Source organism: Taudactylus pleione, unplaced genomic scaffold, assembly GCF_031769625.1.
Source record: "Taudactylus pleione unplaced genomic scaffold, aTauple2 ptg000851l, whole genome shotgun sequence".
NCBI lineage: Eukaryota > Metazoa > Chordata > Amphibia > Anura > Myobatrachidae > Taudactylus > Taudactylus pleione.
Genome location: NW_028285253.1, coordinates 696,246 through 1,272,961, shown reverse-complemented (window position 1 = coordinate 1,272,961; position 576,716 = coordinate 696,246). Strand labels below are relative to the sequence as shown.

At 44.3% G+C, this 576,716-nt stretch overlaps 1 protein-coding gene and 2 long non-coding RNA genes across 7 annotated transcripts; 1 reads left to right on the top strand and 2 right to left on the bottom strand.

The window, feature by feature from the left end:
• Window positions 1–38,424: 38,424 nt before the first annotated feature.
• LOC148474305 (uncharacterized) lies at window positions 38,425–44,579 on the bottom strand. The gene is made up of 3 exons (XR_015872902.1): window positions 44,514–44,579; window positions 42,930–43,013; window positions 38,425–38,848 (listed from the first exon to the last, which is right to left on the bottom strand). It is a non-coding gene; the product is annotated as an uncharacterized LOC148474305 (long non-coding RNA).
• A 73,818-nt stretch (window positions 44,580–118,397) lies between these two features.
• Window positions 118,398–411,925, top strand: SEPTIN9 (septin 9). 5 transcript variants are annotated; one of them, XM_088458788.1, is made up of 12 exons: window positions 118,398–118,475; window positions 182,226–182,285; window positions 302,004–302,624; window positions 384,424–384,621; window positions 387,099–387,227; window positions 387,481–387,562; window positions 391,243–391,380; window positions 399,310–399,427; window positions 400,591–400,686; window positions 402,664–402,760; window positions 407,859–407,910; window positions 410,245–411,925. In XM_088458788.1, exons 1-12 carry the CDS (start codon window positions 118,454–118,456, stop codon window positions 410,375–410,377), a joined length of 1,746 nt encoding a protein of 581 aa, XP_088314914.1. In that variant the 5' UTR covers window positions 118,398–118,453; the 3' UTR covers window positions 410,378–411,925. The 5 variants fall into 5 exon arrangements, with proteins under 5 accessions (XP_088314914.1, XP_088314916.1, XP_088314915.1 ...); XM_088458790.1 differs by lacking the exons at window positions 118,398–118,475; window positions 182,226–182,285 and adding an exon at window positions 215,904–215,940; XM_088458789.1 differs by lacking the exons at window positions 118,398–118,475; window positions 182,226–182,285 and adding an exon at window positions 247,558–247,857.
• Window positions 329,319–358,300, bottom strand: LOC148474304 (uncharacterized). The gene is made up of 3 exons (XR_015872901.1): window positions 358,183–358,300; window positions 341,548–341,621; window positions 329,319–329,658 (listed from the first exon to the last, which is right to left on the bottom strand). It is a non-coding gene; the product is annotated as an uncharacterized LOC148474304 (long non-coding RNA).
• Window positions 411,926–576,716: the final 164,791 nt, after the last annotated feature.

The window sequence follows — 576,716 nt, the reverse complement described above, 5'->3', positions numbered from 1 at the left end:
CAGAAGCCGCAGTCTGCAACCGCCAGCCAGCTGGGAGAGGGCAGCCTGCCGAGAAGACAACAGCCAGGGGAGAGGGAGGAAGAGCAGCAGCGGCGGGGGTGATAGCAAAAGGGAGAAGAATAAGTCTGCATCCGCTGCTGCGCGATTATGAAGACCTCAGAGGAGCAGGAGATGGTGCGGGGGATCCAGCTTCCTTTCCAGCTTTTCCAGTGGTGTCCTTTCCAGCTTTTCCTGTGGTACAGACAGACCAGGTACAGTGACTTCTGCTTTCCCACCCTCTCTCCCACCTGCTCTCCCACCTTCACCCTGCTCTCCCACCCTCTCTCTCACCTTTACCCTGCTCTCCCACCCTCTCTCCCACCTTCACCCTCTCTCCCACCTGCTCTCCCACCCTCACGCTGCTCTCCCACCTTCACCCTGCTCTCCCACCTGCTCTCCCACCCTCACTCTGCTCTCCCACCCGCTCTCCTACATTCACCCCTCTCTTCCACCCTCTCTCCCACATTCACCCCTCTCTTCCACCCCTCTCTTCCACCCTGTTTTCCCACCCTCATCCCGTCCCACACCGTACTCTCACACCCTCACCCTGCTCTATCACCATCACTTCTACTGTATATTATAGATTGACATGTTAACACCCACAGCCTAAACTTTGATATATTTTTTTTAACTGGTTCACGCACATTACCACAGCAATGCCCCCCCTCCTCACCCATGGGGGGGCCCTGCTTATTTTGTGAGTCCCGGGCCCAACAATCTCTGATGGCAGCCCTGCTGCCAGCTGCTATGGAATTACAGAGCTGTCAGTCGCAGGACGTAGGTGGCCGCCGCCGGATGCCGCCCCGCCCGGGGGGGATAATATTTATTGTTTAAGCGGCTGATGACTCAGACTGACTGAGTACTGCTGTATGTCGGGGGAGCGCCGGGGTCTTGCGGGCGTTGTCGGCGGGGGGTGGGGCTGGGAATAAAATTTTTTGAATGATGGCCATTTTCTGCTGCTCTGTTTATGGAGGGGGGGGGGGCAACCAGAAGGGGATAATATGTATTAATTTAATTCCATTCGACTGCTCCATGTATTTGCGGTGGGGGGATGGAGGGGGGAGGATACTATTTATTAGATTATGCAGAGCTGTCTGCTGTATGTTATTCCAGGGGTGTGGGGGGATGGGAGGATACTATTTTTTAGATTATGCAGAGCTATCTGCTGTATGTTATTTCCAGGGGGGTGGAGGAATGGGAGGAATCCTCCCATCCCCCCACACCCCTGGAATAACATACAGCACACAGCTCTGCATAATCTAATAAATATTATCCTCCCATCCCACACCCACTGGGAATAGCAGACAGCTGGCATAATCTAATAAATAGTATCCTCCTATTAAAACTCTTGAAGTACACAATTAAGTGTATGTTGCAGGCTTATTCTTCTGGTTAGACGTTTTTGTCATTGGGTCTGTAACCAATTATTTGGAAACCCCCCTTTCAAAATCCTGCGTTTGCCACTGCCCTATTACATTTGGCCCCTGGTGTCTATCTAGACATTGTCAATCTTTTTCCTGGCTATCTTTTAAACCATAACCCATAAAAATAGGCCCACCAACATAACAACATGATTATCTGCTACATAGCTGGCCACACAGTGGTCCGTAAATCTTTAGTATTAAAATTGTAATTCTAGGTCACTTCCGGTTCTGGCATGGCGGAATGAGCAGCTCCTGCTAAGAGCTCTGTTACAGTCACCGGCTATATTCTTCTCACGGCTGCGTCTATCAGCCTCCAGCCCGACACTTGGTACCCCGTGGCAGCCTGGGTCTTCATGGACAGATATATTCTGTCCCAACCACACAAGAAGAAGCCACCTCAGCCCCAGAGACAGGAGAAGCGCTGGGCCCCTCCCAACATGGCGCCGGACACTGATCCAGCCTCGACCACTCCTGCAGCTAAAAAGGCTATCACTGAAGCCTCTGATGACACAGGCGCTAAGGTATGCAGGGCACATGATTCACCAGTCACTTATGGTGATATAGTGGACACAATTAAGTCTACTATGACCCCATTATTACACCAGGCAGTGTCAGATATCATTGCACAATTGCAGTCTCTAAATCACAGAGTCACAGCTGCTGAGGAAAATATAGGAACTATCTCATCTATACTACAAAGTAACAAATGGAGGGGCTATTGTATTACAGGACACTGTTAAGTATAAGAGAGAGATTTATAGACAGCTTGGTGATACAGATGTTTACACTAAGTTATCTGGTGATCCAACGGTGCTATATAAAAAAGAGATTCATTCGCTTTTGGAAGCAGCTCATGATAGTGCAATCATTGATGCCATCTCTAAAAAAGCACTGAGTGTTGAATATCCTAAGGTGCCATTGATGTACTCGTTGCCAAAAATCCATAAAAGTCTAATAGACCCGATTTTTGGAGTGGAAGTGTGATCCAAAGGCTCCAGGACATGTATCCACTTAAGCCCGTTTAACCCTGCACCATCCGGACTAAGTGACCCCTGAGGGCTTCCTACCACTGCCCAGTACCTGTGGGTCTCCGCGGGTGGCGACTACAGAGCCGGGGGAGGTCTTTTACCTCCTTGCAGGTTGTAGCCCTTCACCCCTTCAGAAGCCGGGATATCAAATACGCGGCGGTGCGTGGAGACACTGGAGACCGCTGCTGGTATTTAGCCTTCTGCCGGGTGCCCAGCGGAGCTTACCCTCCGGCCCTCTCCGAGTCCTGGTCATCTGGCTGCATCTGGAAGCTGTCCGGGTCCGCCGACAAGTGGCGCCCGCCATCTTGGATCTCCCTGGATGAGGTAGGGGAGCCGGAGAGCATCACAGTGCAGCGGTGAACGCTGTTCACTGCTACAAGTAGAGCAGCTGCCGCTTTTAAACCAGTGGCACTCAGTTTCCAACCCCGGCTGTCCTCCGATCACCCCCTCCATATGCAGGCAGTGTTATAAGCCTGTGCAAAACCCAGTCTGCAGGTCTGTTCTCACTACTTAAAAGGCAGTTAAGTAGACATCAGTTCCTATCGTGTTTTATTACACAGATTCTGAGAGAATAGAGGCATCTGAATTACATATTCACTCATAGAAGCTCCACTTTGGACATTCTCTATACCTAGATTGTTATACTTTAGCCCCTTATGTTTATGCATTGAATATATCCTCAATCACAATCCCAATACCTCTGGCTCCCTCTAGTGGCTGACTACTGTAGATTCATCATAGCACAGCTAATTTCTGTAGTGGACGCGGTTTAGAGCAGCTCCTACCCTTCCCACCCTATCGCCAACAGAGCTACATAGCCCACCACCTTAATCGCCCCTTTTGGGGGTCCCTGCACCCTTGCTACACTCTGGTGCCAGAGGCCGAATTGAGGGGCAGCTCTGCAGTGCGGGCGAGCATCTGACATCCGTGGACCTTCCAGCCACCCAATAGCCACGACCTCGAGCTCCATGCACAGCTGGGCTTACCGCAACCTTAAGCGCTTGCCCCTGGATCTCTGCCACCTGAGTTGTGGGTGACCTCTGGGGCTATTATACCATTTACACTACTTCGACAAATTGGAAATTGTAGACTGATAACCCGCCATTCATTCACGGGGGCATAGCTAACCGCTTTTTGGCAGATTCTACCTCCATGGCATCACCTCCCCCCAATAACTCTATGCTACTGAGATACATACTCATACAACCTGGATCAATGACCCCCTGAGAGTGCCGGAGTAGTGCCCTCCTGTGGTTCTTTCCTCTATAATGACAGCACTAATCAACTTAGCGCACACCTACAGACCTTCACTATATTGGGCTTCCTGCCACTGTTCTACTAGGTTCAAAAGCCCTCCTAATCATTTCACTATCACCCCCCGACCGACACCCCGTCGACATCATGAACCGGTCAAATGCTAATACTAGAGAGTGGGTGGTGATATTACCCAGCATTTCTCTAAAGGAGACAAGTCCTCAGCGAATAACAACCCTCCTTCCCCTGGTCTTTCCCAAACGGAAGGAGAAGATTCACCTCCCCCAGCCTTATCCACAAAAGAGGACATCATGGCACTGCAATCGCTTATCACAAACCTCAAAGAAACTCTAGAAATCAAATTGGATAAAGCCGTTTTGCCCATCAAATCAGATATCTCCTCACTATCCACCAGAGCTTCTAAACTTGAATCTTGTCAAGACACCTTTCAGAAATCCCAAATGGAGATCCATAGGGACATTGACCATATAGTTCAGGATCTTGCTGATCTCCGTACTAAAAATGAGGATCTGGAGAATCGAGAAAGGAGTAACAACCTCCGTATACGCAACATCCCAGAATCTGTGTCCCTGGATAATATTGAGACTTATCTTCACAAAGTGTTCTCAGCTGTTCTCCCTGATCAAGGCCCACATCAACTACCTCTGGAAAGAGCCCATCAGGCCCTTAGACCCAAACCCAGAGATGGGGAACCTCCAAGGGGCGTAGTTATATGCTTCCTAAGCTTTAAAGATAAAGAAAGAGTCTTGGCTCTGACACGTGTAAAACCTCACATTCTATTTGACAACATTAAATTGCAATTCTACCAAGACCTAGCCCCCATTACACTTCTGAAACACAGGGAACTTCAAGATTTGACGAGAGCACTGGGTGCCCGGGGGATTTGCTACCGATGGGGTTTCCCCTTCAAACTACTAGTTGACTTCAACGGTAAAACAATCATTATTAGAGACCCCAAAGAAGGCAAAGACTTTCTCTCCCACTTAGAAGATTCTGGCCTTCCTCTGACCGCATCAACAGATGTATAGGTCGACCAATGGGTCCTACTGCTCTCCTTCCCCACTCAAGCTTATCTACGATACTTGGACAATTCTCTGTGAAGCTTGCAACACTATGATAGGGACTGACTCTCCCTAACGTGGGACACATATCCTAGCCATAAGTCCCTGCATCATCGGCTATTCTATATCCTTTCTGGTTCTTTTCTCTCTTAAAAGTCATAATACTCTAAGCTATGTTATATGCAGCTGTTTTGACCGTTCTAATGTTTTTTTGCATTACAATCAAGTTATATTTTCATTTTATATTGTTGTTTCCCTAGCAGTTTATGATTCCTTGGGGGTTGCTGGAACGTTATGCCGATTAAAATGTTACATGTGGACCCCACTCGTGTACTACTAGTCCGCTCTAAAACATGTTCCTAGGAACCACCAACGAATCTTTCCAGGCTATGTGTGCAGATTGTGTGTTTAGTTATACCTGCACACACTATATACTGTATATATGATATGTACAATTTTACCAACATAGGTTTGTTTATCTTTAATTTTTCTTTCTCTAACCCCCTTCCTCTTTGGATAATCCACAGTGACACTTTCGTAACACTTATTAGGTTTTCTCATTTAACCCTCTTTTATAGCACAACCACAACTGGAGGGCCACGGCTCTCTAACACTCTCATCTTCTACTTCTATACCAAATTTATATCTACCTCTATATGTAATTACTTGCTTTCTAATCCACTTCAACTAGTCTCCCCAAGGTAGTTCAGTCCAGTACCCTTACTACCTTCCTGGACTATACAGTCCTGAAACTACGTGTGTGTTTTCCTCTGCTGGACACGAGGAACTCCCACCCGGTTATCTTTTCCACTTCCCTCTTATTCTTCTCCCTCCTTTGTTTTCCCCCTTCATTTTATTTTCTTTTTTCCTCTTTCCATCCTCTCTCACCCACTATCTCCGTCAACAAGTCGGGGTTTCCTATCTATATACTTTCACTTACGCCTTTTTTTTTCTTTTCTTTCTCTCTCTTTTCTCCTCTGCACTCTATCCAAATGTCGCTGACCTTCACTTCTCTCACCACTAAGCGTTTAAACACCCCCAAAAGCGCTCATCGCTCTTTCAAACCATCCGAGACCTCAAGGATGGGATCGTCCTAATTCAAGAAACTCACTTTAAAGCGCAATCACACCCCTCTCTACATTCTAAGCATTATCCTATTGCGTACTACTCCTCTAGCCAATCCAAACACAATGGAGTGGCGATACTGATCAGCAGCAAGATCCCTTTTACCTTACACACAGTACAAACAGACTCTGATGGGAGGTATATTATTCTAACAGGGAAACTGGGCAGCCTAGAATGCACAATCGCTAACATATATGCACCCAACTCGGGTCAGTCGTCATTTTTTAATTATGTTTTTTCCAAAATAAACAAATATAGGATGGGCAACCTCAGTGTCAGGGGAGACTTCAATACAGTTCTGAACTGCGAACTTGACAAAGGGCCTATCCCTTACAACACTCGACCCTGTCCAATAATTCGTTCTCTCAATAAACACCTCCTTGAATCGGGTCTTTTTGATACATGGCGAGCTCTTACCCTTCGTCCAGAGATTTTACCTTTTACTCGGTACCCCACCAATCTTATTCGAGGATTGATTTTATTTTATGTTGCACCCCAGCTTAAAAATACCTCGTTGACTCCTCCATCATTTCCAACTCTTGGCCGGACCACTCTATTGTCACCGCGTCCTTCAACTTTTTTGATATTCCGCCCTATCAACCCTCCTGGCGTTTGAATGAAACCTTACTTACCATCCCAAAATTTCAGGAAAAAATAAGAACTGCCCTTGCAGACTATTTCTCTTTAAACAATGACCCCACTTGTACTCCCTTGGTATGGGAGGCTCATAAAGCTGTTATTAGCAGTCACATTATTAATTACGCTTCCTTTAGAAATAGGGAACGTAGATCCCAAACTATATCTTTGACCAAAGAGGTTCAACGCCTTGAATTTGCTCATAAATGTAAGCCCTCCTGCTCTTTATATACCCAACTGACATCGGCCAGGACAGCCCTCAACGCCATTCACGCTGAAAAGACTGAGCAAGCCTTGCGTTGGCTCAACCAAAAATGTTATGAGAAAAGCAACAAAGCTGATTCCCTATTAGCCAATAGATTGAAAGCCCGGAAGGCTAGGACTGCTATCCCAGCGCTAACAGATGATCGTGATACCACCCATTATAATCCAATTACCATTAACTCACTATTTAAAAATTATTACGAACACCTTTACAACTTCCATCCATCCACAAACACTAATTCGAACATTTCATTTGTGGATTACCTGGCTTCCTGTGATCTCCCCCAAATCAATGCTGCCACCTCCACTGCTCTAAATGATCCTATCACTGCGGAAGAAATCACCAATGCCCACAAAACATAAAAATCCTCAAAGGCTCCCGGCCCTGATGGACTTCCAATGTCCTACTATAAAACCTTTCAAACTTCCCTGATACCCCACCTAACTGTGGTTTTCATTTCTATCATGGAAGGCTCCTCCTTCACCCAGACACAACTAAGGGGGTCATTCAGACCTGCTCGCGAGCGGCAGTACGCTCGCAAGCGGGTCGATGTTCCCCACTGCGCATGCGCACAACGGAGGGAGCTCCATTGTGCGCATGCGCGAGACCCGGAGAGCGACGGGCTCTCCATCGCTCCGGGTCTCGCCCCAAAGGGGGCGTGCTGTCAATGTTGATTGACAGCACGCCCCCTTTGGTGGGCGTGCCGGGGGCGTGGCGGCCAGACAGAGGCGTTCCCATGGGAACACCTACCGTCTGAAGCCGGCCCCACTGACATCACTAGTGATGTCAGTGGGAGTGATTTTGGCTCTGATAGAGCCAAAATCACTCCAGGGCTTGCGGCAGCGAGACCCTACCGCAGGGTCTCCGTCGCAAGCCCGATGGTCACGATGGTCTTGACCATCGCAACCAACATCATGGACGCTCGCTATAGCTATGGGAGGTAACCCACAGCTATGCGAGCGTCCATGAGGACGCTCCTAAAACAGGTAGGAGGGCCCTGATTCAGAGCGAGCACTCTGGTCAGAGCGTTCACCTCTGAATCAGGCCCTAAAGCCACTATTACTGTCATCCCTAAGCCAGATAAGGACCCCCTTCTGGTATCTAACTACCGCCCAATTTCGCTACTCAATAATGACCTAAAACTTTTTGCTAAGCACTTGACAATACTAGACGTACAATTGATCTAGTTCACTATATCAATGTCCATAAAATTCCTTCTCTGGTGCTTGCTCTGGACGCGGAGAAGGCCTTCGATAGGGTCTCCTGGCCTTTCCTATTCCAAACTATGCGCCAATTCGGGTTTCAGGGAAAGCTCCTACAGGCTATTCAAGCCCTTTACTTCAATCCATCCGCTGCTGTTTTAGCAGGAGGCTCACTCTCCAGCTCCTTTTCCATAGCCAATGGGACAAGACAGGGATGCCCTCTGTCGCCCTTCATATTCGCCCTTGTTATTGAGCCACTTGCTACCCGTATCCGGGCCAATACTAACATCAGCGGAGTTCAGATTAAACAATCCCAATACACCCTTTCCCTATTTGCGGACGACATACTTTTCACACTGAAGAACCCACTCACATCTCTGCCGAACCTATTTCAGAAACTCTCTATATACGGCACTTTATCTGGTTACAAAGTTAACCACACCAAGTCCGAAGCTCTTCCTCTTCATTTATCTAGTAGTATGAGGTCTCTGTTGACGTTAAACTTTATCTGGAAAAAAGATTCCCTTAAATACCTGGCGGTTTTCATCTCCAAATCCTATGAAACCCTTTATAAAACTAACTACCCCCCCTTATCAGTTCGATCCAAAAAGATATACAACAATGGCAAACATATTTTCTCTCATGGGTGGGTCGTATCAAGGCTGTGAAAATGAACATTCTCCCCAAATTGCTCTACCTCTTCCAAACACTCCCTGTTCCTGTTCCCTCCCACACTCTCAACATCCTTCAAACTACACTCTGTAAGTTTGTATGGAATTACCGAAAACCCTGGATTCGCAGAGATATACTTGACAAATCGTTCCTGGGAAGGGGGCTTTGGGCTGCCCATTTTGCTTCGATACTATAACGCTACCCAGTTGAGTCAGATGTCTGCATGGCATTCACCTCGCCACACCAAGAGGTGGGTAGATTTGGAAAGTGATCTGGTAGATCTACATTCAGTTTCGTATCTACCCTGGCTGCCCAGTAAACATAGCCCTAGATCTGTTTTTCAAAATCCCACTATAGCACTGACACTTAGCAATTGGGATTCACTGAATAAGAAACTAAGGCCCTCATTCAGAGCCGCTCGTTAGCGGCAGTACGCCCGTTCCGAGCGATGTTCGCACATCTGCGCATGCGTACGGTTTTTAGTACGCATGCGCAAACCAGTCAGTGCGGCCGAAAATCATTTACGCTATATAGCGAGTGCCTGCTATTTTGAGTGACAGAATGAGGCGTATGTGGGTGGTAACAGGGGAAGGTGCTTGAAAACGGGGGAGTGGAATTCGAATGCAGGCGTGCTTAAAGGTCAAAACGGGCGTTTTAAGGGTGTGCATAATTAATCCAGCAGCGTCAATGACCACGTCACTTGGTTTTTTTAAACTCAGAACTGCTCGCAAAATAGCGGTTGAAAAAACCAACCACAAGAATAGCGAGCAGTTCATACGCTGTACGATGTACTCGATTAATCTAATAAATAGCGGACATGACGTATGGTGCGAGCGGCCAGGGGGCGTTTTAATCAAATAAACGAGCATATGTTTTGCTCGCTCGTTCAAACTTAGAGGTGTGAACAGACTGCAATGTGCGAACGGATCATTTGAATAGCCACCCCTTGTTTTTGAACGAACGACCGCAAGTAGCGAACGGCTCTGAATGAGGGCCTAAATCTTTCTTCACCTCCTTCTCCACTAACACCCATTTGGAATAACCCTGCATTTCCCCAAGGTCTTTCTCATGCCATGGCTGATCCCTGGACCGCAGCAGGTGTCACAAGGTTCCACCATATACTTGATGCATTTTCTCCTAGGTCCTTCGCGGACCTCCAAGTTAAATACATGATCCCCAATAAGCTTCATTATCAATATCTACAAATCCACCATTGTCTCTTCAACCCCCCCCCCTGCCCGCCTTCCTCCCAACCCCACTCCTATGGAGAGATTATGCCTCCACAGACCTAATGAAAAGGGAGCTCTCTCACACTTGTATCATTCCATGTTGGCGTTGAAGTCCCCTCCACTTGAAACACATGAACAGGCTTGGGAACTAGATCTTGGCCTTTCTCTTGGGGAAGAAATGTGGGAAGCCATTCGTCTATCCATTTCAAAATGTTCCATTAGCGTAGCTATTTGCGAGAATGCCTTTAAGGTATATACTATATGGTACCTTGTACCAGAACGCCATCAGCAGGTCCTCTAACTCTTGCTGGAGAGGTTGCGGCCAATTGGGAACATTTTTCCATACATGGTGGACGTGCCCGCTGGTTGTCCCATTTTGGAACATGGTCCGTACTCTGGGCCTGATTCAGACCCGCTCGTGAGCACAGGATGCTCGCAAGCGGGTTGATGGTGCCCTACTGCGCATGCACACGATGGAGGGAGCTCCGTCGTGCACATGCGCGAGACCCGGCTAGCGACGGGGCAGCCGTCGCTCCGGGTCTCGCACCAAAGGGGGCGTGCTGTCAATGTTGATTGACAGCACGCCCCCTTTGGTGGGCGTGCCGGGGGTATTGCTGCCAGACGGAGGCGTTCCCATGGGAACGCCTACCGTCTGAAGCCAGCCCCACTGACATCAGTAGTGATGTCAGTGGGAGTGATTTTGGCTCTGATAGAGCCAAAATCACTCCAGGGCTTGCGGCAGCGAGACCCTACCGCAGGGTCTCCGTCGCAAGCCCGATGGTCGCGATGGTCTTGACCATCGCAACCATCATCATGGACGCTCGCTATAGCTGTGGGTGGTCACCCACAGCTATGCGAGCGTCCAAGAGGCCACTCCATTTTCATGCAGGAGGGCCCTGATTCAGAGCGAGTGCTCTGGTCAGAGCGTCCGGCTCTGAATCAGGCCCTCTAATAGCTCAAATTATCGCCATCCCGAACTCTCTCCCACTCTAGCTAACCTTCTACTGTGTGCTCCAATTGACTCCATTCCTAACACTTCCAATAAATTGGTTCTCCATATCTCCTGCGCAGCCAAATACCAAATTGCCCGCAATTGGAAAGTACCATGCACTCCCAGCCGCCAGGAGCTTCTGAATAGAATTTGGTTTATAGCTAAAATGGAATATACTGTATCACCAGTCTACGGAACAATAATGTTCGGAAGTTCCAAACTATATGGGACCCATGGTATACCTTTCAAAACTCCCCTATGCCAGGTCTTGGTTAGCTCCACTCTGACCCTCCCTTCTACAATCATATAAAATCATATTTTATATATTCTTTTCTTTTCTATCTATCCTTTTTTTTAAAATCATACCTTCTCCCCTGGCTCGCTCCCACCTATCCCCCCTTCTATCCTCTTCCCTCCCTGTCCTCCTCTAACATAGTTTTCTCCCTTCCCTCTCTCCTTTCTGAATTCCCTTAAATCCCAACTTATGTTGGTCCCTTTCCCTAACTCAACATTTCTACCTCTCGAATGAACATAGCTCTTCAAAAAATTTAATCCCTCTTTTTTTTCCCCCTTATTTTACTTATTTTACCTCTTCTTCTCTTTCGATTTATATTATATTCTCTAATTGATCTATTTTATTTTTATTAGATAATGGAATATGATTGTTTCCCTTTAATACATTATATACTTGCATTGTAATTATAACAATCTCTTAACTCATTGTATTACTAACCCAGTTCAATAAACGAATACAAAAAAAAAAGAGTCTTAATAGACCCACCTGGACAGCCGATCATTGCCGCATGTGACTTTGTTCTCAGTCATTCCTAAATATCTTGATTTTTATTTACAGCCTGTGATCCAAGCTGAATCTACATATTTGCGAGACACTACCGATTGGCTCTTGAAACTACAGAGTTTGGATAATTTGCCTACACATTTGTTACTTTGTGGTTACTATGGTTATGGTCTCCATGGTGATTGGGTACACGCTACTTTTTACGGTGGATGTGAGCCTCAGCATTGGTCATGTGGGCACATGTGCGGCGTCACTGTGTATGGCGCTGTCACACGGTTTATCTGTCAGTTTGTTGTGGGCAAACTGATGGGTGTATGCCCTATTGAAGCCTACTTTGACGACGCTCTACGTCATCACGCATGATGCGGTCACGTGGTGCATGTGTTTGCGCTGTGGGCCACCCAGCAAGTCTGGTCTGCTGGTTCATTAGTCACGGGGGGTTTCTTCTTTGTATATAAGGTAAGATTATTTTGCATTTGTTAAGCCTTGAATAAAGATTAATTAAAGCATCTGAAACGTTGCTACCACCTTTACCTCATGGCTATTGATTAAGTCTGTGGAGTGCTGCCTGCCTGTGTAATCTTTATCTATGCCTGTATGTGAGTTTGGGCCCCTGGATTTTTGCACCCCGGCTGCTGGATTGTCTTAAGGGAGTGCCAATCAACAAAATTGTATGTATATATATATATATATATATATATATATATACAAACCAACTTCAATCCAATCCGGCACTCCGTCAATACATATAATGCTCCGGTGCCCTTCCAAATAGGGAAAATGTAACATGCAGAACACGGACGGCACTCATGAAGACTCAATGAAAAAACCACAATGAAGCAACTTTGCTGAAGGTCAACGTTTCAGTGTAATGACACTTTTATCAAGACATACAGAGAACAAACACATACCTTAAATACTCCTCACCCAGTGTAACAACATTGTGCGGCACAATCCCAGCGGGAGACCCATGACGTCACAAGCGACACATCGGCACCAGCGTCAACATCATGCCCAAGGGGCGTGTCCGCATCTACGAGTGCACCCATCACCATGACTACCTAAGTAAACATCAACATAGTAACGCAGGGCATAAGCAGGCATAATGGGAACTAATCATGTAATGGAGGACACTGCAAGTCACAAATGATATTGAACTGAGCGATCTGACTCCCGCAGACAACCAAAGAATATCACAACTGCACACAATGAGCAGCAATATTAGACCACAGGCACACTAGCCCGTGAGAACTAGAAAATGCAAGAGTAGGAATTATTTTCATTAAGACCTAATGGCTTCAAAGTCTGTAGAACATGTATCCATCTGGACTCGTGCTGTAAAAGAGTACGACCCCTATCTCCACCTCTGTTGTGAGGTGGAATCCAGTCGATAATTTTACAGCGGAGTGTTGCCAGGCCATGTTTGAAATCCCTAAAGTGTTTAGCGACCGGTTGATCCATAGGTCTGCCTTCCAAAGCTGCTCTAATGCTCGAGCGATGAAGAGCCATACGCTCCTTAAGTTGGCGGGTAGTTTTACCTACATAAAGGAGTCCACATGGGCACCTTATGTAATACACAACATAGCGACTAGTGCAAGTGACTGTATGATGTAGAAAGAACTTTCTGCCAGAACGTGGATGCAAAAATACATTGCCCGTTTCCAAATGGCTACAGGTAATGCATCCTGTGCATCTATAATTACCAGGCTTTCTGGTGAGAAAATGTGCAGGCATCACATCAACGTGCTGTGATACATCATTATGTACCACATAATCCTTAATATTGCGTCCTCTTTTAAAGGCAGATACAATTCTGGCATTTTTCAGCATGTCTAATGAAGGGTCATCGGTGACCAAAGGCCACATCTGTCTAGCCTCATCCATGATGCGACCAGAGCTCGGTGAAAAATCTTGTACCCAGATCATTTTATTTTTATCAACTGTTCTTGCAGTGAAATGTAACGCTGCCATTCTAGAGACTCTAAGCGCTTTCAATTTGGCCTCTTTGAGGGCCCCTGGGTTATAGCATCTAGCCAGAAATTTCAAAGACATGTTGTCAATTTGTAGATTCACATCCTGGGGATCATTACAGATACGTATGATCCGTAGGAACTGCGAATACGGCAGGCCTTTCTTGAGAGCTGGTGGATGAAAGCTCTCAGCGCGTAAGAAGGTGTTTCTATCCGTGGCCTTGAAAAAAATGGAAGTATTGATCTGTAGATCATCACCTATAGTAATAGCCACATCCAAAAAATTAATGGACGTGTAGCTATGCTCAAACGTGAATTTAACAGCTGCATCACAAGTGTTAATTTCTGACATAGTATTAACAAAGGTCTCTGCTGGACTCGTCCAAAAAATAAAAACATCACCAATGTAGCGAAAATATGCTGCGATGAGATCCCCTGTGGCTGAACTAGAGAAGAATAAATCCCTCTCCACCTCACACATGAACAAATTGGTGAAGCTAGGAGCCACACAGGATCCCATCACACAACCAGATTTCTGTATAAAAAACTTATTGTCAAACAAAAAATAATTCCTAGACAACATAAGTTCTAGGAGTGTTAGAAAAAATGAGATGTCAGGGCCTGTGTAAGCTGGATTATTGGTAAGGATGCGCTTGATGGCCTCCAACCCTCGTTGATGAGGTATACAAGTGTAGAGGCTTACAACATCAATTACACACATCAATTGTTTAGAAGGCAAGGGGGATAGTCGTTGTAGGTGTAGGATAAAAGATGTAGTATCACGAAGTATGGTAGCTTGGGCCTGTACAACAGGTTGTAGTAAAAAGTCAAGGTACTGGGATACAATGTAATATAAGGAATCCCTCGCGGCGATGATGGGCCTTCCTGGAGGAGTGGTAGCATTCTTGTGCAGCTTAGGGATCGTGTAGAAGACAAGAGGCAGTAAGTAGAATCAACGTTTATTGTACACAGTATATGTACAATAGTAGGCCGGCACTCAAATCCAATAGATTCAACCTGCCCAGGTGCCCCTCCGGTGATCACACAAATACAGCACAACTGAATTGGATGGCACGCCGGGTCTCCACAATGCAAATAATATGGACATCAAGTCAAAAGTTTACAGCCAAAACTTTTGACTAGATGTCCATATTATTTGCATTGTGGAGACCCGGAGTGCCATCCAATTCAGTTGTGCTATAATATATATATATATATATATATATATATATATATATATATTACACACTAATGGTGATAGGTGTATTATATTTATAAGTTAATTAAATAGAAATTATAAATGTTTAGCTTTCAGCAGCAGGCAGCAGCACCACAGTGTAAAAGACTCACAGTTACAGCAATCATTGGTTAGCTCATCTCTTCCCTCAGTCATACAGTTCCACACTGTCACTGACTCCCTTATTCTTAGTAACCTGCCCACACCAGCGGTAACCCAGCCTGCCTTTCTGTAGTCCCTCCCAGTCCCTGCCCATCGCCTGACAGAGCCTTGCGAGATGATGTCATCATCTGAGTGCCGCAATGTATACTCAATTCAATATCAACACTACACATGCTGTGATACGATGCTGGTGCTCGGAATGCCGTCTCTCATGACAAAATAGAGGAGGGGAGTGGCGAGAGATTTATACACCTCGAGACATCGGATCGTAAAACCTGCCAAAAGTGATACGATGTGTGTCACATCGTGGTAAGATAGGTGGCCCTCGTACGGTTTTCCAGTACAAGAGGCAATCCAATTATACGACTATGGGGACGCGCATCGCCATCGTATGTACACCAAAACAACATACGATGTGTACGATCGCTCATTAGTATCAATCAAAAGCGTACACATCGTATAAAAAATCTTACCATGTACGGGCGGCAAAAGTGTCTCACGTGCCTCACATACATATGCACAGTGTTTGAATAACATTGTGAAGGAGACAAGTTAATATCCTCAGTATAATGGTGAATGAAGTGGTAAATGCAATGCTTAGAAATAAGCAGTAATTGGAATGCTATATGAATCTGTCTGACGAACTGGTAAAAGCCTCACTTATGGCAACTATGTTTCAGGTATGATAGAACATAATTGCAGAGGATTATAATTTGTAACAAAAAGGAATAACAGTTACATGAAGTGGATTCTTAACCCACAATAGGCTGATATACTGTATGTCTCTCAGAGGTTCTGTTTTTTTTTTACAATAAGTGATCACCAGTAAAGACTGAATAGTGGATGCAGATGTGCTATAAATTTAGGGTAATAAGAGGATTACAACCAGGATTGTTATTTATTTCTGATTAGACTGGTTTATTTGATGAAATGTAAATTAATTCCACAGCTACTGTATGTGAAATAGAGAAATAAATACAACATAATAATTTTTCTGTACTGTAACACCTGATCCTAGGAATACCAATAATAGGTTAATTGAAGGGACAGGTTATAATTTCGCCTGATTACTCATTAATATATTATTAATAATATTTTTTCATAACTATATTTAATTGTATTATAAATTATCGTCTTGTTTTTTTAAGTGTATGATAAACAAAACTTATAATTTAAATAAAATAAGTGTGCCCCAGAAAAGACATACAGTCTATATTTTTGCTTCTAAGTGAGAAATTGGTTTGATTTAGAGTTTCCTGAACTTATATGGAGCACCACCAACCCAGTGCATTAACTATTTTTCTTAGATTGCCAATATGTTGGTTAGAAAATATTGACAATACATAGATCTAGTGCAGATTCACACCACTTACCAAATCTGCAGAAAATTATAACAGATCATGGAGTCAGCCCCTTTTCCCTAAGAAAGTAAATGTGTATGGTATTGTTTCATATACCACAAGGGGTTCTGTATATTACTAAGACAGTCAAAATTTAGACATTCAAAATATAGACACCATGTCGACAGATACAATATGTAGATAACCAAAAAGTCAACATTGACTACATGTTAACAATCAACATTTAGACAGTCAAAATGTCGACAGGGACTTAGGACCTCATTCAGAGTCTGTCACGAGCGCCAATGCACTCGTAAGTGACTCGATGGTTTGGCCTGCGCACGCGCAGCGGCCGCACTGCGCGTGCACAAGCCCCGGAGCGACAGAGAAACTCTGTCGCTCCGGAGCTCATTACCAAAGGGGCGGCTGTCGATGTTGATCGACAGCTGCCCCCATTTGGTAGGCGGGCCGGCGGGGTGGTTTCCAAAATGGAGGCGTTCCTTAAGGAACGCTTGCCATTTTGTGGGTGGCCGCACTGACATCATCAGTGATGTCAGTGGGGAGCTTCCTGCTCCATCAGAGTTTGACTTATAACTGAACAGTAGCTATTGTATACTGCAGTGGCACCTTAGCGAATGCTAAGAAACTTTTTTGTAACAAGAACTGGGGGCCCATTTTTTCAAACCTTCAGTCCCACTAATCATATGGTAGGGATGGCCATCGATAGATCAACCATCAATGGTACCATTGGTGGTTAACCTCGATGGTATGAAATCATCGATGGGGAACCATCAATGGTTTTCACCCACATATGGTCCTCCTTGCTCTCCTACACAAGGGGCAATGGACCAATTACAGTTTGGATGGAACTTCACAAGTGCATTGGGAGGCGGAGCTATGCTCTGTTTTCCAGTAACAAAGAGAAGGGGAAAAAAACATCACTGAACTCTGTGCCTTCAATGGGAGAACAATTGGATCTCTACTAGAGATGGCAAAATGATCAGCCGTCATTGGTTAACCACTGATGGTCTATGGCCATCCCTAATATATGGATACAGCAATTTCCGCATTTATTATCATTAAATTAAGTACAATTAGTAAAATTAAGTAAAAAGGCTATTTCTTAAGTCTCTAGAGCTCACCACAATCCCCATAAAATGTATGGGGATGTTGCATTCGTGATATTTATTGCTCTGACTCTAATAGCTTATGTCATTTTCAGATGGCATTAGTTGACACTTTCCTATGGAAAGAGCTCCCAGCATATGAAGAGGCATCCATGCAGACCCCTTCGCCACCTCCGCTATCGCAGTGGTATGTGCATCCTTAGGTCATACATGTGCACTAACACTACTGGGGCAGTACCAGGCCATTTAAAAAATTGCCGCCATTATTAGTAACTTTTGTTGTTTGCTGGGACAGTTGTTTATAAAAAATTATATGTTTTGAGGCATCAATTATTATTATTATTATTATTATCCTTTATTTATATGGTGCCACAAGGGATTCGCAGCACATTACAAAGTACATAAACAGATGAGCACACAAGATAGACAGTTATTAACAGTACAAACAATGCAGGACAAATATATGATTTATAAATATTGTTGCATAACACTTAAATAAGCAGTAGGGTGTCAGCAACCAAGTGTTAGGTGCTGTTGTGAATTTAAGTATAAGTAAGGGAGGGAGAAGCACGTGAAGGAAGAGGGCCCTGTTCGTGAGAACTTACATTCTAAAGGGGAGGAACAGACAACAGGGGTGACACAGATGGGATGGATTGTGAGGAAGGAAATTGGAGTAGTGGGTTAGGATGAGCACTGGAAAGCTTTGAGGAAGAAAGGGGTCTTGAGAGTCCATTTGAAGATTAGGAGCCAGGAAGCAAAGAATGAAATGGAGAGTTTAGAAGGTAAGAGTTGGTGGGAGTGACCAGACGATAGAAGTACCTCAATACCAACACCATGGCAACCTCCAGGCCAGGGAGTGTGAAAGAACGTGTGTCATTTTTTTTTTATAAACAAGCCACTAAGGGTTCAATATATCATTGGTGAATCACACCATACTGTAGCAGTATAGTCTCCCGAGGAAGCCGCCGATACTGCTACAGGTGGAGAAACATGTAGAGACGTCTATTCTTGGAAGTACTGACCGGTTATTACTCATTACTGACATCTTTCCCTTTGGCTGTATACAAGCGGGAGCTGCGGATCTGGAACGGCAGCGGTGAGATATAGACATCCAACCACCCCGTCACTGCATATCAGCCTTATTCAAAAGGTGCAGCACTGTTTGTAAGATGGCCTGAAAGAGCTGGCAGACTGTTTAATATATTGCAACTCCGGAGTGGTGGCAGTGAGTTTTATACATCTAACCACCCTGTTCCTGCATATCAGCCTTGTTCAAAAGGTGCAGTATTGTGTGTGAGACGATTTGAAAGAGCAGGCAGACTGTTATCGTCTGTGTCATGACATAAATATTTCTGGATGCATTATTTTGTGAAGATAAGCACTTTGGCGCCTGACATACAAATACTTTACCTGAGCTATAGAAATAAGTGCCTGTCTTTTCCTGTACTGTATGTTGATGATTCTAATTAAGTGGAGACTGCCTTTTTTCTGCACCATTCATTACAGTAGCTCAGTACGTATTTTAGCACCTTATGTTTTTTTTTTGTAATGTGCCATATGTGAATAGACAACTATATAGCAAATATGTCTCAATTTAAAAAAAAAGAAACTCTGATCACACATTGTATACAAAACTGTTGCACTGGTGGATACAGATTAATGACTGTGTTAATATTCCTTTGGATACAATTATTTGGAATTACAGTGGAAACGCAGAGGATTTTCTATCGACTTTGACAGACATATGTCTTAAATTCCGATCCTGAGGTTTTTTCAGTGGGGATACGGTTTAGTGTTTTATTTTATTGTATTGTATGCATCACATTATATTGTATTTATTTTATTTTCAGTCTATCTTGTCAATTTTTAAATATTTTGTGATTAAATATAATAATCTGACAGCGCCACAAATTACTTTTTTCCCCTTTGTTATAGTTTTTTGTGGGTTGGTATATTTCCTAAAATTGTATTCCAGATGCCAGTCAGAATATTCCCCTATATTTCCACTTAGGGGGTGCAGCACCAGATTTTTTTGTTTTCTGGGTTATCCACTCTAGTTTATGGGCTACATACCACAAATTTATTTGGGAGAGGGAACTGTAGGATGTCAGCACATGAGCAGTACTGGCACAGGAGGCAGAAGGAGGAAGTAAAGTTCTCACATATGCAATCATTTGGCTTCTTACGTATTGCCAGGATGGGCTACTCAGGAAGAGTACATTCTGCGAATAAAGATTCCTTATTAAATATAAAATATGTCCCCTGTGCGCAAGAATATGAAATTCTGCAATCCACTGTAAGGTCAGTTCTGGTATAAATGTCAATATTCAATACATTTGAATTATGTCAACAGTCTTTGGTCCTCTTTGTCCTCCTCTTAGATCTTAATATATTTCCTCCAAGTATAAAAATAAAAAGGAACAAAGGAAGCATCAGTATCAATGGGTATTAACTCACCAATTGTGTGAAAAAATATGAGATATGGTAAGAACTTACCCTTGTTATCTCTATTTCTACGAAGTCCATAGGGTTCCACAGGATACCTTGGGGTATAGGTGTGACGTCAGTCGCAGGGCACCAAAGAGTTAAGCTTTCAGCCTCCCAGGATGCACTAGGTCCCCCTCCTATACCCCGCCCCCGGGCCAAGGCACCTCAGTTAGTTACCAAGCCATAGGCCGGAGGAGAAGGAAGAGAGAGAACAAAGATCTGGACACATACAAGAATCACATTCTCACCAGAGGGAGACGGAAAACCGGTGACCAGAGCAAAGCCCATCTGCAGCACAGGTGCGACAGGGCGGGAGTCCTGTGGAACCCTATGGACTTCGTAGAAATAGAGATAACAAGGGTAAGTTCTTACCATATCTCATATTTTCTACTTCAGGGTCCATAGGGTATCCACAGGATACCTTGGGGATGTCCCAAAGCAGTATCCTTTAAGGGTGGGGACGCTCCTGTGCAGAAAGGAGAATCCGCCGCCCGAAGGAAGCATCCTGAGAGGCGAAGGTGTCAAACCTGTAATACCTCACGAAGGTATGGACAGAAGACCACGTAGCAGCCTTGCAGATCTGAACTGCCGAGGCACCACGTCGAGCTGCCCACGAAGGACCCACAGACCTAGTGGAATGAGCCTTCAGAGAAGGAGGGACCGGTAGGCCTTCATGAAGATAAGCTTCAGAAATAGCCATACGGATCCAGGCTGCCAAAGTTTGCTTTGAAGCAGGCCAACCCTTTTTACGGAAGCCAAAGAGGACAAACAAAGCGTCCGACTTCCTAAACGAAGAAGTGCGGTCAACATAAGTCCTTAAGGCCCGCACAACATCCAAAGAGGCCTCACCCACGGAAAGACCCGGTGAGTTAAAGGCCGGAACAACTATTTCCTCGTTAATATGAAACTGGGAAACAACTTTGGGAAGAAACTCGGGCCGAGTGCGGAGCACTGCCCTGTTCCCATAAAAAACCAAGAAAGGGGGTCTACAAGAAAGAGCCCCTAACTCAGAAACACGTCTAGCCGAAGCAATGGCCAGAAGGAAAACAGTCTTAGCTGTTAGCCATTTAAGATCCACTGAGCCCAGTGGTTCAAACGGCGGTCCTTGGAGAGCCCTCAGGACCACAGCCAAATCCCAAGGCGCCACAGGTGGAACAAAGGGCGGCTGAATGCGGAGAACACCCTGCATAAAGGTGCGCACATCCGGGATTGTAGCAATCCTACGGTGAAACCAGACAGATAGGGCCGAAACCTGTACCTTCAAAGAAGCAAGGCGAAGCCCATGATCTAGTCCCGCTTGCAGGAAGGCGAGAATCCGAGACAGACGAAACTCCCGCGGTGCAGAACCTCTCGGTCGACACCACTGGAAGAACGTATGCCACACGCGATGGTATATCCTCGCGGAAGACGGTTTCCGAGCTCGCAACATGGTACGCACCACAGAGCTGGAAAACCCCCGGGACCTCAGCATGGCCGTCTCAACAGCCACGCCGTCAAAGACAGCCGAGTCAGGTCCGGGTGAAGGCAAGGACCCTGAGACAGAAGGTCCGGTCGTAGCGGCAACCGCAGAGGAATGTCCACGGACAGACCCTGAAGGTCTGAGAACCAGTGCCGTCTGGGCCACGCGGGAGCTATCAACAGGAGCGTCCCTCCTTCCTGTTTGAATTTCCGGATTACCCGTGGAAGAAGGGAGACCGGAGGGAACAGGTATGCGAACCGGAACGTCCACCGGACGGACAGAGCATCCACCAGAGACGCCCCTTCGTCTCTTGTGCGAGACCCGTACACCGGCAACTTGTTGTTGTGCCGGGACGCCATGAGGTCGATTTCTGGAAGACCCCACCTGTCCACCAGTAGTTGAAAAACGTCCGGGTGCAGGGACCATTCCCCCGGATGAACGTCCTGGCGACTTAGAAAGTCCGCCTCCCAATTGAGCACTCCCGGGATGAAGACCGCTGATATGGCCGGAAGATTGCGCTCCGCCCAAACCAGGATCCGAGAGACCTCTACGAGAGCCGCCCGACTGCGAGTTCCTCCTTGCCTGTTTATGTAGGCCACGGTGGTAGCGTTGTCCGACTGGACCTGCACCGGGCGACCCTGGAGAAACCGCTGTGCCTGCTGGAGAGCATTGAAGACCGCACGGAGTTCCAAGATATTTATTGGAAGCTCCGCTTCTGTCGGCGTCCACCTGCCCTGGAACAAGTGTGGACCCGAAACTGCTCCCCAGCCCCGAAGACTGGCGTCCGTTGTCAACAGGACCCAATTTGGAACCCAGAACGGACGTCCCTTGTTGAGGTGGGTCGTCTGTAACCACCACGTAAGGGACAGGCGAACCTCCTGGGTGAGCACAATCGTCTGGGACTTCAGAGACTGAGTCAGCCCGTTCCATTTGGACAGGATCAGGTGCTGCAGAGGTCTGGAGTGAAACTGGGCGTATTCCACCATGTCGAACACCGACACCATGGAGCCCAGTAACCTCATCGCCGAGTGTAAGGACACCCGGCGGCTGTGCAGACAACTGCGCACCCTTGACTGTAAAGCAGAGATCTTGTCCTCCGTCACGAAGATCCTTTGCTGTCCCGAGTCCAATAAGGCTCCAAGATGCAGAATCCTCCGAGACGGGATTAGAGTGGACTTCTGCCAGTTGATTAGCCAGCCGTGCCGTTGCAGCAGTGCAATGGTCAGGTCCAAGTGGCGTAACAGGAGCTCTGGAGATCCTGCCACCAATAACAGGTCGTCCAAATACGGCAACATGCGGACTCCCTGCAGCCGCAGAGAAGCCGCCATGACCGCCATCACCTTGGTGAAAACACGTGGTGCTGTTGCCAGGCCAAAAGGTAACGCCCGAAACTGGAAGTGGTCGCTGCTGATTGCGAACCTGAGGAACTGTTGATGGCGCCAAAGAATAGGGACATGCAGGTAAGCGTCCTGTATGTCCAATGACACCAAGTAGTCCCCAGGTTCCAGCACCAGAATGATGGACCGTAGGGTCTCCATCCGAAACTTCGGGACCCGCAAAGACTTGTTGAGTGCTTTGAGGTTGAGAATCGGACGATATGACCCATTGGGTTTCTGTACCAAAAATAGATTTGAATAGAAACCCTGGCCCCTCTGGGAGAATGGAACCGCCACTATAACTCCAGCCTGGAGCATAGTGTGCAATACCTTCCGCAGCTCCGTAGCCTTGTTCCGGTCTGATGGGAGACCCGTGGTGAAGAAGCGAGCCGGGGGTCTGTGCCGGAAGGAGAGGGCGTATCCGTGAGAAACCACCTCCAGAACCCAAGTGTCTGTCGTAGTGGTCGACCAACACTGGGCGAACTGTAGCAGGCGGCCTCCCACCCTGGGATCCCCCAAAGGGAGGCCCGGACCGTCAGGCCGCAGGCTTGTCATCTGGCTTGGGGGCCGGACGTCTGGTACTCCATGCCTGCTTCCGGGGCTTGACCGATTTCTTAGGGCCAGCCTGTCGAGGAAACGACTGTGGTTTGGGCCTGCCCTGGGCCCTAGATGACCGAAAGGACGATGGTCCCGAACCAGAAGGAGCAGCGGCCGACGGGAGACAGGCAGATTTGGCTGCCGCCAGCGTGGCCACAATCTTATCCAGATCCGGACCGAAGAGAACTTCTCCGGTAAACGGCAACGCTTCCAGACCTTTCTTGGAATCTGCGTCCGCCTTCCAGGATCGCAGCCACAAGGTGCGACGAGCAGCTACCGCTGCTGAAGAAATTCTAGACACCAGAGTACTAATGTCTAGAGCCGCCTCGTTGATGTAGGTGGCCGAATCACGGAGATTGCCAATCAACTCCGCCTGATCGGCCGGACAGTCGGATTCAAAAGAAGCCTCTAATGAATCCGCCCAGCGCTCCATCGCTCTGGCAACCCAGCAAATGGCCATAGCCGGCCGTGCTGCCCCCCCTGCAAGGGAATAAGCGGACTTCAGGCAGATTTCTACCTTGCGGTCCGTAGCATCCTTAAGGGAGGACATGGATGGCATCGGCAATGTGGCACTACGGACAAGACGGGTCACGTGAGAATCCACCTGTGGAGGGGATTCCCACTTCGCAAAATAATTATCCGCGAACGGATAAGCCACCGCCAGGCGTCTCTGCGGCTGGTATCTTTTGCCAGGTTGTTTCCACGCCTCCTCTAAATGGTCCACCAACTGACCCGAAAGAGGAAAGACTGTGGCATCGCCCTTCACATCTTTGAAAAAGGCATACTTAGATTTAGCCGCTGGGGGAACTTCGTCCTCAATCACCAAGGCTGTGCGGACCGCCCGAATAAGTCCAGGAATATATACTTTGGACTTAGCATCAGCGTCCTTAGTATGGAGAGGTTCCTGATCGTAAGGATCTAGAATCTCCCCATCATCAGACGTCCCTTCGTCATCCTCATAAGGAGCGGACAGAGACGCCACCGGCCTTTTATGAGACCGCATCACAGACTCCCCTTGCAACACATCCGACAAGTGCTGTACAGAACTCGTCAGGGAGTTAACCCACGCTGGCTCCTGAGAACCCGGGAGCGGGGAAATAGGGAGACTGTGGGGTACCACCAATTGTCGTGGGAACCCCTGCATGGGTGACGACACCACAGACTGCTGGGACAAACCCATCGGAGTAAACGCGGGCTGCGGAGCTAACTGGCCCACTAAAGCTGTTAACGCCTGAGCGAAACAAGCCCAGGGCGGCTCCTGTACCGGTGCTGTAACCGTAATAGGCCGCGCCATGGACAAACACTGCCGGCAAAGGCCCTCCGCGCTACCCTCCCCCTCCGCTAACGGTACTTTGCACGTGGTACACTGTAGCCGGAGGGGAAAATCACTTTCAGACATGATGGCACCACGTATGTGACCTCTCTCACCAATTAAGTATTAAATAGGCGAGAGACCACCCTGCAGCACCGCACCGCAAGGGCTTTAGCAGAAAGAACAGGGACAGTAATAAAGCTGACAGTTTAGATGAAGAAAAGATTACAGGCAGCAGCGCTAGCACAGTCACATACAATGCAGAGAAATAACAATTCCTGCACTAACAGCGCTGATCACTCAACTACACAGACACAGGGCCTGGTAGGACACAGCGCTGCATACACAGACCTGACCACAGCGGAGGAGAGGTATGCGGGGGGACCCAGACCACGATGCTTCCGTCCAGCGCTTCCAGCAGCGTTCACCATGCGTTCTGGAGAAGATGGCCGCCGAGGAGCAGAGAGGAGGCTGGCCTGGGGGAGGAGCGCTGCCACAGGACCAGTCGGCAGCATGCAGAGAGGGCTGTGTGCAGCGGGGGAGGCGCCGGCTGTGAGACAGGGAAGGCGCGCTCCCCTGGCATGCATTTAACCCCTGGGACGCCGCAGCGCTATCGCTCTGCTGCGGTCCGCTGTCCCAGGGGGTAGTGGAAGCGCAGGTTGGTCGCCTGGCTCCACGCTGCAGCCAGTCCCCAGGGAGCCCCCTGCCTGGGGACTTAGGACCATGTGATCAGCGGGGACCCACCGCGGGACCCCGCTGCTTACCTCTGTCCCCCTTGAATCCGGCCATGGTCCGGAGCATCTGGGGTCACCGCTAGCTGTGACCCCAGACGCCCACCAGCATCCCCGGATCAGTACCGGCGTTCTGGTACCGGCGGGGTGTAGGGAAGACAGCATGGACGTCAGGACTGACTGTCCATGCTGTACATCCAGTTGTGCAGCCACAGCTGCATGAAGAATAAGCTTCAGGGGCTCTTCTAGCCCCCACTCCAACAGGTGCACCCGACTCCGGCCGGGCACCAAACTAAACTGAGGTGCCTTGGCCCGGGGGCGGGGTATAGGAGGGGGACCTAGTGCATCCTGGGAGGCTGAAAGCTTAACTCTTTGGTGCCCTGCGACTGACGTCACACCTATACCCCAAGGTATCCTGTGGAACCCTATGGACTTCGTAGAAATAGAGATAACAAGGGTAAGTTCTTACCATATCTCATATTTTTTCACACAATTGGTGAGTTAATACCCATTGATACTGATGCTTCCTTTGTTCCTTTTTATTTTTATACTTGGAGGAAATATATTAAGATCTAAGAGGAGGACAAAGAGGACCAAAGACTGTTGACATAATTCAAATGTATTGAATATTGACATTTATACCAGAACTGACCTTACAGTGGATTGCAGAATTTCATATTCTTGCGCACAGGGGACATATTTTATATTTAATAAGGAATCTTTATTCGCAGAATGTACTCTTCCTGAGTAGCCCATCCTGGCAATACGTAAGAAGCCAAATGATTGCATATGTGAGAACTTTACTTCCTCCTTCTGCCTCCTGTGCCAGTACTGCTCATGTGCTGACATCCTACAGTTCCCTCTCCCAAATAAATTTGTGGTATGTAGCCCATAAACTAGAGTGGATAACTGACGTCACACCTATACCCCAAGGAATCCTGTGGATACCCTATGGACCCTGAAGTAGAAATATAAATATAGAAGTCCCACACAAATTCGCCTGAAGATAGTGAAATGAAACGGGGACTCAAATCGTGAAATCAAATTGTGCTTACACGTATGCTTACATGCATATAGTCAGGTTGCAGCCTAGGATTGGCCGTTACTCACCTCAGCGACCGGCTTCCCCTGACCTCTCGAGCAGTCAGACGCCAGGTGCGGCACTGAGTGACATGCTAAGGATTATGCCTGGCAGTGGCGGAACTCCCAGAGACAATGGAGTCATTTGCCGCCGGGCGTCAGCCCTGAAGGGGGAACCTGGCTCCATTGCCCCCGGGAGCTGCATGGAGAAAGAGCGCCGCTGATCGGCGCTCCACCTCCATTGGTGTAACTGCGGAGGGTGCAAGGGTGCGGTCGCACCCCTGCACCCTCCATTTGCCGGGCGCTCGGCTCCTAGCCTCCTGGCGGTAGCCGGAGCTCCCTCCGTCTTCCGGGTCCCGCAGTGTACTATGGGAGTGATGTCATAACGTCACTCCAATAGTGCAGAGGAGCGGACACCGGGGACGGAGCTCAGGAGTGAGCTCCGTCTTCCGAAACCCGCAGCGCACTATGGGAGTGACGTAATGAGAAGTGGACGCCGGGGATGGACGCAGCAGCACTGGAGCAGGGATAAAGGTAAGTGTTTGGTTTTCTTGTGTGTGTGCGCGTGCGCACGCGAGCGGTGGGGGCCATCACTACTGGGGGCAACTACAGGGGCCTACTACTGGGGGCAACTACAGGGGCTCACTACTGGGGGCAACTACAGGGGCCTACTACTGGGGGCAACTACAGGGGCTCACTACTGGGGCCTACTACTGGGGGCAACTACAGGGGATCACTACTGGGGGCAACTACAGGGGCCTACTAGTGGGGGCAACTACAGGGGCCTCACTACTGGGGGTAACTTCAGGGGCCTCACTACTGGGGGCAACTACAGGGGCCTACTACTGGGGGCAACTACAGGGGCCTCACTACTGGGGGTAACTACAGGGGCCTCACTACTGGGGGTAACTTCAGGGGCCTCACTACTGGGGGCAACTACAGGGGCCTACTACAGGGGCTCACTACTGGGGGCAACTACAGGGGCATCACTACTGGGGGTAACTACAGGGGCCTCACTATTGGGGGTAACTACAGGGGCCTCACTACTGGGGGCAACTACAGGGGCCTCACTACTGGGGGCAACTACAAGGGGCCTCACTACTGGGGGCAACTACAAGGGGCCTCACTACTGGGGGCAACTACAAGGGGCCTCACTACTGGATGTACTGCATAGGGGGACCATTACTGGGGAGCACTACATAGACGGACTACTACTGGGAGCATTATATAAAAGGAACTGCATAAGGGGGGCGGCGGCAGCTGGGGCTGGCATAGGTGCTGGGGGGTGGTACATTTTAGTTTGGGGGGGGCACCAACATTTATCTTGCCTTCGGGCACTTGGGATGAAGTTACGCCACTGATGCCTGGGGTCCGCTAGGTCATCCATGTGTTGCTCCATGACTTGGTTTCTGTGGTTACCATCATGGATGCAGCCATGACAGCTTGAGGAATCGGATGATGATGGCGACAACATCTTACCTCTGTAAAGCCAGTTTGTGCACAGAGAGATCATTGCCAGCAATGCCAGCTGCAGGTTGGTAGCTTGTTTTGTGGGGCCCCAAACAAACCAATCACTTTAACCACAATTGGCAGTCCCTGTCGCTGAAGATTGGTTTGTTAAACTGTGCATGTTTAATATATACAAGTTACAACAAAAGGGCGGGTGGAAGGACCCAAGGACATTTTCATCTTGCACCTCTTTTCTTTGCATTATGTGCTGTTTGCAGCATTGCTGTCTGACACTTTTCATTTTATAGTTTATTAAACTGCCATCCTGTCTGCCACTGCTGTGTGGCAATTTTGTTACAAAAAAAAAAAAAAGAGGTAAGCATCAGAGCAGCGGCACAAAATCACGGTAGTTTAAAAAAAATAAAGGATACCTATATTTTTTTTAAACTACTGTGCTTTTGTGCCGCTGCTCTGATGCTTAGCTTTTTTTTTGTTTCATAATGTATTTATTTCAACTAAAATCACATATAGGTATATAAAATTCTCTGCTATTTTTCAACCTTGATTTGTAGATACCAACCTGGTGGGCTTGGTTTTCCTAGATCATAACAGCCATGTTTGGTCAGATGCAACCCCACCAAATAGAGAGGCTATTTTGTGATGGTATCTGGTGATGTTCTCCCTACTCCCCTCTCAGACTTCCTATACATAGGGGCAGATTCAATTAGCCGCACGCTAATTGCCACGCCAGACCAATTCCATTGCCGGGGATTCCTCATGCAGGAGTCCCAGAGACCCCACGTGCGAGTCCCCGCTGTCAGACTTTACCTCGCAGCTCATGGAGGTGCAAGGTAAAATCCACATTAACACAACCAAATCGGTCTCGCGTGTGGGAAAAACCATTGCTTCCACAGTTTACTGCCCCATAATCACAGAAGCAAAATGATAACATGTTTAGTACCAAACTTATAAATCCCTCTGCCCCATTCCTGTTCAGAGCTTCCGTGTTCTGTGCTGCCACAGACAGCATCTCCTGCATGCCCCTTTCATTTAAAAAAAAAAAATGTGGAACCACCAAAGAGCTCAACTGGGACAAGGACTGATGTGAATGAGTCAATTTCCTTTGTAAATGACTCCCCTCCTCCCTGATAAATTTGCTTCAGAATCCAAAACTTAAAATTACTACGAATCAACCCTTCCTTTCCCTGCCGTTAACTACATACATACTCCATATCCCTCTGGCCTCTCTTGATTAATGAAAACATTTGTTTCCTAATGTGCCATGTTAGAAGTCGCACTGCCACAGCCACTGAAATCTTCTACATGCGGTTGACGCATCCCAAAAATGTCCAAAAACTGTTATGGCCACAAACAGCAAACTCCTGTATGCCCCTCTCATTTAAAAAAAAAAAAAATCCGAACCACCAAGTTGATGGAGAGGACAAAACATGGTAGATTTTAAAATGTACCCAGTTTTTTTTAATTGCCCTCCTCCCCCAACCCCAAGGATCCTGGTGAATTGATAGGCTGTTATAAATAATGGTTCAGCTCAATAAACGCCTGCATCCTCTGTATGTAGGTGAATCTAAGCAGAATAACTGGATAATGTAGATAGTGGGTGTCATGTGAAAGACCACAAATATGAGCAGCAGCACAGAGCATCTTCCTGCAAGGATGTGTGCAATAAAATGCAAATACGTTTAATATAAAAATTAGTTTATGGTCACATTACATACATATTTACATGTTACATACAGTGCGTAAAGCAGGCTGAGGTAACCTGAGGCACACCACCCATTGTTGACAAACAACTTCCAGTAGACCCAGCAAACGGCACAGATGCTGGGAGTTGTAGCTCAGCCACAGAGCTACAGGCTGCGTTCCTCTGATGTAAACAGCATATCCTGGTCCCATTATCCCTAACAACCTCCCTGAGCACAAAGTAAACGTCTGTTTACAGTATGTACTATTTAGCAGCACCTCCACAAACAAGGCCAGCGCATTTCTATTAGATGTATAAAAAACCTCCAGATCAATGATGTTTTTCAGGAACTGAAAAACTTGATCCTACATTGATCCTCAGTCATAAATTCTCTTAAGAATCAAAACATTAAAATAAATAAATTTAAAATAAATAAATTAAAACCTAATCAATCCTTCCATCCTTTCCCTGTCTTTAGTCCATAAACATATTCCAACTCACTCGGGCCTCTGACCTAGTTCTTGATTAATGAAAACATTCTTGGTTTTTAAACTTCCTATGGGGTCATATAGTTTAATAAACTGCATAGGTGAAACTAGACATTTGATAATGGGTGGTCCCAGTTCACCCCTCACCAGAACTTGTGTAATAATAATAATAATACCTTGAAAGTATGGCACTTTTGTTTCATGTCTATTAGTTAGTGGTGGAGGGGGGTAAAGTGTGCATGTTTAAGGGCAGGGCGTGGAGTAATGTGTCTGTGAAGTTGTGAAGTGATGGAGGGGGTACACTCAGTGTAAGTTTGCAGGGCGGTGGGTGGAGAGATGTGTCTGTGTAGTTGTGGAATGGGTGCAGTGTGCCTGTGTAGGGGCAGGGGGTGGAAAGATGTGTCTGTATAGTGCAGGAAGGGGTACAGTGTGCCTTAGGGGCAGAGGGGGGAGAGATGTAGGGGGCAGAAGGGGGAGAGATGTGTCTGTGTAGTTGTGGAATGGGTGCAGTGTGCCTGTGTAGGGGCAGGGGGTGGAAAGATGTGTCTGTATAGTGCTGGTAGGGGTACAGTGTGCCTTAGGGGCAGAGGGAGGAGAGATGTGTCTGTGTAGTGGTGGAGGGGATACAGTTTGCCTGTGTAAGAGCAGGAGGTGGAGAGATGTGTATCTGTAGTGGTGGTGGGGGGGCATTCAGTGTACCTGTCTGGGCAGGGAGATGGAAGGGATGTATCTGTGTAGTCTGTGTACATGTGTAGTGGTGGAGGGGGGTACAGTGTACCTCTCTAGGATGGGAGATGGCAGAGATGTGTCTGTATAGTGGTAGGGGGGATTTGAATGTGTAGTTGTGGAGGGGGGATATGTGTCTGTGTAGGGGTGGGGGCTGGCAAAATGTGTCTGTGTAGTGATGGAGGGGGTACAGTCTGCCTGTCTGGGGAGGGAGATGGGAGAGATGTGTCTGTAGTGATGGAAGGGGTACAGTGTGCCTGTGTGTGTGGGAAAGGGTTGTGTCTGTAAAGTGGTGGAAGGGGTACAGTGTGCCCAGTGTGTGTGGGGGGAAGGGATGTGTATGTGTAGTATTGGGGTGGGTATAATGTGTCTGGGGAGGAGGGTATGATGAGTGTATGTTGGGGCGTATAAATTGTGTATGGGGGATGTATAATCTGTGGGTGGAAAGGATGTGTATAATTTGTTTATGGGGCGTGTATAATCTTTGGGGGGAAAGGAGGTGTATAATGTGTGTATGGGTAGGGGTGTATAATGTGTGTATGGGTGGGGGGAGGGGTGTATAACGTAGGTATGGATGGATGAGTATAATATGTGTATGGGTGGGGGAAAGGAGGTGTATAATGTGTGTATGGGTGGGGGCGTGGGTGTATAACGTGTGTATTGGTGGGTGGAGGTGTTGAATAATGTGTGTATGGGTGTGAGAAAGGAGGTGTATAATATGTGTATGGGTGGGGGGAGGGGGTGTATAATGTGTGTATGGATGGAGGTGTATAATGTGTGTATGGGTGGGGGAAAGGAGGTATATAATGTGTGTATGGGTGGGGGAAAGGAGGTGTATAATGTGTGCATGGGTGAGGGAAGGGAGTGTATAATGTCTGTATGGGTGGGAGAAAGGAGGTGTATAGTGTGTGTAAGGGTGGAAGAAAGGAGGTGTGTGTATGGGTGGGGGGAGGGGTGTATAATGTGTGTATGGGTGGGAGGAGGGTGTATAGATGGAGGTGTATAGTGTGTGTATGGGTGGGAGGAGGGGGTGTACAATGTGTATTTGGGTGGGAGAAAGGAGGTCTATAATGTGTGTATGGGTGGGGGGAGGGAGTGTATAATGTGTTTATGGGTGGGGGAGGGAGTGTATAATGTGTGTATGGGTGAAGGTGTATAATGTGTGTATGGGTGGGAGAAGTGAAGTGTATAATGTGTATATGGGTGGGGGGAGGGGTGTATAATGTATGTATGGGTGGGGGGAGGGGGTGTATAACGTGTGTATTGGCAGGTGGAGGTATTGTATAATGTGTGCATGGGTGTGAGAAAGGAGGTGTATATGTGTATGGGTGGGGGTAGGGGGTGTATAATGTGTGTATGGATGGAGGTGTATAATGTGTGTATGGGTGAGTGAAGGGAGTGTATAATGTGTGTATGGGTGGGTGTGTATAATGTGTGTATGGGTGGGAGAAAGGAGGTGTATAGTGTGTGTATGAATGGGAGAAATTAAGTGTATAATGTGTGTATGGGTGGGGGGAGGGGGTGTATAATGTGTGTATGGATGGAGATGTATAATGTGTGTATGGATGAGGGGAGGGAGTGTATAATATGTTTATGGGTACGGGGAGGGAGTGTACAATGTGTGTATAGGTGGGAGAAATGAAGTGTGTATGGGTGGTGGGGAGGGGTGTATGGATGAGGGGAGGGAGTGTATTATATGTGTATGGGTACGGGGAGGGAGTGTACAATGTGTGTATGGGTGGGGAAAAGAAGGTGTATAATCTGTGTATGGGTGGAGGAGGGGTTATATAATGTGTGTATGGGTGGGGGAGGGGGAGGGGGTGTATAATGTGTGTATGGGTGGGGGGGGGTTGTATAATGTGTGTATGGGTCGGAGAAAGGAGGTTTATAATGTATGTATGGGTGGGAGGAGGGTTTGTATAATATGTGCTAGGGAGGTGTTGGGATCAGTGTACTGTCACCAGCTTCACGCTGCTCCTCCCGCCCGAGTACCGACTAGTGCAGGTCTCAGACTCTCTCACACACGGCCCCGCTTCCGCCATTCCCTCACCAGTCACTCATCACCTGTCTTTGTCATTGTGTTACCTCACCTGTGCCTCCATGCTCCCAGTACTGAGTCACGTGTGTGGAGGTGAGAGGGAGTCGGCTGCTGCTGCCCCCGGTAAGTCCCCTCCTCTGCAAGCTGCAGCGTTAATAAGGCTGCGGCATCCTCCTCCTCATGTGTAGGCAGCTGACAACACCTCGGCTCCTCACTAGCATAGCGCACGAGAGAACCAAAAGGATGAATCTGATTGGTGTCAACACAAGAGAGGCGGAGCTCCAATACTTAAAGGTCCTCTGGGTCAGGTGCGGGCTATGTAGAGTGGACTGAGCGGCATTAACGCCTTCTTGACCATGAGCCCATTAATTGCATAAAAACATAGAAGTGAATTGGCGGCAGTGGCTAATGGGTGGTCCGGTGCAGCACCGGACCACCCCTTCATTTTGCCTATGACTGCCATCCTGTCTAACAGTGCAGTTCCACTCTGTGCCATGTTGGAAGCTGTACTGCTACATGTTTGTGATGCTCACTGCTGTCACTTAGCTTAATCAGCCAGCTAGCTCGATGCAACCTCTTGGCCTAAACTGCATGAAATCAATATTGTGAGCTGTGAGGTAGTCAAAATTGACTTGAAACTACTGGAAATAAATGTTATTGAGGTGAATAATACTGTAGAAACAAAAACAGGCCCACATTATGTGATTTTAACCCGGTCCCTCGCTACCACTTTTACTACCCACGAGGACATAGAGGGGGAATATAAACCTGTGGCGAGTAAAGCGAGCCACCATGCCCGAAGTGTGGCGAGCGAGGCGAGCCCGCGAGGGTACACTTTTGGTCCCCTGTTCTGAACCTTGCTCCTCCCCCTCCTGTCACATGGTTGTGACATCAGAGGTCCTGTAGCCCACTTCATTTTAGACCTAATCCTCCAGGCAGCCACGGCTCCACTCTGCCCACAGTGATCCTGCAGTCTCTCTTCCCAGGATATATGTATGTATATATGTTTGTATGTATGTATGTATGTATGTGAGGTGTATATGTTTGTATGAGATATAGATATATATCTATATCTATATCAGAAAAGAACACAGTTCACTCACCAGGGCTTCTCTTCAAAGTGTAAAAACACCTACTTTAATAATCACAGCATCGGTGCAGTAAAAAGAGTCAACGGTTTGACCACAGGAACATGGTCTTTTTCAAGACACCTCCAGTGCAAACAGACAGGACTAACACAGTAAAGTATTTAGTGTTTTTAAACTATAAAAACTATTTTTATCAAAAATGTCTCCAAAATTTTAGGTTTTTTTCATTATCATATTAGGTAAATAATAGCCATTTAAACTTGGTTTAGCATTATTGTTAAAAAAAATTATGTTGAATCAGGTTAAAAAAGCTATCATTTACATAATTTGATTTTTTAAAAACCGTCAATTTTGGGGCCAGTTTTGGAAAAATATTAGCCATTTAAGTGGTTAATAGCCATCTCTCAAGGTTGAACCATGTTGCACAAGTAACTTTTTACGCTGCTAGTAAGGACACCTGCTTTGGGTAATTGAGAGCATGTGATGTTTGCATTTGATACAATAATGAGGTAGACTAAAGGTGCCTATCCACTAGACCAGGGGTGGGGAACCTTTTTTCTGCCGAGGGCCATTTTGATATATATAACATTATTTGATGTCACACAAGGGCAGGACCACAATCGCCCGTGATTACAGCAATGCCAGAGCATCCTGTAATCACGGATGCACCGGGGAGTTGTAATGGCAGCAGCATGACCATATTAAGCGTCCTAAGGACACTCCAGGTGGCCCTGCTACATAGATTTTGGCTGCAGGGTGCCATTCTAGGCACCCTGCTAGTCTAATGAGGCTAGCAGAAAAAAAGCTCAGAGGGCCAGACCAAATGATTCCAGGGGCCTTATACGGCCCCCGGGTCTGAGGTTCCCCATCCCTACACTAGACGATTAAAATGAGTGATTGAACGATAACTATATCGATATCGTTTGATAATCGCTCGATAATTGTTTGAACATCGTTTGAAAATTTGGTGTTTTAGACATCTTTTAGACATCTATCATCGTGCAAACATGCTGGTCAACTTGACGATATCGTCAGGTGCAGCATGTTTGCAGATGATTGATTGTGCCTGCACTGAATGATATATCGTTCAGTGTGGGCACCCTGCAGTGTAGTGAACGACTGAACGATAACGGGTAGTGGATACCTGCCTTAATGTTGACAAATGAAGTTTTCACTCAAAACATGAGAATCTTTATCCTATTCCTTATTGAATATTTCTACTATACTTCATTGTTATCTATAGGAATAAGAAAAATAAGTTTGTGAACCCACCAACTTTTGACAACTGGCACCTGGTGATTCAAACTCTCGGGATCAGAATAATAAATTGTGAAACAATATATAAATGCTACAATATGTAATTGTGTATGATGTGTCACTGTTCATGGTAATCATGTCTCTAAAATTATGCTCCTTTTCACACTTTTGTAATGTTATGAAGAGACCAGAATCTGAAGGTAACTGGTATTTCATTTCAAGTTCTAAAAGGATGTGGTAATTAGCCAACGTGTAGTAGTCAACATCACTGAACAAGCTCTTATTAGGTCAGCCACAACGTATTGTTTTAAGTTTAGTTATGTAATGGATGACCATGAAGTGTGCATTCTATATATTACTTATACTTTAAAATTTTCTCATTTATACAGTACTATGGGCCTGATTCATTACGGATCGCAACTGCGATTACGCACGCAGAAAGCTGATTGCGGTGTATGCAAATGCGCAGTACGGAACAATGTGCAAAGGCTTCACTGTGATTGTACTGCAATCGCAGAGACTCTACAGACCCATCGCAGAGTGACTGACAGGAAGTGAGCGTTGGGGGTGGTGATGGGGGGGGGGGGGGTCGGTAAAATGCAGGCACGCCAGTGCGTTTCAATGTCGTTATAGGGGCGTGCATAAATTAGCCACTGCAATGGCATACACAGCTTGAGTTCTCACTGCGTGCGATGAGGTTAGCGATTTCTGAGTAAGGTCAGACCTTGTGCAAGTGTGCGTGAGGCTTCAATGTTACTCGATGTTACCGATGGTTTTGCAGACTTGCTAAGTATTACGGATGCGAGTAAGGGGAAGTGGGTGTCCTTATGTTCGCAATGGCATCGCGATCGCAGACATTAGCATAATTTTGCAGTGGGACTGCCTGCGTAATTGCAGCTGTGATCCGTGGTGTATCAGCCCTATGTCTGGCAGTCAAGTGCTGCAATTCACAATTTTTACATATTATTTATTTTTTTCATTTGCAGTCATTTATAGACAGGTTTTGGAATGTTTATTGTGATCTGTATGGTACTCAATACTTTCTGATGACAAAATGTGAAACATTTTTAGGACTCTATTACTTTAAGGCACTATATAACAAATAGACTATACTGTATGTCCTTCTCTGGAAAAGCACACTGCCATACAACAAGAAATCAAATAGATATGTAAATTTGTTTTCATATAAATCAGTATCCCGCTCTGCAAAGGTGGATTCTAGGTACCTGCAATGGGTTGGGTATGGGATCCCGACGGTCAGAATCCCGACAGATTTCTCTAGGTATTATAACCCTTACCCACCCCTCCCGCAGCCTAACCCTAACCCTCCCATCCCGCAGCCTGTCTAACCCTCCCGTCTTGCAGCCTAACCTTAACCCGCCCACCCCGCAGCCTAACTCTAACCCTTCCTTCCCGCAGCAAACCCTATCATCCCATCCTGCAGCCTAATCCCCCAGTGCCTAACCCTCCCCCTAACCCTAAACTTCCCCCTAACCCTAATACGCCCCATTCTGTCCATATTCTGGCAGTGGGAATACCTCTGTCAGTATTGTGACCGTCAGCATCCTGACTGTCCGGATGCTGACTACAATCTTCTCCAACAACCCCTACCTCAGGTAAGGGGCATGATACAAAATTGCATAAATATGACCCAACAGTGTGAATGTTGTCTTGTAAAATTATAAGCCTTTTTTGTGTAAATTATGTATTTCATCAGGAAGTGTATAAATTTGTACATCCAGAGAGTGCAGTTTGCTTCTAATGGAAGGTTCTAAGTAAAAATGGGCATATCAGTTTATTCTAGGTATACTCATTTACTTCACATTGTATAAAATATTACAGTGAGATGCTTTTTGCACTTTGCTGGTGCTCTTTAATGAGATAGCCCAAAAATAGAATAGAATATACATTACAATGTAAAAATGTGACATAAAGATAGACCAGATGCCCCGTTACTCTTACAAAGGATTGCAGACATAACTAAAACTCATGTCCATGCACTGGTCACTCAGATGAAAGTAGAAGTGATGGCAGTACTAGCTGTCACCTCCAGTAAGGCTGCAAACCCATAAACACAGCCATCAGAAGAAAGAGGGAACGTGGGAAAGCAGAATACACAGCAGAGGTTATTGTGAACTGGTAGGATGGAGAAGGAAAGCAAAAGCAACTGTTGCTAGCTTCCTCCACGATTAAATTCCAACTGCTGCTTTTATTTAGAAGGAACAGGAAACAAAGCTACCAGCCTATTGGCGAGAAGAGCATTTTCAGCGGGGAAATAGCATTTTCACAACAAATACTTGCACCAGAAAAAGTTGAAATTTACATTCTTTGGACCAGATAAGGTTTAGGAAATTATATTTGCCAACAAATATACCTTCTTCCAGAGATCGCATTCACGGCATCTCCCTGTGGGCCACCTGGATACTGGACAGATCTGCATGGTGACTATTCCACAATACACGAGAGAAATACTCCCGCTATTAGCCGTAGAGACACTATCCATTGTACACCATTCGCACTGAGGTTTTTGCAGGAAAGTGCATATAGTTCCATTTATCCAGTGATCCCCAACAGCAGTTATTTACTCTTGCTGGTCTATGCCATTGGGACATAAACGCTTACAAAGAAGATAAATTGTTTCACTGTTGTATGTTATAGGATTATCCCATATAAGCTTTGTTTTTATATCAGAACAGACTCATCCATACCAGCAGTTTTCACTACAGCAGTGTCTTCCTAGGACAGTCTGAATTATTACACAGAGGAATACTTTATTGTCATGCCATTGGGACATATATTTTTATAAAGAAGGAATACTGTTTCACTGTTGCATATTTCAGGATTATCCTTATCAAACCTCTGTTTCTACATTGGAATAGATTCATTTATACCAGTAGTCCTATTATAGCAGTGTAAATTTTTGGAAAGTCTGAACATTGCACAGAGCAATGCTCCATTGTTATTGTTGTTGCTATTGACGTATGTTTATATATTATTGTCATTAAATTATTGGTATTTACATTTGAATTTGTTTGTTACAAACAAGTGCTCCTACACCTCTTTCTTTGTTCACCTCCCAATTTTTAGCAGGTAGCAGACCCTGCTTGTTAGGAGCTGCCAGTTTGGTAAAGCATTGTGTTTCTGGTTGATTAGCGCACCTTTTTCTTCCTTTTACACCTTATACCTACGGAGATTTCTGAAGACACTGATGGATGCCATTCATAACTGCAACATCAAATAGCACTGGGGGTATCCATTTTGCCTCTTTATTATTCATGATGGAAAGGTTGGCTTCCTCCGAGATTCTTCTGGTGTTGTTTTTTTCTGCTCTATTTTGGATATTGACACAGTCCCTCTGACCGAATGCCAATCTTTCCATGTCTGGCTCATGCCTCATCCTGCAACCCTTTATCAAGATACTCTGCAGACAGTGAAAACTTTAAAATTGTCCCAGAAGTGCTTTCTTCCAAATTCTCCTGAGGGAAACACAAGAAGGGCCAGGCTGTTGTCTTTACTCTTCATATATCCTAAGATGGTCCCTGTCTGCTTATGGAGCTACAGAGTATATCTCTCTCATGTCTTTAGTTTACTACAGTTTCTCATTACCTTATGTTGATGTTCATATATTGTTGTCTTCCCCTCCACCTCCCCCTCCCCTCTTTTCTATGGTATGTTTTAATATATCTCTTTGAAAAAAGTCTCTCATTTTTCAGAGTACCCGACTGTGTGCCCATAAGGCCTTTGTACAAGAAATGCACTTAAGCATTGTGTAGCAATCCATCCCTTCAAAATAAGTATTCCCCCAAGGCTTTTTTTCAAATAACAATGAAGGCAAAACACCAGTGGTAGTCATTTTGTATGTCATTTCCCTTTTGTTGATGTTACCAAATGCCATTTGGTGGAACGGAGGGCAATGTTAATTAAGTGTAAATTTATAATCAAACCTTCATGTTTGTCTATGTTTATCTTTCTAATCAGTGTCAGCCGGCCATTCTTGAGAAGGTGATGCAACTGGCTGAACCTCCGATTGAGGATTTGCTTGTACTGTATTTGGGAGAGATCTCACTCCTTTTTAGCAGATGTTACTGTGCTGTTTACTTGACTGAACAAGCTCCACAGTCTACCAACACAGTATTAGGTCACAGTAATAGGTTATATACAGTATATTGTGAAGTGCTATAGTTCCACAGGTCTCATTATTATTCCTTAGACTATGGATTTACTTTTTGCAGCTCATATCTCTCCCTTCAATATTGTGACAAGGCTGTCATACACAGTGACTCCCTCTCCTAATTTTGGAGCACTTTACAAGAAGGTTTCCAACCTGTTTCTGCTGCAATCATATAATTACATTTACTTAACTGCCTCCTACTCCGCAATCAGGGAACATACCCTGCCCCTACTTAATCCCTGTCTGTGTTACTCTAGCTCTTATTATCAGCATTACCCTTTCTAGATTAAGGTCACACAAGCAGGGCCCTCTCTACTCTCTTACTCACATCCAGTGGCGACTCCAGTGGTGGGGCTACAGTGCAGTCCAAAATTCAAATAGGGGAGCCACACCAACTGTCACTGAGTCTCAGCCATCTACGTTTGGCAGCGTTTCAAATGGCAGTTGGTGTGGCTCCCCTATTTGAATTTTGAGCTGCAGGTACAACATAGTGGGCGGAATTCAATTGATTCCTGCCCCCATCGCGCCCGATGGAGCTATTCAGTTCTTGCTCCTGTTGGGCACTATCAGCTGCCAGCGCTACATTTCAGCTCGCAGCCCCAGGGGGGTGAGAGCTGAAATGTGCGAAAAGTGACATGTTTGGGCACCCAAACATCACTTTTCGCGATCGCGCCCAGCACTTTGGTTGGGTTTAGTTGCTTTACGCGGCTAAACCCGACCACTTTGGGCGCGATCAGCACGAAAATATGGAACAATTGCATAGCGGCCCGCAAACTCCTGTCACTTTAGACGGGAGATGCGGGCCGCAAAAACAATTGAATTCCGCCCAGTATATCCTTATTCTGTTTCTATTTATGATTTCACTTTTGCTTGACTTCTTACAATGATTGTCCATTTAGACAGTGCTGTCTTCCTCCTGTCTGTACACCTACAAGTACTTTTACTTTGTTGAGGCATTTTGCAAGATCATAAAATAGGTATGTCCCTTGATATGTGCAAGAGTGATGATTATTTAAACTGCTAAAACCACTCTTATATAGCAAAATTATTTCTGTCTTGCGTACCCTAACCAAACAAATAAATAAAAAGGCAGAAAATTGCATATTCTATGCCCAAGTGATGAAGCAGCAATCAGTGTGAGAAAAGCATTCAGTAGCAGAACAATCACAAGCAGTATGCTAGTTACTGTGACCACCATCATCATCATCGGGTATTTGTACCTGTTATACCTCTTTTCCACCAAAAACCCAGGTCCGACCTGGGTTTTTGGACATGGTTCCAACCCTGGTCAGACCCAGGTCAGACCCATTTACACTGCACCTTTGATCTGGGTTACTCCCAGGTCAGCCCTGTTCACACTGAACTCAGGTCTGCCCTGCTAAACCTGTGAGGTCATAAAAAGTGGGAGGTGAATGCTCCACAACCACCAATCCGCTCATTTTAGGCATGATCCAGGTCAGATAACCCGGGTTGCACAGTTTACACTGCACCATTACCTGGGTCCATCCTGGGTCCAACCCTGGTAGCTACCTGGGTTGGATTCCAGGGTCACTTGACCCAGGTTATTTTTCAGGGACCCTTTTACACTGAGCTGCAACCCGGGTAGACCCAGCAAAAAGCCAGGTTTTTGCTCTGGTGTAAAAGGGGAATTATTGACCACGTGCAAATTATATCTATTTATCAAGCATATATCCATATCGTTATAGGTCTGTACATGTTTGCATTTGTGTGAACTTGCCCTTTACTGTACTTGACCTACATTAGAAGGCCCTTATCCAACCTGCACATTCAGATGTGGGGCACTCAGTACAGATGTAAGTTACTGAATAATACATATCGTCATGGGCACATATGCATTTGCATACTGTTCTGAACATGTGCAGTTACAAAATAAATGACACTACATACAGATTCATAACTTAACCTCAAAAAATTGCAAAAATAATATTGAGGGAGAAAAAGTCATGTGCCTAATCCCAAAAATAGTTCTATAATAATATAATTTAAAAAAATGTAACCTAAAAAGAAATGTATTTATTCAAACCATGGCGATTACGTATGATTAACTTGAAAATACTCAAAACTTTGTTAAAAGGAATTTGATTAGTCAGAAAATAATAGCACGGGGAGCTGCTCTACCTCTATGTATTTACCTGGGGCTCTGTCCAAAAATTTGAGTTATGTGACTCTGTGGACGGGAATAGTTTGAGTAAGAAGACCAATCAGAAGCCACAATTAAGTTAGTGTGGCTTCCTATTGTTCCTCCCGGCTCACAAGTGTCTGCAACTATTTTAAAGCAGCAAATGTAATTGATTTATTATTTCGATATTGCAGAACCAGAGGAGCCCTGGGAAAATTAGATGCATTGCCTAGCCCCAAGGGCTCCAGCTAGTGTACACAGGACATTACACAAATATAACATGTAGGTAGCAGTGTATCTTTAAAGTTGTTATGTGTATACAATGTGGACGCATTGGTTTACCGTTTTATTTTGATACTACTGAAATGTCTTTTCTTGGGATACCTTAAAATGTGTAAACACAAACTAATGGGCAGCTTTAAAGTGCTTTCCTCTGAGTTTCTACCAGCCCTGTATTCAGTTACACTTGCCATGTACCAGTACAATGCTCCACTCACACTAAATAACCAAAACTGCTTTGTTGAAGCAATGTCTTCTTCTAAATTAACTAAATTTGTTTAATTCTCACTAGCAACCTAATTGTGATATAGGAATACATATGCAGCCAGACTTAGCCAGCCATGTAGAGATACATTTACATCTTACTAATAATATCTATCCCATTGCATAGTGATGAAGATAAATCAAGGTACAGTATACTATGATTATTTTTCACATATGTATTGTTAAAATCTGCTTAATATTTCTGAAATATTGCTATTATGTAAAATTATTGTCGAGGTATGCTGATATAATTTGGAAATTGTAGGGAATGTGGTGAAATGCTCCATTTCTATTTTCTTTCATGCTTATGGCATAGAAGCATGTTAAAGTGTGCAAATATGTTAAAGTTATAAAACAAAAGTGTACAAGTAGTTACTGGAAAAAAACTCTTTTACTAAGGAGAAACGCATCAAGGTCTACAGGTTTTTCTATTGAACTGCCTACCTGTTCTGGATTAACATATTAATATCAGTTTACCTCCTACTGTGCTACTGGGGGCCTCCTGGATTGTGGAAGCACGGATCTTTCTGCCGCCGAGGCACAGCGTCTGGGCTGCCTGCCCCCTGCAATTACCTGCACCACATTGCTGTGGTGACACACAGGACCAGCAGCCATGGCATTCACTCCGGCTGACATCCACTCGACAGCCGATTCCCAGCTGTCTGCGAATATTGGCTAGGACAGACGGCTGAACTCTACCTACCTCTCAGGACTTTGATCTATACCCAGGACTGATTCTGTTTGAGTGGTGAGTGGCTGCAACAATATTGCGGTTTCACGGTCTTTCCTACAACAGGGAGAGAGACACTTCCGTTTTTCAATCTGAGCAAACAAGTATTCAATTTCCAATTTTTTCTGGGATTTATATGTTCAATCATCTACTTCTACAATATTATAGATAATTTATTCATTTTGTCCCCCAGTCCCCCAGGGAACAGCACAAAACCTTCAGCACTGGTGCTTATATGCAGAATGTTACACTGGTTCTGTTATGTGATTTTAGGAACTGCAGTTCTATTAGTAAGATTCACTGTTGCTATTGTGACAATAAATCTATTTCTAGCTACTATTTTTGGTTTGTTGTATATGTTTCAGTGATTTCAGGCGCAGACACATAGTTCTATTCTATTTTCTGTTTTTTGGGGGGTATTCAGGCAGGAATCCCCTTGTGTCAGCAGCCAGTGATTCACTGATGATCTCTGTCTGAGTACAGCGCTACACAAACTTCTTTTTCTATTTACTTTCTACCAGCCCTGTATTCAGTTACACTTGCCATGTATCAGCACAATGCTCCACTCACACTAAATAACCAAAACTGCTTTATTGTAGCAATGTCTTCTCTTAAACTAACCAAATTTGTTTAATTCTCAATAGCAACCTAATTGTGATATAGGAATATATATGCAGCCAGACTTAACCAGCCATGTAGAGATACATTTACATCTTACTAATAATATCTATCCCATTGCATAGTGATGAAGATAAATCAAGGTGCAGTATACTATGATTATTTTTCACATATGTATTGTTAAAATCTGCTTAATATTTCTGAAATATTGCTATTATGCAAAATGATTGTTGGGGTATGCTGATATAATTTGGAAATTGTAGGGAATGTGGTGAAATGCTCCATGTGGAACCTATTTTCTTTCATGCTTATGGCATAGAAGCATGTTAAAGTGTGCAAATATGTTCAAGTTATAAAATAAAAGTGTACAAGTAGTTACTGGAAATAGTAGTCTTAGTATCACAGGTAATCTAATGTTTAGGAACATATACAGAAAGTTAATATACATACAAATAAGGTTGGGTGGGGGGCACATAAATACTGTGCCTATGATAAAATGTTCCTTTTCATAATTACATTATTAATACTAAAACAGTAACTAGGGCTGTGACATTTAAATGCTATAGTCAGGAAGCATGCATGTATATTACTAGTAAACCACAATGCTCATTTACCACAGTATGACAAACAAAATATAACAATGTTTGTTACATAACACCTTATAACCACAAAGTTAGCAAATTAGCTATTGAGTAGACATTAGCTCAAATGTAGCAGCTTTTGGTCAGTGATGCAGTGCATAGGTGGAACATAAATGAACATTAATTATAAGTAGTTTTGCTGCAAAATAACAATGTCTTACATAAAACAACAAGCAACTAGACCCCTTTCAGGGTTAGACTCCCTCATGCCTTGGGCACTCTCTGGCCAGTAGCCAGTTAGGTCTTTTACCACTTATCTCTTTAGAGTCTGAATACATGAATCTTACAACAGTCTCACACTTAAGCCTCTAGAGCACAGGTTCTCAAACTTGGTCCTCAGGACCCCAAACAGTGAATGTTTTCCTGGTCTCCACACTGAATCAAGTGAAATAATTAGCTCCACCTGTGGACCATTTAAAATGTGTCAGTGAGTAATGATTACACCTATGCACCTGCTGGGTGACCTGCAAAACATGAACTGTGTGGGGTCCTGAGGACCGAGTTTGAGAACCACTGCTCTAGAGACTCAGCTTCTTGCTAAACCAGCTCTCTGCTGAGCCTCTGCCTGGCAAATTGCCCTGACATAGGCATCTTGTCTGTCTCTAGTCATCTCAGATTTACTGCCTCTTGCCGGGCACAATTCCAATCTGAGCACTACGCACAGCTGTTCAGTGAGCCTTCTGAGACCTTCTGTATATTGAGTTTCAAAAATGTGTGGTCACACAACCTTTTCCAGTGGGGAGGATCCCAAACTCAAGAATCAGAACAGGTGGAGAGCAAACGCAACTTTGCAATAATCACACTATGCATTAAGATTTGATCACGTTGATAATTAAGGCTCTGCACGTCTTACCTGTAGAGTACATGTAAATTGCACTGTACATTTTGCTTATATAATGGAACATGCTGTACATCCATTGTGGTTAAATTCTCATCATTGCTCCTCTTCTAGCAGTCAGAGTGGACAATCCGAAAATGCTTAATGATCATCTGAAAAATACATTGCGAGACGTTTTATATGTAGACCCCTAAAAATATGCATAGGGGAATATTTACGAAATATAAAACAGGGTTTAGAAACTCACGCATTATCACATTTTAAACAAAACTAGCAATCTGACATATCCCATATATTTTTTTATGGCATTAAACAAATAACTGGTGATATAAAATGTAAGCACATGGCATAAAAACAGAATTTAAGTTTTAATAATACTTCTGACTCCTCATGGTCTTAATGCATTTCAAGTTAAAATCTTTTTTTATAAAACTATTTATTAAGCACACATTTGTAATTGTCAGATTTTTAATGTAGTTCTAAAGAAAGTTCTTAAAACACTGTGGACCTCATTCAGAGCCGCTCTAAAATGCGAGCGCTCGCTCTGAATGATGGCAGCCGCTTCTCTGTAAAGAGCCGGTCTCCTGGCCGCTCGCTAAGCTGTGGGTGACCACCCACAGCTTTAGCGAGCGGCCAGGTTGATGGTCACGATGGTCAAGACCACCGCGACCATCGGGGCTTGCGACGAGACCCTTGTGGTAGGGTCTCATCTTCCGCAGGCCCCAGTGAGCTTTCGGCTCTAATAGAGCCAGAAGCTCATCACTGACATCACGAGTGATGTCAGTGGGGCCGCCCCCCACCCAGCCTACAAAACGACAGCCGCCCCTTTTGTAGTGAGCCCCGAAGCGAGAGAATTTCTCTCTCGCTCCAGGGCTTGCACACGCGCAGTGTGGCCGCTGCACATGTGTAGGGCCTCAACACCGACCCGCTTGCGAGCACTCGGCGCTTACGAGCGGATCTGAATGAGGCCCTGTGTCTGAGTACAATATTTCTATGGGGAGATATGTAATATTTTACCATTTTGCTCTTTTTCCAGCTTGTTATACTAATACTTTGTTTTATTTAAGTTTTATTAGGTTTATTTAAGGGTTGCTATGGATACCTGTAATAAAGGACATTTACTCCAGAGCACTGTGTGTTAATGTAACGTCACCTACAGTTCAGGTTCTGGAGACCGAGAGTATTTAATTTTCTCCATGCGTATTGTGGACCAAAGAGTAGATTAAAGATTAAGATAGGGATTAAAAGGAGTATGGATCCATCCAGCTTCCTATTTGCATGGAGACCAGAATTATGGGAAAAAGAATGATATCAGCATGGCTGGGACTTATTCTTCAAAAGTGGATTTAAAGTTAGAAGTCTGTTTACTTAGACATAGTTATGTGCAATGATTTTTGTGTAAATGAACTTTATATTATGTTTTATGTATTTTTAGACTCTGATTGGTCAATGGCAGTATATATATGGAGATTAAGACACTTCTCATGCCTTAACAAAGATACATTTTGTATCAAAACGCATTGGCGAAGAGGATCATCGTGGACTCTGGGCCTGATTCAAAGCCGGTCGCTCTGACAAAGCGCTCGCTCTGAATCAGGGCCGGTCTTTTTTTGTTTTAGAATGGCCTCCTGGCCGCTCGCATAGCTGTGGGTGACCACCCACAGCTATAGCGAGCTGCCAGGAAGATGGTCATGATGGTCAAGACCATCGCGTCCATTGGGCTTGCGACGAGACCCTTGTGGTAGGGTCTTGTTGGCGCAAGCCCCAGAGAGATTTCGGCTTTAACAGAGCCGAAATCTCTCCCACTGACATCACTCGTGATGTCAGTGGGGCTGGCCCCAAACGGAGGCATTCACATGGGAACGCCTCAGTTTGGGCAGCCACGCCCCCGGCCCGCCCACCAAAAGGGGCGTGCTGTCACTCAACATTGACAGCACGCCCCCTTTGGTACGAGACCCGGAGCTACGGATTGCCCATCGCTATCCGGGTCTCTCGCATGCGCACGACGGAGTCGGCTCCGTCGTGCGCATGCACTCTGGGCCACCATCCACCCGGTTGCGAGCGCTCAGCTGAATCAGGCCCTCTATCCAATACCATTTAGGAAAGGACTGTAGATCCTGTGGACTCCGGGTGTTTAGGACATTGTGTCCGTTTTGCTGATTCTTTATACCATCTGGTTTTTATTATTATTTATGCTGATTTATGTATTTTATGTGAATTCCACTTATTAAAAACCTTAATACATTATTGCGTGTTCTTCTCCCCTATTTTGGTTATTACACAATGGAGTGCTCACATGTGAAATGAACTCTAGGAAGACCTTTTATGATGGCCTTTCAATCAAGCTGTAAAGTGCAATACCGTAAGGGTGGCTCAGTTTAAATGAACCTTGCCCCAAATAGTATGTAGTCAGGAAGCCTGACAGTGAAATTCCAGCATGGGACTAATGATAGGCATCTAAATGGGATGCAGTCAGGAAGCCGACAGTCGAAATATAGAGCAGTGGGTGTACCTGGCCAAAAAGAGCATAGCAGTGTAGGGTGTGAGACACTTGCCCACGCGGGTAGCAATCGGGAAGCCGACGGACGTAATCCTGACCACCGGCTTTCCTCACAGGGGTCTAATGATAGGCATTGAAATCCCGACGCCTGTCATTTTACCTATGCTGGAAGCCCGACCGCTGTGGGGGGAGGGTTAGGGTCTCCCGGGGGGACTTAGGGTTAGGCAGCCCTTCAGGAGGTTAGGGTTAGGCTAGTATAAGGGGGGGGATAGGGTTTGGCACCCCCGGAGGGAGGTTAGAGTTAGGCAACCCCCCGGGAGACTTAGGTTTAGGCTGTGGGGAAGGGGGGGGGGTTAGGTTTAGGCACTTACAGGGGGGGTTAGGGTTAGGCACTTGGGGGGGAGGTTAGCGTTAGGCACACCTAAGGGAGGCTTAGGGTTTGGGAGAGGTGTTAGGTAAGTAATAGTTTAAATACTTACCTGTCGGGATCTTCACAGCTGGTCTTCCGGCATCGGGATTTGATGCATGTCCGGCGGTATTTCATACCGATCCAGTCTAAGTAACGACGCCTATCATTAGCCCAACACCGAAATCCTGATGCCCGGTATATCATAGGTAAGCCGGGCATCGAGAGTGGATATCCGCGGGGGGGGGGGGGGGGGGGGAGGGTTAGGTACCCCCCGGGAGGGTTAGGGCTAGGCTAGGGGAAGGAGGGGTTAGGCACCCCCGGGGGGAGGTTAGGGTTAGGCACTCCCCCCGGAAGGGTTATGTTTAGGGTGCGGGGAAGGGGGAGTTAGGTTTAGGCACCCCTGGGGGGAGGTTAGGGTTAGGCACTAGGGGGTGAGGTTAGGGTTAGGCACCCCTAAGGGAGGGCTGTCAGGGGGAGGGTTTAGGATAGCCTCTATACTTACCTTGTCGGGATCTCCATCTGCCGGCCTTCCGGCTGTCTGTATTTCATCCGCTGGGCTGACATCCAGCGGTATAACATACCGATTCCACCCCAAATATCTGAGGTGACAGACCATTATTTATCACACTTTATATCAACGTGTGCGCCAGGGTTTACATATTAGATTTTAAACATACTATACCTTTTTCATGAGGTGGACCAAATTACAATAGACTTCTAAGCAACATTTACTGAAACTGCAATTCCTAAGGAATGTATTGTATTTGGATTGTATTTATGGAATCAGTATGAAATACCGCCGGCCGATTCCCAGCTGCGCCTGGCCGACAACAGCAGAGTTCTCCGGCAGCGGAAGCCCGACAGCGCTGGAAATCCCGATCGTGGATAGGTAAGTACTAACTAACCTAACCCCCTAACCCTCCTTAGGGGTGCCTTACCCTAATCTCCCCCCTAAGTGCCTAACCGTAATCCCCCCTCTAAGCGCCTAACCCTAACCCCCCCCTTCCCCGCTGCCTAAACCTAGGTCCCCCGGGGGGGTGCCTAACCCTAAGTCCCCCCCGGGGGTGCCTAACCCTCCCTCCCCCTAGCCTAACCCTAACCCTCCCGGGGGGGTGCCTAACCCTAAGTCCCCCCCGGGGTGCTCTAAACCTAACCCTCCCCCGCCCCGCGGCTGTCCGCTCGCGGCACCAGGCATCCCTTCGATCGGGATGCCGGGCGCCAGTCTCCCGACGTCGGAGAAATGTCAGGTGTCTACATCTAGACACCCGGCATTTCACCCTCGCCGGGATATGAGGCAGCCGGCTTTCCGATTGTATACCGTATTTATCGCCTTTCTGACTAATTGAATATATTTGTTACATCAAACTGCAAAGCTCAGGGCAAGTAAAAAAATTATGAAAATAAAGTTCTCCGCTTCACTAACATAGAGACTTTAGCTGGGTACACACATCGTACAATATATCATTACAGCGCCAGTCGTAACGATTTATCGTACACATCATATAGTGTGTACACCCGATCTGTCATTCCCAGTCTGTGAACACCTCAGAGGTGACACAGAGGGGTGCGGAAAGCACATGGGTGTCACCATTCCAGGGGGTGACACGAAAATGCCGTCTCCTCCGCAGTGACAGGGAGTCGGGTGCTGCACTGTGATAGTATCGTGCAGCACCCAGCTGCTGCCACTGGGGAGGAGCCAGCATTGCAGACACAGTCTCCGGGGCAGCCCAGCATTGCCTGGAATGCTGGGCATGCCCCCGGGTTGAAGACGACTTGGTCTACCCACAAGGCCATGCCTCTTCCCACAAGGCCAAGCCTCTTTTTTGGGCGCATGGACCTCTGGCATGCACGGGGAGGCCATTTACCGCACCAAGTGTCAATGATCCCGATGCCATCATGGACTGGCAGTCTCTTAATCTCAGCACATTTCATCAAGTATACAGTACATCCTACATGTCTACACTGCAAATAATTGACATGAATGATTTATAGCAAAAACTGTAGACATGTAGCATCATGTGAACTAATTTCAATGAAGTCATACTTGTATACAGTATGCCTAGATTTTCATAGACAACAGTGACATCTGAAGGTTATAAAGATGTACTATAATACAACATCTTTAAAAATAATTCTAACACAATGTCTTGTATTTTTTTCTAACTAGCTTAGAGTTTAACAAACAAAATGTAGTTTAAGGATAATCTGTTTATTATCTATAGCATCTTCTACCACTCTGAAATGCTCATGTAGACAGAAATATACTGTATCTCCAGTATGTCAGCAGTGTATAAAACACAATGAGGCTGTTAAAGACTTCAATCAGCTGAATTTCCTTAACCTACTTTCAGTTACTCTTAAGCCGGCCACACACTAGACCAACTTACATCCAACCAGCCAACTTCTTGATTGGTTGTAATGAAAATCTGGTAAGGAATGCAATCAGCAATTTGCTCCCAAATGCTGGAAAATGGACCAAAACTGTTGTTTGAACAAATAGTTTAGCAAACATTTAACAAACTTGTCTGAACGACCATTTTCATCTGTTTTCTGGCATTTATGAGCAAATAGCTGATCATTTACTCCCATATCTTACCAGATTTTCATTCCAACCAATCAACAAGTTGGCTGGTTGGATGTAAGTTGGTCTAGTGTGTGGCCAGCCAGTGGCGTAACCAGTGGCGTAACTAGGGTATTTGGAGCCCAGGGCAAATTTGAAAACGGAGCCCCCCCCCCCTACTAACATACCGATATGTGCGCGCGCCTTCAGCGCGCGCGGGGGTAATAAAAATGGGCGTGGTCACTTAAAAATGGGGCATGTCAACATGACACACCCCTTTATTTTCAAGCTGAACATTCCTATCCATATGCACCTTAACCCCAGTAGTACCCCTTATACAGTACGCCCAGTATGCAGTTGTGGTCCCTCTTATGCAGGCCCATAGTAGTGTCCCTTATACAGTATCCCCAGTAGTGGTCCCACTTATACAGCCCCCAATTAGTTCCCCTTACTCAGTACCCCCAGTAGTGGCCCCCCAAATGCAGTGCCCCACGTAGTGTTCCCCCTTATGCAGTGCCCCCAGTAGCAGTCCCCACAATGCAGTGCGCCCAGTAGCAGTATCCCCTTATGCAGTGCCCTTTATATGGTGCCCCCAGTAGTAGTCCCCCCCCCTATGCAGTGCCCTTTATATAGTGACCCAGCAGTAGTCCCCCCCACCACTGCAGTTTTCCCAGTAGTGGTCCCCTTATGCAGGCACCCTGTAGTGATCCCCCCTATCCAGTGCCCCCTGTAGTGGCCCTTCCTATTACTTCCCCCAGTAGTGGTCCCCCGAGTGCAGTGCCTCTAGTAGGCCACGTTTATAATGCCCCCAGTGGTAGTTCCCCCCCTAAGTAGTAGTCCCCAGTAGAGTAGGTCCTCCCAATGGTGCCCCCAGTAGTAGCCACCCCTCCCCCAGTAGAGGTCCCCCCAGTAGTAGCCACCCCTCCCCCAGTAGAGGTCTCCCCAGTAGTAGCCACCCCCCTCCCCCGTTGTGCAGATAGGTTAAAAAAAATAAAATATATATATATATATATCTATAAAAATATACTTACCTGAATCTCTGGTCCTGCTCCTGCTCTCGACGCCGCTCCCGCCCGGGCGGGCGCGCTCAGCATTATGGGACAGACGTCATGACGTCAGTCCCATTACCCACTGCAGGAGCCGGATGGAAGTCCGGCTCTTGCAGTGGGTGCTGCAGCAGTCAATGAGAGTCTATCTGACTGGCGGCGATGCGTGTTATGCACAGCCTGAGCCCGCCTCCTGGCGCTATTGGGCAAGCGCTCAGGGGGAGGGAACGGGCTCAGGCGTGCAGCACAGGACCGGCGCTGGAAGCCTAGCGCCGGTCCTGTGTAAATGTGTAGCGCTGACCGCACTCACTGCGGTCAGCGCTACACTGGCTAACTAGGGCGGGCCGGTACCGTGGCCGGCGGTGCCCCCCGCGCTGCCGGTCCAACGGCGCCCAGGGCACAAACCCTGCCCGCCCTGCCCTAGTTACGCCACTGGGCATAACTATAAATTTTGCTCCCCCATGCCAAAAAAGTTTCAGGCGTCCCCCCCCACACCCAAAGATCAAACACACCCAAAGACTACGTTTAAGGTGTGTGGTTACATGATACAGCAACGTGCCTTACACATTATGACACACTAAGTAATGCCACTTATAACACAGTGTGCCACACCGGAATGCCCCTTACAACACATTATGCCACACCGGAGTGCCCCTTACAACACATTATGCCACACAGCAATGCCCCTTACACATCCCACACAATAATGCCACATATAACACATAATGACATACAGTAAAGCGTTTATAACAAATTTATGCCATGCTGTAATGCCCCTATTTCACATTATGCCACACTGTAATGCCACATACAACACATTATGCCACACAGTAATGCCCGGTACACATTATGCCACACAGTAATGCCCCTAATAGCACATTGTGCACACAGTAATGCCAAATACACATTATGCCAAACAATAAGGCCCATTACATTCCACCCTGACAGATCTACTTCACCAACCCTCCTTTCTGCTCCTGCCAGTCCGTCACCTCAGCTCAAGACAGGTTGCACAGTTTTTATGTCCGTGTAGAACCAGATTATTGGGAACATAGTTTATAACCTGTAAACTGTGTATCAAATTAGTGCCCCTTATACAGTGCCCCATGTAGTTGTGCCCCAAAATGCAATGCCCCCTATACTAGTGCCCCTTATGCAATGCCCCCTGTAGTAGTGCCCCTTATGCAATGCCCCCTGTAGTAGTGCCCCTTATGCAATGCCCCCTGTAGTAGTGCCCCTTTTGCAATGTCCCCTGTAGTAGTGCCCATTATGCAATGCCCCCTGTAGTAGTGCCCCTTATGCAATGTCCCCTGTAGTACTGCCCCTTATGCAATGCCCCCTGTAGTAGTGCCCCTTATTCAATGCCCCCTGTAGTAGTGCCCATTATGCAATGCCCCCTGTAGTAGTGCCCCTTATGCAGGGCCCCCTGTAGTAGTGCCCATTATGCAGGGCCCCCTGTAGTGCCCCTTCTAGTAGTTAGCCCCCTGTAGTGCCCCTTCTAGTAGTTAGCTCCCTGTAGTTATCCCCCTGTAGTTAGCCGCCTGTAGTTAGCCACCTGTAGTGCCCCTTCTAGTAGTTAGCCCCCTGTAGTTAGCCCCCTGTAGTGCCCCTTCTAGTAGTTAGCCCCCTGTAGTTAGCCCCCTGTAGTGCCCCTTCTAGTAGTTAGCCTCCTGTAGTTAGCCGCCTGTAGTTGCTCCCCCCCTCTGCGCGTACACAAACAAACACACACACACACAAAAGAAAAAAACACAAACACTTACCTTTATCCCCGCTCCAGTGCTGCTGCCGTCCATACCCCGGCGTCCGCTCCTCGGCACTATGGGAGTGACGTTATTACGTCACTCCCATAGTGCCCTGCGGGACCCGGAAGACGGAGGGAGCGGGGGTTTGAATAGGAGCCGGGCGCCCGCTGTTAACACACTCAGCGGGTGCCCGGCAGATGGAGGGTGCAAGGGGTGCGACTGCACCCTCCGTAGTTACTACTACTGCCCCCGTCACCCCCAAGCTACCCAGCGCCTCCAAGCCACCGCGGGGGCAGTAGTTACGCCACTGCGGCCAGCTTAATTCAGTGTTTGTTTCAGTGTCACTGAAGGGAATACTGTGTTTTCACAAGTCAAATTAATCCAATGAATTTTAGGCTGGGCATAAATACAATTTAAATTAATTCTGGAGCTGAGCTGACATCAGTTTGAGCAATAAAATAAAACTCTTCAAAGGTAAATAAATAAACTCCATAGAAGATGTGTGCAAACCTAGAGGATTAGACAGTAATCCTGATCAAATAACTTGTAGTTTACCACATGGGAGAGAGCTTGTTACAACATGATCGAACTGCTCACCCTATGAACCCTGCCTCCTGATCTAGATGTGGGGGGGGGTGAGGGGATACACAAACTGGGTAACCATTTCTCAGGTGGCCCACTGCACCTTCCATCTGACACTGACATGTTTTTGTTTTATTATACCCAAGCCCTGTTCTCCCTTCCCTATACAAAAATAATAAAATCTACCCAGTGCTAGTTACCATCAATTATCCAATAATCATATTTTCAAAGTTCAATCACCTGCAGCAGTTTTTAAAAAATGGAAAAATTTGTAAATGTAAGAACACGCTGGTAAATGAATGGTAGACCGCAAAATCCATGAATCACTGTTTAATTGTTAAAATATTAAGCACCAAAAATATAAAACACTTATTGTATATAAAAAATCCAAAAAATAAATGTAACACATATCCTAGAATGATGATATCTATTGATTGAACCTAGATTGTCAAGAGCCCTGTGGTGTTGCTAATTAGAACTCCCTTACTATGTAACTTGTTTGTTCTGCCCTACAATGTAATTCGCTGTTGTTTGTTCATTGTGGGCCTGATTCAGAGATGGACACTAATGCGATAGCAGCTGCGATTGCGCTCGGTACGCAGAAGCGAAAGTATGATAATAGCTCCAAAGTTTATAAGGGCATAGGGACGACCACTGCTGCCTTCTCATCCATTTACGACGTCACGTACCAGTGTAAATATCGGTAGCATCGACGCACATCAACCAGCAAGGCAGGGTGTGGCAGGTCTGGGCTGTCTTAAATACAGCGGCCCTCTTGACATGCAGAGAGCTCTCAAGCTGTGTATGGGATTGCAATGGCTGATTTATGCACGCCCACAGTAAGACAAGCATGCATTTTTCTGACCCCCCCCCCCCCCGTTACCACCCCCAAACACTGACTACCTGTCACTAATTTTGAGAATGCGTTCTCTGTGCGTGTGGAATCGCAAGACAATCTCTACGCGTGTGCGGTGCAGCTTATAGGCATGTGCAATGGCAAACAATAGCTCAGTCTGCGAAAATATATCTATTGGGTCCATCTCTGAATCAGGCCCTGTATCCTTTTAAGTTGCTTTCTCTACCCTCATTATACAGTGCTGGGGACCTTTTGTGGCACCTTTAACTTGCAATGCGCATGCATCCTGATTATTAGTGCGCAGAGTAGCAGTACTGCCCAGACGCTAAGTGTATGAAATGTATCATAAATGTATTGGGTGTTCCTGGGCGGTGACTGGGATGTAGCTAATCAGACGCACAGAGATGCTGCATCTCATAGGAGCGTTGCGGGCATGTTGCCGAAAGTGGTTGCGTACAAAGCTGCTTCATCTCTCACATTACAGGCCATACTCAGACACATAATCTGCACTTACAGATGTGTCTTTATACATTGAGCCTCAATACTTGAGTGAGCCGCAAGGTCCTGTGCAACTCTACTAAATGAATCTAAGTCGCAATACAACACGTCTAGGACGCACCAGCTGACTGTGCTGTTTAATTTGATATGTGACACTTGTTTATCCGTGTGCACCTGATAAGCACAACGGAACTTGGAATGAAAAAAGCTGCAGCCAATACATTGTTGCACTTTATATAGAAATTCAGGGACTCGGTCGTACACAGATGTACAAGTGTCACATGTCAAACAATCTGCTGGTGCGTCTAAGTCGCATCGTATTGCGATGTGAATGCATTTTCGGCAAAAATAAAAGACGCCCGGCGCCAGCAGAGTCTCCCGGGACCTTGCGTGCCGAGGAGGGACTTTTTGGCGTGACTGCAGCAAAGATGTTTAAGGAGACATCTGTAACATAAGCAGGATACAAGTTCCCATGGTGGCATCTAAAGACGCACCAAGTGGCAGAGATGCTCATAGCGAGTGTCTCAATTCTTGCACATTTGGACGCATGGCTTTGTAGCAGCAAAAAGACGCAGACACGGACAAGTTCAACTCAGAATCAGCTCCACAGTATCTGTGGTTCTTTTTGGAAGTGCACAATATGGACCAACTGGACTTGTTTTTTTTAATTGCAACATATAAAAGGTTATTCAGAGGAGGAGAATATACTCCCAGCAAGGCATAACATTAAACTCCCCTGCCTAAAATTGTGTAGGTCGCCTTTGTGTCACCAAAACATCTCTGAACTGTCGAGGCATGTACTCTGGGCAAGCAACAGTAATCTTGGGGCCTGTTACACAACTATCTCTGTGCCCCCTTCAACCCCTCCCCCACACAACCCTCCCAATACACACACACTATATATATATATATATATATATATATAGATCTTTATACATACATATACATTTTAGAGAGGGAGAGAGAGCTATATACTGTACATAATTATAGATAGATCTATATATATATATAAAAAGCCCATATCCATTAGCAGCAGCACTCATCATGTAATTACACCAGGTGTGTCTGTGTTTCTTTCTGGAAATCCGATGAGTGCCGCTGCTAATGGATATGGGCTATTGTTGAATTTTATTGCTGGCACCTCGGTCAAGCTGTGCATTAGAGGGAGTGCCTGCCTTATGGATTCATACTCTCATTCTCTCTCTCTCTCTCATTCTCTCTCTCTCTCTCTCTCATTCTCTCTCTCTCTCTCTCTCTCTCTCTCTATATATATATATATTTCCCAATTGAACTGCACACTGGACCAAACTTTGTATCATCATGGGGTGCTCCATTTAAAAGGCATATAAACTCACGATCGTAGTGTGTCAACGTTTCGGTCCACCAGGACCTTTATCGAGACCCAACAGAAGAAAACAGCACAGCTACAGTACCACCAAAGGACCAAATCCCCCATTCCCCCATTCCCACAGAGCCAGTTTAAGTACCCTCCTTAATTGTAAATGCCTCACACCTGGGACACCTGGCTGTAAAGAAAAACAGAAGTGGCTTAACAAAACAAATATATACCACAACCGCTAAAGCCAACTATATCAATAGACACATCTGCTGTGGCTCATGGTCCTACCTGCCAAACGTGGTAGAATCTAGAGCGCTCCAGCATCTAAAGCTAATAAAAAATCTCGATATACACAGCCAAACCGAAAGTACCATGCGTTCCACCCCTTGGAACGCACGGTACCCGGAAGTCACATGGGATCACAGGTGCTGCTAGTGTATCTGAAACAGAGCAGTGTGCTGTCAGCTGTTCAGATCCCAGCCGGCGTGTCAGCTGATGTCATACAAACCGCATCAAAGAGAACTGGACATCAATGCTCACATATTATCACACTGACAGATTGTGATTTTGAAGTGGGTATTCAAACTAGGGGTGTGCACCGGCCACTTTTCGTGTTTTGTGTTTTGGTTTTGGATCTGGATCTTTCTTCGTGTTTTGGATCTGGATTGGTTTTGCCAAAACCACCCTTCCGTGTTTTGGGTTCTGGGTTTTGTGTTTTGGATCTGTATTTTTTTTTAAAAAAGCATAAAAACAGCTAAAATCACAGAATTTGTAGGTTTTTCTGCTCCTATGCTATTATTAACCTCAATAACCTTAATTTCCACTCATTTCCAGTCTATTCTGAACACCTCACACCTCACAATAGTGTTTTTATGTCCAAAACGTTGCACCGAGGTAGCTGGATGACTATGCTAAGCGACACGAGTGGGCGGCACAAACACGTGACCCATCTAGGCGTGAAACTGCAGTGGCAGACAGGATGGCAGTTTGAAAAACTAGGCCCCAAACTGTACATAATGCAAAGAAAAAAAAGAGGTGCAAGATGGAATTGTCCTTGGGCCCTCCCACCCACCCTTATGTTGTATAAACAGGACATGCACACTTTAACAAACCAATCATTTCAGCGCCAGGGTCTGCCACACAACTGTGGCTGAAATGATTGGTTCGTTTGGGCCCCCACAAAACAAGCTGGCAATTAATGTGTCCCTGCACAAACTGGCTCTATGGAGGCAAGATGTCATCCTCATCCTCCTCATCCACCGATTCCTCACCCTCTTCAGTGTGTACATCCTCATCCTCACAAAGTATTAACTCGTCCCCACTTGAATCCACCACCACAGGTCCCTCTGTACCTTCTGGAGGCTGGTCTCCCTGGAAGAGCTGATAATTCATTTTGATGAACATCATCTTCTCCACATTCTGTGGAAGCAACCTCCTACGCCTTTCGCTGACAAGGTTCCCGGCTGCACTAAACACTCTTTCGGAGTACACACTGGAGGGGGGGCAACTCAGGTAAAATAGAGCCAGTTTGTACAGGGGCCTCCAAATTGCCTCTTTTTCCTGCCAGTACAGGTATGGACTGTCTGCCATGCCTACTTGGATGCTGTCACCGATGTAATCCTCCACCATTCTGTCAATGGTGACAGTATCATATGCAGTGACAGTAGACATGTCAGAAATTGTTGCCAGGTCCTTCAGTCCGGACCAGATGTCCAAACTTGGTCCTGCCTGCCCTGCATCACCGCCAGCGGGTTGCTTAGGATACCTAAGTTTTTTCCTGGCAGCCCCAGTTGCAGGAGAAAATGAAGAAGGAGCCGTTGACGTGTCACATTCCGCTTCAGCTGACAGTGTGTTCACCAGCAGGTCTTTGCACCTCTGCAGGCTTGTGTCGGCCGGAAAGAGAGACACCACATAGGCTTTAAACCTAGGATCGAGCACGGTGGCCAAAACGTAGTGGTCTGATTTCAACAGATTGACCACCCTGGAATCCTGGCAAAGCGAATGAAGGGCTTCATCCACAAGTCCCACATGCCGAGCGGAATCGCTCCGTCTTAGCTCCTCCTTCACTTTCTCCAGCTGCTTCTGCAAAAGCCTGATGAGGGGAATGACCTGACTCAAGCTGGCAGTGTCTGAACTGACTTCACGTGTGGCAAGTTCGAAGGGCTGGAGAACCTTGCACAACACGGAAATCATTCTCCACTGCGCTTGAGTCAGGTGCATACCCCCTCCTTTGCCTATGTCATAGGTGGATGTATAGGCTTGTATGGCCTTTTGCTGCTCCTCCATCCTCTGAAGCATATAGAGGGTTGAGTTCCACCGCGTCACAACCTCTTGCTTCAGGTGATGGCGGGGCAGGTTCAAGAGTGTTTGCTGGCGCTCCAGTCTTCGGCACGCAGTCGCTGAATGGCGAAAGTGGCCAGAAATTTTTCGGGCCACCCAAAGCGTCTCCTGCACGCCCCTGTCGCTTTTCAGAAACTTCTGCACCACCAAGTTTATTGTGTGAGCAAAACATGGGACGTGCTGGAATTTGCCCAGATGTAATGCCCGCACAATATTGGTGGCGTTGTCAGATATCACAAATCCCCAGGAGAGTCTAAGTGGGGTAAGCCACTGGGCGATGATTTCCCTCAGTTTCTCTAAGAGGTTGTCGGCGGTGTGCCTCTTACTGAAACCGGTGATACACAGCGTAGCCTGCCTTGTAACGAGCTGGCATTTCTGTGATGCTGCTACTGGTGACGCTGCTGCTGTTGCTGCGTAAGGTGATACATCTACCCAGTGGGCTGTCACAGTCATATAGTCCTTAGTCTGCCCTGTTCCACTTGTCCACATGTCCGTGGTTAAGTGGACATTGTGTACAACGGCATTTTTCAGGACACTGAGGACACTTTTTCTGACGTTTCTGTACAGTCTCGGTATCGCCTGCCTAGTGAAGTGGAATCTAGACGGGATTTGGAACCGGGGACACACTACCTCCATCAATTGTCTAAATCCCACTGCACTAATGGCGGATACCGGACGCACGTCTAACACCAACATAGCAGTCAAGGCCTCAGTTATACGTTTTGCTTCAGGATGACTGCTGTCGTACTTCATCCTCCTCGCTAAGGACTGTTGGAGGGTCAATTGTTTAGTAAAAGTAGTGGTGTTCCTACTTCCTCTCTGGGATGATGAACGACTCCCAGCAGCAGCAACAGCAGCAGCGGCAGCAGTAGGCGTAGCAATGCAGGATCCTCCAGAGGAATCCCGGATAGGAGAGTCAGTCATGCCAGTGACATGGCCTGCAGGACTACTTCCGATCCTGACTAAGGAGGAAATTGACGAGGAGGGAGTTGACGGTGTGGTTTGCAGGCGCTTGGATACAACAGGACAACGGGATTTAGGTGTCCCTGGACTGCTTACGGTCTTAGCCAAAGTTTCTGAACTTGACAGTAACTTTTTATGAACGCGCTGCAGGTGCCGTATAAGGGAGGATGTTCCTAGGTGGTTGACGTCCCTACCCCTACTTATTTCACCTTTACATATGGTACATATGGCAAGACAGTTGTTGTCCGGATTTGGATAGAAATATTGCCAGACCAAAGAGGTGGAATGTTTGGTCTTCTGCCCAGGCATGACCGTGATGGGCTTTTTCATCCCACAGACAACAACTGTCTCCCCCGGAGCCTGATTTAAACAAACCACATCACCATCAGAATCCTCCTCGCCAACTTCCTCCTCAGCGCCAGCTACACCAGTATCCTCATCCTGTTGTACTTCAACAGTGACATCTTCAATTTGCATATCAGCAAGTGGACTGTGGGTGCTCCTTTCAGCACTTGCAGGGGGCGTGCAAATGGTGGAAAGAGCCACCTCTTCCCGTCCAGTGCTGGGAAGGTCAGGCATCGCAACCACCACCACACTTGGACTCTCCTTGGGGATTTGTGATATCTTCTTAGAAAGCACAGTTCTTCGCTGTGCTTTTGCCAGCTTAACTCTTTTGATTTTTTTAGTGGGAGGAGGGCTTCCATCGTCATGTGAAGCTGAACCACTAGTCATGAACATACTAGGGATCGACCTTAGCCGTTCCTTGCCACTCCGTGTCGTAAATGGCATATTGGCAAGTTTACGTTTCTCTTCAGCTGATTTAAATGTCTTTTTCAAGGTCATTTTCCTGAACTTTGCCATTTGGGATTGTATGTGCCCTCTACTATGACATTGGGCATCGGCCTTGGCAGACGACGTTGATGGCATGTTATCGTCTATGTCATGACTAGTGGCAGCAGCTTCAGCACTAGGAGGAAGTGGTTCTTGATCTTTCTCTATTTTATTTTTATCGGAGAAAGTTTGGTCCTCCATTTATGTTATATCGATTTGATATATACGTGCGGCTAAACACAGAAAATATTTTTTTTTTGCTTTGGACTGGAGTGTACTTTGTGGGTTACAGCACCCTTTAACGGTCAAGCCAGCCGGCCCTTTACTTATGACACAGGCGCACGCTTGGCACTACTTTGTTGATGCACGTGCGGCTACTGCGCACACAATTCACAAACACAGAAAATAATTTTTTTTTTGGTTTGGACTGGAGTGTACTTTCGGGGGTTACAGCACCCTTAACGGTCAAGCCAGCCGGCCCTTTACTTATGACACAGGCGCACGCTTGGCACTACTTTGTTGATGCACGTGCGGCTACTGCGCACACAATTCACAAACACAGAAAATATTTTTTTTTTGCTTTGGACTGGAGTGTACTTTGTGGGTTACAGCACCCTTTAACGGTCAAGCCAGCCGGCCCTTTACTTATGACACAGGCGCACGCTTGGCACTACTTTGTTGATGCACATGCGGCTACTGCGCACACAATTCACAAACACAGAAAATAATTTTTTTTTTGGTTTGGACTGGAGTGTACTTTCGGGGGTTACAGCACCCTTAACGGTCAAGCCAGCCGGCCCTTTACTTATGACACAGGCGCACGCTTGGCACTACTTTGTTGATGCACGTGCGGCTACTGCGCACACAATTCACAAACACAGAAAATAATTTTTTTTTGGTTTGGACTGGAGTGTACTTTCGGGGGTTACAGCACCCTTTAACGGTCAAGCCAGCCGGCCCTTTACTTATGACACAGGCGCACGCTTGGCACTACTTTGTTGATGCACGTGCGGCTACTGCGCACACAATTCACAAACACAGAATATAATTTTTTTTTGGTTTGGACTGGAGTGTACTTTCGGGGGTTACAGCACCCTTTAACGGTCAAGCCAGCCGGCCCTTTACTTATGACACAGGTGCACGCTTGGCACTACTTTGTTGATGCACGTGCGGCTACTGCGCACACAATTCACAAACACAGAAAATAATTTTTTTTTGGTTTGGACTGGAGTGTACTTTCGGGGGTTACAGCACCCTTTAACGGTCAAGCCAGCCGGCCCTTTACTTATGACACAGGCGCACGCTTGGCACTACTTTGTTGATGCACGTGCGGCTACTGCGCACACAATTCACAAACACAGAAAATAATTTTTTTTTTGGTTTGGACTGGAGTGTACTTTGGGGGTTACAGCACCCTTTAACGGTCAAGCCAGCCGGCCCTTTACTTATGACACAGGCGCACGCTTGGCACTACTTTGTTGATGCACGTGCGGCTACTGCGCACACAATTCACAAACACAGAAAATATTTTTTTTTTTGGTTTGGACTGGAGTGTACTTTCGGGGGTTACAGCACCCTTAACGGTCAAGCCAGCCGGCCCTTTACTTATGACACAGGTGCACGCTTGGCACTACTTTGTTGATACACGTGCGGCTACTGCGCACACAATTCACAAACACAGAAAATAATTTTTTTTTTGGTTTGGACTGGAGTGTACTTTCGGGGGTTACAGCACCCTTAACGGTCAAGCCAGCCGGCCCTTTACTTATGACACAGGCACACGCTTGGCACTACTTTGTTGATGCACGTGCGGCTACTGCGCACACAATTCACAAACACAGAAAATAATTTTTTTTTGGTTTGGACTGGAGTGTACTTTCGGGGGTTACAGCACCCTTTAACGGTCAAGCCAGCCGGCCCTTTACTTATGACACAGGCGCACGCTTGGCACTACTTTGTTGATGCACGTGCGGCTACTGCGCACACAATTCACAAACACAGAAAATATATTATTTTTTTAGCACTTGGGGGGAGCACCCCTGATGGACAGAGCACCCCCTGGACAACACTACAGCACTCCTTTAGGACTGGGACACTGCACAGGACTTTGGAGTGGACACAGCCCCTATGGAGAACTGACTGCACAACACAGTCCAGCCAGCCCCTATGGACTTTGAAGTAGTGGACACAGCCCCTATTAACAACAGCAGCACAGCACAACACAGCCAGCCCCTATGGACTTTGAAGTAGTGGACAACAGCAGCACTACACTACACTACACTACACAGCCCTAACTCCCACCCTCCCTCTTCACTGTCCACAGCCGAGTGAGAAAATGGCGCCGACGCGGGTACCTTATATAGGATCCAAAACCCGCGAGACTCGGAAGGCGGGATGATGACGTTTTGCCTCGATTTCAGATCCGAGTCAGGCGGGAAAAGTCGAGCCTGACTCGGATCGGACTCGGATCGGGGGGGCTCGGGGGGGTTCGGATTTCAGAAATCCGAACCCGCTCACCCCTAATTCAAACACAGAACAAGTAATGGAGTATTGCTGCTCACAGGCAATATAACAATCTAGGAATGTTTAAGACCGGCTCTAATAGGACACCCATACAGTAACATAATACTTCAAACAATTTCACCCATAATCATACAATAAAATGAAAATAAACAAATGAAAAAACATATAATAGTAATAATAATAAATATAAATGATAAACCAAATCTTAATAATCAATATTACTTAATGTCCCAAAAATAAACACAAACACACACCAAAAGAATACTCAATACCCAATAAAACCAAAATATAAAATTAAATAAGACCATATGTCTCCATTATCAAGGTTACTCTGGTATGTTCGTCTGTAGAATCTGTCTACGCAGATACATACATATCTTTTGCAAACACTGTACTTGAATATCAGATATGAATTCTACACAAAAACAATGAACACCGCAGAAATATGTTGTACGGATGGTGTTCGTTTAGTCCACGGGGGGCAACAGTTTCCAGATAAAAAAAATCCAGCGCATTTTTTTAATATCAGTTCCCTATTGCCACCTCTTGGCGGTTTGGGATCAAAATCGATCAACATGTAACGTAATGTTGAGAGTGGATGACTCAGTTCAGCAAAATGTTTTGCTACAGGTTTGTCAGAGGTAAATGATTGTAATGCCATCCTCTCTTTGAAGCCTTTGGTCGTCATCCCGATGTAGTATAGTCCACACGGGCATATTAGAATATAGACCACGTGGTCCATTGTACACATTAACTTGTGTTAGAGTTGTATTTTTTTACCACTGTGTGGATGTGAAAAACTTGTGCCTGCTATCATTGACCTACACGTAGTGCATTTTGCACATTTAAAGCATCCTGGCTTCAAACCAGATAACCAGTGTGTCTGGTGTGTATCTGGTTGTCTCGTGGGTCGTAACAATAATTGTCTTAGGCTAGGACCCCTCCTATATGCCATCATCGGAGGTTTCTTAATGACTTCATTGAAGGCTTTATCAGTAGATATTATACACCAATGCCTTTGAATCGCCTTCTTAGTCCATTGTGATCACAAGTCATACATAGAGGTGCTGTATATGTCATACGGGTAGGGTCTACCGCTGTCTTCGTGGTAGCTTGTGCATGTCTAAGTCGGACCTTATCCAAACATCTACAGACAGTCTTAAGCTTATACCCTCTCTCATAGAACCGTTCACTCATCTCTTTGAGTTGTCTCTCCATATTTTCCGTTGTAGCATTGTGGAGTACTCGCATGAATTGCGAGATTGGGAGACTCTCCTTGAGTGTAGTAGGATGGTGGCTAGAGGAGTGTAACAACGTGTTACGGTCAGTACTTTTGCGATATAGTGTAGGGTGCAGTTGATCATTTTTGAAAAAAATTGTAACATCGAGGAAATGAATCGCATCCTTTTCGAGTAGGTCCATGAAACGTATTGGGCCATCTAGTGCATTGAGACTGCTAACCATAGCGTGAAATTCGGCTTCGGTACCACTCCAAATGAGGAAAAGATCATCGATATGTTTGTAATATCGGATCTTGTCACCAAAAAGCGCTTTTGGTAATAAGATCCGATATTACAAACGTTAATAATTACAGAATTAATAATTGTATTTATATATGGTATTTATTACACCTAGCACTTTTTGAGTTTTACACTAGACACCTTTCTTTATTTATGCTTGATGTGATAATCAATGCTCTATATATACATTATAAACACCAGTAGGTGCTAATATCCAAGTCCATCGCTCTACATATATCAGTATATACATATATAATGTGTAAGATGACTGGAGCTGCCTATATGTATAGTTAGGAACACTGTCAATCTTAATAAAATGTACCCTCTCCGTCATGTAGTCACTTTTACTTACTCTAACATCCGCAGTGGACAGTGGAGGACAGTGCAGAGCTGCAGGCACACAGTGGGCCTGCCTCTCATTGTGCTGGGCGGGTGGTGGTGGTCTGTTTCAGTTTGGTTTCTGGCTGGCCTTCCTGCTGAGCCTACTCCTCGGTGGATGGCTGTCACAGCAGGAGGCCAGGAATACAGGCAGGCTGGTGCAGCCGCGGAGAGTCATGGGCATGACGTCACGCCAGCGTCCGACCCGCGGTCACACTCCATACAATTGAGTAGTGTCGGGCCCGGCAGGGGGGGGGGGGGGTGCTTGGGTTACCCTTTTGGGGGGAGCAATGGGTAATAATCTTAGTTTACACAAGCCAGACGGGTGGCCAGCAGGGCACTGAAGTAGATATTTACTATTAGCCGCGGATCCGCTGCAGAGATGTGGTTTGTGCCACTGAGCCCTCGGGGGCCCTCAGAACCTCGGGGCCCAGCACAGGTGTGCCCCTAGTACCCCCCTGTTGCCGGGCCTGCATGTACTCCACAAGACCTCTGAAAGTGTCCTGTTGTTTCTGGCACTAAGACATTAGCAGCAGATCCTGTACGTCATGTAAATTGTGATCTGGGGAATTTGGAGGCACAACAATTTTTGCAGTGTGGCACTGTGCATTATCCTGCTATAAAAGGCCATTGCAATCAAGGGTGTACTTGGTCTGCCACAATAATTAGGTAGATGGTACATGCCAAAGTAACATACACATGAATTCCGGGACCCAAGGTTTCCCAGCAGAACATTGCTCAGAGCATCACACTGCCTCCGCCGGCTTGCCTTCTTTCTATAGTGTATCCTGGTGCATACTTGCCGATATCCTGGCTGCCGCCTCTGGGAGGGAGCAGCCAGGTTGGCTTAGCAGGGGGATGGGGCCAGGATAAAGGGGTGCAGCCAGGCACATTACACTGCATTCAGGGGCAAAGCCATGCGTTTGCGTCATTTTGGCCTGACCCCGCTACACAATGCCAATATTTCCAGCATTGTGAAGCAGGGGGTGGGGTCATGATGATGCGATTCAGCGCAAATTGCGTCATCTGCCCCCCCCCCCGCGCTGCGGGTGTTTGAGGCTGCTTTGCAGGGGAGACTGGAGGCTTGCCTACTTTTCCAGGGGGGCGGGAGAGGCACCTGATTTTCGGGAAGCTCCTGGCAAAATCGGGAGAGTAGGCATGTATGTCCTGGTGCCATCTCTTCCACAGGATCGAGCACGGTGGCCAAAATGTAGTGGTCTGATTTCAACAGACTGACCACCCTCGAATCCTGGCAAAGCGAATGAAGGGTTTCATCCACAATCGCTCCATCTTTGCTGCTCCTTCACTTTCTCCAGCTGCTTCTGCAAAAGCCTGATGAGGGGAATGACCTAACTCAAGCTGGCAGTGTCTGAACTGACTTCACGTGTGGCAAGTTTGAAGGGCTGGAGAACCATGCACAACATGGAAATCATTCTCCACTGCACTTGAGTCAGGTGCATACCCCCTCCTTTGCCTATGTCATAGGTCGATGTATAGGCTTAAATAGCCTTTTGCTGCTCCTCCATCCTCTGAAGCATATAGAGGGTTGAGTTCCACCACGTTACAACCTCTTGCTTCAGGTGATGGCAGGGCAGGTTCAAGAGTGTTTGCTGGTGCTCCAGAATTCGGCACGCAGTCGCTGAATGGCGAAAGTGGCCTGAAATATTTATGGCCACCAAAAGCATCTCCTGCACGTTTTTCCAAAAATTCTGCACCACCAAATTTAGTGTGTGAGCAAAACATGGGACGTGCTGGAATTTGCCCAGATGTAATGCCCGCAAAATATTGGTGGCATTGTCAGATATCACAAATCCCCAGGAGAGTCTAATTGGGGTAAGTATTGGGTGATGATTTCCCTCAGTTTCTCTAAGAGGTTGTCAGCGGTGTGCCTCTTACTGAAATCGTTGATACACAGCGTAGCCTGCCTTGGAACGAGCTAGCGTTTCTGAGATGCTGCTACTGGTGACGCTGCTGTTGTTGCTGCATGACGTGATACATCTACCCAGTGGGCTGTCACAGTCATATAGACCTTAGTCTGCCCTGTTCCACTTGTCCACATGTCCGTGGTTAAGTGGACATTGGGTACAGCCACATTTTTTAGGACACTGAGGACACTTTTTCTGACGTCTCTGTACATTCTTGGTATCGCCTGCCTAGTGAAATGGAATCTAGATGGGATTTGGTACCGGGGACACACTACCTCCATCAATTGTCTAATTCCCACTGCACTAATGGCGGATACCGGACGCATGTCTAACACCAACATAGCTGTCAAGGCCTCAGTTATCTGCTTTGCAACAGGATGATTGCTGTCGTACTTCATCCTTCTCGCAAAGGACTGTTGGACGGTCAATTGTTTAGTAAAAGAAGTAGTGGTGTTCCAACTTCCTCTCTGCGATGATGAATGACTCCCAGCAGCAACAGCAGAAGCGGCAGCAGTAGGTGTAGCAATGCAGGATCCTCCGGAGGAATTCCGGATAGGAGAGGAGTCAGTCATGCCAGTGACATGGCCTGCAGGACTACTTCTGAACCTGATTGAGGAAATTGACAAGGAGGGAGTTGCTGGTGTGGTTTGCAGGCGCTTGGATACAACAGGACAAAGGGATTTAGGTGTCCCTGAACTGCTTACGGTCTTAGCCACAGTTTCTGAACTTGACAGTGACTTTTTATGAACGCGCTGCAGGTGACATATAAGGGAGGATGCTCCTAGGTGGTTAACGTCCTTACCCCTACTTATTACACCTTTACATAAGCTGCATATGGCAAGACAATTGTTGACCAGATTTGGATAGAAATAGTTCAAGACCAAAGAGGTGGATTTTTTGGTCTTCTGCCCAGGTATGACGATGGGCTTTTTCATCCCACGGACAACAACTGTCTCCCCCGATGCCTGATGTAAACAAACCACATCACCATCAGAATCCTCCTCGTCAACTTCCTCCTCAGCACCAGCTACACCAATATCCTCATTCTGTTGTACTTCAACAGTGACATCTTCAATTTGAATATCAGCAACTGGATTGTGGTTGATCCTTCCAGCACTTGCAGAGGGTGTGCAAATGGTGGAAGGAGCCACCTCTTCCCGTCCAATGTTGGGAAGTTCAGGCATCGCAACTGCCGACACACTTGGACTCTCCTTGGGGATTTGTGATATCTTCTTAGAACGCACAGTTCTTTGCTGTGCTTTTGCCAGCTTAATGCTTTTAAGTTTAATTTTTCTAGCGGGAGGAGGAGGGCTTCCATCTTCATGTGTAGCTAAACCACTAGTCATGAACATAGGCCAGGGCATTAGCCGTTTCTTGATACTCTGTGTCGTAAATGGCATATTGGCAAGTTTACGTTTCCCCTCATACAATTTAAATGTATTTTTTTGGCTCATTTTACATGCCTTCTACTATGACATTGGGCATCGGCCTTGGCAGACGACATTGATGGCATTTCATCGTTTACTTAGGAAATTGATGAGAAACATTTAAAAAATTTTTAATGTACTGTAAATGCCATCAAACGGAATGGAGCATTAATAACCAGACCCGCTGAGAGCCACGGCGGCCCCGGGTAATAGGGGGCGTGGCCTAATCGCGGGAGGCTTGGCCACGCCCCCTTCCCGGGAAAAAATATTTGCAGCGCCGCAAAGCGGCGCTGCGCGCTGGGGAGGGGGGTGCTCTGGGCCCCCTCACCCCTGCTCAAAGCCAGGGGGGGCGCGATCAATGTGATCGCTCCCCCCCACAGGCATAGGAGACTGCTGTGGCTGCTGCTCAGCAGCCACGAGCAGTCTCCACTGCAGCTCAGCACACGCTGTGTGCTAGGCTGCTGTGAGGGAGGGGGAGCGGCGCCGGACCCCCGCCTGGCCCCTCAGGAAGCCTGGGCCCCGGTAATCTATACCCGCTCCCCCCCCCTCTCGGCGCCCCTGTTAATAACATCTATTTATCACAAACCAACAGACTGCAATACACTTCTGCAAGCATCCAGTCATCACTCCTAAAGAGGGGACTATTTTTTCACAGTTCCTCCATATACATAGAACCAGCAGTGAAGTAGAGGATGAGAAAAGACAAATGGAATATATGATGAATAAATTCCTGAAGAGAGGCTATCCAAAACAGCTACTCAAGGCAGCTATGGAAAAAGCTCTTTTAGTACTTAAACCTAGAGATTTGGAAACCTCAAAGATGATAAAGCAGAGAACTCGGCAGTATGGGTTAATAATTTCACAACAGCCAGTCAAACATTAATCAAGACAGCCAAAAAATACTACGAATCCAGATTTACCATTGCTAAAAGACACAGCAATACTCCCTTGTTATAGATGGGGAAGAAACATTAAAGATTGGGTGGTGCACGCAAATATTACAAATTGTGACCAAAAAGCTTACAGAATAAGGTGCTTTACCAGAGTCACCTCAAGTGGATCTATCAGTAATATATAGACAGGTTGAGAATCTGATGGACAACCTTCTATAGTTATTGCCGTATAACTAGGGTAGTCACCCCAGCAAACAATGTAGCACTAGAAAAAAAATGTATATAAAACAGTGCACAGGTTGTGTATAATACAGTGATCGCGGTGAGTGACAAAATATGTGGGTCCCAGGGACCCTCCACTTTAAAAAAAAATGGGGTCTTACCTGACCATTTCTGGGTCCCATCATAATTTATGCTTTAGAGCTGGCAAAATGCCTCTCAGACTTCCCCACATGCCCCTAAAATGCCCATCTGATACCCCCTACAGCATCAGATGTCCCCACATGCCCCTTAAATGCATGTTTTAATGCCTCCATGATCTTTCAGGTAATATGACTTGTCTGTTCACAAAACCCATAGTGAATAAGTAGGCTTACAATATCATCCCTTTAAACTGGGACACTCATGGATTACACAGGTTCTGTGGCTCATTAAAACCAGGTGAAATCCAGGCATGAAGTCAGCCAGTCACAGGACCTTTGTAATTAATTCATGAGTGTCCCGTTTTAAAGCGTTAGTATGGTTAGCCTATGAATAACGCTTTAGGTAATAATAGGCATATTTATCAAAGGATATATGTGGTATATCCTAGAAGGCAACCATTTTCTGAGGTGGTATATAAATATTAAAAACTACCAGGATATATGTACAGGAGACCACAGCAGATATTCCAGATATCTGCTGCAATGCCCTAGTCATCTTTTTAGGGCAGGCAGGGTGTGTCTTTCAGAAAGGGACACTCCGTGCGTCTTTGGTGTGCTCCCAAAAAAGTGGTATGGTCATTTAGAAAAGGGGAAGTGTCTTTGAGTTGCGTCCCCTTTTCATCACTATAGGGGGTGTCCCCAGCACTCAAGGAGATGCTGGGCTGCCCTCAGGGCAAGCTCTCCCTGCAGTGTGAAAAAATGCTATGCCATGCCGGTTACTGCGGCCCACTTGGCAATTTTAGTGAGAGAAAGGCAGTGTCCAGCAGGGTTGTTAATATCCTGCAGCTGGTGCAGTCCCTTAGCTGTAGTGAACTCCCGCAGATGAATAAATCCAAAGCGTCTGTGGTTGAAATATTCCGGTTCTCTAATATGGCAAGGTGAAGTCCAAATAGAGTTCAGTGAAATGTCCAGTATAAAAGATCCTTTGGTGGTAGGCCTGGTAGGGAGTTCACTACAGCTAAGGGACTGCACCAGCTGCAGGATATTAACAACCCTGCTGGACACTGCCTTTCTCTCTATAAAATTGCCAAGTGGTACCAGTAACTATGTGTTCTATAAGGAATTCCTATAAAAATATCTTCTAAGTCAGAGATCTTCAAACTCAGCCCTCAGGACTCTACACAGTTCACGTTTTGCAGGTCGCCTAGCTGGTGCACAGGTGTAGTCATTACTCATTGGCACATTTTAAAAGATCCACAGGGGGAGCTAATAGCTCACTTGTGATTCTGTGAGGAGACCTGGAAAACATGCACTGTTTGGGGTCCTAAGGTCCGAGTTTGAGAACTTGTGATCTAAGTGAATAAGCTTGGTGGAAGAGATTTATTTTATATGATATATGAATATTGCTAGAAATTGCTTGATTTTTAGTATTTTTTAGTGTGCATGGCTTTTGGACATTTTATGAATGTAGATTGTGTTTATTAAACCATATTTTATTTTTAAACTCACACGGCTCCTCTCCATCACATTTTTCTAAGAAACCGGGAAATTACAAATGCCTGGGTTGTACAACTTGCAGCTTTTTGGAAATATTTTGTCGTGTACCAGTAGATATGCTGTCTATTATATTAAATGTCCATGCAGCCTAAATTATATAGACCAGAGGTTCCCAAACGTGGTCCTCAAGGCACCCCTACAGTTAAGGTTTTAGAGAGCTCCATGCGGTCAAGCATGGATTTTCTTAAAACCTGTACTGTTAGGGTGCCTTGAGGACCACATTTGGGACAAAATTATAGACAAAATTACCAGGCAGTTCAAAGAATGAATGGCACTGCATTGCAGTGTGATTAAGCAAGCGCTGGATGGGAAACCCATTGATCAGCCTCTAGCCCAGCACTTTAAACAGGGGAGACACAACTTATCAATGCTGAGATACAAGAGGATTGATTTTGTCCCTGAGAATAAAAGGGGTGGAAATAGGGCAAAACCACTGTTACAAAAAGAAGCCAAACGGATACAAGACTTACAGGGGTATTCAATATGAAACATAAACTTTGCCGTCTATGCGGGTCGAAGTTTTCGCCGCACATCGGAGCTTTTGCCGGCGAAAAAATATATTTCGCGCGCCCCCGTTTATACCCGTATTCAATATGAAATCGTCGAAAACGGCACCTGGCAAATGTGAAATCAGCGAAAACGTAACTGATTTTTGGGGAAATAGCCCTAACACCCCCAAAAAGATGCTCCGACATGGGGGATCACTCTGGATACCCCCGATTAGCCCTGCTGAAGGTTTTTGGGGTCTTTAAACGGGCTCAATAGCTGCTATTTGGGGATTTGGGAAGGTGGTGAAGAATAGTATTTAGAAATTTTTTTTGCAGAAAATAAGTAGTCTGAGCATATTTAAAAGTTGCTAAAGTGAAGTTTTAAAAAATGTGAAAAAATCCACCTGCCGCAAGCACCTGCAATGATAAAAACACCTGGGGCATACTTGGGGACCCCCCTAGATTGTAATTCGCTAGTTTTTAACTTTGTACCCACCAATTTTTTTTTCGCCCCCAAAATGAAAGTGCTTTTTTTGGGGTCTTCTGAGGAATTTTTTTTTTTTAAAAAGGGCACAGTTTAACTTTTGGGGGACTGTCTGAAGGTTGCAGGGTGGTTTCCAAAATGTTGCACCCCAAAACCCAATTCTGCACTTTTTTTCGCCACCCACTCCTTGGTGATACTTTTTCGCAGGGTCGAATGCAAAATACTTTTCGCACCGGCGAAAAGATTTCAAATTGAAAAAGTAAAAGAGGCGAAAATGACGTCATCCGAGCGAAAACCTCGCAGAAACGGCGTTTTCACTCCATATTGAATACCCCTGTTAAACACCATACATCCGCTTTGTTTAAATGAAAATATATAACAAAAAACAAGTTAAGGATACATTTATTTTATATGTGACTGTAGAACAGTGTTTATAATTGATCCATAATGATAACGGAGGATGTTAATTTATCTATTATCTGTTACTAATTTGTCGCAGAATGTGGTTACCATGGTTAAGGTATACACAACCTATTGTAACCTAGCAACCAGTGCCGTTGTCTGGCGTCGCTCCGTAAGTGACGTGCATCGAGGCTGACGTCAGCGGAAGTCTGGTCAAAGAAGCACAGAGCATGATAGCACTTTGGGGTGTTTGTTATATAAAGTAAGATGTATTTGTTATTTGTTTGTTCCTGACAAAAGTTTTTATAAACCAAAACATTAAAACATCAGGTCGTGATGATCCTTTTGTTTGATTGTCAACCAGGAGTGCCGCCACCTCTATTTAGTATTATAGAGTCCTCTTAAAAATACTTTATTTTTCATTCCCTATAACCCAACTTGAGGGAGAGCAGAGATCTGATGATATCTGTTTTCTCTTACTATAACACCACAAAGTTTGGAGAAGAGAAGATCACCTCTTCTCCATAAATAGCATTACTGATTATCACCCTGTCAGACTAGTATTTGTTTGTGAACCCGGTGTCTGATATTCATCTGTGTTGGTGTCTGGAGGCGTGTACAGAAAGTTGGCAGGCCTAAGGAGATCTCCTGGCATGTAGTGAAGAACAGTTCCCTGACCGAGAATCAAACCCGGGTCTCGGCGGAGAGATGCCGGATCGTACCCACTAGACCACCAGGGACGTCGGTGTTGAAGACAAATTGTTATGTGCAATCAGACAAGAGTGTGGCAGGCGATTGACCAGGCTGATACTGGATTACTACTGTAGATATATAATAAAACACTCTTCTTACCGTAACCGGAATGCTGGAGTGGTAGATCTTGGAAACGTATTCACCAGGCTGAAACTGGGTTGTCGCTGTAGTCCAGGATGCAGGAGTATTCAGATGGTAGCAGGACCGGATGCAGACAAAACACTGGAATGGGTAGTAGGTGATGATACCAGGAACAGCATCAAATGGAGCAGAAACCAGGAACACTCACCATTTAGTGAGAATGGTATACACAGGTGAGTTTGTAGGTTCGCATAACTGGAACAGATAGGTATTCTCTGTGCAACTAGTGGGATAGCTGCTTCAGGCACAGACAGAACCGGATACTGACCGGACACCGGAATCGATAGTGGATGCGCATCCCAGGAGTGGCATTAATGGTGCAGAAACCAGGAACACTAACAATGCAATGAGAATGGTATACACAGGCGAGTTGCAGGTTAGGATAGCTGGAACAGGTTGAGATTTTCTGTACAGCCAGTGAAATAGCTGCCCCAGGTGTAGATCACTTGCAGGAATCCGCATATAGCAGAAGGAAGCAAAACTGCACAAACTGGATATAAGTAAGCAACAGGAGCTCAGTATAGCTCACTCAGTAGGAACTGAGGTTAGACATTGTACTGGCAATTAGGTAGAGTCACCAGCTGGAATATACACCCCTGGGTTACCTGGGATAGGTTGAGCAGAGACAGGTGGTACGGTGAGGCACAGGCTATCACTTGATTGGCTGTTGCAAACAGGTGACCGGGACTTGTCACTGCAGTAATCTGTAGCAGGATTAGATCTTGCTTGAGGTCTAGCAGGCCAAGAAACACTGAAGCCTGTGCATCTGGTATGTGATAGAGAACGCTGGCAGAATCGGTAAGTGACCCGGTGGCAGGGGAAACAAACCCGGGTTGTGACACCCCCATTGAAAACTATGGCGGCGGCAGCATCAGTAAGAGAAGAAAAAAGAAAACTCAGTGAAATCTGCGGTTTCACTGCAGTTGTTTTTTCTATAAATAGGGAGAAGAGCAATAAAAGTATATTCTCCAGATAAAATGCTTGAAATATAGACTTTTTTGGGTACTAAATAGAGCTCTTTCAGTAATTTTACTTCAAAATTTGTCAATGTGTAATGTAGTTAAACTACTGTATAGTCAATAATTAATCAGATTTATTAATATACAATTATACTTTTTACACTTTCAGTATTCGTTTTTAATTAGGATGCTTAATGGAATTTAGATTCATCATTAGATTTGTTGCTACACTAATGTACTCATGGAATACTAATTTATTCATGACTTGAGGCTTGTAGGTAGCTTTTATTTGCACAAGCAATTTGCATGTACAGTGCTTATGTATTTTCATCCACTGATTTTAATTTATTGGGATCTCATCACGTTTTTAGCAGTTTTGTTTGCACTTGTTTTTGTGGTTCAGTTGTGTGATAAGTTTAGCTATTGCATGTTGAAATTATATCAAAATTAAACATAGCAGGAGACAGGGCCGGTGCTAGGATGTTTGGCGCCCCCCCTGCAACCTATAGATTTGCACCCTCCTACAAATGCAACAGGCGGTGGATGATGATGGGGAGAGGCAGAGGGTGACAATGGGGAGAGGCAGTGGATGACAGTGAATAGGTGAATGGCAGTGGGTGACGCTGTGGAGAGGCAGTGGGTGACAGAGAGGGAGTTGGAGAAACTGGGGAGAGGCAGTGGTGACAGTCAATAGGTAATGCTGGGGAGAAGCAGTGGGTGACACTGGGGAGAGATTAGAGGGTGACAGAGAGGGAAACGGAGAATGAGTGGGTGATAAGAAGCAAAAGGTGAAGGGGAGAGGCAGTGGGTGACAGGCAGAGAATGACAGCTAGAAGCAGGAGGTTAAGGGGAAACACAATGGGTGACAGGAGAGAGAATGTGATGGAGAAATGCAGTGGGAAGAGAGACTGGTGCAAACAACGGATAGGCAGAAAGGTTGGTGCAGGCAGAGGATGGACAGAAAGGCTGGCACAGAGAATGGGAATAGAGGCTGGCACAGACAGAGGATGGGCAGAGAGGCTGGCACAGTGAAAGGGAAGAGTGGCTGGCACAGACAGAGGATGGACAGAGAGGCTGGTGCAAGGGAAAGGAAGAGAGGCTGGCACAGAGGATGGGCAGAAAGGTTGGCACAGAGAGAAAAAAGTCAGAATGCTGGCATAGGCAAGAAAAGGGCTGAGAGGTTAACATAGGCAAGAATAGATAGTGGAGAATGATACCACTTAGACAGGGCCACCATCAGGGGGGGACTGCTGGGCCTGTAGTCCCAGACCTGTAGAGAGAGGGGGCCTGGTGGTGAGTATTAATGGTGAAGACGCGGCGGAGGCACTGGCAGCATTCTAAATAAGTTACCAGCCGCGAGCCGATTAGAGCTCGCGGAACGGCTGCCAATCAGGAGCGGCCGTTCGTGATTGGCTGCTTGCAGAATGACAACCAATCAGGAGCGGCCGCTCCTGATTGGTTGTCCCGCGAGCAGGAAATCAGCAGCGGCCGCCCCTGATTGGCTGTCGGTCCGTGAGCAGCCAATCAGCAGTGACCGCTCCAGTGCCTTATTTGAAATGCCACCGACGCTTACTTGCTGGCTGCCAGTGCATAACTGCACTGCTGCGGCCATGCAACCTGGGCCCCAGCTCTCTCCGGACCAGCTGAAGTAAGTACATAGGTCCTCCTAATGCAGCCAGCCTTTCACTGTGCGTCCGCCCCCCCCCCCCCCAACTCCAGACAGCCTCCCCTGCCCTGTGCCTCTCCCCTACTCCTAACAGCCCTCCCTCCCATGTGCCTCCCCCTTTTGCAGCCTTTCCTAACCTGCCCCTCCTAAATAAGGTTCAGCCTTCCCTACCCTATGCTCTTCCCCAGGGGGGTTCTGAATATTTTATTAGTACCAGGCCCCACATTTTCTGGATGCAGCCCTGCACTTAGACCACCTTACATGTCTCCACATGCCACCTCATGTCCCTCCATTGCACATGCCAACACAAACCACTCAGACCACCACATGCAACTTTAACCTCCCCATCTCAGAACAAATACTACACTGATATTCCCCACCTCCCACAACAAATACCACACTGACCCTCCCCACACCCCACAACAAATACCACACTGACCCTCCCCACATCCCACAACAAATACCACACTGACCCACCCCACATCCCACAACAAATACCACACTGACCCTCCCCACATCCCACAACAAATACCACACTGACCCTCCCCACATCCCACAACAAATACCAAACTGACCCTCCCCACATCCCACAACAAATACCCGTTTTATTTTTCCCAATCAATGTTTTTCTAAAATAAGTTCAATTCTCCCAAGAGCACTCCGTGGATCTAGTGGGTGCAGGGGCAGGGCAGTAGCTGCTGTATCTGCTGTCAAGGGGACCTCCTCAGCTCCTACTGCTGCTGCGCTTGGACTCCTGCTCCACCCCCTCCTTCCCGATATGGGTCTGTGTGGCCGGGTTCTGTATACTAAACTAGCCTATACACAGAAGCCCATTATGTTCATAGTGGAAAGACTGATATAGGCAGGGCCGGCACGAGTTACAGTCCCCCTCATCACAGCCCCTCACAGCACAGCTCCCTTCATCACAGCCACTTACACCACACTCACCCTCATCAGAGTCCCTCACATCACAGTCCCTCACAGCCTTCATCATAGCCCCTCACATCACTGCCCCCCTGAGCACAACCCCTCACACCACAGCACTCATCACAGCCCCCCTCAGTACAGCCCCCTTCATCACAGTCCCCAACAGCATAGCCCTTCACACCACAGCCCCCTCAGGACAGCCCCTCACATCACAGTCCCACTCAGCACAACCCCTCATGGGATGCCGGCACTTAGGATCCCAGTGGTCAGAATCCTGATGCCGGCATCTCAACAGAGTAAGAATACCCTTGTCAGTCAGTATTGTAACCCTCCCCTTCTGCCTACCATAACCCTCCCTCCCCAGTGCCTGACCCTAACCTTCCCCCTAGTGCCTAAACCTAACCTCCCCCATTCCCACACCCTAAACCTTCCCCCTTAGTGCCTTACCCTAACCCCCCCAAACCCGCTACTTACCTTCAGGATTCCCGGCGTTCGGGATTCTGGTGGTCAAGTTGCCGGCGCCGGGATTCTGGATATTGACCGCATCCCCCCACATCACAGACCCTCACATCACAGCTCCCTCAGCACAGACCCTCACATCACAGCCTCCCCTCATCTCAGCCCCTCACACCACAGCCCCCTCACAGTACAGCCCCCCACATCACAGACCCTCACAGCAAAGCCCCCCTCAGTACAGCCCTCCTCAGCACAGCCCCTCTCCTCTCCCCACCAGTAGCAAACTCACCTGCCGGGTCCTGCACACAAGGGACTGGCGGTGACAGTGGGAGATTGGCGGTGGCAGCGCCACCGCGTATCTAGAGTAACGGACAGGGCAGCACTGGATGTGCTGTCTGCCCCTGAGGGGAGGGTCCCTGGCCAGGGGGCAATGAGGCAGCCGATGACAGCAACACTAAACTCAACTGCAGCAGGCAGGGAGAGCGCCTCTCTAACATGGAGCCTCCCTGCAATGCAGGCTTTGCCGAGTGTGTTACACCGACCCTGGCAGGAGATTTGAAATGAGGTCTTGTAAGACTTTTTAAACTAGAATTTTTTTTCTTAAGAAAAACAGAAGCAAAACTTATCAATTGTCAGTTTGCAAAAAAGATGGAAAATCAACCGAAAACCTACAGAACCAAAGACGTGGTTGTGACAGATGAGATGGCTCAAAAACTGTCAGTATGTGCTATTTTGCCTTCACAACCTGTGTTAAAAAATAAAACCTGTCAAACAACCCAACTTCCCATTGCCCCCACACTGTACTAAAAAAAATATATATATACTGTATAGTACTCTATATACGTAGTTATTCAATATTGTGTCCCCTATGTAATATTGTTGCACTTCCCCCATATAATATTACTAAATATTGGTGCCTCCTAATATAGTACTAATATTTATTAACCTTATATTTGTAGGCACCAATGTTTAGTCATTTTATTATTAGGAGACAATAATATTTTCAATTACTGTAGTAATATGTACCAATATTTACTATTATTATATTAGTATTATAATATAGAATGCACTACATTTATTACTATAATATAGAGTGTACTATATTAGGACAGCTTTTAAATATATAGGGTCAACATATTTTATTTTAATACATAATGGGGGGAAACATGAAGACTTTAGTAATGGCAGTTTACTCTAAATCCCATATGGTTTGGGCTAAACCACATTTGATTTATGGGCTATAAAACTGCTGCGCATCACTAGAGGTTTGAGAATCATCCTACATATGAATAGTAATTCCAGCAGTTTGTAGCTGAAAGCTACTGGACAAAATGATATATAGCAAATGTCTCTCATATATTTGTACTACATGTGATAATGAACTCTTTTTTTATATGTTTGATACTGACTAGAGGGAATATTTTCAGTTCATCTAATAAATGAAATATGTTTCAATCGTTGGTCTTTCAACTGGACGTTGTGATATATTCCTTTATCCACATGAAATAGATGAATGGTATGCCGTTCTGATGCAGATATACTGTACATATTGCCTAGCAGACATGCCATACAATTCTGGATACAACATACGGGACGTTATTTGTAGGCGTGCCTGCATGGCACGCCTCCAAATAACGTCAGGCTGGGGGGAGCCTCACTAGCTGGGCTTCCCCCAGCCCTCTCCCGTCACTGAATGGATGCCGCGCGCATGCACGCAGCATCCATTCAGACTCCGGGGTCCGGCACCGCCGCACAGCTGCGGCGATGGGGGTCCCCAACCTCCCGACTTGACCACCCGCGGGCCGCTTCGGCCCACGGGTTTAACAGCAGGACAGTGCTGTCCCGCTGAAATCGGGATGTTGGGGAGGGGTGCGCCCTCTATGGGTGGTGCCCCTGTGTGACTGCACTGGTCGAACACCCCTAGAGCCAGCCCTGCTAATATACAGATATGAATGTGAATTAATTGCCATGAAATTATGCAAGTTGTGTATTTTATACGTGGCAGGATTTATTTAACTAATCTGTCATATAAGTAACAAACTTATCAATGTGTTCAGCAGCACAGGGGGCATTTATTTTAAAAAATTCTATTTTTTATGTTGCACGCTGTGGAGACACCTGCCTCCAAGGCATGTGGCAGTACAACATTTCCTAACCTACCATGAATCTGATAGCAAGGACTGAAAAGTTGGGAAAGAACAACCACAGAGCAACAGTTGGGAGGTATAGAGTAATGATACATCATCGTATAAAATCAAGGCCACAATGAGATATTTCAGGCCTGGTATTTATGGGGCATACAAAAGTATATGGCCACACCCTGTTGTGAATATCAGAGTCTCCTATACATGCGAAGTTGCTATCTCTTGGGTCACGGCAGCGCCAACTTGACAGACCCAAGCCACCCAACAGGCTCCCTGGTTTGGGTAGCCCCTCTCCCTGTCAGTGCTCCTGATATCAATAATGTCCTTTATTTCATTTTTATAACTTGATACATGCTCTTCTGATGCATGCCAAAAAAAGTGTCACATTTTGAAAAGTGAATATGTGTAAAAGGTAATATATTGTTATACCATGGTCTCTTCTAAGTGATCTGAAAAGCAGGCCCTGATTTCACTTTCCGACTGCCTATACCACTTTTGTGAGGAATGACTGGGAGATATGCCAGGACTTGTGGGAGATATATCTGCCACACACAGAGAGAAGGCCGGGTGGAGGGGGAGTGGAGGCATGGCCACACCTCCTTCAGGGAAAAAAAAAAGAATCAGTGCAGTGCCACTGTGCGCTGGAAAGAGAGGCGTTGTGAGCCCCTCAGTCCAGCGCAAATCCAGGGGGGCACAATCAGTGTGATCAATCCCCCCTCAGGCAGAGGTGACTGCTGGTCAGCAGCGAGCAGTCTCCCACTGCAGCCCAGCACACAGCAGCGTGTGCTGGGCTGCTGAAAAGCAAGAGGGAGCGGGCGGGATGTCGGACCCGTACCCCCACCAGGCCCCTCCAACAAGCCTGGATAATTAGTACCCGCTCCGCCCCTCGTGCCAGTGGTGTCAGTCAATACAGATTTTTTGTGGGGGATAATATAAAGGTAGTTGCAGTGCAGTCATGCCCCTGTGTAGAAGACATCGCTACAGTTTAAGGTAGGGTGATGAACACAACATCCTGTTATAGATAGTAAAATGTTAGGAAGCATGCATCTCTAGCAATATAGAGCAGTGGGTGTACCTGGCCAAAGAGAGCATACCAGTGTAGGGTGTGAGACACTTGTCCACGCGGGTAGCAGTTGGGAAGCCGACGGACGTAATCCCGACCGCCGGCTTCCCGACTGTCTAATCCCAGCAGGGGTCTAATGACAGGCATCGAGATTCCGACGCCTGTCATTAGACCTACGCGGGGAGCCTGAAACCCGGCTTACCGATCAAAGGTAAGCCGGGCGCCGAGTGTGGACAGCCGCGCGGGGGGAAGGGGTAGATTTAGGGCTCCCGGGGGGACTTAGGGTTAGGCACCCCCCCCGAGAGGTTAGGGTTAGGCTAGGGGAAGGGGGGTTAGGGTTAGGCACCCCTGGGGGGAGGTTAGGGTTAGGCACCCCCGGGGGGAGAGGTTAGGGTTAGGCACCTCCGTGGGGGACTTAGGTTTTGGTAGCGAGGAAGGGGGGGTTAGGTTTAGGCACTTAGAGGGGGGATTAGGGTTAGGCACTTGAAGGGGAGGTTAGGGTTAGGCACCCCTAAGGGAAGGTTAGGGGGGGGAATTAGGTTAGTGAATACTTACCAACGACGATCTGGATTTTCATCCTTGTTGGGCTGATTCCGCCCACACAATACAGCTAAATTATTCTTAGGCTGATGTAATCTTTCTACAAATCCAGTCTTGCTTACAATGAAATATTAGTACTGATGATTTGCATATTTTATTTGGTACATTTATAAGTTGTAATCATATATATATTATCTGATAATAGTTGTGGATAGTACTGAGCTGCCAGTTTAATACATTTTTCCAGATAAATGCAATATCAAAACTGTTTGAATCGGAATGGAAAAATAACAGCAGCCATGGTATCATGTGTTTCGGAATTGTGTTGTCCTATAACAATTTTGTATCTTAAAAGTATTATTTTCAAAACAAAATACTATTTTGTGCACTATTTTAGCAACACAAGATCAATTTATTTGTAGTACAAAACATCAGGTAGATGTCATGTAAATTTTTGCAGTAATGTAATATGGTAGATCACAGATGCAGAACTCTGTATAAAAGATACATTGGAGGAGATCAGGAGACACTCGCAAGCCTTAAAGAAATATTCTGTAACTATTAGTAAGTTCTCTGAGTGACTTCTGACCTCTGCTTGTATATGTATATGTATATAATTCTGTCAGAAATGTTTTTGTGCCACAAAGTCAAAAAAATTTGTGTGCAGAGAAAAAATTTAGTACAAAAACTGTTTTTCAAATACATAATCTATTCTGTAACAAAAAATATGTATTAAATCAGAAGATTAAGATACGAAGAGCTATATTTATTAAGCAGTAGGCTTTCAAAGCCCCCGACTATCTGAAATTTTGCCAGTGGAATTTAAAACGACAATAATATTGAAGCAATGTTCAATATTGATTCAATTATTGTTGGTTAAAATCCTGAATGCAAAACCTCCAAAAATGTGCTGCTTTGAAAACCAGCCACAGTAAGCATAGTTTCAAACTTTACATGTAAAATGTTTGAATGTGCATACAGTATGTAAAATGACAGAAATTAAAAATAATAAAACTATGCCTAGCTGCTGTGTATCCTAATTTTTACTAACAATTTCCAAAATCAGCTTCTATCTGTAGAAGGTTTGCCATGTAAGCAGATTGGTTGCTATGGTGCAACACAGATGCCAGCCTTAGAATAGTATTAGCAAATATCCCTCAATAATATATGTCTTCATCTTTGCATTTACATATACAATATAACATTTAAAAGTTAATTAGAAAGAAAAAAAAATAACAAAACACACACAGACAGAAATACTTGCCATTTTTAGGCCTACATATGATGCATAACTCACAAAAGTCTTAGTTTTGGTGGGACAGTCCCATCCTGATACAAGTTTGGTTTAAGAGGAAAATTATATGGTTTCTGTTAAAATGTAGATTTGGTTGGGCTGATTTAGGCATGGCTTAAGCACATCAGAGGTATGATATGGGTGGATAGGCTTATTTTTATCCCTTTTTCTTTTTTAAATTGATGGTATGATGGAGGATTTAGATTTCTTGTCACCATTAATTTTAATGCAAATTAATGAATAGAAAGATTCCTTGGCTGTAAAATAAAAATTATATACCAAAACACACCCATATGGATCCCTAAAACATAATATATAATTTATTCAGGCAGATTATTAAATGAAGTACACAAGGCTTCTGCGTCCTGCTCGTGAACGCCCCACATCAACTATGCTCCTTTAAGGGGTTAATTTTCCTATTCTAGTCTTTATTCACAGTATTTCAAAACAAATTTAAAAATATAATCTCTTTTAGACGAAGTATAGCCATCAGTATCTATTAAGTCTGGAGTGCCAAGCTCCAATTTTAAAATATACATATAAGACACATTAATTCAGTTTCGTAAAGTATCTGAATGTTACATTGTTCACTATTTTCAATTTATTGTAAGGGTAGGAACTGCCAATCAGTCACACACCCATAGTACATGATGTAAACCAAATTGTAACACTTCCTAAAGCTAGGTACACAACTACACAATCGTAGGGGCGTTCTTTCTATTTCAACCCATTCATTCAATATTTTAACAGTGTATATGCACCTGCGATCATGTTTAATCGGATGAAAAGTGGTCGAATTGAAGGATCGAATCACATATGCAGTTTAATATTCATCTGAATCGATGGTGCTATATCTGACCAAAAGTGGTGTGCGCACCTTCGACCGCTCTTGTGATGCTCCTCCAGCACACTGATGGATTTGTGGGCGTGCATAATTAAATCAGTCAGGTGGCTTACTACTGTGTAAACTGTCCAACATCAAATTAAATACAGGCATGTTGTTTTGAAGAATTGCACTTTTATAATTGTTCACAAGTCTATTTGACCTAGAGATAATGACATTGGGGGAAATGTACTAATTTCTGGAAAATGATAAACTGGAGAGTGATAAACTACCAGCCACTCAGCTCCTAATTGTCATGTTACAGGCTGTGTTTGAAAAAGGACAGTTAGGAGCTGATTGGTTGGTGGTTTATTACTCTCCAATTTATTCCTTTCCAGAACTTAGTACATCTGCCTCATTGTGTGCTATAAGTTTTTTTGTTTTTTTTTCAACTCAATAAAATGTCAGTTATCACTGGTTGTCAAGCATGGAATGTGCTAATGTATTACAACTGGCTAAATGCATACACATTGTACACCATTATTCTGAAGTTGTGTGTATTATTTAAAGTGCAAAATCCAAGTATAAATCCATAGTGTCTGCTCATATGATTTAAACATATTTTATCTCAAAGAATCACAACAAGGTTTTTTGGGGGTTTTTTTTAGTTCATGTATTTACCTGGTTGAGCAACATATATTTTTTTTTTATTGGGCTGCATGATGATACACAATCACTCAAATAGCACACTACATTATCAATAATGGCTATACAGTTTTCCAAACATAGAGATGTATACTGTATATCACTCATATAGGCCCATGCCAACAATATATCCCATGTAAACATCCTGGCCTGTAAACATCCTGGCCTACTGCTGGCATGATCCTACAGTATATGCCCAACATATACCACTAAAAGCTTGGAATGAAAGAAATGTGACTTTCTTGCAGTCTGTAAATTTCACAATACCCCAAGAAAAACACAGTAACCTATACGGCTATACAGAAAAACAAATATGATTCACCAAACATACTGTACAGTGGTATATGTTACTCATATAGACTGATACCAAAAATACATCACATGTAAACATCCCGGCCTGTTTACAAGAAGTATCGCTGGCATGGTCCTATATGTATGTTTGGAGGAAAAGAAAATATGACTTTCTTGCAGTCTGTAAAGTTTACAACAACTCCAAAAGCAACATATACCACTATGGGGCATATTCAATTAGGTGTGAGAATAGCAAAAATCCTGCACCTATTCAATTATGTGCAGGGTTTTTCATTTTTGAGCGCCAGGAGGTTTTTGTTTAGCACCTCCAAGTATGTTTTGCGAGTGTGTGTAGTAATGTTTGAGTGCGTGTAAGTGTGTGCAAGTGATAGTGTGCATATGTGAGTGTCTGTGTGACCCCCATGTGTGTGTGAGCTTCCCCCAGAGGCAGCTGCAGGGAGAACTACACTTCCCAGTAGCCACCTCCACTCCAAGCAGCTCCCTGGCCTCCTATCAGCCCCCTGCCCAGTGCAAAGATGGTGGTTTGATGACCGGGAGCCGTGGAGGCCACCGGAAACCAACTCACCGGTAAGTAGGTTGTTTTTTTTTTCTCATGCATTTTTTTTTTATCCACTATTGGGCGCGAGGTCCACGTGATTTTTTGCATATAAAACATTGCTCCCAGTTGTATATGCCCCTAAATGTTTGTTCTGCAAGAAATAATATTTTTTGTAGACTGACAATTTAAAAGCACCAAAACCCCACTAAAAAAAAAAAGACACGAACATATTCTGCAGTACCAAAGTTTTGCTAAATATGTTATAATTAGATATTGTCTTGGCCACTGTACCCATGCAATATCTGTTCAAACAAATAATATGCTTGAGTAAAGTAATTTTCTTTTCTTTTTTAACAATTTAAAAAAAAAAAACGCTTTATTGTTTTCAAAATTCTTTTAGAGAGTGATGTAACTGTGTCATTTTCTACTCAACACTACTTTCATCACCTGGACTCTTGGGTAGTTTGATATCTGGTACCTTTTTGTCCCCTTTCAATTATATCTACCAGTCTATGATCACCTTTCACACTGCAGGATATAACTGATGTGCTGTTGTTGCCCACATCTACTCTCTTCAATGGTGTTGTGATGGTCAATGTAGTGGAATATATATTTTATATGTTAACTAATATTTATGGGTATGATATGTATGGTGTAGTAAGGCCAAATTGTTGTGCATTAATGTATTTATCTTTGTTTGCTTCCTGTTTTAATTGAGACACAGGCAATGGCTTCTGCACTGTTCTTTGTTCCAGAACTTGCTTTAATTTTTTCACAAATTTTCTGTTCTGCAAAAAAAAAAAATTTTTTGCTAAACATATGATGTCATCAATCAATAAAGAACATGACTACTTTTGACAACAATTTTGAGGTGCAGCAATGCTCACTTTTTTATTGTTTGCACAACTTCTCCTTAATTGGCAATTCTCAGACTCGGCGACAGGGGGGGATGCAATGGGGAAACCGGCTGTCTTAATCCCGACAGCCGGCTTCCTGACTGCTTTATCCCAGCGAGGGTGAAATGCTCGGCGTCTAGATGTAGACGCCGCTCATTTCCCCGACGCCGGGAGACCGGCGCCTGGCATCCCGATCGAAGGGATGTCAGGCACAGCGAGCGGACAGCCGCGGGGGGGAGGGTTAGGTTTAGGGCACCCGGCGGGGGACTTAGGGTTAGGCACCCCCGGGGGGGCCTTACGATTAGGCACCCCCCGGGGGACAGTTTTAGGCAGTGGGGAAGGGGGGGTTAGCGTTAGGCACTTAGAGGGGGGATTAGGTTTAGGCACTTGGGGGGGAGGTTAGGGTTAGGCACCCCGAAGGAGGGTTAGGGGGTTAGGTTAGTTTTTACTTACCTTAAGGACGATCGGGATTTCCAGCGCTGTCTAGCTTCCGCTGCCGGGATCTCTGCTTCTGTTGGCCTGCCGCTGCCGGGAATCGAACTGCCGGCCAGAGGGCCGGCGGTATTTCATACCTTTTCCACAGGGTGGACTAGGGGGACAGCCGTACCGGGCCCGAGATTCTAGGGGCCCTGGAGATTGAGGCCCACAGACAAACCTATTGTAACTGCTGCCTGCTCTGCTGCTGCAGGGTGCACTGCAGGCATGTACAGGACCTGTCACTGCATGGTCCATCACATCAGTGGTGGAACGTCCGGCAGTGCACCCTACAGCAGGCGCCCGCGGTAAGGAGGGTGCCCATAGCAGCATTGACAGCAGTACTGTAATAATTCATGCTGACTCATTACAGTACACTGCCACGGGCCGTAGCAAAGAATGAGGAGGTGATCCAACCCCTCTCCTTCCCTCTTTTCCCCTCCCCTCCTATTACCATCTCCTCTCTGACACTGTAGTTGCCGGGGGCCTGACGCCACACTCTAGTGACCGGCCCAGGCGCAAAAACTATTTGAGAAGTGGCCTGTGTACCCATTGGGCTCTGGCTTTGCCCTGGTGTGTCGGCCAGGGGAAGTTACCCGCTGTAGGCAGCGTCTCTGCACAAGGGCAGGGTGAATGGTGAGTTCCTTACGAACAATATTTTTATTCTCTCTCTCTCATTTTTTCTTTCCATCTCCCCCACTGATACTTTCTCTTCATGTCACAAATAACCCCCTTTACACCCTCCTACTGAAACTTCACTTACCCTCTGCCCTACCCTTCACCACCTGTCTCTCCCCGTCACCCTCACCCGTCACCCACTGCCACTCACCCTTTACCGTCACCCACTGCCTCTCCATCACCCACTCCCTTTCACACGCTCTCCGTCACCCACTGCTTCTCCCTGTCACCCTGTCTCTGCCTTTCACCTTTACCCCGTCACCCTCTTCCCATCACCTTCTTCCTCTCCCTGCCACCCTCTCCCTTTCACCTTTACCCTGTTACCTACTGCTTCTCCCTGTCACCATCTATTTCTCCCTATTACCCTTTCCCTGTCACCCTTTCCCTGTCATCCAATGCTTCTCCCTATCACCCTCTGTTTCTCACGATTACCCTCTTTTTGTCACCCTCTGCCTCTCCCTGTTACCCTTTCCGTCATCCAATGCTTCTCCCCATCATCCTCTGTCTCACCCTGTACCCTCTCTCTAGTCAAACCTCTGCTATATGACAGTCACATTGGTTATAATGCTTCGCAAACAGGCAACCTCCGAATCATGTAATCTCCCATGTGAAAACTGAATACCAACTGCTGTCCTAGGGAGGAACAACTTCTTCAAAGGTTCCCCATTGCAGAGAAAACACATATAGGTAAGGCAGACTCTGAAATGACTGGCCTGTACCTGCCAGGGTAAAACAAAGTTTTTGAGGTAATCCACAAGCGCTGTCCTTTATGGGACCCAGTAGACACCTTCCCTTTGCAGACTCTTCTGTCTGTGTCCTTCTTCTCTCAACTCTCACTCTGTAAAATACAGACTGGTTTGCACTCACCACGCAGCAAAAACTACTGTTCCCTCAAAGGTTTCTTTATACTTTATCGTTATACTTCAGAAGACTTTCCCAATTTTCTTCTATCGAGTAAGTGGACACGTACTCACGACATACTCCTCTTAGTTCATGCCCATAAAGGTTCTTTAATTTTGGATGAAACAAAGGCCCTCATTCAGAGCCACTCGCTAGCGGCAGTACGCTCGTTCCGAGCGATGTTCGCACATCTGCGCATGCGTACGGTTTTTAGTACGCATGCGCGAACCAGTCAGTGCGGCCGAAAATCGTTGGTACGCAATATAGCGAGGGCCTGCTATTTTGAGTGACAGAATTAGGCGTATGTGGGTGGTAACAGGGGAAGGTGCTTGAAAACGGGGAGTGGAGATCCGAACGCAGGCGTGCTTAAAGGTCAAAACGGGCGTTTTAAGGGAGTGCATAATTAATACAGCAGCGTCATTGCCCACGTCATTTGGTTTTTTTTAACTCAGAACTGCTCGCAAAATAGCGGTTGAAAACACCAACCACAAGAATAGCGAGCAGTTCATACGCTGTACGATGTACTCGATTAATCTAATAAATAGCGGACATGACGTATGGTGCGTGCGGCCAGGGGGCGTTTTTATCAAAAAAACGAGCGTATGTTTTGCTCGCTCGTTCAGACTTAGAGGTGGGAACAGACTGCAATTTGCGAACGGATCATTTGAATAGCCACCCCTTGTTTTTGAACGAACGACCACAAATAGCGAACAGCTCTGAATCAGGCCCAAAATCCTTACTCCTCAGTCTGGTCAGATTTTAGTAGAAAAAAAGTTTTTATTATACAATGTACTCTTTATTCAGTACATCTATACACATGAAGATGGAATATCCAGCGTCTCTGTTCACAGGATACAACCCAAATACCCGGGAATTAAGGTTTAAATCACTGGTCTAGTTGGTACACACAACAACAGATACCCACTGGTAATTCATATAAATGCTGGGTCCACCACCATCAAAGCGTTTCAGACTCCATGGTCCTTCCTCAGGATCCTGTTGGGCATGAACCAAGAGGAGGAGAGAAGCTTTTAAATTGTGGAAAAAGGATCCATTATTAGCAGGTGGCATAATACGAAATGTTTCCCATCTATGGCTCCTCCACAATTTGGGAAATTCCATTCTTCTTCAAAATCCATAGCAATAACTTGCCACTCTTCAACCATTGTCAGAAACGGAAATGAAAACTGTATTAAATGTAATATGAATAGTCATACCAATTATCTAATATTTTCATATCTATTTTTATTCCACAACCTTCACTGTTTCTGGAGAAGGTGGCTTCGGTTACAACAGAGGAAACAGCAGACACTCCCTCACTAGTCCTAAATTCTACCCCAACCCCCAGGAACCCTCCTAGCAACATGGAATACCAATGAGGAGAGGAAAGAAAAGGCCACATCAAGGAGGGAATCAGTCAGAGATTATGACTCGTCAGATCCTAGAGTCTGCCAATAGGCTCATGGAAAAAGATGAAGATTAGCTGAACCATGTGGGAAACAAAAAAATCAGGTGGATGGAGTCTGATCTTCAGGCAGAAGCAGAATGGCTCATTAATAATGTGCTGTACCACAGTACCAGGGAAACCAGCGACACAATGTTTCCAGTTCTCAGGAGAGTTTGTACAGCTGGTACAATTTTTTCTTCTGATATATTGGGCAGACAGGGATCGAAGGTCATAAGTATGAATATATAGTTGCCATTATAGTCTGCATTTTAAGGATATCCATGCTTGAGCACAGGTGACTTAATTAGTACCTCAGTCAGTTTGATTTAATCATCTGGATTTAGGCTTGGCTATTTTTAAAATCTGAACTATAATGGCAGAGTTTGGGAACCTCTGGCATGTGTCAATGACAAAGTCAGATCTAGACAGCAGGCTAAGCTCCTCTAAAAGGTGTCAAGTATAACAATGCAAATGCAATGTACTTGAATGCATTACACTGCTAAATATTGGCAACACTGACAAAATGACGCTGTAATATGTACACAAGGATAAACGCTTTTACAAACACACACTTACATGTCCACACAAGCCATAATAAACATTCAAACATACACACTAGACCATACTTTCCAACTCTCCGTGAATGTCAGGGAGACTCCCTGGAATAGTAGCAATCTCCCTGATTCCATCAAGAGTCTATTAATCTCCCTTGTAATATATATATAAAAACAAAGATATAAACATTCAAATGGGATCATTAATATCATTTCCCTGCATTGATTATAAGGCACAATGATCCCTATGGCTACATGCATTTTCTGAAAAGTATCAGTGTGTTTTATTCAACAAGTAGATCTTACAAATACCCCTTTGGGGCTCATTCACATTTAGATGTAAGTCAACTTTATGACACGCCTCTCAGATGTAGCAGTACACGTTCACGTTACCACCGCGCTCATAAGTGTTGCTTTCACAATCTCCCTGAAATGCTTTTACAAAAGTAGGCAAGTATGCACTAGACACATCTTTACAGAAACTCACACAAATGTCTGCATGCACCACACAATACATAGCAATCGCATGTAAAAAACCCAAAGAACAAATCCACTATTTTACATTACTATATTTATGCTTTCATTACCAGATTTAAACAAGGCCAAAATCAGAACATATAGTGGACACTCAATCTAATTATTCCTGGTTGTGTAAGAAAAGATAAATGCATATTTCCCACATGAAATGTCCTCGGACACCTAAATGGTTAATAATAACCAAAACCCACAAGCTTCTCCCAAATAGAAAGAGATCAAACTGTGTGTATTCCATCTAGATAAATATATATATAATAAGCACACACCACACTTGGCCTTTGACCCTGTCTGTAAACATAAAGTGTGCAGAGCATGAGATTGGCCTGGTAAATACCAGCCACATATACAGACACAGCATAGCACAGTACACAATGGAGTCCTCCTCCACAGATATTCTCATACTGGCATCTCACTTCATCCCACAAACTTGTGGTTATGATCTCACATCAGTTCTCTTGTCCATATGGTTAACTGAAGGATAATGTATAAATGCCAATGTGTTCTTTTATGTCAAGATATGGGAATGTGAGCACTTTTACATGGGTCAAAGTTCTGTGAAAATATTCATACTGTGGAGTATCCTACATGCTAATGATATTATAGTAGCACAGGTACTAAATTTATAAGCATCATTAACACTGAAACTGCATTTTTGCTGCAAAATCAATGCTAACCAAGTACAATACAGGTTGAGTCTCCCATATCCAAATATTTCGAAATACGGAATTTTTTTAGCATGACTGAGATTGTAAAACCTTTACTTTTTGATGGTTCAATTTACATAAACTTTGTTTAAGGCACAAAATTATTACAAATATTGTATAAATTACCTTCAGGCTGTCTGTATAAGGTGTATATGAAACCTAAATTAATTTCAAGTATGTACACAAACTTTGTTTGAGCCACAAAATTTTTGAAAATATTGTATAAAATTACCTGCAGGCTGTGTGTATAAGGTGTATATAGCACATAAATGCATTCTGTGTGTATATTGGGGTCCCATTCCTAAGATATGTCATTATGATATGCAAATATTCCAAAGTACAGAATATTCCGTTATCCAAAATACCCCTGGTCCCAAGCATTCTGGATATGGGAGACTCAAAATGTAGTGAAATTTCGAGAAAACCCAGACAATCTCAATGAGAAACAAATGCTGCATATAAATAATGCAAAGCTTAGAATGGCAGTGGTTTGAAATATATATTCATATAACAGAATGCATTATGGACATACTTACCTACACTCCCGGTAGTTGCAGGAGGCTCCGATTTTTCAGCCAGCCCCCTGCACCCCTGTAAAAGTGTTCGGAACTCCAGCATCTCGCCCATTTCCTAGTAAAGTGGGCAGAATGGGGGAAATAAAAATGGGAAGCACAGGTCCTTGGGGAGGGGGAATGGCTAAATGATCAGATAATGCGTAATTTAGCCCTGCCCCCTCTCCTCGGACCCACTTAGTGACATCAGATGCCAGCCCCGCCTCCGAAAGTAGTCAGCTGCATCCCCTTTCCGGCCTTCAAAAGTGGGCAAGTATGCATTATGAGCAACTTAATAAGTAAAGTGGAAATGAACTAATAAGCAGATCAGTTTAGGTCTATAAACACAGAGAGATGTAATTTATATGTAGACAGAGGTAAATCATATGCATTCTAGAGGATCTAAACTACGAAAAAAAAGGTTTATACAGAAAATCCCCCAAAATATTGTAAAAGTGGCCCTACTTTTGTATTAATATCTTTACTATTTATCATATGCATATAGATACTGTACAAAGGTGCACATGCTTAGACAAGCCTTCAAAGTGGACAAAGCAATTTCGAGAGTTCAATTTGTTTATGGTCAGTAAGAGATGTATGTCTCAGCAGTGAATAAAAACAAGTAATATTGGCTTATGGTTATTCAGATCTGTATTGACTTTGCTTTAATGTGCTGTACAGTCCAGGATAGACTGCACATTGGGCCTAATTCAGAGTTGTATGCTATGCCGATGTATTTGCAGATGAGCGATTATCGTCCGTTTGCAAACGCACTGCGCATGTGTCAAGGTACATTACCGTAGTCAGTAGCAGCGAGTTTGTATTCGCTGTTTGATTGACAGTCAGGAATTGTTAAGTGGTGGGAAAGGGGAGTGTTGGCTAAACGCAGGCATGTTGCAACCATTATGGGGGCGTTACATCCAGCATCTGTGATCCCATATGTAGTAAACATGGCTCCGGCATCTCATTTCCTGCGGACATTCTGCACGATCATAGCAGTTACTTAAGACTGCTAACATCAATTGATCTGCGACCAATGTAGTGCCTTTGTATGCAGACGCTTGGATGGGCGTCTCAATGCATCTCCTGGCGGCTGCGACATTTGCATACTTTCGCACAGCAGCTGAGTATGGGATTGCAGTTGCGGTGGCAATAGCGTACAACTCTGAATCAAACCCCTTCAGTACAGTTTTAGGAGCAAAATATTTATTTTGCTTATGGGCACAACTCATTAGTTTTTGTTCACATTTTTCCATGTATAATATATCTGCTGTAGTTGTTGATTTTCAAAATAAATAACCATTGACACATGATGCATTGGTAAATCATAAGCCTTTCATATGCTCCACATCATGTTTTTGTTTTGTTTTTAAGAAAAATAAAGAGTGATGATTTACTTATGTGTAAGTATAGTAGTAGATAACAAAATGGGCTGTGACTAAAATGAAAATGTGTAAAGTAGTGTACAGTATGTTGTTTTAATTCTTACTCTGGGTGGGTTCTCCTGTATACTAGCAACAACATTTTACATATGTTGACAAATTCATCATTTCACGAAAATAACTTTAATAAAAAATGGACCAGGGATCATGAAATGGTTTAAATTATATAATATCCCTGCAGCATTTTAAATATTGAAACGCTCCTGATTGGCAAAAGGCTGGGATACCAGCAAGAAAATCTAGATTTATGATAAGTGTAAAGTGTGTACAGTGGCGTCACAAGGGGGGGTGCGGGTTGCACCAGGGTGTCACCTGACGAGGGGTGACACCATGGTGCAGACTCCCCCTCTGTGACAGGAGCCGAGTGCTGCACTGTAGTATTAAGTGTAGCACTCGGCTCCTGACACTGTGAGGGAGCCGGCACACTGCACACAACGCAGTCCTCACCTCCTGCACCCCCCGTAAGAAACACGGGACCACAGGGGTTTTGGTCGCACGGCCACGCCCCATTATTACGTGACCATGCCCCCTTTCTGGTGGCGCACGGTTTCGCCACGCACACAATGTCCCTCTCCGCACCAGGTGACACCGCGGGGAGGGACGCCACTGAGTGTGTATTAGAGAGTCTGTTAGTGGGTGACACTAGTGCCAGCCTGAGACTAACAGTAACTAGAATAAGACACTGGTGTATAATTAATAAGCAAACACCCAGCATTCATAATGTCAATACGGATGAAAGAACTTCAATGATATTGTATACTGGGATATGTATATGGTTTGTGATGTAGGAGGAGGAAATTCTAAAAAAAAAAAAAAAAAAAAACACAATGGGTGTTAAGACATACAAAGAACTTCACCAATAGCAAAGTGTTTTTCCTGTTAAATACTATATGCTAAGATTTTCGGAAATATTTAAAGGCCAAATGGCAAGAATACTTGGATGACAACATAAAGCATTGGGATAATCCAGTGTTATTCTGGGAAGCATCCAAGGCAGTTATGAGAGGACATATCATTTCTTATTTAGCTAAACATAACAGGGAGCAGAAGGAAAGATTACACTCTTTGACCAGTAGACTGCATCAATCCCATCAACAATATTTATCCTGTGACACAGAGGCCAACAAGGCAACCTATCTTCAAAACAAACAAGTTTTGGAAACCTTACTCTTGCAGGAGGCTAAACTTTAAACGTATCATACTAAAAATATTTATTTTCGATGGGGAGGTAAAACGGGGAAACTTCTGGCATTTATGGCCAAACAACAAACAAAGAAGCGCTATATTACTAAACTTTGTGACCCTTCTACGGGTGTAACTTACACCTCCCAATCTGATATTTCTCAACTTCTGGAATCTTATTTCCAGGCACTATATACAGCGGATTCGCCTAATTCTGAAGCTACAAAGGCTTTTCTTAGGGAGGCTTTATTACCTAAACTTACTGGCGAGCAGAGGGAGTGTTTGGAAGGTGACATTACGGAGGAGGAGGTCGTCAGAGCAATTGATTCACTGAAATCAAATAAATCCCCCGGTGCTGATGGACTCAATGCCAATTATTATAAAATTTTAAAGGTGGACATATTTCCCACTCTGACTAACTTATTCCAAAAAATATACTCCTGGAATATATAACATATTTTTCTTTCAATGAAGCGATGATGATTCTTATACCCAAACCAAATAGAGATATTTAATTGCTATCCTCATATAGACCTATTACTTACTCAACTAGGACTATAAAATCCTGACAAAAATAATTTCTAATAGATTGCAGGAGTTGATGCCTTCTCTTCTTTATGTAATAGGGGTGAGATCTGCAATTGCGGTTTTGGCATCATCTCCTGCCAATGTAAAGTCTTCTACTGTTTTACTAAGTGTGGATGCAAAGAAGGCCTACGATAAAATTCTCTGGGAATATTATTCAAGAGTTTGGGCCTGCTTTTGTTAATATAATTAAATACATGTATCTGAATACTTTCACTAAACTGCTGGTAGTAAATGGCCTTCTGGGAAATTCTATAAAAATGTTCAGAGGTACTAGGCAGGGGTGCCCACTCTCCTCCCTGCTTTTTAATTTAGCGTTAGATCCTTTAAAATTGACACTACAGGATTGGCCACTGCTAAAAGGAGCCCTTATAGGCAATCAAGAAATAAAACTTCTGGCCTTTGCAGATGACCTTTTGATGTTTGTATCGAACCCGGAGGTCAGCCTAACCCCTTTTTTTGATAAACTAACAAATTTTGGGTTGATAACTGGATTCACAATACATTTTGCCAAATCCACTGCATTAGCAATGGGCAGTAGACCTTTTTGATCCTCGGCTAACCTAGGCAAGTTGCGATGGTTATTATTATTATTATTATTATTATCCTTTATTTATATGGCGCCACAAGTGTTCCGCAGCGCCTTACATAGTACATAGAACTAATAAGTGAACAAGAAACAAGTAACTTACAGTACATTACAGTGCAGGACAGGGACACAACTTATATACATTGCTGAAATAGTGATTAAAGCACTCACAATAAGCTGCCGGGAGTTGGCGGTCCCGTGTTAGGTGCCCTAATGGGGAGTAGAGAGTAGAAGAAAATGTAAAGAGAAGCACATGAGGGAAGAGGTCCCTGCTCATGAGAGCTTACATTCTAAGGGGAGGGGCAGACAGACAGGCGTGACACAGAAGGGGAAGATAGGAAGGAAAGAGCATGAGGTGGGTTAGGAGGAGTGCTGGAAGGCCTTGATGAAGTAGTGGGTCTTGAGAGCCCGTTTGAAGATTTGTAGAGAGGTGGAGAGTCTGATAGGGAGAGGGAGAGCATTCCAAAGGTAGGGAGCAGCACGGGCAAAATCTCGGATGCGGGAGTGGGAGGAAGTAATCAGTTGGCAAGAGAGGCGGCATGCATTAGTTGAGCGAAGTGGGCGGGTGGGAGTGTGAAGGGAGAGAAGGTCAGAAATGTATGCGGGAGAGGATTTGGTGAGGGCTTTGTAGGTGAATGTAAGAACCTTGAATTGGCATCTGAAGGGGAAGGGGAGCCAGTGTAGGGCTTGAAGGAGAGGGGAAGCAGATATAGAACGTCTGGAGAGGAAGATGAGCCGAGCAGCAGCATTGAGAACAGATTGTAGTGGAGAGAGGTGAGAGACTGGGAGGCCAGCTAGGAGAAGGTTACAGTAGTCCAATCTGGATATGACCAGTGAGTGGATGAGGGTTTTAGTGGCATCCTGGGTGAGGAAGGGTCTAATCCTGGAGATATTTTTTAGGTGAAAACGGCAGGACTGCGAGATGTGCTGAATGTGCGGTTTAAAGGAGAGGGAGGAGTCTAGGATAACTCCAAGACAGCGCACTTTGGGGCTAGAGGAGATAGTTGTGCCATCAATAGATAACGAAATTGTGGAAAGTGATGTAGTGGAAGAGGGTGGGAAGATGATCAGCTCAGTCTTAGACATGTTAAGTTTAAGAAAGCGCTGGGACATCCACGAAGAGACAGCAGAGAGACAGTTGGAGATACGGGTAAGGAGCTCAGGGGTGAGCTCAGGGGTGGAAAGGTAAATTTGAGTATCATCTGCATAGAGATGATATTGGAGGTCAAAGGAGTTAATGAGTTCACCTAAAGAGGATGTATATAGGGAGAAAAGGAGAGGTCCAAGAACAGAACCTTGGGGAACTCCTACCTTTAGTGGAAGTGGAGGGGAAGAGGAGTCATGAGAGGACACAGCGAAGGAACGATCAGAGAGGTAGGAGGAAAGCCAGGAGAGGGCAGTTTCACGTAAACCGAGAGAGTAAAGGATTTGCAGGAGGAGAGGGTGGTCTACAGTGTCAAATGCAGCAGAGAGGTCAAGGAGAATGAGCAGAGAGTAGTGACCCTTGGATTTGGCAGCAAGGAGGTCGTTGCTGACTTTCGTGAGGGCAGTTTCCGTGGAGTGGAGAGATCGGAAGCCAGATTGAAATGAGTCAAGGAGGGAGTGGGAGGAAAGAAAGGTGGTAAGGCGGTTGTAGACAATACGCTCAAGGAGTTTGGAAGCAAAAGGGAGAAGAGAGATGGGTCGATAGTTTGAAAGTATGTTAGGATCAAGGGTAGGTTTTTTAAGAATGGGGGAGACAAGAGCATGTTTGAATGCAGAAGGGACAGTGCCAGATGATAGGGAAAGATTAAGGAGGTGAGCCAGATGGGAACAGGCAGAAGGAGACAAGTGGGAGAGGAGACGGGAAGGGATAGGGTCAAGAGGGGAGGTGGAAGGAGGGGAGGACCGGATGAGGGCCAAGACTTCCTCTCCAGAAGCAGGGGAGGATGTCAGAGTTGGTGAGACAGAAGGGGAGGGGTGGTAAGGGCAAGGAGGGAGAGGAGTGCTAAGGGTCTGATGGGATATGATGTCCTCACGTATGGAGTCAATTTTAGATGTAAAGTAGGTGGCAAAGTCGAGGGCAGAGAGCGAGGAGGGAAGGCGAGGAGGGGAAGGGCAGAGTAGGGAGTTGAAAGTGGCAAAGAGACGCCGGGGGTTTGAGGACTGGGAGGAGATGAGGTTCTTGAAATATGTTTGTTTGGAGCATCCCTCACTTGGGTATACAATTACCTAAAAACCTTCATAAAATATATTCATTTAATATTACCCCCATTCTGAACAAGATTTTTGTAGACATGGACAGTTGGCAACATTTCCAACATTCATATTTAGGAAGGGCCAATCTTAATCATATTCCCAAAACTATTATATCCATTGCCAGTCCTTCCACTTCTCCTTACATTGGCGGATGAGAGAAAAGTGACGGCTGCCTTTAGAAAATTCCTTTGGAATAACAAAAAACCTAAATTAAGTTTAAAAATGCTTCAACGAACTAGAGAGGAAGGTTAAATTAATTTCCCCAACACTTGTCTAAAATCATGCTGCTATTTGCAGATATATTAAAGATTGGATCTTGGGTAGGAATCTTTATGCAAACTACACCTTAGAATCACAATTTCTCTCTAACTTAAATTTAGTCAGTTTTCTACATATGCCTAAATGTGACATTCCCCCATCTTTGCTTGATAACCCACTCCTGATGTCGGCATGGTCTACATGGAACTCTGTCCGAAACAAGTTTACATTACATACTGCCTACTCTTTACATCTCCCTCTGCCTGGCAATAATAATTTTCAAAATGGTGTTGCAGCGCATCCCTTTCGAATGTGGGAATCTCAGGGTTTACGTACGATCAGACATCTATCTAACATTTTACTTAAACGCCCTCTCACGTTTGCATAAGTGCGTACTAGTTATGATTTCTTTCAGACTTGCGATTTGGCCTTTCTTCAAGCACACTATCAATACTATACTAGTAAAGTGATATCTTTCCTGTCTCCCCTGGATTGGGACAACCGATTGGATGATGCTCTTCTGTCGGCTACTCTGGTAAACCAATAGCTAATTTTTATTGTATATTAAGAGCTCCCTATTTTACAGGAAAGTTTACCACGGGTATTACTAAATGGCAGACACACTATTCCTGCTATTATTTATAGAGAGATGTTTTATAGGTTGTTCTATAGAGGTTACCTTTCTCCTAACCGATGCCACCTAATTGGCATGACAAGTTTCTCGGTATGCCCGAAATGCATGATCCCTGGAGCAACATTATTTCATTGCTTATGGGACTGCAGCGCTATCAAAAAAATTTGAATAGCTGTGAAGCAATTTGCGTCGGCTGACCTAGTCAATTACCTTCCATTAACTCCGGAATGGGCAATATTGGGACACCTCACAGTAAATTCTAGAGTCTCCGTAGGCTGTGTGAAAACTGCTGATGATCCTTTCTGCTGTAGCCAGGAAGTGCTTACTTCAACAAAGGTTTCAACCCACTCCACCTTTTCGCTTTATGTTTAAGGACAAATTATTTTTTGTCTTCACAAAACTGAAAAAACAGAACACTTCTTTTCTGTTTGGGAAAGCTTTATTGACACTTTAAATGATGATCTGAAAAAAGAAATACAGTACTGCTTCAAGTCAACATTATGGTATGAGACAAGAATGTTGCTCCAAGATCCCCCTATTAATTTCACTTGATGAATGGTGATGATGTCCTGGTCCGGACACGCGCGACTCACTCTTTACCCCCCTCTTCTTTTCAATCCTTTTCTCTCTCTTCTTCTTTCCTCTCTTTTTGTTTTCTTTTTTATTTGTGCTATAAGAACATGATTTAGACTGAAATAAGATGCAGACAATAGTTCTATTAGACAAATTTAATGGTATTGTATGTTGATGGATCAAACTCATAAAATGTACTAGGAATATTTATTCCTTATGTCAGTGGTTTCCAAACTTTTTTGAATGAGGGCGCCCTAGAGTACCAGCTTTGTTTTCACGGCACCCCTAAGCCAAAAGTCTGTTATTGAGAAATTCAGAAGAAAATGTAGTAAAATAGTAAAGTGATGTAAATCTTGCTTACCTGTTATCCTGTCATTCTAAGGTTGAGTCATGTGGTGGTGGACAGGTTTGTCCTGTTTGTCCACATATTATCATTACATTGATCACCAACCTGATGCACCCCTGCACCCCAGGGTGCCACGGCACACAGTTTGGGAACCACTGCCTTACTTTATATATAAAAAAATAGTTTTACACTGTTGCAATTGAATTCTTATTTGTTATGTATTTTTGTATATTGTGTGTTTTTCAGAGATTATATACTAAAAATGCAAACATCTTTTTGGCTATTTAATACCTTTGTATATTGTGTGTTTTTCACATATTACTCACAAAAAATATGAAAAAAAATTCTTGACATTTACTGTACTATGTTGAATCTGCTTTCAATAAAAACATTTTGGAAAAAAAAATACTATATACTTGTAGGTACTTTGATGCACCCAGGACTTTAAGCCCAGATTATTAGGTACTTCTTCTATAGGTGCCAACCGGCATAGCACTAGGGAGGTATTGGCAGACTACAGACCACAGAGGGGTACACTGAAACCATGATACTGTGTTTCCCCGATAATAAGACACTGTCTTATTTTTTTTTTTATTCCAAAAAACACCATAGGGCTTATTTTCGGGGTAGGTCTTATTTTAACTAACATTGACAGCCCCTTATGCAGGCCCCCCTGTAGCAGTGCCCCTTATGCAGGCCCCCCTATAGCAGTGCCCCTTATGCAGCCCCCCCCCCCCTGTAGCAGTGCCCCTTATGCAGCCTCCCTTGTGTAGCAGTGCCCCTTGTGCAGCCCCCCCCTGTAGCAGTGCCCCTTATGCAACCTCTCCTGTGTAGCAGTGCCCCTTATGCAGGCCCCCCGCCCCCTGTAGCAGTGCCCTTTATGCAGGCCCCCTTATTGCAGTGCAAGTACGGTACTTACCTGAGTCACCGCCGTCCGGGATGTCCCTTTCACTTGCGCGCTGACTGGATCTAAAATGATCCAGCAGGCGCGGCCGCACAGGATCCTCAGCGCGCGGGTGATGTCATGACGTCACCCGCGCACTGCATGACTGGCAACGCTGGTCTCTGCAGCGTTCCCAGCTCAAAAAGAAAAAAAGGTAGGTCTTATTTTCGGGGTAGGGCTTATTTTAGACCGGGCTACAAAAGTAAGGGTAGGGCTTATTTTCAGGGTAGGTCTTATTATCGGGGAAACACGGTATATGAGTAAGGAAAAATAGCTATAAACAATCCAATGGTCATGGAAGGCAGAAGATAAGGAGAATCCAAGAAAAATAGCCAAAGATCAGGGCAGGCAGCAAGTAAGCACAAACCAGAGGATAAGTCAGGGGCAGGGCAGACAGGGTAATCAAGCAATTAATCTAAAGGTCAGAATAGGTTCCAATAATAATAATAATAATAATAAAAAAATGACTCAAGGTACTTCAGCAGCAGGTACAGCACAGAGCATGCAGGAGCAGGGCAGCAGGAAATGCTATCGCCATATGAGTGTTATTATTCCCTATTCCAGGAGTGATGTTGATTGTGGGATTACCGTAATAATTTAACTGTACACAGCATTTTACCCATATTAAAATCATACGCAAGTCAATTCTCAATAATTGCCCCCAAAATATAGTTGATACTGAACTAATTAACTAAAAGCTAAAATACTGAACAAATATAAAACATAAAGCAGGCCATACAAGAAGTATATGTCTTGATAACGTACAAGACTACAAGAGGAAAAAGAGACCTTCTACTTAATAGATCTTATAATTTAATGAGTAAAGTGACACTAAAAATATTATGTATATATTTTTAAACTTTGGAACAATTTGAATATACTCTTTATTTCTGATTTATTGTAATAATTTATTAATTCATTTGTTTAATGGTTTATTATTGATAATGGGGCTCATTGTGGGGAATGAGGCTTTTTTAAAAAGTACAAGGAGATTTAAAAGTTGATTCAATTAAATTCGACTTACTCAAGAAGCTGCGGATATATGCCACACTTACAGTACCACCGGACTCGCAGTCCAGGGAGAGATTGAGCCGCAAGGGGAGCAAGTTGCAGGGCCATAGCTGGCGTTTGCACACTGTTACAATGGCAACTTGTCCACCTAATGTTTAACACCCCTTTTACACCGGCCTAAAATCACGGGTTGATGCGCATCAACCCGGGATTTTTGACAGTGTAAATGGATCCACCCGGGTCCAGGGACCCGGGGATCCAACTCGGGTATTTTGCAGGGTTGGCCACAGGTCATTCCCGTGCCACCCTGCAGTGTAAACGGTGCGATCTGGGTCACGATGACCCGGATCATGCTGCTTGCCGCCCGATTGGACAGGCTTCAGTGGTGCTTGGAGATGACGTAATCTCCAAGCGTGCTACAGTGGCGCTTGGAGATGATGTCATCTCCAAGCATCCACAGCAATGCCGGAAGAGCCGGGTCACTGCAGACCCGGCTCTGGTGTGAACAGCGCTGACTTGGGAATATCCCGGGTCAGCGCCGCAATATGAAAGGGTTCTGTGCCGGGTCTGATCCAGATGGAACAGTGTTCCAACTCCCAGATAAGAGAGGGCACTCTGGTGTAAAAGAGGTATAACTGAATTGACCACTTGGAGTTGTGATGGGGACACATCTCCTAGCTCGATTGTAAATCATAGTGTAAATTTAAGATGCCCATTATTTGTCTGCCAAATGCAAAAAAAAAATGCCAATTTTTACCCTCTAAATGGATATGCTCACAAAACTAAATTGGGTCCTGTTTGTGGAAGAAAGAGCATAGAAAGGTAGCAGTGTCAGCTTCTGTAAAATACCACAAAGACTAGGCTGAATACCTGAGAAATGAAACCAGTATACTAAGCTGCAGACAAAAATAAATCCAGGACCTGTATTCCAACTTGTTCTGCTCCCACACCCCTGAGATTGTTAGGACACAATAACAATAATTATCATATTTTATTGCTTGCTGCAGGGTGACTTCCTTTCATCAAGGAGAATAACTGTGACAGAAGAATGCTGTTTGAATTTTGCATTGACTAGGGGAGGACCATAATATAAGGTGTTAGGAAATTCATTAAAATATTTTACTATATAAATATTAAATCATTGTTTAGGGGAGTAGGCCGCTTGGGAATGGATTTGTACGGAGGAAAAGAAAAAAATGAGATCAAACACTTTAGGGTAATATCTGCTTCATGTACAACTTTCATTAGATTTCTTCTGCATAAAAAAAACTAACACTGACTGGCCAATTAATATATGGCATTAGAGCTGGTTTAGAATTCCACCTCTCTATGATTTAAGGTTAGGGTTTCAGCTCCACTTAAGCAAAAATATGTTTAAAAATTTGAAAAATATAGAGATTTAAAAGAATTCCAAATTGAATAAAATGCTTTATTTAAATAATAAAGCTTTTATTTCATTGCTTTTCTTATTACTAATTATAAGGATTTTTGTGCTTGATCGAGACCTAAGAAGCAGAATCTTGCTCTTAAATCTATTGACTATCGATATCATAGGTGCCAGCATTTTACAATTATTTGCAGAAACACTTTGCTGCTGAGAGAATGAATCCATCTCAGCATCTAATTATTAATTTGTAATCAGAGATCCATGGAGCACTACAATCCTTGTTATCACAATAAATATTATATAAATATACAGTAAATATGAGCCGGCTCTTCCCTTTGCTGCTGGAGGTTTTCTCAACCTTGTACTGAGGTCAAGTTTTCACATTCCAACATTAATATCAATTATATTTTTATGTGGTACCCACACAAATTATGCCTTGTTTTTAAGCAGCTTTCACAGATTCATCACCAAGAGACTGACACATCTGCGCTTTCACTGGTAGTCTGTGCACAAATGCCAGTGACCCGGGTGGCGGTCCCATCTCCAGACATCCTGGCCAACTGGAGACCGAGGATGGACCATTCACCCCAGTTAGTGCCAGCACTACATGCTGAAACTTGTTTTTCACTGTGAGCTGGCTATATCATGAAGTTTCTAAATATACCTGTGCCTGGGACGTACAAAAATCGCAACGTGATTCCTTATGCTGCCCATCCACTAGGGGTTTAAACCTAGCGATGGAGCGATAACGACGGTCGTTATCGTTCCATCGCTTGGTAAATGCCCGCAAATCGGGCAGTAAAAGGTTAAAAACGACCAGCGATGCGCACGCCCGCTGGTCGTTTTTAACATCAATCATCGCCCGAACATGATGGTCAACCTGACGACCGCCATCAGGTTGCTATGTTCGGGGATGATTGATCTGCATACACTGAAAGTCTAAACGTTCAGTGCATGCAGTTCATCCCGCCGGAGACGACGGCGTCATAATTGTGGGTGGGCAGCTTTATTCATTGCAGTACATTCAATTCTGATTTACCCAAGGAATACAGGAGGAATATTAAACCAACAGTTCTAAAGAGCGCTCATTGCTATCACTAAACAGCGACTGTTTACATCTTTTAGATGTGGATATATTCTCACTACAAGTGATACACTGTTTTTTGAAAGCAACTGTGTATCTAACCAAATGAAAAATTAACTACTCAGCATTTCATGTATCTGTGACTTCTTTTGCATTTTGGATATATATGCGCAAATGCTTTGATCCACAGTGGGATCATTGGTTTTTTCGTTATGTCTATATTAATTTTAGATGTTTTCAATCTGCATATATTAAATCAATGTAATATCAAATATCTGCGCTTACTCTGTATGTTTTAATTTATCTTCTGGTTTTCCTGTTCAGCTATTCCCCCTTTTTAAAGAAGCTGCATTCAGATTGATCTTTGCATAGATAGCGTTAAGGCGCCTGATATTTTTCAATTTAATCACTCCTATGTGTAGGGAAAATATGGTAGTCCAACAAGGCCTACTAGTTTGTAAACTATGCAATCTACTGCATTAAATGAGGATGCTTTTTTATTTGAGACAAAATGGGGGAGATACAGTATGTACTTTAGATCCCCGCTCTCCCCAACTATCGAAAATTATATTTTTTTGTGTACGGTTTCCATTATAGTCTATTACGGGGATACATCATTTGAAAAAGGAGACTCTTTCTCAAGAGACTGTAGCAGGGTGCCCCCATGTGTGCGTGGGCCAGTATGAGGGAGATAGAGCACAATGTGCCCCTCCCCAATCTATGGAAAATAATTTTATTCTCTACTGCTGAGAGATATTGTTTGGAAATCACCAGACGAGTCTAAGGGGGCCACACATAATTTCATATTTTGGTGATCCCACATTTACAGATGTAATAATGGGTGTAATAGGGCCTGTAGTGCCCTCCCACCACTTAAACACATAAAACTCACAGATTAAGAATAAATAGTGTGCATTTAACCTGGAGAATTGTACTATCTAGATTGCCGCTGTTGAGATTTTGAAAAAAATCAAAGACCTTGTATGAAAATTGGGCACGTACTATCAATAGTTATGTGGTTTATAGGCAGAAGTACTATCCAATGAGACCAAACTGGTTGTAAGTCCAGATATACTCAACATTGTACTACGATCAAAGCCATTTTAGTAAAGAGGCAACAAGGGAATTTACTAAAAGCCCACCATTAGACTTTGTAATACTGGATCATGTAAAGCAGAGTAAGTATCCTCTGGTGCAGAGTCGTCCGCGGCCCCCAGCTTGCGCAAGCCAGGACCGTAGGCACCCCTCTCCCCTGTCCGGCACCTGGTGCACGTGCACGGACCTGCCCCCTGGCAACAGGGACAGTGTCCGTGATCTCAGCACTCAGGGCGCCCGTGACGCAGAGTGATCCCCGGCACTCGCCACAGCCAGCCTCCCCCATACTACACGGAGAATAACCCGGGCAACGTACAGACATCCACAGGACTTACAGCATACCACCGAGGTACCCCTTTGGAGCTAGCGGGACGCCGCTAGATCTCCCTGACTAAACACTATACTTTAACCATCTCTATCATATTGACTATTCAGTTGGCGGCATCTAAGGTTGAGACCAGTACCAGTGCCTATTCACAAATAGATCGGCACATTTGCTATTTATATTTTGTCTACATTTGTCTATATTTTGTTTATTTTTGTTTATATTTGTTTACTTTTCCTTCTGATAATTTTGACATATTGCAGCATTGTCCATTGTGTTTATTTGTTTGTTTATTCTGTTGGTGTATAACCAGTGGTTTACAGGCACCATATTATATTGCATTACAATTGTAGTGACTATTATTGTGAAACTTTTATCAGTAAAAGCAACATTTGTTTCTTAGTTGGTACCCTCTCATCATTTTGGGTTCTACTACTTTAGAATATATTTAGATTATACAGAGTTCAGGAAATAGGTTGTGCGCAGCATCTGGTCCCCACGTTTCTATGTAAAGCAGAGGACCTAAAGGAACTTCTACTTCCGGCTCCTAATGTCTTTGGAAAATAAGAGAACCCTTGCTGTAAAGAAGTGAATCTCTTGCCTGAAGCCAAACAGCCTTAGTATTAACACTTATATAACTGTAATATTAACATGGTCCAATAAACATAATCTCCCACTATTTCAAATACTAACAAAGCAAATTTCCACTAGTCGGACATCAATGACAACATTCCACAATTGTGCAGGTGCAAAATGTAAAAAGAATAACAAGAAACGTGCATCTAAGGAGACCCCAATCATGTAAGGACTTTACACCTTCTGTAAGTATGAACTGGAAAATGTAATAAAACAAGTCCTCCTGGTGCACCTAATTCCATACAAGTGTAGAATTAAGTATCTGCCAGAATAGTGCAGAAGTGTTAGTGGATCGTAGCAAAGGTGCAGAGCAAAGTTGTATAATCTATGCTTTTCATATCCTCACCAGAAGCAGGATTGTGGGTATGTGACCGGCGATTCGGAGAAGGAGAGACACCCAGAGCACGGGCAAGTAACAAGGCGCGCTGGCGACTAAGGGTAGGATTAAACAATATTTTTAAAGTTATCAGCCTGTTTTTAACAATTGACTCTGAGGGGTAAATTTACTAAGATGGGAGTTCTATTAAGAAGTGATGTTGCCCATAGCAACCAATCAGATTCTAGGTATTATCTTCTAAAATGTGCTAGATAAAAGAGAAGTTGAATCTGACTGGTTGCTATGGGCAACATCACTTCTTAAATAGGACTCCCATCTTAGTAAATTTACCCCTAGGAATCACTGGAGTCAAACAACTCATATGTCCCATTATGTCCTCTTTTAAAAGAGGAAACACTTGGGGGTAAATTTACTAAATTGAGAGTTTTTAGAAGTGAGTTTTAAAAGTGATGTTGCCCATAGCAACCAATCAGATTCTAGCTATTATCTTCTAGAAGGTGCTAGTTAAATGTTAAGTAGAATCTGATTGGTTACTATGGGCAAGATCACTTTTAAAACTTACTTCTAAAAACTCTCACTTTAGTAAATTTACCCCTTGTAGTCTGAGAGGGGTCTGAGACATAGACAATTTTATTTCTTAACCAAATCTGATTACCTCTCTGGTCCATAAGCAAATATCCCTTCTCTTTATATTAAAACACGGTGAATGATCTGACACATTTTAAAATGTGAATAAATAGTAGAGGCATTTCACTGATGTGCATCTGTCTGGTTCTGCAAGGGTTAGGGGTCACAAGGCCAAGCATGTGTTAAACATTAATCTGTCTTTGAAGATATAAGGAAGTTTCTCTTTGTACATTTGTATTAACCATTACAGCTTTATGTGTGCCCTGATGTCAAGTCATGCTGTCAAGTGACTGATGCATGTAGTGCTCTTCCAGCAGAAGTGGCAGACTGTTAAACAGCTATATACATATACAGTACATACAATTACATAATGTGATAGAAGCACTGGAGAAGTTGTGGATGGCATATATGTGTGTCCCAGATTTCTGACATATGTGTTTTAAACCCCCAGGAAAAGTCTGTTCTGCCAAACAGATTAGAGTGTTGGCTTTTGGTAAAAGCCGGATAATGAGTCCTGGGGGTGTGGATGTGAGAAGAGAAGGGAGGGCTCCATCTACAGGCTGTTCCAGGTGTTGGGCCTTTCAGTCTGAGAGCAGGCTGATTAGTAGTTACACCTGGAAGTGGCTCATATAAGCTGGATCAAGGTTTGGTTCATTATCGCATATACACCTGTGGTGAACAGACAGTGAGGTTTGTTCAGAGACACTGTGATATACTGGAAAGTGCTGTGTTTGTGTCTAAGTTTTGTGGTGAGGCAGCAGGTCCTGCCACTTTGAGAGAGGGAGTAATTTGTGTAGTTAGTGCCCAGACGGTCTAGGATTTATTTTTATGTTTGGTTTATTTTACTATTTATATTGCACAATAAAAACTGGTTCCGACCAGCTTGCAAGAAACCCTGGACTGGTGTGCTGTTCCTGGCTGCTGTGTATAAGGAGGTGTCCATCTACCCCAGGAGAGGGACCCCAACCCCAATCGCATCACAAGTGGTAGAGAATGCGGGCAACACAGATGGAAAATTGCAGCAAGGGAAAAGTTTCACATTGGAAATTTAAAGGGACAGGCACCCATTTGTTGTGTTGGATGTCAACTTGCGTTTTATGGAATCCATGAAGGTGGCGTCGGCAGATGCTTAGAGAAGCCAGATTCAGCTTCCAACTTACACCTTGATTAAGACAGGCTACATCTGACTCAATTGGTCTGCTGATCAAAGGAGATAACATGGACGACATTGTTAAGGCCTTGCTCCAAGCTACGGCAGCTCAGCCGGAAACTAACAAAATTCAGCAAGAAGCTACCAGAACTCGGTAAGAATCCATCAGGGCTCAGCAGGAAGCTACCAGGGCTCAGCAAGAATCCACCAATATGCAACCATTGGCCTTTGAGGCAGCCCAGAGGCAACAACAAGTCGCCATAGAGGAAACCCGCCAGGCCTTAAGAGAGGTGGTACAACAGTTAGTAGTCTGGACTGGAGATGCTTCCACTGATCTTCCAACCAACACTCGCTCCATTATTATTATTATAATTATTATCCTTTATTTATATGGCGCCACAAGGGTTCCACAGCGCCTAACAAGTCCAAAAACAAAGTACAGAAACAGTACATAAACAGTTGAACAGAACAAGAAAACACTGACATACAGTATAAGACATTGCAGGATAAGTACATGGTATATAAACATTGCTGCAACAGTAGCAGGATGGCAAAAGTCAAGAGTTAGGTGCTGTTATAAGGAGTATAGAGTAGATAATATAAGTAAAGGAAGGAAAAGCACATGAGGGAAGAGGACCCTGCTCATGAGAGCTTACATTCTAAAGGGGAGGGGGCAGACAAACAGGGGTGACACAGATGGGGTAGACAGAGAGCATGGAACAGAGCGTTAGAATGACAGATGGATGGATGCCAGTTTTACATTATGTGAGCAAGATTTACACCTCTGACATTCTACTTTATGTGACAGTTTTTGTAGGTGTCTATGGAAAGCCATGGTTGTTACTTTATGGTTAAGGTGTGAACCAGCAGTCTCAGGTAAATGTAGAAATTGGTGAAAGTAGTTGTTGTAAAGAGATGTTCAGATGTAAAATAATGATAAGTTGTGATAGAGTGTGGATTCCATAAGGCACATTTATTGATTTGGAGGGTGATGGGGGACACGTGGGGTTTGCAAGGTAAAGGTATTTATTCCATATTAAAACCACTGTGTGTTTGTGTGGGGCCTGGATTTGGTGATATGTCACCAGATAATAAAAGCAGAAGGATAGAGAAGTAGATATAGTTGTAGGAGGTGTGTAAAAGTTTTTTTATAGTGACACAATGAGGCTGTAATAGTCAATGTATGATGAGAAGCTCATGAGTTATAAGAGGAGGGGAGTGAATCAATACGGCTGCAATGAGCAGAGAGAGGCGAGATAGAGGGAGAGTTAGGGATGTTATATCCTTAGAGAAAATATAAAGAATAGTTTTGATGAAAAGAAATGTGTGGTACATGCTGAGTATTAGGTTTGTTACTTTAAAACTGATTTCCTTAAAATTTGTCTAAATCTGAAATTACCTTTAGATGTTGGTCAATGTTTGTTGAACTGTTTGATTACCTGTTATGTTATCACACTTTGTGCCTTTAACACTTGGTGCTTTTAAGCCCAGCTGCCAAACAGCCCCAGCTGCCCCCCTATACTGAATATAAAGGAGTTGTATCCTTGATTAAGACAGGCTACATCTGACTCAATTGGTCTGCTGATCAAAGGAGATAACTTGCTCTGAGTTGGAGCAAAAACCAGGCCAGATATATACCATAAACTATGCTTCACTGAACAATATAGACTACACATGTAAAAACAAATCTATGCAAGAGATGAAATATCACATACATTTCAAACTGCACATGATTGCATGAAGGTCTATGCGGAGTATATATGCAGTAGGCAGGATGAGAAATGAAATATCACATACATTTCAAACTGCACATACGGGCCAGTCACTTTCTGCAAAAGATGACCCAGAGTGATGATGTGGAAGCGTATCTTACGGGCTTTGAAAGAACTGCAGAAAGAGAGAACTGGCCTAAAGAGCAGTGGGCGTCTGGTGGCACCCTTCCTGTCTGGAGAACCACAAAAGGCATACTATTACTTGTGCCTGACTGATGCGAAAGACTATGATAAACTGAAACAGTAAATCTTAACTCGATTGGGAGTCACAGTATTTGTTCGCTCCCAACGAGTCCACTGCTGGGAGTTCCAAACAGAAAAGCCTCCACGCTCTCAAATGCATGACCTCGTCCATCTTACCACACAATGGCTGCAGCCAGAGACTCTAACAGGACCGCAGATCGTGGAAAGGGTTGATATGGATCAATATCCGCGATCTCTACCTGCAACTCTGCACAACTGGGTGAGCCATGCAGATCCTAAAACAGCAGACCAATTGGTTGAACTGGTGGAGAGGTATGTGGTGGCTGAGGAACTGTTGAGTGTGCCCCACCAAGCCCCAATTCCGCAATGGCGATCTCCCGTGATCACTGCTAAGACTGTTCCAGGGGAGAAGGGTGCTGGGCGGTGGAATGAACTTAAGACTGTGGGCTTGGAACCTGGAGATAGGCCAGTCAGGTTCCTACCCCATAAAAGACTTGATAGCAATATGATCCAATGTTTTCGATGTGGGGGTTTGGGCCATATTGCTGCTAATTGTTCGCTTACCACTGAACCTATGCAATGTGATACTGCTTATGTCAATCGCAGACTGTATTTCTTTGCTCAGCCAGCCTGTACTGCTGACCGATAGGCAGAGACAGAAAAGCAAATGAGTATAGTCACTATAGAAAGCAACCGAGTAGAGGCTCTGTTAGATTCTGGTAGCCTGGTTACACTTATGAGAGCTGAACTGGCATAAGGGAAAAACTGTTGGTGTGACCTGCATACATGGGGATACTCTGTATTATGGTACTGCAGAAGTAAATATAGAAACACAGTGTGGTTCAGCTATAGTCTCTGTGGGTTTGGTGCATTGCTTGATGTATGATGCAATATTGGGGAGAGACTTTGCTCACTTCTGGATGTTGTGGGAAAGCCAATTTGTTACAGAAGTAAATAAGCCCAACCCATTTGAGAAGGTTACTGATGCAGTAGCAGGGGGAGTTTCTTCAGAGTCTGAGTTGTTCCCTTTTTCTAGCATGATTGGTGAACCAGAGAATGCTGAGAATGATGGTGGTTCACCAAGTGTTGTATCTCCCACTGAGATGGGAAGTGTTGTTGAGCCAGTTGATCATCTGCCTGATCTTGAAGTCAGAAAAGAAATCTTTGCCGTGGAGCAGTTAACGGACCCTACTCTGGTAAAAGCCAGGGAGAACATAAAAGTGACTTGATGGTATATCAGGTGACTAAGAAAGGGGAAGTTGTTGTGGAACAAGTAATAGTTCCAAAGGCATATAGAAGAACAGTGTTAGACCTCGCTCATGGTCACATAACTGAAGGTCACCTAGGAGTAGAAAAAAACACTGAGCGAATTCTACAGAGGTTTTTCTGGCCTGGAGTCCATAAAGAGGTTTCTGATTATTGTGCATCCTGCCCTGAATGTCAATATCATGCTCCAAGGCCACATTTTAAAAGTCCCCTTGTTCCATCAACCATTATTGAGGTTCCGTTTGAAAGAATAGCGAAGGATTTGGTTGGACCCTTAATGAAATCTGCCCGGGGCCATCAATATATTCTGGTGATAATGGATTACACTACCAGGTACCCGGAAGCGATACCATTGCGCAATACATCTACAAAGACCATTGCTAGAGACCTAGTTCAAGTCTTTAGTAGGTTGGGAATACCTAAGGAAATCCTGACTGACATTTATGTAAAAAATCATGAAAGTTATGCCGCCTGTTTAAAATTGATCAGTTAAGAACCTCTGTATATGATCCCCAGACCGATGGGTTAGTGGAGAGGTTTAATAAAACTTTAAAACACATGCTAAGTAAAGTAGTGGACAAAGGCCCTCATTCAGAGCCGTACGCTCTGACCAGAGCGCACGCTCTGAATGAGGGCCGGGCTCCATTTTCATGGAGCGTCCTCCTGGACGCTCGTATAGCTGTGGGTCACCACCCACAGGCTATACGAGCGTGCTTTGTGATGGCCGCGATGGTCGAGACCATCGCGACCATCGAAATTGCGAGCCGGAGCCTGCGGTTGAGGTTTTCAACCGCAAGCTCCGGAGTGATTTTGGCTCTATCAGAGCCAAAATCACTCCCACTGACATCACTAGTGATGTCAGTGGGCCGGCTTCTGACGGGAGGCATTCCCGTGGGAACGCCCCCGTCAGGGAGGCACGCCCCCGGCACGCCCACCAACATTGACAGCACGCCCCCTTTGATCGGACACAACGAGCGAAGGACTTTCCTTCGCTCGTCGCGTCTGGCGCATGCGCACGACGGAGCTCCCTCCGTCGTGCGCATGCTCAGTGCATAACATCGACCCACTTGCGAGCGGACAGCCGCTCGCGAGTGGGTCTGAATCAGGCCCAAAGATGGTAGAGATTGGGATTACTTGTTACCTTATTTGTTGTTGTCTATAAGAGCGCTTCCCCAGTCCTCTACCGGATTTTCACCTTTTGATTTATTGTACGGGAGGCACCCAAGGGGATTACTTGCCATTGCCAAAGAGACATGGGAGGAGCAGTCTAGTTCATATAAAACCGTTACTAAGCATGTGTCCCAAATGCAGGAAAGAATTGCTGCAGTGGTGCCGATAGTGAGAGAGCACTTGGAACAGGCCCAACAGGCACAGCAACGGGTGTACAACCGCAATGCTCAGTTATGCGTCTTTGCTCCCGGCGACAGAGTGTTGGTGTTGGTTCCCACAGTAGAAAATAAACTTTTGGCTAAGTGGCAAGGGCCCTTTGAAATTCTAGAAAAAGTGGGGGAGGTTAACTATAAAGTTTACCTGTCACGATTGGTGTTTGTGAGTTACCTGTCTCAGGTGATGAGAGGGATTCAACGGAGACCAGCATGACTGGAACCACAGATGAGTTGAATAGCTCTATTGCAAGACTTATGTGGCAGTGAGAACCGCCTTTGGTGATAAATGACAGGAACTTAAAACCAGTAGAAACTTGAGAGGAACCGGACCGGAACCAGCAGGAAGACTTGCTGAGTTGAATTGGAAAACTTGGGCTCTGACTCCGGACTGGAGTAACGTGGATTGAACTGAAGAACTTGGCTTTGACTCTGGACTGGAATAACGTGGATTGAACTGAAGAACTTGGAACTTGACTCTGGACTGGAATAACGTTACAATGGCTGAAGGGAAATCAGGTAATGCTGAGACGAGGGCTAAACAGGGTAATCAGGAAATGCTGTGACAAAGGCTGGAACTCAGGTGCAGGCTGGATTGGGTAATTGGGAATAACAGGTTCAGGAAGGAATGGGTAGGTCTGGGAGTTCAGGTTCATGGAGGGTGTGGGTAGGTAGAAGGAGCAGGAGTTGATCCACAGCAGGAAGCAAGGCAGGGTAACACGGTGCAGGTTTGCAGGGTGCCAGGGACCAACCAGGAGTAGGGCAAGCAGCAAGACACAAGACTAAGGTCAGAAGCACAGGAACTCACTTTGCTGATGCTGAAACGCACGAGTTGCACTGGCCTGGGGACTAGCAGGATTGCCAGGTATAGCTGTATTAGGTTTTCTGGATGCACCGGGGGTTGCTGTAGCAGGTTTTCTGGATGCACCAGGGGTTGTTGTAGCAGGTTTTCTGGATTGCACCAGTGGTTGCTGTAGCAGGTTTTCTGGATTGCACCAGGGGTTGCTGTAGCAGGTTTTAGGGGTACACTAGAATACAGAAACAGCACGAACCATACACCACGGAAGTAACAAGATGTTCAGGCCCAGAATGCTATCAAGGGAGGATATATATAACCTGGGTTATATAACCTGGGTCTGGCAGCAATTGGAGGATAAGGACAGGTGGTCTGGCAGTAGCATTCTGAGTGGTGGAAGGCACAACATGCAGAGGGAGTATTCATCTCTGCAGCACTACAGAACTACACCTGTGATTCCAATCAGGGCTAGCAGTGTTCACAGACATGAAAGGACCCAGGTGAAATAATCGCTGTGGAAGGAATGCATAGAGAAGTGCTGCAGCAGCATGATCAGAACAAGTCCTCCAAGCAAATTACACATACAGATCCATGGAGACAGCTGGCAGTGGTAAGTCAACAGGCAATAGGTGAAAACTAGACATGGTCGTGACATTACCAGTATGGGAAAAGAAAGTCAGAACAGATATACCATGTAAATCTTATAAAACCTTCGAAGGATAGAGCAGCTCTGTCAGCCGTCCAAAGCCCTCCAGTAAACCCAGGGCCATTGGTTCCCGAAGTGACAATAGCTAAAACCCTATTGGCCATTCAACAGCAGGAAGTTAAGGAATTTCTTGTCAGAAATAGGGTTTTGTTTTCAGACATTACCGGGAAAAAACCACAGTCATTAAACATGACATAGTCACTGACCCACGGGTTAAGATTAACTAAAAGGCCTACAGATTACCAGAAGCCCAAAGAGAATCAGTGTCTAAAGAAATTTTTAAAATGTTGGAATTGGGCGTAATTGAAGAATCGCATAGTGAGTGGTCAAGTCAAAATTGTGCTTATTCCAAAGCCAGATGGCAGTGTGCGTTTCTGCAATGATTTCCGAAAGTTGAACAGTGTGTCAAAGTTCGATGCCTATCCAATGCCTAGGGTGGATGAACTAATTGAAAGACTAGGAACAGCCAGGGACTTAACCACTCTAGACTTAACAAAAGGGTATTGGCAAGTACTGTTAACTGAGAATGCCAAAGAAAAGACAGCTTTCTCTATACCGGAAGGGTTATTCCAATACAAGATGTTGCCATTTGGGTTACATGGGGCACCTGCTATCTTTCAAAGGATGATGGATAGAATTCTAAGGCCCCATAGACAGTATGCTGCTGCTTATCTAGATGATGTAATCATTCATAGTCATGATTGGCAGTCTCACTTGCCCAGAGTACAAGTAGTGTTGGACTCCATCTATAAGGCAGGATTGACAGCCAACCCAAAAAAACGTTGCCTAGGGATGGAAGAAGTAAAGTATCTTGGATACACCATTGGCAGAGGTTTGATAAAGCCCCAGCTTAATAAAATTGAGGCAATACAAAACTGGCCACAACCCCTAAAAAAGAAGCAGGTGAGAGCATTCTTAGGTATCACTGGGTATTATAGAAGATTTAATCCCAATTTTGCCGCCATTGCAGTCCCACTGACAGACCTTACCAAAGGCAAACAGAACGTTATGGTTAAATGGTGTCCTGATGCAGAAAATGCTCTTCAGGAGTTAAAAATAGCACTGTGCACCCAACCAGTTCTGATGACTCCTGAGTTTGACAGGGAGTTTGTTGTTCAAACTGATGCATCAGATGTAGGCATAGGAGCGGTCCTCTCCCAGAGCAAAGAAGGGGAAGAACACCCTATTTTTTACTTAAGCCGAAAATTGAATGTACATGAGAGAAACTATGCTACGGTCGAGAAAGAAGCGCTGGCCATAAAATGGGCATTAGAAACTCTCAGGTACTACTTGATGAGAAGGAAATTCAGGTTGATCACTGACCTTACCCCTTTGAAATGGATGTCAGAGAACAAAGAGAGCAATGGGAGAATAACGAGGTGGTTCTTGGCATTACAAAACTTTAAGTATACAGTAGAACAGGAAGCCAGCTGGCCAATGCAGATGCTTTGTTGCGTGTTCATTGTTTGGGGGCTGCAGTTGTTCCACCCCACAGGTCAAAATAAAGGGGGGGGATATGTGATAAAGCACTGGAGAAGTTGTGGATGGCATATATGTGTATCCCAGATTTCGGACATATGTGTTTTAAACCCCCAGGAAAAGTCTGTTCTGCCAAACAGATTAGAGTGTCGGCTTTTGGCAAAAGCCGGATAACGGGTCCTGGGGGTGTGGATGTGAGAAGAGAAGGGAGGGCTCCATCCACAGGCTGTTCCAGGTGTTGGGCCATTCAGTCTGAGAGCAGACTGATTAGTAGTTGCACCTGGAAGTGGCTCATATAAGCTGGAGCAAGGTTTGGTTCATTGTCTCATATACACCTGGGGTGAACAGACAGTGAGGTTTGTTCAGAGACACTGATATACTGGAAAGTGCTGTGTTTGTGTTTAAGTTTTGTGGTGAGGCAGTAGGCCCTGCCACTTTGAGAGAGGGAGTAATTTATGTAGTAGTGTAGTTAGGATTTATTTTTATGTTTTGGTTTACTATTTATATTGCACAATAAAAACTGGTTCCGACCAGCTTTCACAAACTGGACTGGTGGGCTGTTCCTGGCTGCTGTGTGTTAGGAGGTGTCCATCTACCCCAGTAGAGGGACCCCTACCCCGATCGTATCACTATATATATATATATATATATATATATATGCACACACACACACAGTATATGCCTTGTCTGTATAAAGTGCAATCTGATCTATGGTTATTAAAATATATTAAAAGTGAACAGGGTTGCTCAAGCTGTCACAATCCAAGGAACAATCTACTGCCATAAAAAGGAAATGTATTGATGTTATGAGTCTGCAGGGTTAATAGTAGAGGATTTCCCTTAATCTTAAATAACTGGAGGTCCTGAATGTGCATGTTTAATTGATGTCACCCCCTCCACTTCACTCCCCTGAAATAGGATATGTTTACACTCACAACTGCCTGGAAAGAAAAAAAAAGTTCCTTTTTTTCTGACAGAGAACAGCACTTTGTACTGATAGAGATTACCTAGCTTGGACTATCCCCAGCCAGCTGTACCATTGCAAGAAGCATATGGAGGGGGGTGTAAGAGAATGATTCCTATACAGTAAGAAATTTCTATAACGTACTGGAGATTCTGCAAAGAGCAATCATACCGGCTCCACAATGATAAATATAAGTTCAGCCCACAGGACAACTGCCTCAAATATGTATAGTGATGATTCACAGTGCGTTTGTAAGGTGCAAGAGCTACTCTGAGAAAAGAGACATCTACAGTGTAGAATGTCTTACATAAGGAAAATACATTACTATTGTTAAGCTGGGTACACACTATATGATGTGATGTAAAGATGCGATGCATCCATACATTGCACGCACCATACGCACTACACAATCTGGTGTACGAGAGCGCAATATGCGTCACATGCTGCATGTAACAGCACCGTGCTGTTCATTTCTTCTCATCTGCTGTGCAGAACAGCAGATAGGATGATGCGATTAACAACCGTCGTATACGATCAGGCATATACATTATACGATCTATACGATATATCGCTCCTATCCGCGTCGGAACGATACATTGTATAGTGTGTGCCCACTTTAGTCATGTGGTTGCTTGAGAATTCACTTCTCTTTCAAAATGGTAGCCAAGAAAAAACAACACAGCTTGATTTTAAACTTCACCATTGTAATACTTCAGGCAGCAATTAGCAGATCACCTTTTCCACACTATACGTAGTGTTAAGCTGGCCATACACAGTGCGATATGCACTGTGCAACGCGATGGGGGATCCGACGTCCTACATATCGGGCGGTCCCCACACACGGTGCGATCAGGTGGCTGAAAGCCCGATAATACGGCTCCCCCCTCCCCCACCCGCATAGTGGTGCATGTGATTGCACATCACATCCCCAGATCGACTGAATCTGCAGTAAGATCTAGGGGTGCGATGTACGACCCCACGGGTGCGCGCAATATCCAATAACATGCCCATATGCGGTACGACAGAGCAGCCAAATCATACCAATCCGTCGGATTGCCTGCTTTATCACACCATGTATGGGCACCTTTAGAGGAATTAACAATGGAGAACAAATTCATTCAGACACAGGTGGCCAGCAAATATTAACCTTTACAACTGATTGCCTACTCTCTCCCAACTCCTGCTGTCTGAAATAACTGCCTGCATGTCATTGGGCTGCCCCTGACCCTTAAGCAGCTGCGACAAAAGTATATGGAAGAATAATATGTTATAATTCCAAGGATGTGAACAGGAATTGAACCTCTGTGCCAATGAACTTCTACTACAGCAGCAAAATAAACACTCTGTGAGGAAGAGAACACAGAACTCATTGTTGTGTTTCTCAATCATCATTCTAGTACAGATTCCTTAGCTGTCAAGGGTTAACACTTTGTGTACCTGCAGGTAGCTAGTAAGGGTTAATAAATAATGCTGGATACAATGTGCCAGTTATACCCTCTGTCAGAGAGTGCATTGGTGTATTCCATAACTGTGCACAGTTCACTAAAGGTGTGTTCCTTCCAACAAATGGGAGTGTACTGATTGTGTATCTGTGTAAGTGTGAGACTCTCTACCCTCCCCATTCTGCATTTGTCTCTCCTGGGAGGTCATAATTCCCTGAGGATCTTAGTGCCAGGGGCCGCAGAAGAAACCTTGGGGTGCCATGAGGAAGTCATCCTACACAGGTAAGGGGGCACCTTTACCTTATCAAAAATAACCTGGGCTCAATCATTAGAAATTGCATTGTCACATAAATACTAATTTGCTATGTTCATTCATGAAGCCACATTGTATGCACATAACATAGGATATTAAGAGTTTATATAATTACTATTTTGTGTTTATCAGTGATAACAAACTTTCTTGTGTGAAAACGAAAGCAAAAAGAAGAAAACCACTGAAATATGTACAATGGCATGCAGTGCCTGGCACTCGTGCTGTCAAACCTCTCAAACACAGCGAAGTGCAAGAATTAAATCTTTGTATCAGAAAACTCAGTGAAAGAAATACCACTTATGGGCATTACCCTTTTTTGCACTAATACCACAGATTTATGTGACTTCACAGCTATTTGTCATGTAATTACTGAGCATAATGACAGAGCCTGGAGAAAGGGAAAAGGGAATTTGACACATACTGTATTCAGCAACATGCAGTAGGGAAGTTATGGGGTTAGTAAAACTAAAGGTCAGTTGTAAGCACTATATAAAAAAATAGCTTTGTGAAACAATCCTTAGGCAGCAATGGAATATATAAGTAAGAGGTGAAATTATTTTAAGTATCTTCAACATTTTAATTTTCAGATATACTCAACTGTAAAGCGCAGCAGAATATGCTGGCACTATATAATTAACTGTTAATAGATATATAAAACCCATTAATGTAAATACATTGTTCAGTGTCAACCAGACATTCCACTGCAAACCTATGAAAAATGCAGTATAACATGCCCCCTCCGCTACACTCTAGTGCCCCTCCCACATGTTTAGGACAATGCTCTAATGGGATCTGATACAGATCAGAGCTGAGACTGCAGTCATCTTTTTGCTGTGCCATTACTGGCTCTGTATCAGGTATGAATACATCAATCTGCAAGTAACTATGCAAAATCGTGAGTCACTGGGCTTAATTCAGAGGTGGACGCAATGCTGATGTTTGCACAGTTGTCCAATGTATTTTGTACTGCACATGTCTCTGAGTTGCACTGTGCTTGGGGCCCGATGGTTACTGCTAGGGGACACAGGGCCTGCTTCAGCTTCAGACGGAATAGCTAAGTTGCTTGCAAGCAGTTTAGCTATTCTGTCTATGCTGATTGGGTAATGCAGCAGGAGGCATTACGCCTCCTGCTCCATTACGTATCTGAGCTGCATTGTGAAACACAGCATCGGATACTTTGTAGGACATCGGCCGGCTAAGGTGACCGATGGGGTCACGCAGCCGGTCGCCGTAATTGAGATGAAGAAGCCAGGAAATCTCCATCAGCCGATGGAAATTCTGGCTTCTTCCCTCCCCCGCAACGGCGGCGATACGCCACCGTTTCAGGAAATGGAGGGCATCGCCACCCCCTTCCCGCCCACAAAGGACAGCAGACTTTCAATCACTGACAGTCTGCTGCCAGTCTTCGAGCATGTTAGCAGGTCCCATTCTGCACACTCGCAGAATGGGTCCTGCGTCTGTGCAGATTCGTGAACATCGGAAATCTGCTGAATCAGGCCCACAGAACAAATTTTGTTGCAGAAAGGGGCAATTTCAGGGGGCGTTCCTGGGAGGTAACAGAGGGATGGCTAGTAAGACACAAACATGTCGCATCCAGGGACTGTGGCCCTCATTCAGAGTCGATCGCTAGATCCAAGCGGTCGCTCTGAATGAGGGCGGCCGCTTGTGGTGTGAAGTGCGGCCTCCTGGTCGCTAGCTAAGCTGTGGGTTACCACCCACAGCTCTAGCGAACGACCAGGTTGATGGTCGCGATGGTCAGGACCAACGCGAACTTCGGGGCTTGCGACGAGACCCAAAGGTTGGGTCTCGGCAAGCGCAAGCCCCAGGGAGCTTCCTGCTCTGATCGAGCAGGAAGCTCCCCACTGAAATCATTGCTGATATCAGTGTAGCCGCCCCCAAACGGCAAGCGTTCCTTCGGGAATGCCTCCGTTTGGCCGGGCACACCCCCCCTGCCCGCCTCCCAAACGGGGCGAGCTGTCAATCACCATCGACAGCTCGCCCCCTTTGGTGCGAGACCCATAGCGACAGAGCGCCCGCGCTAGCCGGGTCTCGCGCATGCGCACGTCAAAGCCGGCTCCGACGTGTGAATGCCCAGTGGGCAAACATCGACCCGGTTGTGAGCGATCAGTGCTTGCGACCGGGTCTGAATAAGGCCCTGTGTCTTTTTCCGCATTTGCACTGGCACCGGCTGCCATTTTCAGACAGTCATTTTGATGGTGTGACGGATGTGTGACCGATGGTGCAACTTTTTATGCAAAGTGCCGGCTAATTAGCGCCACAGCCGGAGGGCGTCTCTGTACAAATTCTGGCTGCGGCATTAGCATAAAGATGCATTCGTGATTGCACTTGCAGTCACTTTTGAATCAGGCCCATTGTGTCTGTTTATTACCACCTTCCTAACTTGGCAACCTGCTGAGAAGGTGTGAAAGACATTCTAGTGGTCATATTATATACAGTATAAATTAATATATATTTTTTTCTCATTATTATTAGCTAAGCTAATAAGAAAGGTCTACAGTCGCAGATATATAAATCAGGTGTAAAGCCAGTGAGTTTAATAGTCAATTGACGTTCATCTAGCCTCAATTCGCCATTCAGCGCAATACGCCTGGGGTGAGTGAGCCACCCGGTCCTGTGAGACTCTGCTAGCAACGGGCGTATTTTTTTCCTGAAAATGGGTCGGAATGCCATACGACTAGGATGCACAATGAGACTGTGCTGATTAGTTTGATATGTGACACTTGTATATCTGTGTGCAACTGGAACTGAAAACAGAACTTGGTATGGAAAGAAGCTGCGGCTGTTGCATCGTAGCACTTTAAATACTAATTGAAATACTAAATCTGGGTACACATTGACAGATATATTGGCCGATCAATTGATCGGTCAATATATATGCTGTCCATCGGCCAGTGTGTACTAGTGATATGTCTGAGAACGACATTGTTCACAGACATATCGTGTCTAGTGTGCTGCAGAGCCGATGGCAGATATATCTCCAGATATATCTGGCCATCGGCCAGTGTGTACGGGCGGTCTGCTGACCGCCCATACAGATGCAGCGGTGGCTGCGGGGAGGGGGCGGACAAGACCCCAGCTGCCGGTACCCGTGGCCAGAAGCAGATGATGGCCGTTCAGTGTGTATGAATGACCATCATCTTCAAACATATCTGCAGATCACTCGATCTGCAGATATATCTGTATAGGTTGTACCCAGCATAAGTCACAGATATACTAGTGTCACATATCAAATTACTTTCTGATGGTGAATTTATTTAACTATGGAGGTGCGTCAATGATGATTATCACCCAAAAAAATAGGCATAAAAAATATAATATCCTTAAACACATTATCAATACATGAATAAAAAATAACCACCAATAAATAAAATGTATTATATATTGAAGAAATAAGAAACACCTGTGGTCGTCAACAAAGGTGATAACACACTGTTTTCAGGACAGGATCTTTATGAATTGGCACTCAAATAAAATGTATTATCATCAATATAGTACAATGTTCCTGAGGTTATAAAATGGTTACAAAATTCCACTGTGTAGAAAATTCAATTGGTGAATAACCATCCAGAGCATTCGCCCTTAGCGTAAAGCAATAGTCTCAAGCCCAACAACAGATGACTTTAGCTTGAAAAGGGCTGTAACTTGTGTGTATAATATTGCCTCTGATGGCTCTGCCCGGGACTAGATAGAGTAAGCTGACAGGGCAGAGAAGTTACTCACCAATCTTGCAGAGTGTTATCACCTTTGGTGATGACCACAGGTGTTTCTTATTTCTTCAATATATCATACATTTTATTTACTGGTTATTTTTATTCATGAATTAATAAATGTGTTTAAGTATATTATACATTCCATAGACAAAAAACCTTACGGTTTCACATGTCCCATTAAGGCTGCTTACACATTATCTGAAAATTCACAAAACCTATTGATTTTCTGCCACTCAAACTTCAAAAAGCAATGAAATTACGATCATTAAGGCTGTTCCTTGCGCAATACAGATATGGTATGCCATCACACCCTGTGGTTAACTGCAGATTCAGCACTCTCAAAGAATGAGATTGCTGTCACTCACAAAATGGTGGAGCTGCTAATTCACAGAATTGTGTGCTCATTGGAATACACACATGCAATCTATGCAACTGAGGTTTGAGCAGTCATGTGGCTCCCACATCCCACTCAGTGCCCAAAATCTTGCAATTTGATCACCAAAACAATCTCACTGGCTTCCAACATCCTTCTCACTGCATACATTTATCTAATTTAGAATACACGTTCAGCTCCCTTATGTTTAAAACTATCATACTCTGTCTATGCATGTACACTTTCTTCCCCTATATGCCTCCATGCTGTTATATATTCCCCAAATCCTACTGCTGTGTGGTCTCCCAACTGTGATAGTCTGTGTTCCCTCATCCGCAACAATGTTTTTCCCCAGCCGCACCTCCCTGCATCCGTGCCTTCTCCACAGTCACGTTGCTGTCTTTCGCTCATCTGTAGCGCTCTTTCTTCCTCCATCTGCACGACTCTGGTCCCCCAACCGTGCAACTCTGTCTCCCCCCACCACCCACACCACTCTGTCTTCCTCCCCATCCACACCAATCTGTCTTCCCCAATCCCTACTGCTGTGTGGTCTCTGAACTATGGTAGTCTCTGTTCTCTCATCCGCACCAATCTGTCTTTCTCCATCTGCACCGCCCTGCATCCGTGCCACTCTTTTTCCTTCTGCACAACTGCCTTTCCCTAAGATACGCCACTGTCTTCCTTTCCTCTGTGGCACTCTTTCTTCCTCCATCTGCACCACTCTGTCCCCCCCAACTGTGCAACTCTGTCTCCTCCCCCCACCCGCACTACTCTGTCTTCCTACCCATCCACACTAATCTGTCTTCCCCAATCCCTACTGTTGTGTGTTCTCCTATTTGTGCTAGTCTGTATTCCCTTATCCACACCAATCTGTCTTTACCCATCTTCACTGCTCTTTCTTCCCATGTCCATGCCACTCTTACCCCATCCACGTCGCTGTCCCCATAAACCGTGCCACTGTTTCCCCCTATCCGCACCACTGTTTTCCACCCATCTGCATTACTTTGGTTACCCCCCCCTGTGTACTGCTTAACCTTCCCTCCTCTACACGCCTTTGTGTCTCACTTATCCATGCTGCTGTCTCCTCCCCCCATCCACACCACTTTTATCCCATCTGCACAGCTCTATTTTCTGCTTTGACCTCAGTTGCATAGACTGCATGTGTGTATTCCAATGAGCACACAATTCTGTGAATTAGCAGCTCCACCATTTTGTGAGTGACAGCAATCTCATTCTGTGAGAGTGCTGAATCTGCAGTTAACCACAGGGTGTGATGGAATACCATATATGTATTGCGCAAGGAACACATCCATTAAGGCGTCAGCCTTAATGATCATAATTTCATTGCCTTTTGAAGTTTGAGTGGCAGAAAATCAATAGGTTTTGTGAATTTTCAGATCATATCTAAGCAGCCTTAATGGGACATGTGAAACCGTAAGGTTTTTTGTCTATGGAATTTCATCGCTTTTTTAAAATGTATTAACTATCAGGGTTTGGAGCAAACCGGGCCACCTGCAGGGGAGACGGGCAACAAAATGGTACACTAACGCAAGTGGAAGAGGGGACAGCATTCAGGAGGTTGGTTTAGGAGGTGAAGCGTGCGAGACGGCTGCAGGCGTGTGGGGTAGCGGCAGCAGTGGTGGTGCAGAGCAGTGGCAGCAGTGCAGTGCAAAGGGGGCATCAGTGGGAGACAGAGGGCTCACTGGTAGTGCATAGGGGTCCCCCGTATTAAGCACAACCAGCACCAGGCTTTTCAGAACCAGTCCTGGTTGCCAAAAAGGGGGACATATGATGTAGGGGTCCCCCATATTTAGCGCAACCAGCACAGGGCTCTGAGCCGGTCCTGGTTCTGGAAATACAGGGGGGAAAATTCGTAGGGTCCCCCTGTATTTACCAGAACCAACATTGGACTCCTAGCAGGGGGGGTTGATGCCACAGCCAGGGGAGCCCTTTCACCGGGCCCCCCAGCTGCAGCATCACCCCTGACCGCTAGTCAGCCCAGGCCGGGGATCCCTGGGGAGTTAGGAACCCCCCCAATAAAGGGGTCCCCCTCCTCAGGGCACCCCAGGCCCAGGCTGATAGCCAGAGGCTATCCCCAGCACCCCTGGGCGGTGAGTGCTTTGTTGATTATGTAAAGTGTGGTGCATATGAAAATATAAATATTGTCTTTTGCAGTAGTACTACAGGTCCCAGCAGGCATCCCCGCATAATGGTACTTGGAGAACCACAAGTACCAGCAGGCGGGGCATTAAGGGCCTGCTGGCACCTATAGTACCCCTGCAAAAGAAATATTAAAATAATAAAACAGACACCGTTTTTTCAAGTATTTTATTTGCCGCACCTTCACCTGTGGGGCGCCGGCCTTTAAGTTCTTTTACATGGCTGCCCCCCCCCCTTGGACTTCTACGGCGTCTTCACCTGGAGCACGGCGGCCATTAAGCTCTTTTGCGAGGCCGCCACCCATCCAGGGCTTCCGTGGTGTCTTCATGCTTCCGCTGGTCTCTCCAGCTCCCCGGCCAACGACTGAATGGACGGGGCCTCGCACTGGCTATATTTAAGCCAGCAAAGGGGGTGGGGCGATGACGTCGCGAACCGTGATTGGCTCACGGTGGCCATCTTTGAATTTCAAAAATGGTGCTGAGGTGCCATTTTTGAAAAGAACAGCTCATTGGCTGAGCGGCGGAAGGCTCGCCAATGAGCGCTCCGCACCGGGATTTCTGTACTGAAATCCCGGGCTGAGCTGTCATTCAGGTAGTAATGTTCTTAGAGAACACTACTAATGTGCGAGGGTCCGGGTATCTCGTTTTTTTTTTTTTTCCAAGACCCTGGATTGTGTGAAGAGGACCTGATCCACACATAGGATTAGGTAGTATGGAATTTTTATTACAGGTACTCCTCATTGGATTACCTACTGGAGAAGAGGACAGATTGGCTTCAGGGATACTAGGTGAGTATGTGAGATAGTGTGTGCATGTGTAGCGTTCCCGCTAGGCTGTTTTAGCGGGGCGCGGCGCCCTGCCCTCCTTCTGGAGGGCAAAAAGCACCCTGCCCTCCAGGAGGAGGGCAAAAAGCGCCCTGCCCTCACAGCCTGCGGGAGCCGTTCTCACCCGCGGGACGCAGTGTCCCGCGGGTGGAGAAACATGCGGTGACCCGGGCACCACCGGAGAATAGACGCCGGGCGCATGCGCCCGGCATCTATTCTCCCTGTCTGCAGGGCTTGGGGGCTGCCCGGCGTGTCCGTAAGTGCCGGGCACGCCCCCAAGAGTGACGAATAGGGGACGCGTCTTATAGACACGCCCCCTTTTCCGATGACCACGCCCCCTTCTCGGTCGCACGGGCATGCCCTCTCTAGCTCCGGCGCCCTGCCTCCCGCCGGAGCTAGAGGGAACACTACATGTGTGAGTACATGTGTGTGTGTGTGTGCATGTATGTTTTAATAAAAATTTACTTTTCTATGGTGTGTTGTCTGTTTTTTTAATATTGCTTCTGCTGTGGAACTAAAAGTATCAGCAATCCCATAATGCCCCGCATGCTGATATTTTTGGTTCTCCAAGTACCAGCATGCGGGGGAGACTTGCTGGGACCTGTAGTTCCACAGCAAAAGACAATATTTATATTTTCATATGCACCACACTTTACATAATCAACCCAGCACCCACCGCCCATGGGTGCTGGGGATAGACCTGGGCTATCAGCCTGGGGTGCCCTGAGGAGGTGGACCCCTTTATTTTTGGGGGTTCCCAACTCCCCAGGGATCCCCGGGCTGGGCTGACTAGCGGTCAGGGGTGATGCTGCGGCTGGGGGGCCCAATGACAGAGCTCCCCTGGTTGTGGCATCACCCCCCCCCCGCTAGAAGCAGTCCGGTGCTGGTTCTGGTAAATACAGGAGGACCCTACACATTTTTTCCCCCTGCATTTCCAGAACCAGGACCGGCTCAGAGCCCTATGCTGGTTGCGCTAAATAGGAGGGACCCCTACGTCATTTGTTCCCCATATTTTGGCAACCAGGACTGGTTCTGAAAAGCCTGGTGCTGGTTGTGCTTAATACGCGGGACCCCTATGTCATTTGTCCCCTGTATTTAGCACAACCAGTACTGGGGCTCCAATGCCCGGTGCTGGTTGTTTTCTGGGGGGCGGGGCCACGCCAGTTTTTTTTTATTAAACACAGAAGCAGGTATTATGGATCTACCAGAGACTGCATTCTGTGTGCTGCTACCTCCCCCAGGTCCTAACGCCTGCCCCACCGCCATCTGCACTGCCGCCCGCACCGCCACCGCTAAAGCCCACTACTGTCCCCGGGTTCTGGCCGCAGCTAACGCCCGCTACCCCCTCTGCCTTTCTGCCGGCTCCGGCTGCAGCTAACGCCAGCTTCTTTCCCCCGAGCCCACCACCGCTAAAGCCCGCAAATGACGGCTATCTTTGTGCACCCAAGTGAAGCCACAGTTATTACACCTGCTGAAGGCTCCTACTGCGGCTGTGCAACAAGTTGAAAAGTACTATCTCTTCAATGGCGCATTCTTGTTTAAATACTGTAACTCTCTAATTTACCTGAACCCCAAAAGCAAGTACCCTGGCACAATAGCTGCCTAATAAAACAAACCCCAAATCTAAATTCCACCCCTACCCTGAGTTTTGCCTTCCCAAAAAAAACCCATAGACTACAGCAGAACAATGTTCCTAATTGAGAATGTCAGAAGTTGGAGCTTTAAATTATTCCCAAATCCTAATTTTTAATGTTTATGCCCTGAAATTTGGCTTGCAGCACCGAGCGACAGTTCTACCTGGCCATACCAAATTTCAGATCTGTACCTCTAATAGCTTTTGAGGTGTAGTCCCTTGAACACCCTGCCTCCCCCCCTTCCGGAATTCTCTATGGAGAAATCCGTTTTTTTAGATGCTGCCTTCATATAAGGGCACGACTGTGCCCTTATAGTATTTATTTTTATGCCTGTTTTTTTTCAGTGATAATCATCATAGATGCACCCCCATGGTTGAATAATTTCACCATCAAAAAATGATTGTGCTAATGTAGTAATCCAGTTTACTTATTGGGGAGCAGCAAGTACACTGATTGATATTATTTATAAGGTTAACATCTTAAGATAAACTGCACCTAATGTGTACATATCAAATTAATCAGCACAGTCTCCCGATGCATCCTAGTGGGATCGCATTGCGACAGACGCATTTTCGGCAAAAAAGAAACCCAACGCTAGCAGAGTCTCACGGGACCTGGCGGGCCAGAAGTGGCTGTTTGGCACGACTGCAGCAAAGGCGAGTGAGGACATTTGTATAATGTGACTGCACAGTATGATGAATACGCTTTAAATGAAATATGATATTCATCTGGATCACATAAATTAAATGGAAAACAAAGCAGCTCTAATTTTCAGGAATGTAAATAAGGGATAAACTCATACTAGCCAACTCGTGGCATCGGCATAGGTGGGCGGTGTGGGGGAGGCACGATCGTGACACCGCCCCCCCTCCCATTATACAGTGCCAATATTACAGGCATTGTAAAGCGGGGTGGCGTGAATCACGTCATCTGCCTCCCCATACAGACCATTACTGAGCAAGTGTGGGCAGCTGTTTTGGGGGGGGGGGGGCAGCTACAGGGTGGTGCAGGCAGGTGGCAGCCAGCTCCGGGAGACTTGCCTAAGCTTCCGGGCGGCCGGGAGCTCCATCTGATTTTTGGGAGCCTCCGGTCCTTTTCGGGAGAGTAGGGAAGTATGGATAAACTACTTGTAAAACAGAAACATATTAAAGTTTCCCAGGAGGGCAAATCAAACATTACCAAAGTTCCTGCATAGTCACACAGTGGTCAGCATTGCTTCCTCACAGCACTGGGGTCATGGATTAAATTTTGACCATGGCTCTAACCTGTGTGGAGTTTGTATAGTCTACCTGTGTTTGTGTGGGTTTCTGTCAGGTGCTCTGTTTTCAGACATACTTGTAGGTTAACCTATGTGCACCCCAATGCATATTAAAAATTATAATGATAATGGGGTCAAATTCTGAGCAATATTAGCTCAATTTAGGGCATTGTTGCCAGCGTTCCAGTGCAATTACAGTAGCACATCACATGCTTTGCCAAAAATTCACCCCTAACTGAACTGTCCTAATAGTATGTGAACCTAGAGATGCATCTTACTTTATTTTATTTTCATTTGTAATTTTGGGCATTAATACAAAGATTAAAAAAAACAGTTTTGTACGCGTAACTAACTACCGCAGAATAGTTTAGGAAAAATCAATTAAGTTACTCAATGTTAAGATACATTAATCAGTATAGGTAGATTTGGGGTTAGATCATACTTGACAACTTTCTGGCTGCCCGCTCTGGAGAGGGCAACCAGCTCCGGCAGACTTGCCTACTCTTTCAGGCGGCCAGGAGCACCACCTATTATCGGAAGCCTCCCGGCTGTTGTGCGTGAGTAGGCAAGTATGCATTAGATGTGACGAATTAAATGAGTGTATTGTATGCAGATAGCAAATAACACCCTGATTATATAAATACATTACATGTGGCTGATCTAGTAGCAGATATTATTCTATGGTGTATACAGTAACAAAGCTTAGATAGTACCTGCCTTACATAATAAGCAGGATGTATAGTAGACTTTACAGGGTATGAATTTCCACATACTGACTTTGCATGACAAAGCCTATTGGATTCAAAATAAATATTTATTGTATACACTGCCCAGTGCATATAGCTTGCAATAGCCTTCACCTGCAGAGGGACTTTGATAAATAGGCAAAATCCATAAATTCTGAGAAAATGACTTGTTTTAGCAGGCATTATATAGCTTGCAATAGCCTTCACCTGCAGAGAGACTTTGATGAATAGGCAAAAGCCCTAAATCCTGAGAAAATTACTTGTTTTAACAGGATTTAGGGTTTTTCCCCTTGATAAATAGACCTCTGTATCTGTAAGGATTTAACCAAAATGCTTAATGAAGAAGTTACCTTATACTAAGGACGTTGCAGCTTTTGGAGCTTTGAATGCATTTGGGTCCAAATTTGCAGATGTAAATGTATTCACTAATTCAGCGCAATTGTGTGCATATGCAAATCTGCAAAACTTGCTTACAGATCTGCAGCAGTAGCATACAGTATGCATCAGGTTTACGTCATACATACATCAGATACACATTAATAGCACAACAATTGATTGCCTTTTTAGTTTGAATATAATTAAAAAAAAAACACCTCTGGAATACAGGTTTCTCTCTCCTTCTCATATAACATATGCACAGGCAAAGAAAAAAGCATCTATCAACTTCTTTGGTATGTAGCTAGTGATGGCAATTGTTATCATCATCTTTGAGTATTTGCATCTAAACAAGTCCTTCTTATATATTAATGACAATTGACTTCTTCCCCTTAAATCCAAATAAATATATAAGGTGTTCGTACCGTACTCACATTACAGTGCTACGGTAACCTCTTATAAAGGTATCTTTAACAGTAGAATCTTGTCACCAGTGAGTGTGTTATCCTATAGTAGATTTCACCATCATTCAGTGCAAAAAGATGAAGCGTGAGGAAGTGCGCATACCCCAACTCACACTGCACAGTAGGTACATATTTACATAAAGGTTTCTTTTGGATCTGGCAGTCCCCGTTCCTTAATGTAAACCCAAATGTTTCCTCCTTACATATCGGTAGGTAACATAAAGTGGGATGGAAACTCTCCGTCACAAATAATCCAACAAATTTATTTTACATACAAAACATACAGGTACTGGGTAATCAATGAGCAAGGAGTAAAGATGGAATAATAGCAATAACCTGAGGTGGATGGTAGGTCCGGACTAGTCCACTGCAAGCCACTGAACTCCAAGGTCAAAGATACCCCTATGCCCTGCTGCTACCAACGCGTTTTGACGATCAGTCTTTGTCAAGGTGTGTATGGCAGGGCAAGAGAGCAGGTATTTATACCCCTATAGAGCCCTCCTGCTTAAGGGGGGCGGGGGAATGCATATAAATGACATCCTTCAAATGACATATAATTGCATATATAACAACAAGTCCCAGACAGAGTGTCATGAAGCATGTGTATAACATCTATCGGTATAGAGAAACTAATATAAAATACCGGGCATTACCCTAAAAAATCCACTTGCATTCCATTCCCTGGAATGCAAAGGAACCGGAAGTAGCAGAGTGAAGGTAGTTCTGTCGATGGACCCCCGTGGATACATATTAGTATAGGTAAACCATATTCAAACCTATCCGAGCCTGCACATCCCTATAATAAACCATTCCTGACCAATTTTGCATTGTATCAGGGGGTGAGGAACATGACAAAGAGTTCAAGGTGTTGACTTGGCCTCCAAATTCTACAGATCTCAATCTGATCGAACATCTGTGGGATGTGCTGGGAAAACAAGTCCGAGCCATGGACTCGCAACTTACAAGACTTAAAGGATCTACTGCTAATGTCTTAGTGCCAGATACCACAGGACACATTCAGAGGTCTTGTGGATCCATGCCTCGTTGGGTCAGAGCTGTATTGGCACCATGAGGGGGACCTACACAATATTAGGCAGATGGTTTTAATGTTATGGCTGATCAGTGTACTGTATATACACTATGGCTATGTGTGTATAGTATATAATTGTGTATAAAGTATTTATGGGTGTATATCAATGTGTACATGTATATAGTAAGTTAGTGTGTGCATATATGATATATGGAAGTATATCATGTGTTGTATATGTGTGCTATATTTTGCCAGCATAGTTATTTTGGGGGGGGAAGAGGGAATGTTAAACTACCCTCACTAAGCAGAAAGTCTAGATTCATGACTGAGTAGTGGTCTGTATAACAATAGAGAAGAAAGTAAAAAAAAATGTTAGAAAATGTATAAAGATTAGTTGAAGTAAAGACTACAAATGAACAGACATACATGTTCAACTTAAACAGTTCCACACATGTTAAATGGTATATTGGAACTTAAATGTAATATCATTGGGCATGGGGGCAATTTTGGAACCAGACATACTGCCAGTTGCCCAATATCTCAATTTGTGTGAACAGTTTTAACAATGACTAGAAAATCAAAACAGCTGCCATTCACTTCTTCAAATGAATGCCCTTAAGAATCATCTTATTTTGAACCACTTCATCAGAATATTCTAGGAAATAAATGAGGTTATATAGAATAGTAAGATGAATGGGAAATAGTTGTTTTCTGTTACGTAACTTATTTACAATTTACTCTTTGGAAGACAAGCATCCTTTTGCACTCATACATCTCCAATGCCATTCCCCAAACCTGCAATCATCACCGTTATCCCTCCGCTGAGATGTCAGACAAGAGTCAGCATGCTGTGATGACACAATGCACTAGAAGAAAGGCTTTACATGCACACCCTGGGGCGACTCCACCTATGTGTCAGGAACGTGCCAAAACTTATAGAACACAGTGACCCAGAGAACAATTGGGCAGCTAAGCCCACAGTTCATGCAGAGATCCACTTCACAACACATGGTTGGTGGGTTGAGGATAAGAGACGAGCAAGAATAGAAAAATTACTTTTTATGCTCTACAATGGGAGCCTGTGCTTATCTCACCCTTTTCCAACAGTATGCTTTCTTTCTGCCTACGTTACAGAGCAATATAATCATGAGTTAATAGTAGCAATTAAATGATTCCATGGTATATTGTATCAATTATTCTAGCATTCTTTTTAAGTCACCATTCCTTAAGGCTAGGTTCACGTAGGCAAATTGAATGTAGAAACAAAAAAAATTGGCACTATCCAATTAAATGGACACGTCACATATGCTGAGCTAGAAATGCCTGGAAACTCACATCTGACACTGTGGGCCTTATTTATCAATGAGTTTTATCATTCACACGACTGATAAAACTTGTTGCGTATGATAATGGTGCTCCAGCCAATCACCTCCCAACTGTCGTCTGTTTGAAAAATGACAGTTGGAAGCTGATTGGTTAGAGCACCATTTATCATACACAACGAGTTTTATTACTCGTTGTGAATGATAAAACTCGTTGATAAATAAGACCCACTGTTTCACATTGACACAGCTCGGAATATAAGGAAGAAGTACTGATCCATCAGAATTCTTTGCATGGAAGTAAAATGTAGAGCAGGGATGGCCAAAGTGTCGATCGCGATCGACTGGTCGACCGCAGACACTCGATCGACTGCAGACACTTGACCAGTCAAATGCGTTAGCCTGTCCCCGTCAGTTAGCAGTGTCCAATAAGAATCAGTGTGATTCTTATTGGCTGCTGCACTGTACTGAAGCCACAGCTAGCTGAAGCTGTGACTGTCACTGTGACAGCAATAGCCAATAAGAATCAGACTTATTCTTATTGGCTGAGGCTGTCTCATGTAACAGCCTCCATTTCACCGGTAGGGGTTAGTAGGGGGTGGAAACGAGGTGAGTGGGACAGACATTTGGTCAGGTACAGGAGATTTTCTACAGTCAAGGAGGGTAGCGACAGGATAGAGCACAGCCGTTATAAGAAAAAAAGGCTGCGCTTGTTCAAGAATGCAAATAAACCACCACGGGGGATGCTGAAATATATAGAGTACCACACCCCTGAAGTGACAATAAATAATCGGAAAAGGTTAAATCCAGCGTTCACCAATGTGAGCAACAAATGGGTATTCATTTTTTTAAAATAATATTTATTTAGGATAAAGGTTATACTTGAAACAAATAATTTTCAATAAAAACAGGATAATAGAATATAATGTATCTGTGTTCTCGAGAAGGAATTAATTACTCTCTTGTAACTTTTGTGTCCTAATACCGGTACACTACATACAACACGTCAGACACAGAGAAGACAACAGGAAGAAATAAAATAAAGAATACAAATTATAAACGAGGATTGGATACAATTGGTAATTGTGAGTCACTTGTTCTCAAAAATTCCTTTGGTATTATTTGCAGAGAGAAAAAGTTGAGATAGTTTCAACCCGCAGGTCAAAGTTAAACCTTGCAGGTTTGATCCAAAACTGTTGTAGGTAAGCTTAGAAGGTAGTGTATTCTCTTATTTCTCTCTATGTAAGAATATAGTTTTTACAATTTATACATAGCGGGGGTACTCACCACAGTCCCGCTGGTCTGGAAAGTAAAGACTCCATTTGTCCGGGTGTTTGTTTCAGTGTCCTTGCAGGCCAGGGATGCAGTATCTCCTCGAGTGGCTCTCCATTCTCAGGACCGGCAACGGGGGTCCGGAATTTCAGGATCTATGATCTGAGGGTGTGGTTGAGCTCCAGGCCGCTCTCAGGGTTGAACTCCACCACACCCTCAGATCATAGATCCTGAACTTCCGGACCCCCAGTGCCGGCCCTGAGAGCGGAGAGCCAGTCGAGGAGATATTGCATCCCTGGCCTGCAAGGACACTGAAAAACACCCGGACGAACAGCATCTTTACCAGACCAGCAGGACTGTGGTAACTAAAATGCTGGGGAGCATATCACCATCCTGCTGTGTATAAATTGTGAAAACCAAATTCTTACATAGAGGGAAGTAAGAGAATACACTACATTCTAAGCTTACCTACAACAGTTTTGGATCAAACCTGCAAGGTTTAACTTTGACCTGCGGGTTGAAACTATCTCAACTTTTTCTCTCTGCAAATAATACCAAAGGAATTTTTGAGAACAAGTGACTCACAATTACCAATTGTATCCAATCCTCGTTTATAATTTGTATTCTTTATTTTATTTCTTCCTGTTGTCTTTTCTGTGTCTAATGTGTTGTATGTAGTGTACAGGTATTAGGACACCAAAGTTACAAGAGAATAATTCATTCCTTCTCCAGAACACATACATTATATTCTATTAATCTGTTTTTATGGAAAAATATTTGTTTCAAGTATAACCTTTATCCTAAATAAATATTTTTAAAAAATGAATACCCATTTGTCTGTCACATTGGTGAGTGCTACATTTTACCTTTTACAATTATTTAGAGCACAGCCATGTTATAGTGGGGCAAGGGAGCAGGGTCGGTTCAAAGGCATCAAACCCAAAGGGCGCACAGTACTGCACCCTGGAGTGGACTGTTAGTGTCGCCCACAACTGAGGGCAGGGAGGGACTTGGAGCTCCTCACGCTCAGACAGGTCAGTATTTTGTGGGGGCTGGGGCAATTTAATGCAATTTTTATTTTTTTGTTTTTCCTGTGAGGGTCAATGTGTATGGGTTTTTTTTCCTGTGGGGGCCAATGTGTGATTTTGGCAAGACAGTCCCCACGCCCCTTGCTGTGAAGTCACAACCCTTTTTTGTATGCCACAGCCTTTTTGTGCTGGCGCCTTTGTTGCGAGCAAATGTAGGTACTTGGGAGATCACAAAAGATTTTTAGCTTTAAAAGTATATCATTAAGTCCAAAAGTCTGGCCACCCCTGACGTATACATTTTGTTTCTTCCTTTCTATACTATCCAAATAACAATTGCTTAAACCTACATATCCTATGTATGGCTAGTCATTTAATTGAGAGCAGGACATACCATTTCGATATGCTTCAGTAATAGGGGTCAATTAGTAGCGAGGGGGGCGAGCTGCCATTGCAACGGCGTAGAAACGCCGGCAACAGCATCTGAACTCTCCCGCTTTGTGGCCTAATCTCTCCCCGGACTCGTGGATTTTTGTATGTAGCCCTATGGGGCTGCAAACAAAAATCTGTGAGTCCGGGGGTACCATATGCCCGGTACATAGCCGCACCTACTTGCGGCCACAGGTAAGTCGCAAGTTATTGATTTGACCCCATAGTGTTAGGATGACTGGTGTGGCCCACTACAGGATGAATATGCAGCTCAGAAACACCATCCTTTCTTCTGCCTCACACCATATATTAATATTAAAATAATAATTACAATATACACAGCGTTATTTAGCAAGCTTACATTTTGCTAGGGATGTGGCATTTAAATGAAAAGGATAAGAGAGCATCATTTAAGGTATGCACTGAACATGCTACTACATTTCCTATCACTAAGCACTCCAGTTTGTGTACCATTTGGATGCATCAAGCCTTTTCAAACACATTGTTGTGTAATTTACATTCCACACCTAGCAAAAATGTATGCTTGTTAAAGAATGCTATCTAAATTGTAATTATTATTATCATCATCATTAATACAAATAATAATAATAATACTTGGTGTGGGACAAAAGGAAGGGTGGTGTTTCTCACACGCATATTCATAGTGGGCCACACCTGTCATCCTGTCAACACTATTACTGTCAGTGGCGTATCTATAATGGGTGCAGCGTGTGCGGGGCACACGGGCCCCCGGGTCCAGGGGGACCCGCACCGCACACACTGCACCCATATTTTTTTTAACTTACCTGTCCGTGGTCCCACGTTGGGTGTCAGCGCTGCTCAGAACACTGGAAAAAGGCCGCCGCGGCCATCTTTCCGGTGTTCTGCGAATGCGCAGCATGCACAGAACGCCGGAAAATGGCCGCCGCACCCATTTTTTCGGCATTCTGCGCATGCACAGTAGACTAGAGTGTGCCCGGAGTCTACTAATGATCCGGTGGCTGGCCAGCCGCCAGGGAGAGAGGAGGGGGCCCCGCACGTGGAGTGCACACGGGCCCCCTCCTCTCTTAAGACGCCCCTGATTACTGTAGAGGATAGAAATGGTCTCTCTCAATCTGTGAATCTTTACATGTATGTGTATGAATGAAATGACTAGCCATACATGAAAAAAGGTTACATATTGTGCATATGTGATATGTAGGCTTAAGCCATTCTTCATTTAATTGTACATGGTAGTTAAGGGATTAGAGTGGTAAATGCATATCACAACACCCTTAGTCATTACACTGTCACTATGCACTGTATAGTGTTTTCCGTTTCTCCGTTCTCATACTCCACCCGTGACCCTGCTTTCTTAAGGTACAGTATTCAAGTCATTCTGCTAGGAGCTGAGGTGACGAGTGACAGGGAGAGGGTGACACATGGGTCACATTCCACGATTATCTGCACACAAAGATGCGATATAGGCATATGCAGACAGGTCATCCTTGTCACCTTCATGTGACCCTTTGTGTGACATACACCTGACTCATTTCCCCACAACAGCTGTGAATTGGGCTAAAAACACAGCAAAAGATGACAATGACATTTTTCTTTTTCAGCAGAGATTAACTGAGAATGTTCCTCACCTCTATGACAGAAGTATTATAGAAAACAAGGTTTTCATACAAAGCTTTAATAACATTAAAGCTCCTCATCTACATCAGGAGGTAGTTTGACACAATGAAAAACGTCACTATCAGGCTTTCATTATGTGAATTCACAAAAATGATCTAATTTAATTGAAAGTGCAGCAATCACTGGCATCTAATAGACTGTGCACCTGTTCTTAATGGCGTAATGATGTACATTCATCTTTATTGATTGTAACTTATTGTTACTTTCAGATTGGAATTTGTTTCTTCCACTTGTCTTGTATAAATACTCTATTAATCTACAATTAGATGACTAAATGACATGTATGTATTTATATAATTGTTGTGTGGTAAATGACTGCAAACGATCACATATCCTGTACATGTAAGATTTAATAGTTTGCCTGTTTACCAGGGGCAAATACTGTGCCCATATTTGGCTTTTGAATGGAAAAGGGTTCTATCATCTGGGATCTGTTTTAAATGTCCCTCCCTACTAGTCTTCTTTGTTTATAATAGATCAGCTGTTCTAATGGTTTCTGGTACATCTCTGTTTAATGGTTAAACGGCTGCATGCCAGAACATTATTTGTTGGGACTGTCTGGTTAAGGTAGTTTTATGATTCTCTCATAAGTAACACGTATATAAAACCTTCTCTTTCAACTGATGACTTGTCCTTTGCATCCTTTTATATGTATGCACTCTCCCATATGGTACATCCCAGTTACAGATACTCAGATATGCAATGATTCTATACATTTTAATCAAAATATATTTTCACAACATATTTTTATTAAATAAATTGTTCTGCATGCTTAGAATAAGAGTTTAGTTATGACTGTTCACTCGCTTTCAATTCCACCAGCACTTTGCAATGGGCCAGCAAAAGAGATGTGCATCTTTAATAATAATAAAATGCAGAGGACTAAGTTATGCTGGGTACACACTAGGACGTTGGATCGGTCAGCAGCAAGTATACAGGTGGTCAGTGGGTCGTCCGTACAAACAGCCAGATGCACCGATATATTCAAGATATATCGGTATCAGCTGTGCTGCAGTGCTGACCTGTTATGTCTGTGAACAACGTCGATAGAACTAGCAATATTTATTTACCAGTTATTTATATAGCGCACACATATTCCGCAGCGCTTTGCAGAGATATCGTCAAGAGTGAACCCAGCCTTACACACCTTTGCAAACATAAGATGAGCCACCAGTCACATCAAGGCGTCTCTGTTCAGGTGGTCCTACACTACATAATAGCCCTACGCATGAATATATAACCCAAAGTGGGGCTTTTTTGTGTAGATTAACCCCTCCCTTACACCTGTGATGGCCTAATGAATTGATTCTGAGCAACTTTCATTCTGTGTATGACTGTTCTGAGAAGCATTAATGGGATCAGTAGCTGGAGGGAATGCTGATCGCTGTATTAACACATTGGAGGATCTTGGGGTGTCTCCAGGTAAATTGGCTCTCAATTTAAAAACACATGAATATATGACCCAAAGTGGGCATTATTATGTAGTGTAGGACAACCTGATCAGAGACACCTTGACATGACTGGGGCTTACTATATGTTTGAAAATGTGTGTAACTGAGTCCTCTGCATTTTATTATTATGTAGGAAGCACTTCACTTTTGCTGGCCCATTGCAGAGTGTTAGGTGCATTTGTATATGTTTTTTCTTGTCTAGATTAACCCCTATGTTAAGATACCTACACATTATACAATTATTACATGTATAGTGTATGAATGATCGTTTCAGCATTTCACTGATGAAACGGTTAGAAAACATCCACAAACGCATCCCTCAGGGAACAGGGAATATGGGCATTCAAAATAATCTGCCCATATTACCTAAATTCTGTTGTCACTATGTCATCATGCTTGTGGGTGGACATATGCAAAATCAGTGTGGTGTGGTGAAAAATCTCTAACTTGTATAGAAAAGTTGCATAATGTGTAGCACAGATATTGGAGCTTTAAATTTTCTGAAAAATCGTCCCGTTCCTCGTCCCTATTAGAAAAATCTGACAGTGTGTAGCTAGCTTTACACACACCTGTGATGGACCAATAAACTGATTCCGAGCAACTTCCATTCTGTGTATGTCAATTTTATTAATGAAAGAACTTTTCATTATATCTTCATTTAAGGCTTCTTGTGTGTCAAACAAGTAATTATAATTAAATTTGAATATGCCAGCATAACAAGAAAAATGTTCATGTTTATGGGCACTTTTACTATAGCAGCTACTCCTATAATAAAGTGAGCAGATTTCATACACAAGTCTAACCTTGATTATTAAAAATGATTTAGCAATAAGGAGCAGCTCGGTAGTTAATGCCTAAAGGTGACACTGAGCGACTTGTTGCAGATCTGGGTACAAATGCCGCCATAAGATGTTTTGGCCTCAAAACATCTCTCTCTGTGTATCCTAGGCATCGGACATTAGAAAGTTACTCCCACTAGGCAGGTAAACTGCCTGAAAATTGTGTGTACAACACTCTATACCAAATTTGTAAAACTAAATATTTTTGCACTTTTATTGGTTTGGATAAGAACTACATTTTGGAAAAGTTTCCCAAAAAAAAGAAAAAAATTGTTAAAAAAAAAAATGTGAGAGGTTGATAGTTCAAAAAGTGTTAAAAAAAGGAAACATTGTTATCTACATGTGTAAGTGTATGTTTTCCAATTTACTTTTAACCTCAATAGGCAACTACATCAATTTCCCTATTTAGATTTTTTTTATGGCGAATATTGTTGAAGCAATACACCTACAGATGTGTCCTCATCTTTGCTGTAGTTGCACCAAAAAGGCCCTCTCAACGCGTCTAGTCCCATAAGCTTCTGCTAGTGCCGGGGAGTCTTTTTTGGCCGTAAAACGCACTAGGAGACTGTGCTGATAAATTTGATATATCTGTGTGCAGCCGAGTTTCTCAATCAGCATGCAAAGTGCTACAATTCAGCTTTTTTCCACGCCACCATAGATATACAAGTGACACATATCAAATTAATCAGCACAGTCTCCTGGTGCGTCATTTTGGCAAAAAAAGACACCAGACGCTAGGAGTTGCACAGGGCCTGGCAGTACACTCACACAAGACATATCGTACTGCATGGAGTATTGAGACTAGATGAGTAAGGATACATTTGTGTGGACAATATCTGCCATAATACAAACCCAAACCGGGAGATTGGACACCTCCAGTGTTATTTACTTCTAACACTGTCAATCTGCATCTCTACGTTATCATGAAATTTAAGTATATGCTTTTGCACAACCCGATGCCAAAATACTGCTGATTTTCGGTTGCGATATGTGCCACTTAACATGTACAGAGTGTGTCCAATTCACATGAAACTCCAATAGTTTAAACTTTGTATTAAAAAAAAAATTACATTAATTTTGTAGCCCACTAAAATGGCTTCCTCAGAAAGTTATTTAGTAAAACGCAAATAAATAGTTTATCTTAATAGAGGAAGAAATACCCACAGCTGAGGAGTGTTGACCATCAGACCCCAAAAAAACCTGTATTTTAAAGAAGATTTTTAAACAGCAATCTCTGCACAATTTTCTGAGGTGTGTCCCCAAATCCTTATTCTTATATTTTAGCATAAACGTGTTGTGTCCAGTACATTAGAGAGCAGTTTGAGGTCATTTTATTCCTAAACCCATTACCCAACACCAATCTGTTTTGCACACAATTCCATTTCTTAATCCATCTTCACTCACACAAACCTACTCCCATAAATACACATCAAGCATACAGTGACGTTAAACATTTTAATTTTATTTTATATAACCCATGTACCCATAAATTACAATTCGATCTATAATTTTGCTAAACATTAACACATTCCATTTTGTCATTCATGACATTTACACAGAAATCCATAGTCATCCATCTTGCAATAAACTAATGATGATAATTTACTTTTATACTTCATTCACAAATATACATTAGACAATGACAGAGTCACATATGCAAGTACATATTATTTGTTATTTAACAGTCTTGCCAGCCCTCTTGTAAGTGGCAATCACTCCATAATTTATTCCTTTCTTTTATTTATAAGGTGCCACAAAGTATCTACAATGTCATACGGGGTGAACATACAGTACAAACAATGCAGAATATATACCAATATGTGAACAATACACAACAGGTAACCTTAGCATAAGTACATAGCCTAGTTAAAAATATTAAAACAACGCAGAATGGGTAGGACGATTAAAAGTTACATGGGTAGAATTAATGTAGCTTAAAGGAGCAAGCGGTGGTGAGTTGTGTGAGGGGAGTCACTCATTGACCCTGTACCCAACATATAGTAAACAGTGTCAGTGTCCCTAAAGGGGAGTAGAAGACAAGTAAGCAGGTCACTGGTGACATGGACAGTGCTAGGGGAGAATGAGAGGGAAGAGGACCCTCCCCATAACAGCCTACATACTAAGCAATCCCCTTATTATTGATATCCCCTTTGAGTGCTAAAATGTAACTCGTTTAACAATTTAAAGCAGTACACTGTTGCACAAGTTTCAATTAAAACATAACCAAAAGTGTCCACATTGCATCCACCAGTATACTCGGAATTTAAAACAGAATCCAGGTTAACCCATTTCTTGTTAAAATGTGTTTCAATGACTGTTAATAATTTGTGCTGCATGTTGCACCTTACCTTTTAAGACCTGTCTGTTACCTTTTTCGATAGACACCCAAATTTGACTTTCTGGCTCCCAGTCTCAAAATTCTCACCCCCAAAAGTTCTTGAGACAGGGAGTCAAATGTTGAGCAACACAGCAGTGGCTGCTCTCTACCTCACCTGACACCAGAAGCAGTCGGCTCTGTGGGAAGTATGAAGAAATGGTCATAACATACTCCTGGACAGCTTTGGTCATCTAATTGGTTAATGATGCTGCCTGCCACCTGTACAGTGTACTTTGGCATAGAAAAGAAGTCTACTATACAAGTAGCTGACGGTTGCTATTTACCACTTAGAACATAAGGGTTCTATAATGGTTGTGACAGCTTCTTGGCACTAATCCCATAACAAATAATGAGATCTGATTTCTGTGTATTAGCCACAAGATTGGTGTTTGCATTGGCAAGTAGCCAAAAGAATGTGATCTAAATTGAGAGTGGTCACCAGTGGGCTCTGTATTGTATAGTCGTCTACAAAATAAAATCTATATTGTACAGTGGTCACTAGGCTGAACATAATATTGTATGCTAAACACAGAAAAACACTGTCTTTTAATGAGAACTCTATAATGCTCTTTACATTGTACGTAGAGTGTAATGTGAGGTGCACACTTGGACAAACCGTTAGATCGGCCGACCCACCAACCAATCTAACGATTTGGTAAGGTTACACACCCACCAAATCGTTAACACACAAATTTGCCGCCTGATATGTCAGGCCAGTAGAAACAGCTGTGATATCATTATCACTGATTACTGTGGCCAGCAGATGGGCCGAATGGTCATGTGTACACACAAGCAGCTGTGAAAGATATATCTTTCAGATATATTGCATCTGCAGCGCAGCACGACCAATGCAATGTATATGTGAAAGACGTGTTTCACAGATAAATTCTGTGTACAAACTGACAGATGGACTGAATGATATATTGTTCCCCTGTTGTACGAACAATATATTGCCTAGTATGAACCCAGCATAATACTTCAGAATGTCATCTGCATGACCTTTGTTCAGGTGTGGCTCCATTGTCATTATAGCACTTTGAAATAAGATTTTCATACATGTCATTGCCTGGGTAAAACAACATCTATGTGTGTCGTGACAGACTTCATAAACCACAGCAGATTCCTTCATTTTCTACTTCTCTAGTTGATGTTGCTGCTTCGGCATTAGTCGGGCGAGTGTACGCACATCCACTGTAAGTAGCTTGATGAGGCAACACAATAGAGCATAGTGAAGTTATACAGCATCAAGTAGCTAATTCTATCACTTTTGTTTAGATACAGGTCTCAGCCTGTACCAGATGTTAAAATCAATATTTGAGGCACATACTACTTTGACATTCCAAAGCATCTGTGATTAAATAGCAAAGCACCACACATGAGATTTATTAAACAGGGTGTGTGAGAGGTGCAAAAGAAAAGATAACAAACAAAACATATAAAACTATTGACCTCTTATTATAACAATAATGTAAGTGCTATACTTAACTAAACAGAAATGTATTGCACAGTCAGAACACAAAAATGATTATTGCATGCATGTATTATACTATCATTATATTATATTATCACTATTATTTTTAGAGTTTTTCACTATAGGGCTCCTATGGGTAAATTTACTAAAGGTCGATTTCAAAATATTTTAATTATTTAAAATTGATTTAAATCAATGTTGTGTTTCTGGGACTAAATCACACATTTACTAATGCACAATTTTTGATTTGTTTTTTTAAGTGTTAGGATATGTGTTATTTAGCCCCAGAAAAACAATATCGATTTAGATCAATTTGAAATCGTCCTTTAGTAAATTTACCCACTGGTGAACAGAAGAACTATTTATTGTATACAGCTAGGATTCAAGTGGGGGTGCTAGTGAATTCTTATAACAAATATATTTCCTCTGTACAAGCATATATCAACTAATTTGTGGTGCACTTATACTATGAATCGTGCACCTCTGTGAACACATATGAACACAGATGATGACTTAAAATGTTAAAGTCACCTGGTTTGGATTTCCGTGTCACTCGACCCGGGAATCCAACCCTTGCCCCTTTTACACCTAGCAGCAACCCGGGTTAACCCTGCAATAACCCGGGTTTTAGCTGTGGTGTAAAAGGTTCATAAGAGGTCTACTCATGAAGAAAGTGAAAACTGAATTGCAACTTTTTACTATATATAGCATCAGTTTGATGCGATATATAACATTGTTAAGTAGAAATTCATGTACACTTACCTTTCTGGCGTTGCAGTGTGAAATTGAGACCTTCTACTATCCTGTCTCTAGCTGAGGTCCTTGGAGAGACATTGCGGTTGGATTCTCAGTGTGCACATTGCGCTGGCAGCATCCTCCGGAAGATCAAGGACAGGAGGGGAGCCAAGCGAGCTGGGTGCTGCAAGAGTAAGAACAGAGCTGGGGACTTGGGGCAGCGACCAGTTAGGATGAAAGCGACGTGGCATACGTATATGACGGGTCACAAACGGCAGCAGGGATAGGAACAGAGCGGGGAGACGCAAGGGCAGTGGCCAGTTAGGATGGAGGTGACCCGGCAACACCAGCGGCAGCAGAGATAGGAGCAGAACGGGGGAGGAGGGGGGCACTTGGTTAGCCAACAGGTGGTAAACCTGGCATATGCCCTGGGTTCCTCTGATTGGCTGCTGGCACAGAAGTGGTCAAAGCCATCCTGGAGGAGTGCCTGAAAGATAGGGAAGTATTCCACTTCCCTGTCCTTAACACAGGAACATACAGATTATGCCGTCAGCAGACAGCGATTCTGTTACAGCAAACGAAACAGAAAACAAAGCTTTCCGTTTCTTAGTGAATCGCACTCACCATACTAAAGTATGGTAATGCGATGCTTAAACAAAGCAAAGGTGCCACAGGAGAAATAATAATAGACAAAGGCAGTGAATAGCCCTTTTTTCAGCAAAACACTGCGACATGAATAGATTCCTAAGCATGTTAAAATATGTCCGGAAATTACAGCACTGTGATAATTCAAATCAGCATAGAGAAATGCAGGTTCAGCTATCAGGGACATGTTATGAAGCAGCCAGGCAGCTGTACAGGTTGCCTATAAGACATGGAGGCCCATTTACCAAGCTTTTTTCATAAAATTATATAGAAACTGCAGTTTTTGCATAATTGTATAAATTGTTGCTACGTACTAATAGTACAGCAATGGCCAAAAGTATTGGTTTTCACAAAGTTTGCTGCTTCAGTGTTTTTAGACCTTTTTGTTAGATGTTACTATGGTATACTGAAGTAAAATGACAAGCATTTCATAAGTGTCAAAGGCTTTTATTGACAATTACATTAAGTTTATGAAAAGAGTCAATATTTGCAGTGTTGCAGTGTTGACCCTTCTTTTTCAAGACTTCTTCTTCTGGGCCACATACTGACTGATGGCCGCTCATTCTTGCCTAATCAATGCTTGGAGTTTGTCAGAATTTGTGGGTTTTTGTTTGTCACCCGCCTCTTGAGGACTGACCACAACTTCTCAATGGGATTAAGGTCTGGGGAGTTTCCTGGCCATGAACCCAAAATTGTAATGTTTTGTTCCCCGAGCAACTTAGTGATCACTTTTGCCTTATGGCAAGGTGCTCCATCATGCTGGAAAAGGCATTGTTCGGCACGAAACTGTTCTTGGATGGTTGGGAGAAGTAGCTCTTGGAGGATGTTTTGGTACCATTCTTTATTCATGGCTGTGTTCTTAGGCAAAATTGTGCGTGAGCCCACCCCCTTGGCTGAGAAGCAACCCCACACATGAATGGTCTCAGGATGCTTTACTGTTGGCAAGAGACAGGACTGATGGTAGCGTTCACCTTTCCTTCTCCAGACAAGCGTTTTTTTCCAGATGCCCCAAACAATCTGAAAAGGGATTCAGAGAAAATATCTTTACCCCTATCCTCAGCAGTAGAATCCCTGCACCTTTTGCAGAATATCAGTTTGTCCCCGATGTTTTTCCTGGAGAGAAGTAGCTTCTTTGCTGCCTTTCTTGACACCAGGCCATCCAATAGTATTCGCCTCATTGTGTGTGAAGATGCAGTCACACCTGCCTGCTGCCATTCCTGCAGTGGTTACATAAGAACTCTTGTAGCAAATTCAGCAATCATCTCATAATAAAGAGGATACATTTGTTTTCTTGCATTTGAAAATAGCAGGACATTCTTCATTTGTTTGGAATATCTGTTTATGATACAGACACCAAAAAAACTGTTTTCGGATATCCTAGTGCATAGGAAAGGAATTATCTGGTATCGATCTATAGAGCTGAAAAGTTTATTTAAACATTGTCTATAATTAATATGTGGCTATTTTGTATTGATTGATATTAAATATATTTTTATATAATTAATAGTTTTTTCTTCACAAACAAGCGCTCCTATCTATACACTCTCACTTGTGTTAACGAGAGAATTACTGACATGATGTCAGCTGGTCCTTTTGTGGCAGAGCTGAAATGCAGTGGAATGTTGTTTTTGAGATTAAGGGCCTGATTCAGACCTGGTCGATAAGCTGCGCTCGCTCAGTGCCAAAAGGGGCCGGGTATGCAAATCCCGCGATCGCACTGTCTGGCTTAAGGACGCCCTCTATTTCTTAGAGGGTGACGGCAGTGAGCGTACGCACGAGCATAAAGCCGCCCACCTCTCTCTCTTAGCACACGTCATCTCCAGGAAGTGTGTGATTAATCGGGAACATCGAGACCCATCGGAGATGCACGCAGCACTTGAGGTAGCCCCTACCCCACCTCAAGCACAGCGATCAGTTCAGGCAAAAAAACAACCAAGTGATGTGTTCAATGACCCTACTTTGCTAATTATGCACACCCATTAAACTTCGCACATCCACTCCCCCGTTCACAAGCACCTTCCCCTGTCACCACCCACAAATGGCGCTGTCACTCAAAGTAGCATCATTTGTTACTCTTTTTATATAATGGGAATATTTTCATTAAAAGTTGTGATAGGGATCCGTAATTGTCATGGCAGTTCCGTGGTTATTAATACATAGGCAGCTTCTATTCTCCCTTGAACTGTCTCTTAGCTGATGATGATGGTCATTTATTAAGAGAAGGATGATATTTAGACTTCATTCCATTTACTGCACAGCAGTTAAATAACTGTCTTGTCAATTCTCCTGTTCCTGCTCAGTAGATATTATCTGTGCTCCTTATCGGTTTGGTGTTTTGTGTATTGGTTTTGACTTTGGGTTATTTTCTGACTTTGATCCTTTTATGCCTGTCATGACTTGTGGAGTATTTCTAACTATTCTTCTGTCACAGCCCTTGATATATATATTTTGGTATGGTTAACATTTATTATTGCCACTATTTGACATTTGATATTTATATTACTATGGTAGCCACCTATTGCCAAAGGATGGTTATCCTGCACCAATAATATTATTATCATTGTTATTATTGTGTGTGGGTGCTGCTGTGGAACCTACAGCAAGAGGTTCTTAAATAATTTCTCATTTACTCCATATGTAGCATTAATTTTGAATCTTACCCGCGACTCTCTTTGTATCATTTATTTGTTAGATCAGATTTGTGTTCCATTTAGAGAGATTTCTTATTTGCTACAAGTAACAGTTGGTTAGCTACAATTCTATACCCTCATAACACTTTGTTGTTGTGTTGCTCCTTCATTCATCTGTTGTAGATTTCCGTTGCCATCTGAAACATTTATTATTTTTTGGGGGGAAGGAGCGTTATGGGCTATCCAGTGTAGTGATACTATCAGCTGATGCAACATTGAATACATTTGTATGTACATATGTCCTTACACTATATATTTTAATTGGAATCGGTATGTAATCCCGGCAGTCGGGATGCCTCCTGTCAAAATAATGACAGCTGCATCCTGATGGTTCGTATCCCGACAGGGGTTGGGTAAGCATAGTTACCCTCCCCCTAACCCTAACATTCCTCACCCCGCACCCTAACCCTCCCCTTCGTGCCTAAACCTAATCCTCCCCCCTTAGTGCCTAACCCTAACCCCCCAGTGTTGCCTAACCCTAATCCCCCCCAAAACCTAATGCTGACCCCGTTATGCTACCTAAACCTAACCCTCCTTTCCCCGTGGCTAACAGCTAAGACGTCCCGGACTTACCTGGTTCGGGCTGGTGCCTGTCTGCGTTCCGGTGTCGGTATTAAGATAGGCGTCGGCATTTCAACGCCTATCTTAAGTCCCGTGTCGGACTTTCAGTATAGGGTTTCAGTCCGGCGGCATGCCGTCCGCCGGTCTGATAACTACATCCCTTTTAATTATTATTACTATGTTATTTATTATGCTGTCAATTCACTATTACATGTTCTACTATATCTTTTTGAGCTCCCTGTACATTTTAGCTTTTTTCTTGTTAATTGTAACATACCAGGTGGGGTCAGCTCCCCTCCCACTAGGTGGGCAGCATCCAGATGTATTCTCTTTTTTTTAGAGGCGCCTGGTTGTTATCTTTTGTTTGTGTCCCATTTATCCTTTAGAAACACAGTTGCACTAACCATTGATAAGCCAATACTAGTTGAAGTATTGGCGGCATCTACGTTCCGCAAGATCATGCAAACTTTGCTACTGTAGCTGTCATGCGCAACTATACCCTCACAGAAGCCACCGCAGAGTTGTACACATACCAGCAGGTGATCCTGCCGATATGTAAAAAAAACAATATGCCACAAAAGTGCCCTTACTACTTTTTAATAACATCGGATTGATTTTCCGTCGCCACAGCAAAATAATTAGATGTTTGCAGATAATGTAGCAGAAAGTGATTTTCTCTCTATCTGCTTTCACACATTCATTGTAAATGTCAAATAGCACTGGTTGAAACAAGGGAGTTCAGATGTGACTCAGTTTGTTCGGATCCGAGAACGAGGCAAAATGTCATCTTTCTGCCACAGGAGATCCAATACATCCATGAAAGATGACGTTTTGCCTCATTTTCGTTTCAGATCTGAACTTGCGATAAGTTGGCAGATAAATTTGAACTGCTCAACTGTAATATATATTAAATACACACACATGTATATACACATATATATATAAATATATATATAATATATATGTGTCTAGTATTATTATTTACATCAGGTTTAGTTATAATGTATTTATATTATCAATGGGGATACCTATGAGTGCTGTAAATGTCCCTTCTTTTGCTTATTTCGTGTACAATAGGGAGGATTGGTGCCTGTTAGACTATATCTATGCTTGCTTACTTTATATTCATGCTGACACATATTTATGTGTTTACAGCATGGATTGTTAGGTTACCAGGGCGACCAGTAACTCACATCTTATCCGACCAGGATATGACGCCTTGACGCTGCTACTGGTTGACGCGATGTGGAGTTGGTAATATTGCCATGGATACCTTTTTGCTCCTCCTTCCCCTGGCCAGTCAGCTGACAGTGTCAATGACACCCTACTGATTGTAGAGACCAGGGCTGGGAGTGACGTAGTGCAGCTCAGCTAACTGGATATTTTGGTATCGCGATAAAGACACTTCCGGAATGCAGCAACAGACAGGTGGCATGGCATCTATCTGGTAAATAATTAGATGTGTCTAACTATTGGCACCAATCCCCCTATATTAAAGGTCCCTAATTTTAATGTGCCTATGCTCATGATGAAGTGGTTCACCTCCAAAACGGCCGTCGGGCCATGGGCCATTTTTGATGGATGCATGACGTTCACACGGCATATGATGAGTATATCTGCCGTTAAAATATACATGTGATTTGCGTTATTGATGCTATACAATTATGGCTTGCTACAAAAAAAACTTTCTGATTCAGAAGGTCGTGTGCTGGTCTCTTATTTGCTTCTTTGGAAACTTGAAGTTGTCTTATAAAAAATATTCTATGTGATTGCAGCACCCGGATGTTTAAAGTGTGTGCAATTTCTCTTGACGCTATTGTATATAACAAAATTATGTGTAATTGGCACCACTAAAAAATACTGCTTTCATTGTCTATTCAATAGAACCCTCTTTTTTCCATTTTTTGCTTTGTTGTACAATATGGATCTGGATGGAGGCGATTTAGCAGGCACTAAACGATTCTTAGAAAATGATATATCAAAGATCCTATTTGCCAATACTGACTCACTAAATTTTGACATTGACAGTCCCATTGAAGTCTTTTCGGATTTTGTTAAGCTTAAAAGAAGACAGGTTGAGCTAAACCTTCATGGCTTAACCTTGTCACAGTATCATAAAGAAAAGGATTATCCCAAGGGGTTTTCGCATTAAAAACCAGCCAACGATTGGACGCAATAACAAAGAGTTTTGCAAGCAGTGATGCCATATTCTTAACTAGTGCAGTTTTGATGGTACTGGTTATTCAGCAGGTAAATACTGATATTTCAAATATAGAAAAGGAGATTGATGTTTGTGAGAACAAAGGGCTTGATATGTTAAAAACAGATGATACATGTGACTGGTTGGGGAAATTGGAAAACAACATAACGACCTTTAAAACTGAATTACTCACTTTCAAAAAGAACAAGTACAAAAAAGTAAAGGAGGATTACAAGGACTTGAGAGCATATCCGTGGGTATTTTTTCAGGGTGGCAAACGCCAGTGCAATTCAGGTCAGGGATATAAAAGAAGGGTGGAAAGATCCTACACAGATATAGATTCACAAACTTCTGATTCTGACCATTCAGGACACAGGAGTCAACCTTTTTTAAGAGGGGGTACGCTGCCCAGAACCAGAAACAAAAAAGGAAGTGCAGAAGGGGAAGAAAGGGGTGCAAACTCAGGAAAGGAACCAGCACAAAGGGGCAGAAGGAAGTAACAGTATATAACATCTTGAAATATACCCTCACCCATACTGAGATGACAGTTTTATCTAAGGGTCTTTCATTTGTGCAAAGGCACAGGCAGAGGCCCTTTGACTGTGAGGTGGAACTATATAAATTCTACAGACAACTAAAATTGAAAGATTTTTTTTCCAAAAATCCAGGAGTCCAATACAACATAACTAAATTTAATTTGCCCAGCATGTTTGATCCCCCCTTGCACCAATCCTTCTATAAATACTTTCATGAGACTGGTGCGACAAGTAGTCATTCCTTTTATGGTAAAACTAAAATGTAATTATGTAATACATCAAAGGAGGAAAGGTTAGCTAACAGATGACTTAAAGAGAACAGGTCCATCATTATCAGTCTAGCTGATAAAGGTGGGAGGACTGTGGTTATGGACAGATGTGAATACAGAGATGAGGTTAATAGACAATTGTCTGATCCCGTATTTTACAAAAAACTTACATTTGTCCCGACTACAGCCTTTATGAGAGAAATTGATTCTATTGTGAATATAGGACTTTCCAAAAACTGGATTGATAAACAAACAGCTAAATTCTTAATACAGGAAAATCTGGTTGTTCCCTTACTCTACATCCTACCGAAATTACATAAATCACTGGTATGGCCCCCGGGGAGGCCAATTATCTCTTCCCGGGGATCTCTATGCCAAATACTCTCACAGTTTGTTTATTTCTTTCTCCAACCGGTGGTACACAATATCTCATGTATTCTGAGAGTCACTACAGATTTTGTGAAAAATATTGGTGAATTTGGTACACTTCCAACTGACTGTTTATTGGTGATGACAGATATTGCCAGTTTGTATACAAACCTAAATCACGATGAGGGTTTGGCAGCTATTAGGAAGATAATATCTGATAATCCTCACTATACAGGACACCCAACTGAATTTTTTCTTTTGCTAATTGATGTTATTTTGCACAAAAATTACTTTTTATTTGAAAATTATTTTTATTTGCAGTTGCAGGGCACCGCTATGGGGTCGAACATGGCCCCTAGCTATGCAAACTTATATAAGCATACTTACGAGTTGTCACATATTTTGAATAGGTTATTTTCCAAACACATTCTTCTCTACACCCGGTTCATAGATGATATTTTCTTTATTTGGACCGGGGGAAAAGCAACTTTAGATGAATTTCTACTCTTAACAACTTAACCAGTACCATCAGGATCACATGCACTAGCAACCTGCATACAATTATTTTTTTAGCTGTTGCTGTGACAATTAAAAATAACAACTTTGAAACAGGTCTTTAAGAAGCCTACAGATCTAAATACAACATTACTTGCAGAGAGCTTCCATCCAAAACCCCTCAAAAGGGGTTTACCATTCTCCCAGCTGCTGAGGGTGACTCGTATTACCTCAGACATCAACAAGTTACCATCAGCACTAAACAAGATAGGTGAGGACTTCATCCAAAGGGGTTATTGTAAGGAGGAGGAAGCCATTCAGAGATGCCTTCTACTTGATAGAAATACCCTTCTTCACCCTGCGATTTTGGACACTAGTTTGGATCAGGTGGTATTCCCAACCACTTATTTTATATCTTCTCATAAGTTGAGAGAATCGATTCTAATAGGGGTATTCACAATGGGAGCAATAACATCGTTTTTGCGTTAATATCGCACTTATGACGTCATTATCGCAGGTTTTAGTTTTACACCGTATTCAATTTAAAAAACTTATCGCAGTTTTGAAAAGTCTTTGATAAAAAACGGTGATAACTTTTCATCATTGAATAGGTGTCGAAAAAAAGTGCAGAATTGGGGTTTAGGGGTGCAGGCTTAAAAAAAATAGCCTGCACCCCTGGGAATGACATTTAAAAAAGAACTGTGTCAAAAAAAAGTAAAAAAAAAATATAGGGACACCCCAAAAGATTAATAAAAAAATTGGGGTGTAAAAAAAAAAAAATTGGAAAAAAATTATTAACAATAGGGCAATAGGTTCAGGGCTATTCTGCAAGTATGCGGCAGGTGTTTTCTAGAATAGATTTATAGCGGCAGGTGAACAAATGCAGAATTTTTAAAAACTTACTTTAGGGGCACCAAAATATGCTAGTACCCATTTTCATGTACCCCAAATTTGGTGGGACCACTTAAAAAAACGAAAAAAAAAAACCTAAGTGCTCTTCTGCATCACTTCTTCAATGTCGGGAAAAAACACCTGCTGCGGCTATTTAAATCCCCGACTTTTATTTAAAGGCTAAAACGGGGGTATCCATAGTGATCCCCCATGTTTTTACAACTTTAGGGGGGTCTTACAATTTTTTTAAGGAAAAATTCGTAACTTTACGCAAATCCAACTTCGGAGGCTCCCGTTTTCGTTAATTTTATATTGAATACGGGGATAAGCGGGCGCGCGCCCGATACTTTAACACAGGTAAAAACTCCGATATGAAACGTTAACTTCGACAGTGAAGTTAATGTTTCATATTGAATACCCCTCTTAAACACTGTCATATCATTAGCACTGATCCAGTGTTGAAGGATATATGCCATAAAAAACCTCTCTTTGCATATAAACGCAGTAGCAATTTGAAAGACCAAGTCACCAATGCAGATTTAAGCCCAGGTACTCCAATAGACAACTGGATGTCTCTAAAAATGGATCCTTTTGCTGTGGCAGATGTGTCAATTGCTGGTTTCTGCTAACTGGAGAAACTTTTGTGCACCCAACTAATGGTCATACATAATCGGCTCCACCATCGGATGACGTGCCAAAGTAAATATATTGTATATTTGATTATCTGTCCTTGCCAAAAAATATATATACACAAAACTACACATATGCTAAAAGAGCGCATAGCTATGCATCATTCATTGATCAAGAAGACCCTAAATTTAGTATACCAAAGCACACCACCAGTAGCAAGACACTTTATGGAACACAGACACTGCATTAATGACTTTCGCTTTATTTATTTATTTATTACCAGTTATTTATATAGCACACACATATTCCGCAGCGCTTTACAGAGAATAGTTGGCCATTCACATCAGTCCCTGCCCCAGTGGAGCTTACAATCTATGTTCCCTATCACATGCACACACACATACACACTAGGGTTCATTTTTGTTGGGAACCAATTAACCTACCAGTATATTTTTGGAGTGTGGGAGGAAACCCACGCAAGCACAGGGAGAATATACAAACTCCACACAGTTAGGGCCACAGTGGGAACTTAACCCATTACCTCAGTGCTGTGAGGCAGTAATGCTACCATTACACCGTCTATGCTGCCCTGTGCTTTATGCCTCTCAACCAGATTAGACCCCTTAAAAAAGGAGGGGACCAAGGCAAGAAAATGTTACAAAAAGAGTGTGAATACATCTATAAATCAGTAACCTTACATCCAGCAGGCCTCAATGAGGAGCTATCTTACAGTGTATTTTTATGAAGAACGGATGGAAGAAGGTGTGTGTCATCCTTCTCTGATTTTGGCAACGATATGAACATTTATTTAATCTAGGGATGGTTTATGATACACCCTAATTTAGATTGTATTGCAGGCTGCTTGCTCTATTTTTGGTATATCTATATATTTAGAAAAAAATGTTTTATATTTTTTTATCTTTTTTCACTTTTTTTTATTTTTCTTCATTTTTCCATTATTTTTTTCATTCATTTAACTGTGGATCGAATTCATTGTTTCTCTCTCTTTGGGGAAGAATATGTTTATTATTATTATTTTTTTTTACATCAGGTTTAGTTATAATGTATTATTTATATTATCAATGGGGATACCTATGAGTGCTGTAAATGTCCCCTCTTTTGGATCATTTCTTGTACAATAGGGAGGATTGGTGCCTGTTAGACTATATCTATGCTTGCTTACTTTATATTCATGCTGACACATATTTATGTGTTTACAGCATGGGTTGTTAGGTTACCAGGGTGACCAATAACTCACATCTTATACGACCAGGATATGACGCCGCTACTGGTTGACGTGATGTGGAGTTGGTAATATTGCCATGGATATCTTTTTGCTCCTCCTTCCCCTGGCCAGTCAGCTGACAGTGTTGATGACACGCTACTGATTGCAGAGACCAGGGCTGGGAGTGACGTAGTGCCGCTCAGCTAACTGGATGTTTTGGTGTCGTGATGGAGACACTTCCGGAATGCAGCAACAGATGGGCAGCATGGCGTCTATCTGGTAATTAATTAGATGTGTCTAACTATTGGCGCCAATCCCACTATATGAACAGGTGCCTAACTTTAATGTGCCTATGCTCATGATGAAGGTGGTTCACCACCAAAACGGCCGTCGGGCCAGGGGCCATTTTTGATGGATGCATGACGTTCACACGGCATATGATGAGTATATCTGCCGTTAAAATATACGTGTGACTTGCTATACAATTATGGCTCTAGGGTGATACTTTGCAACTAAAAAACTTTTATATATATATATATAGATAGATGGATAGAGATATAGTGTTCCTTCTAGGATCTGGAGGGGGCAGGGCACTTATATATATATAGTATATATATATATATATATATATATATATTTACTATATATATTATCTTATTATCTGGGAAACACAGTGTATATATATATATATATATATATATATACATATATATACATATATATATATACACACACACACTGTGTTTCCCCGATAATAAGACATTGTCTTATATTTTTTTTTGGTCAAAAAAAACCCATAGGGCTAATTTTCGGGGTAGGGCTTATTTTAATTAACATTTTTTTTTTCTTCCACTTCCTGTTGAATGCAGTCTGAATGCGCGCCATTTCCCCACTTACCTTTACCTTCCTCCATGGTCCACAGCTCTTGATCTGCGGCTCCTCCGACGTCGACCTTCAGAGTCGCGCTGTGACATCATGACGTCACGGGCGCTGACTCCAAAACAAGCTTTATCAAAAGCTTGTTTTGGAGTCTGACTACCGTATCTCACTGTAAGCTGGTGGAGGAGCAGGCCGAGCAGCCTCCTCCAGCTCTATCATTTAGTAAGGGACCGGGTCGGCGGGCGGTAGCAGCGGCGGCTGGGCCTCCTTTTCCCCCTGGTGGCATCCATTTCATGCGGGGGGCAGAGCTGGGGGCATTTTAGTGTAGGACCGGACAAAATCAGGATTTAGGTAGGGCTTATTTTCGGGGTAGGGCTTATTTTGGACCGGGTTTCAAAAGTAGGGGTAGGGCTTATTTTTGGGGTAGGTCTTATTATCGGGGAAACACGATATATATACATTATAAGTACACACACGTGTATTTACACACATATATACATGAGTATATACACAAAGATACCCTATTATTTGCACTAAAATTATTGATGATACTGATATGTAACCAACACTTAAATCTAATAGAGTGGATGGCTGCACCTTTCACCTAATATCTCTGTTAGACAGATATGGAGGGAAATGGAAACCAAGAAAGAAGAGAAAGGGCGCTCTAATGTACAAAATATAAAATATATTAAAATACAAAATGTGTAAATAACACAAACTGAATAATTAAAAAATCAACAATTAATGCAGCAATGAAGCTACTTCAATTATCAGTCCTAGATGTCGACACAAAGGATGAATCTCCCTTTCGTTTCCCAGAGAGTAGATTTATTGAGTCCTTTGTTGGTCTTTAAATGATTTTGTAGAGGTCATAAATCCTGTTTTCAGGGTTAGCAATGATTCCTTGTAATGTTGCTGAAAAATACCATCAAACACTAGTCAAAATACGATGGCGACCCAACGCGTTTCGTCCCCACATGGGACTTCATCAGGGGTACATCATCAAATGACTGTATTATCAGTCCTATTAATAGTCAGGAAAATGTGAACACTGATCAAACGATCCTAAGATCTGTTGGCGGAGAATAAACTGGAGTAGACGCACTTTATATAGTGAATGGATTTATACTCCCAGGTAAGGATTGCTCAGAAGCAATAATCCTGTTCCACTCCTGCAAAATACTGCTGACAAGTGTTTCAGTCTGCTGCAAAAGTTTATTCACCGCAAACAGATCTTAGGATCGTTTGATCAGTGTTCACAGTGTTCACAGCCAGAAAAAAGGGTCGTGGTCAGTACAAAAGGGAGCGTTCCTTGAGATGCGCTCCTTTTTCATCACTGTTGGGGGTGTGTCCAGCACTCATGGAGATGCTGGACTGCCCCCAAGCTCTCCCAGCAGTGTGAATAGATGCCGCATGTGCACAGCATCTATTCACTCAGCCGCGTCACCGGTGATTGTTTCACAAGAACATTACCCCCCACGGGACACTGCAGCCCGTGGGTGGAAACAGCTGTTTACACACACACACAGCTGTATACACACACACACATATATACATATATATATATATATATATATATATATATATACACACAATTAGAAGAAAGTGGTATCGGATCTTAGTCTCAGTTCAATCAGTTCAAAGTCTAAATGATCATCAGTTGATGCACTCCCCAAGTCTAAAGGGTGGCAGCTCCTTCTCCCAAATACTGTTATTCAGACAGCGTATTATCCTATAAGACAAAAAGGTGGAGAGAGAGCGCCTCCTAGTGCAGTATTTTAAATTCGTGTAAGCCTCCACCAAGTGTAATCACCGCTATATGAATGGGGGTGTACCTTAATAAGTGGAATACACTACTTTTGTATCAGCATAAATGACCTTATAGATCCTTGGACCCAAATCCTGTGGACAGCCCGGTATCAATTCTCCATCATAAACAATCTGGCTTCTTTTCCAAGGATCATAATATTATGGAATGTGTTCAGTCAGGGGGGGTTTCTAGGTACTCAGAAAGCCCTCTGTGTGCACCAAGCCGTTTTGCATGTATATCAGTGCACTTGGTGAATGAGGGTCACTATTGTCTGATTGGATTTAACATAGGTAGGCATATCAGCTTTTTAAAGCAGTGACAGGCTATTTTACTTGTTATACTACTGGAATGCTGAGGAATTTAATACACCTATTTGCATATTGCAGTCACAAATATTAGTAGAGAAAATCAAATCATAAAATATATAATATTAGAATTATTAGTTTCTGGTGACAGATTAATATGCAATTCTCTCTTTTAAAAAGTAGTATTCTTAATGTTAGCGCAAGAAACGGCAAAAAATCTCCACCATTTAGTGTATTAAGCCAGGCCCTTCTAGTGTGAGGTGTGGAATGTGTGGAATGAATTAATGGTCAAATTCAGTCAAACAAGTGCAGGAATAGGCAAACGGATACACTTCGGTGCAGCGCTGGGTGACTCTCTAACCTTCGAAAGGGCAGCATGTAATTTTAATGACAGTAATAAGTTAATCAATATATTTAAGCAATGAAAGAGATAGAGCTGTAATAACATCTACAGCAATTTTGAACAAACATTACAAGCTATAACAAACAAATAGGACAACAAAGCAGGAAGGAGCTGGGGGTCACAACTGCTGCCCACCAGTAATCTAGCTGTTGTGAACTCCAAGAGCATAGATAAGTGCACCCCCTACTGCAGAATCATCACAAATATACCAGACAAAGCTAAATATCTCGTAGCCCATGCCTTATCAGCCCATGTAAAGCTCATTTGCACTGAGGCCATCCTTCATCCCTGTAGACTACAACATTACTGTCTCATAAAAATCAGCACAGGTAGATGTGGAGTTGGAAAGAACACCTTTTTGTAGTTTGCTTGCATGTACAAGTGTTGATTGGCATGTAGTCAGGATCCTGGCGGTCAGAATCCCAACGGTCACAATACCGGCTCCAGAATCCCTACAATCATCACAATACTGGCTCCGGAATCCTGATGGTCAGAATCCCGACGGTGAGTATTAGGGTTAGGCACTAGGGGGAGGGTTAGGCTGCGGGAGAGGATGGTTAGGGTTAGGCTGCCAAAGTGGACGGTTAAGTTTACTAATGTTGACTATATAGGACAATGTCCCTCTTCCTCTTATCTATTACTTTTCTTAATTATTTATAAAATAAATTTCATCCAGATTTATTGTCAACTAAATACTGTACTAAAATATAGAGTATTTTGATACATTGTTTTAATTTCTTTCATTGGGGATTTTAAAACAACTTTAAATTAAAGTGACAGTCTGATATTAAAATATCAAAACATATTAGACAATAATTTCTTCAACTATTCTTTCCAAAGGATCAGTGGTAGAACAAATCCTGACTATTTGCAAACTGTTTACATGTTTACTGGCAGTAAAGTGAAGCTCAAATGTATTCTTTTATTTCACCCTTTCAATATGTCTCTATGGATCTGCAGGTGTGACATCAGGTAAAAAAAAAAAGATTGGCCCAAAATTTCAGTTTCTGCCTGGAAACTATGGTGATCACCATAATAATCGAATAAAAACATTTGAGATCATTATCAGGAATGTTGATATAAACACCAACTGTAGTGATTTCTAAAGCTGGGTACACACTGAGCGATGTGTACCCAGCCAATATGCCGGCCCGACATATCGATTACTGGGTACACATCAGAATGATGTAACGAACGACTTAACTACAACAGAACTACCACTCGTTCCTTAATTCATCACACTGCAGGGCACTGCATGTGATGTCGTCAGGTTTGATGTGCAGCACATCAAACCTGACAATGTTGCATGTGACCGTCGGAGTGTGCATATCGTGCATTCACACTGCTTGATATGCACGATTTCTCGTTCCTATTTGCCCACATCGGAACAACATTGCTCCAGTGTGTACCCAGCTTTAGTGCATGGACAAATTGACAAGGATTCTATCACTTCAGGCTATCTGTAGCCAGAAAATAAATAGACGCAACAGGGATCCATCCAGGGACAACCCCATAGGTACTCGAATTATGCATGTGCGTAGAGCTACAACCAGCAGAAGATGCAGAGTATCAAAGAAAACAAGCAAGAGGGCCAACTTGGTAACAGATCCAGGTAGATGTGTGGTCACCCAGAGAAGATGCCAGAAAAGGAAAAAGTAAGAGCGTCGGGGCCCTGTTCTATTGGTCTGTATTGATTTCACTCTGTAGACACATTAGATCAGGATTTTGACACTAGTCAGTAATATTAAATCAAAGCCTTAAAATTAATTAAATGTACAGTATAACAGGAAGGTCACCACCTCAGTAGAAAAAAATTACAGTTATTGCAGGCAACTAATTGACCACTATAAACTACAATGATTCAATATATTTATGATTAATTGTGGTATACAGTGATTCACTATAGTTTATATTGGTCAGCTAGTTGATTCACTGTAGGTTATAATAATCAAGTGTCTGCAATAACTATAGTTTTTTCAGCTGAGTTGGCACCTACTTCCTTGTAGTTAAAGTTTAGTGGTCATATCTTAGAATCTCTAGGGAACTTTGGTTATAACTAAAAACAAATTGAACTTTCAGTTAAGGTTAAATCTGGTAAAATGTTTTTCTTTAGCTTTATCTAATGTGAATAATGTACAAAAAAAATCACTATCCCAAACACATTGGCCTCCGCAGGAAAAAAATCACACACACACACACATTGGCCCTCACAGCAAAAAAGTTAAACAAAATGTACCCCCACAGGAAAAAAACAAAACATTGTCACTCATATAAAAAAAAATAAAACATGCATTAAATTGCCCCAGCCCCCCACAAAATACTGACCTGTCTGAGAGTGAGGCATTCCAAGTCCCTCACTGCCCTCAGTCAAGGGCGACACCAGCAGTTTACTACAGGGTGCAGTACTGCGCCCGCTTTGGGGGGTTTGGTGCCTTTGATCCAGCCCTGCCACCCGTGCCTCCCCTTACCATGGCTGTGCTCTACCCTGTCACTACCCTCCTTGACTGTAGAAAATCTCCCGTCCCTGACCAAAGCTCTGTCCCACTCCCCTCATTTTAAGTTTCCGCCCTCTCCTATCCTCTAACGGCGAAATGGAGGCTGTTATATGTGACAGCCTCAGCCAATAAGAATAAGCCTGATTCTTATTGGCTATTGCTGTCAGGGTGACAGCCGCGGCTTCAGCTAGCCGTGTCTTCAGTACGGCGCAGCAGCCAATAAGAATCACAGGATTCTTATTGGACACTGCTTACTGACAGGGACGGCCCAACACGATCAACTGGTCGAGTGTCTGTGGTCGACAAGTCGATCGCGATTGACACTTTGGCCATCCCTGCATTAAATTAAATATTCTCTGAAAAGTGGTGCAGAAAATGTGTGTGCCTTATAAATAACTGTTAACGAGGCACTATCTGTGTGGAGCTTGTATGTTGTCCATGTGGTTAGTTAGCCTCTGACAAAAAAATAAATAACCCTAGTGTGAGAATGTGGTAGGGATTATGGGGAAGATTTATCAAATCTTGGAGAGAGAAAATGAACAAAGAGGTAAAGAACCATCCAATCAGCTTTGAACTGTCATTTTTCTAGCACAGCCTGTAAAATGACAGAACAATGTTGATTGGTAGGTTCTTTGGGCCTGATTCTAAGTTGGGAATAAAGCGAGAAAGAGCAAGTAACTGTGCACCATGTTGCAGAGCAGGAGAGTCAGATTTAATATGTGCAGAGATTTAGATTTGGGAGGGGTGTGTCCAAACTGAAATCTAAATTGAGAGTGTAATAATAAAGCACTACAGCATTTGTGGGCTACATGCAACAGCAACCAGTATTTACCATGCATGCAAAAAATTTATGTATTTGCTCCCCTCGCATTGCTACATGGTTTGTCCAGGTACAGAGATAAGCTGGGTACACAAATTATAATGGTGAGACCCGGTGATGCAAATAAACATCGTGTCACCGTACACACTATACGATCGCCCCATCTGATATGCAGCACAGCAGGTGGGACGATTCAATGAATGACGGTATTGAAAGATGGATCAGGCATACACACTATGTGTACCATATATAGTTCCGATTCGCATCGGAACAACAGATCGTATAGTGTGTACCCATCTTTACTTGCTTTAGTCCCAACTCAGAATCAGGCCCTTTATCTCTCTCCACTTTATCTCTCTCCAAGATTTGATAAATCTCCCCTATATGTTTCACTGGGACTGGAACTGATGTAATTAACTGAAATGTTCTCTGAAAAGTGCTGCAGAAAATGTGTGTGCTATATAAATAACTGTTAACAATTAATAATAATCTTCATGAGTAGGTTTAGATCCTTTGTCATTTAGTAGCTACGCAGGGTTTGATCTGTACAATTTATTGTCTGACCTAGACTTTATGGCCACAGGCTCATTTCAGATTGTCAACTCAATAGTGTTTGGAATTACACAGGCAACATTTTCAAGGCACTCAAGACAAGAATTAAGTGCCCTCAAACCTGTTTTAAACACACATATTTAGTTTTCTTGGGGCACACCGTCCCCAGTCCCCTCTCCACCCTCCTCCTCTTACCGTTGGGGCCCCCAACCTGCTCCTACTTCACACTCTCCCTAACTGCTCATCACCGGAACCAGGTATTGTTCTGTTGTTCATCACCTCATTCTGACGTGTACCCAGGATCCGATATGTCGGCCCATCGGGCTGACATATCGGCTGGGTGTACATCGCTCAGTGTGTACCCAGCTTGACTCTATCACATTTAAGGTGTACATCCGCTAGCAGACAGGCAAAAGACTGCACGGTTACGACATTGTAATTGTGCAGTCGTTTGTCAGTCTGTGATGTGCCTACACTGAACGAGCAGTCGTTCAGTGTAGGCACAATCAATCATCTGCAAACATGCTGAACCTGACATTATTGTCAGGTTGACCAGCATGTTCGCACGATGCTAGCTGTCTAAAAGACCAATTTTTTAAACAATCTGCAAACAATTTTCAAACAATTATCAAACGATATCGATATCGTTATCGTTCAATCACTCATTTTAATCATCTAGTGGATAGGCACCTTTACACTAGATATCTCCCATGTTACCTCAAACATAGGGGTCAATCCAATTAGGTGCGAGTTGGCTTGTGCGAATTGCACTTGCAATCAAATTCCAAACTCACATTTTTTTTTTCATAGGATACTCACATATTTTTGTGTGCACCTCCCTGAGGGTGTGAGATGGTAGGCAAAATCTTTAGTTTAAGGCAAAAATGTAGGGACGCAGTGCAAAACCCTTTAGAGAGCCCCTCTAATGACTAATTAGGCATTTAGAAGTTTTCAATTAGCTTGATTGGCGCAATAATTACATGTCATTTTTGAGTGTTTAAAAAAAACAATGGCGTCAAATTACCACCAAAACTTTTTCTATAGCTTAGGCACCCCAAATTTAATTACAGTATTTTTTAAATGGAAAATATAGATTTTTTTTTTATATAAAATTTTTACAAAATTTAAAAAAAAAAAAAAAAACTTAGTAGCCTCAAATTACTCCAAATTCACATTTTCCTACTTTTTTATACTTGTTTTGTTTAATTCATTTGAGATTAAATCCTGTTTTGGGGAATTTTTCAGATTTAAAAAAAAAAATGCACAAATCAGCCACCATTTAAAAAGCTAAAAAGCTCGAGCACTTTTCTTATGCCCACTAACAGCCTTCTATACGATGCCTGCTAACAAAATTTTCAATTTTTTGTGGTCCAGAATGGTCTCCCTACTTTGTCATGCACTTCTCCCAAGTCATATGCTACAGGGAATTCGAACACCCTCACTACGAGTAGTGCGAGTTGGAATTTCTAAGTGGATTGCGTGATTCTCAGGGGAGAGTATTTGTGCAAAGCATGTGAGTTTCATGAGACAAACTCACACTTGCAAACTCCCTAATTGGATTAACCCCATATTTTGTACATAATCTGCAGAAGAGTTTGTGACTTCTCATATTTATATACACTTATGGTTTTCACATTCATCAACATATCTAACAGATCTCTTTACCAAAACATTATGGGCCTTAAGGCCCCCATACATCAGAGATTGATTGCAGCAATTGTGCAATTTGCAATCGATTGTGTATAAAAATCTTTCCCTTTTTCAATCGATTGTGACAATTCTGCAATCTGCAATCGATTGAAAAAGGGAAGATTTTCATACACAATCGATTGCAAATTGCACGATTGCTGCAATCAATCTCTGATGTATGGGGGCCTTTAGTCTGAGGTGGGAGTAAAGTAAAAAATAGCAAGTTATATCCCTTTTACACCGGAGCTAAAACCCGGGTTATTGCAGGGTTAAACCGGGCAGCTCCCTGGTGTAAAAGGGGAGAGGGTTGCATCGCCGGGTCGAGTGACCCGGCATTCCAACCCAGGTAAATAGCAGGGTTTAACACAGGCGTAGCCCGTGGAACCCTGCTGTGAGAACAGCGCACTTCGGGTCACAATGACCTGGAGTGTGCTGCAAGCCGGCCGATCGGTCCAGCTTCAGTGGCGCTTGGAGATGACGTCATCTCCAAGCGTCCACTTTCATGCCGGGAAAGCCGGGTCTATGCAGACACGACTCCGGTGTGAGCGGCGCCGACTCGGGAATATCCCGAGTCGGCGCCGGCTAAATTCCGGGTCTGATCCGGATAGGAACTCTGGGCCTGATTCAGAGCCGCTCGTAAGCGGCCGCTCGTTCACTCTGAGCGATGTTCGCACAACTGCGCATGCGTATGGGTCATGATGCGCATGCGCAAACCAGTCATTGCGGTCGGAAATCGTGCGCTCGTAAAACAAAGAGGGGCTGCTAATTTGATTGACAGAATGTACCGTTTGTGGGTGGTAACAGGGGAAGGTGCTTAAAAACGGGGGAGTGGAGATCCGAGCGCAGGCGTGCCTAACGGTCAAAAGGGCGTTTAATGGGGGTGCATAATTAGTAAAGGAGCGTCATCGACCACGTCACTTGGTTGTCTTTTAGCTCGCAGTGATAGCGGGAAGAAAATCCTACCACAAGCACTGCGAGCAGTTCAGATGCCTTTCGATGTTCCTGATTAATCTAATAAATACCGGAGATGACGTGTGATGCGAACGGCAAAGGGGCGTCTTTACAAAATAGCGAGCACATTTTTCAGACGCTCGCTCAGATATAGAGGCGTCAACACACCGCAAAGAGCGAGCGCTCCATTTAAATATCCGGCCCCTTTTTTAGAACGAGCGTCCGCAAATAGCGTCAGGCTCTGAATCAGGCCCTCTGTTCCAACTCCGGGTCAGACCCGGAATTTTGGTGGAAAAGGGGTATTACTGTGAACCTTGGCAAAACCATGTTGCACCGCAGGTGTGGCAGATGTAAAATGTGCAGAGATAGTCTGATGTGAGAGGGAAGTGTCCAAATTAAAATCTAATTCGCAGTGTAAAAATAAAGTTGCCCAGCATTTGTGGGCAACATGCAACAGCAGCCAGTATTTATCCTGCATTGCTTTATGGTTTGTCTAGGTACACAGTTACTTTCTCTTTTTTGCTTTACTCTAATCTCAGAATCACGCCCTATGTACAGTCCCCATTTTTCCGTATTGAACTACACAAGAAATTTGAGTCATTTAAGTAATTTGAGCATGAACCTCTTTACCTTCTGTAGTAGGCCATTGCAGGTAATTTGTGTGTATCATTTCCTAAATTGACATAATATTTTGGTGTTTTAGAAAGGCAGATATTTATTGAAAATAAATATGTATAACGCAAAAGGTGCATTCTAATCAAGGTCAGTAATGCCCCTTTTCCACTGCCCAAATAAGCCAGGTTATTGCCGGGTCTACCCGGGTTGGGCCGCAGTGGAAACGGCTCCAAAAAAATTTACCCAGGTTGATTTACCCGGCAATCCTACCTGGGTCTCGACCAGAGTTGAACACGGTTCAAAACCGGGTAACGATGCAGTGGACTCTGCAATCCGGGTAACGCTTCTACACGGTGTCAGTGCCCCACAGAGAGAGGAGAGAGACGCATGGCAGATCAGAACAGCGCTGGTAAACACCTGAACCACCCGCAGCTGACATTCCCACACCCTGTTCATCACCTGCAGTGCAGCCCAGGCAGAAAGGCAGCCACAGCCACAGGCCGGCCTGCCCCACCTGACCTGCAGGCTATACTGCAGCCCGACCCACCTGACCCATCTTTATGAGCCTGAAAAAAGTTAATTATTAATGACATCCATAGGCTTTTACAGGGTGTATCAGAGTTCAGTCTAAACAGAGCCGACCGGGGAAGAAGTGCAGTGGAAGCGACGTCTGAAGTGGAGTCCGACCCTGATTCTACGCGTGTTTAAAATACCAGGCCTGACCCAGGATTTTGGTGGAAAAGGGGTATAAACAGGGTTGCCGACTTATGGCAAATCAAGGGGGGCGTGGCCAGCATTTGTAGGCGGTGCATGGTCATTTTGGCCCCACCCCGTTACACAATGCCAATATTACCGGCATACCCCCCTGCTGCGGGGTATTCTCTTATAACTGCGGGGGGGCAGAGTGGTCGGCAGCTTCTGGGAGGCTTGCCTGCATGAGCGGCACCCGATTTTAGGTCGGCTCGGCAAGTATGGGTGTAAATGTCATATCTGCATTAGCTAAGATGCTCTAGCTCAGCAGCAAAGTGTCCCTAGAAACTAACTTATGTTGGAAACTACCTATTTTATTGCAACCAGAGGCTACAGAACTTTGACAAATCACTGTATTCTATGTCAAGTTATACCCCTTTTCCACCCATTTCCTGGGTCGTATCCGGTATTTTGAACACAGGCAAAATCTGTGTCGGACCCAGCTTCAGACCCCGTTTCCACTGATATCCTGGGTCGGCCCGTTTGCACTGAAACCGTGTAAGCCCTGTAAAAGCCTATTAATGTCATTAAAAATGTCCTTTTTTCAGGGTCACAAAAGTGCACCAGAAGCTCCAATCACCGTGTAGAAGCACTACACGGATTGCATAACCTGGGTAGAGTCCGTTTCCACTGCTGTGTTACCCGGGTTCGAACAGTGGGCCTGAATCAGACTTGGGAATAGAGGGCCTGATTCAGAGCCGGACGCTCTTTCAGAGCGCTTGCTCTGAATCGGGGCCCTCCTTTTCTTTTTTAGAGCGGCCTCCTGGCCGCTCGCATAGCTGTGGGTGACCACCCACAGCTATAGCAAGCGGCCAAAAAGATGGTCGCGATGGTCAAGACCATCGCGGCCGTCGGGCTTGCGACGAGACCCTTGTAGTAGGGTCTCCTTGCTTCAAGCCCTGGAGTGCTTTCGGCTATATCAGAGCCGAAGGCACTCCCACTGACATCACTTGTAATGCCAGTGGCGCCGGCCCCAGACGGTGGGCGTTCCCATAGGAACGCCTCCGTCTGGGCAGCCACGCCCCCGGCATGCCCACCAAAGGGGGCGTGCTGTCACTCACCATCGACAGCACGCCCCCTTTGGTACGAGACCCATAGCGACGGCGTGGCCGTCGCTATCCGGGTCTCGCGCATGTGCACGACGAAGCCCGGTCCGTCGTGCGCATGCGCACTGGGCCAACATCGACCCGCTTGCGAGCGCTCAGCGCTCGCGAGCGGGTCTGAATTAGGCCCTCAGTGAGATATCGCTCTTAACTGATCATCTAGGTGAAACCATGCTGCACTGCAGGTGGGGCAGATTTAAAATGTGCACTGAGATTTAGATTTGGGAGGAGGGTTTCCAATCTGACATCTAAATTGTAGAGTAATAAAGCTGTGCAGTATTTGTGGGCTACATGCAAAAGCAGCCAGTATTTACCCCACATGTAAAAAAATGTATGTATTTACACCCCTTGCACTGCAATATGGTTTGTTCAGGTTCACAGTTGAGAGAGATATCTCACTTTATTCCCAAGTCTGAATCAGGCCCACTGTTCAACCCTGGTTGAGACCCGGGTTCAATGGACCCCGGTAATTTCTTTTTGAGCAGTTTCCACTGCGGGCCTACCCGGTTAGACCCGGCAATAACTCGGGTTATTTGGGGAGTGGAAAAGGGGTATTACTTTACAACAATTATTGTTTCCATTAGGGCAGTGGTTCCTTTCTCAGTTCTAAGCACCCTTAGGATCTCCATAATTTTTTCAAGGCACCCCTAAGCCAAAATAATTACAGAGCAGTCATGTTTTTTAAGTAGTTGAGTCAAAATAACATAATAATTATTTAGAAGAGAAACAGTGCTATTTTTACACATTGCCCCCTCCATCTCTCTCCTATTGCCCCATCAATGTCTCTCCTTTTGCTCCATGTCTCTCCCTTTGTCCCCTCCATGTATCTCCCTTTGTCCCCTCCATTTTCCCCTCTCCATGCTCCACTTACAACCTTTAGTTGTGATCGCGAGTGCCGTTCTGCAGCATCACTCCTCAGATCAAATACTTCCTGTCTGATCTCCTACAATGCACTGCATTGTAGGACACCATTCAGCAACAGGCATCTGAATATACACTGGCCAGCCTCTTTTGGCCACTGGCTGCCGCGGCAACCCGGTGGCAGCGCTACGGCACCCCAGGGAGCAGCAGCACACAGTTTGGGAACCACTGCATTAGGGAGCTTGTTTCAAATATCTCAGAATGGAAATGCTACTTTATTTCAAACATGTTGCTGTCACATGCAAATGCAGACAACTCCTATTCACTTCTAGGAGTGATTTGTAGCAGATGATATATGAGATGCTACAAAAATGTTTCACTAAACACTTTTTTTAGATTAAAAAAAACATGGTTTTTAGATGTAATTTTTCACACACTTTTTTTGGTAATACAGCACATACATCAATGCTGCGAATCCCTGACACCGATCCAGTCCACCGATCAGCAATCAAAACCACCAAGGATGATCGGCTATCCATCCAGGCCCAGCGTCAGGGGGGTCTAGGGGCACAACTGTGCCGGCCCCAAGGTCCTAGGGGGCCCCTGAATGTAACCACTGCCTGTGCTGCTGTTGCAGTGATCAGCAGGGTGCAGGCATGTACATGGCCCCTACAGATCACTGCAGCAGCAATGCAGGCAACGGTTCCAGGTGCATTTGGCTGGGAGCCGCTGTATTGCACCCAGCAGTGCGGCACACAGGGATGGGCTGGGCCGGGGGGCAGAGTGCTGATTTTAGCACTGGGGGGGCCCACACGCTGCATAGACATATAGGGCCTTTTCCCCCCACTTCCACTAACAGTAGGAGTTCCCCAAGGTTCTCTTTAGGTAAACTCATCAACTCATTTGACCTCCAATATCATCTCTATGCTGATGATACTCAAATCTACCTTTCCACCCCTGACCTCTCCCCCTCTCACCTCACCGATATCTCCAACTGTCTCTCTGCTATCTCTTCCTGGATGTCTCAGCGCTTTAACATGTCTAAGACTGAGCTGATCATCTTCCCACCCTCTTCCATTGCCTCATTTCCCACAATTTAATTATCTATTGATGGCACAACTATCTCCTCTAGCCCCAAAGTGCACTGTCTTGGAGTAATCCTAGACTCCTAACTGTCCTTCAAACCACACATTCCGCACCTCTCGCAGTCCTGACGTTTCCATCTCAAAAATATTTCCAGTATTAGAACCTTCCTCACCCTGGATGCTACTAAAACCCTCATCCTCCCACTGATCATCTCCAGATTGGACTATTGTAACCTTCGCCTAGCTGGCCTCCCATTTTCCCACCTCTCTCCACTACAATCGGTCCTCATTGCTGCTGCTCGGCTGATCTTCCACTCAAAACGTTCTACATCTGCCTCGCCTCTCCTTCATGCCCTACACTGGCTCCCCTTCCCCTTCAGATGCCCATTCAAGATTTTTACTCTCGCCTACAAAGCCCTCACTCAATCCTCTCCCACTTACATCTCTGACCTTCACACTCCAACCTTCCACTTTGCTCAACAAATGCACGTTGTCTCTCCTGCCAACTGATTACTTCCTCCCACTCCAGTCTCCAAGATTTTGCCCGTGCTGCTCCCTACCTTTGGAACTCTCTCCCTCTCCCTATCAGACTCTCCACCTCTCTACAAATCTTCAAACGGGCCCTCAAGACTCACTACTTCATCAAGGCCTTCTAGCTCTCATCCTAACCCACTTCATGCTCTTTCCTCCCTGTGTCACGCCTGTCTGTCTGCCCCTCCCCTTTAAAATATAAGCTCTCACAAGCAGGGACCTCTTCCCTCATGTGCTTCTCCTTACACTTTCTTCTACTCCTTACTCCCAACAAGGGCACCTAACACTTGACTGCTAATTGCCTGCTGCTTACTGTGAGTGTTTTAATCGCTATTGCAGCAATGTATATAAACCATGTCCTTGTCCTGCATTGTAACGTACTGTAAGTTACTCATTTCCTGTTCACTTATTAGTTTATGTACTCTGTAAGGTGCTGCGGAACACTTGTGGTGCCATATAAATAAAGGATAATAATAATAATAATAATAATAGGTGACCCCAGGAACCCTGCATCTATCTTCAATCTTAAACACACTGTTGCGGTGTCGCACATGCTGACAATGCTGAGCACTGGGGTGGGGGCAGAGCTACCTGATGACTCAGATATTTTAGCCAGTGGTCCAAGGAGTCTGATATCAGTTAAACTGAATCTTCAGATCATTGGCTGAGAGACCCGAGGAGTCATCATGCAGCTTCGCCCCCACCTCAACGCTGCTCACTCAGACAGCGTCTCCACCAGTACCGGCCAGCAGTAGCCAGCAGCACCCAAGGGCACCTTTCCCTTTGAAGCCGGGGACGTTTTATGTAAGGTAAGTAGGTGCATCATAAGGTGGGGGGCGCCACGGCCGGCAGCGGGGATGGGGTTACTATGAGCTGTGGGATTACGAGGAAGGGCAGGGTAGTGGAGCACAAGAGGAAGGCACAGTGAGTCATTTTGGATGTGAGGAGAACAGTAAGCACAATGTAGATGGGGAACAATGTGTGTGGGTTGTTTATGGGAGAAGGGGAGCGCAGTATGGGATGTGGACAGGAGAAGGGGAGTGCAGCATGGGATATGGATGGGAGAATGGGAGCGCATTGTGGAATGCGGATAGGTAGGGGGAGAGCAGTATGGGCTGTGGACAGGGGAAGGAGAGCACCATATGGAACGTGGAGTGGGGAAGGGGAGCGCCGTATGTTATGTAGAGTGGGGAAGGGGAGCGCAGTATGGAATGTGGCTAGAAGGGGAGCGCGATATGTGATGTGGATGGGAGAAAAGGAGCACTGTGTGGGATGTGGGTAGAGTAAGGGGAGCGCAGTATGGGATGTGGATAGAAGAGGAGCACACTATGGGATGTGGAGCGCACTGTGGGATGTGGATAGGGGAAGGGGATAACTGTGTGGAATGTGGATGCAGGAAGGGAAGCACTAGGAGGAAGGGAAGCACTGTGTGGGATGTGGACGGAGGAAGGGGAGCGCAGTGTGGGATTTGGTTAGGGGAAGGGGAGCACTGTGTGGGATGTAGATAGGGGATGGGGAGAACTGTGTGGGATGTGGATAGGCGAAGGGGAGCACAGTGTGGATTGTGGATAGGGAAAGGGGAACAGTGTGGAATGTGGATAGGGGAGCAGAAGGGGAGCACAGTGTGGGTTGTGGATAGGGAGAAGGGAGGAGTGTGGAATGTGGATAGGTAAAGGGAAGTGCAGTGTGGGTTGTGGATAGAAGAAACGGAGCACAGCATAGGATGTGGATGGATGAAGGGCAGTGCAGTGTGGGAAGTGGATAGGGGAAGGGGAGAAATGTGTGAGATGTGCATAGGGGAAGAAGGGGAGCACAGTATGGGATGTGGATGGGAGAAGGTGAGCACAGTGTGATGTAATTATTTATATATATATATATATATATATATCCACATGAAATGGATGGCACTCTAGGTCTCGTGTATGCTGGAAAAGAATCCCCCAAAGGCTGGGGGATTCTTTTTCAGCATACACGAGACCTAGAGTGCCATCCATTTCATGTGGATACATTACGTCTTAAGGATAGGCACCGGGCAAGCTGCATTACAGCACTGGAGGAGTGCCGGACACCAGCATTATTTATATATATATATATATATATATGTACACATACACACTATCTATATATCTATAATAAAGTAGATGTATATAACAGGGGTGGCAAGACTTTTGGACTCCGTGATCTACTTTTAAAGCTAAAAAAAGTATAGTGATCCACAGAACCTGAAAAAGGGGGCGTGTCATGCAAAAGGAGCGTGACCTCGCAGCAAGGGGCTTGAGGTCTGTCCAGCCCAAAATCACATAGTTTCCCCAATTCAAATTACGCCACACAACAGCACAATTTTATTCACATTACACCAGTGTCTTATTCACATTACGACACACAGTAGTGCCCCTTATGCAATAGTGTCCTTGATGCAATGTCCCCTGTAGTAGAGCCCCTTCTGCAATACCCCCTATAGTAGAGCCCCTTATGCAGTGCCCCCAGTAGTAGTCTCCTCTCCCACTGCAGAACAGCCTCCACACCCCTGTACAGAAGTTAACTGACTTCACGCTGGGCACCACTCCACGCTGTCTAGGCTCCCGCTGTCACTTTCTCTGCCCCTGACTGAATCAAAGTGGATCCAGCAGGTGCACAGGTTCCTCACATCGCAGGTGATGGCACTACATCATTGGGAACACTTCTTTAGCCTCTGATCGATGTAGGCAAGTTGGTCACCATCTAACGGCGGGAGCTCCACGAGCTACCTGTAGATCACGATCAATGTTTTGGCCAGGCCTGGTATATAACATTTATACTGTATCTATTGATATTGTTTTCCATCACAGTTTCCTTTCTTAGAAAAGCCGCTTATGTTTGCCCTCCAGCCTGAAAGTTACCAGCCAGTCCCTGCCAGCACCAGCAGTGGGTAGCGCAATAAAATAAAAAAAATTAGTTGCGGCGCACGTGAAGTCAGTACGTCACGCGTATGGCAGGAAGTGACCATCCCAAACACACCCCTCTCATAGAAATACAAAACTATTACACATCTTTAATCAGACTACAGAGATGTGACAGCAAAAGCTTATATTATACACTCAGCTTTACTAAACAGCATTTCAGAATTGTAGAATAAGGCAGATAAAATTAATTACAAAGATGAGTAGTAGTAATAATAATAATACTACATTATTTTGATGTATTTTATAGAAGAGAAAAGCTGCTAAAAATCCAATTTTAGTTAAAGATTTAGTTGTCATTAATAATATAATTGTCAAGCTAGTAATCATATTTCTTATGCTCACATGCTGTACTCCCACATGCATCTGTATGTAATTATGGCATTGTACAGCACTGTGATATTTGCTTGCAAAGTACAATCTAAATAGTAAAAAATGCATCCATCATAATTCTGTTTTTCTAGGACTTTAGAAATATGATTTATAGAAAAGCCACTAGATGTCCTCAGAATACCACTTTGGAGAAAAAAAAAAACGTTTTAGCTGTTCATTGACCACATTGTCAGTTTCCCCGTAAATGCATGACATTGATGCAGCATTTCCTAACTTAAGGTACTGTATATTGGCCATAGGCATATTCAATAAAAAAAACATTTAAACTTAAATGTTAAACAAAAAAACTAGAACATATAGAAAGATATGGAGAGGTATGTATTGTGGTTGCAAGGTGATAAGTAAAAACTTGAGAAAATATAGACAGGTATGAGTTTCTTATCAGCATTCAAGTAGGTTATGTTATGTACTGTGGCTTCAAGTCCCTAATTTTTTTATGCAGCCCATGGAAGTCACTTATAAAGTGTATTGTAGACCTATAACTTGTACTTCAGCATAGAAGCAACACGTTAAAAGATACTTCAAACACATAACATAAAAAAGACGGCCTGATGCCATAAATGAGGCTAACCAGAGCAGTGTTTTAGAATAAAAATGTAAAATGGAAAAATAATTTAAGAAAAGGGATGGAACTAAAGAGATACACAGTTGCAAATTGATATGACTTTAACATTTTTTACTCAGAGCATATCCCCATATTTTTCTTCCTCTCCACAAACATAGGCACCTTTCTAGCTCTCTCCTGAGACCAGGGAGTCCATGTGTACCTTAAAGTATACTTAGCAGAACACAGACAAAGCAATGCAAACTCAATGCAATTTGTAGCGTGCACCAAGTTCCATTTGTAACTGAGGTCCAATGTACTGTACTTATTTTAAGAACATGGTATTGTACTCACTTCAGAATAGTTACACACTGTGCATTAATATTTCTATGATCCTCACCAAAATATATTCCACTAGTCCTATTTTATTTTTGAATTGTTTATTAATCATAAAACACAAGCTGATCATTCTAGGATCAGAGTGCCTCAGTCCCTTAGAAGCTTGACATGCAGAAATAAAATTGCATTTATTTGATCTGTGAATAATTTTATTACTTTACCTCATAGTATTTATTTTCAGCAAAACAATTGTTGGGAACAGAGGGTTAGTCAGGCAGTTTTAAGACATACACAGTTCTAGGAAGCGATGCTTTAGGCGTCAGCATGGTGCAGCCTCTGAGCCGTGTAGCAACCTTGAGGGTTGATATATCTTGGCTTGATGCGGCCTGTGGGCCAAGGGCCAGATGCAGCCTCTGGGCTGTGTGGCAGCCTTGAGAGCTGGTATGCCTTGGCTTGTTGTGGCCTGTGGGCCAAGAAAAAGATGCAGCCTTTGAGCTGTGCGTCAACCTTGAGGGCTGGTAGGTCTTGGCTTGTTGCGGCCCGTGGGCCGAGAACAGGATGCAGCCTTTGGGCTGTGCGGCAGCCTTGAGGGCTGGGATATCTTGGCTAGCTGCGGCCTGGCCTAGGATGATATGCAGCCTTTGGGCTGTGTGGCAGCTTTGAGGGCTGGTAGGTCTTGGCTTGTTGCAGCCTGTGGGTCGAGGATAGGATGCAGCCTTTGGGCTGTGTGGCAGCCTTGAGGGCTGGTAGGTCTTGGCTTGTTGCGGCCTGTGGGCCAAGAACAGGATGCCGCCTTTGGGCTGTGTGGCAGCCTTGAGGGCCGAACAGTCTCTGATTATGGTGCGCGGGATTGCACACTATGACGCTGTGATGCGACCAATGTCACCGGGTTGACACTGGCGTTGGTACACTGGCTTGTGCACCTTGGATGCTGAGATGTGGCTAATATCACCGGGTTGATACAAGCCGCAGGATGCTGGATTGTGCCCTAGGATGTGAGTGCACTCTGTTCCGCTGGGATGACACTCGCGGCTGAGGGCAGAGATGCACATTGTGCCGCCTGGATGGCACAAGCAAACAGCAGATGTTATGTGGACCATGCCGCCTGGATGAAACAAACGGCAGAGAATAGACACGGCATACTAGAATCTGGAACTCGACTGAACAAACAGGAGACTAGGCACAACCGGAAACACGTGAAAACACTATCACCGGCATCAGAGCAGTGTTCACAGCAGCAGGATATGGACTCAGGAGCCAATCCGGATCAGCCCCAAAATGATAGACAGGAGGTAAGCGGATTGTCAACGAAAGCTGGCCTGTCATTCGCCTCGCACAGTATTAGTAGTGCAGCAGCTTGTGACAACAATGAAACTATTTCACACCCCTATAAAATTCACAATTGAGGAGGCGTGGCATTACTGAGAGAGTGAGAGGACGCATATCTAGGAGCTCTCCCTATAAGCCGCTCCTTTTGCCTGAATCCTGGGCTATTTGGATTCCCCCTCGACAGGAACTTACCTCCCTGCAGCACCGCTCCTGTGTGCCCTGTGTTGGAGGTCTCTGAAGCCTGCCAGGTACCCTCTCCCAGTGAGGCCTAGCACCACTGCCGAAGCCAGGGACTGGAGTCCGGGACCGGAAGTTCCGCGGATCTCCGCCGGCTATTACAAAGAAGCCCCACGCCTGCAGCACTGCCGCCTGGAAGAACTCTCCTCCGGGTGTAGCGGGGAGTTACCTACATAAGGTACACGGGCTGTCCCCTTCCTCCGCCGGGTGCCTAATTGCCGCTGTCGCGGCCGCTGGCTTTGACTGCGACCTTTGACCCCCGGCCTCCATTACAGCTACTCTCTACTGCTCAGCGACGCAAGTGGATGACCTGACGGCTTCCCCGGGGACTATAATCTGCCTCTGGCCTCTCCATTAGAGGTTTGGGCATCACAATACTAAGCAGTTCTCTCACAGTTATTTGAGCTGCAGCACAATTTGCATACTAGCTATAGCTGGCTTTGTAGACCTGTCTACCCACTGCCCATCCAGCCTCCCCTCCCTTTCACTCTGTTTATGGATGCCCAGTCAACCATCTTGTCGTGACTAAAGAATAATAACTTCTTGCTTTCCCTGCCAGTTCTATTTGGATGTGGGTACATACGTTTATTCATGGTCTCCAATAGTGATACTCTGCTGCCATCGTGTGGCTAAAGTGATTCATTACTCTACAAGGAACCTCCTGCATCCCAATATGCCCTCATGGCTCTGATTTCTCTATAATGTGACTGTTATCCCACCACCTTTGCAATTGCACACCAGATATTGCACTCCCGCTTCTCTATAGCGTTTATCCATATGTTAATTCTTAATTTGGATTTATAAATCAGGCATCATGGGTCCGAAGAAAAACAACAAATTGGCCAAGGGTATCCCTCCGGTGAGCTTTTTCAAGACCCAGTCTACGGCCCCCCCACAGTCGAGCAGTTCCACACAACCTTCACGCTCATGACTATCACAGGATAAGCCGGCTTCTCCCCCTTCAGCTTTGTCCCTGCCTGTCTCTTCAGATGACGCATCTATGGATGTGCCTATCACAGTGAGGTGGATGTTACAACTTCTTGGTGACCTCAAGAAAGATATCTCAGCTGAATTGACCTCAACTGTTGGGGAGCTGAAACATTATGTCGCTGAGCTAGGAGGTCGCATAGACCTTCTTGAGAATAAGATGGGAGAGGTGGTTGCATCCCACAATGATCTAATATCTGCCCACAAATCTACCCAAGCAGAACTTTCTACACTTCGAGATAAAATGGCTGATCTGGAAGACAGAGCAAGTAGGAACAACCTCAAACTTCATGGGATCCCCGAATCGGTTCAGTTTTCCGAACTTTCTGAATTTGCTATAGCTCTATTTCAGAAATTATTCCCGGACTTACCTCCCACACAATTCCTTTTAGACCGCATTTACCGTCTCCCTAAAGCTTGCAACGCTCCTGAAGCATCTCCGCGAGACACTATCATGAGGATGCACTACTTCCATGTGAAGGAACATCTACTTCGAATATCTAGAGATGCTGGATCCTCCTCTGTTGCACTTGGTAATTTGCAGATATTTGGAGATCTTTCCCCAGCTACACTAACTAGAAGATCATTCCTCAGCATCACATTAGCTCTGAGGCAAGCCCAAATCCCATAACGATGGGGGTTCCCAACGAAACTTATGGCGGTTCTACAAAAGTATTAGGATCCTTGGAAGACGATATGAAAGCGCTGGACCTTTGCCGGATCCCATATGATCCCACACCTGCGATTAGATCGGACTGGTCCTTGATGGGCAATAACGGTTGACTGTCTTGTTGCCAGAACCTCCTCTCTTCAGCTTAGTTTTTTGCTTCAGTTTATGGTGTGTCCCTCCTAGTGATCCCTGGATATTTCCTTGAGGCCCTATAACTTACCTGATACCTTACAGTTCCATTGGCCCTCACAAATGTGGCGAAGTTCCGGATCACCGTAACTATATCTGTTTTCAATGATTGTTTGCTGTATTGTTTATCTATATTGCTGTTTTATTATGTTTATTTCTCACAATATTTGAGTAATGTGTTTCCTCATGTTAACTATGGCCTTACAAAGTCTAATTTTTTTTATCACAAATACTGTACGCCATTTCAGTTATTGCTGGTGTGCTATTTATTATTGTTAAATGTTATCTGTTATATTGTTCCCAGGTGGTGGGAACTGTGTCACTACCCCCATTGTTCTACCATTCTCGCCACTCTGTTTCGTAGCCCCTCTGACTCCTGTCATGGAGTCATTTCTGTTTATGCCCCTTTTCTTCCCTTCTTCTCTCCTCGAAGATTTTTTTCCCTCACCATTATGTCCACAGGCAACATGATGTCTATTTTTATATATCTATCTGTCAGTGTTGATCGACCCAGTATAGATGGGATGTTTATGTTTCACTAACGCACTTATCCAGATCTGTTTAGATGGTGAATTTTGTGTCTATCAATGCTAAGGGTCTAAATTCTCCTCAGAAACGTAGAATTGCCCAGTGCTATTTCAGAACCCACAAAAAGGATGTCATAGCGATTCAAGAAACCCATCTTGCTAAAGATGCCTCCCCTTCCTTCTCCGACCCTTATTACCTGCTGGCTATTTTGCATCTGGCCCCGCTAAAAAAAAAAGGAGTGGCAATCCTTTTTCATCGTCATTGTAATTTTATTTTAAATCCCAGGTAGTCGACGCTCTGGCTAGATACCTTATTTTGATAGGGAAGCTGGAGGGTAAAGTTGTTACTATAGCATCTGTATATGCCCCAAATACTGGTCAATTGTCTTTCATTAGAAATTTTTTTAGAATTACTCAGAAAGTGTGTTCTGGTCAGGTTATTCTTCTCAGGGACTTTAACTTGGTCCTAGACCCTCGGTTGGATAAATCTAACAATGCTGGTGGTGGAGCTTCTGCTGATCCTGCTGGAGCTTCGCTAGCCTTTGGTTGGCTGGTCCTGGAGTATGGTCTGTATGATATATGGCTGACTAAACACCCAACAGTCCATGATTACATTTTTCTCTCTCGAGTGCACGGATCATATTCCAGGATCGACCTTGCCTTTACAGATAAGTGGTCACTACAACAAGTTCGAAGCTCCAATATCCTCCCCATAACCTGGTCTGACCATGCCCCTTTGACACTTACTTGGGATTTAGGTAGGTCTCTCCCCTCCGCCAGACCATGGAGATTTAATAATTTTCTTTTATCCTCAGTGGAGGCGAAGCAGGCCATCCAGTCTTCTCTTTCAGAATATCTTCAACATAATAAGCCCATGGATGCCACTCCTTTTAATTTCTGGTGTGCCCTTAAGGCGGTTCTTAGAGGATCAGAGATCCAGATATCCTCCAAAATTAAACGCCAAGAAGCTCAAGCACAAAAGGAAGTGGAAGTTAGACTCCAAGCCCTATAAGACCTACATAAATCCATAAATCTGACTCCTCCAACTCCATACTCTTCCAAGATATTTTGAAAGTTAGGGAAGAGCTTGACGTTTATACTCTGAAAAAAATTAGATCCAATTTCGATCGGATAAATCAAAAATTTTATATGGATGGCAATAGGGCATCCCGCCTACTGGCGTGGAAGTTGAGAGGGAAGGTGGCTCGCGCTTCAGTTCAGGCCCTATATAATAGTTCTGGAGCTAAACTGACTAACCCTCTGGACATTTCCAATGCTTTTGCAGAATATTATTCTCGCCTTTACAATCTGAAAGATGATGTAAACGCAGACTATTTCTGCTTTTCTTTCAGATCTTTTCCTGCCCTCCCTTACCGAACAGTATTTAGACCTTTTAGACTCTCCATGGACAGAGAGAGAGGTGGGGGATGCCATCAAGTCCTTGAAACATGATAAAGCGCCTGGACCTGATGGCTTCTCTAACAACTTTTATATAGCATACCAGACAGACCTTATTTCGGCACTGGTGCAGGTATTTGAAGCGCGGACAACTTTGGGTTAATTTCCTCCGGAAATGCTTTAAGCTTGAATTATTACCATCCTCAAACCAGGCAAGGACCCTTCACATGCCCAGAATTATAGACCCATAGCCCTACTAAATACGGATATCAACTTATATGCAAAATTGGTAGCTAATAGATTGAATCCGCTGTTCCCTATCTAATCAATCCAGATCAGGTAGGCTTTGTAATGGGTCGACAGGCTCCAGACAACACAGGAAGAGCCCTTAACATTATTGAGCATTTCACACAGATAGGAGACCCGCTTCTGGCACTTTCATTAGATGCTGAAAAGGCCTTCGATAGGCTACACTTGGGTTATGTGAGAGCCGTACTTCTCAAATTTGGTTTTAGAGGTCGGTTCCTAGATGCCATTCTTGCTCTCTATAGTTCCCCTGGAGCACGTGTATTTAGCAATGGTTTCCTGTCTTCTTTGTTCCCTATAACTAATGGTACCAGACAGGGTTGCCCCCTATCTCCCTTAGTTTTGTGCTAGCAATAGAACCTTTAGCAGAACATATTCGTACTTCCTCTCATCTTCATGGTCCCCTCATAAATGGGTCTCATCATAGAATTTGTCTTTTTACGAACGACGTCCTTCTGTTTGTTACGCATCCAGAGACCTCTCTCTCTTCCAATCATGCAACAGCTGCTTTATGATTACTCTGCGGCCTCCTAATATAAATTAAATGTTTCTAAAACAGAGGTTTTAGCATTCAATGTCCCACCCCAGCTCCTATTTTCCCTTAAATCACACTATAATTATAATTGGCAATCTATCTCTCTTCCCTATTTAGGTATCTCATTGTCAGCCAAAGAAGAAACTCTTCTTGAATATAACTATGGCCCACTGTTAAATCACTTTATTGCTTTCACAAAAGATTGGTTGAACTATGAGGTTTCCTGGATGGGCAGAATGGCAGCCGTCAAGTTGACTCTCCTTCCTAAACTCCTATATTTATTTAGATCAATCCCTAGGATCCTTCCTTCCTCATGGTTGAACAGATTATATGCAGTGCTGAACAAATATATTTGGAATGATAAAAGAGCTAGACTAGCTAGGAAATACCTTATGATGTCCAGATCGTCTGGGGGCTTGGCTTATCCTAATCTAGCACTATATCAAACTGCGTGCTTGGTAGATCAGATCTGTGATTGGTCGACGGTCCCTAACCCTAAACCTTGAGTGAAATTGGAATGCGATATACTTGGTAAATTTCCCCTCTATGACCTACTCTGGATTCCACCCAGTTCTAGAATCTCTTTAAAATACATGTCCAAGGCTACACTAGCTTCTCTTAAAGCGTGGGACAACATATCTGCCATCCTACAGTTTAATTTGCCATCTGTCAACCTTTCTATTCCAGGTTTATCGTATTTAATCCCAAATGTAAACTTACTTTCCTGGCATGTTAATGGTATTCGCACCCTCCGTGACCTTTTTATGAATAACACTCTCCTTTCATTTGTTCAAATTCAAGCTAGCTTCTCTATCCCCTCTAGAGATTTTTATAAATTTCTCCAAGTTAGACACTGGATACAATCTTTTCCGTTCTTGGTAGGCTCGAGTGGTATAGTCCCTTCCCATGTTTTTTATCGTGTGTCTTCAATGGCTCGCAAAGGGGGTATATCTTTTTGGTACTCTCTAATACTTACAGCAGGAGAACCAGGCAAGTCACTAGCCATTTTGAAATGGGAACATCACCTAAATATAAGTCTAGACTCGCATGTTTGGTCTCAACTTTTTTTTTTTCTATTCATAAAATGTCTAGATGTATTTCACATATTGAAATGTTTATGAAACTGTTTTATCGTATTTACTTGACCCTGGATAGACTGCACAAAATATGGTCTTCCCAATCTAATCTATGTTGGCAAGCATGTGGACAAGTTGGCGAGATTTTCCATATTTTTTGGAATTGCCCAGCTATACGGCCTCTCTGGTTGGAGGTAGAAGATCTGATTTTGGAGGTTACTGGGTTGCGACTGTCTTTGTCACCTTCCACTGCCCTCTTACATATATTTCAGGATGATGTCCCAGTATATCATAGATATTTTATCAGTCATGTTCTTATTGCCACCAGGGCAGCCATTGCGCAATTCTGGAAGCAGGATAAACCTCCTCCCCTTTCTTTAGTTAAGTCCAAAATAAATTATAGTTTTCTGATGGAAACTTTAAATTGCCCCTACTCCCCTTCTGCTAACTCGCCCATGATAAAGTGGTTCAGCTGGCATGAGTACACCTCGGTAGGCCCAGCCCATTCTGCTAAAGCACATTGAGCCTCTGGGGATGCTTTTATGGTTTGTGTCTGGGTTTGGCCATTAAAGAGTTAAAGATGTAGAATGTTCCCTACTGCCTGTGTATGTCATACACTGATTTTGATACTGTTTTGTATTTAATATGTTGTCTTGATCTTTTTGTATGCTATTTGCCTGTTCCCCACCCCCCTGTACTTTTTTCCTTTTTTTATTTCTGTACCCCCCTCTTTTTGTTTAGAAAAATGAAAAAAATTAAATAAAAATTATTGTTTAAAATTCACTATGGAAAGGATAGTAAAATATGTTTGTTTGTTTTTTGCCAAAATATGTAGTTTGTACATTTGTGAACTCTGAACTCTTCAATTATCTAAAAAAATGGAAAATGCTAAATATTTTTTTAAATATAAAAGGAGACACAATAGCTGTCTTGCATACTGTACAGACATTTCACCAACATCACTAAATATCAAAATAGGGGAAGTTGTCGGCATCCCGGCGCACACAATGCCGGCGGTAAAAATCCCGGAGCCAGAATCCTGACAGCAGTCAAAATACCGGCTCCAGAATCCCGACGGCTGCGATCCCAACGGTAAGTAGGCTGCGGGGAGGGTTAGAAATAGGCTGAGGGAGGGAAGGACTACGGTTAGGCTGTGGGAAAGGTGTGTTAGAATACTGCCCTGCATGCGTCGGGATTTCCACCGTCGGGATTACCCTGCCAGGATACTGATGGCCAACATTATCAGCGCTGGAATCGCGTATCCAACCCCAAAATGGAATCTAAAATGGTATCTATTGGTATCTATTGTTTTCACTGTCAATTACCTTTATTGTTCTGATGAGCATTTTTTTCATGGCACCCTTAGGCCAAAAGTTTCTTATTGAGAAAATCTGCATAAATGATTAAATTAAGTAAACTTTGCTTATATTCCATCCTTAGATTCAGTTATGCGATGATTTACAGGGTTGCACTTCTGTTTGCCCACTGCAAAACCAGCTCAGGTTTTGCATATCACATTGACCATAAATAATTTGATTTGGTCCTGGACCGTCAACCCGAGGCACCCCTGCAAGTGACCCATGGGCCACATATAGCCACGGCACTAGATGGGAATCACTGTCATATGGTATTCATGATCCTTTCACCGCTTTATGTCAAATTTTTTTACACCTTTTCAAATTTTATCTGTTCTAGGAGTAACAAGAACGAGCAGTGGGCGACTACGTAAACTCAGCAATGAAGTAACTAGCCCAAGTAAGTGCTTGTGTGATTTGAAGAGAAAATACATTCGGGCAAATTTACGTATTATGATGTAAAAAAACAAACAGCTGATCCTTAATATATGCAGTACAGCTAATATGACGAAAAACGTTATCTTTACATAAATGAAACCAATATCACATATCCTAATATAAAATGCTGTAAATATACCTGAATAAATGAAAGAATTTAAAAATATATATTAAAAATTCATAATCCAAAAAAAAAAAAAAAAAAAGATTTATCCTGTGCTGATAAGAATCCACAATGTAGATAACCCAAATATTTAGGATTACAAACCCTTAGTAATGTATGTTCTATTTCATTCAACAAAGGTATGTAAATGAAGGTTGAATAAAGTTGATTAAATGAAAGAACTATTTTTTACTTACTTTAGTTTAGTAAGTTAAAAACACATAAAAATTAGAGATGACCGGTTTGGTTTTATTTGGTTATGTTTGGATCTCATAAACGGCATCTTATTGGTTATCTGGCTCTTGTGTTTAGAATACTGTAGCAAATAACATAAATCTGAACTTGCGCTAATTTTGCAAAAAAAAAACGTCAGAACCGGACCGCTCATCTCTAATCAAAATGTCCATCCAGTTTAAAGGGGCGATATAATTGTAGTCACAGGAATTAACCACTTAGCTGACGATTTTTCCGGCAAAACCGTTCAGAAATTGCCGGGTCCGCCGGAGAATCCCGGGAGTCAGAGGAGATCAGTTCTGCACATGTATAGAACGGATTTCCTCTTCAAAAACACAGCGGGGCGGGGCGGTCGCACCATGTCAGCGGAATCACAGTTGGCTGTGTTCGCATCCCACGCAACCACGTCAGTTAAGTGGTTAATGGGCTGCAAATAAAAAGTATGGTGGTCGCTCACATCAGCTTGTAAAGGGCGGGGGTTTACACTGAACACAGAAAAAAAGGAATATTCCTTCCAGCACACTGTAGCAATATCAACAAAAATACTTGAATCCTACATGATAATAGAAATTCAGAGGTATTAGTGACATACATTTGCAAATATATGATTGAGCGCCGGGCCAACGTCAAGGCTCCTCTATAACGGCGTCCCTAACATTAAGGGGTTCACATCTGAGGCACAAGGCACCCCAAAATAATCCAGGCAAGGACCATCCCCAGGGCATCACTCGAAAAGGGAAAAAAGGTGATAGTGAAGTGTAAAGTATAGATGTGTAAAGATAATCAATAAGTGTTAATATAATGAGAAAGAATTTAAATTACATAAATAATGAACAAAATTAGAAAGGTGATGAAAAAGTATCTATGTGGATTAAGTGGTGATGCCTTGAAAAAGGCCCAGCCAGAGCAACCCTGGGGGCCCCACGCCCAAACGCTCACCCCAAAATAATTATTGCTACCTAATAGTAGCACCCACTCTGGGTCATATAATTACAAATTAATGTGCTGCATAATAACGATGGTTAATGGGCGCCCAATGTTGCAATTCAATTGTTTGTGGATGACCATTAATTATCGCACTTGTCACGACCAATTACACCAGGTTTAGCCGCATACAATGGCTGAACCCAAATTAAGTCCAGGTTAGGGCGCCACAACTACAAACTTTTCACACCTTTCAGCTCGCCTCCTCAGGAGGGGGCTAGTAGAAATGCTGGAAGTTGTTCGTGCTCGAACGGAGCAACAACTGAATTGCTCTGTCGGATGTCTGGCACTGACAGCTGCAGGCGCAAACATATGCATCGCCCCCTAAATGTTTTACCAAGTCAATTTTATTTCAAACTTTCACAGTAAAGTCCTGGAGTGATAGTTCAATCACCATGTAACGGCAAAGAAAATATGCATAGGTGATGTTCACAATATCAAAAAACATATTTAACGTGGAAAAAAAGGAACATATCACATTGACAGTTAAAATAGTTTAAAAAAACAAATATAACACATAATAGTAATTCAGAAGAACCTCACTTCAACTGCAACGTGTTTCACAAAACCAGGTCCATTCAGGTAATCATAAAAACACAATTAACGGTCAGGAATGCCTACTTTGGGTGTTTCTATCCACTTTCCTGTTCATACACATTCTTTATTCCTTATAATGGAGAATGCCTGGCTTATAAATATTTTTCTAATAAGCAGCTTAACTAGGCAGAATGGAGGACTAATTCACGTTAAAAGCTATTCAAAATACAGTCATCAAAATACAAAACAAACCATCACATGCCTTATACATAGAAACAGATAATTTGCTTAGTCTAAAACATACACAGACTATTTTAATTTTATATGTTCCGTACAATAAACAAACATAAATTATACTCCACAAAGAACCTTTTTTCACTGCCTGTTTGTATCAATAGACATTAGTGGAAGGTGCCATTTTGTTAACTCTGCCATGGTAAGATGACATATCATTTACAGACTCCAACAGTGTCTCTAGTGAAAAAAATTATCATGCAAGTGGTTAAACACTTGAGGGACTTTAGCAATTAAAAATCAAAACATTTATATTAAGACTATAGGTAAGGAAAATAACTTTGGTCTAGTTTTTGAACCCAATGCATAATAGATAAACCACTTAGCCTCTATAGCACAGTATCACACTCTGTAATCTTGTAGAACTCAGTACTAAGCATTTCTCTATTGCAAAGGCATGGATAAGTGCTTAGTGAATAAACCTCTAAGAGTCAAATGACAGGATCATCATGTGAATGGCCAAATGGATCACTCTAACTTAGTGGTTCTCAAATTTTCTTGAATAGTGGCACCCTAGATTATCAGCATTTTTTCACGGCACCCCTAGGCCCAAAGGCCCTGATTCAGAGCCGGACGCTCTGACCAGAGCGCTCGCTCTGAATCAGGGCCCACCTCCATAAATATGGAGCGTCCTCCTGGACGCTTGTATAGCTGTGGGTCACCACCCACAGCCTATACGAGCGTGCAGGATGATGGTCGCGATGGTCTTGACCATCGCGACCATCGCCAGTGCGACCAGAAGCCTGCGGTTGAGTTTCTCAACCGCAAGGCCAGGAGTGATTTTGGCTCTATCAGAGCCAAAATCACTCCCACTGACATCACTAGTGATGTCAGTGGGGCCGGCTTCTGACGGTAGGCGTTCCCTTGGGAATGCCTCCGTCTGGCAGGCACGCCCCCGGCACGCCCACCAAAGGGGGCATGCTGTCAATCAACATCGACAGCACGCCCCCTTTGATCAGACACAACGAGCGAAGGAAAGTCCTTCGCTCGTCGCGTCTCGCACATGCGGACGACGGAGCTCCCTCCGTCGTGCGCATGCGCAGTGCACACCATCGACCCACTTGCGAGCGGACAGTCGCTCGCGATTGGGTCTGAATCAGGCCCAAAGTTTCTTATTAAGAATTTCAGAAAAAATTATAAAATTAAGTAAATTGTGCTTACATGTCATCCTTAAACTGGTTACAAACCTTACGACGGTGCAACCCAGCGATGTGGTGATGCGATGTAATGATACATCGGATCACCGTACACACTACATGGTCCGGTTTATGACACTGCGATGTATCATTACATAATGCATGTAACAGCATCGCGTTGGCTGGGGAATCACCCCATCATGTGCAGATGGGATGATTCAATACACGACGGACGGGAACGACGGATTGGGGTTACACACTATCAGATGTCTACAATATATCATTCCAATTAGGGCCGGTACGATATATCGGACAATAGATCGTATAGTGGCCCTCATTCAGACCCACTGTCCGCTCGCAAGTGGGTCGATTGTCCCCACTGCGCATGCGCACGACGGAGGGAGCTCCGTCGTGCGCATGCGCGAGACCCGACCAGCAAAGGACTTTCCTTCGCTCGGAGTGTCTCATCAAAGGGGGCGTGCTGTCGATGGTGACAGACAGCACGCCCCCTTTGGTGGGCGTGCCGGGGGCGTGCCTGCCAGACGGAGGCGTTCCCAAGGGAACGCCTACCGTCTAAAGCCGGCCCCACTGACATCACTAGTGATGTCAGTGGGAGTGATTTTGGCTCTGATAGAGCCAAAATCACTCCTGGCCTTGCGGTTGAAAAACCCAACCGCAGGCTTTTGCTCGCAGTTTCGATGGTCGCGATGGTCAAGACCATCGCAACCATCATCCTGCACACTCGTATATGCTGTGGGTGGTGACCCACAGCTATACGAGCGTCCAGGAGGACGCTCCATATTAATGGAGGTGGGCCCTGATTCAGAGCGAGCGCTCTGGTCAGAGCGTCCGGCTCTGAATCAGGGCCAGTGTGTACCCAGTTTTAGGATCAGTTATGTGGTTACATTTCTCTTTTTCTACATATTTTATTTTTAGTTGCACTGCTGTTTTTCTACATATTTTATGATTGACAGCCACCAGCACTGATTTAGCCTATCACATTCACCATAAATAGTTTGATATGGCCCTGGATCACCTACATGTGGCACACCTGCAAGTGCCCAGTGGCAACCCAAGGTGCCACGGCACCCAGTTTGGGAACCACTGCTCTAGCTTCAATGTGGCCTATTAATGCCATAGGAATATGACTACAGACACAATAACAGTCATCTTCCCAATGCACAGCACTTTCTGTGTGATGATGATTTTACCACTATCTAGCATCACAGTAATTTGATGCCAGAGATCATCCATTTCATAGTACTGCAAAGGAAATAATATTGTTTAGTAAAAATAAGAAAAAAACAACTCACTTTCTTTTAAAATTCACTTGAAGTTATGAATTCAAGAATAGCAATTAATTGCAGCACATCAAGAACAACTGAAATATGCTCAGTATTCTTGTCTTATTTTGCAAAAGGCTAATTGAAACTTTGTAGACAAAATGTAAACGCTATCCTTCCCCTTTATATGGATTATGGGGGTACCCTCCTGCACTGCTGATCTTAATAATTCTTGTGATCCCCACAAGAGCCCGATACACAAATAGGTTAAAAGCCAAGGCTTATGTCAGCTCCACCTCTTAAGGTGCGTACGTATCCACTACAGGAGAGTGGAACGACTGTACGATAACATTGCAATCGTTCATCATCCTGTGCAGTGGATAATGTGTCCACACTGAATGATATGAAACTCCCCAAAATATTAGCACAGCTCCTTGGAGCTGCACATATTCCTTAGATCCGTGCAGCATTTTTGTAATTGTTATTTTGAGTGTGTGAGTGTGGGGGGTATTTAAATTTGAATATTATATATAGATATTTATTTAATAATAAAAAAAACTAGCTGGGGGTCAAAAATGAATCCAGCACTAGCGCTTCCGTCTAGGCTTGCAGTATAACAACTAGGCGGGACGAGAAGTGCAGGCTGGCCACTCCCATTGACATGAATGGCTATGCTCAGATTATTCCAGCCATTCTGACCCGCTGCTTAGTGGTCGTGGAATGAGAATGTGATATAAACAAGGTAACGGCTATAGCATTTACTGATGTTAGTGTGGCAGGTTATTTCAAAGCATTCTAACATCAAACATGGTATTTCCTTAATTGAGTCTAGTACGGGGGTATATGCTAGGTCAGCAGTTCCCAAACTTTGTTGAATCACGGCGCCCTAGAATTTTAGTATTTTTTTCACGGCAGCCCTGGGCCGAAAGTTTTTTATTGAAAAATTCAGCAACAATTAAATGAAGTAAATTATGCTTACCTGTCTTCCTAAGGTTCAGTTATGTGGTGGTGGACAGGGTTGTGGTTTTGTTTGTCAACAGATTTTAGGATTGATCACATTGACCATAAATAATTTGATGTGGTCCTGGACCACAAACCCGTGACACTCCTGCATTTGCCCCAAGGCACCCCAGTTTTAGAATCACTGTGCTAGGTAATAGTTTCATGCTATCCATCTGTTAAAACGGTAATCAAAATTAGGGGCCTGTAAACTGACTCGTTTTAAATGTCACATTTTTTAGATGTCTCGGCATGGCCACACAATATCTACCTCCAACATACCGTATTGTGAAAAGATTATTATACTATATATGTATATAAATGAAATAAATGGGTAATGAAAGAGATTATGGGACAGAGACAAAAATAATGGATAGTTTGTTGCGGTAAACGTGTTTAGGGAGCATTTCTCAAAATACAAATGAATATGAGAACATATAGGGAGTGCTTCAATTGTTTTGGGCATCCTTGCCTTTTTGCATGTCGTGCCCAAAAGCACTGGGTTTAGCCAAGTAAAGTGGCTAAACCCATCTAAAGTCCTGGTTAGGGCGCCCAAACCACAGACTTTTCGCACATTTCTTCTGCTCGCCATCTCAGGAGGCTGCAAGCAGAAATGTTGGTGCCGACACCTCTTGCTTCCAAAGGGAGCAACAAGAGAATTACTCCATCAGGAGACCCAGGGCCGGATTAATAATGGGGCTGATGGAGCTACAGCTCCAGGCCCACCATCAGAATAGGCCCACAAACAGCAGCATTTACTGTGTGCTGCATTAGACAGGAATTAGACAGGCTACAACAGCCTGCCATGTGCCGACTGAGGCCCCGCCTTCCAGCTGCGCACTCCCTCTCCCCCCGCCCTGATCTAAAGCCAAATGCATAAACATCAATGCGGCACATGGAGGGCTTCACTAGCCTTCCCAGCGCCACTTATGCCCAGCAACAGTGACTCGGCAACAGCGCCGCCTCCACGCCATGTGACATCACTGCGTGTCATGGTCATGTCACAGGGGTGCCGCCCACCACCACCGGGTGCTGAAGCAGCCTAGCCCCGCCCATGTCCATTTGTCCACCAGACCAGCACAGGCAGGCTCTCCATCACACCAGCTCCGTGAAGGCGGCCTGGCAGCAGCAGTCCTTAGGTGAGGTGTTTGTCAGTACTGCTGGCCAGGCTGCCTGGTTGCTGCTATATAGTAGTATAAATTGTACACCACCTTAGATACTTATGAAACTTTAAAATTATATATAAATATATATTTATATATACTCCAAATAATTATATTTACACTGTACATGTGTGTGTGTATATATATATATATATATATATATATATATATAAATATATAAAATACTGTGTGGTGTAAATATATATGTATATATATATATAAATATATAAAATACTGTGTGGTGTAAATATATATGTGTTTATAAATATATATGTGTATATATATATATATATATATATATATATATATATTGTATACATACGCTAAGTGTGTGTTTATATATATACATACTATATATATATATATATATATATATATATATATACTGTATATATATATATATATGTATATATGTGTGTATATGCATATATATATATATATATATATATATACATATTTATATGCATGTAGATCTATATATAAATAAGTATGCATATATATATATATATATATATATATATATATATATACTAAATAATATATGTATGTGTTTATATATATATATATATATATATATGTGTGTGTGTATAATGCATTTATATACATTATGTATATATAAATTATAAATATATATATAGGAGAGCACATGTGATTACAATGGCATGTCTGAAACAATGGCAAATAAAAGTGCAATATTTAACTGAGATAGGAAGGGACAGGTGTTAGATTACAATTTTTGTCAGGGTGCATACAAGCATGATAATTACCAAGCTAACCCACACTAGGCCAACAATGGCACAGGAGGATCCAAATCACATTCTTTGTTTACACCCCCCACATCACTTGTCACGCCCCCATATAAGTAGTCACACCCCCTACGGCAGCACACAATAGGCCCTGCATGAATTTCAGCTCCAGGCCCATGAAGACCTTAATCTGGCACTGAGGAGACCACTACTAGCAGCCGCTGGCGAAAGTAATTAAATCCCCGCCATTGAATCTTTTCTAGGATATATCCAAGTCACTGTTTATCTAATAGATTCATATATAAAAAAATGTGATGAACCACAATAAAACCTCAATCTCTCATTTTCTTCTTTCACTTTCATTCTCCCTCCAGTACTGTTCTCCAATATACCCCTCTAACTCCTATCAAGATCACTGTATATGCATGCTGATTATCAAATTAATATCAGGCACCCGTGTAGGATTAAGGGCCATATTCAATTTGACTGCGAAAAGTCAGATTCGGTGATAAATTATAGCGGATGACGTCATTTTCTCATGTTTCAATTATCCCCGTATTCAATTTCAAAGACCTTTCGCCGATGCGAAAAGCCTTTAAAAAAAAAAACGGGGATAAGTTTTCACCATGTTGTACATGGCGAAAAAAAAGTGCAGAATTGGGGTTTAGGGCTGCAGGCTTAAAAAAAAATAGCCTGCACCCCTGGGAATGTAATTTAAAAATAAACTGTGTCAAAAAAAGTTAAAGAAAAATCGTGACACCCCCAAAAATTTACTTTAATTTTCATTTTGGGGGTTTAAAAAAAAAACAAAAAACACACTTCTAAAATAGCCTAATTAAATTCAGAGGGGTTCCCAAGTATGCGGCAGGTGTTTTCTTCATTGCGGGAGTAGTGGCAGGTGCATTTTTTCAGAATTTTAAAAAATCATTTTAGGGACTTAAAAAAATGCTTACACCCATTTTCATGTACCCCAAATTTTATAGATTTAAAATAAAATAAATAAATAACTATTCCTAAGTGCTATTCTTCACCACTTCTTCATAGCCGCAAATATGCACCTGCCGAAGCTATTAGAAACCCCTACTTCCTTCAGCAGGTAAATTTGGAGGGGTACCCATAGTGATCCCCCATGTCTAGACATCTTTAGGGTGGTCCCTGGAATATTTCCCAAAAATTCCATTTTTTTTTCTGCCAGCTCCCGGTTTCGTTGATTTCTAATTGAATACGGGGTTAAGGCGGGCACGCGCCCGATACTTTATTCCCGGAAAACCTGTGATGTGGAGCGAAAAGTCCAGCACAGACTTTTCGCTCCCAAATTGAATATGGCATTAAATTGTTAAAGGAACGGAAGCATTACTAATATCCAATATGATCACATGAATTTTGTATCTGAAACGTTTGTCCGCTGTTATAAAAGGCAGTGAAAAGATGGACTTTGAAATATAGAATTTATAAGGCTTTAAATACAGTAGGTAGGTTTATCAGCTTGCAGAGCAGCATGCAGATTTGTACTCCAATAGTAGTAGTTCTTCACTTATGCGAGCGGCCAAAAAGATGGTCGCGATGGTCAAGACCATCGCGACCATCGGGCTTGCGACGAGACCCTGCGGTAGGGTCTCGCTGCCGCAAGCCCAGGAGTACTTTTGGCTCTATCAGAGCCAAAAGCACTCCCACTGACATCACTAGTGATGTCAGTGGGGCCAGACCCAGACGGTAGGCGTTCCCATGGGAACACCTCCGTCTGGGCAGCAATGCCCCCGGCACGCCCACCAAAGGGGGTGTGCGGTCACTCGCTATCGACAGCACGCCCCCTTTGGTGCGAGACCTATAGCGACGGCCAAGTCTCGCGCATGCGCACGACGGAGCTCCCTCCGTCGTGCGCATATGCACTAGGGCACCATCGACCCGCTTGCGAGCGCTCAGCGCTTGCGAGCGGGTCTGAATCAGGCCCTGAGCGTGCTCAAGATGGCTACCTGACCCTCTGCAAAAATATGTAAAGTGCTTTAAGTGCTATTTTGGAGAAAGGTTTTATATAACTAAATAGTTATAGCTTATGCTTTAAAGCAGATCTTTTAATATGAACTGACAATGTCTGATTCAACAGTAGATCAAAATAACCAGTTATTTTATCTGTTTTTTTTATCAGTTTCCTATCTCTTCTTCACTGCATCTGCACTAAAAGCCCACAGTAAAGGGAAGGGAGGAGATACACAATGGGCATTTTACTAGTTGAAAGAGAAATATGACCTAATTGAAATTCATTTCAGTTTTCAAAAGCACCATTCTTTTTACATGTACATGCTATTGATTCCTACCTATCTATACACTCTAAAATGTCACTATTAAGCATTATAAGTCTCACAAGAAATAATTTCTTTCAGACTTTGATTGTGGTTCCAAAGCACAAAAAGATATTATTCACCAAAAAGCAGATAGTTACACGCTGTGATCTAAACACAATTAGCGCAAATAAATTGTACAGTCACAAGGTACAGTCGTTACATACGCATGCACTCTGAATCCAGATCCCGGCATCAAAGATGAAACCTCCGTCAACAGCAAAGAAAAGATGACTGACTAGCTAGATTCAGAGAGCTTGCATATATACCCTTTCAGAGATAGGCAATACAATAGAACAAGTTGGCATGATTCCATTGGTTCTTCTGTTACAGTACAGTTCATAGGTCAGTTCGTATGATCACAGTCCAGCCTCCAACAGCTCTTTGTGTCCATTTTCCCGCTGAATAACAAGTCTAAACTGGCTGCATTACAGAGTACATTTTAATTCCTAACTCTCTATGATCCATAATTTGCAGACGCATGTTGCTATTTCCTCACTGATGGAACCGGGAATCTGCAAATACACAGTGGTTTAGACTGACACCAAACACGGTCTGCTTATCATGTACTAAACCTTAGATATCAAATAACATGTATTTCACAACATTACTGATAATGAATAAAAATATGAGATATGGTAAGAACTTACCCTTGTTATCTCTATTTCTACGAAGTCCATAGGGTTCCACAGGATACCTTGGGGTATAGGTGTGACGTCAGTCGCAGGGCACCAAAGAGTTAAGCTTTCAGCCTCCCAGGATGCACTAGGTCCCCCTCCTATACCCCGCCCCCGGGCCAAGGCACCTCAGTTAGTTACCAAGCCATAGGCCGGAGGAGGAGAAGGAAGAGAGAGAACAAAGATCTGGACACATACAAGAATCACATTCTCACCAGAGGGAGACGGAAAACCGGTGACCAGAGCAAAGGCCATCTGCAGCACAGGTGCGACAGGGCGGGAGTCCTGTGGAACCCTATGGACTTCGTAGAAATAGAGATAACAAGGGTAAGTTCTTACCATATCTCATATTTTCTACTTCAGGGTCCATAGGGTATCCACAGGATACCTTGGGGATGTCCCAAAGCAGTATCCTTTAAGGGTGGGGACGCTCCTGTGCAGAAAGGAGAATCCGCCGCCCGAAGGAAGCATCCTGAGAGGCGAAGGTGTCAAACCTGTAATACCTCACGAAGGTATGGACAGAAGACCACGTAGCAGCCTTGCAGATCTGAACTGCCGAGGCACCACGTCGAGCTGCCCACGAAGGACCCACAGACCTAGTGGAATGAGCCTTCAGAGAAGGAGGGACCGGTAGGCCTTCATGAAGATAAGCTTCAGAAATAGCCATACGGATCCAGGCTGCCAAAGTTTGCTTTAAAGCAGGCCAACCCTTTTTACGGAAGCCATAGAGGACAAACAAAGCGTCCGACTTCCTAAACGAAGAAGTGCGGTCAACATAAGTCCTTAAGGCCCGCACAACATCCAAAGAGGCCTCACCCACGGAAAGACCCGGTGAGTTAAAGGCCGGAACAACTATTTCCTCGTTAACATGAAACTGGGAAACAACTTTGGGAAGAAACTCGGGCCGAGTGCGGAGCACTGCCCTGTTCCCATAAAAAACCAAGAAAGGGGGTCTACAAGAAAGAGCCCCTAACTCAGAAACACGTCTGGCCGAAGCAATGGCCAGAAGGAAAACAGTCTTAGCTGTTAGCCATTTAAGATCCACTGAGCCCAGTGGTTCAAACGGCGGTCCTTGGAGAGCCCTCAGGACCACAGCCAAATCCCAAGGCGCCACAGGTGGAACAAAGGGCGGCTGAATGCGGAGAACACCCTGCATAAAGGTGCGCACATCCGGGATTGTAGCAATCCTACGGTGAAACCAGACAGATAGGGCCGAAACCTGTACCTTCAAAGAAGCAAGGCAAAGCCCATGATCTAGTCCCGCTTGCAGGAAGGCGAGAATCCGAGACAGACGAAACTCCCGCGGTGCATAACCTCTCGGTCGACACCACTGGAAGAACGTATGCCACACGCGATGGTATATCCTCGCGGAAGACGGTTTCCGAGCTCGTAACATGGTACGCACCACAGAGCTGGAAAACCCCCGGGACCTCAGCATGGCCGTCTCAACAGCCACGCCGTCAAAGACAGCCGAGTCAGGTCCGGGTGAAGGCAAGGACCCTGAGACAGAAGGTCCGGTCGTAGCGGCAACCGCAGAGGACTGTCCACGGACAGACCCTGAAGGTCTGAGAACCAGTGCCGTCTGGGCCACGCGGGAGCTATCAACAGGAGCGTCCCTCCTTCCTGTTTGAATTTCCGGATTACCCGTGGAAGAAGGGAGACCGGAGGGAACAGGTATGCGAACCGGAACGTCCACCGGACGGACAGAGCATCCACCAGAGACGCCCCTTCGTCTCTTGTGCGAGACCCGTACACCGGCAACTTGTTGTTGTGCCGGGACGCCATGAGGTCGATTTCTGGAAGATCCCACCTGTCCACCAGTAGTTGAAAAACGTCCGGGTGCAGGGACCATTCCCCCGGATGAACGTCCTGGCGACTTAGAAAGTCCGCCTCCCAATTTAGCACTCCCGGGATGAAGACCGCTGATATGGCCGGAAGATTGCGCTCCGCCCAAACCAGGATCCGAGAGACGTCTACGAGAGCCGCCCGACTGCGAGTTCCTCCTTGCCTGTTTATGTAGGCCACGGTGGTAGCGTTGTCCGACTGGACCTGCACCGGGCGACCCTGGAGAAACCGCTGTGCCTGCTGGAGAGCATTGAAGACCGCACGGAGTTCCAAGATATTTATTGGAAGCTCCGCTTCTGTCGGCGTCCACCTGCCCTGGAACAAGTGTGGACCCGAAACTGCTCCCCAGCCCCGAAGACTGGCGTCCGTTGTCAACAGGACCCAATTTGGAACCCAGAACGGACGTCCCTTGTTGAGGTGGGTCGTCTGTAACCACTACGCAAGGGACAGGCGAACCTCCTGGGTGAGCACAATCGTCTGGGACTTCAGAGACTGAGGCAGCCCGTTCCACTTGGACAGGATCAGGTGCTGCAGAGGTCTGGAGTGAAACTGGGCGTATTCCACCATGTCGAACACCGACACCATGGAGCCCAGTAACCTCATCGCCGAGTGTAAGGACACCCGGCAGCTGTGCAGGCAACTGCGCACCCTTGACTGTAAAGCAGAGATCTTGTCCTCCGTCACGAAGATCCTTTGCTGTCCCGAGTCCAATAAGGCTCCAAGATGCAGAATCCTCCGAGACGGGATTAGAGTGGACTTCTGCCAGTTGATTAGCCAGCCGTGCCGTTGCAGCAGTGCAATGGTCAGGTCCAAGTGGCGTAACAGGAGCTCTGGAGATCCTGCCACCAATAACAGGTCGTCCAAATACGGCAACATGCGGACTCCCTGCAGCCGCAGAGAAGCCGCCATGACCGCCATCACCTTGGTGAAAACACGTGGTGCTGTTGCCAGGCCAAAAGGTAACGCCCGAAACTGGAAGTGGTCGCTGCGGATTGCAAACCTGAGGAACTGTTGATGGCGCAAAAGAATAGGGACATGCAGGTAAGCGTCCTGTATGTCCCATGACACCAAGTAGTCCCCAGGTTCCAGCGCCAGAATGATGGACCGTAGGGTCTCCATCCGAAACTTCGGGACCCGCAAAGACTTGTTGAGTGCTTTGAGGTTGAGAATCGGACGATATGACCCATTGGGTTTCTGTACCAAAAATAGATTTGAATAGAAACCCTGGCCCCTCTGGGAGAATGGAACAGCCACTATAACTCCAGCCTGGAGCATAGTGTGCAATACCTTCCGCAGCTCCGTAGCCTTGTTCCGGTCTGATGGGAGACCCGTGGTGAAGAAGCGAGCCGGGGGTCTGTGCCGGAAGGAGAGGGCGTATCCGTGGGAAACCACCTCCAGAACCCAAGTGTCTGTCGTAGTGGTCGACCAACACTGGGCGAACTGTAGCAGGCGGCCTCCCACCCTGGGATCCCCCAAAGGGAGGCCCGGACCGTCAGGCCGCAGGCTTGTCATCTGGCTTGGGGGCCGGACGTCTGCTTCCGGGGCTTGACCGATTTCTTAGGGCCAGCCTGTCGAGGAAACGACTGTGGTTTGGGCCTGCCCTGGGCCCTAGATGACCGAAAGGACGATGGTCCCGAACCAGAAGGAGCAGCGGCCGACGGGAGACAAGCAGATTTGGCTGCCGCCAGCGTGGCCACAATCTTATCCAGATCCGGACCGAAGAGAACTTCTCCGGTAAACGGCAACGCTTCCAGACCTTTCTTGGAATCTGCGTCCGCCTTCCAGGATCGCAGCCACAAGGTGCGACGAGCAGCTACCGCTGCTGAAGAAATTCTAGACACCAGAGTACTAATGTCTAGAGCCGCCTCGTTGATGTAGGTGGCCGAATCACGGAGATTGCCAATCAACTCCGCCTGTTCGGCCGGACAGTCGGATTCAAAAGAAGCCTCTAATGAATCCACCCAGCGCTCCATCGCTCTGGCAACCCAGCAAATGGCCATAGCCGGCCGTGCTGCCCCCCCTGCAAGGGAATAAGCGGACTTCAGGCAGATTTCTACCTTGCGGTCCGTAGCATCCTTAAGGGAGGACATGGATGGCATCGGCAATGTGGCACTACGGACAAGACGGGTCACGTGAGAATCCACCTGTGGAGGGGATTCCCACTTAGCAAAATAATTATCCGCGAACGGATAAGCCACCGCCAGGCGTCTCTGCGGCTGGTATCTTTTGCCAGGTTGTTTCCACGCCTCCTCTAAATGGTCCACCAACTGACCCGAAAGAGGAAAGACTGTGGCATCGCCCTTCACATCTTTGAAAAAGGCATACTTAGATTTAGCCGCTGGGGGAACTGCGTCCTCAATCACCAAGGCTGTGCGGACCGCCCGAATAAGTTCAGGAATATATACTTTGGACTTAGCATCAGCGTCCTTAGTATGGAGAGGTTCCTGATCGTAAGGATCCAGAATCTCCCCATCATCAGACGTCCCTTCGTCATCCTCATAAGGAGCGGACAGAGACGCCACCGGCCTTTTATGAGGCCGCATCACAGACTCCCCTTGCAACACATCCGACAAGTGCTGTACAGAACTCGTCAGGGAGTTAACCCACGCTGGCTCCTGAGAACCCGAGAGCGGGGAAATAGGGAGACTGTGGGGTACCACCAATTGTCGTGGGAACCCCTGCATGGGTGACGACACCACAGACTGCTGGGACAAACCCATCGGAGTAAACGCGGGCTGCGGAGCTAACTGGCCCACTAAAGCTGTTAGCGCCTGAGCGAAACAAGCCCAGGGCGGCTCCTGTACCGGTGCTGTAACCGTAATAGGCCGCGCCATGGACAAACACTGCCGGCAAAGGCCCTCCGCGCTACCCTCCCCCTCCGCTAACGGTACTTTGCACGTGGTACACTGTAGCCGGAGGGGAAAATCACTTTCAGACATGATGGCACCACGTATGTGACCTCTCTCACCAATTAAGTATTAAATAGGCGAGAGACCACCCTGCAGCACCGCACCGCAAGGGCTTTAGCAGAAGAACAGGGACAGTAATAAAGCTGACAGTTTAGAGAAGAAAAGTTACAGGCAGCGCTAGCACAGTCACATACAATGCAGAGAAATAACAATTCCTGCACTAACAGCGCTGATCACTCAACTACACAGACACAGGGCCTGGTAGGACACAGCGCTGCATACACAGACCTGAGCCACAGCGGAGGAGAGGTATGCGGGGGGACCCAGACCACGATGCTTCCGTCCAGCGCTTCCAGCAGCGTTCATCATGCGTTCTGGAGAAGATGGCCGCCGAGGAGCAGAGAGGAGGCTGGCCTGGGGGAGGAGCGCTGCCACAGGACCAGTCGGCAGCATGCAGAGGGGGCTGTGTGCAGCGGGGGAGGCGCCGGCTGTGAGACAGGGAAGGCGCGCTCCCCTGGCATGCATTTAACCCCTGGGACGCCGCAGCGCTACTGCTCTGCTGCGGTCCGCTGTCCCAGGGGGTAGTGGAAGCGCAGGTTGGTCGCCTGGCTCCACGCTGCAGCCAGTCCCCAGGGAGCCCCCTGCCTGGGGACTTAGGACCATGTGATCAGCGGGGACCCACCGCGGGACCCCGCTGCTTACCTCTGTCCCCCTTGAATCCGGCCATGGTCCGGAGCATCTGGGGTCACCGCTAGCTGTGACCCCAGACGCCCACCAGCATCCCTGGATCAGTACCGGCATTCTGGTACCGGCGGGGTGTAGGGAAGACAGCATGGACGTCAGGACTGACTGTCCATGCTGTTCATCCAGATGTGCAGCCACAGCTGCATGAAGAAAAAGCTTCAGGGGCTCTTCTAGCCCCCACTCCAACAGGTGCACCCGACTCCGGCCGGGCACCAAACTAAACTGAGGTGCCTTGGCCCGGGGGCGGGGTATAGGAGGGGGACCTAGTGCATCCTGGGAGGCTGAAAGCTTAACTCTTTGGTGCCCTGCGACTGACGTCACACCTATACCCCAAGGTATCCTGTGGATACCCTATGGACCCTGAAGTAGAAACCTTAAATATTAACTTTAATGCTAGGGAACCTTTTTATGTAAGTGTGCAGTGTGTAAGTGTAAGGATATTAAGAAAAGCCGCTAGTTAGTGTTTTGCATCTATGTGTTTGAGAAGTACACCGTGGTACGTGTTATGCAGGGTTGGTCATATTATATGTTTTAGTAAATGTATGCATTTATATAATGAGGACTTTTAGATTGTTCTGTTGCGTGGGAATCGCACGACGCTAAATAATAGCATCGCCGTATGTACTTATGTGTGAGATTCGCTAAAAATGGCGCTGGGTGGCCATTCGCAAAATGGCGTCTTGCGGCCATTTGCAAAATGGCGTCGTGCAGATTTTAATTTTAACAGACTCTGTCTCAGCCAATTATCCAGCTTCGACAATGCCCACCAAAAATCCTTAAGCATTTATAGCCATAACAACTAAAATGTGTTTTGCGCTTGTACTTAAGGAGGTAAAATAGGAGTTGGAAAGGACTGTTAAGCACTACCAACATACAGTATAAGCTTGATTGTGCAAACTGTTTCCAAAGAAACATATACACCTGTATGGGGGCAGATCATATGCGTTGCTTGAACTGATGATGACAAAGTCCGCTTCACACTTCTAACTGTCTGAATCCTTCCCACTTATGATAGACAGTATTCTCCCCACTCAAAATGTATTTGCTGCCCAGCACTGTGATGTGGTCGAAAGTTGCACTGCACTGACGTTTTATATAGAAACGTCAGCGCAGTGCAATTTTATTGGCCGCGTAACAGTGCAACTTACTGCTCGCAGTCATCCCCGCCGGAAGATACCAGCCAATCCCTCCACCTTGACCCTAGCCCATCCTGTTGTAGCCTCAAAGCCTCCCCCTCTACCCGGTGTCTGCCATTTGGGAGGGTGCACGATGGACTGTTCAGTCCACATCCGGTACACGCTTCCTCCCTCCTTCTCCCCGGTTCCTTCCTGACTGTCTCATAAGGAGAACACTGATGATACTATAGCATTATTGCTGATGTGGTAAATTCACAATAATACAGTGATATTTGAAATCAGTCTGCAGCAATTAATTATTTCCATTTGATATTTAAACAGATATAGATGTGTGTTAATCAGAACATAATTAATACTTGTTCTAATTCTTGTTACATGGTAAATGTGACTTTTTTAGTTAATTATGCATTGTTCAGTCATATACAAGGGCTAATTGAAAAGTAATGAGACTGATATTTTTATTCAACATCAGATGACTACACAGGATCCGAACATTTTTCTTTTTCAAAGTAGCGTCCTTCACATTCAATACATTTTTTGCGGCGTTTCAACGATTCAAAGACGTGCAGTAGACTGTTTTGTGACATCACTTTTATTGTTGTATGTTTCACTTCATCTGTTGAGAACTTCTTTCTGCGCAGTTGTTTTTCCAGGGTTGGAAATGCCCAGAAATCACAGGGCGCTAAGTCTGGGCTATATGGAGGGTGTTTCAGTGCTGTCCTATTAATTTCATTTAGTGCTGCCAATGCAACAACAGCAACATGTGGTCGGGCACTGTCTTGGAGCAAAAACCAATGTTTCTTCAGCACATGTGGTCTTTTCTTCTTCATGCAATGGGTTTTCAGGATGTTTGCATAGTAGTCGCCATTTTCTGTCCAGTGCTGTAAGAACATACTGTGCGCATCACAGAACAGCAGAAGAATGACACGCCAAAGGAATTTTTTGTGTGGAGGCGAATTTGTGTGTTGTCATACACTGCACTGTTGTTTGGATGCTGGATCATAATGACGAATCCACGATTCGTCACAAGTCACAATCGGTGTCAGGAAATTGAATATCCCCTCCGATATTCGAACGGTGTTCTTGCACGATTCAACTCGTCTTCACATTTGCTCTTCTGTGAGATTTCTGGGTACCCACCAGACACATACGCGATGCATTTTCAGTTCCTTTTTCACAATATGCTGAACTTGTTCGAATGGGATGCCAAGTGAAGCCGAAAGTTCAAGTAAAGTTAACCTTCTGTCATTTTACAACATCTCCACAGCTTTGGCAATATTGTCAACTGTAACCGTGGTGGATGGTCTCCCAGAATGCGCACTTGTGTATTATCCTCTTTGAAGTGTTTCCACCACTGAAATACTGAAGCACAGCTATTTGTTTCTCCACCGTATGCTAGCATTTCCTCTTTTTCCAAGTTTAACACAAAATTAAATCCCACATCTCGGACATAATATCACAGACACGTCTTCCTCATCCGCCATGACGAAACATACAAAGATCTTCCACTTGCTGTGACCAAACAAAGAAGACTACGGCAGTCCAACCGCAGGTTCAGACACATCGATGTATGAGCCTCACAATAACCAGCATAGCGTTGCCACGTCTACCAACAGGACAGAAAAACAGAGGCAGTCTCATTACTTTTCAATCAGCCCTCGTACTATACTAAGTACTACCACTGTGCACTCACATCCCCAGACGTAAAGAAGGCACATATGCTACTGATCACTACAGGAGTAAAAAGTGAAAAAATATCCTTGCCAAGCTGAAGCATCCTGTGCATACGACCAGCTCTGCAAGCTAAACAAGCTATTTAGATGTCCTATAGTGTATAGCGCAGTCTGCGCATGTGTCCCAGCCGCATTGCGCACACGCTGCAAATTAATTGAGATCGAGCTTGCTGTGAGGATTTACTCGCAATTGATTGACAGGAAGAGACTATTTTGTGGTGGTTTCCGGGATTTCCGGCCAAAACGCGGACGTTCCAGGGCCATTTCCTGGGCGTGTACTAGCCAGCGTCTGCGATAGTGCACGGTTACCGTGGCCATTCTGAGTAACCATAGACTCACTCGAGGAGTCGATGTTTTCCAGCTCTGCGTCTAATGCTGTGTTTGTGTACACAGTTGAGGGCAGCTGCGAGGGCTCTAGTGGGCGTCTCAATATAAATTCTGCCAGCTGATGCATTAGCATATTTTAGCTATTGCTAAGCGGCACAATTCGCAAATCCGTTGCGTTAGCGTACAACTTTGATTGTGTGTACCCCACATAATTCTCTCTGCAGATTTGAAATCTGCCCCACCTGCAATGCAACATGGTTTTGCCTACACATTTACTTGCTCTTTTTTGCCTTACTCCCACCTCAGAATCAGGCACATTACATGCGCCTCTCCACCAGTCTAATTATTCCAATTATTATTTGTGTTTGATTTGTAAAGTGCCACAAAGCTCTGCAGGACAGAACAATGGGGAAAACAGAGCCATGGAAGGCGGACCAAACAAATGCAGGCATGAAAACGTAATGAGTGTCCTACTGATATAACAGGATAGGAAAACAGTGTAGCTGAGAATAGTGTGAGGGTGTATCAGTTAAAGTAGTATAGGTAGGGTAAGCTTTATTAAAGAGATGGGTTTTGAGAAAGTGTTTAAATATTTGAATGTTGCCAAGAGCCTGATTGGACATGGGAGTGGAGATTGGGATAGTTGTGTAATTGTGAGTTTACACTAGTACAAGCAGTATAGGTAGAGTAAGCTGTAATAGAGATATGGGTTTTCACAAAGCATTTAAAGTGGGTAGCGGCATAGGAGAAGTATTGTAGGTTGGCTTGAGAGGTGGTAATCAAAGATGAAGCATACATTAGAGGTATAGGTGGTGTTGATAAAAATAAAGTTGACACCAAATCAGCAGGCTTGTGATCTATAGGTTTCAACTGTTGAAGTTGATTTGTTGGAAGCAGGAAAAATGGGCTATCGTAAGAATCTGAGCAACTTTGACAAGGGCCAAATTGTGATGGCTAGATGACTGGGTCAGAGCACCTCCAACACGGCAGGACCTCCTCATTCAACCCCTGAGGAAGCCAATAGATAGGCGAAACTCATTGGAACTGATCTACCATCTTTACTCACCTTATATACCTACCTCATATGAACTTTGAATGGACTTATATTGATCTCATCTGGACTTACCCCAACAGGAACAGACCATTGAGACTTACAAGATAAGCTACCTTTTTATCTATCTATGTTGTGTGTAGTATGTGCAATTTGTAAATTAAAATTCAGTACGTACCACACTATGGAGGCAAATTATTCTGCTCTAATAAGGTTGCAATAGTCCGGTCGGTGACTTCCTGGTTGTTGTGGGGAAGTAAGACAAAAGCTGAAGGCTACATCCGATGTGGGACCCTATGACTGCGATCTAAAGATTGTTTGTGATATGCTCAATATACAAGTATATATACGGTACGCGCATATTAATATCAATTTACGAATTATCGCGGTTTAATCAATTACTGCACTATCAGACGCTGGTCCTTGTCCCCCTTTTTTCCTTAGATTCATCCGAGCCTACCAATCTGTTATTTTCAAGAATCAAGTTGCCACCTGTTTGAAAAAGGAGTATAGTGCGATTTAGTATCTAAGGAGGAAATAGACCTCCTGAATCGTATTATTTTCCCGTGTGATTGAAGAATTTAAGGGGCAGCGCCATAGTTCTATTCTATCTTCTGTATTTATATGTATATATACAGTCAGGTCCATAAATATTGGGACATTGACAGAATTTTCATATTTTGGCCTCTATTCACCACCACAATGGCTTTGAAATGAAACAAACAAGATGTGCTTTAACTGCAGACTTTCAGATTTAATTTGAGGGTAATTACATCCAAATCGGGTGAACGGTGTAGGAATTACAACAGTTTCAATATGTGCCTCCCACTTTTTAAGGGGCCAAAAGTAATGGGACTATCAACTCAAAAGCTATTTCATGGACAGGTGTGGGGTATTCCCTCGTTATATCATTATCAATTAAGCAGGTAAAAGGTCTGGAGTTGATTCAAGGTGTGACATTTGCATTTGGAATCAGTTGCTGTCAACTCTCAATATGAGATCCAAAGAGCTGTCACTATCAGTAAAGCAAGCCATCATTAGGCTGAAAAATCCAAACAAACCCATCAGAGAGATAGCAAAAACATTAGGTGTGGCCAAATCAACTGTTTGGAACATTCTTAAAAAGAAAGAACGCACCGAAGAGCTCAGCAACACCAAAAGACCCGGAAGACCACGGAAAACAACTGTGGTGGATGACAGAAGAATTATTTCCCTGGTGAAGAAAAACCCCTTCACAACAGTTGGCCAAATCAAGAACACTCTCCAGGAGGTAGATGTATATGTGTCAAAGTCAACAATCAAGAGAAAACTTCACAAGAGTGAATATAGAGGGTTCAACACAAGATGCAAACCATTGGTGAGCCACAAAAACAGGAACACCAGATTAGAGTTTGCCAAACATCTAAAAAAGCCATTACAGTTCTGGAACAACATCCTATTGACAGATAAGACAAAGATCAACTTGTACCAGAGTGATGGGAAGAGAAGGAAAGGAACTGCTCATGATCCAAAACATACCACCTCATCAGTGAAGCATGGTGGTGGTAGTGTCATGGCGTGGGCATGTATGGCTGCCAATGGAACTGGTTCCCTTGTATTTATTGATGATGTGACTGCTGACAAAAGCAGCAGAATGAATTCTGAAGTGTTTTGGGCAATATTATATGCTCATATTCAGTCAAATACTTCAGAACTCATTGGACGGCGCTTCACAGTGCAGATGGACAATGACCCGAAGCATACTGCATAAGCAACCAAGGAGTTTTTTAAGGCTAAAAAGTGGAATGTTTTGAATTGGCCAAGTCAATCCCCTGACCTGAATCCGATTGAGCATGCATTTCACTTGATGAAGACAAAACTGAAGGGAAAATGCCCCAAGAATAAGCAGGAACTGAAGACATTTGCAGTAGAGGCCTGGCAGAGCATCACCAGGGATGAAACCCAGCGTCTGGTGATGTCTATGCGTTCCAGACTTCAGGCTGTAATTGCCTGCAAAGGATTTGCAACAAAGTATTAAAAAGTGAAAGTTAGATTTAGGATTGTTTAGTTTGTCCCATTACTTTTGGCCCCTTAAAAAGTGGGAGGCACATATAGAAACCGTTGTAATTCCTACACCGTTCACCTGATTTGGATGTAATTACCCTCAAATTAAATCTGAAAGTCTGCAGTTAAATCACATCTTGTTTGTTTCATTTCAAAGCCATTGTGGTGGTGAATAGAGGCCAAAATATGAAAATTCTGTCAATGTCCCAATATTTATGGACCTGACTGTGTGTGTGTGTATATATATATATATATATATATATATATATATATATATATATATATATATATATAATTTATTTTTAATTTTTGTGTTATTTGATGTATAATAAAAAAAAAAAAAGTGACCCGATCCTATAGACTTTAGAACTCCTAAACGGCTGTGTCTTATCTTGATACAATTCATCATAAGTAGATCATTAATCATTTTTGTGAGGACAGTATCACTGTAATATTTTGTTGGTGGAAGCCAATATGTAGAGTCTGAAAGGAAGTTGAGGTAAGAATATATACACAAGTCTCTCACATTTGAAGGCAAGAGGAAAAGAAAAATAGGGTAGTAGTCTGAGAAAGGGATGCTGATCCGGTTTATTTAGGATTGGTGAGATAAATGCACATTTAAATGAGGATGGGAATATGCTAGTGGAGTGAGACAGGTTGAAGAGGCGAGCTTTTGTATAGTAAGATGATTATGTGAATATCGGTCCTCGGTTAGACTATGCAGTGACCCTGTGAGAGTAGACTCAGATAGGATGAGCAAGTGGCACACAATGTATATGTGGTGTGCAAAATCTGACATGAGGAGCTATCTTTTTGAATGATCGAAAAGTAATGGGTTGAGAGGGAAGATGGGGGAGAAGGACAAAGCACCCCATATTCTCACTGTTAAGTGTAAAAGTACATACATCAGTGTGTGACTCTAAACCAAGGTCGTACATTTGTCTAGTATATTTTCCTCTCTTTAGGATCCCACTTATCTTCATATGTAGTGCAGACAAATCTAACTTGATGTATAGCGGTCAGGCATGTTTCCTGATATTAGGAAAAGCTGATTTTAAGAGTTATTGCACCACATGGCAGAGGAAAAGTTTAGATAAAAAGAGGTGTCCCTTCTACATATGGATTACATTGAATCAGTTAAAGACTATTATATCCACTATAACCCTCTGCAGGTATATTAAAGTAACATTTCTATGCCTTTTTGGTATTTTCTCTGATAAGATCAGTGAGTGTCTAACTGACTCTCACACTAAGGGGTAAATTTACTAAAGTGAAGTGGAGATGTTGCCCATAGCAACCAATCAGATTCTAGCTATTATCTTCTAGAAGGTGCTAGTTAAATGTTGAGTAGAATCTGATTGGTTGCTATTGGCAACATCTCCACTTCTAAAAACTCTCCCTTTAGTAAATTTACCCCATAACCCCCACAACCTTAAACTCCCATAGCACATTGCAAAAACATTCTCTGTATTCGATGAGTTAAATAGCATGCGCCCAATGTAATCCCTGCATTCTAGCCAAGGATTTAGCAATGGAACAGTATAATTGCTAACAGGTACAGCAGGATCCCTCACTGTAACAACGTATTACACATTGGCAGACTGTGTAGTGATTTGACCTAGAGGTCCAGGTTTTTTGAGGGGGTGGGATATATGGATTTCCATATACAAAAATATAAATAGCCTAAAAGAAAGAGAGAGAAAGACATCCAAGTGTGGATGTAATTTTAGTGTTAGAAGTGGAACTAGTTAATACAAGTAGCTGCTAGCTGGGGCACCTTTTTTTACTGGCATACTAGGTTTTAAAGTAATTTCTGGACGATAAACCGGTCATGGCTTTGCTGAGTTGGCCGACAGGAATGAAAAGGGGGTACTGAGAGAGCTGAGAGAGTGATAGAAAAAGAAAAGGGATAAATGGGGAGGGGTGAATAGAGAAATATAAAGAGAAAGGATAGAAGACTGGAGAGTTGGGAGAGAAAACATAAGGAGAGAGAAGAAGGCAGACATACTAGGAATTAATGCAAGGTTGAAATAAGGGCTAGTTAGTGAGTTTAAGGCAAGCAAGGGGGGCAAACAGTCAAGTGGAAGAGTAAAAAAGGAGAAATTAGGAGAGAAATGGGTATACAATTATATATATATAGAAGGTGACCAACAAAGACAAAGCAAATAACGGAGCATTGTGGCAGTAACAAAGTAGAATTAAAGAAAACTGACAATATGAAGAAATTGGTGCTTTATACTTATTGGTAAAAGAGAGCTATTTCTAACATGGCAGAAAGGTATTCCAGGCATGTTTGGTGGTAAGGGGATAACAGCTGGAAGCTGGCAAACATCCAGTGACAGGTAAATGGGTTGTTGGCGACTGAGAAATGCAGGGTAGAGTGCAAGGGGAGGGACCATTGACTAATCTGAGCACAGAACAGTGTTGAAAAGGAGATACATTCTGTACCATGAAAATTAAATTGAGGGAAACAAAGAAGGGGTGAAGTGAAGAAAGAGTGACCCTGATGTGGAATGTTCAGAGGTCAGCCGAGGTGTGTCAGGCAGAAAGAAAACCTCAGAATAATAAAGTATAATATTTAACCCCTTTGTTTGCAGAGGCAGTACTGATGCATTAGCAATGTACAGTACAAATGCTATACTGTCCAGCATAGCCCATACCAAATATAGAAGTAGCTAATACAAGTGTAGCACAGTTGGTGTAGTATTAGCATTTACTGCCTCACAGCACTGAGGTCATGAGTTCAATTCCCAGTCATTGTTGGTATGCATGGAGTTTGTATGTTCTCTCTTACATGTGTATGTGAGAGTGTGTCCATGTGAAAGGGAATATAGTTTAAGCTCCAGTGTATCAAGGACTGATGTGAATGACTGCAATATGCTCTGTAAAGTGGAATGTGAAAATGTTTTCTGCCTAAATTAACTGAAAATGGGCTGTGTGGCACTACAATTGTGCACCATATCACAGACTACTTATTTTGTCATTTTTACATCGTGCTTTAAAGACCTGTCTAGACATAACCAAGATTTTTTTTTTAACAACTGAAAAAAAATTACACAATATACCTTGTGTCATTAAAGCATACTTGCCTACTTTTGAAAACGCATTTCAGGGAGATTGTGATAACAACACCTGTTAGCGCTGCTATAAAGTGGACGTGTACTGCTACATCTGAGAGGCGTGTCATAAAATTGATTTACATCCAAATGTTAATGAGCCCCAAAGCAGTAAGAGCTACTTGTTGATTAAAAACACACTGATACTACTCAGAAAACGCATTTACATAGGAATTGTGCCTTACACCCAATGCAGGGAAATTATACTAATAATCCAATTTTAATGTAGGAGATCTGTTTTTTTTTTATATATATATATATATATATATATATATATATATATATATATAACAGCTTCATAATGGGTGTGAGGTGCAATCAGGGAGATTGCTAGACTCTTCAGGGAGTCAGGGAGATTGCTACTATTTCAGGGAGTTTCCCTGAAAATCAGGCGGGGGGGAATTCAATTCAGCGCGATGACGAATAGCCGCAGAGGGAGCTCCCGCAGCGATTCAATCAATGTGCTGTGTGCCTTGTCGGGAAGCAGGTAAGTCAAAGAATGCCGACTCTCTTGACTTAACCTGGGTGTTAAGGAGCGGTAACCGGCATTCTCTGACTAAAGTGCTGGGCGCGCGGCTGTTACCACCGCGCTAAGTCGGCACTTTTGTCGGATTTCTCCTCGCATCCCCAGGGGGGTGCGAGAAGAAATCCTTTGCCCGCCCAAACAGCACGTTGTATTGAATAGCTGTGGGAGCTCTCTCCCGCAGCTATTCTACATCGCACTGAATTGAATGCCCCCCAGGGAGAGCTGGCAAGTATGCATTAAAGCTAATTTATGAAAGTGCAAAGTATAAGACCTGCAAAAATTATGCTTAAAATGGTTGGCATCCATTACTTATAATACTAATTCATAGCAAAAATTGCATTTTGTAGCACATATAGGGACAGATTCAATTGTTAGTGCCAGCAGCTGTCAGTGCCAGATGCCCAACGGAGTAATTCAATGGTTTCTCTGTTTGGGGGCGAACAGCCACCGGCGTAGGCATTTCTGCCTGCCCCCTCTTGAGGAGATGAGAAGAAATGTGTGAAAAGTCTGTGGTTTGAACGCCTATTACAAGGACTTGTGAAGAGTTTAGCCACTATACGCAGCTAAACTCTGTCTAATTGGGCGAGACAAGCGCGATAATTAATAGGTGCCCAAAAACAATTTAAATGCTACGTTCGGCTCCCTATAATTATCACAATTGAATTGCCCCCATAGTGCCATTGAATAATTAATTATAAAGAATCTATATATTGTTATAAGTGATGAATGGTTTAATCTTTGTTGTACAGTAGTTATGACCCAGTGTTCTACTGTTCTTAATGATAATTTGGCAAGTTCGTTGCACTGTCTTTCTACTTTCGACTTGCAGCATCAGAGACCATAACCTTGATTCGAGTCAGACAATTCTGATTACATGTGACGCTGGTGATTTTAGCAAACTGTGTATTTGTCGCTTTCTTTATACGCAACTTAGAGCATTAACAAACAATGCTGGGTCAGTCGCTTCTCCTTTATGGCTGAATGGGTGTTACTGGGTCAGCAAAGAGGTGTTTGCACGTACAAGCGTCATGTGAACTTCTAGATAGAGTTGCGGGCTATTCTGAGGGAGAGTACACAGAGATCTGTCTGATTTCAGTCAGATATCCTGCACCAAGGATAGGGCTGGTGCAAATGCAGAAAACAGTGATGACTGCTGCTCTTACAAGTGCAGGGCTGGAGGAGCGCGGCGACATAGATGCGATAGTCTTATGCCAGGTACACAAATTGACAACAGATCGGTAGCCTGGCCAACAGGCTGATTTGGTGTGCATGCAGATCGGCCGGCCGGCCAACAGACTGATCGGTTGGTCAGTAAGCATGCATATACACTTACCGACCGATATGTCTGGTCACCGGTAGTGCTATCATTGTCGGCAGTTTCTGCAGCCTGCATATGGGTCGGTCGGTCATTCGTGCACACAGGCTGATGTGCACAATATATCTGAATAATATATTGCATCTGCCGCCGTGCTGCACGGCTGACACAATATATCTTTGAATTATGTTGTTCCCAGATATATCAGGTGTACACACGGATCGATGGCTAGGACGATATATCGCTCATCGGCTGTAAGAACAATACAGTATATCTTTCAGTGTGTAATCAGCATTAAAATACAGGCGATGTTTGTATTGATGCTCAAGTGCTGGAAACTACCAGAATTGTGACTACTTAACGTGCGACTCACAATCAGGCATAATGTATTATTGTACAGTCATAAAAAAGTCAGTGAGCTGTATTAGAAATACAGAGTCGAGTCACATTATTATGACCACCTCCTACATTTGACGTCGGAAGCGCGTAGCCCATGAAGTCAGTCATGTGCCGTGTGCTGGCTTGGTGTCACAATTGGTGTCTGCGAATTACCCGTCTCAGGTGGTGATCGGGTTTCAACGGAGGCCGGCATGACTGGAATCACAGATAATGTAGATAGCTCTATTTACAAGACTTGTGTAGCAGTGAAAACTGCCTTTGATGATAAATGACAGGAACTGGAGGGACCGGCAGGAAGACTTGTTGAATTGAACTGATGAACTAAGAACTTGACTCTGGACTGGAACAACGTGGACTGAACTGATGAGCTTGGAACTTGACTCTGGACTGGAACAACGTGGATAGAACTGATGAGCTTGGAACTTGCTGATGAGCTTGGAACTTGACTCTGGACTGGAATGTGACAATGGCTGAAGGGTAGTCAGGTAATGCTGAGATGAGGGCTAAACAGGGTAATCTGGAATTTCTATGACAAGGGCTGGAACTCAGGTGCAGGCTGGATTGGATAATAGGGAATAACAGGTTTCAGGAAGGAATGGGTAGGTTTGGGAATTTTAGGTTCAGGGAGGGAGTAGGTAGGTAAAAGGGGCAGGAGTTGATCCACAGCAGGAAGCAAGGCAGGGTGACAAAATGCAGGTTTACAGAGTGCCAGGGACCAACCAGGAGTAGGACTAGCAGCAGAGCACAGGCCAGGTATTGCTGTAACAGGACGACTGGATGCCAGGTATTACTGTAGCAGGTTTTCGGGATGCACCAGGGGTTGCTGTCAGCAGATTTACTGGATTGCCAGGTTTAGCTGTAGCAGGTTTTCTGGAAGCCCCGGGGGTTGCTGCCAGCAGATTTACTGGATTTCCAGGTACAGCTGTAACAGGTTTTCTGGATTGCACCAGGGGTTGCTGTAGCAGGTTTCAGGGATATACTTGAATGCAGAAACAGCATGAACCATACACCACGGGAAGACGAGATGTTCAGGCCCAGAATGCTATCAGGGGAGGATATATATACCCTGGGTCTGGCAGCAATTGGTGGATACGGACAGGTGGTGTGGCAGTAGCATTCTGAGTGGTGGAAGGCACAACATGCAGAGGGAGTAATCATCTCTGCAGCTGTGAGAATCAGAACCACACCTGCGATTCCAATCAGGGCTAGCAGTGCTCACAGACAGAGGAGAGACCAGGTGCAATAATCAGAGCAAATCCTCCAGGCAAATTACACACACAGATCCATGGGGCAGCTGACAGGGGTAAAGGCCCCCATACATCAGAGATGGATTGCAGCAATCATGCAATTTACAATCGATTGTGTATAAAAATCTGCAATGTATGGGCTTCACAGATCGCAGATTGCAACCAAAAAGTGATTGGAATTGTTTAATCAGATTGTCCGACATGTTGGATTTCACAGATCAATTGGGGCTGTAGATTGCTAGTGTATGGACATGATCAGCAGATTTGCCGACCGTTTCTAGCAAAATGATGGGCCTTTCAAGATTACCAGATCTGTGTTTGCTGCAATCGATCTGCAAATCACTGAAAAAGATCTGTAGTGTATGGGCGCAGATTGCACGATTGGGAAATCCTAAAATCGGGCAATAAATCTTCAAATTATTCAATTGTGGTTTTCAGATTGCTGATGAATGGGGGCCTTAAGTCTCAAGGCAAAAAGGTGACAACTAGACAGGGTCGTGACACTTGGTGGCTATATAAGGTGTACGGGAGGCCGTCTGCACACATATCACTAGTTGCTGTCATGACTAAAAGGGGCGATTTATTCGAGTTGCAAAATGGGATATTGGCTTTCGGAGGATGGGTGGAAGTATTTCTGAACCAGCACAGTTTGTGAACTCTTCGCCTGCTGCTGTGGTGAAGGTGTATTGTGACTGGACAAATGGCACCATTGTGAATAACCGACGTGGAAACTACGGAGCACCATGTGGCATTGATGTGAGAGGTGAACGACGGCTACAAAGGTGCAGAAGGGCCGTCCGACATGCTACAGTGGAGCAGCTCACCGTCAAAATGAACCTGTGGGCCACCAGATGTGTGTCTAAAATGACAGTTCAGCAATGACAGTTCAGCGAACCTTGCTGTGGATGGGGCTCAGAAGCAGAAGCAAAATTTCATGCCTGTATCAGAATTGGACCTCTGCTGACTGGTGAAGGGTTGCCTTCTCCGATGAGTCACGTTTTCTGCTTCATTGAATGGGTGGACATTGGTGTGTCAGATGAGAAACATCGGAGAACAAATACCCTGCAACCATTGCTGGAAGTACACAAGCTGGTGGTGGAAGCGTTATGGTCTGGAGAATGTTTTCATGGCATTCTCTGGGCCCACTCATCCATGTGGTAGGCACCCTCAACCGATTTGGTTATGAATCCATCCTTGCAGAGCACGTACACCCACACATACGGATTGTCTTACTTGAGGCAGATGGGATCTTCCAGCAAGACAATGCGACATGTCACACGGCTAGAAATGGCCGACAGTGGTTGGACGAGCATGACCAAGACTTGCAAGTACTTTCCTAGTCCCCTAATTCCCCGGACTTAAAACCATTTGAGCATCTGTGGGACCACCTCGATCGTTGTGTTCGCTCTATGGGTACTCCATCAAGCACCCTCCAGCAGCTGTGGAATGCACTGCAGTCAGCATGGCTCCAGATACCTGTGCCAACCTAACAGCACCTTATTGAGTCACTCCCAGCCCCTTTAGCTGTTGTCCTTGTTTTACACGGCGGTTACTCTGGCTATTAGCTGGTGTTCATAATAATGTGACTCAACTGTGTATATAGGCCTAGTACATTATGTGGTGAGTACTGCAAATAGTATGGCATGTCTAAACTTTTCCTGAGGAACTTTACATATACAGTTAAATTTCTCCATTGTCAAGCACAGCTACATGCTGCAAATGAGATACAATTTAACAAATTAGCTGTAGTTGAGAATATGTTTTAATCAGTAACACTTTCCCGGCAGATTAAAGTAAGCAAAAAAAAAAACATATATACATTTTTTTAACAAGTATGTTTTTTTTTCACACCTTGACCAAATGCAGGATTCTATAACCTGGAAAAATCCACTTGGCATTTAGAGAGACAGTAGGGGTTGCTGACTGATACCCTAGGAAGCTGCTCAGAGTAGAGGAGGCAGCCGGTATGGAGAACCGGCCCTTTCTCCTTTCACTCCTTCTGTATTTATATCCTTCCAGTTGCTATAGAGATGAAATGCAGAGTGAAGTAACATTATGGAGAAACCATGCAATATTTATAAAATGTATATATTCTAATCACCTAGCACAATTCAAAATGTCACCCTAGAAAACTGTAAATAAGTCACATCACAGATAGACTTCAAGAATACACTTGAAACAATTGATAAACATTGCAATTGAGTAAAGGCAAAGCCACAGGGTATTTCAAACTGCACACATACATCCATCAGTCAATACATTAAAAGTGGCAGCCTAATATAGTGTAGGTCCCCCTAGTGCCAGCAAAACAGCTCTGACCCATTGAGATATGGACTCCACAAGACCTCTGAAGGTATCCTGTGGTATCTGGCACGAAGAGATGAACAGTAGATACTTTAAGTCCTATAAGTTTTGAGGTGGAGGCTCCATGGCTCGGACTTGTTTTTTCAGCACATCCCACAGATGCTCATTCGGATTAAGATCTGGGATATTTGGAGGTGAAGTCAATATCTTGAAGTCTTTGTTATGCTCTTCAAACCATTACTGAACGTTTTTTGCAATGTAGCAGGGCGCATTATCCTGTGAAAGAGGCCACTGCCATTAGAGAACACCATTGCCTTGAAGGGGTGTACTTGGTCTGCAACAAAGATTAGGTAATTGTTATATGTGAAAGTAACATCCACATGAATGGCAAGACCCAAGGTTTCCCAGGAGAACATTGCCCAAAGCATCACACTGCCTGCACCAGCTTGCCTTCTTCCCATAGTACATCCTGGTGCCATCAATTCCCCAGGTAAGTGATGCACATGCACCCAGCCATCCACATAATGAAAATAAAACGTGATTCATCAGAGCAGGCCGCCTTCTTTGCTCCATGGTCCATTTCTGACACTCAGGTGCCCATTGTAGGTGCTTTAGGTGGTGGACAGGGATCAGCATGGGCACGCTGAACGATCTGCGGCTATGCAGCTCCAAACAAAGAAAGCTACAATGTGCTGTGTATTTTGACACCTTTGTATCATAGCCAGCATTACCTTTTCAGCAATATGTACTACAGAAGATCTTATGTGAAATCGTATCAGACGGGCTACCCTTTGCTCCCAACGATAGTCATTGAGCCTTGGGTGCCCATTACCCAATCACTGGTTCACCAATTATCCTTCCTTGGGCCACTTTTGGTAGGTACTAACCACTGCATACTAGGAACACCCCACCAGCCCTACTGCTTTGGAGATGCTCTGACCCAGTTGTCTAACCAACAAAATTTGGCCCATGTCAAAGTTGCCCAGATCCTTACACTTGCCCATTTTTCCTGCTTACAACACATCAGTTTCAGAAACTGACTGTTCACTTTCTGCCTAATACTGTATATTCCATTGTAATGAGAAAATCAATGTTGTTCACTTCACCTGTCAGTTGTTTTAATGTTATGGCTGATCGGAGTATGTTATTTGTATCCAAGAAGCTTGTAATCTAGTTATCTCCAACAGTTCGGGATACTGGTATTCTGCAACTATAGTTCATGAAAGCTAAGTATTCCAAATTGACCAAAGTTTAAAATAAGATGGAAATATGTGGATGTAACAACTAGGTTTTAGTTTTCCTGGGTGAACTCTAAAATCAATTATTCTTTATTAATCTTGATTTTTACATATTAAAATTCTGGTATTTATCCCAGCCACATTTATACCACTAGCAGTGTAGAGGTTAAATCTTTTTCTTTAACCTATTTTTAGAAAAATTGAGCTATTACATGAGAGAACAGCAGCTCCATTCGCCCCCTCTCTTATTCCCATAGTCACTTGGGTTTTACACAGCACAATGAAGGGTATTTATAAAAATTCTGCTGCTGAACATGTCAGCAAAAAAAAAAAGCAACAGTTATGAAAAATGAGTCAAGGAAAGCAACTGAACTGTTTGTAAATGATCATTTAGTTCTCATGATTTTAAGGAGGAGGATGTTACCAGGCATCTGAAAGACACATGCAGAGGATGAAGAAAATGAGGAGCAGTAGAAATACGCAGTAAACCAGCTGCAGAAACACGGCATTATTAGATGTGCAAGAAAGAAGAGATGAGTGTGAAACTAAAAATCTTTAGAGTAGCTTGTACAGGACTAGATAAAGGGCATTGTGATTGCATATGACAGTAAACTGAAACAAAACAAGAAAACAGGACATTAAAGCATTAAAGAAGAATAGAATAAGGGAGAAGGAAGTCTGACGCATTTACAGCATTCTAAAAAAAAAAGATTATACAGTTGAAGAGAGGAAATGAATACCTAAAAGATAAAATAGGAAGGAGGAGGGATGCAAAAAGAGAAGTAACTAGCCTGACAGACTAAAAAAGTAAGAGTGAGAGCGAGCTGGAGAGAGAAAATTGGGGAGACACAGACAAAGGAAAGCTGGAAAGAAATCCAACAAGGAGGGAGGAGATAAAAGAACACTTAAATGCGATCAGTGTAGAGAGAATATTAGAGGGTGAATGAGAAAAGTAGAAGGAGGGAGTGAAAGAGGGGAAAAGTAAGAGGCAGGGAGCTACAAGAAAAAAAGAGTTGAGGGAATAGGGAGAGGAGGACGGAGAAGGTTGCCGCCTCCCAAACAGGGGCAGAGAGGCCGGGCTGCAGATAAACTGATGCTGGGGGAGTGATGGACAAGGAGCGCATTTCAGGTAGGAGATATTACTCCAAAGTTCATTCTGTATCAACATTTTCTTTCATTTCAAACCCCAATTCCCGTTCTGAAACAGAATCTAGTGTCGGAAAAGCAGGTCACTTGGGGACATCATAAAAAGACACCATCCTTATACTTTTTAACTCATTTGATGCCAATAGATAATGGCTAGTGGAGCTATACACACAAAGCTTTTCCATTTCATTGTACCTTTGTATTGAGCCTCATTTTAATGATATTCCTTAGTTGAGAAAGAATTTGTATCTGTATTTACCGTTCACATTAGATTGTGAGCACTCTGGGGCAGTGTAATAGTCTTTGAATGGAAATAGGAGATTTAAGTATATATATTAAGGATTTTGAACAGCCATCTTACCTCCAATCTTACAGTATATCTGTGTGTCTGTATAGATTACTTCTAATCAATTGTTAAACTCTGAAACCAGCCCACCCTCTCACTTATCATTTTCAGCAAAGTATCTTCCTCTTTAGCAGTGTCTCCTAATTTCCTCATGGCTTTTGGTAAAAAGGATAAGAGGGAGGGGTGCTTTAGGACCCTAGCTGAACCCACTCAACATGCCGCAAGCTATTCGATCCTTTCGTGAATCATTTTCATTGCGTGACCCCCCTATAAAGAAATTTTGGAGGGCTGCTTGTGTTGCCAGCTACAACTTGGCATTGCAAATGAACACGCCACAGAATATAGGCGTGATGAGTACAACTACACACTCCAAGACCTACAAAGATGCTTCTGTTTGAATGCTGACCAGCATAGCCTACACCACAATGTACCAACAAAGATTTTATTTTCCACGACCAAGTGAGCTCCTTTAGATTGCTGATGTGGGTTAAGGGTGTTGGAGTTAGTTCTGTACACACAGGCGTTGAGTACTGTCACAAGCAACTTTCCAGTGGTTAAAGGGTTCCTGGAAAGGGGAGGTTCAGATTGTCTCTGCCACGTGAGCAGATAATACTGAAAATCTTAATGGTGTAGCAGAACAGACCTTGTCCCAGTGTATATCATCTCTATGTCATCGTCTGGACAGTTGATTGTTGGAGACTTTATAATCTTTGTTTTAGTCAGTTTTGGATATTTAGAGAAATGCTGAGTATTAGAGGGACAATATAACAGATGAATAATGTTAATATGAAGAAAAGTGAAATGAATAATCAGGGTTTGATTTAACTATGTAACAAGGGTCCAAGGATTAGAAGACTTAATAAAATGGCTATGTTGATTTGTAACTCCTTCCCTGCCTATTGGCATTGAGACTTTGAACACAAGACATATGACTATTAAATGGTTAATTATTTGTTGCTGATCTCTGAGAGCTTATTAAAACCCTCATGACAGCTAAGAGGTCAGAATAAGAAAATTAGAAATCAGCATGTGCAGACCAAGCCATGACTGTGAGGATGTGGTCACCAAGGAATTGCTGTCAGCACTTTGCTCTCACAGGCAAGGGGAGAAGGGGAGGGGCTTACCACTAACAGCCTCAGCTATGTCACAGGCTCAAGTCCTGCTGGGACGCACAGTCTGGGTAACAGTGATAGGATTTCCTCAGTATAAAGTGCAAAGAGAGGGTATCATATTATGTCACTAAAGCATGAGCTCTCCCTATATTGCAAATGTTAATGTGAAGGGCAAGCTGTAGTCATGTAAACTTACTTTGCTGGACCGTTGCTTTTGGGTAGTTTACTGTTAGACAGCTATGAAAACATGTAACATGTAATGATTGAAACTATAACATGTACTACTGCAGATGCACATATGGTTAAGGCTGTTAAGATCCTAAGAAAAAAGTAATTTCCACAGCTCATTGTATAAATATGCAATATCTTCAAAGTATTGTGAGTAGTTAACATAAAATACCTAACATTTTACATACATTTCCAGGACCATATTTCGATCTAGCAAAATAATTCAATCTCATAACACACACCAGGAGGATCACATAGAATATCAAACTACATCAGGAAGCTCTTATTGAACTTGATTTTGAGGATTACAGAAATACTTTTGTAAGTTTGAATGACATAATTTATAAAATATTGATATAGGGGGGTATTTAATTACAGGCGAAAAGTCAGAGGTTGGACTTTTCGCCATCATCGCTGCTTTTTCTTGGATAAAGTATTGGACACGTGCCGGCTTTATCCCAGTATTCAAGTAGATCCGGCGAAAACGGGACCTGGAGGAAAGGTAAGTATCGAAAAGTCCATTAAATTTTTGGGAAATGTTCCTGTCAGCCCCCCTAAATATGGTCTGACATGGGGGATCACTATGGGTACCCCCGATTTGGGCTGCTGAAGGTAGGGTTTTTAATAGCCGCGGCAGGTGCATAAATGCGGCTTTAGAAGAAGGGGCGAAGAATAGCACTTAGGTTTTTTGGGGGGGGAAAATAACTTGTCCCATCAAATTTGGGGTACATGAAAATGGGTGCAAGCATATTTTTAAGTCCCAAAAGTAATTTGTGAAAATTCTTCAAAAATGCACCTGCCACTATTACCCGCATTCTAGAAAACACCAGCCGCATACATGGGAACCCCCCCCCTGAATCAATTTCGCTAGTTTAAAACCTTGTTCCCCTGTTTTTTTACACCCAGATTACTTTTAGGGGACCCTCCCAGGACTGCAGGCTATTTTTTTAAAGCCTGCACCCCTAAACACAATTCTGCACTTTTTTTTAGCAATGTGTCACATGGAGAAAGGTTATCCCCATTTTTAACAAAGACTTTTCGCAACAGCGAAATGTCTTTGAAGTTGAATACCTGGATAATTGAAATAGGTGAAAATTACGTCATCGGCGATCTGACTTTTCGCCTCAAATTGAATATGGCCCTTAGTGAGAATTATATACATTATACAGAATGATATGCTTTGTACTGTACATTTATGCTGGGTACACATCTGAGCAATGGATCGGCCGGCCGCTCGATGGGCTGACCGATCCAACAATTTGGTAAGTGGTATACAACGATATTGTGCATACACACTTACCAAATTGCCACCCGTCATGTCTGGCCACCGGTAGTGACATCATTGTCGGTGTCCCTAGGCCTGCATATGGGTTGGTCAGCAGGTCGACTGTACAGACAGCCAGATATCAGCACAGGCTGTGCTGCAGGTCCAATGTGATATGTCTGTGAACAATGTCGTTCACAGTGGATATAGTCATCAGAATCCTAACACTCACAATACCAACCATACGCCATACGGAAAGGAGCCCACTAACATCCCAATGCAACAGCATCACCCCCTCAGTTGTCACACTAAAAGTATATACGGAGATGTAGATACATTTTAGTTAGGGGTAGGGTTAGGATACTTACCGAGAGGTGTCAGTATCCTAACCCTGTCGGGATGCTGGCATCTGGATTCTGACCGCCGGGATCCCGTACCCAACCCGCCTCGTGAATTCTGGTATGAAGTGATTCGGGGATCTATTCATTATCACTTATTTCTACAAAAGCAGGTTAAAAATTAACATTTTCACCTACTTTTGCAGTAATTAAGTTTTGCGGCCATTCATCATAAAAGTAACGCAGGGGATAACAAAGCTATCTCCTGCTTACCTTTCTCTCCCAATGTGACCCGCTGCCCCCATACACTAGTATGGAGACCTAAATTCATCAGGCTCCGAAAATACAATACTTTTGGAGCTTGCGGGAGCATTTGACATCTTCAGATGGTGTTTGCTCCTGCACACCCGCTCCTTCCCTGTGGGTTGCGAAGAGAGATTTCAGCCCCTGTCCGGCTCCTTCTGCCGGATGCTTTGTGTGCCTGCATGAACTCTAGTTCACGCAAGCGCATTAGCACTGCCGATTCAGACTCGACAGTGATAAGTTTCACTGCTCCGAAAGGAGCAGTGAAAACATTCGGGGAGACAGATGATTTTTAGATCAGCTATCTCCGTGCCGGAGCAATGGTGATTTGCTCTGGTGCTCACTGCGAGCTACCCGGACCCTGATAATAATTAATATAATGAATAGACCCCTCAGTAATGTTACTGGTTCCTAGTGCATTGAGGCAGCACTATCTATTAGTTCAGTACACAACATGGCTGACTTCACTGCCTTTGGCAAAAGGTATTCTAAGCGGTTGCACTTCCATGACAAGTTATGGCTGTTTTCATCGACAGCAATTTTTACAATAAAATGATCATATTCTCTGCATATGTACATAAAAAAATAGATACATACCAATAAATGCCAACATTTCATTTAAATGATACTTTGCCCAATGAGCCCATACAGCGTATATACTGTATACATACTCTGTAACGTTATATAAAGTAACAAATATTACCCCTCTACTATACATAGACTACATACATACATACATAATAAAATTAGGTTTTGCCAAAAATAAAATAAAAAGAACTTGCTAAACGTTTTATTGTTGATTCCTCATTTCCCAACTATCCAAAGACATAAAATACCTGCAGTATCAAATATAATTATTTATCTAATTGTTTATATATTTAACTGGTCATGTCATTATATTTCACTAATATCTTAGCACATGTCAGTAATATTGATCAAATGGAAAAGTATTTATGTAAAAACTAGACTAATTCACAACCTCACCTCACAGTAGTACCAGTAGTGGTCAGCACTCAGCAGCAAACAGTCTGTCATAGTAGAAGCAGGTCCAGACTGCGCTGGTGCTAGACGTCACTGCTACAGTAAAATGTTGTACAGCGCCATCTAGTGCTGGGAGGGGTACATTTATAAAATGAAAACATCTGTCCCCAAGGAAAGGCAAAGGTATGGTTTATAATTTTATATAATTTATGCAAGGGACCAGTAGTTTCAGTCGGATACAATACATACCTTTCAACGAGACCAAATCCACTGATCAGTCTGCACTTGTCAATTGAATGGTATAATGCTTATTAGGAAGCAGAGTGTGTAGTAATTAAATGTGTCATACATATGTCCATTTCTATATATCCCTACCCTCCAACATGACCCATTCCATTATGTACATAATGCTCTACTCCTGGACTTCTTTCTTAATGTATGATTGCAGACACCTGTGTTGGACTAGGTAATTGATGAGACTGGTGTTTCAACACAGGTGTCTGCAATCATAAATTAAGGGGGAAATCCAGGAGTAGAGCATTCTGGACCTCATTCAGAGTCGGTCGAAGCGGCCGCTCGGTCGTACGGGAAAAGGGGCCGTATATGCAAATGATTCCCTCGCAAGTTGAGTCCCTAAGTTCGGATCGGTAGCTGGCCGACCAAGGGGAGGAAGCGGTCGGAAGACAAAAAAATACGCCCCCTTCTCGTACGCATTACACGTCATCTCCGGGCATATAAGGATTAATCGAGACCATCGGGAACCATCGGAACTGGTCGTAGAGCTTAAGGTTGACCATACCTTCTTTTAAGCTCTACGATCATGTCAGTGTAAAAACCTCCCATGTCACATGTGCCATGATGCTACTTTGTTAATTATGCACTCCCATAAACCGTATGCACTCCCACAAAATGCCGTTCGCATAATTAGGCACGCCTGCGTTCGGATCTCCACTCCCCCATTTTCAAGCACCTTCCCCTGTTACAACCCACAAACGCCTCAATCTGTCACTCAAACTACCGACCTGGCTGTGTTCAAGGAGAGAGAAATTTCTGATCATAGTGGCTAGTTTGCGCACGCGCATTGCGAACTTTACATATGCGCAGTATAGCGAACATCGGTGGCGTACGACCGTGCGGCCGCTTCGACCGACTCTGAATGAGGTCCTCTGTACCTAATGGAATGGGTCATGTTGGATGGTCTGTATATCTGCCCTTGCCCACTCCCTCCTTCCTCAAAATCATAAGTTCTACAGTAGCTTGCCAGTACAGGGTGGTATTTACTATTAGTGTGTCCGTATAGTCTACATTAGATTGTATTGTTTCATCCACTGGTACCTACACTGTGTGCACAATGATCTTTTCTCAGGTGTATACGCACCCTCCACCGTTCTCCCCCTAACCCTCCCTTCTTGTAACCTAACCCTCTGCGTTAGTACCTAAACCTAACCCCCCCAGTGGTGCCTGACCCTAACCCTCCCCCACTAGGGGTGCGTAACCCTAAGCTCCCCCCAAAACCTAATGCTAACCCCGCTAACTGACCTAAACACTGCCCTTCCCCCCCCACCGCTAACAGTACATGCCAGGGGGGCTTACCTTCAATCGGGCACGCGTCCTCCTGAATACCGGTATTTCGATGCCTATCTTAACTCCCTTGTCGGGATTTCAGTGTCAGTATAGAGACTGGTAGTCTCGGGCCGCCGGTCTCTTAACTACATCCCCTCCAGACATAACCTTACTATGTAATGTGCTTTTAATTGTTTACCCTATTTTATTGTGCTGTTTAATACCATTGCAGTGGATACTTGCATCCTGCAGTCTAAAGGTACACACACACGGAACGATTTTGTAACCAACGATTATCTGTCAGATTATCTGTCAGATTTTCCCTTGACAAGTGAACGATTTTTTGAAGTGTAATGAACGATTTTTACAACGATGAACAAAAAATGTTCCTTCCCTTAATGAAAATCGTTGTGTTGGACAGTCTGAAATGAACTACAAACAGGAGCGCGCTTGAACGATTTTCGTTAATTGTTATAACTCAGAAACTGAAAGATTTTTTGAACGATTGAACGATAACGACGTTATAGTTAAATCGTTCAAAAAATCGTTACATGTGTACGCACCTTAACAGCGTGAGAGCTTATACAAACAGGGCACAGGGTTGTACAATTTGTGTGCAATGTCTTGTTTTGGGTAATATGGTGCCCCAATACAAGAGCACAATAAAACAAATTATTCAAGCACTGCATATTACTGCTCAGGTAAAGACCAGCATATTATACAAAGGGGTCTATTTAGTAAACTTAAAATTGGCTTTTCTCCAGCACTTTAGCTCGATTAAAGCCTAAAATATAGAGAAATAATATTTCTCTATATTTAGTATAGAGCAGAGGTTCCCAAACGTGGTCCTTAAGGCACCCTCACAGTCCAGGTAATAAGTATATCCATGCTTGACCACAGGTGACTTAATTAGTACCTCAGTCAATTTAATCTAATCACCTGTGCTCAAACATGGATATCTCTAAAACATGAACTGTTGGGGTGCCTTGAAGATCGCGTTTGGGAACCTCTGGTATAGAGAAAAGTTTGGAGAAACACTGATTTCTCTGCCTTTTCATTTGATTGCGCAGCCCCTGTAGGTTTCAAGGGGGGCTGCGCACAAATTCTATTTATATATTGGGAGAAGCGATGTATCTCTAAAAAACTTCTCTGGATGGCGTTAGACCTCTGTTGCCATCATGCGCTATAGCGAAAGATGGTAAAAAGTCAGAGCAGCCCCATTTTCTCCTCACCAGGGCATGATGTTATCACATTGTCTGTCATGGCAGGAGATTTCATAAAAATTGTGCAAAGTAAAACATGCGAGAAAAGCAGATAATTATGAATCGGCTTCCGCATATTTTACTAAATAGAGTCCAAAGTATCTTTGCTGCGCAGGGTTGAGATTAGCCACATAGAGACCTGGTAAGTGTGTAGGGGAGTGGGGAGGGGTGTGGTATGTTATGTCATCATTTAGAATGCCAACATCAGAATGTTCTGAATGTCGGCATACACAATGGTGACATTATCATACTATTGACACTATGTCAACATTGTGCATGTCGGCATTTCGACAGAGCATTTTTTACCTGCCCGGAACCTAAATGTAAATCTAGCACTAAAATGCACTGACAAAATGTAACAATGAGACATAATGACCATGTCAACATTGTGTATGTTGACAAGTAGACAAAACGTCCATGTAGGCATTTGGTTTCGACATTCTGAATGTTGACATTAGAGTGTAAATTTAGAGGTCAATTTTCATTGAGTAAAAATGTATCTAAATTCATTAACATTGATGGTGTGTTTAAGGAGCTAAATGACACATTTACTAACAGACAATTTTGTATATAGATTCTTAAGTAAATATGCGATTTAGCCCCTGAAACACAACATCAATAATATTGATAGATTTTTAATTGAGTAAAATCGACCTTTATTAAAGTTACCTCTAGGTGTAGATACCATGGGGAGAAGATAGCAAAAGAACTGTAAACATTATCAAGCAAAAACACACAGGTACACAGACCTCCATAAGCAGGGGCCTCACCAAGGGGAAGTATTGTCTAGATTTACTGACCTTTACCAAGGAGACTAAATGAAATGGCATATATGCGTCACCTCACTATTTTTGTACATGAATATTTCATGGTTGCATTGACCTTGGCCATTCCAAATTTGTACATTGGGAGCCTCAGGTGCCATTCATCCCCTGGCTATGATATCCCAATATTGTTAAATTAAATGTATATTTAAACATGGGTTTGGTGAGCATTCCCTCTAAAGCTACCCAAAAGAAACAAACTTTAGGACAAAAAGGAGGGACAGCTATTCCAGTGAAAAGAATTATACCCCATACATCCACCCAAACTCCATAGTAAATGCAAGAAAGTGCCTAGTAGGTTATTACATTTGGGGCAATCCAATGTGTCGCAGCTACCCATCTGGAACAGCTACACTATACTAGATGGAAAAAGTAAACTAATCTGTTGAAATTGTACACCGAAGGTGGTGTCCTTGGAAGAACCCAGGAAAAGGTCCTCTCGCCCTTAGAAATGTCTCCCAGATACACCTCTCACCTACTAACAAGAGGAAACGAACCCTCTGGTGAGATTTGTGCCAATTTTCTAGCATACAACTAATGGTGCATACACACGATCAGATTTTTCCTTCAGATATGAACGATAACGATTTAAAAATCGTTCAGTCGTTCATATCTGAAGGAAAATCGTTCATATCTGACATGCCTGAACGATGGACGATCAACGATGCGCGTTCCCGATGGTCAGATAACGATTTCTGACATCTGATGGGTTTGCAGTCAGACTTGGACGATTCCATTCATTTTAATGCAGTCAAAAATCGTTCAATCGTTCAAATCGTTCAAAACTTTGTTAAAATCGTTCAAATCGTTCAGATCGTTTAATCGTTCAATCGTTCATCTGACAAATCTGACAAGTCTGACAAATCTGACCGTGTGTACGCTCCATTAGATATGTTTTTACAAGGGCCCTCTGCGTTTAATTTTTTTATATGAGGGCAGTTAACAGTCAGAGGTGTTTTCCCCTAAACTGAGCTCCCATTGTGAGACGTAATTGGGGTTACCTGAAACAAAAACAGAGATCAAAGCTGGTTACACACCATACAATGGTGCCGTCCACTGATGCGGCGACCGAAGTACGATACAACGTGCACGCCGTACAACTGCATGATCTGGCGTATGATGGTCTGATGTATCGTTACATGCTGCATGTAACAGCACTGTGTCATTCATTGCATCGTCCCATATGACATGCAGGACAAATGAGTATACACTATACAATGTATCATATGATATATCGTTCAGACGCAGATCGGAATGATATATCGTGTACATCGTATAGTGTGGACGCCCAATCTGACGTTCCCGATGGTCGTTCATCGCATCGTCCCATCTGCTATCCTGCACGTCAGATAGGATAATGCAATGAACGACGCTGTGCAGTTGCATGCAGCATGTTGGATCATGCAGTGTGTATGGGGCGCACGATATATCGTTACGTCGGTTGCTGGGTCGCACCATCATATGATGTGTACCCATCTTAAGAGTAATGCACTCAGGTTTAAGCTGATTGAAAGATTTAAAATGTTGAACAGAAGGGGTTGCAGGGTCAAATCCTTTTCCTTAAAATATCCTGTGTGCAACATTTCAAATCATAGAAGCCTACCTAATAATAGGAGCAGGTATGACGAGTGAGAAGAATCTGCAGAGCGATAACCAGAGATCTGCCTGCTCATACAGAAAATGCCTGAGGTCTACCTGTGGGGAAAATGTGATAACTGGGCTGAGTTTGCAAAAAATGTTTGTATTTATTTACTCAGTAACAAATTACATAAATTAGTGTAAAGGTTTCTATCTTCTGAATAACAGAACTTAATTAATTGTAGCAAAAACTAGGGCCTGAGGCTCAACGTACTGTATTTTTTGACAAGGTTTCAGAGACAACTCCACCAGGATAACTCGGGGATGCCTCTGTACACGACCAAATCCCTCCACTAACCACATCCCTTCTTCACACCCAAAGTTGAACACAACAATATATTTTATTTGTCAAATTCTTTCATGTATGTACAGCATGGTTTTACAATGTGGTCTTGAACCAAAAACAAATAGGGACAGGATGCAGAGTCCACAGTCTGTGAATTAAATATTGCTGAAAGTAGTTAAACAATAAAGGTTTCCGTGTAATATAACAGCTCTCCAGAGGATATACAGCTTACATACTGAATTTAAAAAAAAATGTATAAACAATATAACATACAATCATTAACTTTGCTTTTTCACTGGCGAGTTACCAGGAAAAACAAGTTTCACTTCTTATGTTCTGCAGTCAGTTTTGACTATTAGGCTTTCTCATATGGAACCATCAACAATCCTTGATATTTAAACAGTAATAGAAAGTAACAAAGTACTCTACTTGCAGATAGTTGTAATGTATTTGAGCACAAATCTGTAGACAGTTGTCGATGCACGTGTAACATAATACAGTCAGGGCTGTAGCAGGTCGCATGCAGGTCCGCTAAGACATACTGCGAGCCCAGGTTCTAGATGAGGAGCGTGCTCAAACAAGGGCATAGTCACACCTATTCATTAAAACATGTAGTAAAAATACCAGGATAATTATTACCCTTCACACCCCCTCTCTTGGTGACCCTAGATGCATGTGTTCCCTGGCCAGGATCCGCCAGTGCATGTCACGTCATGACGTCACAGAATAAGTACCAGGTGCAGGAAAATCAAAACTGGGAAAATTTCTGTGTAGCGGAGTGCATTGTTGTCATTGCTACAACCCTAATTATATTTCTAGATTTAATCTTGTGTAGTGTTCATTCTAGGACCTAGACGGAGGCACTCCTGCACACGCTTACCTTTTTGTTGTTTTTTTTAATCTGGACGTTAGGGCTTACTCGCCTATGAATAATAGGCACTAAAACCATCCTTGTTATATTTGTTAGCTGGGTGAATGTGGAAAGGGAGACCTGTTGATAAAGCACTTGAAATTTCCCCTGTACTTTCCTTTTTAAGGTTAGCGAGTGCTCAGTCGGACATTTAAAGATAAGTTTTCTGATTTTAAAATTGCCAGAAGCCTTTCTTTCTCCTCACAGAACATCCAGGACTGTGGTGAAAAGCGGTGTTAATTTATTCCTGGTGCATCAAATACTTGTTCCTAAACCATCTATCTGGGCATATACTTAGGGCCTGATTCACTACTGATTGCAACTGCGATTACCCACCCAATCGGCCGATTGTTGCGTTCTGTGCATGCATATGCATCGCAGTGCGTGTGCGTGAACCGGCCACTGTGATCGGGACTGTGATCGCCGTGACTACGCAGACCCATCGCAGAGTGATTGACTGGAAGTACCGTTTGTGAGAGGCGATAGGGGGGGGTCAGCGAAATGCAGGTGTGCCAGTGCGTTTGAACGCCATTGCAGGGGCGTGCATAAATTATCCGCTGCGATGCCTTACGCAGCTTGAGTTTTCATAGCGTGATGAAGGTAGCAATTCCTGAGTAAGGTCAGAGCTTGTGCAAGTGTGCGTGAGGCTGCGATGGTACTCAATTGTACTGATGGTTTCGCAGTCTTGCTAAGGATTACGGATGTAAGGTAAAGTGCAGTGGCAAACACAGGATTTTGAAAGGGGGGTTACTTGGTTACAAAACCAATGGCAAAAAATGTAAACACATACAGGCAGCACCTCCTCCTCCTCAATAATCCAAGATTGTTAATCCATTACTGTGCAAACTTTCAGATGGCTTGACAAAATAAGTAATAAATGCATCTGAAACGTGGCACACAAATGGATTAATAACCTCTCCTCGCACCTCCCCTCCCCACAGCACTCACCTCTCCTCGTACCTCCCCTGCCCACAGCACTCACCTCAAACCGCCCCTCCCCATAGCACTCACTTCTCCTCACACCTACCTTCCCCTCACAGCAACACACCTCTCCTCACATGACCACTCACCTCTCCTTACACCACTCACCTCACTGCAGCACTCACTTCTCCTCCCCTCACCACTCACCTCACACCACCCCTCCTCTCAGCAATCGCCACAGCACTCCGTTCCCCTTATCTATACACACACAGCCCCTCATCATCTGTAAACACAGCCCCTCACCATTTGTACACACAGGCCAGGGGTGGATGGGATTGAAAACCAGCCCGGGAAATTTTCGAAAGCAGCCCTGATGAGGGCAGGGTCTGCTGAGGGAATGGAATACTCCCTCATTCTGATTCTAAGTTGGACACAATCGCGGCTGCTACTAACCCCTTGCATGGTGCACAGCCGTGCGTCCGACTGTGCAAGGACTGAGACACCCACTCTTGCATGTAGACATTACCATCAGATGCACCATCTGCTAGATTATCCATCTAAGTATGGCCTGTGGCCTCCAATGTGAGCGACTCAGCGTCTCTGCATGCACCTACTTTCAGCAACACTCCTGTGTGTCACTCTAATAACACACCCATCATCGCAAATATATATATATATACACACACGAAAAAATATCCGTCACTCAGAAAAGCACTGATAATACCCCGTTGCCCTCCGCAATTAGTGTAAGCATACACTGCACATATCATCCCCTCTAACGGCGGCACTCAGGGATTTTTTAAAAAAAGACGACACAGCCATCATGTCTGTTTTTCAAAAATCCCTGAGTGCCGCCGTTAGCGGGGATGATGATATATATATAGCGCAAGTGGATGGGCGGCACTTTAGAAGTACTGTATATGTGTGTATATATATATATATATAATAGTAAAGACTCCGGCACTCGAAGACTGTTGTAGAATGAATATATTAACACGTGCCACAAATATAAACTAATGTTTCGAAGCTCTAAGCTCCTTTGTCAAGGTGTGAATTCTACAACAATCTTCGAGTGCCGCAGTCTTTATTATGTTCCGGAACTACTTTTCACTGAGGGCACCGAAGCAAATTAGTTTGGAAGTTAGAGGAGTGCCAGACCGCGCGTTCACATATATACTGTGTGTTATATATATATATATATATATATACACACACACACACATACAGTGTATATATATACATACACAAACACACACACACAGTGTGTGCATATATATATATATATATATATATATATATATATACACACACACACACACTGTATATATATGTATATAGTTATATACACACACTGATATATATACACACTGTATATACACACACACACACTGATAATATATATATATACTGTATATATACACACAGATATATATATATATGCATGCACACTGATATACAGATATATATTCAGGCAGGCTGATATTTGTTGGCTATAAATAGTATTTACTTACTGACTGTCACAGTAGGCTGTCGGCTCCTCTGTGCTGGCCGCTGCTGTGCCTCTGTGTACTGCTCCATGTCTGCTCTGCTGTTTCATGTAGGCAGCTGCCCGTGCACATGCAGTGAGTAGATGCCTGGTCCCGAAGGTGGAGGCGCCGAGGCGGGCCGCTGACAGCCTGAAGGTGGAGCCGTCAGTAATGACTGACGCGGGCTCCGCAAAGGCTTATGGGGGAGCTCGCCCGTCGGCCATATTTGTTTAGGGTCAGAAACACTGCCCGATCGTGGCAGAGCGCTGTGCCGGCAGAGGGGTGGTTGAGGGAAGGGTGGCTGCCGGCAATCCGCAGGAGTTGCAACGCTGCCCGATCGGAGCTCCAGCTGGGCCGGCAGTGGGGTGGGTGAGGGAAAGACGGCCGCCGGCCCTTAAAAGCATACAAAAAGGGGCCGTCCCGGCGTCCCAATCCGCCCCTGACACATGCCTACACACAGCCCCTCACTATCTACATACACAGTACACACAGCCCCTCACTATCTGATCTGCATACACAGTTACACTCAGCACTTTACACCTGATCTGCATATACAGTGTATATGCAGAACAGATGTAAGGTGCTGTGTGTATGCAGATCAGATAGTGAGGGGCAGTGTGTACTGTGCATGAAGATGGTGAAGATGGTGTAACACAGCCCATACACTATCTGCATACACAGTACACACAGCCCCTTCATCATCTGCATACACACAGTACACACAGGCCCTGATTCAGAGCGCTCACTCTGAATCAGGGCCCACCTCCATAACTATGGAGCGTCCTCCTGGACGCTCGTATAGCTGTGGGTCACCACCCACAGCATATACGAGCGTGCAGGATGATGGTCGCGATGGTCTTGACCATCGCCACTGCGAGCCGAAGCCTGCGGTTGAGTTTCTCAACCGCAAGGCCCGGAGTGATTTTGGCTCTATCAGAGCCAAAATCACTCCCACTGACATCACTAGTGATGTCAGTGGGGCCGGCCTCAGACGGTAGGCGTTCCCTTGGGAACGCCTCCGTCTGGCAGGCACGCCCACCAAAGGGGGCGTGCTGTCAATCAACATCGACAGCACGCCCCCTTTGATAAGACACAACGAGCGAAGGAAAGTCCTTCGCTCGTCGCGTCTCGCGCATGCGCACGACGGAGCTCCCTCCGTCGTGCGCATGCGCACACCATCGACCCACTTGCGAGCGGACAGCCGCTCGCGAGTGGATCTGAATCAGGCCCACAGCCCCTTCATCATCTGCATACACTATACACTGCAAACACACAGGGCCTGATTCAGACCCGTTCACTAGCAAGCGATCAATCGGAGCGAGCGATGTTTTGCAAAGTGCGCATGCGTATGCATCGCAGTACGCGAACTAGTCCGAGCGATTGTGAAGCAATCGCTCACTCAGCAGAGACAGCCCAGCTTAATGAGTGACAGGTCAAGCCGTTTGTGGGTGGTAACAAGGGCAGGCCACTGGAAACGGGGGAGTGGAGGTGCGAACGCAGGCATGCCTGAGCAACTTAACGCCGTTTCAGAGGCGTGCATAATTAACAGGCAGCGTCATAGTATCATAGTACACCTGGTTGAATTAAACAATGAAGTGCTCGCAGTGCTTGCGGTAGGGTACAGTCAACCGCAAGCGCTACGGTCAGTTCCGATGGAACCCAATGTACTGATGGTTGTAAATACTTCCTGGAGATGACGTTCGTTAGTGGGCAGCTAAAGACAGGCTGGTGGGCGTCTGCATACACAAAGTGATCGCACGCCAAGACATAGTGGGCATGCTTATGCCTTGCCGTGCGATCGCCTGCCTTGACGTCACTTAGCTGAATTTGCATACGCTGGGAGTGAGCGTCCGGATCTAGCGACCGGGTCTGAATCAGGCCCACAGTACACACAGCCCCTTCATCACCTGCATACACACAGCCACATCATCTGCATCTTTGCACACAGCCCCTTCACATAGCCCCGCCCTCCCAGCACTTGCTTCACCGCAGTGGTGTGCTGCAGAGTGCACCCTTCCCTTCAGGATCCTCGATGGCACTTTACAATAATGTGCCGGCCATGTGGACCGACAGCCAATTAGGATCTACTACGTGGCTGCTCCTGATTGGATGCCGGTCTGCGAGCCGTTATTGGCTCACGCAACCGGCGTTAGTGACCAAATTTGCCACCGGGTGCCTTATTATGCTGCGCAGCGATGGATCAGCGGGCAGGGGGGGTTTCTAGGTACTCGGAACCCACCCCCTGTGTGTGCGCCTGAAGTGGGCATCCTTATGTTATGCTGCAACGGCATAGCGATCGCAATGGATTAGCATACTATCGCAGTGAGACTGCGTTTAAATTGCTATTGCAATCGGTAGTGAATCAGGCCCTTAGTGCTATAAAAGAGGAGAACTTTTTTTAACAATGGATCTCTTTCATGACAGATTCATTCCAAAAAATGTAGGTTACGGAATATAGGCAGCATGTGCAATCACAATATTTAAAAGACACTAAGCTGAACAACCAGATAACACTGCATATCAGCCACTCTTGTACTTGCTGAATGGAATGATGACTAAAGACATACACAGCATAATCATTCAACCTTCTTTCGCCTATACCTGATCAAATAAGGTATTTGACCAACCAATAGGTGCATAGTATTAATTGGCCTATCCATTAGCAGATGTTTTTCTGAGCGATGAAAGACTAAAGATATCCCTTGAAAATTCCGGTGGTTGTGCTGAACGATATCTGTCATGAACATGAAAGATTTTGGCGAACGATGAACGATATCGTATGACATCATTCAGGGAGTGGATTTTTTTCTCTGCAGCGCTCTGTAGCTGCTCCTAATATCTTTCGTCATTTGTCGTTTACCGCATATAAACTGCCAGATATTTCTAATATCTGGCAGCGATATGCGATTATTGACCAACATGTTGGAGAGATGAAAGATTCAGTTTATCGGCTGCGGGAGTGCGAATCTGTCATCGTTCAGGGCCTATCCATAGCAGATAAATTGAACAATTGAACGATATATCGTTCAATTTATCTGCTAATGGATAGGCCCCTTTAATCCGATTATCTCCTACAAACTAAAACCACTTCTAGCTTTTTCACTGTTGTAAATGTGCAATGTGCAATAAATCCAGCAGGTGGAAGTGTTGTATTCATCCAATCCTTGACAATGAGATCATCACTAAAGTAAATTAGATTTGTGTAATATTTAATGATAGCGTCTATTTAATGTCCTGTCTTCATTTAGCATCAGTACAGAACAGTTTAGTTCAGGTGATGTTACTGAAGGGATTCAGAAACCTCAGTTGCTTTGTATATAAAATGTGGTTACTTTTTTAGAAGATTAGCACAGTAGATTATGCATCGTGGCCCATTCATACAATTTTCTTGTGGTACTACTTTGAAAATTTCTTTCAATACCTAGTATTTTCCTAGGATATTAAAGATATAACAAAATGGTAAATCTTATATATTACATCGCAAGATCAGGTTAAGGGGTGCCGTCTCCTGGGGTAATCAGTAGCACTTTGCATGCAGCAGCCAATTAGTAGCACACCAGTCCAGGGCCCTGGTATAAGTACAGTATCTGCAGCTAGTTTTATTTTATAGCACAAAATATAGAAAATAAATCCTAGCCTGTCCTGCTCTTACTAACATAGAATTCACTCTCTATCAGGTAGAAGGACCTAACGTCCAACTCACAAATAAAACACTTTGCACAGCACTTACAATCACAAACAATGGTCTATTTCTGTAGGACTCAACTTCTTACCAGTCAGTGAGAGACTGACTAGAGCTACTGACACACCTTTTATCAGCGTCTCCCAGGTGGCCTGGCAATCAAGGTTGCTAAATTACATGAATGATCACCAGACAGAAGTTAGGTACCTGGCTAGACACATCTCCCAACAATAACTTCCCCTGTGCTTTTGTGACAACATGCAAAAATGGATTGATGTATTTAGCAGATTCAGGGGTTTATGTATCAAGCAGTGAAAAGCTTGGGTAAGTGGACCAGTGGAGAAGTTGCCCATAGCAATCAATGTGCTTCTACCTATTATTATATAGGCTGTAATTGATAAATACTACTTCAAAGTTGATTGGTTGCTATGGGCAACTTCTCCACTGGTCCATGCTTTTCACTGCTCGATACATAAACCCCCTCATTCTGTAATTTTCACAGAGCAAGCTCTGTCGATACTTGATATAAATATTTCTATACCTGTTTGTACACAATAAATAAAAATTCATCTTAGTTTGCTGAATATTTTCATACTGTGAAAAGAAGTGATCAGGACTAGTATCTGAACTGCAGTGAGTATGTGATATTGCCAAGTCAGACATTTTAAAATGGAAACAGCTTTCCAGCTTTAAATGGCTGATGTTCATCATTACACTGAAATGGGCAGATTAAACATTCTCGTGACCTGTTTGAAATATCTTGTAGCTACATAATCACATTTAAGTTTAATGCTTATTACATGATATTCTAATTCAGTTCACAAATTAGTTTTTTTAACCTTATTAACTGTGCCCACAAACTAATTTCCAAAATGTCCTACCAAGGCACTGCCCAAAGCAGAGAAACAAAATAAGTGTATATAGCTCTTACAATATGAAGAAAATAGCTGATTTTCCATTCTAGTCTGCTCTAGTCATAAAGAGAGGCGGAAATACCTTAGCCAGCAGATGGTAAGATCTTCAATATCTTCCTGAACGCAGAGAAAGCCAGCACAAAGTTATGTTGTATTGTTTTAAAGAGATACTACCCCCTAGTAAATGACAGTAAATAAAACTGGTATACTGTAGGTTACGGCAGTGGTGTAACTTAATCCCAGGTGCCCGGAGGCAAAATAAATGTTGGTGCCCCCCCTCCCAAATTAAAATTTTCCACCCCACCCCCAGCACCTATGCCTGCCCCAGCTGCCGCCGCCCCCCTATGCAGTTCCTTTTATACAGTGCCCACAGTAGTGGTCCCCCTACGCAGTGCCCGCCTATGTAGGGCCCCCAGTAATGGTCCCCCTTTGCAGTGCCTCCAGTAGTGGTCCCCCTATGCAGTGCCCCCAGTTGTAATGCCCTTGTAGTGCCCCCAGTAGTAATGCTCCCTGCAATGCCCCCAATAGTAAGGCCCCTGTAGTGCCCCCATATGATGCCCCCAGTAGTAATGCCACTGTAGTGCCCCTATATGATGTCCTCAGTAGTAAGCCCCCTGTAGTGCCCCCATTTGATGCCCCAGAAGTAAGGCCCCTGTAGTGCCCCCAGTAGTAAGCCCCCAGTAATGCCCCCAGTAGTTAGGCCCCTGCAATTCCCCAGTAATGCCCCAATAGTTAACCCCCAGTACTGCCCCAGTAGTGCCTCCTGTAATGACCCCAGTAGTTAGCCCCCTATAATGCCCCCAGTAGTTAGCCCCCTGTAATGCCCCCAGTAGTGCCCCCAGTAGTAAGCCCCCAGTAATGCCCCCAGTAGTTAGGCCCCTGCAATTCCCCAGTAATGCCCCAATAGTTAGCCCCCAGTACTGCCCCAGTAGTGCCTCCTGTAATGACCCCAGTAGTTAGCCCCCTATAATGCCCCCAGTAGTTAGCCCCCAGTACTGCCCCAGTAGTTAGCCCACAGTACTGCCCCAGTAGTACCCCCTGTAATGCCCCCAGTAGTTAGCCCCTGTAATGCCCCCAGTAGTAAGCCGCCTGTAATGCCCCCAGTAGCCCCCTGTAATGCCCCAGTAGTTAGCCCCCAGTAGTGCCCATTGCAATGCCCCCAGTAATGCCTCCCCCATGCACACACACGCACATACAATTAAAAAAAAAAACAATACTTACCTTAAACCCCGCTCCAGTGCTGCTGCCGTCTATCCGTGTTCGGCGCCCGCTCCTCGGAACTATGGGAGTGACGTCATGACACTCCCATAGTGCACTGTGGGACCCGGGAGCCGGAGGGAGCTCAGGAATGAGCTCCGCCTCCGGCCGGCCTACCTCTGGTAACACACTCAGCGGGGCGCCCGGCAAATGTAGGGTGCAGGGTGTGCGACCGCACCCCCTGCATCCTCTGTAGTTACGCAACTGGAGGTGGAGGACCGATCACCGGCGCTCCTTCTCCATGCAGTGCCTGGAACGGCCGGCAGACAATGGAGCCAGGTGCCCTGTTCAGGGCTGGCGCCCGGCGGCAAGTGACTCCATTGTCTCCGGGAGTTCGCCACTGGGTTACGGTACATTTGCAATTGGTGAGTATATAAACCCCAAAGTGACTGAGTTTGAACTGTAATTAATAGCTGGGTCTTTAGTTAGTTTATCTCTGTAATTTCAGTCAGTGCCCTAAACCACTGGGAAATGTAGTATCAAACATTCTAAATAGAGGAGAAGAGGAGAAGATGCCCCTATCAACCTATCAGCTTTTATCTAACATTTTATAGAATGCACTTGATAAATTCTAGCTACGAGTTTGTAGCTAGTATTTATCAAGTACATTCTATAAAATGATAGGTAGAAGCTAATAGGTTGCAATGTATGCACTCTTTACAAGGTTTGATACATTTCCACATTAATCACTACTGTTAAAGATTTGGTCTTCCAGGCTTGCAGGATTATTTAAAAGAAACTGCTTACAGTGCGGCACAATGCACTCTTTTGAAAGCACTGGGCATCCATATTTCTAGCAGCTACAGTACAGTCACCTGTATGACTCCTAGCAACTCTAACCACTTGATCTGTATACTACTATACATTAGTGTATTAAGGTGGGTATCCACTTATAGATATACAAACGAGAGCACGATTACGACATTGCTTTCGTGCTCTCGTTTGTATATCTAGTGATGTGCCTAGACTGAACCTTCACTCGTTCAGTCCAGGCACATCCCTCATCCCCGCACATGCTGAACCTGGCGAGATCGTCAGGTTGACCAGCATGTACGGGCGAAGCAGGATGTCGGAAGCGACCAGCGGGCACGCGCATCGCTGGTCGCTTCAGACCAAAACATGCTCGATGCATGCACGATTTGCAAGCGATTGCACGATAACGACGTTGTTATCGTGCAATCGCTTGGTTAAATCGCTAAGTGGTTACCCCCCTTAAGAGTTAAATAAATTATGGGTTAAAAAAAAGTGCAGGGCTCTGAGGGCAGCACAGTCACCCCATGGCCCTTGCTTCTAGCTAGCAGGGTGGGCACCCTGCAGCCAGTATTACTGCCTTGCACACTCTCGGTTGGCACCCTGCAGTCTGTAAAGCCGCTGGGAGCATCCTCAGGATGCTTTGGCAACACTGCACTTCCAGGTGCTGATGGCCCCACCCCCTCTGTGAGGAATAGCATAGTCTTTATTCATTTAGGGGCTCATTTGTCCTATAATGGAGAGTTGGTGTAATTTTATAATTTGCTAGGATTTGGAGATTATTACATCTAAATGGAAAATACGCTTTAGATTAGAACCACTATTCAACTTTGATTATATTGGAGTCTTTTTATCACCACAGGTTTTACGGATTGAAAGAATGCTTTATTTAAAAGAAGTAAAGCATTTTTTTAATAAATACTTCCTAGCATGGTGATAACTAAATGATGATTGTAGTGGTACATGTACAGCAGCGTATGGGGAAGTTTTCCCCTGAGAAAGCTGCAATGGCACAGCCATATGCCTGTCTCCACGTTAAACATCCATGGCCATAATTAGGGTGCGAGCGGTGATGCCGAACAAAGTGCAGGACATAAGTGGGCACTGTTGCTTCCCTGGTGGTACCAGTGTTTTTCTGCAGAGGTGGCTGACTGGACAGCCATGACAGAACCTCCTTGCGCATCCTTGTTCTGGTACTGCCAATCCCGCCTACCTCATTGGGGGGAATAGCCGTGGGAGGGAGCTCCCGCAGCTATTCAATACACTGCGCGCTAAGGATTTGGGTGCGCTAAGGATTTCTTCTCGCACCCACCTGGGGATGCGAGAAGAAATCCAACCAAAGAGCAGGGCGCGCAGCAGTTTTTCTGCTTAGCGCGGCGCTAACAGCCACGCGCCCGGCACTTTGGTTAGCAGCAGTTTTTCTGCTTAGCGCGGCGCTAACAGCCACGCGCCCGGCACTTTGGTTAGAGAATGCCGGTTAACGCGCCTTAACACCCTTGTTAAGGCGCGATGACCAGCATTCTCCGACCACACAGCGCACTGAATTGATTAGCTCCGGGAGCTCGCTCCCGGCGCTATTCAATTCGCGTTGAATTGAATCGCCCCCACTGTGACATCATGACATTACATGTGCATGTTTGGCAGCCCAAGGCGCACTATCGCTCTGCTACAGCCCTGAAAACACCTGTGTGAGATTTCCTTCCCTAATATGGTGCAATGTGTACAGATGTACTGTCACCTATAGCTTTCAGTGAGATTGTAGATGTTGTTTTTCTATAGTAGCTTAAAAAACAAAAACAGACATCTGCTATTTGCTGCATCTGATGATAATAATTTGCTGCACCTGATTATGTACGGCATATTTGCATAGCATTTTGTTACATTTTAAAAGATGAACATAGGTTAGGTTAGGGTTAGCTTTAGGGTTAGGTATAGACTTACCTTAAAAATACAGTGCCAACATTCTGACCATCTCAACATTTCATCAGTGTCGACATGGTAATTGTTGACATTATGGGCATGTTTAATGTTGTCATAATAATGTCGACATGAATGTTGATATGATGAATGTCAACCTAATATACCGAACCCATTTCAAATGTACCACAGAGTTGATGACACAGGTATATTATACTCTATATTTTAGTATGATATAAAAGGGATAAATATAGATTATTACATTTATGTTTCAAAGGTATGCAGTCAGCATGTCAACATTGACAATGTTGATATTTATAATGTTGACATGGTCAAAACATCAGTGGCAAACGCAGGGTTTCTAGAGGGAGGTTTCCAAATGCTTGATTTTAGAGTGAGTGTGGCCAGTCCATGAAGAGGGTAGAATTAGCACTTAATCAGCTTTAATATGCGTCATACAAAGTATATTGTGTGTCAGAATCCCAGCATATAGAGGACCAGCAATCACAGTAAGCCATTAGATGCGGCAGTAGGGCCATCCTGCCTGAGCTGAATGTTTTTATTTTAGATGTGGGCACCATTCCAGAGCATTGGAGCAACTCCGGGAGTCTGGGGGAGCAAGAGAAGAACCTAGCACTGCCCTGGACATATATGTACATATTGGGCTCTATAGCAGCACATCCCTAACAGTGAATGTTTTCCAGATCTCCTAGTTGCTGCACAGGTTATTTATTACTGACTGATACATGTTAAAAGATCCACAGGTGGTGCTGATTATTTCATTTGTGATACTGAGAAGAACATGCAGCACTAGCAAATTTCTATAATATTACTATTTCTATTGTGGTCATGGTGTGGGCCGGGGAGGGGGGTTTCTAGGCAGACGGAAACCCCAGCTGCGTTTGCCTATGAACATCAATATAATTGTTGACACCTGGAAATTATTGACATGGACATGTCGATATATGAATTATTGGCATTACCGTTACCTATCAATTATCGGCATTACCGTTACCATTAGGGTTTACTGTTAAGGTTAGGTTTACCGCTAGGGTTAGGGATAGACTTACAGTACCTAAAAAAAACCACAGTCAGCATTCTGATCATGTCGACATTTCATCAGTGTTGACCTTCTGCATGTTTACTTGGTGAATGTGGACAATATGAACACGTTGACGTGTTCAATGTCGGCATAATGACCATGTCGACATGATAAATGTCAACCAAATACAGCAAACCCATTTCAATTGTACCACCCATGATAACATAAATACAGTACATAGACAGGCTTTATATTTTAGGCATTCACATGAATGATATTGATGTGACCTGTGTATAATTATCAGTGTATATAAAGTGTATAAAATAGGTGTGATCTGTATATAGCAATTGTTGTATATCATGTATATATAATATATATATATATATATATATATATATATTCCTTGAAGAAGTCCACCAATTGGACGAAACGCGTTGGAGACTCCTGGTTCCACCTTCCATGAACTTACCATACTTATTATCAAATAAGCCTCCGTTCTTTCATCATCCCTCCATTGTTTTAATTTTTTATTCCAACTGTTTTTAACATTTTCTGGTGGCATTCTAAATACATTTTATATGTTTTATGTTGTTTGTATATTGCCCTACTTGTTATAGGGTCCATTTATGCTATAATTAAATCCTATTTTTTATATTTATTCACAATTTCTGCATCAAGTTATTTATATACCTTTTACATATTTATATTTATATTATTTATGAGATTGCACTATATTTGCACATGTTTATATGGTTTGCACTATATATTGCATTTTTGTACAAATATCCAGGTTGTAGGACTGTATATTTATAACTATACATCCATTGTCGACTTCATTTATTGTCAATTTTACCTTTTTCAAGATTGTACTTACTAGCACTTTTGAGTGCTTCACACCAGTTCTGTTATTTTCACACACATATATATATATATATATATATATATACACAGTATATACCAATAATCATGACCTCACTGGAGTATTTACAGGGGCATTTTAAGAGAGGAGGTGGCCCATGTGCAGCGGGTGGTGCAGCAGTAGATTCAGGCTTAGTGCCAGAATCTACTGCACATGGGACAGCAGTACTACGCATGCGCAGAGTCACCAGGAAAATGGCTGCGAAGCAGCACGCTGGTGACTACGGATGGGTAAGTATGAAACTATGTAGGTGCAGGGTGTGCGGAGTTTTGCTCAGTAAATGGGCAGCTGAAGGCGGGTGCGGGCAGCTACAGGGGGGTGCGAGCAGCCGGTAGCACATATCCTCCTTCTCCCCAGAGTCTCCTCCATGGTGGGTGGAGAGTGATTACATCATCACTGTGTTGCATCCACCCTGCACATTCTGTGGAAAGTTTCTGGTGTCATGACCCTAATCCGGTCCTCTCCTCCTTCCACCTCCCCCCTTGACCCTATCCCCTCCTGCCTCTTTCACTCCATCTCTCCTGTTACCTGTCCCAATCTTGCCTATCTTTTCAATCTCTCCCTCTCATCAGGCACTGTCCTCTCTGCATTCAAGCATGCCCTTGTTTCCCCATTCATAAAAAACACCCTTGATCCTGACACTTTCTCTAATTAATACCCCATCTTTCTCCTCACCTTTCCCTCCAAAATCCTTAAGAGGATTGTCTACAACCGCATTACCACCTTTCTTTCCTTCTATTCCCTGTTTGTCCCATTTCAGTCTGGCTTTTCTATTCTCCACTCCACAGTAACTGCCCTCACTAAAGTCACCAATTACCTCCTTGCTGCCAAATCCAAGGACCACTACTCTGCTAATTTTCCTTGACATCTCTGCTGTTTTTGACACTGTGGACCACCCTCTTGTCCTGCCAATTCTTCATACTCTCTTCTCCTGGCTGTCTTCCTACCTCTCTGACTGTTCTTTCTCTGTCTCTTCTCATGGCTTCACCTCTACCCCACTTCCTCTACCAGTAGGTTTCCCCCAAGGTTCTGTTTTTGGATCTCTCATATTCTCCCTTCATACATCTTCTGTTGGTGAGTTTATCAGCTCTTTTGGAAATCTAAGCTGATGGCACTCAGAACTACCTCACCACCCCTGACCTTTCCCCCTCTCTCATCAGTCGTATTTTAAACTGTTTCTCTGCTATCTCTTCCTGGGTGTCCCAGGGCTTTCTTAAACCTAACATTTTTGAGACTGAGCTGATAATCTTCTCATCATTCCGAATAACCTCACCTCCCACAATTTAATTATCTATTGGCTACACCACTATCTCTTCTAGTCCAAAAGTACACTGTTTTGGAGTTGTTATTATTATTATTATTATTATCATCCTTTATTTATATGGCGCCACAAGGGTTCCACAGCACCTTACAAAGTACAGAAACAAATGAGCACACAAGACAACACTTATTAACAGTACAGTCAATGCAGGACAAGTACATGATTTATAAACAATGCTGCATAACACCTAAATAAGCAGCAGGGTGTCAGTAAGCAGTTTTAGGCACCATTGTAAATGAAAGTAAAAGTAAGGCAAGAAGAAGCACGTGAGGAAAGAGGGCCCTGCTCGTGAGAGCTTACATTCTGAGGGGAGGGTCAGACAAACAGGGGTGACACAGATGGGCTAGATAGTGAGGAAGGAGCATAGAGTAGTGGGTTAGGATGAGCGCTGGATAGCATTGAGGAAGAAATGGGTCTTGAGGGCCCAGTTGAAGATTAAAAGCCAGGAAGCCAAGTGATGGAGGAATTTCTTGACTCTTCAAACCGCACATTCAGTACCTTCCGCCTGATGTTTCCATCTCAAAAACATCTCCAGGATCAGACCCCTTCTAACCCTGGAGGCATCTATGACCCTCATCAACTCACTGGTCATCTTTAGACCGGACTACTGTAACCTCTTATCTAGCCTCCCTGTCTCCCACCTCTCTACACTCCAGTCTATCCTCAATGCTGCTGCCTGGCTCATCTTCCTCCCCAAACATACTTTATCAGCCTCCCCTCTCCTACGAGCCCTACACTGGCTCCCCTTCACCTTCAAAACCCAATTCAAAATCTCACCTCTACTAAATTACATTTTACTTCTTATCTCCCTTCACATTCCTGCCTGCTCACTTTGCTCACTAAATGAATGCCACCTCTTCTCCCAACTGATTACTTCTTACCTCTCTAGTCTCAAAACGGGCTCTCAAGACCCACTTCTTTATCAAAGCATTCCAGCTCCCATCTTAACCCACTGCTCAATGCTCCTTCCTCACTATCTCTCCCATCTGTGTCAGCCCTGTGGGTCTGCCCTTCCCCAGGGCCCTCTTCCCTCATTTATACTATTATCTCCTCCCTACTTCTTACAACGGCCCCAAACACTTGGGTTCTGCCGTCCTGCTACTTATATAGGTATTATGACTGCTGATGCAGCACTGTTTATAAACTTCGTCCATGTACTGCAATGTTCTGTGCTTTAAGTCACTTTTTTCTTGTCTTGTTTATACTGTTTCTGTTTATATACAATGTAAGTAGAGATGAGCGGTTCAGTTTTGACTTCCTGCCAAGTTCAGTACTAAGAACAAGGCAAAACGTCATCTTTCATGGACACCTCGGCACACATGTCTGTGAAAGATGACGTTTTGCCTCGTTCTGAGAATCAAGCTTGGTGGGAAGATCTGAGCCAAAACCGAACTTCTCGCATCTACTTGTAACCCCTGGTGGCGCCATATTAAGAAAGGATAATAATAATGATAGACTCTGAGATTACCACTATTTCATGGATTTTCCCTGACATCAAGCATATTAAACATTTTCATCATCAACCTAAGCCGAATTAGAAAAGAAACTGTAAATTCACAAAATTGATGGACATCAAATTACCACCATCAGCAAACATTAATATTGTATGTCTGCTACAAACAGTTCAGACAGTAATCTTATGGGCTAAACTGAAATGTATCAATTTTCTAGGGCCTACAGAGTGTCTCAGTGATGTCATTAGTTCCTATCTGCTTCTACTGTGTGAATGTAGCCGTTGCAATTTTTTTATTTTTTTTTTAAATAATAATTTATATTTTTGGGAAAAAAATATGCACAAAGAATAAGAAAATTGAGATTAAGTGGTAATCTTAAAGTTGGTTTTGCGTTTTAAATGATTGCCACTTTAAATCTACAGCTAAATCACAAATATCTTGCAGCTGTCTGCAACTCGCATGCTATTACAGTTACCCTTAAGTCACCTTCCACTGGGAAAATATCAATTAATGCTTGAACAATAATAATATTATAATATAATTTCAGTTGTTTGGAATGGAAACTTTCATTTTGGGGAAATAAATATAGTTAGTTATACAAATAGATTGGTGGAGAGTTAATTTAGGATAACCAGAATATGTTTTACCTCAGAAATTCTAAACACACATGTAAATAATTTTATCCACAGATTTGAAAATGCTGTCAGAAGAAACACATTTCACTAGATTTCCCTTATTTCCTAATTGTTCCCTTTTCTCTGAACGAATATATGCCGTATTTAGAGCTTCAGGAAGATAAAAAGGGGAAGCAAAGACTATTTAAAGGCACTATTTCTTGTAATAATATTTCCATTTGTAGGCTTTTTCCCCCAAGGACCCTAATAGTATCATTCCTGTTATTATTCCTTATTTTCAGTAAACGCTTACCAAGTACTTCCTAAAGTCTATGTGCAGCCTAATATATATATATATATATATATATATATACATACATACATACACTAGGGGATACGTTCAATATCCCGGCAGCTGGGATTCCGTTCATCATAATGCCACTGCTGAAATCCGACACCTGTCAGAATCCCAAAGGTAAGTAGCGGGGGGAGTGTTATGGTTAGGCACTAAGGGGGGAGGGTTAGGTTTAGGGTGCGGGGAGGATGAGATTAGGTTTAGGCATCGGGGAAGGAGGGTTAGGGTAGGGAGAGGGGAAAGGTTAGGATACCGAATGACAGGTTTCGGTATCCTAACCCTGACGGGATACCAGTGTCGGGACATTGAACGCCAGCATACCAAACGCCGATATCCCGCACCCATCCCAAATACTAGTACCATATATATATATATATATATATATATATATATATATATAAACTGTGTACCTGACTATAAAGCCACTACTATATAGTGAGCTTCTTTGTTTGCTCTATTTACATTTTTGCTTTTAATTTTCTTTTTCGTTATTTGATCATTGCTCATCAACTCTATTTCCGCTATTAAGTACATTTTATTATTTACTAGTACGTACACCAAAATGTCATGGCTAACTGACTGAAGTATGCATATAGGTACAAGTACAACCTTGTCCACATATTGGAGGTCTAACTATTTTTCCTCTTGTGAACCAAACTTAGGGCCTGTGCGACTATTGTAATCTGTGCATGCATCTGCGTATTCGTCAGGTTTCATTTTCGTTTCTGCTCGTAGTTAGGATCTATTTGCAAAGTGATTGATAGACACAGACCGTTTGTGCACAGCCAAGAGTGGGGTGACTCAAACGCAGAGATGTCATGACCATTTTTCGGGCATGTCTCCGACTGCAACTGCGAGCCCGTAAGCAGTGAAAATGGCTCTGGCGTCTCAGTTCCCACGGCCATTCTGCGTGACCATAGGGTTACTCAGAAGTACAATAATCGACTGATCTGAGACCGATCTGCGTCTTTGTACGCAGTCGCTTCGATTTGGGAAGCCATTGGTGTGGCGCCTGAATACAAATCCCGGCAACTGCGACATATGCAAATTTTCACACAGCCGCTGCGGCAGCATTAGCGTATAGCTCTGAATCGAGTGCTTACATTGAAATTTCCAATTGTCATGCTTTATGAATGCTGGTATGCAAAGACACGTTCTGTACATGTTTAAAACTATGGCTAATAGTGTGAACTTTTACAGGCCAGCTAAAATATGTTAATGAAACAGCCTCCAAGACTTGTACTGAGACAGCCATTGGAGCCATCGCAGCGGTCCACAACTACACATACGCAGCATCGGATGCAGATCATGCAAACATTGACTCCTTGAGTGAGTCTATCTACATGACCAATACAGTATTGTCTTGATGTGGAAGCCCCTATTAGATTAGGTGCTCATACGTGTGTGCGTCAATCATTTTTGTCTTTATGTGATTTGTATAATAATAAATGTTATAAGTTTCACTGTACAACCACTTTAGCAGTCACAATGGAAGACATTAATTATCCTTTTATACTTGTCCCTATTATGTGACTTGGCAGGATAGTATAGTACAAGAAGTGTGTGAGCCACATTTGCCAGTACGAACCTCATGTCACATTGTTGTGACTCACGATACAGTCACTACACACTCACATTTTACATTCAATTCACATTTTGAATGTAATGAGAAAGATAATTAAACATTTTAGTCATTCAGGAAATGGGCATAGTTGACATCTAATAAAAAACAACTATAATCTCTGAATCTGAAATACAGACAAGTTACAGCATGTTACCTTATTGTTACAAAATCTACCATTCATATGTAATTTCTGTGGTAGTTTGTTTCGTCATATGTTCACAATTTGTCATTTAAATATTTAGTTACATTTAAATAGAACATACTTAAAACTATAATTTATAAGTTATACCAAGAGAAGGAACTTACTGTATATTGCTAAAAGTGAACAATTCATGTCAAAAAAAGCACAGTATTGTTTCAAATTCAGAAATAAGTTTGAAAGTCAAGGAATTGCTACCTGTGCTGGAACTTCTATGTGTCTCATGCCATATTGTGCTTATATGTAGACATCAGTGAGTGTCATTGAACACAGTCTTGTCTCCATTTGTCCAAACACCTTCTGATCAGTAGTCAGACATCTGTCTGCGAATAGGAATCAGTTTGCTGCACCAGGTGGCCCCCTTAGTTTGGGCCTTGTACATGAGTAGGGCCGTAACTAGGGTAGTGCGACCAGTGCCATGGCACAGGGCACCGCAGGACAGGGGGCGCTGTTGGGCCTGTCAATTTTCCTGTTTATTATCATTCTCACTTGTAGTTTCCTCTTCTATTATCCCCAGCATTTCCTGGCCTCCCCCATCTCTTCCCTGGCCCTTCCCCATGTAGCCATGGCCGTTTTTCAGGTGCACTATCTTATGTCCCTATTTTAAAAAATGGGGTGGGGGGGGCAATGATCTCTCTGGCACAGGGCTCCAAAAAGTCTAGTTACTGCTCTGTACATGAGTACCCCCTTAATTTCCCTGATTATGGTCCTGCATGGAGGTTCCTACTCTCAAGAACCTTGTGCTGTTATAGACATTGGTGGCTTGTAGTATCTAATTAATCTAATGGGGGTGTACATCAGATTCAGAAAGTCACTGAAGTTAGACATTTTGATGTTGTTATACTGTAGTTTTCAGCAACTTTTGTTCTTACCTTACTATGTGTGCAATTACACACAGGTCCTGCTCGCTGGTGTTGCATAAGTTATTATGAAAGTGTTCTATGATGGAATGCATAGCTGTCAGCACAAACAAAACACGTTTGAACAACTTGTTGCAATCATTTGCTTTATCTGAATCTGATCATATATGAGTGGGGTAATCATACAAAGGATAGGGAAATTATAGGTTCTTTTGGACGACATTGTGTCAAGACTGCATGGCCAACTCTTTGTCATACAGATGGTGCAGCCACTCTGTGGCAGGCTACTAATTTGGATATTGTGGCAAATGTAGGCCTGCCTCATTGTTTGACAAATGTATGCTGTGCCTGCTCTTGGGCATAGCTGATACACCCCTCTGTGTGGCTGGCTTCCTGTTGACAGCTGGCCTTTCCTCTAGCTTGATATTTCTAGAGTTCCTGCTGCCTATCAATCCAGCTCCAGGATATGATGACGCCATCACAGTAACCCCTCAACTGCTGAATCACCGGCCTTCCAATGCTAAGAAAGCAAAGCAGGTCCTGAGAATGTTACAGTGTGTGGAAGTAGGGAAGGAAATAGGACTTAAGAAAACATCAATGACAGCAGTGGAAATGTAGTCAGAAGGTAAAATGTAATATTACCTAATTAATGGGAGAAATGAAACACATGATTCTGTGGTATTAACCTAATTACTATTATCTTATTCATGACAATGTATTTTTAATATTGAATTTAAAAAAATACTATTTGTACACTTAATTTTACTAATATAATTGTTCTCTTACAAGTCAGTTGATTTTGTAGATCAGTGTAAGATGTGTAAACAACATGAAAACAAATAATACTAGACGTATACAGTAGGATGATATAGAGGCACACATGTAAACACTACGTAAACTTCTAATCTCTTGTTTTGACAGCTTAAAAGTGACTTATAGTCATGTAATTACTAGCAATATAAATGAACATGTTTAACCCATTCCTAGCCAGATTAGTGACTTGCAAAGGGTTACAAACGGTTGCTACAGGCCGACCACCTCAATGCAGCTGGGCAGTCTGGGGAATGTGAGATGTGCTAGCAGTGTGAATGTGCGCGTGTGTGTCTGTGTGTGTGTGTCTGTGTGTGTGACATGGGTGGAGTTTGAAGGCTGCCTATGCACCATTGATTCAAATCAGCCTTTAGGGGCTGTGTTTCTATCCTCAGCTAAAGTTAGGGAGAGAGTGAGAGACAAAACCCCACACGCATTAAAAAGAAAAAGTTTATAATCGCAGTCATAACAGGAGAATCCTTCCCCCTCCCTCTCCTCCTTCCCTCTTGGCGGCAGCTTCTGATGCGAGCCCATTTTTCCAAATTTGGGATTTGTTGTTAAGAGGGGGGGAAAACAATCACTGCTGGGATCCAGGCAGATTCTGGAATTGTGGAAGATCCCCAATATGTCTGATTCTACAGTAAATGCACACCTGGAAGGCATTATATCGGATTTTGAAGGTATGTACATACCAGATTGCTTTATGCTACATGTTACAAACGTACAGTATTCTATTGTGCATGATTACAAGACTGTGTCTGTGTGTCTGCGTGTGAGGAGAATGGAAGGAGGAAAGATTTGTGATGTCAAACAAGAATGTTGGAAGGATAGATTCTGTATATGCAGAGTAAGAGACAACTACTTCAAACCTAATGCTGAGAAATAGGATTATGTACAGAACATAGATAGGTTGATAGATACAAGTCTTAATCACAATAGATCCAGTATGTATAGGAAACAGTGGCTCTAATAAGTAGACAGGTAATGAGAGAGAGCAGAGAGAGAGATGGTGGATGGAGGGGGTAAAGCAGAGCAGGCTGAAATTTACTCAGAAAGACCAGAAAAAAATTGGTGAGTCATACTGAGGGGGAGGAAGAGTGAAACATACAAAATAAAGATTTTTTTCTTCAACACATCTGTATGAAAGCTTATTATTTTTATAAGCTACAATATAGATAAAGTATAACATGACTAATGTAATAGTTATCAATTTATATCATCAATGAATATATATATTCTTTTTTTTTTCTTTCTAATGCAGATTTGGCTTGTGTAACAGTATATTGCATAGGGAGATATCTGGTGTAATTAGGCAATATGTAATGGAATCCAACTAAAGTACTGGAGTACCAATAACATTTTGCAATGCAAAACTTGGTCACTTTTCATTATCTACTTAATTATCTATTCAATTATTTAATTCCATTATCAAATTGATTTCTCTATTAGAAGGACTGCTGGGACTAATAGTTTCACTACAGTTAGAGAGTCACATGTTGCCTACAGTTGCTGTACAGGTACTTACTGTACATTAAAATAACACCTGATGTAAAATAACACCTGATGATTGTGTGTCCCTTTTATTATCCTCCTGATGGAACTTTCCCCAATCATTCTGCTAAAGATGGAAAAATGTCATTGTCTTGTAGCACATGTAAAGTCTGTTGGTTTGTTTTTTTCCTGGAGGGTTTTCTTTATTTGATTAATTTGCTGGTCCTTTGTAGTAGTCAAGTGCTGTTTTATCACATCTCATCCCAGCTGAGAGCAAGCTGAGCCTCTCATGTTTCCCTCTGTCTGTTGCACAGGGTCAGCAGCTGAGCATGTGGTTTTGTAAAAGTGACATGCTTGAAAGGTGTGGCCGTCATTTGAGTTTTCCCTTTTCCATACAGTATATGCCTCGTGCCAAACGAATGGCTTTGCTTAACTAAGGAAATCGCTGTGACAAGTTGTATTATGTTAGCAGTTGGATAGATGGACCCCAATAAGTGTCAATAATAAAGTGCTTATGTCTTCTTTTGTTCTAGTAATGGAATATAAGTGTAAATGTATCTCTTGCTCCAAGAGAATGTTAGAGCTCACTACAGTCATGTATTATAACATTATAGAGAGGCTGCATGACTCCCAACAGTATCTCATGAACCCGAGCATTGCAGTTACCAAGAATTTTAAATGGCATTTCAACTGTCTTTATTTGACTATACATGTTCCCTTGCAATCTTTACATACAGTTTTCCATTTTCCATTGTTCTGACTGTGCTTTTCAGTTATGTCATATAATCAGACAGCACTGTTAATTCGTGTTGCTCTGGATTATGACACTAATTGGCTATTGGTTGTACCTAATGCTGGCAACAAGGAAGAGATTTGTTATATGCAATGACATTAGCAACAATAGCTCTGTTATAAATTCATGGCGAAAAAAAGCATAAAAGAAGCAGAAACTTACAGCAATGTATTAGAAGGAAAAGTCTCTGAAAAATCTGTAGAACACCATACATTAAAGTGACCTGAAGGTGGCTAGCCCAGGGGTTCCCAAACTTTGTCGAATCATGGCGCCCTAGAGTGTCAGCATTTTTTCCAAGGCACCCCTTGGCCAAAAGTTGAGAAATTCAACAAAAATTAATTGTAGTAAATTACGCTTATATGTCTCCCTTAGGTTCAGTTATGTGGTGGTTGACAGGGCTGCGCTTCTTTTTGTCCACATATTTTTTGAATGGCGGCCATTAGCACTGGTTTTGTCTATCACACTGACTAAAAATTATATTATTTGGTACTGGACCACCAACCCGAAGCACCCCAGGGTACCACGGCCCACAGTTTGGGAACCACTGGGCTAGCCCCTTTATATCACTGTAAATCTCCATGGTAATTTAGTCAACACAGGAATACTGCAGCAATTTCACTATATGTATTCAATTTTAATCATTTTAGTGAATAGAAGTAGGGGCAGGAAGGAAACAGAACATGTACTGGTAATACTACTTTGGTTAAGAAGAATGAGGGGTGGAATTAAGCTGTTGAATAGTCATCAGGCAAATGCCCAAACAGAGTTTTTCAACAGAATGATGTTAAAGTGTAGGGTATTTAAGGATAGAGGAGCTCATTCAGACCCACTCACTAGATGCATTCGCTCACTCCCAGCGTATGCAAATGCAGTGCAAGCCCAGCAAGGCAGGCGACCAGAGGGGAGCAGCAAAAAGTTGGTGAGTATGCATTGATCTAGCTTATTGATTTTGTCTGAGATTTTTCACTAAGGACTTTAGAATATCTAGGAAAAGTTTATTTTTATTGATTTAAGATACAGTTCTGGCCTGTTATGTGCAACAATAAAATTGTATCCACAAAGCATTTATCATTCAGCATAACTATCTAACTAATTGGCTATTAGAAAATGAATAGGATCTTATATAACTTTGCGCTGTGTCTAGATATTGAAAGAGGAGGTAGTCAGCATCTCGGCGTGCGGAATGCTGACGGCCTAAATACCGGCACCGGAATCCTAACAGCGTCGGGATCTCGACTCCAGTATCCTGACCACCGGCATCCCAAAGGTAAGTATCTGGGTTTAAAGGGAGGGTTAGGCACTATGGGGAGGGTTAGGGCTAGGCACTAAGGGTATGGTGGGCACTAAGGGGGGAGGGTTAGGTTTAGGGTGCGGGGAGGAGAAGGTTAGGTTTAGGCACTAGGGGGTGAGGTTAGGTTCAGGCACCAGGGAGGGAGGGTTAAGGTTAAGGGTTAGCGTTAGAGTACATACCTGATGGTGTCAGTATCCCAACCGCCGGGATCCCATACCCAACTCATTCTAAGGCCTTTGATACAGTGCCATACATGTGGTATTATTATTCATTAAAAGCTACAGATCTTTGGGACTACATTTGTATTTAGAACGTTTAACAAACATGATGCACAGGCCAACAAAGGGTGTAACGGCAGCTTTCACAGCACTAGTGCAAATATTTTACCAGTGTTCTAAATTTGCCATCTGTTATGTTGTCACAGCATTACAGAAAATCACAATCTACTATGTAACATCGAAGATTCATGTATCTGAAGCAATAAATGAGGTAACGTAGAATGGACGTTATAACATTGGTTCAGACTCAGTTGGATTAGCTATTGCCTGGATCCATAGTAATAACATTTTCATATGGTCATGTATCATCTGTACTTTTGTTCATACTCTGAATTTACTCTGTAGTTTTTCAAGATAATACCGGTTTCCTTTCTCTTTACTATAAAGAGAGAAAATTCATATCTCATAGCCTGTAAAGAATGATAGAACAGCTGGTAAGATGGGTCAAATAGCAAAGTGCAGTATGTCTCTACAACTGTTCTTTGGAATTACAGGTCAAACCTCTCTTTTCCATCTCCTTCCAGCATTGAGTACAAAGGTTTCTGTTACCTAGGAGATGACATATCACTGAGAGCTATGCAACTGCCTTATGCACTTTCCTACCTTTCTTTCTTTTGCATAGTGATGGAATATGTTAAGGAGCAATGACTTTATTTGGGGGCTCACCTAATTTACATCAGTGAGATGCCACCACAGTGTAATTGGCATCGGTATTTATGTTTGCTGTCTCTCTGTGTCTGGATTTTTCCAGGTCAATCCCTGTTTTTATAAATGGACATTTTTAACTCAGAAAATGTATTTGCGTAACTTCCAGTAGATGCCTCTGGAGTAACACAATTTATAGGACTCTGTTCCTATAACTGCATTTAGCACCTGTTATCGGACTTGCTTACTATCCCTGATTGTCACGGAGACTCCTGAAATAGTAGCAGACTCCCTGAAAAGACTAGCAATCTCCCTGATTGCACCCATTATGTAGCGGTTATATACTTGGGAAATATATATATATATATATATATATCTCTATCAAATTCCAGGAAAGAACTGCACACACTTTAGTGAGCAACAAGGGGTGCCTAAACTCCTTAATAATATATATAACAAGTGAGACCAGATCCCCTTCATCAAGAAAGGGGAAACCAACCTCTGAAGTCAGCACACCAGACAAGCAGTCAATGAAAAAAACATGTATTAGTGAAATACAGCCAAATTACATCGGGAAAAAAAACACACTTGCATGTCACATCTGCGATGCATTAGAATTTCAACAATGCCTGGTGACCTAATGCAGAATGCTGGGTAAAGCGCCCGACGGCCGTTTCGGTGGTACAACCACCTTCATCATGAGCTCAGTGGTCTAATTTCCATTCCTTGTGTTTCTTGGCCCAAACAGTTCTCTTCTTCTTGTTGTTCATCCTCTGTAGTGGCTTCTTCACAGCAATACGACCATGAAGGCTTGATTCACGCAGTCTCCTCTGAACAGTTGAAGTTGAGATTTGTCTGCTACTTGAACTCTGTGTAGACTTTATGTGGTCTCTAATCTGAGGTGCTGTTAAGTAGAGGTTTCTGAGGCTGGTAACTCTAATGAACATATCATCTGCAGCAGAGGTAACTCTTGGTCTTCCTTTCCTGGGGCGGTCCTCATGACAGCCAGTTTCATCATAGCGTTTGATGGTTTTTGCAACTGCACTTGAGGATACATTCAAAGTTCTTGAAATTTTCCTTATCGAATGACCTTCATATCTTAAAGTAATGATGGACTGTCATTTCTCTTTACTGAGTTGAGTGGTTGGTGCCATAATATGGATTACAACAGTAGTTAAATAGTGGTGTTCACTGTGTACTAACCCTACCTCTGCACCAGTGGCAAAAGCAGGATTTTGAAAGGGGGGTTTCCAAATAATTTGTTACAGAACCAATGACAAAAAAAGTCTAACCAGAATAAGCCTGCAACATATACTTTGTTGTGTACTTCAAGTGTTTTAATATAAATAACAATAATATTGTTAATAATATTAATAAAAAAAGGCATCTGGGCATAAATCTTGCTTATGCACAATGTGTAACAGTATGTACGGACAAAATTTATTCTACCAGTGCAATTTTAACATTTGAACTAAATGTAAAGTAATTTAATGGTACTTTAAATGTCAGTTTGTCACAGTTCCATTCTACGGTTATGGAGGCCATTGACTACCACCATCATCTGCCCGTGTTACTTCCAGCCTCCTGCCACCTATCTTTCCAGCATTGTGCCACATGTTTCTCCACTGCTACGTGTCACTCCAAACTCTTGCTACCTGTCATGTGTCTCTCCTGCCACCCCTCCCCATGTCCTAGCCTCCTGTATTCCTTGCAGCCTCCTGTGTCCCTTGCAGCCTCGTGTCCCCCCCCGCCTCCTGTGTCCCTTGCACATTGTGTCTCCCCTGCCTCCTGTGTCCCTTTTAGCCTCGTGTCCCCCATCTCCCATTTTTCTTGCAGCCTCTTGTATCCTCCTGCCACCTGTATCCATTCTAGCCTATTTTTTAGCAGCCTACCTGCTCCTCTACCTTGACGTCAGGGTCAGGGTTTAGACATTACTTACCCTTTCAGCATCCTCTTGCTCTGGCGCTGACAGCTCCTCTGAGACACATGCAGGAAAGAGTCACATGTGGTGAGTGTGGAGTGCGCGCAGCGTAACGTCATCACGTTACGTCATGCATGGGAGGCAGAGGTCGGGACGGGTCGGGGGCTGCTGCTGCTAGACTTCCTCCCCATCCTGGCTGGGAAGGCGGAACGGCCGCCGTACTGGTGGTCACATTTGCTTGCTGTGGCCGGGTAAGGTGGGCCAGAGGTGGCAGAACACAGTTCCGCCCCGTTCCGGCCCTCTTTAACTTCTGATCAGCTGCAAAAAAATCGGTGGCCAGGGGGGGTTTCTAGGTACTCGGAAACCCCCCCTGCGCGAGCGTATGCACTGCACAACCCAACTGATGGTCTCAAACACATTAAGAAGGCAAGTATTTCCACAGATTGATTCTTGACAAGACACACCTGTTAATTCAAAGCCGTTCCAGGAGACTACGTCATGAAGCTGATTGAGAGAATGCCAAGAGTGTGCAAAGCTGTCATCCAAGCAAAAGGGGGCTACTTTGAGGAATCTAAAATATATAACATATTTTGATTTGTTTACAACATAATATCCATGTGTTCTTTCATAGTTTTGATGTCTTCAGTATCAATCTACTATGTTGAAAATAACTTAAATAAACCAAAAACAGTGAATGAGAAGGTGTGTCCAAACTTTTGCAGGTACTGTGTGTGTGTGTGTGTGAGAGTGTGTGTGTGTGTGTGTATATATATATATATATATATATATATATATATATATACATTCAAATGGGATCATCAGTGTCATTTCCCTGCATTGGATATAAGGTACAATGATGTAGGAATGTGTTTTCATTAACAAGTAGATCTTTCAGAGCAACAACTGCAGCTTTGGGCTTGTTTACATTTGGATATAAGTCAATTTTATGACACGCCTCTCAGACGGAACAGTACATGTCCATTTTAATGCTGTGCTCATAGGTGTAGCTGTGATAATCTCTGTGCTCATAGGTGTAGCTGTGACCAGGGGCTGGCTGGCAACTTTTAGCCTGGGGGGCAAATGCATGCAGGTGGCCCTGACAGAGTAGTAGAGTGTAGCCAGGGTGCCCGGAGCACGTGCGTGCTTAGGCGCCCTCCCCCTCAAGTGTTCCAGGGCGGAGGCGGCTCCATATGGAATTAATGTAAAGTAAAAATAAAGATATGGGGCAGCTCCCTGTAGTGGTGCCCATATGCAGTGCCCCCTGTGCCCCAGGAGAGGACCCCCTTATGCAGGCCACCAGTGCCCTTAGTAGTGACCCTCCTATGCAGTGCCCCTTATACAGTGCCTCCAGTAGTGGTCCCCCCTGTGCAGTGCCCCTTGTGCCCCCAGTAGTAAGCCCCTTATATAGTGCCCCCAATAATGGTACCCCCTATGCAGTGACCCCAGTAGTAGTCCCCCCTTGTAGCTTGTAGTGCCCCCAGTAGTAGTCCCCCCTTGTAGTGCCCCCAGTAGTAATCCCCCCCTTGTAGTGCCCCCAGTAGTAATCCCCCCTTGTAGTTCCCCCAGTAGTAGCCCCCCTTGTAGTGCCCCCAGTAGTAGTCCCCCTCTTGCAGTGCCCCCAGTAGTGCTCTCCCATTTGTAGTGCCCCCAGTGGTAGTCCCCCCCTTGTAGTGCCCCCAGTAGGGCTCTGCCCCTTGTAGTGCCCCAGTAGTAGTCCCTCTCTTGCAATGCCCCCAGTAGTAGTCCCCCCCTTGTAATGCCCCCAGCAGTAATCCCCCCCTGTTGTGTCCCCAGTAGTCGTCCCCCCCTTGTAATGCCCCCAGCAGTAATCCCCTTCCTTGTTGTGCCCCTGGTAGTCCTCCCCCTTGTAATGCCCCCTGTAGTAATCCCCTTGTAGTTCCCCCTGTAGTAATCCCCTTGTAGTTCCCCCAGTAGTAGTCCCCCCTTGTAGTGCGCCCAGTAGTAGCCCCCTTGTAGTTCCCCCAGTAGTAGCCACCCCCTTGTAATGCCCCCAGTAGTAGTCCCCCCCCTTGTTGTGCCCCCCCGTAGTAGTCCCCCCTTGTAATGCCCCCAGTAGTAATCCCCCCTTGTTGTGCCCCCAGTAGTAGTCCCCCCTTGTAATGCCCCCAGTAGTAGTCCCCCCTTGTAATGCCCCCAGCAGTAATCCCCCCTTCTTGTGCCCCCAGTAGTAGTCCCCCTTGTAATTCCCTCAGTAGTAGTCCCCCCTTGTAATGCCCCCAGCAGTAATCCCCCCTTGTTGTGCCCCCAGTAGTAGTCCTCCCCCTTGTAATGCCCCCAGTAGTAATCCCCCTTGTAGTGCCCCCCTTGTAATGCCCCCAGTAGTAATCCCCCTTGTAGTGCCCCCAGTAGTAGCCCCCCTTGTAATGCCCCCAGTAGTAGTCCCCCCTTGTAGTGCCCCCAGTATTAGCCCCCCAGTAGTAGTCCCCCCTTGCAGTGCCCCCAGTAGTGCTCTTCCCCTTGTAGTGTCCCCAGTAGTAGTCCCTCCCTTGCAGTGCCCCCAGTAGTGCTCTCCCCCTTGTAGTGCCCCCCAGTAGTAGTCCCTCCCTTGCAGTGCCCCCAGTAGTGCTCTCCCCCTTGTAGTGCCCCCCAGTAGTAGTCCCTCCCTAGTAATGCCCCCCAGTAGTGGTCCCTTCCTTGTAATGCCCTCAGTAGTAGTCCCCCCCTTGTAATGCCCCAGCAGTAATCCCCCTTGTTGTGCCCCTAGTAGTAGTCCTCCCCCTTGTAATGCCCCAATAGTAAGCCCCCTTGTAGTGCCCCCAGTAGTAGTCCCCCCCTTGTAATGCCCCCAGTAGTAGTCCCCCCTTGTAGTGCCCCCAGTAGTAGCACCCCCCTGTAATGCCCCCAGTAGTAATCCCCCCTTGTTGTGCCCCCAGTAGTAGTCCCCCCTTGTAATGCCCCAGCATTAGCCCACCCCCTTGTTGTGCCCCCAGTAGTAGTCCCCCCCTTGTAATGCCCCCAATAGAAATCCCCCCTTGTTGTGCCCCCAGTAGTAGTCCCCCCCTTGTAATGCCCCCAATAGTAATCCCCCCCTTGTTGTGCCCCCTGTAGTAGTCCTCCCCCTTGTAATTCCCCCAGTAGTAATCCCCCTTGTAGTGCCCCCAGTAGTAGCCCCCCCCCCAGTAGAGAGACACGTAATAAAAAAAAACCAAAAAACCCACTTACCTGAGACCCCGCTCCTGGTCCCGCCGCTGCTATCATCTCCTCCGTCTGTCACAGTGACACAGACTGCCCGCGGCCCAGGAGGCACATGACGCCCTGCCCCCCAGCCCAGCCCGCCACTGGCTGTTACAATCTCTGTGATCATAGGTGTAACTGTGACAATTCTGTTTCAAAATGATGGTATCCTTTTCATGTTACCTATCTCATGGTTTACATTCATAGGGGGTATATTTACCAAGGTGTGGGTTTATAGAAGTGGAGATGTTGCCCATAGCAACCAATCAGATTCTAGCTATTATCTTCTAGAAGGTGCTAGATAAATAAGTAAAATCTGATTGGTTGTTAAGGGCAACATCTCCACTTCTATAAACCCACACTTTAGTAAATATAGGGCCTGATTCAGAGCCGCTCGTAAGCGGCCGCTCGTTCGTTCCGAGCGATGTTTGCCCAACTGCGCATGCGTACGGATCGTAATACGCATGCGCGAACCAGTCAGTGCGGCCGAAAATCGTTTGTTCGCTAAATAGCGAATGCCTGCTATTTTGAGTGACAGGAGGAGGCGTATGTGGGTGGTAACAGGGGAAGGTGCTTGAAAACGGGGAGTGGAGATCAGAACGCAGGCGTGCTTAAAGGTCAAAACGGGCGTTTTATGGGTGTGCATAACTAATACAGCAGCGTCATTGACCACGTCACTGGGTTATTTTATAGCCAGAACTGCTCGCAAAATTGTGGTAGCAAAAACCAACCACAAGAATAGCGAGCAGTTCATACCCTGGTCGATGTACTCGATTAATCTAATAAATAGCGGACATGACGTAGGACGCGGGCGGCCAGGGGGCGTATTTTTTCAAAAAACGACCGCAAGTTTTGTTCGCTCGTTCAGACATAGAGGCGTGAACAGACCGCAAAGAGCAAACGGTTCATTTGAATAGCCACCCCTATTTTCTGAACGAGTGAGCGCAAATAGCGTCCGGCTCTGAATCAGGCCCATAACCCATTATGTTTACATTCTGAATGTTGACATTGACAGAGTATTGTGATTTACAATGTTGACAATGGCAGAATATGGACATAGTTACAGCCAATGTATGGATGATTTTAGTGTTAAGATGGGTACACACTAGACGACAAATTGTTCAAATCATCCAGTGTGTACGTACTCTGGCCCTGACTCAGAGCCGGACGCTCTGACAGAGTGCTCGCTCTGAATCAGGGCCGGTCTTTATTTTTTTTTTTAGAACGGCCTCCTGGCCGCTCGCATAGCTGTGAGTGACCACCCACAGCTATAGCGAGCGGCCAGGAAGATGGTCGCGATGGTCAAGACCATCGCGACCATCGGGCTTGCGACAAGACCCTTGTGGTATGGTCTCGTGGCCGCAAGCCCCAGAGAGATTTCGGCTCTAACAGAGCCGAAATCTCTCCCACTGACATCACTCGTGACGTCAGTGGGGCCGCCCCCAAAACGGAGGCATTCACATGGGAACGCCTCCATTTGGGCAGCCACTCCCCCAGCCCGCCCACCAAAGGGGGCGAGCTGTCACTCAACATCGGCTGCTCGCCCCCTTTGTTGCGAGACCCGGAGCGGTGGATTGCCCGTCGCTATCTGGGTCTCGCACATGCGCACGACAGAGCCGGCTCCGTCGTGCGCATGCTCACTGACCCACCATCGACCCGAGCATAGCGCTCGCGACCGGGTCTGAATCAGGCCCTATGTCTGCTCCCTCATGGACGTCTGTCACTTCTTCAGATCTGCCATACCTGCTGCTCAATCTGAAGATGTGGCTGATGATCTTATGCATTTGGATGTGGAGGGATGCAGCGGGGGAACGACATATTATGCGGTCAGTCACCAAATCGTGTGGTGAGTACGGACCGCACTATATGTCGCTATGTCGCATCTGCCATCGGCTGGGTGTACATGTCGTCTATTGTGTACCTAGCTTTAGTGTTAGGCAGAGGTGTAGCATGTGTCCAGGGTGCCCGGTGCAGGTGCGTAGGGCGCCCGGAGCAGGTGTGTGCTACGCCGCCCCCAGGTGTGCCAGGTAGCAGACATGTCCAGCATGTGGGGATAAATTAAAGGGAAAAAAATAAACATTAGGGGCAGCATCAAACTGGGGCATATAGGGCTAGATATATTCCAACCCACTAAGTAATTCCACTAATAAAATCCAGTTTTGTGTGTAAAAATACACCTTACCTCTATGGTGGTTTCTCTGCAATGGGGAACCTTTAAAGAATTTGATCATCTCTGGGCAGACAGTGTCTTCAGTCGGTACTCACTCTTAATGTAGAAAATCACATGGTCCAGAAGATGCCTGTTCGTGTAGGAATGTAGCCAATGTCATCATCATAGAACAGCCCCCTGTCACATAGCCCCTGTATCTTCAGCCCCGTCACACCAGGCAGGGACGAAACTAGGATTTTTGTCACCCGGGGCAAGACAGTAATTTGGAGCCTACCCCCCTCCCCCCCCCCCCCCTCCCTCCCTCCCAGGTGATGATGTTTAAAATGTCTTCGGAAGCAAGTTATAATACACACTCACACATGATATGATATCGACCGGAGATATAAAGAAACCACCATGAAAATGTAAAGTTTGAGGAAGCTACAGTTTTAAGCAGTACGATATGCATTTGGTTGCATGAGAAATTGAGAATGGAACGACGCAATTTACAAAGGTGAACGCTAATCATATTGTGTAGGACAAAACCAGCCTAATGTTATATATTTAGCATATTGTTTTCTACTAAATGTAAAGTAATTTAATGGTACTTTAAATGTCAGTTTGTCACAGTTCCATTCTACGGTTATGGAGGCCATTGACTACCACCATCATCTGCCCGTGTTACTTCCAGCCTCCTGCCACCTATCTTTCCAGCATTGTGCCACATGTTTCTCCACTGCTACGTGTCACTCCAAACTCTTGCTACCTGTCATGTGTCTCTCCTGCCACCCCTCCCCATGTCCTAGCCTCCTGTATTCCTTGCAGCCTCCTGTGTCCCTTGCAGCCTCGTGTCCCCCCCCGCCTCCTGTGTCCCTTGCACATTGTGTCTCCCCTGCCTCCTGTGTCCCTTTTAGCCTCGTGTCCCCCCATCTCCCATTTTTCTTGCAGCCTCTTGTATCCTCCTGCCACCTGTATCCATTCTAGCCTATTTTTTAGCAGCCTACCTGCTCCTCTACCTTGACGTCAGGGTCAGGGTTTAGACATTACTTACCCTTTCAGCATCCTCTTGCTCTGGCGCTGACAGCTCCTCTGAGACACATGCAGGAAAGAGTCACATGTGGTGAGTGTGGAGTGCGCGCAGCGTAACGTCATCACGTTACGTCATGCATGGGAGGCAGAGGTCGGGACGGGTCGGGGGCTGCTGCTGCTAGACTTCCTCCCCATCCTGGCTGGGAAGGCGGAACGGCCGCCGTACTGGTGGTCACATTTGCTTGCTGTGGCCGGGTAAGGTGGGCCAGAGGTGGCAGAACACAGTTCCGCCCCGTTCCGGCCCTCTTTAACTTCTGATCAGCTGCAAAAAAATCGGTGGCCAGGGGGGGTTTCTAGGTACTCGGAAACCCCCCCTGCGCGAGCGTATGCACTGCACAACCCAACTGATGGTCTCAAACACATTAAGAAGGCAAGTATTTCCACAGATTGATTCTTGACAAGACACACCTGTTAATTCAAAGCCGTTCCAGGAGACTACGTCATGAAGCTGATTGAGAGAATGCCAAGAGTGTGCAAAGCTGTCATCCAAGCAAAAGGGGGCTACTTTGAGGAATCTAAAATATATAACATATTTTGATTTGTTTACAACATAATATCCATGTGTTCTTTCATAGTTTTGATGTCTTCAGTATCAATCTACTATGTTGAAAATAACTTAAATAAACCAAAAACAGTGAATGAGAAGGTGTGTCCAAACTTTTGCAGGTACTGTGTGTGTGTGTGTGTGAGAGTGTGTGTGTGTGTGTGTGTATATATATATATATATATATATATACATTCAAATGGGATCATCAGTGTCATTTCCCTGCATTGGATATAAGGTACAATGATGTAGGAATGTGTTTTCATTAACAAGTAGATCTTTCAGAGCAACAACTGCAGCTTTGGGCTTGTTTACATTTGGATATAAGTCAATTTTATGACACGCCTCTCAGACGGAACAGTACATGTCCATTTTAATGCTGTGCTCATAGGTGTAGCTGTGATAATCTCTGTGCTCATAGGTGTAGCTGTGACCAGGGGCTGGCTGGCAACTTTTAGCCTGGGGGGCAAATGCATGCAGGTGGCCCTGACAGAGTAGTAGAGTGTAGCCAGGGTGCCCGGAGCACGTGCGTGCTTAGGCGCCCTCCCCCTCAAGTGTTCCAGGGCGGAGGCGGCTCCATATGGAATTAATGTAAAGTAAAAATAAAGATATGGGGCAGCTCCCTGTAGTGGTGCCCATATGCAGTGCCCCCTGTGCCCCAGGAGAGGACCCCCTTATGCAGGCCACCAGTGCCCTTAGTAGTGACCCTCCTATGCAGTGCCCCTTATACAGTGCCTCCAGTAGTGGTCCCCCCTGTGCAGTGCCCCTTGTGCCCCCAGTAGTAAGCCCCTTATATAGTGCCCCCAATAATGGTACCCCCTATGCAGTGACCCCAGTAGTAGTCCCCCCTTGTAGCTTGTAGTGCCCCCAGTAGTAGTCCCCCCTTGTAGTGCCCCCAGTAGTAATCCCCCCCTTGTAGTGCCCCCAGTAGTAATCCCCCCTTGTAGTTCCCCCAGTAGTAGCCCCCCTTGTAGTGCCCCCAGTAGTAGTCCCCCTCTTGCAGTGCCCCCAGTAGTGCTCTCCCATTTGTAGTGCCCCCAGTGGTAGTCCCCCCCTTGTAGTGCCCCCAGTAGGGCTCTGCCCCTTGTAGTGCCCCAGTAGTAGTCCCTCTCTTGCAATGCCCCCAGTAGTAGTCCCCCCCTTGTAATGCCCCCAGCAGTAATCCCCCCCTGTTGTGTCCCCAGTAGTCGTCCCCCCCTTGTAATGCCCCCAGCAGTAATCCCCTTCCTTGTTGTGCCCCTGGTAGTCCTCCCCCTTGTAATGCCCCCTGTAGTAATCCCCTTGTAGTTCCCCCTGTAGTAATCCCCTTGTAGTTCCCCCAGTAGTAGTCCCCCCTTGTAGTGCGCCCAGTAGTAGCCCCCTTGTAGTTCCCCCAGTAGTAGCCACCCCCTTGTAATGCCCCCAGTAGTAGTCCCCCCCTTGTTGTGCCCCCCCGTAGTAGTCCCCCCTTGTATTGCCCCCAGTAGTAATCCCCCCTTGTTGTGCCCCCAGTAGTAGTCCCCCCTTGTAATGCCCCCAGTAGTAGTCCCCCCTTGTAATGCCCCCAGCAGTAATCCCCCCTTCTTGTGCCCCCAGTAGTAGTCCCCCTTGTAATTCCCTCAGTAGTAGTCCCCCCTTGTAATGCCCCCAGCAGTAATCCCCCCTTGTTGTGCCCCCAGTAGTAGTCCTCCCCCTTGTAATGCCCCCAGTAGTAATCCCCCTTGTAGTGCCCCCCTTGTAATGCCCCCAGTAGTAATCCCCCTTGTAGTGCCCCCAGTAGTAGCCCCCCTTGTAATGCCCCCAGTAGTAGTCCCCCCTTGTAGTGCCCCCAGTATTAGCCCCCCAGTAGTAGTCCCCCCTTGCAGTGCCCCCAGTAGTGCTCTTCCCCTTGTAGTGTCCCCAGTAGTAGTCCCTCCCTTGCAGTGCCCCCAGTAGTGCTCTCCCCCTTGTAGTGCCCCCCAGTAGTAGTCCCTCCCTTGCAGTGCCCCCAGTAGTGCTCTCCCCCTTGTAGTGCCCCCCAGTAGTAGTCCCTCCCTAGTAATGCCCCCCAATAGTGGTCCCTTCCTTGTAATGCCCTCAGTAGTAGTCCCCCCCTTGTAATGCCCCAGCAGTAATCCCCCTTGTTGTGCCCCTAGTAGTAGTCCTCCCCCTTGTAATGCCCCAATAGTAAGCCCCCTTGTAGTGCCCCCAGTAGTAGTCCCCCCCTTGTAATGCCCCCAGTAGTAGTCCCCCCTTGTAGTGCCCCCAGTAGTAGCACCCCCCTGTAATGCCCCCAGTAGTAATCCCCCCTTGTTGTGCCCCCAGTAGTAGTCCCCCCTTGTAATGCCCCAGCATTAGCCCACCCCCTTGTTGTGCCCCCAGTAGTAGTCCCCCCCTTGTAATGCCCCCAATAGAAATCCCCCCTTGTTGTGCCCCCAGTAGTAGTCCCCCCCTTGTAATGCCCCCAATAGTAATCCCCCCCTTGTTGTGCCCCCTGTAGTAGTCCTCCCCCTTGTAATTCCCCCAGTAGTAATCCCCCTTGTAGTGCCCCCAGTAGTAGCCCCCCCCCCAGTAGAGAGACACGTAATAAAAAAAACCCAAAAAACCCACTTACCTGAGACCCCGCTCCTGGTCCCGCCGCTGCTATCATCTCCTCCGTCTGTCACAGTGACACAGACTGCCCGCGGCCCAGGAGGCACATGACGCCCTGCCCCCCAGCCCAGCCCGCCACTGGCTGTTACAATCTCTGTGATCATAGGTGTAACTGTGACAATTCTGTTTCAAAATGATGGTATCCTTTTCATGTTACCTATCTCATGGTTTACATTCATAGGGGGTATATTTACCAAGGTGTGGGTTTATAGAAGTGGAGATGTTGCCCATAGCAACCAATCAGATTCTAGCTATTATCTTCTAGAAGGTGCTAGATAAATAAGTAAAATCTGATTGGTTGTTAAGGGCAACATCTCCACTTCTATAAACCCACACTTTAGTAAATATAGGGCCTGATTCAGAGCCGCTCGCAAGCGGCCGCTCGTTCGTTCCGAGCGATGTTTGCCCAACTGCGCATGCGTACGGATCGTAATACGCATGCGCGAACCAGTCAGTGCGGCCGAAAATCGTTTGTTCGCTAAATAGCGAATGCCTGCTATTTTGAGTGACAGGAGGAGGCGTATGTGGGTGGTAACAGGGGAAGGTGCTTGAAAACGGGGAGTGGAGATCAGAACGCAGGCGTGCTTAAAGGTCAAAACGGGCGTTTTATGGGTGTGCATAACTAATACAGCAGCGTCATTGACCACGTCACTGGGTTATTTTATAGCCAGAACTGCTCGCAAAATTGTGGTAGCAAAAACCAACCACAAGAATAGCGAGCAGTTCATACCCTGGTCGATGTACTCGATTAATCTAATAAATAGCGGACATGACGTAGGACGCGGGCGGCCAGGGGGCGTATTTTTTCAAAAAACGACCGCAAGTTTTGTTCGCTCGTTCAGACATAGAGGCGTGAACAGACCGCAAAGAGCAAACGGTTCATTTGAATAGCCACCCCTATTTTCTGAACGAGTGAGCGCAAATAGCGTCCGGCTCTGAATCAGGCCCATAACCCATTATGTTTACATTCTGAATGTTGACATTGACAGAGTATTGTGATTTACAATGTTGACAATGGCAGAATATGGACATAGTTACAGCCAATGTATGGATGATTTTAGTGTTAAGATGGGTACACACTAGACGACAAATTGTTCAAATCATCCAGTGTGTACGTACTCTGGCCCTGACTCAGAGCCGGACGCTCTGACAGAGTGCTCGCTCTGAATCAGGGCCGGTCTTTATTTTTTTTTTTAGAACGGCCTCCTGGCCGCTCGCATAGCTGTGAGTGACCACCCACAGCTATAGCGAGCGGCCAGGAAGATGGTCGCGATGGTCAAGACCATCGCGACCATCGGGCTTGCGACAAGACCCTTGTGGTATGGTCTCGTGGCCGCAAGCCCCAGAGAGATTTCGGCTCTAACAGAGCCGAAATCTCTCCCACTGACATCACTCGTGACGTCAGTGGGGCCGCCCCCAAAACGGAGGCATTCACATGGGAACGCCTCCATTTGGGCAGCCACTCCCCCAGCCCGCCCACCAAAGGGGGCGAGCTGTCACTCAACATCGGCTGCTCGCCCCCTTTGTTGCGAGACCCGGAGCGGTGGATTGCCCGTCGCTATCTGGGTCTCGCACATGCGCACGACAGAGCCGGCTCCGTCGTGCGCATGCTCACTGACCCACCATCGACCCGAGCATAGCGCTCGCGACCGGGTCTGAATCAGGCCCTATGTCTGCTCCCTCATGGACGTCTGTCACTTCTTCAGATCTGCCATACCTGCTGCTCAATCTGAAGATGTGGCTGATGATCTTATGCATTTGGATGTGGAGGGATGCAGCGGGGGAACGACATATTATGCGGTCAGTCACCAAATCGTGTGGTGAGTACGGACCGCACTATATGTCGCTATGTCGCATCTGCCATCGGCTGGGTGTACATGTCGTCTATTGTGTACCTAGCTTTAGTGTTAGGCAGAGGTGTAGCATGTGTCCAGGGTGCCCGGTGCAGGTGCGTAGGGCGCCCGGAGCAGGTGTGTGCTACGCCGCCCCCAGGTGTGCCAGGTAGCAGACATGTCCAGCATGTGGGGATAAATTAAAGGGAAAAAAATAAACATTAGGGGCAGCATCAAACTGGGGCATATAGGGCTAGATATATTCCAACCCACTAAGTAATTCCACTAATAAAATCCAGTTTTGTGTGTAAAAATACACCTTACCTCTATGGTGGTTTCTCTGCAATGGGGAACCTTTAAAGAATTTGATCATCTCTGGGCAGACAGTGTCTTCAGTCGGTACTCACTCTTAATGTAGAAAATCACATGGTCCAGAAGATGCCTGTTCGTGTAGGAATGTAGCCAATGTCATCATCATAGAACAGCCCCCTGTCACATAGCCCCTGTATCTTCAGCCCCGTCACACCAGGCAGGGACGAAACTAGGATTTTTGTCACCCGGGGCAAGACAGTAATTTGGAGCCTACCCCCCTCCCCCCCCCCCCCCCCTCCCTCCCTCCCAGGTGATGATGTTTAAAATGTCTTCGGAAGCAAGTTATAATACACACTCACACATGATATGATATCGACCGGAGATATAAAGAAACCACCATGAAAATGTAAAGTTTGAGGAAGCTACAGTTTTAAGCAGTACGATATGCATTTGGTTGCATGAGAAATTGAGAATGGAACGACGCAATTTACAAAGGTGAACGCTAAACATATTGTGTAGGACAAAACCAGCCTAATGTTATATATTTAGCATATTGTTTTCTACCTTATAAGCACCTTCTTTAGCAAATATTACTATACTAGTTTTGAGGACCTTTCACTTGCCAAGGCAGTGGGCACTAGCTTGTGCCCAGTAGTTTTTTCTCCCCTCCTCTCATCTGCCCTCTTGCCATCTCGCTCCCCCTTCTCCTGTCTTATCCCTACCAACCTGTATCTTTCTCTACCAGCCGCCTCTCTTTCCCTTCATGTGCCAGCACTGCAGCCCACTGACTTTTCACTGAGCCCAGCACCACCTGCCTGTCCCCGCAGGCCACAAGCAGTCCTCACCTCATGGCAGCTCAGCTCTCGCTGAATAGATCACACAGCCAGGAACGGAGCAGCCGCTATCCAGCCCTGTATCACCCCCGGCCGGTGATTCACCGGATCCCGCGGTCCGCCTGACAGTCACTCTGGCGGCAGTGCAGTCAATAGTGCTGCACTCTCCTCACTTCAATGAGGCCGGCGCAGCCCTCATTTGGCGCCGCCCCCAAGCCACCGCGGAGGCTGCAGAGACTCTAGATATGCCGCTGCTGCCGGTGCGTTCGAGGCCCCACATCACCCGCTCACATCCCGCACATCACCTTCGTGCTGCTGAGGCAGAGCCACCAACAGCCCTCACAGCGCTCATCATCCCGGTCACAGCAGCGGCCGTCATGTCGCTCTGTGTCCTGCGCAGACTGCACTGCTTCCTTGTCTGGAGAAACTTTCATCTCGTCACCCCCTCAGATCCGGCACCCGGTGCACGTGCACCCTTAGCCCCTCCCTAGTTGGGCCCTGCACCAGGGATGTGTAAAGATCCCCTTCCGTTAATGTACCTGGACGTGACGTGGAGTGAGGGCGGAAGTGCGGTGCCCTTAAAGCGATGTTACTTAAGAAACTTGTATCCTCGAGGGCTTGCTTCGCCGCCACGCTTCGGGCATGGGTAGGTTACTATTCCCGATCAATGTCCACGTGGATAGTAACTGAAGATGTCAGGGTAAATTTACTGAGGGGGCTCTATCCCCAACCGTCACGAGATATAAATATATATATATATATATATATATATATTTAGAGGGAGATAGATACACACACAGCGGCTATATAATATAACTGCTATATAATATATACACACAAAGTCAGAAATCCACCGCACTCACCACTCCCAGATTTGGAGTGCAAACCTGCACTTGCCATTCCCAGGCCTGGGGTGCAAAGTGACCTGTGACCACATTGCTTAAATAAATAAAAACACAAAACTGAGCTCTCGACATGTTAAATCACTCACCATATTAAATAAATAATGGGGATTTGGTTCATGGAGTGATCAATGCATTTAAGCCTGCAGCCCACATCACAGGACCCCATTTCTCTGCTATCACAGAGTTTAAACTGAAAACATGTTAAGCGATTTAAAGCTCACCTGCCAACTAACTTATGGCTTTTAAAGCCTACTTTTGAAAATGCATTTAAGGGAGATTGTGAAAGCACCACCTATGAGCATGCAGTAAAGTGGGCGTGTACTGCTACATCTGATAGGCGTGTCATGTTTTGTGTATATGTATATATACATACAAACATACATACAGGGGCAGGGTCACACATACATACAAACCATACTTGCCGACATCTCGGCAGGGGAATCCGGGAGGGGGCTTGCAGGTCCGTCCAGCAGGGAGGATGGGGGCGGGTCAAAGAGGCGGAGTGGGGGCGTGCTGACGCGATTGCGTCATAGTGGCCCCGCCCCCCGCTTTATAATGCCAATATTACTGGCATTATAAGGCAGGGGGCGGGGCTACGATGACGCGTTTCGCGCTGAATCGCGTCATCACAGCCCCGCACCGCCCACTTTTGTGGCTGGCGCGGGGGTTAGCGGGGAGCCAGCATCTATTCCGGGGGACTTGCCTAGTCTTGCGGGGTGTCGGGAGCGGCACCCGATTTTCGGGAGGCTCCCGACAGTCCCGGGAGAGTAGACAAGTATGATACAAACATACATATAGGCAGGGTCACACATACATACATAAATACATACATACACACACAGGCATGGTCACACATACATACATACAGGTAGGATCACACATACATACACATACACACACATACAGGCAGGGTCATACATACATACAAATATATACACATACAGGCAGGGAGGGTCAGACATACAGGCAGGGAGGGTCATAGACATAACCAGACAGATATAACTGGGGTACCTCTCTCAATAATGTGGACCCAGCAGCTTCTTCCTCCATGGTACAGGATACATAGCCCCTGATGGCGACCTTCTGCTGTAGCCCCGCCCTCTGTTGGGGTCAGATGAGCATGTGCTGAGCTCCAGCAATCAGGGTTCAGCACAAGCTCCTCTAACTATGGAGTCTCTCACTAGAGCAGCAGGAAGGCAGGACTGGAGCTGCTGCTGCTCTGTATCCACAGCACATGGCAGGCTGGACACGGACCAGCAGTCTGTTAGTTATTTGACAGCTGCTTCCAGAGTCCGACTTCAGGGCGCCCTCTGGTAACTTCGGCGCCTGGAGCTCGCGCTCCGGTGGAACCACCCTCCCTCCGCCCCTGGTGTTAGGCTATGATTAGGTTTAAGACTAGGTTTAGAGTTAGGATCAGGTATATTCACCTCCGCTACAGAAAACTGCATGGTCAATCCACCTTCGCAATGTCGACATTCTGACAATGTTGACATTATGTCAGTGTCGACATTGTAAATGTCAACATGCAACATGTTGCCCTCCTGTCTATGTTGACATTCTAAACATCAGCAAATTCTATTACACCCCTTTTTCACATTTTCATGGGGCCGCCCTAGGTCCCTTCCCAACCCCACCCACTCGCTCTCTGGGTATTTGGAACAGAATGGAGAGGAATGCTCCCAGAATGATGAGAAATGGGTGGCGTGTCATGCCGTGATGCATGGCCACACCAATTTTTCTACACGCACGCTTTCAGCGCATGCAAAGAGTACCACTAACAATTTATTTTTATACTCTGGGTCTTCCCAGTCACAGTGTGCAGGCACACCCCCACAACACATCCATCAGTCAAGACAGCCTGCAGCAGCCTGAAGCCGGGAGTACCTGCATTCTCCCAAAGACAAGCAGCCAGGGGTGGATTAACCATAGAGCTCACCTGTCTACAGGACAGGACCCAGTCCAGGGCCGCAACTAGGGGGGGGGGCTAGAGGTGCACATGCACCAGGTGCCGGAATGCAGGGGGTGAAAAAGGGCTGACTGACTGACTCACGGTGGCTTGGGGTCTGCAGATTCATAAAACGGGCATCCAAAAATGGCCGCCGCTCAGCGCTCGTGAGCGGGTCTGAATCAGGCCCTGTGTACATTACATTACATTACACCGCTGGGCACCTTTCAGTAAGTACTTATTAACTATAATCCACTGTCACCCATATCGGGTTTTTTTTTTGGGGGGGGGTTTAAATAAATGTATAAATAAATGTAAAACAATGCATATATTTTAAATATAACCACCCTAAAACAATTTACAAACACCATAGTAGGAGTATGTGCAACTCCACCTGACAACCTTTACCAATGGTGCAGTGGACATAAAAGTTATACAATCATACTTGCCTACTTTTGAAAAACCATTTCAGGGAGATTGTGAAAGCAACACTTGTAAGCGTGGCGATAAAGTTAACGTGTACTGCTATATCTGAGAGGTGTATCATAAAACTGATTTACACTCAAATGTAAATGAGCCCCAAAGCAGTTTGTAAGATCTACGTGTTGATGAAAACACAATGATAAGTGTAAGAAAATGCATGTAGCCATAAGGATCATTGTGCCTTATAACCAATGCAGGGAAATTATACTAATGATTACATTTGAATGTATATATCTGTGATTTGTTTTTATGTAAAAGCTTCATAACGGTGTTGGGTGAGTTTGTGTGAGTTTGCAAACTCACATGAGTTTAGGCATGTTTATCATCTCGCAAATTTACTAAAGACAAACATGAGTGAGTTTGGAAATGAGTTCTGTCTTTTCACTGTTAAAACTCATGTGAAATTGCCAACTCGAAAAAACTCTCCATCGGCCAAGTTAGGAAGTACTTTACATGAAAGATATGCAACTCGCAAATTTACTCTAAATCGAGTTTCTAATCTCGTGTGAGATTGTAGCAAACTCATTGTGAAATTGAAGTTTCAAATAAACCACCTCCTGAGCTGCGAGTTTGGCAGAAACATACACAGATCAGTGTGATTTGTGTATGTTTCTGCCTGTACACCTAATATAAAGTGTTTTTTATGAATTAAAAATGACATAGGATCCCCCCTAAAGCTTAACCAGCCCCGGACTTGACAGCCTGTCCTGCTACCTAAAATTACGGGGAACAAAATGAGTAGGGTTCCACCATAATTTAGGTACCAGCACCAGGCTGCAGGGCCAGTCCTGGCTTTAATTATAGGGGGAAAAAAATGCGTAGGAGTACCCCTATAATTAAAACCAGCCCCGGACCCTTTCTAGCGGGGGCTGATGCCACAGCCAGGGGAGCTCATTCACCGGGGCCCCCAGCCATAGCATCAGTCCTGACCGCTAGTCAGCCCAGGCCAATCCCCCTCTCCAGGGCACCCCTGGCCTAGGCTGATAGCCTGAGTGGTGGGTGGCGGGTTGATAGTGTATGTAGTTTGTAAAAATTATAATTAACAACATTGTCTTTACAGTGGAACTACAGGTCCCGGCAAGCCTCCCCAGCATGCTGGTACCTGGAGAAACACAAGTAGAAAGCATGAGGGGCATTAAGGGCCCGCTGGTACATGTAGTTCATCTGTAAGAAATGTGTAAATAAACACAAGATACACACACCGTGAAAATAAAGATTTATTACATCCATACACACTCACACATACTCACCTGCTCCCAGATGTTCACGTCCCCTTGTCACCGTAAAGTATCCTATGGAAGTACCTGAAAAAAGATCCAATACTCACCTTTTGTCGCACAATATTCTCTGTAGAAATCCAATAAGGGCCACGGACACACTGTAATAACACACTTCAGTATGTTGTTCCAGTACGTGAATGAGTATCGGGCCGCGAGCCAATCAGCGGCGGCTTAACATTAGCAGGCGCTCATTGGCTGGGTCCATATGCGTCTCAGCCAATGAGTGGCCGCTAATGTTTAGCCGCCACTGATTGGCTAGCGGCCCGGAAATAATGACAGCTCATTTTAGGTACCAACACAGGCTGGCAAGTCTGGGTTTGATTAAGCTTTAGGGAGGGGACCCCATGTAATTTCTTTTTATATTATTTAACCCGTTTTTTACAGGTCTTAACACACAAGCAGCCAGCACATATCTCACTGCTATGTGCAGGCTGCTAGCTCGGGAGAGATTTGCAGAAAGAAAACTCTGCAATCTCGGTGAGTAATCTCATCTAAACTCGCAACTAGCGGAAGAAATCTCGATCTGCTGCACCATCGGCCATCTCACTTTCAGCTAAACTCACTTCTTAGTAAATTTGCGAGTTGTAAAAGGGAAAACTCACCCGAGTTTTGGTGAAGCAAAGTGAGTTTAAAAAACAAAACTCGACCAAACTCGATTCTTCTTAGTACATTTACCCCCTAGACTCTTCAGGGAGATTGCTACTATTTTAGGGAGTCTCCCTGACATTCAGGGAGAGTTGGCAAGTACAATAGAATACATACATGGTTAATATCCTATAATACAAGAATGCTAAACATAATTTGGAAAATAACACTTCTTTCAGATGATACAGTGGCTGCCCAATAGAGGACCACTAAAATGATAGTTATCATATAAGACTTAATGATAACATTCACAAGCATACAGTATGTTCATGAGATTATCAGTACTGTTTGAAAATGTATCAGAGAAAGCTGTGATTCATTGGGTGTGAAATTTTGAAGAGACAACCATTGGAATCATGGAAAATAATCACTTTTAACAGGAAATCATGAGGAAATTGCATACAGTTTTTAATATTCCATACTAACTGACATGATTTACAGTTTGATAATGTTTTCAAATTGAAAAGCTATCCCTGAGACATATTATGCCATTTACCATAATCATGATACTCACATATGTTGCTTATCTAAAGAGTGCCTTAGGCTGGGTGTAGGGGCATAACTAGGCATATGAAGGCCCCATAGCAAAAGTTTGTAAAGGGCCCCTATGTACCACCCAATGATGAAAAATGTATGTAATACATGTAACTTTGACCAGGAAGATGGGTCCCTCTAAGCTTTGGGCCCCATAGCAGCTGCACCCCTTGCAACTATGGCCCTCATTCAGAGCCACTCGCTAGCGGCAGTACGCTCGTTCCGAGCGATGTTCGCACATCTGCGCATGCGTACGGTTTTTAGTACGCATGTGCGAACCAGTCAGTGCGGCCGAAAATCGTTTGTACACAATATAGCGAGTGCCTGCTATTTTGAGTGACAGAATGAGGCGTATGTGGGTGGTAACAGGGGAAGGTGCTTGAAAACAGGGAGTGGAGATCAGAACGCAGGCGTGCTTAAAGGTCAAAACGGGCGTTTTATGGGTGTGCATAATTAATACAGCAGCGTCAATGACCACGTCACTTGGTTTTTTTTAACTCAGAACTGCTCGCAAAATAGCGGTTGAAAAAACCAACCACAAGAATAGCGAGCAGTTCATATCCTGTTCGATGTACTCGATTAATCTAATAAATAGCGGACATGACGTATGGTGCGAGCGGCCAGGGGGCGTTTTTAAGAAATAAAAGAGCGTATGTTTTGCTCGCTCGTTCAGACTTAGAGGTGTGAACAGATTGCAATGTGCGAACGGATCATTTGAATAGCCACCCCTTGTTTTTGAACGAACGAACGCAAATAGCGAACGGCTCTGAATGAGGGCCTATGTTAGTTACGCCAATGGCTGGGTGCACACTAGACGATTTGACTATTTTAGACGAATTTGGATGACAGATCTTCCACATCATCTAAAGCACAGGTTCTCAAACTCGGTCCTCAGGACCCCAAACAGTGCATGTTTTCCAGATCTCCTCACAGAATTGCAATTGAAATAATTAGCTCCACTTGTGGATCTTTTAAAATGTGTCAGTGATTTATGAATACACCTGTGCACCTGATGGGTGACCTGGAAAACGTGAACCGTGTGGGGTCTTGAGGACAGAGTTTGAGAACCACTGGTCTAAAGTGTACGTACTATAGCGTACTATAGCGCGTTTTCGTGCGTCGTTCTTCTTATCTGCTGTACATGCACGGCCGATGAGAAGATATCGCATGTGGGCTGTGTAGTTTAATGAGGGATGGAACAATTGATCATTCCATTGTTCATTAAATCCTTCTAGTGTGTACCGGCAAACTTGAATGGTCCATTGGGGGGAAGGTAAATCACTGTGACCATCAGCAAGATTGCCGGGTCATATAATGTTTACCTAGGCTAGCCTTACATTAGTCATGAACCACCCACCACCACTAGACTCAATTTCTTTACTTTCTAGAATAACAAAGTAGGGACATGTTTTCCTATTTGTTTACTCCAGTGGTACTTGTTTTCTACAGTATATCAGAAGACTTTACCGGAATACACTCCATGAGTGTATGCATCTACCAGGTGTGAGAGTCATGGGGAACTGTCTACAGTGTATTCTCAGCAAAGAAAATGCACAGGATATGTGATATTTCACAACAGGGCAGAAATCCAATTGCAATTTTGGTATCAGGGTAAGGATATATGAGGATGTGGACTAACCATTATGTCTTTAGCCATACCACTGTGAGATTGGAATATCTTGTGTAATGAAAAAGGTTTGAAGTATTCATTTTATTAACAGTTGTTTATATAGCGCTTTACATATTAAACCAATATTCCCTAAAGCACCCACACACACTGGGGTTAATTTGTAAGAAGCAAATGAACCTACCAGTATGTTTTGTGAAGTGTGGGATGAAATCAGAGCACCTGGGAGAAACCCATGCAAACATGCAAAGAACACATAAACTCCACACAGTTAAGAGTTCCGGTCAGAATCAAACCCATGACCACAGTACTGTCAGCCAGTAATGCTAATCACAGTGCCATCCATTGTAGGAGGCACCTTTTCAAATAAATATGGGTGCCTACTGTACTCCCTTCCCTGATAATTAATAAATGCCAAGCATAAACATGCTTAGTGGCAACAGCATAAATATTGGGTGTGCTTGAGTGCCCAAAGCACCCACAAAGCTGGCACTTCCTGTATATCCACTGTAGTATTATTGTAAGCCTTCAGTTCTTCCTGTCATTCTTCCAATGTAAGGTGGGAAGAACAACAAAATGGGCTACATACTGGGTACCATATGTGAAGTGAGTCCTATTTGTTATATACATTTCAATTAAAAGGTTTCTGCCGTTGTCACTCTAGACTAGAGCCAGCCACTTCATGGGTTAAATTAAGCATAACAAATCTCCAGGAACTAAAGACATTACTGTGGCATGTGGCACAATTGGAAGTGATAATCTCTTTAGTGCATAGACAATTAATATATTTTAAAGCATGAGTGCAACAAGGATTCCTGATTTTGTTGTTATGCTGTCCATGACATCAATGCACAAAGTGAGACTGCACTCCATTACAAGCTATGATTCCAGCTCTCATGAAGATAATTAACACTGACATAGTCATATTAGAATAAATTGTTGTAAATATCCATTAATTGTAACAGATTCTGTTTTATTCTGTAATTAAATACTTATAACCAGCCTGTTTATATCAAGCAGTTTTTAATGCATTTATTTACTTGCTATTGACCACCATTGCCAGGAAGCTCAGTGATGACTACGTTTCCTGTGATATCATACTTCCTTTAAGCCCCATAGCAACCTTCTCCGTGATATAGTTTTCTGTCTCTCAAATCTTCATCCTGCTTTTGACAAACTTCTAATAAATCATTTACAGTCTTTAGTTAAACAACTGAACTGTGTGTTACAGTTTGCTGCAGCAGGAAAAGGTGAACTATTGCATGTTTCAGTTGTACTGATTTATACCTGCTGGAAGTTGTGTATATCGGTGCAGTGTAGTACTGTCTGGAATGTATTCATCATTTTGTGGTGGCAGTTTTTACCCAGGTGTTCAGGACACAGCCTGGGGCTTGTGGCATTTCATTCCACCTGGTAACTAGTTTACTGGACACCATAGGTCACATGTCCCAGAATGCATTCCCTGACCCCACAACCAGCATTGTCATCTTGCCTTAACAAAATAACACTCACTTGCCTGGCTCTCTAATCCAAAGTCTGGTTGAGCCTGATACAGTCACATTTCTACTAGATCTAAATGTCAAGTCAGGTCAAATGGAAATAAATATGCTGATTTTGTAGGGAACACAGGGCCTGAGTCATAAATGGACGCCAATGTGATCGCAGCTTCAGTTTCGTACGAAACGCATGGGCGAAAATATGCTAATGGTTCCAAAGATCACCTGAGCATATGGACACCCACTGCTACCTTCTCATCTGCTACAATATCGCTTACCTGTGTAAATATCAGTAACATCAATCGCACATCAAGCAGCCATCTTGCCCTGGCAGTAGATCTAACCACCCGCAAACACTGCAGCCCTTCTGACACACAGAGGGCTCTCATGCTGCGTAGGAGATCGAATGGCTTATTTATACACGCCCATGATACGTCGTTCAAACGAACAGACACACCTGCTTTTTCTGCCCACCCCCGTTACAACCCCCGAACGCTGACAACCTGTCACTCACTTTGAGATGGATTCCTCTGTGCATCCATAATCGCAATGCAATTGCAGCACGTGTGCAGTGCGGCTTATACAAATCCACAATGGCTTATTCTGCATAAAAGTCGCCATTGCGTCCACCTCTACATCAGGCCCACAGCTTGTATAGCGTTGTCAGCATCACTCAACAGTTGCTTAGTATCCTTAGGAGTCAATCTAATTCCATACTCGCGGGTGCGAGTCATAGCGACTATGGGCGCACTTGACGGTAGCCTGAATTTGCATAAAAGTGCTCGCAGCCCCATGGGGCTTTTCGCAAAATAATATGAATTCGGGCTCAGAGCCGACTGCAAGGGGTGCGAGTTGCGATGCCGTTGCCGGCGTTTCAACGGCAACTCACACCCTTTGTGTGGAATTGTATTGACCCCTTAATATCCGGAGTTCAAGGTTTTGAACACAATTTCCCAAGAAATGTATGTGTCTGATATCTGATTCATTAATTGCAGTATCTGTACTTAATAAGCATTCTGGAATTATTGTAAGTGTTCAAAATAATATTGAATTATGATCATAGGCGTCGGAACGGTCAAGGGCTGTATGAGAGAACGTCAGCCGCGGACTGACAGCGGCGGCTTCGGATAGTTAGGGGCTCTTCATTTTAGCAATAGGCTGTACAGCCCCTGACTACACGGAGGAGGAGAAGGTGTAATGAAGAGACCTTTAAGTTAAAGGACAGCACATTACACCTCCTTCTCCTCCCGAAGTGCAGCCTATTGTTAAAATGCACAGTCCCTGCCTCTTGCTGTGACGGAGGGAGGGAGAGGGGGAGGGAAGGAGGGGCTGGGGCACCGCCAAAATGAAATTATATTGCAAAAAAAAAATTATTCTGACACCCCTGATTATGATCATGCGTACCTGGCAACATTTTAATATAATATTTCCAAATAATGGCTGCTGTTGGGTCAGTGCATCAAAACAATTCACACACAGTGCTTTCTAAGAAAGTTTTGGAAGAACATGATAGATGATTAGATACGATAGATAGATAGATAGATAGATAGATAGATAGATAGATAGATAGATAGATAGATAGATAGATAGATAGATAGATAGATAGATAGATAGATAGATGAGAGAGTAGGGAAGTATGTAAAAAATATTGCAAACCGATCTATCATTAATTTCTATACATTATAATGTATTTCTATAAAATAACCTTTGCTGGATTGGTTCAACATGTACTTCATCCTTAAAGGCTGTGATCGTCAAGGTATAGCTGATAACATTGTGGAAAAACCACAAGCAAAAAGCATGCCATAGTGTAGTACAGATGCTCTTCATTTAAAGACCTACCTGTTTATCAACCATTCAGACTTACGACCCGTGCTTCCCCCTCCCCAATCAACTGAAAACGGCAGTGCGGCGACCAGTTAGAAAAGGTCAGCGTGGCGCCTCAGCAACAAGCGTCTCACGTACAGTGTGTCTCAGCATCAAGCATCTCACAGACAGTGCATCTCAGCTTCAAGTATCTCACGTACAGTGCATCTCAGTGTCAAGCACCTTACATACATTGCATCTCAGTGTCAAGCATCTCACTACAGTGCATCTCAGCATCAAGCATCTCACTACAGTGCATCTCAGCATCAAGCATCTCACTACAGTGCATCTCAGCATCAAGCATCTCACTACAGTGCATCTCAGCATCAAGCATCTCACTACAGTGCATCTCAGCATCAAGCATCTCACTACAGTGCATCTCAGCATCAAGCATTTCACTACAGTGCATCTCAGCTTCAAGTATCTCACGTACAGTGCATCTCAGTGTCAAGCACCTTACATACAGCGCATCTCAGTGTCAAGCATCACACTACAGTGCATCTCAGCATCAAGCATCTCACTACAGTGCATCTCAGAATCAAGCATTTCACAGAGTGCATCTCAGCGTCAAGCATCTCATTACAGTGCAGCTCAGCATCAAGCATCTCACTACAGTGCATCTCAGTGTCAAGCATCTCACTACAATGCATCTCAGTGACAAGCATCTCACATACAGTGAATCACAGCGTCAAGCATCCCACAGACAGTGCATCTCAGTGTCAAGCATTTCACAGAGTGCATCTCAGCGTCAAGCATCTCACATACAGTGCAGCTCAGCATCAAGCATCTCACTACAGTGCATCTCAGTGTCAAGCATCTCACATACAGTGCATCTCAGCATCAAGCATCTCATACAGTGCAGCTCAGCATCAAGCATCTCACTACAGTGCATCTCAGTGTCAAGCATCTCACATACAGTGCAGCTCAGCATCAAGCATCTCATACAGTGCAGCTCAGCATCAAGCATCTCACTACAGTGCATCTCAGTGTCAAGCATCTCACATACAGTGCATCTCAGCATCAAGCATCTCACTACAGTGCATCTCAGCATCAAGCATCTCACTACAGTGCATCTCAGCTTCAAGTATCTCACGTACAGTGCATCTCAGTGTCAAGCACCTTACATACAGTGCATCTCAGTGTCAAGCATCACACTACAGTGCATCTCAGCATCAAGCATCTCACTACAGTGCATCTCAGAATCAAGCATTTCACAGAGTGCATCTCAGCGTCAAGCATCTCATTACAGTGCAGCTCAGCATCAAGCATCTCACTACAGTGCATCTCAGTGTCAAGCATCTCACTACAGTGCATCTCAGTGACAAGCATCTCACATACAGTGAATCACAGCGTCAAGCATCCCACAGACAGTGCATCTCAGTGTCAAGCATCTCACTACAGTGCATCTCAGCGTCAAGCATTTCACAGAGTGCATCTCAGCGTCAAGCATCTCACATACAGTGCAGCTCAGCATCAAGCATCTCATACAGTGCAGCTCAGAATCAAGCATCTCACTACAGTGCATCTCAGTGTCAAGCATCTCACATACAGTGCATCTCAGCATCAAGCATCTCACTACAGTGCAGCTCAGCATCAAGCATCTCACTACAATGCATTTCAGCATCGAGCATCTCACATACAGTGCATCGCAGCATCGAGCATCTCACATACAGTGCATCGCAGCATCGAGCATCTCACATACAGTGCTTCGCAGCATCGAGCATCTCACATACAGTGCATCGCAGCATCGAGCATCTCACATACAGTGCATCGCAGCATCGAGCATCTCACATACAGTGCATCGCAGCATCGAGCATCTCACATACAGTGCATCGCAGCATCGAGCATCTCACATACAGTGCAGCTCAGCATCAAGCATCTCACGTACAGTGCATCTCAGCATCAAGCATCTCACGTACAGTGCATCTCAGCATCAAGCATCTCACGTACAGTGCATCGCAGCATCGAGCATCTCACATACAGTGCATCGCAGCATCGAGCATCTCACATACAGTGCATCGCAGCATCGAGCATCTCACATACAGTGCATCGCAGCATCGAGCATCTCACATACAGTGCATCGCAGCATCGAGCATCTCACATACAGTGCATCTCAGCATCGAGCATCTCACGTACAGTGCATCTCAGCATCAAGCATCTCACGTACAGTGCATCTCAGCATCAAGCATCTCACGTACAGTGCATTTCAGCGTCAAGCATCTCATGTATAGTGCGTCTCAGCATCAACCATCTCACGTGCCGTTCATCTCAGCAAAAACCATCTCACGTACAGTGTGTCTTAGCATCAAGCATCTCACGCACAGTGCGTCTCAGTGTCAAGCATCTCACATACAGTGCACTTCAACATCAAGCATCTCACATACAGGACTTAATTGTGCACCCCATAGTACTATTATCTGTATTAAATAGATGCTGCTCCTCACTTAATCGACCAATTTATTTAAAAACCTAGTCATAGGAACGGAACTCAGTCATTAAGTGAGGAGCATGTGTATGTTTAACTTTATTTAAACCACTAACACTTCCTGAAGCAGCAAAGTGTAAAAACCAGCACTCACGTTTAGTAGGTAGAAATGTTCCTTTATTCACATAGTGATAAGCAGCAGCACTGCAACAGCCCAACGTCCGTTTCAACTCTAATGTCAGTTTTCCTCAGGGGCCCCTGAGGAAAACTGCCATTACAGTTGAAACGGACGTCGGGCTGTTGCAGTGCTGCTGCTTATCACTATGTGAATAAAGGAACATTTCTACCTATTGAACGTGAGTGCTGAACGTGAGGCTGAATTTTACAGAAATATAAAGGCATTATTGATAGATTAGCTTGCTATATTTGTGAACATACTGCACCAAGGGCCTGATTCAGTGTTGTATGCAAACCATTGGGTTGGGGTGTGTGCCCAGGCTTCCACTGAGCGTGCATTGTGAAGATGGGACAGCGTTATTCAATTATATACAGCAGGTAAAATAAGTATTAAACACATCATTTGTAATGGGGCTATTGTAATGAAATTTTCACCAAATGTCAGCAACAGCCCATGCATCCACACATTCAAAGAAATCAAACCATAGATTAAGTTATATGTAATAATGTGAAATGACACAGGGAAAAAGTATTGAACACGCTAACTGAAATGTATTTAATACTTCGTACAAAAGCCTCTGTTGGTAATGACGGCTTCAAGACGCCTCCTGTATGAAGTAACTAGTCGCATGCATTGCTCAGGTGTGATTTTGGCCCATTCTTCCACTCAAACAGTCTTCAAATCTTGAAGGTTCCGTGGGCCTCTACTAGGAACTCTGGTCTTTAGTTCTTTCCATAGATTTTCAATTGGATTCAAGTCAGGTGATTGGCTGGGCATTCTAGCAGCTTTATTTTCTTTCTCTGATACCAATTGAGAGTGTCCTTGGCTGTGTGTTTGGGATCATTGTCTTGCTGAAATGTCCACCCTCATTTCATCTTCAGCATCCTGGTAGATGGCATCCTTCCTTCAATAATATGAAGTACGCCAGTACCGTATGCTGAAAAACAGCCTGCACTGCATGTTTGAGATCTCCCCACAGATGTTCACTAATATTAACGTCTGGAGACTGTGAAATTCATTCCAAAACATGAATCTTTCTTTTCTGTAAGTAATTTATGGTTGATTTCTCAATATGTTTTGAATTGTTGTTTTGATTAAATATCCAACCACCTTTCAGCTTCAGTTTCTTCCCTGAATCTGGGTTATTTTCGTCTAGGATTTGATGATTTAGTTAAATAATTTCTTCCTTTCACCAAGACTCAATTTCCTGTGCTGCTGGCTGCCAGGCAAACCCAAAGCACAATAAATCCATTCCTACATTTAATGGTTGGCAAGGTGTTCTCTTCTTCATCTGCTTCACCTGCTTTTCTCCAGATGTATCTTTTGTGGGGTATACGTTTAGGATGCCGGCGGCCGCAATACTGACCGCCGGCTTCCCGACTCCTCAATCCCGGCTAAGGTTAAATGACAGGCGTCTAAAATCTAGACGCCTGTTATTACCCCTACGCCGGGAGACCGGCACCTGGCATACCGATTGAAGGGATGCCGGGCACCGCGAGCGGGCAGCCACATTTAGGTTTAGGGCTCCGGGGGGGGGACTTAGTTAGGCACCCCCCCGGGAGGGTTAGGGTTAGGCTAGGGGAAGGGGGGGTTAGGGTTAGGCACCCCCGGGGGGAGGTTAGGGTTAGGCACCCCCCTGGGGGACTTAGGTTTAGGCTGCGGGGAAGGGGGGGAGGTTAGGGTTAAGCACCCCCTAAGGGAGGGTTAGGGGTAGGGGGGTAGGTTAGGTTAGTTATTACTTACCTGGGGACGATTGGGATTTCCAGCGCTGTCGGGCCGGGATCTCTTCCTCTGTCGGCCTGGTTCCGTCGGGTTTCGAACTGCCGGCGGTATTACATACCGATTCCCTTTTGTGGTTGTGGCCAAAAAGTTCAGTGTTTGATTCATCGGTCCACAGCATCAGTCCAAAATGTTTTTTAGCTGACAGTATCTAATACCCCTTTCAAACAGAAAAGCAAAATGCTGTCAAGCATTTGGACCCTGTAATTTGCGGGTCCAACCCAGGTCAAAAATTATTGGGACTTGCGACCCTGGTTGACCCTTTCACACAGAAGAAATACCCGAGTTGATCCACATATTACCGGGTCCAAATGCTTGACCCAGCAATTTGCTTTTCTGTGTGAAGGGGGGTACAGGTTGGGATCGGCGAAAAATCTGTGCATCAGATGCTGGGTAAAAGCCAGGTTTTTAAGGTTTTTCTGTGTGAACGTGGTATAAGTAAAAGCAAAACTTTTCTGCAGGCTCTTTGCTGTAATATGTGGTTTCTACTTTGCACATCTGACAAGTTGATTAACAATCTGTTAATAATATATAGTAATTGTGCATTAAAATGTTGCAAAATATATGCTCACGTTTGTACCCTACAAAAGTTGTGTTAACTTATTTTCAGTTAGAGATTCAGTGAAACATGCAATTTAACCAGGAGTGCCCAAACTTTCACAATTACAACTGCAGGTGTAAAGTTACATTATTTCTCATTAGGGATGATTTGCATCCATTGATAACAATGGTTTCAGTATTCGATGGCGGAGTTTCAGTGGTAGAAGTTCCCTTCCTCTCCCCTTTGCGCATGCACAACCACGACTCTTGCCCATAATTGAATACTGCCCATACTTGCCGACTCTCCCGCAATGGCCAGGAGGCTCCCAAAAATAAGGTGGTGCTCCTGGCCGCCTGCAAGAGAGGGCAATTCTCCCGGAGGGGCAGCCAGAAAGTCGGCGTGTATGCTCCTGTGTGCTGTACCCAACCATCAATAGTAAAACCATAGAGGATATATAAAGAACCATGCAAGCAGCACTCATAAATTGTATACATACAAGGGAAAGTGGTCAAAATAGACATTATGGGGTAAATTTACAAAAGTGAGCGTTTTTAGAAGTGGAGATGTTGCCCATAGCAACCAATCAGATTCTAGCTATTATCTCCTAGAAGGTGCTAGATTAATGTTAAGTAGAACCTGATTGGTTGCTATGGGCAACATCACCACTTCTAAAAACTCTCACTTTAGTAAATTTACCCCAATACAGTACATATTTATGCTGGATTAAAAGTTTCCTCTATTTTGTAAATCACAACAGTGAGCGCCAGTCCTTCATTTGTGTATTTCACGTTAAGAGTGACTGTGTGTGCATGTCTGTGTGACTGTCTATGCATACACACACACTGTGACAATAGAAGTGGGTGTTCAACGGCACTAAATGCAATAAGGACAAATAATAAGGACAAATCAGCAACAAGTAGTACCCAACATTTCAATATTTTTTATTTTTGCACACTGATAAAAATAGGGCTGCATACAGAAATCTGTGAGTCCAGAGTGAGATAGGGCCAAGAGGGGGGCTGGTTGCGGTACCGTTGCCATGGTTTCTACGCCATTGCAATGAAAACTTGCCCCCTTCGCAGCTAATAGGATTGAGAGCATTGTCTTCACTGTGTTAACTTCCTATTTCCCTGAGCTTTTGTACAATAATTATAAGATATGAAACTTTTAGAAATGTTAAAAAAGATGAGAGGTAAGTGAGAGCTGGACCTCGTTTTGTTATATGTGTACAGTCACTGGACAAGATAGACTTATCTTTACCATCTCCTGTCACAGTGTGTCATAGATAAGAGTAACTTTGTTTTTTATATACCTGTCAAATGTCTACAGCATGTTTTTATTTCAATTTAAATATTCATTAATGTACAAGAACAAATACGGAAATCTGCATCATGCAACCAAAATAAGTGAAGCTGTATTACCATATAGTCAAAATAAAATTCAGGGACGTTTGCTGGCAAAATAAATAGCAAAATCTTGGAAACCTGGCACTGTATGGCAACTATGGTCATAATGTGCAGCATACACTGTGCTGTCTTATATATACACGGTATGTAGATAGGAAGCCGATGGTCGAAATGCCGATCGCCGGCTTCCCGACTGTCATATCCCGACAAGGGACTAATGATCGACAACGAAATTCCGACGCCTATCATTATGCCTACATCGAGATCCCGACTCTCGCAATACCAAACGAAGGTAAGCCGGGTGGCGGGTGCGGACAGCCGCGGGGGTGGGAGGGTCAGGTTACGGGCTCCTGCGGGGGATCTTAGGGTAAGGCACTTATGGGGGAGGTTAGGGTTAGGCTCTAGGTGGGAAGGTTAGGGTTAGACACCCCTAAAGGAGAGTTAGTGGGGGAGAGGTTTAGGGATAGTAGAAATACTTACCCTGTCGGGATCTTCTAGAGCCGGTCTTCCGGCGTCGGAATTTGAACCGCCGGACCTAAGTCCGGCAGCAACTCATACCGATTCCATATACACATGGAAATATTCTCCTATAAAAGGGAGGTCACAATTTTCCTGTGGTAATCCACCCTTGTGCCCTCACTTTTCTATTTCTTTCATCATCCTGACCTCATCTCCCTTTCAAAACAAGATGGGATTTCCAACAGGGTTTCAGGAAGTTACAGTAGAGCAGGAGCTTTGGTTTATTATTTTTTTTCTATCCTGTCTGATTTGTTTGAACCACTATTACCATGGAATGTACAGTTTAGAACAATGTGTCAAACTATTACCTTGGAGAGACAATGGGTAGGATGTAATAGGGTCCGAGTTCTATAAAAGTGCGAGTATAGATCTATACTCACACTTTTTTTTAGAACTCACCCAATGTAATAGGGTGTGCATGTTTCTCACACTGCCGCAACTCGCACTGCCGAAACTCGCATCCAGATGTTTTGCCATGGAAAACACACAACTCAGCCACTGTAATAGAGTGCAAGTTTTTAACTTGCACGATATTGCTTACCTAAAACTCACAATAAAATAGACCTTCTTCAGGCTTGAGAGTATAGCCTGAGCAGGTGCGAGTTACACAGAATCATGCACAGATCAGTGAGATCCGTGCATGCTTTTGTATGAAAAAGCTCTCAAAGTGTAAAAAAAAAATAAAAAAAAATTATATATATATATATATATATACATATATATATATATATATATGACGCAGCGTCCCCCCCTAAAAGCACAACCAGCAGTAGGCTATGTGAGACGGTCCTGGTTGTGGAAATACGAGGGACAAAATCAGTAGGGGTCCCCCGTATTATCCACAACCAGCACCAGGCTTCTCCTAGCGGGGGTGTAATGCCGCAGCCATAGGACCTGCTTCATGGGTTCCCCCGGCCAAAGCATTAATCACCCCACGCTAGTCAGCCCAGACTGGAGATCCCTGGGGAGGTGGGGACCCCCCAATAAAGGGGTTCTCCCTCTCCAGGGCACCCCAAGCCTGGGCTGATAGTTGATTGTGTAAAAAATAGAATAAATAATATTGTCCTTTACATGAGAACTAGAGATCCCAGCAAGCCTCACCCACATTCTGATTCTTGGAGAACCACAAGTACTAGCATGTAGGGCATCAAGGGCCTGCTGGTACCTCTAGTTCACCTGCAAAAAAAAGTATATAAAAAAAACAGAACACACACACCAAAGGTTTTAATATTTTATTACACATGCATACACTCACCTGCATTCACACTACATTCTTACCTTGTCCCTAGCACCAGTATGTCCCCTTGGCCAGTAGAATCCAGATTGAGACCCATCTGACATAGTACTGTCCTCTAAGGATGGTAGTTCCTGAATTACGCAACAGCTGCTGCATTTCCCATAGAAATGCATTGGCTGAATATTCATTGGCTGATAAAGGCGAGCCTCCGCCTCTCAGCCAATGACCGATTCCCACTATTAACTTCAATGGTGGCAATCGCTGGGTTACTAAAGGTTAGGTTCTAACCCCAGTTGGCAGTTGCAAACAAACCCATCTCAGTTTCCCTATATTATAAATCCAGCATGGCAGCAAGGCAAGGCCTTCATATAACAGACACAAAGCCAGCATAATAGCCCTATGCCAACCAATACAGCATCTTCCCAGCATAGCATATAATTCCAAGCGTTTTTAACATTTGTCCTTGTAATTGTCCTTGTTTTCTAAATTGTGTTGGCCAACTGCGCAATAAAATTGCATATTCAACATGTGGAATGCAATTCTATACATTTTGTTATAAGTTAATACTTATTGAATAATCAAATTACAATCCAAAGATAATGGTAAAATCAATCTGAGTAAAGTTATCATGATTGGATTTGTAGTGTTCTAAGGTATCATGAATGATGTGCTTAGAAGCACTGACTGAAGGGTCCCTGGATAACAGTCTCATGCCCAACCCACACTATACCATGTCTGTGTACAGCTCTATCCAAGCCGTATAGCCTCATGTCTACAACAATTATAGTGCCATCAGCAAAATACATATGAAGCCTCAGATTAGGCATGAAACCCCTTACAGTTCCTTGCCCATCATATATATTTAAATAACCCTAAGGGTGCTTACACACCTGTACAATATCAGCCCGATTTGGCCGATTTAGCCAAATTGGAACGACAAATCGGGCATATCGTGCAGTGTGTATGCCCAATTTGCGCGTTCCCATGGTCGCATGCGATATTGTGCGATTGGCTGTGCTGCACAGTCAATCACACGATATCGCATGTGAGCCTGTACAAGTTAATGAAGGACGGAACAATGATTGTTCCGTCTTTCATTACATCTTTTAAGTGTGTACCGGCAATCATGCGATGTCCAAGGTGAATACAAATCGCCCTGAACATCGGCACGTTTGCTGGTCGTTTAGGTATGTACCCACCCTAAGCCAGCATAACAGTGAGATTTTATTTATTTAATCCTATTTCGTCTTATTTATTTAAGACTGTGTGTTTCCCAGCATCACAACCTGAGGAGTGGACTGTGTTGTTGTGTCCCTGATGTTTTATGTTTGAATACCCTAGTAACTGCTGCATATCAATATTAAAACGTGGGGTAAAGCTAGGTGGAGCTTTAGATGCCTAATATGGTTGATCTGTAAATTGGGCCCTGAATGCATGAGTGCATCTGCATGTAAAAACTAGGGAGATGTTGTGTTCAATAATTGTATATATATATACGGTATATATATATATATATATATATATATATAAGCATGAAGGTGCAGCACTCCCCTCTCAATAAATCAAGCAGAGACCAAAGGATCAATAGAACGTTTCAGTACTTTTAGTACTATCTTCAACCATATACAGATACAAACAAATGGCTCACCTTAAATACACCCCTCTGCCCAATGTGCTAAACACAAGCCAGTCAGATCACATGACAAGACTGACAGCGCCTCCTGATGACGTCAGCAACTAAGCTGTCATCACTACAGGACCACATCACCATAGAAACACATAAACACAAACAGAGCCAGGACATATAATGCAATAGCACTGTGCCTGGTTGCCTAGCAACCACAATTACCTCAATAATGTACATGAAATGATTGTCAAACGAGCGGAATGGATATACAGCATTACAGATACCAACAATGTTACATGTGTGGATATCAAAACACATTCGCAATGATCACAATAATAGTCATTATATATAAAAAGTCATTATATATAAAAATGTCTATCACATGCCCATGCTATACCCAGGTTACATAATAGCCTCAATTGGAATTTAATAACATAACTATATCTATGCATGTGAATGTTAGTCATTGCTGCAATGTGTGTTGACATGCATAGGTCTTTTTGTATAGCATTGCATGCCTGTAATATTCCCTTATTACCGTATATACTCGAGTATAAGCCGAGTTTTTCAGCACAAAAAATGTGCTGAAAAAGTACCCCCTCGGCTTATACTCGAGTCAAGTGTAGCGCTGACCGGACGGAGTTCGGTCAGCGCTACACACTGCCAAACACACAGCCGCCGGAGCTGGCAGCTGTGTGTTTGGTGTAATCAGCAGTCGCTGAGAGTCTGTCTGACTCTCAGCGGCTGCTGCTGCTCCCACTGCAGGAGCTGAGAGTCTGTCTGACTCTCAGCGGCTGCTGCTGCTCCCACTGCAGGAGCCATCTTCCGGCTCCCGCAGTGGGTGATGGGAGACACGTCGTCATGACGACGTCTCTCCCATGCAAAGCGGCCGGAGGAGCGGACAGCGGCGGGACCAGGAGCGGAAGTTCAGGTAAGTGATTTTTTTTTTTATCTTTTCACGTCTCTCTCTACTAGGGGGGGGACGGGGACTACAGGGGGCACTACCAGGGGGCGATGACTACAGGGGGCACTACCAGGGGGCATTATCAGGGGGCACTACCAGGGGGCGATTACTACAGGGGGCACTACCAAGGGGCATTATCAGGGGGCGATAACCACTGGGGGAACTACAAGGGGGGGATTACTACAGGGGGCACTACCAGGGGGGATTACTACAGGGGGGGATTACTACAGGGGGCACTAAAAGGGGGGATTACTACAGGGGGCACTAAAAGCGGGGATTACCACTGGGGGAACTACCAGGGGAGGATTACTACAGGGGGCACTACCAGTTGGGGATTACTACTGGGGGTACTACCAGGGGGGGATTACTACAGGGGGCACTAAAAGGGGGGATTACTACTGGGGGTACTACCAGGGGGGGATTACTACTGGAGGCACTGAAAGGGGGGGATTACCACTGGGGGCACTACCAGGAAGGATTACTACTGGGGGCACAACCAGGGGGAATTACTACTGGGGGCACTACCAGCTGCTGCCATTTCCCACACTAGGCTTATACTCGAGTCAGTAAGTTTTCCCAGTTTTTTGGGGTAAAAGTAGGTACCTCGGCTTATATTCGGGTCGACTTATACTCGAGTATATACGGTATATCCGTGTATTATTGAGGCTATTATGTAACCTGGGTATAGCATGGGCATGTGATAGACATTTTTTATATATAATGACTTTTTATATATAATGACTATTATTGTGATCATTGTGAATGTGTTTTGATATCCACACATGTAACATTGTTGGTATCTGTAATGCTGTATATCCATTCCGCTCGTTTGACAATCATTTCATGTACATTATTGAGGTAATTGTGGTTGCTAGGCAACCAGGCACAGTGCTATTGCATTATATGTCCTGGCTCTGTTTGTGTTTATGTGTTTCTATGGTGATGTGGTCCTGTAGTGATGACAGCTTAGTTGCTGATGTCATCAGGAGGCGCTGTCAGTCTTGTCATGTGATCTGACTGGCTTGTGTTTAGCACATTGGGCAGAGGGGTGTATTTAAGGTGAGCCATTTGTTTGTATCTGTATATGGTTGAAGATAGTACTAAAAGTACTGAAACGTTCTATTGATCCTTTGGTCTCTGCTTGATTTATTGAGAGCGGAGTGCTGCACCTTCATGCTTCTATTTATCCCTATGTGAGGGCACCCCTGCAGGATTTGATTTATTAGCTGGCGTGCCGGACCTGGAGACTTTATTTATTTATATATATATATATATATATATATATGTATCTTCATTTATCTATATGGTGCTACGAGAGTTCCACAGCGCCTAACAAAGTACATAAACAAATAAGTAACAATACAATACAAAGCAGGACATGGATAATAAACATAGCTATATTAGCAAACCTTTACACCCACATAAGCAGCCAAGTGTTAGCTGCCCTAGTGGGGAGTAAGAGATAAATGAAAATACAGTAGGGAGAATCACAAGAGGGTAGAGGGCCCTGCTCGAAAGAGCTTACATTCTAATAGATATATAGGGTCAAATGTAATAGGGTGAGAGTTTAGAAAATGTGAGAGTTTAGCAGTAAACTCTTACACTTTTTAGACTGTCAATGTAATAGTCCGAGAACATGCAAACTCGCATGTTTTTAGAATAAATAAACTCTCACGATTTAAACTCTCATTCAGATGTTTTCCCATTTTGAAGATATAACTCGACCAAAGTGATAGTTTACTGCTAAACTCTTACACTTTCTAAACTCTCACCCTATTACTTTTGGCCCGTAGTATTGTTTGGTTTTCTTTGTACGGATATTCAACTGACTCTCAGAAACATGCAAATACAACAATATTCACCTGTCTCAGCTATGTTGCTATTATACATTGTGGAAGTTATGTATATATACATTATACATAACTTGAAGGTTATGATTGTCTTATCCAGATGGAATTTGTGCCAATTCTTTAGTAGTTTCATTTGCATTTTGTTTTGTAAAATTTTATATAAGATGCACTGTCGTACGAAGACTGTGGGCCTGATTCATCACGGATCGCAATTGCAACAGCTTGCGCAGATCGGCCTATGGTGCGCACTGCGCATGCATATTGGCCAGTATTGCGATCGCACTGCGATCAAGTACGCAGATACAAAGCCATCGCGGAGTGAGTGACGGGGCGTCAGCATTTGGGGGTGGTGACGGGGGAGTGGTTTGGGAAACGCAGGTGTGCCAGTCGGTTTGAAAGCCATTTCCTGGGTGTGCATAAATTAGCCACTGCGACGGCATTCGCAGCTTGAGTACTCATTGTGTGCGACGAGAGTTGCAATTTCTAAGACAGGTCAGACCTGCTGTAATTATGGGTGAGGGCCCAATGTTACTCGATGATACCGATATATACGCAGGATTGCGAGGTCTTACGGATGTGAGAAAGCGGTACTGGGCATCTGTATGCTGACTGAGCCTTTGCAAAGATTTGCATATTTTTGCAGCAGAACTGCTTGCGTAATCGCAGCTGCAATCGCAATAGCGATCCGTGGTGAATCAGGCCCTGTGTTAGCAAGATTAAATTAGCTGGCTACGTGGGTTATCCAGACAGAAAACCTTGCTTGTTTTTACCCATACAGTACAGGTGCGGAAAAAAAGTTAGATTTTCCATTTTTGGAATGACCCAAAATGTGAGTAGCCCCATATCACGGAACCTTGCAGTCTGCCCCATAGTGGTGTGTGTTGATTTTACAGACCCAAGCAGCGAAGTAAATCAGAGTTTCTCACTGGTGCAGTACAGCAGGGTGGGAAATAGGAGACTGCTGGGATTTACAACTGAAAGGTGGGGTAACACAAAAAGTTGAGGGAGACCCCACTACCACTGACATTTAATATTGGATATGTTTTAACTGGAAAACATCAGGTGGCACAACTGCATAGAAAATGCTTCAGGCATTTTCACCAGACACAATACTGGAAATGTTTCATGTAAACATTACCAGCTTTTAAAGATCTCTCTGGAGAAATATGATGTTGTCAGGAAATTGTTGAAACATTTGTAGGATTTACAGCAGGGGTTTTCAACCTTGGCCCTCCAGCTGCTGTGGAACTACACATCCCAGCATGCACTGCCACCTTTTTGATATAACAGCATGCTAAAAGTATGGCAGTGCATGCTGGGAAAAATTTAATATGGGGTTTGTATGTTAAACAAGTGTCAGGCTAAGGAAAAGCTAATTTCTTAGTACAGAAATGGAATGCATTAATGTACCTGTCTCCTAATAAATGATATGGAGGTCAAGGCTGATGAACATAACTTTGTTGCAAAGAATAAAAGTTAAATATAGAAAAATAATTTCAGTTTTAAATTTGGGGATGAAATAGGATTTTACATTCCACAAAATAAAACTAAGCAATACACCAAGAATAACTACCCAGAACCATAATTTTTCAGTCTTATGGAGCATACACACGGTCAGATTTTTCTTCAGATCTGAACGTTAACGATTTAAAAAATCGTTCAATTGTTCAGATCTGAAGGAAAATCTGACATATCTGTCAGATCTGTCAGATGAACGATTTGAACGATGCGCATTCCCGATGGTCAGATAACGATATCTGACATCTGATGTGTTTGCAGTCAGACTTGGACGATTCCATTCATTTTAATGCAGTAAAAAATCGTTCAAATCTTTGGTAAAATCGTTCATCTGACAGATCTGACAAATCTGACCGTGTGTATGCTCCATTACTCCTATCTTCTTTCATTCATGTATTTAAAAATACAAATGACTCTCCCACCCCTTGCACACTTCATAATCACCTAACCCTATTTTGAGGTGCTCTCATTATAAGGCACTTTCCTGAATGCTTAATGGACCACAAATGTTCTTTATTGTATAATGCTGCTTACTGTATTACTGATCAATCATGCATTCAATGTATACTGACATTCACTATGAAGACAATGATACAACGAGGGCAGCCGGTATCCGGTCAGATGGTTGACAGAAGCAAGGTCAACAATAATAGGGGTAAATTTACTAAAGTGAGAGTTTTTAGAAGGGAGTTTTAAAAGTGATGTTGCCCATAGCATCCAATCAGATTCTAGCTATTATCTTCTAGAAGGTGCTAGATTAATTTTAATTAGAATCTGATTGGTTGCTATGGGCAACATCACTTTTAAAACACACTTCTAAAAACTCTCACTTTAGTAAATTTATCCCATGTCGTCAACATGTCGACATGCATCATGTTAACATATTCAGAATGTCGACATGTTCACAATGTTGACATCGCAAATGCCACCATGTAAAATTTAGACATTCTGAGGATGCCGACGGTTTGGGATAGGCGCTGACGGGAAGGAAAGGATTAGGCTGCGGAGGGAGGTTAGGGTTAGTGTTGGGGGGGTCTAGGAGGCTAGGGTTAGACACTAGAGGGAGGGTCAGGGATAAGGGGTAGAATACCCATTGGAACTCAGGTGCTGAGACGTCACCACTGGGATTGCTTTTCATGGTACCGCCAGGACCCGGCAGAAGACACTGGATCCGTTGTTGCCACCGGTAGAAGCCAGGTAAGAAGTCCATACTTGCCGACTATCTGGCTGCCTCTTCCGGGAGGGAGCTGCCAGATCGGCATGAATGGGGGAGCGTGGCCAGCAAACGGGGGCAGGGCTGGCCAGACGACGAGTGTTTGCGGGCGGGGCCACGCAATCACGTCATTTTGGCCCCGCCCCCGCTACACACTGCCGTTATTACAGGCAGTGTGAAGCATGGGGCGGGGCCAAAATGACGCGATTCCATGTGAATCGCGTCACCATCCCCCGCTGCGGGGGCTTTACATGTAATTGCGGGGGGATAGGAGGGGTCGCCGGCAGCCGGGAGGCTTGCATGCCTTCCCGGAAGGTCGGGAGCGGCACCCAATTTTCGTGAGGCTCCTGACCAAATTGGGAGGGTAGGCAAGTATGAAGAAGTCTCTAGTCCACCAAGGACAGTTTGTGGACAGTTCATCATGTCGAGATATCATCCGTTTAGACATGATGTCGTCATGGTCACTGTTGACATGTTAACATGCTGCATGTTGACAGCTCGACCATGTCGACCTGATGGATGTCGTCATGATGATTGTCGACCAATCATACCACACCCAGGGCAGCTAAGGTTAAATGTAGTGTAGGCACATAATAGGTAAATTCTGAAGTGCAAATTGGTCAAAATACAGTGCACAATCAGCTTAAGTCCTGCCTTGCACAATGTGAATAGTAAGCACCTGTGTATATCTATTCTAATTCTGGTCTATGGGGTCTATTCATGTAGAACATGAATGGCTACTGAAAATGTCACTATATATCGCATCACATCGATGCAATATATAGTGATGCTTAGTAGCCATTCATGTACACTTACCTGTCCGATGTTTTCATGCGCTGTCCAGCCCCTCCGCGATCCTAGAAAGCAGTGAGAATACAGACATATCGGGAGCCCGATATGCCTGCATCTCACTGCGCATGCGCCGGCGTCCTATAACATCAGTTGTGGTCAGACCTGCTGCAAGGGATGCTGGGCAGAAGGGGGAGGAGCCAGCACCAATTGTTGGACAAAGAGCAAAGAAGTATGCAACTTCCCTGCTCTATTCGGCTTGCAACACAGATCACGCCAACCTTAGATGGCGAATCTGTACGCAGCAGAGGACTTTCCATTCTTCTATGAATTGCACTCACCATACAAAAGTATGGTGATGCGATGCAGGCATGGAGTGGGTACACCGCTGGAGAAGCAATAACCTTCTCCACAGTAATCTGATCTATGAATTGCACGAGGCAGAGAAGAACCCTGATTTCAGCTAAACGGGGCTCTTCTCAGCTTCATGAATAAACCACCATATCTTTTATGGGGTTGATCAGCAGCATAGCTGGGCTCTGGAATAACCTGTGCCAACCCCACCCTTAAGTGCATGAAATTGCTGGCACCTGGAAGTGCAGCAATGCCCGGAGAGCTCTGAGTACGCTCCGAGTTGTCTGTCTGATTGCACCCTGCCTGCCTGGAGCGTCCAGGTGGCACTGCAGCAGCGGTACTGGCTGCCGGTCGCATAGCCCTAGTTACAGCCTAGGGGGTGATTCTGTGTGGCTATACAGTAGTTGCAGGGAGCAGCAATAACCTGATTTACTACTTTATATTAATGCAAGTATACATTCAACTAATGCGGGGGTTCGTGCATGTGCAAGCGGAAACCTGTGCTGCTCATTTTCCGGAACTCTCTCCAGGTAATTTTGGCAACTATCACCACATACCACATTCTATCAACATGTGCTACCTAACTGAGCAGCTCACAAAACTGTCCATTCGTCTGTGCACAGAAGAATGGGCAGTGCCAAGTGCACTCTAGATATTTGCCTTGTGGCAACCTCAAGACAGAGAGAATGGGTTCAGCTACGGGGACATCAACAAAACCTGAGTGGATCGCAAAAAAAGTCCCTTGGGTACCTCAGATTCACATGCATGCTGGCATCTGAATCTGAGGTACCCTTCAGTGTATGATATGTATTTTAGATTTGTTTCAGTTGGCTTACTTCACAAAAATAATACAGCTTTTGAAGCATTCATTGAAGTGAATTAATACAAAAATATTATTTATAATGTTTACTTTCTTCTTTGTCTTAGCATAAGTGATTTATGTGCACATTAACACTTTGGAGATTTCTTTAAGTCTTCAGAGATGAAGTGTGACCATTACATACTTTAAATGTCCGCTCTTGTGTTTAGCTCTGACTTTCTGACAAAATGAATCAGGTTGATTATTATTGCTAGCAATCTCTTCATGAAACTGCTTGCCATGACATGATACAATTATATATAGCTTTCTATACAAGTACTGGATTGCATAATACCAGTGTGTCTGAGTATGGAATAGACGTCAACCTGGCCCATAACTTCAATTCTGTTAGTGATGATAAATACGTGTTTTATAGAAGTTAACTAACTGAGCCAACATTAACTCAATAAAAAAAAAAAGTCAGCGCTAAGAAGCAGGCAAATATCTTCCATATGAAATGGGCCAGGACCTAACCAATGTGGTGCCCTAGGCAAGATTTTGGCTGGTGCCCCCCAACAGATAATCCCACCACACTACACTCTACAAACATGATAAGTGTTCCCACTTCGAGGCGTGCAGCTCCCGTGCACAGGGTGGAAATAAACTTCCGGATTTCGGTCCCCGCACCACCACCCCCCCTGCAGTAGTTCATAGTATAAGCTCAGGTAGAGGAAAGGGGTGGCGGCAGTGATGGGCCAGTGTGCTCTGCTCGGCTGGGAAGAAACAGGGGGTGTCGTGAGGCCAGGGCTGATCTACAGCCCCAGTCGTCCCTACTCTAGATAGATAGATATATAGCTACACATATGTCCACGTACATCTTAATTCCTGCGCATTAAACAGCCCTTCTAGTCGCGTCATGGTGTGGCGTGACTCAGTAGCGCCAAGTGTCTTTTCATGCGACTTTTTTACCTTCAAATGTGTCTTATTCGCACAGCGGCATGTCTGTATTCTGTGTGTGACTGCCGGTGTATCTGTATGCAAAATGCTATGTTACAATGTCACAGCCGCTGACACTGTAACGTAGCATTTTGCTTGCAGATATAACCGCTTTCGCACACAGAATACAGGCATGCCACATAACATTTTAATCAGCAGAAGCTGCTTGTGTATCCTATTCACATTACTTTGCGAATAAGACCCGTTTGAAGGTAAAAAGTCGCACGAAAAGTTGCTCAGCTCTACCGAGTTGCATGGTGCTCACGCGGTATGTTTAACGTGGACGAAGGCAAGATGCATCTGTACATACGCACACACACACACATATATATGTATACATATATACTGCCCACCTCACAGCACTCACTGACAGGACCGTAACTAGGGTAGTGCGACCTGTGCCAATTTTCCTGTATATTTTAATTCTCACCTCTTCTTTTATCCCCAGCATCTCCTGGCCTCCCCTATCTCTTCCCTGGCCCTTCTCCATGAAGCCATGGTCTTTTTTCAGGTGCTCTATCTTTTGTCCCTATTTAAAAATGGGGGGGGCTCCAATTCTCTCTCTGGCACAAGGCACCATAAGGTCTAGTTAAGGCTCTGCTCACTGACCCTCCTCACAGAACCTCATACTATCCCTTCACTGCCCGCCTTACAGTACAGCACCCCTCTCCCAACACAGCACCCCTCATCCAGCACCTCTAATCCACCACAGCACCCCTGGCCACATTATGCACTTCTTAACATACTGGGGTTAAAGTCCAGAGCGTGGGACACCCCCAAACCAGACCAGCTGAGCCACCCCGGGGCATCACTCTAGTGAGAAAAGTGAAGTGTAAAAGAGTGTAAGATAGATAGGAGCAGCTACTGCATATGTTAGAAGTGAGGTGAAAAATAGATGTGTGAAAATGTTACATATATAATAAACAAACAATAAAGGTGCTAAAAGTACAAAAAAGGAAAAATGCGTTATAATGCGATGCCCTGAGGCAGCCCAACCTAAGCAATCCAGGGGACCCACGTCCCAAAAAGGAGGGGTTTCCATTACATATGTCTACACACACACATGTACATATATACATATATATGACACACACAACACACATGCATACATACACACACAGAATACTTACAAACCCACATACAAATAGCATACTTACACACTCACTAGGTGCCGGGCTGCTGCTGCTGGGCGGTCGCGGCCATGAGCCTCCCTCTGTCTAGCTCCCTATGAGAGGGCTGTAATCGCGGTGCACTGCCCAGCCACTGCCGATTCAGCTGCCAACGCTTCAGTGTCAGGTGGTATGAAAGCCACCTGATGCAGAAGCGGTGACAGCTGAACAGGCAGCGCCGATCGCGGGTGGCCCGAGGATAGTGCAGAGATGGAGACAAGGATGTGTCCATCTCTGAAAAAAAATATTTGGTTGGTAAGGGGGCGTTTCTGGGTACTTAGAAACCCCCCTTGTGTGCGCTAGTGAGGGGTGCTAGTTTAGTTTGAAGGAGTCTAATACCGTCGGGTGTGCATATGAGCACACTAAATGGAGTATATGGAGAAGGGCCCTAGACTGCCTAGTGCTGATGTGCTGTGTCTCACCTCCCGGCTGGCTCCAACGACCATGCGTGGGATCTCGCAAGCATCACGAGATCCTGCGTGCAGACCACAGAACCGGCAGCCGCCGCAGCAGGGACACTGCTGCCCTACTGTGGTGATAGGGCAACAACAGCTGCAGCTATCGATATTGCATAGTTGCACTGACCGTTCATACATTGCCCAGCACAGCCCCATCATTTAATGCTGGACCCCTCAATAATACATAGGGGAGAAGTGGTATCAGCGCCCATAACGTGCACTGATGCCACTTCTTCCCCGTATCGCCCTTTAATACATCTCCGCCTATCTCTCTCCATGATATGATATATATCCCTGTATGCCACCAAGGCTCCACCTACTTCACTGGGGAAGTGGATGGCGTCAGGGAAGGTAACCTAGTCTCCTGGGAGTGAAGGAGAACTCCCCAAATTTCTTAAGTCTTTTGGACGTTCCCAGAGAGTATGAGTGTGGCTTGCTCCTCTGCATATGTCTTTAAAGGAAACTATGATGTACCTTTACTCCTTAGTAATTTAATGCTTTGATTCTTTCTCCCATATTATATTTCCCTTTTTATGTTTCTCCTAAAATTTCAACAAGTCCACCCTCCCTTTCAGATAAAATATTCCCTGGAGAGGGATCCACATTACTTTGTCTATTTTATGAGAGAATAATTTGGGCCTTGGCTAGTGTCTAAATTGATCCAAGTATGTGTGAAGGGGAAATTGTTAATTATGCGTATTTTACCTCCTAATCATTTCTATGCACATTTCAGTCTCTATAGGTCACACTTTTCCACTATGCAGTGCTGCCAAATATTATATGAATTTGAAAAGTACAAAACTCCAGATAAGTGATGTAGTCTCCCCACTCTGTTTATGTGGTTGCCAGGTTAGCTGTTCAAATTGGGAAATATAAAATACACATGCTTATTCAACTGCATGAATCTGTACTCAGTTCAGTGAAGCACATGTATCTCATATGTGTTCCATTTTATATGACTGACCTGGCATCCTGACCCAAAGATGTGTTCTCACCATTCCATAATAGGTTTTCCAACTATTCACCATACTACCCCCAAAAATCTGTTCAGTCCATAACATAACAGCATTTTTTTTATTGCATTTGGCCTTGTGTCCCTTTTTCTATCCTGGAAATAGATTTGCTGATTCTGGGGTTTGCTTTAACTGTTTCCTGACTGCTTTTGGTGAATGAATAGGAGTACAGAACTGCTTGTTACATCTGGGCGTAGGATGTGGTTCCTCTTTGTCAGCAAAAGAAAAACAATATCTGAAAATGCTAATCCTTTAACCGTTATGTAGCTATGAACTAACTGCAGAATTCTGGTTATCACTTTACTTCTGATTCATGATGTCACATAGAATTGCTTGTGCATGAATTGCTATATAGGGAGATGGCCTGCTAATATTATGGGCGAATCTCAAACTACAGGCAGTGAGAAAGTTTAATTAATAGAGGAAATACTTTAGTTAGTAAGGGGTTTATTATTTATCATTGATGAACGGCAATAACTGTAATTATATATTGCTGCATATCGCTGTGATACATAATGAAGTACTGCTACAGTTCCTCCATTTGGCAAGGGAGACTTGCCTTTATTGGCAGCCTAACACTATCGGGAGTCAGGAAGGACCAGGAGAAGCCTCTTTGGCTTTGCTGGACCCCGATTGACCAGTCCGAGCTAACGACACAACATCCTGAGATGATGTAAGTTTGTGGCAAAAAACAAAGCTTTTTGCTGTTGATAAATTGGTCACAGACACTGTCCCAATAGAGGTTTATGAGGATGGCTGTAAGTTCTGAAATAAGGTACCAACGGAGAAATCTCTGATGTTAAATAGTGGCAATGGAGCCTTTTGTGGATTTGTGCTGGCATTATTGCTTTTCATAGCTTGCCAAATAGATCCCTTATTAAGCTGTAAATCAATTGGTATGTACAGAAATACTTTTTTTGTGAGTATATTTTCACCTGACCACACAATACTGACTTGAGTTTAACAAAAAAAAACTAATTATCCCCCTTTTTTTTTTTAAGAACACACCAGGTACAGGTATTGGAAATGGGAACTGTAATATTTTGCATGCTCCTGGATGAGGGGAAAAAATTATTATTCTGCCTTATAAATGGACAAAAAAGTACATTGTCTAGAGATATTCAGTAAAAGTTATAGGCAAATTTATACTGAACAGAAACTTAATTTTTCTGCACACTTGTATTGATTATGTATTGTACTTCAATATTCATTAACATCAAAAATATTACTGTACCTGTGAATGGTGAGGTTGACAGGAAACATGGCAGAATTTATTTTAAGGCATCCTGAAAAAATAATGTACTCTTTTTCTTCATGCTTGACAACTGTGGGCCTGATTCAGCATGGATCGCTATTCTTCTAATACGCACGCTACGCAGTTGCTAATATCAGCAGTGAAATGCAAATGTTTGCAATCGCATTGCGATCACAGCCTAACATTGGGACACCCACTTCCCCTTACACACATCTGTATACTTGGGCAATTTAGCGAATTAATCTGCAACATCGGACTCATATGCACAGTTGAGGCAGGTCAGACCTCACCCAGGAATTGCTAACTTCAGTGCACGCTATGAGACCTCAAGCTACGTCTGGTAGCGCAGTGGCTAATTTATGCACGCCCCTGCAATGGCGTTGAGTCGCACTGGCAAGCCTGCATTCACCCGACCACCCCCCCCCCGTCACCACCCACAAGCGGCACTTCCTGTCAATCACTCTGCTCTGGGTTTGTTAGCCTCTGCAGACGCAGTTCTCATTGCAATTGCTAGTTCGTGCAATTAATCAACCGATTGCCCGCGTAGTAGCAACTGCGTTCCTTGCTGAATCAGGCCCAGTGTGCGCTATTTTATGACACAGTACCGTGAATACAAGATTGTGCCTTCATTCTTCTCATACTGAATTATATGTTATAAAGAGTATAATATTTTAGTGATACTGTGGCAGTGAAGATCCACCACAATACTAGATACGGGACAATAGATGGCAGTGCATCATCAATACTGATAACTGCAGCATACAAGGTTCCGGCGCAATACCAGCTACAGATGACAGCTGGCAGTGACCGTCAGCACTGACAACTGCACATTATTTTTCACTTACTGTAATCAACACTTACTCTAAAGGTCAAGTCAATTACAACTAGCAGACCTCACCTGTACTCAACCTTTATAAGGCCTTCACTCCTGCCAATCTTTGCACAAAGTTGCATTTTCATTCTCTGCTTGTGCGCCAAGAGTCTTGTTGTGTTTGCCTGCTTATCAAATTTGGCTTTTGTCCCTCATGATTCTACATTATGCAACCAATTGATTCTGCTTTGTCCTTCTCAATGCCACCATCTCCACCCTAATGACTTCAGGTTTGTTCCTCACAACCCGCCCTCAAGAGCACAAGTGTATTGATTACTTCCTTTCACTTTGGCATCCAGTATTTCTCCCGTGCTGCTCCTCTCCTCCTGAACTTACTCCCCTGACATATGAGACTGTCTACCAGCCGGCACCACGTTTAACACTCCCTTAACCACGTAACTGTGTTATTTTTTTCCAAAAATTTGTTTGAAAATTGCCAGGTGTTCTCAATAATTAATTAGAGTAATAAAACCTATTTTAAAAACTGCAAAATTAAGATTTTTGTAACAAATAAAATGCGGTGTCTAGCTTCACCCTAGGATCAATGGTGGTGGTGAGCATTGAAGTTTTTTTTACTAGGGGGATCATTACCATTATGGAATCCCTGTCGTGGTTAGTCAGACTTTCCCTCAAAGGCACAGCTTTGTGGGGGCTCGAGTATCTCCAATAATTATGCTCTATCCTACACATCTTTAAAAAAATTGTGTCTCAGCACTGCCCTTTTCCCACTACATTGAAAGCTCTCCTAAACAGGACATTCCCTACCCTTTGTTTTCACATGTGCACTGATTTTGTTTACCCTCTGTATATTATGGCTATTTTAAGTCACCAAACAATTATGTGGTGAAAAGCAAATGGTTCTACAGTATATAGGTCTCATAAACCTGAGGTGACTTTTAACATAATTTACAGTAGGATGTGCTTTGTTATAACACACAAGTTTAACTAATGAACATTACAATACTAAACCTAAATGTAAGCAAGTGCAATACCATGTTTATGATTATAATATTATGATTATTATATTATTGATTGTAGAGTAAAAACTTCAGTGAGCATGGGAAGTACTTTAAGAACCCTAAGAGGGACATAAAGTTCATCACCATAACTGCAATCTGCTAGGATTCACTATGAAGACACAGGACATCTTCCTAATGATACCATTACAAACAGAGCAAAAGCAAAGACCTAATAATTATAATTACAATATAATTTAGAAAACTTGATATACTGTATGTGTTATGGTGCGTACACACGGTACGATAAAAATGCACGACATGAACGATAATGGTATCGATCATATTATCGTTCATTTTGTGCATTTTTAGGTGCCTTCCAACCCACAAACCCACAAACCCCTGCGATGCGCGGGCATGTATGGACGATAACGATATCGTCCATCAACCGTGCACGCAGGCCAACCTGGTTGATATCGACCAGGTTACATAGGGACCTGCGATAGTTGATCGCTGGTTGCTGGCACGTCCATTACTGGGTTGTTGGTGTGCTGGATGATCGATATATCGATAATCCAGCACTCCGGGAAGATGCAGGGAGATCATTCAGCGATATCATTATCGCTGACAGCCTACCGTGTGTATGCATTATTAGTGTCACATGTGGATAATTCATTTATTAGATGCAGGTTGTTACATTTCAGATAAAGCAAATTTTATGATAAAGCAAAAAGTGTCCACAAAATAATATTTGCAATATTAGTAATAATAGTTCTAGTTTCACTTTTATTTTTAACTTCACTTTCTCTAGTGGTCAAACTGTATGGCAAATGTACAAATACAATGAGGCAGCTTGTCTTACAGAAACAAGTGTATATTTTATTGTTGTATAAATCATTAAACTAGCTGGGAAGGATTGTGACTTAAAATATATATATTGGAAGTACACTACATGTGTCAAAATGGAAGGTGTTATGGGTAATTAATAGTTATTTATAAGTTATTAACTTTTAAGCAGAGCTAATAGTGAAGATGGCATGGCAATTGCATATGTACTCTGAATGAGTCTTGTTTATATATAGACTCATATTGTATATTAATGGAACTTGTTCATAAAATAAATGCTGATGTTTTTATTCTTTTAGCATTGAAGAGGTCTTTTGAGGTCGAGGAGGTCGACCAATCTTCGAACCCCTCTGTCCAACCCCGCAGAACACCAAACCCACTGCTGAGAGGTGCAGCATCTGCCGCCCAAAAATTCCAAGAACCAAGCCCCAGAAATGCAGAGGCACTCCTGAGACATGCAGACATTAGTGGTCAGAGATCCCCCAAATCATCACTAAGACGAATTGAGTTAACTGGATCCCGGCACCCAGAACCCATGTCAAGACGAACAGAGATCTCCATCGACATTTCATCCAAACAAGTTGAAAATTCTGCTCCAGCAATGTCAAGGTTTGGTTTGAAGAGGGCAGAACTACCTGGACATAAACCTCCGGAGCCAATTCCAAGAAGAGCAGAGATCACTCTGGGGAAGCCTCATGAGCTCCGTGGAGAATCTCCGGGCTCTAAAATTCCTGAGTTGCCTCAGAGAAGAGTAGAAGATTCTAATGCCAAACGAATTGAGATCCAGGTACCTAAATCCCCAGAGGTCCTTGCAGTCAAACAGATGGAAAATTCAATCCCATCATCCGCTGTGCTTCACCACCAACCTGAGACCAAATCACCACCTGTCCAGATAGAGGTTCAGCAGAGAACCCCAGAGGGTGAGTCATTTTTATTTTACCCTTTAAAAAGCTTTGGATTAAGCAGACATTATACAGAATACTGTGTGTGCTATATGATAAATTGATTTTAAAAACAAATGTATTAGATTAATTTAATTATGCCGAGTGGTTTTAGGTAATAGGAATTAAATAGCAAGAATATTACATAAGAGTACAAAAGTTAAACTAGATAAACTGCTTCACATTTTGTAGACCTAACATTAGACACATAAATCACATGTCTATGAAAGTAGTAATGCCACATTTGACATCAGACTGATCAAAGCAAGACTCCTCAATATACTACGTTTTTGTTGCAGCATTAAATCAGTACAAATAATGTTTCACAGTATAGATAATGTTATAATTATAAATTCAATATTTTGCTTTATTATGGTTAATCAGAAAGTGCACACTTGTCTCCATGAGATGTTGCAATTCTTATTTTCAGATTTTTTAAATACTAGTAAGAGTCCCATAAATCTGCAATGTATTGGGCCAATTTCCCGATCCCCAGACGCTGGGGCATCGGTGAAATCCAACATGTTGGATTTAACGGATTTGCTGATTCCGATCATGATCAGCAAATCAGAGATTTTCAACATGAAGAACTTCACCGATTCCCAGACGGATCGGTGGTCAACGATGGTTGCCGATTGGCATTTTCGACCGGCGAATCTCCGGTTCCGGTCAGATCGGGGAATCAGTGAAACAGCCCGCAAATGTATGGGGCCCTTTAGATTGATTGGACAATCGAATTGAATGTTTGATGTATACAAATATTGCTGTGGTTTTTTTTGTGTGTTGATTATTTTTTAAAAGGTGAAACAGATGTATCATTTACTTTGTTACTGTGAACAAACAGCACTTAAATATACTGTATATCAGAAATTTGCCTTTTTACTTGCAGCTTCTACATTCACTAATCCTTCACGCATAGTTTATTTATAAATAACAACACAACATTATAACACACTCCCGAGCCTGTATCATATGATCATAGAGTATGTTCTTTTTACAGTAATCCAAAATGGACTCTTTGTTTGATTTACAAGTCACATGAGTGTTACTAGTTTTACCAACATATACACAGTATAACTCATTTAACCCTAACAGTTTTGTTACAACTGAGCAGTAAATGGAAACGGATTGTATTTATCTTTCTGATCTTCTTCCTTATAGCAATGTTTTCTTTCTGGATAATTCCATATTTTTTGTGATTCAGCAGTTGACATGCTAAATAGCAGTGCAATCCAATAGTCAAGGGCCACAAATATTTTATAATTACATGCTGGGAGGAGGTAATACTGTTTTTAAAAATAATATATCGTACAAAAGTATTGTCAGGGAAGGTGGGGGCCACAACAAAAAAAGATTTAGGGGCCACATCTAGGTCACTGGCTGCCATTTGTAATGTTTGGTACTTTTTCCAGTGGATAAAGAGTTTTTGTTTTTCAGTTTTCAATGGAGCCACTGTGTATAATGTTGCTTACAGGTGTGTTCACCCCACTGCAAATATAGATGAGGAGTTGAGTCTCTGCTACAGAGGGCCTATAATAGGTTGTATTAAAATTCTAACAGTCACCCCTTATGGGAAGGCTACACTATCCTCTAACCCTCAAATGTAACTGCAGCATATTTATAACTGACTAGATAAAATACTGACATTTGGTTGCATATGAGTTATCATAGATTATGATCAACCTTGAAGCCACCTCTAAATTTAAACTACAGCAAATATGAAAATGTACATACTAGCACTATTAAGATAACCTGGATAGAAAAATAAGGGCATAGCAAGACAAAAGAAGTTCAAGTTTATGTGAAACATGCATAGCAAGGGGTTTGGTATAAAAGATAGAGAGAAAGTTGATAGACAATGGTAGACAGATGTCAGACAGACCATAGGTCGACAGGTACAAAAGGTCGATAGGGACAAATGGTTGACACAGTAAATATCGACATGGATGAAGTTTGACAGGTACAAAAGGTAGGCGGGTTCAAAAGGCCGACATGGTCAAAAGGTTGACACAAAAATGGACGACACAAAATGAGTCAACTAGCCCTAATCTTCACGCTAACCCTAACCCTTCCCTTGGTGACTAACCCTAACCCTCCCTCCTGTTGCCTAACCCTTAACCCTAACTGTCCCTTCTAGTGCCTAACACGAACTCTCCGGTAAGTGCCTAACCCTAAAAAAAAAGTGTGAACCATTTTGTTTAGTCGACCATTTTTTGGTGTCGCTCCATTTTTTGGACTTTCATCCATGTTGACCTTTAATGTGCCGACATTTTGACCCTGTCAACCTATTGCCTATCTAACATCTGTTGTTTATCTAGACATTGTCGACCTTTTTACTGTCTATTGACTGGAACCACCCAGCAAGATCACAGTAATACTCAGCTCATCATTATCAATTCATTATTATCAGCCTGTCCTGAATAATACATAGTGGTCTTATAGTTAGATGGCCTCGTGATTTTTCTATACAAATGTGAATACTTGTAAAATATACACCTTAATTAGCATCAAAATATATTATGGATAACAGCGTGCATTGTTATGTAGCGTGCTCTGGAATACTTCAGCTGTTACTTTATGTCTTTTGTAGCAAAAGCCCATTAGGGAAGCAAAGGGTTAAAGGATATTGGCTTTGATTACAAAATGAGTTATGTCAAAGGGAGTAAGGGGGGTTGTGCAGGGACATCTGACCTAGTGAGTCATGTAACTTACCCAGTGATCTGGGAATTCTGCTGCTCTGGGAGGAGATTGGAAAGTTAGGCTATTATTCTTCACTCTGAACCCTTTCCTGGCCAGATATAGCAGCAACCTTTTTGTGTCAAAATCCTTTGTTCATTGCTGACTTCGGGCAGATTTAAATATTATGGAAACAATACATAATGGCATGTTTTGTCAGCAATAGTTTGGAGGACCAAATCATATCACATCATAAATGGGAAGTAGATTGTGCAAAGGTAGTAGTGGATATATTACAGAGCCTTCCAGCACTAGCTGTGGATCTTTACTTTAATCATTGGAACAAACTTTAAATAAAAGGACTAATACCAGTCTGAGGTTCTATAAATGTGACAAGCGTTTCCTACCAGCCATAAGAAGCTGTAATGATAATAGTGATATATTTGACTTTTAATTAATGTTACTTATAGAGCATCGTTACTTCAGGACCTCTGTTCTCATGCATGCGTTCAACTCTGCATAGGCCCATCAGCACTAAAAGGACAACACACCCTCAGCAAATTGTCTTAAAGTCAATTCTGTTTCTCTTTGATGTTTTTAGATATGTTGTGTAATTACAATTGTATACAATTCACAGACTAATGCTGGGTACATGCTAGGTCCATAGGTCCACGGGTCGGCTGTTTGGTGACCTGACGATTGGTAAGTGCATATACTCTTAACCAATTGCTCGCCCGGTATGTCAGACCTGAGGTCACAACTGGGTGGGCATTTAAATTAACCAACCAAGTTGAGCTGTCACTCACCGCCGGGTCACTGCATGTGTACGGGCGATCGGCAGGTCACCTGTAACCACCAGCAGATGTACCGATATATCTGCGGATATATCGGCCATCTGCTGTGCTGCACAGCGATGCGATATGTCTGTGAACGACGTTGTTCACAAACATATCGGTGGTAAACACCTGCCGGCGCACTCGCAGTATATCCACTGTTCGATTGAACGGCCGATATATTGCCCAGTGTGTACAGAGCTTTGTCAGACCCAAGGACAACGTAAAAAAAATAACAAATGTGCCTGGAAGATAAAAATAACTGAAGGAAGAATTGGCCTTTAATTTCCAGACTGCTCTACATTTCCTCTACTACAACGCACCCTCCCACCTCACTGTGTTTTTTCAAGGACTACAATACGGAAACACAGAATAGTGTATGAGTGTCCTAACAGGAGAGGCATGAAATCTGGTGTAACACATCAGTTCCCCATGGAAGGTGCAAGTATCATGTCAGAACATCAATAAATTAAATACCGTATAATGAATCATTTTTAACAGACATTAATCTTATTTGTTAATTTTGGTAAATCCCTTACGGGTCCATGGAGAAGGAGGACCATGGAAGGGGTGGGGGGATGATGTCATGTCACTGTTGCCCTGCTACCACAGTGTTTTGATGAAGTCTTGAAGTATGAAAAGCGTTATATGTGTGATATTGGACACCTTCCTACTTTGGACCTGGTTGGACTTGTTTCTGAGGTTTTTAATCAAATAATCTGTGTTAATTATATTCCAATGCATATTTTATAATGTTTATGTGTGGTGTGAAATAAATTGTTTGTACATATTATACTCTTGGTGATCCTTTACTTTATATGAATTGTCATTCTGAGAAGCCCATTGGAAGTGTATGAAAGCCCAGATGCTCACCAATACACATCTAAAAAGATAAGCTGTTGTTGATGATTTTCTGGTACGAATCTAACCGTAATATGTGTGCACAATTAATCATCATAGTCTTTACTATTATACTAGAGCTCACCAAGAGTATACTGGCTTCTATGAAGATAGGCTGCCACCCATGTGAAAGGGAAGGTGTTTTGTGATGTTTAATCAATTGGGTATATTTATAAAGTCCCTGGTTTTCTGCTGTAGTGTCCAATTTAGTCACAGTAACTGCACTTGACTGGCTCTTGTGTTGGCTCTGTTTATGCCCTTAAGAGTAACATGGCACTGTGGGCTCGATTCAGACCCGCTCGCTAGATGCGTACGCTCGCACCCAGCATATGCAAATCCGACACACACCCAGCAAGGCAGGCTATCACGCGGCAAGGCATAAGCACGCCCACTATGTCTTGGCGTGCGATCGCTCTGTGTATGTAGACGCCCACCAGCCTGTCTTAAGACGCCCACTTGCACATGTCATCTCCAGGAAGTGTATGCAACCGACGGTACATCGGGTACCATCGGAAGCGAACGCAGCGCTTGAGGTTGACTATACACTACTGCAAGCACTGCGATCACTTCAGTGTGAAATACAACCAGGTGACGTGTACTATGACGCTGCCTGTTAATTATGCACGCCTCTGAAATGACGTTAAGACACTCAGGCACACCTGTGTTCGCACCTCCACTCCCCCGTTGTTAATGGCCATCCCCTGTCACCACCCACAAACGGCTTCTCCTGTCACTCACTCTGCTGGGCTGTCTATTCGCAGCGAGCGAACGCTTCCCGATCTTTCACACTGGTTTGCACACTGCGATGCGTACGCATCCTAGCAAGTGGGTCTGAATCAGGTCCTATGTGTGTTAGTGGATATATTATATGCGTTCAGGGCCAGTATTCCTTAGCGACATATAGGGCCTCAATTAGAGTTAGGAGCAAAGCTAAACAAGGAATTTTTGTTTGCATGCAATGGATCTTATGCAGGTCACATTCATTTTAAAGTCTGTCAGTTTAGCTGTTTGTAGTTAGTCTGTTTGTCATGTCATCTTCCAACTGCATATTTTCCAACAGTTCAGATTTGATTGGGACAGTCCCAGTGTCCTGAGATTGGCACATTCGTCCCAAACTGGTTCTGTTGCCAGTGTGTGTGTCCTATTCAGACACTGATGCTATTGCAAAATATCGGACTGAGCAATATGACAAACAATGCATGGGAAACAGTTAAAGTGACAAATGGGAAAAAATTATTAAAGCAGTAATGGTCGTTATAATAAAATAATTCTGCAGCGCATTGCAGCCTAGTCTAGGTGCAGCTAGATCATTCTACAAATGTGTGAGAGTGGACTGCAAGGAAGCCATGAATATTTACACTCTCCAGTGAGGGACCAGTTTATCGTGTAACTCTCTATTCATTCACAGACTTCAACATATTCAAACAACTGAAAGAAAACAGTAATTATATGGTTGGCAAAACCAGACCAGCCCACTCCAAAGCTTTTTAGCAACAAATCCCCTAATGGGACACCTGCAGGAGAAAATAATATTTAAAGCTGCCTTCAAATGGCTTACTCTGAAAATAAATGCTCTTATGACCAAAAATAAGCTTAAATAAGTAAAGACCTCTTGAGTTCATAAGAAGTACGGGGCATATTTCAGATATAATGAACACTTATGAAAGCAACATGATCTCCTTGAAATTGAAGTACAAGCATTAACAGTCACCCAGGTTATGTCACGAGGTTGAAGGGATGATAATCTGGAGAAATACAGTAGTTAAAGGTCAACTATTGTAATATTTTAAAAATAATAATTTATTGTAGCAAAAGATATATATATAGAAACCAAAATTAAGTTGGTACTCAAATTATCTTTCAGTGCCACTTGTATCTAGCAAATCTCCTGAACTATCAGTCACATCAGTCCTGTATTAGGGCCTGATTCAGACCCACTAGCGAGCGGCTGTCCGCTCGCAAGTGGGTCGATGTTATGGACTGAGCATGCGCACGACGGAGGGAGCTCCGTCGTGCGCATGCGCCAGACGCGACGAGCGAAGGAAAGTCCTTCGCTCGTTGTGTCCGATCAAAGGGGGCGTGCTGTCAATGTTGATTGACAGCACGCCCCCTTTGGTGGGCGTGCCTCCCTGACGGGGGCGTTCCCACGGGAACGCCTCCCGTCAGAAGCCGGCCCACTGACATCACTAGTGATGTCAGTGGGAGTGATTTTGGCTCTGATAGAGCCAAAATCACTCCGGAGCTTGCGGTTGAGAAACTCAACCGCAGGCTCCGGCTCGCAAATTCGATGGTCGCGATGGTCTCGACCATCGCGACCATCACAATGCACGCTCGTATAGCCTGTGGGTGGTGACCCACAGCTATACGAGCGTCCAGGAGGACGCTCCATGAAAATGGAGCCCGGCCCTCATTCAGAGCGTGCGCTCTGCTCAGAGCGTACGGCTCTGAATGAGGGCCTTAGTTCCTTATTACTTGATGTGAAGGATCCGAATATTAAACTGCAAGTTTTTAGAAGTGGAGATGTTGCCCATAGCAACCAGAGTTTAGCTAATATCTTAATATGTTAAGTAGAATCTGATTGGTTGCTAAGGGCAACATCTCCACTTGTAAACACCAGCACTTTAGTAAATATACCCCATAGTCTCCAACCCAGCTCCAGACTTACAACCTAGATCGGGTTCAGACAAATCCTCAGGCTTGACAAATTTGCTATGTTCATTTATTTTAATTAATGATAAAAGGATCACATAATAAAACACAATGTTAACCATCACTTTGCCAGGCCTGTTGCAGTTTTTTGTTTGTTTAACATTTTTAATAAAAAGCACCCTATAAGAGTCAGACATCAGGTCATGACCACAGCTGGGAGTCTGACGTGTCATAGTGCTGCTCTGCAAGACTCATTGGTTCAGGAGCAGAAATGGTGTAATTACACATGTAAGGGAAGTAGGCGGGATAAATGAGAACTTTAGGAAGCCTGGCATAGGTGGGTTAAAGAGAGAGAGGGAAGAGATAGGGTGAGATAGTCTATGGTTAAAAAAACATGAAAAAAAAAATGAATATAAATAAATGAATAAAAAGAAACAATAAAAGAAAGAGAAAGTGGAAATAGCATATTTAAAAAAATAAATGAATGCAGTTGTACATATGTGAAGTCGTTCAAGTTGGTTTTGTAACAACCAGTGCTGCAGTTAAAGGTTGTCCCTTTAAAAAATCAGGAGGACTATACAGTTATGTTTGGGGGCGACTCTCGGACATGCCCTATGCAGCAGTCCCTGGTTATCTGAGGTGGCTGTTTGGATGGGCATGGTATACATGATCCATCTTTCTTGTTTTGGTTATCTATAGCCCTTTGGGGCCACTGGCTGTCTGGCACACACCTCCTCTTGAGGTTATGATGAAAAATAACAAAGCTATGGCTAAATTCTCTTCACTGCTTAAGGCCGTATTCAATTAAAGCGAAAAGTCAGTTTCGGCGATACTTTTTGCCGATGACGTTATTTTCGCCGGTTTCACCTTATCCCCGTATTCAATTCCAAATACTTTTCACCTATGCGGAAAGTCAATGCAATGGACCCGGCGAAAAAGTTTCGCCTATGAATAGCAGGTGGAAAAAAGTGCAGAATTGGGGTTATGGGGTACAAACGTGGGAAAACCACCCAGTACCCTAAGGACAGCCCCCCCAAAGGTAAACTGTGTTAAAAAAAATTTAAAAATAATTAACACCCCAAAAAAGTACTTTCATTTTGGGGGCAAAAAAAAAACAAAAGCTGGGGTACAAAGTTAAAAACTAGCTAAATAGACTCCAGGGGGTCCCCAAGTATGCGGCAGGTGTTTTTATGATTGCAGGTGGTTGCGGCAAGTGGATTTAGCAAGTTTTTTAAAACGTCACATTAGCAACTTCAAAATATTCTAGCACCCATTTACAAATACCCCAAATTTGATGGGACTAGTTATTTTCTCAAAATTTTTTCCAAAATGATATTCTTCACCACTTTTTAATACACGCAAACAAGCACCTATTGAGACCATTTAAAATGGCCAAATACCTTCAGCAGGGCTATTTGGGGGTATCCAGAGTGATTCCCCCATGTCAGTATATCTTTTGGGGGGTGTCAGGCTGATTTCCCCAAAACTTTTCGACGATTTAAGTTTCGCCGGGTCCCGTTTTCATTGATTTTAAATTGAATACGGGGGTAAGCAGGTACGAGCGCGATACATTTTCGCATCCAAAACCAGTGATGACGGCGAAAAGTCCGGCAACGGATTTTTCGCTTCTAATTGATTACGGGCCTTAGTCTGGTGGCATTCATTATGAGTGCCATTGTGTTTGGAATTTGTGAGACAGAGAGGCAGATAGCTTTCTGGTCTACATATATATATATGTACATACAGTCTGCAGTCTTAGTGGTTTAGTCAATAAAATAGCTACAGTTTGTGTTCCAGATCTTTTTCTTTACTGAAACATTACAGTTAATTAATGCAATGTTTTCTATTTAAGATTCTAGAAGTGACAACAGGTAATCATCACTCACACAGTACCAAGCAGTGGTGAGAATACTTAAACAGCTTTTTACTTATTAAAATTACAGTTTTAACCATTTAAGGCAAAGAACGCACCAGGACTTGTACTCTATGCTGCACTGGATAATAATACAATTTATAATTGTAGACAATCAGCAATCTAAAGGTCAGTGCCCATTAACAGGCCACCTGACTCCTCCTACCCTGGTGACAATTCCATACTGGGATATAATCCAAACACTGGGCATGAGTACCCTTCTGGCTGCCACACCAGCCAATCTCATGGACTCCCCCCAAACATATATATATATACATATTACATATACACACACACACAGGTTGAGTCTCCCATATCCAAAATGCTTGGGACCAAGGGTATTTTGGATATCGGAATATTCCGTATTTTGGAATATTTGCATTCTACATTGAATGTCTTAAGAATAGGGCCCAAATATAAACACATAATTTTTTGCTGGTGAAAGCATACATTTTTTTTCTCAGTATATACGAATTAGAAAAGTACGATGAAAAGTTCTCTTTGCCTCTTCATTGCTCTGCTGGTGTTCCTGTAGCCCCCATAACCAAGAATGCGGGCTGTGCAGGTCCACTTCTCTCATAATGCCATCTCTGTCTTACTCTATTGTACGATTTCTACCTAAATGTATTTTATTGCTTAGCTCCTTCCCTGGCCAGTCGTCACAGAACAGCATCTGATGGCAGCTAGCATGCACACTAGCCTACAAACATATGTATTTTGCATTTGTGATAGACAGCCACTAAAGAACATTTTTTAGATTTCTCTTCACCGGGACAGGAGGTTGTGGTGAGAATTATCATGGCAGTTATTTATTGATAAGTATGGCAAACATGTGAATAAAGGTACAAAATGCTGATGATAATGTAGACCACTGTACACAATTTACTAAATAGATCCCATAAGATGCTTTCAATACTTTATGACAGTTAATATTGTACTTTAGGAAGATTGATTTCTGCAATGATTTAAAAAAGGGGATGGGTGCTCTGATACACATCTGCTCTTGGTTTACAATCTCAGTTCAGAATTGAAAAAAAAATCTTGATTATTGTAGAGAATATAAGCCTGGGTTATTTTAAGAGAAGAGGGGGCCCGTGTACAGATTCAGTGAGTCCTCTCCTCTCTCCGGTGGTCCAGCGGTGAAGTAGATTCTGTCTTAGTGCCAGAATCTACTGCGCATGCGCAGGTCTCCGGGACAATGGCGACTGCACCATTTTCCCGGGGTCAGCAGTACTGCGCATGCGCGAGTCTCTGGGAAAATGGTCACCGACATTTTCCCAGTGATTTTCGCTGCTCTGCAATGACGGGTTGGCGTTGCAGAGCAGCACTACGGACAGTATAAGACTATGGGTGCAGGGCAGTAGTCAAAGTGGAAATTTTGAAGTGGGGGTATGGAAGTATCAAAGGTTTACTTAGGCATGCCCAAATCCTGAGTCCCTTGAGATTTTCATACCCCCACTTCCTCCTACCCACAAGCACACCTTCCCTCACCCCACAGCACACCGCCCACCTCACCTTGCTCTGTCCTGGTGATCGCGGCCATGGTGCTCCCTTCCTTTTACCCTTCCCCAATCCTGGCTTGTCCTTGGTGGCACTGGCATTTTTAAATCAGTGCCGACCATGAGTAAATGACAGATTGCGGACCAGCAGCCAATCAGGGGCAGCCACATGGTGATCGCAACTGGGACAGTGACAGTCCCAGCACCGGACGAGTGTCAATATGCCAGCCGCCCCTGATTGGCTCTGGCTGCAAGCCAATCATGGCTCACGGCCTGAGCCATATTTAAACAATCAGCAAGCAGCTGCTTGTTGACCGGTGCTAGGACAGTGACAGTCCCAGCGCCGGACGGGTGCCAAAGTGAAGTGCCAGTATGACATACTGTTTCATGCCGGCACACTTTGAGCACTGGTGCAGGGTGTGGGCCCCCCTGGACCAAGGGCCCATGTGCACCACACACCCTGCACCCATTATAGATATGCCCCTGTTACAGGCCTGTTAGGGCATTGTAGAGAGGAAAATATCTTCAATTAATAATAATTCAACTATTGCTCAAATGATAACTGTATAAATAAACTGGGTTTTGTAAATGTAAAGTCACTGAGGGCAGGTAATCTGATTGCCCTTTTGTTGTAATATCTTTCTATCTTTCTTGTGTCATTAAAATGTACATTCCATTATGGTATCCTGTCAGCAAGAAAATACAATTACCTGGACAGGATGGGTAGACAAAAGCCTTTTCATCTACCGTATGTCTGCATATACAGTAGATGATGGGAGGATGCCTACTTGGGTCTAAACAGCTGTCTAAGCAAATGATGTGACCAACATAAACAAGGATCAAATACCTTACAATATTTTATCTGTTTTTTTGACACAAAATTTATATTTCTATAGCAGCTAGAATTCCCTAAAATTATAGAAAAATACCTGAAGCCTATACGCCGGTCTGGGAGTGACTAAGGTGTATGGTTTGGAAGAAATTTGGTATCTAACTAATCACACATCTCAGCACAGTCTTGTTTCCATTCGTTTTATAGCTTAAATAATAGAGGTTAATGTGAACATACCATATTTCAAGTAGCGAATACTCAAGAGAAATTATGGTCCTGATTCATTACCGATCGCAACTGCGATTACACACACAGACGGCTGTTTGTTGCATTCTGTGCATGCATATGCATCGCAGTGCACGTGCGTGAAGGTCTCACTGCGATAGGACTGTGATCGCAGTGACTACGCAGACCCAACGCAGAGTGACAGGAAGTGACCATTTGGGATGGTGACATGGGGGTTTCCGATGGTACTCAATGTTACAGATGATTTTGCAGACTTGCAAAGTATTACGGTTAGTATGGGGATGTGGGCATCCTTATGTTAGGCTGCGATGGCATATTTTCGCAGTGAGACTGCATGCGTAATTGCAGCTGCGATCGCATAGCAATAGCGATCCGTTTTGAATCAGGCCCTATTTGCAGTTATTTGTTCTCAGATTAAAAATTACCTGGGCAGAACAGACATATTCCCTGGGTTAATTAACAAGCCAGCCAGTTATCATGACATCACTATGGTGGGGGGAAGCTGATAAAACGTATGGGAGCCTTTTAATCTAATACAGATTTGGGGGATCAATTCTAATTTGGAGTCGGGAGCTGCATTTTCCTTCTGTGAACCCTGTCTTTGAACAAGCTATTATATCACTAAGGTCATGCTATAACTATGATTTATTGCTAGAAGCAGGGGGAGAACAACTAACTGAGTGGTAGGTTATGTCACTGGGCCTGTGCAAATGTGATACAGTGGGCCTGATTCAGATATGTACACAATGTCACACTGCACATGTGTCATGACACCTTAGTGATACCGCCTCAATGAGGATTTCTTGCAAAGTGATTGACGTTCAGGTACCTTTGGGGTGGTTACAGGAGTGGAGGCAAAAATGCAGGCATATTGCATCCATTTTTTGGGAGTGTCTTAGCCTACAATTGCGATCTCATACACAGGTAATGTGGTCCTGACATCTCAGTTCAGACGGGCATTCTGCACAACTATAGGGCTACTCAGGTGGCTGATTATACAAATATATGTGACATAGGCTGTGTATGTGTACGCAGTTACTTGGATTGGCAAAGGTCCTGGAAGGCTTCTCAATACATATCCTGGCGTATGCTATATTTGCATATTTTCGCACAGCAGCAGCGCGTGGCAGAGTGATAGAATAGTCATTGTATTATATTAGACTCTGCCCTCACTACATCAGAACGTGGGGATCTGCATGACTGCACCCCTGACACTAGTGTAGTACCAGTTCCGGGGATACAGGCATTGGCTCTGACCATAGTTAGTGCCCAATCAGGGACACCTATTGGATCCCTGACAATTATAAATAATGGAATAATAAAAGTATGCTAAAAATCTGGATATGTGGAATTACAGCATGTTAATAATTATTGGCAATTTGATTGTTTTTGCTGGACAAACCCTGATCATGAAGTTGAATCCTTATATAGAAAAGGCAACATCAGAGCACAGAGTCACTTCCAAAATTGGTATTTAGGCCAAGATGTAACCCTGAGAACAGTGAAGAATGATGAATTTTGCATTGTGGATATTCCACAGTTTAATCATATTTAATGCTGTCTATAAGTCAACGTCTCGGGCAGCTGTTGGCATTTAATTAGCCCTGTCCAAAGCAGCTGTCCCGCCCCCTGTTAAATCTCAGCTACACCTCCCCACCATTACCCTGCAAACAGCTGCCGGGCTGCGTCCCGAGCTTAAGGTTCATCCCCCCAAATCCTAAACAAACGTCTGCAGAATCTGCAGGCCCCCACGAGACGCCAGCGATTATATCCTTTCTGTCCCACTCTGGCTCCTACTAATGGATTGATTGGGACAGTTCTTTCTGCTGGCAGTGAGCACCATATTGTTAGACAGCTGCCCAAGATGGAGATGAGAACTTAACTGCTTGTGCACTACAGTTGTGGTTCTTAATCTTTCTTTGTCGTGACACACTGAAGTGACATCCACAGAGGTAACACAACATGTAAAATATATAAAAGTATATGTTAATTATCCTTATGGTATTATTAAAATCTGCTAGACATACCTAAGTAAATATATTTTGAGCCGATGCCATCAATGGTAGATATGAGAGTCATTTATAGTCTTGCGCACTGGGTTGTCACTATTTCACACAGTAAGTGTATATGTGTATCATACTTGCCAACACTCCCTGAAATAGTAGCAATCTCCATGACTCCCTGAAGAGTCTAGCAATCTCCCTGATTGCACCTTACCCCCATTATGAAGCTATTGTATAAGAAAAAAAAACCAGAGATATATACATTCAAATGGGATCATTAGTATCATTTCCCTGCATTGGTAATAAGGCACAATCATCCCTATGGCTACATGCATTTTCTGAAAAGTATCAGTGTGTTTTCATCAACGAGTAGATCTTACTAACTGCTTTTGGGCTCATTTACATTTGGATGTAAATCAATTTTATAATACACCACTCAGATGTAGCAGTACATGTTCACTATACAGCTGCGCTAACAGGTGTTTCTTTCACAGTCTGCCTGAAATACTTTTTCAAAAGTAGGCAAGCATGATGTGTATACATATAACAAAAAGGGATCAGCTTCTCTAAGAGTTAGCAAAGCTGAACCCTATTTTTATTTATACACATATAACTTATTGTATTATTAAGTGCCAGTTTATTTACAACTATTAATTACTATAACTAGTTACTAGTATATAAATGTTTCATACTTCCAACTCCTGTTTGTCCCCATTCATTTTACACCTACCCCAACTCTATCCACACCTACTGTACCTAAACTCCTCCTGTTCTCACCATACACTTCCAGCAAGTTTACATACATTAATAACACCCTTTACCCCTCCATCCCAAAATACCCACCCAAAGCACACAATCCCAATGTCCCGCTCCCCCAGTAACCAGTGTAGTTACAGTATACTTACCCCTAGGTCTATGATTCTGTGGCTGCCTGCCTGCAGAAAGCAGCACCTCTCTGACCCTAATGGAAACCAGGGAGCGTATCAGGGGCGTATCTATAATAGGTGCAGGGTGTGCGGTGCACACGGGCCCCTGGGTCCAGGGGGTCCAATACCGCACACCCTGCACCCATATAGTTTTATACTTACTCTGAGAAAATGGCACTGGCCATTTTCCCGGTGACTCTCACTAAGACAGAATCTACTGCACCGTGGCTACGCTGCACTGCACAAGAGAGGAGGGGCACTGAATATGCACACGGGCCCCATCCTCTCTTAAAATGCCCCTGGGGCATATGATACCCTGAATCAATATGTGGCACCTGAAAACCACGGGATGATGCCGATGTTACTGATGAAATTATGCCAATGCAGTATCACAGGTGTGCCATGTATCCAGTGGAGCAGGTGGGAGAGCAGGAAAGCAACTTCTTGTCCTCTTGCTCTACTAGACTCAAGTGCATTTCCTCGCGCAGGACCTGGCCTTTCACCCCGCTGTCATAGTTGTGACTCGAGACATTGTGGACAACATTGAACCCCATTGTGCACCATTCTGCGTGACACACTTGGCATTAACTCGCAACATACAATAAGGTGTCATGACACACACTTTGAGAACTGCTGCATTACAAAATATTATGCCACTAGTGAGTAAACTGTAATATTAAGCTGCCATAATTGGCTCATTTTACCATCATTCACTTGTCTATGCCAAGTTAGTGCCCACTTCCCTTCTGGTAATCCACACCAACAACCCCCCTCCCACTATCGAGATCTTCAATGTCTGTACATAAATGAATTTTTATGCTAACTTCTGCCTAATATAAGACACATAGATCCCGATTCAGAGATGGATGCAGTTGGACGCAGATGTGATGCTTTCATATGCTAATGCAGCAGGAGGTGTCTGAGGAGAAAAGATGCCTCCTGACAGCATTGCAGATCTGAGTGCTGCATCCTAAAATGTAGCACTGGATCATCTGGCCATCTGAGTAACCCTAGGTTACTGAGAATGGGGATCGCAGCTACGTAGCCGAGGCCAGAAAGTCCCTGGCCTTGGCACTCCCAGAAAGCAGGGGCGGCGCCCCCATTTTCTCGCAAAGGAGGCCGGTATCGCCCCCAAAAGGCTGCAGTCTGTCAATCAGACTACGGCTCAGGGGGCACTGTGTGCAACGACACAGGACCCATTCTGCACAGGCCATCAGGTTTGCGTACATCTCTGAATGAGGCTTTTAGTACCAAAGATATTTTCTTTTAATACAGCTACTTATCTATATGAGTTACAAGCTGACCATTATCAAGTACATTTAGGAATACAGAGGCCATACTTGCCTACTCTCCTAAACAGTCGGGTGCTCCCGGGCCCCCGAAATAGTGGGCAAATCTCCAGGCCGGCGCCATCCACCCGCAGACCCCTCCACACTCCCCTTTGTAATTGGGCGGTTCGGAGGAGCCAATGACGCGATTCGCGCTGAAATGCCTGTAATCTCGGCATTGTGTAGTGGGGGCATGGCCACGATGACGCAATCGCAGTCACGCCCCTATCCTGCCCCCAAATTCGCATCACGCTGCCCTGCTGTGCTGATCTGGCTGCCTCCTCCTGGAAGATTGTCGGTAACCCTGACACAGGCATCCACACATACTCTCGCCTGACTCATTCACCACAACAGACTTTGGCATGCAGACAGCAGGATGTCAGGCTACTGCTACAATATCAAACCATTAACCCATGGTCCTGCACAGAATATAAATATAAATAATATATTGGTTAAAAAAAAAATACAATTGCTGGATAAGAATTAAGCTAAGTAATACATACAGTTTTATAAATAAGTAATATACTGTGTTATACCAATTACTAACATATGCAGGCATCGCTAAACAAAGATTGTAAGTGATTATGTGTGATTAGTTAGCATCTGTAGAATTGTATCTTTATTATATGGCCAATGCAATATAGAATTGAACTTTTTGTGAACTTTAACTCTAATATGCCTGCAGCTACATAATGGTTTTGCTGAAGCAAAGTTATAGTGAGTATCACACTGTCGGCATCATTCTAATGTGCTGCTGTTGTATTTTTTCACAATGATTAGTGTCTGGCATCTAATGTCAATTACTGGATATGTTATAGCTATTATGTACTGTATGCACACCTACAAACATTACAGTTCTACAGAAACCCGTGCCCATAATACTTTGTGCTTCTACCAGATTTTTCTTATCTAGGCATGCCCCTTCTCAGGGCCGCCATCGGAGGAGGGGGACTGCCGGGACTGGAGTCCCTGGCCCCCAACCCTGGCTAAACGGGAAGGGGGGGGGGAGTGGGTCCGCCTGCTACTGCCACTGAAGAGCCTGCAACCAGAACTACCCCCTTGAAGAGAAGAAAGGGGGCCTGGCCACGGCTGCTACCACCCACCGACCCGGTCCCCATTAGGAAATAGAAAGAGATGGAAGAGGTCGGCGTGCGTGACATCATGACGTCACGGCGCGCTGCTGGGTGGAGATGTCAACGTTGGAGGAGCCGCAGATCTAGAGGAGCAGCGTCTGCAGTGCTGGTGGAAAAAGCGGGATCCTTCTTCACAGAAATAAGGTAAGTGGGAAAAAAGGTTGGGCAGCAGGGCGCTGAGACTGGGATTAAGAACCGGGGGGGGGGGGGGGTGTGGACGGAGGCCGGCCCCGCGTGTATAATGGCAACCACGGCACTGAAGGGGTTAACCCCCGTGCTGGAGCGCCATTTTTATAAGGGACAAAAGGCGCCCTTTGTAAATGTGTTCTCTGCGCTAGGCGCCAAGTGTTTAAAAAATAAAATCGTATTTAAAATGATATGTGAAGCACTGAGCCAGGACGGCAGGTCCTGGGCTACAGTGCTGCAGGGTGCAAAGCCTGATGCTGTGCACACGCATGAAATGTGAATGTATTTAAAATGTATGATTTTACATGTATATTTTGTAAGGAAAATGCACTTCTTGAATATTCCTGTAAAAGATATGACCAGCTTGTGACTGCAGGAAATTAGATGCTGATTGTCATTTCCTAGCAGTCTGATGAATAGAAAGACCTGTTGTGGTCAGTAAACTCCAGGTGAGACCTGGATGGGAGCTTGCTGTGTGAAGGTGTGAATAGTGTCATATGGCCAAACCCTTCGTTTACATCACTTTCATTGAAATGCGGGCTAGGAAGGCTCCTCTGTGTCTCTGTGTACAATACCCAGCAAGTGTGGAAAAAAAAAATGTGTTTGTTTTTTAAGGAGCTCCTATTGGGTATAACTTCCTAAGAACCCAGAAGGTGTTAAAACTGGGAAACCCAAAACTGCTTTTAGTTGTAGATATGTAAAAGGGCAAATGTCCTTGAAATTTGCATTATATTTACCTTCTGAAAGACAGTATATGCTAACTCAATTTATGCTTTAGGAAGCCAACTGATTTTGGGTGGATTAGAAAGGAGGAAATTGGATGACTCCTTTAAAATGAAATATGTTGTTAAAGGAATCATGATTGGTTGAGAGGAACCCAGGGCGGATTTACTCCCCTGTGATATTGTGTGTAAGAATGATATAAAAAGAGGGCCTGTGAGCCCTGTATGTTGTACATCTTTGAAAATCCTTTATGGAGAAGAACTGCTGTTAAGATTCCTGTATGCTGATTATTCCCTTTCAACTTGAAGGAAGGTCTTTTTTAAGACTTTGAGCAATAAACATCTTGCCTGACTTCAATTGCCTCAATCCTGCGACCAACAGAATTGCGCCAAACGCTATTCCGTTCTCCGGCTGTTCTGGGTAAGAGCTCAGTGTTTCCGTTCAAGCCCTCTGCCAGCTACCATGCAGACCTGGTCCATTGCGAGGGATCAGGAGGAATCAGCCGACGCCAATCAGGGGGTGTGGCCGCAGCTTGTCAAATGCATACGCAGCAGAAGCGGTTCCAGGTGCCGAGGTAGGAGCCTGGGTTTTCTAAAGCGGTTCCGAGTGCCAATAGGAGGAGCTCGGTGATGGCAGCATCGTTACGCCCACGGCGCAGTGGGTAGAGTCAGTGAGAGGTGGTCACTGAAGGTAAGTGGGAATCCCTGATACCCCAAGGTCAAGTGGGGATCGAACCCCCCAACCTGTGATCGGGAGTTCGGGCTGGAAGCCATCTGGTCACAGGGGGGCTTACTATTTTGTCAGTCCCGGGCCCCACAATTTCTGATAGCAGCCCTGCTCCTTGCATGTTTTCATACTGCTCTTCAGCATATTAGTTGATAAGCTCATACTGCCCAGAACCTACTCCACAGGGTGGCACTAACACATGCACAAATTCACTGTAATGGATCTGCAGCTGACGTGGCAAGGTCTTATATACCTTTGTTTGTTTCATATCCAACACTGCAATTACGTTTATTGACTATGACACGTTTAGTAAACTTTCTACCCACCAGTTGAGGCAATTTTAGTCAATGAACTAGAATTTTTAACCACTTTACTGAGAATTTGTTTTTTACCAACTGGCCCAATTTTTTTTAAGTTAAAAAAACCTAATTTTTAAAAAGCAATTCAAGCATATTATTGAAAAAAATTGTAAAATTACTTCCACTATCCATTGGCAATAGACCACCTAGTGCTGTGGTTCCAAAACTTTTTTGAATCAAAGCCCTAATGTATCAGAATTGTTTTCACGGCACTCCTAAGCCAGAAGTTTTGTTACTGAGAAATTCAGAAAAAAATGTAGTGAAGTAAATTGTGCTTACCTGTCATCCTTAGGTTAATTTATGTGGTGGGTGACAGGTTTGCGTTTCTGTTTGTCCACATATTTATATTACATTGGCCATAAATAATTTTATTTGGTGCTGGACCACCAACCTGAGGCACCCCTGCAAGTGTCCCGAGGTACCCCAGGGTGCCGCGGCGCACAGTTGTGGATCCACTGCCCTAGTGGCAATTGTTCTACATTAGTATTATACCCCTAGTGGTAATAGATTCCCAGTTGTGTAAACCCCTCTGCCCCATTGTAATAGATCCCCTTTTGCACATGCACTTCCTCTTCTCCCAGTGAGGGCAATTTAAAATCCCTCAATCAACAAATTTTATTTCACTAGGGCATTATAACCCCCCCCCTCCATTGTGAAAATTAACCTCCAGCCCCAACCCCATGAGGCATTACCACTTCCCCAAATGCAGAGCGCAGCGGAGCATGTTACAGAGGGGAGTGATGATCAGTCCACCCTGCTGCAGCTGATCTCTGCTCAAAGGCTTCATCACACTTTTGTCCCCATCACATGCGCTCCAGAATGGCGTTTGCATGGCATTCTGGGGCACAATTCCATCAGTGATGTTGGCGATCACAGACTGCTACAAGGCAGTCAGAGGACACCCATTGTGCACCATGCGACTGTGTCAGCCAAAGCCCAGCTGGTTGCGCTTGCATTCCATGTGACGATGCCAGGTAAGTATTTAAGGCTGTATTTTGTGTCTAGAATACTTTTCCTAGGTTGAGTATGTTAAAGGGAAATGAGCCAAAGGGCTAAATTGCTTTGGTTAAATTAAACAAGTGTCACTCTGACATGGGTTGGCTATGGGATGCCAGCGCTTGAGATCCAGGTGGTCAGACTCCCGACGCCGGCATCCCAACAGGGTTAGGATACTGACACTTATTGGTCAGCAGTCTAACCCATCTCCCTACCCCTAACTTTCTCTTACTGGTGCCTAAACCTAACCTCCCCCTCTCCGCACCCTAAACCTAACCCTCCCCCCTTAGTGGCTAAGCCTAACTCAACCCCTCATGCCTAACCCTCACCCTAATCCCAGTACTTACCGTTGGGATTCCGGCAGGGCTGGCTCTAGGGGTGTTCGACCAATGCGGTCGCACAGGGACGCCACCCATAGAGGGCGCACCCCTCCCCAACATCCCGATTACAGCGAAGTGGCCCGCGAGTGGTCAAATCGGGAGGTTGGGGACCCCCACCGCCGCAGCTGTGCGGCGGTGCCGGACCCCAGATTCTGAATGGATGCTGTGCGGCATCCATTCAGTGACGGGGAGGGCTGAGGGAAGCCTAGCTAGTGAGGCTCCCCCCAGCCTGACATTATTTGGGGGTGTGGCCTATGGTAATTAGGCCACACCCCATTTTCGGCCACGCGCGATGTAAGGGCGCCCTCTTAAGAGCCGGCACAGGGTGCTTAACCCCTGGAGCCAGCCCTGGATTCCAGCTTTGGCATTCTAAGCACCAGCCTCCAGACTGTTGGAATTCGGGGCGTGATTCAGCAAGGATCGCTATTCTGCTAATACATACGCAGCGCAGTTGCTAATCTCAGCTGTGATATGCAAATGATTGCATTTGCATTGTGATCGCAGCCTAACAGAAGGACACCCACTTCCCCTTACACACATCCGTATACTGAGGCAACATAGTGAAATAATCGGTAACATCCAGTAAATCGGACGCAAACGCACAGTTAAGGCAGGTCAGACCTCACTCAGGAACTGCTAACTTCAGCGCATGCTATGAGGCCTCAGGCTGCATATGGTATCGCAGTGGCTAATTTATCCACGCTCATGCAAAGTGTGAATCTAATATTTATATAACTGTCACTTTTAATTTTCATTTCCCAAAAGTTGTGAAGTCGTTTTGCCTTATGCATGCATGTATTCTGCAGGTCTTTGGACAGACCTGTACTGTATATACTGAAGCTGTGAGTGTATATAGGATACACGTTTAGCAGTTGCCCCCACAGAGAATGTGGTCCCCTCATTCAGGAGAAGACTGTATACAGAGAAATAAAGTGTTTATATTCCACAGGCCTGGCCAAGTAAAGATAGAGAGGATGAAGGGAGGGAGAGAAACCCTGTGTTACAATGAATCACCAGCCTCTCATGAATTTAGCTGCAGTTTATGGTAAACTATCCCTTAAGGACAATCATTGCCTGTATTCCGCTCTCAAGTGACTTTTACCCTATCCCCTTATGATTTAACCCTATAAACAATCCCACCACCACCACCCCTATTCCTCTCCCATTGCTTTATTTCTCTATTCTAGCATGTCTCTTGTTCTCTTGTTTTCTCCTGATCACATCTGTTCCAAGTGTGTACTAGGGTTGTACACTGAAGGGTTACCCAGGGGAATTCTGGAACTATGTCTGCAGTATAAAGCAGAGAGAGCACTTGGGGAGGGAGGTGCGGTGGAAAAACATTGCTAACTAAATTTCCAAAAATGTTCTTTGCAAATCACTTCTATGCCAGATCTTATTACAAACAACATATTCATTGTCAGCATTACTGCATAATAGTTTTAAAACACATATACATAAATATAATCCATACAAACATATTATTAGTAAAAATCAAGAATGGTAAAATTATACGTTTACTATGTCCAGGAAAAATTATTGTTACTACAGTTACTGCCTGTAACGAGTTCTTTTCTCTGCATCATATTGATAACATTTCCTACTTGTCTATCATCTTTGAGAACACACTTGCATAGTCTACCAAGCTATAATTTTATTTTATTTATTAACACTTAAATATACAGGGAATATCTATGACAACTTTCATATCTACCCTTATTGCTCTGACCCTAAGATGGCCACATATGCAATGAGCCTACAGCTCAGTTGGAGTGCCATATGAACAAGATCTGGGTCACTCCCAGAACATAGGGCCTGATTCAGACAAGCGGGTCGATGGTGGGGTACTGCGCATGCGCAAGCCCCGGAGCGAGAGAGAAATTCTCTCGCTCCGGGACTGACTACAAAAGGGGCGGCTGTCGATGGTGATCGACAGCTCGCCCATTTTGTAGGCGGGGCGGGGGGTGGCTACACAAACTGAGGCGTTCCCGAAGGAACACCTGCCGTTTGTGGGAGGGGCACCACTGACATCACCAGTGATGTCAGTGCAGAGCTTCCTGCTCTGTTAGAGCAGGAAGCTCTCTGGGCCTTGCGACGGACGAGACCCTACCACAAGGGTCTCGTCGAAAGCCCCGATGGTCGCGACCATCACCTGGCCGCCCGTAAAAGCTGTGGGTGGTAACCCACAGCTTAGCAAGCGGCAAGGAGGCCGCAACCAAAAAAAAGAGCGTCCGGCTCTGAATCAGGCCCATATTGTGGCCGGTAAGTGTGCGGTGGGTGACCACAGACACCAATTGCCTAGTATTACTGTGTATAAGGCATGCTTGACTAACCATTCATGACACATGGAGATCGACCAATGTGACTGTAGATCTGCCTCATGTGGCTAATATGGCCACCACGGCACTGAGAAGTAAATCCCGATGGCATATTTAAAAGGACTAGCGGCACTTGACACCATGTACATGTATTATCAAAGTGTTTTCATTTCCTATTATTATTATTTATATAGCACATATATTTTGCAGCACTTTACAGAGAATATTTGGCCACTCACATCAGTCCCTGCCCAAGTAGAGCTTACAATCTATATTCCCTACCACATGGTCACACACATACACATTAGGGTTATTTTTTTTGGGACCCATTTAACCGGGTTGGGTATGGGGATGTCAGCGCTAAGGATCACGGTGGTCAGAATTCCGACGACGGCATCCCAACCAATGCAATCGATAAGTTAATATAAGGTATGCCAGGGGATAGTAAATACATTATTTGCAGAGCACTGGGTACCGAAAAAAAAGCTCCCAGTACTGACAGTATTAACCACTTAACTGTCGTGGTCCCATGGGATGTGACCGCAGCCAGCTGTGCTTCAGCTGACAAGGTCGTATCCCATGCGATTGCGCTGCCCCGCTGCGTCCCCTGCCTTTTAAAGAGGAGATTCATTCTGCACATTAGAAAAACAGGGATGTAACACACCGAGTCGGGGTGGAGGTGCTCAAAAACAGTGTTGCTTTTACCACAGGGGGTAATGTTAAAGAGTGCAATTGCCACTGAGGGAGTCTATTGTCATTGGGGGGCATGGGCTTCAGAAAAGGGGGGAAAGGGGGCTGTTGGCCCCCCCCCAAAGATTTTAAAGGTGCAGTGGCTGTGGATGGTATGGGGCTGTGCAATAGGCTGCATGGACCCTGCACCGCACCGAGGTGTCATGTGCGGCCTTTATGTTAAAACACCACACATTACACCTCCGCCACTACAGTGAGTCCCTGCGCTGGGTACGCGTTGTGCGCATCGGTAAGAGGCAGGAAGTTGAGGGGAGGAGAAGGGGAGGGAGCCAGAATGATTTTATGTTGCCCCCCCCCCACAACATAAAATCATTCCGACGCCCCTGTTGGGGAGTGATAGGCAATTTTGGACATGGGAAATATTTTACATTTATTATATATATATATATATAAAAATTAAAATTTCTGACCAGTTTTTTTTCTTTGGGGGGGAGAGGGGGAGTTGTCAGTTAAGTGATCGAAGAGCTTAAACCCTTGGGGCCCGGCTTTTTCATGAAATGATTTAGAAACCACCCAGTTTCTGCATAATTTTATGAAGTGTTATGTACTAATAGCCTAATGCAGGAGATTTCACAAAAACCTTGTGCAAAAAGGTCAATTAGCAATGCTGACTGCAGTACCCTTTATTGTCATTGGGGACTCCAGTCTGACCCCTATGTACCAAGCTACAAAAAATGAAGTTTGGCTCCTTCAGGTTACGCCATCTTTATATAGAGTAAAAGCTTTAAGCCCATTGAGGCATTTGTCCCGTACAACAAAATCTGTCACTGCCTGGCAGAATAAGGACATCTGGTCACAGGAACCCACTCATATGCTGTTTTTCAGCCTGTATTAACTTTCCTAAAATGCTGCAAATAACAGACCCAAACAGCGCCCCCTGCCCTGGCACAGGTCGCACTACCCTAGTTACGGCACTGATGCTCTCCCTGGAGCCCAAAGGACTCCACAAAATTTGGGAGGTGGCAGGTATGAAGTTACATTATTTATGTGGGCTCTTCATATTACAATCCAGCAGAACCCGTTCACTTGCAGGCATTCGTCATATCAGGGTTGACAAGAGGGGGAGTGAGTAGCGGGTACACAGGCATCGTGCCCTCCCTCCACCTGGATTTTTGTACCTGGCTGAGGGGCACACAGAGCAGCAAATATTTTTTTTTTGTAAGGAGGCATGGCCATGCTACTGTACCTTACATTAGACCACACCCCTGAAAGTACCAGGGCCCTGTATCATATTTATTACTTGTACTAGCCCTTGATTGGTGTGGTATAGTTACATTGTGGGGAAATTCCAACAGCTTCCAGTGGCTTCTTGTCTCTCTGGCTGTTTTCTGCTTGCTAAGTAATTACACTTATGTGTGCAAGATTTTGGCACCAAATGCCAGTGTAAATTAGTATGCTCTTGCGCAGTGCAATACATATATTACAGCAGTATCTAATAATGTTTTAGTGTTTCTTTGTTGCTCAGCCACAACACGCAGTCACACTTCCTTACATGTTGACAGCTTGTTTTTCTTAACGGTCACTAATGTGGAGATGAGGATAGCAAATGGCGTAGCAATAGATTTTCTTTAGTGAAAACTACTAATATGCACCACTAGGGGTGTTGTAAAAAGGCAGTTTACCTATAATTCTAACCTCTCAAAGTGCTACTTATTGTCTGAGATTACTCTTGTGTCCTTGCCCCAGTGTGTGATGATTCCTGCATTGCAGCGGTTGCTGTTGGCTTTGTCTTGGTGATGTTCCTAATGCTAAATATAAATATTCCGTCATTTTCTGTGTCCATCTACTAATCTTCTCCCATCCAGATGTTACACAAACCACATGCGATATGCAGAGAGCCAGCTGTGGCGGTCAACTGCACGCCTCCTCTATTATACGCCACACAGCAGGACTTTGAAGCTGTACTCTTCTCCCCAAACCTCTATCCTACCTTCCTTTCTTCCATTCAAACCCAATACACTGCTGTATAAAGTCAGACTGAGTATGACTTTGCCATGTTTATGTGTAACTTTCCATAGGAATATTAAACACATACTAAATAAAAGAGCACAGAAGGGTCAGACAAGTGTGAGAGCAGATAAATGATACAGCCTTACACAAGGCATGTGCCTATGGTCAGCAATGGTGAAGTGGCAAATTTCCCATACACAGCATGTATTAATGTACGCAATAATAGCATTTACAAAATTATATTATTCTTCATGTTTTATACTAGAAGGATTACTGTACTTAATTCTCCCCAGATTGCAGAACTGCTCTGCGTTTTGTTTTCACTTACTGTTTTCAGGGAATCATATTTAATATTTAACAGATGCTGCTACATTACAGAAAATGACAGTGACTTCTAAAGGCCTGAATACTGATTTCTAACTTGAGGATGTACCTTCATTTTCTGTGCATTTTCTTTTTAATAACTGATGGTTTCTCTGTTGGATGATCCAGGAGAAATGTTGGAAGAAAACATCTCCTATCCCATTGTTCCCGCTTTACAGGAAATTTCCCATAGACAAACTGTTAGGAAAACGGTTGCAGAAGCATTTTCCACTTACCTATGATCCCTATGTGTTTGAACAGTGATGAACAACTATTTCCCAAGTATTTCTGTAGCAGCTGTGGAGCGAATGTTTTTCCTGATATTGTAAGCAGTAGAATGAACTAGAAGGCAATGATTCAGCCGATGTCCTGAACACTCCTGATGGCTTGTGACAGTCACTAAATATATGTATGAAATCAGTCTGTCACCTTTTCATAGAGCCGTTGACCTGCTAAAGGTGGGCTGCACAACCATGCATTACATAATAGGTCAATGTAGTAATAAATATAGTACTAAATATATACTTCATTAGTATTCACATATTCCATTTATATCTGCATTGCCACCTAGGGCTTCATTCTGACTGACATGCAATCACATTTGTAATGTGGATATTGTGCTAATTGAATGCTAATGTGACTGTATGCATGTATTCTTACATATACATCACACCGCCTCACTGTTTTCATACGTTAGAGCAGCTGTCATCATTGGCTTTGGCACGTACACCTACCCATACTTACCGACTTTCGGTGCAGCAGAGGGCGTGGTGGTGGCATAAGTGGGCGTGGTGATGCGATCAGGTCATTGCGGCCCCACCCCCCTCTTTACAATGCCAATATTACCAGCATTGAAAAGCAGGGGGCGGATCGCCCACTTTTGTATGATACGTTGGTGCGACCAGGTGCAGGGGGCCAGGAGCGCCACCCTATTTTCGTGAGGCTACCAGCCTTTCCGGGAGAGTAGGCAAATCTGCACATACCCTATGTTGGGTGCAAGAGATCAGTCTGAAATAGTCGTCCCTTAGAAATAAGCATAACTAAGAATAGGACACGCAACTCTGTCTGCACACCCACGAAACTCCCATACACAGTTTGCTAAAGTTCGCTAGATACAGCCCCATATGGAGCGGTGTAGAATCAGGCCCCTAATGCTTGAATGTTGCGAACTTGTTCACTCTCCTCCCCATAGAAGGGGCTGCTCCATACAGATATTCTTCCTGGGGCTCTGGGGTATGTCACAGCACATGGCGCTATGTGACGCTGCTCAGATGGAGGGAGAGGGGGGACCACTCAGAAGATGCAAGAAGTCCTGGAGAAAGTTCTGACTGTTTTTCAGTACATAGAAGAGAAACAAAAGAGCCTCAGAAAAAAACAGCTGCACAGAGTATGTAGTCTCTGAGTCCTCGAGGAGAGGAAGGAACGGGTAAACAACATTTAATGATAAGGTAATGCAGCTTCAGTAGGATGACATTGTGAGACACTAGGATAAATGCATCCTTGGTGGGTACAAGTGCATTATATTAGAAGGTAGAACATACTGTATTTGGCATTTCAATGAGCGATTATGATTGTAGGGGCAAGTGCACTAATATAATGGAAAACATAGGTTTATCCTATAGAAGTTGTTTTCCTCATCTGTCTATGCCATATAATCTGTGCTTTTATCCTAAAATAACCAACTGCTTAATCTACTGTACAGTGGACTAGCTCAGTTCACCAAGCGTGGGTTAGTGTTTCTCTGCTACTGAACTCAGCCACAGCTTTTTTTCCCTCACAAATGGTTCATTTACATGTGTAATGGGAAAGTGAATAAAACCACATTAATGACATATTTCATGCTGTATTTTATGTAAATCCAGCAGTAAAGCCTCCAGTGATGTCAATATTTACCAACTCTTTCATAATGTCCTTGAGAATCTTCAAAGAGTCATATCCTGTAGGCCATCTTTACAGATCCCCATTCTCTTTCTTAGGAAGTGTGTGGGGGGGGGGGTCTGGCTTTGATGACGTAATCTGCAAATACTTGCCGCTTCCAAAGGGAAGGTGCAAAAAGTACTGAAGAATACTTATCCCTATGTATTATGCCTATATCCCTATAGAATGTAAGCTTGCAAGCAGGGCCCTCTTACCTCTATGTCTATCTGTTATTACTCGTTCTTGTTTTATCACCGTTTTGCTCCCAATTGTAAAGTGCAGGATTATGCTTGTGCTATATAAGTAAATAATAATCTATCACCATTTTAACCCATGCAGCTGCTATGAGGTCCATGTGGCAGCTTCTGGACCATGTACATAGTACAAACATATGGGAAATATGTACCAATCACCTGCTGACTAAATACCTAGCATATTTTAGTGTCACTTTGTGTACCAGTATTAATAATAGGTGAAAATAATATCAATGTTTATGCATGTAAGGTGCAGGATTGGAGGTATAGGGGCGGATTCTGAGGTGGATGCATCTGCTGCAGCTTCTCAGTATAAGCGCAGCCGCCTAATGCGAGAATCAGCCTGTGTATGCCGAAAATCCCAGCGTCTGCATGTAGAATGCTGTCTCGCTCTCTGTTTTTCCGCCTACAGCCGCATCCATCATAATTAGTATGTGGACATGCACCCACTCCATGCTGGGTGCCAAAGATCCTTCTGAAACAAGCCTCCCACCTCCATGGGCTTTGGTACCTAGCATGGAGTGGGTGCCAAAGGGTGTGTCTACTTGGTCCCCGCAAGGAACGCCCATTTCATGGAAAGAGTGATCCGATCAATCTGTCAGACAAATGATCCGTCCATGAGTGTATGCCGGATTCAGTGCATGCGCAGTCTCCTATATCTTTCTATGGCACAGGCGCAGTATGCTGAAATCTGTGAGATGCAAACGGCTCAGAAACAGGCTCATATTGTGAAGGCTGTGCCTGGGGTAAGAACAGAGCAGTGTTGTATTAGGAGGTGAAGATGGGATGCTGTTATGGGTTCTCTTTATTTGTAATTACACCTCAGGTACATGACTTGTGTTTTTTGAAGCAGGTTCCAACAGTTAGGTAACCACAAACATTGTGTCTACAATAGAACAATGCCCAGTGCCTTCTCATGACTTTAGGAAGTATTCCAAATAAGATTGTACTTTCTACAGTACATCATCGGATCTCAACATGTAAAGATTCAGAGGGGGTAGTTCCCATCCAGTCACTGCATGCTTTCAGTCATTACTCTCCCCTGAATTTATAGTTTTCAATGCATTATACTTTCTAGGTTCCTTTTCTAAACTGAATTCTGATTGTTGGTTGCCAGAGCATAATGTAGGAGAGGAAATGGCCCAGCTAATAGAGGGCCTGATTCACTATGGATCGTTATTCTGCTTATACACACGCAATGCAGTTGCTAATATCAGCGGTGATATGTAAATGTTTCCATTCGCATTGCGATCGCAGCCTAACAAAGATGCTCACTTCCCCTTACTCACATCCGTATACTTTGCCAACATAGAGAAACAATTGGTAACATTGGACAGTAAATGAAGCCCAGACCTTACTCAGGAATTACTTACTTATGCGCACGCTATGACGCCTCAGGCGGCATCTGGTATCGCAGTGGATAATTTATGCACACCCCTGCAATGACAATGAAATGCACTGGCACAACTGCGTTTCAATGACCACTCCCCCCAAGTCACACCCTGGAACGGTCACTTCCTGTTAATCAGTGTATGACCTATTGCAGCGAAGGGTTCGTGCACTGCAATGCGGACGCATACGCAGTTCGCAAAAATCGACTGATTGCGTGCGTATAAGCAACTGTGCCCCTTGCTGAATCAAGCCCAGGGTCATCAAATCCCCTTTTCTGTCATTGGTTGAGAAAAATTTCAACCACTTTGTTTTTCCTTTAACGAAGTTATTATTATTCAGGATTTACAAAATTTGGGAGAAAAAAATAAAATATAAGACAATATTAAATGCTCACTGGCTTATTACATTATACATAGTATTTCTCATATTTACCTGGACACTTGGCACAAGCTTTATTATAAATACATATGCCCTTTGACAGACAAATATGACACCATATTTCTCTTATTGTTAAATTGCTCTCCTTCAGATCACTCTTCTCTTTATCATGCCTACTTTTCATTCATACTCCCTCTCCACTCTTCCTCTGTCGCTTGCATCTGTACTGGTGATCTTTTCACTCTGTAGCTCCCAAGACTTCTCTTGTGCTGCTCATTTCCTCCCCACTTCCATAGACTGTATGAGCTATTTCACACACTCTGGCTCTGGCCGGCCAGGCAAGAACCGGGCGGTAGCGGGACGGGGTTTTTCAGGCACTCTGTGCCTTTCACAAGCAGCGGCTTTGAGCCGCTTTTATTTGTTTATTTATTTTTTTATCCTATTGGGCATGCGCAGCAGCAGCAGATGCTGCACAAGCCCGGCCGGCAGAAGCCAGTGTGTGTGAAAGGAAACATTGCTTCCTTCACACTACTGGCGTGCAGGGACGGCACAGCACCGTCCTGCATAATAGTTTTTGCCGGCTATAACACGGCAACCGTGCCGTGTGAAAGGACCTGCTGAATTCCTGCATGTACTACATTTTACACCAGGCTGAAAACCGGCATGTGTGAAATAGCTCTAAAGCTGCATACATACACAACGATTGAGTTAATGAACGATTTTAGTAAACGATTTTCTACCTTGAAAAAATGAACTAAAATCATTTACTAAAGTTGTTCATTTACTATGTTCATTTAAATGTAATGAACGATTTTTATGAACTACAAACGATTTTTGCATATTAACTTAATGAAAATCGTTGAGTTGACAAGTCTGACTGAACTACAAACTACAAACGTGAATGCGCATGAACAATGATCGTTCATCGTTTGACTCAGAAAGTGAACGATTTTTTCAAACGATTATCGTTCCAAAAATCGTTGTGTGTGTATGCACCTTTTAGAGTTCATGAGAAGCACCCTCCATCCTCTTGTTCTATCACTGTAATATCCATGTCTCCAGTGCATTTCCACTCACAGCCAGGGTTACAGAATGCTATTGTTTTTAACTGTCAGTTAATACTTGCCAACATTTTAATTAGATGCAGCTGATCATTAAGGGGGTGGGGCCAGGCTCTTTACTTCATTAACTTTTGCAGCAAAATGCTGTGATTTGCAGGTTAATGAGGAGGCAGGGCTAAAATTACATGCATGTGCCATTTTAGCCCCACCTTCTCCATGTGGACTCATGATTCCCGGTACTTAATTACCCATCCTGCCCACTTCACTAGGAAGTGGGTGGGATGCAGGAGCTCCAGCCATTCTTCCAGGGGAGCAGGGGGGCTACTCAAAAAATCATGAGTCTCCCACAACTTCCAGGAGAGTAGGCGTGACTTGTCTAAATATGTCACTGTTTGATTTTGCCTTTGTAGTGTCTTTTTGAACCTTTTTGCATTGAATTGTTTGTGCATCATTTTTCCTGTACAGCACCACCTGGTGGTGCCATATACAAATTTTGATAATAATAATAATAATAATAATAATAAACACAAAAGTGTCTGTTGGGTACACATTGGAGTGATGTTGGGCTGATTTGCCATTTCCTAACAACAAATCACCTACATCTGACACCTCCTTCTGCATCTGCAAATGAGATGGGCGGAATTGCACAGCCCCTTGTGTGCGGCTTTGCAAATCTGTCCATATCTGAATCAGGCCATTCGATTGTTATTGGATCATCCTGCTATCGCTTATTATGACTTTGGCCAGTTTTTTTATCCCCCCCCCCCCGTCTTCTGCGAGTCCTGAGTGGATATTGCCACCAGCCCTGACTCAGATTACATATTTACCTAGGGCTTGATTCAGAGATGGAGGGAATTGCAGAGCTGCATATTAGCGGCTGTGCAATTTCCTCCATCTAAAATGCAAATGCAGCAAGAGGTGTCTGTATGAAACAGACACCTCCTTGCTGCATCTGCAATCCTAGAGCTGCGCCCAAGGTCATAGCATTGAAGCACCATCACAACAAATGGTTGCGATGGTTGCTCCTTTGACAAGGCTGTGGAAGCTGAAGCTTACCACAGCCTGGCCAGGTTTTGGCAGCTGCGAGACCAGGAAACCTGTGTCCACCAAAGCATACCTTGAGACATGCCCCCATTTTCGGGAATGGTGACCAGCCACTCCACCCCCCAAATACCACAGCATATCGATCATGCTGCAGCTTGGGGAGGGTCTGCGAGACAGATTGCAGGACCCGTTCTGCACATGCACCATCAGAGATATACACTAACCATTGGGTTAGTGTACATCTCTGAATCAGGCTCACAGTCCAGCCTGACACCAGTCCTGACCTTTGGACTGTATTCTGACCAAGTCTTGAGTGATGCTTTGTCAGATTCTGAGCAGAAAGTCTTTCCATTTACCGTGTTATTACTAAACACCTGATCATCTGCTAGGATTACATTAATGTTCTATCCACTCCAGAAATACCCGGCAGTAATAAGCCTTTACTACATGGAGCTGAAAACCTAGGTGCATGTGTCTAGCTTTATGGGAAGGAAGCTGCTAAAGATGAAGACCTCCTGAAGAAGTTTTAAAGGTTTTAGCTCCCTTTCTTTTAGATGGAACTATTTTCTCTTTGATACATTTTAGAAGTCCAGTAGACAAATAATGTATAATTTTTAGGGAAAAAAAGTGTTACCAGCATCTAATAGTTTCAAGAGTTATGTTGATCTCAGGCACTTCTGGCAGAAGAGTATTCAATAAAGTTGCTATGCCCTCATGCATAAGAGTCAGCTTTTTAAAACGATTAGAGGTGCCCATGTTGCCACCCACAGGAGCATACATCCCCACCAGTATGACTAAAGAAATGCCACACTGGCTCCCATGACTTTGTAACATTTTTGAGTTAGCACTAACCTGGGTGAAATTGTACCTCAGCTACCTATTACTTGATATACTTTCCTTCCCTGCTTTCTATTAAATTTTCTCTCACTACTGTGCTTACAGCAGGCTTTCATTGTTTTGTCTTACTTATGGCATATCTTGATTTACATCTGACACATTAGTATTTAGTAGAATCCTGTATCTTACGTAGTATTTGAAAACAACCCTCTTCCCCTCCGGCTTCTCCCTTGCTGTCCAGAACAGTCAACGTTTCCATGGATACACTATGGTGGTGGCGTATGGGGAAGTGTTTGCACAAACTCTGGCTGAACTCATTTCCTCTGCTGAGAGTGGCTGACACAGGAACTTGAGAAATGACTTCATAAGTGTCAGAGGTCTATCCTGTGCATCATCACAATGTATCTAATTTGCAGTGCCTTCTTCCAGCCTCCCACAACTTTCTGTCAGGTCATCAAGCCCTTTTTCTTTATCCATGTTCTATTCTGAAAGGGTCCTATTTTCTTCTACAGAACAGGGATGGGCAATATTTAGAGGATAAGGCAGAGCATAATGAGATATGTAAGACATAGTAGTTTAAACAAGTGTTTGTTTTAATCTCTATTTACATTAGTTATAAAAAATAAATAAATGTAGAGTTGAAAAATGGGAGGAACACAAATACAAACGTTTTAGTGAATATACAGCCTCATTCAGAGATATACGCAAACTTGATGGCCTGTGTACATCTCCGATGCGGGGACGCCTGCGCTAGACCCACTTCGCACATATGTAGAATGGGTCCTGCGTCACTGCACAAACGGGAGCGTGACGCCTCCATTTTATGAGAGTGCCGATGGCAGGGTCTGTATCTTCCGACACAGACCTATTGGCCTCGGCAACGGAGTTGCGAGGGCCAATCTGAGTAACCGAAAGGTACTTAGATGACCGATGGCGTCTGCGACATTTACATATTTTTGCACAGCAGCTGCGTATGGGATAGCAGCTGCAATAGCAGTAGCGTACATCTCTGAATCAGGCCTTCAAAGCAGTGCGCAAAATAGTGCAGGATGCACTGCTAAGGCAAAATTGTGTATTTTGCCCAATAATGTAAAAGCCAGAATGAAAGGCGGCTGCTGCTGCTAATGAGGGGCCATAATGATATATAATAAACTATAGCAATAGATTTGTATATTACATGTGTACTGTCCTCCGTATCACAGTGCTATCATTTCAGCTGGGAAGTGAAATATCAGTGTGCTATTGTTCCCAGACCACAAATAGACTGTTCATAATATGATGCATTCCAGATCTGATGATCAGGGGTCAAAAAATACTTAGTGGACAGTCTCCTGTGAAACATACATGTGCTGCACCCAAAGTAGGAAATTCCTTAAAGTGTGTGCAGGGGGTGGTAATAAAAGACTATTGACTATTAGAAACACTTTGTTGGCAGACAGGGCTGTACGACACACTATCACATTATTACTTACACAGTTGCTACAGATTTGCAGTAATGTAGTAAATAATAACAATGCAGGCTATTCAAAATGTGTGGCACAATCTACAACATACAGTAATGGAATGTTTAGTAACTCTAGTGTATACTTACCGACATTACAAATCTCCTCCCCAGGAGAAGCCCGGAGAGGAGATGTTGCTGTCAGCTTCGGGAGCGGGGGCCAGACTGTATACCTCAGTAGGCCCAGTCTCTTTTACAGAGCCCACGATTCATGGGTCTGTGAGTAGGGTGCGGGGCTAAATGACACAATTCTTCTCATTTAGCCCTACCCCCTCTCCCTACAGACCCATAAAATCTCCCCATCCTGCCCACTTCACTAGGAAGAAGAGTAGGCAAGTATGCTCCCAATTCTGAGTCGCATGCACTGCTGAGGTCAGAGCAGTGGAGCAGTGTTGCATAGCACATGCGTCCTGATTGTCTGCAGTACAGATTCAGACACACCGGGGGGAATTCTATTGTTTTATCACAGTGTTTTTTCCCATGATAAACGTGTTTAGGTGTGATAAAATTCAGTCGCTATTCAATTGAACATTTTTTGGTTGTGATAATTGTGGTTTATCACTCCTAAATTTCAGCCCATCTATAACATGGCCAGGGCTATTCAACTGTTGTAAATTAGGCGTGATAAAAAATATTGGTCGAACTATTTTTCACTTTATCACCTGTCAGTTCTCACCACCCCTACGGGGTGTGAGTTGTAAATAAGAAGTATTTAAATATTTGAATTGTATTTATATTTAACTGGTATGTAATTGTTAGGGGTTATTATCAATTATTCATCAAATATTTCAATAAAATAAAAATGTTTTGCCTCTTTCATCCCCTTCTTTTGAGTTAGTTTTCTTACAAGAAACTGCAGCTATACACATATATCTATATACTGCTGACAGACCTATGTGCATTAACCCTTGAAGGCTAGGTCAGGATGCCCCCTCCCAGCGCACTGGTGCACCATGCATGGTCTATAGGGGGCCCATGTCCACCCAACACCGCTCTAGCACACACGGCCTGCTTCCCCTCCTACCCATGCTGAAGCCTGGAACTCGTCTTCTCCGGGATCCTCTACGACATGAGGTGCTGCTCAGTGTTTACCAGCAGCAGCAGCCCGCCACGATCCCGCCCCTCCTGCTATGCCCCTCTCTCACTGGACGGCCTGACACGTTGTTGTGAATCTGCACTTAGCATAGGGCTGGTGTAAGTTTTGATGGTGTGACCGATGGTGGTGTCTAGAGACGCTCAAAGTGGGCATCTCAGTCCTTGCACATTCGGCTGCACCCAACTCAGAATCGTCCCCCTAATGTGGTTTATACAGAGTAAAGAATGAAATATATCACTCATTGGAATGTGTCTTTATTAGCATAGTTTCTACTGTATATAAAGTGGTTAATTCATAATTAGCACTGAAATATTGTAAGGTGCAAATTGGCCAAAATATTGTTGGCTTGTTAAGATAAAAAGGTCCTGATTTAGAGATAGGAACAAACTAGGCTAAATGGCTCACATTTGCTATGCAAGGAATGCAAATGTAATGTTCTTTTAGCATGCAGGGAAGGTACTGTTGCTTTTGCCTCCAACCCACACATAATGGAAAGCTCTAATACTGTAATTTAGCGTTTAGTATGCCACTGTCATAACACTAAACACATTTATATTTGATCACCCTGTATCTCAACTTGGTGTAAAATTGCACTTTGTAGTTAAGAGATGTAGCTTGCGAGTACTTTTCGTGTTAGGTGGAAAAGTGAATTTTTTTTTATTTTTCTGCACTTTCATTGTTTGCAGACTGTAGCAAAATTATTTAAATGTAGCAAAAAAAGAAAAAAGACAAAACAAACAATAGGGACACTGGCGTAATGGGGCTGTAAGTGTCATTATGAATAGCCTTCCAGCACAAGGTTTCATTCTCACCTGAAATTTCTGACGAATAAATGCCTCTCTCATGTCTCTTCTAGACATGCACGCAAGTGGTGCTGCCTCCACCCTGCTGTAACATTACATGCTCCCCAAGGGGTAAAGTTACTTAAGGTCGATTTTGATTTTTTGGTGTATTTATAGGTGATATTAAGCCAATTTTGCAAATCAGGGATTTACTAAAATCTACTATTAAATCACCTATAAAACCTAATTTCGGCCAAAATCAACCATCGACCAAACGTCGGTACTTTGCCATAGAAGACCACAGGATCCCCTCATTTACTAACAATCGGATTGGAAATCGACTTAAAATCTACTTCCAATCCCACTTTAAAATACCCCAAACAATAGGCCTGTCTGAGGCATTCTAGTTTGAGAGAGGCAAGCACAGTATGGTCTGTGTGTGTTTCTAAGGGGTTAAATAAAGATTAAAAGTAACAAAAAAAAAAAAAAACCTGCGTCCCTCCTCCCCCTTAATCCATAACTAGCCCTGGACCATTTGGTCTGGTCCTGGAAAATTGGGGAAGAATTGGGGGTTCCCCTTATTTTCCATTTATCAGCACCAGGGTGAAGCAGCCGAAGCTACAATGCCAAAGCAAGAGAACACAGCCCCAAACTATATAATGCTTTGGCAGGAGGACCCCATGCTGAGTGACCTCCTAAAGTGAGTATTGGGTTCAGGCACAGGAAAAAAAAAAAACAATGATCCTGCAGTTCTCGCGGAATCTGTGGGTTTCCGCACCTGAATCCCGAATTTTCGCCGCCGGAAAAAGGCTATTTTGGCCAGTGGGGATTTTTGCCAGCAATTCGTTGTGGGGTTAGCCCCATAGTGATCTGTGCATGCTTCTTTTTAACAGGAATTAGGGATAAAATGATTAAAAGGTTGATTTTAGCTCAAAATCAACTAACTTTAGAACACAAAAAACGACCAACAACGATGTCGATTTTTACATAACCACTAAAATTGACTGATGGTGAATTGGCTATCTAGACACACTACATAGACATTGAGGTTTGTCAATTGTATATCAATTTTTAATTGACCAAAAAAAAATAAAAAAAAAATCGACCTTTTGGGGCAAAATTTACCAACCTCAATTATGTAAACCTTAGTTTTAAATTGTAGTACAGTAAAATATCTATCTACATAAATATTTATGGAAACTTCATAAACATACTGAAATAAATACATTTAAAATAATTCCAATTGAAGTTGTACAAGAAAAAAAACAAAAACCTATTAAGGGATGATATTAAATTGTTGTAAACTTAATTGTTAAAAACATCCTGCTGCTAGCCCTGTTAAAGCTTATTGTGGTAATGTGCTTCGCTGTTACACTAACAAAACGTTTGAAATCAACAGAATTCCCTCTTGTCAATTTGTTCTGCATACATGTTTTCCAGTGCAGCTCATCACATATCAGACTGATAATGTAGCATACATAGTTAACATGTGGAAATAATTATAATGTTCAGCTAAAAAGCAAGAAAAGGAAAGAAAGATACAACTGTAGAAGCATTTAACCCCTACTTTATATTTAGAGACAGAGGGGGTCATTCAGACGCGGTAGTTAGCGCCGATGCGCTCGGACCGGTTCGATGGCCCCCCACAGAGCATGCGCACGACGGCGCCGTCGTGCGCATGCGTGAGACCCGCTACGACCGACAGCGCCGGTCGTAGCGGGTCTCGATCCAAAGGGGGCGAGCTGTCGATGGTGATTGACAGCTCGCCCCGTTTGGAAGGCGGGCCGGGGGGGGGCTGGCAGCCCAAACGGGGCGTTCCCATGGGAGCGCCTACCGTTTGGGGGCGGCCCCACTGACATCACTAGTGATGTCAGTGGAGAGCTTCCGGCTCAGACAGAGCTCTCCGGGGCTTACGACAAGGGAGACCCTACCCTAGGGTCTCGTCGTAAGCCCCGATGGTCACGATGGTCTTGACCATCGCGACCATCACCTTAGGCCTTACCACCGCAAAGGAAGACGTCTTGAAAATTCAAGACGTCCTCCCCTCATTCAGACCGACCGCACGCTCTGTGCGACTGGCTCTGAATGAGGTCCAGATTCTTTTCATTAAGTGATATAAATGGTCAATTATTAATCTGAATAGAGATTATGGGCCCGATTCAGATATGTATGCTAGTGCAATTGCAATCCCACACGCAGCTGCTGTGCAAAAATATGCGAATGCCGTATACACAGCCACCATTGCAGATCATTCGATAATCGGCCGTCTGAGCAGCCCTATGGACACACAGAATGGCAACCAGAACTGAGACGTTGGAGACACTTTACCTGCATACAGTATTGCAGCTATAGGGTGAGACACCCCCCAAAAGCTGCCATGACACGCTTGCATTTTGTCACCATTCAACTTAAACTGCCCATAAGCAGTCCCTGAACGTCAGTCACTTTGCAAAGAAATCCTCTTTGTGAGTGGCATTGCGTACATATCTGAATCAGGCCCTATGTTCTTAACACACATAATAGCACATGTCATAATATTTCCGAAGGTCCTGTTTATTGCCTTTTTTCCATAACCAATGTCATATGTACATGTGACATATGTACTGGCCTGTGTATGCCTTATGTGATCTTCGGCTTTGAATAGTAAGCTGTGTATACATGAAGTCTACAGGGTTGCTTTCCCTTGTTAATATATAAAGTTGTATTAGAAGCAGTTTTGTTTCTTTATTCCAGTATTGTTCCTCTTTGCAAGCCATTTATGGACCATAAAAAATGCAGTGGTGCTGCCTTTAGTTTTTGTGTAACTGCATAGATTTGCCTGCCCTGCTCATGCCCAGCTGTACACCACTACTGTATTCATGCAAATTTGTTGTGCATTTATTGGAAGAACATCATTTGAGGGTCCCCCCTTCTGACTTGGGACACAACACTTCCTTACTTAGCTACAATACTTACATTTTTCTTCTAAAATGCAGTCGCACTGTCAATGTTGGCCGGCATTTATATGCTTTCTTAATTATCTTCTTTTCCTGATATAATAAGACACAATGATAAAATTATACTACTTTTTTCATTGTCTGGAACCAGAAGTTTCTTTTTGCTCAGTCAAAACATCTTGCAACACAAACAGTTAACTTTAGGGAGCTCCTTAGCTAAAATCTCCTCTAAAATACTGTACATGTCACTTCTATTAGAATTAACACTTCTTTATATTGCTGTAAATATTACCTTTTTTTTAAGAAAAGTCAAGTTATTAGGTAACGTACATTTTCATTGTTTTGCTGCCTTCTTTATATACACCTCCCATCTTTGACCTGATGCTGGTAGTATTGAGGTAACTACTTCTCAATAACCTTTTCTGCATTCTGTTCTTATTTTGTTAGTGCCCTCACTGATGTGTATAAAGTATTTCAATGTCTACCACCCACATCACATCCTCATGGACACATGCATCTTTCTTTCTGTAAATACCCTAACCTTCCAACAGCATTTAATCTGTATCACAATTGGCCTTCTGTACAAGTCTGTATACCCAAGTCATATGAATCCACACCGGGTGATCATCAGATGATGTTATTTTCTAAAGGATGTGTACAAGAGAAATATGACTGATGGACATTGTACATAAAGACATCGCTCTTCTAGTATAGAGTACTGTACATCTTTTGTTATGCTATGTATGTATAAATGGAGTGTTAACCCTTTATGTTTTATCCTTTGGGGTAGGAATATGTCCTGTGAAAAAGGTAGGATTGATGCTCATGGAGAGTTGAACGTATGCCCAATTACACATGCACACAAGTACAGGCAATGCAGAGTTGTACACTATGATCAGGCATAACTGGGCTGTAATGGGGCACCCACAGCTAGGCAGTGGTCAGTGAGAGCAAATCAACAGAACTGTGGAATATGCAGAATTGGACAGATGTGTTTATCCACCTGAATCAATTACACCAAGTATAGTTGGTGCAAGTACACACACTGATAATAATGACGAGCAGCAAATCATGAGTACGGTTAGGGAGCAAGCACATTGCAGGATACATACAACTCTGCATATGGGTGATTATATGCATGTATTTCTGTGCACACAATGTGGAGTACATACACCCAATTTCTGTCCACCGTGCATTTAGATCATGGGTTTCTGAAGAAGTGCCACTACAAAGAACTGGACAGAGATACAAGGCTTCTTTCCCATTGGCCTTGTTGCAAACTATTTATAGCCAGCTCCAAGGGGGGGGGGGGGGATTCAATTGGGTTTTGGGCACCCTGCAGCCGACAGAGCAATTAAATCGTTGCTCTGTTCGGGCACGCATACCGCGGGCGCCCACTATTTCTGATCTCCCACTCCTAAGAAGCAGAAATGTGTGAAAAGCCCAGCTTGTCACACATCTTCCATGTCGCGCCCAGTAGTTCAGACGGGTTTAGCCGTTTTACGCAGCTAAACCCAGTCTATTAGGGTGCAACCAGTGGGATAAGTGAATGGGCGCCCAGAGCCGGAAAAATAATTTAATATCGCCATATCTAAACAGAAGGGCGATTGGGTGCATAAAAACAAATTAATCGCCCACCAAGTGTGATGCCCTAAAACATTTAAGTGGGGAATTCAACTACTGGCGATTTGCTGCAAAGCATTGCTGTGTTGCTCGGCTGTCCACATATCAGCCAGTTACGATACCCCTGACATCACAAGTTTTCCTCCGCACTTCTATAGGGTATGAGGAAAAATTGGTGGTGTCGCTTAATACAATGTGCCATTCTGTAAGAGCACTTTGCGACCATTCCACGGAATTGAAACACCTAAAGTACAGTAGGCCCATATGCTACCCTTGCTGTGCTGGAGGCTATAAGGCCAGTTCTAAAAGCATAGAAAATACACCTTTGTAGGGAGCATTTAGCTGTTGTGATTTAGGTGCCATTTCCTACCAACTTAACATGAGCCCCTTAATGAGTGACATAACAGCATTAATCCAGGGTTCTTAATGATTACATTGAGTGCTGGCCACTCATGAAAGATGCCACAGCCCAAGGCCACATTTCCAGTCTGAAGAGAAGAGTATGTAATTTCCACCTCCTGTCTGTTCAGGTAGAAGCACCGAGTATGTGGCCTCAACACAAAAGCCAGTGCTTGCCCTGAGCATAATGGATCCTCCTCCATGCTTAGCAGTTGACAGTCTGTTCTTTTCTTCAATGACTTCACCTGTTTTTCTCTAAAATGTATCCTTTGTGGTTCTGACCATAGTGTTCCAAAACATTTTTGGCTTAGCTCAGTATTGTGTTGTACTATTAAACCGGATGCACATTTGCCAACTTTTATACAGCACCCACGGGGGAGTGTGCCAGAGAGTGCAGCCAGGCCTGGCATGTGAGTGGGGGTGATCCCATGGTTAGGTCACTGTAGCGCTGCATCCCAGTGTTCAAAGCCACAATTCACTGCATTGTACAGTAGGGGGCTGGGTCACAATGATGCAGTTCAATGCGAATCAGCCCAGGCATTGTCAGCGTGCGGGGGGTTGCCACGCCTCACAGTGTGTGGCCTTGTGACACTACCAAGTCTTCTGTATGGTGGCTGAGCATCTGGACCATCTAGCCATCAATCCATATGGCATTTGCCAGAAGTGACACATGGCCAGTCAGGCCCTGGCATCACGTCATCAAACAGCCAGGCCACCCAATTCACTTGTGAAGTGGCTAGTATGTGGGTGTCTGGCCCCCTCTCTCGGAACTCCGGGAGAGCCCACCAAATTCAGAACTCTTCATGGACATTCTGGGAGAGTTGGTAAGTAGATCACAAATCATCCATAATTGCATCTGCATTGCGTGCACAGAACAAAATGTGTATATTTGCCCTTATGAAGAGTTGTACACATCTTTGCCGTGCACATAACCCCTATCCATATGCTTAGCTTAACCACTTAACTAGCTAATACTTTTCTGAAAAAAACACTCAGAAATTTTAAATTCTTAAAACTATATATAAATATTTTGTTGCAAAACATGCCCAGTGGTACCCCACCTCCATCTAGTGCCCATGTGTAGCATTAACCCCCCGACAATGAACTTTCATGGTAATGGAACCCCCACCCTCTTAATGGTAATAAATCCCTATTATTATCATCATCATCATCCTTTATTTATATGGCGCCACAAGGGTTCCGCAGCGCCTTACATAGTACATAAACAAATGAGCACACAAGACAACAGTTATTAACAGTACAAACAATGCAGTACAGATACATGATTAATACATTCCTGCATAACACTTAGATAAGCAGCATGGTGTCGGCAACAAAGGGTGGGGTACTGTTGTATATTAAAATATAATTAAGTGAAGGAGAAGCACATGAGGGAAGAGGGCCCTGCTCGTGAGAGCTTATATTCTAAGGGGAGGGGGCAGACAGACAGGGGTGACACAGATTGCCTGGATACAAGGATGACAGTAATATAACATTTATGGAAAGGTTAGTTTAAATTTAAGAGGAAAAGACAATGAGTTGATCAAAACTGCACCAAGCCTCTATATTTTTATGGGGCCACAACCAAGGTCCATTAAAGGGGTCCTCTTGTTGTGTCATTTGGTATGGCATAGTTGGAGTGGATAAGCAGATTGCATGAGGAGGTAAGGAGGAGCATTAACACCCCAATAATTCCCCATGAGCATTAACAACCCTCCACAAACACACACACACAAAGCGGGTCACAGGGCTCACTGATCATCAGGCACCCAGCTGATCTCTGCACTCAGAGAGGGAAACCGAAATTCTCCCTTTTGCACTTTTGAAATCGGCACATTCGCTTTGGTAGGTGATGTGATTTCGGCAGTTACAAACCCCTACATCATTGCCTAGGACTGGACAACCAGGTGGAAATCAGTTTTGAACATAACAGATTTACTTTGAAAATGCTGGAAGAGGGATGCGACCGTGTCAGTGAAAGCCCACCAGGCAGCGGGCGCATCCCATGCAATAGTGCCAGTCTAGTGATTATTGATGTTTCTAACAGACAATTAATTTATGGCCTTGAGAGTCACTTGAAAGTGTATCCAAACATTTGCACAAATCACAGGCACCGGTTTATTTCAATCTGTTAAAATTAACAACTAAATAACAATTGTGCATCAAAATGTTTGTTTGTACCCTGCAGAGGTTGCTTAAACTTTTCACTTAAGAGTTTCAATGAGACCTGCAATTTCACTGGTATCCGGTCTAAAGATATGCAGTAAAAAGGTAGACAATAAGCACGATTCTCTTCAGCGCGATGTAAATAGCTCCGGGAGATAGCTCTCAGAGCTATTCAAATCATCGCCATGTTAGGTCGGGGAAGGCTCGTTATCGCGTCTTCAACATGGTGTTTAGGCGCGATAACGGGCATTCCCCGACCTAACTTCCCGACGCGAGGCTGTTTTCCAGGCGAGAAGGGCAGAAAACAGTCTCGCACCGGGACTTTTGTCGGATTTCTTCTCTCATCCCCGGAGGGATGTCCCCGGAGGGATGAGAGAAGAAATCATTAGTCGGACTTGGCAGCGCAGTGTATTGAATAGCTCAGGGAGCTCACTCCTGGAGCTATTTACATTGCGCTGAATAGAATCGTGCCCAATGTCTTGATAGACAACAGATGATAGACAGGAAATAGGTCGACAGGGACAAAAGGTCAACATGCAAATGGTCGACACGTGATTTTTTTTCTTTTAAAGGTTTAGGATTAGGCACTTACCCAAACGGTTAGGCACTTACCGGAGGGTTAGGATTAGGCACTAGAAGGGACGGTTAGGGTCAGGCACCTACCCTGACGGTTAGAGCTAAGCTCCAGGATTAGGGTTAGACAAAAAATATGTCGACCATTTTTTATGTTGATCATTTGCATGTCGACCTTTTCACCGTCTACAATTTGTACCTGGCGACCTTCTTACATGTCGACCTTTAGTGTTTCGACCTTTTGTCCCTGTTGACCTATTGCCTGTCTAACATCTGGTGTCTACCTAGACATGGTCTACCTTTTCACTGTAGATCTTTCAATCCATAACCATTTCACTAGGGGGTGCCCAAATGTTTGCATACAACGGTACTTACAGCACCATTGGCTGTCACTCTGAATAAGAGCATAATCAGCTATCCTGTCAGCCCCTTCTGGTTAAACTGGCATCAAATATTTTGGGCAAAGAATTCACTAGGATTTTGCGGAATGCATTGAAACCAAATACTTGCACTCTCCTCCCACCTTCATCCACTCACCCATAGACATTATTCTCATTCCTACAGAGTCTCAGGCACAGCTGGACATATATGTGGATAACAGACTTCCCTTTACAACCTCTAGTGGGGGCTGTTGTTATTCAAGTCCACCCTGTTTTGTTGGCAGTGTGGTACCAGCCGCTGTGTTACAATGAACAGTCTGTTCTGACCCCATTCACCCGACACTTCCCAGTCTTTGATCTGTGAATCAAACATAAACTAATATTTGTCCCTGTGAATATTTTCTCAGACATTTTCTACCAGAATTGATCTAATTTGCATAAAAAGAGCAGGTGTTTGAAATAAATAAAAATTATAAATATAGATCTAAAATATGCAAATAATGTTGAAATAAATTGAAATATTGTTAACTGTGCCTACAACTGGCCCTAGGAATTTCAAAAGCCATAGGTACTCCATATACTTTATCTGTGACTTTAACACTAGGTACACACTGAGACGATGTTGTCATGATATGTAGTTTGCAGAACGACATATCGGCTGCATCAGCAAATATGCGCGCTCCTGTGGTCGCATGTGGAATCGTCCGGTCGGCCGTGCTGCACGTCCAACAGGACAATATCGCATGCGGCCCCATTGCAAGTAATGAAGGACGGAACAAGGGATCATTCCATCGTTCATTACCTCGTTTTAAGGTGTTCCCCATGTACGATATGTCGGCCTATCGGGCCTACATATCGCACTGGTACACATAGCTCAGTGTGTACCCGGCTTTACATTAGACCACTTTTTTGTTGCAATATTAAGTAGAAGGCACAGCAATGCCTCTCATGTCAAGTATGTAAACACTGCAAACCTCATATTGCTGGTAGCTTATTATGAAATAGACACACACGGAAGTCTTGTCTATCACCACAAGACCAATATTTTAAACTTTTTACATTGAAATGTGGGTATCTCATTGTAATATTTCCCTGTGTGATGCAATAGACATTTAGTGGCACCATGCAGAGCGGGTTACAGGGCTAATTGATCATCAGTCCCCCCAGCTGATATCTGCACTCAGTGTATGGACCTTTTGTGAGTGTAATATTAACCCATTTCCTTCATATTTGATTTACAAGTTCTTTTGAACTCATTAATCAGTTCATGGTGACGAAGCTGAATGATTTAGCACTGTGTACAGTATATCTCCTGCCAACATAAAGCTCTGACCGACTATTACTTCACCATTCTGCAGGTGGTGTATTGATTAGTGCACTGTGAATGTCTATTTGTTTAAGTCACATTGCTATATTCAATATATAGCAGCAACTTTTATGTTAAGCTGTAACATGAAGGAAGAGGGTGGCGCTGGAGAGACACTTTGTTGGGCAAGGATGAGGGAATACACTCAGTCTTGAGCTAGATAGTGCATGCATTTGCAGTGTAACTAAAAGTTCAATCAGGTTTAGCTGCTAGTATCCAATCAGTGGCTTTTCCCACACTCTGACCAATCACTGTGTTTGATTAGATGGATAAACTTAGAGCCTGTCATTCTACATGGGTACACTTGTACTTTTACCAACATATCCAAAAACTGTAAGCATAACTTGATATTACTTCTCCTCAAGATGGTTCTGGAAGGAGCCCTACTTTCATCAGAGCATGTGTTTTTTCCTATAGATGTGTCCTCATACACTGATGCAGAAGACGTGGCAAATAGCTCCTATCAGTGTTCCTGGCGGCTTGGCTGCACTAAGCGTTTTTCTTGCTCAAAATGTGCATCTTATTTGCATAAATAAAACTGGGAGCCACAAAACTACTTGGCTAGATTACATTGATCAGTTTAATGTGCAACATTTCTATATTTGTGTGCGTCTGGATCTGTGTAAGATGGGCTACGATGCAGCGGATGTAGCTTTTTCCCACACCCAATTCTCTTGTGCTTCATCTGCAACTTTATACATGTTTACAACTAATTCCTGTACAGTTAACGTTGCAACCCAGAAAATAAGAAGCAAATTTAAAGAAAACTAAAGTATGCTATTCCTCTCAGAGTGGCTCCGTATGGCGTATAGACGCTAGGTGTATAAGGACACATCTGTATATGTTGGGGAGTGACACTGCTGATCAGGCTAGGGCATGTGGATAATATGTCAGGGGCCCCATGCTGATTGTCCCTCCGATTTTGTCACCACCAGCCAGTTATACTAGCAAGAAAAAAAAAAACCAGTAATCATAAAACATGGTGACTGGCAGTGGCGTAACGTGGGTGGGTTGAGCAGCGCCGTCGGGGTGTGTGGGGGGGTAGGGTGTGCCGCCGATCGCGGTCCAGGGCACTGATTTCAAGTCTACACACTAAACAGTAAAAGACACCGCCGCTGGGTAGTACACTCATACTACCCGGCGGCAGTGTGTTTGGTTTGGCAGCCAATGAGAGTCAGACAGACTCATTGGCTGCTGCACCAACTGCAGGAGCCAGGCTGGAGCTCACTCATGAGCTGTGCCTTACGGCTCCCGCAGTGGGTGATGGGAGAGACGTCATGATGTCTCTCCCATAGTGCAGAGTGGGCCGGGAGGACAGAGGCGCAAACAGCGGCGGGCGCGGCAGGAGCCGGGATTCAGGCAAGTGTTGTGTTTTGGGGTTTTTTTGTGGGTTTTTATATAAGGGGCACTACTGGGGGCACTGCATAGGGGGTACTACTGAGGGCACTGCATATGGGGACTACTACTGGGGGCACTGCATAAGGGGCACTGCATAAAGGGGACTATTACTGAGGGCACTGCATGGGGGGGGGGGAAGACTACTACTGGGGGCACTATATAAGGGGCACCACATAGGGGGGACCACTACTGGGGGCACCACATAGGGGGGACCACTACTGGGGGGCACTGCATAAGGGGGACCACTACTGGGGGGGCACTGCTACTGGGGATATTGCATAAGGGGCACTACTACAGTGTGCATTGCAAGAGGGGCACTACTACTGGGGGCATTAAGGTGCATATGGAATGGAAAGGAATGTTCCCAGAGTGAGGAGAAACAGTGGTGCATCATGTTGATGCGCCCCTATTTTCCAGTGGCCACACCCCTTGTGAACACGCCCACTTTTCAGCACGCGCACATACTGTATGGGGGGGTGTGCTCCATTTTTTAACTTGCCCTGGGCTCCAAATACCCTAGTAACGCCCAGGGCCGGCGCTAGGCAGCGCTGCGCCCAACGCCATCCTGTGTTGCCGCCCCTTCCCTACTCCGCTCCCTCCCCCCTGTGCTTAAATTTGTCCTATACCACCGGGCGGGTGGCGGGCGTTTCCTGCGCCCTCCGGAAACAGTAGCGCTCCGGGCGACGGACCGGCTTGTCCGTGCCTGGAGCCGCTACTGGTTACGCCACTGGTGACTAGCATATCAAGCCATGATTATATGTTGAATAACATATAATCATGCTTTAAGCATGTTAAACATATGCCTTTACACTGTATGCAGATACGTGCAGAACTGTATATGGCCGCATGTACCCACATTTTGCATACAGTAGTTTTACGGGCAACTCTCCATCTGCTCCACTGTATTCAAAAGATGAAGCATTGTAGCAAAGCGAGGAGCAAGGTGGATCCATGGAGTCTATGGGTGAACTATAAGAGTAAAGTGTAGTTGATTGCTTCCATGACACATTCAGGGCTCATTTCAGACCCGTTCGCTAGGCTGCATTTGCTTGCAGCCGGGCAATTGTTGCACACTGCGCATAAGCCACAGTGTGTGCGCTAACCAGTCACTGCGATCGGGAAACATGATCGCTCACTGCATATTTCTAGAGTGCTCGTTTGAGTGTCAAAAGGGGTTGTCTGTGGGGGGGGGGGGTGACTGGGGCAGGTCTGTGTAAACGGGGTGCGCTTGCTGGGTTTTTACACCATCTTAAGGGTGTGAATAGCATCAGCATACGCGTCTTATGAGAAAAATAAAGGCAGCGGTGATCGCAGTGCTTGAGGTAGCCTAGAGTCTACCTTAAGTACTGCGTGGTGGTTCGATGTCGCCCGATGGTACCAATGTTTTTATACACTTCCTGGAGAGGACATCTGAAAGTGGGCGTCTTTACTCCAGGCTGCTGGGCGTTTAACTTCACCCGGCGACGCACGTTCAGACATAGGAGGCGTCCTCATACATTAGTGTGCGATCACATCATTTGCATATTTTCTTTCCTTAAGGCAGCGAACGAAAGCAGCCTAGCAAACGGGTCTGAATGAGCTCCTCACTTCCTTCCATTTCCAGTCTTTAAGATATTTAGTCTAACCAGTTAATTAACATATTTGACTGTATTGGCAATTTAGCGAGAACTGTGTTGTTAGGTAGTTTAATACTGCAGTGCCTTATTTATGCCTGTATTCAGGCTTCTGCTGCGGTGACAGAAAGCAATCTGTATTATGTAAGCTAACGCCTGTAGTGAAATGAAAACACCACTGTGGAAAGCAGTGAGGGTTCTTGCTGCAGGGCAGGGGTACGAGACCCTTGTTCTGGGAACCAAAAAACTGCTTCACATAAAGCCACATCTGGCGTCCATCTGCTTGCTGTAATACAGAACAGCCTCCTGAGATCTCTGCAAGGGAGCAATGACCAGTATCATGTAACACTCTGCCTTGCAGTGGGACCCCCTCTGGGACAGGAAGATCAAAACCCCCTAAATAGAAATATTAGGGGAACTCCCTCTTTTTCATAAGTACCCATGTTCTGTGACTGTTATCAACTGAATACATATGCTTCTTCTTGCCTTACTTTCATTTACAATGGCACCTAAAACTGCTTACTGACACCCTGCTGCTTATTTAGGTGTTATGCAGCAATGTTTATAAATCATGTACTTGTCCTGCATTGTCTGTACTGATAATAACTTGTCTTGTGTGCTCATTTGTTTCTGTACTTTGTAAGGTGCTGCGGAACCCTTGTGGCTTGTGGCGCCATATAAATAAAGGATAATAATAATAATAATATGCAGCATCTCTGGTAATATATATATATATATATATTAGTTATTATGGCAAACCCTATGCTCAAACAGAATTTCGTTAAAGAAAATTATTTGCCAGCAAAGTCAAAGACTGAAATATACAACTGGCATGAGCTGGAATTAACTGTGCTGCTAAGGTTAGCATTGCCTTACCATTGCCTGTGCTCCTCTGAAGTGATTGTTACATTTGCTAGATAAAACATGTCTATTCAGAAGTCATTGGTCAGACAGTGAATCTAAATGATAGGTACCAAAATGAAGACCAAAGCAAATGTAATGTAAAAAAAAAAAAAGTGCTACTTTGGATACCCCAACAAGTTCTCTTCAACTGCTCCAAAGACACAGCAGCGATGTTAATAGCATACAACTCTGAATCGAGCCCTTAGGTAGCACATAATACAGTATAGTAGGGATAAAAAAACCTTCAAGAGTAAATACAGGCTCTGTAACAACCGGAGGTATATGTATCACACTTCTCAGACAGATTACCAGCTTCCCTGTCCCCTACACAATTCTAGTTTGCTGCTCTGAGGGCAAGAGGCCAGCCAATTAGTGATCAGCCTTGCATCTGAGGAATCAGTCGGGATCCTGGCTGTCAGAATTCCAACCCCGGGATCCAGACAGGGTTAACATACTGACACTTGTTGATTGGTATGCTAATCCTAAACCTTCTCCCTTCCCTAATCCGCTCTCTTTGGTGCCTAACCCTAACCCCCCCCCTAGTGCCTGAACCTAACCTCCCCCCTCCCCACACCCTAAACCTAACCCTCCACCTAGTACCTAACCCCTAAACCTAACCCTTCCCTCAACCCTATTACTTACCTTCAGCATCCCGGCGGTCGGGATACCAGCATCGGGATTCTGACCGGCGTCTGTATTCTGGTGGCAGTATTGTAAGCGTCAGTATCCCAACCGCCGCGATGCCGAACGCATACCACATCTGAAATGCAGCTCTTCACTGCAACTCTGCAAAAATAAAACCACAAAAAACCAGATGGATGTACAGTACATAAAACTGCACAGAGCCAGTTGTGTGTGTGGGACATCTCTTGTGGGACGAAACAAGGAACTATAGGAAAGATTGTCTGCAGGCAATGATGAGGACAGATGTGTCACCTACTAAAGTGCAAAATTACTACACTATATTTCCATCATGACTGCTAAATGTGCCCATAATACTAACTATTTGTAATGTAAATAATAAAATTACACCAAAATAAAACTTACACAGAGCACAGACCATGAAAAGTAGTGCTGAGCAGTAGAACCAGATTGGCCCTTCAAATTAACGGTTGACCATGGTTTTTCTGTGGAGTTCATACTTTTATGCATTGTTCTAATTTAATTTCAATAGGTAATAGTGAAAATAAAATTTGAAGTATCTAGAATAAAAGGGATTATGAGACAGTTGCAAATAAAAAAGCATCCATTGGAATATGAAATGTGTTATTCTAGGATATAGATTGCTTACAGTTGAGTAACAGTACAATTTTTTTAAGTCTCATCCTACAAAATGTATTTTTACTTCAACCAAAGCACTGTTGTGCTCTCTTTTGGTTTGGGATCTAATATTAGCAGCAGGATCAGCTTATACTGTATGTGACTGCACATTTACATGCATGGTTGTTCATATTTACACTGAAATTACATGGTCTAACTCAATTACATATGAACTCTATTCCCTCTATAGCATCATTTTTGTTTTTAATTGTATGTATCCGATTAGGTAATTAAAATATTCAGCCCAACCCGGGTAAAAATAAAACAGAATTACTTTTAAAACTCTTTTACCCCAAACATGAGTAAACAGCTTGAAATGTATAAAACATGTTTTAATCATGAATTAAGAATAGTGAATAAACTAGGTTTGATTTATTGTCCATTTATGTAGTGCCAACATTTTGCAGTATTGTGCAATAACAATGACAAAGCAAATGTTAATGAATTCGGAAGTACACCAATGCAGAAGAGGAGTACACTATCTCATGTCACAGTACAATAATGAAGACTGCTGCTGCTGGCTCTAGGGAATCACCCCTTCACTGCCACAGTGTGAAGACAGTACTGTATAGGGAAGGCAGAGTGAAAGCAAACAAGATTTAAAGGCATAGTGGAGAACAATTCTTCAATTGTGTGATGAAAGAACCCATCTCCGAAACACGTACCAGGACACTGAGAGGGTTACCCATATATATGCCTTACATCCTTGTTGTATCTCGCTCTGCCTTAACTATCTAAATAAACATTAATTCATTACAATATATGAACCTAGATTGAGAAAACCTAAAAGGGGTTCAAGCAATATGTCATATGTTGATGGACATCCTTATTTTTTAGCTGAAATCACATTCGCTAACTACCTTTTTAAAATATTACTAATTTGTTTCTACATATGCTTACGTCTTTGGTGAGAAAAAAATCTTAGGGAACATTGATGGCTTTGCTTGATATTGCACACACATGATAATGGGTTACTTGTATTAATAAGATACCAATTATTCATTTAACCTGGCTACATTTGTTACAATCCAATCACTCAATATTTATTACATTTGTTAGTATAGAAATGAATGATACATTTCTTCCCTAGAGTCAGCAGCAATCTTCATTACTGTACTGTGGCTATGAGATAATTCTCTCCTCTTCTGCATTGGTGTACAGATGTCTGACAGATAATTGTATGGTGTATGCCTAGCATTAGTGATTAAACTATCAAAAGTGGATGGTGAAATCTATCGATAACCTGATTGTATTTGGTGGATTGTTTTTACACAAAAGTATAAGATTAAGAGGCATATGTATTAAAAATTGTGGAAGTGCTGCAATTTTTTTTACGGTGGGGATAATCACTTTTTACATGATTATCCCGCTATGAACTAAATGTAGCAGTATCGATTACCGCTGTACCTGCAAATTACATCCCCAGAGTTTCATCTGAGTCTTTTACATTACTATTAAAAGACTCCTCCGGGATAACTTTCACTTTGCACGTGCACAGTGACAGTTTCCGAAGGCTGCCGGAAAGGGTAAAATCCCTCTCCTCTAATACCTCTTTTCCACCAAAAACCCGGGTCCGACCTGGGTTTTTGGACATGGTTCTAACCCAGGTCAGGCCACGTTTATACCCCTTTTACACCGGAGCTAAAACCCGGGTTTTTGAAGGGTTAACCCGGGCAGCTCCCTGGTGTAAAAGGGCAGAGGGTTGGATCGCCGGGTCGAGTGACCCGGCAATCCAACCCAGGTAACTAGCAGGGTTTAACACGGGCGTAGCCCGTGAAACCCTGCTATGGGAACAGCGCACTCCGGGTCACGATGACCTGGAGTGCTCTGCTAGCCGGCTGATTGGTCCGGCTTCAGTGGCGCTTGGAGATGACATCATCTCCAAGCGTCCACTTTCACTCCGAAAAAGCCGGGTCTATGCAGACCCGACTGCGGTGTGAGCGGCGCTGACTCGGGAATATCCCGAGTCAGCGCCGGCAAAATTCCGGGTCTGATCCGGATAGGAACTTTGTTCCAACTCCGGGTCAGACCCGGAATTTAGGTGGAAAAGGGGTATTACACTGCATCTTCGATCTGGGTTACTCCCAGGTCAGCCCTGTTCACACTGAACCCAGGTCTGTCCTGCTAAACCTGTGAGGTCATAAAAAGTGGGAGGTGACTGCTCCACAACCACCAATCAGCTCATTTTAGGCATGACCCATGTCGGATAACCCGGGTTGCGCCGTTTACACAGCACCATTACCCAGGTCCATCCTGGGTCCGACCCTGGTAGCTACCTGGGTTGGATTGCCAGGTCACTTGACACAGGTTATTTTTCAGGGACTCTTTTACACTGAGCTGCGACCTGGGTAGACCCAGCAATATCACAGGTTTTTGCTCTGGTGTAAAAGGGTTATGGTTATAGCTCCATAGGCATAAAGCATTTTTCACATCTGAGGATGGCGTGGACCAGGGGTGGGGAACCTTTTCCTGCTGAGGGCCATTTTGATATATATAATATTATTTGCGGGCCCAGAGCAGGTGTATGATGTCACATGGGGGCACGGCCAAAATCGCTGGTGATTGCAGCAATGCCTGGAGTATCCTGAGGTTTCTCCGGGGAGCTGTAAGGGTAGTAGTGTGACCATCTGAAGCATCCTAAAGACGCTCCAGGCGGCACTGCTGCATAGATTCTGGCTGCAGGGTACTATTCTAGGCACCCTGCCATCCAGATGAGGCTAGCCGAAAAAAGCTCAGAGGGCCTGACCAAATGATTCTGCAGGCCTTATACGGCCCCCGGGCCTGAGGTTCCCCATACCTGGCGTAGACCAACTGGACCATACTCTGAAAGGTTATACTTTTCGGAGTTTGTTACATAGGGGTCAGACCATAGTACCCATTGATAATAATGGAGAAACTGTAGTTTCTGCACAATTACCAGCTTAATAAAATCGGCCCCTATAGTTAATTCAAGAATAAACAGTGTAATCTTGTAATTAAAAGTCTATTAATTTTATATCGGAGATTCATTACACATACATTGCAAATGTGTTTTTACTCGGTCAGATCAAAATTCCATTGTGTGGGAAGAAATTGTTCATGTTTTGATTTACGATTGGATTACAAATGGTCATATATAAAATTATCCGATTTTAATATTTGCCTGAATTGTATATTGCGATTACAGAACAGAAATGCAATTGTTTGTGGATTAAAAAAATGCCTTTATGGGCCTGAGTACATAAGTTTACCCTCAGCATCAGGGCCAGTTCTATACATTCCGGAGCTCAGGGCAAATTTTTTTTTTGGCGCCCTGAGTTTGGGGGAGGGATGCGTATGCCGCTCTTTTTAAAACTTAAAGAGACAGGCTTGCCAAAAAAGTGACATCACGGTGGCGCAAAATTTAAATCCCAGTGACAGAGTATTTGGCTCACTACCTGATCTCCAGCGTCTGTTCTGCTTGAACTTCCTGCATACCTGCCTGTGTTCTGATCTGGTCCATCTGATGATTCTCTGTGCCTACTCCATTGGTACTACTTCTTGTGACAATGATTCTGACACGTTCCTGACAACCACGCACCAGTATGCCTCGCGGCAACCAGTTTACTGTCCCACTTTAGTTCCTCCAGAGTCCATCAACCCACCGTACATTAGGAACACAGTCAGAGGGCCGCAACCTGCGAATTGAGTGCAGCGTAACCCAAGCGCTTTGCGAGGGTCCCTAGTGAAATCCACTGATACGTTTGTCTGTGTCTCTGAAACGGTATGAGCAAATAATACTAGTATGTAAACACCCATATTATCCCAGCGACAGTTGAGACAATGGTCTGCGCCGGAACTACTCCACGCGTGACCCAGAGGAGACACTGCTGCTGAGAGCAGGTAAGTCAATGCTAGACCACCAGGAATGGTTTGTCAACATTTTATCATGTTGACATTTCAGCAGTGTCCACATGGTGAATGTAAACATGTTATGGATGTCAACATTTCGACATTATGATTATTGAACTTATGGACCCCACCCGCCCATTCTGTATATTGGGCTAGTCATTAATTCATGGTAACTTATTAGTTCTTCAGTTTTAGATTTTGTACAAAATAGCATGGCAGAACCATGTATACAATATTTAAGTATCCAACTCGCTGGGAGTTACAGTGGTGGATACTGAAGTACTGGATCAATTCTGTATTGCTCTGGTCGCGGGACAGCATAACACTGGGCACACGCGCAGTGTCAGAGGGCAGGATGCATGACGCATCGCATTCAGGATGCGAAGCATCCCGCCACTCTTCGCATGCATGCTGGAGTTAATTACACAGGTATGCATGGAGACCGCAAAGTACAGCTCTCTCGGTAAGAGCTGTCCTTTGCGAGTAAGGACCTTCCGGTTCTATGACCCAGAAGTCCCTCTGGCATCCTTTTGCGGTAATGGGAGGGATCCCCGAAGAGAAGCCCATAGGCTTCTATAGGGTAACACCATCTGAAGATGGCGTTACCCACCGCATCCCAGCATTCGGGGCTTTGTGTATATGAGGAATGCGGTCAAACCCCTGAAAGCTGCATTTTTCACATTGCTGCATGCTGCCCAGAAACTTAGGAGCTCCTCTGATGTGTCCAGAATGCAACTTGTGGGGACAGTGCTTCTCACAACCACGGCAAGTTCATTTTAGCACATAGCCGGGATAGTTTAGTTTAAAATTAGTCTGTCACAATATGGACTGATAATAATTGCAGCACTACCACGATTATTAATACATAAATAGGCCCCCATGTCTTTCATACCCACCCCCCTAAATGCACGGCTGAACCATCATCTCAGTGAATGGATTATGACAATACAAAAGTGTATATGTGCCCATTGTCCTGCCTTATAACCTTTGCCTTTACGCACAGCGGTGTTTCCATGGGATTATGTTGCTCACACATTACAAACCTGATCTATATAAACGCAAGTCTACTCTGTATAACTTTCGTTATCGGTACAGTCCTCCTCCTCTGCTGCTGCTGCTGCTGAGACTGAGAGCTCCAAGATTTTTGTCTGGAGGCCATTGGCGTTCTTTAACCCCTTGCCTGCTGGTGCCCCACCTCCGTGTGCCATGTGACAGGGGGCGTGGCGGTGTGTCTCACAGGCGCCCAGCTTTAGATCCTATACTCTTCTTCTCAGTGTTTTGTGTTCGGTGCCTGCTGCTCCTGGTGAGCGTGGTCTGCAGCCCGGGAAAAACTGTGGTGTGGAGGTAGGTGGATGTCATGGACGGCCCCGTGTATAGTAGTAGGGAGAGTGACTGCAGTGCACAGAGCAGTAGTATAGTGATTGCAGTGATCAGACCATATGCAGCATGTTTAAGGGGAGGGCTGCCAATAAAACCCCATGCTCTGGTAGTTGGGGGATGATGAGCTGATCCTCGCTCGTTTGCTTCGTGAGTAATAACAGATCCATGTTGCATTCGGAAAGGTGATCTGATCCTTTATGATTGTATTACTTACATTGCTCTCTTAACCGATACATTACCGTTAGATTACATCCACAACCATTCTCGACAATCTATAATTTTTCCTCCTTTTTTCAGGAAGAATAAATTATGTATTGTTACTCCTTCAGGGGACAAATGAGTAGCCTGCAGCATAAATGCAATACAAATGTAAGGCCTATTGCAGCAGTTGTGTAGCTGTCAATCTTGGGCTGGATTGCATGGGTATTTTTAGGTGCACGTTTAGCAACTATTTGGTTAAATATGTATAGTTTTATAAAACCTTTTTCCCTTGGAAAAGTATCAGCTGCAACTTCCGTCTAAACCTGTCTGTAACTGCCCAGGGATAGACAGTGAAATGGCCATATGTCAGCCATAACTAGTTTTGGGTTGCAAAACACATATTTGTAATAGTCAGTGTAGTGAAACGTTGCACCTGCAGCATCTATCACACAATGTCATGTCAGAGGCTTATATCAGCATGAGGGTCATACACTCCTAGGGAAGTAACACCTCACTGGGATAAATAACTAAACAAGAGCTTATGCTCCCTGGCTTCAGGCCTTCATATTTACTAAGTGTGACACTGTGCAGAGAGGAAAATTGATTTATTGAATAGCCACCCTGCAAAGATGGTTGCCTCTACCAAATCTCGCCGTCTATAGTGGGTCTCCTGAGAAGGCCACAAATCAAGCATTGTGATATTTTGATGCGAGGGCTATTAATAATTTATTGCATAGGAAAATATATTCATTTGTGACTGGTGTGTAACGCTTAATTGATAGTAAAATGTATTCTGTTTTGTTATGACTTTTAATGCACCATATGTTGGAGGGCTTTTTTGTTGGTGAAAGGCAAATGGAGGTTGGAACATTAAAATAGGATCTGGTCCTGTAACTTGGTTTCTTGGGGATGTTGCTTTAGGGGGGAGGAGGTACTGTGCTACATATTTTATTGTTAGTCTAAATCTGAGTTGTCGTTTTTTGTGTTTTTAGGGTGACTAATGTACTTTTGTTAAATTAATATTCATGTTATTTTATTGCAATGAAAAATAATTTTTTTTTGTTTTTTTTTTTGTTCCTTCAAAAGGAAAAAAAACCTCCTTAATTCATGGTTATATCTTTGAACATCCTCTTTGTAATATGGCTGAATGCACAATTATCAAGTGTCTCACACGTCCAAAGGACATTTACTACAGTGCATAGAAAGTATCCCTGCAGGCCACTATCTAAGAAGTTCAAGTGCCCTTAATTGCTGCTATTGCAACACACATTGAGATACCTATTTGTTGTACAAGATTCATCAGAATGTTAGAATAATGTTGAGATTTCTTCCTCCCTGCTGAAGAGCTGTCTTGGTTTCCTGTTCAGTGAGAGAAGACACAGAGACATCACCCTCCTTCTCCCCCCTCCCCTTCTCCCCACCACTCTCTTTCTGTACTGTTTAATCTCTCTAATCTGCGAAAGAGGCACACATCCTTCTCAAGATATACCAGCCAGCCTATTCTATAACCTCTTCCAGGTCATGCTGTCCATTTCTGTTTGGGCATTGGCTGCAGTGTTTATATAAGACCAGGACAGAGTGTTTATTTCACTGGGTTGCATATCTGAGGGCCTATGTATTGAGCTTTTTTTCATAAAATTGTGTGGAAACCGCAGTTTCTGCATTAATTAATTAACTATTGCTATGTACTAATCGCACAATGCAGGTGATTTCACAGAAATCTCTGGCAGAGTGCTAATTAGTACTGCATATCATAGTCCCCATTAATCTCAATGGGAACTACGATCTCAGCCCTATGTGCCAAATTCCCAAAAATTAAGTTTTTTGGAGTTTGGCCCCATTTGTTTACACCATTTTAAGATGAGTTACGGTTGAAAGTTCGACAGACAATAGATCGACACCAGATGGTCGACATAGATAAAATGTCGCCGGGGCACATGGATGTAGGTCGACAGGTACAAAAGGTCAACACAAAAATGGTTGACACTTTTAACGCTAGGTCAGTGGTTCCCAAACTTTTTCAGTTCAAGGCACCCTTAGGGTCTCCTTAATTTTTTAAAGGCACCCCTAAGCCAAATTACTTACCTGTAGTACTGCCCTTCATGTAATGCTCCCAGTAGCCGTGCCCCTTATGCAATGCCCCCAGTAGTAGTGCCCCTTATGGTACTGCCCATTATGCAATGCCCCTTGTAGTTGTGTCCGTTTTGCAGTACACCTTGTAGTAGTACCTCTTAGGCAGTGCCCCCACACCTCTGTGCAGAGCTTACCTGACTGAAGTTCACGCTGGGGACCGCTCCTATTGCTGTCACTGCCGCTGCACTGACTGAATCAAGCTGGATCCAGCAGGGGCGCAGGATCCTCACAAGTTCCCAGTGATGCATTGCACGGGTGACGTCACCTGCGCCCCCCTCGCACTGCATCACTGGGAACGCTTCTTTAGCCTCTGATGGCTTCGGAGCCAGTGTTCCAGTTCTGTAGGAAAGTTGATTGCGATCTTTCGGTGGGAACTCCGCGAGCTTATGGTAGATCGCGATTGACGTTTTGGTCAGGTCTGGAAAAAAACCAAACTGACAGCAGTTTCCCTTCGGCCGCAGCACCCCAATGACAGCCATGTTTTCATATAACCTGGAGATATTTTTTATGTCCTTTTGTGCTGTAGGATGAACCATAGATCCACTAGACTAGGACCAGAGGGTTTTGCATGGCATAATTGCAAATTGCTGTTGATGCCTTTTTGGTTCAGTGTACTGTACCCGTTATTCTGTGCAAGTCACCGACTGGGGATCCAGCAAAAGAACCCCAGACTGCCACACTTCCTTCTCCATGTTTGACAGTTGGGTGTCAATTTATCTAGCCTCGAGTCCTTTTTGCTCATCGTCACTCCCCTTTGTGTCACCCTTGTCCTCTGCCTCCTTTAGAATGTAGGCTCTCACAAGCAGGGCCCTCTACCCTCATGTGCTTTGTCTTCCATAACTTATGCTGCCCACACACACAGCGATCTGCACACGATTAGCTGATGTGTACGATTTCCCTTGAAACTCTCCCCGGCAGCTCTGCACACGATCTGCACACAATTTGGTGTCCAATCTTCAAACGATCTCTCCTGCATCCAGACTTTCACAGTGCATCATGTCCTATATTGTCAGATCTGCCCTACTGAACGGCAGATCTGACGATGTGATGTGCGATCAGCGGGGACGCGCATTGTGATCGTGAGTGGGGACTCACGATTTACTGTCAATTCGGCCATATTTTACACGATCTGTCGTTCCAATGTGTCGGAATCGGCCAGATCGGGTAAAATATCGCTGTGTGTGTGGCCAGCTTAACACCATCCTCTCCTCCCCACTACCTACATTGGAACCTATCCCTTGGGTATTATGACTGCTGATGTTTATGAATAATGTCCATGTCTTGCAGTATTCTTTACTGTAAAGCTGGGTACACACTAAGCCAGGGGTTCCCAACCACGGTCCTCAAGGCATACACAGTCCAGGTTTTAAGGATAGCCATAGTTGAGCACAGGTGACTTAATTAGTACCTTAGTTATTTTGATTTAACCATCTGTGCTTAAGAATGGATATCACTAAAACCAGAACTGTTAGTGTGCCTTGAGGACCGACGTTGGGAATCACTGCACTAGGCGATATGTCGTCCAATATGGTGGATCGGGCTGACATAACGGGCACATTGTCTAGTGTGTACGGACTATTGCGTGCTCTAGCGGGTTGTTCATCGCATCTTTTTGGCCGTTAAGATATCTTGAAAGACACCACTGGACGATAACGTGCGGTCGCATCATTTAGTATGTACGACGGACTGACATATCATTCCGTTAGTCATGCAGTCGTCCACGATCCAGGATCACGTAGTGTGTACCCAGCATAAGTGACTTTGTTCTTGTTTTGTTAATTTTGTTTCTGTCTATGTACTTTGTAAGGTGCTGTGGACCCCTTGTGGTGATCTATAGCTCTGTGGGACTCTTCTCTGCCCCAAGAGGTGACAGATTCAGCTCCGCCTCCTTGCACTGCATCTTAAAGGGATAGCTAGCATCTTAAAGGGATTCCTATGCAAATATTCCAAAATCTATAAAATCCAAAATGCTTCTGATCCCAAGTATTACGCATATGGGAGAGTCAACCTGTATGTTACATTTAATTGCATGCCATATCTTGGAGGGCAACTGAGGAGTTGAGCAAAACTAATGTATGTGAATTTTTTTGTTACATTACCATAATATTTAGGTCTTTGCACAAAACGCAATAGTTCACACATTAGCCAGAGTTTCCCAAACTCCGCCATAACAGTTCAGGTTTTAAGGATATCCATGATTGAGCAAAGGTGACTAATTTAGTACCTCAATTTGATTTACCAATCTGGACTCAAGCATGAGTATCCTTAAAATCCGTACTGTAATAGTGGGGTTTGGCAAACACTGCATGATTAGGCTAAAGGCTGCCGTTTGTGCGTGTTTCATAGTATACTTCAAGAATTTCTGCCTTTGAAGTTTCCTTCCCACGTTTTTCTCAGTAATACCTGGGTCACTTAGCAGCAGCGCCGATATTCTAGCCTGCTAGTATCATTAGCGCCCAGAAGCCAGAGAAATCCCTTTAGTATAAATCGAGAAGTGATATGTTCAGGGATTTTCTCTGTCTTTTTCACTTGGCCCCTTTATTTCCCCTTAGGTCATGGAGCCCTATATGCACAGAACTATGGGGGAGATGTGTCAAGCCTTGGAGAGAGATAAAGTACCAACCAATCAGCTTCTGTCATTTTTCATGCACAGCCTGTAAAATGATAGTTAGAAGCTGATTGGTTGGTACTTTGTCTCTCCAAGGCATGGTACAACTCCCCTATGTCCCATCTGAAAATCTGTTACATATTGAAATTCTGATCTGAAATCTTGATTTGGCCATAACTGTTCACGGACTGGATTTTGAAGACCAGAAAAATAAAAGTATTTTTAAAAACATCATAAGGTCCATTTATCACCAGCTGTTGTGTCTGACAGATCTGTGTCAGCGAGTTTGCAAATTGAGGTAATAGAGGAAAAAAACAAGGGGTAGATTTACTAACCCACGGTCTATCAAAGCTGCTGATGGAACGTGGCTTTGACAGATAGTTTTGAAATGGGAATCAGGGCCTGATTTAGAGATTGACGTATTTAAAACATCAGGTGCAATGGCCTAATGTTTTAAATATGCGCATGCGCCCCAATGGCTTCCACGGGGGGGCACATATCGGAATTGCATTGAGATCCATGCAATCTGATAGGTGTTCCTGGTGGGTGGCTTTTGATGGCGGTTGTGGCGGAAGTGTGTGCCGGTGTCAGAGACTGTGTCGGAAGACGCAGTTCCACTGCCATTGACAGCCATAGGTTTGCTCTAACGTCCGATGGTGCGGACGATGTATGCTCAATTGTGCAACTATTTGTTCACCGTAGCCTGTGGGCATCTCAGACAGCCTTTTGGCTGCGGCATTGGCATAAATTCGCAGTAGCAGCTATAACAGAAGTCATAGCTGCTACTGCATTAAGGTCCACCTCAGAATCAGGTCCACAATGCTAAGCCTGATATATCGTTAATTCCTGTTGCCATTTTAAAACACTGGGCAGTCTCGCCGATGTGTGCAAGTCGCAGACTATTACTTGTCCCCTCTAGTCTTTGCTAACAAGACGGTGAGGTAAGATGTGTAAAAAAAAAATAATAATGAAGCAGCATTATCGCAGTTACATTACATCCTCAAGGGCACGTAGAGGCAGCTCGGGGATGATCATTTAGGTGTGTCCTTTATTTATCTAGAGAATGAATACTTTGCATTTCAGATTGTCGTAGGTGAAGTCTACACCAGAGAGATGTGACAAATCCATTTCACTATCTTTAAATTCATGGCTATTGCTTTATACGTCTGAATGAATTTCTCATGGTTGTATGGCTCATGCTAACAATTCTGTATGAACATTTGTGACCTCCTGCTGCTGCTGTTGAAGAAAGGACAATGACAATCTTTGGCCTTATAGCTGCTGAGGTTCTTCTAAATCTGATCCTCGGGTTATAAATTGCCAATCCCTGCACCTGAATAAACTATAATGTAGATATTGAAATGTACAACCACAAATGCCACTGAAAAAAGCCCTATAATTTATATCTATTTTAAAACCTATTGGGTATTCTTATCGGGGAAATATTGTTTGGTTAAAACAAACGTTCAGTACTTTTGTTTAGTGTGTCTGCAATCTCTTTATTCTGTGTGTCTGGTATGTACTAGTGTATACACATACAAATATCGCTGATACCTCTGAACACATGGTTGCATTTAAATCTATAAAGTTTCATAGGCTCATATGAGGAAGTGATAAACCTCCCTGGTGTGTTTGTCCCCTCTCCGCCCACCCGCTCTCCCCCCTAAGGATCTTTTTATTCTTCCTTCCCTAGGCCAAGCCTCTCCTTCCCTTCCTCCCCCAATACAGCCCCACATCCTCTCCAGTAACAGTTGGCGTAGGATAGCGAAAGGTCACCATTGTTGGCCTTTTACAGGGTGCTGCTCCAGGTCTTGGGTGTTTGCAACAGGAAGAATTAATTTAAATTAAACGCCCATACTAAAAGGCAAAACTGCTTATCGAAAATAAGAGGGATTTTTTTGTTAATCTTTTCCAATATTTGCAAGTTTTCATGAGTCAGTCTTATTACAAGCTGTAAATATGTGTGTGTATGTATGTATGTGTATGTATATATATATATATATATATATATATATCAAATGTAATATACAGTAGATTCCTGGTTGCATATGGGTCAGAAGTGGACATGAATAAAGTTTTCTGTCCTGTAATGTTTTGCAGACAGCAGATATGTTATACATGGTAGTGTGCAGCTACTAAATGAACGCGGTCCTTCCCATGAAAAAGATCACTAGGAAATACCTTACAGCATCTTTGTCCCTTCTATTTCTTGCTGCTTTACACTAGAGATGCGCTGTTTGCATCTGAGTAACTGCATCTTATTGGCTGTACGGCTCTCACGTGTTTTGGATAGTCAGTGTGATAAATTCGAACTTGTGCTAATTTGGCTCTTCTCTACTCTACACATATTTTCATAGAATGTCTCCGCTTTATTCAAATAGTATGTATGCTTCACTTATTTGGGGCTAAGGGATGTAGCCAGCATCCCGGCGTGCGGGATGCCGACGTTCTAAATACCGGCGCTGAAATCCCAACAGCGTCGGGATCCCAGCACCAGTATCCTGACCGCCGGCACCCCGAAGGTAAGTATCAGCAGTTAGGGGAGGATTCGGTTTAGGGGAGGGGGAGTTTAGGCACTGGGGGGGGGTAGGTTTAGGCACCTTGGAGGGTTAGTATTAGTGCTAGCATACTTAACTATGGCTGTCGGGATTCTGACTGCCAACATGTCGCTGATAGTATTCTGACCAGCAGCATCCTGACTGCTGGTAATCCATACCCAGCCTGGGGCTAATACCAGGGCTTAAAGTGGTCCTGGTGGAACTCATCTCACTGCTTCTCTTGGCGGCTCTGTGCAATGCATTATGCAGCGGCTATGACGGCATGACGTCACATACGCCGTGCCGACTGCTGAAGGAGCCGGCGGGACACTGGTGAGGGGCGTGCTGAGAAGGAGGATTATGAGGTCAGGATGGGAGTACGGGGAGGTGGCTGCCATCAGTGACCGCAGCACTGATGGTGGCTTCTGTGCAGGGACGTGGGTGGCGGAGGCAGAACTAGTTCCGCCTACCATTAGATGTGACGGAACGCAGTTCCGGCCCACTTTAACCCCTAGCTAATACAATAAGCAGATTGGTATCATGTAATTAATAGCATGTGAGTGATTCTGTGGTATATGTTAATAGTGTTCATTCTAGCAACCTGCACCTGTCACAATTCGTGCAGTTCCTCATTCCTGCCTGGGGTGTGTCTCTCTGCTCTGGTGCTTCTAGCACACTCTGGTCTGTATCTCGGCAGTTTGTTGCATTAGCTGAGTGTCCTAGAAGCACCAGAGCAGAGAGCGACACCCCAAGCAGGAAAGCGGAACTGCACGGTTTGTGACAGGTGCAGGGTGCGAGAATGAACACTGTTAATATCAGAACATAGTAATACACTTTTATACTAATAGGGCAAAGGTGTTTTGCTGTTGATGAATGTGGGGGAGATGTACTAAGCCTTGGAGAGTGATAAAGTACCAACCAATCAGCTCCTGTCATTTTTCAAACAAAGCCTGTAAACTGTGTGTCTTCATTTACCTACCTCAGACTATGGCAAAATACATGACAGTGGGATGAGGAGACAGGAATTTGGCAGGAAGTAGTCACTGCAGCATCTCTGCCCTTCAGACTGTGACCGAATTGTAAGAGAGCTGATTTATAGGTGGGTGAGGAAATTGTCCAGAAATAAATAGGAAAGAACAAGCTGGCTCTGACACTGCAGTGATCTGCATGGGCTTAGCAGACATGAGGATAGGGGGGTTGTAGTTGAATTAGAATAAAAGACTGTGCTCTGTTGTGTTTAATTAGGAGTAAAGCTTTAATGGGGACATTTCTTAAAACGGATGCACTGTGGTTTGTTACTTTTCTGAATGATGTTGCAGGTTATGTACTGTGGGCTATAGCATTCTCACTACTTTCAGATGCATCTGTAGAAGAACTGTCTCAAACTGAAAACTGCACATATGCAAAACTATCCCTATTGTAGATAAACTAGGACTGGTTTTTCTGGTCATGGGAAATGACAGAAGTTACCACTGGATATGCATTGTGCTTCACATGATGGAATAATCCTTACGCAGAAAAAGTCCCAAACATTCAAGATTATCGGATCTCATGACTGTACTGCAGATCTAATCAACTTTGGTGTTGGTTACAGCAATACATTTAAGTGATTACGCAGTGTGTGTGAGATAGATAGATATATAGATATATGTATCCTGACGAAGGGGGATGGCCCCGAAACGTTGATGTATTGATGCAGTAAACACTCGTTCACCATAATATAAAACATACCCCTCTCTACAGAAATTAGGGAGGCGTCCTGTGCTGCAGATCTGGGCTCTATTGGACGCAGTCTGTCCATAGATCTCTTTGGAAGCTGTTCAATGGAGCTCTAAACAGCCTGCAATGTGCTCGCATAGGGAAATGTGCAGTCTCTTTCTTCAGCTACTTTCTGTCAGAAGTTTCCTTAAAGTGGATTTTAATATTGTTCAGTAGCAATGCTGCCCGAAACCAAACAAATTTGTTGCCTAACAATTGTTATACCCCTTTTCCCCTGGCCAAAATACCCGGGTTATTGCCGTGTCAACATGGGTAGTGGCTCAGTGGAAAAGACTCCTAGGAAAAAATCCCAGGTCGATTGACCCGGCATTTCGTCCCAGGTCTCGAGCAGGATTTGACGCGGGCAAAACCCTGGTCAAGCTCAGTGGAAACGAGTAACCTGGGTCTTCCGACCCGGGACCCGTTTACAGCATGCTGATTGGGTGCTATTCGGAAGCCGTTCCGGGTTTTTACCCCATCCCCGCTTCATAATGGGGGGCTGTAATCTCTCCCTGTCCGTGTCCCCGGTGACATCACAGCCTCTCGAAAGGACACCCCCTCCCCTGGTGACACCTCCTTCCCTGGTTGCCGGTCCGCTCCTTTCTGGCGTTCAGGGGGGAGCTAGAGTTTCTGGCGACTTGGTGATGACATCACCTCCAAGCGCCGGCACTGCACCCGTGTGCAGTGTGAACGGCGCCTGGGTCAGTGCCGCAGTGGGAAAGGGGTTACACTCGGGTCTGACCCGGCTTGGAAACGTGTTTCAAATCCTGGGGCAGACCCGGGATTTTGGTGGAAAAGGGGTATTAGGCCGCATTGCTGCTCAGCCAATTTACATGTGAATGCATTTCCCTGTATTTTGTTAACATGTGTTCATAGTTGGATAAACTCATGTAATGCACAGTTGGGAACACATGGGTGTAGGTATAATGGTCAGGCAATGGTGTTAATTTTCAGCTCAGCTTATATTATCAAAGGTGAGGTCTCTGGCGATGATCCTTGTGGTAGCATTATCCACACAACAGTAGCATACATTAGAAAAGCATCCCATTTCAAGTCACTTAGGGGCCTATTTATCAAGTGTGTTTTTTTCTTTCAGAAAATGATGCCGAAACTGCAATACTTTCATAATATTATGTAGCAGTGCTATCTATTAACAGCGTAATACAGGAGATTTCCGCGAAATCTACTGCAGAAGACTAATTGGCACTGCTGATTGCAGTCCCTATGATTATTAATGCGGACTACTGTCTGACCCCTATGTTCCAAACTTTGCTGTTCTTAGTTTGGCCCAGTGAGGGATCTTACGATCCTGCTCCCACAGCCTCCGGCTGGCTTTGGAAACTGGCACTGTGCATGCATAGATGGGGGAAGGGAACATTGTGCCCCATTTCCCCCATACTGGACCGCACACACACACACACACGGGGGCACCCTGTCTTGAAAGAAGGGAGTCTCTTCTTTCAAATGTACCGCTTTAATGGTTATTGTCTGGTGATAACCAAATAATAAAATAACTGAAACATAAAAATAAAACCTTTCCACAGACTATGGGGGCTAAAGCCCTTATCTCCCCCATCTTGTGCCAAATAGCAAAAAAATGATCCATTGTTTAAATCAGTTTGTTGCCTAGTTTTTAAAATGTTAGGCCTTGTTGGGCTACCATATTTTCTCTTTTCCCCTCAGCCTGTGGGCTTCTTTTCGCATGAAGCCCCCAGAGAGGGATCTGAAGTATCCCTTGACGATTGCACATTCCGATGGCCGACATGTGCAATAAAGTCTTCACACTAGAGCAGATAGGTGGTAGGGCATCTATCAAAAAGGGCCACAAACAAGGGGTGTGGCCACTCAGAAAAGGGGCAATGACCTTAAAATGCACCCCCTTCTCATAACTGTAGGGGGCATTTCCAGTGCTCACGGAGATGCCGGACTGCCCCCAAGGTCTCCCTGCAGTGTGAATGGCGTGCGTATTTGTTCACTTACCGGTGATCGTTTCACCGGCACTAGAGGCCCCCCCCCGCGCGCTGGTAGGGATGCCTGCTGTAGCGGGGTGCTGCCTAGCGGGAACACTACAATAGAACTCCAGGGTAATAAATTCAGATGTTCTCTTTGCAAAGGACAGCTGTATTCATTGCGTTATTAAATTGTTTGTATGCGGTAGCTGGTGCGATGTATCGCATAGTATACTGACACGCAAACACATGCACACATTAAGAGGATGCCATTGACCTCTGCTTTGTCTTTTAGCGATTCTAGAGCGGCAAGGAAAAGCATGGTGGATTGGTGAATTGTCTGCTTGTGGTTTACAAACACAGATAGTGGTCACAGAATGGAGCCATTTTATGCTGGCTTCTTGACAAGTCGCCTGCCTTTTATTTTAGCATTCACCTTTGTTTTGTAATCCCACGAGTGTAGTAATCACGTGACTGCAGATTTCCAAGATAGGTTCAGACAGTGACTGCCCCATCCCCCACCAGTAATGTAAAGTGAATACAAATTCATTTGTGTGGTTTTTATTTTACACTCTTCTATCTGGTCTGCCTTCCTCTTCTGCGCTCTCTTTACACGAAACATACATAACTGCCTTATTAGGGAGTTCTGACATATCTGTTTCCTGTAGGTCTTGTATATATAGATATACATGACATTAACCAGAGGAAAATCTTCAGTTTGGTGTCACGGAAAGGTTAAAAGGAAAATATATTCAACCTACAAGTTCATGTGTATTGGCTTTAATTCAGTACAAACTATTAGCAAAAAGCACTTGTTAAATTTGTAATAAGCCTGGCAAAATATCTGGGTAATGCTGCTGACATTGGCGATTGTCACTCTGCAAAACTGTCAGTGTTTGAAAAAAAATTAAACACCTATAATGAAGCTGTTTGAATTAAAAGATTTGTTCCCATAGGGCCAAACCGGTGACTTCTAATTTCTAAAATAAGTCGTATAAATAAAATAATTAGGATAAAGTTCTAAAATGCCGCATACACACTAGACGATGTGTGTATTCGGCGATATCGTCTGCGGCGGGACCCTGCAGGGGTGCCGACATTGATAAGTGTATAGACACTTATCAATATCGGCCACAACACAGCATGGCATCGTTAATGATCTACCCAGATTGAGGTGCATGTTCAGCCGACTGGGGATATCGTTAATGACCCACGGGAGCGCGCATCTTTGGTCGTTCAGTGCATACACACTGAACGATATCGTTATCGTTCATAAAATTAGTCTAGTGTGTATTTTGTCTGTCACCTCGTTGATTCTGAAAATACAGTGATTTGCAAAATTATTCAACCACCTAAGAAGTAAAGTAGATTTGTCTGTATTACAAATGGCACAGAGATTGCTCCAGACATTATTTTTTTATTGTGAACTGGTAGGCTCTTACAGTAAATTTTCAAAATCCTAATATATTGTGTGTATCCTGATTTTTTTTTTTTTTTTTTAAATACTGAAAATTCTGCTGCATTAGTGTTCACCTGCTGCGGAAGCTCCAAGTTTACACACACAACCCATTTCCCCTAACAACTGGCTTTCAATTGGTCTCTACCTATGCATCATTAAAAGGTCAGCTTTCATGGATAAGACACCTTAAATCAAATAACATTGGTCATACTGTGAATTCGAAGGAAAACTGTCAAAACTAAAACAAAGAGCATTGTAAGAAAATTAAAGATAGTTGTAGAACTTCACAATATAGGAAAAGGCTATGAAATAATATACAAGTGCTTGGATATCCCAGTGAGCACTCTTGGCTCAGTTGTGAAGAAATGGAAGCTGCAGTATACCACCCAGGCACTGTCAAGAAAAGGTTGTTCAACAAGACTCCATGTCCGAGCAAGGAAAGGCCAAAGATAACATGAAGAGTTCAGTGGCTGAGACTGAATTGTAGGTGCACTGGTCAACCATATCAATAGCTCTGCATACAACTTGCCTGTATGGGAAAGTTTGTGGTGATTGCGGACGGATTAGCAGAGTGTAGTCCGTATTAGGAGTACATATTTATTAAAATAGAAAAATGTATACACTAGATGGCCATCATGCATGAATGGAAATAGCATGAATTGTGCAAATTTAAGTGTATGGTCCCACAGATGAAGGTAGCTTATTGGGGTAGAGAGCCACCAATGATATAGCAGTTTACTGTTTGAAAAGTTCAGAGGTGCCTTCCAAGATATGTTCTCCAAATGGACATACAGATCTTAATATGCTAGATGTACACTTTATTACCAATAATCTCCCACAGAAGAACTACGTGTATAATAAAGTACCTGAGGTGCATATGTAAACCACATGGTTTCCAATTTTGGGCACCCTGATAGATAAAGAACAGTAATTGTTTGTCGGGTCTGGTTGGTCCAGGTGTACAATGTTTGGCAGGTGTTCAGAAGAGTGGAGCAGCATTATACACATCCCATACAGCCAACAGGTGTTTATTTAATCAATGTGCGCTGAATCATCTGGGTTGCTTGATGTAAGATGCAGTGGCTAGTAAGTATTGGGCTGGTAGAATTATTTTGTTGGGATTATTTTCCTCAACGTGCACTGGGTATCTTGTTGGAATTGGTTCCGATGCATGGTGCAAAATACAAAGAGAATACTGTGTAGAAAAATAAAAAAAACCTGGCGCTGTCGTGTGTCAGGACTCTAGTGAGCATGCAGTATAACTATAATATTGTGTATAATAATTAAACCTATTCTACAGTGTGGGATAATGCAACTGTACTGTATAGAAAAAAAATCTAACAGCAAGGAGTGCAGTGCAAAATACAGGGAGAATACTGCAAGATAACTTGCTTCAGTCTGTCCGTCTGCTAGAAAACTAGAACTTGGAAAAAAGTTCACCTTCCAGCAGGACAATGATCCCAAGCACAAGGCCTAAGCAATACTGGTGTGGTTGAACAACAAAGGTTCTGCAATAGCCAAGTCAAAGGGGTAAATTTACTAAAGCAAGTGTTTTTAGAAGTGGTGATGTTGCCCATAGCAACCAATCAGATTCTACGTAACATAATTTAACCAGCACCTTCTGGTTGCTATGGGTAACATCTCCACTTCTAAAAACCTGCACTTTAGTAAATTTACACCAAAGTCTAGATCTCTGTCCAATAGAGAATCTGTGGTACTATATGAAAATTACAGCTCACAAGCATCATCCAACCAACCTGAACAACCTTGCGCACATCTGCAAGGAAGAATAGGCACAAGTTGCTCCCAAACAGTGTGCAAGCCTGGTAGAAACTTACCTAACAGACTTAAATCTATTATTGCTGCAAAAGGTGGTTCTCCCAAGTACTAGTCTGCAGGGGTTGAATACTTATGCAAGCATCATTGTTTATTTTTTAAAAAGCCTACTGGGTCACAATAAAAATACTCTTGAACAAACTACTATATGCAATACAGACACATCTGTTGACTTTATTTTAGGCATTTGATTACTTCAGCACAGAGATTCCCAAACACTGGGCCTGATTCAGACCCGGTCGCAAGCGCTGATCGCTCGCAACCGGGTCGATGGTGGCTCACAGCGCATGCGCACGGCAGAGCTTGCGCCGTCGTGCGCATGCGCGAGACCCGGCTGGCGACGAGCAATCCATCACTCCGGGTCTCGCACCAAAGGGGGCGAGCTGACGATGTTGAGTGACAACTCGCCCCCTTTGGTGGGCGGGCCGGGGGGTGGCTGCTCTAACGGAGGCGTTCCCATGAGAACGCCTGCCATTTGGAGGCGGCCCCACTGACATCACTCTGTTAGAGCCGAAATCTCTCTGGGGCTTCCGTCCACGAGACCCTACCACAAGGGTCTCGTCGCAAGCCCGATGGTCGCGATGGTCTTGACCATCATCATGGCCGCTCGCAATAGCTGTGGGTGGTCACCCACAGCTATCCAAGAGGCTGATCCAATTTAAAAAAAAAAGCCCGGCCCTGATTCAGAGCGAGCGGCTCTGAATCAGGCCCTCTGTCCTCAAGGCACCCTAACAATCCAGATTTTGATACTCATGCTTAGGGGTTAAACGACTTCAGCCCCACATTCACACTCCTTTTGAAAATGCTAATTTCCCTCAGACCTTCTATATGATCACCCACTTGCCCCAAGATGTACCCACATGGCTATATGATGTCCTACTTGCCTTGTCACTCAGGTCAAAGCCAGTAGAGAGAATGAAAACCATGTGGCACTGATGGCACTGGCCTCCCGCCTCTAATTAGACTTGCTTTGTACATAAGAGGTCATGCAGAAGCCAGCCGCTTCCATAGCGTTCAGTCTTATTCTCTGGTTTATGAGCAGGGACATAGGCTGGTAGCAGGTGGTTCCCTGGCTGCCTTCTGCCATCATTGTGTATAATTGTTAAAAGAAAAAAAAAAAAAGAGAGACTAAAATTCTGCCTCTGATCAGACCCCTGCATACAAAGACTCATGAGATTGCTCTTGAGGAGTGCCAGGGCAATGTAAGGCATCAGAGATTCCTGTGCATGTGTTAATGCAATCTTTGGATACCACAGTGTTTAATAAGACTGTACACTATAGTTTATAAGATGATTTAAATAGCAGGAGGCCTGGGTGAGGTTTGGGGTTGAGAAGAAATGGCTATTCTGGTCACAATTGTTCTTGTCACAGAGACCAGTATTTGTCCCATTCCTGCCTTGTGCTGCTATTTTGGCAGCTATTTGTAGGTATTAATTTCTATATTGTTTGGGATAGTTAAATGTCATTAAATAATCCTTCTCATCCAGTTCTGAAACATCAGTATGCTGAAATGATTTAATAACATGACATGTTACATATATAATTATTTTACTAATTTCATTGGCAAAAATAGATTTGTAGATCTGGTAAATAACCTTTCAATCTAATGTCCAATTTGTAGCTGATGCTGTAGTGAGGCATTAGTTACCACCATTATGTCATTAATTGCTTGTCTTTTCACAATTTGCATTCCTATAAATATTGGTTCAGCCCACAAAATGGCTGCTATCCATATGTGGAATTGACAGGCATTATTTACAGAAATGACAAGAGTACGAGTTGATTATCTGTGGGGGGAAAAAAAATTACCCGATGCTAGAAATTATAATACCTGTAGAACAGTGGTCGGGTAACAGGGATAAATTACCCCATTTGGGGTAAAACTGAAATTCCTGGGGGTAATGGACGGACAGCCGGGCATGCATATGAATCATTGCATGCCCGGCTGTCCGTCCACCCCCCCCCAGGAATGGAGGTCAGTGGCGCAGGGTGCAGCGGCGCACCCGCTGCACCCGGCGTCAGTGACCTCCAACCCGGCGCCACAGGGAGGCTCTAAGCCGGACGCCCGCTGAGATGTTATTACCAGCGGGTGCCCGGCTCCTTCCCTGCAGCGCCGCGTTAGCCGGAGGCTGGAGTTCTCTTCTGAAAGTCATGGTGTCTCTCCCATAGTTCCGAGGAGAAGACGGGCGGACAGGACGGCGGCGGATGCAGGAGCGGGGATTAAGTTAAGTTTTTTTTTTTGTACAAGCGGCACTACAGGGGCATAACTATGGCGGCACTGCTACAGGGGCATAACTATGAGGGCACTGCTACAGGGGCATAACTATGGCGGCACTGCTACAGGGGCATAACTATGAGGGCACTGCTACAGGGGTATAACTATGGGGGCACTACTATAGGATTTCCTTCCTTTCAAATCAAAGGGGTAATGTCGGTGTATCTAAATATATTTTGGGGTAAAAGGTAAAGTTCCCTGACCCCTGCTGTAGAAGATTCAAGCTAGAATTTTTAACTTTTTGTAAATAACTTTCTCTGAGCAGGATGCATTTGCATGTGATGCATCCCGCCACTCATCGCATGTCTGTGTAAATAATGCTGGTATGCATGAATAAAAACATAAAGGACTGCTCTCCCGTTAAGAGCTGACCTTTGCGATAGGACTTCCGGGTTTATGACCCACAGGTCCTGCACATGCATTGAGTGACGCATACATGGCGGAGGGGTTTGCTGGGAGGAATCAAATTTGATCCCTCTCACAGCACTTTGCAAATTGAAGCACATAGGCTTCTATCTGGCAGCACCATCTTAAGATGGCATTGTGCACCGCATCCAAGCCCAGCAATGTATTGCGTTTCAGAGTTTAGCGCACATGCGGTAAGTGGCCAAACCTCAGAAAACTTTCAGAGGTTTGATTACAAAGACCTCATTGATGCATCCTGACCTCAGTATTCATAATTCTACTGTTTTTGTAGGCTATCATTTTACTCACTACAGGAACTCAGTATATCGTTAAAAAAAGACATTTGAATTTCTAATTTCTAGTTCCTGAAAAGTTTGGAATCTTTCTTTATATATTTGAAAATTGTAGTACTTTAGAGGTGTGTTTTACCTTGTTTATATTTTAATTCACATTAGATTCCCTTCATTGGACTCCTCAGGCTTTGCTCAGCAGTACGCTGATACATATACTTTGGGATCTTTTTGGACAGTTTTTAGAATAGTCTGAGTGCAGTAGGAGGAAGGGATCCTAATTTGGAGCCTAGCAAAGCATATGTCCCCAGAGACCGTGTAAAATAGTGCAAACCATGGGAAGAGAACCTCTTCAAAGGATAAGGGTGTTTAAAAAAGGGGATTAAAAAAAAAAGATTAAATAACCCTTGCTTGTAACAGCCAATTAATTATATCTTGTGTATTCTTTGCCTTGGTATTTAGAATTAAGTGATACTAGATGACAGGGATCTTTTGAATAGATGTTTTGTCATGTGAAATCTGTGATTATTGAAGTTCTAGGAACCTATTATTTTTTGATAGTAAAATGACTTCTCTTCCTGGTGGTGGTTGTATTGCTCGGGTATGCTGCCGACATCTGTTACTGTAGTAAAGGTACACTGGGGCAGAGGTCATGCAGCAGTGAGTGATGGTTCCTGCAAGTTTGGGCTAATGCTTCTCACCCAAAAGAACATTGGCAGTCGTCAGTGTTACCATGGTGATACCAATTACAAATGACAAGGAGCATATTACTGTTAGTTTTTAATTCTTATTTATTGACTTAAAGAAATGAAAGGTGATCATTTAATTGGAAAATTACATTGGAAAATAGTGTGATATTGGGGCTTTACAGTAAAATGATACGGTTTGTACTGTAATATAGCAGTCAGTTCAGAGTATAAATGTCTAAATGACACACTTGCACAGATTTCCACAATTCTTTAATGTACACAATGTCCCTACACATATTTTGTGACCTGAATTGATATGGATCTGTCCTGCCTTGTCAGTAGTTCAGGCAGATAGTGGTGTAATCTTATGGGAATATTTTATTGGCACACATTAGGCCCCTTGATATCAATTGAGAATCCCTTATGGCCACAGTCAACACATCTTCTAATGGCTGCTGCTTCCAACAGGATAATGCGCCATGTCAAGAAGCGCACATTCTCTCATGCTGGGTAAACACAAACCTGACAGTTCTGTGTACTCCACAGTCAGCAGATCTCCATCCAACAGAGCAGCTTTCTCATGTGGAGGAATGAGAGAGTCGCAGCATGAATGTGAGGCTGGACCTGCAGCAGCTGCTAGTGCAGGGGTAGGCAACCTGGTATACAATTGGGAAGCCGGCATACCGATTCCGGCAACCTGTGCCACTCCAGCTGCTGTGAAACTACACACAACAGCATGTCCTAACTGCAAAACTGGCATTACGTGCTGGGGTGTGTAGTTACACAGAAGCTGGAGTGCCACAGGTTGCCTACCCCTGTGCTACCATGTCAACGTGGACCAAAAGTTGTAAAAAATAAATACATTATCCAACTCTTGTTGAATCCATGCCACTTGGGCGTGTCCTACGTAGTACTAAAAAGTGTATGTATGAATTCATATATGTCTGACAGTGTTCTGTGGTTTTTTTTTCTGCCTGTGCAACTATGTCAGTTCTGTGCACATTTGAACTGCTACTTCCTGTGCGCTCTTCCCTTTTAACAACCCACATCTTGCTTTTAAGTTAATGTATGGTTTAACCCATTGTAGAGCAAGCCTGATTACTGGAAGTTATTGTCTAAGGGCTTTTGTCTGTGTACTGAGAACGTTCCTTGAAGTAAAATAATAAAGTATATTTTTATTTCTGTACATTTTAATACACACATTTTAACGATAAATCATTACAGCTTGTGCTCTACTTCTACACATTCTCTGATTGTAAGACACTGCATAATACAGTGTTGGCTAACCTTGACACTCCAGCTGTTATGGAACTGTATAACCCAGCATGCACTGCTACAGTTTTGCTATTAGGGCATGCTAAAACTGTGGCAGGGCATGCTGGGATATATAGTTCCACAACAGCTGGAGTGTCAAGGTTAGCCAACACTGGCATAATGTGCAGCCACTGTAATTATGAAGGATAATGATCTCTGCCTGCTTCCATTTCCTCCAAAATGTGAGGTTTCTTCCCAGATTCCACATTTTCCTCATATGTTCCCAGCTGCATTGCATGACTGACGATTCTATCCCTGTCCTGTGATGGCTCCTACTACTCTCCTCACACTCTCCCCTCTGTCTCCCAAGTCTCCACACTTCTGTCACTGCAGTCAGGACTTTGCAAGTGAGGTTTGCATTGTGTTCTGTACAATGGCAATAACATTGGCGGATCTAGACTTTAGTTTTAGGGGGGCAGTTTAAGAATAATACTAACTCCCCCCTGGATCCCCCCACAAAAATATGCTCCACAGGCAGGCTCCTCCAGTCCCACATGTCCAGCAGAAACTTTAGTAAATATACCCCATAGATCTACTGTGAGGATGCTGGAGGTAGACACAGCCCGGCTGCAGTCCCATCGCTGTCCTCACGCGGGCCCTTCCCCCATGATGAATATAATAGGGATATATAAATTTTTCCAACAAATTTATACTCCTTTGAATAAACAGCAGCCACCAGCAAAATCATTTAGGTTAGGGGTGTAAGGATACAGTATTGGGTGCAGGGTTAAGGGTGTTAGGATACAGTATTGGGTGCAGGATTTGGGGGGTAAGGATACAGTATTGGGTGCAGGGTTAGGGGGGTAAGGATACAGTATTGGGTGCAGGGTTTGGGGGGTAAGGATACAGTATTGGGTGCAGGGTTAGGGGGGGTAAGGATACAGTATTGGGTGCAGACTATTGTAGTTGTTGAAATAAGGCTACAATAGTGAATGCAGGGTTAGGGGGTGAGGATACAGTATTTGGAATAGGATTTAGGGTAAAGTAGTGGGTGCAGGGTTAAGGGATAAGGACACAGTAGTGGGTGTAGGGTTAGGGGGATGAGTATTGAGTGTAGGGTTGGGTGGTAAGGACACAGTATAAAGTGCAGGGTTAGGGCTAAGGCTGAATAGGGAGGGTCAGGGTAGCATAGTGCTGTGACAATAGTATGTGGGTGCAATTCTGAGACATTCATTGGACTGGGGGGAGAAGAGAGAGAGAGACTAGCTGTGTGTCTATTTCAAACAACTTATATGCATTTTCTCTTCTTACCATAAGATTTTGTTTCATTTTTCAGTTATCAGTAGATCTTTTTTTTTAATAGAACTTCTACTCAATAGGTAACCACTAATAAATCCTTTATGTGCTGGAAACATAAAATGTTTCTGTAATTCTTAGCATTTACCAAACCCTGCCATTCATACCATCCACCAGGTATCTCACTGCAGACTGGTTCCCTGCGCCCTTCTATCAGACCCTGACCAGGAGAAAAGGTCTGTGACTGTCTAACACTAATGGTGCGTACACACTGGGCGATAAAGTGGACGACTGAACGATATCGTTATCGTTCAGTCGTCCACTTTATCGTCCATTTTTAACACCAAATGATAATTTGCAATTGTCTCTGGACTCTGACTCGTCGCCTGAACTGGTGAAGTTGGTAGGCAATCCCAGAGACTCAGCCACGTATATTAATGAGGCAGCCGTTTCCAGAATCTCCTCGCCAGCCGTGGCAGTTCGCCACACCCTAGGGTTGCGCTCTAGGAAAGCGGATGCAGATTCCGAAAAAGGTTTGGAATGCTTGCCCTTTAATGGACAGCTCCTTTTTGGCTCTGATTTGGACAACATTGTGGCGACTCTGGCAGCAGCTAAGTCTGCGTGTCTGCCATCGGCTCCGATCCCATCAGGGTCTGGTGCTTCATCCTTTCGGGCCTCTGGGGCCCAGGGTAAGTCCAAAGTGCAGTCCTTTCCTCAGCAGTCAACAACCAGGAAATCTGCCAAGCCAAACAAGCAGGTTTAGAGCACAAGACGTCCTACTCCCAGGTCGGTTGATAAACCTTCAGCCTAAGGCCTCCCCTTGGGGGACCCCAAAGTGGGAGGCCGGCTTCTTCAGTTTGCCCAGTGCTGGTGTCTGACTATCGTGGACACTTGGGTCAGAGAAGTGGTCTCTCTGGCGTACGCCCTCTCATTTCGGCGAAGGCCTCCCAGCCGGTTTTTCACTACAGGTCTTCCATCCGTCAAGGCCATGGAACTCCAGAAGAGCTGCACTCTATGCTCTGGGCTGGAGTTATAGTGCCTGTTCCGTTATCCCAACAGGGAACGGGATATTACTCAATTCTCTTTCTGGTACACAAACCCAATGGGTTTTACCGGCCAAAACCTCAGGTGCCTAAACAAGTCTTAGAGGTTCTTCGGTTCAGGATACAGACCCTCCGTTCCATTATATTGGCAATGGGACCTAGGGATTTCATGGTGTCTCTGGACAATTATGAAGCCTACCTTCATATACCTATTATCTTGGCGCAACAGCAATTCCTCGGGTTTGCGATGCTAAGCCACCATTTCCTGTTTCAGACACTGCCCTTTACTCTGGCCACTGTGCCTCGAGTATTTACCATACTCATGGCAGTTATGGCAGCCCACCTTCGAATGCAGGGGGTCCGCCTGTTGTCCTATCTGGATTACCTCATGTTGTTAGCAGGGTCTCCAGAAATCCTTCAGCGCCATCTGCACCTAACAATATCTGTGCTGCACAATTATGGCTAGCTGATAAACTGAGAGAAGTCCTCCCTGGGTCCCTCACTGAGGATGCTCCCTTTCGGAGCCCTGTTAGTCTCTCAACACCAGGGGATCTTTGTGACAAAGGACAATATCTCTACATTACAGAAGTTGCCTTCGCAGCCGACAAGTGTCTGTGCACTCAACAATGCAGTTGCTGGGTTCCATGGTGTCGATGTTCGACATGGTGGAATATGCCCAGTTCCACTCCAGACCTCTGCTGCAGCTAATCCTCAACGGATAGAATGGGTCGCCCAATCGGTTAAAAACACCGACAATTGTGCTTTCCCCAGGGGTCCGTCTGTCTCTAGCCTGGTGGCTACTAACTGCTCCCCAAACAGGGTGCGCCCCTTTTCAATTGCGGACTGGGTCCTTCTAATGATGGGCGCCAGGGTCCAAGGCTGGAAAGCAGTGACAGGTCCACACTTTGTTCAGGGACGGTGGACGCCAACAGAATCTGCATTTCCAATAAATTTCTTGGAACTTCGGCCAGTATTCAGAATTCTCCAGCAGATAACACATGTCCTCCACGGACGGTCCGTGCAGGTACAGTCAGACAACGCCATCACTGTGGCTTACATAGACCGCCCAGGGGGAAACAGAAGTCGGGCAGTTCTGACAGAAGTGTCCCGCATTCTAGCTTGGGCAGAGGCCAATCTCCCTGCCATAATTCGGCAATGTTCATGCCAGGAGGCCTCAACTGGGATGCAGACCTTCTCAGCCATCAAGACGTGCATCTAGGGGAATGGTCTCTTCACCAGGAAGTATTTCACCAACTGGTGAACAAATGGGGCTTTTTCAGAAATAGACCTCATGTCCTCCCGACACAACAACAAGCTGCCTGTGTACGGTTCAATCACAAAAGACGAAGGGGCTCTTCTGGTGGACGCTCTGTGGGTCAAGTGGACCTTCAGGTTTGCATATCTGTTCCCTCCGTTTTCCCTGCTTCCTTGACTTGCTCGCAAATTCAAGCAAGAAGGCGACACGCTTCTGCTCATAGCTCCAGCATGGGCCAGGCGGCACTGGTTCTCAGATCTTCGGGGTCTCTCAGTCAACACCCCGATATTGTTGCCTCTGCATACGGACCTGTTGTCTCAGGGTCCTTTTCAGCACCCAGAACTCTGTCATCTGGCTTTGACCACATGGCTGTTTAAGTTGGCCCTCTTAAGGTCCAGGGGTTTTTCCAGCTCTGTTAACACCATGCTCATAGCTCGGAAACCTACTTCTGCAGGGATTTACCACCGGGTGAGGCATACTTTCTTTGAATGGTGTTGTCCTAGAGGTTCTGATCCTCAGGTCCTTAGGATATCCAGGGTTTTGGCTTTCCTACAAACTGGCTTAGATCACGGTCTTCGCCTTGCTTCACTGAAGGTGCAACTTTCTGCCCTGTCAGTCTAGTTTTCAGCATAGGATCGCTACACTTCCTAATGTCCACACCTTTATGCAAGGTGTACTTCGTATTCAGCCTCCCTTCGTCCCGCCAGTGGCTCCTTGGGATTTGGCTGTGGTCCTGAGGGCTCTCCAAGGACTGCCATTGAAACCTCTGGGCTCAGTGGCTTTCAAATGGCTTACAGCTAAGACTGTTTCTTCTGTCCATTACTTCGGCCAGAAGGGTGTCAGATTTGGGGGTTCTCTCAAGTCCTCCCTTTCTGATTTTTCATAAAGACAGGGCGGGGCTTCGCACTCACCCTGGATTTCTACCTAAGTTGGTATCTAGTTTCCACATTTAATTAGGAAATTCTAGTACCGGCCTTTAATTCCCCAGTCCTCTCTGCTGGTGAGGCCTCTTTGGATGTGGTACGTGCTCTAAGGATTTATGTTGACCGTACCAGTTCCTTTAGGAAATCGGACTCCCTTTTTGTCCTCTATAGTTTCCATAAGAAAGGTTGACCTGCCACTAAACAACTTTTGTCAGGATTGATTCGCATTGCCATTTCTCAGGCTTACATTCATAAGGGCCTTCTTAGACCAACCTCTCTTAATCCTCACTCTACTTGGTCCGTGGGTCCTTCGTGGGCAGTTCGTCGTGGTGCGTCAGCTGTTCAGCTTTGCAAGCCAGCCACGTGGTCTTCTGTCCATACCTTAGGTATTATGCATTTCATGCCTTCGCCTCTCAGGATGCTTCCTTTGGACGGCAGATTCTCCTTCCAGCACAGGAGCGTCCCCCTCCCTTAAAAGGATACTGCTTTGGGACATCCCCAAGGTATCCTGTGGATACCCTATGGACCCTAAAGTAGAAAATAAGAGATATGGTAAGAACTTACCCTTGTTATCTCTATTTCTGCCAAGTCCATAGGGTTCCACAGGACTCCCCGCCCTGTCACACCTGTACTGCAGATGGGCTTTAATCTGGTCACCGGTTTTTCCGTCTCCTACTAGTGATAATGTGTTTCTTCTGTGTTCCAGACTTTCTTCTCTCTCTGTTTGTTCTCCTCCTCCGTCCTATGGCTTGTTACAAAACTGATGGCCTTGGCTGGGGGGCGGGGTATAGAGGAGGGACCCCAGTGCATCCTGGGAGACTAAAGTTTTAACTCTGTGGTGCCCGATGCTGCTGCCGCATCACCTATACCACAAGGTATCCTGTGGTACCCTGTGGACTTCGTAGAGATAAGAAGGGTAAGTTCTTACCATATCTCTTAGATAGATATCTATCTATCGAATGATCTCTCTACTGCTCCTAGAGCCTCTGTAGGCTTAAAGCAGTTTACACCATCTGAAGATAATGGAGACTGCGATCTGCAGTGCTAATTAGCACTCCTGCTTGTGCCATTAGTACATAGGAACAATACATAAAATTATGCAGAAACTGCAGTTTCTGCATAATTTTATTTAAAAAAAAAAAAAAAAACCCTCGATACATACTGTATGCCCCTAAGAGATGAATCAAAGTTTCAATTGCTGCTAATCCTATCTCAAATTTTTCCCATTGGCTACTTGTGATTGGCTGGCAGTGGGAGGACGTTTCATGGACTTCGTGCTTGATCATGCATCAATAGAGAGAAACTGAATTGCCAGTGCTACATAGCTCTATTCAGGTCTATGCAAATTGTAACATTTTGACTTTCAATTACTTGATGCATTTTATTTTGAAAACTCTCCAAGCAAATAAGATTAAATTGAACTTGAACTGAGTAAATAAACAATATGTATAATGTCAGCATGACTTACTGCAGGGGCGTCTTAAGAGGAGAGTCCGGCCGCGTCACCGCAGCAGTAAACTCTGGGGACTAGAGTGTGCCCAGAGCCTACTGCGTTTGCGCAGGTCACCAGGAAAATGGCGCGGAGGTGATTTGCGTTGTATGCATACGCACAACGCCGGAAAAAATGGCTGCGGGGCCCGACGTGTGACTTCATCAGAGGGGTAAGTATTAAAACATGTGGGTGCAGGCTATGCGGTGTGTTCCCCCCAGGACCCAGAAGCCCGTGTGCACCACACACCCTGCACCCATTATGAATACACCCCTGACTTACTGACTTTCTGTTGTCACAACATATTCTCTAAATCTGTTACCCTTCAACAATTGAACACACCTACCAGCGAGAAGTAAATGGTGTTTTGACAGGCATGCAGATTACTGTGCTGCTGATAGACTTTGTGGCTTGACTTGTCACTGTACAGTTATTTAAAATATTATTAGGTCATTACTTATGCTTACAGCTGTAACAATAACCTTCCTTTTCTTAATTTTGCAGTTGTTGAGGACACTCACCCATACACCGCCAACATGACAGACGTGATCAGGGACGTAGGGGTTAAGCAAGCCCTTCCTACCCGTGGTGTTGGAGAAAAGCTGGTCACAGATTTCGGATATGTGGGGATAGATGCCATTTTAGAACAAATGAGGAAAAAAGCCATGAAGCAAGGTTTTGAGCTGAACATCATGGTGGTTGGTGGGTACTGATACTTTCTTTTTATACATGTGTGTTTGTTTTTTGCAGGACAGATTAAAAAAAAAAATAAAGTCGGTGGTTGCGTTGTGTAGCTAGTTCAAGGAATGATAAGACACGTATAATTTTGTTAGTTAACACAGCAGATTTGCAATGTTTTCTTTCGGTAATGGCCCAATATTTGCTTTTTGGCATACAACCTCAATATAAAAATAGCTGATTACATTGGTTTCTCCGAGCTGACAATATAGTGGTCAATGCACATTGTACATTCACTCTACTGACCTGGGGGAGCTCACTAAAGGGCCCTGGGGCAGATGTGTGAAGCTCTGGAAAGTGCTAAAGGGCAGGGTGATAAACGACCAACCAATAAGCTCCTGTCATGTTAAAATGACAGTTATGAGCTGATTGGTTGGTCGTTTATCACTCTTCACATTATCACTTCCCAGAGCTTCATACATTTGCCCCCTGTGAGCCAACTGTAAAGGGAAATACTAAGTTGACTTTTGTTTGGTTATAAAGAACATGTTTCCCCCCTTTGTCCTTTTAGGAATGACCTAGGGAAAGAATCCTGTTCAGATGTTGCTTATGGCAGTGATACAGGATGTCTTGGCACTGCAAAATGTGAAAAAGAGTCAATGGAGAGGTGTTACGATATCTCCGCAATTAATCTTGCGGCTATGATGTAGCGGTTCCCACAATAGACGTCTATGGGGATTTCTCACCATAGACGTCTATGGAACACACAGGCTGGCCGCATTCAGCTAATCAGGGAGCTGCTCCGACGGAGATGCTCCCCGATTGGTTGGCGGCCCCTTCACTGACGGGGCACACGTGTGCCCCGGTCATTTACGCGGAGCAAAGGTATGTGTACACACATACCTTTGCTGTGTCCGGCATGGATCAGGTTTTTTTAGTTTTTTTATTTTAACCCCTGGATTGCCTACTTGCAGAAGAGGACGTGATCGATGCATAGGGGAGGTGAGTATGGATTTTTTTTTTCAGGTACACCCCTATGGATTACTTCGGATAATAGGTGAGTATGTGTGAGTGTGAATGTATGTTTTATTAAAATTATACTTTTTTACGGTGTATGTTTGTTTATTTACGTATTTCTTTAGTTTTGGAACTACAAGTGCCAGCGGGCCCGTAATGCCCCGCATGCTGGTATTTGTGGTTATCCAAATACCAGCATGCAGGGGAGGCTTGCTGGTACTTGTGGTTCTACAAATAAAGACAATATTGAAAATTTAATTTTACACTAACACCATCAACCCGGCACCCACCGCCCTAGGGTGCCGGGGATAGCCCCGGGCTATCAGTCTAGGCCTAGGGTGCCCTGGAGAGGGGTACCCCTTTATTGGGGGGGGGGTACCCAACTCCCCAGGGATCCCCGGCCTGGACTGACTAGCGGTCAGGGGTAATGCTTTGGCCGGGGAAACCGGTGAAAGGTTTTCCCTGGCTGTGGCATTATCCCCCCGCTAGACAGAGTTCGGTGCTGGTTCTGGAATTTTCGGGGGACCCCTACTCGTTTTGTCCCCTGATTTTCCAGAACCAGCTCAACAAAGCCCTGTGCTGGTTCTTAATATACAGGGGCCCCCTACGCATTTTGGCCCCTGTATTTTTAGAACCAGAACAGGCTTTATAAAGCCCGGGGCTGGTTATGTTTTTGGGGAGAGGGTGCACGTTTTTTTTTTTTTAAACACACACAGAAGCCATCACGGATCTCACTGATCTGTGATGGCTTCTCTAAAACTCGCACCTTTTAATGCTACTCTCATTAAAAGGTGTCAGTTTACATTGTCCTAAACTCTCCTAAACTCGCAAATGCAGTAGCCTCGAGCTGAAAAGTTCACAGGCTATTGAATTTGCGAGTTTCAGTACAAACTCGCACTTTCTAAAAGTGCGAGTTTGTACTGTTACTAAAACAGACTACCTATTACATTTGGCCCATAGTGTACGCGCAAACATGATAGGAAGAGCGCGCGGAGGCAGCATTAGGAATGTATACACTCATACCACCATCCTCATATGGCGTTACTCTGTTACTTGGCTGATTGTACAAGAACATTGCCACTGGCGAAACATCTGATTTTTCAGCGGAATGTCTATTTTTCCATATTGAGAACCGGGTATAACCCCTTTTTTCAGCACAAAATGCAGAAATAAGGATTATCATTACAATCCTAAGGCATGTACGTGCATAATCTTTTGAAATATGGTATACGGGGCTCTCAAGCTTGTTGCCAATGGTCAATTGTAGAAGTAAATAGTTTGCCATCTTACTTGATGATCAACTTCTCTTGGCTTTATCATATAACTGTCTTAGGATCAAGACCCAGAATGCAGATAGTAATTATAATGTGAATTTTACTGAGCAATTGTTTTCTTGGTAGCACGTTTCAGCAATAAAAGTAGTTGGCATGATTTATCATGTGAATATAAAAAGCTACTTGAATATAAATCTGTCATTCTCTCAGGTCAGAGTGGTCTCGGAAAATCTACATTAATAAACACACTCTTCAAATCCAAGGTCAGCAGGAAATCGGTGCAGCCGACATCTGAAGAGAGAATTCCCAAAACTATAGAGATTAAAAGTGTCGCTCATGGTAAGAAATGGGATGGTGACATGAATTCAGACCACGTGGGGCAGCTCAAGTAATTGAGTACCACGCAAAACTGTCCACTTGTTTTTTTCTTTTATAGTGTGTTCATTGAAAATAAGGAAAAACATTAGCGCATTAGCTGTGGAATTCCTCTACGCATTTTTTTTTTTTAATTCAATTAATGATAATAGTGATCATCAAACTTTTTTGGTTATCTAAGGGTTTCTTGTAATCCTCTTGCCTTGTTTTCTTCCAGAAATTGAAGAAAAAGGAGTGCGGATGAAGCTGACTGTCATTGACACGCCTGGCTTTGGAGACCACATAAATAATGAGAACTGGTATTAATATGATTATTATTATCATTTATATGTGATGCTGGGTTTTCTGTCCAACACTTGATACAAAAATGCTGTATTATATTGCAGTGACACTATATATAATACCGGTATTAACCAGAATCTAGACATCTAGAGTGTGTATATGTGTGTAATATATATCAGTCCAGATACTCGGCACTAGCACCTATAATCTCAGTAATTGGAGGTGCCCTCCCCAGTATAGAATATCACGATAAGCAGCAGTAGCGGGCGGCACTCAAACAGTTAATCAAGAATGACTCGGACACTCCGTAAGTCTAGTCAACGTTTCAATTCTTTTCAAAGAATTTCAATCAGGACATGAAGTACAAAACATATGAACACTTACCTATATATTGGGTCTTTGGTGGAGGGTATATAGGTAAGTGTTCGTATGTTTTGTACTTTATGCCCTGATGAAAATTCTTTCGATTTATTTATCTAGTACCTTTTTAGAAGATAATAGCTATAATCTGATTAGTTGCTCTGGGCAACACCTCCACTTTTATAAACCTGCATTTTGGTAAATATACACCCTAGGCAACAAGCTTGGGAGGTAGGGTTTATTGTTTTATTGTCACCGAAATAGAGATGTCAGGTCGGTAACTAGTATTGGTCGGTAAGAATAATATTGCTGTTTTTGAAAGACTGAGTTTGAGGTGGTGAGATGACATCAAATATGAAATGGCAGAAAGACATCGAATAACGCGAGCGAACGCAGATGGTGAGAAATCTGGATAGGATAGGTAAATTTGTGTATCATCCACATATAGATGTAACTTATACCCGAAAGAGCTGATTATCCTAAGAGAGGTGATATAGATAGAAAAAATCAGTGGGCCTGGCACTGGACATGGCAGTATTTCAACTGATAGAGAAAGTGGAGAGGAGATGGATCTAGAGAAGCAAACCTTGAAATAATGATTTGATAAGCAAGATGAGAACCAGCATAGGACAGTGGGTCTCATTCAGACCCGCTCGCAAGCGGGTCGATGGTACCCAAATGAGCATGACGGAGGGAGCTCCGTCGTGCGCATGCGCGAGACCCAGATAGCGACAGCCAAGCTGTCGCTCCGGGTCTCGCACCAAAGGGGGCGTGCTGTCGATGGTGAGTGACAGCACGCCTCCTTTGGTGGGCGTGCCGGGGGCGTGGCTGCTAGACAGAGGCATTCCCATGGGAATGCCTACCGTCTGGGTCCGGCACCACTGACATCACTAGTGATGTCAGTGGGAGTGATTTTGGCTCTGATAGAGCCAAAATCACTCCAGGGCTTGCGGCAGCGAGACCCTACCGCAGGGTCTCGTCGCAAGCCCGATGGTCGCGATGGTCTTGACCATCATCATGGACGCTCGCATAAGCTGTGGGTGGTAACCCACAGCTATGCGAGCGTCCAAAAGGCCGCTCCAAATTTAACTAGGACGGCCCTGATTCAGAGCGAGCGCTCTGGTCAGAGCGTCCGGCTCTGAATCAGGGCCTGTGTTCTGAAGGGGATGCAGTCAGGATACCGGCGGGTGCTATCCCGCCCACTGATATCCTGACACTTACATCCCGACATGGGACTAAAGATATGCGTTGAAATCCCGACGCCTGTCATTAGCCCCACTACGGAATCCCGACACCCGGCATACCGAACTAAGGTAATCCAGGTGTCTTAGCGTCTAGCTGTGTAGGAAGAGGGTTATGTTTAGGGACCCCCAGGGAGGGGGGGGGACTTGGGGTTAGGCACCCCCTGGGAGGGTTAGGGTAGGGGAAGGGGGGGGGTTAGGCTTAGGTACCACTAGGGGGGGTTAGGTTTAGAGTGCGGGGAGGGGGGGTTAGATTTAGGCACTAGGATGGAAGTTAGGGTTATTACCTTCACCTGTCGGGATTTCGACCTGCCGGGCTGCCGCTGTCAGTATTTGATCCGTCGGCTGTTTAGCATTACATACCGTTTCCTTCTGAAGACCTAGGGAATTTGAGTGTGTGTTTTGGTCACAATTGTGTTTTTCAGAGTAGGAGTAATCACTGCATGCTTCAATAATGATGGAAAGATACCATTAGAGAAACGTAATATATTGCTTACTTTCGTCAGGCAGATCAGGAATTGAGTTGGGTTCTGCTGCATGCCCGTCCTTAGTGCCCTGTTACAATAGCTTATTTAATCTTTGAGATAAGGCTTTTTCTTCACATTGTGTTAAACAGTTTACCCATGCAGATGGATGGCGCTAGTGCTTTCTTTCCGCATGGTCTCCATTCTGTGACTTGTTTCATTTCTATGTTATAAAAATTTTTTGGGTCCAGCCATTTTTTTATAAAGGGAGTAACATGGGCTTTCACACTGATTCCCCCCCCCCATCCCCCATATTCTAACTCTGACATATCTATATTGCAACATACCTTGGCAGCCAGCCAGGAACATTTTACTTGGAAGCACGTTTTGAGCAAGTTAATCTTCATTGCTGCAGGGAAGCTGATGCTTAAGCTTTTTTTTTTTCAGCCACAAGATTGCACTTTAAAAATAAAAATGATGGTATTGTAGATATTCCCATACAGAACCACTAAACCCCAAAATGACATTTTTCCAATATGAGCGAGCCATGAAAGTAATAAACATTTTTCAGTGTTCACCTGGCATTTGGCTGTAGCTGTGTTAGAGAGCAATGCGTTACCTCCTACTCCAATTAGACACCTGGAGCCCCTCCCACATCTTTAGGACAGTGTTTCTATAGAATCTGATACAGGGGGAAATGCTGCAATCTGGGCTAGTGTGATGTCCCTGTGTATACACCAATTAATCTACACATTGTACTTTTGAAAGGCATGTCCACCAAGCTCAGTGACATGAAGTCTCATTAACAAATCACAAAAAAATGCAGAGTAGCAATTCCCTTTAAGCACATGTGCACTGAATTAACAGTCTATCTCTTTTTAAGGTGCCACTGTAAAATTAATTGAAGCCTACATTTGTAGTTTTGCTTATTCTCTGGGATATGTTATGGTATAAAAGGTAACAAGTGTCACTATGAATTCCAATCCACTGCCTCTTTAGGTTCATCCCCTTCATAAATGTAATTTCTGTTTTTCTCAAAAATTATTGCTAGGATTTACATTTGATACTTTTGTGTGGTTGTATTGAAGTGCACCTGAAAAATTGTCGTTCCGGCAAAAGCGTGACATGAAATGTGCAAAATGTTCTCCATTGAAGAACAGGAGCATAGTTATGTTTCAAGTTCTGGCCAGCCAGAGAGCTCACGTCACTTTGTAAGGAGGAATAATATGCATCTTAAACAAAAATTGAAAACAACTGCTTAAGTGAACTTCTATATCACTGATAGCGTGTCTAAATCTCTACCCACAAAATATGTGCAAGGGATGTCGTCTGTCTATTGGATGCTGCAAACTTTTGCATCCCTATGGGTGTCACCGTCTGGGACAGCAAATCTGAAGTCCACTTGCACAGAACTATTTCTGTCCTGTGTTTTTGCATTTTTTGTAAATTACCCTCTCTCTTTCCTATTGAAAAACTGCTGTCCTCCTAACCTGGCAACCCACTGTAGAGTGAACGTAGGACTTGGGAGTACTTGTTTAGTCAAGAAAAAAAACAGTACAGTTATTTCATGTAGATTTGTGATATGAATGATATATATTAATAATATGACTTATTCTTCAATTATCTCATTAGCTGGCTGCCTATTATGAAGTTCATTAATGATCAATACGAGAAGTATCTACAGGAGGAATTAAACATCAACCGCAAGAAGCGAATTCCTGACTCTAGAGTCCACTGCTGTATATACTTTATCCCAGCCACAGGACACTCGTAAGTAACCATTATTTGCAGTCCTGTAATCATCACTACGTATACCATACACAGATTGTCAACCACTCATATCATTTGTTTAGCAATTGTATGCAAAATGTTGGATTGAATTATTGCTTTGTGGCCAGTTAAAGAAATTGAATTAATTGCTGAAGCCATCACCAATCACTGGTGGTGTCCTTTGGAAGGAGGAAAAATCAGTAGAGATGTGCGGGTTCGGTTTTATTCTGCTCTTATATCCAAATTATTGCAAGTTCGGATTTCTCTAATTGGCTATCCAAAACACGTGACAGCCGGATAGCCAATATGATGCAGTTTTTGAGATCCGAACATATCCGAGTAAAATAATCTCTAAAAATTAGCACCACATTAACTCCTTCATGGGAAAGCTGCTAGTTTATAATTTTTTGTATGTTCTTCTTTGTTTTACAGTTTGAGTATGTGACGTGGTTAGGTCTAAAGCACATTAATATGAAACATTCGGTGATACATTTTTCCACAGTTGGTGGTGTTGAAGATGTGGATTGTTTGGATAGCTGAGGCTGGCCATGACCTAAACTTTACTACAAAAATGACCATCTTGTCGCCCTGGGCAACACTTTTCTTCATAGTTTGCTGTAGTGTTTTATTTGACTCTTTTTGCAGCGTGAAATGGATGCTTGTTTCTAGTTGGACACTATGGCCTTATGGAAAGCTTGCGTCTTGCTAGAACTTGCATGATTTCGGCAAATTAGTTAATAAATTTTAATATATTTAAGAGGCAAAACTGCTTTGGTTTTGCCTTTTACATTTATTGCTTTTTAAAAATCTACTGGCATAATCAGTGAGAACACGCCAGTTTCTGCAACTTGTAGGATATTACATAAGGGCCTATATCGGTGTTTCCCAATCTCTGTCCTCAAGGCAGACTAGAAATCCTGGTTTTAAGGCAAGCCATACCTGAGCACAGGTGACTTAATGAATACCTCAGTTGTTGTTCAGTTTATTTATATGGCGCCATAAGTGTTCCGCAGCACCTAATAAAGTACATAAACAAGTGACCAGTGACTTACAGTACAATACAGGACAAGGACAGGGATAATATACATTGCTACATTAGAGACCATAACAACACCCATATAGCAACAGCATAAGCAACCATTAGGTGCCCTAGTGGGGAGTAAGGAGTAGATTAAAGTAAAGAGAAACACGAGAGAGAAGAATGCCCTGCTTGTAAGAGCTTACATTCTAAAGGGGAGGGGCAGACAGGCGTGACACAGATGGAGTAGACAGGGAGGAATGAGCCTGTGGCAGCAAGTTAGGATGAGAGCTAGAAGGCTTTTGTGAAGTAGTGGGTCTTGAGAGCCTATTTGAAGGATTATAGAGAGGTGGAGAATCTGATGGGGAGATGGAGAAAGTTCCAAAGGTAGGGAGCAGCACGGGCAAAATCTTGGAAGTGGGAGGAAGACATCAGTTGGTAGGAGAGGCATCATGCATTTGTTGAACCAAGAGAACAGAGTGAAGGAAGATTAGGTCAGAGACGTAAATGGGAGAGGAATGGGTTAAGTCTTTGTAAGCAAGTGTAAGAACGTTGAATTGGTTTCTGAAGGGGAGCCAATGGAGGGCTTGTAGGAGAAGGGAGGCGGATGTAGAACGTTTGGAAGGGAAGATGAGCCGAGCAGCAGCAGCATTGAGGACAGGCTGGAGAGGAGAGAGGTGGGATTTGGGGAGGCCAGCTTATATGGGAGGGTGGGAAGATGATCAGCTCAGTCTTCAATATACAGGTTGAGTCTCTTATCCAAAATACCCCTGGTCCCAAGCATTTTGGATATAACGGAATATTCCGTATTTTGGAATATATGCATACCATAATGAAATATCTTAGGAATAGGACCCCAATAAACACACAGAATGCATTTATGTGTTATATACACCTTATACACACAGCCTTCAGGTAATTTTATACAATATTTTCAATAATTTTATGGCTCAAACAAAGTTTGTGTACAGAAATGAAATTCATTTATGTTTCATATACACCCTATACACAAAGCCTGTAGGTAATTTTATACAATATTTGTAATAATTTTTGCTTTAGTTAAAGTTTGTGTACATTGAACTATCAAAAATCAAAGGTTTCATTATCTCAGTCATGCCAAAATAATTCCGTATTTCAGAATATTTGGATATGGGAGACTCAACCTGTATAAAGCTTAATAAATCACTGGGACATCCGGAAAGAGATGGCAGAGAGACAGTTGGAGATACGAGTGAGGAGAGAGCAGGATAGGTCAGGGGAGGAAAGGTAGATCTGAGTATCATCAGCATAGAGATAATATTGCAGGTCAAAAGAGCTGATGAGTTCACCTAGAGTGGATGTATAGAGGGAGAATAGGAGAGGTCCAAGTACAGACCCTTTATGGAGCACCGCTTGTAAGAGGATGTTGGAGTCATGAGAAGAGACAGAGAAAGATCGATCAGAGAGGTAGGAGGACAGCCAGGAGAGGGCAGTGTCACATAGACCAAGGGATTGAAGGATTTGCAGCAGGAGAGGGTGGTGCACAGTGTCAAAAGCAGCAAAAAGGTCAAGGAGAATGAGCAAAGAGTAGTGGCCCTTGGATTTGGCAAAAAGGAGGTCATTGCTGACTTTCTTAAGGGCAGTTTCAGTGGAGTGGAGAGAACGGAAGCCAGTCTGAAAAGGATCAAGGATGTAGTGGGAGGAAAGAAAGCGGCTGTAAACAATATGTAAGGAGTGTGGAGGCAAAAGGGAGGAGAGAGATGGGTCGGTAGTTGGAGCGTGTGTTATGGTGCATACACACGGGACGATCGATAACGATATCATTGAACGATCTCCCGGGCATGCTGGATGTGCGATATCGATCATCCAGCACACCACCTACCCACCAACGATGGCCACCCGGGTCCCTATAGTAACTTGGTCGATAGCGACCAGGTTGGCCTGCATGCACGGGCAATGGACGATATAGTTATCGTCCATACATGCCCGTGCATCGCAGGTCGTTGGGCACCAAAATATGCACGATAGCTTTATGATCTATATAGTTCATATCGTCCATTTTAATCGTACAGTGTGTACGCACCATAAGGATCAAGGGTAGGCTTTTTAAGAATGGGGGAGACAAGGGCATGTTTGAAAGCAGAAGGGACAGAGCCAGATGAGAGGGAGAGGTTGAGGAGGTGGGCAAGATGGGAACAGGCACAAGGAGATAGGTAGTGGAGGAGACTAGAAGGAATAGGGTCAAGGGGGGGAGGTGGAAGAGGGGGGAGGACCAGATGAAACCCATGACTTCCTCTCCAGATACAGTGGAGAAGGATGTCAGAGTTAGTAAAATGGATGAGGAGGGGTGATCTGGGAAAGGAGGGGGTGGGGTGTTGGAGAGCTGGTGAGATATGATGTCCTGATGTATGGAATCCTTTTTAGATGTAACGTAGGTAGCAAAGTCAAGGGCAGAAAGCAAGGAGGGGAGGCGAGGAGGAAATTGAAGGTGGCAAAGAGATGCTGGGGGTTTGAGGACTTGGAGGAGATGAGGTATATTTTGATTTTTCCATCTGTGCTCAAACATTAATTTCCTAAAAACCTGGACTGTTTGTATGCTTTGAGAACTGAAGTTGGGAAACACTGGCCTATATGGTTGGCCTAATACATGCAGTATATGCATTATGTATGGTTAGCATAGTTTTCATGTGTCTCCTGTGCAAAACAATACTTTGGCTCTGGACAACCAAGGCATTAATAGCCTATGGATTTATAATAATCTAAATCTTGCTTAAGTGAAAGTATTAGTACCGGAAAATAGTACAGGATTTGCATATTATGCTGGTGTCGGATATTAATGGATAGGTGGTGCTTGGTAGACAATACTTTATAACACAATTTCTCAAACTCTGTCCTCAGAACCCCAAACAGTGTATGTTTTCCAGGTCTCCTTACATAATCGCATGTGAAATAATTGGTTCCACCTGTGGATCTTTTAACATGTGCCAGTAAGTAATGAATACACCTGTGCACCAGCTAGGTGACCTAGAAAACGTGAACTGTTTGGGGTCCTAAGGACCGAGTTTGAGAACCATTGCTTTAGAGCAGAACTCTTGAAGATGGATAACAGAATGCACCATGGCACAGGGTACCTGAAGCAGCTTCTGATTCCTTACCGTCCCTCTCTATTACTGCAATCCGTTCACGAAGGACTATTAACAGTCCCTAGAATCTCACGGAATTCGTCTGGGGGTCGAGCTTTCAGTTTTGTGGTTCCAACCTTTTGGAACTCTCTTCCCCGCACAGTTCAAGAGGCCTCCACTCTAGAATCCTTCAAAAATAGACTCAAGACTCACCTATTCACCCAAGCATTTCACTAATGTCCCTTGTTTAAGCTTATTTTGTATTTGTAATGTATATTGAGTCCTTTAGGAGTAAAGTGCTATATAAATAAAATTATTATTATTACTGTTTCGTTGTTTTGCATTTGACAGGAAAGGATACTGTTTTTATATATGGCCGTTTCCTAGTCTGTTTGGCCACATACATGGGTGTCCGAATTGAATGAGATTTAGGTGTTTGGCCTGGGCGGCTGTACATTCAATAACAGTCACTGAAAGGTACAGCCAATTTTGCTTGTCTTAAGATCAGACCTTGATCTTGTTTTGGGAAACATGCTCAATATCACTTACCACGTTAATATCGTCATGTTAATTTATGGATGGTCTTAATCCAACTTTTTACTATTGTGAAGTATAATTTCTTTAACAATAATAAATGCCAGTAAGATTTTCAAACCATCTCTGCTATGTGGAGGTACATAAATCACTTATCTAAAAATTATATTTTAAATACATGTCTTATTGTTGAAGATACTTGGAGACTCTGTTGATCCAGTTTGTTCTGCTACAAAAGCTTTAGCAGTAATAGTTGTTTGAAGATCTGTATGCATTATGTGTCTATGCATTATGTGTGGATTATGTAATGTCCTTGCCATTATATAAATAAGACCTATGTTCCCAGATTACCCTGACTCCATTGTTTATCTTTGTGGATAGATGTATTTGACTTTCACAAGGCGAGGCTTGAGAACCTTTTTATATATGAAATTTTTTTTTACATGGGAATTTGGCCAGGGATTACCTTCTACATGGCCTGCATCCCTTCAGCTGGGCAGGTTTGATCTAGAAACTGACATTTTCAAAGTGTAAATTTATTCCTATAAAAGGGTTGTACACTTTGAAAAATACCCATTGTTTAAAACTATTATAGCTATTTGGTAGCGCAGTGGTGATTATTTAGCACTTCCAGAGAGAAGAGATTTTCCAGAACTGTAAGACTTGGGGACCTATGTTTGTTACATAAAATTATGCAGAATCTGCTATTTCTGTATAATTGTCTGTATTGTTCCTATGTACTAATGGCACAATGCCAGAGATTTCTGCGAAATCTCATGCAAAGTGCTAATTAGCACTCCAGATCTCAGTCCTCATTATTATCAATGGGGACTATGATCTGATCCCTATGTACCAAACTCTAAAAAGCGAAGCATTTCTGAGTTTGGCCCCAGTAGTTTACACCATCTTCAGATGGTGTAAACTGTTTTAAACTTATGGAGGCTCCAGGAGCAGGAGAGAGATCTTTTGATCTCTCTCTCGCAGCCATGCCGACTCCGGAGGCTGACACTGTGCGCATGTGCAGTGTCAGCTTCCACAGGAGAAGTCTCTCACAAACATGAAAGACTTCTACAATTTGTCGGGGATATAACTCGCAAGAGCAGTGGTTACCACAACCGTTGTCCCTATGAGTTCCCCTCTGTATATAGCGGGGATAATTTCATTAAAATTTAAAATATCACTTGCGATATGGATAATAATCGCGACTGGTCCGCAATTATTAGTACATGGACCCTTAAAACTGTCCCAAGCTGCATGAGACTCTGGTGGGTGCACTGAATGCCGATAAATTTCATGGCCAATTTGATGCCCACAGCTACTGCTCACAGTGATTCTGCAGATGCTGAATAGAAGGCCAGAATGATATGGGGATGGTAACTCAAATAGATTTTAAGTTCCAGTTTGTATGAACCATAACTGCCAATCAATCATTATATTCTATTAAGGAATAAACTTTGTTTTAGCAAAATGATTGTATTTAATCCACAATGTATTCAACTAGAGCTCCTTAGATCACTTTAGAAGTACAAGGTCCAAAACGCTGCTACAGGTCCAAACAACATAAATAAAAAGTGAAAGCACACTGTCACAAGTTCAGCAACTTTCTGTGTTTATAATCCAACGTTTTGGAATAATTCAGGTCTCTTTATCAAGCTATAACAAAGTAAATGGGCTTCTATAAATAACCTCAGTAATTAGAAAATTGTGGCTAAATTTGCTAAATACACATGACTTTTCTATGCCAAACCCTGAGGTGGTGATTAAAAAAAAAACAGGTGCATTAATTAAAAACATGTTACTTCCTATCCCACAATGGTTCATATAGAAAAGAACAGGGAAAAAGACACATCACATTATAAAATGTGATACTGCAAAACCAGATTACAAATAGAGGGTACGCAGTCGGGAAGCCGGCGGACCTAATCCCGACAGTCTGTTTCCCGACTGCAAAATCCTGGCAAGGGTTAAATGACAGGCGTCTAAATCTAGACACCTGTTGTTTTACCGACGCCGGGAGACCGGCGCCCGGCAACCTGATCAAAGGTATGCCGGGCGCCGCTGCGGATAGCGGCGGGGGTGGGGCGAGGGTTAGGTTTAGGGCTCCCGGGGGGGACTTAGGGTTAGACACCCCCCGGGAGGTGAGGGTTAGTCACCCCCCCGGGGCACTTAAATTTAGGCAATGGGGAAGGGGGGGTTAGGAGGTTAGGCATGGGGGGGGGTGGTTAGGGTTAGGCACCCTAAAGGAGGGTTAGGGTTAGAAATAGGTTAGTCTGTACTTGCCTTCGACAATCTCGATTTCCTCCTCTGCTGGTCTCCTGGTGTCGGGATTCCAACCGCCAGGGCAGGGGTCCGGCGGTAAATCATACCGCTTCCCAAATAGAAACCCTATGTCATGGGTATAAACAAAATGGTGCATAATATAATCATTATTACTACAATGCAGTCATATCAGGTATCCAAGAAGAATAGCTTCTCACACCATTGGATATTGGTCTGATTAATGCCACTAGTCCCGTTGACATTTCATGTCTTGATAAGTTTTGTAAAACATGTCTTCAATGGTGAAATAAGTATAGTTTAATGTTACAGGAGCTCTGTTATAGCTTATTAGATGTCATGAAATGCCAGATTAAATACCGAGACTTTCTATACTTGTGCTGGTTCTTTATATACATGTCTTCTATACCCGCCACCAGCTAGTGGTGTCTGCTTTGTTCACTAGTTACAGTGATGGGTATAGGTTACCTGGCTCTTGTGTGGAGTGTGAGGTAATTTATTCTGGGATACAGATATCTTATTCCCTTGTGAGGTTTTGGAGCATTTTATATAGTTTATAGGTGATTCTCCTTACAAAATAACTTGTAACAATGTTTTAGCCACATTAAGAAGACCTACTCTAATTCCAAGTGTGTTTTTTTTTTCTCCATCTTTACACGCACGCACACACGTTAGCTCTGTCCTTTAGTCATTGATCCCCATTCATGCTTGCACTTCCTTATTAGGTACTTACTAGAAAGTGCAACTTTAGATTTTTTTTATCTCTTGGATATTATTTTTCACAGACTTCTTTTCTTAGCTCTAAAGCAATAAAAGATGGCTTTGGAATCCCAATACTGTAAAATTGTCTGTTTTGCTGCCAGGTGAATCAAGCCCCAAGGGTCAATTAAAAGAATGTAGTTTAACAGCTGCATAGAATGATTTTGATCTCCATCATCAACCAACTTTATACCATAGAGAGAGAGTTTATTAATCTTGCTCAACTTTTGTTGTCCACAGACTCCGGCCCTTGGACATCGAGTTCATGAGACGCCTGAGTAAGGTGGTGAATATTGTACCTGTCATTGCCAAAGCAGACACTTTAACTCTAGAAGAGAGGGATTATTTCAAGCAGAGAGTAAGTTTCCATCCATGAAGGTGGGGTGTTTGCTAACCTTTTAACAGTAGAGAGTGGGATACTGTGCACTGTATAGCTGGAAGAGTGAAGGGAAGAACATTGAGGTGTTAAAAAGTGACACTGCTCTGTTACTAGTTCAGCTTGTGACATAGGAGTTCGAGCTAAAAACAAGTTGTTGGTTTCAAAGATGGCAACAAGCAGCTTGCGTCACTGCGTCTCTTCCAACAAAAGTATTTAGTGAATATCGCTTTTATAATCTCTACAATATATGGTACAATTATTCGTTATTGTGACTTTTATCTGTCTTCTCGCAGAAGAAAGACCTTTAATAAAACAGATGATCTAGGACTATGGAGAGGTGGGAGGACAATCCTCATGGCTGCAATACAGAGATGGAGACATATTCTGCTTCACCTGGCCCTGATTGTCATCTGTTTTTGTAGAGCCTATATGAGCTCTGAACTTGTATATTCAAAGGGGGTGATTGAATTCAGTGTGCGGTTATTAGTGCTTGGAAGGAGTTCCAGACGCTATTCAATTCTGCGTGCTTTTATACTGACTAAAGGATTTCTTCTCACACCCTCCTGAGGTGCGAGCAGAAATCCGACTAAAGTGCTGGCCGCGTGGGGTGTTTGCGGGCTTAGCACGGCACTACAACCAGCTTTAGCCACGTTAACCGGTATTCTCAGACTTAAGTGCTTCTAGTCGGACTTAACAGTGCGCTTAGTTGAATACCTCTGGGAACGTCTTTCTGGGGATATTCACAGCGAGCTTAATTGAATCGCCCCCATAGAGAGTGATGATATCTCAGTCTATTTTTCTCACATCGACTTGTCAAAACCAGAACACAGGCAAAACAGCTATAAAAACATTTCTGTGCATAGCCCTAATTTTACTTGTACGTGTCATAATTATGATTTTATTCTGACTGCATACTACATTCTGCCACCTCTAGTATGTAAGCAAGTACTGAGAAACCTATACTGTTACTAGTTTCCTGTATGTTTTTGTGATAACCCAAGCTTTAGCTCACCCTTGCCTGCCACTTCCTGAGTGCATTCTGCAATGACACATTCTCTTATATGAGTAAACCCATGATATTTTTGTAAATATGGGCTGACTGAAGACCAAGCAATCCCCTCGTCTCCATTTTTACCCCACAGATCCGTGCTGATCTCCAGAACAATGGTATAGATATCTATCCACAGAAGGAGTTTGATGAGGATGCAGAAGACAGGCTGGTGAATGAGAAGATCAGAGTAAGTGGCGGCTGACCTATTGCACTCTGTTGTGTTTGTTTTTTTTTCTATCTCTCTATCAATCTTGTATTGCTGCAGCTACAGTGTTTTCCCCAGAAAATTTTGCCAGCCAGGGGCATCAAGAAGTGGCCGGGTGGGGGCCTTGGCAATCATGATATTGAAATTCTGACCTTTATATTGATTTAATCATAATAAAAGTCTGTAGGATCTGGTCCCTCTACTCATTGGATTTCAGATTATTTAGTGTGCTCTGCTTCATGACCATCCTTAAACAGGTTTTAATTAGTTTTAGAGTATAAAGTCCTCTTTTACATTCATCTGTGCTTACAGGTATAGTCAGTGCAATAGCGGCTAGTTTTGCTATATTTGGAAAAGATTTTTTGAGCTTAGTTGTTGTTGAAAATGTATGCTTTATTTGTTTTAAATGTAGATTTTTGTAGGACTCTAGATGCTACTGTCTATTCTAGTTTACTATTTTCATAGTTTAGGACTGCACGGGGGGGATTCAATCAGCCGCCGGATATACCCAGCAGGTAATTGATTGTGCCACGTGGGGAAATGCCATTCAATAAAATAGTATTTTCCACTTTGAGGTAAACCAGGGGTTAAAGCGCGCTAGCGTATTGATTCCGCATATAGTGTGGAATCAATAGTTTGTCCCTGTGCATTAAACTGCAGATGGTGCCTTTTCTCTCTGCTCCTGAAGCTGTAAGGAAAAGTCCACCCATGTGGTTTAACACATACGGTTAACACCGCTGATTGATTTGGCCGGTGTGGGTAATTAGCCAAGTGCGCTCACCCCAGGACTTCCATTTTTAGGTTAAATCCCAAAATCATTATTTGTTTTGAATCTAGATTTTTGTAGGACTCTGGGCAGTTTCACCAAAATTGTTTGAACCATTCTAGTTTATTATTTGCATAGTTTGCAGGACTTTGTATTTCAGCATTACTCTAAAAATGAATCTCAGTCCTCCTTTTGATCATAGCTCTCTGTATTGAAAACTCTTGAAAAACAGGATATGATTGGCATATCTGGAAATCTTGCTTCTAGGTGGCTAATAACGGTCTGTATTTACCAAAGAGATTTGTCTTTAAAAGCAGTAACATTAACACCAGAGCAATTTATTTGAAGGTCTGACCGTTCACTAGCAAGAAGTAGATAGAGATTTATAAAATGAGTAGCAGGTACAGTATATGTTTCAGTTCATTCTAATTAGCTTCCAGGATAGCGTCTATTTCTGTAAAATTAACATCTTGCATTTGCCAAAATTTAAGCAAGAGGCAGCACATCCGAAAGCCTTATTAGTGAAGCTACGAAATTGTATGTTCTCATGTATTTGCAGTTGTCCTAAGATATTGTTAAATTTACTAAATAAGGCACTTCAGCAGCTGCTTGGACACCAGTGAGAGCCAGGCGGTGGTTTATACAATGACATTTGTCCATGACTGCCTGTTTCATCTCCTCTCTGCTCCCAATCGTGACAGCTTCTCCATCAGAGCTTAGGACCACCAAGTTACATATTGTTTTTCAACCCTATATTGGCAATTTTTTCAATTATTTTGTTAGTTTCAGCTTTGCCATCAATGATACTACATCTTGATATAAAACTAACAGTAATCTGTTTTTTACGTTGATAAACCTATTTAATGTATATAATAAACTGCTTCAAAACTGAGATATCTGTCGTCATACGGAACACTGAAATAATCTGCCAAATGCAAATGTATTACTCATCTTATTTGTTAAGCTAAGATGTCAAGCAATTCTTGCATTATTCTTTCCGAAGTGTCATTTGCTTTCTTTCCAATATCAAGTTGCTTTAAGTACTGTATGTACAAGCCATTAGCCTCGCAGTGCTGAATCACTTTTCCATAAAATGTAGTATGTGGTAGTTTGTTTTTGGCCCAGCAATACATAGATCTTACTGTAACTATTAGTATTTTGCCATGTTTTTTAATCTCTCTGTTCTGAACTAGGAAATGATTCCATTTGCTGTGGTAGGCAGTGACCAAGAATACCAGATCAATGGCAGACGGATACTGGGCCGGAAAACCAAGTGGGGTACCATTGAAGGTGAGGTAGAGGATGCTACAATAGGGTCTAATACACAAATTTAAGCCTTGGAGGTATATGTAATAGCCTGCGGACTGCAGGCAGTGATGAGTCCCATGTGATACTACACGATGTGTTAAAGTAGCAGTTATTTAAAAGGTAAAACCAGGTTGACTTTGCCTTTTTAAATGATTGCTACTCTACAATATCGGGCAGTCTCACACGGGACTCGTCGCTGCCTGCAGTCCACAGGCTATTACATTTACCCCTTCGTCTGTTCTATTCCAGCAATAGTGTTCGATATCTTGTATTGTACGACATGGGCTTAGCCTTGGAAACTCGTAGAAAAGCCTTCTCCCTGCCTGAAATTATAGCAATGCCAATGTCCAGTATTAGCCTACGCCAGTGACCTATGTATATAGAAATGTCCACTACACTTCTAGGAGTAAATGTTAAATAAATGCAAACGTAAATAAATATAACTTGGACAGAAGTGCGTTAAAGGTAATGGTTTGTAAGGTTCTAACGCATTTCACACAAGCACTATTTCATCATAGATTGACTGCTGCCATGAAAATGTGAATCTGTTAATTTTACACTTCATAAAGAGCTGGTTAGTTAAATTGTACTAGGTTATTTACAAACCAATTTATTTTCTGTATATATTGTAAAGGATGCAATAATATGTGTAATGTTTTTTACATGCCCTCATACATCTATACCAGTTACATTGCTTTGTGTTTCTAACTTTGCTTTATATGCCTCAATCAGATGTTTATTTCTCTGCATACATTCTTGCATTGGCCCTAAATACTGCATAGCTATGATTTGGGTACAGTTGAATCCAGACTTTAGCCTTCTGTTATATCAAACGGGCAACAAAATAAACAATCTGCCAGGATAAAATCAAGACCTATAGCAAATTTAGAAAAGCCGATTAAATTGTTAGCCTTTGTAATTGATCTTTCATTCAAAATATTTGTAACTAAGCATAAATGTAGGAAAGTACTTGTGTGCTTGCACAGAGTTCAATGATTAGTCCTCCACTGAGGCATATTAATATTTAGTATATGTAACAGTTAAGGCCCCTAAACAGTAGACGATATTTTGAATGATTTTGCCAATTAGATCGGGAGTTCAAGGGAAATAATTGACGACATTGCATTGTTTGCTAGTCGTCTAGTGTGTACCTAGCATTAGTAACAGATATGGCCATTATTAGTTACCTGACTGCAGCTTACAGGTCAATTCAATGTCAGTATTGTGTGAATAAGAGAGGTAGTGTCCCTGTGCAGGGGAGGAAATTGTTAGAAATCTTGTCTCCAAAATGTATGCGTACACAGTAAAGCCAGCTTTCTTGGGGGCAGTAAAGACATAATTCACCAATTAGGGGGTGAACCACTTGGTAATATTACAACAAACACGTTTCAGAAACTCTGGTTTCCTTTCTAAGTGGTGGGTGCTACTATTAGGTAGCATTAATTATTTTGGGGTTGAGCGTTTAGGCGTGCGGCCCCCAGAGTTACTCTGGCTGGGCCTTTTTCAGGGCATCACCACTTAATTCACATGAATACTTTTTCATCACCTTTTATTTGTTTGTTTATTATTTATGTAATTTTAATTCTTTCTTATTATATTAACACTTATTGATTATCTTTACACATCTATACTTTACACTTCACTATCACCTTTTTTCCCTTTTTGTGTGATGCCCTGGGTATGGTCCTTGGCTGGATTCTTTGAGGGGTGCCGTGCACCTCAGACGTGAAACCCTGAATCTTAGGGACGCCGGTGTAGAGGAGCCTTGACGCTGGCCCGGCGCTTAATCATATATTTGCAAATGTATGCAACTAATACCTCCTGAATTTCTATTATCATGTAGGGTTCAAGTATAATTGCTGATATTATTACAGTGTGCTGGAGGGAATCTTTATTTATTTTTTCTGTGGTTCAGAATAAACCCCACCCTTTACATGCACCCGTGCACTATCATTAAGCTGATGTGAGCGACCACCATACATTTACTTGCTTCCCTCCCTGGTGCCTAAACCTAACCTCACCCCCTCTACCTCAGCCTAACTCTCCCCCCTAACCATGCTACTCACCTTTGGAATGTCAGGATTCCGGCGCAGGTATTCTAAGCGCCGGCATCCCCTTTGCCGGGATGTTGACCGGATCCCTTTTTTTTTTTTAAATACGCAGTAGCCACAATACATATAAAAAAACAAAACAACCCTCCCCCCCCCCCCCCCCTCCCAAATAATATTCTTCCTCCAAACACCCAGAAATAAATATATTTATGATTATTTGTTGTCACTCAAAAAATATATAGCAGCACAATCGAGATGAATTATCTGGTATAAATAATCATAAAAAAATAATAGAAGGGCAGTGACATGTAATTTTGGTATTTCCAGATATGATGCATACAGAAATATTATGTGCAAAGCAATGCCATTCATTGTTAAAGGAAAGTACTGGTGGCAAATGTGAAAAGTAAATATAGATATGTACATATTATATAATATATTTTTATGTAATATTTAAAAACTACACACAATTGATATATTGTAAATGTGGATAATAGTTTTCTCCTTGATATAAAGCAGCCTTAGGCTAGGTTTTTCTCTTAATCCCCTTACAGCTATGGCTATGTGACTTTTTTATGCTCGCTATATGTGTAATATCAACATGGATAAAATTTTACATTTGACATTGAGACATCTGGAAAATGACAAAATGTGACAGTGAAAATATCGACATTAGGATTAGAGACCTTAGAAATGCATTGTCGACATGATCATGTTGACATTTCACCCATGTCGACATTATGAATGTCCACTTGGTCAATGCCAACCTAATATACCAAACCTATACTATCTGACACTTTTTTTTTTTTTTTTTCTCATTGGATAGGGGACCTATGCTATTTTACTTAATGTAGCTTAATTGTTAAAGGTCTATTTGCACTAATAAGACACTATTTATTATAAAAGAATCAAATAATCAGGGGGTCATTGAAAAAGCTCCCTCTATACAGGAGCGAAACCGGTTAGAGGATCCAAAGCCCTTTGCGAATGCACGACTGGACAATCGATATCTTAGTGCATTCGCTGCTTTGCCATCGCTGGGATTGGTTGCCATATACTTTTTTTTATTGTTGTCGCTGTCCACTTGAGGAATCCTCCATACCATCTGGAATATAGAGACTACTGGTGTCCACTTCCAGCGTCAGCATCTGTGGTCCAGAGGTACTCCCGCAGGTGGATACACGAGCGGCGTGCAATTGCAGCCACTGCACCTCTCTTTACAGCACGGGGGGTGTTCAGGACTGCCTAATCCCGCACAGCATACTGAGTGCTCAGTGTTCTCCCCAGAAATTTTTTCCAGCCGGGTGTCATCCAAATGTAGCCGGGTGGGGGCCTTCGCAATTATGCGCTCGCCGGGAAAAGGGGCATCTCCCAGACCAATCCAACCCGACATGTCTCAGCCTGCTCCCCCACTGGCTCTCAGTCAAAAGTGCCCATTATGGAGTGCCCCCTGTATTTGTGCCCTTTATACAGTGCCCACTGTAGTTTTCCTGTTTATGCAATGCCCCCTGTAGTTTAGCTTTGCCCTTATGCAGTGCCCCCTAACTGAGGTAGTGCCCCTATGTAGTACCCGCAGACTGGTCCATTATGTAGTGCCCCCAGGCTGGCCCCTTATGCAGTGACCCCAGGTTTAAAGTGTCCCTTTATGCGGTGCCCCCAGGCTGGCCCCTTTATGCGGTGCCCCCAGGCTGTCCCCTTTATGCGGTGCCCCCAGGCTTAAATAGTGCCCCCAGGCTGGCCCCTTTATGCAGCGCCCCTAGACTGGTCCCGGCCCCAGCACTTACCTTTTACTTGCTAGCCGCTTTCCCGTTCGCCGCTGACTCGATCTAACTAGATCCAGCAGGCGCGCGGGGCTGGCTACTCACGTCGCGGGTGACGGCAAGGTGTTGTTTTAATCAGCCACTTCTGCATCGTTCATTTAAAAAAAAAAAAGTAAATAAGGAAAAGAAACAGGTGCCACAAGCGGAAATGATCAGTTCCCAGAGTAGCTGCAGGCAGTTCATTGTGCAAAATATATGCGATTCTGTATCTAATCTTTGGCTGAACTTTCCTACATTGTTAAGTTATTGGTTAACAAAAGTAGAAAGGAATTAAGGAACAGGGTTCTGTTCTTCATAAAATGAAAAAATAATCCATATATAGTACCTGTACTACATTAATGGAAACATTGTTTTCCTTACAGTGTGGCCCGAATTTGTTCTAAAGCAGAAATGCAGTTGGAAAATAATGGAAACTGTTTTGGATTGACAGTCATTTTTCATTGGGGGGGGGGGGGGGGGGGGTGAGCCAGAGCAAGGTCTTTTGGGGTGGGAGAAGCTAGGGTTAGACCTCTTGGGGGGGAGGGGGGGCTTTAAAATATGTATATATATATATATTTCCGCTAAAATTCTACCCTTTACCATTTTGTAAACACTGTAAATGTACTGTAGGTTTGAAGGTATTAGACCACAAGACCGTTGCATATAGAAAAGCCGCACTGCTAACACATGAGTTGTGGCTAGCATCTCCTGCCACGTCTGTACTTTTAATTCAGATCGAGGTTACTTGCGCACCCCTCTCCTCCTACCACCCCCTCTTTCCACTCCACAGCCTCACGTTGTCTTTTGGCTGCAGACGAACAGCGTGTCCAACACAGAAATTTTAACACACTGTTAAACTATAAAAGAAATATATCTTGTACAAACTAGTCAAAGGGGATTAGCCCATATTTTAATAATGGATTCATGAAAGTCAAATTGGTGGAATAAAAAAAAAATCAGACCGTATGTTTAGAAACATATTTTGTGGTGACGTTCCAGGCATCTGTTGTTGCTACGCTTTTGTTTCTAGTTCATCTTTGGATTCTTACTGCCATCTTGTGGTTTCTAATGGAAGTTAATATTACTTTGTTTTACTTTTTAATGCTTGCTCAACAAATCGGTACAGCTAAGCAAGCTGGGGCAAATATTGCAGTATAAATCTATACAGTGTTTGAATTAATGTATGTTGCCGACAGGTCATATGGTAACTTTGCTCTCCTGTCCTTGCAGTGGAAAACATAGGTCATTGTGAATTTGCCTGCCTGCGAGATCTTCTGATAAGGTGAGTGCTGCTAGTAACGATACTCTTAGGTTTCATTTTCTGCTGTTCACTGAAGCTTAGAAGCTTTACAAATTTAGTTGCAAATCTCAAGAATTAAATGGTGAAGAGAAAGTTGGGCGCTTGGCGCTATCTAATGTCAAAGAAAGGATATATTAAAAAAAGATCAAAATAACATTTCCCTTAGAAGTTGCTGTGATGGCTTGTTTCACAGTTGCTCATATATAAATGAAAAATCACATCATAGGGGCATATTCAATTATGAGCAAAATTTTTATTCTTCCCACAGTTGCACGGCCTTTCCTATTCACTTGGCTGCGAGAAATTGAGCGGTGCTAATTTCTATAGGCAGTAACACCAGCTTTTTTCTCGCAGCTTCAGAGCAGGTCCAAATGTTGGTAAGGTAAAAATGTTGGGACTTGTTTCAGAACTCTTTGGACCCCCTCCCCCTCCCCAATGACTAATTAGGCAATTGGAAGTTTTCAAATAGTTTAATCGGACCAATATTGCATGTCATTATTGGGGTGGGAAAAAGGCCACAAGATCAACTTTTTGTTTATTTTAGGCACCCCAAATTTAATGTATTTATTTAAATGAAATACAATAGTGTTTTTTTTTTTTTTTATATATATATATTCTTAAATTTGGACTCAAATTACCCCAAAAAAACTCACCCTTCCCCCCCCCCCCCCCCTTTTCTTTGTTTTCATTTTACTTGTTTGCATCTAAACAGAAATAGTTGAATTTTGCTGCTTTTTAAAAGTGCTAGATATTTTTCTTTGGGGCATTAATGGACATCTATACTGTTTGCCAATATTTGTTTTAATTTTTTTATGGGACAGGCTGTTGCTTATTTTTTTTTATTAAATTGAGTAGCACAGGAATCATGAGCACACATACACGCGATAATGAAAAATAGGTCACGATAGCCGCTGTCATTTTTGCCACAAAAATCTTGTGCCTAATTGAATATACCCTGTAGTGTAACCTTATAGTAAAGCAGATGCGCCTGAGTGTGCATACAGAAATTGGATGCCAAGGATGATTTTGGGGTGTGACGCACACCCCCCCTTAGTGAAATTCTTAAAGGAAATATCCCTTTAAATGTCTGATCAAAATCTTAGTATGAATGGATTCCTGTTGCAGATGTTCTTTCATACAGTATGCGGTTTTCATACATAAATGGAAATAGAAGTTTTCCAGAAATAGGCCGGGATGTATCAAGCATCGCATTTTGGATGCGATACATCCCGCAATTTATTGCATGCATACCGGCATTAATGACCCCGGTATGCACGTACAATTGCGATTACAATCTCAATAGACAGCTCTTCCGAAAAGAGTTGTCCCTTGCGATGAGAGGACTTCTGGGTTTATGACTCAGGAGTCCTTATGCGCGATCTGCGGGGGACCCTGAGAGGGATCCTATTGGATCCCTCAGGAAACCATGCAGAAAAAAGCCCGGAGCTTCGTACATATGGGAAATGTATTCAAATCTCGTTTTCAGATTTTGACCGCATTTTCCCATTAGTAAATTCCACCCATAGCATACCATTAAATAAGACGTTTTTACCTTGACAATATTCAAATTTTGCATAAAATATAAAGGGCACTGTGTAGGGAATATACACTTTAACCAGTAAGTCGTCAACAGGCTTGATATAATAGATAGGGGACTCCAGAAACCTCCACCTTGCAACTGGATCCTTGTACAAACTGGTTAAATTCCACAGTCAAAAAATCCACATGTAATTTCTAATGAGTTTCGAGATGTCCTCTACCTCAGGGTAATCCCATCTCCCGGTTTTGTATTTTTATTTCTTTTATATATGAGCAGCGGTGATACAAGACATCACCACAACTTCTAAGGGAAGTGTTTTGGTTTTATTATTTTTTGCTATGTCCTTTATTTGACATTAGATAGCACCCAGCTTCCAGTTTACACTTTTATTCTTATGTATATTCCGGTTTTTGGGTAGAACCTCTGACTGAAACAGGCTGTTCTACTGCCTTGAAGCGCCAACTAGTTAATCCATTTTCTTTTTTCACAACTAAATCCATTCTCTCCATCTTGTTACGGATGTGAAAAAACTGTGATCATCCCCGTCGACCACTTGGACTTCCTTTAGTATAGAGTGCTTTCGCGTAATTAATTTTTAATTAGCTTTCTAAGAGAGCAATTTGATTAGATATCACTGGTTGAAAATGTGATTTTGATGTGTGTGGGACGTGTTGGCTACCAATTTCTCTGCTGCATCAAAATAACTATGGTCATTTCAGTGTAATGGAACATCTTGCCACATTGTAGTCTATTCTTTGCCATCTCTTTCCATGCAGGACGCACATGCAGAATATCAAAGACATAACCAGCAGTATTCACTTTGAGGCGTACCGTGTCAAGAGGCTGCAGGAAGGAAACGTGTTCTCGAATGGCACAGTGGAAAAAGACTACTCCTCCAATGAGATTTAATTGAGACATAGCACCTCCTTGTGGTCATCCTATCTTTCAGTTTTTTGTTTTTTTTCTTTTGTCTGTCTTCTGGTCCGAATTCATTGTCTGAGAGGAAAATCGGGGAAAAGGATCAGGAAGGCTAGTCCATTATTTTTCCAAGTCTGATTCTGCCTGGTGTTGGATCAGCAAGGACGTGCCATAAAAAGGAGAAAGTAATGATGCAGTTAGAGGAAGTGGAATTTAGGGAAACGTGGACCCACTAACTTCTGCATCTGTCCCTTTCTTTTTATGGGAATATGAATTCTTCAACCCATACATTGGCATGTGACTCTTTACTATAGCCACATTTTATGTCATTGTTACCATTTCTAAGAACATGAAAAAAATCACCAATATAGTAAAATAACCCCCCCAGATGTGCAAGTAGTTCTGTTATTCATATATCTTTAACTTTCCCCTGATAACAGAATATAGAAATCCTAGACAGAGAGCAAGGTATTTCTAGGGAGAATGGGCTATTGCTTTATAAATTGCCAAATGCTATGTGCCGAAGGATAACTAAGAGAATGTGAATATAAATGTACATCCCCTTGCCGTACTGCAGATTAGATACAGTATTTATTGCACCTGTGAAAATATATAGGAAGGGATGAGGATGAAGTTGGAAAGAAGAAAGTTAATTGAAGAAGTAAAAGTCCTTGCCTGGGTCAGTTTTGACATGTCAGGTATTTTTGCATTTCAGGTGCCTTTTTTAATTATTTCCATTTCTCCCCTTTACCTAAAAAAAATTATTTGCCTCTGATACACACTCGCACTACTTGCCTTTTTTTACCTTTAATATTTCACACTTGTTTTAAATCATTTACCCATCTTGTTTCACCCCTTCTAACTCTCCCCCCTCCCTCCTTCATTTAATTTAATCTGATTTTTTTCTTTACAATTTCATCATTATTGGAAGCTGGAAAACATGGATATTTAATTCAGAGTGGGAAACTAATGTGCTCCCTTCCATTTCAAAGAAAATAAAGTGTCTGTTGTGTATTTAACATTTTCCATTTAAGTATACTTTGTCGCCCTGTCATTTTGTGAATCTTCCTATATTAATCTCTGGTTTACCCCTTTCTGAAAAATCCTTCCATTTGCTAAGCTGCGTTCCATAAAAATTCAAAAAGTTATTAAAAAAAATAAGAACTTTTCGAGTTGCTATATTTTAGCAAATAAAATAACTATATCAACTGAAAGATATATATAAATATATATTTCACATACTAAGGATTAAGGTATGAAGAGGCAGGATGCTCAATGCACTTGAAAAGATGCCACCCTGTCTGATGTTATTGTACTGTCCTTTGTTAAGAGGAAAACCTAAATGTGTTGTTTTTTTGTTTTTTGTTTTTTTGTGTAATGCTTATTTGTGATTTTTTTTTCTCTGTTTGTTTAGGGCTAAAAAAAAAAAACAAAATCCCAGATTTCTTAAAGTGGCCTTTTATTTGATTTATATGCATCTTGACAAACTAGTCCTTTTTTTGTATAAATAATAAAGATGTGTTTTTAAAATGTATTTCCTAAAATAAATGTTACAAATGCAGAATTTTGTGTTTTTCTCTCCACTAAACCTTTAATTTAGGCCCCAACATATTTTGTTAGGGTTTTGTTAATTCTAATCTATAGCCAGATAGAGAGACCTTACTTAAATAATATATTCCAGCTAGGAAAATAATCGTTACCTGAGTCCATGGATGCTACTGTATGGTTCAATTAATTTGTCAGCACTCAATCTGTCACCTACTGCTTCGTCACCGATTTTAGCTAAATCCCCAAACAGTATTCTCACATCCAGTTTTGACTAAGCAAATGCCAACACCTAGTGATTTGGTACAATAGGAACCCCCAATACTGCTACACACAGATACATGTGCAGTTATCCAAATCACACCTCTGACATACACTAGACTAGGGGTGGCCAACCAGTCGGAGGCAAAGAGACAAAAAATATATGTAGACAAGCAAAAGAGCCGATAGCATGCGCACAGGCAAAAATGAGGCGTGGCCTAGCTGTCACAAGACCACGCCCCATTTTTGTGCGCATGTTTTTGGTATGACATTTGCAGGACCATGACCTTGTCACACCCCCATTTTAGTCACGCTGGGGGCGAGCCCAGGACATTGAATATACACATTTTAGATAATCTTCCCAATATACGTTTTTCACTGTTGAAGTGAAAAAAAAAAAGCCAGAGCAATATAGAAAACATTGAAATAGCCACGTTCACATAAAATACACAGAAACAAGCCAGAGCCACATAAAATACATATTGAAATCCAGAACCACATAAAATACATTGAGAATGCCAGTGCCCATTATGCTATGCCCCATGTAGTTGTGCCCCATATGCAGTGCCACCAGTACTTGTGGCTATTATGCAATGCCCCTATAGCTGTGCCCATTAAGCAGTTCCCCCTTTAGTTGTGCCCATTAAGAAATGCCTCCTGTAGCTGTGCCCATTATGCAATGCCCCTGTAGCTGTGCCCATTAAGCAATATCCCTCTAGTCGTGCCCCTTAAGGAAGTGCCCCCAGCACTAGCTCCTCCTCCCCGCCCTCACCCTTATGAAGAAACTTGCCTTCATGCTGGCACGGCTTCACGCCGTCAGGGCTCCCGAGTCCTGCCGTCGCTGCTGCTGCTTCAACCGCCTGCTGCATCTAACTGGATCCAGCAGACGCGCGGGCTCCTGACATCACCCGTGCACTGTATTACTGGGAACGCTGGCCTCTGAAGTGATCAGAGGCTTCTTTAGTCTCTGATGGCTTCAGAGACCAGTATTCTCAGTAATAATGGGGGTCTGCTGAGCCGGGAGCTGCATTAGAAACTCAAAAGAGCCTCATGCGGCTCGAGAGCCGCGGGTTTGCCACCCTTGCACTAGATGCTTTAATAATGAAACTGTTAATCATTCCTATTCTGACTAATCACATTCTTAATTTTACCAAAGATTCTGGGTTCATTTAGAGTAGTCAAAGGCAAACGTATTATATTTTAGATTTAATATATTTATAAATTATACATTGGGTACAGGAATAACAAAAGAATATTTACAAAAATATAAAGTATACAAATTCAGAATATAAACGTCCATTCAAGCTTGAAAATAGCATGGAAGGATGACCAACATCAATATATCTATAAGAGGTAGAGGCCAGTCTACAGAAGTCTGATATATTTGCCTCCTTAAACAAAGTTTAGAGAATATTGCTTTGGTCTGAATTCCATTATGTACTTTTAAAGAAAACCTTGGGAAAAGAAATGCCAAAAAAATCTAGGTTGTAAATAGCTGTTGAGCGCAATAAATAGAAGGATTTTTAACTGGAACAGTTTATATTAGAGGTTGAAACTGAGTGACAGAATAATTTCAATTGTTCCGTAGAATAGAGCATGCAATTAACTCCCTTTGAGAAATTCTCCATAAAACATTGTTGAAAAAGGGATAAATTGCATAACTCATGGGTCCTTACCTTCTGGCCCATTTTAGGAGGTTGCAGATTAAAATAATGCAGTATATTTTGTAATAGAAAAAAACGGCTTCAATTAAAGGGAGTGAAAAATATTCAGGTGGTTTAGTAATTCCACTAGTTAATGATATGCTCCTTAATGGATTAACAGCATAGCTAATTTAGGAAACCGCGTGGGACAGTTAGCCCAAGAAGGGGGATGTTGGCCCTGGAACACTGACACTGTACCCACAGTTTGATTTCTATTAACAAGGCACAGACTTTGAGGTAGATGTATGAAGCAGTGAAAAGAGTGGAGAAGTGTGCCAGTGGAGTAGCTACCCATGGCAACCAATCAGCACCTACCAATCATTTTATAGAATGTACTTGATAATGCAACCTCAAAGCTGATTGGTTGCCATGGGCACATACTGAATATGTAAATATGTGGACAAATAGAAGTGCAACCCTGTCCACCACCACATAATTGAACCTAATGATGACATGTAAGCACACTTTAATTTAAAAATGTTTTTAGAAATTTTCACAATAAGAAACTGTAGGCCTAGGGGTACCTTAAAAAAATACTGATGCTGTAGGACGCTTTGGTTCAAGAATGTTTGGGAACCACTGATCTATAATCTGACTACGCATATTGCAGTGGGTTAGTTCTCCACTGGAGATACATGTCCAGGACACTAATCTTTTTTTGGGGTAGATGTATGAAGCAGTGAAAAGAGTGGAGAAGTTGCCAATGGCAACCAATCTGCTTTGAGGTTGCATTATCAAGTACAATCTATAAAATGATTGGTAGGTGCTGATTGGTTGCCATGGGTAACTACTCCACTGGCACATTTCTCCACTCTTTTCACTGCTTCATACATCTACCCCCAAAAAAGATCAGTGTCCTGGACATGCATCTCCAGTGGAGAACTAACCCATTGCAATATGCGTAGTCAGATTATAGATCAGTGGTTCCCAAACTTTCTTGAACCAAAGCGTCCTACAGGATCAGTATTTTTTATGGTACCCTAGGCCTACAGTTTCTTATTGTGAAATTTCTAAAAACATTTTTAAATTAAGTAAAGTGTGCTTACATGTCATCATTAGATTCAGTTATGTGGTGGTGGACAGGGTTGCACTTCTATTTGTCCACATATTTACATATTCAGTATGTGCACTGAGGGGAAAATGGATACTGCCTCCATCTCGCTGCCAGGGTGGGGAGGTGTGAAAAAAGGAGAGCCTGCTGAAACCGTGTGAGAAGTGGTCTCAGAATGTGACAACCAAGTCTTAATGATATGCAGAGCTTAAGGCAGTAGTTCCCAAACTTTTCTCATCACCGCACCTTAGAGTACCAGCATTTATTTCACTGCACTCCTAGACCAAAGGTTTCCTATTGAGAAATTCAGCAAAAAATACTAAATTTAAGTAAATTGTGCTTGCTTGTTATCCGGTTCAGTTATGTGGTGGTGGACAGGGTTGTGCATTTCCTTGTCCACATTTTATAATAGGTAAAATCAGTGCTGGCTTCTGCCTATCACATTGACCATAAATAATTTGATTTTGGAATAGACCACCAACCTGTGGCACCCCTGCAAGTGCTCTGCAGCGCCATTGGGTTTAGGGATTTGGAGATGAAGTGATCATGGATAGAGACCTGTTTGTTACACCCAGACCTTGCATTCAATAAGGCACACGAGGTAGAGGTGATTGGGACAAGGTTGACTGGGTTATTAGTACATAAGAGTCGGGAGGGGCCTGGGAGAAGGAGTGAGAGTGGAATTAGGGCAAGTGTTATAGTGAGTAGAATAGGGGGGGCAGGGAGGAAGCTGTGTGTGGGGAGGCATAAAAGGAGCGTGCAGGAAAGAGAAAGGGGAGACAAGTTGAAGGTCTGGGAACAGGAGGGGGCAATTGAGGGGGGAAGGATGTGATAAAGTGGAGGAAGTAGAAAAAAATTTAGAGTGTGGAGTAGGAGGAGAGAAGGTAGTTAGTGGGTGGCAGACCAGGTATAACCACTTTAGCATACATGTTCTGACCTAAGTATTAGAGAAGGAGGGAGAATAGGTTTTTTTTTATTATTATTGGACTAGACAAGAGACCATAAAATAGATTTAGAGGTCACAACCAGGTCCATAAGCATAGTCTTGTACATGCACTCAGTCAAGAGTGATATGACTAAACCATGATGCTCAACCTGTTTATTTTGAGCTGGTATCACAAGTGTCAGTGTACGGTTTGTTAATCAAAAAGAAGAGTGATTCACAGAAGTACAATATTTTTCTTTTTGGTATCCCTAAGAACATACAATATCAATTATCAACCATAGGTTGTGACCCTCATGTCTAAACAATATACATTTGTAATAAGGAATACAATGTTGCCAGCTGCATAACAATGAGGTAAAGCAGACAAACTAGTGTTAATGGTACACTAGTGGTAGATGACATAATTTCCCCACAAAATGCCCAGAGGCAAAAGTCAGAAACAGAAAACAAACACACAGAAGATGCTGCTTTGGTGTGGCTGAAAAAAGGCCAGTACCTTTGTGAAGTATCTTCTGTTTCAGGTATTATGTGATCTTAGTCCAAATGCTAAATGCAGAAAAAGTAATGCTCTAATTGAGTAGGAATTCTACACCAGTGTTTCTCAACTCCAGTCCTCAGGTAACCCCAACAGTGCATGTTTTCCATATTTTCTGCAAGAGCATAGGTGTTTTCAGTACTGACTGACACATTTTAAAAGATCCACAGGCTGAGGAGACCTGGAAAACATGCACTACTAGGATTCCCTGATAGCAACGTCTGACATCAATGCATGTTAATCATACTTATAGTTCTAAAGGAATACTGGTTTAGTTTTTTATTATACACAACAGAGTTTTATATTTTGACAAAGAAGGATTTCTATAAGCATGCATATTTAAATGTATTTTTCCTTCAGAACACTATGGCAGCACCTACAAGTTAGCTAGACGAGTGTCAAAATAAATATGAACCGAGATGGTATATAATTTGGATCCTTGCCCTATGGTTTTTTTCTTGTCTCTAAGCATACATAGGTCTGGCAGCAGGTTGTGTGGTTTTTTTTTTTAAACTTCAGTCTTATCTTCTCATTGGTCCCAGCCAGATGCAGGATACACCTGCTCGAGGTAAGCCACTAAGTTAGGTTTGCCTTCAAATGCTCTTTATCCAGAAAGTTGGGTATTGATTAGTGTATTTTCTTCATAGCCCACTGTAGGGCAAAAAAGAGGGGAAAAGAATGAGAGAACGTGTCACAATATTATAAGGTCTGTGATGAAAGTTTTCTACCCAAAATTAGAGTATTTTATAACACATGTAATTCCCGGACTAAAGAAAGAAAGTGACCGCCTTCACAATATAATTGCATGGATGAAGGAAACTTGTCACATAGACGACATATTTTCCCATTCAAAAAGGGATTCCTCAAGGATAGTGGAAGGTTCTTAATGATTCTGGTGAAATTGTACACCTGCTTCATTTGATTATATAATGTAGAATCTTTTCTGAAGAACATGGGTGTCTTTTGGGAACATCCACATTAGTACAAATATCTCTCTTTGAGGAGCACTGTAATTAGAATTTTACCACCACAGCATGTAGTGAAGGATTTAAGTCATAAGGAATGGAAAAAATCAGTCCATAGCTGAGACTGGTACATATTTATCTTTTTGATTATTAAGAGGTTTTAAAATTCAAAAATTGAGTCGGGTTTCTAAAGTAGATGCAGCCATCACTAGCTTGTCTGCTAGAACTACAATTCCACTAGAACAGTGGTTCTCAAGTTTAACCCTCAAGTTTTCCCAACAAGTAATGTTTTGAGGATTTCTGTCTGTAGAACCAGGTGAGATAATTACTGACCCACTAAAAAAAAAAAAAAAAAAGTCAAGTTCTTTTTCAGCCTCTCTAAGCACATTGGCAATTCAGAGACTCAAGGCACTATAGACCTGGCAACATTGCAATATAGTGATATAATTCCCTCAAGGAATTTCCTTTAAATCCCATTGATACAAGGACACTAAACATGAAAAGCCAAGAGATGAGATCAGATGCCTTTCAGCAGTGGTGAGTGCTAGAACAAGGGGAGAGCACTTTCAAGAGTGAAAAAAGTGTAAAAGATCAACTAGTGTTAACCGAGCCCGGCAGTCTAGGATAAACTCAATCTAATCAGGTTAAATCAGTGAGGGGAGAAATGGATTGAGTCTATTGGCCAGAGTTTTCATGGATTTTTGTGGTTGCATCTTGAAAGGAAGACCCCTTTTAAATATTGTTATAGAAGAATGTTTGCTGTAGTGAAACTGTTGCATCAAACTTTTTATGGTATTGAGATGTTAATCTGTCAGGACCAAGACCACAGACAAATTAAGGTCCAATGTACTCTCATTTAATGTAATGTCAGCATTTAGAGTTTTAAGTTGAGAGAATTGGGAGAAGGCCTATATTTATATATCAGTCTGCTGTGTCAGACAATGGGTTGGAAGGGGATGAAGACCTCTTCAAGAACTAATGCGATTCTGTGAAGTTCATAGTGGGGTTAGTTTATGCTACAACAGTATCTTTGCATCATTGAGAGGGGAGGAAAGAAGAAAGGGGAACCTAGTGAGGATAAAAGGATAAAACTGGTAAAGGAAGAGACCCAACAAGGTATCATCGTGAACACATGCAAAAAACAAAAGGATATGTCATATAGAGTAAGTCTGTTTGAACTAGTGGCATAAGCCATGTATGACCCAAGAAGAAACAACATATATGATAGTGTCAGATATTGAAAGCAAAAGATTTAAAAAAGAAAAGAAAAGGTTATGTGATAGTGTTGGGTGTAAGATTGGTACCTTGTGGGGGAGAATGAGCAAATGGTTTTATGTCAATTTATTGTCAAGAAAACCATTGCTACAGAAACATCTCAGAATATTCCCAGGTAACACAACAATGGAGTCCTTCATAAATGATTAGACATGCACCAGAAGTAGAGCAATGAGGTTGGGAGTAGTAAAACTAATATATTGAGCAGAAAGAAACCTACAGTCATTTTTAGCATTCTTTGGCTCAGGCAAAGAGACTACAGTGGTAGATTATCTGATATATTTTCCTGATTATAGGGGTCTTCAGGACAATGCCCCCTACATCACAAAAATCTTCCAATTGCTGATAGAAAGTTTTGGATATTGTTAGGGACACTAGGTGCTTCCCACTGTATTGTGCTATACTAGGGTCAGGACTGTGTTCATACAAATCCCCCAAGTCCTGATGTAGTGAGAGCAGAGCTCTCTACAGGCATTATGGTAGTAAATAATTCCCGAATACCAAAGTACCAAGATTGTTCTCACTATACAAAGTATCAGGAACAAAAGGGATTAACAATCCCTTGAAAGTTTCAGCAAGCCTATGTTTTCCTTCCATCTACCCTCATCTTGTGTACGCTAATAAGTGTTTAAAAAAAAAAAAAAAAAAAGAGAAAGTAGAACTGATGACCATTCTTCCATTTTGGCCATGGTGGATTGTGATTCCCAGTAGCTTGGAAAATGTTTCTGGAGGAACCATGACTTTATATCATCTTCCAGACCTGTTGCTTCAAGGCCTAGTCTTTAACCCGATTGTGCAATAACTAAATTTGATGGTATGGAGATTGAGTGGGGGCTGCTTAGATATAAAGGAATATCGGAGTCATTAATCAATACACTCTCACAAAAAGGAAAGAAACTCTTCTATAATGTATTACAGAGTTTGTATTTCTTTTAAGCCAGCCAAGCCTACCATTTGAAATATTTTAGATTTTTTTACAGGATGGATTTAATAAAGGACTTATATACACTAAAGGTAAAACTATCAGCATGAAGGGGTAAATTTACTAAGAATCGTGTTGGTGCATTGGTGTTTATCAGTTTGCAAATTGTGGATTTACTAAAGGCCAACTCGCATGGATTTTGAATGTCAAACATGATTTCGCACTCCATTTCACGGCATATCACCATTGGACAGAACATCATATAAATAATGACATCAATGCAAATCAGGAATTTACTAAGATTTGTGTTTGCCAATACGAGCGAACTTGAACCCAAATCGCAACGCAATGCACAAAATGAATAGACAACCAAATCCGTTGTGTGTTTGCATGTGCAAAGTATTTTAATTAGGACAGTCTCAATCATGATGCTTATAAAAGGTGCCCAACTCAGCTGCAGCACTGTGTGTGATTTCAACCATTTTCTGTCCTATGTGCACAGGCTGTAATTTCATGTGGATTGCACCAGCTGACTGAAAGGGCCCAGGAGCAAGAAACTGAACAGATCCAGACCCATAGTTTTCCCCCTAGGTCAGTGGTCCCAAACGTAGTCCTCAAGACACCAACAACAGTTCAGATTTGATATCCATGGTTGAGCACAGGTGGTTAAATCAAATTGACTGAGGTTCTAATTAAGCCACTTGTGCTCAAGCATGGCTATCCTTAAAACCTGAACTGTTATGGTGCCTTGAGTTTGGGAACCTCTGCCCTAGGTGATGATGTTGCTGCTGCCTAGCTCTCTTATACAGACCTGAACCCTTTTCTCCAACACAAATGATGCAACTATGGTGGGCATTTCCTGAACTATCCATTAGGTGGCAGCAATGTTTGTATTGCAAGTAATGCCAAACAATTCTTAGATATGACATGCCCCACTATGCTCCCCCCACAGGTTCTCAAACTCTGTCCTCAGAACCCCAAAAAGTGCATATTTTCCTGGTCTCACAGCATCACAAGTGATATAATTAGCTCCACCTGTGGACCTTTTAAAATGTGTCAGTAAGCAATGAATACACCTGTGCACCTGCTGGGTGACCTGGAAAACGTGAACTGTGTGGGGTCCTGAGGACTAAGTTTGAGAACCACTTCTCTAACCTAAAAGCAGGTCATTAATAATGTTTTGCTAAAGACCCTGAAGGACCTTTTATTAAAATAAAAGTGCCAAGGATAAATCATGCAGATGGTTCCCTACCATAAATATAGTTTGAATGATCCACTGAAAGATCTTGGCAACAAGTTCTGTATAACTGCCCTTGCAAAAGTCAGGACAATCTGGAAACTTGTGCTTAGTTGCCAACGTCGACTGACTGAAAACAAAATATGGCAGCTTTGTTAAAATGTAGATGGATGCAGATGACAGACCATGGACACTGCATAAAAAACGATGTTCCGTGCACAGTCCATCAACTGTTTTCTAATCAAGACCATGAAGTGCATTTTATAGCTATTATTAATTTGTTAGCCTAATTCAATGAAATGCTTCATCCACCACGTAGCTAAAACATTGAAGTAATATTTCATGTGTATGCAAGGCAAGCCTCTATAGTGACCACTGCACAACAGACAGTGTTTCTCTTCTCAAACACACTGTCTGAAGCTGGTGACAGGGTGGTTTAGAATACCCTTTTGTTCTGACTGGATAAACATGGCATTGTAAAACACACATGTGACACCAACCACCGCCTTATGCCGGCGCTTATCGTGGAAATTTTTCGGGACCGGATGTGTCCTGAAAAATAATCCACAATAAATGCAATTTTTTTCACCCCAAAAAAGGCGAAAACACATAGGTCTGTGAGCTTATCGTGGACCCTATGAGTTTTCGTGAGATATATCGTATTATTTCATTCGTAATAATAGGATAGGATGAAGAAAAAAAACATTGGCGAAAAACGGGGATAACCGGCGAACAATCCCCGTTTTTCGGCGAACGCAGGGATCCATTAGTGCCCGAACAATGTTCGGGGGTAATTGGATACCGATCTAAGGCTCTAAGTGTGTATAATTTGTATATTCTCCCCTTGCCTGCGTGACTTTCCCCAGGGTACTCTTGTTTCCTCCAGGTACTCCGGGTTTCCTCCCACAATTCAAAAAATGCAGTAGATATGATTTATTAGTGAAGTTGTGTTTAGTACTTAGTCATTGATTGTTGTGGGGTACTGGGTGAACTCTGTGTATGGAGTCGTGTGGAGATCGTACAATAGTTGATGTAGAATAAAAATAAATTATGTAATATAAAAATGGTGAGACCGGTAGAAATAAGTAAATATAGATGCAAAGAAGTATAGTATAGATGCACAGATGACTAGATGACTGTGATTTCAGCGCACTACCACTGAAATAGTACCACTTATTTATTGATGTACTTATTCATTTCATTGTTTTCATTATTAGCATTACTATAATCCAAGTCTCACTCACATAATGTCATTATTGTGGCTAAATCATCTTAGCATAATGTTTCTAATTAGCATATGTTAATGAATTTATTTTTACCCCTCCCATTTCTCATTTAATATCTTTATTAATTTTTCATAATTCAGCTCTTATACACTTTTATCCATTACTTACCAAGTGAGAATTCTATCAAATTTAATATATGTAGCATATTTCATTATGTTCATTGTATTATTCTCATTGATCTTCACTTTTATATATAATTTTCACCATTTACTCTTAAACACTTCTAACTGTTACTTGCAAAGACTTGTAGTTTCTTATTATTTTATCCTGCCTTATCCGTTTAAATTAAGTTTATTAATTTGTTATATCTCTCATTTTAATTAAGTCATCTTCCTTTATACGTTCTACATATCTCATATTTTCTACATATTCTTATATAACATAATACATAACTATTAAGTTATCTCCACTTAACACTATTATACTACATTTATTTGTTTTATTAATGATTACTTTTACCATACTGCTCCTGTATTTAGCCACCATTACCATCTCTCAAAGTATTTTTCAACATCACTCAGAAAACTCATTAAACCAACCAGCGCTCCACTGCAACAAATGGCAAAGTATTACTGTCTCCTAAGGGGTAAATTTACTAAGAATCGAGATGGTCCCGATTTGCAAAGTGATTCATCTCACTGGAACTCGCCAAAACTCGAGTGAGTTAATAATTCTTTATTTTCCAAATTTACCAACAGGCGATTTGAGGCTAAGCAAGTTGGCCGATGGTGAAGCAGAACGAGATATCTCTCCCAAGTAACTCATTTTGCAGGCGTTTACTCACCCGAGATTGCAGTGTTTTCTCTCTACAAATCTCTCCCGAGCTAGCAGCCTGCACATATCAGTGAGATATGTGCTTGCTGCTTGTGTGTTAAGACTTGTAAAAAAGGGTTAAATATATATTTTTTTTTAAATGATGTGAGGTCTCCCCCCCCCCGAAAGGGTCTAGATCTGGTTTTAAATATAGGGGTTACCTCACACCAATTTTTTTTAACCCTATATTTAAACCAGATCTGTCCCTGCTGCTGGTTCTTAAATTACAGTGGAGCCCTACACATTTTTTTCCCTGTAATTTTAGGAACCTGGACTGGCTGGCAAGTCTGGGGCTGGTTAGCCTTTTGGGAGGGGGGGGTAATTGTTTTTTTTTTTTAGATAATTAACCCTATTTTAACCATTTACAGAAATGAACATACACAAACCACAATGATTTGTGTATGTTTCTGACCATCTCGCAGCTCAGGGGGTTGAGAAATTGAAAAGTGATTTGGTCAGGGAGTTTGCTCCTACCTCACCCGAGCTTGTCATCCCGACTCTTGGTAAATTGAGAGATGTATGTTTTAGGTGAAAAGTACTTCCGATTTGGCCCGATGGTGATTTCATTCAAGATTGCTGTCTCACCCGAGTTTTACGAGTGAGATGAGAGAAATCTCTCTTTAACTCACCCGACTTTTGCCTTTAGTACATTTGCAAGCAGGAAAAATATTAAAAAAATTACCCGAGATGGTCATCTCGACCTATATCGATTATTAGTAAATTTAACCCCTAGTCTAATTTGGTGGACCACACATATTTAGTAGCACACAGTGTCAGGTGTAGGAGTGGGCAAGCAGGGCTATTGCCCAGGGTGCTGCAGTCTGTGGGCACAGTCACAGTCACCCCGCAGGCGCTATCTAATCTGACGGAGGCCGCCCAGTGTTGCCGACCACGTTGTCATCATTATAGACTGTAATGAACTGCGACAGCGCCATGATGTGCAGTTTTTCCCTTACACTGTCTCCCAGAATGCCGGTGCCCAGTGCCAGACGGAATGACGTAACACCATTCTTGGAGTGGCCACAATTAGTATTTTATTTTCTCTGCTTTTTTTTGCGACCATGGCCATGCCCCCATCATGCCACTCATCTGAGCTCAGGGGACCAAAAGATACTTTCGACCTGAGCTCCGCCATGTCTAGAACCAGCCCTGGTACACAATACTTCCACACTAGCTAAGCGCATGGTTGAGTGTAAACTTTGGTAAGTGAAGACTCAGCAATGTCAGGACCTCAGGAGGCTACAGGAGAATAACTGCATTGATAATAACTGCATCTGCACCATACAAAAATTTCACATTCTACAGTTCCCACTTTATTGTTTAAGCACTTTTTTGTTATTATCTTAATAAAAAACAACTGTATCAAAATCCTTAGGACTTCTTCATGAGCAGAGTTATTGTGCACTCTCAAAGGCATGGCCACAGGATCAGTTTATTGCATTAAGGGCATGATTCAGAGCCTCTCGTTCGTTCCGAGCGATGTTTGCCCAACTGCGCATGCGTACGGATCGTAATACGCATGCGCGAACCAGTCAGTGTGGCCGAAAATCGTTTGTTCGCTAAATAGCGAATGCCTGCTATTTTGAGTGACAGGAGGCGTATGTGGGTGGTAACAGGGGAAGGTGCTTGAAAACGGGGAGTGGAGATCCGAACGCAGGCGTGCTTAAAGGTCAAAACGGGTGTTTTAAGGGTGTGCATAATTAATACAGCAGCGTCATTGACCACGTCACTGGGTTATTTTATAGTCAGAACTGCTCGCAAGATTGCGGTAGGAAAAACCAACCACAAGAATAGCGAGCAGTTCATACGCTGGTCGATGTACTCGATTAATCTAATAAATAGCGGACATGACGTAGGATGCGAGCGGCCAGGGGGCATAGTTTTCCAAAAAATTACGCATATTTTGTTCGCTCGTTCAGACCTAGAGGCGTGAACAGACCGCAAAGAGCGAACAGTTCATTTGAATAGCCACCCCTTTTTTCTGAACGAGCGAGCGCAAACAACATCCGGCTCTGAATGAGGTCCTAAGTTCATGCAGTAAGTGTCGTACTGCTTTGTCCAAAGTGTAATGGTCTTCATATATTTTGGGTTGGCAAATGTTGTCACCATTACAGGGATAATGGACAATGTTTTTATCAGCCTATTTTTGTGATCTGTAAACAGCCAATGAAATATTTAATAATGATACATTGTATGTGTTTAGAATGTGAAGTTGACCATTGTGTTACAAATATCTCAAGAAAATATTATTTTCCAGTGGATGTTTCATTAACGAGAAAACTATCCATTAAGTGAACATATTAGATACATCAAGCACTATGGGCCTGATTCAGACCCACTCGCGAGCGGCTGTACGCTCGCAAGTGGGTCGATGGTCTGCACTGAGCATGCGCACGACGGAGGGAGCTCCGTCGTGCGCATGCGCCAGACACGACGAGCGAAGGACTTTCCTTCGCTCGTTGTGTCCGATCAAAGGGGGCGTGCTGTCAATGTTGATTGACAGCACGCCCCCTTTGGTAGGCGTGCCGGGGGCGTGCCTCCCTGACGGGGGCGTTCCCACGGGAACGCCTCCCGTCAGAAGCCGGCCCACTGACATCACTAGTGATGTCAGTGGGAGTGATTTTGGCTCTGATAGAGCCAAAATCACTCCGGAGCTTGCGGTTGAAAACCTCAACCGCAGGCTCCGGCTCGCAGTTTCGATGGTCGCGATGGTCACGACCATCGCGGCCATCAAAATGCACGCTCGTATAGCCTGTGGGTGGTGACCCACAGCTATACGAGCGTCCAGGAGGACGCTCCATGAAAAAGGAGCCCGGCCCTCATTCAGAGCGTGCGCTCTGTTCAGAGCGTACGGCTCTGAATGAGGGCCTATATCCCTAAGCCACTGAAAATGTTAAATGTGAATTAATAGGAGAGACATGTCACCGTTTTCACAGACCTGTATCAGTCAGCCTAGCCTCTGCATGTATCTATTATCTGCTGTCAGCTCATTGCAGACTGCAGATAATATTCATTGCCTGGAATACACATAGTAATAGACACTATTAGATACATGTGTATAATTTAGCAATTATAGAAATCCACACTGGTAATTGTGGAACTCTTTGATATACTGGGGACACACTAGACGATGTGTGCAGCCAGCAACGGGCAGATGCTATGGCATGAAATATCGGGCAGTCCATACACTGCACAATCTGGTGTACGAATGCCAGATATATCGTTCACCCACCGCGTCCAGAACAGTGGTGTTGGACGGCAGATCTATGCACTGCAGGCGGATCTGAAGATGCAATGAACGATCCACAGGAGCGCGTAATAGTGTGTACAAACTGGATGATGTGGACGATTTGTCGTTCCGATTCGCCTCAAAACGACAAATTGTCCAATATATTGTCTAGTGTGTACCCAGCTTTAGTCCTTCTCTCATTTGTGTGCTGTCTATTTTTAAGTTCATTCTCTAATATCACTCTGTTAATTATTTTATAAAGAGAACATTGCATAGCTGGTTACTCACAGGCATTAAGAAATCCCCAGAGATATTGTGATTTATACACTACAGACGTAGGCAGAGGCTAGATTGTGAGTCTGTGGCGAGAGCAGGGGGGGCAGGCATCACACATAAAGGATTACCCCACTTGCCATTTTCTATTATCAGATCTTTATATGTAGTATCAAAAGCTTTTTACAGATCATTTCCTATATCATAACTAAGGGCCTGATTCAGACCCGCTCGTTAGGCTGCATTCACACCTAGCCTGCCAATGTTTGCAATGTGCGCTTGCGTACAAGATGCAGTGCTCGTGCGCAAACTAGTCCATGCAATCGGGAAGTGTTCGCACCCTGTACATAGATGCCTCGCTAGACTGAGTGACAGGTCGGGCCATTTGCGGGTGGAGATGGTGCGAACGCCATTTCAGGGGTGTGCATAATTAAGATGCATAGTCAGCGTACACATCACATGGCTGAATTACACACAGCAGCATTCGCAGTGCTTGCGGCAGGGTATGGTCATCCACAAGTGCTGCGTATGGGTCCGATGTTACCGATAGTTGAATACACTTCCTGGAGATGACGTGTATTACTAAGGGAAAGTGGGCGTCTTATGACAGGCTAAATACACACCGCGATCACACGGTTAGACACATTGGGCGTGCTAATGTCTAGCCGTGCGATCGTGGGATTTGCATACTTTGGCAGCTGACGGCTGCGTGCGAATGCATCTAGCGAGCGGGTCTGAATCAGACCCTAAATTCCCTATTCACTTTTCTAAATGAGCTACCAACATCTAAGATAACTGGGGCACCCAAATGACCGAGGATGCTGGCTCAGGACTCTGTGGGACTCTTTCCACTATCATTCAGCTACATGGTACCAGAAGCACCGTTCAGGCACAAAGCCCAAATAAAGGGCTTACCAATTAACAGTGAATGGGCAAATGAGGAATTCATTGGAATCAGATGGATCCATTCTCATACTAACATGCTTCTCTTCTACCGTAAGCTATTTAAAAAAACACAATTTTTTATTTCAATAGGAAACCAGCATTACATGTCTGAAACTATTTGGAAAGACAAGTCCTTTTTTTAATTAAAGTTAGAGAGCTGTTATATTGCTGGGTATTAACAGGTAAGATTAAATATAATCTTCATAAGGTCCAAAGCAAATGAAGTGTATTATACCATGCAATATTATCCTTCACAGGCAACAGAAGAATTTTCCTGAACAACCAGTTTATCACAAAAAAATTACAGAATATTTGCAAATCTGATAAATATGACACCTGTAATATTCTGCGTAGATTTTTTTTGTATATTTTTAGTGTTCCTACTATCTACTCACTGGAATGCTAACTGAATATTCACAAAAATGCAGGCTATAATTTTACTGGGCACTAGTGACATCAATTTGTATCTCATGGCAGGGCTGCAACTAGGGGGGCACGTGCCGGTAGATTCATGGGGAGGGGTTTGTCCTTGCCACCCTGCTCTGAGATTTGAGAGTCAGTAACGGCAAACACTCCCCCAGACACTGTGCAGTGTCATGGTCCTGATACAAACACACTATGGGGTCACTTGTCTGGCACCTTATCACTTTTCACTCTTCACTTTTCACTTCTCCTAACACTGCTTAGCAAATAGACCCCTTAGTGCTGCTGCCTGATGGGCCCAAATCCCACTCCGGTACTTTCCCTCCTGCAGGGGATTACAGTAATGTCAGAGTCTAAGGATAGCAGTGACTTGACCGTGATAGGTGCTCCTGGCAGTAGCAAGGGAAGCAGCTATGGGTTAATAGCAGCAAACTGTGTCCCTCACTTGCAGGCTCCTGCACTCCTGCCGTGACCTCCCCCTGTTAGGATATGTACTCACTCATGGGTCCATGTGTATGTCTCCTCACCCTCCATCATCACTTCCATCCTCCACCCTGCCCCTGGTATCAGTACCCTCGGGTGCTGCACACTGTGGCAGCAGTCAGTGTCTGCAGCACTGGGAGGGGTTGACGTCTGGCTGTGTGTGTAGCACAATGTGAGCCACCAGGATACTGGGTGACACCTTCCTGTGACAGGACACCTCACGCTTATCAGGTATTATGTTATATATGTATAATGTATAGAAAGGGGAATTACTGTGTGGTATAATGTGTAAGGGGCAATATTGTGCCATAATGTGTTGTAACTTGTAAGGGGCATTACTTAGTGTGGCATAATGTGTAAGGGACATTACTATGTCGTGGATCAACAAACCGTCCTCTTTGATTTTTTTTTCTCTGTTCTTTTTTTCTTTTTGTTTGTTTTTCTTATGGGGGATGGGGAGACAATTTACTGCCTTGCCCCGGGTGACAAAAATCCTAGTTTTGGCCCTGCTCATGGTTCAGTAAATGTACTGTATCTAGTGTATTGTCAGGATGATTTCTAGTCAATATCGAATAAGCTCACAAAACAGCTTCACCGTGCAAAGGTGACAGGTACAATTTAAAACTTACTTTAACACTTAATTCTTCCAAGATTGATTATTCTTTTGATTAGTACTGTAATGTGCCCCTGTCAGTACAAAATGTAGCATTTCTTTTACTGTTAAATAATTTATGATCATAAAAAGGGCTTGGCTGCCATGTCCTACTTATGCTTTCCTTATTGTTACAAAATGTTTTCCTTTTACACATTCAATTCCCAGAGCTTGCGCTGGGTGCCAGATGGCACAGTGCCCCCAGGGCACCATTCATAGCCTGCCGATCAGTCGCCATGCTGCAGAGACAATGGTATTGCATGTTGCAGACATTTTATTTGATATGTTTTACAGATGAGAACTTGCACAGAGCAAAGTAATCAGACTTTGGGGGTTTTATGCCTTGTAATGTCTATCTTTTCTATCAAGGCATGGATAGACAAATTAGATAGATAATTCCCTTGCTCGTCCAAAGGTCTGTAGGGCATTCCTTTAGCTTATTGTCTCTAAATGATTTTGAATGTTTACTTCACACTTTATAACCTCACTTGACAACTATAGACACAGTAATCTCAATTTCCTTCTCTTTTATGCATGATCAGAGCCGTAACTAGACTTTTTGGGGCCTGTGCCAGAAAGAGCATTGGCGCCCCCCTCATTTTTCAATGGGACATTGTGCACCCAAAAAAGGGGAATGGCCTCATAGGGAAGGGCCTGGGAAGAGTTGAGAATGATAATAAACAGAAATTTGACAGGCCGAAACAGCTCCCCCGCACCCTGTGGTGCCCCGTGCGATGGCACCGGCCGCACTACCCTAGTTACGGCCTTTTGCATGATAGACCCTTTGGGGGATGTACTGTAGTTGCGACCGCTGGTTTCAATCCCTACATCAGAATTCTGGCAAGGGAATCAAGATAGGCGTCAAAATACTGACGCCTATCTTAATCCCGATGCCGGAACGCCGAGGACGCCAGCTCAAATGAAGGTAAGTTCGGGGTGCCCTTAGAGATCAGGGTTAGACACCACTAAGGGAGGGTTAGGGGCGGACAGGGGAGGGTTAGAGTACTTACCTGCCCCAGTCGGGATCTTCATCTGGTCGGGCATCTGCTGTCGGGATTTGAAACGGTGGCTAAACAGCAGCCGGTGTTTCAATCCCATTCCACCATTTTTGGTTGTATTCACTGTTTAGCCAATAAACAGTGAAACTATTGTTTTCCTTGCTTGCTTTGGGATCATCAGGAGTAAATATGGAACTTAAAGCAGCCCTGGAAATAAATATGAAAATGGCAACATGGGGGGCGAGCCAAATTAGCTGTAGATGAGGCTAACACAAAAGTAGAGACCTTAAAATTAAAATAAACTGGCTCTAGCAGTATAAAAAAAGAAGAAAATCACATTGATTCTTCTTGTACACAAAACGTAAAAACATCCTAATGACATACATACAATACAAAGAGCCAGGGCCAGCTCAAGGCATGTTCCACCTGAGCGGCCACACGAGGGTGCCACCCTTTTTGGGCGCGCCTATTCCCCTCTGCTCACCCCGCCGATTTCCCTCCCGACAGTGAGTCTGTCACAGTCACTGAGTGACAGACTCTGCCTGAATATGCCAGCGCCGGACGGCCACATAACCTAACCACTTGCTAGCATGTGATGTCATCCCTGCCCATGCATTGCACTGGCTGCTGGCCTGCGCCAGCAACAGAGGAGGAGGAAGACAGAGGCAGAGGAGAACCACCCATGCCTTGCCGACAGGCAGTGCTGTAGATGCCTGATTGAAGTCTGTCCTGCTGTGCAATGAGCCACTGTCACCTGCCGCTGCACCTCCTATATAGATGTGTAGTGTAGCTGGCGGCCTGCGCTAGGTAGTTACACAGCCTTCCCCCCTGTCCCCATCCCATTGCGCTGTCTGTCACTGTCTTTCCTGCTGCGCGAAGAGGAGCCGTTGCGACAAGAGGGAGAGGACCGGACCCACGCGGACATGGATATCAGTGACAGGAGTTATGGAGCAAGTGGTGAAGGAGGCGTTTTTAGGACGGCATGAGCCTGGAGTGCAAGACAGAGGTAAGTTGGGTTGGAAAGACCTGCATGAGGGGGGGAAGCCACGTGATGTATAAGCAGTGTCAGGGGGAGAGCTGTGTGAGGGATAAGCAGTGTCAGGGGGAGAGCTGTGCGAGGGATATGGTGTGAGGGATAAGCAGTGTCAGGGGAAGAGCTGTGTGAGGGATATGATGTGAGAGGGAGAGCTGCGTAAAGGATATGGTGTCAGGGCAGCATGTAGATGCCCTTCACCGAGCGGGCATGGTGTCAGGGGGAGAGCTGTTTGAGAGAGATGGTTTGAGGAGGTGAGTTGTGTCTTGAGGGGGGAGCTGTGTGAGGTATATGCTGTCAGGGTGAGAGGTCTGTGGTATAATGTGTTATAAGGGGCATTACTGTGTGTCATAATGTTTATAAGGAGTATTACTGTACTGTGTGGCATAGCATGAACGGACTCTTTGTGGCATAAAGTGAATGGTCTCTACTGTGTGATGTAACGTGACCAAGGGGCACTACTGTTCTGTACAATGGGACACTACAGTGTGACATAATTTGAATTGGGGGTACTATTGAGTGGTCACGCCCCTTCCAGCGAGAACGCACCTGTTTTTTCTGCACGTGCCTTTGGCGTGCTCTCTCTATTCAGTTTTGGATGCTGGCAGCAATGCTTTACACAATGTACACAGGGCACCAAACTGTGTTAATACGGCTCTGCTTTGGTGGCGCAAAGGTATCATCCTCTGCGTTTAGCACCCCTGTCCTAAAAAGTTCCTACAGTGATCACTATCTAATCCTCTACAATTGCTAAGCTAAGACTTGGTCAATTAGGAAAATGCCTTCCCTATTCTTGTGGGTGATGTAGTGCCAGCTTTACCTAACAGAAACCAACCAAATGTCTGACTATGGCACATGTATGAATCCCCTACAGGGTGAGCTCTTTTGTGTGTATTTTAATGCAGAGAATGATATATACTTGTATTGTTGTTCTAATATTAATTACTTTGGTAAAAGCATACACTAAGAAGTGGGAGGAGTCAAGAATAGTAAGGGGATGAGTCTATGCCAGGAGCCAGATCCTGACGTGAGGTGGGCCTGTGTGCTTCAAATGCCAGGGCCTATTTTTAGTCCCAGTCTGGCCCTGCTTGCCAACCACAATAAAGCAGCGGCAGCCGGCAATGAGAAATCTGGACTGTCATTGACAGCCACAGTGCACTGAAGTGAATGGCTCAGAGACCGGTAGGCATCAGCTGGAACCTGCGGGGGTGTTGGTGGGAGGAGGACTCGGGACAGGAGTTAACCGAGGTGCTGCCGCAGGCACAGATGGGACAGCGTTACTGGCAAAGCTGCATGAACTCCTGGAGTTGGGCTGAAATTGAATTTGATGGTGAGTTTGAAACTGAATATTATTGTATTTATTTATCTAATTAATTTGAGCTACAGGTGCTGACACACTGCTGATTGAGGAGGGAGGCCTCTGCTGAAGGGTGAGAGGAGGGGACTGGCTGCAATGAGCATTTACTGAGGGTAGGGGAGTGCCGAACAGTGACTTTGGGGGGGCACAATATTTACATTTGGATCGGGGGGGCACTCCACAATTTCTCGCACAGGGTGCTAGTTGACCTGAAGCCGGCCCTGCAAAGAGCATCCTAGTGATTTATATACAATACCAAAAGCATCTAAGTGTAAAATACAGACTGAATCCTGGTGATAAATAACCATACAATATAGAAAAGTATCCTATCGACTTCCATAAAATGCAGAACATCCTAGTGGCTGATATTCAAAACGCAGTCTGTAGATTATGTACACCTTACAGTGAATTATATACACTTTACTTATTTGTGGCCAGAATGATTTAGGGGGTCATTCAGACCCACTCGCAAGCGGCAGTACGCTCGCAAGTGGGTCGATGTTCCCCACTGCGCATGCGCATGACGGAGGGAGCTCCGTCGTGCGCATGCGCGAGATCCGGGTCTCGCACCAAAGGGGGCGTGCTGTCGATGTTGATTGACAGCACGCCCCCTTTGGTGGGCGTGCCGGGGGCGTGCCTGCCAGACGGAGGCGTTCCCATGGGAATGCCTAGCGTCTGAAGCCTCTGATAGAGCCAAAATCACTCCGGAGCTTGCGGTTGAAAACCTCAACCGCAGGCTCCGGCTCGCAATTTCGATGGTCGCGATGGTCACGACCATCGCGGCCATCACAATGCACGCTCGTATAGCCTGTGGGTGGTGATGTCAGTGGGAGTGATTTTGGCTCTGATAGAGCCAAAATCACTCCAGGGCTTGTGGCTGGGAAACCCAACCGCAGGGTTTCCTTCGCAAGTCCGATGGTCGCGATGGTCAAGACCATCGCGACCATCTTGTTGGACGCTCGTATATGCTGTGGGACCCACAGCTATACGAGCGTCCAGGAGGACGCTCCATTTTAATGGAGGAGGGCCCTGATTCAGAGCGAGCGCTCTGGTCAGAGCGTCCGGCTCTGAATCAGGGCCTTAGTACACCCTTTTTCTTAGCAAACCTAGGTTTGGTGTATCATCACTTCTTTGTTTATAGTATTAGAGCCACAATGGTAGTCTGAATTGATTGAGAGAAGAATCTGCTAAATGATTGACAATCTACCTCTCTTCTGGATATAATGGTTTTATTCTGAAATCATCTGATTTAGAGGTATAATCTAAATAACAATCTTTGGTGGGAACTTGGAGGCTCATTGAAGTAGAATGGGTAAATGATTTCAACTCCCTAAATGCCACAGTTCTCACATTGGTCTCTATTTACTACAATCCACATTTGTAATGCAGATTGTAGTTTGATTTTACCGACTGAATTTGCATTGCGAATTCAGGCAATATCACAGGGATTTACTACAAATCCTTTGCAGGGACAGAGCTTGCGATAAAGCTCTGTCCCTGCGAATCCCCTCCGGAGCCTTATAACAGTATTTTCGCAAAAAATACTGTGACAAGTGCTCCGCACATGCGCCAACTGGCCGCCGCTGCTACCCCCCTGTCGCCAAGCCGCGCCCCCATTGCTAAGCCCCACCCCCCGCAATCACGGACACCCCGCGACCCCCCCCCCCTTAACTTACCTGCAGTTATCGGACCACCGGTGATGTCCTCTGTCGCTTCAGCCGGCTGACATCCCATACTGCTCTGGGAACCTGTCAGGTGATGACCGGGCCTCAGTGCAGCATGGGAGACCAGCTGACCAGAGGGAGGACATCACCGGTGCTCCGAACTTCGGTTGCTGGACTCGGGTGTTTTTTTTTTTTTTTTTTTTTACAGTGAATCAGCATGTGGTCTGTTTAGACCACACAGCTGATCACTGGGGCCAGCTCCGGGCTCTGCTCTGCATGTTAGAGGTGGCGTTATTATCACAGGGCTTGCCCCGTTATTTTTTCACATTTTATTTTTCGTAATTTTGGTCAGATCACATTTCCCACTACAATTATGGAAAATGCGATCTGATTACTAACAATAAGTGAAAATTTGGGGTTGGAGTAGAATTTTACGAATTCTACTCCAATTGCCCTTTAGTAACTGTAGGTGATACTAAAATAATGTGAAAAGGGTGTGAAAACACCCTTATTCACATTATTTTAGTAAAAATAGTGTTAATAAATAGAGCCCTTTGCATACTAATAATTACTTCCTTTAAACCTGCATATAATTGGATACTTGTAGAATTACAATTCCCCTTTAAAATAGTGCTTTAGTTTAGTGCTACAAACAGGGAAGAAAACCAAATAGTACTCCTGGGTACGTGGTGTGAAGGACCTCGGTGCGCACTAAGGTATCCCCTGAGCAAGAACACAGGACCATGTTTTGCTGGGGCTTTGCCAAGAAAGCTTTTGTGTGTTCCTGCTCAGGGGGTATCTTTGTGAGCACAGAGGTCCTCCACACCATGAACCCAGATCCAGTGGGCATAACTTCACTCATCTTTAATTTAGCTGTACTCAGGGGCGGATTGGGAATTTAAAGTGGCCCTGGAAAAAACTGATGAAGTGGCCCTATGTGCGCGCCGTAGGCGCGCGTCCAGAAAAGTGGGTGTGGCCTCGTGGCAAGGGGTGTGGTCTAATGTTAAATGCCATGCCCATAAGCCACTCCCCCCATTTTAGTCATGCTGAGGGCATACCCACTGCTCCAGGAGCTGATGGGCATGCCCACAGTCCCTCTCTCCAGTGAATAAGCACAGCAAGCATATGATACAGAAATAGTAGAGCGCTAGTAATATCAGTTACACCTGATACAATGTAGCAATGTGCTGTGCGTCAAATTAATAAATAATGTAGCGCAATACCTGCAATAAAAATGTGTTAATACAGTGTTTATAGCTCTTTTGCCAATTTGGGCAAGAAGTCATTAGTGAGGGTTCCGATGTGATGCCAGTAGTTTGCCTCTCCGGTGTGGCAGGGACTCTTATCTACCTCTCCCTATTGCTGCCTACCTTGCAGTGGTAGAGGTGGATAAGAGTCCCTGCCACACCTGAGAGGCAAACCACTGGCATCACATCGGAACCCTCACTAATGACTTCTCAAATGCCCAAATCGGCAAAAGAGCTATAAACACTGTATTAACACATTATTGCAGGTATTGCGCTACATACAATGATTTATTAATTAGACACACAGCACATTGCTACATTGTATCAGGTGTAACTGATATTACTAGCGCTCTACTATTTCTGTATCATTCACAATTTTTTAATAGAGCAGCTTCTTTCCAGACAAAAAGAGCGCGGCATTAACAATTATATACAGCAAGCATATGATTGAGTGTTTTCTTACCTATATGACTTCTCTGCAATGAGGGAACCTCTGAAGAAATTGATCCTCCCTGGAAAGGCAGTGTCTTGAGCTGATATTCACTATTCATGCAGGAGAGCACATGGGCTGGAAGCCTCCTCCTGTTTGTGTCGCAATAAAACTAATGTCATTATCATGCAACATAGGTTCAACCAGAGATAGTAACAGAAGTTTTGGGGCAGGACAAATGTGGGTTTCCCATATCAAACAATTTTAAATGAATAAAATATATTTGCTCATTTGGTACCATTTACATTAGTAATATGGTTTCATTAGAATTGTTGTCTTACTGAAGATTACCGTCCCCCAGACTTTTCTTCTAATAGTACCAGCAGTCCTACCATCCTCTGTGTGTGTCACCAGCACCATCGCCCTGGCGTGTCTCTAGCCCATCCCCACCCCCTATGTGTCTTTCCAGCGACATTCCCTGCTTCTCTCCAGCACTATCCTTGTGTCTCCCTAATGCCATCATTCTGCGTCTCCCCAACGACATCATCCTGCGTCTCCTCAGCACCATCCATCATCCCTAGCACAGAATAGCCCCCCTCCCCCAGACAGATTATCATCATCCCTTAGCACAAAATTACTCCACACTACAGACAGATCATCTGCCCCTAGTACAGCAGACCCCCCTTTCACTAAAACAGATCATCTCTCCCTAGTACAGTATAACCCCATCACCAGATAGATCATCATCTCCCCTGACCCCCTAGTACAGCAGATCCCCCTCCCCCTCAGACAGATGATCTTCCCTTAGCAAAATTAGCTCCCTACAATCCTCTCCCACAGACATTTCTTCCCCCCTTCAGTACAGAATAACCCCCCAGCCCCCTTCTCAGATCATCATTATGCTCATTATACCCTCTCCTAAGCCACTTTTTCTAAACTCATAAAAAGAGGTCAATTATAACTTCAAACAAACAACTGGGTACAGCAGTTAGACTTTTTAGAAGCAGTTGCAGGCCCTGGTACAAAAATATGCTACAACCCACCCAAAGATTACAATATGCCACTAAGTAGTGAATGACAGGGAGAGGTAGAGGGTGACGGAGAGACAGAGAGGGTGATAGGGAGAAGGTGGCAAGCCGAGGGTGATAGAGAGAAGATGTGGGTGACACGCAGAAGTAGTGGGTGAAAGAGGGAGGTAGAGTGTGACAGAGAGTGGGTGAAAGGAAGAAAGTGATGGTGAGTAGATGACGGGGAGAGGCAGAGGGTGACAAAGAGGCAGAGGGTGACAAAGAGGCAGAGGGTGACAGTGGATGTAAGGGAGAGGTAGAGGGTGATGGGCAGTGGGTGGCAGCTTGGTATATGGTTAGTTTGGAAAGTTTGCCTGCACTTTTATTCAGTATATGACTGTTTAAATAAATAAAAATGATTTTCTGAAAGAGTAAAACATTTTCTAATTCATAGATTGGGCTAGTGCATAGAAAAAAAATCAAAACATAATAACACAAAAAAATAAAAATGAGCAACAACTATTAAAATATTACAGGCATTCATAGTACCCTTTGGTTAGATATAATAAGTCAGGGGGGGGGGGGGGGGGCAGGAGGTGCACATGCACTGGGTGTGCTGCTGCACCCGCCGCCAGTGTCCTCCAGCCCGGCTCCGCAGGGAGGCTCCAAGCCGGACGCCCGCTGAGATTTTATTACCAGCGGGCGCCCAGCTCCTTCCCTGCAGCGCCGCGGTAGCCGGAGACTGGAGTTCTCTCCTGAACTCCAGCTTCTGGCTCTCCCCACAGACACTATGGGAGAGACGTCATGAGTGTCTCCCATAGTTCTGAGGAGCAGCCGGACGGACCAGATGGCAGAGGACGTCGGGGCGGGGTTTAAGGTAAGTAATGTTTTTTAATTTTTTCTGTAAGCGGGAGCCTGTCCCCCCCACGGCTGTCCACGCCTGGCTTACCTTCGATCGGTAAGCCGGGTGTCGGGCTCCCGGTGTAGTCCTAATGACAGGCGTCGAGACGCCTGTCATTTGTACCTTGCCGGGATTAGACAGTTGGGAGGCCGCCGGATGGCATTGCGACCGTTGGCTTCCTGACTGCTTCTCTCTGCCACTTGGTGTGATCCTTCCTCCTCCTCTCTCTTTACCCCACCCCCCTCCAGCTTGAGGGCACACTCCTCACTACCGCAGGGCATACATAAACACTATATATCGCTGCATATCCATAGCACACATCATGCTACGGGATACGTTTAGGAAGCCGGCAGCCGCAATACCGACCGCCGGCTTCCCGAATCCTCAATCCCGGCTAGGATTAAATGACAGGCATCTAAAATTTAGACGCCTGTCATTTTCCCGACGCCGGGAGACAGGCGCCCGGCATCCCGATCGAAGGGATGCCAGGCGCCGCGAGCGGACAGTCGCGGCGGGGGAGGGTTAGGTTTAGGGTACCCGAGGGGGACTTAGGGTTAGGCACCCCCCCGGGAGGGTTAGTCTAGGGGGTGGGAGGGTTAGGGTACCACAGCCAGGGCCAGTGCTCGGCGCCCCTCAATGAACTATAAATGTGCACCCTCCTACAAATGCGTCAGGCAGTGGGTGACGCTAGGGTGAGGCAGTGGGTGACAGTTAATAGGAGAAAGGCAGTGGGTGAAGCTGGGGAGAGGTAAAGGGTGACAGAGAAAAAAAAGGGAGAGGAGGTGGGTGACACTGGGGTGAGGCAGTGGGTAACTGTCAATAGGTGAAAGGCAGTGGGTGACACTGGGAGAGGTAGTGGGTGACAGAGAGGAAGACAGGGAGAGGGAGTGGGTGACACTGGGGTAAGGCAGTGGGTGACAGTCAATAGATGACAGGCAGTGGGTGATGCTGGGGAGAGGCAGTGGGTGACAGAGGGAGACAGAGCGGGTGATGAGGAGAAGCAAAGGGTGATGGGAGAGGGTGACGGGGAGAGGCAGTGGGTGTCAAGCAGAGAGTGCCAGTGAGAGGCAGAGAGTGACAGGCTGTAGGAGACAGGAGAGAGAGGGTGATGGGTAGAGGCAGTGGGAAGAGAGCCCCATAGGTGTGGATTTCTCAGGGGACACAACATAACATTATCCCCAACCAAAGCAGGGGCCAGACAGAGGAAATCTTTCTGCTCTATGGAGGTACTGAGTGTGAAATCAGAGCTGTCTAGTGATCTGTGGCAGTACTTACTGTATGGCCAAGAGAGGAGGCAGGAAACAAGGAGAGGAGGCAGGCCGTGAGGGAGGGAGGGAGGACATAGAGCATGAGGATCCGCAGCCAAGATGAGCAGCTTATTTGTGGGCTGGAGATCTGTTGAGGAGGAGTAAAGTCCACATAAGCTGGAACCTTGTGGTGGGGAAGTTTAAAGACTAGAAGCATCGGCCCTGAGAAGGGGGCGGAGCCAGCAAGACACAGTGGCAGAGCTGTTATTAAATCAGTGCTTTGGCTGTCCTGAGTCAGGACAGCTCAGCTCCGCCTCCACTCCTATCTGCTGAGCAGTGAGCAATGCTTCTGATCAGCCTCAGTACCTGCTCCCCTCTCATGTCGGCCCCCGGCATAGCTTCATCAAGTTCTATTGGGCTGGTTTAATACTAGCCAAAAAATTAAAAGCAGGTGCAACCTGGGAAGCACATAGCACCCTGCCCAACAGCCCAGCCTGCACCTGCATGGCAGTCCCCATCCTGGCCATTACAGGGTCAGACAGTACATAGTCACAGCACAGCCCCATCCTCTCTCCGCCAGTAGCAATCTTACCTCCTGAGTCCTGCACAGAAGGGGACTGTCAGCGGTAGCGGGAGATAGGCGGTGGCAGCGCAGCTGCGTATCCACTGCAACAGGCAGTGGTTGTGCTGCTTTGTCTGCCACTGAGGGGAAGGGAAGAGAGGGGAGGGATCCGGCCAGCGGGAATAATGGCAGGCGGCGACAGTGAAAGGACTTAGATCAGCTCCAGCCGGAGGGGAGAGCTCCTCTCTAGCCTGGCGCCTCCCTACAATTGCAAGGCTCTGCTTCCAGCCCGATTGTCTCCTCTCCTCTCTGCCTCCACCCCAGGCTCAGGCTGTGAAATTAAACTTTAACTTCACAGCCTGGGGAGGGGACAGAGTGGAGAGCAGACAATCGTGCTGGCTGCCTGGGCGGTCCCCAGCCCCGCAACTTACCCCACTTGCCGCTGCCTGACCAGTGCAGCAGTACACTGTTCCTCGCTGCGTAGCAGCGTCTTACGCAGGTATTCTGGGTGGGGTTTAATAGGAAAGCCTCTTCTCAGGCGGGCCGTGGGCAGCTGTCAGTGATAGGCAGCGGGGCTGTCTGCTATGCTAATAAAGAACAGCCGGGTGACGCGATTTGGGGGGCGGGGCCACAATTGAGAAGCGGCCCCACAAGCCAATCGGCCCACCGGGATTTCTCCCGCTAAAGATAAGGGCCAATCCGCCCCTGGCTGTACTCTCATCAGACGTTTCCCACAGCTGCCATCCTGCAATGCTCTTACAGTAGAAATAGCCCAGCCTATTTTTCTACCGTACCACCAACCACCATTTAAGGACTCTCATCCCTCGTTCAATACATTTGTACAATGGGGGACAATAGATCCCTATTTGGATAAGCACACAGACTCTATTTTTTCTATGCTTCCTTTACTATTTAAGGTGCGCACACACACAACGATGTAAGTAATGAACGATTTTCGTTGAACGATTTTTGTTCAGTTTTTCTCTTGAAAAAGTGAACTAAATTCGTTTTACAAAGTAGTTGGCCTTACTTTACATAATAAACGATTTTCTGTGTGTTGAAGGAAAAATGTTGCAACTTCTATTGAAAAACGTTCAGTTGGCCAGTCTGACTGAACTACAAACTACAATTGACGAACGTGAACGCGCATGAACGATAATCGTTCATCGTTTATCGTTTTACACTGAACTATTTTTTGAACGATAACGACGTCGTTACAGTTAAATCGTTCAAAAAATCGTTGCGTGTGTACGCACCTTCAGGAGTATTATCTAAAACTCCTGGTTTCTCCAGCATATAGAGGGATGCCTCAATTAAGTTACAATTGTGGTCATATTGTACTGGACCTAACAAATAGGTTTGTGGTGATAATTTTAATCTTCATTACACCATTTACCACTGCTATTTCACTTATATTTTCACCTCACGTCATTTTAAAAAGATACAATTTCCTCTTTTTTTCACCAACATCCTCTCTTCTGTTGTGTTCTAAATATTTTCTATTATACTTATTTTTTCATGGACTTTTTTCTATCTTCTGCGTATTTTATATATATAACTATTTACATATACTGTATATTCATATTTTTTATAATATGAAATAGTTAGCCTGGCTCATGTACATTTAGGTTGATGGCATACGGTATATTTTAATTGGATAAAAGTTATTTTTTAACCTAGGAATGTGTCACACCAATAGTACTACTTGGTTCTCTTCCCTGTGTGTATACTGATTGTTTGCTCCAGGGAGCACCTGTCTTTCTAATTCATATCTATATATAGTTTTTTATGGATTAGAGTGATATCTATCTGATCTCCTGTGCAGCAGACCCTATTCACCTATTCCCTCCCTCATACAATATACGTAGTTTAGCATCTGTCAGTTCATTGAACAAAAATCTCAGCTGCAAATCCTCTGAGTTTGTGATGATACTTTAATTGCTTAATAGTCCCTGGAAAGGGAAACTCTATTACAATGTTTTAAAATTGCAGATTCTGACTTTGACTCCAATCCCCCCTGTTTCATTGAGTCTGATAACCTGACACTTTTTTGCTTACTGTTCCATCTGCTTTTATTCTCTCTGCAGAGTCTGTGAAGCACCTGGTTATTTTGGACGTGTTGGGTATGAGATCCTGGCGGTCAGGATGACGCTGGTGAGAATACAGACAGCGGCATCCCGACAATTAGAATCCCAACACCCATAAGGAAAGAAAGTAAGACTAACCCTTACCCCTAACCCTCCCTCCCCAGTGCCTATCCCTAACCTCCCCCCTAGTGCCTATACCTAAACTCCCCCTCTCTGCACCCTAAACCTAACACTCCCTCCCCGGGGCCTAACCCTCCCCTACAGTGCCTAATCCTAACCTCTCCCTCCCTGTACCCTTAATCTAATCCTCCCCCCAGTGCCTAACCCTAATCCTTCCCCTAATGCCTAACCCTAACCCTCCACCTAACGCCCGATACTTACCTTCGGGGTGCCGGCAGTCGGGATACTAGTGCCGGGATCCCAACGCTATCTGGATTTCGGCGCCGGTATTTTGCCTGTCGGCATTCCATAGACTACATCCCATTTTGGACAGCTCCTGATCTTCACCCTTCTACAGCCACCTCTTCGCTGTGGTTGAACGCTGGCTTCAAGAGAAGCCGTGACATTGGCCAGTTGTTCAGTCCCCTGGATGCCTCTCCTATAAATATTGGGACGGTCTCCCTCCAATGACACAGCTGGGATTTCTCCAGATCAACCACACAGCTCCCTCTCTTCAGTAATCTGCACCAACAGCCTCCTCCTTCTCTTAAATACCTGCCAGCTCTCAATCCCCATCCTTTTGGTCTTGGCCATGTGGAGATTACTCACGCTCCCTCCCTATATGGCCCGGGCAAGTCATTGTGTGGTCTTGGTTGCCATGCCCACGTCCTGGGTCGGTTGGAGACTGCAGCAGCAGACAGCAAGTCACAAGCTTCTAGGTAGTACTCTTTACAAAAGGCTTTCACATCTCTACCACCTCTAAGCCCACCATGTTTTAAACTTCAGCAGGTAGATCATACTCCTCTACCATTACCTCATGCATTTCACTTTGCAGCATCTATTGCTGTAATGTGTATAGAACAATACACAGAGAAACAAAACCAGACAAATCTCCCAAATTATTCACCATATCGAAAGATACTTAAGGTACAACGCAATATTTGAATAGTATTCTAAATATAATTGCCACTGCAATGGAGCGCATTGACAGTAGTCTTAAAAATGGCCCTTGAAATGGTCAACAATTGCCCAAATTCAACCTGAAACAGTGATTCACTTAACCTCACCTTCAACATCCAGTACGGGCAACACACCTAGAAGTCCTCAGAGGAGCATTGGGCATACCAGCGGGGATATGGCAGAGGCTAAACTGCACCAAGGAGAGAGGAAATTGCTTCTAAAAAAAATAGAAAATAACAAAGTAGAGTTCATGTAATTTCAAAATGTTTATTATATATTTTTCTCTGAACACGTTATTGTCATATGGCAAATGAGTATAATGCTACAGTAAGTGCTAGGATTGACAAGTATCATTCACTTTATTCTGTGCCAGTCAGTAAACATTCACTGAGACTCATCATTATAGAAAAATATAGAAATACAGTTTATTGCTGCAAATAAGTAATAATGACAAAAACAAATGCAATTCAACTGAATGATAAAAAATAAAAACAATTTAAAATAATATTCAGCTTTGAGTGCCAGAATCCAATACATCTTAAGAGATCTTCAATTTTGTCTAAAAGAGATCTGTTTCTCAGATCCAATGTAATGCAGAACTGAGCACAGGATATGCCTTTCAAGTCTCTCGGTCTCAGTTGATTCCCAATGTACTTTTTCCTTACTATATTCGACCTCACAAGATAACTGGTTAGAAATGGTATAATTTCCCATAAAGCTTATTGCGTGCCACTATGTGTTCAGCTAGTGCCAGACACAGAACAAACAAACATCTAACATATATTCTAGTGTTGTTTGACCGTTAAAGGTCAGTACAGTCAATTACAGTTGGCCATCTTTTGTGTTATCCAATGGGTTAGGCAGCTGTAACACCAGATAATGCAGTAGACGGAATGTAGTTAATATACCTACATGCAGCATCCCGGCTGATGAAATCCCACACCGGAATGCCACTACCAGGCCAGAAGACCGATGCCGGAATACTGACAGTAGGTGAGATGCTGACGCCGAAATCCCGACAGTCGGGTTGCCGAACGTAAGTATAGCGGGCTTATTAGGTCTTAGCCAGGGGATGAGAGAGAGAGGGTTAGGTTTTGCCTTCATATTTAGGGTTAGGCTAGGGGAGGGGGAGATTAGGTACCCCCGGGGGTGGGTTAGGCACCACTGGAGGGGTTAGGTTTTGGCACTAAAGGGAGAGGGTTAGGTTTAGGCACTAACGGGAAGGGTTAGGTTTAGGCACTAACGGGAAGGGTTAGGATGGGCTGGGGGGAGGGTTAGTGTTAGGATGTAGGAACAGAGGGTTAGGGGGAGAAGGGGGAAGGGTTACTATACTTACTGGACCCTTTTCGGGATCCTGAGCATCGGGATGTCACTGTATATTGACAGCAGGCATCCCGACTGCTGGGATTTCATGCCCATTCCCAGTAGACAGCAATCCAACAAAACAATAAGTTACACATGTAGGGGTGAAGAGTGAGTACTGAGTGCCTGGAACACCATCCCTCACACCCTGTAAAGGACCAAAAAATATTATTTACACAGAAACAGGTATGTACGTGATTTGGAGCCACCGCACATCACTGACAACTTCTCTGTGGGAATCGGGTCGGATTGTGTTCCCGGATTGGAATCAGGGATCAGGGACAGAAGGGAATGTGCCAGCGATATGCTGGAAACTAGAATGCCTCATGTAGTTCCTGCGCATGTGCTTTTGGAGTAGACAAGCTGGTGTATATAGACGCAAGGAAGGTCATTAGGCTAATATCGGCGAACACAAGACTGGCCTCTGGAGTAGGACTGGATGGTAAAGGTCCTAGTTGCACTATGAGGGTTTTACAGAATTCTGAGTGGGTAGAGAAGTGGCTGAATTCTGGACTTGAATAGAAGAGACTGGACTCTGGGCTGGTACCAGAGAGGCTGGACTGGTACAGATGTTTTAGTCAGAAGAGAGATCTTAATAGCAAATACGGAAAGTTCAGTGTGGGAGCAGTGAGGAGCACAGAGACAGGACTCACGCTGAAGGCTGTGAGGAATGTAGCACTGGCAATCAGCTGGCCATACAGGAAGTCCTTTTATAGATAACTGCTTCTGATTGGCAGTGAGTGAAAAGAAATCAGGAGTTACACTCTCCTTAGTAGTTCCAGTGTGACTTCTTTGAAGATGGCTGCGCCCATACAGTGAGATTGGCGGGGAGATCGCCATGTGGGACGCCAGCATCAATGGAGTACAGGAGCCGGTGTGACAGGGGGAGAGCAGTAACGGCTGCTGCTGAATCAGGAGACGGAGTGGCCGCTGTGACCCAGAGTCCCGATGCGCCACGTAGAAGACCCGACAGCACCCGGACAGGTAAGCAGCGGGGTGTGACTCTGAGATCTCTAGTTGGAGTCATGACAGTAGCCCCTCCTTTACGAGTGGCCACTGGACACTTCTCAACTTTATGGGGATGTTTGGTGTGGAAAGCTTGAATCAAACGAGGAGCATGGACATCATCGATCTATGCTCTTTCCTCAGTCCAACAGGTATTGGAGGCGACCATATGTGCAACGACTCCAAGATTCTTTCAATTTCGAATTCCACACCATGTTGTGTCTGGATCTTTGGCGCCTTAGGCAGAGCTGAGTGGAAGTGGTTTAAGATCTAAGGTTTCAGAAGGGATATGTGAAAGGAATTTGGAATCTGAAGATACAAGGGTAATTTAAGCTTGCAGTCCACTGGGTTAATAAGGCTGATAAAATGTGGTGCAAACTTCATTGAAGGGACACGTAATCTTAAATTTTGAGTTGACAACCAGACTCGATCTCCTGGCCTTAAACTGGGATCAGTTCGACGTCTGCGATCAGCAAAATCTTTGTAGTGTGCTGAAGACTTAGGGGGTCATTCAGATCCACTCGCGAGCGGCAGTACGCTCGCAAGTGGGTCGATGTTCCCCACTGCGCATGCGCACGACGGAGGGAGCTCCGTCGTGCGCATGCGCGAGACCCGGCGAGCGACGGGCTTTCCATCGCTCGGGGTCTCGCACCAAAGGGGGCGTGCTGTCGATGTTGATCACTAGTGATGTCAGTGGGAGTGATTTTGGCTCTGATAGAGCCAAAATCACTCCTGGGCTTGCGGCTGGGAAACCCGACCGCAGGGTTTCCCTCGCAAGTCCGATGGTCAAGATGGTCAAGACCATCGCGACCATCTTTTTGCACGCTCGTATATGCTGTGGGTGGTGACCCACAGCTATACGAGCGTCCAGGAGGACGCTCCATTTTAATGGAGGAGGGCCCTGATTCAGAGCGAGCACTCTGGTCAGAGCGTCCGGCTCTGAATCAGGGCCTTAGTCAGAGAGGAATGCACTTTTTTCCAGATTTGAGTGAAACGTTGTAAAGGGGCTTTAGCTGCTGGAATATCATAGGCCTGGAGAAGTTGGAATTCAGGAACTTGAGGATGGAGTCCATAGTCTGTAAGGAATGGTGTAGAAATAGAGGAGGAATGATAACGATTATTATTGGCGAAATCAGCAAAAGGCAAAAGCTACAGCCAATCATCCTGGGAGGAAGAGATGTATATTCGAAGGTCTCAAGGTCCTGATTAACTTATTCCTTTTGTCCATTGGTCTGGGGATGCTTAAGAAAACTTTAATTTAATTTGCAATGCAAACCACAAGGACCTCCAAAATTTTGCAATGGATTGCACTCCTCTGAGATGATTTCAGTTGGTAGGCCATGGAGTCTAAAGGTCTCTACGTTGTCTTTGTCATTCCTCAGATGAGAGATAAGATCGATTAATCTGCATAGGCTAATGCCTGTTGGCAGTGGAGAGCTTAATCGGGTGACAGGGCATGGTCTAACTCGATTTTATCTACATATTGTCCAACAGTCGTCCCACCCTGAAGTAGGAGTAGAATAACTGCTGAGGCAAATGTAGTTCTTCCAGGCTCGTCGAAGATTCTCCAAAATGTAGAGATAAATTCCGAGTGGTTCAAAAGAATTGGGTCTGGCTTTTCCCATAGATGAGAGGCCCAGTCAAGTGCAGGTTTTCAGAAGTGGAGATGTTGCCCATAGCAACCAATCAGATTCTACTTAGCAACCAGATTCTAGCTATTATCTCTTAGAAGGTGCTAGATAAATGCTATGGGCAACATCTCCACTTCTAAAAACCTGCACCGTAGTCAGTGGCGTAACTAGGGGGGGTCGGGCAGGGTGCGTGCCCTGGGCGCCGTGGGACCGGCGGCGCGGGGGGGCGCCACCAGCCACGGTCCGGCCCACCCTAGTTAGCCACAAGTGTAGCGCCGACCGCAGTGATTGCGGTCGGCGCTACACATTTAGACTTACAGCTAGGCTTCCAGCGCTGGTCCTGTGCTGCACACCTGAGCCTGTTCCCTCCCCCTGAGCGCTTGCCCAATAGCGTCAGGAGGCGGGCTCAGGCTGTGCATAACACACGCATGGCCGCCAGCACTGGCGGCCATGCGTGTGTTAAACAGCAGCCAATGAGAGTCAGATAGACTCTCATTGTCTGCAGCAGCACCCACTGCAAGAGCCGGACTTCCGTCTGGCTCCTGCAGTGGGTAATGGGACTGACGTCATGACGTGTGTCCCATAATGCTGAGCGTGCCAGCCCGGGAGGACTGGCGGGCGGCGGTGGCGCGGACCAGAGCAGCAGGTAAGTATGTTTTTATATATATATATATACATATATATTTTATTTTTTAACCTATCTGCAGAATGGGGGAGGGGAGTGGCTACTACTGGGGGGACCTCTACTGGGGGTGGGGGCACCATTATTGGGAGGACCTCTACTGGGGGGGGCTACTACTGGGGGCACTTAATCAGGAGGGGGAACCTCTACTGGGGACTACTACTTGGGGGGGAACTACCACTGGGGGCATTATAAAAGGGGCCTACTAGTAGAGGCACTGCACTCGGGGGACCACTACTGGGGGCAATAATAGGAAGGGCCACTACAGGGGGCACTGGATAGGGGGGATCACTACTGGGTGCCTGCATAAGGGGACCACTACTGGGAAAACTGCATGGGGGGGACTACTGCTGGGGGCACTATATAAAGGGCACTGCATAGGGGGGGGGACTACTACTGGGGGCACCATATAAAGGGCACTGCATCAGGGGATACCGCTACTGGGCACACTGCATTGTGGGGACTGCTACTGGGGGCACTGCATAAGGGGGAACACTACATGGGGCACTGCATTTGGGGGGACCACTACTGGGGATACTGTATAAGGGGCACTACTATGGGCCTGCATAAGAGGGACCACAACTCCATACTGGGGGTACTGTATAAGGGGTACTACTGGGGTTAAGGTGCATATGGATAGGAATGTTCAGTGTGAAAATAAAGGGGTGTGTCATGTTGACACGCCCCATTTTTAAGTGACCACGCCCATTTTTCGCCGCGCGCACATCAGGGGGGGTGGGGGGATTAGAGATCCCTTTTCAAATTTGCCCTGGGCTCCAAATACCCTAGTTACGCCACTGACCGTAGTAAATATACCACATTAGATTAATTTATCCAGGACTTACCTGTAATAGTGCCCATTCTAATATGTAGACAGTAATGTAGGAACCTCTGCTGATTAAAAGCACCTAAGTGCAGATGGGTGGGGTGCAAATACCAAGCAAAAGGTGTCTCAGCCTTCAAGTGTACGATATATATACAAGTATAGTGGAAAGGGGGAGGGGGCTGGACTGCACACCCTAATTTTAAACAAAATAAGAGGTGCTACCTAAAATGTTTGCTCGTCTACCGCGTCAAGGTGAAGCCCATAAGATGAGTTCCTAACATCCCAAATACTAACACATTATGTCAATTTATACAGGACTTACCTATAATAGTGCCCATTCTAATATGTAGACAGCAATGTAGGAACCTATTATAGGTAAGTTCTTGAGTGGTGTTGGTGGCTGTTAATAGACATTGGTGCACTGTGCTGAGGTGGTTTCAGCGCAATATGGCGCTGATGCAGTGTTGAACGCACACCCATTTGTGTAACACATCTTGTGTGAATCCACCCTGCATGCTCACAAAGTTAACACACAAAAACTACTAAACAAAAGCTTTAGGACGCCACCATTTTTCCAGTTGTTATTGAAATTATGCAGTTTAATGTCTCCCAATATTCTGAAATTAAAGCATAGAACAACTAACCAATTGGCGATAAAAAAGGAATTCATAGAATCATTTTGTTAATAAAGTTTTATAAACATTTTTAATTTATCGATCTGGTCACCTCTTGCAAATATAACCGCTGAATATTTCTCAGGAAGTTCTTCCAAACACTGTTTAAAAAGTTCCCATATGATTGCTTTGTTTTCACCCTTCAGTTCATCCCAAATCAGCTCAGTAGGGTTTAAGGGCCTGATTCGGGTTGGATCACAAGGCTGCATTTACACACAGCCAGTCGATGTTTGCATTCTGCACATGCGTATAAGACGCAATGCGCGTGCACAAAGCGGCCACTGTGATTGGGAAGCGATCGCAGTGAGCACGCAGAGTCTTCACACAGTGATTGACAGGAAGTGACAGTTTGAGGGTGGTGACGGGGATGGTCAGAGAAACGCAGGAATTCCTGGGCGTTTAAACGCCGTTACAGGGATGTGCATAATTAAGCCCCTGGAATAGCATATGCTGGCAAAGGTCTAGATGGCGACAGGAAGTTTAGCAGTTTGTGCGGTAGGGTCAGGTCATCCACAACTGTGCAGATGGTTTCGATGTTGCTCAATGTTACAGTACCAATGTTTTTGCTGACTTGCGGATGCATGGTATGGGAGTGGGCGGCTTGGTATAGAGCTGCGGTTGGTATAGCGCTGCGGTTCATTAGCATATTTTTGCAGTGAGCGGGTGCTGCGAACACAGCCTTGCGAACCAACCTGAATCAGGCCCTAAGTCTGGAGACTGTGCTAGCCTACCGTCTTGTTCTTTTCCTTGAAGGTAGTTTTCACTTAACCTGGCGAAATGTTTTGGGTCATTACCTTGCTGCAGGATGAACTCTTGACCAGTGACGGCTTTTACCTTTTATATGGAGGGGAGCTAACCACCTACAGCTGAGATTCTGGGGTCTGGATGGAGACTCTGGACACTTTTGCCTACTCGACGGCATACAAGAAACCTGCGTGATGAACTCAAGTTTTAAAATTTTAGTTAATCGAGCCATAAGACCTTCTTACAGTCATCAAGAGCCTATTGGCAGTGCTTCATGGACCAGACAATTATCTTTTTTATTGCTGCAGAAGAGCTTTTACTTGTCCCCTAAAAAATACCTTTTTTAAATAACTCTGAAATGTATATTAATTTTCAAATTTTGCTAACCTAATTTTTTTTTAACCTCTAGCAGTTTATAGCTTATCTTTGCACCATTTCAGGTTATTCACTTGACTTGAATTACTTAACTTTCAATAAAAACTGGAAAAATTGGGGTGTTCTAAAACTTTTGACCAGTACTGGATATGCAGTTAAACAGACCTGCGCCCATTGTGCACATATCAAACCTTGCAAACCAATCAGAGAGGCAGAACAAGGGAAGGGAAGGGGTGTTCTCACATAAGCAAATTTCAGTAAGGGTGTGTTCACCTAAATGCAGCCTGTGCTCACCAGCACATACTGTAAGCACAGGAGGAGTATCTTTTACCACCACTATAGGGCAGGTGCAAGTACACACTGATGATGATGATGACAAGTAGTAAACCAGGCGTGTATGCTGTTGCTGTGTGAAAATATGCAAATTTTCCTACCAGCTGCGTTTTGTCCTCTACAGATGTGTCCGGCTACATCTTTGCTCATAGCACGCCATACAGGCTTCTAAGTCGCGGCATGAGAATAGCGTGGCATGGCACGGTTAGGCTCAGTGAGACTTGACAACATCCATGACATGAATTAAACAGCTTCACCACTGGGTGGCCAGTGCTCCACTGATTCTGGATCTGGGTAGCGGTGCATAAAACCATCACTAAACTACTGTACAGGTTTCAACTCAGAAAGAGTTGTCTCTGGTTTACAAAATGATTATGCATTTTGAGCTGTACACTTGTGGCAATGTTGGCACTACAACATGTCCCTACTTCACACATAGCCGTAAGTGCCGGTCGCTGTGGCACTGCAGAAAGTGGTGTGCAGTGCTCACATACTGTAGTAATTTCTTGTCTTAAAAACTAGTAATGGGGTCTGAGTGAAAGGTGTTTCTGGATTACAAACTGACTGTGCATTTTATGCAGCATGATTGTGGCGATATTGTCACTACTGTGCCACTAGGAGTCTGTACATGTTGTTACTCGACACATAGCCTTAAGTGCCAGTCGCTGCAGCACTGCAGAAAGTGGTGTGCAGCGCTCACATACTGTAGTGATTTCACGTCTTATAAACTAGTAGTAGTTAAAGAGGTGTCTCTGGATTAAAAACTGACTGTGCATTTTATGCTGCCACTTGCAGCACTGTCCCTGTTGCAAATGGGATCTTGCAATGCTCAAGATCCCGTGCATTCCCAGTGGAGCTGGCGGGGAGTTAGATACAGTGCATCAGTACTAGGCTGATGCACTGTGTGCCCAGCCAGGGATCACTCCCCCGCTCCGGCCAATGAGATGTTCATAAGCCGTAAATACCAGTCGCTGCAGCACTGCAGAAAGTGGTGTGCGGCGCTCACATACTGTATTGATTTCATGTCTTAGAAACTAGTAGTAGTAGTGAAAGAGGTGTCTCTGGATTAAAACTGACTGTGCATTTTATGCTGCACACTTGCGGCACTGTCCCTGCTGTGGCGGCTGCCACCTCCAGGGGCTGCACATGGGATCTTGTGATGCTTGTGAGATCCCGCACATGCGCCCACTCTGGGCCGATGAGATGTTCATAAGCCATAAATGTCGGTCACTGCGGCACTGCAGAAAGTGGTGTATGGCACTCACATACTGTAGTTATTTCATGTCTAAGAAACTAATAGTGGGGTCTGAGTGAAAGAGTTGTCTCTTGATTGATGCACACTTGCGGCACTGTCCCTGCTGTGGCGCTTCCGGCTCCGGTGGGCTGCATGATGCTTGCAGGATCCTGCGCATGTTTTAGGAACTAGTAGTGTTGTCTGAACACTGGTGCATAAAGCCATCACTGAACTACAAATCTCAGCTCAGAAAGACGTGTGTCTGGATTAAAACTGACTGTGCATATTATGTGTGTTTAACACTGCACACTTGCGGCAATGTCGGCACTACTGTGCCACTAGGAGTTTGTACATGTCGCTACTTCACACATAACCATAAGTGCTGGTTGCTGCAGAAAATTGTGTGCATGCTCATATACTGTAGCGATTTCATGTCTTAGAAACAAGTAGTGGGGCCTGAGTGAAAGAGGTGTTTCTGGATTACAAACTGACTGTGCGTTTTATGCTGCAAATTTGCAGCATTACATTGCTGTCGGCGTTGTCCCTGCTGCGGTGATTGCCGGCTCCAGGAGCAGCACAATGGATCTCCCGATGCTTCCTGCGCATGCCCAGTGCAGCCGGATGGGAGTGAGACAGTGCATCAGTGATTTCATGTCCTGCGCATGCGTGCACTCCTATAATTTAATATCCAGCTTCATGCGTTGTGCGCCATTCGTGCTGCTATTACAGTATGCTGTAGAAAATGGCTGTAAGGCAGCAGCTATTTTGCATGAGGGAGTTTCCGATCATCCTTGAGTGGAGGGATCAGCCACTTCTCAGCAATGCTGAGAAACGCCGAGCATTTATAAATGCCATGCATGATATCCTGGCTTAAGGTGGCCGGGATAGATCAATCCGGTCACTACAGCGCCACTTTATGCCTTGGATGGAGATAAAGTATCAGCTCCTGTCATTTTTAAAACACAGCCTTCTACATGGGAACTCCATCAAAGGCTTAGTAAATAGACCCCATAGCCATAAATAGACCCCAGTGCCTTCATGTTAGGTAAGTCTTTTATGGGGGCTGGGGCAATAATTGAGTTTTATTTTCTTGATTTGATTTTTTTTTTCTATGGTGGCCAATGTCTTTAACTATTTATTCCTGAGGGGGCCAATGTCTGATTTTATTTTATGGTGGCTAATGTCTTGATCCCGGCCACAGTACACAGCCATCGATGGCAAAGAGCCAAACAATGTCTTTTTTATTTCCTCTCCATGTGCTGGTGCCGTGCTGTACCCCTGCCCTGTCACAGGTTGTGTTCCAATTGTTTTCAGACCAAAGTTAATATACATTGCAAAGTTTTTTGTTTTTTTTTACAGTATGCCTGGACAGCCAAGTATGTTCTTTGCAGTACAGTAAATTATGTTTACAAGCTGGGCCAATGTGTTGAGAAAAAATTACATTATAGTATTTTGTTTCAGTGTACTGTAGTACGTGGACGGCGCATCTGGCAGATATCTGGAGGTGGATGGGATGGCAGGGCCAGACAACCCTCCCCAGCCAAGTAAGTATTGCCTGTACTCTACTGTACATCTTTCCTCCACTCTCAGCGGCTCTACTTTTGCTACTTGCGCCATCACTGTTGGAGCAGTATTGTATTCTGAGAATTATAGTACAGTACTTAGGGGCAAATGTATTACGCTCTGGAAAGTGTTAAATTGGAGAGTGTTATTTTTAATATTTTGGTTACTGTAATGTATTGTATGCTTGTGGCGCTTTATACTGTAAATAAAGTGTAATCATAATAATAGTACAGTCTGTTTTTTTTTTTATTGTACATGTTCAAATTTTTTAAAAGACAAAATTATTTTTTGGTTTATACAGGCCCAGAAACTGAGGTGGAGTAGGCCGAGGCAGCTGAGCCTGACAGCCCTCCCCAGCCAAGTAAGTACTGTACAGTATAGCACTGTACATTGTTTTACTACTTTACTTCTCTTCCTTTTAAGGATGTCTCTGTTCCTCCTGTACTGTACCTCCTGTACTCCAAAGACTACACTGCTCCTTACATCTCCAACCTTGTGTCCTAACACACTGCCCCCTGCCCTCTCCGGTTGGCGAATGACCGGCTCGTTGCTACTTGTGCCATCACTATTTTAGTCAGGTCCACACTTCTCTGATTACTTATCTCTTACTGTACCTTGCTTCCCAGGCTTATTGTATCCTGAGAATCAAGGTACAGTACTAACTGCTAATTGTGCTGTATATGTATTTGTTACTGTAATGTACGCTTGTGGTATCTTATACTGTAAATAGTGTAAACATAATAGTACAGTCTGTTTTTTGTGCTGTACATGTTCCGATTTTTTTTTTAGACAAAATTATATATTTTTTTGTTTTACAGGCCCAGAACATGAGGAGGATGAGGCGGAGGAGGCCATGGCAGAGGATGAGGCATCTGAGCCCGGCAGCCTCCCCAGCCAAGAAAGTACAGGTTGAGTCTCCCATACAAAAACTGCTTGGGACATGGAGGTTTTTTGATATCTGAATATTCTGTATTTTGGAATATGTGCATACTATAATGAAACATCTTGGGAATGGGACCAAAATCTAAACACAGGATGCATTTATGTTGCAAACACACTTTATACACACAGCCTGCAGGTAATTTCATACAATATTTTCATTAATTTTGTGGCTCAAACTAAATTTGTGTACATACATGAAATTCATTTATGTTTTATATACACCTTATACACAAAGCCTGAAGGTAATTTTATACAATATTTTTTATAAATTTGTGCCTTAAACAAAGTTTGTGTACTCTGAACCATCAAAAAGCAAAGGTTTTACTATCTCAGTAATACTAAAAAAAAATCTGTATTTCGGAATATTCCGTTTTCAGAATATTTGGATATGGGAGACTCAACCTGCACTGTACAGCATAGTACATTGCATTTTACTACTGTACTGTACTGTACTTTTATTCCTTTTAAGAATGCTGTTTATGTTTTTTGTTACTCTAATGTACATTTGTGGCACCTTATACTGTAAAGACAAAATTATATATTCTTTCGTTTACACAGACCCAGAACCATGCCACCACCATGAAGCGGAGGTGGACATCGAGGCCGATGTACAGCCCAAAAGCCTTCCCCAGCCAAGGAAGTACTGCAAAGCAGGGGTGTATCTAGGGGTCTGAACGCCCCTGGCAAAGTAAGGGACTTGCGCCCCTCCCATTTATGGTCTTAGGATTTTTTATGCACAGTGTTTTTATGAAGGGTGCTGACCATTGAGGAGTACACATTTTCATTTTGCCACACAGTCAGTAGTGCCCACAATTCACATTATGCCACACAGTAGTACCCCTTATTCACCTTATGCCACATTGTAATGCCTCTTATTCACATTATACCACACGGTAATGCTTCTTAGTCACTAATACTTTCAAACAGGCATACGATTGTCCACAAATAAATAGTACACCTACCAATGGCTCTTAGGCTACAGGGGAACTACAAGCCCCAGCTTCAGTACGTAGCAGCTAAAATATCACTTATTGACTAATGCCCAAAGAACATTGTATATCCAGCGCAGCAATTTTCATGACATACCATATGTCGATAAATGCAGCAAATGGAGAGGGCTGCTCCTGCTCCTCATTGTCCCCCTCACATTTGGCACCGGGGGTCAGTCACAAGATCGTGACATTAGACCCTCGCACCAGCGGCAAAGTCAGCCTCAGAGAGGGCCTGGATAGGAAGAAATAAAGATAGGAAAAGGCCACCCAACACCTCCTCTCCTCTGGCCGGATCATATCCACAGATTCCATGCACATTCTATTACTGGTGGCCCGTGACAGTGGCATATAATGAGTAATTCTGACTCATCATATTGCCAGCGGCTGCGGGCACTTTCATAGCGGTGGGCACCCCTGCTAGTTCTGCCACTGGAAAAAGCACTAATAGGCACAGTCAAACCCACCTCCAGCTGCCCCTGGTCAACCGCATCCAGTCTCCGCAGCTCCCACACATACTTGCTATATCTTCTGGCTGTGGCAGGCTCCTCTTCAGTGCAGAGATGCAGTGCGCACGACGTCATGACGTCACACGCGCCTTGTAAAAAAAATAACTTTATTAATTAATTGTGTCTGCCAGGCAGCCGCCGGCAATTGGCAGCGGCTACCCGGCTCTAGACATCTGCCCCAGGTAAGAGGCAGGGGCGTACCCCGTGACTCTACTCCCTGGCCATGGATGGCACCGCCGGATGGCGCCCCCCACTCGGCCGGCGCCCCTGGCGAGTGCCATCCTGGCCAATGGGTAGATACGCCCCTGCTGCAAAGTACATTGTGTTTACTACTGTACATCTCTTCATTTTAAGAATGTCTTTCTCCTCCTGTACTGTACCTCACCTCCTGTACTCTAAAGACCGGTCACCGATTACTCCCTTGCTCACCTTGCTTCACAGACTAATTGTGGCCTTAGAAGTATGGTACTAATTGTTACTTATGCTCTTTTTATGTTTTGCTTACTGTAATTTAGTGTACACTACTGTGATGTTAACTCTCTTCTTTCTAATACTGTTTTTCTTTTCTTTACATAGAACACCTCTGGATCATAGTCATGGAGCTGGAGAGTGTGGAGGACAGCAGCGATTCTAGTCAGCCTTAACCTTGTACTGATACCATTTCTTCCCCATAGCACCATTTAATACATCTACCCCTATGTGTGATGATACCGCTTGTCCACCATGTTGTAATGTGGAGACAATAAAAGTACTTGATTTACTGCAACATTACAGTTTTCTTTTTTTACACACAGACCGGCTAATCATTGACGAGATGGCTGTGGAGTCAGGAAGTTCAGCAGCCAATGACATGGATCAGTCACATTTAGGTAAGGTACTGTAGGTTCTTCTGCTGCTCCTCCAGACTCCCAGATTTGGTCCAATGCTCCACCGTGCATTCTAAAATATATGATTTACAGTATAGCATGCTCTGAAATGACATGTGATCTTCATCTCATCCTCTATAATGTGACATAATGTGAAGTAGTTGCACTGCAATGTGGCATAATGTGAATTTTGGGCACTACAATTCATCAATGTGAAGTGGCGACACTACAATTCAACAGTACGTAATGTTACTTGGCAGCTCTACAGTGTTGCATAATGTAAAGGGTATACTCAATCATCATCTTGTTTTAAAAACAGAGCTAATTCCTCTCTGGGGATTCAGGAGGACCAAAGAGGCCCACGCGGGTCACGAGGCTCACATTCTAATTTCCAAAGGGGCTACACCCGAGGTACTGTACTGTAAAGTACATCAATGCTTACTACTATAATATACACAGTCGTGTACTACTGTACTTACAGTACATTGTGGATGTCAAGATTGTACAATATACTGTTCTGTACAGTACTGTATATTACTGTAGTGTTGTAATACTGTGCTTTTTTCTTTTTGTCCCAGATCAAGTTGTTCATATTTTGGCCCTATTTTTGATGATTTCCCACCTTTTAGTGGACCTTTTTTCTAATTATGTTATGCGTTTTATTTCATTTTATTATTTATTGTCATAAATTTGTTTTGTATTTTACAGTTGTTTTCTTCTTAAGGGTCCATAGGGATCCACAGGGATACCATAGGAATAATATGGTTGGGGACCAGGCACCAAACAGTAAAAGCTTCAGCTCCCAGGGTGCCTTGGGGTCCTCCTCCATATATACCCCGCCCCTAGCCATAGGACTTCAGTTGTTCGTTTGGTGCGGCAGGATCAAGACGCACCTTTGTAACAGGGGACTGCCCTGGCAGTCCTAAGCTTTTATTTTATGTTTTTGGGTTGGGTTGTAATGCAGATTGTAGTGTGATATTACCGACTGAATTCGCATTGCGAATTCCGGCAATATCACAGGGATTTACTACAAATCCCTTGCAGGGACAGAGCTTGCGATAAAGCTCTGGCCCTGCGAATCCCCTCCGGAGCCTTATCACGGTATTTTCGCAAAAAATACCATGACAAGTGCCCCGCGCATGTGCCAACCGGCCGCCGCTGCTACCCTCCTGGCACTAAGCCCCGCCCCCCCTGACACTAAGCCCCGCACCAGCAATCGTGTACCCCTCCCTTAATTACACTTAACTGCAGTTATCAGGCCTCTGGTGATGTCCTCTGTCGCTCCAGTCAGCTGACATCCCATACTGCACTGGGACCCTCTCAGGTGATGACCGGGCCCCAGTGCAACATGGGAGACCAGCTGACCGGAGGGAGGACATCACCGGAGCCCCGAACTTGGACTCAGGTAAGTTTGTTTTTCTTTACTTTCTTTTACAGTGAATCAGCGTGTGGTCTGTTTAGACCACACAGCTGATCACTGGGGCCGGCTCTGGGCCCTGCCCATTATAACAGAGCAGGAGTCCGGTAACCGTGGGAAACCCTGGATAATGGCACCTCCAGGTGGCGTTATTATCACAGGGCCTCCCCAGGTATTTCTTTCACATTTTATTTTTAGTAACTTTGGTCAGATACTGGACCTCATTCAGCTCCGGAGCTCACTACAAAAGGGATGGCTGTCGATGTTGATCGATAGCTCGCCCCGTTTTGTAGGCGTGGCGGGGGTGGTTTCACAAATGGAGGCGTTCCTTAAGGAATGCCTGCCGTTTTGTGGGCGGCTGCACTGACATCAGCAGTGATGTCAGTGGGGAGCTTCCTGCTCGATCAGAGCAGGAAGCTCCCTGGGGCTTGCGGTTGCCGAGACCCAACCTTAGGGTCTCGTCACAAGTCCCGATGGTCTTGACCATCAACCTGGTCGGTCGCTAAAGCTGTGGGTGGTAACCCACAGCTTAGCTAGCGACCAGGAGGCCGCATTTGAAAACATAAGCAGCCGCCCACATTCAGAGCGACCGCTCGCATTTTGCGAGCGCCTCTGAATGAGGGCCACTGTCTTTTATTTCTGTCTGTCAATTATAACTATCACTGTTTTTTCTCTCCATCCCCTTGGGGTGGAGGTTTCGTTCTGAGTACTTCACATTCATTTAGATTTTGTGAAGGCTGTCACATAGCATTGCAATTATTGCCTTTACTGAACATATCTAAAGATAAAGGGATACAGGAGGGGGAGCCCTCTGTGCTGGTTTCATGTACAGCATGTATGACTTATTTGTCCCCTCAGGACATTACGGATGGTTTGTGTGTTGTCTGTCATAAAGAGCCACGTAACCAGTCCAGTATACATGTTCCTGGACAAGAGCCTGTCACACTTTGCTCAAATTGTGTGACTTACCTTGCCATTTGCTGCAGGTCAGGATTTCTGCCTGACCTTGTTCGAGAACCATGACATCACTGACATCACCATCATGCACTATGTCAGCTGATAGCATTCTTCCAGTGGGAGTTGCTCATGCCTCAGCTGACCTTAGCAGCCTATCATGGACTTGCAGCAAATTCATATCCCCTGTGAGGACTCCCACTGGTGCCAAAGCAAAGAGTTACTTCCTAGTGTTAAGTTCTATCCTGTGGCTCCTTTGTGCAGAAAACCATCACTGCTACCTGGCTCTATATCTACAGTTCCTGTGTCCTGATTGTGTACGGATGTATTCCAGCTCAGTGCAATCACCAGCTGCACTGATCAGAGGATTGCTGAAATCAGCCTCTGCAAACATGTTCCTGACCCTGGTTTGTTTCTGACCTGCTTCTGTCTAATCCCTGGTACTGCGTTTGGTTATCTGGTTCTGACCTTGATCATCCTCTGCGACCTGCACACATCTGCTCCCTGGTACTTTACTGTCCGTTTGGTTCTGACCCGGCTTGTTGACTATGCTGAAAATCTTCTCCTTTACATCCAGAGTACATCAGCACCTGTACAGGGGAACCTATTCTGAGGGCCGCGACCTATGTGTCGGACGCAGCCAGGCCCATACCCTCTTGCAAGAGTCCCTGGTGAACACCGCCGCCACATTAGACTCCGCGCCTCAGAAATAGGTCATGCCAATGCCCAAATACGGGTTTGCATCCATTAACCATCCGAGGGTTGTGACAGATTGTTCTGGCCCAAAAATATGGACGCTGCTGGTCAGACCCAAGTGGCAGACCCCAGTCTGGGTCTTATGAACGAGGTAAAAAGATTTGAGATGACACAAGCAGGTATACTACATTCCTTGGCTGATTGTTGTACCATGACTTCTCAGTCTTAGAGAATTGTTTCAGACAAAGTTAACCTCTGCATACCTCCACTCACTGCTGCAAATTTTGCTGGTAAACTGCAATTAAATAACTCAGTTAAAGGGACCACTACTCACAATTGTTCACAGACCTCCCAGTCACCAAGTAAATTGAATCCTGCACAGCTCGGAGTATTTCAGCAAACGCTAGAGCAGCTGCAAAAGCTATTAACCAACATTATGCTGATTCTACCAGAATTAATTTCTTCTGATTCTGACAAAACCCCAACTCAGTATAATAAAGCCAAGGCGTTTGCTGATTTAGGAGCCTTAAAGACTGTGGCCTCCTCCTCTGTACCGAAAATGGAGAAATATCAAAGTTTTCCACGGCCCAAGCTGTCAGAAGCTGAACGTCAGCGGTGCAGGGAATTTCAACTTTGTCTTTACTGTGGGGGTCCTGATCATTTTATAAAAGACTGTTCTCTCTGTAAATCAAGGAAGGGTGACAAGTCTCAGTTTCACAGCATTAATGCCAATGAACTATCTAGATTGTCACCTTCAGTTCCAGTTTCCACTACTCTAAATAGGAGTACTAAGGAAGTTGTCCAAAAAGGAACTTCAGTTCAAGATTGAGGTCCTGTGACAAGAGCACCCAATTCCAGCTTTGGAAATCAAAAGAGAGTGTTAAAATCTCCCAAAGTCAGTGAGAAGTCTGGGCCTGATTCAGAGCCGGAGGCAATGGCCGTTCGTTCGGCGTACGAACGAAAAAATTTAAATTCAAGCGCTCGCTTGTATGTTTGCTCGCAGCTAATCTTCCGCCCCATAGTCTCCCAACCCCTCCTCTAGCTAGCGAACGTTCGAAATAGCGACCGTCCGTCTCCTCTTTGGTTGCAGGGAACGCTCGCACAAGTCAAATCCGGAAGTGGGCCTGTCATTTTTCGATTGCCTGCTATTTCAATCTGCAAACATACTTTAATCGATTAATAGTAATCAGTATATTCATTAGCTTAATTGGTATTCACATCTTTGCAATCCGTTTTTTTTTCACTGTCAATAAACTTTATTATTGTTCGTGTGTGTCTTTCCTTCCGCAGAATACGTATGTTTGTACCAAGGGGATGGTTTTTCAAATTTTTAAGTTTGTTTGTTTGCTACTATTGTTTTGCGTTAGTTTATATGCAGATTTTTCATCTTTATTAATAATATTTAAATTAGCTTACGCATGCCACTGCATCAAGCCTATCATAACTCACATTATATTTGTGAGGGTGTAGGTCACATGACTCATACAATAACCAATACAATGCTTTCTGTTAATTTTCAAAGTACATTAGCCAATCAAATTTTTTCTGGTACCTTTATTAAAACTGTTCTGTGTTGAAAAAATCATTGCCATCATGAGAGCTGCAGCATTTACACGCAGAGAACTCCTGGTCCTCACAGATGTGATGGACCGGAGAATTACTTCGTATCCGGTCCCCATCACTAACCGCCGCAAGCGGCAAGCTTATGTGGAAGTGCGGCGCCGGCTGCGTAACTTGGGCTACCGCCGCAATATCGGCCAGCTCGAAAGGTGCTGGTCCGATCTCCACGCCTTTTGGCCAATTTGCGTCAGCAAATAAGCGAAAGTAAGTCTATTTTTTAAACATTTTAAATGTAAGCATACCTGCGTGTGCATGTTTTCCATCTAGCCCTGTTTCTTTATTTAGGACATACCTGCGTGTGCATGTTTTCCGTATTTTTTTTTTTTTTATAAATTTTTGGTTGTGTAAATTTTTAACAAAACCCCAAAAAAAAAATAATATAAAAAATTTTTCTCCATCATTTAGGGGCTGAGCGCAGACTGCGACGTATAATACGTCAACGATGTCGGCCTCGTCCCCTATCCCCCACCTTCCCCAAATTCCCCCTCCACCCCAGACCGGCCAGACCGTGAGGCCCCTCCCTCTCCTAATATTCCCATCCCTCAAAATTCACCCTCCCCTCCACCCCCCCCCCTCTCTTTTCATCACCCTCCCCTCCACCCACCCCTCTCTTTTCCTCCCCCTCCACACCAAGTCAAATCTCCCCTCCTCCATTGGCCCAGCACTGGCCCACCTCAGAGGAGGACAATGTCGGGGCTCCAGGACCAGTCATCAATATGACCGGTATGTTTCCCTTTTAAACTATGGTTGCTTTTTCATTTTTTAGATTTTGGGTGATGTTGTCCTTTTGCCTGTGCATTTCCAATCTGTTAAGTATTTCTAATGTTTTGGATATATATCTTTGCAAAACAATGTCTAGGATGTTTTCTCCTTACACATATCACACATGTCCAAACACTCATACTTGTGTCTTTCTAGTTTACGGTACCAACAAATGTAGTGTTTTTGCATACTTCTACCTTTTTGTTGTTGTCTTTTTCTGTGTAATTTTTTTAGTTTTTATTTATACAATCTTTGTGTTTGCCATTACTTTGTTTTTTGTTTTTATTTTCTCTTTTTTTAAAGTATAGTCTGATTTTTAAGTTGTTTGGGAACATATAAATTAAGGTGTCAGTTTAGTAATCCACACATTTTTTTAACCCACAGAGGACCAGATGCGGATGCAAGAAATGCAGGATGGCTTGCACAGGTTGAGGGGCCATGTTGTAGGCATGCTCGTGGTCCTGGATCACATTTTGGCACTCCTGCGCCACTAATTTTTTTGTTTTTTCTCCATAAAAATGTTTAAAAAAATAAAATATATTTTGATTTATTAAAGTCTCATTCATTGTCTGTAAATATTAGATTGTTTAACCTTACATAAGTCGACTATTGGAGCATGTTTTTTAAAGTAGTGTAAATTAGATTGTAGAAAGCTCAAGTAAGTATGTAAGCTGACACCTTAAACACCTAACAATACCAATAGGTTTGTAGAATTACCAGCAATTTTTTTTATTTTTTTTTGGTGGGTAATGTAAATATTAATTCAAACCTGCTTAGGCCTAGATTAGAAAACATACTGATTCACCATAATACCTTTGGTGTTTGTTTTTAGCCACAAAGCATGGTAAAATACTTCACAATTTAACACATTACAGGATTAGCCATTAAGCAAGTTTGCCTTTTTTGGACCAGGTTACACTTGCTTGTAATTTACCAAGGAAAAGTTTTTTTAACGTAAACCCAAAATTTAATCCACACAAATAATAAACACAAAGTGAATTGTGACAAGCAATTCACACAGTGAAAACACACTCCAAAAAACAACCAACACCAAAAATAACAAAATAACAACAACAATCAAGAACTGTTTGAAGAAGTAGCATGCCAACATGAATCCACAAATGAGGCGAAGAAATAATTGTTCCAGAAGTTATATCCAATGTGGCCACATGAAGACAATTTTTTTGGATCAGGTAGTAGGCATTGTTTTTTCGGGTCATTTTTTGGAAGAAAAGACAAAAAAAACAAAAAACAAATTAAAATTGGCCATTAAAATCTTACATGTCTACATTGTGTCAATTAACTAAATTTGTAACAATAATTACCTAAAAAATCTGGCCACCACATCATCGCGTATGGCCCCCCCCCACATACTGACCTCCGACCCACCTTCTTGGGGGCCATCCTCAAGCAAGGCATCCTCTGGCTGCATTGGGACACCACTCCTTATGGCGATGTTGTGAAATATCCCACACAGGACCACAATTTTCGAAACCATATCCGGCAAATACATGAGCTCGCCACCAGAGCGGTGGAGGCATCTGAATCGGCCTTTTAAAAGGCCAATACAGCGCTCCACCACCTGCCTGGTGGCTGTAAGTGTGGAATTATACTCACTTTGTGGCCCTCGTGTGGGAGCCAAATAAGGAGTGAGCAGCCAGGGCGTGCAAGGGTAACTACTGTCTCCTGTGACAAAAAACAAACAAACATCAGTTCCATTGTGTAACAAGCTTTGCAGTGGTTGCAACAGAAGGTGTCAACTTACCCAGAGGCCATGCATCACCAACTTGTAGGTTGTCTAATTTGTGCCAAATCCCTGATTGCCGGATGACGAAGGAATCATGTGCACTCCCGGGGAATTTGGCATTCAGGGACAGGATCTGGAGGGAGGCATAACACACCACCATTACATTCAGTGAATGAAAGTGTTTGCGGTTCCTAAAAATAGCCTCCAGCCTTGCTGGAGGCTGAAGTGGTATGTGAGTGCCATCCACAACCCCTATGATGTGTGGGAAGCCAGCTATTTGGTAAAAATTGGCCTTTGCCACACTAAGGGAACCCATATCCAATGGCATTTTAATAACATGATGGAGGTGTTTAAAAATGGCCTCCATCACTGCCCTCAGGATCCTTGAAAAGGAGGATTGGGAGATTCCGGCAACTATTCCCACGGTGGTTTGAAAGGATCCTGAGGCACAGAAATGTAACACCGACATTAATTGCGTAAGTGGTGGTATTGCTGTAGGACTGTCAATTTGCCATTCAAGATCACTCTATTAATGAGAGAGTGTCTAGGATGATTTGTGGAGGAAGATGGTATCATCTTAATACCTCATCATCTGGCATTCCAAAAAGGGTGACACGTGTTCTATATATCTGGGGCCTTGCACGCCTACGAGGCCTACGCCTGGGACGAAGTTGAGGTTGGTCGGGTTCTGGAACCATGGCCAATATAATACGACCAACATCAACCTGAAATGGTAAGCCAGGTAGTTATTGTTTTAGACAAATGTGTAAATAAAAATATACTTATCTTTTCTAAGAAATCCAAAGATGCTTACAGGCCGGGGTCTTGTCATGAGTAGAACAACCTACATTTCAAAAGTAGAAAATATTTTTAGGTTTTTTTTTGAAAACTTGGATTGTAAACACATTTTTTGGGGGTTAAAAATAGAGAAGGGAGCACACATTAGTTCGGAAAATCACACGCTACATTTAGTGGTAAAACATGATTTTACACTGAAAAAATAAAAACACAGTGCGCTAAATAGTACGCATTTTTTCCAGTTAAATAAGGAGACATTAGTGCGCTAAATAGTACGCATTTTTTCCAGTTAAATAAGGAGACATAAGTGTGTTAAATAGTACGCATTTTTTACAGTTAAATAAGGAGACATTAGTGCGCTAAATAGTACGCATTTTTTACAGTTAAATAAGGAGATATTAGTGCGCTAAATAGTACGCATTTTTTACAGTTAAATAAGGAGACAGTGCGCTAAATAGTACGCATTTTTTACAGTTAAATAAGGAGACATTAGTGCGCTAAATAGTATGTTCATTTTAAATTAAAAACAACTCAAACATTATTTCGCAAAAGAGTACGCTATATTTAGTGGTAAGACATGATTGGTACAAGAAAAAAAACAAGATTACTTAGCGAAACATATGCGAAGACCAACACATCGAAATTGTAACTTCATGAAACTAAAAACACTTACCAAAAAGACAAATATCCCAAATTACAAAAACTTCAATGGGGCAAGGCCAAAATAACTGTAAAAAAAAAAAAAAAAGTACTAACATTTGTAAACTATTTACTATTATTTTTTACGGTGGTTTTTAAAAAGACTTACTCAAAAACTCCAAAAAAAAAGCTAAACACTAAAACAAAAAGCGAACGGAAATTAAATAAGTAAGAAACCAAACAAAACGATCACAATAGAAAAATACGCCTCAAATTCCAAATACCACCAACAATCAACTCCTACACCAAACCTCCAACATTCATAACCCGCCACCTCGACTCGAGTCACACCAAGCCATAAATAGTCTTTATTTTCCCGCTCAAATTAAGGACGGACAATAGGAGCGCACAATCAATGATGCGGCCGAATAATGCTGACGCATGTATAAAAACGTCACTGAAAACCCCAATCGGTCTGCTGCAGTGAGACCTGAAAGTCAAAAATGGCTACAGAGCAGCAAAGCACTGGCCAAGAGGCACCAGGTAAGTATTTGTCTTTTTGGGACTAAAGGATTCTGTTTAACAATAATTTGGGTAACGTTTGACATTATAAATTTTACAATCTTTTTAAAAAAAGGAGTGGAGGATGCCATGGAAGACGCTGCTGGGCCTAGTAAACAAAAAAAAAAAAAGGCAGCCACAATTCACAAGAAAGGAGATGGAGGTTTTGGTGCAAATGTGCAATGACAACCTGCCACAGGCACCAAGGAATATGGGTGCAAGCAAGAAATGGAAAATGTGGGATGACATAGCCAGTGGTGTCAATAGGGTGGGTGATTGTGAACGTTCAACCCGGGAAGTCAAACGCCGGTACATCAAAACTACATTTTAGTAAAAAGTGTTTACAGGTCCAAATACTGCAGGAATAATGCCAACTTTTTACCCCACAGATGGAGCGACTTCAAATATCGGCTTAAGCAAAAGCTGGCTGATAGGGCTAGGCATGCAGGGGGGACAGGTGGGGGTCCCACCCCTGTGTCACTGGAGCTCACAGATTTGGAGGAGCTGGCCCAGGGGTGTGTGCAGGATGAGGAGGTGTTTGGCGTGTCGAACATGGATACCAACATGCCAGACTTTGCGGCTCCTCATGTTGCCCCAGGTAAATGTTGTAATGTTAACAACTCAGAAATGTGTTTGGGACAATATCTAGATTATAATGTAACTCTTTTCTCTTTTTTCTCACAGAGACACAGGCGGATGAGTCTGCTCCAGAGGGGAGCTTTGGCCGTAGAATTTCTGCTGGCTCTGCAGGGGAGGAAGCAGTAGATCCGGCTGTGGACCCTGTGGCAGACAGTCCAGGGCATTCCCCCTCGCAGGCAGTGGGCCTCCTCACTGATCTCAATATTAAAACGGATCAGCAGACCGAGATTCTGCTGAGGATGGACGCCAATCTGCTACGGGTGGCGGACGCCCTGGAGCAAAGTGCTGCGGCCGACGTGACCATTGCTAAGGCCCTGGCGGAAAATACTGGGGCCAACGTGCGAATAGCAAATGCCCTGGAGCAGCTCGTTCGCCAGCACATGTTGGAGCCGGCCTCCCTTCCTGCCGGAACATCAGGACCCTCCACCTCTGACACAACAACAGCCATCCCTCCAAATGTGCCTAGCCCTATGCCTAGTCCAGAGGCCACAACATCTGCCTCTGGCCAGGCCAGCAGAAGGACATCCCGGACCCATTCAGGCTCCCTCCCTACCCCGGCCAAACGGACCAAAAGGCAATGACAGCACTGGCTAATTTGCCCACAATCCTTCTCAGTGTTTGCCCCATATTCCTTAATGCCCAAAACCTCCCTCTCCTTTCTTGTGAATTTTTTATTAATTGTGTTTGTTTGTGGATTTCAAATGCCACTTATTTTGTTTGTGTGTTTTTAAAATCATTTGTTATTTTTTTTACGTTATCAAGTTTTTTTTATTTGCCCAAAATTTGTTTAGAAATAAACAAAAAAAATAATAAAATCCTGTTGAAAATCTGCACAATTCTATTGTTAATTTATTCAAAAACTGGTTAAAAGGTAAACCCGCAAACAACATTACAAACATTACAACGGAAATCTAAAAATTTTTTAGGGAAAAATAAACCAAGGGTTAAAAACAATTTATGGAGTTTTAATTAACACTTAGCAAAAAACAAAAGGACGATTGTTTTCTTGGCTCCTAAAAAATGAAGAAAAACAACAAACCTGCGTACAATATTGTTGCCCAAAAAAAAGAAAAAAACAAATTTGGCAAAAACACACAAATGTTAAATAAATTTGTAAGCTAATTGATTGTCTAACCCAGAAATTATCAGCTGAGTAGTTCACCTGCGTACGTTTTTTTGCTACTAAAAAAAGGCTATTTGGTAAACACCTTACAAGCATTTTTGCAATTCAAAACTGATTGTTTTTGTGTCCTCAATTGATAAATCGGGAACCCATCGATGAGCCTCGGGAAGAACGAAGAGACCATCGTCATTGCGGTAGAGAATACCAGACCACAAGCTGAGCGAGCAGTTTGACTGGAAAGTGGATCAGACAGTGACGTAACACTTTTTCCATTCACATTGGACGTTCGCATCAGATAATTTATGTACGCCCAAAAAACACCTCGACACGCCTGCGTTTTCCCATCTCCACCCCCATCACCTCCCCAAAATGGACAGTTCTGTCAATCACATTTGACATGTCACTTCCTGTTCGCTATTCGACGAACGACTGAAAAAATTATTGCAAACAGCCATACGCACATGCGCACTGTTACAACGACGCATGCGTGGTTTAACAACATCGGATGACTACAAGTGTACGACCGCTTACGAGCGGCTCTGAATGAGGGCCTCTGTTCCTGCAGTCTCAGAAGTATCCGATATTCAAACTCCAGCAGGAGTATCTGATGTCCAGACCTCAGCAAGGGTATCCAATGCTTCAGTCCAAGCAGAGATATTCCATGTTTCAGTGCCAGTGGGGGTATCCAATAATTCAATTCCAACAAGGGTATTGATGCTCAGACTCCAGAAGGATTAGTCGATGTTCAGACCCCAGCAGGGGTATCCGATGTTCTACCTGTAAGCAAGGAGTCCAATATTCCAACCCCAATGGGGGTATCCAATGTTTCAGATGCAAGAGAGGGATTTGATGTTCCAGCCCCAGTAGGGGTATCCAATGTTTCACCTCCAATAAGGGTATCTGATGTTCCAGTACAAGCAGAGGTATCCAATGGTTCGGTTCCAGCAGGGGAGTCCTTTGTTTCAGCCACAAGAGACATACCTGATGTTTGACTCTCAAGAGAGGTGTTCGACTGTTCAACCCCAGGAGGGGTATCCGATGTTCTAGTCTCAGCAGTGGTATCCGATGTGTTAACCCCAGCAGGGGCTGTTTTGGCCGATGTTTTGGCCTCAAGAGCAGTGACCAATGTGCCAGCCTCAGAAGGGGTATCTGACTTCCCAGCCCCAGTGGGGACACCAGACTTTCCAGCCCCAGAGGGGGCATCCAATTATCTAGCCCTAGAGGGGGCATCTGACTTTGTAGCCCCAGAGGGGGCATCTGATTCTGTAGCCCTAGTAAGGGCATCTGACTTCGTAGCCCCAGAGGGTGCATCTGATTCTGTAGCTCTAGTAAGGGCATCTGACTTCATAGCCCAAGAGAGGGCATCTGATTCTGTAGCCCTAGGAAGGGCATCTGACTTTGCAACTCCAGAGAAGGTGTCTGAGTTGCCAAACCCAGAAAAGGTGTCCGAGTTGCCAACCTCAGAAGGGGTGTCCAGTGCCTCAGCCCCAGGAGGGGTCTCCAGTGCTTCAGCCCCAGGAGGGGTCTCCAGTGCTTCAGCCCCAGGTGGAGTCTCCAGTGCTTCAGCCCCAAGAGGGGTCTCCAGTGCTTCAGCCCCAGGAGGGGTCCCCAGTGCTTCAGTCCCAGGAGGGGTCTCCAGCGCTTCAGCCCAAGAAGGGGTCTCCGATGTCTCAGCCCCAGGGGAAATTTTCAGTGCCAAGATCCCAGGAGGGATTCACAGTACCATGGATACAGACATGGATCCTGTTTGCCACTTCCCGAGAGCATCACCATGTGGACTACTAGTACAGTCCATATTCAGAAATGGTCATCTAAACTTCCTGTTCTATCCAGTTCCAGTGTGTCCGGTCTTAATCCAGTTTTGACCTTTACGATTCTTGCCAGTTTAAGTGTCTCCAATCCAAATCCGGTTCTACCTATTCAGCCAAGTGATAGCCCTCCGTCTCCTGGTTCCAAAAAGGACTTAGAGCTCACAGATCAATGTAATACCTGCTGCAGTGGGCCCTTCACCTGATTCTCTGCTTAGAAGTTCGGTGGATGATCGACCATCCATTTATTTTGCTGGAGATTTAGACCAGTTTTACGCTTTGGCACGTCAATATCTTTCTGATGTGGATTCCGGATTGTTGCCTTCCCTTACTCCTGCCAATGTGGTAAAATATTTCCTTCTGGCCTGTAGGGGTAAAGCTTTGGACTGGGCTAATCCACTCATAGAGACCAAGGATCCCATTTTAGAAGATCTCTCAGCTTTCACTGAAGTGGTACTGCAAAGGTTTGCTCCAAAAGCATAGAGATCGGCACAAGGTCCATGGCCTGCGGTACTGCAAGTTTGCTCCAAAAGCCTCAAGATCAGCACAAGGTCCACAGCCTGCAGTACTGCAAAGTTTGCTCCAAAAGCCTCAAGATCAGCACAAGGTTCACAGCCTGCGGTATTGAGACTTGGGGTCACTTCCTTGGCCCCTCTCCATGAAGGCTCATCTGGGTATCCTGGTCCTTTTGGATCCATCATCCACTTCTGGTGCTGTTTCCAAGGAAAAAAATTTTTATTCTGACTGTAGACTTGGATTCTGATCCTGTAGAAGACTAAGCACCTTTCCCTGGAGGTCCTATGTTTAGAAAGGAAGTTTTCGTTGAACCAGAGATTTTGTCTCTTCCGGGTGGATCAAGACGTTCCCGAAAGGGCAAGAATCGCCGAAAGCATTGTCTTAACATGTTTTCTGCTTCTCCAATGAAGAGTTGTGTTGGTCTTCAGAGATCTATTCAAGTTTTTTTTTCTCAAGTCATAGGGGTGTCCGGAGGCCACCCGTTAGTAGGGGGGTAATGTTACACTCTGCTCAAATTGTGTGACTTACCTTGCCATTTGCTGCAGGTCAGGATTTCTGCCTGACCTTGTTCGAGAACCATGACATCACCATCATGCACTATGTCAGCTGATAGCATTCTTCCAGTGGGAGTGCTCCTGCCTCAGCTGACCTCAGCAGCCTATCATGGACTTGCAGCAGATTCATATCCCCTGTGAGGACTCCCACTGGTGCCAGAGCAAAGAGTTACTTCCTAGTGTTAAGTTCTATCCTGTGGCTACTTTGTGCAGAAAACCATCACTGCTACCTGGCTCTATATCTACAGTTCCTGTGTCCTGATTGTGTGCGGATGTATTCCAGCTCAGTGCAATCACCAGCTGCACTGATCAGAGTATGCAATCAGCCTCTGCAAACATATTCCTAACCCTGGTTTGTTTCTGACCTGCTTCTGTCTAATCCCTGATACTGCATTTGGTTATCTGGTTCTGACCTTGACTATCCTCTGCGACCTGCACATGTCTGCTCCCTGGTACTTTGTTATCCATTTGGTTCTGACCCAGCCTGTTGACTATGCTGAGAATCTTCTCCTTTACATCCAGAGTACATCAGCACCTGTATAGGGGAACCTATTCTGAGGGCCGCAACCTGTGTGTTGGCCGCAGCCAAGCCCATACCCTCTTGCGAGGGTCCCTGGTGAACACCGCCGGCACATTAGACTCCATGCCTCAGAAATAGGTCACCCCAATCCCCAAATACAGGTTGCGTCCATTAACCATCCGAGAGTTGTGACAGAGCCTTCTTGGGTAGCTTCTTTTTCTAAGGTAATGAAGCAGTTTGTGGATTGTATGGTTGCTCCCACTATGCCTCCTTGGATGGGGTGTCCACAGCATGCTATGTTAGCACCTCCTATGCATTTTTTCTGGAACGATGTTGATGGCCATTCTACTCAGAGTATGGCACCATCTAATGCTGATAGGCACCTTAGTAACTACTGGTCTGCTAAGCACAAGTTAGCTTTTTATCAGACTGCTCAACATATGGATTCAGATGCATCACCAGAGTATTCAGATGTGAATAGTTCCTCTCCGGGGTCTAGGTCGGGGGAGGACGATCATTCATCTACAGTGGATGTTCCTTCTTTAGTGAAGGCGGTTAAATCAATACTAGACATTCAGGATGATGAACCAGCTCATAGTAAGAAGGCTCCAGTGTTTAATCACCACCGGAAGGTGGTCAAAACATCAAACAGTCCCCTGTATCTGAATAGCTCACTGAGCTTATGGATGAAGCATAGGGTAACCCTGATAAATGTTTTTATGTGAATAAGAGAATAACATAGTTGTAAGCTTTCCCATCTTCTGTATGTACTAAGCGGGAGGTACCTCCTACTGTGATGCATTTAATCAGAAATGGTACATTGCATATACCATCGGCACCTTCACTGAAGGATTCCATGGATAAAAAGATTGTAGCATGTCTTAAGATATATTTTCATCATCTGGAGCTGTTACTCGACCAGCTGTGGCTGGAGCCTGGGTAGCCAAAGCTGTTGAAGAATGGATGGGAGCATTGGAAAATTCTCCACCAAATGCTACCAGAGAGCAAATGATGTATATCTCCCATATACGGGAAGCGGCTTCCTATCTGGGAGGGCATCCTCCCCAGAAGTTTTTTTTCAAAGATCCTCCAGCAGATGTGGGAAAGGCTTTTTCCCTTGAGGTAGCCATTCACTCCCAGCTGCAGGTGGGGTTAATAGTCCCGGTTCCTGTGTCTCAACAGGGAAGGGTTTATTATTCCAATCTATCTCAGAAACTGAATGGGGCCTATCCATGTTCCCAAGTTTTGCAAGGAAACTCTCTGGTCAATTATTTTGGCAATGAAGTTGGGGGATTACATGGTTTCCCTGGACATTCAGGATGCATATCTGCATGTTCCTAGTATACCATCCCACCAGCAATTTTTACGGTTTGCTGTCCTTCAGCAACATTACCAATTTCAGGATTTACCCTTTGGCTTATCTTCGGCTCCCCAGGTATTTACCAAAATAATGTCAGTCATGACTGCCTATCTCAGGCGTCAGGTAGTTAAAAATTCTCCCATATCTGGACAATCTTCAGACTCCGGTTGTTTTACAAAAGCATCTTCATCTAACCATAGCCTGCTTACAAAAGCACAACTGGATCATCAATTGGAAGAAATCATCACTTTCTTCAACACAGCAGATAGTACATCTGGGAGCGCTTCTGGATTCTCGGGCACAGACGGTGTTTCTGCCAGAGGACAAGATTGTGGCCCTATCATTGCGAATATGCAAGCTGCTACGCAAGCGAAGGGTATCCATTCTGTTTGCAATGCAGGTCCTGGGATCAATGGTATCCACCTTCAACATGGTGGGGTATACTCAGTTCCATTCCAGGCCTCTGCAAAGATTGATTCTCTCCAAGTAGAATGGACAGTATCATCGAATGTAATTCACGCGATGCTTAGGGCACGGAAGCCTGCCTGCATCTATTACAGTTTGGCATTCTGGTTAATAGTGTTCCCATAGAAAGTATGTTCCAAAGGTGTTTAGGATTTCCAGGATACTGGCTTTTCTCCAGGCATGTTAGACTGTGGTCTCCGCCTGGCTACCTTGAGAGTGCAAGTTTCTGCACTGTCAGTCTGGTTCCAGGGGAAAATTGCCTCATTACCAAGGAGTTCTGAGAGTTCATCCTTCTTTTGTTCCACCGGTAGCACTGTGGGATTTGTCTTTGGTTTTTAAGGGGCTACAAGCTCCCCCATTTGAACCTCTAGACTCTGTAGATTTGAAGTGGTTGACAGTGAAGACACTTTCCTCTCGCTATCTCTTCTGCTCGCAGAGTCTCTCATTTGGCAGCTCTTTCTTGTTGCTATCAAGGATAAAGCTGTTCTTCGTAGAAGGGAGGGTTACCTTCCTAAGGTAGTGTCCTGTTATATGTAAATTAAGAAATTGTAGTTCCAGCTTTTCAGGCTCCAGATCTTTCTGTAGGTGAGGCCTAACTGGATGTAGTTCGTGCTCTCGGTATTCATGTGGAGTGCACAAACTCTGTTAGAAAATCAGATCCTCTTTTTGTATTATATGGTTTTAACAAACAAGGATGGCCAGCTTCTAAGTAGACTCTGGTGAGATGGATATGCATGACTATTGCTCAGGTGTACACACAGGCTGATCTCCCTGTCCCAAGCACAGTGATAGCACATTCTACTCAGTCTGTAGGGCCATTGTGGGCATTTAGTCGTGGTGCCTCTGCTGAACAATTGTGCAAGGCAGCCACGTGGTCTTCTGTCCACACTTTTCTTAGGTTTTATGCCTTTGATAATTTTGCCTCTCAGGGTGCTTCCTTTGGGCATCAAGTTCTCCTTACTGCTCAGGAGTGTCCCCCACCCTAGGGGAACTGCTTTAGGACATCCACATGGTATTTCTGTGTATCCCTATGGACCCTGAAGAAGAAAATTACAGTTATGGTAGACTTACCAGTCACAAACTCTCAGAATGATTGTGGATGCCACCCGTATTCAGGGAATTGGCTAGACCTATTCCTGAGGCACAGTCTAATGTGCCAGCGGTATTCACCATGGACCCTCGCAAGAAGGGTCCTAAGGCGAGCTCAGGGAGGACAGAAACCTCCCGTGGAGCAGAAGGGCTGCGTCCGACACAGGTCGCGGCCCTTAGGTTAGTTTTCCGTATACAGGTGCTGGCGAACTTGGCTGGAATGCAGAAGACTATAGCATAGTAGACTAGCCGGGTCAGAACCAAACAGATGAGATGGTACCAGGGAGCAGATGTAAATGGGTCACAGGGAATAGCCGAGGTCAGAACCAGATATCAACGCAGAACCAGGGGTCAGGCAGAATCAGAGTCACATACAAGCCAAGGTCATTACCAATAGTCAGGATATGCACAGGAACGCTGGAGTATGGTAATAGAGCCTATACTCTGGCACTGGAGTGCTCCCAGGAACTTCCTTATATAGGTCAGAGTTCACTTTAGTCTCCAATCAGTACTTCCTAAATACGCGCCTGTCTCTTTAAATCTTTTAGCAGAGCGGTGTGCCCGCTCCTAAGGAAGCTGTGGCTGCCTGCACACAGCCACCGGGGAAGGAGGAGAACAGCTGACAGTGGGCACCGGGGATCTCCCGCCCGCTGTCCCACGCCAGTCCGGACTCAAGCGCTGGCAAACCGGGTAAGAGGGACCTGGACTCAGCAGGGTTGTGACATTATCCTCTCTCCTAGGGGTGGGCACCGAACACCCCACAAACGGTTTGCCAGGGAACTTTTGATGAAACTTTCAAAGGAGTTGAGGTGCATGAATATCTGAAGCCTAGACCCAACAACGTTCTTCTGGACCATATCCAATCTACCAGAAATTGAACTGAACCCCAGGACATTCTGGAGTCCAAAATCTTTTCAAATTCAAACTCCTCTTGGTGATCTACTGGAATTGTGGAAGGAGGATTGCAATGTCTCGAATATTGATTGAACACCAGGGGTTTGAGGAGAGAAATATGAAATACGTTGGGAATCTTGAGAGTACCAGGAAATTTTAAACGAACAGCCACTGGATTGATTATCTGAAGAATCTGAAAAGGCCCAATGAATCTGGGAGCAAATTTCTTGTTGGGGACTTCCAATCGCAAGTGTTTAGTAGATAACCAAACTTTGTCACCCAGGGAAAATACAGGACCTCTTCTCTTCCTGTCTGCCACCTGTTTATACCTGGCAGAGGCTTTACATAATTTCTTCTTCACCTCTTTCCAAATCTTGAGGAAGTAACTCACTGTGCTACCCACAGCTGGAAGGGATACTGACTGAAGAGCCAGCAACTCAGGTATCACAGGATGTAACCCATACTGGATGAAGAATGGAGAGTACCTCGATGTCTCATGGTACAAATTATGGTGAGCAAATTCAGCCCATGGCAACAAAGAAACCCAATAATCTTGATTGGCTGAGACGTACATCTGAATGAATTTCTCTAGATCTTGGTTCACACGCTCCGTTTGACCATTACTCTGAGGATGGTATGCAGAAGAGAAACTCAGGTTGATATCAAAAGTCTTGCACAAGGATCTCCAGAACCTAGAAGTAAATTGCACTCCACAGTCTGAGACAATGTCTTTGGGAAATCCATGTAGCTTGAAGATTTCCTTTTATATGTTACAATGCCTTCCTCATTGTAGCAAAGCAATGAGGAAGGCAAGTCAGATGCATAGGGAGAGGAATAAGTAGTAGAAAGAAAGAAGTGATAATACCACTGTATAGGTCATTGGTACGTCCTCATCTCGAATACTGTGTTCGGTTCTGGAGGCCATATCTCCAGAAGGATATTAATACATTAGAGACTGTACAAAGAAGGGCTACTAAAATGGTGCAAGGTCTTCACTACAAAACGTACCAGGAAAGACTAAAAGATCTTAATATGTATAGTTTGGAGCAGAGAAGGGAAAGGAGGGACATGATAGAAACGTTCAAATATATAAAGGGTTTTAATGAGGTAAAGGAAGGAGACATACTTGTAGGAAAGAGAAGTGGTAGAACAAGAGGACATGTTCTGAAACTGGAGGGTGGTAGGTTAAGGGGAAATTTGAGGAAAAATTACTTCACAGAAAGGGTAGTGGACAAGTGGAATAGCCTTCCATCAGTGGTGGTAGAGGCTAAGACAGTAGAGCAATTTAAACATGCATGGGATAGACATAAAGTGTGAGGTTCTGAATTTGTTGTGGACCCGGGGTGGTGATAGGAGCAGACACAGAAGCAGATTTAAATGAAAAAGTGGGGTTTTTAGTAGGTGACTTAGAAGACATGGGAATGGCAAATAAAAAGTCCAGGTATAGCACTAAAGTGCACTTGATAACTGTAGTGGGGGTTAATGGGAAAATGTCCAGATAGTGACAGGCAGGAACAGTACAGTAAACAAGTATGGTGAACTGAAACAGAATGCAGGAATGATGAGCTGTAACGAATGCAGGCTGAGGTAATTCAGTCCAGCTGGGAGTGAAGGGAGGCAAGGTGCAGGGAACAGCAGGTTCAGGAACTCAGGCAGGTGAAAGGTATGTGGAGGGTGCAGGGTAAATCCAGCAGCTAAGAGCAGGCAAGGTTCAGGCTAGTAGCGTAACAGACAGGCAGGCAAGGCACAGGTACTCTCTCTCAGCCGCAGCTGAGAAACATGTTGCACTGGCAAGGAAGGAAGGCTCTGGACCTTCCTAAATACTTAGTGCCGTGCTGTGACTGGCTGGATAGAGCACATGACCCACCAGGATTGGACAGCTGGAATCACATGGCCGCAGGCAAGATGGCGGCGCCCATGCCAACGGAATGGAAACACCGCCAGACCTCACCAAGCCTAGTGACAATGTGCCCGCACAGAACCACGTGCAGCCAATGCCCCTCACCAAACACCAGCACCGCTGCCAGAGACCCCCCCGCCATAACGACCTCACAGATAATACCCGGTGACTACCATGCCGAGAAACCCTGGCCGTGACAGTACCCCCCCCTTATGGGTGGCCTCAGGACACTCACCAGGCTTCTCCAGATGGACAGCATGGAACCTCTTGATGAGTGCAGGAGCATGGACATCTCTGCATCGGTCCAACAACGTTCTTCTGGGCCGTGGCCCCTCCAGTCCAGTAGGTACTGCAAATGTCCTCTGTGGAGACGGGAATTCAAGACCTGGGAGACCTCAAACAGTCAGGACTCTGTGAAATTTGTTTAGCACCAGGGGTTTCAACAGGGAGACATGAAAGGAATTGGGAATTTTTCAGATAAGGGGGTAGTTGAAGGCGATAAGCCACGGGGTTAAGGACTTCTATGATGGAGAAGGGCCCGATGAAGCGTGGAGCAAATTTCATGGCTGGCACTCGAAGTCATAGGTTCCAGGTGGACAACCAGACCTGGTCTCCAATTTGCATACGTGGTATTTTCCTACGCTTCTTATCAGCTTGAAATTTGTAACAAGGGGATGCCTTCTCCAGGTCAGTACGAACTTGAGACCAGATTGAAGCAAATTTCCTTATAGTGTCTTCTACAGCTGGGACATCAAAGACGGGCAGGCTTTGCAATTCAGGGACCCGAGGATGAAGGCCGTAGACCACTTGGAATGGTGTTTGGTTTGTGGAAGAGTGGTAGGAGGCATTATGAGCAAATTCAGCCCATGGCAGCAATGCAGACCAATTGTCCTGGGAAGATGTCATAAAAATCCTCAGGAAGGTCTCAAGGTCTTGATTAAACCTCTCAGTGGAACCGTTGCTTTGTGGGTGATAAACTGTAGAAAAATGTAGCTTTACTTGCAATACAGAACATAAGGCTCTCCAAAATTTTGCTGTGAACTGAACACCACGGTCAGAGACCATCTCAGCTGGAAGACCATGGAGACGGAAAATATGTTGAACGAACAAGTGTGCCAGGTCAGGGGCAGAAGGCAATTTCTTCAGTGATATATAATGGACCATATTAGAGAATCGGTCTACTACAACCCAGATGGTAGTGAACCCTTGAGAATTCTGCAGATTCGTGACGAAGTCCATGGAGAGATGCGTCCATGGACGTGATGAAATAGGTAGTGGCAATAACTCACCAGCCGGTGCCTGACATGAAGATTTATGCTAGGCACACGAAGAACATGAAGAAATAAATTCCGACACGTCTGCTTTCATGGATGGCCACCAATAGCCTCTCTTTATAAATTCCAATGTCTTCCGGGTACCTGAGTGACCTGTAAAGTGAGAGGAATGAGCCCAGGTGAGGAGCTGCTTCCTTAACTCCGGGGCCACAAAGGACTTCCCTGTAGGAGGCTGTAGCAGTAAGGTGGCAAAGACTCTTGACTCCAAAACAGGGGTATTTTGTTGATTCTCTGATTTGTCATCACAGCGGAAAGATCTGGACAGGGCATCTGCCTTTTGATTAAGGGCTCCAGACCGGAAGGTTAGGGTGAACTGGAACCGAGCAAAAAATATCGCCCATCGGGCCAAACGAGGACTCACGCACTGAAGATTCTTGAGGAAGAGAAGATTTCTATGGTCCGTGAAGATAGTGAAGGGGAACTTGGCCCCTTCCAGCAGGTGTCTCCATTCTTTTAATGCTAACTTTACTGCTAAAAGTTCTTGCTCACCAATGGCATAATTTCTCTCGGCAGGAGAAAACTTCTTGGAGAAGAACCCACAAGGATGAACTCGATTATCGTCATAACGCCAGGAAAGAAATGCACCAACGGCCTCTGAAGACGCATCCACTTCCACTAGAAACGGCCTATCCAAATCTGGTTGTCATAAGACTGGAGCTGAAATAAATGCCTGATTTAAAAGTTGGAAGGCAGTCTTTGCCTCAGGTGGCCATAGGGCAGGGTTAGCATCTTTTCGGGTCAACGCAGTAATGGGAGCCAACAATGATGAAAATTCTTTAATAAAACGTCTATAGTAGTTGGCGAACCCAAGCAATCTCTGGATGGCTTTCAAAGTTTGAGGATGGGACCGATCCAAAATCGCCTGCACCTTCTTGGGGTCCATTTCTAGACTGGAGCCAGAGATGACGTAACCAAGGAATGGCACACTGGGAACCCCAAAGACACATTTCTCCAGTTTGCAGTAAAGGTGGTTCTTTCTCAGACGGGACAATACTTCCTTCACATGTTCATGATGTTTTATTGCAGAAGACGAAAAAAATCAAAATATTCTCCAGGTAAACTACAACCGAGACATACAACAGGTCCTGGAAAATCTCATTAACAAAGCCCTGAAACACGGCAGGGGCATTGCACAACCCAAAGGGCATCACAAGGTATTCAAAACGTCCATCTCTATTATTAAAGGCGGTCTTCCATTCATCACCAGCACGAATGCGGATGAGATTATTAGCCCCTCTCAGATCCAGCTTTGAGAATATGATGGACCCTTTAACTCTGTCAAACAATTCTGTGATCAGGGGAAGAGGATACCGATTCTTAATCGTTATATCATTGAGGCCCCGGTAATCTATACAAGGTCTTATGGTGGGTACACACTACACGATATGCTCCCTGAGCGATCGTGCATGTCAGCCCGATGAACGATAATGACGAACAACCCACGGGAACGCGCGTCGTCGTTATCGTTCATCTTTTTGGGATTAAAAATGGACGATAAAGTGGACGACTGAACGATAATGATATCGTTATCGTTCAGTCGTCCACTTTATCGCCCAGTGTGTACGCACCTTTAGGCCTCCGTCTTTCTTGCCAACGAAAAAGCCAGCTCCAGCGGGAGAGGTGGAGGGATGAATAAACCCCTTTGCTAGGTTGTCCTGGATGTACTCTGACATGGCTTGAGTCTCCGGTATGCATAGAGGATAGGTGCGACCACAGGGTGGCATCTTGTCAGGCTGCAGCTCGATAGGACAGTCCCATTCTCTCTGGGGAGGTAAGATGTTCGCCTGTTGCTTGGAAAAAACATCACAGAACAGGTACTCTCTCTCAGCCGCAGCTGAGAAACACGTTGCACTGGCAAGGAAGGAAGGCTCTGGACCTTCCTAAATACTCAGTGCCACGCTGTGACTGGCTGGAATGAGCACATGACCTACCAGGATTGGACAGCTGGAATCACATTGCCGCAGGCAAGATGGCGGCGCCCATGCCAACGGAATGGAAACACCGCCAGACCTTACCAGGCCTAGTGACAATGTGCCTGCACAGAACCATGCGCAGCCAATGCCCCTTGCCAAACACCAGCACCGCTGGCAGAGACCCCCCGCCATAACGACCTCACAGGTAATACCCGGTGACTACCATGCTGAGAAACCCTGGCCGTGACATAAAGATATCCTTCAGAAAAAGTAAGGATCAATAAGGGTTGAGGTAACAATATGTTTAAAAATGGGGCAGACTAGCTGGGCCAAGTGGTTCTTATCTACCATCAAATTCTGTTTCTATGTTTATAAATATATTGGCCAATTTTGGAGCCGATGGTAACCCTTTTAGTGGCACAAAGTGAGCAACTTTGGAGAACCTGACCACTACTACCCAGACTGTATTGAGCTCCTGACAGGAAGGTAGGGCCGTTATGAAATCCATAGAAATGTGAGACCAAGGACAATCAGGTACCGAAAGTGGACATAAGGAACCCGAGGGAAGTTGAGGAAGCACCTTGTGTTGAGCACAGGTGATACAGGCTGCCACAAAGTCTTTAACATCATGACGTACCATCAGCCACCAGTACTTCCTGAGGACCAATTCCAATGTTTTTCCTTCTCCTGCATGACCAGAGAAGTGTGAAGAATGGGCCCATTGAAGTAATTTGGTTCGCAGTTCAGGTGCTATAAATGTTTTCCCGGTGGAATCTTGACCTTAGAAACCGCAACAAAACACACAGGGTTCAGAATAGGCTTGTCTTCTTGTACATTCTCCTCGGCAGAACTAAATGCTCGAGACAAAGCAACAGCCTTCACATTTTTACAACCTGGACAGTAAGTAATAATCAGATTCAAATTAATCAAAAAACAGTGACCATCTGGATTGATGGTAATTGAGACAATGAGCAGTTTTGAGATAGGTGAGATTCTTGTTGCCAGTAAAAACAGTGACCGGAAATTTTGTCCCTTCCAGCAGTTATCTCCACTCCTGCAAGGCCAGTTTGATGGCTAACAATTCCTTATCCCTGACTGCATAGTTCCTCTCCGGGGCTGAGAATTTACGGGAAAAGAAACCACAGGAGTACCATTTGCCCCCTTCGTCCTTTTGGGACAAAACCACCCCAACACCAATCGTAGAAGCGTCCACTTCTAGGAAGAATGGCTGATCTCAATTAGGTTGTCTTAGAATGGTAGCCGAAGTGAAACATTGCTTTAATCTGACAAATGCTTCCTCTGCTTCCTGTGGCCAAACTGGTATCCTGACCTTTCTTGGTGAGTGCAGTGATAGGGGCTGTAATGGACGAATAGTTCCTGATAAACTGACTATAGAAATTGCAGAAACCAAGGAAACATTGTATGGCCTTTAGTCCTGTCTGACAAAGCCAGCTAATGATGGCAGAAATTTTCTCTGGGTCCATCTGGAGACTTGAACCTCATATTATATACCCCAAGAATTTTAACTCTGTTTGGTCAAAGGAGCATTTTTCTAATTTGTAATAGAGCTGATTATTGCGAAGCTGGGATAAAACTTCACAGACATGCTTGCGATGACTTGCCAAATCTTTGGAAAATATCAAGATATTGTCAAGATATACAACTGCAGACTGGTGCAATAGATCCCAAAAAATATGGTTCATGTATTTCTGAAAAACTGCAGGTGCATTACTTAAACCAAAAGGCATGACCAGGTACTCGTAGTGCCCATCTCGAGTGTTAAAGGCAGTCTTCCACTCGTCCCCTGCTTGGATTCGAATCAAATTGTATGCCCCACGAAGATCTAATTTGGTAAAGGTCTTTGCACCTTTTATTCAATCAAAAAGTTCTGATATTATAGGCAGAGGATACCGGTCTTTGATAGTGATAGCGTTCAAACCCCAGTAATCAATACATGGTCTCAAGCCTCCATCTTTCTTCTTAACGAAGAAAAGACCGGCACCTGCAGGCGACTTGGATTCTTGGATAAACCAGCGTTCAAGATTCTCTTTAATGAAATCAGTTACTGCCTGGGTGTCTGGAAGCGACAGAGGAAACACTCTTCTGCGGGGAGGCATTTTCCCCAGCAACAACTCTATGGCACAGTCCCACTCCCGATGGGCAGGAAGAGTCTTAGCAGCATTTTTACTGAAAACATCTCTGAAGGACTGGTACGGAGTGGGTAGAGAATCATTGAAGACGATGTTCGTATTCTGGATAATCCGATTTGGTGGTCGGATTAAAGGCAGACAATTTTGAGAAAACTGAGGTCCCCATGACAAAATTTGAGGTTCATTCCACTCTAACATAGGAGCATGCTTGCGTAACCATGGAAGACCCAGGATAATAGGACTGTCAGCTGAAATTATGTAAAAAGAAATTCTTTGTAAAGAGCGCCCACTTGCATGGTAATTTCTGGAGTTCTGGAGTTGATGATGACCATAGGTAGTTGGTTGCCGTCTACCCCAATGACACTGAGTGGACTTTGTAGGGGTAAACTATGGATCCCTAGCTCCTGAACCTCTTTGGCAGTAATGAAATTACCATCGCAACTGAATCCAGGAAAGCCTTAAGTGTCTTGGTGGGTTTCTCTAGTAGTAAGATTACATCGATCGCAAACTGTGGTATTTTTTTATCGGTTGGGGTGTGCTGAAGCGCACCTAAGCTGACCACCCACCGATCAGTTATGCCTTGTCGTTTCCCGGGCATTTAGGACACTGAAGGAGATGGCGATCTGGATCTCCGCAGTACAGGTATAGATTATTCTTGAATCTCCTTTCTCTTTCCACAACTGGCAAGCGTGATTTTCCGATCTGCACAGGTTACTCAGGAGACTCTGCCGGGGCAGTGAAATGGGGTGCAAGCTTGAAGCTGAAGCGCCGGGATTGCCCCCGCTCTCGGGTTCTCTCTCTGTGGCGCCGGTCGATGCGGATGCATAAAGAGATTAAATCATCCTAAAATGTAGGCAATTCTCTGGATGCTAAGACATCTTTAATTTGCTCGGAAAGTCCTTGCATGAAAGCCGCAACCAGAGCTTCATTGTTCCATCCTAATTCGGAAGCAAGGGTTCGGAACTGTACTGCATATTGTCCTGCAGTCTGGTTTCCCTATTTTAGTTGCAGAATAGCTGATGAAGCAGATGATACCCTGCTGGGCTCATTGTATACTTTTCTGAAGGCTTCTAAAAATGTAGTGCTGTCATTAACCACAGGATCATTCCTTTTCCACAGTGGAGACGCCAAGACGAGGGCCTGTCTGGACAGCAAGCAAATATCATAGGCCACCTGAATTCTCTCTGAGACAAAGTTTGCTGCTTGAATTTCAAATTGGATCGAGTACTGATTTAAGAAACCTCGACAAGTCTTGGGCTCCCCATCATATCTGGAGGGATTTGGAATTTGCATGGTGCGGATGCTCCTGCCACAGGAACGGACACTATAGACGGTGCTGCCGACTGTACAGGAGGAGGATGCAAACTACCCACTTGTTGCATTAATGTTTGCAGGCACTCCATGACCTGGATCTGATTCCATTCTTGCTTTTCCACTCGACTGAGCAAATTTTCCAGTAAGTCGCTTGGCGAGGGATTACAAGCAGCATCCATATTTTGGGACAGAGTATTCTGTCACAAACTCTCGGACGGATTGTGGATGCTACCCGTATTCAGGGAATTTACTAGACCTATTCCTGAGGCACGGAGTTTAATGTGCCGGTGGTTTTCACCAGGGACCCTCGCAAGAAGGTATGGACTTGGCTGCGTCCAACACACAGGTCACAGCCCTCGGGTTAGGTTTCCCTATACAGCTAATGGCAAACTCGGTTGGAATGCAGAAGACTATAGCATAGTCGACTAGCCGGGTCAGAAACAAACAGACGAGATGGTACCAGGGAGCAGACATAAATGGGTCACAGCGAATAGTCAAGGTCAGAACCAGATATCAAGGCAGAACCAGGGGTCAGGCAGAATCAGAGTCATGAAAAAGCCAAGGTCAGAACCAATAGTCAGGATATGCAGAGGAACGCTGGAGTATGGTAATGGAGCCTATACTCTGGCACTGGAGTGCTCCCAAGAACTTCCTTGTATAGGTCACAGTTCACATTAGTCTCCAATAAGCACAAGCCTGTCTCTTTAAATCTTAGCAGAGCAGCACGCGCGCTCCTAAGGAAGCCACAGCACCGCCGAACCACGTAAGAGGGACCTGGACTCGGCAGCGCTGTGACATTACCTAGATGATAACTCCTTTTCTTCAAGGTCCATAGGGTCCACATGGCACCCACCCTGACACACCTGGCTGCATTGGGTATTTTTTATTTCGGTCACAGACTCCCTCATTTTGTGTAAGAGTGTTTCTGGTTTACAATCGCTCTTCCTTCTCCTCTTCTTTCTCCTGTTTTGAGGCTTGTTAACTAAACTGAAGTCCTATGGCTAGGGGCGGGGTATATATGGAGGAGGCATCCTGGGAGCTGAAGCTTTAACTGTTTGGTGCCTGGTCTCCAACCATAATATTCCCATGGTATCCCTGTGGACCCTATGGACCACAAAGAAAAATAATTATCTAGGTAAGTCTAACATAACTCCAATTTTTTTACAGTGGGACTATAGGTGCTAGCTCTTTGGCACTCATGGAACTACAAGTGCCAGCAGGCAGACAGCTCCCACTGTAAAATAAAAGTTAAAAAACTACAGGACACACACTATGTAGATTTTACAGCAGTTCTTTTAGCCGGCTAGCGGATGGTGTCCTAGCAAAATGGTCACCATTCCTCGCCTTTTCAGGACACAAGTACTGTAATTGCAAGGGCAGACCTTGAGCTGACTGCTTAAATGGCTAACAAAGCATCCTTTCTTATTTCAATTAAAGGCTCTTGCTTGCTTTGGGAGAAGGGACCTGATGCACTGGGTCTCGCTCCCGACCGGCTCCACTGGGCATTCGCAGGATCCCGCAAGCATCGTGCAGCCCACCGGAGCCGGCAGCCGCCACAGCAGGGACAGTGCCACAAGTGTGTAGCATAAAAAACAGTCAGTTTGTAATCCAGAGACAACTCTTTCACTCAGACCCCACTATTAGTTTCTAAGACATGAAATCACTACAGTATATGCGCGCTGCACACCACTTTCTACAGTGCCGCAGCGACTGAAACTTATGGCTTATGAACATTTCATTGGCCGGAGAGGGGGAGTGAAAACTTCCCCCTCCGGTGATCCCTGGCTGAGCACAAAATGCATCAGCCTAGTGCTGATGCACTGTCTCACTCCTGGCCGGCTACACTGGGCATGCATGGGATCTTGAAAGCATGGCAAGATACCATGTGCAGCCCCTGGAGCCAGCAGTCGCCGCAGCAGGGACAGCGCCGACATTGTGCAGCATAAAACTATTACAGATCCCAAAGCTGGTCTGTGTAAACCCCTTAGAACCCAGGCTAACCAAATCTTCCTGCCACTAACAGCCACCTGCTGTTCCCTTAGAACTAGAAGCATTCACCGGTACTTAAGTGGCCGCCTGGTCTTAAAACTCGGGGTAGTAGTGGTTTACATGGATTCCCTCTGGGAACCAGAGAATTGCGCGAGATACTGGAAAAGAGTAAAATAGTGAGTGGAGTGGCCTGGGAGCCGCTGGTGCAGTTTTGCAGCTGGTGGTGCAAATTGGAGAATAGATGGAGTGACTTGAGAGTGCTGCGGCTTTGAGAGATGAAGGTGTGGCTTTGAGCGCTGATGGTGCGGCCTCGAGCCAATGATGTGGCTTTGAGCACCGATGGTGCGGCTTAGAGCCAATGGTGCAGCTCAGAGCCAGTAGTACAATTTGAAGAATTGGAGTGGCTTGAGAGCCGGTGGTGCAGCTTTGAAAGCTAATGGTGCAGCTTTGAGTGCCGATGATGCAGCTTTGAGCACCGATGGTGCGGCTTAGAGCCGATGGTGCGACTCAGAGCCGGTAGTAGAATTTGAAGAATTGATGGAATGGCTTGAGATCCGGTGATGTGACTTTGAGAGCTGATGGTGTGGCTTTGAGAGCTGATGGGGAATTGATGGAGTGGCTTGAAAGCCAGTGATGCAGCTTTGAGAGTAGCAGTTTGGAGGCTGACACAGTATAGAGAGCCGGTGGAGCGGCTAGGGAGACGGTAGCAGTTTGGAGGCTGACGGAGCGGCTAGAGAGCTGTTGGAGCAGCTAGGGAGCCGGTAGCAGTGGAGGCCGATGGAGTGGCTAGAGAGCCGGTGGATCGGCTAAGGAGCCGATAGCAGCTTGGAGACTGATGGAGCGGCTAGAGAGCCGGTGGAGCAGGATTCACAGCAACCAGGATTAACAAAAATGCTGACCATGCAGCATACCTGAGAGATCCACAAGAAACGTTATAGTCGGTGAGGCGGCAAAAGGTTGGCTTGTACAAAAAGGAGCTGGAACCAATCATGCCATGTTGTGGATAACACGTGCCATCCTGCGGTGTCTGGATCACCTAGCAACCAACGGAACAGCACCAGGAACAATACTGCCACAGGGAGGAACATTTCTGGATAGGAACAAGTCATGAGAGTGACTTGTAACAAAAATGCAGTTATTTTGTAATCCAAAGACACCTCTTTCACTCAGACCCCACTACTAGTTTCTAAGACATGAAATCACTACAGTATGTGAGCACCACACACCACTTTCTGCAGTGCCGCAGCGACCGGCACTTACAGCTATGTGTCGAGTAGTGACATATACAAACTTCTAGTGGCACAGTAGTGCCAACATTTCCGCAATCATGCTGCATAAAATGCACACTCAATTTGTAATTAGAATTATACCTCTTTGTGGGCTGAGACTTGTAGTTCAATGATGGTTTTATACAGTGCCCTTCTAAACCAACTGTTCATTTCTAAGGCATGTTATCATTGTGTGAGTGCCGCACATCCCTGCAAAACAATGTAGCACGTCGCATGGACTGGTGTAATGATGGCAGAATACATGTATAAATTGTAGTCAGGACTCACTCACTGAATGATTTAATCTTTTTTACACACTCAATTACAGCTCTCGAATGATGACAACTATAGCGTACCGAATGACAGGTTCATTTAGCCATGAGGGGGTGGTAATACAGACATTGCATTGTCCTTTTTTACGCATGAGCAGTGCAGTTTAGGAAAAGCAACATCTGGTGGACAGAAACTTGTACTACACTCTCCGGCTTTTTCAGCACTTCAATACATTATGTTGCGCCTTACTGCAGCATACTGCAAGATACATCTCCACGGCATGGCGCGCTACATGGCGTATGGAGCAAAGATGTAGCAGGACACATATGTGTGCAATTTCTGGCTCCCAAGACATCAGATAATCCTGAAAGTCTATAATATGTTACCTTGCCACCACTTTGAAATTATCCATTGGTCATAAAGTGGGCAGCACACAATAATTTGAGCAAACCAGATGCTGCATGGGAGCATGTTGCTGGGTCCAATTCTACTCTTGTTTGCTCATAAAGATTAGGGAGGTTTGTACAGTTGAGGAGAAACATTTCCACCAACTCCTGATCTGAGAGGGGTTTCAGTCTCAAATATACGTAAAAAAATTGTGGTCTGTGGGGCCTACGCAAAACTTGTATCTGGTGCTCCTCACCTCTGCTCCTTCTGCTATGCTGAAATGTTAAAGCAAAAGTTTTATAGAAAACAGAATCACTCCTAAGCCAATTTACTGTGATCTCAGCAATCTCGCTTATTACAACCACCTCTTTTGTATTGTGGGCTATTCGGTGTATTTTGTGAAGTTGGAGAGCGCTACTTTGCCAATTTGGAACCTCCAGGGAGGCTTCACTCCCTTACCAAGACGGCTGCCGGACCTAGTACTTAGAATGTGTGGAGCCATCTTATCACTCTGTTAGAGCGGGAGACGCAAGTCTCCCTATTAGCTCTGTGAGACCTGAGTGTTTACATATTCCACACAGTTTTACAGAGAGTCTGCACTTTGCTATTCTATACACTCATCAGCAAGTGAGATGTATGACACCTCCAGGGCAGGGACGTGCAGTCAGGGTAGGCAGAGCACCCCTATCATACTTCTGAGATTTGATATAAAAATTATTAGAGTAATACAAAGAAGTTTTTTATAACTTATAAACATCTTCTTTGTTTATTGTAATAATTTTTATAGTTAACGCTCACCAGCTTTGTGGAGCTCCCTGGAACTGCAGGGAGATGAGGCAGCAACAACTCAGCCTCCCTTCTGTATAGTCAGCAGAGCTGGGGGGCAGAGCCACACCACAGGCAGTAAGCTGCACAGGAAGAGAGGTAATAGAGGCATGCCCCTGAGTATGGGGGGGCGTGCTTTGAGCACTGATGGACATCTTGGATGTATCATGTGACCAGGAAGTGCACTGCAATGTTTAGAGATCGGAACACAGTCAGCAGCAGCAAGAGAAGACACAGTGATGCAGGTAGGAAATTCAATGGACACTGAAGCTTATTGTAGTGAGGAGCAGTTACAGTGAGTAGGGGGTGAGACAGGCTCCCAACATCCCTATGTGTGCCTCTCCTGCCATTGACCTCACATGTTACTGCTCCAAGGAGGCTTCACTCACTTACCAAGATGACTGCCAAACCTAGTAATGCACATGCACAGCACCATCTTGTTCACTTTGTTAGAGCGCCATAGTAAGAGATGCAAGGCTTCCACTTACCTCTGTGAGACCTGAGAGTTGAGATTCCATACTGCTTTACAGAGAGCCTGCACCACTACCCGTATACACTCACCGGCTGGTGAGCTGTATGACACCTCCAGGGTGGCTTCACTCCCTTACCAAGATGACTGCTGAACTTAGTACTGCACATACGCAGCACCATCTTGTTAACTTTGTTAGAGCGCCACAGTAAGAGACGCAAGGCTTCCACTTAGCTCTGTGAGACTTGAGAGTTTACAGATTCCACACCACTTTACAAGAGAGCCTGCACCACTACCCATGTACACTCACTGGCTGGTGAGCTGTATGACACCCCGCTCTGCTCAAGCTCCACTCCACATAACCAGTGTGTATAACTGTGAGTACGGCTGTACTGCATCTACCATCAATAAATCACTCCAATGGTTAAGCATTTGGGCTGTTCGTTGTGTCGAAGCCGGATAATTGGCTGAGACAGAATCTGTTAAAATTAAAATCTGCACTACGCCATTTTGCGAATGGCTGCAAGACGCCATTTTGCGAATGGCCGCCCAGTGCCATTTTAGCGAATCTCACACATTATAAGTACATACGGCGATGCAATATTTAGCGTTGTGTGATTCCCACGCAATAGAACAATGTTAAAAGTCCCCATTATATAAATGCATACACTGATATAAACATATAATATGACCAACCCTGCAAAACATGTACCATGGTCTATAAATGCATACACCGATTTAAACATATAATATGACCAACCCTGCAAAACACGTACCATGGTCTACTTCACAAACACGTAGACGCACAATGCTAATTAGCGTCTTTTCTTAATATCCCAATACTTACACTCTGCACACTTACATGAAAAGGTTCCCTAGCATTAAGATTAATATTTAAGGTTTAATTCATTATCAGTAATGTGAAATACATGTTATTTGATATCTAAGGTTTAGAGCATGATAAGCAGACCGTGTTTGGGGTCATTCTAAACCACTGTGTCTTTGCAGATTTCCGGTTCCATCGGTGAAGAAATCGCAACATGTGTCTGCAAATTATGGATCATAAGAGAGTTAGGCATTAAAATGTATCCTGTAATGCAGCCAGTTTAGATTTGTTATGCAGCGGAAAAATGGACACAAAGAGCTGTTGGAGGCTGGACTGTGACCATACGAACTGACCTATGAACTGTACTATAACAGAAGAACCAGGAAGAAGAACCAATGGAATCATGCCAACCTATCTCTGTAAGGGTATATATGCAGGCTCTCTGAAACTAGATGCCAGTCATCCTTTCTTTGCTTTTGACGGAGGTTTCATCTTTGATGCTGGGATCTGGATCCAGAGCGCATGCGTATGTAACGACTGTACCTTGTGACTGTATAATTTGTTTGAGCTAATTGTATTTAGATCACAGCGTGTAACCATCTGCTTTTTGTTGAATAATATCTTTTTGTGCTTTGGAACCACAATCAAAGTCTGAAAGCAATTATTTCTCGTGTGACTCATAACGCTAAATAGCAACATTTTTAGAGTGTATAGATAGGTAAGAATCAATAGTTGTCTCAGGGCATCCGCTGGTATGTTCATTAACTCTGCCACACTAATTTACACATACATATTCCAATAGCTTTACCTTAGTAAATCTGGCGGTTTGGACACTGCCAAGGAAACCACTGTTTAGTAAACTCCCCTTTCATCTTACGCAATACAAATAATCTCATTATTCAAGCTTTTTCTACAATTTTGCGCTACATCCAATCTGTATTTACCTTATGACCCATACATGCCTGCTCTCCTGGAACGTCCAGGAAACTCCCGAATCTCGGGAGAGTGAGTAAAACTGGGTACACACCGACAGATATATCTGTCCAATCTGTCTGGTGGGAAGGAAAATCTGGTAATGTATGGGAGCAAATACCAATAGAAATTAGCTTCAAAACCCTGGAAGACGGACCAGATTTTCCTTTCCACCAGACAGATTGAACAGATATACAGAGGCAACACCCCTAACACAGACCATTTACCCGCTCCCCACCGCCTGCATCACCAAACTGGCTGCCCCCTCCCGGAGGGAGCAGCCTGAAAGTCTGAAACTACGCTGTGACTGTGTGTGTTGTAGCGATGTGCAATTCTAACACAATGCATAACACTGATCAGGAACTACAGGCTGCATACTATTTAGTTACTTTTCCTGTGTGATCATTACTTGAAAAGGTGAAGTTTTGACAGACTACGTTATATTAGTTTTTTTTTAACGTGTGTGTCTAGAACTCAATTAAAAAGTTTACAATAAATTTTCTATATAAATAGCTATTTTACTCTGGTTGCTACAATGAAGCGTTAGCCACTTTTATAATTACACAGATTTCAGGCAACCTGCAATGTACATAAATCATATTAAAGCATTGTATTTTTTCATGATAGGGTGGGCTTTTCTCTTCACCACTTAATATTCTGTCTCCCTCCTCCCTTTCCTAATGTGACCCGATTTCCCACGCAACCTCATCACTCTTCAAACTCCTTGTGCGCTTACCATTTCTCTTCGCACCGGAAGCAGAACACTGCAGCTGCCAATCCTCTCATTTGTCTCTGGACCCCCGGAACATTTACCCGGCGACCAAGAGAGAGGGATAACAAAAAAAAATTCTAAAATGATAATAAAGCTAACAAAAAGACGACTATACCAACACAAATATCAGATGAGACACTTTTGATAGCAGACGAATTAAACAGCGAGATTTCCTTCAGCCGCTGTCATATCGGAGGGAGGCAATTTCATGCTAATTAATTAGCACTGGTAAGCAGGGATTTTTTTTTTAATTAAGCATGTGGTCTGTTTTGTTTCCTCTCTCTCTATTTGTGATTTAATTTATTCTGACAACTAAAAGCATTTTCAGGGGGTGTGTGTAGGGGAGGGAAACGCTCCTGATTAGTGTAGAGCTGTTGAGAAACATAGAATGTGACAGTAGATAAGAACAATTTTGCCCATACACCCTTTTAATAACTACAGTAACCGCTACGGTAATTTAGGTCTTATCCCAGCTAATCTTCGTTCATTTTCAAAATCGCATTTATTAAGACATTTCACTCTATGCTCAGACTACCTAGGGTTGAGAATTAATTCTGTAAGTACACTGCTCTTTCTGTAAAGCCCCAATCTGCCCTTAAACAGCTTGTTTTTTTTATTAATTACAACAGTGGGAAACAGCAAAGTAATGCTCACAGTATCAGAAATGTGTGGAATAATTAGAACTGGAGGATTTTTGGTAAATATTACTATTTTCCACTTCAATAGGTGATTCTTTAGGTGAATATTTTATTCACATGTTGTAAACATCTGTTGTCAACTTCCAAAGGTGTGACGTGGAGACAGAACTCCAAACTTATCTTAATAGGTTCCTCTACATTATAGAAGTATTATGCAATATAATTGTATATTATATATATTATGGGATAGCAGTATAATGTGAAAAGCTGGTATTAGGCTATGTCCAGGTCTCTTGTTCCACTATCTGCTCAGGTTGCATGAATTTTTGTGCATAGCACAACTGAGCAATAACTACAATGATGTATGTGATAATTATTAATACAGGATAAACATAACTTGCTTCATTTATTTTTTCCGCTGTTGTTGTCTTTCTGCTTTTTTGTTTACTATATTCTAATATGTCCCATCTCCAGCCTTTTTATATCCCATTGTACTTGCACCTTCCTTGCCAATGCTTACAGATCATTACTATACTTCCTTATTCTGATTGAACACCTTTCTAATCCTGTACATTGTTACTCTGCACTGTCTATCCGCATGCATACCCCAATGAAACCGTTGTATTGTGATGAGGCTCTCTGCATTTCATCCCTGGCGTCTCTGTGCTCTGGGATTGAGAACAATGGTAGAATATCAAGAAATGTCAGACTGCAGCATGCCAGGGGACCTGTGATGTGTGGACTGGGCACCATGCCAGCCTCGGCAGACAATAGGGCAGACGTTTCATGCAGACCCTGTCAGTTTTACAGGCAGCTGCAAAGCAGAGGGTTGCAGCTAAGAAAAAGTGGTGGGGGAGGATAAATATATAGAACCAGCATATTTTGGAGTTTAACAGTTTAATTACTAAAAATGAGACTACCATACTGCATATTTAATTATAAATAATACTCTAAATAATTTTTAATCTAACCAGTGCTTGAGCTTTCATACTGTGGAATGCACTAAAACACTTGATATTAATCAGACATTTTGGCAGTGTTTTTAATTTTCTGTATAGTACAAATGTCCACTTCAAGTATAATTGAGAATAATATTTTAGTAGAAACAGAAAGAACTCGTCTATAACTTACAAACTCTTACAAGGCCTGGAACAAATACCTGTCTCCTTACTACAATGTGTGCCATTAGTTGCCAAGCTGTCCAGTAAGTGTTTTAAGTACCCACATACTCTAACTAGGTAACTGTTTAGTGATAATGGGGTCCATTCATCATCACTTAATTTCTACAAAAGCAGGTGAAAAATTAGCATTTCCACCTACTTTTGTAGAAATTAAGGTCGAGGCTATTCATCATAAAGGTAATGCAGGAGATATTAGAGACCTCCAGCTACAGTCCAACCTGCTAAGAAGGGATCTGAAGACCCTTCTCTAACAACACTATAACCTATAGGCTACAGCTGCTAAAACCACCTGCAGCTAACATTAGCTATCAGATCAAGCTCTGTAAACCTAAGCTGTTGGGAGTATGACAAATTGCTCCACAATACTGTCCCCATTGAGATTTGTGTGGTATTCTGCATTACTCAGCTGAACATAGGACATATAACCGATATTTTCATGTATTTTGCTTTTGGTAAATAGCAATGATACATCGGTTTCAGCATGAGTGTAGGCTTGATAAATAGGCCCCTTTAGACTTTATAATTGGTTATGACCTGACATTTTCTCTTTCATTTTGTTGATGAAAGTACCATTTTCATATACAAATGTGCTATACTACACTATGAAATTACTATCATAAATAGTTTTTATAAAGCTTTACAAAACAAACATGTATGGGAGAGGGTACAGGAAGAAGAAAAAGGGAAGGGAAATAAGTGGGGGAACCACAATTCACACAAAAAAAAATATTTCAAAGATGTAAATGTACAAATGTACAAAATGACCAAAGTAAAGCTCTGAACATAACAATGACAGCTGTGATATACTTAGGGTAGGGGGTCCCTCTCCTGGGGTAGATGGACACCTCCTTACACACAGCAGCCAGGAAACAGCACACCAGTCCAGGGTTTTCGTGCAAGCTGGTCGGAACCAGTTTTATTGTGCAATATCAACAACAGAATAAACAAAACATGAAAATAAATCCTAGCCTGTCTGGGCACTAACTAGACAGGTTATTCCCTCTCTACAAGTGGCAGGGCCTACTGCCTTACCACAAATACAAACACACCACTTTCAAATATCACAGTGTCTCTGAACAAAACTCGGTGTCTGTTCTTCCCAGGGTATGTGAGACACTCAACCAAAACCTAACACAGCTTATCTAAGCCACTTCCAGGTGCAACTACTAATCAGCCTGCTCTCAGACTGAAAGGCCCAACACCTGAAATGGCCTGTGGATGGAGCCCTCCCTTCTCTTCTCACATCCACACCCCTAGGACCCATTTTCAGGCTTTTACCAAAAGCCGACACTTCTGGTCTGTTAGGCAGAACAGACTTTTCCTGGGGTTTTTAAAACACATATGATAGGAATCTGGAACACACACATATATGCCATCCCAGACTTCTCCGGTGCTTCTACCACACAGCAAAGAGGAATGGAACCTTACATCTTACTAAGTTATGAGAAGAGGAAGCCAAAATCAATTTTATTGTCAAAACATAAAGCCAGGATCATGTCAGTCCCCCTTAGCAATAATCTTACTGATGGGTAGGGGTTATTCCAGATTTGAGCAATGGAACCTTTGGTAGCTACCAGTCCCGTGTGTTCTAGTACATAACGCTCATGTTTCAGGACATCAGGGTTATATACATGCAGAAGAGCAATTGAAGGGGAAGGTTGTAGACTCAAGAGCTTTATAGATAAATTTGAATACCTCACATCACAAAGTCAGGATTTAAGGGCACAAACAGCAATGCAATTCGTCCAGCAAAATTTAGGTTGTTAAGGCCACAGTTTATGGAGTTTCACTGGGGTAAGATACAAACGATAAAGTTGTCAGTGGCTTAACTAGGGGGGGGTCGAGTGGGGCATGCGCCCTGGGTGCTGTCGGACCCGGTGGTGCACCACTGGCCACTGTACAGGTCAGTTAGGTCTGCAGCACTACACACTAAAACAAACACACCGCTGCCGGAGCAGAGTAGTACATTCACTGACAGTGAGTGTACTACCCAAAGGTGTGTGTTTTAGCAGCCAATAAGAGTCAGACAGACTGTTATTGGCTGCTGTACACAAGGCCAACGCCGGGCTGGAGCTCACTTATGAGGTCCGCCTTCTGGCTCCCGCAGTGGGTGAAGAGATGTCATCACGTCTCCCATAGTGTCGAACAGGATGGAAGGAGAGGAGAGCGACAGGCGCAGGAGCGGGGATTCGGGTAAGTATAGTTTTGTGTTCTGTGTTTTATGTGTAAGGGGCACTACTACTGGGGGCACTGTATAAGGGGCAGTACTGGGTGCACTGCATAAAGGGCACTACTACTGGGGGCACTGCATAAGGGACACTAAAACTGGGGGCACTACTACTGGAGGCACTGCATAAGGGGCACTACTACTGGAGGCACTGCATAAGGGGCACTACTACTGGGGGCACTGCATAAGGGGCACTGCTAGTGGAGGCATTGCATAAGGGGCACTACTGCTGGAGGCACTACTACAGGGGATACTGCATAAGGTGTGCTGCTACTGGGGGCATTGCATAAGGTGCGCTGCTACTGGGGGCAATGCATAAGGGCCACTGCATAAGGGGCAACTACTACTGGGGGCACTGCATAAGGGGCACTACTACTGGAGGCACTGCATAAGGGGCACTACTACTGGGGGCACTGCTACTAGGCGCACTGCATAAGGGGCACTACTACTGGGGGCATTAAGGTGCATATGGAATGTTCCCAGAGTCACGAGAAATGGTGGCTTGTCATGTTGACACCCCCCCCATTTTCCGGTGACAACGGACTTTGTGGCATGTTGCCACACCCACTGGGCAAAAGTAAGAATGCTTTCAAAAATAGACGTTAATAGTTTATTTTTATCAATTAACAAAATACAAAGTGAATGAACAGGAGACTTCTAAATCAAATCAATTAAGTGTTATGCTGCAATGTTTATAAATCATGTATTTGTCCTGTATTGTTTGTTCTGTTAATAACTATTTTCTGTGTGCTCATTTGTTTATGTACTTTGTAAGGCGCTGCGAAACCCTTGTGGCGCCATATAAATAAAGGATAATAATAAAGGATAATAATAATATTAACAGCATTAATTCTTCTAGGTACATTTGCAAAAGTCAGGTATTTTGTAGGATTATAGTTTATGATTAATCATACCAAACAGGTGATATGATCATCATTTTCATATATAGGTTGAAACACACTAATTAACTAAAACAAATAGCTCTGTAGGAGGCTTAAAACTGGGTGAGGAACAGCCAAACTGCTACAAAGGTGAGGTTGTGAAAGACAGTTTCATGTCACAAGTCATATACCATGGCAAGACTGAGCACAGCAACAAGACACAAGGTAGTTATACTACATCAGCAAGGTCTCTCCCAGACACAGATTTCAAAGCAGACTGGGGATTTACTCCACGTTAATCTGGGTAGGAATTCCTGCATTGGTAATTCTGGGGAACCCTGTACCCTAAATGTGGTAGCAATCTAATGACTGACACAGAGATATGTAAACAGTTCCCAGGAAGGAAGGCAGTATTGTGTCCAAAGTTAAGGAAACAGGATTATAGAACTCACACACATAATATCAGCTATATGCGTTCTAACCAGGTTACACCACAGTGGCACAGTGAAATCTGGGATAAATTTGGAAAGAGCAACAATGTAGAATGAGAGTTTATGTGTAGAGCAGGGCAGGCTCCAGGGGTCTGAGCACCCAGTGCCGTCTCGGTACGCTGCACTCTACTAATGAGCGCAACCGATTTTGGGGTGTGGCCTCATTACCATAGGCCATGCCCCCTATGTGACGTTATTTGGAGAAGTGCCCACATGGCACGCCTCCAAGTAAAGTCAGGCTGGGGGTAAAGCCCATCCCTCCGTCACTGGCTGGGCTTCCCCCAGCCCCCTCCCGTCTGTGAATGGATGCCGCACGCATGCGCGCAGCATCCATTCACACTCCGGGGTCTGGCACCGCAGCACAGCTGCGGCGGTGTGGGTCCCCAACCTCCCGATTTCACTACCTGCGGGCCACTTCGGCCCACGGGTGGAACAGTGGGACAGTACTGTCCCGATGAAATCGGGATGTTGGGGAGGGGTGCGCCCTCTATGGGTGGCGCCCCTGTTCGACCGCACTGGTCGAAACACCCCTAGAGTCGGCCCTGGTGTAGAGGACAATACAGAGTCCCTGAGAAAGAGCCGAAATTTCTGATCATACAAGCAAATAGGTAACATATACATCAATAGAGAAAGAGGGCATCCCTGCCTTGCGCCGTTAGTGATGGGGGAGGCGTCTGACTACAACCCATCACATGAAACTCTTGCCAAGTAACCAATATAAAGGGCAAAAGTCTATTCAAATATATCCCCCCATAAACCAAATTTCACCAGGGTGTCAAGTAGGAATACTGTATCATTGTAAACAGTAAAATGCCATTTCGACATCTAGAGAAAGAAGTAGAAATTGCTGTGAATGTTGAAACATTAATTCATCTATAGTAAAAGCTGTAAGTGTATTGTTGGACACCTGCCTACCTACCCGGAAATATGAGCTGGAGATAAAGGGGGACATTAAATTATTATTAATGTTACTATTCATTGATATTTTCAGTCCATGTGCTTCAGTTTCATGATTTTTGTTATATTTTTTTGTGCACAAATTTCTTCCTACCATCCTATCTTTAAGTATTCCAAGTATATTTTTCTCACAACCCATAGATGACTCTTTGATTCTCCAGTCTACTGTATTGCTTTTTCTTTCTTACTATTTACATGTTGTTATAATTTTCTTACAATGGTGATTACTTGACCCCCATCACCAAGGGCCCCACCTTGTAAGTTCAGCCCCTTTGGGCTGGGTCCCAGGTCATTTGAGTACCATGTAACAGTTTCCTACTTACCTAGCCAGTTTTTGTCTCATTCATGTTTTGAATGTTTTTTTTTTTTTTTTCTCAGAAGAGTTTACAGTTTGTGCTGCTTCTTTGAAAGTACCACATTTTATGATGGAGAAATGAAATGACCACTGTAGTTTGCACTTTACACTCACTGCTGCCCCCTAACACTATATTCTCCTTTCCATCTTGCTTAATCCCCGCATAGGCTACTTCCTGTATGTTTGCTGTGAGATCTCCCAGCTCTTGACAGCTCAGCCTGCAAGATGCCATTTCCTCTCCACACAGCAACACCGCAACTAATCGCATGAAGGACTGATGCTCCTGGACACGTACCTCGTTCCTGATTTGCATATGTAATGCAGCCATACTTAATGAATGTGAGTAATTATGCTAATAGTGCTTTGCTGCAGGGTTCCACAGGGGAACAAGATAAAGTGATGCGGAGGGATGGTTGTAAGCGAGCACAGTTACGAGATTGCCAGAACCTATATTTCTCCTGTCTCGTCTGAGGCTGAAGCCAAATTTTACCTGGGATTTAATTGTTAATGTGTCTGGTCTACAAGATAAAAACATGTTTAACGGTTATCATGCCCACCCGGCCTACATTATTTTCCCCAGTGCACAGCAAGTCTCTATGGCAGTATTAGGACTCATTACACTCGATATGTTTTTGTTTGAATCAGTTGAAGATTCACCAGGGACAACTTGTACTAATTTCACATTTCATCTGATTTTATAATTTCCTCTACTAATTTGCCATGAACCAGCCAACTTTACTGTAAAGGAAGAAACAAATAGTTTAAGAATTTTATCATGTTGTCATAAATTGCAATTATTCATTGGACCTGGGTGCTTGGAAGTTAGCAATAGTGTTCTACTCAGCTAACTTCCCGCGAGAGACTCTGAATGAGGTCCTAAGTACCAAAGTATGGGCTATGCAGATGCTGCAACTCAAGGCTACTGTACATCATTTTATTAGTAGCAGGGCTAAGAGCATGAGCCTCTTTTAACAAATAGTTGGGAGCCCAGGCCGTGAATACTCACAGCCACACCAGCCTCAGTCATACTTGCCAACTCTCCCTGATTGTCAGGGAGACTCCCTGAAACTGTAGCAATCTCCCTGTCTCCCTGAAGAGTCTAGCAATCTCCCTGATTCCACCTTACCGCCATTATGAAGATGATATATAAAAAACAGATATATTTACATTCAATAGGGATCATTAATATAATTTCCCTGTATTGGTTACAAGGCACAATGATCCCTATGGCTACATGCATTTTCTGAAAAATATCAGTGTGTTTTCATCAAGAAGTAGATCTTGCTAACTGCTTTTGGATTCATTTACATTTGGATGCAAGTCAATTTTATGGCTTACATCCATGTTCGGATCTCAAAATGAGGCAAAACTTCATCTTGCTGGCGTCGGATCTGGCGTGTTTTGGAATGCAATTAAAGTCCCTCCCTTGTGATCGGGTGCCATTTCAGACTGGAGAATGAAGGGAAAGGGTGTGGGTAACGGGGCACTTTGTATACAAAAAAAAACAACTATTCGGAGCACTGTTAAGGCAGGGGCACTGTGGGCTGGCTGCAGTACTCTGTGAGGCACCAAATAAAAATGCCATAGGAGTCGACTGCAGCACTGTGTTTGTGACTAAGAAAAACCTACTGGGCCACTTTTTTTTTCTAAAAAAAAAAAAAAGATTATAAACACTGTCGAGGGAGCACTGTAGAGGCACGGTGTGCTGCTGCAGCACTGTGAGGCACAAAAAGGAGTGGACTGCAGCACTGTGTTTGTTACTAAAATAAAAAAAGCCTACTGGGGCACTTTTTTATAAAAATAAAATATAACGTCTTTGGGGTGCCATCCTTATACTAGGATCGCTGTGAGGCAGTTTGTTCTGTGTGCAGGGCCTTCGGGCACTGTTAAATATTTTTAATATAAACCTTGTGTGTTAAAAAATATAATGTAATTTTCAGGGTCTCATCCTGCTTATACTAGGGGTGATGTGAGGCAGTTTGTTGTGTGTTCAGGCACAGTTAAAATATTTTAATATAAAACTTATGTGTTAAAAAATATAACTTCATTAAGGTGCCACCCTTATACTAGAAATATGAGGCAGTTTGTTCTGCATTCAAGGCCTTTAGGCACTGTTAAAAAAATGTATATAAAAATTGTGTGTTAAAAAATATAACGTCATTATTAGGATGCCACCCAGCTTATACTAGGTGCTATGTGAGGCAGTTTCTTGTGTGTTTAGGTCTTTCAGGCACAGTTAAAAATGTTAATAATTAAAAATTAATACAATTTTAAAACTTGTGTGTTAATAAATATAATGTTATTAAGGTACCACCCTTATACTAGGGGCACTATGAATCGATATGAATCAGTCGATAGAAGAGCAGTACTAGACCCAGTACTAGTGCTGTGGCTACTGCCAGCAGTCATGATATTACTTCAACATCTACTAAAGGTGGTCCATGAGAAATACATTTTAAGAAAGAGCACCTGAAATTTAAACATTTCACAATGTTAAAGAAAACATCATCTCTAATAATAAATTGGCAACATTCCATACACCACATGCAGTGGCAAGGAAAGGCTCAGGCCATGGCCTTCCATTGCGAGTGGTGGTCCTGCTACCACTGTTTCATGCACTAGAATGCATATTGCGGAAGCCGGGGCCAAACACAGTCAGGCATCTTCTGAAACCTCACATGCAACACCTTCTCACTCTATGGGGTCAATCCTATTCCACACAATGTACTCTCTGTTGCAAGTCATCACGACAATGGCAGTGCTTGATGGCAGCCCAGATTCACCCCATAGGGCTCCAAGCTAAATTTAAGCAAATTTGGGCTCATAGCGGGCCGCAAAGGGTGCAAAGTGCCCGTCCGTTGTCAGCGTTTTACCGCTGTTGCAACGGCAGCTCACACCCTTCGTATGAAATAGGACTGACCCCTATGTCTACATGAGCCACCTTTAAAACAGGCAAATCAGTTCACCAAAACAAAAACTAAGGCTGAAGAATCAACTGTATTCACAAACTTCACAAATCCCTGAGGACAGTCTAAGTGTGTCCAAAAGTGCTATGTGTGTCTGACATTTCTGAAACTGTACTTATAGAGAAGCCTCCTTCCATCATTTTCACACTTCTGTATATGTGGGGATGAGCAGAAGTAAAACTGTTTATTTAGAAATTGAGGATGCTACTGTGGAAGTGCAACAGGATAATGGGTATATTTGTGCATTTGACAATAATGAGGATGTTGTTTTTGTAAAAATTAATTATCCACCACTGGCAGCAGTTCATGGCCGAGATAAGAAGGCGGCCACCTCTTTCGTGTGGAATTATTTTAATCGAAATCCTGACAACATTTGCAAGCGATCTATACTGTTTGTGAAGCTAAAGTAAGTAGAGGTAGGGACATTAACCATCTAGGAACCTCCTGTTTGTTACGTAATTTGCAGTGAGTTCATGCAGATTATTTGAGAAAAACCTCAAAAATCCTGTAAAATAATAACAAGCAGTCCAGGATCAGCTTCCAGCAGCATGGATAGATCCCAGCTCATGCAATCTCCACTGCCAACACCTTCATCATCAGTCTCCTCATTAATGATAGGAGATAGTCCTCCTGCTTCCAATTTGCAAAAGTCAACAGACTCCTCCCCTATCCAGGATTACCCCGAGGAATCCTTGCAAGCTAGGGCCACTGCTGCTGCTGTGGGTGAATCTTCATTCCAGAAGGGAAACAGGACGGCTAGTTTTAAACAATTGAATGTGAAACAATCCTTTGCGAGAAGAAGCAAGTATGAAAGCAGCCATCCAGTTACACAGCAGATCACTGAAGCCATGAAGGCTATGCTAACATTAGATCTGCGTCCAATATCTGCCATCAATGCATGTGGTTTTAGACAGTTAACTGAGGTCAGTGTTTCCACTACCACATTCCATCTCAATTCCATTCCACAAGAACAGCAATCCCCCAGCTATAAAAAAACTAGTTCTTGGCTTAAAAAATTACAATGTACCCTCTGTCCACTTAAACAAAGAAATGTGGACAAGCGTAAGTGGTCAAAAGAAAGATTACATGACTGTCAGTCTACTGGGTGGGTGTGTCACCTTCAGCAGCAGTAGTATCTAACACAATGCCAGCTTATTCACAGGTAGGCTACTCTCTGTATCACTGGCTTCATTAAAAGGCATACCAGTGTCAACCTGTTAGAAAAACTCAGAGATGTCAAAGCAAATGGCTTACCCCACTAGGAATCACCTCAAAACTTTGTAATATATATACGATAACGCATGTAACATTGTGAGTGCATTACAACTGGGTGAATTTGAACATGTCCCACAATAAACTTGGTGGTTCAAGTTATTTAAAAAAAATGAAAGGGGCATGCAGGAAATGCTGTCTGTGGCCAGAAACATTTCTGGACATTTTTGGCATTCAGCAACCGCATGTAGAAGATTGCAGCAGCTGCATAAACAGTTTAATTTGCCATGCCACCAACTGAAGCAACAGTTAGTTACCAGGTGGAATTCCACCCTTTATATGCTTCAGTGAATGGAGGAATAGCAACAAGCCATCCAAACCTACACAACAAGCCATGATTATAGGGAGAGGAGGGGGAATGTACCTTAGTACAGCACACTGGAGAATACTCTGTTTTATGCAAGCTACTGAAACCATAGTAACTACTCAAGTAAATTCAGACACTGCCAGCTTAAGTCAGGTGATTCCCTTAATAAAACTACTTGAAAAGCAGCTAGAGAAACAGAAGGAGGAGATGAAACAAAGTGATTCCACTAAGTATGTTGGTCCTGTAGATCAATTTCTTTATACACTTTGCCATTACCAAAGTAAGATCTTATAATTGGATCACTACATTTTGGCAACCATGCTTGATCCTAGGTTTAAGTCATATGTAATGTCTTTATTTCCAACTGACAGCGATCTTAACAGATGCAAAGAGCTCCTTGTCAGGAAGTTGTCAGCTCAAATGGCACATGACACAAAAAACATCTCCTGCTCAAGTCTCTCCTGCAAATGCTCCAAGGAAAAAAAACTGACCTTTTCCAAGAAACCCACGGGGGGTGTGGATGATGAGTCAACTTAATGCACCAAAGTGAAACACCCTTTTGACATCTGATTTGGCTTAAAAGAATTGTCCATAATTAATGACACTTCTATCATGATTCAATCTGATACATTAGCAATAGGATGGAGGATTATTTTAATGACAATGTACAAATTAGCATGTCATACAGTCCTTTTGATTACTGGGAGGAAAAAAGTTAATTTGGAGCCCCTTGTACAAACTAGGTTGGTGTACTTAAGATACCCACCCTCCAGTGTGTACTCGGAAAGAGTGTTTAGCACAGCCGGGAACCTTGTGAGTATTGGTGTAGGAGGATACTTCCTCAAAATGTGGAAAAACTCATGTTCGTACATATGAACTACTGCACAAATTCCATGAGGAAGACCTTTTGCAACTAAGTACTTCTAATTGTGGATTCCAGTGGGGAAAAGCTAATATTGTGTGATGATGATAACACTGATGAGTGAAGACAATGATGATAATGACATCTTCACAGTGTAGAGATGATTAACAATGCTGTTAGCCTCCTTAAGCCCATTGGTAGCGTGTTTTGTGGGGGCCCAAACAAACTAAGCAGGTCTGCCACAAAAGTAGCAGTCTGTTGCTGAACTGCTTAGTTTTTTAAACTGTGCATGTCCTATAAGGGTGGATGGGAGGGCCCGAGGACAATTCCATCTTTCACCACTTTTGTTTTCATTATGGGCTGTTTAAGGGCATTGGTGACTGTCTTTTTTGCATAGACAAAAATTTTTTATTGGTTAATGCTCTAACACATTATGAATTTGCAACACAATTTTCACCAGAAATAATGTGGTGCTTCACAAAATATAAATAAAATTACAGAATTACGGAGCATGTTTAGTATTATTTGGTAATATGAATAAGAACATACAAGGCAATGTCGCAATTTTGATTTTATAAATCAATTAATCAATTTTCCTCTCTTCCACAGCATACACATATACTCCACCTCCATTTCCCTGCACTGCACTTGAGCCTTTGAGCTAGTTCTTAATTGATGAAAACATTTAAGAGCTTATCATTGTATAATTTATATTAAACTGCCATCCTGTCTGTCACTGCAGTGCAAGTCTGTTTACTTGATGTGCTACTGTATATTCTTTTTAAAATTGTCATGTGTTTGTGCCGCTGCTTTGTTGCTTAGTTCAGCTCTCCGCAGCCTTTGGCTAATATGGGTATTATATATATCTGTACTGTAGCCTTTAATATATAATTTAATATAAATGTTACCATATTTTAACTAATGTCATATTTAAAACAATTTTGGATTTATGAAACAGGCATATTGTACAAAGATTGCATATCAGTATGGGGGCATATTTTTGAAACATTATTTGCAGGATATCCCTCAAATCCTTCTCGATCATTCCCTGATGACACATAGATTGGCTGATAGACACGCATTAGCAGCGGAGGACCCAAATCAGGATGCAGAGTTATGGCATAAGCTATCACTCTGCTTCTATCTCTTCACCATGAAGGGCTAATATCGGAGCCTGTGTCATGGCAAGAAGTTCTTACTGCACCCATGGGAAAACATTCATTTTCACGATGCAAATTTAGCTGTGAAAATGCAGATTGTGATATATAGGGCCCCAAATAATTTGTAAGACTTCTGCAGGTTAGAAGAGCACAGACTGTGCAGTAAAATGGACACTTATCTACATCTGTTCCTATAACAACATTCTTCTATTTGCCTTTGTTAATGTAAATGACTGTGGAATTCTAACAAAAACAAACAACTTTGTGCACAATAATAGCAAGATTCTGATGGGTGAGCAGTAGAGGCTATTATATTAGTCTGCAGGATGTGTGTTAAACAGCAGAAAAGAAGAAAAGACCATGAACACAGAGATAATGAAATCACACCCATTTTTTAATCAGCCATTGTAAAATAATTAGATGGGCACTTCAGATATTAATTCACTTTCTACTTGAAGAACACATATACTGTCAAGAGCCAATTAAAGGGAGGGAATGATCTTAATTACATCTGCAGATGCTGCAGCTTATACTTTAGCTGCCAGGGGTACATCGCAAACATTTATTTAGTGGCCAATTTAACTAAAACAGCAGGCAAACCACAAAAAGTAACATTACCTATCATCTCATACTGCAGCAATGTTGGGGCTATTTACCATTAGTTATATGCCTGAACACAGGACCTCATTCAGAGCTGCTCGCAAAAAGCGAGCGCTCGCTCTGAATGAGGGCAGCCGCTTTTCTTTAGAAAGGCGGCCTCCTGGCTGCTCGCTAAGCTGTGGGTTACCACCCACAGCTTTAGCGAGTGACTAGGTGATGGTTGCGATGGTCGAGACCATCGGGGCTTGCGACGAGACCCTTGTGGTAGGGTCTCGTCTACCGCAAGATCCAGGTAGCTTCCTGCTCTAACAGGAAGCTCTCTACTGACATCACTGGTGATGTCAGTAGGGCCGCCTACAAACTGCAGCTGTTCCTTCAGGAACGCCTCCGTTTGTCCGGCCACTCCCCCACCTCGCCTACAAAACTGGGCGAGCTGTCGATCAACATCGACAGCCGCCCCTTTTGTATCGAGCCACGGAGCGAGTGCATTTGTCACTCGTTCCAGGGCTTGCTCGTGTGCAGGCCCTCACCATTGACCATTCTTGCGAGCGGGTCTGAATGAGGTCCACAATCTCTGAAAAGAGGCTGTCCCTGCGAAAAGGCTACAAGTAACATGATCACTTACATACTCATACTTCTGGGTTCGGTTCTGGCTAAACTACTGCGGATACCTTTTCTAAAAAAAAATTCAGGGAATGTAGCCCATAGACTACAAATGTCCAACTCCATATGGAATTAGCTAATGGGATCAAGCCTCAAAATTCTAAGCTTTTTGTACCTTGGTAAATAGTGCTTTTCTTGCAACCTCCATTAACAACTATAGTGACTACATTTGTGTACATGGGACCACAGTACATCCCTCGGTAAATGGCCCAGATACAAAAAAATGCAGCAATTCTCTGAAAACAGCCTTTTGCTACAGATTGCAAACTTCTGGCCAACTTTGTCTGTTACTACCCAGTCTTATTTTTACCACTGCCCTGAGGAAGAGACATACTCAAAACGCATAGGCGACGTGTGACAGGAGTCTAGTACTTGACACTTGGGGAGGACATTCGGTGTCTCCAGTAAAGAAGGGTCCAGATTAGGTTTCCAGAAGCCCTAATACAGGCCATTTATATGGAACATCTGGTAAACCTCCACCTTGTGTCTATCTGCACTATATGTACTGTGATTTGTTTGGCTTTATGATTTTATGGGGCATATGTATCACAAAATATGAAAAGTTCATATTTCTTTTCGCCAGACATCGTGTATCTTTCCGCTTTTTTATCATCATATTTATCATGTTTTTTCACCAAAAATGGAAAAGTGATAAACCCCCTGAATTGTGATAATTTTAGAATTTTTGTTTTCGAATTAGATAATGGGAAAACAACTGCATAAATGATTTTTTCATGTTCCGATAAAAAAAACAACTGAGCATTCTCTGTTTCAGTTTTGGACATGTGCAATGAACGGTAGGTGGCGTTCTGCGTTAGTGACGAGCAGAATTCTAGTGGTTCATCAAAATAAAGGAATCCCTTGATACTAGATTTCCCCTCCCTTTTAGCTTCTCCTGATTTTCCCTACAAAAACTGCTATTTTTCTTCTATGGGTCTTATACTGTGTAATATATATATATATATATATATATATATATATATATTTTGTGATAGGATCATTGGCAAAGTGGTCTGTGGCAGGTACATTTGTCCCAGATTCCTGTCTTATGTGTTTTAAACCTCCAGGAGAAAGTCTGCAGTGTAGCAGGCTTGAGTCTCGGCTTTTTGAAAAGCCGGTTTGGGACCTGGGGGTTGTGGGTGAGAGGAGAGGGAGGGCTCCACCCACGGCCACTCCAGGTTTTGGTTCTCTTAGCCTGGTAACAGGCTTGTTAGGGTTTCCACCTGAGAGTGGCCAAGATAAGCCTAGTGTGTTGAGGGCTGATTGTCTCACCTGGGAGAGCAGACAGGGAGTTTGCTCAGAGACACTTGAAAACCTAACTGTAAGTGTTGTGCTGTGCCTTGGTTGCTGGTGAGGGCAGTAGGCCCTGCCAGGTTCTGGAAGTGAGGGAACTACCTGTGAAGTTAGTGCCCCGACAGGGCTAGGCTTTATGTTTATGTTTTCTTTATGTTGTTTCTGACATTGTACAATAAAGACTGGCGCCGACCAGCTTGTACTTGCATCCAGACTGGTGTGCTGCTTCCCTGCTGCTGTGGGTGTGTGTAAGAAAGGAGTCCTTCTACCCAGGAGAGGGAACCCCTAATCTGACTGTGTCACAATATATATATATATTATATAGTATATACACACTTACTAGCTGGAGTACCCAGCATTGCCTGGGATTTTAAGAATGTTTGTTTACACATCATCCTCCATCAAACCTCTCCTTAGGCAAGCCTCACGAAAAGTGTGACAAACTTCCCCATCCACAGTCCTAAGATCTTTGAAGGAAGTAGGACCTGTAATGGTGTAAAGCAAACTTCGGAGAGAGAAGCATTCAATATTTGTTGGATGTACAGTGTAAACATGGCCAAGAACTTGTGTCGCTCTGATACCAGGATGACTTTGTACTTCCTGGTTGCTGGATGGCACTGTGAAATGCACAGCAACTACTTCCAGTTCCTTGTGCAGCTGTTTCCGGCATTCAGGGTCTCAACGTTGTATAAGATTCATCCAATCGGTTTTACCCTTCAGGGGCTGACAAAGGAATGAACCGGAAGTAGCCTCTATATTGTTCCATAGTGCGGTCCAGCAACCAAGGAGGTAGACCTAAAAGCTTGGTCGCCACTATTGACACCATCTAGTTGTATAAGCTGATGCATGAGCAAGTATAAATAAAAATTTGGGCTGCAGAGCTGCATTTTTGCATCCCAGTAGAGTACAATTTTGACCATATTCAGACTCATAATAAGGCTGGCTTCGTATCAATAGTGGTTCCTCAGTGCAGGTTTGCTGACTGTTTCGGCAATGCAGGGGTGTTCTCAATGCAAGATGCCGGCAATGTCGGCAGAGCGGGGGTGCCAGCGGTGTCCTCAGTGCATGTGTGCTGACAGTGTCGGCAGTGCAGGGGTGCTGGTGGTGTCCTCAGTGTGGGAGTGCCAGCAGTGTGACAGACGGCTCTCAGCCAATCAGCGTTAAGCCTTCTCAAAACAAAACCTTGCGACCAGACAGTGGCATCGCAAGGTTTTGCCTCGTGTGAGGGATCCAGGGCAGGCAGGGAGATCAGAGCTTGGCTCATATCGCCCTGGATCCCCGAAATTCGGGTGGGTTCGATTCTCTGAGAAACAAACCCGCTCATCCCTAATAAATTCATACAGCATTTAAAAAAAGGTACTGTAAACTCCATGTGAAAGCCATATTAAATGATGTTCAGAGACTTAGATTATATGCTACAGAATAAAATTCCATAATTCCTTAGTATGTAGCAAAATGCATGTTATAAAATCAAATTATGAAATGAAACAAAAATGATGGCCCAAGAAGAATGGTGTCCAAATCTGCATCTAACAATAAACCCAACAGGACAATGCTTTTATTCTTCTTTGGTGTGGAACCATGAGAGATCTTGGCTTGTAAACTGTGGGCTAAATCCTTTTCTAATTCCGTACCTGACCTGTAGAGGGCGAATGCTATGCAAAAAATGTGTTTTTTAATTATTTAAAAATTAACAGTAATTAATTTCGAGTTAAAATTTTTTTAGTTGCCTCTGCTGTGTTTTAATACGAACGTATGTGAAAATTCACGATCTTGGCTTGTAAACTGTGGATTTGTATAGAAAGACAGAATAACAGAAGGACAAATTTAAATTTTTATATAGTAGATATAGTGTGTGTGTGTGTCACCATAATAAAATAAACTCCATTCTTCTATAAGACAGGTATGTGTAGTACTTGTTTGATTGTTTGAACCTTATTTGTGGACCCATTTATAGCAAATGGTAACTTTAATGATAAAAAAAAGAGAACTATTTATTTATAAGTTATCATTTTTTTTTTTTTAAATTGAAAAAAAAATTATATATATATATATATATATATATATAGCAATAACTAACATAGCTTATTTCAACATCAGTGGTGCTGGAATACAATTATCGCCAGCCAAAGTATGTCGAATAAAAACACAATAATTTTCACTTAAAAAACGATAAAATGATGATGCATAAGGCTCTCATTGATTTTAATTACAACAAAAATAACGATAACATACAAAAACAAAAAGCATATTTTGGCCAAAAAATATGTAAAAAACATTGATACATTTACTCGAAACTTATCTCTAGCGAAAAACACTCGAAAACCATTTTTATCACTTTTTTGACGCAAAAAATTGTTGATTCATATCTCCCTATGTTTATATGAAAACAATACATTTGTGTGACATAATACACTGTTTTCTATATTCTTCTATCCCTGTGTGGTATGAAAATGATCTTTTGCTATATACCTGATTGGAAGAATTGCAGCCTTTGTGTTTGAAACTTAATGAAAGTATATCTCCGGGAATCCCCGGTTGTTGCTGTTTGCCCGACTTGTTAGATCTGCTATTCTGGGCAGCTGGACAGTTTCCCCAGAATGATCTATTCTAGTGCATGTCCCTCGCTTTTGCTTAGGTATCTAGGGCTGGGGGATGCCGGGCAGATGCCCTACAGGACGGTCTCAGTTCGAGGACAAGTTATTGTCTCTTGTGAGGCAGACAGGCTACTACCTAGTTGGCTAGGAGGTCATTGACATAGTCGTATTAACCTTTTAAGTGCGGATATCTGCTGTGGTGGCCAGGACAGTCCTCTGGCTTCATTGCTGACGCGCTATCACAGACTCTAAGTGTCACAGTGCGCCGGACACCGGCTACCACTTACCGGGTCCGGCAGCACTGGAATCTCCGTCGGCAGCAGGCAGGGAGTTCCCGGCGCCTGCTGCTGTGACATCCGTTCGGGTCCCCCTCACGCTGACTGGAATTGCGGGCGGCCGCGGCTCTCCTAGGAGCGCGCGCGCCGACCTGCAGGACTTAAAGTTACAGGCACGCCAAGCGTGAAGTCACGTTTGGCGTGAGAATTTGAACTTACTCTATTTAAGGAAGTCTCTGGCACCAGACAGGTGCCAGAGTATAGGCTCCATACTATATTCCTGCGTTCCAAAGTACTTACCTGTTATCCTGATCTTGACCTTGTTTGTGACTCCGAATTCGTCTAACCCCTTGTACTGCTCCTGATATCTGGTTCTGACCCCGGCTACTCCCTGTGACCCATTTACGTCTACTCTCTGGTACTGTCTCGTCTGTTGGTTTTGACCCGGCCTGTAGACTACGTTTGTTCTTCTGCATTTCATCCAGTGTTCACCAGTACCTGTATAGGGGAACCTAACCTGAGGGCCGCGACCTGAGTGTCAGATGCAGCCAAGTCCATACCTCCTTGTGAGGGTCCCTGGTGAATACCGCCGGCACATTAGACTCCGCGCCTCAGGTATGGGTCTAGCCAATTCCCTAAATACGGGCCGCATCCACAACCCGTCCGAGAGTTATGACACTAAGAACTTAAGAGGCCCTTCTATATTTGGAGAAGGTCTTCATGGTCCGAGGTAGGATGAGACAGTCTGTAGGTAGAGCCCAAATAAATTCTCTGCCTATTGCACTAGACCATCAACATTCTAGATTAAGGAAGTTCCTCCTCTATGGGCACTGGGTCCTGATGTAGGTGACCTTATTCCACCAGACAGCTGACAGGTCTGTTGCCACAGGTGGAATTCCACCCAGGGAACCCCAGCATGGTGTCAGGATGGCTGAGTGGTCTAGGGCGCACGGTGTTCAGGCCACAGTCCCTTCTGGAGAGGTAGGTTCAGAACCCACTGACAAACAACCTAGCTTATTAACACAGCTCAGGGGTAGTGTTCCTGTCTTGGAACCAGCACAGCCCAAATTCCAATCCCTTTAGGGACTCATATATACTTAAGCGGGTTTCTTAAGCACTCCCAATAGCTGCCAGAACTCTGGGAGACTCGGGGGATCATTGTCCAGATCCCCTGTCTCTGAAGGTGCGAGGTACGATATCAGCTTCTTACTGGTCAGATGCCGGACTGCATGTTCCAGAGCATCCTCATTTTCTGGGCACTAGCAGGGACTCCAGGATTCTCATGTTTTGCATGGGGTCTCTCCACTCAGTCATTCGCTCAGACTAGAGGATTTAGAGCATCCTTTCACACCTAGGATGCCTATTTTTATATTGCCATCCGAGTCAGTCACCAGCATTTCGGGTAGGTTGTACGGGACAATCACTTCCACATTCCAGTATCACCATTATGGAAGGTCCACAGCTTTTTGTGTTTTTCATGAGGATGCTGACAGTCATTGCAGCTCCTCTCTACCTCCTCATCAGGGCTCAGTCACTGTACCCACAGCTGAATAATTAATTGGAAGCTTTTCTCCTTGAGAGATAGCTTTTGCTGCATTCCAGGGTTTGGCGGGTATTTCTCCCTGCCTTTAGACTAAGGGTCTTTCGGTTACCTTTCCCTCTATACTAGCATCTCTTCCGAGTGTTATTACACTCTTGAAGGCATATCTAATCTACCTCTTTGATGGGGTGGAGTGGCTGCAGTTTGCTCAGTTTAATTCCCTGCCTCTTTACAGGGAAATTTGAACCCTATGACATAAATCCCGTCTGCTTTTTATGACCCAAGCTACTGTCCCTATTTATAAAGGCGCTCCCTTTGGGATCTAAGACAGGGGACATTCTCACCACCAATGCACATCTTTTCTGGAGAGCCATAACCAGTCATTAGACCTTTAGGATCGGTGGATGGCTCAGGGGAGCCTGTTACCGATTTCATTCTGCTGCTCTTGATAGTCTTCAAAGTGGTTCCAGGGGCTGGCTGGCAACTTGTGCCCCCAGTAGTGGTCCCCCTTGTTAAGTGCCCCTTGTGCCCCCAGTAGTAAGCCCCTTATATAGAGCCCCCAATAGTGGTACCCCCTATGCAGTGCCCCCAGTAGCAGTCCACCCCCCATGCAGTGCCCCCAATAGTGGTAACCCTTATGCAATGTCCCTTAAATACTGGCCCCAGTTGTAGTCTCCCCCCTATGCAGTACCCCCAGTATTGCCCTTTATATAGAGCCCCCAGCAGTGGACTCTCGCAGTGCTCCCAGTGGTAGTCCCCTCCCCCTATGTAGTGCCCCTAGTAGTAGTCCCCTCCCCCCTATGCAGTGCCCCTAGTAGTAGTCCCCTCCACCCTATGCAGTGCCCCTAGTAGTAGTCCCCTCCCCTTGTAGTGCCCCCAGTAGTAGCCCCCCTTGTAGTGCCCCCAGTAGTAGTAGCCCCCCCTTGTAGTGCCCCAAGTAGTAGTAGTCCCCCCTTGTAGTGCCCCCAGTAGTAGTAGTAGTCCCCCCCTTGTAGTGCCCCCAGTAGTAATCCACCCCCCTGGTAGTGCCCCCAGTAGTAATCCCCGCCTGGTAGTGCCACCATAGAAATCCCCCCCCTGGTAGTGCCCCCATAGTAATCCCCCCCCTTAATAAAATAAAAAAAAACACACCTGAAACTCCCGCTCCTGGCCCCGATGCTTCCACCGGCTCCTCTGGCCGCTTTGCATTATGGGAGAGACGTCGTCATGACGACGGCTCTCCCATTACCCACTGCGGGAGCCGGAAGATGGCTCCCGCAGTGGGAGCAGCGGCAACCAATGAGAGTCTGACAGACTCTCAGCGGCTGCTGATTACAGCAAACACACAGCTGCCGGCTCCGGCGGCTGTGTGTTTGTGCTGTGTAGCGCTGATCGAACTCCGTCCGGTCAGCGCTACACACGCGGTGCAGTCTGTGTCACAGTGACACAGACTGCCCGCGGCCCGCATGACGCTGCGGCCCGGGGGGCACATGGCACCCTGCCATCCGGCCCAGCCCACCACTGAGTGGTTCTACCACTCCTCCAGCATTGTCCGGTCCTGGTAAGGTCTGTCAGCGTGACAACAGTTGCCCACATAAGCCATTGGGGTGGTGCTCTCAGTTGTGGTTCCATTAAAATGGTCGGCCGCTCCCCTAGTTGGGTGGTGCGTCATCTTACAGCCCTGTAGGCAGCCTTCCTTCCTGCAGTTCTCCTGGAGCAGCGTACTTCTAGGCTGCCAGGTCGTTGTCATGGGCTCTACATTCTGACGCTTGTCAGCATCTTGTGATCACTGGGGCCTGATGGACATCGAGATTATGAGGTCTCGCATAACCACAGGTTATCGAGATACTGTTCCGGCTCCAGAGTTTCAGGAGCTCTTCTATTGGTCGCTCCGGCGGTACAGTGGAAGTTTCTGCTCTTATTTGTGTTTCCTCCACTTTCAAATGCTCCCACGTGGCACAGTTGGAAGGGAGCATGGTGATCATAGCTTAGCTTGGCCGCAGCACTTTCCGCCTCTCAGTCGCCACTCCACTGCGTTTTCCTCTACGGTCATTTTTTTGGGATTCGGGGCCGTACTTCCATCAGATTCCGGCCTCTCACTTTGACAGAGTGGTTTTTGACACCTGTCTTAGAAGCTAGGAGGGTTCTTTTCAGAGGGGTCAGTTGTACCCTTGTGCATGCCTAGTTGCCCACTTCGGTCAGAATTTTTAACAGAGTTGGAGGACCTACAGAATTGGGTTATTGGTTAGAGGCTTCTTCCCCAGATCATTGCAGCTATCATGAGTCCCCTCTTTTCTGCAAATTGTTCGGGGTTTGGGATCGCGGCCCTCTTCCTGGAGATACAGGTCTCAGACCTGTCGGTTCTCCTCCAACGACTTCTTCCGCTCCTACCAGAGGTTTATTTCAGGGTGTCCTCTAGGTGCAGCCACCATTTGTTCTTACCATGTGCCTCCATCAAACCTCTCCTAGGTTTTTTCGTTTCTTTGGTTCTGGTGGCCCTGCTATTCTATCAGCCAAACTCTGTGCCGGATCTCCTGCTCCTGTTGTAGTGACTTCTCTTTACACAAGGTCAGTGGACAATCTTGGGAAGCTCAACGTGGCATTTCTGCGGCACAGTTTTGTACAGCTGCCACATGGTTATCTGCCCACACTATTTGTTTGTATGCAGTTGTCACCTTCTCGTCTTCGGACGCAGCCATCAGGCAAAGGGATTCTCCATGCAGCCCAGGAGTGCCCTCCCATCGGGGGACAGCTTTAGGACATCCCAGAGTGATCCCTATGCCCCCTAGTGGAGGAAGAATGAGGATTTATGGTTTTACTTTGTTACTTGTCTTCAACTTCATAGGGGGCACAGGGCGCCCACCCTGACGCACCTGGCTTGCGGGGTTTATTTCCTCTGATGCCGGTTCTTGCACACCTTTGTTCTGAATGTGTACCGGTCTTCCGTCTCCTTCTTTTTCTCCTCGCTCCTGCCATTGGCTTGCTAACTTAAACTGGCTGGCTATTGGCTGGGGGCGGGGTATTAGTGGAAATGGAGCTTGGGGGCAGTTGGGAATAAGGGGCGTATTTATAATGGGTGCAGGGCGTGCAGTGCACACGGGCCCCTGGGTCCAGGGGGGGCCCACACCGCACACCCTGATTACATATTGTTTAATCCTTACCCCTCCTAAATTTTCCCGGCATTTTGTGCATGTGAAGTAGTGAAATCGTCGGGAAAATGGCGGCAGCATAATTTCCCAAAGGCACCTGCGCATGCGCAGTAGACTCTGGCCACAGACTAGTGCCCAGAGTTTACTGCTGTGGTGACGTGGCCAGCCGCCGGGGAGAGAAGAGGGGGCCCTGGACAGGGAATGAACACGGGCCTCCCCTCTCTTAATACGCCTCTGCTGGGAAGAAAATGAGTAACTGTTTGGCTATACCCAGAGTGATCCCTGTGCCCACTATGGAGTCAAAGAAAAGAATTTAACAAGGTAAGACCACAATCCTATTTTATAAACGCTGATTGATCTGACATAGCGCACCTGTTTGATCTATCCTTTAATGTATCTTTTATTACTGAATCTGGCGCTATATAAATAATAAGCTTTACACGCACAGCTGCCGGTTGTGTAGGGACATATGAGGAGGTTCTGGGGAGCATGGGGGGATGTCTGAGCAGTATGTGGGGGGCATGTAAGGAGTTCTGAGCTGCATTTGGGGAGTTTTGGACAACATGCATGATCTGAAGGCTTTTGGGGATCCAAGGGCATTTGAGACTTTTTGGAGCAAGTGCAGTGGCAAGCGCAGGATTTCTAGAGGGGGGTTTCCAAATGCTTGATTTTATAGTGAGTGTGATCAGTCCATGAAGAGGGCATAATTAGCACTTATCCAGCTTTAATATGCGTCATACAAGGTGTATTGTGTGTCATAATTCCAGCATATACAGGAACAGCGATCACAGTAAGCTATTAGAAGTGGCTGTAGTGTTGTCCTGCCTGAGCTAAATGTATTCATTTCAGATGTGGGCCCTATTCCAGAGCATTGGAGCAAGTCCGGGAGTCTGGGGCTGCAGCAGAAGAACCTAGAACTGCCCTGGGCATATATGTACGTATTGTTCTTCTTATGCACTGAATAGTGTATTATACAGTATTAATAATTAACCCTACTGATGGCATACTTGCCGACTATCTGGCTGCCCCTTCCGGGAGGGAGCAGCCAGATCGGCATAACTGGGGGGGGGGGCGTGGCCAGCAAACAGGGGCGAGGCCGGCCAGACAACAAGTGATATTACAGGCAGGTTGAAGGGGGCGGGGCCAAAATGATGCAATTCAGCGTGAATCGTGTCACCGCCTCTCCAGCTGCGGGGCTTTTACATGTTATTGCGGGGGGACAGGAGGGGCCGGCGGCAGCAGGGAGACTTGCCTGCCTTCCCGGGAGGTCAGGAGCGGCACCCGATTTTCGGGAGGCTCCCGAACAAATCGGGAGGGTAGGCAAGTATGACTGATGGTCTATCGCATTGCTCCCCTAACAGTGCATGTTTTCCATATCTCCTAGTTGGTGCACAGGTGTATTTAATACTGGCTGACACATGTTAGAAGATCAAAATGGGGTGCTATTTATTTCATTTGTGATACTGAGAAGAACATGCAGCACTAGTAAAATTCTATTATATTACAATTTCCCCCCTGCGTTTGCCTATGAAGTGGGAGGTGTGAGTGGCATGTAGTGGAATTTTGGAGCAGGTGCAGGACATGTGGGGGGATTTTAGGATGAGTGTTTTGGGCGTGTTGAGGTCAGTTTGGGGCTATTTTTTAAATCAAGATTAACAACTCTTATACCATGTTGCCTATCACTGAAGTGACGAATGTAATGAAAACATTCACAACGTCCCATACTCATGATTTATTTGAGCCATAATAAAGGCTGTATTTAAAAAAAAAAGGAAATTTTATTTCATTGAAACTGCCATGGTACCTCCTTAAAATTGTTCGGCTTCTCTTTATATTGAGATGCTCTTTCAGTTTGCTTGGACTGCTCCCGAGTGTGAGCAGATGTGCACCATGATGCGTGCTGAACATTGCTGTGCTCTGATGCACTTTACATCAAGGGACCCTGTGGCTTGCAGGGTGCCTGAAATGGCACCATGCAGAGAGTAGTGCTACTATCTATTGTAACAAGGGTATAGAAATGAAGACTCCAGACAGGCAGGTACTTGGTAAAGCAGTGTCTTTTTAATGGTAGAAGACACTGCATCTTAGCATTCAGACTTGGGAATAGAGGGCCTAATTCAGACTTGGGAATAGAGGGCCTAATTCACACCCGCTCGCGAGTGCAGGACGCTCGCAAGCGGGTCGATGGTGCCCTAATGCGCATGACGGAGGGAGCACCGTCGTGCGCATGCGCGAGACCCGGTGAGCGACGGGGTAGCCGTCGCTCGGGGTCTCTCACCAAAGGGGGCGTGCTGTCGACGGTGACTGACAGCACGCCCCCTTTGGTGGGCATGCCGGGGGCGGGGCTTCCATACGGAGGCGTTCCCATGGGAAAGCCTACCGTCTGAGTCCAGGCCCCACTGACATCAGTAGTGATGTCAGTGGGAGTGATTTTGGCATCTGATAGAGCCAAAATCACTCCAGGGCTTGCGGCAGCGAGACCCTACCGCAGGGTCTTGACGCATGCCCGATGGTCGCGATGGTCTTGACCATCGCGACCATCATCATGGACGCTCGCATAAGCTGTGGGTGGTAACCCACAGCTATGCGAGCGTCCAAGAGGCCGCTCCAAGTTGAGGTAGGAGGGCCCCGATTCAGAGCGAGCGCTCTGGTCAGAACGTCCGGCTCTGAATCAGGCCCAGAGTGAGATATCTCTCTCAACTGTGAACCTGAACAAACCATATTGCAATGCAAGGGGTGTAAATACATACATTTTTTTACATGTGGGGTAAATACTGGCTACTTTTGCATGTAGCCCACAAATACTGCACAGCTTTATTACTCTACAATTTAGATGTCAGTTTGGTAATACTCCTCCCAAATCTAAATCTCTCTGCACATTTTAAATCTGCCCCACCAGCAGTGCAACATGGTTTCACCTAGATGATCAGTTGAGAGAGATCTCTCTCTCTCTATTCCCAAGTCTGAATCGGCCCCAAGTGTGCTTCATAAATGTGCTACTGTAGCTATCTGAGCCAGAAGACAAACTAGTACTTTTCACAGTTGTTCTTGTAGCATCCCCTAGTGGTGCAAAAATGTATTGCAAGCTACATTAGCTCAAGAGTAATGCTCTATTAAGATGTACACTTTGGAGTAAAACGAGTTTTGCACTTAATAGTACGGCTGTTTTAAATTCTGCCTGCATAAATGCTGGTAATTGGTGGATTTGATAAGTTGCTGTTTAGTAAATAAACCTTTACGGTGCATACACACGTAACGATTTAGTAAATTAACTATTTTCATTCATTTTTTCAAGGGAAAAAATAGTTTACTAAAATCGTTCATTTACTAAATGTAATGAACGATTTTTTTGAACTACAAACGATTTTTGCATATTCCCTTACTGAAAATCGTTGAGTTGATCAGTCTGACTGAACTACAAACGTGAACGCGCATGAACGATAATCATTCATAGTTTTAGTTTTAACGATATCGTTATCGTTGTGTGTGTGTGTGTGTATGCACCTTAAGGTGTATTTGTGCATCAACCTTGTATTAGGGGCCTGAGTCAGAGATGGACGCTAATGCAATCGCAGCTGCGATTTTGCACGGAACGCAGCTGCGAAAATATGCTAATGAATACCAAGGCATAAAGACGCCCACTGCTGCCTTCTCACATGTGTATGATGTCGCTTACCTGCGTAAATATCGGTAACATCGACGCACATCAAGCTGCCATCTTTCCTTTGCGGCAGGTCTGATCTGCTGCAGCCTTGGCAGCTCTCCTGACACACAGAGCAGCGTAGGAGATAATTTATGCACGCCCATGTAACTGCATTCAAACGGTCAGACACGCCTGCATTTTTATGACCACTCTCCATTACCAACCCCAAATGCTGACAGTCTGTCAATCATTTTGCGATGGATTTCTCTCTGCGTCCGTAATTGCAGTGCGGTCGCTGTGCATGTGCAGTGCGGCTTATACACATGCACGATGACAAACAATAGCTCGATTTTCGTGCATATACGCCATTGTGTCCACCTCTGAATAAGACCCTATGTTCATTATATGTTCATTATTTTCTGTATTTCCTACAAATCTAAATCTCTGATTAATGTTTATGGATTCTGTATTTTCTGCAAATCTGGACCTCTGTATTATGTTCATGATTTCTGTAAAACGCCTTGAGAAAAGCACTATATAAAATTATTATTATTAATAAATCTCTTAGAAAAAAATATGTTAAACCAAAGTGTACAACAGGTTCCCAGCAATATTTAAATTTTTCTCTTTGGGGACTATTCATCATCGGGGGTCAGCTGCTCCGAAAAGTAGATGTCCGCCCATAGGAAGGAGCAGGACACTGAGAACCAATGTCATCTAAAGATAAAGTTGGTTCCTGCAAGCAAACTCCGAAAACTTTTTGGAGTATGCTGGTTACTTTTGGAGTTTGCTGGTTACTAGGCAGCTCCATCTGCTCCATCTGGCCCTAATAAGGAATAGGCCCAAAACTAAAAATGTAACAGTCCCATGACGCCTTTATGCTTTACAGGCAAGTGACTATACTGTGATTTTGAGGTTAGGCTTTGCCACATCTCAGCAGTTTAGTTGCAAAATAATAATTGAAATACAATATACAGAGATACTGTACTGCTGCAGAACAACGGAAAGCACTAATGCTTAAAAAGCAAGTAAAGACAGTCTTTGTCATCACTATAGTTTAAAGATTGTGCGTTACTGAGCTGAATAATGTATATAAATTAACATAATTAATTCCCGACGGAACGCCTGCCATTTGGAGTGATGTCAGTGGTGAGCTTCCGGCTCTATTAAGAGCCAGAAGCTCACTGGGGCTTGCAGGAATCAGACCCTACTGCAAGGGTCTCGTCGCAAGCCCCGATGGTCGAGACCATTGTGACCATCACCTGGCCGCTCACAATAGCTGTGGGTGGTCACCCACAGCTATGCGAGTGGCACGGAGGCCGCACCAAAAAAAAAAAAAAACGCCCCGAGTCAGGGCGAGCACTCTTTCAGAGCGTCCGGCTCTGAATCAGGCCCACTGTCTCTACCCCATAGCACCTGCATGTGGCTTGCAGGGTGCCTGGAATATAGCACCTGCATGTGGCTTGCAGGGTGCCTGAAATGGCACCATGCAGCCAGTAGTGCTACTATCTATTGTAACAAGGGTATAGAAATGAAGACTCCAGACAGGCAGGTACTTGGTAAAGCAGTGTCTTTTTAATGGTAGAAGACACTGCATCTTAGCATACGTGAGGTTAGGCCTGGACACACACAGGCACATAACAGAAAATAAGCAAACATCATAAAAGTAAATGTCTCAGCACTCCTTGTGCTAATCAGTCATCAGTAGCTTGCAGCCACAGTTGGCCATGCTCTCAAAACTGGCACTACAACACTTTGTCCCTAGAACCAGAATGCTAATCAGCATCAGGGCCAGGAGCAACAGGTGAGACCCTGGCATGTCCCTAGAACCTGGCTGCTAATCAGCATCAGGGCCAGGAGCAACAGGTGAGACCCTGGCATGTCCCTAGAACCTGACTGCTAATCAGCATCAGGGCCAGGAGCAACAGGTGAGACCCTGGCATGTCCCTAGAACCAGGATGCTAATCAGCATCAGGGCCAGGAGCAACAGGTGAGACCCTGGCATGTCCCTAGAACCTGGCTGCTAATCAGCATCAGGGCCAGGAGCAACAGGTGTGAGAGTTTCAAACCTTTCCTGTGCTCCAATGATTATTCCAGCTGGGCCTGTGTAAATGTGAAAACCTGGAATTCCACACCTCCACTGCTAATGCAGTACGCACAGGTTTCACTCCAGCCTCTCTTGGGGAGGGAGCAGATTCCACCAGAATGTGGGCAATTCAGGTGAGGGACAACCCCTCCCGCCACACTATCTATAGATTAGATACATACATATGATACACATATTATGTGAATGAGTTATCAGTTACTCTCCATAACTATATGAGCAATTGGATACAACTGAGGTTGCTGCTAGTAATTACTCTGCGGGATAATGTGTCTTCCTGCTGCTCCACACACTGCTGGCTGCTTCTCTTTTGGCATTTTTACAACAAATAACTTATTGCAGTCAGGATTTGACATCTTACTGTCACCAGTAAGTAGAACAGGCACTCTGCCAACACAGTCTTTCCCAACTCTAGTGACAACATTACTACCGATAGGGGACCACCCTGAAACTCATTGTGAAGGAAGGGAACAAAATGAACACTCTGCCACTCAATGATTACCCACACTGTAGAACTAATTTTGTCTGGAACTGGTAATGTGCTGTGTTTATTCTTGCTCCAAGCTATATTAAAAAAATAAAAAGTGTCCAAATTAAACAATTCTGTTCTAAAACCCTTTATTATTTCTGTATTTGATTGAATACTCTCTAGTATCTATTTATTTTATTTAATGTAAGTTATATTAAATCGCAGTATTAAATATCCAGGGGGGACGTGATCATTATGATCGCTCTCCCCCACAGACAGAGAAGAGGAGACTGCAGCCTAGCACACAGCTGGTGCTGCTGACAGGTAAGCGGAAGGGGCGACCTTGTACCCAGGCTCCAGCTGGGCCCCTTTAACAAGCCCGGGCCATTGGTACCAAACCCCGAGCCCCCACCCCCACACCCCCCCCTCGGCGCCCCTGTTCGTATGAGGCAGACTATACAGTAGTGTGTTAAGTTCTAATTATACCCACTTCATGGGCTGGCCACACTTGCTCTAAAATAAATCATTTGGAAACTCTGTATATCCTGCATTAACCCCTACATACCCTCTAATTATCTACTAATTGACTTTAGCATTTTTCCTAGTGAAATAAAGGAGGAGGGTGTTGGGAAGGGAAATGTGGGTTGACAAATACTAGTTTAAGGAGTTTTCACTGACAAAACCTATGGACATATAGCCCTTGAAATGGCCCTACTCAGGGATTCTATTGTAGCGAAGTTAGGGAATACAACTGTTATGCTGCCGAAACAATGGTCCTGAATAAGATATGTACTCGTTCTGCACATGTGGAGAGTCCTGCATCTTAGCACATACTGCGCCATTTGGGGGCAAGGAGGAGGTGTTGCCGGCTTGCATTCCTGGAAACGGGGACCATGTCGCCCCTGTTTTCCAGGGGTGCCAAGGTCTGGGTCCGCGGATGGAGATTTCCTGGCCTCGAAAGCGACAGGAGACGGCCAGTCTCAGTAAGCTTCAGGTTACTCAGATGACTGATGCCAGAAACTGTATAATTGACAGGGGTGGATTTAGGAGTCAGGCTGCCCTTAGGCACAATATTTTTGGGAATGTGCTACACCCCCCCCCTCCCTTTATGAGACTCTGACCCCTCCAGCTACCGATTTGTTTTTTTTGCCATTGCTAGAGCTAAGAACCTTCTCTTCCAGGCTCTCGGATTGCACATGTCTATGCTCCCAGGCTCTCCCAAATATGGACCTAATCTTCGGGGCTCCTGGACTGCGCATGCACCCACTCCTGAGACTCCCCATAATGCATCATGGGGATGCAGTCTTTGTTCTGTGTCCAAATAGCAGCAGCTAAATTGGGGCACTGGAAAGTTCTGTTGCAGGGGGACTACTGTGCAGCCCCCAGCTAGTGGCTCCCTTAGGCACGTGCCTGGTGGGAAATCCAGCACTCGTGACCGATGGATGTGATATTGATCCGATGCTGCGTCTTATCAGAATCTTATACTGTATCTGAATCAGAACCGATGTACGCAGAGTATTACTGGCAACTTGCTTTTACAGGTCAGGTATTGGGGGTATATGGCACAATTACCACCCAGCCATCTTTTCCGTAACTCTGCTCAGTTTTCTCTGTTGACAAACTTGCAGTAAAATAAGCTTTAATGTGTGTTAGCATTAATATGCAAAACATGTATAGCGACCATAGTTGGATAGATGCATAATGTATTGTGGTCATGAAAACAAGAAAGCAGTGCGAGGTGTCACTGTATATCACATTAATAACCAGTATTAGCTTGGTATCACTATAAACATAACACTGTACACCAATGGTAAGGTGGGGATATAAGACATACTCAGCGTTGCTGTAGTTTGCACCATCCTGAAGGTGCCAAGCTCGGTCATCTAGAAATATGCATGAGAAATACACCATATAAGCTTGCAGGGATAAAAGTACTCAGCTAATCTAGATGCAGATGTGCTGAAGGGTGAGGTTGCCACAGATGCTGTAATTGGCATGTGTCCTTGAAGATCTTTGGGGAGGGTGAATGTCCCTTCTGCACCTCTCTGCTGGCGCATCACTTAGTTTCCATGGGAACGGACTGGAGCCTCCATGTCTCTCTCTCCTCCCCCCCCCCCCCCCTCTCCCTTTGCTGCTACATGGGAATTTTCCCTGAGTACTAGTTCTGTCAACGTGTGCACAGCACAGTGCAGGAGGAAAACAACACAGAACCAATTACACCACTGCACTATGATACTAATACAACCAATGTGATTCAAGTTGCAAAGAAGTATCATAACGTTTTACATATCTTTAAATAAGAAGCATTAAATGTTAGCACAAAAGACAAAACAACATTCAGAAGGACTTGTTTAAATATATATATAATAAACAAGAATACGCAAAATTGGCTGAATAAATGATTAATGAATTTAAATAGGATAATAGCTGCCTGGCTGGACATCGCCAGGCAATAGTTCCCCGATTGCTGTATGTTTATTTCTTAACATTTATTTATATAACGCGCTCATATCCTGCAGCACTTCATAGAACATATTTAGTCATTCACATATTCACTAAAGACTGATGGGGAATTGTTCTTATACAGCACAGTAAGTTTACTAATCATTATTTCATCATATGATTTACGTAATGATAAATTAAACGTAGGTTATGCCATATGGATGCTTTACTCAGAGGTTATCATTTGATAAAGATAAACAAGTATTCTATATTTTTCAGTTAGACCACTAGAGAATTTTCTCTATAGGGGGGTCTATGAAAGATAAATCATTAGTCTCATACAAGAAACTGCATAGTATTATGCATTCAAGTTGATAAATGCAAACCTGGTTCTGTCTACTGGACATTTTGAGACAAGGGGGGTACATTTATCAATAAAAATACAGCAACATCGATGTTGTTTCTGGGGCTAACTCACACATTTCCTAATACTTAAAAAAAAACAAATAAAAAATATTGTCTGTAAGTAAATGTGTGATTTAGCCCCAGGAACACAACATCGATGTTCATCGATTTTAACTGATTTAATTTGATTAAAATTGACCTTTTGTAAATATACTCCGAAGACTTATATGGAGGATAATTTTAATTTATCAAAAGTCCTGTGAAGCTGCTTCATCATTTCTCTTGAGTCTACGTACCTGGTCTCTGCTGTAACATGGCTGGATGCCTAGTCCATTTAATTCCTGAAGGATCCATTCCAGTCCTGCAAAAGAAATGGGGTTTAGACATATACTGTGACTTATGACTCTTGTCTGTGATGCTGGCAGCGTAATACACATACAGTTACTCTTCAGTAAATCACTTTAGGGACCAGGAGGTTTCTTTATTTATGGAACTCATTTGATTCAAATGCCTCATGGTTGCTCTAGGATGTTGTCTTAATAACATAGATGTGACTATTCTCTCTTTCTTCAATTTTACAGCTATTTTATAGTCGCCTTTTCTTCACAAAATTAAAGGAATATTGAACATTACTGTCTTCAATAGAGATGCCTACCCAAGTAGGGTGTCAGAGTTTAAGATGTGAGCTTTAAATAGTGGTTTGCCAAATGTTGAACTTGGGCTCTTGATTTCATTACAAGTTCTTATGTGTCAGATGATCTAAATGGAAAAAATCCTCCTGTTATGAGTTATTAGGATTGCACCAGGAAAGTATCTTCATATCATGGGAGAGATCTTGCGTCCCAGCTCTACTGATACCCGGAGACAGGCTTTATGGTGCATACACACGGGACGATTGTCAATGATAACGATATCGCTGAACGATCTCCCTGCACCTTCCCAGAGTGCTGGATGACCAATATCGATCATCCAGCACACCACCAACGAGGGGCCAACAACACGCGATCAACGATCGTGGGTCTTTATGCAACCTGGTCGATATCGACCAGGTTGGCCTGCATGCACGGGCGATGGTCGATATCGTTATCATCCATACATGCCAGCGCATTGCTGGTCGTTTGTGGGTTGTAAGGTACCAAAAAATGCACAATATGAACGATAACAATATGATTGATATAGTTATCATTCATATCGTGCATTTTTATTGTAGCATGTGTACGCACCATAATTATTAGCTAGTTTTTGGGGTGGACTTTACATATATAAAGAGCACATCACAGTGAGACTCAGGGCCTCATTCAGAAGCGGTCGGAGGATGCAAGCGGTCGCTCAGAAACTGGGCAGCCGCTTGCATCCTGACCGCCCGCCTCTGTTTCGGTCGTTAGGCTGTGGGTTAACACCCACAGCTCTAACGACCGCTAGGGTGATGGTCGCGATGGTCATTGACCATCGCGACCATCGGGGCTTACGACGAGACCCTAGGGTAGGGTCTCACTTGTCGTAAGCCCTGGAGAGCTTCTGGCTCTGTCAGAGCCGGAAGCTCTCTACTGACATCACTAGTGATGTCAGTGGGGCCTCCCCCAAACGGCAGGCGTTCCCATGGGAACGCCTCCGTTTGGGCTGCCACCCCCCCGGCTCGCCTTCCAAACGGGGCGAGCTGTCAATCAACATCGACAGCTCGCCCCCTTTGGAAAGAGACCCGCTACGACCGGCGCTGTCGGTCGTAGCGGGTCTCACGCATGCGCATGAAGGATCCGGCTCCCTCGTGCGCACTAGACAAACATCGAGGCGGCCGTGCGGTCGTAGACCGTACGGCCGCCTCTGAATGAAGGCCTCAGTGCCCACAGTACAGAATGCAGGGACAAATAAATATTCAAAATATTACATTCTCTTTATAGGTAGCAACTTTTAAACATAGTGACTGCTAAAATACGTCTTCACATTGGATGAAATCGTTTCCTTGCATTAGTGGCCAATGCATAAAAAGGGGGGAAGCTCATATTTCACAGTGCCGGGTGTGGTATAAATGATAGACAGTTAAAAGGTCACACGAATGGTCGACACATGTTTTTTTCTAACCCCAATCTAAACCCTAAACCTCCCTCCTGATGCCTAATCCTAACCTCCTGGTGCCTAAACCTAGCCATCGGGGTAGGTGCCTGACCCTAAACGTCCCTTCTAGTGCCTAAACCTAACCCTCTGGTAAGTGCCTAACACTAAATCTAACCATACAAAAAAAAAGAAAAACATGTGTCGACCAGTTGTGTATCGACCTTTTGATCATATAGACCATTTGTACCCGTCTACCTTCTTCCATATTGACCTTTTGTCCTTGTCGAACTAATGCCTGTCTAACATCTGGTGTCTATCTAGACATTGTAGACCATTTAACTATCTATGGTCCAGATACCACAGTGGCAGCCACAGTGCTAAAGGATTAGTTGAGAGATAACTGGAGTAAATGCGATAATGAACTCTGGCAAACTAATGTCCAGTTCTTCATAGCAGCCAGGTAGACCATGTAAAATCATGTTTCCCCACAGGAGAGGAACTAAAGTAGTAGAATAATGGGCACCATATTCCCCAACATTTTAGTATGAGATGATGTAATGAGTGGATAAGTTTCAATTTACCTATTCTGGAAGTCAGATGTCAGAGACTAAGGGGCCTATTCATTAAACGTAAAACTTCTCTGGAGATAATTAGCTTTAGAACTCTCATGGAGTTCTAGCTAATTATAGGTGGAATTCATCATTCTACCTCTCCATAAGTATCTATTCCGAAAAGCTGTCATTTTTGCGATGACAGCTTTTCGGGAAATAGATACTTTTCCCTGCCTACACTACCTTATCGCATCTGGAAACAGTGCTGTGCATGCGCTGTTACATCTGTAAAACCAGCGCATGCGCAGCACTGCCTACAGGTGCGTTAAGTTTTGTACCCCCCCCCACCCCCCTCCCCGACTTACCTGTCCGCGCAGCAGCCTCCGGCTCCGTCCTGCTGGTCTGTCATGTGGTTTCCCAGCAGACCACATGACAGATTACAAAAAAAAAAAAAACTTTTTTTTTTTGTCTAAAAACTTTCTTGTGCTCTGCTGGGGAGCACACATGTCCGACCAGCCTCCGGAGCCTGAGGACGGAGCAGAGCGCCGGAGGGACTCGTCGGGGGACCTGCACACGTGGATACAGGTAAGTTTCACCTGCTATTCGCCACCTCACAGTGGCGAATAGTAAATGCATCAAATTCCGAAAATTTATAATTTTCGGAATTTGATGAATACCATAATTTCCACATCCCCATACTAATGTATGGAGAGTGTGGAAATTAACGCAGGGGAACTTAGCAAGGAGATATCTGTGATATCTCCTGTGCTAAGTGGCTACATGAATACCAAAATAACGTTATTTAAGGAAAATGTCCTTAAAAACTTTATTTTAGTGTTGATGAATAGAATAGGCCCCTAAATCCTACTACTTGTACAACTGGCAGGGTTGGACTGGCCTGACAGGGGATACAGGGGTACAGGGGAAACTTCCCCTCCAGGGATCAGGTTTCAGACTTTGCACTTTAATTATTATACATATGTTGCACTATACTGCACAGGACTATGGTGTATTTTCTATAATGCATTGCTGTTATTATTATCTGGTACATTATCATGCATGCACTAGTAGTATTAAAATAAATATATTTTTAAAGTGGTCCAGACTATGTCCTCTTTAATGGTTAGCCAAGCCTTTGTGGAGGCTCACCAAGCTACCTCTGGAATGGGCCCCTATTCACTGCATTCCCCCGGTAGGCCCGTCATGCCCCAGTCCAACAGGTTAGCAAGAACTCAAGCTATGTAAACACAAAATCAAATGAGAATAGTTATTGGCAGGTTAGCAGGAGCGAGTCCAAGTACAGACAAACATCTGCCTACATTCATTCAGCTATAGCAAGCAGAAGTCTCTAATTCTATTTCATGTTTGTCCAATAGTAATAATTAGCTTAGCTATCAATCATTTAAAACCCAGTTAACCATATATTGGTCAATTAATTGCTGTATATATCACTGATTACCTTTATTATCTTAACGTTATATGGACATAGGACACATGTGGCCAGCTAAATTGTAGTTTCTTAATTTCAATGAGAACATTCATCCCAGGGGAATTAGCTGTAATGTTATAATTACCCCAACGCGTATCACAAACTAAACCCAGTCACTTTCATTAATTTATTTAGGCCAGAAAAAGCAGCTGTCTCCAACAGAGTCCTGGTTGGTTGCTCACGTGTGTTAGCCGCGTATCCACTTGCACATATAAATGAGCAATTGAGCGATTACAACACCGTAAACATTCAATCGCTCATTAATCGTTCATAAATCAGGCAGTTCAATGTCAGAAGCTACCAGCGATGCGCGCTCCTACTGGTCGTTTCCGACATCAATCATCACCTGAGGATGACGGTCAATCTGCCGATAACGACAGATTGGCCATGTTCAGGGATGAGGGAGAGTGCCTGCACTGAACGACATATCGATCAGTGCAGAAAGTACAGGGGATGAGGAAAGACTGTACGATTACGATGTTGTAATCGTACTGTCGTTCCACTATCTGCAAGAGGATACGCGGCTGTACAGTATTTGGCAACATATGATAATCTGCAGCAGGTAACATTTCAGGTCAAGAAAGAGTATACATTATTGAGCATTGGTAATGACTCAACTATAACTGACCTGTCCAAGTTTTGTGTGATCAAATGTAAGTTACATGACCCCTGAGGTTGAGCAGCACCTATCTCTACCTACCCTCTGGGAGAAAGTATTAAGGGATTAACATCCCAAAATGATCTAGGACTTTATCCTTGTCCTCAGGCCTGATTACTTCAGATAAGCGTATTTTATTGTATGTACGTTGTTTCCCGTGTGCTTGATGTTGCAATAAATGAATATAGCTTATTTTAAAAAATATTGTACTATAGGGGTTGGATGTACTTATCAGGAGAACCAGAGGTTACCTGGGGTTTAACCCATAATACATACCTGATTAGGAAGGAAAAGAACCTTATTGACAGGCTATTCATTAGTGTCCCTCTGGTACGCATATTATTAGCTTGATCTTATCCTAAGATTACAATAATTACTACTCTATTAGGCGCTTGCTCCCTCCCCCACTTGGTAAGATACATTATATTAAAGTTTCAACAATAAAGGGGCAATAAAGGACGCATGAGTAGATGTACTAAGCCTTGGAGAGAGATAGAGTGGAGACAGATAAAGTACCAACCAGATCAGCGCGTAACTGTCACTTTATAGGTTGTGTTTCAAAAATGACAGTTAGGATCTGATTGGCTGCTACTTTATCTGTCTCCACTTTAACTATCTCCACGGTAAAAGCTGGGTGCACACTAATCGATGTGTGTTCCCAGCGTTCCGATGGGCAAGGGATGCCCGACAGCCCAATATGTCGGCCCCTGCCGCATTCCGCTGCATGGGGTCATCAGCCACATCATTAGGTTGAGCTGCATGTAGGGCCGACGCGGTAGTGACGTGTAGTGACGATGCGGCTGACGACCCCATATGGGAGTGCACACAGCACAACACAGTGGGTACACACCGCAAGATTTGAACAATTTGTCATTCCAATCCATCGGAATCGGACAAATAGTTCAAAATATCGCTAAGTGTGTACCCAGCATTAGTGTATCTACCGCTATATTTGCATCCACTTTATCTCTCTCCAACGGTTAGTACATAGATCCCTAAGGACTCGTTACATCCTGGTAATTGTGCCTATATAGGAAAAATACTAAATAAGCTTATATTTCAGACCTGTGGTTTCTAGGATACCCCTTATTTAAAGTAAGTTACAATAGTTGACCAAACTGATTGTATAACCTCCTGTGTCACATTAAAAACAAAATTAGCGATTATTTCTCCTGTATTGCAGGTCCACTGTCATATTTGTCCAGAGCCCATTATTAACAGGCAGAAGGCAGTTAGACAAGGATGCTCTTCAGCTCAGCTCTGCACCTCAACCCCCATGCAATCATCAATTCTGAAACAATTAGAGATGTGTGACCTCCCCCACCCCACTACCTATTTGTGAAATCGATTTGGCAGTGATAGAAAACTCAGGCCCTGATTCAGACCCACTCGCAAGTGGGCGTACGCACGTTCGGCGTACGTAAAAAAATATTTAAATTCAAGCACTCGCTCGTATTTTCCTACGCAGCTAAAAATCCGCCCCAAACTCAGGCGACCCCTCCTCTGACTAACGAGCGTGCCAAATAGCGAGCGTACATCCCCGAAATGGCTTGAAGGGAACGCACGCACAAGTACAAACCGAAAGTGGGACTGTCAGATTCCGATTACCTGCTCGTTTTTTCTGCCTACCTCCCTCAATCGTATCATGCCAATCAATGTATCAATTAGCTTAATTGTTTTTTTTGTTTTCAACACAATGCAATAAACTTTAATCTTGTCCGTGTTTGTATTTGCTCGCAGAATACGTACGGCTGAAACCTTCGCTTTTATTGTTCAAAAGACATGTTAGCCCCAATTAAACAATTGTTCTATTTGTTTGTCTCCCCACAATTTTTCTGTGGTTCATTTCTTTATTTAAATTTGCTTACGCATGTCACTGCATCAAGCCTATCATAACTCTCAAGAGATTTGTGGCCCTGTCGAACACATGACTCATACACTAACCAATAGAATTTGTCCTGTTAATTTCCCAAATACATTAGCCAATCAAATTTTTTTGGGGTGCTTTATTAAAAATATTTTGACAAAAAAACACCATTGCCATCATGAGATCCGCCGCATTCACCAGGCGCGAACTGCTGGTGCTGACGGAGGTGATGGACAGGAGGATCACCAGTCAGCCTCCACCCATCTCCAATAGGCGCAAGCGTTCCGCATATGCGGAGGTACGTCGACGCCTGCGCTCCTTCGGCTCACGCCGACATATTGGCCAGCTGGAGCGCAGGTGGTCGGACCTGCACCGGCGGACGCCCCGCTTGCTGGCATGCTTTCGCATGCAGATTGCGGAAAGTAAGTGTTCTGGACTGTGGTTTTCAAGTTTATCTTGTGGGCCCTAACTGCGTGTGCATGTTTTCATGTCTGTCCTATTGAGTCATTGTAGTCATATCTGCATGTGCATGTTTTCATGTCTGTCCTATTGAGTCATTGTAGTCATATCTGCATGTGCATGTTTTCATGTCTGTCCTATTGAGTCATTGTAGTCATATCTGCATGTGCATGTTTTCATGTCTGTCCTATTGAGTCATTGTAGTCATATCTGCATGTGCATGTTTTCATGTCTGTCCTATTGAGTCATTGTAGTCATATCTGCATGTGCATGTTTTCATGTCTGTCCTATTGAGTCATTGTAGTCATATCTGCATGTGCATGTTTTCATGTCTGTCCTATTGAGTCATTGTAGTCATATCTGCATGTGCATGTTTTCATGTCTGTCCTATTGTTTTTTTTTTGGTTTCCTGTTGAAACTAACCACAATATTTTTGTCATTTTTTAGGGGCACAGCAAACACTACGGCGGCATCGCCACACAAGATGCCGGTCCCGGCCCCTCTCTCCAACCCCCAATTCCTCTATTACCCCTCCTCCCCAGACCCTGTGGCCGAAAATTCTGGCCTACTTCCCCTCCAGCCCAATTCCCCCTCTCCTCCATCCGTCCCTCCTCCAAATACCCCCGCCCAGGATCCCGAAAACACCTTGCCCCTCGGGTTGGGGAATGTAGCCACCTCAGAGGTGGTCCAGGGAGTGGCTTCTGGCTCTGTCGTTTTGGAGAACGGTATGTTTTTAAAGTTTATTTTGGACACCACAAACTGTTTGTATGTAATCATGTGTCGTCCCCATTTTTTTTGACTTTTTGTCGCCTTAGGGTATTTTTGGGGGTTGTCTTTACCTGTTCCTGTTGATGTCACCATACACATATCACACCTGTGTGGCTTTTTTTAGGGCCCTTGTATTTTTGCCCTTAGACATTTTGGGGTGCTGGGTTTTATCCGTGTAATGTTTTTTTGGCCCACAAGCTTGTAAGTTTTGGTTTGCTTGTTTTGTGTTTTTTTACAATGTTGCTTCATTATCGTTTTATTAATCCCCAAACTTTTGTCACCCACAGAGGAACAGAGGCGTCGGGAAGAGATCGTGAATTGTGTGGGCCGTATGCGGGAGCAGGTCACCGGGCTTATGCAGGGCCTTGACCATCTGTTGGTCCTCCTTAGGAATTAGTTTTTTTTTTTTACAAATTGTTTCTTAATAAATCTGTTTTAAATCAAGCTCTGTCTCATGCGTTTGGAGTAAATCCAAGATTCTTTACACTGGCATAAGTAGACTCTTCAAGCAAGGTTTGCCACAGAATCTCACTACAGATTGTGTGTTGTATTTTGAATGCAAACAGGCACAAGAAACACCTCCCAGTACCAATGTCATTTTCCTTTTTTGTGGTGGTCAACATGATAGTTTACACCATTTTTCAGGTTCCTATTTGGTGGCCAAACTGCTTAGGACAATCTTACGAAGGCAACTGATTGTACACGATTCCTTGTTGTGTTGGTTAGTACCCCGAAAACATATTACATTTTAGCTCCACTTGCTTCATTACTGGGTTACCCCTTAGGTAAAATTAACGTTTGGGAGTTTGTTTACACTTGCTTCTAACGTGCCCAAAAAGGAAACAAATTACACTCTCCAAATATTTATTCACAACAGAAATCAAAATACAAAGTGGTCACTCACAAACAAAACACACAGTGATAATCTGAAAAACACCACATACCAAAAACACTAAACAAACACACAACAAATCAAGAACTGGTTGACGAAGGTCCATGCCCACATGATTTCAAAAATATGGCGTTGCAATATTGGTGTCAGAATATATTCCCGAAGTTTCAACAGAAAGGTTTTTGAAGGGTAGCAGGAAGTAGTCATCGTGGGAGTGCCAAAGATTATGCAAACAAACAGAAGATGGTGCAAGAATTAATATCAAAAAAGATGTACGTTAAAAAACCGTAACACATTGGGTATACACACTGTTGTTTGATCAATAATTACCTAAAATATCGGGCCACCACATCATCGCGTATGGCCCCCCCACATACTGACCTCCGACCAACCTCGGGGGGGCCATCCTCCGGTAAGGCATCCTCTGGCTGCATTGGAACACCACTCCTTATGGCGATGTTGTGAAAGATCCCACACAGGACCACAATTTTCGAAACCATATCCGGCAAATACATGAGCTCGCCACCAGAGCGGTGGAGGCATCTGAATCGGCCTTTTAAAAGGCCAATACAGCGCTCCACCACTTGCCTGGTGGCTGTAAGTGCGGTATTAAACTCACTTTGTGGACCTGGTGTGGGAGCCAAATAAGGAGTGAGCAGCCAGGGCATGCAAGGGTATCCACTGTCTCCTGTGAAAAAGAATAGACAACATCAGGATCACTGTGTATCAAGCTTAACATTGTTATGTACTAAAGGTCTCCACTTACCCAGAAGCCACGCATCACCAGCTTGTAGGTTGGTTAATTTGTGCCATATCCCTGATTGCCGGATGACGAAGGAGTCATGTGCACTTCCTGGTAATTTTGCATTCAGGGACAGGATCTGGAGGGAGGCATTACATACCACCATTACATTCAGGGAGTGATAGTGTTTCCTGTTTCGAAATATGGCCTCCAGCCGTGCTGGAGGCTGAAGTGGTATGTGAGTACCATCCACAACCCCTATGATGTGTGGGAAGCCAGCTATTTGGTAAAAATTGGCCTTGGCCACACTAAGGGCACCCATATCCAAAGGCATTTGAATAAAATGATGGAGGTGCTTGAAAAGTGCCTCCATCACTGCCCTCAGGATCCGGGAAAAGGAGGATTGTGAGATGCCCGCCACTATTCCCACCGTTGTTTGAAACGATCCTGAGGCACAGAAATGTAACACCTCCATAAATTGCGTAAGTGGTGGTATTGCTGTAGGACTGTCAATTTGCCGCTCAAGATCACTCTCTATTAATGAGAGAGTGTCTATGATGATTTTGGGAGGAAGACGGTAGCGTCTTAAAACCTCATCATCGGGCATTCCAAAAAGGGTGACACGTGTTCGAAATATCTGGGGCCTTGCACGCCTACGATGCCTACGCCTGGGACGAGATTGAGGTTGGTCGGCTTCCGGGAGCATGGCCAGAACAATCCGCCCAAGATCAACCTGAAATGGCAAGATTGGAATGTAAGGCTTTGGACCCACCCGAAAAGAAAATTAAAAACAACTTAGCTTGATGATACCATCCATTGCTGCTTACATGCCGGGGTATTGTCATGATACGTCCAAACTGAAATTAATCACAAAAATAATTTGACAAATTTCACTCTGTGCATTTTTGTTTCTAAATTTTGTGCTAGACAAAACTTAAAATATGCGAAACACACATTTGGCAAAAGAGCAAAACGACATTGCACACAGTACATCAAAATGGGTTGAAATGTTTGCCAAAAAAGCGAAAGGGCAACCACAAAAAATTTTACAGGATTAATAAGCATTTAAAAATGCGCTAATTAGTTCGCAAATACAAGTCACAATAGTAAGTAGTAAAAATGCGCTAATTAGTTCGCAAATACAAGTCACAATAGTAAGTAGTAAAAATGCGCAAATTAGTTCGCAAATACAAGTCACTATACAAACTGAGAAAAATGCGCTAATTAGTTCACAAATACAAGATAAAAAATGGACTTACCAAGAACAAATATATGAGTCAAAAACAAAAGGTCTTTGGGTCCGAAATTAATAAAAAGCTAAAATATATGAAATTATGGATCCAAAAATTAAAAACAAGAAGAAACACAATGAGACAACAATTGAACAAAAGTTAGACTTCACAAAACTTACCAAATCAAGAAACGAGGGCAAAAAAACAAAAAAACAAAAAAGAGAACGGAAAATAAAAACGCAAATCTACCAAACAAAATAAACTCCAACCGCCAACTCCTTTATCCGCAAACAATAAACTCCAGCCAAGGTAACCTCCAACAATCCAAAAACGCCACCTCGACTCAAGACACACCAAGCCATAAATAGTGTTTCGTTTCCCGCACAAATTAAGGAGGGATCATAGGAACGCACAATCAATGATGCGGCCGCAAAATAAGGACGCATGTATAAATACGTCACGAAAACACATTAAAATTCTGGTGTATTTCTTGTTTGGACCTCAGACATGGCGACAGACCAGGGAAACAATGCCCAAGAGTCAGGCGGTAAGTCTTTCATGCATTTTGTATCAATGATTAATTTGAAACATAAGATTGGGCAAGTTGTGATTTTGTGAAATATGAATATTTACACAAATAGGTGAGGAGGATGACATGGAAGAGGCTGCTGGGCCCAGTATTCCGGCCAAAGCGGCCAAAACAAAAAGGCAGCCACATTTCACAAGAAAGGAGATGGAGGTTTTGATACAGAAGTGTGTGGACATCCTGCCACAGGCAGACAGGAATATGAGTCTAAGCCAGAAGGGGAGAATGTGGGAAGAGGTAGCCGTTGCTGTCAATAGGGTGGGTGATTATGTCCGTCTAGCCCGGGATGTCAAACGGCGGTAAGTAAACACTTGCCCCCCCTAAAAACAAACACCATTTTAAACAAAAGGATAATGGCTTCCATTTTTTCCCACAGATGGGGCGACTTCAAATATCGCCTAAAGCAAAAACTCGCGGACAGGGCTAGGCATGCAAGGGGGACAGGTGGGGGTCCCACCCCTGTGTCATTGGAGTTGACGGATTTAGAAGAGCTGGCACAGGGGTGTGTGCAGCCTGTGGAGGTGTTTGGCGTGTCCAACATGGATACGGACATGCCAGACTTTGCGGCACCTCATGTTGTCCCAGGTAAATCTTTTGATGTCACCAACTCTGAAATGTTATTGTGCCAATATGTAGATTCTAATGTGAGTCTTTTCTCTTTTTTCCTAACAGAGACACAGGCGGATGAGTCTGCTCCAGAGGGGAGCCTTGGCCGCCGAATTTCTGCTGGCTCGGCAGGGGAGGAACCAGTACATCCGGCTGAGGACCCTGCAGAAGCCAGTCCAGGGCAATCCCCCTCGCAGGCAGTGTCCCTCCTCACAGAACTCAATTTCAAATCGGATTTCCATACGGAGATTCTGCAGAGGATGGACGCCAGTCTGCTACGGGTGGCTGAGGCCCTGGAGCAAAATGCTGCGGCCAACGTGACCATTGGTCAGGCCCTGGCGGAAAATACCAGGGCCAACATCCGCATCGCCAATGCCCTGGAGCAGCTCGTTCGCCAGCACATGGTGGAGCCGACCTCCCTTCCTGCCGGAACATCAGGATCCTCCACCTCTGGCACAACATCAGCCAATCCTCCAAATGTGCCTAGCCCTGTGCCTAGTCCAGAGGCCACAACATCTGCCTCTGGACAGGCCAGCCCGATGACATCCCGGACCCGATCTGGCGCCCTCCCTCCCCCATACAAACGAGTGAAAAAACGGTGACAGCAATGGTGACTTTTCAAACAATCCTTCTGTGCTTGGCTCATATTCCTTTCTGGTCAAAACTTCCCTCTCCTTTCTTGTGAAATGTTTTTAATTTTTTGTTGTATGTTTATGTCAACAGTTATGTTGGGCCAATTTGTTTGATTTTGGGACAGATCTTTGCCAAAAAAAGATGTCCCCAAATTTTTTAATAATTTTTTTTTTGTTTGAGCAATAAATTGACACCAAAAATCTGACATTGGATTGTGAAATTATTGTACAAATGGGTTACATTTAATCCTGGACCAAAAGGCAAAAACTGGCAAAAAAAAATAAAATAAAAAAATGGGCTCTTTAAGGAACGTTTAAAAATTCATATAACGAGGCAAATTCAAGAGGCAAAAATAAAATGGTGAGAAAATTAAAACATGATGACATTATTGTTACAATAGGCCCTAACCACCAAATTGAGGGCAAAATAAACCCCCACAAATGTACGCAAATTGATTGTGTCATCCTGACATTAGCAGCTCTGATTTCCACCTGCGTACGCTTTTGTGCTATCCCAAAAAACTGATTTCAAAACACATACCAAGCCGGTTTTCAATCCAACACTAATTGCTTTTCAGCCCTCCCGCGATTAATCGCAACAACATCGTGGAGTCCCGGGACGGAGGAGAAGGCCATCACCAATGTGGTCGAGTAATCCAGACCCTAAGCTGTGCGAGCATTTTGAAGGGAAAGAGGATCATCCAGTGACGTATGAGTCAGTCCGAACACATTTTACACTCGCATCTGCTAATGTATGTACGCCCCAAAAACGCCTCGCCACGCCTGCGTTTTTCCATCTCCACCCCCGTCAACACCCAAAAACGCCCTGTTCTGTCAATCACATTTGACATGTCACTTCCTGTACGCTATTTGACGAACGAGACCAAAAAAGCTCGCAATCTGCCGTACGCACATGCGCAGTGTTACACCAACGCATGCGCGGTTATTCAACATCGGAACGCAACGAGCGTACTGCTGTTTGCGAGTGGCTCTGAATGAGGGCCTCAGTGTCCTATGCAATATAGGAATCCTTTTCCAGATGTCATAGTTACGCCAGCAATCAGTACTGTGAGTGGTTTGCTTTTAGTAACACACTCTTATAAAACCCCATACTCGCACAAACCCAGAAGAATTTAGAAGTGGCTAGTGGGGTGTGCGGCAAAGTAGGGTAGCTCAAGACATATATAGCATACTTGCCTACTTTTGAAAAGGCATTTCAGGGAGATTGTGAAAGCAACACCTATGAGTGTGGAGGTACAGTGGGTGTGTACTGCTACATCTGAGAGGTGTGTCTTAAATTTGACTTGCATCCAAATGTAAACAAGTTCGAAAGCAGTTAGTTAAGATCTACATATCACAAAATGCCTGCAGCCATAGGGATCGTTGTGCCTTATAACCAATGTAGAGAAAATATACCAACAATCCCATTTGAATGTATATATCTCTGTTTTTTATTAATATAACCGCTTCATAATTGGAGTAAGGTGCAATCAGGGAGATTGCTAGACTCTTCAGGGAAACTGCTACTATTTCAGGGAGTCACCCTGACAATGAGGGTGAGTTGGCAAGTGTGATATATAGTAGTCACTGAGTAGTCAGCATATCAGTCACTGAGTTAAGGGGGGTATCCACTAGACGATAAAGTTGAACGATTGAACGATAATGATAAAATCGTTCGATAATCGTTCAAACATCGTTTGCAAATCGTGCAGTAATTGTTTCTAACGATGTATGATGCGCGCTCCCGCTGGTCGTTTGATCGTCTCCTCCATCGACTGAACATGCTGGTCAATTTCACTTGATTGCTTACAAATAGTTTACACATCGTTCACGCTGAACGATCAAACGATGAACCACTGTCTGCCCACTATAGCTGAAAGCTCTCAATCACAGATTAAAACAACATAGTTTATTGTTAGATCTATTGCAAATTGTTCAGAGTGGAAGATCATATTTCAAGGGAAACTTCAAGGGAAAATCGTTAAGAGGTTGGACAGGGATAAAATCGTCTAGTGGATGCCCCCCATTAGTCAGTGAACCAATCAATGTGTAGCAGAGTAAATCTGTGAAAGGAGTCCTGCTCAGCTGCTTATTTCTAGAAAAGAATACCTTAAGGATTTGTGTATCAGTGTCTGTTTTCCCAGAGGTGCTTGGTCCTTCAAGTCTAGGGATGCCACCAAAGCTGTAGCTAGACTTTTTGGTGCCCTGTGCCAGAAAGAGCATTGGCGCCCCGCTCATTTTTCAAAGGGACATGATGCACCCAAAAAAGGGGAATTGTCTCATGGGGAAGAGATAGGGGCAGTCAGGAGATGCTGGGGATGAAATAAGAGAAAGTTATAAGTGAGAATGATAATAAACAGGAATTTGACAGGCCCAAACAGTGCCCCCTGCCCTGCGGTGCCCTGTGCGATGGCACCGGCCGCACTACCCTAGCTACGGCCCTGGATGCCATCTCTGTTGTGGCAATATATAAGATTGGGGGAGGGCAAATCCAGGAGACGTGGCCACACTCCCATCCAACACTCATCCCCGCCCTTGAGTTTTTAAATTTAATTTCTGCAAGTTTTAAGTTAGCACATGGCTCCTTATGTTGCTTATTATGTATTTGATAGAATAATAACAGTAACGGTATTGTAGACTGCTTTGCACTCTTTATGTCTCTCTTTTAATACATTGAACGTTGGAAAGTCTTTCTGCTGCCAGTGTTTGTTATTTTATGCCATGAGTGCTGCACCTGAAAAATTCCTATTATGTCTTGGACTGTGAAGGCACTCATGTGATCCGCATGCATCAGTGAGTCCCGTACCCAATGTTTTAAAGTAGCAGTTGATTAAAAAGGCAAAATCAACATGCGCAGTCTTGTATGGGACTTGGCAATGCCTGCAGTCAACAGGCTATTACATATACCCTAGACTATTCACTGTAGGCACTTTAGCGACTGTAAAATGAGCAGTCTCTGGTTATTACATTACATATACCCCTAAGTGTTTTAGCATACCTCCCAACTGTCCCGCATTCAGCCGGGACAGTCCAGTTTTTCTGGGACTGTCCCGCCCGTGGGCTGCAGTGTCCCGCGGTGGGGGGGGGGGGGGGGAGTTGGGGAGAGCACATACCACTGCCCTGCATAGCAGAGCAGCGGTTGTGCAGGAGGAGAACAGATGTTCTCGTTTGAACCGACTGCCTGGGAGCTGCCCAGCATCTCGGAGAGTGCTGGGCACGCCCCCAAAGTGACGAAAATGGGGGAAGCCGCGAGGCTCCGCCCCGGTTTCAATAGGCCCCACCCCTTTTACTTAAGCCACTCCCCCTTTTTGGTCGCGCGACCTGTCCCTCCTTCCAACATTGAAAAGTTGGGATGTATGGTTTTAGTGAGGCACATACTATACCATACTGCAATCGCTAAAGTGCATTATATAGGTACAGAACTGAGGGGTGTAATACTATCTGTTCTGCAAACCTAATGGAGGGCAGTAGCAAAGGTGTGATACCAGTTAGTCAAGATAGAGATGCAGCACCAGAAACATCCAGCATAGTAAGAACAACATTTTGGACAAATGATGTTTAATTTAATGTGGAGTTATTTCTATTTAAAACTTAAGTAGGATTATTCCTAGTGTGCGGGTTGAAGGTAGGGGTGAAAGTGACTAAAGGGTTTAAAATTAGTGCTTGATACTTGGTTCATGGAATAGGTAAAAGGGAATTGGGAAATAGTGACCTTTAGGGGGGAATTCAATAAGCCACAAAGGCAGCCGCACTGAGGGACTTTTTTTCGGGTCTGATTACACCAGAAAAAAATAAATAAATCAGATAAATAGTCTTTTAACGGGTAAAATAAACCTGTTAACGCATAGGTTCCCTTGAAAAAAAAAACAAACAAACAGCGTAGGGCTCCCCCTATTTAACAGTAACCAGCACCAGGCTAAACCAGCCAGGGAGATAATGCCATAGCAGCGGGTATACTCAGTGTGGGGGTCCCCCCTGCCGTCACATTAACCATCCCTAGTCAGCCCAGCGCTGGAATACCCAAAAATTCTAATTGGGTCTCCCCTCTCCCCCTGGTTTATGGTATGTTATTGTTCTTTACAGGCGGCCTACAGGTCCCAGCAAGCCTGGCACAGCATGCCGGCACTTGGAAAACCACAAGGTTAAGGGTCTGCTGGCACCTGTAGTCCGCCTGTAAAGAAAATATTAAAATAAAGACATTTAATTTTTTAAATAAAAGTTTATGGTACTTGTGTACTTTATGGACTCATTGCAGAGAGACCCCAGTGAATGTTTTAAATGGTACTTGTGTACTTTACGTACACAAGTACCGAAGTGGTCCCCACCTAAAGAAAGAAAGTTGTCCCCTCGCGGGCTCGCTACGCTTCGGGCTCGGTGGCTCACTACGCTCGCCACAAGGTTATATTCGCCCTCTATGCCCACTTGGATGGTAGGAAATGACGCTGGACACTGGGAATGATGCTGGACACTGGCTGATGACGTCAGGGTCCTCTCCATGAAGGGGATTTAGACATTACCTTGACTGATGATAATAATGAGTGTAGGACAATTGGGTTCTCTCTGCAACGAGTCCGTAAAGTACACAAGTACCAAGTTTATTATACGGCGTCTTCACCTGGGGGGCGGCGACCTTTAAGCTCTTTTGCATGACCGCCGCCTCCCCAGGGCTTCCGGCATCTTCACCTATGGGGCAGCGGTCTTTAAGCTGTTTTGCATGGCCACCGAATCCCCAGGGCTTCCAGCAACTTCTATCTTCGGGAGCTCTTGCATGCTCCTTCCCCGCTGGCGGACTGCCAGCTGCTGCCTCGTGCTGGCTCACATAAGCCAGCTAGAGAGGGCAGGGCAATGACGTGGAGAGCAGTGATTGGCTCGCGGTGGCCATGTTGAATTTCAAAAATGACGCTGAGGTGCCATTTTTGAGATTGGAACCGCTGCCAACCTCTGCAGGATGACTGGCAGGGACTGGATCCTCTCGGATCCAAACGTGCCGCCATACCAGGTATCTGCGCCGGGTCCCACTGCTGCTAATGCCCGCACCTCCGCTGTTTCCCTGCTGCATATGCCTGCTACCCACCCAGTGATAGGGATGGACATCGATGGTCGATGTTTGCCGACCATCAATGTTTTTCTTTTGACGTTAGTGTTTTGACCATTCGATGGCAGTATTCCGATGTTTGCTGCCATTGAATGGTAAGCAATTGATGGTGTTCTGATGGTGGCTTCTATTCTTTAAATTCTAAAAGCTATGCCTCCCCTGAATGCTGTGTATCTTTATCTAAAAATCTTCATGGCTCATGCTGCTGGGATCGTTGGAGGCAGTCTCTCACTGCCTCAGACGTGACCCAATTCCTCCCCTCTCTCTAGGCTACTGCTAGGTAACACAGGTCATATTGCTAGCTCTGATTGGCTCTCTGAGACAGTGAGAGCCAATCAGTGTGCAGCCCAGGCCCTGTAGCAGCAGCAGTCACTCACAGACACACACACAGACAGTCTCACACGGAGCTCAGGAGGAGGATAAAGTGACATCAGTGAATGTATACCAACTCAGAAGGCAAGCAATAATAATAATACGTACACAATACAATTAGCCACAGACAGTTGTGAGTTATAACAACCTGTTGAATTAAAATCTGCATTAGCACAGCACCCAGGCAATGACCACCATATCATCATAGTCTGTGCAGTGCTGGACTGACCTTTCCCTGAGTGACATTGAACCTCTCTGATAATATGGTTAAACTTCAGGCTAATGACTGACTGTTTCTGCGAATATAGTGAGAGAGAAATATATCGGAACCCCACCCGTAAGCCCTCATCTTGACTATTCATATAAATAGGTTTTACTATCAAATTCTTTTGATGTGATGGTTATTTCCCATCGCATTGAAAGATTCAATGGTGGAAGCACTGCCATCATTTGATGGTGGACTTCCAATGTCCATCCCTACCCAGTGATGACAGCGAATTCAGTGATGGATCCGCTGTCCAATCACATCTGCCTGACTGACAGGGGCGTGCATTCATGTAGGCTGAAAGCATGTCCCTGTCAATGAGGCATTTCTACATGTGCCCTATTTTTTCAATAGGGCTTTTACAGCCTGTAACATGGCCCTGCTCCCCGCCTCTGCACTTTTCTATTGTCAGCGAGAGGCAGCGCTCTCGCTGCTCCGACTGATTTTAACTGTAGAGATACTAGAGAATGATAGAATAATGCAAAGTAGATATTTATGACACAGAATCTGCGTTATAAATATGTACTTTGTATTATTTTACTCATTATGACTGACTGCACGTCATGCTCAGGACTGTGGGCTCCATTCAGACCCGCTCGCTAGATGCGTTTGCGCGCAGCAAAAGTATGCAAATCTGCAATCGCACAGCAAGGCATTAGCACGCCCACTATGTCTTAGTGTGCAATCGCGGTGTGTATGCAGACGCCCAGCAACCTGTCTTAAGATGCCCACTTATGCACGTCATCTCCTGGATGTGTATGCAACCATCGGTAACATTGAGTACCATCGGAAGCGATCGCATCACTTGTGGCTGACCATACCCTACCGCAAGCACTGCAAGTGATTCAGTGTGATTTTCAACCATGTGACGTGTACTATGACGTGGCCAGCAAACGGGGGCGGGGCCGGCCAGATGACACGTTTTGTAAGCGGAGTGGGGGCGGAGCCACGCGGGCGCGTCATTTTGGCCCCGCCCCCGCTACACACTGCCGATATTACAGGCAGTGTGATGCAGGGGGGCGGTGCCAAAATGACGCGAATCGCGCCACCGCCCCCCTTCGCTGCCAGGGGTTTTACAAACAATTGGGGTGGGCCAGGAGGGGTCAGCGGCAGCCTGTAGACTTGCCTGCCTTCCCGATTTTCGGGAGGCTCCCGACCAAATCGGGAGGGTAGGTATGATACAAATACTGTTGGAAATGATGTGTGTGCAGGTGTTGTTATTACAGAGTTATGTAGGTACACACCATGGGAAGTCTCAAACTATGAACAGTCCAGTTACTTAACCAGTGGTGTTGGTTTATTGCAAGATAACAGGTATAGCCATACTCACTGTCACATGTACACTGGTAATGGAGCCAAGCTTGAGCGGAACAGGGTCCTATACAGCTCATCAGCCGGTGAGTGTATGCTGCTTGCAGGTAGTGGTGCAGGATGCTGGGACAGCTTTATAACAGGTAATGGTCATGACTCTCACATGTAGCTATTTGGAAGACATCCAGACCCTCCAACATGACCTGTTCCATCAGGTACAAAATGCTCTGCTCCTGGGCTTCCCACCTAATATATGATTGCAGTCACCTATGTTAACCTAGTTAATTGATGAGAATTCTGTTTAAACACAGGTGAGAGTAATCATAAATGAAGTGGGAAGTCCAGGACCAGAGCATGGAAATGGTCATGTTGGAGGGTCTGGAAATCTGTCTTCCATTGTGACACTCTCACACAGTACTAAGATGGTTGCAGTCACATGTGCAGGAGCAGATCAAGTTGTAGGTCGTGCCGACTCTGGGTCCTAGTGCCCAGCATGTATGCACAGGAACACACTGCTTTCTAACAAAGATAATAGTGCAACACTATTTTCACATAAAAATTACACTCACAATATAATAACAAAAAATCACCATATAATTTACATATATTCCAGTCACCATTGCCCCTTAGAATAGTTACGACTGGACTGTTGTTATTAATGACCATATAGCAGGGGTTCCCAACCACGGTCCTCAAGGCACACTAACAGTCCAGGTTTTAGGGATAGCCATACTTGAGCACAAGCAACTTAATTAGTACCTCAGTTATTTTGATTAAACCATCTGTGCTTTAGCATGGATATCACCAAAACCAGGACTGTTAGTGTGCCTTGAGGACCGAGGTTGGGAATCACTGCCATATAGCAATCCCCGCATCTGTATCTCCTCAGTTCATACATTCCGTCAGATTACAACTGGGCATCCACTATACAATTTTCTGTCAGATATCTGTCCAACCTGGCTGGTTGGAATGAAAACCTGGTAATGTATGGGAGCAAATGACAATCGTCCATTTGCTCACAAACATTGGAAAATAGCCAAAAATGGTTGTTCAAATTGGTTAAAACACATGAATTTAACCAATTTGAACAATTTTTTTTGTCCTTTTTTCAGTGTTAAAAACCATATGATCGACTGTCATTTGCTCCCAAACATTACCAGGTTTTCATTCCAACCAGTCAGATTGGACAGCTGACAGAAAATTGTATAGTGGAGAGGTTCCCAATCACGGTCCTCAAGGCACCCCAAGAGTTCGGGTTTTAGATATATCCATGGTTGAGCACAGATGATTTAATTAGTACCTCAGTCAATTTGATTTAACCACCTGTGCTCAACCATAGATATCTCTAAATCATGAACTGTTGGGGAGCCTTGACGACCGCGTTTGGGAACCTCTGGTATAGTGGATGCCTAGCTTTTAACTTTTAGCAAGGAGAATCCTCTCTGCAATGTTCCCAGGTAAATGGATGTTGATACCTTTCACCTCGGCCATGGTTGAGCTGAGCTGGCCAATAACCACAACTCTGCCTACCCTCCATCACCCGTTCCACCCGGTACAAAATTAGTGATGAGCGGTTCGGATTCTGAGGAATCCGAACCGCTCCGAACAGGTGGAATCCGAGTCCACCCGAACGCAAGTTCGGGTGTTCCCGCCTGACTCGGATTCCACCTCGAGGCCGAACGTCACCCGTCCGGCATCGGATTCTCGCGAGAGCCGGGTGACGTTCGGCCTCTATAAAAAGACGCGGCGCCGGCAGTCGGCGCCATTTCACGTGTGACGCCGCGTAGTTAGGTAGTGCGCTGTCTGTGCTAGTGTTAGATAGATTAGAGTAGGCAGTGTTCTTGCCGCTGTGACTTTACTGGGCATAAGCCCTTTGTGTGTGCTCCGTGACTGGGCATAATAAGCCCACTGTGTGTATGTGTAGTGTACTCACTGTATTATACAAGCTCCGTGACAACTGACAGGGCATAGCCCACTGAGTGTATTATTATACAAGCTCCGTGACTGGGCTTAGCCCACTGAGTGTATACAAGCTCCGTGACAGGGCATAGCCCACTGAGTGTATTATACAAGCTCCGTGACAGGGCATAAGCCCACTGAGTATTATACAAGCTCCGAGACAGGGCATAGCCCACTGTGTCTATTATACAAGCTCCGTGACAGGGCATAGCCCACTGAGTGTATTATACAAGCTCCGTGACAGGGCAAAAGCCCACTGTGTCTATTATACAAGCTCCGTGACAGGGCATAAGCCCACTGTGTCTATTATACAAGCTCTGTGACAGGGCATAAGCCCAAAGAGTATTATACAAGCTCCGTGACAGGGCATAAGCCCACTGTGTCTATTATACAAGCTCCGTGACAGGGCATAAGCCCACTGAGTATTATACAAGCTCCGTGACAGGGCATAGCCCACTGTGTCTATTATACAAGCTCCGTGACAGGGCATAGCCCACTGAGTATTATACAAGCTCCGTGACAGGGCATAGCCCACTGTGTCTATTATACAAGCTCCGTGACAGGGCATAGCCCACTGAGTGTATTATACAAGCTCCGTGACAGGGCATAGCCCACTGTGTCTATTATACAAGCTCCGTGACAGGGCATAGCCCACTGTGTCTATTATACAAGCTCCGTGACAGAGCATAGCCCACTGAGTGTATTATACAAGCTCCGTGACAGGGCATAGCCCACTGAGTGTATACAAGCTCCGTGACAGGGCATAAGCCCACTGTGTCTATTATACAAGCTCCGTGACAGGGCATAAGCCCACTCTGTCTATTATACAAGCTCCGTGACAGGGCATAAGCCCACTGAGTCTATTATACAAGCTCCGTGACAGGGCATAGCCCACTGTGTCTATTATACAAGCTCCGTGACAGGGCATAGCCCACTGTGTCTATTATACAAGCTCCGTGACAGGGCATAGCCCACTGTGTCTATTATACAAGCTCCGTGACAGGGCATAGCCCACTGAGTGTATACAAGCTCCGTGACAGGGCATAGCCCACTGTGTCTATTATACAAGCTCCGTGACAGGGCATAGCCCACTGAGTGTATACAAGCTCCGTGACAGGGCATAAGCCCACTGTGTCTATTATACAAGCTCCGTGACAGGGCATAAGCCCACTGTGTCTATTATACAAGCTCCGTGACAGGGCAAAAGCCCACTGTGTCTATTATACAAGCTCTGTGACAGGGCATAAGCCCACTGAGTATTATACAAGCTCCATGACAGGGCATAGCCCACTGTGTCTATTATACAAGCTCCGTGACAGGGCATAGCCCACTGAGTGTATACAAGCTCCGTGACAGGGCATAAGCCCACTGTGTCTATTATACAAGCTCCGTGACAGGGCATAAGCCCACTGTGTCTATTATACAAGCTCCGAGACAGGGCATAAGCCCACTGAGTATTATACAAGCTCCGTGACAGGGCATAGCCCACTGTGTCTATTATACAAGCTCCGTGACAGGGCATAGCCCACTGTGTCTATTATACAAGCTCCGTGACAGGGCATAGCCCACTGAGTGTATTATACAAGCTCCGTGACAGGGCATAGCCCACTGAGTGTATACAAGCTCCGTGACAGGGCATAAGCCCACTGTGTCTATTATACAAGCTCCGTGAGGGCATAAGCCCACTGAGTCTATTATACAAGCTCCGTGACAGGGCATAGCCCACTGAGTGTATTATACAAGCTCCGTGACAGGGCATAGCCCACTGAGTGTATACAAGCTCCGTGACAGGGCATAAGCCCACTGTGTCTATTATACAAGCTCCGTGACAGGGCATAAGCCCACTGAGTCTATTATACAAGCTCCGTGACAGTGCATAGCCCACTGTGTCTATTATACAAGCTCCGTGACAGGGCATAAGCCCACTGAGTATTATACAAGCTCCGTGACAGGGCATAGCCCACTGTGTCTATTATACAAGCTCCGTGACAGGGCATAGCCCACTGTGTCTATTATACAAGCTCCGTGACAGGGCATAGCCCACTGAGTGTATTATACAAGCTCCGTGACAGGGCATAGCCCACTGAGTGTATACAAGCTCCGTGACAGGGCATAAGCCCACTGAGTCTATTATACAAGCTCCGTGACAGGGCATAGCCCACTGTGTCTATTATACAAGCTCCGTGACAGGGCATAGCCCACTGAGTCTATTATACAAGCTCCGTGACAGGGCATAGCCCACTGTGTCTATTATACAAGCTCCGTGACAGGGCATAGCCCACTGAGTGTATACAAGCTCCGTGACAGGGCATAGCCCACTGTGTCTATTATACAAGCTCCGTGACAGGGCATAGCCCACTGAGTGTATACAAGCTCCGTGACAGGGCATAAGCCCACTGTGTCTATTATACAAGCTCCGTGACAGGGTATAAGCCCACTGTGTCTATTATACAAGCTCCGTGACAGGGCAAAAGCCCACTGTGTCTATTATACAAGCTCTGTGACAGGGCATAAGCCCACTGAGTATTATACAAGCTCCATGACAGGGCATAGCCCACTGTGTCTATTATACAAGCTCCGTGACAGGGCATAGCCCACTGAGTGTATACAAGCTCCGTGACAGGGCATAAGCCCACTGTGTCTATTATACAAGCTCCGTGACAGGGCATAAGCCCACTGTGTCTATTATACAAGCTCCGTGACAGGGCATAAGCCCACTGAGTATTATACAAGCTCCGTGACAGGGCATAGCCCACTGTGTCTATTATACAAGCTCCGTGACAGGGCATAGCCCACTGAGTGTATTATACAAGCTCCGTGACAGGGCATAAGCCCACTGAGTATTATACAAGCACCGTGACAGGGCATAGCCGACTGTGTCTATTATACAAGCTCCGTGACAGGGCATAAGCCCACTGTGTCTATTATACAAGCTCCAGGGCATAGCCCACTGAGTGTATTATACAAGCTCCGTGACAGGGCATAAGCCCACTGAGTATTATACAAGCTCCGTGACAGGGCATAGCCCACTGTGTCTATTATACAAGCTCCGTGACAGGGCATAGCCCACTGAGTGTATTATACAAGCTCCGTGACAGGGTATAAACCCACTGTGTCTATTATACAAGCTCCGTGACAGGGCATAAGCCCACTGTGTCTATTATACAAGCTCTGTGACAGGGCATAAGCCCACTGAGTATTATACAAGCTCCATGACAGGGCATAGCCCACTGTGTCTATTATACAAGCTCCGTGACAGGGCATAGCCCACTGAGTGTATTATACAAGCTCCGTGACAGGGCATAAGCCCACTGTGTCTATTATACAAGCTCCGTGACAGGGCATAAGCCCACTGTGTCTATTATACAAGCTCTGTGACAGGGCATAAGCCCACTGAGTATTATACAAGCTCCATGACAGGGCATAGCCCACTGTGTCTATTATACAAGCTCCGTGACAGGGCATAGCCCACTGAGTGTATACTAGCTCCGTGACAGGGCATAAGCCCACTGTGTCTATTATACAAGCTCCGTGACAGGGCATAAGCCCACTGAGTATTATACAAGCTCCGTGACAGGGTATAGCCCACTGTGTCTATTATACAAGCTCCGTGACAGGGCATAGCCCACTGTGTCTATTATACAAGCTCCGTGACAGGGCATAGCCCACTGAGTGTATTATACAAGCTCCGTGACAGGGCATAGCCCACTGAGTGTATACAAGCTCCGTGACAGGGCATAAGCCCACTGTGTCTATTATACAAGCTCCGTGACAAGGCATAAGTTCACTGAGTCTATTATACAAGCTCCGTGACAGGGCATAGCCCACTGTGTCTATTATACAAGCTCCGTGACAGGGCATAAGCCCACTGAGTATTATACAAGCTCCGTGACAGGGCATAGCCCACTGTGTCTATTATACAAGCTTCGTGACAGGGCATAGCCCACTGTGTCTATTATACAAGCTCCGTGACAGGGCATAGCCCACTGAGTGTATTATACAAGCTCCGTGACAGGGCATAGCCCACTGAGTGTATACAAGCTCCGTGACAGGGCATAAGCCCACTGTGTCTATTATACAAGCTCCGTGACAGGGCATAAGCCCACTGTGTCTATTATACAAGCTCCGTGACAGGGCATAGCCCACTGTGTCTATTATACAAGCTCCATGACAGGGCATAGCCCACTGTGTCTATTATACAAGCTCCGTGACAGGGCATAGCCCACTGAGTGTATACAAGCTCCGTGACAGGGCATAAGCCCACTGTGTCTATTATACAAGCTCCGTGACAGGGCATAAGCCCACTGAGTATTATACAAGCTCCGTGACAGGGCATAGCCCACTGTGTCTATTATACAAGCTCCGTGACAGGGCATAGCCCACTGTGTCTATTATACAAGCTCCGTGACAGGGCATAGCCCACTGAGTGTATTATACAAGCTCCGTGACAGGGCATAGCCCACTGAGTGTATACAAGCTCCGTGACAGGGCATAAGCCCACTGTGTCTATTATACAAGCTCCGTGACAGGGCATAAGCCCACTGAGTCTATTATACAAGCTCCGTGACAGGGCATAGCCCACTGTGTCTATTATACAAGCTCCGTGACAGGGCATAAGCCCACTGAGTATTATACAAGCTCCGTGACAGGGCATAGCCCACTGTGTCTATTATACAAGCTCCGTGACAGGGCATAGCCCACTGTGTCTATTATACAAGCTCCGTGACAGGGCATAGCCCACTGAGTGTATTATACAAGCTCTGTGACAGGGCATAGCCCACTGAGTGTATACAAGCTCCGTGACAGGGCATAAGCCCACTGTGTCTATTAAACAAGCTCCGTGACAGGGCATAAGCCCACTGTGTCTATTATACAAGCTCCGTGACAGGGCATAAGCCCACTGAGTCTATTATACAAGCTCCGTGACAGGGCATAGCCCACTGTGTCTATTATACAAGCTCCGTGACAGGGCATAGCCCACTGTGTCTATTATACAAGCTCCGTGACAGGGCATAGCCCACTGTGTCTATTATACAAGCTCCGTGACAGGGCATAGCCCACTGAGTGTATACAAGCTCCGTGACAGGGCATAAGCCCACTGTGTCTATTATACAAGCTCCGTGACAGGGCATAAGCCCACTGTGTCTATTATACAAGCTCCGTGACAGGGCATAAGCCCACTGAGTCTATTATACAAGCTCCGTGACAGGGCATAGCCCACTGTGTCTATTATACAAGCTCCGTGACAGGGCATAGCCCACTGTGTCTATTATACAAGCTCCGTGACAGGGCATAGCCCACTGAGTGTATACAAGCTCCGTGACAGGGCATAAGCCCACTGTGTCTATTATACAAGCTCCGTGACAGGGCATAAGCCCACTGAGTCTATTATACAAGCTCCGTGACAGGGCATAGCCCACTGTGTCTATTATACAAGCTCCGTGACAGGGCATAGCCCACTGTGTCTATTATACAAGCTCCGTGACAGGGCATAGCCCACTGTGTCTATTATACAAGCTCCGTGACAGGGCATAGCCCACTGTGTCTATTATACAAGCTCCGTGACAGGGCATAGCCCACTGTGTCTATTATACAAGCTCCGTGACAGGGCATAGCCCACTGTGTCTATTATACAAGCTCCGTGACAGGGTATAAGCCCACTGTGTCTATTATACAAGCTCCGTGACAGGGCATAGCCCACTGTGTCTATTATACAAGCTCCGTGACAGGGCATAGCCCACTGTGTCTATTATACAAGCTCCGTGACAGGGCATAGCCCACTGAGTGTATACAAGTTCCGTGACAGGGCATAAGCCCACTGTGTCTATTATACAAGCTCCGTGACAGGGCATAAGCCCACTGTGTCTATTATACAAGCTCCGTGACAGGGCATAAGCCCACTGAGTGTATACAAGTTCCGTGACAGGGCATAAGCCCACTGTGTCTATTATACAAGCTCCGTGACAGGGCATAAGCCCACTGTGTCTATTATACAAGCTCCGTGACAGGGCATAGCCCACTGTGTCTATTATACAAGCTCCGTGACAGGGCATAAGCCCACTGTGTCTATTATACAAGCTCCGTGAAAGGGCATAGCCCACTTTGTGTATACAAGCTCCGTGACTCCAGTTCATAGTGATAAAGTAATATGGATCACGAGAATGAACCGAGAGGAGAGCAGAAACAACATGTAAATGCTAGCATTGCAGCGGCTGGAAGTCCATCACTTTCATCTAAAGCTGATGCTTAAGGGCATAGAGGCTTTAAAAACTTAGGGAACCTGAAATCAAAAAATGTAGATTTCACAGGGGTAAAGACAAAAAAAACAACCTCTAAAGACTACTACTATTGCAGAGAAACAGAAAATTGGCAACATACCATTCACCACATGTAGCGGCAAGGAAAGACTCAGGCTTTGCCCTTTATTTCTGAGTGGTGGTTCTGCAACTGTCAGTGAGGCATCTTGTGCCTCTCGTGATGATAAAAGACCTTTTCAATCAGACTATAGAAGTGTGAAAAAATTTAAAACCAATAAGGCAGTAGAACAAACTGTTTTTTGAAACACAAATGTCAGAAATCCCTGAGGAGAGTCTAAGTGGGTCCTCGAGTGGCATTTCTATGTGTAAGCCTGACCTTTCAGAGAAGCCGCCCTCCACAGTTTCTTTTCCATCTGTAGTTGTGGGGATGAGCAGTATTGCCGAGGACATAGAAATTGAGGATGCCACCGTGGAATTGCAAGAGGATGAGAAGAATATATGTGCAGCTGACGCTGGCACTAATGAGGATGTTGAGGATGAGGATATTATTTGTATAAGTCAGGCACCAGTGGAAGCAGCTCTTGGCCAAGATAAGAAGGCCATTGTCATGCCTGGGCATAGAACCAACAAATCCACATCTTTTGTGTGGAATTACTTTTACCCAAGCCCTGACAACGTTTGTCAAGCCATTTGTAGCCTCTGTGAGACCACAGTTAGTAGAGGTAGGGACGTTAAGCATCTAGGAACCTCTACGCTATTACGTCATCTGCAGCGAGCTCATGACAGGTGTTTGATAACAGAAACTACTGCAAAAAAAATAACAAGCAGTCCAGCATTAGCTAGATGCCTTCTCTCTACTAAATCCCAGCACCTGCAATCTCCGCCGACAACACCTTCCTCTTCAATATCCTCAGGAATGATCAGTGGTAGTACAACATCCAATTTGTTAGTGCTAAGTCACGGTGACTCCTCCAATTTCCAGGACACCTCAGAAGAAACTGAATCTTTGAGCGCTAGGCCTGCTGCTGCTGCTGCTGGTGGATCTTCATCCCAGAAGTGGACCAGGAAGACTACTAGTAGTATACCAAAAAAACAATTGACTGTTAAAGAATCTCTTGCAAGGGGAAGCAAGTATGACAGCTCTCACCCTGTCGCACAGCGGATCACTGACGCCATGACAGCTATGCTAATATTAGATCTGCGTCCAATATCCTCAATTAATGCAGTGGGATTTACAAAGCTTATTGAGGTCATGTGTCCCCGGTACCAAATTCCATCTCGGTTTCATTTTACCTGAAAAGCCATTCCTCGGCTGTACCAGGACGTTAAACAGAACCTAATTATTGGTCTGCAAAATGCTATTGTACCCACTGTCCACTTAACCACAGATATGTGGACAAGCGGTAGTGGACAAACTAAAGATTACATGACTGTGACGGCCCACTGGGTGGGTGAATCGCCTTCAGCAGCAGCAGTTCATTCAGAGGCAGGCAACTCTGTGCATCACCGGATTCAATAAGAGGCATACCGCTGACAACCTCTTAGAAAAACTAAGAGATGTCATAGAAACATGGCTTACCCCACTTGGACTCTCCTCAGGATTTGTGATTTCTGACAATGCTACAAATATAGTGAAAGCATTACAGCTGGGTGAATTCCAACACATCCCCTGTTTTGCTCACACAATAAACTTAGTGGTGCAGGGTTTTTTAAAAAACGACAGGGGCGTGCAGGAGATGCTGTCTGTGGCCCGAAAAATTTCGGGACATTTTCGGCATTCAGCAACAGCGTGCAGGAGATTGCAGCACCTGCAAGAGCAGTTTAATTTGCCCTGCCATCAACTGAAGAAAGAAGTGGCAACGAGGTGGAACTCAACCCTTTATATGCTTCAGCGGATGGAGGAGCAGCAAAAAGCCATCCATAGCTATACGACAAGCCATGACATTGGGAGAGGAGGGGGAATGTACCTTACCCCAGCACAGTGGAGAGTACTTTCTGTCTTGTGCAAGGTGCTCAAACCATTTGAAGTTACCACTTGTGAAGTGAGTGCTGACACTGCTAGCTTGAGTAAGGTGATTCCCCTGATTTCGCTTTTGGAAAAGCAGCTGGAGAAATTGAAGTATGAGATTAAACAAAGTAATTCCGCAAAGTATGCTGGACTGATAGATCAAGTCCTTTGTTCGCTTCGCCAGGATCCACGGGTGGCCAAGATCTTGAAATCTGATCATTATATTTTAGCAACCATTCTTGATCCTAGGTTCAAGTCATATGCTGTGTCTTTCTTTACAACTGACCCAGATCTTAAAAGAACCAAAGCGCTCCTGGTGAGCAAGTTGGCAGCTGAAGTGACACATGGCACTACGATGACGTCTCCTCCTTCGGTTTCTCCAGCAGCAGCCAGAAAAAAATGCACCTTTCCAAAAGACCCAGTGGTGATGCAGATAAATCAAGTCAACATTTTGACATCTGGTCGGGTCTAAAAGATTTGCCCAACACCAGTGACACCTCTACCGCAACTCCATCTAATACGATTACCATCCAAAGAATGGTGGAGGATTATTTTCAGGACACCGTACACATAGATATGTCACAGAGTCCCTTCGAATATTGGAAGAAAAAAAAGGCAATTTGGAGACCCTTGTATAAACTGGCTTTGCATTATTTAAGCTGCCCACCCTCCAGTGTGTACTCGGAGAGAGTTTTCAGTATAGCCGGGAACCTGGTAAGCGAACAACGAAGGAGGCTACTTCCACAAAATGTAGAAAAAATGATGTTCATTAAAATGAACTGGAAATTTCATGAGGAAAACCTTTCCCACCCATCACGTCACAGTACAGATACTTCTGTAATGGTGGATTCCAGCGGGGATGAACTGATATTGTGTGAGGAATCGGATGATGTACACACTGATGAGGGTGAGGATGGCAATGATGGTGACATCATGCCACTGTAGACCTGTTGCCTTTAGTAGATTGGAAGATTTTTTTGTGGGGGCCCAAACAAACCAAGCACTTCAGCCACAAAGTGGCAGTACCTGTCGCTGAAATGCTTCGTTTGTTAAAGTGTGCATGTCCTTTTTAAGATCCAGCATAAAGGGTGGGTGGGAGGGCCCAAGGACAATTCCATCTAGCACTACCTTTCATTTCTGCCACTGCTGTGTGGCATAGTTTCATAGATGTGCTTTAAACTGTGGTGTCTGTGCCACTGCGCCGCTGCTCTGACGCTTGGTCACCAGTCAGCTCACTGCAAGCTTTGGCCAATAATGGTGAAAACAATAATTTAAGCTGTGAGGTGGTCTAAATAGACTGTAAATGACTGGAAATTAATGTTATTTAGGAAAATAACACTCTAGGAAGAAAAAAAAGCCCAATTTATGTAATTTTAGCTTTTTTTGCCAATTTTGGCAAAAAATCCAAATCCAAAGCCAGTCACCGCAGTTTGGCAAATCCAAATCCGGACGACGAATTAGAACCAAATCCAAATCCGTCAAAAATGGTCCGGCGCACATCCCTATACAAAATGCTCTGCTCCTGGACTTCCCACCTAATTTATGATTGCAGACACGTGTGTTGAACTAGGTAATTGATGAGGCAGGTGTTTCAGCACAGGTGTCTGCAATCACGAATTACGTGGGAAGTTCAGGAGCAGAGCAATTTGTATCGGGTGGAACGGGTCATGTTGGAGGGTCAGAACTCTGTCCAAGCAGCACAAAAACTGAATAGTTACCCAAAACTAGATGATCAGCAGCTGGTTACCTTAAAGCAGTGGTTCTCAAACTCTGTCCTCAGGACCTCACACAGGTCATGTTTTCCAGGTCACCCAGCAGATGCACAGGTGTATTCATTACTAACTGACACATTTTAAAAGATCCACAGGTGGAGATAATTATTTAACTTGTGATTCAGTGAGGAGACCTGGAAAACATGCACTGTGTGGGGTCCTCAGGACAGAGTTTGAGAACCTGCTCCTTAAAGTTTCCACAATAGCTCGTTCATCTTCAGTGTCTCTATCTTCCACTGGTTTACTTTCTAAAAAGACTCTTGTGCCTGAGACACGTGTATACAAAGTGGTTTGTCTAAGGCCACTGGATTTTCTGAAAGTTTGCCACTGCCATTGTTACGTACCTCTAAACAATTATTTTTTCCCCATAAGAGTTACATTTTAAATAGTTAAATTCTGGGTTCATTATCTTTTGGAGATCAGTCTAAAGCTGGCCACACATCTAAAGATTATCTGTCCAACCAGCCAACTAGTTAATTGGTTGGAATGAAAATCTGGTAACGTATGGGAGTAACTGATGATCAGCAATTTGCTCCTAAATGCCAGAAAACAGATGAAAACGGTCGTCAGACAAGTTTGTTAAGCTGGGCATCCACTATACAATTTTCTGTCAGATATCTGTCCAATCTGGCTGGTTGGAATGAAAACCTGGTAATGTATGGGAGCAAATGACAGCCGATCATATGGTTTTAAAAACTGAAAAAAGGACAATTTTTTTTTATTAAAATTGGCTAAATTTGTGTGTTTTAACCAATTTGTCTGAACAACAATTTTTGGCTATTTTCCAGTGTTTGTGAGCAAATGGACGATTGTCATTTGCTCCCATACATTACCAGGTTTTCATTCCAACCAGCCAGATTGGACAGATATCTGACAGAAAATTGTATAGTGGATGCCCAGCTTTAAATGTTTGATCTAAACAATTTGTTCAAACAACAGTATTTGTCCATTTTCCAGCATTTGGGAGCAAACTGCTGATTGTCATTTCCTTTCATACCTTACCAGATTTTCATTCCAACCAATCAACTAGTTGGCTGGTTGGACAGATAATCTTTAGATGTGTGGCGATTTTAATAATTTCATCCAGGAAGACTGTGTTTAGGGGATGACATGCCTGCCATGGAGAGACTCCTTAATTATTCCTGTACCTTCATAGCAGTTAAACATGTCCCTACATATTTCTGTGTTTATACTTCTTGTATTTCCAGCTGGTTGACCAAAATATGGTGTCTGGTTCTCTATGGCTCACACTAAACACTGCAGCATTCCTTGTTAATGTGTCTGTAATTGCCATTATCTGCATGCAACAATGATTGAAAAGCTAATTAGTCTAATTTTTTTTTCCCATAAATCAACCCAATCCCCAAAGTGATAACACTTTACAGGTTTTCTAAATAATGACCTGAACCAGATAAATATATCAATGGACAGTGTTTTGTGTTGTAACTAGAACATGAACAAAAACCAAGTACTGTATCAATTTATAAGAAAAGTCTTTTTACGCTTCTAAATGTATGCTGGGCGTAGCATATATCTTTCACAATAATACACATTATGGCGAATGCTCACACTTAGGGGTATATTTACTAAAGTGCAGGTTTTTAGAAGTTTTACATGTTGCCCATAGCAACCAATCAGATTCTATTTAACATTTATCTAGCACCTTCTAGAAGATAATAGCTAAAATCGGATTGGTTGCTACGGGCAACATCTCCACTTCTAAAAACCTACACTGTAGTAAATATACCCCTTAGTGTTTCACACAGCAGAGTTCTCACCTAAGATTTTACAATATTGAGTGAACAGTACAATGTTTATAAAAAGCAGAGCGCTCATGTTATTGGCTCTGATTCAGAGATGTACGCTATGCCGATATTTACGCAGTTGGCCGATGTTATTTTACACCGAATGCATCTAAGTCGCATGCCAGATGCTTCCCGTGGTAACGGAGGAGTAATTAAAAAAACAAGGGCATATCGCAACTGTTTTATAGGAGTGTTGGATCCAGCGACTGTGTCTTTGTGCACAGCTTCACCGGTGTCGGCGCCGTAGTTCCATCATCCATGAAGTAGCCATAGGGTTGCACAGAAGGGCAATGATCAACTGATCTGCGACTGATTATGCAGCATTTTAAACAGATGCTGCGAAATTTACGCAGATTCTGCGACATTTTATGCAGATGCTTGGATTTGCAAAGCCGTAGGTCAGCGTCTCAATACATGAGCTACGACATTTGCTTGTTTTCGCATAGTAGATGCGTAAAAAATTGCAGCCTCGGTGGTATAAGAGTACAACTCTGAATCAGGCCCATTGTGTGATAACAAGCCTTCATTATAGGGTTACCACATTTTAATTTTACCGGACAGGGGCTATGACCAGGGTGTCACATTGAATTATTGAGATTGGGTTGCAGAGAAATTCTGGACTGCTATATTCAACATTACCAGTGGCATAAAAAGGAGATGCCATCAGAATGACAGAGAAGACAGAGTAAAACATACTATAGAATTAGACACATCTTCCTGATATCATATGCATGTGTTTATTGCCCATCTTTAAGTGGAACTGAGGGCCTGATTCAGACCCGCTCGCAAGCGGGTCGATGGTGGGGCATTGCGCATGTCCGGCGTGCACAATGCGCGTGCGCAAGCCACGGAGCGAGTGAGAAATTCACTCGTTCCGGGGCTCGCTACAAACGGGGCGGCTGTCGATGTTGACGACAACTCGCCCCGTTTTGTAGACGGGGAGGGGGGGTGGCTGGCCAAACGGAGGCGTTCCCGAAGGAACGCCTGCCGTTTGAGGGCAGCCCTACTGACATCACTCGTGATGTCAGTAGTGAGCTTCCTGCTCTATTAGAGCAGGAAGCTCACTGGGGCTACTTGCTACTGCAAGGGTCTCGTCGCAAGCCCGATGGTCGCGACCATTACCTGGCCGCTCGCAAAAGCTGTGGGTGGTCACCCACAACTTAGCAAGCGGCCAGGAGGCCGTTTTTTAAAAAAAAAAAGCAGACGCCCTGATTCAGAGCGAGCGCTCGCTTTTTGCGAGCGCCTCTGAATCAGGCCCTGAATCCATAGTGAGTGTCACAGACCACTTTAAGGGACAGACATAAGCTGGTATAAGAAAGGCATATAACAAACAACAACAAAAAAACGGGCACTATTCTGGGATGATCAACGGGTAGAATCCCCCTTTGCCCCCAGAATTATTCATGAAATACATATTTAACAGATTCTGGTACATGCTGGCATCAGGCAGTTGCTTCAGATTTGTCAGCTACATATTCATGCTACTCCTTTTTCATAACATTGAATTCATTGGAGTGAAGCATCAAACCTTGGAGAGACATTAAGCAGAGAGAGATAAAGTACTAACCTTTCAGATCCAAGCAGTCATTTTTCAAACACAGCCTTTGGCAGTTAGATGCTGATTGGTTGGTAATTATCTCTCTTCATTTTATCTCTCTTCAAGGTTTGATACATCTCCCCCATTGTCATGTTCGTGGAACCAGTGAGAGATGACAGGTGCTTTGTGGCATGAGGTGTTATCTTACTGGAAGAATCCATTAAAGGATGGGTAGACTGTGGCCATAAAGCAGGGATGGGGATAATCTGGCCCGCAAGATCATTTCATGTGGCCCGGCCCGCTGTGGCTTTCTCCCCCTCAGCAGCAGCAGAGATAGCGCAGCAGGCATTGCAGGGCTCTCTCCCTCTTAGCGGCAGCAGGCATTGCAGGGCTCTCTCCCCCTCAGCGGCAGCAAGCAGCGCAGCAGGCACTGCAGGGCTTTCTCCCCCTCAGCGGCAGCATACAGCGCAGCAGGCATTGCAGGGCTTTCTCCCCCTCAGAGGCAGCAAGCAGCGCAGCAGCCATTGCAGGGCTCTCTCCCCCTCAGCGGCAGCACAGCAGGCATTGCAAGGCCTTCTCCCCCTCGGAGGCAGCAGGCAGCGCAGCAGGCATTGCAGGGCTCTCTCCCCCTCAGCGGCAGCACAGCAGGCATTGCAAGGCCTTCTCCCCCTCAGAGGCAGCAGGCTTTGCAGGGCTCTCTCCCCCCCCAGCGGCAGCACAGCAGGCATTGCAAGGCTTTCTCCCGCTCAGAGGCAGCAGGCAGCGCAGCAGGCATTGCAGGGCTCTCTCCCCCTCAGAGGCAGCAGGCAGCACAGCAGACTTTGCAGGGCTCTCTCCCCCCCAGCGGCAGCACAGCAGGCATTGCAAGGCTTTCTCCCGCTCAGAGGCAGCAGGCAGCACAGCAGGCATTGCAGGGCTCTCTCCCCCTCAGCGGCCGCAGGCACGCAGCAGGCATTGCAGGGCTCTCTCCCCCTCAGCGGCAGTAGGCAGCATAGCAGGCTTTGCATGGCTCTCTCCCCCTCAACGGCAGCAGGCAGCATAGCAGGCTTTGCAGGGCTCTCTCCCCCTCAGCGGCAGCATAGCAGGCTTTGCAGGGCTCTCTCCCCCTCAGCAGCAGCAGGCAGCATAGCAGGCTTTGCAGGGCTCTCTCCCCCTCAACAGCAGCAGGCAGCATAGCAGGCTTTGCAAGGCTCTCTCCCCCTTAGTGGCAGCAGGCAGCATAGCAGGCTTTGCAGGGCTCTCTCCCCCTCAGCGGCAGCAGGCAGCATAGCAGGCTTTGCAGGGCTCTTTCCCCCTCAACGGCAGCAGGCAGCGCAGCGGAGCTGTGTAAAGGGCTGTCATCAGCGGGGCCACGCTGGCTACATCAGCGCTAGACTGAGAGGACTCCAGGGCTGCCCTTCCACGTTAACTGTCACACAACCATATGGACTGCCCCTCCAGACTGCCTGGTGACATACAGGCAGCCTGCATCAGCAATACCAGCTAACATCACACACCTCACCAAAGTGAAGCAGTTTGAGCCATCACATTAGCGCTGAGTTGAATTTTTGACCAAATATAGCAGGCTAATTTTTAAGTGGATAAATTTGTATGGCCCGTGAATGATGGTTTAAATATCCAAATGGCCCTTGGCAGAAAAAAGGTTCCCCACCCCTGCCATAAAGGAATACACATGGTTAGCAATAATACTCATGTAATGTTTGCCATTTACAAGATGTTCAGTTGATATTAAGAGGTCTAATGTGTGCCAGGAAAAAACATTCCACACAACACTACAAGATCGGCAGCCTGAACCATTAATAAAAGGGTGGATAAATCCATGTTGTTTGTGCCAAATTCTGACATGACCATCTGCATGTTATTGCAGACACCAAGATTTGTCAAACTGTGCAACATTTTACCATTGTTTAATGGTCCAGTTTTGGTGAACCTGTACCAACTGTAGCCATAGTTTCCTATTTTTAGCTGACGGTGATGGAACCCTGTGGTCTATTGCTACAACCCTTCTGATTCTGCATCTTATGTAGTCAGGGATTCTTTTCTGTGTACTATTGTATTGAGTTACCAATAAATCAGATAATCAGCAAACCTGACCCTGCCATACATTGACTAATACCCGCATGAAATTTTATATCTGAAAATTTTTACATCTTCTACTACCTATATGTCTAGCTCCCCACTCATGTACATTGCAATATATACTCCAATACTAGGCACTGAATACAGACTATCTTGATTCACAACCACCTAGCTTAATGTGGAGTGGATACGGGTATGTTGACAAGTATACTAGATTTTATTTGTTGTCTATAAACCATACTTGCCTACCCTCCTGATTTGGTCGGGAGCCTCCCAAAAATCGGGTGCCGCTCCCGACCTCCCGGGAAGGCAAGCAATTCTCCCGGCTGCCGCTCGCCCCTCCTATCCCCGCTGCTATAACCCCTGTAACCCCCGCAGCAGGGGGGGGGGGGGCAGTGACGCGATTCGCGTCATTTTGGCCCCGCCCCCTGTTGCACAATGCCTATTTTATCGGCATTGTGTAGCGGGGGCGGGGCCAAACTGACGTGATCGTGTGACTCTGCCCCCGCCACGCCCACAAGTGACGTCACCCGACGGCCACTCCCCCTTGTCTCGGCCACGCCCACCCCGTCCTGCCGACCTGGCTGCTCCCTCCCGGAAGGAGCAGCCAGAATGTCGGCAGGTATGCTACAAACCCACATCATCTAATTATGGTGCAGTGTTCAATATTATAAGAGACGGAGCAGTAGACCTTGCTTTTTAATTATTCTCTCTTCACATTTTCCTACCTTTTTCACAAAGTTTTGTACAGATTTAATCTATATGTATTAGTATTGAGTTTTTACCTCTTTATTTCACTGTATGTACCCCACATAATTGGATAATTTTATACCAATAGGAATAAAAGTTATGTTTTAAAATAGGAATTTCCTCTTGTGTGCGCCCATCAACTATAACCCCTAGTTCTTTCTTTTACTTTAATATTTGACATTTACAAGATGCTCAGTTGATATTAAGGGGCCTAATGTGTGCCAGGAAAAAACATTCCACACAACACTATAAGATCAGCAGCCTGAACCATTAATAAAAGGGTGGCTAAATCCATGGATACATGTTATTTATGCCAAATTCTGACATAACCATCTGCATATTGTTGCAGACACCAAGATTTGTCAAACCATGCAACATGTTTCCAATCTTTAATGGTCCAGTTTTGGTGAACCTGTGCCAACTGTAGCCGTAGTTTCCTATTTTTAGCTGACGGTAATGGAATCCTGTGGTCTTTTGCTACTATAACCCTTCTGATTCTGCCTCTTATGTACTCAGGGATTCTTTTCTGCGAACCACTGTTATAATGCATCGTTATTTGAGTTACTGTTGCATTCCTGTCAGCTTGAACCAGTCATTCTTCTCTGTCCACTCTCATTAAAAATGTTTTTTTCATAGAACTGCCGCTCACTGGATGTTTTTGTTTTGTGTCATCTCTAGATACTGTTTTGCATGAATATGTCAGTATATCAGTAGTTTCTCATATACTAGAACCAACCTGTCTGGTAACAACAATCATTTCATGGTCAGTCATTTTACCATTCTCACGTTTGGTCTGAGAAACACTTGAACCTCTTGACAATATATGTGTAACACCCTATCTGTGGTGACGGTGAAGTAGTAAAGTGTTGCTGGGCGGATTGCACCTACTTGTCTTCTGGACTCCTCTTACCACGGCTGAGAGATTGAGATTTCCCCCACAACCCAATACAGTAACCAGACAATAGGTAAAGGAATATTGGCTTTATCATGCTGGATCACCTCGTCACTAGGACTACCTTCAATAAATATTGGAGCATGCAATAATGATACAATACAGAATATACCTAAATATATTTCTTTGCAAGTGCGTCAATTCACTTAGGCTCCCTTTCTGGCACCAAATATTACTACCATCAGAGCAGTCACAAAGGAGGTTTTAGGTAAAGCTATCATTAGTTTAAAACATGTGCCTAATGCCTATCTATAACTGGATATATAGTAATAAGCTTAACCACTGCAACCTGCTGCACTTATAAAGTTTACACTATAAACTCAGTAAGGAGTACAATATCCCGGGAAAAGTCCAGTGCTCACGGTCCCTTATCTTCACTGTACAGGATATCGTCAGTGCACATGTATTTAGAGAAAATATTGAACATTACGGTGTATGGATAACCAAAGAGGCATCACTGTCCCTGGCACTGTGGCACCTATAAAGGTTACTACTGGCCACTATTACTATAATATGCTGTTGTCCTCCTTAGTCGCACAGGGGTAGGATGGGACTCAATGTTTTAATGTCACAAACCGTGCTAGAGACCTCCGTCAGATACCCCTGCATCTTCCCATGCGCTGGTGTCATCACGGCTTGCTGAGTCGCCAGCCGCTGCTTTCAGGGGAATCCAGAGTGGGGCCTATGCCAGAAGGTGGTTCCTTGTATCCCCACTGTTGCTTAGCTGTTCCTGCTGCCTCTCCATGCACTTCCTGTGCTTCTCTATGCCAGACATCCGGATCATGGGCCCGGGCCATCTTGGATCAGGTCAGGTGATCCAACCCCATCCAGTCAGCAGCGCTCTCCAGTGACTCCAGCCAGAGCCGGATTTAGACCTCATGGGGCCCTTGGCAAGATACCGGTTTGGGGCCCACCACCCTCAAACAATCCTGTGCATATATTACAGTACATTTCGCTGGAGCAAGATAAACACACCAAATTATATACTATACACACATCATCGTTTTTTACACACACACATGTATATATATATATATATATATATATATATATATATATACATACCAAATCCAAATGACAGACACTCAGAACAAAAGAAAACAGCCTGCTCCGGTGCCAGTCCCACGAAGTGTATACAATTCAAATTATTGGACGGTACTGCAAGTCTGAGCAACCCCAACAATAATGTAGGTCAATAAGACTGTCTCTATTTATTATTGTTGGGGTTGCTCAGACTCGGAGTGCCGTCCATTAATTTGCATTGTATATATACATACATATACATATGTTTAATTTGCTCCATTGACATTACTGTAACATAGGCAGTTCTTACAGTAGGTGTAATCAAATACACACTGGAAACACTAATTTTAAAAACATGTGAGCAAGGCAAAACATCAAATATGACATAAATTAATACTACTAATAGTGCATACACACAGGACGATCGTCAGCGATAATGATATCGCTGAACAATCTCCCTGCACCTTCCCAATGTGCTGGATGATCGCTGTCAATCATCCAGTACACCACCAACCCACCAACGACGGGCCAGCAACCCACGGGTCCCTATAGTAACCGGGGTCGATATAGTGTTCTGCGGGGCATAAACAGAGGTAGCCGGGTGTAAAGGGAAACAAACAGAGGTAGATGGGAGGAATGGAGGACAAACAGAGGGAGAAGGGAGGAAAGAGGAAGAACATGGAGAAGGAAAGGGGGACTAACAGAGGTAGACTCAGGGAATATATACCCACATATATATATATATTTATATAGATATTGTGTGTGTGTATATATATATATATATATATACACACATACAGTATATATATATATATATATATATATACACACACACGCAATATATATAAACACTATTAAAATTGTTTTTCACTTACCCAGTGTCATCTCTGTGTCTTAGCTGGGCCATCATGTTGCTGCACCTGGCAGAACACCTGTGGTAGGAGCCGGGGGATTTTGCTCTTTTGAGGAGGGGGGGGGAGGGGACAGATGCTTGGAGCCGACGGAGGCTGCTTGCCATACAGCAGAGGGGGGAGAGGGTAAAGGCAAATGGACGGAGCCGGAGTAAGACTGTGGGGGAGGTGGTCGGATGCAGAGGAGGCTGATTACCATACTGCGGAGGGGGTCAGGCAAGAGGACGGAGCTGGAGTACAGTGCTTGCTTCACTGAGAGTGGAGTGGGGGAGGTGGTCTGATGCGCGGACCCGAAGGAGGCTGCTTGCCGTGCGGAGGAGGGGTAATGGAGGAGGAAGATAGTTGCACTCAGCGTGTGGCAGACTGACTGCGGAAGGGGGTGGCTGGCTTATGGGGATTGGTTGGAAGGGCCGGGGACGCTGGCTATGCTACACAGGGGGAGGCGCGCGGAGGAAACTGCAGAGGAGAGAGGTGTGAATACACCACACAAGTTGACACTGACTGTAGGAGCTGTGCTGGTTCTTCCTCCCCCCGCACAGTAAGAGCAGGGCCCCGTTCCATGCTGCTGCTGTGTGTCCTCTCTCCAGCCCCGTGCCAGCAACAGCAGTTCACTTCAGGGCCGGATTTGGAGAGGTGGGTGCCCTGCAACGGGCCCCTTGGAACCTGACGGGCCCTAGGCGGGCGCCTAGGTTCCCTTATTGTAAATCCGGCCCTGACTCCAGCCAATCACCATCCAACCAGGGGTATAAAAGCCCTTCCCTGACTGTCTCATTGCCAGTACAATGGTGCTCTTGCTCTAGCCAGACCTATGCTTCTGAACCCTGCTGGTTCCAGTTCACCTGTGACTCTGTTCCTGTGTACTCCAGCCCAATCCAGCACACTCCATCCCGGAGTTCTATTCCAAGTGCTCATCCAATCCAGCACACTCCATCCCGGAGTTCTGTTCCAAGTGCTCACCCAATCCAGCACACTCCATCCTGGAGTTCTATTCCAAGTGCTCACCCAATCCAGCACACTCCATCCCGGAGTTCTATTCAAAGTGCTTCCCCTATCCTGCATACTCCATTCAGGAGATATATTCTACTCTGCTACAGTATTCAACTCAGTTTTCAACTCATCTACAAGTTCTACAGTATTTTACCCTGCAATTCTACAAAGTACTCCCTGAACCTCAGAGACTTTTGTGTTTGTTTTACGTATCTGCAGTTGTGCACCAAGGACTTTATTTACCATCACTCAGTTAGTCCTCTTTCATCTGTATGTTAAAGAATTACATTAAACCATCTAAATTCAAACTCCCTTCTGGTCCAGGTGTCTCTGTCACTCAACCCAGCTCGGGTCCACCCCTACCAATTTCCCAGCTCGTGACAGTTTGTACTAGCCACATGGATTCGTCTGGTACTCAGAGCCCTGGGCCAGGATCTATCCAGGATCTACTAAATCGCCTAGGTAGACAGGAGTCTGCACAAGTGCAGCTGATGCAATATATTCATGATATATCTACTCGTCTGGATAATGTACAAGCTCTGCTTTCAGGAATTTCTAGAGCGGATCTCCAGTCCAGTAATTCTACTCCTGCAACCACTCCCACAGTCGTCTCGTCCTCAGCTACCTCTTCCAAATAAATTTGATGGGAACCCAAAGCTCTGTCGAGGTTTTTTAAATCAATGCGAGATTCATTTCGAGCTACAGGCTACTAGCTTCCCTACTTCCAGGACTCGAGTAGCATACATCATATCACTCCTGAACGGTCAAGCTCTGGACTGGGTCTCTCCTCTCTGGGAGAAAGCTGACCCAATTCTTTCCAACTATACTGAGTTTGTGACCACCTTTCGAAGAATCTTTGATGAACCGGGTAGAACGACTTCTGCCTCTAACAATGTTTTACGTCTCTGTCAAGGAAGCAGGACGGTCAGCCAATATGTGATTCTATTTCACACAATAGCTTCCGAGCTAACCTGGAATGAGGATGCCTTAGTTGCAGCCTTTTGGAACGGATTATCAGAAAGGATTAAGGATGACCTAGCCTCCCGTGAATTGCCCTCATCATTGGACGCCCTGATTTCTTTATGTAATAAAGTTGACCTGCGTCATAGAGAGCGAGCCATGCAAAGAAATCGGTTCGACCGCACTAAAGGTCGTTCTGTTCCTCGAGCTACGTCACTCTCTACTCCCCCTGATGAGCCTATGCAAGTAAATCGTTCCTGACTCTCTGCTGAAGAACGTCAAAGGAGACGACTGGAAAATCTTTGCCTGTACTGTGCTTCCTCGCACCACTACCTTAAGTCTTGTCCATCCCGTCTGGGAAATGCCCCCTCCTAACCTATGACAGAGGGGTTAGGTTAGGAGAATCTATGGAATCACACAAGGAAACCGATCCTACTCTCATTGCCTTGTTGGAAGTGAACCAAGTCTACCTAAGTGTTCTCGCCTTGCTTGACTCAGGAGTAGCTGGGAATTTCCTCACTTCGGACTTCGTTAACAGACATCGCATATCCACCGAGTGGCTACCTCAACCAGTGTCATTAACTGCTATAGACGGTAGTCGAATCATCGGTGGGAGAATTACACATCGCACCCAACCTTTGAAGCTCAAAGTTGGGGCGCTTCACGTGGAAACCTTATCTTTCCTTGTCATTCCTAAAGCCTCTCATGAAATGATCCTGGGCCTCCCATGGCTTCAAAGATATAATCCCCGTATCGATTGGACGTCCTTGCAGATTGTCTCCTGGAGTCCATTTTGTTTTCAGAACTGTCTTCCTCAAATAGTTCCTATACGAAACTCCTGTGTGAAATCTCTAGAAGACCTTCCTGAGATTTATCAAGACTTCTCTGACGTCTTCAGTAAACAAGGAGCTGACACCCTTCCTCCTCATCGTGAATGGGACTGTCCTATAGATTTAATTCCAGGGAAAACTCCACCGCGTGGACGAGTTTATCCTCTCTCGTTACCTGAGACCCAGTCCATGTCCGAGTATATAACAGAAAACTTGGAGACAGGGCTTATTCGCCCCTCCAGCTCGCCCGCAGGAGCAGGTTTCTTTTTCGTGAAGAAAAAGATGGTGGCCTCTGTCCCTGCATCGACTATCGTGGACTTAACAATATTACCATCAAGAACCGTTATCCGCTTCCACTCAATACAGAACTGTTCGACAGAGTGAAGGGTGCTTCTGTTTTCACCAAGCTTGACCTAAGGGGTGCGTATAATCTGATCCATATACATGAAGGAGATGAATGGAAGACTGCTTTTAACACCAGGGACGGGCACTATGAATATCTAGTGATGCCCTTCGGCCTCAGCAATGCCCCGGCAGTCTTCCAACACTTTGTAAACAAGATTTTCCTGAGATCTTCTATATAAGTCAGTCGTAGTATACTTGGATGACATTTTAATCTTCTCTCAAGATCTTCAGTCACATCGCTCCCAAGTCAAAGAAGTTCTGCTTCGTCTAAGAAAAAATCTGCTCTTTTGTAAACTCGAGAAGTGCACATTTGAGACCACAACAATTCCCTTCCTACGATATATCATCTCGGGAACCGGTCTACAAATGGATCCACAGAAGCTGCAAGCCGTTCTTGACTGGTCTCTACCTACTACATTGAAATCCATTCAGCGGTTCCTAGCATTTACCAACTACTACCGCAAGTTCATCAAGGGATTCTCTTTGCTGGTTGCTCCCATTACAGTTCTCACTCGTAAAGGTGCTAACCGCAGTGTTTGGTCTCCAGAGGCTACTTTGGCTTTCCACCACCCTTCATCTCCGCACCAGTTTTAAGACAGCCTGACGTAACCCGTTCTTTCGTCCTTGAAGTAGATGCCTCTATGGAAGGGGTGGGAGCTGTTCTCTCTCAATGATCTGATGATGGCAAGCTACACCCCTGCTGTTTCTTCTCTCGAAGATTCCTACTGGCAGAAAGGAATTATCCCATCGGAGACCAAGAACTCCTGGCAATTAAGCTAGCACTGGAAGAGTGGCATTACTTGTTAGAAGGAGCCTCGTTTCCCATTTCAGTTTTTACTGACCATAAGAATTTGCTCTATTTACAGACTGCCAGATGTCTAAATTCCAGACAGGCCAGATGGGCGCTGTTTTTCTCCCGATTTTACTTTAAACTCTCCTATCATACTGGTCCTCAGAATACAAAGGCTGATGCCTTGTCCCGCTCCCTGGATTCTAAACAAGAGGTCAAGCAGGAACCTCCTCCTCCAATTCTGCATCCCACGTCCTTTGCCTCTGCCAGGCTCACGCCAGATCCTCCTTGGGGAAAGACCTTCGTAGTCGCGGATCTTCATAAGAAGCTGTTACATTGGGCCCAAGGTTCACGATTTTCTGGACATACTGGCGTTGAGAAGACTGTCGAATTCATTCAACGCTCTTATTGGTGGCCTAGGTTGAGAACCGATGTCAAAGACTTTGTTGCTTCCTGCATCAAATGTGCTCAACATAAAATTTCTAGGAAAACATCTCCTGGTCTACTGCATCCGTTGATCATTCCTCAACAGCTCTGGTCCCATTTATCCATGGACTTTATTACGGACTTGCCTCCATCTCAAGGCCATACCTTATGGGTAGTTGTCGACAGATTCTCCAAGATGGCTCATTTTGTGCCGTTAACAGGTCTGTCTTCTGCGTCCCAGCTTGCACAATTCTTCATTAAGGAGATCTTCCATTTACACAGCCTTCCTCAAGATATCATCTCCGACAAAGGAGTCCAATATGTGGCCAAGTTTTGGAGATCCTTGTGCTCAGCTCTGCAGGTAAAACTTAAATATTCCACGGCCTATCACCCTCAGACAAATGGGCAAATGGAGAGGGTGAACCAAGACCATGAGCAGTGTTCGTCTTGTCTTCTCAAGATGACTGGTTGGAGCTGCTTCCTTGGGCCGAGTTTGCTCACAATGATCGCTATCATACCTCCACTGAGAATACACCCTTTATACTGTGTATGGTCAACATCCTCGCCTACCCGAGTTCCCATTGGTTCCGACTATTGATGTACCAGCTCTTCAGCATCTGACGGCTATTTGGGAGAAGGTCCATTCCTCATTGTCGAAAGCCTCCATACGCTACAAAAAATGTGCTGATCGTAAGAGACGAGCCGCTCCAAAGTTCCAACCTAGAGACAAGGTATGGTTATCTACCCGAAACCTTAGACTTCGTATTCCATCCATGAAGTTCGTTCCACGATTCATCGGTCCGTTCTCTGTGGAAAAGGTCATTAACCCAGTGGCGGTTAAGCTAAAATTACCTCCTGTTTTACAAATCCCTAACTCATTCCACGTATCGCTCCTAAAACCTCTGGTCTTGAATCAATTCAAAGAACTCTCCCTAAGACACCTAGTGTTCACACTCAGCATGGTCAAGAATTCGAGATTCAGAAGGTCCTGGATTCCCGCTGCCGTTATGGACGACTTCAATACCTTATTGACTGGAAGGGCTATGGTCCAAAAGAGAGAACTTGGATCTTTGCTACTGATGTTCATGCTCCTGTTCTTCCAAAAGCGTTCCACGTCAAGTTTCCTCACAAGCCTAGAAAGTGTCCGGAGTCCATTTCTAAAAGGGGGGGTACTGTCACAAACCGTGCTAGAGACCTCCATCAGAGACCCCTGCATCTTCCCATGTGCTGGTGTCATCGTGGCTTGCTGAGTCGCCGGCTGCTGCTTTCAGGGGAATCCAGAGTGGGGCCTGTGCCAGGAGGTGGTTCCTTGCATCCCCTAGCTGTTCCTGCTGCCTCTCCATGCACTTCCTGTGCTTCTGCATGCCAGACATCCGGATCATGGGCGCGGCCATCTTGGATCAGGTCAGGTGATCCAACCCCATCCAGTCAGCAGTGCTCTCCAGTGACTCCAGCCAATCACCATCCGGCCAGGGGTATAAAAGCCCTTCCCTGACTCTGTCTCATTGCCAGTACAATAGTGCTCTTGCTCTAGCCAGACCTATGCTTCTGAGCCCTGCTGTTTCCAGTTCACCTGTGACTCTGTTCCTGTGTACTCCAGCTGGGAGTACTCCTGCCCAATCCAGCACACTCCATACCGGAGTTCTATACCAAGTGTTTTCCCAATCCAGCACACTCCATCCTGGAGTTCTATTCCAAGTGCTCACCCAATCCAGCACACTCCATCCTGGAGTTCTATTCCAAGTGCTTCCCCAATCCTGCATACTCCATCCAGGAGATATATTCTACTCTGCTACAGTATTCAACTCAGTATTCAACTCATCTACAAGTTCTACAGTATTTTACCCTGTAATTCTCCACAGTACCCCCTGAACCTCAGAGACTTTTGTGTTTGTTTTAAGTATCTGCAGTTGTGCACTGAGGACTTTATTTACCATCAGTTAGTCTTCTTTCATCTGTATGTTAAAGAATTACATTAAACCATCTAAATTCAAACTCCTTTCTGGTCCAGGTGTTTCTGTCACTCAACCCAGCTCTGGTCCACCCCAATTTCCCAGCTCGTGACATTTAATTCCTGAGGTAACTGTCGCTGTAAGTATGCTAGGATCTTTTTGCTGCTCTGGAATAACTGTCAGTGATGCTGCAGACTCCAGTCACTTATGGATGCTGTGCACTGACTGGTCTCAGGCTGCAGACTCCAGTCACTTATATGGCTATGTGCTGACTGCACTCAGTGTTTTGTGTGGTACTTTTCACTCACCCCACATCTGAATCACAACAGGACTGCAGCATCGATCTCAAGCTGGCCCTAGTACCTTCTCTGCCGGCAGCCATCTTGTGCCGGGTCCTGTTCTCCGATCGTTACCTCACCATGCACCCACCAACTGCTCCTAGCTTTGCAACTGGCACTTGCCTGACGCTGGAAATGTGACCTGCTCCCCACCTCCTGAGCAGCTGCAGAGACTGCTGGGAAATGTCAGCACAGTCTCAGGCATAATACCCTGCATAGTGGGGTATTACACATGCATATATGCTTTTATGCACTGACATAGGCGAAACTAGACATTTGGTAATGGGTGGTCCCACTTCCAACCCCTTACCAGAACTTATGTTACCTAGGAAGTTTGGCACTGTGTTTTGTGATCCTTATTTAGCCAGCAAAGATTTCTAATGTTATTCCTATTAGTGTTCATGCCAGACTGGGGATAGGGCAGGGAGGGGGGCGTGGATGACTGGGAGGGGGTGTGTCCTTATGACACGCCCCCAATTAGTCACTGTTGAGGACAGGGAAACAGGTGGAGTTACAAGGAGGGTGTAGGCAGAGCACTGAGGTGGAGTTACAAGTACGGTGTAGGCAGAGCATTGAGGTGAAGTTACGAGGAGGGTGAGGTTAGGGACACTGAGGTGAAGTTACAGGGAGAATGTAGAGACACTGAGTGGGAGTTACAAGGAGGGTGAGGGTAGGGACACTGTGGGAGTTACAAGGAAGGTGAAGGTAGGGACACTGAGGGGGAGTTACAAGGATGGTGAAGGTAGGGACACTGAGGGAGAGTTACAAGGATGGTGAAGGTAGGGACACTGAGGGAGAGTTGCAAAGAGGGTGAAGGTAGGGACACTGAGGGGGAGTTACAAGTAGGGTGAAGGTAGGGACACTGAGGGAGAGTTACAAGGAGGGTGAAGGTAGGGACACTGAGTGGGAGTTACAAGGAGGGTGAAGGTAGGGACACTGAGGGGGAGTTACAAGGAGGGTGAAGGTAGGGACACTGAGGGGGAGTTACAAGGATGGTGAAGGTAGGGACACTGAGGGAGAGTTACAAGGATGGTGAAGGTAGGGACACTGAGGGAGAGTTGCAAAGAGGGTGAAGGTAGGGACACTGAGGGGGAGTTACAAGTAGGGTAAGGATAGGGACACTGAGGGAGAGTTACAAGGAGGGTGAGGATAGGGACACTGTGGGGGACTTACATGGAGGCAGAAGGCAGAGGCACTGAGGTGAATTTACTATGAGGGTGAGGGTAGGGACACTGAGGTGAAGTTACAAGGAGGATGAGGGTAGGGACACTGAGGTGAAGGTACAGGAAGGGAGAGTGCAGAGACACTGAGGGAAAGTTACAAGGAGGGTGAGGATAGGGACACTGTGGGGGCTTACAGGGAAAGTGAGGGCAGGGACACTGAGGGGTACCTACAGGAAGGGTGAAGGCAGAGGCACTGAGGTGAAGTTACAGGGAGAGTGAGGGCAGAGGAACTGAGGTGAAGTTACGAGGGTAAGTGCAGAGACACACTTAGGGGGAGTTACAAGGTGGGTGAGTATAGGGACACTGGGGGACTTACAGGGAGGGTGAGGAACTTAGGGGTACCTACAGGGAGGATGAAGGAGGAGACACTGAGGTGAATTTATAGGGAGAGTGAGGGCATGAACGCTTAGGGGGGAATTACAGGGAGGGTACTCAACCCATATATACATATATACACACTAGTCCACGGTTCTGCTGGCACTCATTCCAACATAACAACTGTGTTCAAATAACCATATGTACCACTCAACAAAAAACAGCACTAGAGAGCATTATTTAAATGTATCAAAAAGTTGTACTGACAAGGACATCAACGTTTCCGAGCTGCCACCCCCGTCGTCAGGACCAAACAGATAATACAAATGAATAACGTAACACTAACATATATGCTAACACCAAACACTTCTAGTCACTGCTCCCACGCTGGTGTCCTGCTTCCGGAAGAGTCATCAACAAGCAGACTTCTGGTCACTCACCTGGCCGTAACCAGAGGAACCGCAAGCTTGCGTTCCATCTGGATCAACCGGGCATGTTCCAGATCGCTCCCCCACCTCCACCCAAACAGGAAATCCCAGATCAAAAATTAGAACAACAAGTAAATACTATCTGTTTGGTCCTGACAACGGGGTGGCAGCTCCGAAACATTGATGTCTTTGTTAATGCAACTTTTTGCTACATTTAAATAATGCTCTCTAGTGCAGTATTTTCTGGAGTGGTAATATGTATATAAAATGAGGAAAGGTTGTCCCACTGGGACCTTACCTGCTCTGCCGACCTTGGCGGACACAGAAGGGTACCCTCTGCATCAGTCCTTCTCTGAAGAGGTCAACACCGCTCCTCAGCATGCCAAGCGCTAGATCCTCACTTGCCTCTTGCTCAGCGGTAGCTTGACTTCACCGTCTACTTTACTCCGAACGGCTTTGACGTGAACAACCCTCATTCCCTCATCTCAACCACACTGTGCTCCCTCTTCCTACCCACACTGTGCCCTCATTCCCTCATCTCACCCACACTGTGCCCCCCTTCCCTCATCTCACCCACACTGTGCTCCCTCATCCCACCTACACTGTGCCCTCATTCCCTCATCTCACCCACACTGTGCCCCCCTTCCCTCATCTTACCCACACTATGCCCCCTTATCTCACCCACACTGTGCTCCCTCTTCCAACCCACACTGTGCCCACCTTCCCTCATCTCACCCACACTGTGCCCCCCTTCCCTCATCTCACCCACACTGTGCTCCCTCATCCCACCTACACTGTGCCCTCATTGCCTCATCTCACCCACACTGTGCCCTCATTCCCTCATCTCACCCACACTGTGCCCCCCTTCCCTCATCTTACCCACACTGTGCTCCCTCATCCCACCTACACTGTGCCCTCATTCCCTCATCTCACCCACACTGTGCTCCCCTTCCCTCATCTTACCCACACTTTGCCCCCTCATCTCACCCACACTGTGCTCCCTAATCCCATCTACACTGTGCCCTCATTCCCTCATCTCACACACACTGTGCTCCAATTCCACCTACACTGTGCCCTCATTCCCTCATCTCACCCACACTGTGCACCCCCTTCCCTCATCTTACCCACACTTTGCCCCCTTATCTCACCCACACTGTGCTCCCTCATCCCACCTACACTGTGCCCTCAATCCCTCATCTCACCCACATTGTGCCCCCCTTCCCTCATCTTACCTACACTGTGCCCCCTCCCTCCCCCCTCACTTACCTATAACAACGCTGGGCAGAGAGTGAACTTCTTAGTCCTGCTCCTCTGAGCCTGGATGCTGCAGCAGCCATCAGGCAGCCGGGCCCCGCCCGCACTCCAGTGCTGTCTCCAGGACACCGACACACAACGCGGCTGCTGATGCTGGCCTATACTCTCTGGGCTGCTGGACCCCCCCCCGAGTATCCGGCCGGTATGTAGACAGAGCTGGAGGACGCCACCCAAGTGCCCGGCCTGGGACTCTAGTCCCGGAAGACCCCCCTTAATGGCGGCCCTGAGTGGCTACCATTCCGCTCCGCACAAATAATTTTGATCGCACACGGCTCAACGTCATGACGTCACCGTGCACAGCGCTTGTGCATCCACAGGATCAGATGACTGATCCTATTGCTGCCAAATGCCGATGCATAGGAGGCAGAGCTGGAGAAGGTCCTCCCGGTCAGGAACGGAAGTAACACACCTAAAAGTCTAAGCCCTTATCAATAAAATAAATTGAGATTTAGTTAAGAAAGATTCACATTAGCAATCTTTAACTAACCTAAGTATTGCCTACTGTAATGCCAAATTATTACTTAAACCATTTAGTATTTTTATTTTTTTTACTTACAGAAGGTATTTTATTTGTTGTATCAGTCTCTGCCATCCCTGCTGGGAGACCATCACATATACCTACCATTCTGGGAGACCATAACACATACCTACTATGCTGGGAGACCATCACATATACCTACTATGCTGGGAGACCATCACACATACCTACTATGCTGGGAGACTATCACACATACCTACTATGCTGGGAGACCATCACACATACCTACTATGCTGGGAGACCATCACACATACCTACTATGCTGGGAGACTATCACACATAACTACTATGCTGGGAGACCATCACACATACCTACTATGCTGGGAGACCATCACACATACCTACTATGCTGGGAGACCATCACACATAACTACTATACTGGGAGACCATCACATATATCTACAATGCTGGGAGACCATCACACATACCTACTATGCTGGGAGACCATCACACATACCTACTATGCTGGGAGACCATCACACATACCTACTATGCTGGGAGACCATCACACATACCTACTATGCTGGGAGACCATCACACATACCTACTATGCTGGGAGACCATCACACATACCTACTATGCTGGGAGACCATCACACATACCTACTATGCTGGGAGACCATCACACATACCTACTATGCTGGGAGACTATCACACATAACTACTATGCTGGGAGACCATCACATATACCTACTATGCTGGGAGACCATCACACATAACTACTATGCTGGGAGACCATCACATATATCTACAATGCTGGGAGACCATCACACATACCTACTATGCTGGGAGACCATCACACATACCTACTATGCTGGGAGACCATCACACATACCTACTATGCTGGGAGACCATCACACATACCTACTATGCTGGGAGACCATCACACATACCTACTATTGACAGACCTAGCTGATCACATAATTTATCATGAATAATGAGGAAGGATAAAAAAAATGAGCAGCAGGAAAAAGGGTACACACAATAGTACCATATAGAGGTGCGCAACTTAATTGGGGGACGGATGAAAGAGAGCCTTGTAACCATGGGAACCCTCTCATCTATTTTTGGCAGAGACTGACGTTCTTACTCCTTCTCACTGCTCCGGAGGATGTTAAGAAGCTTCCTTCTCTTTTTAACCCCTTTTAATGTGAATCTTGAACACGTCAATGATTTTTGCTATTATCTGTTTTTGTAGGATGTACAGAACATGGACAGCATCCAAGCAAAAGGCATATAAATTCTACAAGTATTAAGTTCACATCTTTTATTTCCAAATGCTATATTAGCTTTACCAACTATAAATAGCAATATCTGCCACTGTAACCATGAAATAACTAACAGGGGAACGGTCTCAATAAATGTGCATTTCTGTGGTAAGAGTTGTACGGAAATTGCTGCTGAACCACAACAACAAGGATTTTTGTAGGTAGTGAAGTGCCTGGCAAAAACGTATTTTAAAATTTGTAAGATGGTTTTTTAAATGGTTCTTAATACAGTAGTAAGAGTAATGTACAGCTGAAAATTATATACTTTCTTGACCCATTACAGATGGGTGAATTAGCAGTTATACAAAAGAAATATAATAAGCAGTTCCAAGTGCCGCTGAATAAGTCTGGTTGTGGCAGAGACAACCTTACAACTAGTACAAGATTGTTAGAAGAAGAAAACCAGGCACTTTTTGAGGTAAATATGCGTAGAAAATAAAAATAGATTCAAATACTGCTCACTGGATATGGGCATACTTGCCTACTCTCCCGGGACTGTCGGGAGCCTCCCGAAAATCGGGTGCCGCTCCCGACACCCCGCAAGACTAGGCAAGTCCCCCGGAATGGACGCCGGCTCCCCGCTAACCCCCGCGCCAGTCTCAAAAGTGGGTGGTGCGGGGGTGTGATGACGCGATTCAGCGCGAATCGCGTCATCGTAGCCCCGCCCCCTGCCTTATAATGCCAGTAATATTGGCATTATAAAGCGGGGGGCGGGGCCACTTTGACGTGGCACGCCCCCACTCCGCTTCCTTGACCCGACCCCATCCTCCCTGCTGGACGGACCTGCCAGCCCCCTCCTGGATTCCCCTGCCGAGATGCCGGCAAGTATGGATATGGGGAGCCATACCCCACAAAAGGAAGAAAGAAATGTATAGGAAAAGAGAGCGCAAATGAAGAAATAACAGTTTAGTATAAAGTACCTCCTGGAAGAGTGTCCAGATCTCCCGCATCCCACACACATCCTAGTGAAGTGGGCATGATGGGCA

Bases quoted from the DNA above. Each gene is read 5' to 3' on its own strand.
- SEPTIN9 (XM_088458788.1), top strand. From the start codon at position 118,454: ATGAGGAAGTCATCCTACACAG. The intron at 302,625-384,423 runs GTGAGTCATTTT...TTAATTTTGCAG, and splicing joins TCAGCAGAGAACCCCAGAGG to TTGTTGAGGACACTCACCCA. The intron at 387,563-391,242 runs GTATTAATATGA...TTATCTCATTAG, and splicing joins CACATAAATAATGAGAACTG to CTGGCTGCCTATTATGAAGT.